The following is a 576716-nucleotide window of genomic DNA, read 5'->3' on the forward strand; positions in this document are numbered from 1 at the left end:
ATAGTGACTTTCATCCCAGTAAGGGACTCGACATCAACGGGCTTTTAGCATGTTTTACCAGACTAGCACAGGTTAGTGGCTATGATTGTTGTGACATCCACCACTTCTGAATGTTTCACATAAAATCCACAGTGATGTTCCTATAGCATACAGGAAATGCCACACTGAGGCCCTTTTCCCTTTTAATTACAGGCCCTTGTGCAGACATATTGTTTTTTTTTAAAAACAGATTTACAAAAAAGCATTTAAAAAGTGCTTTCATTGGTTTTTTTTCTTTATTTCCATACAACATATTAATAACACAAAAACAGATTGTTATCAAACTTTATTTTGCAGTCAGAGATACAATGAGCTGCGAAATGTAACTCTTACAGATGTGATTGCATATTCCCAGCTTCTAACTCGAACCGCTACATGATACCCGTATTTTTAAAATCAAATTCTAGCAGTTTAAGGCGATGACAAACAGCTATATATGAGGACTTTTAGTGATGCAAATGCTCAAAATGTTTCACAAAAGTTAATATTTATCACTGGCTGCTTTCATTCTTGTTTTTTCCATCTTGCTGTCCTCTTTAACCTCACCCGTCTTCTTCAGTTTCCTGTAAGCTTCTGTGTAGATCTGCACTGTGCAAACACATACATAAGAAACAGATATAAGAATTTTTAATTTTAGTGCATTTAGTCTTTATGGATAAAAGTTTCAATTAATTCAAAAGGGTAAAAGAAGGCGAATATCTTCTTCTTCTCTCCCTTTAGTGGTTGCCACTTTCTCACCACTGAAAATCTTAGGAATACAATTCTGCTGCCGCCTCCTGTTTTCTCAGTGACACGGTCTCCAAATCATACATCATAGCAAGTCTCACTAATATCTTGTAAACCTTCCCTTTCACTCTGGCTGCTGTCTTTCTGTCACGAATCACAGCAAACACTCGTCTCCACCCACCCCACCCTGCCTCCACTCTCTTATTCACCTCTCTTGTGCACTGCTTGTTCTCTGGAATGGTGAACCCCTAGTGTATAAACAACCTTACCTTCACTATCTCTTTCTCTCCTTGCATCTTCACCTTTCCACCTGTCTCCCTCTCACTGTGACACATGAAATGTTGCGCTTGTACTCCTGTTCTTCCTCTTCTCACTGATGAAAACCTCCACCTCTCCCAGCTCTCTTTCACCTGTTACCTAATCTCACTACACATCACAATTCTTACCGATGATCTGCATGTTAGCGACTCTTCAGACAAGAGGAGTTATGTTTGTGGCCCCCATGTGGCTGGGTTTTAACAAAGCAGAAATATGATGGGTAAAAACAACAGTTGCTATCTTTCGTTGAAATATTTTGGTTACCTTGAGTAACAGGTATTGCACATAGCACATACGTTTATAGTACATACTACTATGATGAGATATTTGTTTGAAACTGGTGGAATATCAAGTTAATTTTTAACCTCCTAAGACCCAAACTCTTCCACGGCATGCATTTTTAATTTCTCTTTGATAGTTGGGCATATTGGGGCCCGATTAACGTAAATACAAAGAATTACCAGATCTTTTTTTTTTTTTACCTTATTTTTGTTTTTAAGAAAAATAAGAGCCACATATGAGGATATTCGTTTAAAAATTTGATAGAACAGTAGCAGTATAATGTCCTCGTAAGTGGATATCAGGCCCTTGTAGAGCAAAATTGAGTATTTTGGTCTAAATAACCCAAAATGTGATGTCCACATATGTGGACGCCAGGTCCTAGGAGGTTAAAGGATCCAAACTACCTTTGTGATAACATTCAGTGCAGCTCAGATTTGGGCCCCAACAGTGCAACATGCTCTTTCTAAATTTCATAGGTTGCCTTGCTTTCTGCCCTTATCTTTTACCACTAGCTGTCCAAAAATAAAAAAAAATCCCAAACTGTCACTCTCCTTACCACGCTGTACTGTTACTGGTTGGAAAAAAGCACCAACCACAGGGCCAGCTTTTCTTATGAAGGATCTGCACCGTAGGGTATCTATGCCCAACTGGCGTTGTCGTCACTGAATCAATATTTGGCGCACAGGGGCTGTGACTATTATCTACAGACAAGAATTCAAAAAGAAAGACGCTGGCATTTGAAATTCTGGGAAAGTTATTGTAGGATCATTACTAAGCATACTGGAAAGTGTAAGCTATAGCCTGAAACAAGTCAGAGTTTCGATGTGAAATGAAAAGAGCCTCATGAATCACTACTCTTTAATACTATGTCATTAAAAAAAAGAACTGACATATAAATCACTAGATGTCTGTATTATTCCCAGGGGGCATGTATGCTGTGCACAGTCAGGCTGCTTTTCCCCCCAACATGCCAGTCTGGCAGACTTCACATCTGGATCACTGTTATTATCATAGTCATAACATTCAACAGGGCATGGTATTCCAGGCACAATTATACAACTTCCAAAACTGGAAATCAATTTTGGAAATTAAGTTTATGGGTTGTCTATAAGTACAACATATTTTTAGGCCTAAGAATATGCGATTAACAGACAACAGCACTCAGCATGTCTGTACCACATGTAAAAAGTTGAAATATACCATAAGTATACCTAAACGCAAAGGATGAGTAGCTTAGATATATAGTTACAGTACTGACTCCCATAAGATTCACTATGCAAGTGTAGTATAAGATAAGATTTTATACTGATAATAGGGGAATTAAGTGCTATCTTCTTAACTGTAGCCACATGGGAATATATTGTGAAACAAACTAAAGACAGCTATTATGGATTTATCCTACAACATTAATTAGACAAAATTAACTCCAGAATGGATCTCTCATACGCCAGACAGTCAGACAGTCCAACTACTATATATTACTGTGTGTCATCTAGCAGTGAACACTTTAGCTGTGATTCACCATGACATATCTAAACAGCCACTCTGTCTCTTCTACGCACATACACACACAGACACACAACTACAAAGAACAGTTGTGCTAGCATGTATTCCTGCACAGTTCTTAAAATGGAACAACTGTTCACACTTCATTGCAGTAGCCTCAGCTTATCAAACGCATAATCACCGTCTTTATCTGAGCTAATGATGTGTCACAACAACACAATGGAAGAAATGTTACCATCCAGCATATGAATGTCTGGTCATCTCTGTACAGTGTTTGTACTGTCATCATCATCATCATCATCATCTTCTTGGCCATGCAAGACCAACAGTAGCCTTAAACGCTCTGTTTCTTACTCACATCATTGGTCTAAACAATTAAAATCAGCCAACGCAACAGTCAATTCAAGTCATACAAAGGTGATGTTGAAAGGCGAGTAAATGAAGGGTTGTGAAGAAAAAAACCCACATTGTGATAAAAGGAAAAGAGTAAACGACAAAGAAAGAATCAAATCAAATAACATCCCAATCCTGATCCTGCCTTATTCCCTGGCTCACTTCCTCTCTTGTTCTGCTCTTTCATTTTCAACTCATTTTGCTGGCTCACTTCTTCCTCCAACACCCCCTCCATTCTTTCTGTCACTCTCTCCCTCCATGAGCAGACAGGCAGAGACAGGGAGACTGTTGTTGTGCTTGCAGTCTGACACTATCAGCTCATAAATCCCTGTCAGCAGCTTGTATGCCTCCTCTCCTCTCTCCCTCCCCGTCTCTTATCCTCCCTCCCTTCACTGGTGGAGAAACAGAAGAACCCAGTGACCTGCCAGTGAAGGTTTGACTGGCACAACCACACACACATTTAGAGAAATATATATAGAGCATATACAGTATATACAGATATATAGATAGTCAGACAGACAAGCAGACAGACAGACATCTCTGATTCTCATGCCTCCCCTCAACTGTCTCTCTTTTGCTAGGTTCCTTCCTCCCTGTCTTTCTTTCCCTCAGGCAATGTTTGCCGGCAGACAGTCGTCACTGACAAGAGCTTCCTGTGGTTAGGGGTAAACACCTGGGTAATGAGGCCATGCTGCACAACAACCCCAAAAAAAGCAAAACAGATTCACAGACCTCACTCACTCTGCCGAGTACTGTAGACTCACAATCGGGTCACGCAGCCACACAGGGTCACACGCGCAGTCACACATGCAAATAAATCTCACGGGAAAACAAGCACAGACATGAACACATTTAAGCACATACACAACCGCACATGCACATAACTGGTTCAGACTGAAAAACAAGAATCTAGACAGAGTGGACATGGATTCAAGAAGGTTCTACTTCTGTGCCATCACTAGTAATTTGTTCCTCAAATGCAGAAACAAATCCTTGTCTAAGTCATGTCAGCGAAACACTCAGTCAGGATTTTTGACATACTGCAAATGCTCAAACTGAGTGTGAAATGTGAGTGCTGCTGCAGGGAAGAACAGAGCTGCCTGTCTCAACTGCAAAGTCACAAAAGGACTTTTCCACTACAGGCAAGTTATTGGCCCACACCTGAACCTGTGCCAGCTGTCCAAAGTGCTGCCTTTGTCACTCCAGCATTCTTGCAGCCTACAGGAGATAAGATAAGATAAGATAAGATAAGATAAGATAAGATAAGATAAGATAAGATAAGATAGAACTTTATTAATCCCTCGGGTGGGTTCCTCTGGGAAATTCGATTTCCAAAAAAGCACAGCACCGACAGAAGTTACAGAGTTATACACACACACATATATATAAATACAGAGACAATATAAATAAAATATACGAAGGGGATAAATAGAATAAATAGGAATAAAAATAAAAATACAAGTGAATTGCACATTTCAAGTATTGAGTCTATTGCACCGTTGACTATTTACAAAAGTATTGCACAAAAGGTATTGCACAGTGAGGTGAAGAGGCACTACAGCTTAGTAGATGGTACAAGCTGAAGTTTGGTGGGTGGTCACAGGACTGCGCCGACTTTTTTGTGTGTCTGTGTGTGTCTGCTTTCGTGTGACGAACAGACACATCATCACCACTCAAATATAAGTGGCTATCTGTCTAACTGTGAGTTGACTGTAGGGGGAGCAGTAATACATCGTATTTCTGCAAGTTTGTGTCTTGCTTGCTCAGCAAGGGTCAGATAAATTGCTGGTATTTTTTATTACTGACAGATTCTGTTGTTCATGGAGTTCTAGTGGGAAAAAACAGCTCTTTGTCACTAGTTTTTGATGAACCTTGAAAAGAAGGATTCAGTGACCCACCTCTTACACTTTTTCACATATCATATAAGACTAGATAAATAAGTGTGGAGGAGCTGCAACAGAGGAAATTAAATTTTTAACTTTGACAAATGTCCCTGTTCAACATGGGCCATAAGCAAAGACACAAGGACACATCTCTCCAGATTACAACTATTCTCGGAGAATACTGAGCCACTTCATGTATATTTAAAAAAGCTTTGATTTACAGACGTACATTTAAATGCATCCTGGATGGGAAACACAAAAACCCATCACGTGACTGGGTTGGGCAGCAAGCACAGTATATTTGTTTTTCCCCATTCCTCAAATTTTCACTCTTCTTATGAAAATTTTTTTAGATGCACTCATATTCAAAGCTCTGAGGCAAAATAGACAATTTCCCTATCAGCTGTAACCAATACTTCATTTTCATGCCACTCTTGCTTTTTACATTGTGCTTTTATCCAAATTGATTTTGTCACAACAGAATTACATCTTACTGCTCCACTCCTTCAAAATATTGTGCAAGTATCAAAGCCTCAAGAATCTTCCATGTCAAAAGCACTAGAGTGCAAATGATTCACTCAGCAATCATGTTAATCTGTTATCTCTGGACAACAAGGCGCAGCCTGCATCGCATGTCTCATAGAAGTAACAGGGAAGCTTGTGGTGAATCATCAGCCCTACCAGACCCGCACGGTCTTAAGGGTTGTTTTAGTTTTGAGGAGGATTTTTTTTCTTCTTCTTTAATGGTCTTCATGCAAGCTATTTTAGATATGGTTCAACTGAGCAAAAACACCATGTGTATTGTATGGTAGTATCTGGGTTTGCATATGTCTGTACGCGCACGCTTGTGTGGCCCGCATGTCTTTGTGTGCAAAGGAAATGGCTGACAGTGAAAAATGTGACCAATTCTAATTTTAATTGCCGAGTGAAAAAACAGCCTCTGCATTTGTGGGTTCTGTCCAGACGAACAGAGGAGAAGGGGTTTAAGCATGAAAGCGTATTCCTTATCACAATTAAAAAGTGTTTTAACATACCGGCATCCCTTTGAAGTTAGATTAGCAGCAATATTGGAAAGATCAGCCCCAGTCTTAAACAATGGAAATTGAATAGGGGAAAAGAAATGACTTAACAGAGCCAAAGGTAAAGTTTTCCTTTTGTTGTTCATCTTTTTTCCCCCCTTGAATTTGGCCTCATACAATTTTCTGATAGATTCTCTTGTGCAGAGCGACTCTTTTTTTTTAGTATTATTATTATTTCTTTTTTAACATAAAATTGCTTCATGTCCAACCTAGGGAATGGATTGAGGGGACTACGGCAGAAAAGAAGAAAACGTAATTTGACAGCGCAATTTGAATTGGAGATCCTTCTTAGAGGATTTGAAGCCTGGAGTGACAGACGAAATTGTACATAGGCACAGCTAAGAACTGTAATCACAATAAGCCCATATAAGCGTCTTGATTGTAAGGGTCTGAAGCCACACGGTGGCTGTCTTGTGGAGCAGCAATCTACATGCAGAAGCGCACAGTGGAAGACACACACATCCACATGCAAATACACAACAACAGCTATGGACTTACAAGTCAAAATTCCCATCAATACAAGAAAAAGCCACTCCTTACATAAAGACATGGAAACCCATGGGAAGACACAAGGGCTGGAACTGAGAACAGTGTAATTAGAGAGAAAGAAAGATAGGTTAACCCCAGGCACAGAGGCAGAAAGGGAGAGAGAGGGGAGGAGAGGTGACAAGGTTGAGAAAAGTCCCATGTTAACCTGGAAGAAAGAAAACAGGAACAAACGGGGCAAAGAGGAGCAAACAGCTGCTAAGGATTTACATGCCGTAAATTATTTATGCAATCAGCTGTAGGAGCACAGAAACAGAGAGAGAGAGAGGGAGGCAACAGAAAAAATAATCAGGGTTGCAGAAAAGAGAACAGGGGGTGAAAACTGAGAGACGTAGACACGTCTTTGCCGTAAGTTACAACAAAGAGAAAATGTTACACTTACCCTCACACTCCTGTCTAGACACAGCAATCTTTCCCACTGAGCCTCACTCTGACACACCTGAAACAAACAGTAACACTGTTTACCTACACATGTTACTCTCCAGTTACACGCAAAGCTTCAGATGTCTGCTTCCAGGCTATGAATGACAATGCGGCGTGCTACACGAGATGATTTTACGTCATCTCTGAGACTGTTCTCTGTGAGTTTGAAGTCTAAACGCCAAACCTTTATTCATCTTTCTGAAGATTTCTTTACATGTCTCCTAATGCATGTGAGTGCCTATGATCTATATCACAAGCCAAACAACCCATGAAACAAACTCACTGTGCCTCTACTGAACTGTGCATTATTAATTTCAACCTACAGCAGGTTCAGTTCAATTCAATTTTATTTATGTATTTTTTAAATTTGCTGTATGTTCCTACTGCAGGTGCTAATGATTCACTGTTACTGTGCTGCCGTGTATGTTTAACATTATTTACACACTGACATCACTTCAATAAGAACATCTGCTCCGCATTTACATAAAACACTGTAGTTAGCTTCCAGTCTTGACATTTTTTACACAGTATATATATTTAGCTTAAATTACAGCAGCTAAACAGCAGCTAAACACTGTAGCTTATACAGTCCTTAAATATTCTGGTTAAAAACAGCCTTGTAGGCTGTATTCTGAGTGTTATTGTGTGAGAATGATAATACAGTGTGTAAAACCCAATAGCAAAAGTATGAAGAGAAACATACATCAAATTTAATTTCAAGAGCCTCTTAACTTTCTGCAGGACTCAGAATGAAATATTTACTAAAAGAAACTGAAAAGGACAAACTGTATATATTTACTTTTTTTTTTTTTGCAGTGATTTAGTAATTTAATGACACTGTCAGTCTTAAACTACAGCACTGCCTATTAAATTCTACCATAAACTATGGCACATAGAGTACATCTGAAATACCACATAAAACTAACAGCATCACTGCACCCATTGCACTCGCTCTGTGCTCACTCGTACACTGTGACGCCCAGGAGCTTTTTGAGAAGATGCTGATCCACAAATTCCCATGGGTTTGGTGGAGTGGACCGGAGCCAGTGGAAATTGCAAACAAACACTGGGGCTGCTGTGTCTGATGTGAGCAAAAACAACCTCAAAGACCTCATTCACACATCACATCTGTGCGTGTGCGATTGTGCATGTGTTGGGAAGTTCATAAAGAAAAGTGGGAAAAAATGGGAGCAACTGTGCGTGTATCTGTGTGTGTGTGCGTGCGCGTGTGTGTTTATGAATCTGAGGACTTGAAGGCTGTTCAAAGGCATTACAGCATTAAATTTATGAAGGCATTCACAGTAACACTGGCAATAAAATAGATCTCAGCTCCTAGCAAAAGTTCATATTAGGTCTTACTGTGGCAGGAGAGAGTGGGAAGGAGGAAGAGCGCGCGCGCGCGCGCGTGTGTGTGTGTGTGTGTGTGTGTGTGAGCAAGGGTGGAGGAAAAAGAATGAGGTGACACTAAAGGTCAAGAGAGAAACGGAGAGATGTTGAGAGGAAAACAAAAAAAAGCCAGAAGAGCAGAGGAACACAAACAGAAAACAATTTCAAAATGGGAAGAGAGAAACTTCTCATGACAGGCCAATGGCAACAAAGACCAGAACCAAAAATGCAAAGAGCAGCAGAGAGAAGCAGCAGCTCTCTCCTCATGTCTCTCCACCCCATGGTTTCAGTGGCCAAGTCCACACCACATTATGGGTCCCTAGGTTTTTTATAATGGCTGGGTGTGTTCTGATTCCCCGCTAAAGTCATTGCTAGTTAAATTCCATTCCTAATTAGTGGTGGGAATGAGAATGGAAAGGGGAATTGGTTGAGGAACAATTAAACATCACTGAGGGAAAACAATATTTTCAGACAACATTTGACACCACGAGCCGTGACAGTGTGGGACGAAGCATACGTGCCCACATGGCAGATTTTTCTTCCCCCCCAATCAATTTCAGACTTTTGAGCCAATTCATGTATAGCTGCAGTTAATACAACCTGCAGATATACATTTGTTGTTGACAGAATACATGGCGGGCAGTGCTGGGCAGCAACTAATTACATGTAATGCCAGAGTACTGCGGTCAGTTTTATACTGCATGTAGGCCCTGCAGAGCTTAACTAAGAACTATTAAGAACTGTTTTGTTATTTCAGGCTAAATCCTGAAACTGCAAATATGGCAGGAGGCCTGCCTATTCCACATCAACTGTGTTGTTGCACTGATGTGAACGGCAAACATTTGAGGTTCACAGCAGTTTCAAGGACTTTGCTGGCAGTGATATCTGCTTGACTGTTGAGTGCTCCTCTGGGGTTTACATTTACTAATCAAAATTTCTGTTTTGAGTTGAGTCTTTGTGATGATATTTATGCTTAATTTCTATGAATATACACATCAAAAGGGGCAAAAGGACGCAAATTTGAAAGATCAATAGCTAGTATAATAAGCGCTGACATTATGGGTTTACTACATTAACCATAGAAGACAGCACTATGGCATTTGTGTGGGATCACTCTGAACAAAATATCCAACAAGTTTTGACTCAATAAACACATTTATTGCAATAACATTTGGAGACTGAGAAATTTAAAATAAGTGAGCAGTAGCTTCAAGGCACAACTTCAAAAATCCAAAGTGTCCAAAACACGATTTATAATAAAAGTGCAGTTTTGTGGAGAATAAATGAAATAAACTGGCATCCCCGTTTGTTAAAATAGCAAGTTTTTTGTTAGCACTTTTACTCAAGCACTTGTAGTGAATGACACACACTCACAGACCCTGATGCACCTGATGTAAAGTGTTAATATGAGAGAATTAAGAATGACTATCTCAATGTTGTGATGTTTTAATAGCGTGCAGGTGACTAACATCTCGCTGATGGGAATTTGTTAAAGACAGACGTTTAATGAGCAGCTCTTGAGATTAAATGTGCCAGGATAAATAAGACTGGAATAAAACTTGGATATTATTGTCAATACGTGCTCAGTGAAAATATCTTGTTATGCCAAAAAAATACGATTCAGAGAAACCAATAGATTTTGTATGGACATTTTTGACTAGCATTACTTGTAGGGAAACCCAGCATTATGTTACGAACTCCAAATTTTTGGAGTGGTGAGCGGATTCTCCCACTTTAGGACAAAACACAGGCTCACATTCTTTGCTGTTTCCTTTTTTTTAATGAGTCACTCACTAACCCTACCTCCTCATAATGCTGACCACATAAATAAGCTCTCCCAAAAACCTCACAAAGCTCACATTAAAGTGTCATTTTTCAACTTTTTTAAACGTACTAAACAGTAATAGTTTGTTTTTCAGATTTCCATCACCACTGCTGCAAATTGCAAATGTGACCTTTTTTTTTCTGGAATGACACCGGAATAAATTATTTCAGTAAAGCACTCAGGCAGATTTTAGCTGCTCAGCTCTGTGCTTCACTCAAGCTTGTGGCTCTGGATACATGTGTGCAAGGGTGCAGAAAGCAAAGCTGCACATAGTGTAAATCTCACAAGATATATCATAACATTCGAGTCTGTGAAACTGTCAGTTCAAAGGCTCTTGGTCTCTAGCATATGGAGCAGTGATTTGGCAATTTAGACTATTAAATATAGACTAACAGTGAGCTAATGTTTGTCTATGTAACATGATCAAAGCTGCAAACATGCAATTATGAAATGAATGGCCTCCCTATCTCTACTGTTGCTTTACTCTTTTAATTTGCCCATAAAGCATTTTCAAGCAAACATTGTCACGATAGAAGTCAAATGTGCTGACTAGCAGCATAGCCATGAAGTCAACACACTGGAATGCACTTCCATCCCCACAGGAGCGAAAGGATGAATTAATATTTGATTGACATGTAGTGAGCCAAGCTACCGAGTGTAAAATGTGCGCTGAAAGCAAGGAAGAAAGTACAGAGAGAGGGGCATTATGATTGATTGACTGTACCTACTGAGCAATTAGAGTGAGATTAATTGGTTAGTTGTCACTTCATTTGACTGTTATTAGCCAAGGAACTCCTCTCTGGAAACCATTTAAATGCGAGATAATTGACATAATTGTTCTGCAGACGACAGAACTCCTGTGGTACTACAGAACACAGTCTGTGGGCTAACAAGAGAAAAAGATTAAAGGAAGAAAAGAAGGTTGAAAATCAGGTAAAATCAAGAGGAAGAAACAATATTTTGTACTCGTGAATATTTTAACAACATTTGAGGTCAAGGAAACTTACTGCTTGTGTGTTTTGAGCTGTGGATTTGCCAGGATATGTCTCCACACTAAGTGAAATTCTTCTTTATTACATATACATGCACACGCACTCACACACATACACACACGCCAACACAAGGTCGGACTTAAAAATTAGAGCAGGGTATGAGGCGACCTTGTGAAGCTCCCGTTAACCAAATAAAAAGTGTATAGGATTGATGATCCTATCAAAGCACTAACACATAACACATCGTATATTCCTAAACTCATTATCCATTAATGATCTTCCTAACTCATTCACTTTAAATGTTCATAATGTTTTTTAATATTTAAATATACTGCAATTATTGAATCGTTGTATAATTAATCCAATGCCTACTGCAACTGAGCCCATATTTTTAAACCTCTGTCTTTCCCGTTTTCACTTGTGCGATAAAACATTCAAACATTTACACTCTGCATATCAGTGTGGGAGATCAAGAGAAGTCAGCCTGCAAAATAAGCTGTCACGAAGATTAGATGTCATCAGTAGCATTGAGGGTCTAGCCCAATATTGCAATAGCATTCATTAAAAAAAGACATCAAATTACATTCCAAAGTGACAGTAAACTATGCGTTTTTCAGAGATATGATACAAACCAATTAAGGATAGTGTCTGTTTTCACAGTTTTAGGATTATCAGTGTGATAACTAAGCAGAAGACTAGAAGATGCATTGAGATATATCCGGCGCTGGAGGATCTTCCACGGGTTCAAACAAGGATGGTTCTGCACTGCATCTGCAGCCAAATCTGTTTCTTGTGTCCAATTCATAATGAACTGTTTGGATGACTGATTACATATAAAGTAAGTATCTCAGAGAGATGACACAAACAATAAATAATAATGAATAATGTTACAATAAAATGATATTTTTTTAAGCTTACATAAGCTTTTTCACTGAGTAAGAAACAGAACAGCTACACATTTGCAAGGCGTGGAGTTTACTTTGGGAGTTTAAAACAGTTACACGCCCAAAGGAAATAAAGGGCCCAGATGACTGTTAATTCAAGCTGACCCTTAAGGAACCCACATTAAGGATTACAAGACATCTTGTCCTATATGGAGTAATTTAAAATGACTGCAGGTAGTACACTGGGTTTAACTCCATGTTTTTATTTCAATATTTTAGCATGCACCCATTAAAGAAATGAAACCTATGAATGTGTTTAAAGTATTCTGCATTACTGAACATGTCTCCTGTTAGTACTGCACTTTTTCCAACAAGATCAAATCTACCCAGCGTCTGGAAAGAATTACAGTATGTTACAGTTGAGCATATCGTTCCCTCGGTGAACAGGAAATGGTTTATTTCTCCTGAGTGGAGCCTGTCCCAGCTAGGGAAGTGGCTAACCACATGAAGCTAGTGCGATCCAATCTGTTTACACACAGTAATTTGCACAGGTGAGAGAGGGTGGGCTGCTGGGATGAATGTAGGAGCCTTGTTTAGTTCTCACCACTGAGGAATTCAGGTTGTTTAAAAAAAAAAAAAAAAGTAAAAATCATGAATTGATTTCATTTATTAAGCCCTGCTAAGATTTGTTCAGGCTTCAAATCATGTGTGCAAAAAAGGTGTGATGGATTTGTTTCAAAGTGATAACAAATGTAGGGAATGAAAAGATGTCTGCATTTAATTAAAGTGCAGCTGACATGAATACAGTCACGTAATATGGTATAGACAAGAAGGTGTGACGAGACACTATCTGGGAGCTATAAATATACAACAGTTCGTTATCAGGTTTAGTTCTATGACAGAAATGCAAGCAGCACAAAGTGGTTTAGCAGTCTGCACATTAAAAAGCAGCACTACTGTTTGACTGAACCAAGGGTCAGCAGGGGCCTTTTGGAGCTTTTACTCCCATATATTTTTGGGGCTTTTAAACAGATGTTCCCATTTCCTCCAGTTCAAAGACATATCAGGTAAATTGGACTTGAAAAGAACTTCCCTGCTGCATATATGGCTGGCTTCACATCCAGCTCAATTCATCATAGCCAAATTTTACAAAGAAAAATCTGTGTTACAAAGGTAAGCCTGTCAGGAGGAAGAAAAAGAAACAAAAAAAAGTCTTACAGTTGAGCCGCCCTGCTTTATTTTCACATGCTCAAGTGTGCTCATTAGGTCCGTGGTATCAACTGCTTCTCCTGCGTTAATGTGGAGGTGTTGTTGGCAGGTCATGGACGCACAGAAGTGTGAGTCTGACCCGATCATCTGGGCCTTGTACAAAGAGGCAAACAGGCAGACATGCACAAGTGCACAAAGAGACACACTCTTGAGTCTTCCAAAGATTCTTGTATTTATTCAAAGAAAGCGAGTCTTGGCAAAAGATGACACAGCTCCTAATCAACCTGGTCTCTCCATACAGCAGCCTCATTGAAAACACGTTTGTGTCGTCTACAAAGCGCCGACATCTTATTCTATTTGTACTTTTGAAAAGCAAACAGAAGGTTAGGTATTTATTTTACATGTTTTTCATTATTCCGTGCTCATTCCCTCTCTCAACAATCTGCGTCCTTGATCTCCGTGCTCTGTGCTAGATTTTAACTTTGTCACTTTCCTACTTTCCCTTTCAATCCAAGGTCATGCAAAGGTTACTTCATTGTGACAACTTTCCTTTATTTTTTGTATAACATACAACAATCCATCCTAGCTCTGGTGGATATGCCATTCTTATGAGGTTATTCTGACTTGTTTACAACCTTTCCCTCCCCTTTCTTCTCCTCAAATCATTCATTTGCCCGTCCACATTGCTGATCGTTCATCACCGATACAGCCGTTCCTCCGTCTTTATCATCCATCTTTAGCTGCAGTTGTTTATGTCTGCTTGACTCTCTGCCGTGCTGTTTACTGACCGCCCTTCAACTCTTTACTCTGTTCAATTTGTTATAACTTCTTTCATCCCTTTCCATCTGTATCACTTGAATGCATGCATTTTAAATGGACTTTTTCCCTTTGTTTTCAGCTTTCCATTCAGTCTGCTCACCTCTGCTGAAAGTTAGGTCTTTACTTTGTGTTTTCCCTTATTCCCCATCTTTCGTCTGTGTGTAGTATACATTCAAAACTTGTTCCTTTCGGAGAACTTATGGAGCTCTTCCAACTCTCTGAGATCACATACTGATAAATGCCTATCCTTATTTGCCTCCAAGGATGAAAGGCAGTAAAGAAATCACAAATATTTGACCACAACAAACTTGATAACACCACCCCCTGTAACGGGTACGTGCGTGTGAGGGGTCTGAGGTGTAGCGTTTGAAGGCAGACCGAGGGGCAAGAGTATGCACACAAACACACACACATGCGCACGCATACATCGTCAGGCCCTGTCAGACATCCATCTCACACTTCAGTAGGCTATTTATTTTTTCTGTTTTATTTATGCAGCTATCTCCTTTCAAATTCAGCTCGCACCCATTCGTCTGACTGAGCGGCTGCCCTTTCTTTTCAAAGTGTAAAATTTCATAGACCTTGGGCAAAAATGGAAGAATGGGTGCGAGGGAGAGAGAAGAAACACTGCTAAGGTAATAACCTGATTTCGCCTCAGTTGGTTTTGATTTAAGAGAGGAAGAGTGTGTCAGAGAAACAGCAGGCGCTCTTCTGTCTCGCTTCCATGGCAGATTTTTGAAGAGCGAGGAAAGAGAGGGAAGGAGACGCAGAATGAAAGGAGAGACAACGCGAACAAAGAGAGATAGAGACAGTGAATCACACCCCATGCCAATAAAGTGAAGTGAACTGACACAAAGAAACAGAGATACCATTGAGAAAATGAGCGTTCTACAGAGGGAGACAGGGGAAGGGAGATGGAGAGGAACGCGTTGGGGGTGGGGAGTGGGGGTATTATCAGTGAATGAATTTTTAATAGCACAGAGATCAACCATGCCCAGGAGCTCAAACAGAAATAAATACCTTGCCTCCTTACTTTAAAACTCCTTTTAGAAAATATAACCACAGTACACAGTGTTTTTTTTTTCCTTCCAGGGTTTTTAATCACTCAGGAAAACGTGACAGCATACCTGACACCAGAAAACAAGGAGGAACCCTGACAGCAAGACGGGCAGGGACAGAGAGGCTTATGGGTAAATACAAGGTTGCACGTCACTCACACCACATACACACCAGCCAGCTGATTACCGCAGGTGTCTGCATTCACACATGAGGAGCATTTGAATTTTAAACTCTTCCAAATACATGTGTCAGCCCTCGCCCATCTGTCTGTCACCCTGCAAATGCCCTGACAATAGCACGAGCACAATTAACTTAAGCTGAGAGAATGTGCCAATTTACCCCCAATTTCCTGCTTACAGCGTCAGACGTTCCTTTCAAATGTGTATTTTTTTAGCATAATATATGAGGCAGGCCATTTCACTTGCCAAAAGCATCTCCATTTCAGCAAGGTTGTCCCAATTTGCTGATTTTGAAGCACATACCAAATTAGCGCGCAAAACATTGCAATTTTACCAGCTGCTGCGTGTTCTGTTCAAGTGTACGTCAGCGTGAAAGGCGATTTCAGTTTAAAATCTGGTCCGTGGTTCTTTCTATTTACATTATAGACTCTTCCAATTCTGTAGTTGTTCTTTTCCCAGAAGGTGTATTCAGAGAGGAAGAAATGCTGTGAGTTTAGCCTTTATATTTAAAGAAACAAAAACAAATAAAACAAGTTTATGAATTGTGCATTACTGCTAGCCAGCAAAAGCTAGGGAACTTTGAGTCTGCACTACAAATGAATAAGGATATGTATTAATAATTATTAACCATATTCTTATCATCAAAGGACATTAATAATAATTTCTACCTTAAATGATGCATATAGCTTCTTTAGACATGCCCAGATAGCTGTGAGTAACTGTCAGTGTTGGAATAATCTCTGTTCCCTGTGAGGTTGACACCCATCGCTAAGGCTACAGATATGATACAGTACCAAGTCAGTGGGAAACCAAGAAAATGGGAAAAAGATCACCAAAGTTCTTTAGAACAGCTTCAGAAGAAGCGAACAGCAGCTGCACTGAACTTCTCATTGCATTTCTTGCAGAGGGAGATTTATGCAATTACATTAAAAAATCATATATGTCTTAAAGTAAGTGTGTGCAACTCTTTTGTTCACTTGGTTAGCATTTGCAGAATTTATTGGCATCCAGATCCAAGCATTTGGACAGTTACTTATTTGTTTGTTTGGCAGACCAGTCAATTTCAAATAAAAATGAAGGCTCTTTCAAAGTTAATGGGGTGTTTAATACGTTGAACCTGGGAAATCACAGTTGGAAACTCTTTGAAAAAATGGAATGGACTTTCATAAAATACGAGCTAACAAGCTAATATAAGAAATATCTAATGAACTACATAGCAATCTACACTCAGTACATGCATTTCTACTCAACAGCTGCAACTCTGAATGACGCTTCCTTTTTGTGTAAATGGGGTTTTCTTGTGCACGTGATGGTACGTTCTAAGGGATCCATGCTCTACAGAATAATTCTGCATTAATTTCACAGTTGCAATTGATCTGCATATTGTGACAGTCCACACACATGTGTGCAGCTTCAACTGACCCCTTTGCTGTTTTCATACTTAATTTGTCACACCCTTACCGATTAGTCGACACTATAAATGTAAACGTTTCTTCATAAAACAAAGACAAATGGTTAAAGTGAGACTTTACGTATGTCCAGTTATCCAATTAAGGTGAATTATTCTTAAACGTTTCGTGAGTTATTCTTTGCCTTCATCCTGTTATCCAATTCAAACCTGTCAACAAATCTTAATACAGAGCGTCAGGTTAAATAAAGCTCAGTTTACCTTATTCAGATTTTCTTAAGTAACATTCAGTAGTGTTCCTAAACGACATTATTTATTTAAATTTATTTTCATCATTTATTGTCTACTTTGCCCCTGCAGGAGGAGGATCACGCTACTCTTTTCCTGGCTGAACTAAAGAAGCAGTGGAGTCCTTCTTCATGAAAAACCTGAAGTGCTTTTTCTTCTTTTGCAGGCACAGTTCCTGCAAATCTTTGTTCTGCGCTGTGAGGTTTGTCATCTCATTGAAAAGCTCTGTATGCTGCAGCTCAAGTTTCTTACACCTTTTCTCCAGTTCTTCTAATTTTTCCTGCTTTTCTTCGTGCTTTTCTTTGAGCTCTTTGTTTTTCTCTTGCAGTTTTCTTTTAATGTTTTTCTTGTTGAACTTTCCTTTCCTTGTGCATGACGTTGTTTGTTTGTTGTACTTTGTCAGATATGGCCAGTAACTCTTGATGTCTCCTCTGCAGGTCGTGAAGTGTACACTGGATGTCTTTATGTATTTATTTTCTGCCGTTGCTTCTCCTCTTGCATTTCAGTGTTTGTGTACTGCACTTTGTTGCAAATGGGTATTTTTGCTCACCATTGCTTAGATTTTACTCTGCTTTCTGTGCATATTTTTTCTAGTTCTTGTTTCTTGTCCTCAATTTCAATGTTTTTGTCATTTGCTTTGTTGTATAATACTCTTAACTGTACTTTTCTTCTCAAACTCTTGGAGATCATGTTGCATTTCTTTTTGCATCTCTTCCAGTTGTTCTTTGTTCTTCAGTAGTTGTGCATTTCTTTTGAGTGCTTGTTTAAACATCACTTGAAGCCCTTCATATTCTTCTCCATGCACTGGAGCTTGCATTGCATCTCCTGGTCTTTTTCTTGAAGCTTACACTGAAGGTTCTTGATCTTCTTTCTCTTGTTGCAGTTGTGTATTTCTTTTGAATGCTTCATTAAACATCACTTGAAGCCCTTCATATTCTTCTCCATGCACTGGAGCTTGCATTGCATCTCCTGGTCTTTTTCTTGAAGCTTACACTGAAGGTTCTTGATCTTCTTTCTCTTGTTGCAGTTGTGTATTTCTTTTGAATGCTTCATTAAACATCACTTGAAGCCCTTCATTTTTCTTCTCGAATTGCTGGAGCTTGCACTGCATCTCTTGGTCTTCTTCTTGTAGCTTGCACTGCATCTCTTTGTGTATTGTGTTTTGGAGTTTGCACTGTATGTCCCGGTGCTTCTCCTGTGTTGTTTTTCCTTTATACAAAGCTCAAATGCTCTTCTGAGGGGCTTCAAAAAATCATCGCGCTGAGGAGTGCTGGGGTAATCTCTTTGTCTTGGGTAGTGGGTTTTTTTTTTAGACATTTTGATACCTTGTAACAACCCCTCTGTAAAGGATCCGAATGTTTTCAAATTCTTCTTAGTAGATGAATGTTTGACAGCTGCGAACCAACTGACGTATTGACTGAAAACTGAAATTAGACTTCAAATTTATTTTGTTTCCTTAGGAGTTATGACAACAGGCTGTGTATATAAAATTTAAAATGTATCATATTAGAGTGTTTAATACACTGAACCTGGGAAATCAAAGTTGGAAACTGTTTGAAAAAAGGCTTTCATAAAACACAACTGTTACAAGTCAGATGAATCATGGGATATAGCACAGAAGCTGGGAAAAGGCACAGACTGCACAGTTCAGAAAGCTAGCATGCACTGAGTGCAGATTGATATGTAGTTTGTACATGATTAGATATTTCTTACCGTCTTATTAAGAAAAAATTGTGATTCCCAGAAAGTCACTTCAAAAACATACTTGGTCTAAAACTGCATAAACCTTTGTTATTGTTACCTTGTTATAGCTAAAACATGCTGTAGCAGCAACCTTATTAGCCAGTAATTTCTCATGGGACACTGACAGATCCAAACCTGCTGTGGTCTGGCTACAAGAACATGGCTTGAAGCCTGCATGGATGGATTTTGATGGATTCTCAAGATTGAGGACCTTAAATGCTTGCCAAACTAACAATGTTCCACCTCTTTACACTGAAAAATGTCTTTGGCTGTATATTCTTAGTATCATTATCCTGTTAAATTATGAGACGCTGTCCAGGTTAATCATTCTCTAATGAGTTCTGAGTGCTATGATCCTATATACAGTACTATGCAAAAGTCTTGAGTGACCCCTCATTTCTTCATATTTTGGTTGGAAAATGGGATATAGGTTGAGGGATTTATCTAAATGTGCAAGCACAATTTGTGCATTTCTAATGTGCTCGAAAGTCAATGTTTGTTATAACCACCTTAGAACTTTTAGGCAAGTGTCCCAATAATTTCTTTGAGTAGCCTTTAAGAAAAGTTCTCAAAGCTCTTCTTTGGGGGGGTTGTTTAAAACGCAAAATACATTACCAACATGGCGTGCAATGTTGTTAATATAATGTTCCCTGCCATTTCTTCTGTGAACACCGTTGTTTTTAGAATGTTTGATTTCAGCAAAGCAATTGGCCTTGATTTTATCAGATGTGCTTCTTGAGTGTTTCTATTATGCTTACTTCATTTGCTTTTCTTGTCTTTACTTGCAGATGGCACGTAATTACAGCATATTTTGTATGAAAACGTTTAAATAAAGCGAGAGCTGCCCACACAGTGTCACATGTCCAATTACTTTTAAACCTTTTCTTTTGTAAGTTTCATAAACTTAACATAAACTTCAAGTCAAAGTTGAGATATGGCACTTTAACTGTAGTTTCCTCTACTTTATGTAAAATGAAATCACCACTGACTGTCTGATCACAGCGAGAGAGGACGGTGGTGCAGAGCCAAAGGAGATGATGTGGTCTACGCAGTGATGGAATTCATTTCTTTCCCAGTCACTCCCAGTAAGAGTCATTTCTGTTGTTTAACAAATCTATTGACTTTTTATTTTTAATTTTAAGTCAACAGACTGATGAAAATTCCAGCAAGCAATTTCAGAGAACAGTTCAGCAGTGAGTTTTTCAAAAGCAATATGGATCAACAACCACAGAGAATTTGGGATTCGATTGTTGTAATCTCCTACAGGGGAGATGAAGCCATATTGCACTACACAGATACTGTGCAAAATCTAATTAATCCAACCTGAATCTGAATTAACTAAAATACAACCCGTCTTCTTCTTCTTCTTCTTTTTTTAACCCCAACTCCAAACAGCTCTCCTCCTTCTAGAAGTAGAAAATAAAAACCCAACAATATATAACATCGCATCCACTGAACTGAAAACCATGATTTTGTTGTTGCTCGTAGAGAAAGTATCTTCACTCTAGAGAAAAAGCTTTTTTCTGCCTCTATTCATGTAGAAAAAAATGAATGATCTATAAACACCACTTGTATCAATAGTATAATAAGAATATGACTTTGGAATGAACATCATATCATGTTTCTGGGCTCTCTCTGTTTTGGAGTTAATCTACCATATTTGATAGCAGCTGTTGTTTATTTTGCCTAGAATGGAGGACTGCAAGCACTGGGTTCTATACACAAGAACTGTTTCGTACTGGTAATGCACAAAGAATGATAAAATATAAAGAAAACATACAGTGTTTTCATCCCTGGGTGTCAAATAGTACTCTTCTGTCAGAAGTTGCTGCCGTCAGCGAGGGTAGCAGTGGGTTCACCTATTGCCTTTAGTTTAGATTTAGGTACCTAAACTATGTAGACTCAATCCCACCATGTTGCAATCAGAATCTGTCTGCATAAATGAGTATTTCTCATCTGTGATGCATCTCTTTGCAATCGGGAGCTGGAAGCCAAATTCAGAATCAATCCTTTAGAAAAGATAGGTTGTCAAGCGCCTGTCATTTTGCCCTCCTAGAGCAACTATGTCACTATTTGTGGAGCAGTTTCTGAATTTCTCTTTCAGATCTATAAGGTTCTTACTGGACTTAAATTTCTGTTTAATGTGAATTTCTTTTGTATGCAGACAGAAACAGATTTGCCATTTTCACCAAATTCACAAACAGATTGCAAGCGAATGGCAACTTAACTCCATTCACTGATAGCAGACCGATAGCAGCGAACTACCTTAGTCTTATTGCCCTTTTTATAACCATCTTGATGCACTGAAGTTGCTTTGAAGACAACAACTGACTACAAGTGGACCCCATCTTTAGAACAACCATTTCAAAGACAATGATATAACAAATTCATTGCACAAAGTCAAAATAATTTTGGTAATGCTGCCTTCTCCAACCACTGTTGGATAACACAACAGCAGCATTTGATTCATTTAGAGTCAGAAAAGGCTGAAAAGCAGTAACATGCTGATACAAACGGATGAGGACTGAGAGGGGAAAAGGCAGAGTAATGTTTGTTCACTGCAGGTCTGAAATCTCTAAAAGTGGAAAATCTATAAAATAAATAAATAAAATTCCAAACAATGCATTTTGCCTTCTTTTCATAATAACTTCAAAATTGTTTTGGGCACAATAAGCAGCTAATCAGTGACTCTAAATGAAAACTTTTTCCTTGAGCCACTCCAATATCTGTGCTAGCCATAGTGATAATAGCAGGTTTCACAGACTTATAAAGCTTCTGCGTGCTCATCTCCAGTGAGACAAACAAGGACAAACACGCACGCAAACAATGTGTGTCTCACTGAAGCCGACTCAGCTGTAATAAAATAATATAAAGTTGTACCACATTTCAGTTCATATCGGAGCAGTGGTATTATTCCCTGCACCTATTCCTATTATCACGGGCTCTCAAAATGACTCAAATTAAAACTCACATTAATCCGACAGTGTAATCCCTCTACTGCATGGAACAGTCTTTTCAGTCTGAGTGTGGATTAGAGAACACTGAGACCCTGTGTTGGTGGTCACTGGTGTATAACACCTCATAAAGATAATATGCTATGTGTGTGCGCGCTTGTGTTTTTCCTGCTGCGACGGTGGTCAGCACAATATAGCACAAAAAGCTTGCGTGTGTGGGAGGGGTTGGGTGTTGTACATGTGGATAATGTGCTTCTTTTACCCTTTGTGGTTACCTGGTGAAGAGGAAAATCCCTATGAGGTGGTCTTCTTGCTATGTGGACTACAATGAAAGCGGCCTGTAACAGAGGAAATGGTGAATTAATAAAATAAGCCCCCTGAGTAGAACACTGTTTGACTAGTCAGAGGGCACAGAAAAGGGATGGAGGGAAGGGTTTGGCAGAATAAAGAAAAACTGAGAAGCACAGATAAAATGGCACTGTTTGTACATGTTTTGTGGCTGTCTATAGGTTTGCAGTGGTGCGCTGAATATATAAAGGCCTAATGCACGCTGAGTGTATTTCATATTATCCTTTAGTGAATCAAGAAGGAAATAAATATATAAGTAAATGACAAGTTTTTGTCTCAGTGATCCCCGAACAAGACACACACACACATATTTTTTTGCCTGCCCTTCTTACTTACAATCAAGCAGCTTATCATGCTGCTCACACAGCATCCTGTACAGCATCTTTAAGTATCAATAAAACCCTAGCTGCAATCACCACATTAAACAGAGGACAAATGCACCTCTTGACCCAGACACATCTGGTTAATGGAAATCTGAAACATTAATAAAAACGCTATCGGTGAGCAATGCTCGGCTGCACACGACTCAGTGGAGCTGTGAATGAATATGCTCATTTTGCACGGTTGCTACATACCGAATGGGCACAATCTTAAAGGTGTTCCTTACTATAAAAACAGTTCATCTTCATTTGAAACAATGATATTATTAGGAGTCTGTGTTTGTGGATGTGTACGCATGATCCATAAAGAGATGTACACTATGTATATATTCATAGCTGACTTTTATGGCTGTGAAAACAGGTCCCACTAGTCTACAGTGGCAAACAAGCAGATATTATTTCATTCATCACCCCTAAGAGCTTATACTGTAGACTAGTAAAGCTGAATGCTGATGAGCTGACCATGAATCACTGCAACATCAAGTATGTTTATTAGAATGCTATTCAGATTTATTATTTAGTCTGGTCTGGTATTGTGACTTTGTTAATATCTAATATAAATGACAACATTATTGTTATTTGACGCTTTGGCAAATGGTTAAATAAAAAAATAATATGCCTAAGATGTATTGTTTCCATAGCGGCAACGACAACAGCAACTTCGTGTGTACCTACTACTGCACCCATTTTTGCAGAGCTGCTGGAATGGCACACCAAATGAATCATTTACAGAAAATTTTGATTTGTCAGTGCAGGATAGATGGATCCTGGTCACGCTGTATAACAAAAGCATGGGTGGGCATTTACAAAGTGTCAGGTACAGTGCAGAGCAAAAATCTCCTAATCTCCTTACTCTTTGCTGTTCATTATTATTTTACAGGGCAGCCGTCCCAAATACATAAGGCCCCTACCCTGCTCAGCCCAGTCTGCCAAGCACCAATGCTGGGTTTGATATTCTTCCAACATCCAACAGGCTATGATTATTTCATTCCTTTTTTAACATAACGCATCAATTATTCAACCTTTGCGAGACCAGATTTGATTGCGTTTTTATTTAACAAAAATGACTGTGTGTGCGCGCGCCTCCACCCATCTAAAGGAAGACTGAATATAAAACGTTCCGCAAAGATAATACCTCATGGCTTGAAAGAGTGATGGATGGTGAAGGGGGTGGAGTAGAAGGAGAAAGAGAGAGAGAGAAAAAAATACAAGTACTCTGGGATAAATGATGACTGCATTAGCATAGGATAGCACAGGGTCCCTTCACTCTACAATAAATTGCTCCCCGTCTTCAAGGCAAACTGCCCACACAACAAGTGCAGCCATGACATTGGAAAGCGGGTGTGCACGGGTGTTTGCTTGGACTTATTCTGCTGGAGTGTAGCACTGCTGCAGCACTGCAACAGCCATGGAAAAAAGATTCGGTTATTATGTAGCAACACAAATCTGTTACATCCAGGTTTTTCAGTGCAGTTAAGTAAAGTCAAACACCCAGCGGTTAGCGGGGTAAACTTTCATTGTTTAAATGTAATGAAGGCCTTAAACTTAGCGCTCAAAGCATTTCATTTTTGTATTAATTAGTCTGCGACGCCCAAGACTCATTAATTCACACCTTTTCAAAAAATTATCCCTTTATCCCTTCGCCTCATTTCCTCTTTCTCTCTCTCTCTCTCACACACACACAGGCTCACTTCACCTCTCTCTTCCCTGCCATTCTTCTCCTCTCCTCGCATCCTCATCTCTGCTAATGAGCCTACTTAAATCTATGCCAAAACACAAACAGCATGAGAAAAAGAAATAGGTACAGTGCTTAGTCTGTTTGTTAAAGGATTCATCATGTGAGCTGTTTTCAATAAATAATAAATGCAAGCGCTGACTTTTGTCTGCAGACGAGACTTTGGAACATGAATTATGCATTGTTATTCTTGGATAGGCCAACACAGGGACAGGGTGGCAGTGTGTGTTGTGTGTGCGCGCGTGGAAGTGTGTGTACATGAGGGTAGATCCTGATACACACTGCGAAGACAATGTTTCTGAGGCTTTACAATCAAGGCATGTGGACACAGCTCACTGTGATTACAACTCGAAAGACATTGTTTTGTTTGCAAATACACATGCTGCCTAAACCTTAAGCTCCTGGAAACTCAGGAAGACGTTTCTGTTTCCAGTTAGAAAGTTGAAAGGATCGCAAACTGCACTGCTCGACTATTATTAGTCGTTTATCTTATTCTAATCAAGTCTCTTTTATGGTTGGATGATGAAGGGCAGGATGTGTGTGTTTTCACTCAATTGCCCTGTGTGTGTGTGTGTGTGTGTGTGTGTGTGTGTGTGTGTGGGAGGTGTGTGAGGTGGTCCTCCTAGCAGATTTGTGTTCACAGTATTTTTCCATTTGATCCCTTCTCTCTCCCTTTTCTCCTCTTTTTGCAGCTTTTCCCTACCCTATAATCACTACGACAACAAAGGAAGCTTCGTTCCCGCTAGACAGTGGAAAGGTTTCACTGGCAATGTTAAAATATCTGTGTGTTTTCCCCCCCACTTTATTGTCTGTTGTCACCAGGAAATATGAGTAAAGAAAAAAAGCTTGATTGAAAATCAGCAAAGAAGAGAACAATTACAAAGAGGAGAAAAGAACTCACATCCGCCCGTGACAGCAATCATCACTGATCTCTGCTGTCATTTTTACTCCACAGTAAATAATTCATCAAAAGAAACAAAGGGGAAACAAATATGCAAATAAACCCCAAAAAGGCCAGTAACATCGGCCTAATGCCACAAGGGAAGAATAGCAGTGGATTATCATCATGGCAGGTTATGACTGTGATGAATCTGAATTTTTCTTGTTTCATCTATCTTGACAGTACTGAAGTCACACATACACACAGGGGGGAAAAAAAACCTGGAGGGATTTGAGGGTTTGATTGAGGAGAGGAGGGAGGGGAGGGATTAAGGACAAGGGGAATGGAAGGATTGGGTGGAGGGGCAGGGGGGTAGTAGACATCGGAGGGAAGAAGAAAGAGATTTGGGAGGGGATGGAAGGAAAGGAGGGAGGGAAGCTTTTGAGGGTGTATTCGACAGTACTGTGAAAGGTAGCCATCAACGGCTTTGATGAAAAGTGCAGGCCTTCTAAAGCTTAGGAGTGACAGCATATGATTTGGTCAAAGCATGAAGCTTTTCAAAGGTAGACATTCTCACTCCCATTCATCTCTCTCAGGTTGAATATAACTTTTGGGCTGAGCTCTGGCAAAATTCTGAATTGGTTTGACAGATTGACTGCATATTGTCCCTGTGACTTACTGACAGTCGGCTGCCTGGAAATGTAGACATCTCGAAATGAAAGGGGATTATATGTAATGTTTCAACAGCACTAAGATCACAGGGTATTCAGAAAGACACATTTTGTATCTAGAAAGTGACACAAAATATGTATGTCCTGTATACTTTAAAGAAACCTAATCATCATTGCCCTGTTTCTCCAACAGCAGCTATACAAAACACCAAGATGTAAGAGTAATAGCTTTGAATGGATTTCCAAAACTGAAATTTCAGTGTTAAAGACGTACAAAAAGACATCAAACACTTTTTTTTACATGTTATAAAAGTCAGTCACCCTTAAAACTAACTTCATCACTCCTGCAAATGCACCTCTTGTGTATGTTATGCAGCAGAGTGTGTGTTTCCTACATTTGGTCACATACTCTTCTTGGAGTGGTGCTTGAGGCTTATTAGCAGTTTGGCTTGGTAATGTGACAATATGGACAGGCTTTCTGTGCCAACAGTCGTTAAAATCAAGGGCCGAGGTTTACAGTCCCAGGTCAGTGATAATAGGCAACGAGTCTGTCAGATGATACCACTGTGTCATTTTCATTCACATACATAAATACATAATGTTTGAAATTACATGCAATTTAACACCTACGCACACAGATGGACAAACACACACTCGTGATGCTGCTCTTACATGTAAAAGCATGCACAAAATTGAAAACACATGTCTGTGAAGCTCTGGTCCGGCAAATGTGTATAGCTCTCTCTCTCATACACACACACACAGATAATAGTGTCTAATTTAGGCCCTCATATCTGTAGGGTTCTCCAGAGGACTACATTTCATCAGGAATACACCGATGACCTACATACTAGGAATACACAGACACACACACACACAGTAATATATCCACAACATGCTTCAACACTGCCATACATCCCTAGACTATAGGGGTCTGCATGCAGACACATATAGTTCACTCCCCATACACTCTGGGTGCCACTTTTCACACCTAATCAGTAGCACATAAATGCAGAAGTGTAAACATGCCTCAAGTCAATGTATATGTGCTTCCATTCACCCACTGCAAACACACACACATACACACTGACTGTATGCAAAAAAAGATATGAACTCACATCCACATTAAAAGTTTGAAACATATCCAAACAAAGACCTATAAAGTATAAAATGTAAATCACATATATACACACTGAAAGGCTGTAGCTATAATATCTGGTCACATTACAGCACGTTAGAGTAGATTAAGATTAAATATGGTTTATCCTATACAGAGATAAGAACAAAGATATGTGTATAACAAGATTAACAAAAAATCTATTCGGGTTATTGTTTTTATCCTGACATGATCATTTCAGCACTCACCAGAAAACTCTTTGTAATGCTGCTTCATTTAGGACTCCAACCGAAACAACATTCAACATTGCGGTTGATTTCCACTTTGAGTGGTCCTGCTGTCCTGCTTGGGGCAAATCTTCCAATAATGTGATACAGAAACTGCGCCATGTTTTTGCTGAGGAGGACTGCGATTGCTGTATCGATGCTGTATTATGCATTCTGCTGGCACCAGACAGACCTCCAGTCATCATTCATCATTCATGGGCATCGTCTGTCAGCATTTCAGTCTATGGCCAAGAGGACCTGACAAAGAATGACAGTGAGCAAGAGAAAAAAGGAGGAAAATGTAACTAAATGCACCAGAAGGCCTGATTCATACACAGTCACCAAACACTAAGAAAGAGATTAAGTCAGAAACACTGACAGAATGAAAAATAAGGAGATAGAGTAAAATGTCGACTTTTATGAAGGAGAGAGGAAAGAAGAGTTGCCTGCGAAAAAAGACATATATTATTTCTACGAAACACATCCTGAAATCTTGAAAAGTGAAAAAACATATTCATCAACAGGTTAAGAAGACATTTAGAGTCCCTGCAATAAGACTTTTGGCAATAGTTGGAGACACAGGCAAAGACATTTATGGGTGGCTGTCTGCTCAATGCCATGCTTATAAATGGCTAAAGGAACCTGACTCATACATCTTATTGGTTTAGAGAAGAAGGAACTGAGGTTGGGACCACAAATGATGCAGAAATAGACATTTGAACCAGCATGGAAACACATTAACTATTTTCACATTTATGGGTGGTTAGAGGACCTGACTCATACATGGTGGCATCTATACTTCCTTTTAGCTCCAAAGCTTAAAATTTATAGCAATAGCAGCTTTTGGAGCTGATGTTGGACCACAGGTGATGGCGTACTCATTGGATTGTAATATACTGTATTTCCAATTGAAGCAGACACACTGCCTTATCTGTGATGTTTATGCAACAAATGAAAGATTCTAGTTACGTTTCCATCACTCAGTAAAGAGCATATTAGGATAACTGATAGGAATCTAATTGAGACACAGAAGTTATTGGATGTTACTAAACAAGTATCAACTTTTCAGGCTTTAGGCGATATTTTATTATACTGCTTCCTCTTGAACTAAAGCAACCTCGGTTATGTGTAGAAATATCGATTCCAGCTTCACTCCCTAAATGAGTATACAACACATTCACAGCCTATGATTATATAATTATCTGTTGCCTCAGTAAATCACTCTAATTATAGGCGCACTGCATGCGACAACTGAATGAAATGCAGGCTGTGTTTTCATGTACATAAATTGAGCTCGTAGAATCAAAAGATTCTGGTGTCGTTTATTTCAACAATAGCACGGACTGTTTGAGGCAATGCATCTGAAGGTTTGCACATTAGTAAGATGATCAAGATGCTGATGCTGATTAAATGTGCAAATATTGGAAAAACTGACACAAGACAGCTTTTTGTCTGTCTGCAAGGGCGATGACATTAATTCCTACTTTAATAATCAAAAGCACAGACACTCGTCTGCTGAGACTTATACTGACCTTCTGAGAAGCAAAAAGGCGCAGCCTGAAAGTTCTGCTTGTGCCACAATATTACAAATTTTCTAACAACAATAAAATTTGTTTTTTTAGACTCTTATAATCTTTGTAGAGGTAAGTTTTAGTTTCCACTGACAGCTGACTTACAGCTATCTTTCTTCAAGCTACAACCACTATTTGGGATTGTCAGCATCCTTTACATCGAGTTCCAGATGCTTCTATTAGGGCTAAAGTTTAAGTTGTACGAAGATAATACTAATAGATACAGGTTGTCCTTTGTTCCATCTGTTCTTCTTTTTGTTTGTTTTTCTAACAGTGTAGGATATTTGGACCTTGTATTGTGTTTTGTACGATGTACTATAATTATGTATTGTGTTGTGTTGGTCTACTGTCTGCTAAGGAAATTGCCTTGTGGGGAAAGGTTTTCCTTTTGTACTCTGCCTTTCAAAGATGGTCTCCAGACAGATTTATTTCCACATATAAGTGCATTAATCAAGGAACAGTTACGGATTATCTCCTGCTATGCACCACAGACCAACTGCCCCGACGAGGAGAAGACAGAATTCTGGCGCGCCCTCGACGACCACCTGCAAACGATTAGCCCTGAGGAACATGTGGCGGTAGGCGGCGACCTAAATGGACATGTAGGCAAGGGGAGAGACGGATATCACCTATTCCATGGCGGCCAAGGATTTGGGACCAGAAACGACGACGGTTGCCGGGTACTGGACTACGCAGAGGCCCACGATCTTGCCGTGACCAACACCTTCTTCAAAAAGAAGCCGGTACACCTCATCACGTACTCCAGCGGCGGCAGAGACACCCAAATCGACTACTGGCTTCAATCCCGCAGCGATGGCAACTACCAGCAATACAGGGCCCTACGATCGGCCGCAAAGAAGGCGGTAGCAGCGGCAAAGGCATCACACTATGACCAACTGTATGAAGAGTTGGACACGCCCGGAGGAGCGAACAAAATCTACCGCCTTGCCAGCAGCCGCCATCGAGCAACACAGGATATTGGCCAGGTCAAACACATCAAGGATGCCAACCATCAAACCCTCCGCGACCCGCCCGCCATCCTCAATCGCTGGAGCGAGTATTTCTCCGATATCTGCAACGTGGAGTTCCCTCACCAGCCAATCCACAGTGCCCCGCCCGTCCCAGGACCTGTCCCGCCAATCACCATCAAGGAAGTGGAAACAGCCATTAAAAATATGAAGAATGGTAAAGCGACCGGACCAGACGACATACCAGCCGAAGTCTGGAAGCTGCTCGGGCGCCAAGGCGCCTTAGTCCTCGCCAGCCTGTTCAATAGCATCATCAGAGACGGGACCGTCCCAGCAGCCTGGTCAACCAGCATAACGGTGCCCATCTGGAAAGGGAAAGGCGATGTGGCTGAATGCTCCAACTACCGCCCGATCCGACTCCTAAGCCATACCATGAAGGTTTTCGAATGGATCATCGACGCCAGGATGCGAGAAATCGTCAACTTAACGCCCAACCAATGTGGCTTCATCAGGGGGCGTGGCACGACGGACGCCATCCATGCTGCCCGCCTGCTTTTGGAGAAGCACCGAGAGAAGTCCAAGACCATCCACATGGCCTTCCTCGACTTGGAAAAGGCGTTTGACCGTGTCCCACACGACCTCATCTGGCACTCCCTGCGATCACATGTAGTTCCTGAAGCCTACGTCAACTGGACAAAGCTCCTCTACCGACAAGTCACCAGCGTGGTCAGAAGCCCAGTGGGAACATCGCCGCCCTTTAACATCAATGTGGGCGTCCACCAAGGCTCGGCACTCTCCCCGCTGCTCTTCATCCTTTGCATGGACACTGCGACGGCGGATCTCCAGTCACCCCATCCCTGGACACTTCTCTACGCCGACGATGTCTTCCTGGCCGATGAATCGCGAATAGAACTGCAATACCAAACGCAGCAATGGAAGACTCGCCTAGCTGACTTCGGCCTGAGGCTCAACACCAACAAGACCGAATACTTAGAGGCTGGCCCCCAGACCGACGGCACGATCAGCGTCAATGGAGAAGATCTGGCGAAAGTACCTCATTTCAAATACCTCGGATCGATGATCAGCAATGACGGCGATATCCTACTAGATGTACGAGCCAGGATCAACGCAGCGTGGATGAAATGGCGCCAAGTCACCGGCGTCCTGTGTGACCGAAGAATGCCCAATCGCCTCAAGTCAAAAATCTACAAGAGTGTAGTGCGCCCCGTCGCCCTCTATGGATCCGAGTGCTGGCCAGCCACCGCAAAGCACGAACAAGACCTTCACACGATGGAAATGCGGATGCTGCGATGGTGCCTAGGCCTAACACGATGGGACCACGTCATGAACACCGACGTTAGAAAGAGGATGGGAATCGCGCCAATCACAGATAAGATGCAAGAAGCGAGGCTGCGGTGGTACGGACATGTGGTACGGAGCGATGAGAACTCAGTGGTGAGAACAGCACTGCGGCTCAGCCCCCAAAGACGTCGACCTAGAGGCAGACCAAAGCGGAGATGGATGGACCGAATCAAGGACGACGTGAAGAAGATCGAAGCCGATCTGACCGACGCCCTTGACCGACCCAAGTGGAGACGACTTTGCAGAAAAGCGGACCCTGCAACCGAGCGGGAAAAACGCTAGGAGGAAGAAGAATCAAGGAACAGTTAATAACACATTTTAGCTAGTGCACGACAACATGCCCAGTCTGGAGTGCTTCAACGGGATTGCTAAGAGAAATGTCCTGACATATATTGGATGGACTGCCATGTCATTTGGTACACAAATGTCATGTCCCCATCAGGATTTGAACAGATTTTTATTGATTTCTTTTAAACTGGCACATAAAATTAGGGATTTTTTCTCTATCCAATTGTTGTTAACATGCTAGCATTTAGAACGTCTGTGATGATGTATAGTCTCATAGACATACAAACATGACCATAGATTTTCTTTACATTGTTTCCCTTTGCTTTGTTCATTTCAAGCATAATTTCTAGTTTAAAATCATAATTTATTCAAAATTATTTCTACATTCCATCAATGTTAAAGCAGCTACATATAAAAAAAATATTTAAAATTAAAGGTATCCCAAAGTAACAAAACTGTACAAATGAGGACCTTTAGTTACAGTTACACTGTTGTTTTTCTTTATGTACTCCTGTCTGCAAAATTTAACAACACAAACTGAATGTTATGTAATGAGGTAAGTTGCAAATGAAAAGTATTTATCTGAAATAAGAAACAAAGAAGAGGGAAATTTAAAGCGCAGTCAGACAGAGAGTAAGAAGAGGTTGAGTAGAACAAACAGCACTTTGTAATCACACATTCACAATGTGCTACCAAAGAGCTCAGCTACTGTTATGTAAACCAGGATGAAACATTCATAGCCAAAAACCTCATCGGACTATCGACCCATTGAGATTGTGCGTGAAAGACGCATATGGAGGGCTGGCTACGATCTGAATCTCATCCATAAAAACAGGAATGCTTAGAAAGGCTCAGTGTGTTAGACAGATGTCAAACTTACTGAATTACCGGTACACTACTTAAGAAACACTTTTACTGGTATGAACTGAAAAATGCTTCCAGAGAAACTAAAGTTGTATTGATAGGGATTGTTGGGTAGAAGGGAGAAGATGAAGGGCAATAAGAGGGGTATATAAGAGGGGAGAATGGAAGAAAATACAGATAGGGATTAGGCAATAAAAAGACAGATGAGATCAAGAGACCGTTCTGACACGCTCAAGCAGCCAATGCTTTCTGTGAGCCTGGGAGCAGCTGAGCTGAGTGGTTGCACACACTCCCACATGCACAAACACACACACACACACACATATGCACCAAATTGTGATGTGGTTAGCCGTGACTTTGTGTCTGACTGGGTGTATATATGAGATGTTTAGAAAGGGGCTGTACTGTAGGAAGTTGTGCCAGATCCCCAACACCACACCCCGCCACCATAAGGAGTAGGAGACTTAGTGGGCTTTTGGCTTCTGTTGTGGTTCCTTTAATTCTCTCCCTGTCTTTTTTTTCTGTCTCTGACTCTCACTCAATCTCTGTCCTAGCTGTCTGTCTGTTTCTCAGTCTGTTTCTCAACGCTCTGCTTCCCTTTGGCTGTTTCTCCGGATTTTCTTCTCTCTATATCCATCGATCTTTCTCTCATCCTTAAACCATTCATCCTTCACTTTCTTCAAGGCAATACACATCCGTGAATAACATTTGAAGTTATCTAACGTCATGAGTCCTGCATGTAACAAATCAAATAGGAAGGCGCGACTCAAGAGCCAGCAATCGAAATTCAGTCGTGGAAAAAAGAACATGACAAGAACTTGGGCAGTAAAAAAGCAAACTTTTTACAAAAACCATCAGTAAAACCTGTCCTACAAATGACTAAAGAACCTGATCTTTTACACATGTGTGAGCCAAGATACTGTAATTTGACCACACGGGCAGTTTAGTTTATGACTGTAATAAATATGGGAACGTCCTGTCAGATAAACCACAACACTCATACGGTGGTGTGGTGTGGTGTGATCATACGGTGGTGGGCTTTGTTAAGGTTTTGGGCTTCTGTTGTGGTTGCTTTGTACCTCGATGCCATTTTTTTCCTCTAAGATTATCCTGGCATTTTTCATCAATCAACTTCTTCTCTGTTTCACCCTGCTTTCTTTGAATATGACTTAATTTTCCTTTAATAACTTATAACTGAATATGAGCAATAATCACATTTGTTCCTTTAGTTTTTCTAATGCTTATTGCTACACAACTTTTTTTCTTCCTTTCTTCCTCTTCTCCTCATCTTTATTTTTTCTTTTTTTAAACTTAAAAAGTTTTAACCTGCCTTTTGCAACACTGGTCGGCTCAAGACTCTGATTTTTCAGTAAACCTATTTGTATACACCCACACCTTCCACACAGAAGCACTGAAGCACACAAATACAGAGAGCACCACGGGTGCATTTGTACACACATGGAACCTGACAGTCTCATTTTCTGCTATACACACGCAATCTTCTAACCTTCTATCAAGCGACCCTGCATGCCTTGTTCACCCATTTCCTACACCTCAAACACTCGCACGGCAACTTAATTAAACCACACTTAAGTCTAGATTGTTCAGCTGGGTTGTTTGAGAAAAAGTGGACCAGGTATTAATCATGTCGTGGGGCCATAAAACTGTTTACACAGACACATTGTGGGGTCTTCTCTTTCGTGTGGGGGACAGATGGGCAGATATTTTTAACGCTAGGCTAAACCTAGCATTGGGTCAAGTGTCTAATTGGAAAAAGCTTCATACAAACGTGCATATGTGTGTGTGAATTACAAAAGGTCATGGCTTCTTTTGCATTGGCTCTTTTTCCTTGTTGTGAAAATGAAGTGACCTTTGACCTATTAATACATTCTAAAGCTACCCTTACTTGCCTCCTGCCCATCTTTCATTCATTTGGTCCCCTGATTTTTTTCTTCCTATTTCTCTGGCTCTCTGTCTGTCTGTCTGCATGTACCTCACTCTCTGTTCCCTAATGAAATCTGTTCCCGGTGGGGTAAAGGGTCAGAGCCCCAGATACACACATGCACACGTAAACACCAAGCCGTGGAGGGAACACATACATACACATGCGGATAGGACACATGCAGACATGCACACATCCATGTGGATAAAAGGATAGACCCCCACCAACATTGCTACAGCCACACACATACACAACACACACAGACACACACTGACCCAGAAATCCCCTCTCTATTATGCAGAATATCAGTTGGCTGATGGTAGAGCTGATTATGCAGCTACCCTCTGCTAGCCCACAACTCCCTGGTGGATATCTGCCTTTAAAACTCCAATCCCAAATGTCTTTTTAGCATATCAATAGAGAATTATATATTCCTAAACAGTGGGACTTACATACATACAGTTTTTCACAACTTTCTCATCTCATAATGTCACAGTGTGAGTCGGATTTTTCTTTGTTTTGTATTTTTAATGTGTGTGCAAACATTCCACACAAAACACACTCGAAAGTAACATTTAGCCGTCACACTGATGTAAAGACTACAGAGGTTTTCTGTCATGATTTCCTTCTCCCTCTGTCACCATAAATATTGCATAAGCAAATTTAGACATGTTATTTTCTGAATTATAATACGTTTTTGTTTTGTTTTTTTTTAAGTGTGTGGCAAAGTCTGGAATCTTAAACCTTGTTTATCATTGGCCATGTGATGCTGGGCTTGGGTAAATGAAATCCACCAGACCACATGACTTCAGCAGGCTGGTCAATGCTCTGTGCCAGCACTACAGCATGTAATATATATACACTGCATAGAAAATACAAACACTTACGTGCAAAACAGTCCCAGTTTAATCAGTAATATTAAATATTGGTTATTCACTCAAAACATTTAGATTATAAAAATGTAAATTGTACAAGACTGCTTGCATAAAACTTTTATTAGATAAGTAAAATATAAATATTAAAGACTACTGATTTAGCAAACTTCAAATCACTAACTGTATTACAGTTGTATATGTGGGTGGTTGTGGCTCAGGAGGTAGTGCGGGTCAGCTGCTAATTGCTAGTTTGGTGATTTAATACCCTGCTCCCTGTGGCCAGTGTGATTTTACAGTTAGAAAAGAATAATTATGGTCCTTCTATTCTCAATTTTCACCCTCCTTGTTCACATTTTAATTTTATTTAATGCAAGTTTCCTTAATTTAAATAGGCTATTATACTTGTGGACTCTAACAGAAGAATTATCATGGCAAACTAGAGAGAGAGAAATAAAAAAAAGTCCACCCTCAAATAAATGGCTTGATAACTTCAGAATTAAAAAAAACTGACCCTCAGTGTTTCTTGCTGCCTACTCCATTTATAATAAATGTAAAAGCTCAATGTGATGTGCAAATGAGTCAGCAGAAACACAGTAACTAGCTCCAGATCGCTCTGCATATGCACTGGCTTTCCTTGGCATCAGAGGGTTGGATTTATAGATTGGTGCAATGTAGATGAATGGAGTAGTGACCCTAAGAAAGATTGCATGCTAAGCAAATAAGAAAGGTAATCTTGGTTTGTGTGTGTGTATATGTGCATGGCCATATATGTGACTAGTACACTGCCACATGCTTGTATATCTGTCTGTTCATGTGTGCATGAGCATGTCTGCAAATTTGTGTGTGTGTGTGTGTGTGTGTCTCCGTGTTTTTGCGTATGTGTGGTTTTGCTTGCTTTATCGTGATGAGATATGAATACAGCCCCTCTTGCACTTCATTAATAATGCTATGCGTTGCCATTCTGCATGTTTTAGCTCGGTAATTGAAAGGCCATCTGTGGTCTACTGGGGAGGTTTAGTAAAGGGTAAACTGTGTGGCTCGTTATTTTAGGTGAAGGAAGCCCTCGGAGGCCAAAGCAAATTAGTTTGTGTCCAGTTTAACCTTCAGAAGAGTCAATTACAGGAGGTAAGGCGATTGCATGCATGTTCTTCAGGACTTTTTGAAGAATTGCTTATATGTTCTCAAAGAGCAATAATAAAACAATGTCAAATTGACCCCGTGGTTCAGGCTAAACTAAAGCACATACTACTTTGTCAAAAAGACAATATGCAAAAACAAAGATAACTGATTACGCCAGGTGTGCCCGTGTGGGTGTGCACGTGTCTGCTTTAATATGTCTGTAAAGACTATAAACATGGAAGCGGACATGACCCGCACGTCTCAGCAGTTTCCTGTGTAAGCTGTAAGCTGTGCTCTGTGTGTGTGTGCGTGTTCTCTCGTCACTCGGGTCTGCAGAAAAGCCCTTTTCACTCTATTATTGTGTCTCAAAGTCTGTGCACCAGCCCACGTGTGTCTGTCTTCGCATTCGTCTCCTGTCACCCGCAATCCTCTCTACATCATTAGGACCTGGCAGGGGTTTTTCTGGTCAAAGTTCACTCTTTCAAAGGTGGGCAGCGATCAGGTCAGGTTTGGTGTGAGGTGACAGTGAACAAGCACAAAGCTGTAGCACTGACACCTCTGAGGACTCGGGAAACATCCAAAATGGACAGCAACTTCAGTGTAATAAGAAAAGGGCAAGAAAAGGTAAAAGCTAATAAAAAATGAGTAAATGACTTATATTATTTTAAGAAAATCACATTAGTAATTGTGGCATTTCAGGCTCACTGTCACAAAAAGCAATGCACACCACAACCCTCATAGTAGCATGAAAGTAAATAAAGTACTCTCTCTGTCTTCCAGATACCTTTAGTTTGTTGTTTTATGTTAACTCCAATCTTAATAAACCCCTTTCTTTGGTTTATTTAGTGGTAATCATTGTGCGGACAGCGTCCTGTCACATTCCCTGCCCCTATGGAGGCATGTTGTTAAAACAATAAACATCTGTACAAAGAAGAATGAGAAAAAACTGTCTGAAAGATGACTCATTCATCTTGTGTCAGTCTGTGTTGGAGAAAGGAAGAAAAAAAAAGACTTGAAAGGGGAGGAAGTTCAGGTTCACCCTGGAATTAAGAATAGGGCATGTTTAGCTTACATACACAGAGACATCTGTTGACATCCACACACCAACACAGCAGTTCCCTCACACTAACACACTCACTCTAACACTGCCAAAACAAATATTTCACACAAGCACTAAGTCAACCTATTCACCCAGTCCCAGCAGTTAAAAGCAAAGTTTTGCCCTCCGGCTAAACTCAAGCCTGACCATAAGCGAGCCTGCGCTTTCAACTCATTTTATTGAATTCCACTTCACTGCTGTATTTTTGTTTTTATTTTGTTTTCTATACTGCTGCATTCTGTTTTGACGTTTGACAACTTGGGAAGACTTGGTGAAATAAAATTACGCCGTGTGCCAATACATTCTTTTTTTGTCTTATATTTCAAGACATTGTGTGGTTATGCTTTATTGCTATCACATTTCTGGATATTTGCAGCGATGATTACGGCAATGAATGTATGCCGCTTCAAGTACACATAATAGTGCTGTTATACACCATATGCAAAAATGGTGAAGTGCCATCCAGTATACCACAGCAGTTTATCGCTTCAGCTATAGCTGCACAGACGAGGGTTTTGGTCTTTGAAATGTCAAAAGGAGATAAGAAGGTGAGTATGCTATAAAAGGCACTGACGAGTCTCTCTCCCCTTTTCTGCTTACAGATGCAATATTTGACATGCACAGCATATGCAAACATAAATTTACAAATTGTGCATGCCATATATGAATGCAAGTGTTGTTTACACAATGACTCACAAAAACCATCCAATGACTAATGAAGCATAATGAAGCTCTGAGTAGATAAAATACCACGACTGAAGAGTAATGTAATGGCATCCAGCGGGACAAAGCTAAGACCTACATCTGATGCTTTCCTTTTTTTTGTCAGTGCAGTGGCAGCAGCCTCTGTCTAATCATCTTGTTTCTGTTTAGTTTTTTTTAGGAGGGAGTGCATATTCTTTTTTCACAGTCTCATTGTTCAGATTGAAATCTCTTTAAATCCTGTTACAAAACACATCCAGTTTGAAAACACGTGCAGACGGGTATGTTAGGAAAGAATATTTAGATATAGACTCTAATAAAGCTGTATGCCTTTACAGAGTGTGTGTATTTACGTCATTTCTGAGCCACCTTTGATCATCCTCGGCAGCCTCGCCTCTGTCAGTGCGCCCCAGGGTGGCTGTGGCTACAATGTAGCTTGCCATCATCAGTGTGTGCATGGGTGGATGGCTGGATGTATAAAGTGCTTTGAGGTCCTTAGGGACTAGTAAAGCACTATACAAATACAGGCCATTTACCATTTACAGGCCATCCTTTATTTTTTATTATTCCAGCACATTCTATCACGGATAAGTCGTGTATGCTGAACTACTCACGAGAGAAAATCGATAAACCTTTGATTTCACTTCATTTCACATAAACATGAACTCTTTGTGACTCCAGCGTGTCTGTTGGTGGCCAAGAGGGCTGGGGGTGGCGCTGTTAGGTTGGTGGTGGTGATGGGGGTGGGGTATTGAGTGGGTGCATGTGTATGAATGTATGCCCATCTCCCCAGATGAACAGGATGTGGGAGGTCAAAAAGGAGAGGGTCAGAAGTCAAGCCTGACTAAATAATAACCAGATACTCTTTTCAGTAATACACACATGCACACACACACATATATGCACTCACAGAAACACAGACACACACATTGTCCAAACGCAACTCTATATGTTGTTATTTTTGAAAAGTCTGGACAGTGTCTTCCTTTGTGACCTCCTTACACAAAAACACACTTGAATATGCTCTGTCTCTTTGCCTGTGTCTTTGGCACTTAGACACCCACCTTCACACACACATGCACACACCACACACGCACACACGCATATGCACATGAGGAGCAACATAGAGGATTGGAATAACCAGGGTGTCCTCATAAGAAAAACAAGTCTAATTTTACATCAACTAGCAAATACTCTGTTCCACCTGCATTCTCTGGGAATAGTGCATGCTGACCTCAAACCTGGAAACATAATGGTTGTGGAACGCCATCAGTATCCCATCAAAGTTAAAGTTATTGACTTTGGCCAAGCACGTCCCATATCTAAGTGATTCCTGGTTCCTGAGAGCAGACGGTTTGGTACAGAGAGCCTAAAATTATGCTTCGTATTCCATTTAACCCTTTAAGACCTACCATAGAACCAAGTCCACCAGAGCTTATATTATATTTTATATGCTGCAATGCCATTTTTGGGAGCATTTCAAGTTGCTATACATCAATACAACCATTATAGCCCAAATTTTAATAATATGTATGCATTAAGTGCATAGTATTTACATAAACTACAAAAAAATTGAAAATCGTTTTTGTTTTTTTAACATATATTTCTAGTTAGAGAAATTTAAGAGGCTTATCCCTCAAAACTGTAAATACAAAAAAGTTGCACAAAATAGTTTCCCACCACAGGAAATTTATTTTGAGTGTCTTCATAGTTTTATTTTTGAAATACACCAATTTTTATACACTGCAGGAAAAATGAAAATACATATCATAGTGCAAATTTGCAAAAAAGCAGCATATGCATCAAAATAAACTATTTCCAGCAGTGCAATAGGAGTCCTAAGCATCCCAGAAACGACACAGAAAGTCATAAAGTCAAAGATAACTTTTAAAAACACCAGTATAGGCTCATGAGGCCCTGATGGTAAAAAACTACATTTCCACGAAATGACGTCACTTCCGGTTTCGGGCAGGTAATGGCGGACATGTGAAAGTTCGCGATGACGTCTAGGAAATGTTATGAACAGCTGATCGGATCGGCAAAGCGTGTTTATGGAATATTATGTATTTGTTGTTGCAAGTGCTTTTTATGCAGTTTTTGCATAGCTATATGTGGAAGGAAACCGTGACCTAGGACAAGCTGATGGCATCACAACACTGGAGGTTCTCCAGCATCTATTCTATGACACTGACCTCTCTACGAGTTCCCTTTGCATTGACATTAGAAGGACAGAGGGAGAAAACCTTGTGATCTCTCAGCAGACTTAAAATTGGAAACAAGAAACACCACACAAAATCAATCTCCTGCAATCCCCAGCATTGTTTCTTTGACCCCAGACAAAAGTAAACATTCAATTTAAAACCACAAACAGGGATTGGAAAAAGCAATTAACAGCAAAATTACAGATGCATTCCAGTCCAAATGCTTATCCACATTGTAAAACCCAATACTCAATTAAATCTGATTACAACAGTTTAATATTTTAACAAAAAAAATAATTAAGTTGCTCCAACAATTATCACCTTGGCTTTTTTTTTCACTTCCCCCACCCCAACCAGTCACTGCTGTGACAACAATCTGGTTCTGCCAGAGGTTTCTTCCTCTTACAAGCAGGTTTTTCATTCCCACTGTGGGTAAATGCTTGCACATAGGGAATCGTCTGATTGTGGGGATCACCAATATTCTACAGGAACAAGCAATTCTTGTGAAAATTTAAAACAAAATAGACTAAATGACAAAAAAACAACCAACAAATCTGGTCTTGAACTTGGGCAAAATTTTGGTGAAAATCCATTCAGTAATCACTGGGTGAAGTTCTTACCAATATTCGAAGCAGAGCAGCAGGTCTTGTGAATTATTGAGGGACATAACATCATTTCTGCACATCAGTCCTTCAGCCAGACCTTGCACAACACATTAAGACAGATAACTTGGATACAATTTACTGTTTATGTCATGTTAAATAAACCAGCTTTAAGCATCAACTAATTGTTGTTTGTCATTGTTCCTTCCCCTCAGTCTCCTAGTAGGTGTATCTGTGGTATTGATTTGAAAATTCTAAGTCGCCTCATTTTTAAGTGATCCCATTCACAAACGGGTGTGCTCTGTTCCACCTGCCTGAGCAGATACCGCCACAGTGTCAAAATGAAACTATTGTGATTTTGACAAAACTATTTTAATGTTATATAACAAGTTATATAAGGTATATAAAATCACTGGACACTTTGTACCATTGTAGCACCAGCTTGGACACTCTTTTACATTAAGTACTGGCACAGATTCCACAAGATGCTGAAAACATTCCTCTGAGTCCTTACTCTGACATGATAACATCACACCATCGATGCAGATTTCCAGCTACAAATCTGTGATAGAAATCTCCTGTTCTGCCACATCCTGAAGGTGGTCCTGTTGGATTAAGGTCCGGTGATTCTGTAGTCCATGTGAGTACAGTGAACTCATCATGTTCAGTAAACCATTGGGAGATGATTTGAGCTTATTAACAAAGTGTTGTATCCTCCTGGAAGCAGCCATCAGAAGATGAGTACACTTTAGTCACAAATTAATTCCGTTATAGCTACTTTGTCACAGGGATGGCTACGACCAGCAACAACACTCAGGTAGGCCGTTATAAATAATGTTCGATTCGAAGAGGCTAAACGCGTGCCAAGAAAATATCTCCTACACCATTACACCATCAACACTAGTGTGAACTAGCTTGAGAACTGTTGATTGCTGGATATTTTCTCTTTTTCCAACAGTTCTCTATAAACACTGGAGATGTTTGTGTGGGTAAATCAGCAGTTTCTGAAGTATTCTGAACAGACAAAACCCATACCAGGTTCAAAGCCAGTTGATCAGGTGTACTTAATAAAGTATCCATGAATGTACATGAAAAATATTTGAAATATTTCTCTTAGGTAGTGAAAAAACCAGAAACAATTAAAAAGACAACAATAATTCTAGCTTGTCTAAAGTAGTGCTGAGCGTCTGCTGACTTTGAATCATAATCTGATCGGTGATCACGTACAGTTGGTAAGACAGGCTTCCACTGTTTCTGTCACTGGCAGAGTTTTCTCAGCCTCAACCTGCGACTTTAAGGCTTTAATATGACAACAGGCCTAGCTCCCACATTAACCATTAACGTAACTATCTTTTTATTAGCCACAGCCGCTAGCTAACTTAATGATTAGTCTAGTCTAACAAAATGAGGAGTAGGGGAGACCGGGGATAGTTGTAACATTTTTGACATTTGTCTGTAAATTGGAGCTCTTTTAAGGTAGTGGATTCAAAATGTAATGCAAAGTATTTACATGTCTCTGCTAATACATAGTGCAGCTATTTTCTCTACAGCACAATTACCCATTGCATGGTATGGTCTCAAACACAAAGAGTGAAATGTTACAATTAACCCCATAGTCTGGGTTAGTTGTAACATATCCTGGGGTGAAATGTAACATAATGAAATAAGGGTACTGACAAAACATTAACATGTAATCTTTTTTATTCAACACATGAATGCACTTAGAGCCATTTATGTAGCTATGTGTGTGTGTAACAGAATGCAGAAATCTAGCTTTTGAACATATTCCAACCCCCCAAAAAAGACAAATTATGGAATTTTCTGCAACTGAATATTTCATTAATTTTGGTTGGTCTTCCTTGAGTTTGGCCTCATTGGCTCAGTGGGCATTATAACCTACAACTCTTGCACCAATTTTGAACATAACAATGAAGCTGAAAAAATGTAGTTGTTCACCAGCATCGCAATTCCATTACTTTTTATCATGGCTTACCTTGGTGTGGTTTGCAAAGTGCTTCAGAAAGATGAGGAAATCTGTTTCTTGCACCCATCCTGATTTATTTCCACTACCAGTACTTCCTACTGGTCCATCTCTGACACAGTGATCTGCATAATGTATGTGTGGGAACACAAACAGTGGAGGAATTGTGTTGCCAATGGCATTAACTGCATATACAAAAGTGACCAGTGAACCTCTCTCTGCTGATGTCGTTGCCCCAACTTGTTTAATATAAGTTAAAGTAATAGTGTGGTAAGTTGTAACATGTGCATTATTGTTACAACTAACCCAGACTCCTATAGCCATGAACTAGCTAACATTACAGCCAACGGCTAAAACATTAGCACTAAAGACCTACACAGAATATATCCCCATAGACATACAAATAACATAATTCAAGTTTGATGAGTTTAACTGCAAAGCAGATAATGCTATTAGAAATTGAAATAAAGAAGAAAAACTTACTTTTTGGCATACAAATGATTTTTATTCGTGTTAAATTGTCTGTGTTTGACAAAATGTGCTGATTTTTTACATGTGATAGCAGAACTGAATTAGGCATGCACAGGATGAATCACATCATTTGAAACTTAGCCCTGATTGGAGAAATTGGAAGTGTTACAACTGACCCATGTTACAACTATCCCCGGTCTCCCCTACAAGAAGGATTGATATGGGGGTGGAGCAATCCTTTCAGCAAAGGCAAGTTTAGACCCTTCTTTTGTGGTGATCAAAGACCCCCAAATTTTGTGACATTGCCATCATTGAAAGTGTCGTAATTTGCCAACTCATCTACTAGAGACGGGACACAATGAAAACACGTCTAACTGTCCCGTGTTCTTGATATCACAATGCTTCTACAGCTGGGGACATCACTGAGACTTAGAAAGTGTCTGCTTATAAATATTTTCTGTCTAAATAGCATAAATAAAATAAATAGCATAAATATTAATCAATATAGGCTAGATATCTGGAGATTACTAGCTTCATTTAAACCTTCCAAATTAGTGGTCCTATAGCTTATTGCTAGCTGCTAGCAATAAGCTAGCTGCTTACTTCATGTCAAAAGGATGTTAATGTCAATGGCCAACGGCAGCCTGTATTCAGTTTGAATATGGCTGTAAATTAATATGGATAAGTTTATGCCTTTTATTGGATTGGAAATTTCATCTCACTGCTACATTTGACGTTTAGGTGACAGCACAAAGAGTGAGAGGGGACAACAGAGAGGCAGAGAGAAGGATAAAGACAACAAAGAGAGAGACAGCAAAAAGAAACAGGAGCGTGTGGATAGGTAGTTATAAAGCCAAAGTAGCTTCTGTTTTGCCCATACACACTGATGATGATTTCACATCACTAAGCAGGGTTATCAAATGTGTATAGAATCTTATGAGAATCTTATAAGTTTCCTAAGATTATATTTTTGTGTTATTTTCTCATTGAAAATAATGTGTTTGTGTGTAATTGTCTGAGCAAAGAAGGAGCGAGGAGGATGTCGAAAGAGAGAGAGAGAGGACAGAGAGATTGTAGAAGAGCAGAAAGAACCAGGTGAGCAAATTAGCAGATAATGAAGTTCGGTGGAAAAACACACATTATTTTTCACAAAATAATTTTAAATGTATTTATGAATGCTTTGTGTGCTTTCCAGTAGACACTTAAAAATGCCAGTGGACATTCTACACAAAATGTATTGATATGAAAATTTGCATTTGACGGGGTTCGTTTTATTCAAAAAAAATGTCTGCCAGGATTGTTCCCACTACACTGATGTGACTCACTACAAATCTACTCTTTGTATGGGAGTACATGATGGTCTGTGCTGGGTCTGTACAATACAGGGAGTGTTTTTCTGGATTCAAAAACATTGATGTAAAAGCTTCTCTTTCAGCAGTTTGTTCCTTGTTCTGGTGAATGGATTGGTACTGTGCTGTTTCCCCATCTTTATGGAGTAATTAGCCCTCCTTTTATTGTTGAAATTATATATATATATATATATATAAGAGCCTTCATCAGGAACTCAATGGGGATGTGGCGTACAACACTAGAGGCCAACTCCAAGCCCATAGCACAAGTCACCATCAAGTGCGGGATCTACCAAGGAGATGCTCTGTCCCCACTGCTGTTCTGCATAGGCCTGAACCCCCTCAGTGAGATCATTAACAAGACTGGCTACGGATACCGACTACGGAACGGAACAGTTGTCAGCCACCTCCTGTACATGGATGACATCAAGCTGTATGCCAAGAGTGAACGAGACATCGATTCACTGATCCACACTACCAGGCTATACAGCAATGACATTGGAATGTCGTTCGGACTGGAGAAGTGTAGTCGGATGGTATCAAAGAGAGGGAAGGTAGTCAGAACTGAGGGGATTGAACTACCAGAAGGCAACATTGCAGACATAGAGGACAGTTACAAGTACCTGGGGATCCCAAAGGCGAATGGGAACCATGAAGAGGCCGCTAGAAAAGCTGCAACCACCAAGTACCTGCAGAGGGTCAGGCAAGTCCTGAGGAGTCAGCTGAATGGTAAGAACAAGATCCGGGCCATCAACACGTACGCCCTGCCTGTGATCAGGTACCCTGCTGGGGTAATAGGCTGGCCAAAGGAGGAGATAGAAGCCACTGACATAAAGACAAGAAAGCTCCTTACCATGCATGGAGGGTTTCACCCCAAATCCAGCACCCTGAGGCTGTACGCTAAGCGGAAGGAAGGGGGCCGGGGACTGGTGAGTGTCAGCACCACAGTCCAGGATGAGACAACGAACATCCAAGAATACATTGGGAAGATGGCCCCAACTGACCGAGTGCTCAGTGAATACCTCAGGCAGCAGAAACCCAAGAAAGAGGAGGGAGACGAGGAACCATCATGGAAGGACAGGCCCCTGCACGGTATGTACCACCGGCAGATAGAGGAGGTGGCTGATATCCAGAAATCCTACCAGTGGCTGGACAAAGCTGGACTGAAAGACAGCACAGAGGCACTAATCATGGCAGCACAAGAACAAGCTCTGAGCACAAGCTCCATAGAGGCTGGGGTCTATCACACCAGGCAAGACCCCAGGTGCAGGCTGTGTAAAGATGCCCCAGAGACAATCCAGCACATAACAGCAGGGTGCAAGATGCTAGCAGGCAAGGCATACATGGAACGCCATAACCAAGTGGCCGGCATAGTGTACAGGAACATCTGTGCCGAGTATAACCTGGAAGTCCCGAGGTCAAAATGGGAGATGCCCCCAAGGGTGGTGGAGAATGACCGAGCTAAGATCCTGTGGGACTTCCAGATACAGACGGACAAAATGGTGGTGGCTAACCAACCGGACATAGTGGTGGTAGACAAACAGAAGAAGACGGCCGTAGTGATCGATGTAGCGGTTCCGAATGACAGCAATATCAGGAAGAAGGAACACGAGAAGCTGGAGAAATACCAAGGGCTCAGAGAAGAGCTCGAGAGGATGTGGAGGGTGAAGGTAACGGTGGTCCCCGTGGTAATCGGAGCACTAGGTGCGGTGACTCCCAAGCTAGGCGAGTGGCTCCAGCAGATCCCGGGAACAACATCGGAGATCTCTGTCCAGAAGAGCGCAGTCCTGGGAACAGCTAAGATACTGCGCAGGACCCTCAAGCTCCCAGGCCTCTGGTAGAGGACCCGAGCTTGAAGGATAAACCGCCCGCAGGGGCGTGCTGGGTGTTTATATATATATATATATAAAAAAAAAAACACCCAGCATATATATATATATATATATATATATATATATAGTTGAAAGCACTTTTAAGCACCCCACTGCCATGTTTATATTACGTATATACTGTTCGGGTCACTCTGACCCGACTGTCAAAGTGGAGGTTAAAGGGGTCATAAACTATTTGTTTCTTTGGATCTGTAAGACATATTTCACCCCAAACACACACATACACACATGCACACACATACAACCTGAGAGCTTGTCCCGTTGACAGGGTATCAGTCACGAAACAGGGGAAAGAAAAGGAGACGAGAGCCATACAGAGAACCAGGGAGGCTAGATTTAGCCTGTCAGTCTTAAAAGGTCAAGGGTCACAGTGGGAGCCAACTGACATATATTCACTCAAATATGCACACACACACACACACACACACACGCATACATATATATAAACACACAAACAATCAAGTTCATTAAAACAAGGTCAAAAGTGGAGGGCAGGCAGCTGGCTAGGTTTACAGAGAGAAAGAGAGAGTGCAGACAGCTGGGGAATTTTACTAGTGTCTGCAAGCAAGTTTAAAAGGGCACAAGTGAATGTTTATAGTAGGGCAAAGAGGTGCAAGAACTTATTTCAATTGTTCTGAGTGGACTTTATATCAATAACATGCTTTTAAGAATTCATGGGCACTTTGTTAGTGAATTCAATCAGCAAAAGAGAAGCAGTTAATGATGCAATAAAGTTATGGGACCAGAGAAAAGTTGTCTTTATGTTTTGCCACAAGCATTCTGAAGTTAAGCCCTCATTTCCTCTCAAAGCAGAAAAAGGAAGCAGGTAAAACATAAACACTCCCCAAGCCAAATCCTCTTCTTTTAAACTTCATGCCACTATGGCACACCTTCTAATAATCCAGATTAGTCTAGACTTGGACACACTAATTCAGCTCTTGTCTTGGGACTGAAGATCTGCTTTCCTTTTTAAGTCCACATTGGAACAGCTAGTGCCATAATGAAAAGACATAGACAAAACTCATGGGTAGAATATATCCTACCATTCAAGAGTTTTATGGAAGAGAAGATAGAGGCTGTGCATAACTAACACAAATGTAGTGTTGTGAAAAAGTTTTGACCCACACCCTCAATTCTTTTTATCTTGCTTCCAAGAAGCCAGACTTTCTTGTCTTATATTTTCCCCAAGTAGTCTTGAGCAATAGTTCTCCAGGCTTCCTGGAGGTCTTTTAGGGTTTGGCTGCTTTTGTTTTGTTTGTTAAACCACTTAACACTGGCCAACGAATCATTCAAGCATAAAAAAGGCACCTAACTCAAGAAATGACCATTGCTGTGTCTACACATAACAGACAATACAGAAAAAAAGATTTTAAACTGTAGTTTGTTTAGTTTGTTACTAGCAGCCTGACACAAAAACAAGTCATTTCTTCACATTTCTTTAGTTGAATCTATGAAAAATGCCAAAGAAAACATAGTTTGATAGAAATAAATAGCAATTCTACACAATCAAGATGATTCCCAAAGAGCTATCAGCCAAAAACTTGGCATATCTCAGTGTGGTATACAGTGTTTCCTAAACAATTTGAAGAACCTGGACAAGCTCAGGACAAAGGATGAAGCAGCAGACCTAAAAACTATCTACAGCATAGAAACAGTATCTGAAAGTCATGTCTTTAAGAAATGGGAAATTAAGTAAACATGTGACACAGGATCTGAGAGATGCATCTGACCCTTCAGTTAATCCACTGCTCACCGAAGGAAGAAAAAAGGAAAGAAAAGGCTGAGGTATGCCAACTTATACAAGAACTGGACTAAAAATCTGTGGAAACAGGTCTGATAAAGCGATGAATCCAAATTTCAAGTTTCTGGTTCACATCATCTTCAGTCTACAGGGTGGGCCATTTATATGGATACACCGTAATAAAATGGGAATGGTTGGTGATATTAAAATCCTGTTTGTGGCACATTAGTATATGTGAGGGGGCAAACTCCTCAAGATGGGTGGTGACCATGGTGGCCATTTAGAAGTCGGCCATCTTGGATACAACTTTTGTTTTTTCAATAGGAAGAGGGCCATGTGACACATCAAACTTATTGGTAATGTCACAAGAAAAACAATGGTGTGCTTGGTTTCAACGTAACTTTATTCTTTCATGAGTTATTTACAAGTTTCTGACCACTTATAAAATGTGTTCAATGTGCTGCCCATAGAGATTGAAAATGTGACGTCATTCAGGGTTAAAACCGTAAGGGATTCTGGGAACTCGTGGCAAGAGGTACTAGCGCACGCAGGCTTTCAATTGAAATTACAGAAAAGAAAAGAAACACAAAAAATGGCAAGAAGCTGTTGTATTATTAACTGCAATAGCCGGTCGCATGACAGCCACGGGAAACCGACAGGTAAAGAGATCAGTTGTTATCGTATTACGTCGTTAAAGAGAAATTGTTCGAGCCATGTTTCCGAAGTAACAAAGAGGCAACGGATGGCCTGGATTGCAGCCATTCAAAGACCAAATATAACGTCTCAGAACACTCCAGCTCACATGTTAGTCTGCTCCAAGCATTTCCACAAAGGTCAGTGTTTTGTAGTAGTTAATACGTCATTTTTCATAACATAATTGGTGATATAGGTTAAAAACAAGTCTGGCGCTGAACAGAAATTGTCGCGCTATGCTCCTTTATTAATTGTGTATAAATAGTGAATTGTCCTGACACAATATTGCGTTTCGCTTCTGTTATTACCATGGTACATTGACAAAAACATATACTTTTATTCACAGGATAAAACAGGTTTTTTTGTATCACTAATTGCCCAGTACGATTACAGCATACAGTATTATTGTCACTGCTACATTTCTGTGCTGGGTACCAGAAATTATTTCCACTACTAATTAATTACCGTTAAGCTTAAAGGTCCTATTAAGAAACGGTTAACCAATGTGTATTTATGAAGACGATTTGTGAGACTGGTAAACTTGTGATATGTACGATGTTCTTTCGTTCTACACGGTGCATTTCAAGGTCCTGTACCCATCCGTCGGTAAACTGTACCTGGGCTTGTTGCAGTGACCTGAAGTTGCTAAAAACTTCATGAGTGTATGCACTCATCAAAGAACCGTATAATTATAAATATGAGCGTGGTGAAAGTTGGGCAGCACGCTCACATCTTTTGTACACTCTGTGTGCTCGTAAGGGTCCAAACCTTTCACTCCTTTGATTTTTTCCTCGTATCTTTTCTTTGACTTTTCGTCGAGTCTGTCTTTGTACGGACCGGCCTTGTTCTCCTTTGTTTTGTACATAACTTTTTTGGGGGACAAAGAAAAAGCAAGAAGGTATTGGAACTGAAGAATGAACGTTTTGCGGTGCTGCAAATGTTTGCATTTGATGCATTGCTTTGATTGTTTTGCCACGAGTTCCCGGCATGCAATGCGCGAAAGTCACGTGGTCTGTCAATCTCTATTGTGTTGGATTGTCAATGCAACCCTCTTCTCCCACTCTTCATACACTGATAACAACACCGCAGGAGAAATGCCAGCACAGGCATCCAGTATCTGTAGTTTCAGGTGCTGCACATCTCGTATCTTCACACCATAGACAATTTCCTTCAGATGACCCCAAAGATAAAAGTCTAAGGGGGTCAGATTCGAAGACCTTGGGGGCCATTCAACTGGCCCACGACGACCAATCCACTTTCCAGGAAACTGTTCATCTAGGAATGCTCGGACCTGGCACCCATAATGTGGTGGTGCACCATCTTGCTGGAAAAACTCAGGGAACGTGCCAGCTTCAGTGCATAAAGAGGGAAAACATCATGTAGCGATTTCAAATATCCAGTGGCCTTGAGGTTTCCATTGATGAAGAACTATTGGACCCACTACCGTTGTACCCCATATACCACACCAAACCATCACTTTTGTTGTTCCAACAGTCTTGGAGGGATCCATCCAATGTGGGTTAGTGTCAGACCAATAGTGGTGGTTTTGTTTGTTAACTTCACCATTCACATAAAAGTTTGCCTCATCACTGAACAAAATCTTCTGCGTGAACTGAGGGTCCTGTTCCAATTTTTGTTTTGCCCATTCGGCAAATTCTGTGCGCCGATCTGGGTCATCCTCGTTGAGATGCTGCAGTAGCTGGAGTTTGTAAGGGTGCCATTTGTGAGTAGCTAATATCCGCCGAAGGGATGTTCGACTAATGCCACTCTCCAGTGACATGCGGTGAGCGCTACGCTGTGGGCTCTTGCTGAATGAAGCTAGGACAGCCACTGATGTTTCTTCATTAGTGACAGTTTTCTTGCGTCCACATTTTGGCAAATCCAACACTGAACCAGTTTCACGAAACTTAGCAAGCAGTTTGCTAACTGTAGCATGGGAGAGGGGTGGTCTCGTAGGGTGTCTTGCATTGAAATCTGCTGCAATGACCCGGTTACTGCGTTCACCAGATATCAACACAATTTCGATCCGCTCCTCACGTGTTAACCTCTTCGACATGTCAATGGCTGTGAACAAAGAGAAACTTGTAAATAACTCATGAAAGAATAAAGTTACGTTGAAACCAAGCACACCATTGTTTTTCTTGTGACATTACCAATAAGGGGCAGCACGGTGGCACGGTGGTTAGCACTGTTGCCACACAGCAAGAAGGTCCTGAGTTCAATTTCAACATCAGGCCGGGGTCTTTCTGTGTGGAGTTTGCATGTTCTCCCCATGTTTGCGTGGGTTCCCTCCGGGTACTCCGGCTTCCTCCCACCGTCCAAAGACATGCAGCTTGTGGGGATAGGTTAATTGGATAATCCAAATTGTCACTAGGTGTGAATGTGCGAATGAATGTGAGTGCGAATGGTTGTCTGTCCCTGTGTGTTGGCCCTGCGACAGACTGGCGACCTGTCCAGGGTGTACCCTGCCTCTCGCCCTATGACAGCTGGGATAGGCTCCAGCGCCCCCCGCGACCCTAAAAAGGATAAGCGGAAGCAAATGGATGGATGGATTACCAATAAGTTTGATGTGTCACATGGCCCTCTTCCTATTGAAAAAACAAAAGTTGTATCCAAGATGGCCGACTTCTAAATGGCCACCATGGTCACCACCCATCTTGAGGAGTTTGCCCCCTCACATATACTAATGTGCCACAAACAGGATTTTAATATCACCAACCATTCCCATTTTATTACGGTGTATCCATATAAATGGCCCACCCTGTAGAGGTCAGGATGGGGAAACGGTGAGTACATCCATCTGTAAAACCTGGTTGAGGCTCTGTCATGGTTTGGGCTGCAGTTCAGCCATGCAAAAAAGTACCATAGGATTTTGATCCACTATGCCATAGGTGTCAAACTTTGGCCCGCGGACCAAATTTGGCCTGCAGCCTAATTACATTTGGCCCGCAAAGCCATACCAAATTACTATAAGAGCTGGCCTACTGGTATTATACAGCTAATGTATATATTGTTTAGTATTAAGCTTTGCTTGTTCCATATTCAGTTTTTCAGCAAAACTTGTTTGAGTCTGTGAAATGCACTACACACAGGTACACACACACACAGGTCTTTATCACCAGATTCCACATTTATTTATAGTTTTCCCTGGGTTATGACTGAAGACAGTCTGACAGCTGTCGGTCCCAGCTGATTTCCCTCTCTCCCCGCTCCTCTCCATCTCACTATAAAAAGGGAAGGAAACCACCATCAGTCCAAATCGCCATCAGCTGTTCTCACCGGCATCTCCAGCACCGCCCCGTTGAGCTCACTGCACCACTCCTCCCCTGCAGCCGCGCCCGGGACCACACCTGCGCCACACACCCCCACCGCCCGACTGAGGCCTGGGAGCCGTCCGGCCGAACCTACTCCCCCCCCCACCCCCGCGAGCGAGAAAGGAAATCAGCCACCGCCATCTGCTTCTATGGCCTATGGACCACCTTGAACTTAAAGGGCTGTACAGCCAGATACCACCGGGTGATCTAGGCGTTGGCATCCTTCATGCGGTGGAGCCACTGCAGCGGGGCGTGGTCCGAGCAGAGGGTGAATGAGCGCCCCAGGAGGTAATAGCGAAGGGAGTCGACCGCCCACCGGATAGCCAAGCACTCCTTCTCCACAGTGCTGTACCGTCTTTCACGCTCTGCCAGCTTCTGGCTGATGTAAAGAACGCGACGGTCGACCCCCCTTACCTGCTGGGACAAAACGGCCCCCAGCCCTCTGTTCGCGGCGTCAGTCTGCAGAACAAAAGGGAGGGAAAGGTTAGGAGTGTGAAGCAGCGGCTCCCCACAGAGAGACTTTTTCACCTGCACAAACGCCGCCTGGCACGGCCCCGTCCACTGAACCAGATCTGGAGCACCCTTTTGGGTGAGATCGGTCAGGGGGCTGGTCAGCTGCGCAAACCCTGGCACGAAACGGCGATAGTAACCTGCCAGCCCCAGAAACCGTCTCACCTCCTTTTTAGTCTTGGGGATGCGATAGCCGCCGTCTTCTCCACCTGTGGACGCACCTGCCCGCCCCCCAAGTGGTACCCCAGATACTGTACCTCCCTCCGTCCAACCGCACACTTCTTCGGGTTGGCCGTGAGCCCCGCCCTCCTCAGGGACTCCAGGACCGCGGCCACCCGCTGTCCGAGGGACCGCTCCAGCCTTCGTCGTCTTCGCTGGAGGGTCCGAGGGACCGCTCCAGCCTTCGTTTGTCTTCGCTGGAGGGACCGAGGGACCGCTCCAGCCTTCGTCTGCCTTTGCTGGAGGGTCCGAGGGACCGCTCCAGCCTTCCGTTTCCACTGGAGGATCCAAGGGGCCCGTCCAGCCATCAGCGTCGCCGCAGAACAGCAGCCGGTGCCGTATGCGCTGGTCATGAATCAAACATTTTCTTTGGGGTTACATGTTTTAAATGTTTGATTTTTGGGTGGGGGGAACTGTTACGATTCAGTGTTGTCAGTGTTTTGTTTTAGGCGTGACTGTTATGTGTTTCCTGCTTTACTTTGAAAGTCTGTCTTATCTCAGTGTGTTCAGTTTACGCTTCCTTGTCTCGTCAGTTCTGATTTGCCCCAGCTGTGTTTCCCTCCTGTGGTCCATTCCCTGATTGCTCCCTCTATGTATTTAAGCCTTGTGTTTCAGTTTGTCATGGTCGCGATCTCCCCCCCGGTTGTAAATAGTTTGGTGTTTTGATGTAAATAAATGTCTTATTTTGCTTTGAGGTAAATAGTTGTCGATACTTTTGTTTTGGGATATTTTCGTGGAAAACCGTAGTAGTTGTTTTGTTGTTTTTTTCCCTTATTTTTATTTTTCCTGTGTTGCACGCCGGTTGCCTAGGCCGGGGTGTAACACTTTCAACCTCTTTAGAATTGTAAATACTCTGTTTGCACATATTTCAGTAAATCACAGCACATAATATAAAGAAACAAGCGAAACAAGTACACGATACTTGTATTAGACTGTAGCTTGCAGTTCCAGTAAAATGACACAGACTTAGTTGGACAAAATGCAACTTGATAGGTCAAGAGACCATCAGAGATAAATGAAAGATGCTGGATAAGTGATTGATGGCATCTCCCAGGCAGGGTTTGGGAGCGTTTTTGTAGTTTTGCAGAGACAGAATTTCACAGGATAAAACGAGTCTTCAGGAACAAATACTTTATCAATACCTTATCATTATGTGTGGACACCACTTAATTAGAACACATTTTCACATGCAGTGACCCAGAGCTTAACTGTAAGCTCTACAAGAACTATTTACAGAAGAAAAAAGAGTTAGGACTGTTTATAATGGAGTAGGCAACACAATCAGTTCTGCTGAGTTGTTGGGGTTGACCGTGTTGGGAATAGCTTTGACCCTATCTAAGAAGTTCCCAGTGTATTGACTATATTCCTCAATTATTTTGTAATTTATTTACTGAATCAAGCAACAGGTTTTCATTTAAAAAATTCCCTGAGTCCAGCCTTTTGACTGGTAGTTTATTTCTTCACACACTCAAAGACAAATGGGCATATCTACACACTTAATCTCTAATCACACAAGCTGCACATGTTTTACAAACAAATATGTCATGCTTTCAGACAGGTAAGGTCATACACAGAGACATGCATTTCTCCTTGAGTCTCAACACCATATGGTCTACTGGCCAGGCATTTGCACTCACAAGCTCTCACCCAGACAAATTAGACCATTATTGTCTCTGACTTCTGGAGAATGTGGCTATGAGGAGAGAAGGAAATAGAGCTGCGATCAAGTGGAGAGATAGAGAAGGAGGGATTTTGTTGCACTTTTTGGTGGTAATGATAATGAAGATGACAGTGGTGCTGAGTTTTAAGAGTACCTCTCAGCACTGGCATTAACAAAGAAAAATCAGAACTCTTAAACATGCAAATTTAGAGCACAAGGCTTCTTTGAGGATGTTGTTTTTGTTGTTTTTGTTTTTTATCATTCTTTGTCATTCAGTATGCAGCACTGTGACTCTATTCATTTCCATTCAGTATTGTTTGAGTCACTGTAGGTGGTGCTCATTGCATTATCTGTTGAGTGAAAAGGACTATAACTGCTCATGCTATGGTTCCTAGATCTTTATCTCCTGACACAGAGGTGTCATAAAACACCTCTTTGGCTCCAGGTGATTTCAAAAGCAAACCTGCACGTGACATTTACAATTTCAACTGCGAGTAGCAAAATGTATCCATCTGAATCCTGTGTGTTTGTCCCTGTAGGCTTTATTTTCACAGTGTACCAGTTTTACCTGAAAGGGATCCCCATGAGGTCCAAAACCTCAAGGATAGAATAAGGCCCAAAACCATGACCATTCACTACAAAATGAAAAGCCAGGCAAGACAGAACAACATGGGTAGTCAAGGTAGAGCAGCCAAGTGGGGTAAAAAGCAGCACTGAAGGAAAGGAGAATGGAGCTGAGCATGTGGTCAACACAGCAGGAAACCCAGTGGTCATTTCACCCATGGACACACACATACACACAAACTGGTAGACGTACCGATAAAATAGAAACTGCATAGTCAGCCAAACATAAAGACAAACTGCAAGATAGGCCGAGAGCCAGGTGAACAGATATGAATGCACACGCACACACGCACGCACACATACACACAGACGCATCCACAAAAAACACAGATAGATAAACTGGTCAAGCTGGTCAGACAGGCTGAGTATGCTTTGCCTGCGGGAATGATCAAGGCTAAGCTGAGATGCACAGTGATCAGTCTGTGTATCTCAGGTCATTATGTGCGTAAAAGAAAAACACTGTTTAAAAATTAAAGCATGTTGCTCGTCTTTTTATACACCAAAAAACAGTACCGTTACAAGACAGCTGAGACTTAGAGAACAGCTGAGCAGCTATAGCAGCTAAAGGACTGTTATCTGTGTATCTACGATCATCTGAGCCAGACTATAATAGTGCATTATTACGATGTGGTGTGACAATCCAATCTGATGGCAGCAAAATCTCCCAACCACACTGGGAGGGGAAAGATTGCATGCAAACATTCTCTCTTGCTAAATCAGGCAAAAGGAAATGACGCTTTGCACAATGGTTCTGCTGTATTATTAGCCCCTCAGAGGAAGCTGCAATTGTTGGATCAGACTCCGAGAAAGAGTAAAGTAAGTCTGGGAAAATATCAGCTTCCTGCAATGACTTCAGGCTTTAGCCTGAGCAAGTATTTGCCTCTGCCTTTCTGGCTTTCTCACTGCTTCAAGCACTTTCTTACCCCATTTCTATCCCTCAAACAAAGAGACTATTATTATTATTATTATTATTATTATTATTTATTAGTAGTAGTAGTATTATTCCCAAAAGTTCTTTTAAGCCTCTGGCACAAGCCTCTACAAGCAACAAGCCTTGGCATATAGCAGCAAAGTGAGAGAGAGAGGGATTGAAAGCATACTTGAACATCTCCTTCAAACTTATTCTGGTTCTCTGGTTGGTAGCCAATCTGTGTATCCCCAGGGCAGCGCACACTATCTATCTGACCTCAGCTGAACTGCCTCAGTAGTCTCAGATAGAAGGGATATGAAAAGCTAACGAGAGCAGTAGAGAGCATGCAGGACGGAACGCAATGACTTCCCTTACAGGGTCCTGGTGGAGATGATAAACCCAAGACCCTTCATTATACAGCTGCAAATAAAATAAACGCAACTCAAGGCTAAACTGAGTCAGTACTTTAAAACCAATAAAACATAAGGCCCGTCTCCTAAGAATTACCTTCCTACACCGCTAAACTGCATTCTCAATTACATTTCAAGGGCGACTTAATTCTTCAGATTTGTGACATTTCATCAATAGTTTCAACCTCATGATATATTGGTTTTGCTGCTTTAGCTGCTCTTCAGTTGAACAATCATACAATAGATGGGGTGGAACTCTTTCACCCTGGTAACCCAGAAAATGAAGGAGGAGCTCCTAAGGTGGTTAATGTGATAAAAGGTTACATTTTAATCATGATCCCTTTCCCTGAAATAAGTAATCAGTTTTAGTGCCCAAATCTAAGCAAATAACAATTCAGAACAAAATAACAATAACAACATAAAATCTAATAAGGGAAATAATAATACAGTTTGCTTGTAGAGACATGGTTGTTGTACAGTATGTTATCCATTTACTGGAACCAGGCAAAAGAAGATTCTGCAAATTGGTTGATTTCAAACACATTTCAGGTCAATACGCTGTTAAAACTATGACTGAAACCGCCATGGTGATATGAAAAATTAATGTTGAACAATTGACTTTTTGGCTGAGAGTCAGAGAAGAAGCTCAATATCACGCACACATGTGAATACTAAATATGAAACCAGACAGCCAGATCAGATCAGACAAGTAAAGCTTCACCTCCTAAGTTTTACTATATTGACACATTATCTCATTTGTTTTATCTCTACTACTTTCTTTTTTCTTTTTTTAAAGGTTCTGTGGGGGGGGGAATAAATATATGGGAAAAATCATAAATACAAATAGGATGACAGTTTCATGCTGATATAAAACTTAAACTGATGAGAACTAGTAAAGGTTTCAAACATGTCAGGGGAAAAGACTGTTGGGCTTCATTCCCATGTCTTCTTCTCACTGTCAGTGGTGATCATACTCATTCAGTAGCAACTTTAGCTCTTGTTTTCCAGATGCGAATGTTAATGATTACCCAGTCTTAAGGCTAAGCTAACCAATGCTAAGCCTGTAGTCTTATATTCAGTAGACAAGCATGAGGGTTCATGACATTTCCCATGTTTTGGTAAGAAAATTAATAGGTGCCTAAACTAACTAGTAATGATTATCAATGATTATTGTAAATGTATAGCTATCATTTGCTCTTGGTATTGCAGACAACTAAGTCATTCCATTTTATCACTGAATAATACATACTTACACCAAGCCATTGCTTTTCCACTATACTTATAACCTTTTTCATCCTTCGATCACCACATATAAAGAAGTTTAATATGTCAAACAACAGAAAGAATGTAATGATAGTAAAGGATCCAAAGGAAAAAGTGTGGAAAAGGAATGGAGTGGAGACGAACAGCTGCTGAAAGAGGTTGGGTGTTGGGCATGAAACGATGGAGGACAGAGGAGAATGGAAGGACAAGTAGAAAGAGGAATAAACTGAAGGAAAAACATGAAAGGAGGAGAAAAAAGAAGGAAAATGTGAGTGGGTGTTCATAAGCATAAGACATAGTGAAGAAAATGATGGAGTTGGCACTAGGGAGCAAAGGTAAAGAATAGGAGTGATGAATGTGGTGGAAGGGTTCAGTAAAGGCCTTGAATCCAATCAAAACACTGTTTTTGATTCTGTTTTTCATTTCACCTAAAATAATGTTTCAATAGTCACTTGCTGAAGTTGCTAAGAACCAACCCTGGTCTTTGAATGGGTACTTGTTTTGAGCAAAACACTTCTCTGTGGCCTCAGCTGAACTGTGCAAGCTCACTGCAGCTGGAGCTTGGGGAACAAGGCATTGTGGGGATTAGCTAATGGTTTTTCACACTGGCAACCCAAGAAGAATGGTTCCTGCTTGTGGCGATGTAGTTGTATTGCTAGAAATCTATGCTCGAGGTCAGAGCTAAGGATCATGCCTTACATTACAACCTCCAACATGTCTACCACCTAGTAGATACTCTGCTTATATAATCAGTCACACGTTCAGTAACTTGTATATAATGTGCTATTCTAAACGTATTCTTTCTCTAGTTAACTTCTATCCATGTGTCTGCAGTTTCAAAGTAAACTCAGTCAGGTTTCTGGCACCCTGCTTTAGCTCCAGCGCTTCCTACTACTAACTGAGCTTCTCCATGGCCACTTTTCTTTGCTCAGTTCATTTAGTCACCTTTTTGTGCAACGGCATCTTAACCAGTTCCTCTGATTCTTGTTGCCTGCATTTACAGCTAACTTAGCTGTAACATATGTTGCAGTCCAGATACCTGGAAACACAAATGTCAGATTTGTTTGGTTCCTCGCAAAGTAGAGCCATTCAGGGATCACAATCATTATGCTTTTTGCTGTTGCAGTACATTCATGGATAGAGATTGGACTTTCTGAGTAGGAAATCGAGGTTGAGAGGGCATCCCATAAAAACTTCTGACTAATTCAAGAATGCACCAATGGAACAAAACTAAAAAGTGCCAATACCAATGGACACATGAAATCTGCAGCCATTGTAACGGTTTGTCTTTGCTTCAACTGTTTCCTTAAAAAGACTCCAATTTTTTAAAAACTGTTACATTTCATGGTGAAAAGCCTGACTTTCACCAGTTGCTGGTGATTTATGAGTGGAACCCTCCAGAGCCCCACAATGATGCAGTGGGACACTGAAAATGAGGAGAAATATTGGCAGCAACCATCATAAATACATTATACATTAACAGAAAATATTATTACTGAAAGTTCAGCTTGCTACACATTCTCCCATAAAATAAAATATTGATTAGGATTGATATGTAGAGTATGAGTAGTGCAGACAGACTAGGTTTTACAGTTGTGTATGTTCTCAGTGGTAGCTCTGTTTACGAGAAACAAGATGCACTTTCAAAAACAAACTGTGTACACATGCAGTATTAAGTGGTGCACATGGCCACATCGATGCAAGGAGTGAATCGGAATCCCTATGAGATGCTTATTTTTCAGAGGCTGACCAAAAATACTCAGTTAGGTGTGCACACTTCCTGTGAACACAAGCACATGAATAACTTTATTTCAAAAGCGCTCACAAACTTTTTGTGAAGTTTCTCTGAAACAGACAGGCGAAATACACATAAATCCTTTAACAAATGAATAACAAATCTCGCATGTGTCAAGCCCTTCACAGACTCATACATATATGCATAAAGATTCTCACATGCACACACGTGCAGTGCGGCTGCTTGCCTCCCACATGCACTGCTTGTGACGCATTGGAAAAGTCATTAGACCTGCACTTCCTCTCCAAACAGAAGAGAAGGAAGAAAAAGACTGTCTTACATGAAACACACAGGAAATGTGTGGGTGACTGCTTGTATGTGTATGTGTATGTGTATGTGTCTGTTTCTGTGTGCGTGCGTGCATGGATGCGTGCATGTATACGCAATTGTATATTTCTATGTGCATGCACGTATCTGGAGATCTAAGGTCCCACCCTAAGGGCTGGTGACCGAGGTCTTGTAATAGCTTGCTTTGATTGTTTCACTGACTAGACTACAGCTACAATTACAGACAATTAAGACACTCAGCCAGTGATTGGCTTGCTCAGCAGGCTAAGCTGCACACCGTAATCTTGTGGATTCAGCATTTGTCCAAAGCTTATCCCCCTATTTTAAGATTTGGACTTGAATAAAACCAAGTACCCACTTAAGTTAGGATTACTCGCTCCGAGCATTATTTAGCACATCAAAAAGCCGTCTGCAAAGGCATCTCTGATTAAATACACAATAATGGCAGATATTTCTACGTTTTTTCATCATACTTAATGTGTAAGTCAATATAATCTCTCAACTGTGGATACTGTAGTTACACAAGTTTCATTTCTCTCTACAAAAAAGGTAAAAACAGTCAGAGCTTCTGCTTTTCAATGGAATTTTTGGCACTAATGTTGTAACTTATCACTTGACATATGGGGTGTGTGTGTTTCTCGTTTTGTCTTCCTATGTAGGAGCTGTGACTTTGCATAACGTCAAAACCAGCACTTCCATGCGGGGAGGGGGCATATTCATATTCACCGCAGTAAATACGAATGTGCATGTGTATGTTGAGTACGTGTTTAATGCTATATGTGTTAGCAAGGGTAACTGAAGCGAGTGATCTACAGAAGCATTGTGATAAAATAAATTGTACAACAGGGATGCTGTGTTGGTACTCAAAGAAATCCAAAACAACCAGGACAGGAAGAAAGACAAAAAATGAAGGAGGCAGACGGTGAATCCTGGGGTTTGGACATCTGGAGAAGTGTCAGGAAGCTCAGTCACTTCATCACTGAAGGTGTAATATTTATCTATGTGCACTAGAGCATGTCAGCCTACACACACACATGCATACAGTGTACCAAAAACAGCACAGACAGGTGAAGGACAGCTTTTCTGACTGACACAGGGACACATATTCCCCTTCACACAGACACACACACACAAACCAGTGATTAGTTTGGACACTCGCTGCTTATCGCTACAGTGAACATCTGTTACCTCAGCAGGATTTTAAAAAATGCATTTTTGTGTGCGTACACATACAGACATTAACTTTTCCCACAATATTTAATTTTCTACCACTCTCTTTCTCTATCCCCACAAAAATACACACACGTCTACATTAGATGTACTGCTTCCATGCCCTACTTGTTTGGTACTTACTGTTAGAGTTACTAATTTCTGACACTGACTAAAGGTATCCGTTCAAGGACCAAAAAGCTGTTTCCAAACAGTAAACATGTAGTTGCATAATTCTGGGGGGGTTTTGGTTTGTTTTTTTTCTCTTTTCTGCAAGTGAGCTCTGGGTGTCAGCCTTCTTGGGGCCTTTGTTCTTCCCGTGCCTGGTGCTTTTCTAACTGGGTGCTCTCCTTTCCTCTCACCATCTGGAGGCATGCATGTTAGCTGAGCATAGGTGCAGATGTGAGATAAGCTTTGACAAGTCGGTCAGTATAAGTAGAAAAATGCTATGCTATGTACTAATATGCAAAGGTACAACGTTAGCACTCAAACGTCCTAGCTGGCTGGAGAAAATCACAGTCTTATGCAATCATAAACATTTTAACAACATAGTTTTGTTATGTTTGTTTTAATGGGAACCAGGCTGAATGTCAGTTAAATCTGGATCAGAAGTCTTAGTCATTCAACGTCAAGCCTCACCTGGAGAGACCGCAGGAAAAACATTGCCCTGCAAGTACAATAGGTCCATTTATTTTTCTGAGTGTACTGATTCTTAATGCAATTATAAACAGCGTTATGGTGGATGAACTGAGGAACACCTGTTCTTTAAGATTCCCAGGGGTATAAATTTCTTTACTGCTAAAGGCAAACACACTGTCAGGTGCTGTTTGTTATCATGTGAAATAGAAGCTCTGTGTGTGGGAGATTCACTATTCCACACAGAGAGGGGAATCCCCCAACACAGCAGACATTAAAAACAGGTGCTATTAACCCTTATCTGCAACTTTTGAGCTTCAGGGTGAATATTTAGTATTTCACTTTTCAAAAGGGACTCTTTTTAGTTCCAAAACTGTAATGCCGAAAACTCGTTTTGAGCATAATGTTTGGGTGTCCAGCTGGTATCAGTTTATTACCTTTAGTCAGTACAAAAAACAACTATCACAAGCATCACTGTGAGCATCAAATCCTTGTAAAAAGATATTTTTAACTAGATGCCATCCTGAAACTGATACACTGTTCAAACAGGATACTGTTAACTCAGTATTGGTGCATAATGTCAAAGTGCAAACCAATGTGAGAAAATTTAAAAAGGTGATCAACATTTAGGAAGTTTTGATGGTTAGCCACTTCAGACTTCTCTCTATCTGTGGCAAATGTTCCGTTTTAGTTGCTTTCGCAGTCGAACTTGTCTTGATAACACGAATAGATTTCCTGCTTCTAACTGTAAACAACCCACACACAAGTGGTGGGATCTTAACATTTTGCACTTTGCGACAGCTGTTGCAACCAAAATGTCAGTGTTGACTGCACATAACGTGCTACCCGGTGAAGGGGAACCAAAAAAATTATCCACTTTTAGCATGCTGTCAGTTGGTTGAATATTTACATCTTGCTGTTCTGTAGCTTGCACCACTTTAAAAATTGCTTACCCCTCCATTTCTAAGATTGAGGTTTCAAAAAAAATGTATTTCATATTTAATTCACTCATGCTCATGATAATCATTTCTCCAAAACACTGCCAAATTAGATGTGAATTGATATTTTTTGCATGTTTTAATGCACACAATATTATCATCTAATTACATCACAAATACAGGAGACAGAGTTGTTCTAACTTAAGAGGTTATTAGTGTATATTGCCAGTAAAAAGCACATTAGCATAGTGACTTACCTTGGCAAGCCAATTCCCCTGTACATTCTCACTGTAGAGGTCTGGAGTCAGTGAGGATTCTTCCAGTGTTAATTAAACCGTCTGTCTTGGAGAGAATTAAGGTCGTGATCTCCCAGACCTCACCACTCCCACACTCCCTGAGAAGAAAAGAAAGAAGAAAAAGGGACTTAATGAAGGAATAAAAGGATGAAATGGCTTAATGAACCGCCTAACGAGGCCTGTGGCCGTTTAATAAGGGCTTATTAAAGCTTAATTAGAGAAATAATCAAGCTTGTTTGGAGTATTTCAGTGTTGACTTGTGGCTGATTGTGTTTTCATAGCAACTGGATAAACAAGGAAGAGTTAATACTCCATAGGAAAGAAGACATGTCCAACTGTGTGTCTGTCTGCGTACATGTGTTGTAGGGGATTTCAACAATAATTAGGTGACGACAGTCACACGGAGGACTCACGCTCATCATTCGGTCACATGCTGAAATCGTACTGACATCCAATTCAAACACTGTGGCATCCTGAACATGGGCATAAGCAGCCAGCGTGTTTACTCCATGCCTGTTAAAAGTAGCACTATCAGCAGCTTAGTCATGTGTACTTTGATATCCTGGTGTAAAAGCCTGAGCTTTTGCATGCAACCTGAATTCCTGTACTTTTTTCCTTATTATAAAGCAACTCACTGACTAATTATAGAGTTGTTCCTATTGTAAAATGATGCTACGGATTCTGATTAAATATTTGCGAATGAGCCACTGAGTTTGTCCAGTATAAACCCAATGACTCATCAGGCAGAGTCACTCACTTACTGACTTAAAAACAGCACACCATATTTTCTCTACAGATGTTAGCGTAACTCACTTGAGTCAGACACTAAGTTACATTGTGCCTGAGGAAAGATCTGAAGAGAATGCAAAGTATACAGGACACTTGAGACGTCAGCTTTTCATTATTCATTCAGTGATGCCATCACTTCTTTGAGGAGTTAGAAAGGCTCAGCATGTGATGTATCCTTCTTGTATGTGCCCGCGAAACTCTAACGGCACTGGTTCTCCACTCTGGTTCTCCAGTTACTGATTCATTAAGTGATTCAGCTTTGTTAGACCCTTTTATGGACTTTGCAATATTCAGTGACCTCAACAATTAAAGGTGTTACTCATCCTTCTTCCTGAGCAGGTGAGAACCCCAGACAAGCCAGCTAAACAACACTGCATCATGAGCAACACAGCTTGTTTGTTCATGCAAATGAATTCAAATATTCATGTAGAACCCCATGAATCCCTAAATAGGACAGAGGGACGTACTATAGCAAGTCAGAGGATGTAAATGCCACATTTTGTCTTGATTTGATTTTGTATGCTATGGGGTGCTAATAGAGCTGGGCGATAGAACGATAACGATATGTATCGCGATATAACTTTTACTCGATAGAGAAATTAAGCTATCGCGATAGACCTCGCCGCTCTTGTCCTCTTAAAAAAAAAAAAAAAAAAAAAAAAGGTCAGCCAATCCAAATTAAGTAGCGCAGAGCCGAACCAATCACAGCCGCAGCGTCACGTCGCATGACTTGTTACGTACAGCACAAGTGCCAAGCCGCACGTGTGTTTGTTTGGGAAGCAGCCAGCACGTAATGGAGGAAATCAGTGTGCCGACTAGAAAAATCAACCGAAGAGAAAACAGATGATGGTTCCAATGCCGGAGAGATTGTCGAACGGAAGAGCCATAGAAGTTCCGTAGTGTGAAGGTATTTCGGCTATTTCAAGTCTGACAAAAAACAGAGTAGCGTGCACTGTAAATTGTGCCGAAAGCAAGTCTGGAAATACAATAAACTGGTGCATGCGTCACACTGTGCGCCACGTTATTGTTTCGGTGAAATGAATTTCTATAATACTGTTAATTCTACTCTCTGCAGTGTTTAAATGCTTACACACACACACAGTTACTGTCCGTCCACACATACGACTCGGTTCTGCTTCTATGCCCCAGCTTTGTTTACTTTTTCCCACCGAGGCTTCTAGACTTCTGATTGGCCAACATTTCTGCGCGGTTAGGAATCTAGCGCCACCTGCTGCTTTGGCATGTTCATAGCAGCGTTTTCCTTCATTTCTGCCTTTATGTGTGGACGGGATTATTTTTTAAAACGAAAGCGGAAAATCTCCGTTTTCAAAAATACCCGTGTACGTGTGGACGTAGCCTCAGTCTCTGACTGGAAGCGCTAATTCGTCATTCGGCTTTTGTCAGACTAAAGTAACTGTTAAAACTGTTTGAAAAGCTAAGCTATACAACAAGGAGAGATTGAGAATTTCCTTTTAGTTCTCAGTTTATTTGATATTGACAAAAGTTAGTCAGTTTTGTCTGTTCTTCTGTAAAACAAACTAAGATTTATTTTTAGAATTAATATTTTGTTTCTAAGTGGAATTGACAATTTAGTAGTCTGTTTTGTTTGTTCTATTTTGAAACTTAAACGCTTTAGCGGCTGCCTTTTGTGTAGTTTGCAATATTTGCCTTTATTTATCTGAAAAAGTCTCATGTTCCTTAAGTACATCTACCCTGTTGAACTTATTATGGGAAATAAATATTTAAATAAAAACAAGCTGCTGATTATTTCACATTTTACTTGTGAGCAACGGCACATTTAAATCTTACAAATATAGTTATTTGGCTTATATCGTGATAGATATCGTTATCGCCTGAAATGAAAAAAACATATCGTGATATGAAAAAATCTCATATCGCCCAGCTCTAGGTGCTAACCTTTAACATCATAAATGCTCATATACAGAATAAATACCAAATAAATGAACTTTGACTTCATCAGCAGTTCCTTGTAATTACTATTGTTGCTTTTAAATTATTCCAAACACTAACAGTAAAGGTACCAGGTTAGACCGCCATTATATAAATATATATAAAATCTTGGTGTAGAGTGGGCATGCTTTCTCAGCCAGTTTAGTAAACTGAGTGCTTTTTCCCAAAGGCAGCATCCAGTGGACCCCCCACCCCCATGAAGAAAAGGGTAGAAAAGAGCAAATTAGATTAATTAGCTATTAGATTACAGTGTAAAAAAAATGGTTCTTTACTTTGTATTTATGCATTTTAACAGCTTTATATGAAAACTTTTTATCTAAAACACATTTTATCTACATTTCTATGTCATATTTGATCAGTAAACATAAACAAGATAAACAGTATTCACTTTGGCAGTTGTTGTGATTGGCATTATATAAATGAAATTGAATTTTACTCAACTGAATTGAAATGTTGCATATAACTATACCTTTCAGCAAGATTACTACATTGCCTTTCTGTCAGTTTTCTGTGAAAACACAAAACTTTGCAATAGAGAGCTTGTATGTCCCTCAAGCCCTTACTGCATCTTTGATGAACGCCTGCTGACAAGTTTTCAAGTTTCTAACCTTGGGCTGGCCGCTATGGTTGTAAATTTTCAGATGCTTTTGACCTCATATTTATTTCCTTTCATACCAGTTTGAAGTTTACAGCTGAGCTTTCACTGTCTAGGAATTATGTCATTTAGCCTGGGGTTAGACTGAAGACATATTCTTGAGGGTTATTAAGCGATCTTGGACATTACAGAGTAGATACCCTTGGAACACTGCACAGAGATGTGTGACAGCATTTCATGAAGAACCGCTGAACCCTCGCAGTTGCAGTTCACGGGCTGTGTCTCTGACAAGTCTGCTAAAATAAAAAACCCCGCGCTCATTTCCAGAACGCCAAACAGCTGATGATTCCGGCAGAAGGGCCAACGATTTCCACTGCTCACATATTTTTTCCCCCTCCAATTCTAGACATATGTCAATTTTATGTCAGAGGATTAGAGATGCCAGTTATTGTTCTGCAGCATGTGAATGATGTCAACTTTCCCACAGGGCCTTTTCTTTGAGATGTAGACAGCAAAGCAGCTGACAATTCCTGCAAAGATGCCAACACACCACATCATTTACACAGCTAGCTCTTCAGTTCTGTCAGTTCTTCGCTGAAGAATTATTGGGAGGTTAAAGATGATGTCATCTTTCCAGCAGGGCTTTAAATCTCAGAGTTTATTATGCTACTGCACTGAGCTTTGGGAGCTGATAATGATGACAGCGGTGAGGCAGATAATATTGCTGGTCAGTGCAGTGGTCATGGTGGTAATGACAATGGTGATGTAAGCTTCCCCAAAGCCCCCCCCCCCCCTTTTTTTTTAGTTTAATAGCATGAGCAGCTCACCACTTTTCTTTAAAGAAGCAGTGGCCAGATGACTTTAGCTGACTTCACCCCTTAATCAGTCGACTACGCCAGATAGTATCAGTATCAGTGGATCAGAAGAAAAAAAAAACACTTACAATGTTACATCATCATGTGGTGTCTAACCTAAAGAATGTTTAACAGAATTTTAGAACGTTAATGCAAGATTTTACACACTAAGCCAAAACATGCCTGTTAAAGTAAGAGAAGTATCAGATTTAAGTGTCTATGCTTTTAATGCTGCAAGAACACTTTCAGCTGACAGTTAATATGTTGGAAGAAACCTTCACAATTATTAGGATGAGTTTGTGTCTTTGCCAAAGTTCTGCTAAACAGAGCCCACAACCTTTGGAGAAGTCTGAAATGCAGGCTCAACTGCTGAGAAGGCAGTTCAGCGTCTTTTGCCCTATTCAGAATTGATGAGACATTGTGTGCTCACACTTTGTATTTATTGTCGAAACCAATTACTTTAACATGCTCATGTTTCTATGGTAATGCCAGTGAATTATAGCATATCACGACCCTGTTCCCAGAAAAAAAAAAACTGCAGGCATCATCATTGTTTCCATTGTTTTCAGTCTTTCTTAGCATTCACTCATTTCCAAAGATTCCCTGCGATTTTCCAGTTCCACCCTTCTCTCTTACTGCAAAACTATAAATTATGTCACTGGGTTTCATGCTAATTATGGCTAAACTGACAGCACATGCAGAGTTAAAACATTTTAAGATCAAACTCCCGACTATGTTGGAGCTTTAAAAGGTGAAAAAAATATTGCAAATGCTTCATTTTATAGCCCACATTGTGTTTTACTTATTATAAAGGATGCTTTGATAACCTTTTAAAGCTTTGAGATTCAAAGTTCTTTCTGGAAGTTCCATAAACTGTACGCTGTGCACTTTTGCACCTTTTCCAAATTGTGCAAAATCTAAAGCTCTCCTCCGACCCTTAATTGGCATCTGCCTCTTTATCTGTTTACATTAGTTTCAGTTGTTTTCAGCAGTCTCTGCCATGGCCTTCTTTCCTCCCAGTTACACCCTTGTGTGTTAAAAATATCGCTAGTTTTAGGGGATGATGTCATTCTCTCAGCGGGGCTTTCCCACATTCAGCTGATAACACATGTGGTGGAGAACTGTTAAAACACATGGGTGTGTTACAGTTCTAAACTCCTAACCCATATCACTCTTCCATGAGAAACAGACCAAGGAGGGTATTTGGCAAGGAAAATGGTGCTCTTTTTCCCCTGACAGCAACGAGCAGCTTTAAAGCTCATCTAGATTGTGATTACGTTTGCTGAATACAATAACCAAGGCCATGTTGTTGCAGGCAGGCCACAGCTGTGATGTACTCCATAAAAAAATCCCAAAAACACTTCATGCTGTGGTCGTTCGTTTCACCTTGCTGATTTAAAGAAACTACAACTTCTGCTTGAACAGCGCAGCGTTTCCACATATTGTGATGCCTGAGCATTGACATCAGTCCAGGTTGTGACTGGATTGTTAATCTGCATTGCTGTAAAAAGAAAAAAAAAGAACCACTGCTCCAACAAAAACCTATCAAAAGATTATATGCTTTCACTCAGATAATCTACACTTTAAGCCAGGGTACTTATAGAAAACTATATTACTTAAGTTTTGATGCATCCTCAATCATCCAGGTAAGGAAATTCTACAAAGTTGATTCTGTTCATCTGGATGCAGTGTTTTTAGAGGAAGTCACTTGATGAATGGAAAACACTGCATCCAGATGAAAAGAATCAACTGTTTGGTATATTACTTATGGACTAGTTATTGAAGCCCTTTGGTGACTGGGATGGCTCCAGTCCACCCGTGACCCTAAACTGGAGGAGCAAAAAAAATGGACGGATGGATGGATACTTATAGAAGAGTATAGAACATCTTAATATATGAATGATTTTATGACAGGGTCTGTCTCATCAAACACGTCTTATGTGGTTTTGCTGCACACAAGGCTCATCCACCTATAGAAATAAGCAAGCTGTAATGGAAAGTCCTGCAGTATACTGGGTGAAGTAGAAAGACTGAAGCAAACTGAAGTCCCTTTGGGGCACTCTGGATAAACTCAGCTCACATGGAACCTCAAGAGGAAATTGGACTTGTTTATGAAGGAAATTACATCATTGGGATTGGTTCAGACAATGACTTCATGCTGACAAGATAATGGCCAAGAGAGAGAGAGAGAGAAAGAGAGAGAACAGGGTTGGTTGCAGAAGTAATGTGTACATTAGGGCTGAACGATATATCGCATTTGCGATAATATCGCGACATGATCAAGTGCAATTTTCTAACCGCAAAGGCTGCGATTATACTCTGGACATGTCCAAATTCATGGGCTGCATCCTCCTGAGGCCGCATTTGTAGACCGATTACGTCACAGCGACGCGCCGAAGACTGTCCAAATTACTACCATATCCCAGAATTCATAGCGCGGCCCAGCCAAACTCCAGTTTCCAACAATGGCGGCCGCTACTAAGTTTTAAAATTACTCATACTAATCTTTCTGGGTCACAAAATAAACTTAACATATTTTCAGGCGAGAAAGTAGTTGTGTAAACATCAAATATCTGCTCGGTTTATCAAGATATCCCATATTTGCAAAAGTGCTTCGACGTTTTCAGAGGCGTCTGCTACCCACCAGCTCGACAGCTAGCCGGGAGCTCGAGGGTTACTGATGCGGCCGAGAACGGCACAACTCCCGGCACATCATTTTCAGATCACCGTGGAGTTTCGCTGCTCGGGTTAAACGTAATATATAAGTCACTTAGACAACCTAAAAATGTTATTGTTGGGCTTTTTTCAGTGTTTTGTTTGTTCGTGAGTAAATCGGTTTGGCTGAGATTAAAGTTATTAGATTAGATAAAATAAAACTTTATTAATCCCCCGGGTGGATTCCTCCTTGGTTTTCACACAGCTGACTAAACGTCAAACAGAAAACTTATTAAACAGAAGTATGAGACAGTCGAGAATTTACACCAGTGTCTGGTTATATTTTAGATAGCAAGAAGCAGACGGCCGAGTTTAATAAACTCCACCGAGACAGCGGTGACGCTAATCAGAACTAGACCGTCCAATTTCACGCCTTTAAATTTTAAAGGCGTGTTTGTGTGTGTGTTTATACAATTGCTATTATGTTTGCACTTTATGTGTAATGTTACTGACTGCAGAGATCAGTAAGATGTGTGTATTTTTTATTTATTAGTTTTATTTATTTAATATTATTTTTTAATTGAATGACTGTCTAGTAGTTCACAGATGTCGAAAAACTGAGTGTGGTAAAGCCACTGATTTTGTTTATGTATATTTCTGCAATCTGCACATTGTACTGACTTTCATTTTAATGTTTACACCAGGGTTCCTTGTCAGCACTTTATGCTCAGATGTTTGTAAGCTAAAAATAAACTATTGTGTATGTTCAAATATACTGTTGTGATTGAAGAAGTTAAATAAAAATGTCAGTCATCAATTCATGCATCACCTCATGTCATCATAACAGAGGTCTGTCTTCCAGGAAAGAACAGTTTAAAATTAATGTAATATAGTATTGGCCATACTATATGATGTATTGCTTGTCTTTGTTTAATAATACAGAAGACAAAGACCTTAAAAAATAATCGCATATCGCATTGCAATCGCAATATTGGGGCAAAAAATCGCAATTAGATTATTTTCCATAATCGTTCAGCCCTAGTGTACATGTGAAAGGTTAATGAGTTCGACGTAGTTATTTAAAGGCACAAAATGAACTGCTCCACTGCCACAACTGTTAAATAGTGGCTCATAAATACCGGGTGATTATAATTTGGTAATGTTGCATTGCTTGTTTTTTCCTTATGCTATCATTAGCTCTAATGTTGGACAAATATTTTAAGCAGCAATTTAGAGCAAGCTCTTGCACACAATAAGTGAACAGTAGTTTCCTTGTGTTTTCAGTGCACTAATACATTATTTCTGCTTCTACATTGTGGTTTTGTCATGTCAGTATAGTAAGTATTGGTTTATGGAAAGATCTATTTTCGCTTCAATATATACACTTGATTTTATGTTACTGAACGTAATATAAAATAATAAATGAAGTAATCACCTTTTTGAAAAAGGAAACAAAGCTGAAGAATCCAATGATCTACCACTACTTCTACTTGAGACATTGCTGTATATAACCTCTTTTTTTCTCATGTGCTTCCATCTATCACCACTGGAGAGCTTTGTCCTACATGTAAACATTGGCATGAACAATACTGCTATCATACAAGGTAGCTAGAGACTGCTGAATAAGGCCCAAGTCACCCCAGCCCAGAGACCACTCAGCAACCACCTGGCTATCACGGGAAAAAGGCAAATTCCCCAATGGCTGGTTACTAGCTAAGTACAATAAGAGCTCGGGATACTTGCTGGGGATACTTCTTTGTGATAGCTTTGGTTGCTAGCAGACTGCTGCAGTCGCCTGTAGTTTGCATGGAATACACCGACTTATCTGCTAGCACATGCCAACATCTAGTGTTGTACTACTGTAAAAAGTGCAATGTAAAAAGCAATGGAGATTGTTAGCCTTCAAAGTAAAAGTTGTGTGCATTGTGTGACAGAGTTCTAATAAAGGGTAACTATGGCTATCTTTTAGTGAAAGAAATGGAACATAACAAAAATGCCAAATTGTCTCTTTAAACATTGATTTTACAAACATAAATCTGGCAAGATGTAAAGGTCTATTAGCACTACATGATACTGTATAAGCTCCTTGTGTGAAATTATTAGATCTGATGATATAAGTAGACTGAATTGAGATAATGAGTTCAAGTACCTGGAAGATGAAAACATATAATTATCTCATGTTGGGATTTGAATAAGGTCTTGGAAGAAATGCTTACCGAATGTCTGTGTAAAACATTTAATTTTCTTGGACACCCTCAACTTTTCGGGGATTTAGATAAACAAGGTCTCTGGTAAGTATAAAATATTAAAAGATAAGCAACCTATTTCTGCTACTGTATTGTGAAGTTTTTTTTCTTTCTTTCTTTTTAATGTTGCTGTTCCAAGACTATTCAGTTACACAAGGGACCATAACAACTTTCCAAAACAACATTCAGTTGCTCTGCACTTTCTGTAAACTGCTCTGTGACGACCTCTAATTGTCCCGGGGATTGGGACAGTGTGATTGAAAATAAAAATCCTTCACATAACAAAAAAAAAAAAAAAATACCAGAGGGGTTTTAGAGGAGCTCTTGGACCTCCCAAGAGCAGAGCTGGACGAAAGCCCAATAACAAAGCTTACTGCTGGGTTAGGGATCTTAGAATATGCCCTGGATTATGGAGCCAGAGAGCCAGAACATGCCCGGGGACAGTGGTGGAAAACTAATACTGATTTTGGCTAAGGAGGGTTACTGAATTTTATCAGAGTCCATTTGTGTAGTTTGTTATGATAATGACAGTATTCTTGGCATAAAAACAACGCATTTTAATGGGGCAAGTTTCTCTACTAGAGGTAGATGTTTTCCTCACATTAGTACTTATCACACCTTCCCCCAAGCCACCACCTAGAGCAAATCACGATAGAAGAATAACTCTAAAATCCTAAAGTGCTAATGATTATATGCAGACTGCAGAAACAGACTGTACCAAAGATGTGTATGAGCAAATCAGTCTACCCAGCTAGACTGTTGGCAAGCGGCACAAGAGGAAAGAAAGGGCTTACCCATAACTCACATAAAACCAGACACAAACTCCTGAAAAGACCCCATCAGCTGAGTACTTCAGGCTTATAGGCTCAAGCGAGACACTGTTGCCAAGATACATATGTATTTCTAAAACATACCAGTTACATTTTCTTTTAGTTACCACCAAGTCTGGTATATTTTCACAGCTTATTTTAAACCTTGAAAATGAAAAAGTAATTTACAGCAGCTCCTGGAATGAGGCGCGCAGCACATTCGTAGTCTGAGGGTATCTGAGCTCGGACTATGTTTCCTGAAAGCTCATTTAAATGAATTTATTTCAGCCAATATATTTCAGTCAAGTAAGGCCTGTCAAGGATTATCTTCCCAGGTCTGACGACAAAGAAGTGGAGGAAGTTAATTTACACAAACAGAATGGTCCCATCTGGTGTGATTAGCATAGTACATTGCTAATGCTAACTTTTAATGGTGTGATCATCTCACATGCTCATTTTCACTGAATCCATAATGTGAAATTAGCATATTAGAACAACATATTGTCTCTCACTAGCCCAGGGGCTTGATACAAGGGTGTGTCAGATCTCGTTTTGTTTCCTAAGCTTCAGTTTGAATAATGAACAGCATTACTCACTTAGACACAAAATGTTAAAAATGAGGAGAGGAAAATGTAAACAGTCATTTAATTTATTACCTTTTCTTATGTCGAATTAATAACTCGCTCTTAAAAACAATCAGAATAAAGACTTAATCTATTTAATTTTCTTTTTGGTCTGTCCCATGTACAATGCCTCTTTATGCAAGAGAAAGGAAAAGTGTAATTTAAAAAAGGCTTTAAAAGTAGCTATATTGGAATAACTCCTTCCTTCATTGGGACACGGACAACTGTATAGATAAATCACACAGAAATGAATCACTAGAAGTTGTTAGTGAGCTGTGGTTACACAGAGTCGAAGCCTAGACAGGCTTTCCTTTCAGCCTGGAGAAAGAGTACAGGTGGGGAGAGGGGAGCAGGAGGAGGAGGAAGCCTACATATTTCACTTCCATTCACCTGCTAACATGGCCTCTCAAAGAAACCTTTCATTAGATTTTCAGAGCAGTCATCTTAGTCTGCCCGGTGCCATCAAATTTAGCTGTCATATTACACTGGCTCTTTTTGCGCTTTCATCTGGGGGATTTTTCGCCTCATGATTTTAATACAGGAGTTTTGGCAAAAGAGTTAAGCGTGTGGAATTCCTCAGAAACGAAACGGTCGTATCAATCAACTGAGTTAAGATTGGCACTGTTAACCTGCACATAATCTGAACAGGAGGCAAAGTGTTTCAGTGATGTGATACTATGAGAAGGAATCATTCTGCTTTATATCATTCAGGTGCATCTAATGTTATCGATAGATTAACTAACCTTTTTACAGTGATGCCTTTTTACGGACAAAAATCAACATTTCATTCAAAAATTAATGTAGCTTTTGAGGGTTTTTCAAGCTCAGAAATGGGTGGAGTCAGTGAGGTAAGGGTGGCAGGATTACACTGACATTTCCTGCAGATATATTTTTCAAAGAGTCCTTTCAGAAGGTGATAATTTAGTCTGCCAACACCTCTTTATAATCATTAACTTTAGGGAAACGTAGCCAACCCGGTTTATTTTTTTTTTCACATAGTTTGCAGTAAGAGGAATGCTCCAGGCATACACACAGAAAGAGGGAGACAGAGAGGGAGAAACTCAGAGCTTTCACCTTAAAATAGAACACATAAATAACATTCTGTTGATGTAAGACTAGAGAGGATAGGCTGGTTTCAGTTTCCACCGAATGAATTCAGGCCACCCACAGATCATATAGAGACTCTCCATATACTGTACAGCTAAAGAGTGGTGTCAGCAGCTACTCATAACTTCCTACACTCCTGCTTCTGTTTCACTCTGTTCTTCACCTCTACCACCTTGTCCATTTATGCTGACCCTCACAGTTTTACTGTATTTTTATTTACTTTCACATTATATAAGAAAATCTCTCCCTCTTTCACTCTCACGTACTCACTCTTTCTAACTCAGATGTGGTAAAGATGATCAGGGTGGTTGTCGGGGCCAGATGGACTTTTCTGAGTATTTCAGAAATAGCTGGTTTACTGAGAATACCACACACAGATCATTTCTAGAGTTTATAGACAACTGTCCAAAGGCGAGAAAATATTCAGTGTTGCCTGGTCCGATGAGTCTTGATTTCTGTTGCAACGTTTTGGATTTCAGCATTCAAATTTGGCACGAACAACATCCTGCGTCATATCAACAGTTTAAATGCTGCTGGTGGTGTTGTAATGATGTGGGGGATATAACATTTTCTTGGCACACTTTGGGTCTTTTTAACACCAACTCAGCATTTTTTAAAAAGCCACAGCCTGCCTGAGCATTGTTGCTGATCATGTCCATTCATTTATGATCATACTGTACCCATCTTCCATCTTCTAATGGCTAAAGCACCATGTCACAAAGCTCAGATCATCTCAAACTGGTTTCGTAAACATGTCACTGTATTCAAATGGCCTCTACAGTGAACCTCGAAGTCAGAGTTAGAGAAAATAAAGGCATTTGAGGGAAACCTGAACACCAACCATCTGTATGCACACCACTAAACACAGTTTCAATCCACCGTCTTTACTAAAAGTGAGCATACCTAAGAACCTAAAGATGCAACAACAGCTTCACAGCTTCAGGTTTTTTTCCGAGCTCTGTTTAAAGCAAACACCTTTCTCACTCACTATGTGTTAATAGGCCTTTCTGCACTGAATCATACTTGTTACTAATCTCTGGTTCTCCTTTTGTCCTGTCTTCCTTCTCTCACCCCAACCGGTCGCGGCAGGTGGCCGCCCCTGTGCCTGGTTCTATCAAAGGTTTCTTCCTGTTAAAAGGGAGTTTTTCCTTCCCACGGTCGCCAAAGTGCTTGCTCATAGGAGGTCCTGTGATTGTTGGGTGTTTCTCTGTATGCATCATTGTAGGGTCTACCTTACAATATGAAGTGCCTTGAGGCGACTGTTGTTGTGATTTAGTGCTGTATAAATAAAACTGAATTGAATTGACTTGAATTGAATTGAATATCTAAGCCTTTTACTTCAGCAGTTTGCATATAGTAGCCCATCTGAAAGCGGGCTCAGTACATTTTCTAGGAACAGTGGGAAGTTAAAATACCTCAGTTTGAGCATTTAGTCATCAACTTCAATAAATTAAACTATTAATTTGGTTACCGCATTAATAATTGTAAAACTTAATCCAAACTACTTATCAGCCATTCAGAATAATGCTGAAATCAAATGGAAGTGAGGGGTGGTGTTATTGCTACCTGCCAGCAACTCCAACCACAGTGGGGTTTTTTCTACAGCAAAGCTTGACCTCTGACCTCAATAAAACCTGAAAACTCTGTTAAGGGATCAATAGAGTATCAAACGTCAACTTTAGCTACCCAGGAACTACAAGTACCCAAGCAATATTAAACCTGAAGCCTCTGTGAGAAAGGCTTTATAATCTTCACTCAGCAGCGTGAAAGGAAGTCTGTAATTATATGAATTTTACAACAACTGCTTCTTAGGGCTTTTGTGACAATTGCAATAAACACAAAGATAACAGGAAAACATCCCAAGCAATGCATTTTCTTTTGCATCTCTTCCATTGTAAAGTTTTGTATTTAATTCCACGAGACTCGCTTATTATTCACTCTGCAATTTCACATAATTTCCCTCAGTTTTCTGTCAAAGCTGTTAAGACGTGCAATTATATGCCAAACAACCAAAGAAAACTAAACTGCTAAAGTTTGTGTTTAAATACACGTGTTCAAATGTTAGCCCTATTAGGCAAAAGAAGCATAATTTGGGTCATGAACACAGTTTGGCCACCCAAGATGAGAAAAAGAAAGAGATGGAAACTTAACAGTGTTTATAACTTAAATGTGGATTATAGGGTAGACAGAGAGAGAGAGAGAGGGCGAGAGAGATTCAGTTGCTCAGCTGTAAGTAATTAAAGTGCAGCCCTACCCCTTCCTCCCCCCTCGCAAACAGCCTCACATACACGTCTATTATCTTTATTATAACTTTGCTTCCTGATATAGTATATTAGTTGTTAGTTTTAGTGAGAACAAGCACAACAGGCCCATCTTGTTAAAATGTTAGGTGTGTGTGCGTGTGTGCGTGCGTGCGTGCGCCTCAGCTTACTCAGGTAGAAAGGAATGTCTCCCATGGCAAGTTCCACCACAGCAGCTAAACATGCGGGATTTCCCACATGGGCACCTTAATCTTTAAAAAGAAGTATTAGAGCTTCCTGTGACTGTCACAGTACGGCTGTGTGCAGGCAAAAGTAGGACCCAAACGCAAACTCACAGAGACAAAAGGTAAACTCAAAAAACACAGCTTTATTGCTGGCGTGGAGTGGGACACGAAAAACAATACAAAATAGACTAAACTGGGAAAACTAAAGCACAAGGCGCCACAGGGAAAAATCACACAGCTATGGTGGAGACTACGACACTGACAAAGAGAAACACAGGGCTTAAATACACAGAGGGATAACGAGGGAATGAGACACAGAAGGAGGGCACAGCTGGGAGAAATCAGGACTGGACGAGACAGAGACGCAAAACTAGAAACACTCACGAGGCATGGACCTTCAAAGTAAAACAGGAAGTATCACACAGAGACGTGAACTAGACACAGTGGAGACAGCAACTAAGAAACAGAGACAAACCATAAGGCAGAGGTCTAAGAACCAAAATACACAGAGGGAAATACTCAGCTTTGAACACAAGAGACTAGACTAGAGGGAGTAACAAAAGACCAACCATGAGAACATAATGCACAATGCAGGGTGACAGAAAACAAGAAACTCAAACATGCAAAGACACACCATAAACAGAACAGAGGGGGCACAGAAGGGCAGGGGAGACTTAACATGGGTTGAAACACAAGGGGGAACTAATAAGCAAATCAACATAGGAGGCCTAATGAGCTAAACATACTATAAACATCAAAATGAACTAAAACTCAAAACACTGGGTCCTAAGACCCAGGATCGTGACAGTGATGATTTACAGCTCCCTTTTTATAAATAAATATTTAAAAAGCACTAAAACACCCTTTTAAAAAAGTGGACTATAAATTAGCTTAGTAGAGATTTTTGAGTCTCAGACGTGGGACAGCATGACTGACAAGCTGGCAAAGATTGGTAACTCTACCTAAGAAAAGTTTTGGTCATGACAAAATCATTTTGAAAAGGAAAAAAGGGGAAAAAACACACACTATGAATAAGAGTCAGCTGCAAACCATTTACTGTGGAGGCTAGAGACCAGCTGCCAACTCTTAAACAGCATGTCTTATTGGCAAAGCTAACGCACAGCTGAAAGTCTTATAGATAAAAGCTTCATACTGTACAAAGCCTGAGGTTCATAAAAGCTATTATAAAAGCTTTATAGTGTGAACAAAGCTGGAAAGCTTACTTTTGGAATGTAATCTATTACACAGAACAGATCAGCAGCTTAAAACTTTTTAGCAAAATATTTTTATGGAACTACAGTTTTTATCAAGCTGTGGTACAGGAACTGATCATTAAAACACTCCTGGACTCTCCACATGGGGAAATACTGACATTTTATAGGCACTAAGAATCTGGCTAAGGGCACAAAAGTGAGAAAAGTACATGTTGTGTACCTCAAATGTAAATGTTTCATTTGTCAAAAGGCAGAGACGTATCAGTTTCAGCTCAAATCTTAATCAAAACAACTAACACACCTCAGCTTTACACTTAGAAATTACCTAGAAATTAAGAACGCACACACAAACAAAATTATTTCCATTTCCTAGATTGTTTGCCAAGCACTGCAGGTCCTGAGCCAAAGATTTGCAATGCAAGGGGTGAAGAGTTCAGTGCGTGTCAGATGTGCAGTTGAAAAACACTGAAATATGCACACACTAATAGTTATGCACATGAAATAAAACCAGTCCCACAGTGCAAGTCCTTCTGACACCAACAGAGGCCACACATGAACTCTCAAACCTTGAAACACCTGAGCACTTTATACTCTGACACAGAAAACCAGTATATTTTACATCTCAAACCATAGCTAAGTCCGCCCCCGTGTTCAGACATGGGAATCATTTTTATTATTTTAATTATTTAAAACCTCAAAAAACACACAGAGGGAGAACTTCATAGTTTGTACTCCCAAAATATAATAGATTAAGCTACAACTAAAACAGTACAACAGTGCTCTCCATCTACAGTATTGCTTGATCCCATTCCCATACTTTAACGATCCCATCCATCTACTGCATCTCTGGGTGCACGCTCTTACCACACACTTTACACCTTTTGTAAAATCAAACCGATACTAAACCTTTTTTCATTTCGTTTATCTAGTCTCTTTTAGGCTCAAAATTACCGATTACAACCTCACAAATGTCCTCGAGCAGGAAAATTAAAATTTCATTTATGATATTTATTTCAGTGTTTCCACTCGCCTGACAATAATCTCAATTTTTGCTGCTTTTCATCCACAGAAATAATCATTTTTAAAAATGCATGAAATGAAAAGCTTCATTAAGAGATGTTCATATAATATCATTTCTTTAAGACATATAATGTCTGCACAGACGTAGACCTGCACAGTTGTCATTTGTCCAATACGTAACCACAGGGACTGAATGGGCGGTCTGTGTTAGGGTGTGTCATCTTCTGAAGAGTCGGAGCTCCAAAGAAACATTATAATTGTCTGCAATACCTCTCACCATGTCTGGACGAAACAAAGCCCCTTTCTGCACGTCCCTTATATCCACTATAGCTCCTTATCTCACAAATGGGCCCTATACAGACACACAATCATCACATACATCAATGGCACCGAGGTGGACAAACACGCACAAAGCGCAGATATCACACACGTTAATGGCACTGGACTTGATCTTTTTACTGCTGTCTATTTGCGCTGAGAGACGCGACGCATTAAAAAAAAATAGCGGAGAGAGACCCTTTTTCACTGATGAAATGAAAGGCTTGTGTTGGAGCGATCTGTCAGAGCAACCAAAGGTTCAACGGTGGGTCAGACGAGCGGGGGGATTTTTTTTTTTCATTGCGTTACTTCTCAAATTACATGAGAAGAATATAAGGAGAGAAATGGAGTGACAATGGATGGCTGAGGCTTTTACACTGAAATACTAATCACATTCAGAAGGAGAAAGGAGACAATGGGATCAGGCTTTCTGTTTGTGAAACTCTGCTCGCACTTTAATTCTGCATAATTATGCAACAGTGGTAAATGGAGCATAACACTAAAAAGCTAATTGCTTAAGGTGATTTTACACAGAGTTCATGGGGACAGTGAGGTCTGCTGAAAAAGAGGCCGTCGGTACACGAGTATCAGGATCAATCCCTTTTTCTCTCTCCCCGCTTCCTCGGTCTTCAGAGCTCTCTAATTCTCTTCTCATTATTCTGTTACTTTTTACTGCCTTGTTCTCTTCATTGGCTCTCACTCTCTTTCCTGCTGCTCCTGTTTCAAAGAGTCAGTTCAACCACTAACTGAAAATGACCACAGGCACTGGGAGAGAAAAGGCAGGAACTGTGTGTGGAAGGGGCGGGGGGTCGAGAGAGATGATCAGATCAGTGACAGACATGGAGGGGAGCGAATGAAAAAAAGGCAGCAGACAGACCCAGGGACTCTTTCATCCAATGGAAGTTAGGGTTAAAAAGTCGCAGGCAGCATAAGTGTCAAAGGCAGACTATAGAGGCCATTCTTCTCTTCTGCCGTCTCTTGCCTCACAAAGCTGTGGCGTTAGGCTGAAATATGCTTCATTGCTATAAAGTAAGCCTAAAGAAGTTTCTTTTGTGTGCGGTGAACAATAGCGGTCTGTCAGCATTTCTACCACATCTAAATGAAATCAGAATTTGAAAAATCCTTTTAATAATCATCCGCACAATTGCAGGGCTTCAAATGCTCTAATACTTTCCCTTTATTCATTTTTTTAACTGTCGGTGAGGCAGACCCACAGTTTCTCAAAAACAGCAGACGGCGCTATTAAAAGAAACTTTTTTGAAACGGCTTGTTGAGTGCCGTTTTGACTGACTGATGCAGGTTTCAAAACATACAGACACACAGAAACAACTGCATTAGCAATGATTATAAAATGAACGTGCCAAAGCAAAATTTATCACTTGGATGTTGCATAGCAACTGCCACTTGTTTAGCTACTGTTCAAGGACTTTTCTGAGAGTAGAAATAGGACTGAAATCTTGTTTATTAAAAAGAATATGTCTTCCACAGTTCTCCCCTGTGTTATTACGCCCATATATTATCAGAATTATAGCTGAGCTATGAGCCATGTCAGGCTGCGCTTTACATGTTTAGAGCAGCCAGGGGAAATTGTTATGGCACAATGATTTTTAGGTAAAATAACCAATAAAATGATTATTATTCAATCTGCGATACAAAAAGCCATTTTGTTCCAATATGATCTCTAAGAACATTTCACCGCGGCAGTACAACTCAACAACAGAGAAGCCGTACAGGATCTGTAACTACGGCTTCAGAACAGGAAAAATACAGAGGAAATGCTTTCCCACTTTACCTATCACTTCTCACCGTAGGAAATAACTTCTGGATTGCCAAAAATGAAATCTAGCGGGAAATAAAAGATAAGCATGCAGAACACCATGAAAATGAAAACATTTGCCTCATAACTGTTACTCTGGGAAAATAAGTCAAGGCAGGGAAGCGGCATATTTAGAAGTTATAAACAGCTCGCATCGAGATCACAGAGATTACATCTACAAAACCAGAACACCAGAGGGAAGAAATCACAGGACACAGCGAGGAAAAGGAAAAGAAGAAGAGAAAACTAACAGTGAGGGGGGAAAGAAAAAACACAACAAGATCCAGCTTAAAAACAGGGTGGGGTAAGTATGGATGCAGAAAAACAAAATGAGCTAGGATAAGAAAATAACTCAGGCACTGATAGAATGAGACAAAAAGACGATGGACTGCTTGTTTGTTTATGTCCCTTCACTGCACTGACATTATAGTTGATCTCTGCAAACTTTCTGTTCAATGTTTCCTCAAATTTTGTTTCTTGCTGTCTTTTAACCTATTTATTAGAAATCTTTTTAGTCAAAAGGCTTTTTTCTGGTCCTCTTTCTTCACTTACCTTTTTTTTTTTAACTGCCAGCCCATCATTTCAATCACGATCTCTTATCACAGACTCACAAAGCCTTTGTGAAGAAGGCACAATATAAAACTACATAGTGAGCTAAAGAGATCTCCAGATCACTAAAAAATAATCTCCCTATACCCCCAATAATCCTGTGTGACATTTCAAAGACATTACTTTGTAAAGCTCCAGATTGCCTGCGCAGCAGACACCAGAATCAAATATCAAACGCGGACTTCTCGCACCATTATAAGTATGGATTTTGATGTCAGCGTGTTGAATGGTCACACTCTGTAGCCTCTGGTCAAATGTTGAGTGGGCAGTGAAAGTATAGTGTAAAAGGATATATGATGGAGAAAAGGGGTGCTTGAGTGAGTGTGCAATTCTCAAAAGGAACGGAAAAGAAAAGTAGTGTGCACAACTTCTCTTTTCATGTTTTTCTATATTTTTCTATTTTCTTTTCTGTACACAAGTTATATGACCTGCGAGCAGCTATTTGTTAGTAAGCAGACTGTATAAATTTTTTTTTCTTGAGTGTTTATAGGGGTGGGGAGAAAAAGTCGATACAGCGTGGTATCACAATATTTTCTGGACACTGGATACACTTAGCTTGACAAAGCTGCCTCTAAATTCAGAGCAAGCTAATGACTTAGCCACATATGTAAAAATAGGACATTGCATCTACAAAAAAACAATAACTGCCCCGTGATTATATTGATTTTATTTTTTCAAATTCTGCAACAAATTGTAACATGAGCTGACTAAACAGTAGCCCACAGATAGAGGGTGTCAACCACTTTTGACTGCAAAACGATTGCACAGGTTACCTAATAGGAGAGCAACCTTTGTGCAGATAGTTGCAGTCTAACCTGGAACGACTGTTTATAAAGGCAGACAGATTGCCAACATGTTGCATAAGTCTGAATGAGTCTTTGTCTGTGAGCACACCTAGCTGCTGGCTGGTTGTATTCTGGTTATATCCGTGAAGAACACGAAGGTTACTGAGTGCAAATATAATGGTTAAATATGAATTTCTGTTTATGTAGACAGCAATGGATATGTGATTTTTAATGATTTATTGCAGGTAATTGCTGTAAAATCACAAACAGACTGCATGTAATTGCCACCTTGACTCCAGTCAATTTCAGACTGACTTTTGATACCATTCATTGACATTGTTAGTGTACTTGGTAGTCTTATTTTCCAGCAACAAAGTAACTGAAGTGAAATATCTTTATCTTGTCCGTCAAAACTGACACTGATGACATATTACTTTGAGGAAATAATCTGCAGCTGAAAAAAGGTTAAGAATGGCAGCATATGTTATTGCAATGCTCAGCATATCACAGAATGTTTAAAATTGCACTAATATCAGAATATCCTATTATGAGCAAAGTATTGTAATAATTGTGTCATGCAGTGTGTGGTAATTCCCACCTCTAGTTAGTGTTAACCTCCAAACTTTTAGACCGCTTCCTTGTTCTGGGGGGTTTCTAGACAACACCCTCATGCTGTACTGTAACAGTTCCCAGCACACAAATGTTTACAGCCTTTCTGTTCATATAAAAAAAAAAGACACACATTCTTTTTTTTTAACTTACAACAAGGACCTCAGTTGGAAAAAAGTAAAATCAGAAATGACGAGAAGTTGAAGAGAACCTCCCTTGTGAGATTTGCAGACTGTTATTTTCACTGAGATTTGTTCTGTTGTATTTCTCCAATAGGCTGTTGAGTGCTGTAGCAGGGGGATAGTCACGCTAGAGCTGCTTTGTATGAATAACATTTCATGTGCAATAATCTGTGGCTTTCTTGTCACAAAATTACGTACATGCACACGCGCGTGCGCACTCACACAGATATACACACACATAGACTAGGAACGGTCTCAACCATGGCTACAATCACACATTACATCTCAGACTCACAAAATGCAAAAGAAAAAATGCAAATGACAAAAAAAATGTTTCCTTACCACTGGAACAAGCGGACCAAACAAAAATTAATAAGTAATCTGTGTGTAAATGCATCCCATGTACAGACACATCCCTGATGGTTGCAGAAAGTCCACCTCCTCTTAAAAATGTGTGTTGGTTATTGTTACGTGTCTCGCTTGTTTTGTCAGCATGAGAAACTTTCTCTGATGTCTCCAAAAATGCAGCCTTTGGGCCATGCACCTGCAGGAATCCTTGACCTCATGACTTGGAAGGGAAACATTCCTGCAAATAGGCATACAAGAATGATGCGAAAACTTGAAACCCGCACTGCAATACATTAAGAACAGGAATACTGTGACATGCGAGACATCATGTGCCAGGAGATAGCTGTCATTTTAAACATTTCTAACCAGAAAAAACAAAGCACTTAAAAAAAAAAAGCACAATCAACTGCAGTGTTCTGGACTGGATCTTGAAGTGACACTTTCAGATACTCTATTTGAAATCTTCTGTCTCTGCACACTTTTTACTTTTTGTCAGTCTGTCAACATTATGAAATTATAGATCACCTTTGATTCCAGAATGAATAAAGAATAAAGAAAACGTTATTGAAGTGAATAAGAAAGAAGGAGAAAGCCACAGACAGAAAGAGAAAGAAACTAAAGCTATAATAAGTTACAATGTGTTGGCAGTGTAACAATCAGAAAACCATTTTATTCAACTCACGCCTAACTGCCTTCCTGTTTCACTGATCCTCTGATTTATACTAACCTATAACTCAAACCACATGATCTGTTCTGAAAGCACCCGAACAGTCAGATGAGCCTAAACATAATGTCCCACGGGCAGTGGTATGTATGGATGTGGACTACTTGTGCAAGCTCACATTTAGCTTCATGGTACCAGTAGTGGTACCGACTAGGCCCTGTAACTGTAGGCTCCAAAACTGTGAGGTTTGAATGCTATGAATGAGTGAAAAAAACAGTCGGAAAAGATCTCAATTAGAGTTTAGACAGACTAACAAAAATCAACAAAACAAATAGCATGTTAAAATATACATATTTAACACTTAAAACATAATTTCCCCAACTTAGCAGCTTTCATCGAAGCATGTCAAATTGTAGTATTGTCAAATCAATATGTAAAAAGCTGCAAACTGATGTTAAGTTTGAGTTTCCTTGTCCTCGTGGCAAATGTTGATGAGCAGCTTTCGACATAGTAAGTAATGAAATATGTAAAAATGAAAATGCATAACCATTTTCAAAATTCAATTAAAAACTTCATCACAGTCATTTGGTGTCAGCTCCCCTGCATCCGAATGACAAATGAAATTTCTCACTCGCACTTGTCAACAGCAGACCGAACAGGCTGTCAAAGTGTCATTTCCCACTCACCGGGGTAACTATATACACAAAGGATTAGTTTCAGAAAATGATAAATGAAAAATCAGAACAGATAAATACAAAAACATGTCACTGTGGAGCTTTAACTTAATTAAGAGCACTTAAGAGTCCTGATCGCTCTCGGTGAGACAGCTCAACTGTGCATGTGTTAATCTGTGTGTCTGCATGTGCACAGCAGTGACTTTCCCCTACTCCAATTAACAGTCATAGCAGGAAAAAAGGTAATTACAAAGCTAAGTGGGAGACTTGAAGTCATGCTGGGACACATAACCTAGGCGCACACGTTTAGGCAAATAAGCACGCACACTGAATCAAAATACAGAGACATGAGGGTTTGTCAGTTCATCAGCCCGCACAAAAGGAGGGACAAAACACAGATACACTGTGACAATTCAATCACATTTAAACTGTGCTGCAAGGAAATACTCTAGGATAAGTAATAGATACTTTTTTTATTCAGCAAGATGATCCAGCGCAAACCACGTAATTAAATGTAATGCATGCGAGGATAAAATACAGGGGCAATAATATAGAAGTAAACACTAGGAGTAAAGGGACGAGAGACACTGAGAAATAAGGCTGGAGGAGGTGAAAAAAGGATGAGATTGCAGCAAAAAACTGTAATCTATTATGAGTGCGACATTATAGAGATTATAGAGGTGACGTTGTATTTTTCTAACCAGAACAAGATACTAACTACCTGGTTAACTTGTCCATGCAGCTTGTCAGGCCTCAGCAAAATCCCGCCACAGATACAGAAACAAACAGTGTGTTACATAACGATAAACTCATGATCAGGTTTTGCAACTTTACCGCCATGTAGGGTGATACAGATGTGCTCTGTTGCATTTTTTAAATTGAGTTTTTTTCACTTTTTCTTTTCTTTTGACGCCAATGAATGCTAAACATCCCAGTAAACTGGCGCCGCATGTGTTTCTGTGAGTGTAGGTGTGAGCAGAATCCTGGAAGGCAAGACAAACTGCCTAAACTCAGAGGGTGTATGCATGTCGAGACTTGCCCGGAATCATGCTGAAACTGGTGGTTGATTAGCAATCTGCTGAGGAAGAATCTACACACTTTAGAAACTACTAAGGAGCAGAACTAATAGTTGAAAGTAAAGCATTCTTGATATCGCTCATTGTGATCAAATGTTTCCCTTTGTAACCGGGTTACATGACTGATGAGCCGATAAGGGCGTCCATAATGTTTCCCATGAGCCCTATAAAGTCTTCCATCCACACATATGGAGCTATTTACATGGAACAGTGAAGACTGCAGAGTCTGATGTACACGCACACAAGCCCACACGTGCATCCATACACATGCACTCTGCGTCGTTATCACTGCTATCAGTTAATTTATGGCCTTAGATCAAACATCAGGAAAGGATGCACCTGACACTCAACCACATATCATCGAGAGACAAACAGCTGTCTTGTTATTTAGCGTTCTGTCATCGCTGCAGATTGTGCAACAAACAAAAAGAGACGACGACCCGTCTCACAAGCACATACCACAGAATATCACCGCACGGTGCAGGTGCAATTGTGAAATTAGATAGAAGAGTCGCAGAAGACTCACAGCTGTTGGTTTATGACTTACTGTCATAACCATAACTGTCATTCAGCACAACTCATTTCTGTTTATGGGCTCTTCACCCTGTCAAAGACTCTGTGCTGTATACTGTTTTTTGATGCATTTCTTTATTTCCTGGCTCTCTCTCAGTGAGTCAAGATCCCTTTTTTATCCCATCTGAACTGGAAATAAATGAACAGGCAAACAGAAATGCACAGTTCATGGATGGTTGGATGGATACATCAGTAAACATATGCATGGATGAACATCTTGATCTTGTCATTCTTAACAAACTTGAACTTTCTTTCTTTTTTCCTTTCTTCACCTCTATCTCCATATTACTTTAACACTTTTAAAATCAATCAAACCAAAAAGTTCAAAAAAAAAAAAAAAAGGACATGACATGAATGCAAATTTCAGTGTTATTTTTTGCTCTTATTTACGCCACTCTGGAGCTGCTGCTGCCACAGGAATGACAACCCTTGTTGGGATTCTGTCGCATCAAGCCGGCACATTTGAATGCTAAACCCATTAGCCAAGCATCACTCACAGTCAGAGCTGGCGATGATAAATAACCCAACCAGAGAAATCTGATTAGGAGAGACGAAGGCATGGGGATCTGAGGGAATGAGTAACAGCAATGTCGCTGTTATCGGGCCTCAGTCAGATTGGAAATCACACACCGAGAAAACATGAAATGCTCGTCTGCAGTGGGTCGTGTCGGCTGTTTTTCTAAACCACGGATTGGGACCCAAAATTGGGTATTTGGTGGGCTGCAATTAAATGAAAGCTGAACTTTGTGTGCATGCTTTTAAGCTCTTACACAGCAAAGTCAGCACAACAAACAGGCTTGTAAATATATAAATATATACAGTGTACATAAACCAAGAATCGAGCTGTGGTTGACTGCATTCACATTCACCTAGCAGTCAACCACACAGAGATAAACACTCAGGTATGCTTCTCTGTTTGTGAAGCAATGCCTCCGTTTATTATTTTTATCTTGTTGTGGGCTATAATTAATAATACTAGACAGTGGTGGTCTGTTATCTAAAACAAAATGAAAAACGGTTTGTTGAGGTCTGAAACAAAAAAAATTAAGAGCACAAGGACGTATTAAACAGAGAGTTCAAGACAAATTTCATACGCAATTCTGGGATGGCAGATAACGATCTAATATTTCAAAAACACAGAAAGCATTCACTGCACATTTAAAGATTTCCATGAGCTGAACCTGACCTTGGAAGATTATTTGGTGCCAATGGGGATGTGTTAATATATGAAGCACCAAGCTGCTGTTTTAGCTAACATTTACATGCTGATACATTGTTGTCATCAACTTTGCTATTTGTGTACTAGAGTTGTGCATTACTGAGTTTACAAAAACCTGCATGGGGTATTATGCTTTCAGAGGTGTTGATCAAAATATCTCTTTACCTCAGTGGCCCTGTTGAAATAATCCTCACTGACCCATGTGAATGCCACTTTGTCAAGTCTCAATAATCTATCGTTAATTCCCCGTGCCAAGCTGTCAATGTCAACAAACATTTAGCTGTCATTACTGGTAGTATTTAGGTTTAAATGTTTGAAAGTTTTGCTCTGAACTAGACAACGTGTCCATGTTTGTAATGTTGGTGCATGTCTAACACAGGTATTGGATGAATAATACAACAAGTTATTTTGTTAATGCACTGACAGACTGCCCAATAAGTGTACTGCAGCTTTTTTTTTACGTCTTGTTTGCTTGTATGCACTAATTAGCACATCTATGCATCTTTGCAATTTAACCATACAGTACATTTACACACCTTGCTAACCAGGCTTGTTAGCGTTACTGAGTGATTGTACTCTGTTGCAGACATGAACAGCTGGAGACACCTCTGCTAAGTATTCATTCCTGTTTGACTTCTCTTGAGGTCTGCCTGAAGGGCAGATAGTTGATGCATAATTATGTGCCGTCTCAGAGGACGAGTCTGCACAGTCAAAACATCAACACGGACATTCAGTCAGAGCCTTGCGCTCACCATCCGATGACAAAATGTACATCACTCTAAGTCAAAGAAAAAGACTTGTGTCAACACGCCATCCTCTCACTCAAACATGGTCACTTCTGGCTCAAAAAACTATAAATATAGACTATTTGCCAAGAGTACACGATAATGTAGACATAAGTGCACGATCACTATAAACACTAACACTAAATGAAAATTATCCACGGTTCATGGTTCAGGACAGTAAGCTTTGGTTTTATTAACAATGTCCATCACTCAGACATCCATGTTTCAGGAAGCAGGTGGTAATGCACCAAGCAGGACTACTCAGTAGGCAGGTTAGCAGGGACTTCTCCGAACATTTGAGCATTCTTAGCTATAATCAATACTTTTAGTGGATTCACGCATGACACCCTGATCTGTTTGACTGCCAAGCATACCCACTCTCTGATTCTGCAGATGCACACATGCCTGGACTTCCTTTCCCAATGATTTGGATCCAGAGTGAAAAAAAACATGGAGCTCATTAAAGAGGGTTCACTTACAGTGCAGAAGCTAAAAATAAATCATCAAAACTGCTTGATCCAGTAGTTTAACACAGAAAAACGGCAAAAATCGAAAGCTAAGTTAAATAACTGAATCACTGTGCTGATACATATTTAGCTGCATTGCTACTACTACTATAACAATTAGAAGCCTACTAGGACATTTTTATGTAATTTGTTTAGTGGTGCACATCGAAAATCTTCATTTTTTTTCTTTTTGGAAGATAAGCATCTCCAAGCACTGCTGCACTAAAAAGGTCAGCGTAGAATTGCACGCAACATTTTAATGAGACAATTGGTTGAAATTCACGAGTCAGATATATACATTTATATTGTAATAATATTCTTTAAGGTCAAGCTGAATTTAATGAAGTAATTGAGTACAAGGCAATTCTGTATAGATAAAAAGGGGTTTTGCGTTCCTATGTTTTAACTGAATTACAAAAATCAAACCATTTGTCCTGGTTAATTATTAAGAGCAAATTCAATTTACCCTCACCACTTCACTGAAAAGCCCATATACCTCCTATGCAGAGCCACTTACAGATTGCATAAGCATTCCTGCTGACAAACAATTAAACAAGCACTAATGCACGCACACACATTGATTGACCTTTCCTACTGAGTGTTATTAATACACGCAGGTCATATTAGGAAAGGTTAACGAGCAATAAGGCCAGCAGCACTCACGTGGAATATAAACAAGAAGAAGGCATAGGAGCTCATGTGGATTTCAGTACCTGGGCAAGATATTTTCAATAAAGTAATCACAATAAGCAAATAACAAATACACAAAAAGCCATAAACTTGGTGAGAAAAAAAATAAGTGACAACGGCAAGGATTAGAGATGAGTTTCGTGCAACTCCTGAAGTGTACGGGCGTTTGCGACTGATTCACAATCAGTCTAATTTACTTGATATAAAATGGGGCAATTGTAAACGTTTAAATAACATAACGACTTTCATCAGTTGTGTTACAGCCCTTCCAAAATGCTGACTTTGTTTGTTACCCAGACAAATTAGTGGGCCGGGCTACAATCAGAGACTTCCTGTCCCATAGTGCCTTTCACTTTTACCTCACAAAGTTGCCGCCTAGAAGATATTTAAAGCCAAGTAGTCAACAACTGAAAATGCATTTTGAAGAAATCATACAGCTTTTAATATGCTTTCTATTAACCAGACAAGTTGTAAAAATGTTGACGATGAATGCGTAACAATGTATTTGATTTACAGCTTTTGCTGCTACAGCATTGTTAGTTTTAATGGTTACGTTTAGGCACTCACAGATCTTGGTTGATGCGAGTAGCGTTCAGGCTTAGTACTGAATCCTGCAGTGACTTGATTGCCAATATTACCAGTAATCACTGATCTTTCACCTGTCATCCACTCCATCCACCTCCAGTTAAATCTGCTGCATTTCAATGGCATTCATTCTTTGCAAAAACCTGGACCAAATCAAGCCAGGTTGTGACAGTTAAATGGTAAAGTTACTTAAGTTAAATGAGTTCCTCTTTAATGCTTACCAGACTGAACAAGCCAAGGCTATAGAGGGGATAGTTAACTATATCCTTAGTCTAAGATTGCTAAATGTTCAAACTTACAAAAATAAAACTGGATGATACTATCATGATCTTGTAAAACGAGCATTCACTCTTTCCTTAACAAGACGACCAGATCAAAAGATCCATGCAAAAGTTGATGGCTACCATATGTATCAATTAGGAAAGTCCCACACAGAGGAAAGGCATGTGGTTGCACAGAAAATATACAACGCAATATGCATCACAAATGATCTGAAGCTGATCTCTTTCTTTCATGCATGTCCAAAGAATGTCCCAGACATTCATCTGAAATGAGCTGAAATATATCTCGTCCTCCTTCCCACATCACAGAGCTTGCGTGCACGAGTTGGTGCTTTAATAGCTTTGAAACGACTTAAAACACGTGAAGTCACAATAATAAATGTAAGTCACAAATGACTTGGAACATCCTCTCTCACTCTGTCTCTATTTCGCTCTCTCGCTCTTTAAGTGGGTCAGTGTGATGATGGTGTCAGTGTCTGGACTCAGCAGCAGCATATTTGCATCAGTCATCCTAACTAGACCGTGAAGAGAAGGATTTCCCTGCTCAGCTGTGCCAGTGAGTCAGTGAAATATACCCCTTATAAAACCCTGCTGGATGGAAAAGAAGCCTGAGGATAACTTGGATCCATTTAATGGGCTGAACTTCAGGCTCTTTGCTTTTGGCTATGCAGATACATTGTAAGTGGGAAGTAACATTGCATGAGACTGATACCTCACATAATGCTTCAAAGACCCTGTAGAGATCATTATATGACTTCTGAAGCACAAATACATATACTGTGCAGAAACACACCATGTAATGCATTACTATCTTTTTGCCAAATGTTTGAAAGAACTCACTGGGTTTCGTTACCATATTTGCAACTTTGGCTTTCATTTTATCTTTGTCTCAGTATTTAAAGGAATGTGGGTTTCTTAAAAAAATGTAAATGTCATAGCATGAAATGAAGAGCGGCAGGGAAAACATTCCGGGTTGTGAGCTGCATCAACACTTGTGATATTATACGCTTAATTCTGCTGAGACACCAAGACAGGCCTCTTGTGTGCTTTAAGGCTGGATAAAAACTTGGTGGTGCAGTCAGTGCTTTGCAACCAAATTCAACCTCTAATTAGGCCCGCTCATGCAAATTTAGGAGAATGTGGTGGTGGAAAAAAAATAAAAAATTCAACAGCCTTGGGACAACCCTAAACTTGAAATTTTGGCTGTGATGGCAACTTTGGAGCTTAATTATCTGAATAGGCAGGCTTGCTGGGTATTGTCAAAAATAGCTTTGGATACTATTAAAAATTTGTGATGAGGCTGAACGATGGTTAATTAAAGTCACAGTGAGAAGTGAGCATAATGCATGCTGCATGTTAAGATACAAGCACCCAACTTGGTTCTTTGTCTCACCTTTCTGACAACAAAGTCCATCATGAATAAAACAAGTCTGAACGTTGTTCCAAATTGGCTTGAAATTTTGTGCAACTAGTAAAATTTATGTGAGTGTGTATTTTGTGTGTGGTTTATTTTTTTGTTTTGTTTTTTTCCCCTATTTCTTATCTATGCAAGATATCCGCTATGGATGTCACTATAACCAATTCCAGAACCAATACAGTACCTTTCAATACCAAAATCTTAAAGAAGCTAGCATATACCATGGCATAATTGAATACTAACTGATACTAAAAATTACTTTTAGTATGACTAATCATTTCAAACAGCATTGTTTCCAGCAGCTGGCTCGCAATGTGACAGAACACTCCTGAAGACAGGCAGGCATAAAGCCCTTCTCTTCACCAGCACCTGACACATGAACAGCAGCGCAGCAAACTTAGCATAGCATCTTAGGCTACGTTCACACTGAAGGTCTTAATGCTCAATTCAGATTTTTTGATCAAATCCGATTTTTTTTGTGTGGTTGTTCACACTACAAATAAAATGTGACAGCAAACGCACCCTAGTGTGAACCGTTCACGGCCCTCAAAGCGGCCTGCATGTGCAAAAGAAGATGTCACACACAACGCGCTCTGTTTAGACCCAGACCAAACAGTATTGTTTGACTGATGGCCCTTAATATAAAGACTTGTTTCGAACTTTACGTTTCCCAATTTTGCTTTAAGTTATAAAGTTATTTTGTTATTTAAATATGGTCTAATAATTATCCTTGTCCGATTATTAAGTGATGACGTGACGAATCCTACTTCCGGGCCTAAAGTAGTCTGCATTTAATATGGCTTTTGTGTTGTTAACATGTTTAATGCTTTGTATTTTCTTCTATTTAATCTCAAAAAGCTCCTAAAAAAAGTCAGTGATCACCGTTGACCTCCCTCAGCTTTTATTACCGCTAATCATTTATTTAAGCTCAGTTTTTAAAACCTTACGATGTAACTACAGCCCAGCCCATGCAGCAGTATATGAATGACTAACCTCGTATTGTGGATGGATTATCTCAGTTGTTCTCCTGGCTGAAGTTTGGTCCTTTTACAGCATCCTGCCATGCGATTACATTTGATCCTGACCACCGAGAACACTCACGTTAACTTTTATCGAGTGGAAAAAAAGTTAGCTTGTTTATATTATGCTAACATAGCTGTGTTGCTAGCGGTCACGTAGCACATCATTATATACCAGCTAGCCAAACTTCAGTAACCCTACAGACGTCACTGCTGTTTAGTTTTCTGTCTTCATTTATGTTGGAAGTGATAAGAAAGCTGTACGTTTTAATTTGTGTCCAAAACCCCGCAGTCAGGACATGCTATATTGTATTTATATAGAAGCTAGCGAGCTAACTTCTAATTCCGTTAAATGTCATAAATTCCGTTTTCATGGATGCCTGGATGTTAAACTCAGTTGTTACACCTGGTAGAGCAGAACGCTGATAATTTTATTAAAGATGAAAGACTAAAGACAGTGTTTCAACTCTCAGTAATGCCACAGTGATCATTTGATATATGGACCTGCAGCAGAGTTTAGGCCCAGACATGGCTAGTGACGTCAGACTGAACGATCGGATTGCTGTTAGAGGAGCGGTGCTTCAAAGGATAGTTGCAGATTTTTGTCAGAATCTGCAGATTATACAGATTATTATACAAATAAAATGTTCACATTTCTCCAACGTTGTCTTCCCAACAGTTTCGCTAACATCTACAATGGAAGGCCAGGAAGCGTTCACGATGTCTTCTTGGGCGCTTCTCCGGCACTGATAATTGGCGTCTGTCTTGTGTCAGTGACGCAAAAGACAGATTTAATTTAATAGATTTAAAAAGACAGATTCAAGGGGCGATCGTGGCTCAAGAGTCGGCAGTTCGTCCTGTAATCGGAAGGTTGCCGGTTCGAGCCCCAGCTTGGATAGCCTCGGTCGTTGTGTCCTTGGGCAAGACACTTCACCTACCGCCTACTGGTGATGGCCAAAGGGGCCGTTGGCGCGATATGGCAGCCTTGCTTCTGTCAGTCTGCCCCAGGCCAGCTGTGGCTACAACTGTAGCTTGCCTCCACCAGTGTGTGAATGTGAGAGTGAATGAATAGTGGAATTGTAAAGCGTTTTGAGGTTCTCGAAATGCAATCCATTATTATTATTAATGTGACATAACCATTCAAACAGCAGTCGCTTTCTAAAATATCAGATATGTATCGGATTCAGTACCACATACGAAAGTGACTTAGGTCGGATTTGTGCTGTTAACACTGTCATACCATGATCGGATATGGGTTGTATAGGGTCAAAAAAGTGCGCTTTCGCCTGCAGTGTGAATGTAACCTTAATGACTCATACCCCAGTCTTTATGAGGTGTTTTGTTAGGTCAATAAAGCTTCCGGTTCAACAACACTTAAGAAAACACTTAATTAAACACTTAATATAAATACATACCTGGTCAGAACATTTTAGCATTAGGTGTTCAGCTTTTACCCTTATTAGCTATATGTTAAGTCACAATTAAGGTAGCAGCTATTAGCAAACATTATCAGTCCTGCTTGTCTGTAATGTTAACAAGCTTCCAGTTTTATTTGCACACCCCTAAAAATATGGTGCCAAGTCACCAGAAGCACAGAAATTAAACAGGGTTATAGTTGAATTCTTTTGCACCAACCAGTATTGTTGTAGTCTTTTTTGTTTTTTTAATAAACCTCACAATTGTGTCATTTTTTCTCTCATGGCATCTAAATTACCGTAATTGTCGGGCTATAAGCCGCTACTTTTTGCACAAGCTTTGAACCCTGCGGCTTTTAGTCAGGTGCGGCTTTTCTATGGATTGTCCATGATTTTTTTCATATCGTAAGATGATTTGTTTTGTTTGTTCCGCTGTTGTACGGCACCACGTTGTCTGGCGGAAGGGCATGTGATCAGACACACAGTATCGGGGTTCAAGAGTGGTATGTTGGTCACAACATACCACTCTACTTTGAACAAACTTCAAAGTAGCGCTACGCGTTCAGCGGGAGGCGTGGATGACGAGCGGCGATAAACTTGCGAAAAGCAAGTTATGCTCAACTCCACCGGTGGAATCTGACAGCGTGGAAAAGTGTGAAAACATCCATGATCACCAACGGATTTCGAAGGGCTGGACTGCTGCATGATGGAGAGGAGGACACCGCTACAGCCCTTCTGAGGGTGTTCGACTCTGACACTGACAACTAGGGATGGGTATCGTTTAGGTTTTATCCGATACCGGTGCCAAATCGGTACTTTTGAAACGGTGTCGGTGCTCAAACGGTGCTCAAACCGGTGCTTAAAGAATGGAGAACACAAAATTGGTCCAAAAACCTCTCATGTTCAGCTGTTTTTTGTAAAAAGATAACAATGTTAGCCTTTTCTGCAGCTATGGGGCATATATGGTATCACTCTTGGCTGGAAGCAGTGCTTAAACAATGGAAAAAACACAAACTTTGTCCAAAAACCTCTCATGTTTAACTGTTTTCCACTTTTTCTTTGGTCATTTTAGCCTTTTTAGCCAGGGTGAAGGGAGTATCTGCCATCAAACAAGAAGACAGCCGCATGTAGCTATGATGATGTTTGCTAGCTCACCTTACATGCATTAATGTAATAACGTGGTTAGCCTACTCAACGTAAATTAGCTACTCACGCAGAGAAGAACGGCTGCTGCCACCATCATCCGTCATCATTTCTGCTACACTGGCAGGGCTAGGGGCCAGGACTCTCCTCTTCGTGTTTTTGGGGGATGTTGCATAACAGGTAACCCACCGGCAGTAGATGTGCTCGGTGTGAGGTCTCGTGGCAAGCTATCAAATACGGCGCATTTCTGGGCTTTTAAAAAAAAACGCTATGCGTCGCCAGGTGTTTCATCGGATTTGAGGTGTTACCTCCTTTGACAGTATCACAGTATCAGCTTAAAGCACTTGTTGCAGGCTGCTGAGTTTGCATCTTTTGCTATGAAGTACAGCCAGACTTTTAACCGCTTCGCCTTGGACATTTTTAATCTGTAGCTCTGCGCTAACAGAATGTACGTACCTGGCCCCGCCTACTATCCTCGGAAACGTAAAATGATTGGCTAGAATCTAAAGTGTATCACAGCTCAGGAAAAAAAAGCACCGAAATAAAGCACCGAAATGTGCGCTGCTTTTCGGTCTGGTTACTACCGTTTATGTCAGAACCGGTGCCATCATGGCACCGGACACCGGTACCCATCCCTACTGACAACAAGGATTTGTTTGGTTTTGAAAGTGACAACAAAGGAAAGAAGTTGAGAGTGGATGACGAAGCCATCCTGAGCCTGTTTGTATCCGACACTGGAGAAGAGGACTTTGGTACTCATTTATGAAGCACAGTACATGTTTCGTACTTGTAATTACCGCTACTTGTACATATACCTAAAAAGTTATGCAAATATGTACCCATAACTTGTTTTTCAAAATATTAATAAAAGGGGTGTATCTCCAAACAGCCATCTCTTTCCTGACAATTCCCTTTGTGCATATTCTCTAACATATGATAAGTCAACATTGAATCACCTGCGGCTTTTAGTCAGGTGCAGCTAATGTATGTACAAAACAGGATTTTCCCCTGATTTTAGCTTGTGCGGCTAACATTCAGGTGCGCTTTGTAGTCCGGGAAATACGGTAGTATCTATGACATTTTCCTGGATATTGGTATCGAGTTTTAAATTCCAGTATCACAACAACCACAGGATCCAGCACACCTGTCTCACTTTGAAGCCTTTCGTAACTTCCCCAAGTTTTCAGATGATGTTTTTTTTGGTTTTGGTTTGTGTTTTTTTACCCGGACTTTGGTCAGCTGCTAGTCAGTCGCCTGGGCCTTGATCTCAAAAGTTTCTCTCGGGTAAACTTTTAAGTAGAAAAGACCCCTGTTGCTACTTTAAACTCTTCATCTCCTCTTTCGCCTCCTCCTCACTGCTCCGAAGTGCTTTGTTGATAAACCCACTTTAGGGCTCACCAGGCTTGTCAGAAGATCTTGCCCTTTGTTGTGTTATGGACAAACCGGCATTTTTGTGTGCATGCGTCCACATAGAAAAACGACTGTGAAAAACTGTACCTAACAGATTAGTTAAAAGAGCACACCCCAGCCCTACAAACATAAATACAAGCTCTAGGGATTTTCTAATCTGGATTTAAGCTGATGTTATCAGTAGATACACTACACTCACGCTAAAAATGCATGCTGTTCTGTCATTATCAGAGCAGGAAGCCACTCTTCTCTTCAGATGCTACTTGGTGCTCCAAACAAACTGAGAAATACTGAGCGGTCTGACTCACCAACACACAGACGTATACATGTAACACTAGCTAGATCATTGGTACCACTAGCTGCTCAGAAAGGACAGTTCTTCTGCCAAGGCAACATGCATTTGGCAAACTCTGTGAGAGGCTGCCATGCAGTCTTCTGCTCACTTAGCACTTTACACACAGTCTGTCGTACTTTGTGTTACTCACTCAGCAAAAGCTTAAAGCATACATGAGCGTTTTGTGTGACAGCAGAAAAAAAGAATTCAGCCCTGGATAACCAGAAAACAAAGAAATGAAACAGAAAAATGTATTCTAAGTTTGGTGCCTTTGGTGGTAGAAGCCCAGCTCTTCCGTGAGCTCAGAGTGAAATCATAAGAAAAGAGACTTCATTGAGTTTGTTAACTGCCAAACAAACCCACTAGCTGTGGATATTTTACTCTGTCTTGCAGAGAAGTTAAAGTGGGTTCTGTAGTTCATGTTTAGAATAGTTTTTAATTTGAAGGAAAAATTTTCACATGACAAACAAAGACCAAAGTCACAGGTGCTCCTACATATGCTCAAACATCCTTTACTTCTTTTCTTTCCTGCTTCCATGATGACTGCGTGGACGCTAACATACCCCTCACCCAGTTTCATCCACACATATGCAGAGACACATCAGGCATCAGTTTACCTGGCACGCATGCAAAGAAAGACAAATACTGCCTGACTACCTACTTTGGTGCCTGCAGCAAAAACACTGTATACTATGTGTGTGTGTGTGTGTGTGTGTGTGTGTGTGTGTGTGTCAGAGTCTGACAATATGAGAAAAACCTTGAGGATGAATTTGAGGAAAAAACAAAAAGAGTGTACCAACTTAGGATAATCTTTAACTTTTGTCCCAAAATCTGGCCTCTATCTTTTATAGACACACACAAACACACACTATCAGAGCTCCTACACGGGACTGCCAGCAGTTAAGGCCAAAACACACATGTATGCACGCCTTCACACACAAGCAAAATACACAAAGTGTATGTGGCATCAATTTCACTGCAGCACCTCACAGCCTGCCAGAGCCTCTCCCAGGCTTGATGTCTGCATCTGCTTGTGTTTTTCAGTTCATCTATAGGTGGACGTATGTATGCACATGGAGATCTGCGTCAGTGCATTACAACTGCATCTAGTTTGGTTTAGGGGAAATTACACATTCTGGTTATTTTCCCTCTCTACATCAACACAGTGGATTACTTTACAGTCAGTGATGGGCCTAAAGTCTACAACTCATGGACATCAACAAATGCTAAGATGCTATTTGAGGCCATCACTGAAGCTTCTTCTTTGTGGATCTTTCTGCATTCAGTTTGCGCTTCAGTAACTGCAAAGCACGCACTTATGGGTTGAGATCAGGTGACTGGCTTGGCCATGTAAGAATACTGCATTTCTTTGCTTTGAGAAACCCTTGGGTTGATTTTGTAGTGTGCTTTAGGTGCTGTTCCACTGCCACTGTGAAGTGTCGGCTCAGTTTTGCAGCATTTGGTTGAATCTGAGCAGAGAATATAGCCCTCTACACTTCACAATTCAACCTGCTGTTTCTATCAGCAGTCACATCAACACTAAACATCAGAGATCTGGTTCAGCCGGGAGTCATACACCCCCGTGCCATAATACTGCATCTCCAATGTTTGACTGTTAATGTGATATGCTCACATGAGCGGTTCCTTTCCTTCTCTTTACTTTTCCCATCATTCTGGCACATGCTAATCTTGGTTTCATCTGTCCAAAAAAAATTTCAGAAGTGTGCAGACTCTTTTAAATGTTCTCTGTCAAAGTTTAATCTGGCCTTTCTGTTCTTCAGTGTTTCCATTGAGTTGCACCCCTCTGTATTTACATTCATGAGGGCGTCTCTTGGTGGTTGACCTCGACAGTGAAACGCTCACTTCTTCAAGGATGTTCTTGAACTGGCATGATTTTATTAGACAGATTTTTCTTAACCAAGGAAATATATGCATTTCCACACACATACATGAAGAAGTAACGATAGCTATTACTATTATTAACAATTAACTACTCTTGTGCTTTTCACAGATTTGCAGCAACTCCACATTCCATGCTGTTGAGTGCTTAAAGATTAGTTTCATGCTTGTTTTCATCTTCTTATCCATCTCTACTCCATGTCTATAAAATGATTGAAAGTGCATTCAGTGCATTCACATTTTATTCTGGGTTGCAAAGCAAATAAAGTGAAGTGTTCTTTAGCAAAGTCTTTGATTTGAACATGATAAACGAACACCAAACTCATAGGTGCTCTTACATATGCTCAAACATCCTTTACTTCCTTTCTTTCCTGCTTCCTGATGACTGGGTTGGTTCATTGAAGGAGGTCTGCTGAAATACTCGAGGTGTAGTAAAAATAAATATTTGCATTATTGTTACAAAGAATGGATTGACTCTCAATGGAAATGCATGTGCAGTAGTGTACTGAATGTCACTTAAAATGTAATAAGAAAAGTGTGCCGTACATGTACACTATTCTCTCATTATATTCACACTGAGATCAAACTGAATAATCCAAAGCCAGCCAAAACGCCCTATGTTACCTTTCAAGTCAAAGTGGAATCAATACTTAATATATATGGAAACACATACATAAAAGCTATTAGTGTCCCCTGATGTGATCAGTGAAGTGAAGTCTCAGGGAACCCTTCTGACCTGCACCAATGCCAAACAGGACTCGTGCTATACAGCCCTGAGGCAGTGTTTAGGTGTGCAAATGGGTGGCTGAAAAAAATAGTTGCTTATGTGTTTATGTGTGCATGTAGTTTGTCTTTTCATTTGTGTGAATATGCATGCGTTTCTATGTACATGTATGCGTGTGTGTGCACTAGAAGCAGCATAACCTGAGGCTGTGACAGACGGACTCTAAACCATGTTACCAACACACCCCAGTGCCTCACTTAATAGTGCATGAGATAAGAACATTTGGACGTCAAAACAACCCCGCTACCCCTTTTCTCTATGGGAAATTAAGCTTTATGGAGCCCTAGTTTAAGACAATGGCTCCAGTGGTTTGGAAATTCCTTGTCACTAATTGAGAGATATCCTAATGTGTTGAATAGGAAAGGTAATCTAAATATAGACACACACAGAATTTCAACAGCACAGAATATGGATGGGATCTTACACAAATGTACATGTCGTATGTATACACACATGACGAGCCCTGCAAAACACAAATGGGAACTGGCATAGATTTCAGTTCAATTCATTTCAGTTTAATTTTACTTATAAAAACACAAAAACAAACTCCATCAAATCAAAATTGACTGAGTGCAAAATATTAGCTGTACCTGCTAGAGGCCAGTTAGCGCCATAAATGTTGTGAAGATGGTGAGCAAATATTTTATTCTCGGCAGATAAAATAATTTGTACAGATCCAGGTCAAAGCCAACTGTACTTGGTATTATGCAGGTAGCCTAAAATACATGAAAAGTAATGTGAACTCGCTAAAAAAGGAATAAGTCACCATCTTTCCCATGCAGGTCAGAGGTAATCTAAGGAGGGAAACTCCTCAAGAAGTGAGCTCTCACAGTGATTGAATGAACACATGTGACGGAGGAGGACAGTGACTCAGTCATCAAAAGAGAGAAGGAGCAAACCAGTGCAAAATGAAGGGGTGCTCAACGGGCTATGTTAACATGGAGAACTACAATGGTTGAGAAAAAAATATGGAAATAGAGTTAAGTAGAGAGCAAAAAAAAGCCATTAGAGCTAAGAAGGCATTTGAGCATAAGACAAAGAGAGTTAGAGAGTGGGAGGTAGAGGCCAACAGACAGACACAGCTAGAAACAGAGGCAGAGCTATAGAAACAGACAGTCATGCAGCCAGCCAGAGAGGCAGCCAGAGATTAAGAAAAGCGAGAGTAAGACAGACATGCATCTCAACTGTGACAGGCAGACGGCACAAGGAAACTTAAAAAAGCAAATTCTGAAAGACAGCAATGCAGACAAGAGACTGAGGGAGGGAAAAAAAGAAAGCAGAGAGACAAAAAAGAAGAAAAAGTCAAAGCGTAACTAAAGGAGGAAGAGGGAAAGTGACAGAGGAGGTAGTGCAAGTGCAGTGTGTGAGAAAGAGGCCAAGATGATGAGGCAGACATGCACACAGACTGATGGAGAGTGCATAACTCAGTGGGGACTCTAATATTTTTGTCCAAGGGCACAGTCCAGCATAAAAAAAATACTCGACATGACAAGGACAGCTTGTCTTTGCTCTACACAACCAAAATTACCAGCCATTCATACTGTGAAAAGAAACTGTGCCAAATAAAAAACTTTGTAAGACTGATGATCTTTGCAAGGTCGTCACAAAGGGGTGACAACCTCGCATTTTGGGGTCCCAGAATGCACTTAATGTAATGATGCCACTTTGTGTTGTATTCTCATCAAATGAGAAATGAGATGCTTTTGACTTTCACAAAGCCTGAAGTGATATTTTTAGACTCCGTGCGAGCTACAGGGACAGGTGAATCAGCACAGAGTGACAGTACATTACCAGTCTAGCCGCACTGAGACGAGAATAATACAAAACCATGTCTAAAAGTCTAGAGCTGCACTTTCAAGTGAATGCAAAACGGTACCTAAAGTTTTGAGGAGGGATGTTAACATTTGTGGCTGGCATAGCCGTCATGATCAGATTTGCATTTCTCTCTAGCATCATTCCTGTCAGTGTGCAGCTGAGTGAACTGGCAGTGAACTGAAGAGGAGGCTGGCGCAGTCCTCCCACTGTCTATTGTGGCAAGACAGCACTTCAGTGTGAGTCTGTGTGTGATGGAGAAAATCTGAAAAATGAAGTCAGAGGTAAAAATTATATATATATATATATTTAAAAATACAGACTCAGACATGCAGTGTAGGCAACAGGGAAAAGAAAGATGGAATAAATTACAAGGGAGGGCAAACAGATACGAGAAAGTGAGAAATCACATGAAGGAAATGAAGTGAAATAGATAAGAATGGACGAAAGAAAGAAAAAACACCTTCTGTCTGCGTGCTTTCATCCTGAACATCTTTGTGTCTGAGTGTCCCTGGATCACTGTGTCAGCAGTTCTCATTACTATACATGCTGAGGACATCAGAGATCTTACCAAGTAGCCGGTAAAGCATCCTCTGTCTGCGTGCGTTCAAGTAACAACAGACGGCAAACATAAACAGCGGGAGAAAGAGATTCTCACAAATGAGCATGGAATCACTGAGGCGCTTGAAACACCTTGACACTCACACATATGTCTGTTTTCTAAGCGTCCTAAATTAGGCACATGGATTAAATTTGTACGTGCAGGAAGATTTAGTTGATTCTGGATTGAATTTTAGGCAGAACAAGTCCAGTCAGTTTCATCTAGTCTGCCCGAAGTGCTGAAATAAAGCTAGGCAATTTGTAATAAAAGTAAATGAGTCATATTAATGGGCAATTAAGCTGCATGTGAGCATTCTTAATGCCCACTAAACCAATTAAAGTGTACAAGGAGGTACCTCAGTTTGGAAAAAGAGTGAATTAATATTTAACAAGTTATCAGCCTGAACACCAGAAAAGAAACGTAGTGTAGTAGCTGTACTAGGTAGCCAGGTTCTGAGGAGTAAATTAGTTCCACTCCTTATAATTAAGACAATAGTAAATGATTCCTATTTCCACAACAGGCTCGCTGGCAAAAAGTAAGTACATTTATTTATTTAGCGCCTTTTGAAATCACAAAGTGCTTCCAACCAAACAAAACCAACAATGGCAAAAAAAAAATTGAATGAAATAAAACAATAAAATGAAATGAAATTCTACCCAAATGCCAATTTTAAAAGATGAGTCTTCAGCTGCTTGTAGAATGAGTCCACTGAGCCCACTGATCATAGGCTTCTAAAAAGTGGGGCACAGATTACGGAGCCACTGATGAGTCTCGCCCGTGACAGATATCTGATAGCTTGTTTGTCAAAGTGTGCCGAGTAACTGCCTAATGTATAAATAAAGGTATGACTCATTCTTAATCAGCTCATTTCTCAGGTGACCTTGTCTGAAAAGAAATTTGCCTCCAAATGTGATTTCAAGTGGATTGTTAGTCTTAATAAGAGCAGGTTATGTTAAGGTTTTATGAACTTTGCCCCCAGCCGTACAACCCAAACACTACAGGCGGATGATGGTGCAAATATGTGTAAGACTTTCAGTGATTGTCAATGAGTCAGACACACTATGGTGGGTTTGAGTCATAATCAGTCTTATTCAGCAAGGATATACAAGCACCATGAACTTGACCTTGTGCAGCAGAGCTGGTAACCAAGTATAGCACAGAATAGCTGACAGCTGATGCAAAGCAATTGAATGCATAATAATAATAAGAGTGGGACACAACTTGGCCTCATTCAGCCGCATTCCCACCAGAGATTTCATATTGACCTCGTATGACCTGGAAAAGCAATATGTCAACCTTTATACTCCACTGAATTTTTAATATTGCCCAGAAAAGCCTTAGCTTGAGGTGCATTGCTTTAAACAGCTTTTAAATTAAATGTGAGCCCTTACTGTTGCGTGTGGTGCCATGTTTTACAAAAACCTGCGCTTTTATCCACCTGTGTCCATCGTCAAGGCTGTATCCAGCCTGGAATTACTGCTTTATTCAGAGCAGGAAATTAACTTGAGTTTATTCAGCCCATTTCCAGGCACTCAGATTATGTCCCGCACTGGACTGGAAAATCGTGTCCTTGCAGATACTCTCAGGGTAAGACTTACAGTCACAGGCATTATCTGCCTCAAGGAATCCCAGCATTTAATATTCACCATCATAGCTATAAATGGCACTGCCATGCACATAGATAAACTCTGAGTTATCTCTCAGTATGACATTCACCATACTGTAACAAGTACCAATCACACTGTACTTTATCAGCAAAAGGTCCATTTTAAAACAGAATAAGATTTTAATTGATGAAAGGGTAGACATGAATATTTAAAATAAATGCTTTTATGGACTTTCTAAAACTTTGTAGTCTTTTTGCAACAAAAAGAAAGAAAAGAACAGCATGCAAAAGCACATCCAAAGAAATCCAGGCCCTGTTGACAGATATGGTTTAAATGAGGCTCCTGTCCTAGCTGTCTACATGTCACCTTATATCTCCCAAAAGGTTAGGAACGGCATTGAGTAAGATGATGTAGATATCTTTATTCTACTCGGTAATCTTGATAGCAACAAAATTCCCATTCCTGAAAGCAGAGTTGTTTGCATAGAGCAGGACAGTTTCGAGTCTGATATCTCAGCTAGTGTTATGGGACATAATCTGATTTATCACACTATATCCAGCTAAGCTCAAAGATATCTCCATCAAAACATCAAAATAGATTTGGTATTAGTCAGCCAAAGTACACAGTCCTGACATGGTGCAGAGGCAAGATGACAGAAGATAATATTCTGGATTAACCTGCTTGAATAATACTTCTCCAAAAACAGAAAGCGCATATCACAAAATATCAAACAGACACAAAAAGAGACAACACACCACCTAACTCTAATATTGCCACCTATAACTGGAAAAACCCCACTTCCACTCGCTATCTATTTCTCAAAAAAGCTCAAAGATATACTTTGGATTTGCATGTCATTAAGACACAGCATTTTTTATTTAGACATTGTCTTTATGTTTCTATATATATTTCTATATATGAAGTTCCCAGGACTAAATAATAGAGTGACACAAGAGACAAGAAAACTGTACTTCATATTTTGAAATAAGTGAAAAGAAAAATCATCACTATAAATATAATATAATAAAATATAATAAATAAATAATTAAGGGAAACTAAGAAAAAATCTCAAGTGACATTTCCAGGGCAGCAGGATTGTAGCTAAAGCTCATTTATTGCATTCTCGAGATTCTCACTCATTCTCCTGCGCTTTTATCCCTGTATGAAATATTTGCTCTCTTGCTGTGATTGTTTTGTGTTGTTTTTTAAAGTTAATATTTTAAATAATTACTGTCAAAACATTATAAATCCTTTAGGAAATCAAAGGATGTAGTTTCAAACAGAATAACTGTCTTTAATTTTCCTTTCAGTTTACAGAATATGGCTGGCAGCTGAGGCAGGTTGCTCCCTAATATAAGGAAGCATCATTCTCTGGCTGACAGAATACATCTTTTGGAGGGAATGTGGAAAGGTGACACAAAATCACTGTAAATTTGTTTACAAGCACACAATGGAGGTAAGCAACACCTCTTCTGTCATCTTATATCTCCTACTTCTGTCAAATTACACACAACCTGAAAAAATGAACGCTACTTTGAGTTCATTTCATCTAAAGCACCAAAATACACAACCTTTATGTAACTCCTAACTTCTGCCTGCTGATCAAGGGCAAGTATTGACACCAAACTGACTCCGAGACACCAAAATGAAGCGGCCAACGTGTCTAAACTAGAAAATGTGAACTACATGGACATGAGTGTAATCGAATGCATGCGGGAAGGTAGCAGACACTGAAACTAAGAGCTCTGTTTAGCAAGAGTTTTCGAGTCGCAGGGACATTTCTTCCAGGAGTCACCAAAAGTAGCTGATTGTGGGGCTTAAACCAAAAGAAATCCAGCAGTGTGCACTTCTTCTGCACCTAAGGTCCTTTAGTCCTCATAGACATGCTCCAATGGGGAACTCTGCAATGTATGTTACATTTTATGAACTGCTACTGCTGTCACGACTTGCCTGTGAGTGACTTGACGGTATGCTATTTTTAATTTTCAGTGCTGCTCTGCTCTGTCAAAAAATGACAGAAAGCCTACATCCTTCCAACGCTGTTAAAAGAATGATGGAAAATAAAGTAAACAGATACAGTCGGGTCATGTACTTGCATCTAAGAGTGAGTACCCAGCACTGAGGACAGTCCAAGCATTCACTACTGGAGGGCATTCTCCTCTGACTTGCTGGTCTGGGAAAACAGTGCCAACTCAGTCTAGGTCCAACCTCGAAAAAGCAGCGTGCTGGCTGCAAGCTGGGTCTTCATCACTGGCAGCTTTTCTTTCTCTAACCTTGCACTGAAGGCCAGCGTCTCTTCACTCCCTGTGTTCTGGCTCTGCTGCAGATCAATTAGCTTGAGACAGCTGTCATTTCAATTAGGCTGTACAATGCAGTGCCCGACTGCTTATCTCAGAACCGTTTTCTCCTTAACTGGATTGACACACATCTTACTATTTTTTTTTCTTCTATTTTTCAAAAGGGGAAACATGATGTTCAAAATGTTATCTCTGTAAAACTATAGCAAAAATCGAAATGGGCTTTGCAGTGTTGATGGTGACGTTAGACACATTACCTCTGCAATCGTAGGAAACTGAAAAAAGCCGGGCATGGCTGGGAATGGGACTTTATATTAAAGCGGGGGTAAAAAGAAAACAGAAGTAAGTGAATATAATAAAAGCTGTCAGTGAAATGATTTACTGAGCCCTTATCAGATTAATAATCCAAAGCGAATCACAGTATTGAAGAATAGCATTAATGATATCACTTAACTACACTGTGCCTGTAGCAAGGAAGCCAGTGTTCATGCGCTAATGACACGTGTGTGTGTTTGTGTCTATAAAATCACTGCTTTATAATCTTTTAACTACCAGACAATCACAGATTTGTCTGTGATAAAATCCTAGTCCTCACACATATGTCTATGCTTATACCAGGCAAGTCATGTGTGTGTGTATGTGTGTGTCTATGTGTACTCATGTGGGGCATGCCTGTCCGTGTCTGTGCGTGTGTGTGTAGCAGATTTAGCTTTGATAAAACCCCAGTCTTTAGAGGGATTATCAGCCCATTCCCAGACAGCAACACGCTCTGCATTTATGGAGGTAATAAGTTGATCCATAATAGACAGACCACCAGACAGCTAAAGGCTGTTATTGGAAATTGTGTCCCCCATATCTATACCTGGGCATAGATGAAAGAGGGTTGGAAAGCAATATCTTCAGAGACAGTCAGACCTGCTGTGCAACACCTCATGCGAGCTATCATCCGGTGAATTTTGATTTGGCGCTTACCTTTATGTATTGACTGACTCGTCATGCTACTGTTTGTGGTGTGGTTTTGCCTCTACTAAAATCCCAGAGTGCAAACGTACAGCGGCTGCCAAGTGTAAGCACACAACGTGGCACGACACAAGACATCAGCACGCAGACTCAAAAATAATTTAGCTAAATGTTAGTACTCTTTTATTTAATGTTTCAGAGAGCTTAAATTGCCATTTGAATCAAAGCTATTTTCACTGAAACCAATCCGGGTGTATTTTAGTGAGATTTCACTCACTTTAATGTTATCTGACACCCATTTGTCGTTGCGTGACTTGAGCGTTTAAAAGTAGGGCAAAACCGGTGAAAAGGTCGCACGTTTGTGGATGCAGGCTGTTGTTTCCTGGTCAGAGCAATAAAACTTTCTCTGCCATTATTATTTCCCAAAACAAACCCTTTGTTGATAATGAGCTCATAGCTTAACTTATGGCTGCTTCTCTCACCACAGGCATGGTGACAGAATTACTATAAACTGAAGAAAGGCTGGTATAAAGAGCACAATGATGCTTGCTATCTGCATTATCCTTGTCTTTTTTATCTCTCTTTCTAACTCTTTTTTCCCCTCTCAGTCTGGATCTCTATTTCCTTTTTTCCCCTCCTGTCTTCTCTGCCCATCATTTACCCCCATGTCTGTTCTTTCTGCTTCATCTCCCTATGTTTCCTCTCTATCTCTCCCTACGCTCCCTTCAAATGCTCTGCCTTGTGCGCAGTCATAAAGAAATAATTTATTCCTGTCCCCCAGTGCTGGTATGTATTAGCATGCCAGCAGAGCACGTTAACTTATCTCTCGGCTACAGGCGCTGAGTGGTAAAACTAAGCTCTGATAGTTTGCAACAGGATGACCACAGAATGCCTGTAGCTCGGAGAATTAGGGCTGTCGTCATGATTAGTAATGGTGGGCCTGTTTTACTGCACTGTAATTCACTGAACTGTACCAACTGTATGACTCAATGATATGCAAAAAAGGACTATCAGCCCAAAATCGGCTGGTGGAGAAAATGAAAAGATTATTAACTGCTGCTGTTTTTGACAACCAGCCCATCTCAACCAATTCTGTTCTTTTGTTAAGGCGCGCAGAACATAACACATACAAAATCTGTTTGAGCGGCTGTTGCGCTCTGAAGGTCCAACTCAAAATTTGTTTGGCCATCTGTCAGCGCTAGTATCAGAGCATCAGACAGTACATATGAGACTGTAAAAATAGCATGAATTAGATAAAGCGCAGTGTTAACATACACAGTTAAGGGTCGACGGTGTGTAGGCATCACATGCTGCATAAACAGATTGGGCCTTAAGTGGCATTTGTTGTCATTTTGTTGCTTAATAAACCAGAAAACACCAGCAGCGTACACATAAATTTATTATAGGGATTTTATGTGAGCCACTATCAGCTGCATTTCCCATAACCTCCATACAGCGAGCGGTAAAAAATAAACCTGATAGCTTTCAAGAGGCCCAACCACACAATGTCTAGGAGAATTAGGCTCATTGTAGTGATTAGTTACTCTGGGCCTAATGTTGTATTCTAATCTAATGCACTTTGCATAGCATGAGTCGGGTTTACAGACATGCTGTGCATTATAAATGGATAGAAACAATGTAGATGTAAGAATGCTGGCATCTCCGGGATGAGAATCTAAGGTAATACATTGCTCCAACTCTGCAGTACAAAGCGTGGCTCTTATTAGACTTCACTTCCAGGCAGAGAATGAGCTGCATTTTAGTGTAACAACAAACAAGGATGGATAAGCGATTATAGTGACACAGATTTAGTTGTGCATATGGCGCATAGAAAAAGAGGGTGTTAAACCATTCCCCACTTTAATGAGCAGCTTAGATGGATATTGAGACTTCAGAACTGAGAGATGGCACAGATTGCTGCGTTAATGTCATCCTGTGTAACTCAGTGGATTAGGTTTAGATTTGCAGCTCCCACTAGGGCGACCGCATACAAGAATGTATCCTCTCATAAAGAGTCCACTGAATGGCAAATGCTAAGAAAACTGCCCCGCACTTGATAACAGCATTACTGATAAGCAATGTAATTAAGATGCACAGAGTGGAGCATGCTGTATTGTGGGAAAAAGCACCCCAGTGCAATCTCTATTAAGAGCCAAGTGCCGGGCATGTCATAATGATTATTTATTATAACCCTGATGTGTCTGTTTTACTCACTATTTCATTATCTGAGTACTGGATGCAACTGCACAACTCAAATTCACTATGTCACATGTAAGAGCTACAGAGTTATGAGTGCAGCTTAATATGCACTTCCTGTTCATTTATATGTTACATTGCAAAGTTGATATGATTTGTGTTAAATAAAGCTTCCATATCTCAGAGTCCAATTTGCCATGCTCCCTCTTCCTCCCTCCCTCTATGTCTGTCTGTGTGTGTTTGTGACTCATCACCACCCATATTGTGCCACTGACCTATATCTGCCCTACCTGTGTGTCACACTATCGACTGACCTTGATTCCAACTGATCTACTCACTTCCAGACAGTGACGTGAGTCTTTAGCACAACACCAGCAGGAAGCAAGTAAAATATTTCTCTTCCAGTCAATTCCACTGGTTACAAGAAGAAAAAAGTGAGTAATGTGATTAAAGCCGACAAAAGCATTGTCAGGGACCCGCATGTCTTTTAGTAACTAATTTGAAATTTCGAACTGATTTAAGGGATATTATCGAGGTAATCTTCTCCAATGATTCTTTGCATTTTAGCCTTACTTTCAATAATTTCGTATACATTAACGATGTTATTTGGCTGGATTTTATTCTTCTTTATAATCTTATTTAATAGTATCTCAGAGGCTTTTGGCAAATCATTTTTAAAATGTTATCTGATTGCTCTTTGCATGTTTAAAATGATAAACAACTCATTTCTGAGCAGACACGGTAGATTAACATCAGAACACATAGCCAAGAGCCACATCCCTGTATCTCTGCCTCTCTCTCTCCCGTTCTCTGCTGCAGAGTAATGCATGGTGAAAATGTGATGCTGCAGGACCATGTGGGCTACCATGCACAAAGCGACTGGAAGGTGGAGCTTGGATGCTTACAAGTTCCACTGTACACTCTCATTGGCTCTCAATGACATCATTGATAAGGGGCTGCAAAGAGAGAGAAAGGAGTGACTCTCCTCTCTCCCTCACACTCCTGTATAGTAGAATGCAAATGCAGGTTAAGAAGGCCAGTTGAATAGCTTGTGACTCTTTTCTGACTCTAAGAGATTCGTCTGAATTAGTTGCTGCTAAAGCATTAGGCGAAATACAAAACTGCCTTCTCCATCGTAGGATGGTCTCGCTCTCGCCTGACCCTCGAATGAACTGAGCATTTGAAGAAAGATTTCTCTTTCTACAGAACATTTCGCAACTGATGAATGCTGTGGATCACAGTGCGTGCAAATTATGCGACTGTCACGCAATCGTAAGTGAAACTAACTATCAGTGTTAAAACTGATCAGACCGTGGACACTCAAATTTGGCCCAAAAGCGTTCTTGGGCTTTATAAAAGATAACTGAAGTCAAATCAGATGAAACATGCACTCCGACTATGACACAATGATGCTGCTGTGCTATGCCGAGACCATGCACAGATAAAACTAAACTAAAATATAAACATGTCATGAGGTAGGGACTCTACTACTACTGAACTGTACAAACTGCACATCATCAGATGAACTTTTATCTCATTATTTTACAATACAGACTAGTGGTCATGTGCAACAAACTTGGACTAAACGTCCAGCTTCATTAAGGTGCTTTGGGCATTTCATGGTTATTCACTGTGTTATTAAAAAAATGTCCCCGTGCATAACAAGTGTGGAATACAAAAAGACATTGCGAGAATTGCAAGTTTACAGTATTGGTAGTCATCATTGTTTAACCATGCCAAAATTATCTTAGTTTCTCAGGGGCAATGACTAATGACTGGCATGATAAGACAAGCTGGTTGCCTCAAAATAATCTTTTATCAACTGTATATTGATTTTAGCTTTAAGCCTAAATAATATATGGCATTACAAATAAACTCAGATTACAGTACAAGGGCAACACAACGCCTTACAAAATACAGCTGATGACAAATGTAGCTGGAAAATAGTGTGTGTGTGTTTGTGTGTCCCTGCGTGTGCTAGGGATTTCACACATGTACCAGCCCTGCAAACAAGTGGTTGAACAAGTGCCACATACCATCTCCCACTAAAGAGTAATATTACCTACCCATTCTGGGGGCTGAGAAGGATCAGGAAAGCAATATCCTGCTATCCCAAGGACTTTGGCCCAGGACGCGTCTTGTATTGTGGCATTCTACATGCACATCTTTTATAATCCTCAAAGTATCTCCATGAGGTTTAGATTTCCAAGTGTGCCTAAAACACAATCCGACTGGCGCTGCTGCTGCTGAAGTCTAAATCCTCATGAGATAAGTCTTCATGTTCATCCAGAAGAAAAGTGAACAGTCTCTTAATCCTTCATTTCATCTTAAAAATGGCTTGATAGGTGAATCTGTACATCTTCCGTGTGTTTTTTTTTCTACACATCTTTTTTATTTTCTTAATCCATCAGAAGCAAGCACTGTACTGGTTAAATTGCTTAAATTCCCACCTAAGGACAGTGCCCAGACAAATAAAAAGAAAAAAGAAAAAAGGTTAAAGGCATTGCAGTCAGTCAAAGCTACAGCACATTTTTCTCATTCAAATGGAATCCCAGTCTAAATCATATTAAACTCGTACTTTAGGAGTGAATAAGCAGCGTAAAAGTGTGTGAATGAACTGTATGAGTCAAATTTGTTTTTAGAAACTTTTAAATATATATATTTCTTTATATAGAATAACAAACTGATTTGGTTTCAAACCACATGTAAATCCTGTAGGTGTGAATTCTCCCCTTTGCTGAATAATGCAAAGTTTAAGGGTAGAGCTACTCCACTGTGGAATGCTTCAAATCCACACAAGTTGTTTGGCCACACCTTCACAACATAAAGAAAGTTTGTTTGTTTTTAAATCGTGTCCACTTTATTTTTTTAAATAACGAGGAAAAATAATAAAAAATGAAGGTGGAACTTAACAATAAAACTCAATAAACAATAAAAAGTATTTACATTGACATTTCCCGGGTATTTGCTTCTTTAAAAGAAAACAAGGCAAATAAAAGCTATTCAAACACTTTGAAATACTAGAATTAAACAACATAATTAAAAAATATATATCACATAAATTTAACTTTGCAAGTTTGAAAAAGAAAAGAAAAAGTTGTTTCCTGGTGGATCTGCGCTCCTTTCTGCTAGCTTTCTTTGTATGGACTGAGAACAAAGGAGCCTTTACAGTAGCCTAACAAAGAAGCTTCAGCGACTTATACCTGTTGATCTATTTCCAAATAAACTCTAACAAGTTTCTTAAAGATTTTCAAGACGAGCTCGCTTTAGATTCACGTCATTGCATCTTTTTTGTTGCCTATAAACATCATTTCTCATTAGTGCGAAAAAAAAGTTTAATTCTGTGTTACCGTTTCTTGTTTCTTGGAGACTTTACACCTGATTGCACTGCGCGGAATTCCCATGGTGCAGAAAGACAACTTCGCAAGAACGTAAACACAACAGTCATAAAACTACTGCACTAAGAAGGAAAAAAGAAGTATTTACAAACTATCCATCAGCCAACTGTGATTTTTCTCGCGTGCGTAAAAAGGTCCTTTCCTCCGCAAACTTCTGACAGGCTTTGTCTTGTGTCGCAACATCCTCGAGAGACAAAAAAATACAGCAACCCCACAAACTCTGCCTCAACTCCATGAAAGCTCCCTGACAATTGCTTCTAAGTAGCACAAGTTGAGTGTTAATGAGCGTTATGGAGATGCGTGTGTGAGCATCCCCCTCAAGTTCTCTCCTCAAAGCGACCCGCATCAGACAAAGGAACAGGGGACCGCTCCTCTCGCTCCCTCTCTCTCTCTCCTTCCTTGCTGCCTCGATTTCTCTAGCTCTCTCTCCCTCTCCCTCCTGCTTTGTGCTCAAGTTTGAGCGCTGACGCACCAACTACAGCCGCAACTTTTAACTGGGAATAAATTCCAAAAAATCGCTCGAGGATTGAAAGCAAAGACAGTGTGCCGCTTGGAGACAACTCACCTGGGCAGTCGGCTTCCTGTGCGCGCGCTGCTGTCGGTTGTAGGAAAAAAAAAAAGTTTGAGAGGGCACATCTAGCTTTGTGTTGTGGAGTCCCCCTTTGTCTACACGTGTGATAGATGGATGGGGCTCTTTTTTGGCCGCGCCTAGTTCATTTCGCTCTCCAAAGAGTCCCGCCCTCTCAAAGTCAAACAACTATGCACAAAACAATGTACACTGTGGATCCGTGCGAGTGATAAAGATCACGGTGTTGGGTTCTATCATTATACTTATTATTACTATTTTACTTTATTTAAACACACTAACTCCCCAAAAGTTTTTTTTTTTACAAAGCAGCTAATTATGTCTGTCTGTGTCGTGGGATATCTATTTATTCTTTTTACCCAAATTTTTTTCTTCTTGCGTTTGTTTATTCATTAAAGCCTCTTTGTGGCACTGGCTTGCAAGGTGCTCTTCACTGAGCATTCTCTCTCTCTCTCTCTCTCTCTCTCTCTCTCTCTCTCTCTCTCTTTCGTTCAAGTCGCAACCAAAAGAAACCCTCAAAAACTGTCACACTAGAAAATCTTTGCTTCCGAAATACTTTTTTCCTCCATTCTTCTTGTCTTTTGGCTGGCTGACAAAAACTTTCCTGTATCCTCCGCGTGGAGACAACCATTGTGTCTGGATAGCAGTAGCAGGGGAACAAAGAAAGAGACCAAAAAAAGGGGGGAAATGATTTTTATTTTTATTTTTTTTAATAAAGAATGAAGTGGTGTGTGTATATCCGTAGCTCTAGACTTGTAATGACGGGGATCCGCTGTGCTACTGCTACGTCAAATCTTATGCAAAAGCTTTATTTTGAGTTTGGAGAACAGTAACAGTGATACACCAAAACATGCGTAAATAGAATATTTAGACATCTTTGCACCCTGTAAATACATAAATATTTATTCATTTATTTAATTAATTAATTTGATTAAGTTCATTTACATGAGCAAACTTTCTAGTTTTTATAACTTAACTTGAAATTTTACTTAACCACTACCTTAACATCAGTTACTCTTTGTTGTATAACTCCTTCCAATAGGAAATGTAAATCTGTATGGATGTCGTGAGAAATAAAAAAATAAATTAAAGGAGTTTCAGAGTTTCAGGCTTTTTTTTCATTAGGAAGGCTGCTTTTGGTACTGCAGTCGGTGAGGGTGGTGCTGGTAATATTACATGTGGGTGTGCTGGAAGGAGGGGGAAGAGGGAGATGAGCAGGGGCAGGGAAGAAGTCATAATCACGTCTCCCTTCTCCCAGTTATGTGCAGCTCTTTGTCCCGGCTGTAACGTTTGTAACGGCTGTAAAGGAGCACGCAGGACAACAGGAAACATTCAAATGCAAATACATGCAGTGACAGTGATTAACCACACTGCTGTTCACAGGCAGAAGAAAAAGCCTCTGTGGCTCTGCCTATTGGACCTGACCTGGGTCCTGAAAAAGCAGCGTACTAGTCAATACTGCTTTTGTGTGCGGCATTCTTTGTGTACACCGGTTTCCACAAGTGTGTGAGTGAATGCATTTTGGGAACATCTAGACACAGCCAGTTAGGTAAAAACTTAAAAACTAAAGATAGCCGACAACACCACTACTGTGTCCTTCATTTATATGCCATACAAATACAAATAAATAATAAAAGGAAGGAGCTACTCCTCACGGAAATCTGTGTATTAACAGCGACTATAACAAATGGTATTTGCACATCAATAATTGGGGGGGGGGGGGGGGTGTAAATCACAGAAAGCAGATAAATAGTCATATAGTCACATCACCACAGCAACACCATCTACCCCCTTGGGTTTAGCTCAGGATGGATATATTATATACAGACAGACAGACAGACAGAGATACAGTCATACCTCTCTCTGCCCCTCCGGCAGAGCTCTTATCCCCCCCCCTGCTGTGGTTTTACTGGGCCACTGACTCCAGCAATCAGCCTGTTCTGCTCCACTCTGCTCTGCCCTGACTGCTGCCTGCACATCTCCCACTGAGGAGTCAGCTGAGCCAGGCATGAGACTGCACACTGAACAGGCTACATACAGCTTAGAGGAGCTTAACACACACACAGACACACAGAAGTGCTGGAAATCTTAAGAAATTTGCAAGATTATACCAAACAGTACAGATATTATTGCTTCACAATCATGAGGACATTAAGATATGAAGTATGCAGTGGGTGCTAAAACTGGCAGCTGAAATAACTGTTTATTTGCAGTGCAAGGTTAGTTTTAAAACACGACTAATTAAGCTGCTATAAAATGCATATATCTGCATTTCATTAAGGAGATAGTTAGCAGTCGTATCATGATATCCACTATGGATTTATGCACTTGTACACGCTCACTTTGTTTCCACAATCAATGCAGATTTGTTTTTTATACATCTACTCCTCGTTTATTTAAAAGTAGACGTCAGACAGTGAAAAAGGGCATCAAGATGCATCTAATTACGACAATAAAAATAACTGATAACTCCTAAACATGCTGGTGTTTTTACCATACATAACAGTTTCACAAAACCAGTTACACTAATAACCATGGAACACTTACAGTAATTTAATAAAATAAACTGTTATGCAATAAAACCAGTCGCTGTGGGCTTCGAGCTGCATCGTCTGTTGTGTTAAAGTATCTGACAGAAGAGAAATAGCAACAATTAATAATAATAATAACAATGATAATAATAAATTAAACCATTAATATTTGAGTTAAGTATACAGTCTCTTGCCTTGTTATCAAAAAATACCCATGTCATGTGGTATGATGCACATGCCCGCACACACACATGCACACACACAGACACATCCGCATACTGTAGACAGACATGCTTGTCAGCTACGCTGGAGGGCCCTTGGCTGACTGCTGCTAAAACAGCCCTTCCCCCACAATAAGGGTCTGTCTGGGAGAGGGGGAAGGGAAATCATGACTGAATCAAGTCTGAATGCCAGCGTAACAGCACAACAGGCTGGAATAGAATAGAATAGACATATCTTGGATGAAGATAATTATGTATTCAGTAATGAGCCGCCTTCATTCAGTCACTTAAGGTGGTCTCAGTATGTGTGTGTCTTTGATTAATGATGTAAATAAGCAGTGTGCTATTATATAGAAGAAATAAGGTGCTTAGGCAAACCTGCCCTAACTGCTTGAGGCATATTTTGGTCAGTTGCAATGGTGTGGGATCGCTTTTCATGATCAGTTCTTGGCTTGGGTGTGTTCTCTTTAATGTATTATCCAGGGGAGGTTTGAAGGGGAAATAAAGGAGGGGTGCAGCAGGCAATTCATATTTTCCTTTTCAGGTTGTATTCTTGCATCATCTTTCTAACAGTTTTCCGGTTACCAGGTTGTTTTATTAAATATTCAGGGATAAAGAGCGTTCTGTCCATTCAATGCTATCTCTTCTGTTTTTTATTACTAAAGAAATTCACGTGAACTCCAGAAGTAACATTGTAGCAACACCAAAAGATACTCTGAGGTCGTTGTTAATCGTCATGATTTAGCGCTGCTGGGAATACGACTTGTGTATTCTGTTCGATACGCGTGACGCTAAACTATTTTCTGCTTTGACCCAGTAGCAGCGTGGTTTTAAGTTATGCATAATGCATTAGAATTTTAAACTCTAGAGGCATAAATCAATTTTACATGTGTGCTTGAACAGATGGGTGCAGCCTTCATGCGGTTTCTTGGTGATGTGTAAATATAATAAAAACAGTAAATACAGAAAAAGGTCATGTCATTTATACAAAAAATTAAAATAAACAAATCTACACGTTTGAATATCTGATGTAGACTTGAATCCTAACATAAAGCTTCCATACCACTTAACTCCAGCATCAAACTTATGTCACAAAGGGGTTAAGAGCATCGCCTTTTAAGCTTTATTTACAGAATAAAGTGGATAGTGACTCTAGGGATGCTGACACCTGCTACAAAACTCTTTCCAAACCAAACCATCCCATTTTGTGGTGACTAGAATTTAAAGTGTGTGTGCTTTTTTTGAGCTGCGACAGTTTTCAGAAAGTTTCCTATATGAATGAGGCATTTACACCGCATTAAGAGGAAACTTAAATAAAAGTCCCTGCGATGTGCAGACATGGATAATATAAACTGACTTAATGTGCAATTGTCACAGTGGCTGAGAAAGTTTACAACACAATATTTGAATAATTCTTCGCTAAACCACTTTTCTTTCACACTGCAGACCTCACAACCATTTTTGCTTGCCTCTTAAAATTATGTAAATAGTAGTTTTTTTGGTGGGGGAGCGTGTTGCCACACCGCTGGAGTGCATTTCCCCAAAAGCAGTTAATGCTCATTACTCAAGACAGTTTTTATAAGTTATTTTGAGCACTTAAGTTATTTTCAGCCCGCATCGCAAACGTTTGCTTTCAGTTGTCCATTTCTCCCCAAGTAAACCATGGCTTGATTAACTTGGGGAGAGAAGAATAGAAGAGCCAATTAAAAGCAGCTGAAGTGGTGAGTAAAAAATCTTCATCCTCTTATAGAAAACACTTAACAACATATAATGTAATAATTAAACACAGTTTGGACAACTACTGTTAGGAGATGAACTTGGAACATAATAACACAAATGTATCATGTCTTGGGTATTTGTGGCATTGAAAGAGAGATTAAAAAACAAACAAAAAAACAACACTCATGAATAAAGAAAAAAGCTGTTGAGTTTCAGTTCCAGCTGATATTTATTTCCTTCCTTGAAAAAGTTCTGTACACAAGTTTGTATCAACAATCTGACAGGCAGTGAATGGACACAATTTAGCTGGCATGAGTCCCCGCCCCTTTTCTCTGAGACTCAAAATGAGGGTGGGTACTTTTGTTTATGGCATGATTAGAGACAATAAATGATAATTCTACACATCATATTGCACAGGATGGATGAAAAATAAAGTTAATATATTTAAAAATGCTTTCATATTTATATATAAAAAAACAGTCTGAACTGACCACCTCGAATGTAGGTAATGATGTGTAAAAGATGGCAGCTCTAGACAGTGCCTGTCCTCGATAGCAACAACGTACATAAACACACAATCTTTTTGCTTTATGATACAGTCAAATATACAAAGACCGAGTTCACGTTTCATCGCTTTTCCTCATTTTTTTTCCATTTTTTTCTGAAAAACACAACAGCTAATAACCTGAATCTGAAATACAAATGCTATTCACCATGCCATAAAGATACTAAAACAATTATTAGCTAATAGTTAGCCCACAAGTAGAAAAGATTATATATTCAAATACAATGAGAAACGCAGTACAAGTAGGTGTTTGCAGAACTCAAGTCTGAAATTTGAATACGCTTGATGTTATCATCCTTGTTGTTTACTTGCTGCAACGCTAGTGCTATTTCAATCCAGTGGTTGATTGGCAAATGTGACATCAGTTAATGAAAACATCAAGAAATAAGTCAAATTTAAAGCTACAATCTCCTTGTTGTTGTCACAGGCAAGATATTTGACAGGAAATGCAAAAGCAAAGTGGCTGCTCAAGATAGTGATGCTCTTAAACCCACATGGCCCACAGGAATAGCTTGCAGAAACAATGCGTTCCTGTGTCTTTAAGGAGCCTGCAGTCTGGCACTGTAAACGTTGAAGGTAGGCTGATACAAAGGCTGATGCTGCTTTCAAGTGCTGTCGGGCAAATCGCAATTAAATCCTTAGAAGTTAAGCATGTCATGCCTGCAGGCTACGGTCAATACAGGATATTGAAATATTTAGGGACTGGATATCAGAGAAGTCTTAAGAGCATATGCTGGTAAAAGACACGCAAAGTTTGCCTGTTTACTGAAGTAAAACATGAATTACACACCTGAGCCACGGGGGCTCCTTCATTTCGTCAGTAGGTAAATGTAGTTTGGTGCCTTTGATTTCTAAAATCAAAAACAATTGGCACCGCGGTTAAAAGGTCTGTTTTGTTGCCTGTTTTTGCGAAAGAAAAAAAAGAAAAAAGAAAGAAAAAATGTGGGGGAAACGTTTGGACAGGCAACAAAACCTTAGAGCACACGAGCTTACTGTAAGCACTTGAAGGCAGCATGAAAAGCAGCCTGCCGGTGGTATTAAAAATTAGAAAATCCAATACAGCTGTATTAGTAGGCTACACACACCGATTGTTGACTCCCCCAGTTTCTATATAGATTTGTACAAAAATACACTGAGAAAATAATCAAACTGTTTCCTCTCTTTTTAAGTGTCCAAAAGTGTGTACATTTAAATATAAAAAAAGAAATCAAAAGTTGTGTGTTTTTTTTAAACTCTAGCCCTTCGCCTGAGAAGGAAATGTGACAGACACAGACATACTGACAAACAATCGTGTAAGAAAATAATAATAATACAGGACTAGATCATGTATACAAGAAATTAAAAAATGATCAAGTCAAAAATGCTTGGCCCAGTATATAAATACAACATCCCATATAAAATGGCATCTGAATACATGTACAAAACAAAGCTCAAAGGATGGAGGAGAAAAGGGGAAAAGAAGAGAGCGAAACCGGTGAGGATTTCTCTATAGTTAAAATCTCGAAAACATTAAAAGAATTTTGGTCCTGAATCATAGAGAACATGTGTATAAAGTTCAGCACAGATTTGAAGTTGCGTTTGAATCCTGAAGTCTGAAAAATTACAACAGCTGGTGATTATTTCAATGTCCGTTTTTTCCTTCCTTTCTTTTAAAGAGAAGAACCGAAGCGAGCGCCACCTATCCATTTAAATAACCCTAATACTAGTTTTTAAACTGCTCGACAGTCTCACAGAAAATCTCAGCACAAGATAGGAACAAAGTAGGCTATCATGCTTAACGTGTTTTTTTCCTTTTGCTTTTTGAGAAAATAGTCGACTTAGAAAAAAAATTAAAAAAAAACTCCAACCCACCTTGGTTTCACTTTTTTTTTCTTTCTTTTTTTTTAAATCCCTCTTTAGTGACACACCACAACAACAAAAAATGTCGCACGGCAGTCCCATTTCTGTACCTTTTTAGTGGTGAAGTTCACCTGGCGATTGGTAAAAAGTTGCAAAATGTCTCTTTTTTTTTCCTTTCTTTCTTTTGCTAAATCGTCAACAACATTGATTAAGTGAACGACGTGCAAATCAATCACAGTAAAGTTGTTCAGTTCAAAACAGTCCACGACTGAGCGTTTTCAGTCTCCAGTACTACTTCCTCTTCTTCTTCTTCACCCCCTTCACTGTCGTGTTGGTATTAAGTCCCACAGTCGACGCATCCAAAGAAAAGTAGCCTAGAAAAGGCATTTATTTGCTTTAAAGTGTAGCTCTCCAAGGATATGCAGCCTCTTGCCTATTTTGGGGGACGAGAAAGGACTGGGGGGTAGTTTCAGCGGGGCTTTAATAGTCTGATGCAGTTAAACCTATAACACAAACTATTGCGCCCACTTATGTCCCCGTTTCTGTTTGTGGTCTCATTCTTCTTCTCGTTATTATTATTAATTTGCTTTCAGGATGTTACCTGTCGTCTCTTGCCTTTCTCAGTACGTGAACACCAGGTTGGAGATGGTGGACTCTAGCCAATCCCCGGAGATCATCTCGCTGACTTCGGGTGTGCAGTAGTCGGGGAATTCGAAGTGGGACCCTCCGGAGCCGGACTCAAAGTTCAAATCCCAGTCCCTGTCCAGCACCGAGGAGCCAAAGCTCCCCAGCGACATGCTATCAAAGCTGGGGCTCGGGTTGATGTCGAGCAAGTCGTCCTCGAACTCTTCGTCCTCCGAGGAGGACGAGGAGGAGTGCGACGAGGCGGAGGAGTGAGAGCCGGAGGGGGTAGGCGAGGAAGCCCGCCGACTGCTGTACGTGTGCCCACCGTGGCGCTCCGAAGAGCCGCCCAAGCTGCCGCTGCTGCCGGGGGAGTCCGCACCCTCCTCTCTGCCGCTGGCCGCGTCCTCGTACAGGCTGAGCGGGTCGCTGGAGTCCGCCGAGCTGCTGAGCGTCGGGCTGGCCGGGACCACGACGGAAGACGCCGGGCTCACGCTCAAGCTAGTCCCGCTGCTCCCCAACACGTACACTCGTCGGGGCTTCTTGCCATCAGGTATCTGCTTGGCTACTGAGGAGGAGACGGACTTGGACTTGTAGAGAGAGTTGTGGTGGTGCTCTGCTGGGTGCTCAGAGGCAAACATTGATGCTTTGGTGCTATTGCTGCTGCTCCCGAAAAGTGATTTGTGGGGTTTGCTGCTGCTGCTGGGTGATTTGGATCCGGTCTTCCTCGAAGAGGAGGACGTCTTAGTGCTGGTGTTGTTGGAGCTACAGTTGAGCTTTTCCCCCTTCTCTCCTGCGGGCTTGGATGCGCTCGATTTTACCTTCTTTCTTGGCCGGTACTTGTAGTCGGGATAGTCCGCCATGTGCTTCAGCCTGAGCCGCTCCGCCTCTCTGATGAAGGGGATCTTGTCGCTGTCTCTGAGCAGTTTCCACCGCTTCCCCAGCCTCTTTGAGATCTCGGCGTTGTGCATGTCCGGGGACTGCTCCATGATTTTTCTCCTCTCTATCTGGGACCACACCATGAACGCGTTCATGGGTCTCTTGATGTGACCGCTGGGAGTTTTACACCACGCCGGGTTGTCTCCCAACTTGTCGCCGGCGGTCGAAGAAGCGGTGGAGCCCGGGGAGAGAGGCGAAGCGGCCGTTTCAAGGTCCATGCACGCCCCGGAGTCGGAGCTCGAGTCCCCGGCGAAGAAGGACAGCGCCTCGGTGGTGCTCTCTGTGTGGCTCATTTTCTGCACCATGCTGCCCAGCTGTGCAGACAGAGGGGGAGAGCGGTGTGCTTGCTCTTTCTCTCCCTCTCTCCTTGCTCCTCTGATTCACTATTAAAGCAAACTCAGCTCTTTTCTCTCCTCCTCTTCACAGTTTGAGCCGAGTAAAAGCCAGTGCAAGAAATAATTCACTCCTGAGATGCGCAGTAAACTCGGCAACACTTCAGTCCAGAGTAGCCTCAGTCGGCTAGATGCGTAAAAAGAAAAAAAAAGTTTAATTTCCAGCTTCTGTTGGCGTTTAAAACAGCACGGATGGTAGCCCAGTCTCCACTGTGTACCCTGTAATCAGTCTCTCAGTCTCCCCTTCTGTTATAAAAAACCAGTTTAGCCGTGGGGGCCACTGAGCACAGTCTATGCAGCTGCAGAGCGCAGACCGGGTGCCACACTGTGCGCTCGGGCACTTACAAAGGGCTCCCAAGTACAGTGTGTAGGGTAAGTGCTTTTCTCTGCATCAGAAACAAAAGCCATGCATGCTGTGTAAGGGAGAAAAAATCAGCTAGAGCGAGTTACACTGTCCGCCTCCCATCAACTACAGTCGCGATTCAAGCAGCCCTCACGGCCCGGCCCCCTTACTTGCATTTATTCCTTCCCGTAATACAACGGCGATAAAAATCCACCAATGAAATCCTGTCGCTAGCCTGCCTCCGCGCCAGACTCACGCCCACCTCGGCGCCGATTGGCCAAAAATGGAATCTAATAATAATCAGCGCGTGCAATGAGGAGCCTCGTGTCTGACCTCATTCCAGAATACAACAAGAAACTTCATTTTTTTTAAAGAGACATTGGCTTATGTTATGAACACCCCCCTCACCACCAGCCCATGTGTATATCATTAACATGTAGCCTTGCTATAGGAAAGCTAAGTATACTTCACCATATGGCCGTTTAAACACAGTGCAGTTTGTACCAGCGCGCCCGAGACGGCACAAAAGCCACGCACTCTGTTTTAACCAGCCTCCTTTTCTTCCATTATCCTCACACAGAGAGTGAGGATATTGTGCATGGTGCGCACCTATAATAAAGCCAGCTGATACAGTGGTCCATTGCCGTGTGCTTGCAATGCTAAAGATAACACACTCTAAGGTTATCTGGCGTATACTGCAGGCTATATTATAATGGGATCACTCATTTAAACTGATTATCATTCTAACGACTGACTGAAACATGCGATAATTAGTTTAATTGGTGATAGTTTGCCTACAGGTGGTCACCGTGCGAGCAGACTGACATGATAGTTTGGCTGGTGTGAGTAAAGACTCCAAGACAGCCAAGCTGTATATATGCTTTGCTTTGCTTTCACTCCTCTCTCTCTCCGAGGCGGGGTTGGGCGGTCTTTTGTCACATAACACATATCGAACGAACCCTCTCCAGCGCACTAGAAAGAGAGAAGCGAGGAGGGAGAAAAAAAGGAGAAAAAAAAAGAAGAAGTAGGCTGTGTGTGCGATGTGTGTGCGCATTAACCGCCTGCGAGAGCGCTTGTTCTCTGTCTCTCTCGTTCGCGCGCACACGCACACACAACTCAAAACTGACACTCAGTGCAGTTTTTCGTAACACAAAAAGCACCGGTGAGAGAGAAACGCACGGCACAGCGCAAGGTAAGACCACAATCAGATGAAACGTGTGTACAAAAACAGAAAGCCAACAGACAGCATCACTTTATCTTGTTTTCCTGAATCTTAACACATGCACCTAATAAAGGTGCGCAAAAAGTATCTGGGTAAAAAGAAAAAAAAACATATTTTGCTTGTAGACATATTATCATCCTAAAGCAATCACAGCACGTAGTAGGCTCTGTTTTCTCGGGGCATCCAGTTCACCCAGTATGACAATTTGTGATTTAATCTACTTTAAATGTAATGAGTCACATAAATGAAAAGAGACGAATGAGAGTAGGACGTAGGAAGGCTTTAAACTACAATGCGGAGTTAGGAGTGACGCTAGATGGCGTCGCATAGCCGGAGAGGACCCTGTCTCGGTCTGTGCTACAGAAAATTTAGGGAGAGTAAAAAGAGATCAACCCCAGCATTGAATACAGTTACCAGGGGTGAATTACATAATGTCTCTGTGCGACAGGGAGGCATCCAAGCGATACGGTTGTGCAGAGTGAACGTGTATCTGCGGGTATGTTGGAATAAGGTATAACAGACTGCACTGAGGTAGAACAGGCTGTGGAATTAACTGGAAATGGAAGCAATATGGTGGTGTTAAAAAAAAGATTGAAAACAGTCACCACTTTAATGATTCTGGCTTCCAGGGGAGCATGCCTGTTTCTTCACATTAAAAAAATCAATCTAAATAATAATTTAAAAAAAAATAGTGCCAAGTGTCTGTGTAACAGAGAGAGACCAGGAGAGTTGATCAGATGTTCAGTGTCTTAATGAAAGTGGAGTCAGAGGTGACTTAGACCGCCACAGGGAAATTAGTATGAAAGTACAGTCGCCAGAGTTACTGGATGCATTTCACTGGATACAATTATATTCAATATGGCCTCGTATCTGCAGTGCATCCAAGTAAAGCAGTGGGTAATTGGGCTCCAATTTGTGTGTTCATGGAGCAGAACTGCAATGGATATAAGAATGTTAACTCGTAAACTCACACTTTGCCATAATGCGTCTTTTATTATGGAAATGTGGGACAACACGATGCAGTTTCACTCTTTGCTATAGAAGTCGCTGTGCTTTAGCCCAGGAATGACCATTTACTGTACAAGTTTAAAGCTAAAAACACACACATTTCAGCTTGAGTCTGTTGAGGCTGGTACAAATTCAGTAGTAATAATAATTACAGACAACAATTTCAAGGGTAGTATATCTTCTTCATACATTTTCCTCTCTTCCAACAAACTCTTGGGAGCTCTGTGCACCTGGAGGGACAGCTGGTAAGCTTTTAAACCTAACACCTCATTCAGTACCTTGAGCAGGTGTTGTATATTCTATTCTATTCTATTCTATTCTATTCTATTCTATTCTATTCTAAAACATAAATGCAACCTTCCACCTAGTTTTGGTTTCACAGTTAACTTGAATACACGGCAATTTCTTGGCACACTTATCTGTCTTTCTTTCACTCTGCCCCCCCCCCCCCCCTTACCTTCTCTGTAAACATTAGCATGCCACACACACACACACACACACACACACACACACACACACACACACACACAGAGGTTCGCACGACCTAAAAGGATAAGTAGTGCATTCAAACTTTCCTCTCGCTTTCTCCGTCTCTCTCTTTTACTGCCATTGTTACACTAAGGTGCAGCTGCCACGCGAGTCGGAGTGGGTCGCGTGCCAACCCCAATCTCAACAGGTGTTCTTTTTGTACACACCCCAAGCCCCCAACTTCCTTTGTCTGTCCTCACTCTTTCCTTCTCACACACTTTCTCTCTCTCTCACTCAACTCCTCCCTCCATTTTTCACTTCACTAACTTTTCTCGCCCTCTCTCTCTTTTCTCTCTCTCTTTTCTCTCTCTCCCTGCCCCTCCCAGATCCAAATTTACTTGAACCAAATAGAATGACCACAATTAAATGAAGTTAAGCATAAAAACGTGTAAGAAAATACATTAGCACACATTACATCCTATGTTACATTACACTTAAAATATAATACGACTTGAAATGGGTAAGATGGTAAAAATAAACATAAACATGAGGAAAAAAAGGTGGAATTCAAAGCTTCTGAATATCCTGCCACTTAAATAAGACTTATAGAAATGTCAGGTTTTCTACTGAAGTACAAACTGAATTTTGCTTGGGTCTTAGATTGCGTCAGGAACTTGGTATTTATGTCTTTATACAGGCTACAGAGCAGCAAAAACTCTTTAACTCTCCTTCTTCTGTCTTCTTTCTGTGTGCACTCTCTCTTCTTACCCATCTGTCATTCAGTGCTCCTTCTCTGCTTTCTGCCTCCCTCTCTCTACTCTCAAGCCCACTTTGTTTTATTGGCATGAATGTTAGGTGAACACTGTTGCCAAAGAACCCCGTCTCTCTTTCCTTTCTCGCCCCATCTCCCTCCCGAAGATAAATCTGATCTGAGGTCATCTGTTATTCAGAACACTGACACCATATGGTCAGCCACCCACTCGGGGTGCATTCAGTCGGTATCATGAAAACTTAAATCTTCCCATACTTAAATATTGATGAAGGTGTTATACTTCCCGGCTGTCACAAACCCTGCTTATCTCATATGGAAAAGAAATAGTAAAAACTTATATGATTTACTCATGAAAGTGGCCACTTTCTCATTACTTTCATATATTGTTTTAGTAAGTGTCCAAAACATACAAGTTTCATTTATATAATTTTTCAAGGGATCTTACATCTGTTTTCACTCTTGTATGCTTTTCATACAAGTTTCACACAAGACAGATACAAACTTTATAAGATTTATATATATCTTTTCCATATGGGATACTTTATTCTGCTTGAATCATAACAGTAGTTGATCTATTAAAAAATACTGGCCTTTTAATAATTAAATACGTGAATGTTCATGATAAATAATTTAAAAAAAAACCCAAAGAGTATAGATATAAGTGGAATATAAGTAATGGAAATCCCAGAATGGCAAATAGGAAAATACAAAGTTTAATGATGAAATCACTTATGAAAATATGATGGGATGTAGAGTGAAGCTGGGAAACACAATCACCAGCATTAACAAACACAATTAAATTAACAGTTATGCTTTTTCCACTACCACATTTTTTTTTGTTCATCCCAGCCATGGTTGACCTTTATTGCAATCTTCCAAAAGAAATAGCCACAACTGCAGTATTAAGCATGTAGTGAGGCGAGTGGTGGTAATGGATGTCTGGAGGGTGTCAGCGATGTAAAAAACTGTGAAAGGTTTTAATTGTTCCACAATTTTTCATGGAAATGAATGAACTCTGTGTTCCTATGCATCTCAGGCATGTCACTATCTCTAACACTCCTAATTATTTTCACTCCACAAACTAGCAGAGAGCGTGGAATACTAAACAGAAGCTCAACACTTTAATGTGCACATCCACACAGCAATCTGCATGGTTACTTTGCCTGATGTTGGTTGCGCAAGAGTTAATCAAGATAACCAGTGGATCGGATGTTTATAATTACACTCTGACAATGCATGCCACTTGAATTAGAGTCTGCAGATGGACCACATACCTGCCTCCTTAAGTAGCTGTAAAAGGATGTAATCAGTGAAATGAGAAGACCATTATATAGGAAGGGCCTGGGCCGGCGGCAAAGGCTGAAATACTTTTTTCAAGGATTTTGTGTTATTCTTTTGAGCACAACAAGAATAACACTGTTTTATGTTATACTCTGTAGAGAGCTGAACACAACAAAAACTAATGGATAGTGATATAACCCCAATATTGGAAAGGCCTTGGATTTTTCCCCTCTGCTTCACCTTGTGGACTGTGGCATCTGGGTTTATCCAATGGGCATTCTGGGCACATGTCACGGGGACAATGTACAACCTGCCCCTTTCTTCCATATATTGCTGAGACTAGTTGTCTCTCCCAAAGTCAGCTAGCTTTGGAAGAGTATTTCAGCACTTCCAAAAGGACTGAAAAGGGCATGATAGAAGAAAAAAGAAAAAAAGTGATACCTAAGTGGTGGGTGTAAAATGTTCCAAAGTAACATGTTAGTAGTCACTCTACATTTTTTTAGTAATGTGATGTGTTAAGTTGCTAAATATAATGATTTTGTATTAATTGCAAGAGTAAATACCACTGTCAACCGCAACTTCATTTACAATTATGTCATTACTTGTGTTTTCAGTTATCTGCATGCCATATCTTCATGAAATGAAAACGATTGCGATGGTTTAATGCAAACTGCATCCAGGACAGAAACAACAGCATTATACTACTAACACAACTTTGGCTGTCTGCAAGCATCTAGACTGACTGCATGCAAACACAAAGCTAACAAAGAACCCAGAATGATGTTAAAGCTGATTGTATACTGACCAGCTCAGCAGCCAGAGCCAGATCTTAAACAGGTAACAAAGACAGTGATGAGAAGTAGGGATGGGTTGCCAGTAGTTCAGTTTCTTGGAAATGTTAATCTGCTTGCCTATCAATCAAGTATATCAGTTCCACTTGCACTGCGCTAAATCAACTGATTTTGGTTTGTGTGCTGGAAGAAGAAAGCAGCTGTGCAGTCCGCAGTGTAGATATGGACATTACTTTTAATTTTATTGCACAAAAGGACAAGAACATGATGGTAAAGTGCAAACTGCATCCAGGGACGAAACAACTACTTTACACTGCTCACACAAATTTAGCTCTCTGCAAGCATCTGCACAGATAGCATTAGGGTTGCCAACTCCCTGAAAAATAAATAAGGGACACCTCGTGGCCAGGGCCGGGCGACCCAGTTGTTTTCACCCTTCCCAGTGTGGTGAATTTTCTAGCTCTTTTTTTGTGTGTGAAATTATTTTTTTTAACCCTTTGACTTGAATTTGATTTAAGTAGATGTGTATTCTATTCTTTGTGATATGAACACATGTGAAACAAATGATCATTTAGCCATTTATTTTTTAGCTCAAAATGACAACATTAACACATAAAACAGGTCTCTTTCTTAAACAGAAGCCTGTCATGCTTAACTTTTGAGAATATAAGTAAATCTTTCTTTAAAAGAACTCTGTCCTGCTTAACTTAAAATAATAGAAAACAATAGAACGAAAAATATTCTTGTAACAGTGCACATTTAGTGCATTTAGTACAATTGGCTTCAGTTGAGGTATTATTTCAGCTTTTCTAATGCTAATCAGCTGCTCCCGTTTGAAAACCCGCTTGTTCCCATGATTACGCATCATAACTCATCATCATTATTCATCTATGTATTACTTTTATGTATTAGTCATCTATTTGTTGTAATCATCTATCCTTGCAGTTGTTTATTACACAAAATAAATTATATTATCACACTTCTGGCCACATAGCGCTGATATTCACTGCACATGCCCATATTAACTTTTTCCAGCCAGGTGTTTTCCTTTTCCCATTCTTCCCTTTCTCTGAGGGGAACAAACATTGCTGCTCTAATGCTGGGCTTACACTGTGCGATTTTTGGCCCATTTTGAGCCGATTTTTGAGTGATCGGACCGATTTTGGCCTTCATCGTGCGTCGTGTAGTATACGTGGGGTAACGAGAAGTGATTAACACCTCACGACCAGCTCCCGATCATCAATCGCTCGTGAGGGTGTCACCACAGGCGCTCACACTGCTCGCGCGCAAACACGTAAACGCCGTGAAAAAGACGGAGCAGCACGGCAGTGCAGCGTGTGATCTGGACACAAGCGATGGAGGCACAACTTGTAGAACTTTGAAAAGCTCATCCGAGCCTTTTCGATGTGGCCTCACAAAATTATCACGACCACAACAACCGTGAAAATAGTTGGATTTACATTGCTGCTCAATCACAGCTGCCTGATCAATGTTTTTCATTAGCAATTTAGCAAAGTTGATGCTGGTGGTGTGTCTGTGTGAGTGAGAGACAGAGAGAGCGAGCGACAGATTTTCTGTTATAACCTTCATGTTATGGAGGCACAGTGTGAGCACTCAGGTCGCATCAGAGCATCGGGCGGTATAGTGTGAGACCTGCATCGTGACCTACCAACTTCTAACCCCTGCGAGTCAATCGTGCAGTTTGAGCAGGAGCTGAATATCGCGACTGAAAAAATCGCACAGTGTCTGCCCAGCTTTAGGTGTACTGTCGTCCGAGACTTGCACCGCAGTGACGGCGTTTGTTTCCCTGTTGGCCATGCTTCTTGTTGTGGTCATCTGTTGTCTTCCGGTATTTTCTCCGTAAGCGACCTTTCCTCGACCAATGAGATGAGCGGTAATCTGAATTGTCATACTCGAATTGTCATAAGTGTGCTGTCAGCTCATTGGTCACAAAGCAGGAGAGGGGCTGGGAATTATGTTTTCAAACAAAGCGTTAATTCCATAAACATTTATAGACTACTTTTGATTCTCACTGTATTACGGGACAAAGTGCGTCCCTTATTAGCTCAATACGGGACGTGTACTTTTGTTTCGAAATACGGGACGATTCCGTATTTTAAGGGACGGTTGGCAACCCTAGATAGCATGCTAACGCTAAGCTAGCCAAGAACCAAGAGTGATGTTAAAACTAAGTGAATGCTGACCCCAGCCCAGCAGGCTGGGTCCTGAACTTCAACAGGTAACAAAAGCAGTGATGAGCAGTGACACCTCTGTTCCTACCTGTTCATTTTTCTAAAGGAGAATCCCAGTGCATGGCCTGGAAGTTTTTAGAGATTGTTGTGAAGTTGTATTGTGATGGTTACTTTTCATTTTTTCAGTAAGGCACAGTGCCCTTCATTTCAAACTACTCTGTGTACATGGATGTCAACATTCCTGTATGATATGTCTGATTACTGAAGAAAGAAAAACAGTGTGACCACTAAAAGAAGTTGGCTAGGGTCCACCAAACATTTGTGCCCAGGGGTCTGTAACTTGATGATCTGGGCATGGGTGGCATCCAAAGAATTACAGAAATTCAGGAAAACTTTCAACCTCTTGAAAGCACATGGATCTACATGGCAGTAGGACCCACAGCATGTATTACTAAACTACAATAGAGACAATAAAGTTCTTTGATTTATTATATTCAAGTCATTGAAGTCAATGACCCCAACAGGGTCCTTTACAACCTTATAACAGACAGATGGCTGGTTACTGTATATATAAAATGTATTTATTCAGTAATATTTCTAAAGCTTTGTTTGAACAGGTGTTTTCAAGCGCAGATAGAGACAAAGATGCAGACATAAATCCACACAAAAGAACACACAACAGTGTCTCTTTCACAGCAGCAAAGTCTTATCTTATCCAGAAAGAGCAGCTGCAAAGTATGACCCCTAGTTTAGCTGTTAATGATTGGCGGTGTGTGTTTGGGAGCGTGTATGTTTGTGCATATATACGTTTTTGGTTTTTTTGGTTTTAACCCCCACAATCTCCCCTTTTCTAAACTGACAGGAGCTTATTATTAGTGGTCTTGCTTTGATTTGTGAAGTTCAGAAAGGTGAATTTGAACATCTGTCGCATTTCAAGGTTGTTTCTCTAGGAAGCGCAAACACAGGCAGGGCTTAACTACCAAGGCAATGGTTAAGTGAAATGCAAACACACACACAGACACACAGAGTAGGTATATGTGCCTTGAACTTATCATGGTGTGTGAGAAAATATATATATACGTATAAATATTTTGTTTTTGTGCATCGTTATAAGGCATTTGATTATTTTCTGTGAGACACAGGGTGCTGCTATATATTCAATGAGCTTGTGTCAGCCCCAGTGGTCCAGTTAAAGAGAAAGCCTTTACTCTAGCCACAAAATGTGCTTGTGGGGTAGCCACACTGTCAGCTTTAGACCCAAATTAGATATAATATCAGTTTCCATCTAAATAAACAGTTGTACCTAGAGAGCATAGTGATGAATACAGTATAGATGGTAAAAAAGAACACAGATAGTGTCGCTTTCCATTTGGATTCTGTCATCCAACACAGAGTGTAGCAGGGTATAAAGAGCTCTGGGTGCAGGCAAAGAAAGATTACTATTAATGCATGTGTATTAAACTAAATATGATGATTGACATCTGACATTCATGTGCAAAATGCTGCACTTTCAAAATATCATTGTTTGGTGTGATAGAGTAGCTTATATCATGCGCATCTCTGTGTGCATATGCCCAAGTTCATTTACACATCAACGTGTGTGCGAGCAGTCGTGTCAAGTCAGAGGTGACCAGTTGTCACTGAGCTTTGACAGAGACCAGGTATCACAGAGACATAGCGTCACCTTGTCACCTCCAACGTTTTTGTGTGCGCACGTGTGCGTTTGTGTCAGTGTGGGGCATACCTCTCCAGAGACACCTCCTAACCTGCCCCAGGCAAAGTGCCTGGATGACACACATGGAAGGCTCCCTGGAGTGAACCTCAGGTGATGAGACAGCAGCGTATGTGTGTGGTTCACATCTCCTGAGATTAACGATCTTCTTTGGAGAATTGATGGCAAACACACACGCACAGTTACACAGTTTTGACATAAGGAAAGTTAAGCTCTGCTCTTTCAGTGATGGTGCAGTCAGTCAATATCAGGGTCAAAGGAAAAGAGAATTGAGGAAAGAAAAGAAGGAAGAAACAAACGAGCATCTCAATAAGGTTTTAAGTTTTGGAGAAATTAGAAGCCGTCTTTTACACCAGCGCTCCACTTTACATAAAATGGCACCAGGTCTATGTATATATAACACAAGTAGCACATTTGCGAAGCATACAAGAAATGGTTCTCTGCTTCACGTCTTTAAGAATATGCTTTGTCAGTGGGAAGTCAGTGACTTGTGGTATGTTTTCAGGGTAGAGGATGGAACACAAACAGATGTAAAATGAAAGATCTGTGTTGATTTATTCCCAAGTTTAAACCTTCATACAGTGCATTTGGAGAAACATATCATGGGCAGACCTATTGAGAGCCCTGTAAAAATGCTGTTTGATTGTGCAGACATGAGTACATGATGTAAATGTGTCTCAGCTTACAGCTTTAAAGACTTCAATTAGCAAGAAGGTACAATTTGCTCTCAGCAAGATGTAGTACAATGTGTGTAAGTGGGTTTGTTTGTTTTTTGGTTTTCTTTATTGGCTTTAATTACATTCCACTTTTTTGTATGTTGTGGTCCTTTTAGAAAAACAGAACAACTTTAGTTCTTTCCAGCATCCATCATGAGCAGTTTTGTGAAATCAGAGTGCATTTTATTACAAATATCAGGGCAATGTAGTACTGCATTTTGTTTTTCACTTTAGGAGTTTGCTTTGGGGTTTCTGTGACAAGAGGGGATATGATTTCTATTCTCTATGTTCAATCATATTAGAAACACATTGGATGTAATCTATTCTCCAGCAAAGTGATAAAGTGCTTTCTCACCAATTACCGACTGCCATCTCCCTCTTCACACCTAGCAGGCATGGGATGGATGGATGTGGCTGACAATGTGTATGTGCATGTCACAGAGGGATGGGGGAGAGGTTGGGAGGGGTGAGAGGGGAAAGGGGTAAAAAAAAAAAAGGGCAGCCAGAGAGAGGTTTTAAAAGGGTTGTCACTTGTGTTTACATTTTCTCAGTTATCATCAGGAGAATGACATATCTTTGTTTCTGCAATATCACACTGCTGTATTTAGGCCCTCTATAGCAGTGTTTTTCTCTTTTCTTCCTCATCGACCATTTTGCTCTGTGCAGGAATCAGAACATTTTGACACTGGATATTCCTCTTATGCATGTCTACTTTGCTTTTCAATATATTCGTGGATTATCATTGATTGGGAATTTAAATTAGATTAAACACACACTGGTTTAAACAAACCAGACAGAGGTTAAATGTAATCTCTGGTAAGTGGCTATTTTACACTCGCTGTGTGTTGCAGTGATGACACAAAACAAGCATTGTGTGAATTGGAAACAAAGGGAAAAAGCAGTTGGCTCTGCCTTCAAATTGTTTTGTTTTTTTCAAGAATGCAAACTCTCATTTAAAACAAACATGAACTGTACAAGACTTGTTTCAAAGGTTGAAGGCTTTAAAAAAAATCACATCCTCCATGTTTCTTATCTCAGTCTGGATGCTGAAAGCCATGTGCTAGTGAACTGAGTCTTAGTCAGCTGACAACAGAAATTCAATAACCACCAGCTGTTCAGCTCTTAGAAAAACATTTAGATTACTATATTTAATTGCACTGCACAAACAGTATATTTACAACTCACATTCTCTTAGATATCACTGCATTATCAAGCAAAAATGCACCAGACATACATGTAGATGGCTCTCCACTGACTGTAGGTACATTCATTCCATAGCAATGTGTTTTTAAATAACTGAATAACTGTAGATGTCCATATGTATTCTTTGGAGACATATGTGCTATAATATAATTAACCAGACCTTGAAAACAGAACTGTTTGATAGAGGAATGCATTAAAGTCAGAAAGAAAATAGAAGAAATTGTATCCTTTTGTATTTCCTTAATATCCCAAGGAAGAGAACAGCAGGCTAAATTTTGCTTTGAAAGATTAGGTCACAAAACAGAAAGCAGATATGAAGGTAAGTATGAGGAGAAAAGAAGATTACCTCCCCTCAGGACAAACTCTTTTAAAATTAAACAGGCAGTGCTGCCTGGAGGAAGGACAAGGGCAAGATGAAAGTAGCATTTGAAAAAAATCTTAAAGCACTCGAGACATGGAGCGGGCCACCCTGCTGAAGGACCTGGAAAACCAGTGGCAAAAGCAGGTGAGCTAGCTTTTAGCAGTGGAGGAAAGGGAGACTGGGATCAGCCGGGTCAGTGAAAAAAAAGGGAGCCTTACACAAAGGTGCATCTGAAGACCTTGGCCCTGCTCATGTGAAGACGAGAAGGAGGGAAAAAACAAGCAAGAAGGAGTGGGGAAAAATGTGAATGACTGAAGGAAAGCCTCTGAAAAAAGCTTTGAAGACACCCGAGGAGAGGTGAAAGAGGTGGTAAGTCAGGTCCTCCTCTGACCTGTGTGCATTTCAAATACTCTTACAGAGCACTGGCATTTTAAGATTTAAAGATACGTGTACCAAAGCCTGATTATTTGGGGGTTGCTGAATTTCAATTCAATGTCAAAGACTAAAACTGAAGACCTTTCATCTGTACTTTTATTTTAGAATTTAGGTCGTTTCATAAGTACCCTTTTCTCATTTTTTCTTTTTCTTCCAGGTAATCGGTTGTTTCAAACCTAGTTTTAGTCTAATTTTAGTTAATTATGATAAGCTTTGTATGAATGCCTGATCTTCTCAACCCAATAAGACAGAGAAAGATACGTATCTGTATCTTTGGGCAGTTGAAAACTACATTAAGGTATCTAAACTACAGGAGACTAAACTAAATATAGAGGCAGAGCAAAAACCTTGCTAGTCAGGATAAGTGCTGTCTGTATTTATGTGCAGTCATATGTGTCTGCGTGTCTGTGCGTGAGGTGTCTTTGTCTATATGAATTTTAGGGTGTCTGTCTGCATGGTCTCTGAGGTGATGACTGTTGTACTCACACCCACTTACACACCCACTCACGCTCCCACTAATGCACGAGGCTGTTTGTTTTGACTGTGCTTGACAGTGAGTGATGGCTGATTGACAGCCTCAGCTGATTTTTGTGCTACTAAAACTGCAGCCATCCAGCTCCACACAATTCAACCACTCTTTTTGCCAGTCTGCCACCACAGAGTTAGCAACAGTCTGCGTTTTGCCTCCCTCACTTCTCCAAGCCAGTCGCACTGCACTGCGGCAAGCAGGGGAAGCAGACACACACACTCACCACTCCACTCCCAGATTTTTTGGAAGGGGAGAGAAGAGGAGCAAGCAAAGCCTTGACATAACTACGATATTTTTACGCTTCTTGATGGAGAGCTGCTGTAAAATCCAGAAATACCTTTCAAAAATCTCTGTTTTCTTGCCTTGTGCTGAAAGTTGTTTCAAAGAGGCTCGGAGCATCATCCTGACAAAAGGAATATGCACAACTCAACCTGCCTGCCAATAACGAGACACAAAAAGTGAGAGGAAAGAAAACGAAATTTGGACCTATGTGGTGGATTTTGGAAGCGAACGAACACGCAACGTTCCAAGGGTCTTTTTCTTTTTTGGACGAGATTAAGAAGGCAGGGGCAATGCCAAAGGTTTTTTCCTGCCCTCTTTTAAAAAACAGTCTTGCAGCAGCTTGGGCTCTGGCTATGCTCAATCTCCACCTGCACGTTGCTAGGGAAAAAGCACTGGAAATGTCTCCGCTAATTCCAGGATATAGATGCGGCCGGGCCTTATAATTGTGCAGCTCCTGCACTCTCCATACGCAATATAAATCATATCCAGTACAGCGGTATCCAGCCAGGCGAGCAAGCTATCCGGCAACCGGCTCCCAGCCCAGACAAATTGCATCCCCAGTGGAGGAGAAGAAGAGGCAGGAAACGATGGGCTGAATGAGTGGCAAGGGAGAGAGAGGGAGAAAGGAGAGGGGAGCTTCCAGACAGAGTGACCTACATTTAACAGTCTGGAGTTAAAGACAGAGGGAGAGGGAGAGAGAAAGAGAGAGACAGAGAGAAATGTATGAAGAAAAACAAGGTAGGGGGATGAAACCGCATGAATAAAAGATGAAAAGCAGAAGATGAGATACAGAAACAAACACAATCAGAAATTAGCCGTGGCAGAGGAGAGAGAAAGCCAATCCTCAGCGCTGTCTCTCCTACATTTTGTCTTTTTTTCCTCCATCCACTCATTTTACACCTTTCACACCCTTCCTCTCCCCATATCCAATGTTATTTTCTTCCTGCTATGTTGCTGCTTTACTTTCATCTTTTACCATTAATCATCCATTGTGTGGGGTGTCTGGGGGGAATGGAGCTGACTGTGGTGTAACTCAAGTCTCTGGCACACAAACAGCTGAGAAACAGAAAAGTCACCCCGGGACGTCGTCTTGGTTTTGCTTATGTTCTCCATATTTTTCCACAGATTTTGACTCTTTATTTTCTATTGCACCCTTCTTACTCCATATTGACCACCCACTCCAATTTTTCTCAGCACTCTTTAAACTTCATTCCCCTACGTTCAACCACCCCATAACCCCTCCCCTATATATTTACCTCTTTCTTCTTTTCTCTCCTCCCCAGCATTTATCATGTATGGCTAACTCTAACCGCAACACTTTTTCATACTGGATTATGTTATCTAGCTTCTTTTATCTAGTGTCAGTAGAGAGGAAGCATAAAAGTAGCAGCAGCAGTTATATCTATCTGTGTGTGAGCCTAACTCATGAGCTCGGCTTTATATCTATTTGATTGCCTCATGAATAGAAAGCTGCCTGTCTGAAAGCTGATGGCCTCCAAGCTGGTTCTCACAGCTTTTGTGTAGCTGACTGTACAGTTGGTAAGGTGCGATATTCAAGTGTGACTGCCTGGCTGGTTGAGCATTTGTCCATCTGGCAGCATTGGATTTATATTGTGTCATTCTGCAAGTTTTTTTTCTTTTTCATAATGATTATTACTTTTAACAAAGAGATGTCTTAATTATCTTATGTGCTCTTTTGTCTTTAAGTCTGTTTTTTTAATGCACCCACTGCAACCTTTTTATAGTTTTTACCAATTTTCCTCGTGACCCCCCCCCCATCACTTCCCTCCCTTTACATGTCAGTCCTCAGGGATCAGTGTTAAGGACAAGAGCAGGAATTGCACTTGAAGGAGAGGAAATGACATGGGTAATGGAAGAGGACACACAGGCATCTGTCAAGGAAAATCGAGGCTGGAAAGGGGGAGAAAATGATTTATTCATGAAAGAGAATTACACTGCTTTCACCTTCTTGAATAGGCTTGATCAGAATCCTGTATTTCCTTTAACTCTTTAAAGAAAAAGGTGGTGGGAGCACTTCTTCCATCAGACTGTAAGACTGTACGAACTGCTCAGACTTTTTTGGTTTATATTTATTTTATGGTTTCCAACACACTTTAAACAAATGCCACGTACATTGCATTCGTGATGCGAGAACGCATAAGTACAGCCAGCTCTTTCTGATCTCTTTTGGTTTTGCTCACACAACAAATTCCAACATCACTGAATTATTTACTTATACCTACAGTCATAAAACAAATGTTGCTAATTTTATTAGTAGGATTTCTAGTTCACATCTACTGTAAGTAACAAAAAAACAATGGAAATATCCTAGAGAAGCATTTACGATTGTGTTTGTTAGCATTCATTCTTGCTCTCTCTCTGTACACGAGTCCAGGACAGAACACACTTTGCCCTGAGACATGTGAATTTATAAATAGAGTGTTATTTCCCCTCATTGGAGCACTCTGGCAGCTTAAATAATCACTAACAAGGCTTCTGCTTGCCTTGTAACCCTGACAGATACTTGCCTTGTTTGACAAGCTTGTTTTTGCTACTGTGCTCTCTCTGTATATCAGTATAATAAGGTTGACCTTTGCATAAACATTCACACAAAGAATCAGTAGCATCCCCCATTTTCTATACCCTCGTCTTCCCACATCATATATGACAGGTCCATTATTTGTAAATGGCAACTACACAGCACATCTCTTGCTTTAAGCCACTTAGAGTAAATCACATCTGTTGGCAATGGTGTTTTCTGTCTCTGTCAAAATTGCCTACTACTAAATGTACTTATATTTTTTCCTCTGTTCGTCTCACTTTTATCTTGTTTCCTATTGAAACCTGGTTTGTAAATGTCTCTAAAATCCCAAGGGAGATGAAAAAAGCCTTCATGGCTGGCACTACTTCAACATTGCATAGTCTATTATTAGCCAAGTACATGGTGGACAATGCTAGTTGTCAGTAACAGTCATAAAAGTGCTGCAGAATTGGAGATTTTATGCAGGACTTCAACGCCAGGAAACAAATGCACTCTGCTCCATGGTCCTTAATGTAACCGCCATCTATTTGATGTTAGTGAGGAGTCTTGGTTCTCGGCAGGTTTTGCTTTAAATGTGCTTCAAATAGTATAGTGATTTTTTTATGTAACTCAAATACAGTTTATTTTTTAAACATAGTAATTTTAGCTAAATATAAATACAGATATATGAATATATTCCTAATAATAGAGGCATTTAACAAGGAAATGTGTTGTAGTGTTGCTGAATCTGGTTTCTAAATTAATGTGTGCTATGTTTCTCTTTAGTGTTGCTTTGTGTTTGACCCATAAAGTAAATTCCAAATGTGTACCTAAGAGGTAGATGTGCTGGAAAATAATCCACATCCATGGTGATGTAAGACTTTTTAGCAACAACTACGTTCAACAAATGCCACATTTCTGTTTCAATAGACCATTAGACACTAAATACTAAAAAAACCGCATTCATTCTAAATATCATTTAACATTTCTATTTCTTTAATACAAATGGTAATGAGAATTTTGAAAAACCCAGGCTTGTAGTCTTAACTCTCTCATCAGTGCCATGACACTCGTCCTCCTTGTGGTTTATTTCTAATGTCACATTGAGTCTGAATTAATGGAAATAACCGGCACACCAGGAGGTAACGTTGGCACAGTAATGCTCATGGATCAACCGGTGAACTGACCGCATAGCATTACATTAATCAAGGAAAAAATGTTTTTGCCTCTTATAAGTCACGTCCTTCACATTAAGCTTCCTCACTGTGTCTAATACAGTTCTGTCCTCAGTAGGCGGAAAAAGTGCTATATTATTCCTCATTATATTCTTTTTTGTTGTCTCAGTCATCTGCTTCCAAGACAGCACTGTTCCCTTTTCATTAACTCTTCCTGCTCAGATGCATTAGAGCAGACTGTTCTAATTATTATATGAAATGTTAGGCCTCAATAAGACAACAAGGCAATAAAGACTAAATAACAGGAAGTATCCTTAAACTATTTGAATGAAGAACAAATTGTTCACCTTTCTCCTGCTGACTTGTAGTTATATCTGATGTGTGAAAGGAGGAAAGTTAACATATACTGTTGTGATGGATTGTGATGTAGTCAGTTTGACTATCGGCTCTGAAGTCTGTCTGATGCATTAAGCTAAGCAAAAGGCATTTCTTTCAAATGATTCATCTAATTTCCTCCTTTCTTACTGACTTCCACAATGGCAAGCGAATCACTTTGATGCTGTTATGTCATTTATATTTTAATACAGCTGGTCATCTTTGGTTAACAGCCAGTAAATCCAGCAAGGCAAACACTAAATGATCAGGTAACAGGTAAGTGGTTGTCCACTAAGTTTTCTGTAAGTATATTTCAAAAGAACTGTACAAGGCAGCTATTTGTGAAAAATGTGATTAAAATTATTTTTCAAAACGCTGATTTTGTGACGTCTTTCTGCTTCTGCACATGATGACAGAAATACAGAAAATAAAATCACTTCCAAAGTAAGCACAAGATTTGTGATGTGTGTAGAGCTCCTCTGTTATAATGCCCATTATAAAATAACTGAAAGCGTCGCACTTCTTTCACTGAATCCGATCTTCTTCACACATTTTCATTCATTCATTTATTCCTACTTTTCTTGTGTTTGCTGCTAATCCAAACAAAACTTGTAACACATAACACAAAGCAGTATGCTGCTAACACTGAATTGGATTGTATGTTAATTGTATTTTGACATTTTAGAAAAACATCAAAGTGTTTACTGGAGATTCTCTCCACCATGCATAATGAAATGTGTCACTTTGGTAGTCTGCTGACACAAAGTGCTCTTTGTTATTGTTTTTGCAGCCGTCTCGCCCCTCCAGATGATGTGAGGCAGGTTTCATGTAGCAGGTCAAACCTGCTTTAAACCACTGACTCAACACTGTGACTCAGCCTGTGTTGAATAAACAGATAAAGAGATAACTCTTTTGAACTCGAATGGAAAAATCTAGCACACACACACCTCATAGTTTAAGTTTAGTGTACACAAAGCCGACTGTGTGAAACACATCTGTCCACTGTGTTCAGTTAAACTGATATAACTGTTCCCTTTCTTTTGCATTTGTAAGCAAAAATCCTGCAGATAGATCTGTTGCATAAAAATGGATTCTGCTATGCTTAAACATTTTATCATTAAAGACAAAGATTACAAGGAAACACAATATTAAGGTCAGACTAACCATTTGAAGGCACACTGTTTCTTACATTATAGTCACATATTTGTATTATTAGTTAATCTTTTAAGTAACTTGGGCAGCTTTTTAACAACACCACATAACAACAAAAGTTCAGTTCAGCTGAATTCAGGCTTATTTATTTAGCTAACTTGAGGGCTTTTATACTGCGAGATAAAGACCTAAAGGATTCCTGAGAAAACCCCAAATAATCAAGCAACTTCCCATGAGCAAGTACTTTGCAATGGTGATAAGGGATAACTCTCTTTAAACAGGATGAAACATCAGTCAAATGCAGGCTCAGGAAGGGGTACCCATCTACCGTGACCAGCTGGGGTGAGGGAAGGGAGAAGAGAAAAAGAGAGCCTAGGGAGATAGGATTACACAGACTAAGAGAGGGAGGAAACAAAAATTTAATGACATGCTGGAGCGGTATATAAACAGCTGTGACGTGAAAAACTGTGAGTGGAGATGAAATACTTAGAGCACCACATAAATCACGTAGCCGTATGAGCCTATATAATAATTATAACCCTGCACCATCACAGGGTCACCTGATCCAGCTTTAACAATAAGCTTCATCAAAAAGGAAAGCTTAGTCTGATTTTAAAAAATGGGAGCTGATTTCATGGGAGTGTGACCTGACAGTTGAAGGTTCTGCCTCCCATTCTACTTTTAGAAACCACAAGTAAGGTGGCAGTCTGAGAGCAAAGTGCTCTTTTGTGATAATGTGCTACTGAGGTCTTCAAGATAAAATGGGATCACATCAAGACTTAGTAAGTGAGGAGGACAAAGATTTTAAATTCAACTTTGGATTTGATAGGGAGTGGTGAAGAAAAGCTGATATGGGGGAAATATGATCTTTCTCGTCCCTCTGAGTACTCTCACTACAACATTTTGGATTAAAAGGAAGCTTTTAGAACGTGAAAATAATTAATTACAATACTCCAGCCTGGAATTAATGAATGTATGAATTAGTTTTTCAGCATCTGACTGAGACCGGGTGTTTTTAATTTTAGACACATTGAGGAGTTGAAAAAGTCCTGCATACTTAATGTGTGTATTGAAGGACATATCCTGGTCAAAATTTATTCCAAGATTACTGACGGTGTTGCTGGAGGCCGAAGTAATACCATCTGGAGTAAGGATCTGATTTGACGCCATGTTTCTGAGGATTTTAGGGCAGAATATAATAACCTTAGCTTTGTTTGAATTTAGGAGGAGAAATTTATGGGAAATCAAAGCTTTTTTCTTTAAGACACACCTGCACCAACTATGTTCTATAACTAATTGAATTATGCATGTGGCTTTAAAGATAAATAAATAGAGGAATAATATAGATAAAAATAGTTGGGTTTCATCTGCATAGAAATGAAAATGTATCCTAGTGTTGTGTTAATAATATTACCTGAGGGAAGCATCTATAACATAAAATGTCCAGCAAAAAACCATGTGGAACTACATGGCTAACTTCCCACATAGCAAGCAGGTCTGGCCCGGATCTGGTATCAAGCCGGCACTGCTGGCTGACTTCTGGCATGATAAGACGTATGTCATCCAGATATGGGCCAGGCCTGGTATAGATGGCACTGTCTACGTGATGGCATGCCATATCTGGCTTGATTGTGGTTTGGGTTATGTGGCCCAGGCTCATAGAAAACAGGTCTGGCCCAGATCTGGCATCAAGCTGGCACTTCTGACTGACCGGTGTCTTGGCAGAGTGTATGTCAACCACATATGGGCCAGGTCTGGCAATGATGGCACTATTTATGTTCCTATTTTAGTTAGAAGATCCAAATGCCATGTTGCAATACTATACTGCTATGGTAGCTAATGTTTCAAATGCAGGTCTGACAAGTTTGTGAGTGTACACTTTATCCAAAACCTAGTAACGGTTTACTCGTGTTTACCACTGGGTGGCTGTAGCTCGGGCGGTAGAGCAGGTCACCTGCTGATCGGAAGTTTAGTGGTTCGATTCCTGGCTCCTCCAGTCTGCATGTCAAGAGTGTGAATATGTATGTAGTTAGAAAGCTCTCAGTTAAGAGAAAGTGTGTGATTGGGGGAATGTGGCATGTTGTATAGAGCACATTAAGTATTCTGGGAGAGTAGTAAAGTGTTAGACAATAATCAGTCCATTTGCTGTCTGAACAGAGTTTCGGCATGTTACTTTTGCCCTGTTTTGCATGTTCTGGCACATGTTGTTATTACATGGCTTGATTAAGGTACACATTAGAGGCTGATATCTGGGGCCAGAGCTGAAACTATTCTGGGCCAGCACAGGGCCAGCAGTCTGTCTACAACTGGCCCGTGGCTGCACACCACCTACAGATGGCTCACATACTGCAAAGATTGACGGCCCTTTGGTGGCCCAGATCAGGTTTGCCGGAGGTAATCCACACATGGGCCAGCATAGGACCAACAGTGTGTATGCAACTGGCCTTGTGCTGGCCTATGTGTGGCCTTGTGCTTAATAAGGATGGAAATTGTTCTAGAATTAGCTAAGATAGTTCGATGAAGTAAGGACTTTTTACCTTTTTTTAATATGCATATTAAATTGTGGTGCTGAGTAATGATCATACTTTTTTGATCGGTCTTCTAGGAATGATGTCCAATAAAGATGTAGATGATTTAGAGGAAGATATTATTGAAGTTAATTCAGAAAGATCAATAGGCATGAAATAGTGTAATCAAATATCAGCAGTTATTAAAGTTGCTGTAATTAATCATATGTCTGAGGGATGACTCTGAATATTTTTTTTCTCTTATGGTTGGAATTTTATTTTTAAAGAAATCTTTTTTTAGAGAGCAAAAAACTATAACAAAGACTTATTTAAATTAGTACAATGCCATTTTTACTTTAAGGCATTTGAGAATCATCAATTTGACTCTTTGATTTGACACTTTCTTTTTTTGGAGTGACTGTATTCAGGGCCATAAACCATAAAGATATAATACTATTACCAAGATAATTGACTTCTGTGGGAGTGAGGTTCTTGTAACTGCTCTTAATTGTGTTGGTACAAAGAATTCTATTGAACATAGAAGGAAGAACTTTAAATTGTGTTACAGCATTTTCAGTGAAATATCTAGTGTACCGAAAATGTTTTCCAGTTCGGTGTAGTCCATTATTATAAAATTAAATGTTATTAAGAAATTGTCAGACAAAAGAGGGTTTTCAGGAAAAACTGTTCAGTGCCATATGTACGTTACTTTACATTTTGAGAAAAGCCAGCTGAGTCTAATAATTCAATACAGTATTGAGGCTGTTATTGGCAAAATATATATGAATGTTAAAATAATTTCCTTGGCCTTTGCCTTGAGGATTCTGACAGTTAATATAACTTCAGTTGTTGATTCATTTAAACTATCATATTCATTCTGCTGCAGCCAGGTTTCTGTGAGGCAAAATAAATCAATCTTTTAATCAATTAAGTCATAAACTGTCAGGGACTTGAAAGAGAGTAATCTCGTGTTTTTAATACTCCACATTTATTTATTTATTTTTTGTTCTTTAGTACAGTTAAAAAAGTATTTTTTTCTTGTGATTTTTCATAATTCAAATATTTTTTTCTGGTATTTTGTTTGTTCTTAGGTGGTCTAGGACAGCGGTCCCCAACCTTTTTTGCGCCACGGACCGGTTTATGCCCGACAATATTTTCACGGACCGGCCTTTAAGGTGTTGCAGATAAATACAACAAAATAAAACTAGTACCGGTACCGAAAAAAGACGATTTATTCATAACACACGTGAAACGACCCAGAAAAACAAGTAAACGACAAAAACGATAACAAAATTATGCTAAAAACCCTGAAAACCATACATTTCACACCCGAACCTCAACTCTCGCGGCCCGGTACCAAACACAGACCGGTACTGGTGACCGCTGGTCTAGGAGCAGACAGTCTCCACAGGATTTGGTTTATTGGTGGCTATGACAGTCATGCAGATGCATTAAATAATTAAAGTCCCCATTTAAATGAATTACTCTATTAAATTCAGGACTACTGTATTACTGTAATCCTGAATTTACTAGACTGTGCTTACTGTAGGCGGTAATTAGATTGAAATGAACAAACCTGAAAAATGTGAACTGGTCACTCAAGGGATTGAAGCTTGACGTGTAGTTCTGGTTCAGCCTTTAAGTCTGACGTCATTAGCCGTTTCCGGGTCCAAACTCCGCTACAGGTCCTAAAGTCAAAAGAATACTGCAGCACCACTGAGAGTTACAAACTGTCAAAATTCTTTCATCTTTAATAAAATGATCAGTGTGGCTGCTTTACCAGGTGTAACAATTAAGTTTAACATCCAGTCATCCACAGAAACAGAATTTCTGAAATTTAACGGAGTTAGAAGTTAGCAGGAAGGTAGCTCGCTAGTTTCCACCTAAACATGATATACCATGTTCTAAATAAGGGAACATAAATGAAGACATTAAACTAAACTGGGGCGACCGTGGCTCAGGGGGTTGGGAAGCGTATCTGTAACCGGAAGGTTGCCGGTTCGATCCCCGGGCTCTCTGTCCTGGTCGTTGTGTCTTTGGGCAAGACACTTTACCCTACCGCCTACTGGTGTTGGCCAGAGGGGCCGATGGCGCGATATGGCAGCCTCACTTCTGTCAGTCTGCCCTAGGGCAGCTGTGGCTACAACCGTAGCTTGCCTCCACCAGTGTGTGAATGCGAGAGTGAATGAATAGTGGCATTGTAAAGCGCTTTGGGTGCCTTGAAAAGCGCTATATAAATCCAATCCATTATTATTATTATCATTAAATAGCAGTGATGTTTGTGGGGTTACTGAAGTTGGGCTACCTGGTATATAATGATGTGCTATGTCAGGGGTGGGCAACTCCAGGCCTCGAGGGCTGTCCTGCAGGTTTTAAATGTGTCCTTAATCCAACACAGCTGATTCAAATGGCTAAATGACCTCCCCAACATCTCCTGAAGTTTTGCAGAGGCCTGGTAACGAACTAATCATTTGATTCAGGTGTGTTGACCCAGGGTAAAACCTGCAGGACACCGGCACTCGAGGCCGGAGTTGGCTAGCTACAAAGCCATGATTAGCATAATATAAACACATTAGCGCAGTGAAGTTGGAGGATAAACGCTAACTTTTTTCCACTCGATGAAAGCTAACGTGATGGTTCCTGATGGTTAGGGACAAATGCAATTGCATGGCAGGATGCCGTAAACGGACCAAACTTCAGTCAGGAGAACAACTGAGATAATCGATCCACAATATGAGGTTAGTAATTAATTTACCGCTTCATGGGCTGAGCTGTAGTTACATAGTAATGTTTTTAAAACTGACTTTTAAAATGAATAGTGGTAATAAAACCCAAGAGAGGCCGACAGTGATTACTGCCTTTTTTAGGGGCTTGTTCAGATTAAATAGAACAAGATACAAAGCATTAAAACACGTTAAAAATACAACTGCCTTAATAAACACAGAGTCGTTTAGACCCAGGAGAAGGATTCATACGTCATCACTTAAACACCAGATTGTGGCAGTTGGGTTGCAGTTGTCAGAGAAAGGTGCAGCATGCAAGTGGTGTAAACATTAAGCTATTTATGCCAATAACCTCCATGAACCCAGTCTATTAGAGTGTAGAGACAGTCTATTTGGTAAAGCTGTCTGTGCTCCCAAAACAAGTCAAAGTTATCTATAAAAATCACCCCATAGTCGTTACACATTGATGACAGCCAGGTCTGCAAACTCAGCAGGTGACTGTAACCACAAGTTCATACTGTTGATACTGGATGTCATTTGTTCCCACATGGACTACAACCCACTTCAACTTCAGATAGTCTTCTTTAATCTCTGGGATTTTGTCAATAACTTACAGAACTCAAGCACAAGGAAAGCTGTAAGTTTTGTCCATCTTCATGCTGAATTTCAACATGATGGCGATACCTATAATAAGAATTGTGGAGCAGGATGGAGTGTGAACCAAGGTGGAATTGACTGCAGTATCACGGACCAGCCTGACTGCGGATGGATTGCAAGGCCATGCAGGAGGCTATGGAGAATCTGAGGCTGTGGGGTTTCTTGGTGGAACCAAGGTGACAGCCAGTGGTGATGCAGGTTTCCTTTGGAAGCCTTGTCCAGTTGAATTCCTGGAATTACTGGAGGAAAATCCTGTTTATCCAGAATGTCCTGGGAGCGCATGACGGAATTAGAATATAGAAGAGCTGAGCTGCAGAGCAATGATCAAGGCCAGGTGTTCCTTGCTCAACTTCTTCAATCCTTTATCCCAATTTGGTGATTTATCGGTTGACATTGGGACAGCTTGCACTCCCTGGTAAGGAGGTAATTGGTGGAAATCTGAAAAACCAAGCAAAGATAAATGATTAGCCAGACTAAAAACACATACAAGAAAAACAAACTGGGTTTCTCTAACTGAGAAAGTCTATTACAGAAATGCTTGATTCTATCCAGATCAGGACACTCAGTAGTTAATATCTAATTGCCTGGTTTTGACAGTTTTATAAGAAATATAATACATTAAAATGCAAAATGAATCCTTGAGAATTGACACAAGTATAAACAGAAACTGCTGTAAGATCAACAGAACACCAATAGATGTGCAGTAGAAGCCATAACAATGCTGGCCACAGAACCCATAATTTGATTGTTACACAATGCAGTGCAGAGAATTTGCATAACCAGTGTGCATGTTTGTATGTGGTTGTAAAAGCATAGCAGTTGTTTGCAGGATGCTTAAGTTCACCCACTGTGGCAAGTTTCATCTTTACTGTTCTCAGTGGGTGGGTTGTTCTTTCTCACATACAGCAGGGCTTTACCTTTTGTGCACAAGGGGGACATTGATATCTAAAGTGCACAGTGACTTTACCGGCCAGTGGTACACACACACACACACACACACACACACACACACACACACACACACACACACACACACACACACAGAGAGAGAGAGAGAGATAACCAGCACACACAGCACACACCTCTCCCAGACAGTCCCATATGGACTCATTAGGGGCCAGTCTATCACCACCTGTGCATTGAAAGACCCAGTGGACTAGCTTTGACAGTGACTGTGGACAGAAGCTGTGCAGGGAATAGACACACACACGCACACTTTCTCAGATACATCATGCATGCATATGGACTCGTGTACACAGCTTCAAGACATCTACAAACTCGCTTTTGGTGGCAAGCAGGGAAAGCTTGGGGACATCATGTGTACTAGGTGTACACTAACAACAGAGTATGTAACTAGACTTAAACTGCTGACTTGAAAAATACCTCTTTATGAATGATATAAACTACATTATGGACTCTTTTTACCTCTTTGTTTACCTTCACAAAGATTGACTTAAAAGAAACAACTGTCATATAACCATCAGTTGATGATCTCTACAATATCTGTTTCTGTAGAAGAAGTCACAATATGCAAACTAATCAAAAGAACTCCAAATAAACTTCTAACTTTACATCCTATTAATATTTTGTCAAAGCTCAGATGTGAATCATAATAGTTAAGTGTCATCAATCAGATGTGTTGCATTCTCTGACTTTATTGTGGTAAAGTATTTAACATAAAGCTGCATTTTGTGCACATTTCATTCTCCAATAGATGTGATATTGTAAGAGTGAAGTGTGAACTCAGGAGGCTGGAGCTGGAGGCTAACAAAAACAAGCTTTTAAACCATTAAAAACTAAAGAAATAATCAAAGTCCAAGAAGGAAACAGAAAAAGGAGCACATGCATGCTCTTCAAGCTTACACAGGAAGCATAAGAGACACCGTGACAAAGACTAAGGGGAAGGCGGGATTATTTATACACGGAGGGCTGATTAATGGATGACAAATGGGAAGGCCATTAAACACAGGTGAAATAACACAAGACGAGACAATCAGAGGGAGAAAGACAGGAAGTAAAACTAAGACAAGACATGAAAGAAAACAAACCTTCAAAGACTAAAAGGTAATAGCCTGAAGATACTGATGCAGACGTGAATACTAATGTTTAATACGATGTACGAGACCAAGGCCTTAAACACAGAAATGAGACAGAAACACAGCAAAGGTGATCTCCACAACTGCTACCAGAATAAATAATAGACCTGTTCCATAAGAAAGTCATGAACTAAAATTTAAGATATCACAAAACAAAAGTAAAAAAGAAAAGACATTCAGCATTACCAGAATAATAACGGAAACATGAACCAAAACAGGATCACAGAATAGTAACAAAAAAGGATTCATGCAGTAAAAAGAGAAATCAAAAACTCAACAATATCACAAGGAAGCCAAACTCCCCATTTAGAGATTGAAGAAATCAAATCAGGAATTTTCTTGAATTTTCTTTCTTGTTAACTGACTGCTATTGGGTATCATAGTGAATACTCTTCACATGCTAATTTCAAGAGATCTATTCAAAAGGAACAAAACTGATTACTAATGATGTATGAAATGGTTACATATCACATTACACTATAGTAAACAGAATAAACAACATGTTGTAACAAAAGTTACAAAATAGTGGTTGCTACACATTCTAATCAGCCCCAATTTTTCTCCTTCATGTGACAATGGGAGAAAGAACCACTCTTCTCTCTTCTGTATCAGTCTATACTCTTTTGTCTTCCCCTTGCTACACTACCACACTCTTCTCCATCTTCCATGGCCAGGCTGTTGCCCTCGTCGTGCTGGATCCATGTTCAAAAACTGTTGGAAATCTGTTGTGCTCAGGCTCTAAAATACTCATATTCATAAGTTAACACATGTGAGTTCAGCAGATTTTGACAATTCAACAATCTGTAAATACTCACATAGAAAGAGAGTTTCTTTCTGGTGTTCACAAGTAACACAATGCTGTGAAGGATTTCACCTACTGTTTTGACAATTTCAACTGCCAAGAAGTGAGCCAGAGCAACTGAGGAAAACTAGAATGGAAGGGAGCGTGTTTGAAGGGAGTTATAGCGACACTCCAGCTTTGTTCCTGCAGTGGGCCATGGCATTAACCACTGTGGGGAATCCTCACATTCCTGGCAATTCTTGCCAAAAAGCTTCAGAATCACTTGAATGAGTTGTCTGTGAGCACATGACAAAAAATAATAATAAGAATACAAAGGCAAAGATTATACTCAGTTCCAGACACAGACATGGGAAGATGCAGACACCAGAGAACGTAGGCCTTCCTGTTACACATCTATAAAGTCCACCCAAGTGTGCTGAAGGGCATATCCACAGTTGGTCAGTCGTAGTTTAGTTAGTCTGCACTGTCACTAAAACTGGCAGGCATGTGGATGTCCACAGGCTCACCATCTGATAGCATTGTTTACCACAGCAGACTCGCAGATATGGAAACTATGGCATGGCTGTAACTGAGAGGAGGTCTCTGTGTCCGACTGGGTATTTACATGACGTTTTATCCCAGTTACTGATTGTTTTTGTTCCTCAGATTCACAACAGGTTCTCATTATATTATAAGTCATGTTATATGGTGCTGTGGTCCCCAACCTTTTTACACCATGGACCAGTGTATTCCGGACAATATTTTCACAGATCGGCCTTTAAGGCAGATAAATACAACAAAATAAAACCAGTACCCGTACCAAAAAAAGAAGATTTATTCATAACACACGGGAAAAGACCCAGGGAAACTGAGTTAACGATAAAAACGATTAAAAAAATAACGATAAAAACCGCTAAATATCCTGAAAACCATAAATTTCACACCCAAGCCTCAACTCTCGTGGCCTGGTACCAAACAACTCATGGACCGCTACCAGTCCGTGGCCTGGGAGTTGAGGACCGCTGATATAGTGCACAAGCTTGATCACACACAGCCTAATAGTAGCATAACCTTAATGCAGCATCAGCTACTGGTGTCTTTGGATGTTTCATGTGGAAGCAAGGTGAGAGATCTCTCATTCTGAACGTTTCTTTCTTGCTCCACCTCCCCCTCATCCATCATTCTCTCCAAACTGCCCTTTATCTGTGAACTTTACTTGACCCTCTTCGAATGAACTGATCTGTCACGCTCTAGGGAAACCAGCGTCAAAATGCAGAGCTTTAATAGACTCTGGGAACTTAGCGCTAAAGTAGCACAGGGTAAAAGGAATAAGAAATAGCTGCTCATAACACAGACTGATAAGAGGCTCCTCAAAACTCTCTGAAATCTTTTCATCGTGGTCTCGAGGTAAAAGATTAATGCCAAAAGTCTTCAGTTAAATCAATATAACATGCATTTCATTATGTCATTCGTTATGTGTTTTGTTTTGCGGGTTTTTTGCTTTGCTTTGTTACTTTCCTCTACTGTGTGTCTAAGCTGAAACATGTACCGTGGTTGGCAACTTGTCCGTACTCTGCTGAGAAATGTTGATCGGCTTGTTGGTTTTTTTGGGTTGCACCCTTGCCAGTAAAGTCCATTCTAAACTGGGCCAGCGAACTGGAAGCGACGCAGTTCACACCATGTTTGTGTTTTCACGGATCAAAAATCAATTTAAACCCACTACTTTCACACTTGGGTAGCTGGCGCATTTTCCAGTTTTTGCTATGGCTGCTTTAAATAATCAGCAGGGTTCCACTCAAAATTCCACAACTTTGCTGCAGATGTCATTCTGTCGAAGAGTGCAAAAACATGCAGGGGCATTTTAGCAAAAAAAGAAAAAGAAAAATATCTGTAATCTCTAATCATTTTAGCACTCTACAACTTAATTCTTTCCATCTCCCAGTTACACAAAGAGAGGAAGAGTGGCTGAGGTGAGTGAGCGAGCCAAAGATGAGATGGAAATGATGTATGCATAAAAACATAAAGAGAGTAAGAGGACTTAACGATAAGGAACTTTTTGTTACTTTTTCTAATATTTATCTTCATAGTTAACATTATAAAGAAAAGGTAAACTATAGCAGAAGCATCTCCCCATTATCATACTATCTTGGAAGCCTTATTTATTCTGTTTGTTATAGAAATAACACAGAAATGCTGTGCCTTTAAGTTTTATAGGTTAGGGTTAGGGTTAGTAGCCAGCAGCTGGAAAAATGACCCTATTCAATTAAATTTTATTTAGAGGAAAATGTCAACTTTAACCTCAAGGTGCTTTATATTGTAATATATGTCAATATATTTTCAAATACTATAATAAAGCAAAAGGTGTGAAATTGATGAGATGTCTTACAGCTTTTACTGCACTTTACACTTTTAAAACAACAATTTTTTTACTTCTTTCCGTACTGGAAAAATGTTGGCTTTCACTCTGGTGTATGCTGCAATTGATCTCTTCATTCTGGAAAAAGGAAAAAGAGACTCCTCATTGCCTGAACGTGCAGGAACAGCACAGATCACTAGCCAACACCCCAACACATATTGCAACAGAAATCCCATTTGCCCCGTCCACTAAACACACACGTTTTTACTCGCATTTACACACATCCTGCAAATAACACTCGCACACAGCATCCCATTCGATTTCGCACATGTCAGGGGAGGCTCTCAACTAGGCATTCATATTAAGCTAGTTCATTATTTATGCAAGGGAAGAGATTGCCAGTCCTCGATTTGTCTCATGAAATGTTAATATATTCATCGGAAGATTGTAGTCTTTTAATCTGCCCCACCAGAATAATACTTATCTGCCACTACAGCAGCATGTTGTACAGTAGCTCTATCTCTCCTAAGACTCATTCCCTTTCTGTACCTCTCTGCTTTCCCCCCGCTCTGTCACATTCTTTTATTCCTTATCTTTTCTCCCTTTTATCCAAGGAGTAGCTGGGAGTGACCTAGTGTGGCATTTGGGATGCAAATTCTCATTGTGTTCATCTTTGTTTTAATTGCCAAATGTTAAATGCACTATTTAGTATATTTATTATGTCTTGGCTTCACACTAGTTTTTTCAAATGACAATATTTATCTTTTAAATCAAATTTGTGACATAGCAGTACATCATAAATACTTTTCTTTCTTCTTCTACTATTTTAAAGGGGAGAGTGAATTGAAGGCTACATTATTCTCAAAATGATTTACTAATTTAGAAAACCTACACAGCGCTTCTGTTATTCATGGATGTTACTAACACCATCAACTTAACTTCACAAACAGTGATCAAAGCTGTCAACCCTGGCTCCTAGAAGTTGCATATTAATAAATTAGTTGTCTAATTAAATATGTGTTACAATGTAATTGTTGACACTGCATGCCTTGGTGGGACCTTTGATTGAGAGAAATTTGATTAGACTAAAGAGAGAAGAATGTGAGTTTATGAGGTTGAATATAGTCCTCGTGGAGCACCAGGAGTTCATGTATTGCTATTGTTTTCACTGCATAGAAACTACTTAAGTTTGGTTACTGAAGTTCAGGTCAGTCTCTTCACTTTCCTGGTGTTGGTGAAAAACTGTCGTGTCGAATGTAAGGTTTTCTTGTATCAGTTTAAAGTAAAATTGTGGGAGGTAGCTGGGGTGGAAGAGGCTCAAACTCACCTGCCTAACTAAAAAAGTGGAATCTTTTCTTTTTTATTGTCACTCACTAATTACGTGCATATTTATTTGCTCATTTGTGAGGCTGGAAAAAGCAGTTTTAGTTCAAATACATAATTTTCATGAGAGTAGAAGTAAATTGTCATAAACATTTTGCCAAGATACTATGCAGTCCTTTTCTGAAAGAGGACTTGAAAAGGTATATAGTGCTCATATAAAACACTGTACTGTACTACAAAAATACATTGCATGAAGTCCAACATGTATGAAGGACATCAGACTTTGGATTGTAGAATTGTACCATCATCACGCAAAAGAGTAGACCTCAAATCGCGGTTGAAGGCCCAGCTGTGGATTATTTTTCCTTTTTTGGGGTGGAATGATTATGACTTTATGACTTTTCCCCAGTCTTAACCGAGTGCTTCCAGTGCTTTACTATAACCGTATAACCGTACAAAAAGCTTAACAATGCTGTAAGTCCCTACAGAGCAGTGCTTGATTGTTTCATTTTCCTCGTTAAAATATCTAAAGACTGAACTGATTTGTTCATTATCAGCACATTTGCAAAATGCAAATATGTCAATTAACAATGTTAATCTTCATTATGTTAATAGAAAATAGAATCTGATAGCAGTTACGTCCCCTTAAAAACACATAGTGATATATAAATGCAATTTAAAAGACTGCTTTTTTTGTCTTTTATTCTATCCCCCATTTCTTTCTCCCTGTGGCTGGCAGCCAAAAATATCTACACTCCTCCTGTTTTATTAACAAAAAAATAAAATTCTATCACCTAAAATGAAGCAGTGTTAGCTATCTGAAAATTACCTAGGTTGCTATGCAACGGCAGAATCATGCAAAGCCCTGTCATTTCCCAAGCCAAACTAATGTCCCATAATAACCTCAAATAAGCCCTTTACTCATATGTGTGTGTACATGTGTGTGTGTGTGTGTGTGTGTGTGTGTGCGTGTGTGTGTGTGTGTGTGTGTGTGTGTGTGTGTGAGAGAGAGAGAGAGAGAGAGAGAACAACACAGAGAGATATTGTATGTGTGCATGTGTTTGCATTTTCAGTTGTCTGTTTTGCATCTCTTTGGATAGAGCTGTTTCTCTGTATGTTTGTCCACTTCTGAAAATACAGAAATTGAACAAAAAGAGCAAGAACATGAAATTATTATTATTAAAGAAAACCTTTTTTAAAACATGTTTTAACAAATACAGTAGGAAAGTCAAATGTTTAACTAGTAACTGGTGGGATTTGGAATTTGTCTGCAAAAACACTACCATTTGACTTAGCATCAAATAAAATAACAAAGGTCTGTATCATGGTATATGTATACCATGTTATATTGCAGCTCAGTGCCTTGATACAAAGAAAAGAGCAAAGCAGGTCAGACAGAAACAGCCTGACCAGTCAAAAGTAACGCTTTGGCGTGTGTGCCAACTAATCTCAAAGATCCAACTAACTTGCCGAGTATGAAGTCATCGTGACAACAGTGTGGGCAGACCATCAGTATGTGTAGCCCTGTATCCTTGCTGAGATTTATCACCAAGTGTTGAGTACAGTGACAAGTTGCTGCATGTGTGCTATTTGTAGGACGATAGTGGGTGCTAGTGCCATCCACTCTACACACTGGTGAGGTGGAATAAGGAATGAAGGTCATTTCGAATTCTCTTGACATATTAAAAACTTCACCTTACAACCATTCCTTCAGTGCTGAAATCTTAGAGTTTTCTCTGTACAAAAAAAAGAAATACTGCTATGGAGAGGCTAAAAGTACAGCTTGTGAGAGCAGATGATACCCTCCAAATTTGCAGTCTTACCACAGATTAATAAATTGATAGATTTGGAGTACACACGGCATAAACATAGGTAAGATATGAAGCCAGTACAGCAGTTTTGTAAATAGTGAGAAAAAGATTTCTCAGAAAAGAGTCTGTGTAGTCTTATTTGGTTATTGTGGTTGTCCCTGTATTGTTATCTCCTATATTTATCACTTTGATAATGTTTGATAATGTATGTGGTATGTGGAAGCCTGTCAAAAAATGTATCCTTTTTAAAAAGCATCAGCCAGAGCTAAATTTTACCTTGCGTGAAAATAATTTACACCTTCAGGTACAGTTGTCACGCTCCACCTAAAGCTCAGGTCTTCCTAAGGCCATGTGTATAGATTTCTGTGTGCTTTATGTCTAAGGCATTCAATCTTTCTCATCTTCCCTGGAAAAATAAGCTAATAACAAGAGCGGGCAAAAGACACAGCAGAGTTTACATTAACGGTGAAGGGTAACAATGTTTTGTCATCAGCAGATTTAAAAGCCGTTTAGTTTTCATAGAAAATTGACTCTGTTCACTCTATACTTGTGATATGTCAACAGCAATAGAACATTATTTATTTATTTATGAAACACAGGAGGGAACAAGGATTTCAAAATACCTTTATTAAAAATTCTATGATGGCCAACAGCCAGTGAAGGGATTTAGAAAGTCACCTGTTTGAGTGTACTTCATACTAGCATGAAATTAGTAATGGAGTATAGCATTAGTTCCAGCAGCTAACAAGGTTAGCCTTGGTGGACAGTCCTGACACAATGACACCCTTAAGTTAATGGCTAATTATCAAAGCCTCATTCAGGGTGTGCTATGTAACTGCCTTAGACATAGTATCTATCTGAGTTCAAGCTACTTTGACTGGAGTGGTGGTTTTCAGTCTCAAGCTGTGACTTACTTAATCTGCGTCATTTCAATTGTCATTGATGGCCAGACTGTTCGGTTCCCTAGGGGGTCTTTGTTGCCGCTCTCTGTGCCCAAGGCATTCCAGGTAGGTAAATGCAATTGCAAGGAGCTGTGCTTTGCCTATTTTAGCATTTTCACATTGTCACATGGAATGATCTGGAGGTACCAGAGAAAATCCATGCTACCATACACTCACCAGTTATATTATTAGTTACACTTCGATAATACCGATGTGGATCCTCTTTTGCTTACTGTAATTCTTCCTGGCACATGTTCAACAAGATGCTGGAATCATTAGTCAGAGATTTTGGTCCATACTGAGATGGTAGCGCCCCACAGCTGCTGCAGATTTTTAAGCTGCGCATCCATCCACATCCCAAAGGTGATATGGGGACTGTAGAGGCCGTTTGAGTACAATGAACTGTTTAAGAAACCATTTTGAAATGATTTGACCAGACAAGACGTGTTATAATACTGAAGCAACCATCAGAAGACTGGTATACTGTATTCATGAAGGGATAAACACGATCAGCAACAATACTCAGGTAGGTTTCAGTTTTTTAGTATTTCTTAGTTGGTACTAAGGGGCACAAAGTTTGCCAAGAAAATAGCCAGCACATCATTACACCACCCTTTTTCTGACCCTACCATCGGCACATCACAGCAGAAATCAAGACTCATCAGACTTGACATTTCTTATCTGTTTTTATAGCTGCTTCAAGGTTCACTGTGTAGTGCCTTCAAAGATCCTTTTCTCCAAATGACTGTTTGAGTCACTGTCGCCTTCCTATTACAGTTTTTTCTGATTGCTTAAGCACATTTTTTGTAACTATTGGCTAATTTTGCAAAACTCTTCACACAAATAAGAAAACCTGTCACCCAATAATCAAAACATTGTAGTTCTCTTGCAAAAGCAAACACAGCTAGATTAACTCTTCACACCTTCGTAAAAATGGTGTTTCCGTATCAAACAGTACACACAAGCCATCATCTACTAAGCACACAATGCGCCAACTGCACACTGATGGTATGAATACAAAACACATCTGGCTTTTGCTTTCTCTGTGCACAAGGTAGGCTATGTCAGTTTGAGCTCATACTTCTGTCATAGATCCATAAGCATAGAGGGATCCAAACTTCAAGTACTGGTGTTTATTCAAACACATCAAAACAAACACAAGTGTTTATTTCCAAGTATAGGATTATTTGCAATCGCCATAATGACTATATGGGTTACTTGGTCTGCAGTGAACATGCTTCCTCTGCCCCAGCATCTGGTCATCTAGCAATTCTGTAAAGTAACAATTTCAGTATTTTTACATCAATGGTATTGTTGTGTTTCTCATTGGCATATGGCAGTGCTACAAATCTTTGTGCGAAGTGACTGTACTAACCAATTCTCATTTCAAGATGTCCTTATGGTGCTTGCTACAGTGTAGCGGCTCGAGTTAGGCTGGACCCGTTGGCCAGCTACCCTCAGGGTCATTCGACGGTTGATGACATGGTCCACTATTGTAGCTCTGATGTCATCAGCAATTCTATTTCTTACTCTTCCTACCCTTCCTCTCCCCCCTCCTCATCTTCCTCTTGCTCCTCCTTGTCCTTGTCGTCCTCTCCATCCTACTTCTTCACCTCCACGTCCTCTTCCTCGGCCTCCTCTACTTCTCACTCTTTCTGCTCCCTCCATTGTACTCCGCACACACAGCTTACCTGTATTATAGTGCTTAGGCAGATTGCAAAGTGAACTAATTATCTAAAAAAGTTTTCACATGTGAAAGTGTGCCAGACAGTTGGCAAATTAGTGTTAATGATAGCCATACATGTGTATACTTTTGCTAGGAGTGTGTTGGAAATTTGGTAATTGAGTGTTGTGCAGTGAATTGTGCCTAAAGTTTTGCAAAGTGTGTGTTACAAAATTGCAACCTGAGTGCAAAGCAGTTTTTGTGCTTTTAGTTTTGCAAACTCAGTGAGTGGTTTTGCTATAAGTCTGAATAGTTTTAGAGATTGTGCTACAGGAATCACAGTTAGGGTTTAAGCATTCAGAAAAAACTGTAACTTAAAGTATTCTGGCTATTTTTTACTTTTGCATCAAGAAGGCATTTTTGCTCATGTGAACTCATGTTCCCTGGATAGTTTCTCTTCTTGGACCATTCCCTGTACACCCTAGAGATGTTTGTCCCAGTAGATCAGCAGTTTCTGAAATACTCAGCTTGAATGTCACCAACAACCATGCTGCAAACACACTTGAATCACAAAATCACTTACATTTGTTTTGATGTTTGACCTTCAGCAAGTTGCCTTGACCAACTTGCTGCCATGTGACTGGCTGATTAAATATTTGTGTTAAATGGCAGTTAAACACCTTGTGTAAGTGCACCTTACAAATGAGCTGGCATATATGCAAATGATTGTAGTTGGAAATAATAACTTCCTTTCAGTAAAGTAAAACTCTGGAGTAATTGTTGATGATATCAAAGACTTTTAAACACCTTAATGTTTGAACAATTTTTAACTTTTCTACAGTTTCACCGTTCTTTATATGTTGAATGCAGAGAAAGAGTCTTTCTATTGAAAGACTCCAAATACACAATAAATGGGATGTAATAGCCATTCTTGGACAATACTTTTGATTCAAATGTTTTTAAGAATGGCTGTGTTACACAGGTAGGGGTCTTTTTTGTATAAGTCACATAAAAATGATCTTTAAAAAAATGCCTTTCAGATATTTCAAGTCCAAGTTGCACTGTGAATACAAACTTTAGTCTAAACTTTCTTCAAAGAAACAACGTTGGCCTTGACAGCATGTAACAGACTGACCCTCTGTACTTTCCAAATATCAAAAGACTCATTTCAACACCCATTCATTCACTTTCACACATTAATATAACACATTCCCTGGTACAATAGGCCAACATACAAACACACGCAGATGGCAGACGCTGGGACCAATCCAGTCTGAGTGTGTGTGTGTGTGTGTGTGTGTGTGTGTGTGTGTGTGTGTGTGTGTGTGTGTGCGCTTATGTGGCTGTAGGAGGTTGATAGGCAGTGTGTCTGTTTTTATGTCCAGTCCAAGTACTCCTGCGCCTGCCCATAGAAGGAGGCTTAGTGGGCAAGCAAGTACATTAAAAGTAAGTATGGGTGTGTGGAACGTGAGGGGGGGTTTTGCTGCGTGTGGTTAAACGGGGTAACAGAGACAAACATGTGTATTTATGTGTTTAAGAGCAAGAACGTCTGTATGAAAAGGCACTGCCAGATACAGAAACAGGCTTTACTCAGTTACTTAGCATTTCTGGCACACTGATAAAGCTCTTGAAGCCATCAGAGTGAATAATATCCAACAGTCTGGGGAGGCCTGCTTAGATTCTCTAGCCAGCCCTCTCTGGTTTGATAAGATTGTGTTAGCCACCACCCCGCACTAACTTAGACTTCAAACAGTTACATATTGCCCTGGAAATTGTCACAGGAAGCGCGTCGAGCAGATAAATTTATTTCTGATCATACATCTAGCTCAATTCATTTATAGCGCCGCCAGGCACTCAAGCAGGAAGCTAGGATGAAGGCGAGTAGGAGGGACGTGGGGTGGAGTGAAATAAGAGACATGCAGAGATGGAGAATGAGCTGTAGGGAAAATTTAGTTTACTTTCTGTGGTTTATACAGCATCCAATATGTAAAAAATGAGTAATGCCTCCGCAGCCTGCTTCACTACTATAAAATGTAAACAGTCACACTTTTTATTTTTTGATTAGACACCTTTTCCAACATGTAAAAACCAAAAAAAAAAAAACATCTTACCATGTTTTAACAAGGTGATAATATCAGAAAGAGAGGCAGCAGACTGCTGCTGTCAGAAAAACAGTCATTGACATCAAGTCACACAGCTGCATATGTGTGTGTAGGAGTGAGACACCTCATCAGGTGGTTTCACCTCGTTGTGCAAGCTGAGACAGTTCTGCACTGACAGCGCTGCCAACTTCCTGCCTCTAAGTATTTTCAGTCTCACTGTCTCCTTTTCACTCTTGTGTGCACATATCACAATGTCTTTTTCAAAATGTTTTCTACCTCTTCAAGCTTCTCAGGCCAACAAGGTTGTGTCTTTTCTTCAAATTCTTTGCACAACTATTCAGAAGGTCCTCCACCAGTTTGTCTTTCTGCATGTCAGCGGCAAACTTGTGATGACATTTTTACAATCGTTATTCTTAGGCTGACTTCAGAGTTGATCGGCAAGGGAGCAGTATTTGAGCAGCAGTTTCTGTGTACTTATGAGTGCATGTTCTGCAAGTAAAAAGGTGGATAAATCTGGAATAAAAATTTGACTTATTGAGTTGTGTCCTGCTTTCAACTTTTTAGGGCTCCTTTCTGTGCATAACAAGGTTTATTAAACTGGGGCTGCGGGACAGAATATGTGAAACACAGATGTTATCCTGGACTTTTCTCAAATCTCAGACTGCTCTTCCATCCTGGAGATTTCAGACGTTCGAGTTGTGCAGTTACCAGTGGTTTGTGCACTGGCAGTGGAATTAAGATTATATACTTGACACTGACATTACAAACTTACTTCAGGTACCCTTGGGAGAACGGCAGCATCTAGGAGAAAACACTTTCCTATAAGTGTCCGGGATCAGAGGCCAGAGCAAATTAGAGGATTAGCAGGGCAGTTTCATGAGCAGTAACTCTTTTCATAAGCTAATTAAAACCATGTCAACAAGACCCAATCTTGCACTGGCATCACACCAGCCACCAAGCCAATTAGTTTTTCAAAAACTGTGTGTGCATATACGAGGTAAAGACACCTCATACATTGAGTTAGAAATAGAAAAATTGCAAAAGAAAGTCAAACAGGTGAACTAAAGCATGGGGCCAAACGATGCCTATCTTCAAACTCAACCTTCATTTCTTTTGTAGCTGTGACTGTATGCTGTGGGCAAAATCTGTCCACAGATTTGTTGTAGTTTCTGCTAAAGTAAATGTTTCAAAGACCAACTCACAGACTCACAAAGTGAAAGCAAAGCCAGCCAGAGTACTTTGATGAAGGGCAAACTAAAAGCACAACACTCTCTTAAGTTTTCAGAATGAAATTTGAAAATAGGTTTCCATCAGTCAACAGGAAGATTTTATCAGCTTGTACAAAACAAAGACAACACAACAGGCAAACAGTCACTAGCACAGTTGTATTCAGTTCTGAAAAGGTGTGTGAAACATACACAGATCAGTTAACTAGTGCCTAACAAGGTGAATGACCTAATGGACCAGCTTGATAAATCAATGTCTACCAGATCTGTGGTGAAGACAGCACTTACCTTTTAGAATAGAGTGTGCATCACATTACCAGCTACAGTAACAGACACCGACAGTCATGTCTGTGTATTGCAGCTCAAAACTCTCATTTCCTCACTTGCAATGACACCTTGACCTTTTCATCGCTGGATGTTTTACACAGCAGTGCAGGTGACAGCATGAGTCAGATGACAAGTTAGATGAGCAGCACACTTCATAGATCTAATGAGGGAATTAATAAACACTTTAAGATGAAGGACTGAGTGAGTCTGCACAGAAAAAATGATGCTATTTCCAATTAAACTGTTGAAGAAATCATTTGCATTTAAGCATAAACTGTAGAAACCCTTTCATTGTCTGAGTTGTTGCTAGCTCCTACCTTAGCCTGTGTAAATATTAATTTGTGTAACAATTAGGTGCTCTTTTGAGAGTCACTGCCAATTGAATACATAGTGTTTTATATTGAGTTACTTCAGTCTACTAGCAATTATACCAAACCGGTTGTTCAGTCTGACGTCACTAGCCGGGTCTGGGCCTAAACTCCGCTGCAGGTCCATATATCAAACGATCACTATGGCATTACTGAGAGTTGAAAAACTATCTAAAGTCTTTCATCTTCTGCTCTACCAGGTGTAACAATTGAGTTTAACATCCAGGCATCCATGAAAATGCAATTTATGACATTTAACGGAGTTAGAAGTTAGCAGGAAGTTAGCTCGCTAGCTTCTATATAAATACAATATAGCATGTCCTGACTGCGGGGTTTTGGAAACAAATTAAAACGTACAGCTTCCTTATCACTTCCAACATAAATGAAGACAGAAAACTAAACAGCAGTGACGTTTGTAGGGTTACTGAAGTTTGGCTAGCAGGTATATAATGATGTGCTACGTGACCGCTAGCGACACAGCTATGTTAGCATAATATAAACAAGCTAACTTTTTTTCCACTCGATAAAAGTTAATGCGAGTGTTCTCGGTGGTCAGGAACAAATGTAATCGCATGGCAGGATGCTGTAAAAGGACCAAACTTCAGCCAGGAGAACAACTGAGATAATCCATCCACAATACGAGGTTAGTCATTCATATACTGCTGCATGGGCTGGGCTGTAGTTACATCCTAAGGTTTTAAAAACTGATCTTAAATAAATGATTAGCGGTAATAAAAGCCGAGGGAGGTCAACAGTGATCACTGACTGTTTTATGAGCTTTTTGAGATTAAATAGAAGAAAATACATAACATTAAACATGTTAACAACACAAAAGCCATATTAAACGCAGACTACTTTAGGCCCGGAAGTAGGGTTCGTCACGTCATCACTTAACAATCGGATGACTTTGAAGTGCTCTGTGCATCAGAGCTATTAGCTATATGAAAGCTATTAGCTTTTTAGCCATTAGGTATTTGTCTTCCTTTCAGTTATAATGGTGTTGTTAATAAGTGTGGCCTTTTTGTAGCACTCAAAGCCAGGCTTAGTGAACCTGAAATAGACAATGTTAGCCTTCGAAGTAAAACACAAACACATTTAACACTTTTACTTTGAAGATAAACATTCTCCATTTACAAGTGCCATCGTGCTTTTCTGTAAAAGTTGAAAACCCAAAATGCAGACATGGGAGGCAGGTAGCTGTGTAATCTAAGAGTATGAAAATAACTAATAACAAACAGAAAAGCTCACAAAATCCAACAACTAATAATAAATACACAAAACCCCTGCTACCATACTTACACAATACTTTTCATAGTTTCACTGTAGCAGGTTTGCAAGTGATTTCAGACATGTTGGCGTCTTCCATGTAAAGTGTGGGTGAATATTACAACCTGCTAGCCACCAGAGTAATCGCATGGACGTTTTTAGTTTAGCACCATATCCATCTTTGAGACGAGTTTCACACTAACAGCTACCAGCACCCACTGGCCTCTTGTCCAAAACACACTCGTCCCCAGAAACCTGTGGTTACTAGGCCAGTCGCTTGGCCGGTGTGAATGGATCTTTAATGATTAAATCCTCAACAACTGCCAACAACCACTCGCAACCAGTATACATTTTTGCCTGATGACAGGTGATGGTCACTGATTATTCTCTAGGCCTGTGTAACTAAGGCCTTGGCCTCTGGGAATAAATATTTAAGGGACACTTTTCTACCATGAACATATGGGTGATTAGATGCAATGAAGCAAAGGAAATGGAGATGAGAGAACCCTCTATTTAAACACAGGTGGCAGAGAATTTGAGTTAGCAGATAGATGACACGAACAACTGGAGATGGGGAGATTATGGTCTGATTGGCAGAACAAGAAAATAGCAATATATGAGTAATCCAGTGATTCACTGGACTGGAACAAGAAGACCTTTAGTGCAGGGTAACTTAAAACAGAGAAAGAGGAGCGTAAACAGTCAACTCTCTTGCATATTAGCCATGCAATAATAAATGCCATCTGTCACCATCAACTACGTCATGTCTGTTTAAGTAGAAGAACTGAAACACAAGCCACAAAACTAATGCGTACAGATTAAAAGAGAAGCGAGACGCACAGGAGGTTAGGTGGGATTGAAAGTGGTAAGAGTGGGTGTGCAAGACCGTCTGAGGTTATTAATCAGTCAGTGTCAGAGGGAGGGATGGGGGGTTGGGAAGCAGGTAATGCACTGATATGTTAGTGATGTGATTCTGAATGAGTGGCAAGGGTGCTGCAGAAAGAGCTGCTGCGTATGGAGTATATATGTAGTGTGTCACAAGGCTGCGAAGCTCGTCTTCGTTCAATTCTGACAGGCTAAAACTGACTTCCAGATCTCCTTTTCAAATTATCAAATGTTTAAAAGGGTATTACTTAAAATAATGATTTGGTTAGCATATTGGCTTTAATTCTAAATTATTTTAACCTGAGTGCTCAGTGTGAGTCCCTTGTTTCTGTTCTCATTTTTCTTTTGTTTACTTGTTTACTTACTCTATGCTTTTTCTTCTCCGGCACCAACAAATGTGCATTCCTTTCATTATCACATTGTCTGCCATCTATTTCTTTCTTTCTACACCGTACCGTTTGACCCTGTTTTACTTCGTTCTTCTTATTCCTCTTCACTCATATTATTCTGTATCCTCCTTGTCAAGTAAGTCAAACAGAAGATAAAAATCTGGTAGTTATTAATAAACCAGAATTCATCCATCCATTCATTTCCTCTTAGTCTTCTATGACCTTTTCCACCTACTTTTCATCCCACACTAATCCCATTCACGAGAGATTCAATAAAAGAGCTACTGGATCGCAGATCCCATGGATAGGGGATGCAGCCTTTAATCACACTGATGTTAAAGAGATTATCTACAGAAAAAGGAGTATAAGCAGTGTCTGTTTATCGCTGTGTTATCTACCGCTATCCCATTTTGCATGCTGAGACTGTGCAAAGGGATTTGATTAATACAGGAACCGACGTCCATACAGTAAGAAATCTGATATGAAAAACAGGATATTTGCATACATACTATAGGTCAACATGGGGCATCGGGGCACTGAGTGAGACAGATGGAGAAAAACAACAACAAAGAGGTTAATTAGAAAATATTGCCATGAGTGATACGAGGCTTTACTTTCTCCTTTGCTTGGAATAACGTCCTAATATTTAACTCTTCATCTTATTATTGCTGAGCCCGTGGGCACTGCTAGCTTAATAAAGGTTTCATATAGAAAACTTTTGCAACTTATGGAGCTCAATTCACTTGGTGCTGTTTTTCTTCATAATTACATGAAAAAAAAGTTTAATATTGAGTGAAGTGAAGAGAAGAGTGAATTTGTCCATAATAAACCTTGCATTATTAATGAGAGCATCATTATGACTGCTTAGCTATGCAGTGTCTATAAAGGGCCCACTAGACCTCCTGTCTGAGCACTCCTATGAACAGCACATACTGCATAGTTAATCACCCTGCTGTACAGCTGAGACTATTACAGAAATATTCTTTCAGGCTGAAACTATACAGTATATCCAGGCAAAATAATTCTGATTGTAATCATTGTATACATGAACTGTTAAATCTTATTTTAACCAAAATGTATCTCTTGCTAACATTAGCATTTATATGACAATAACAGCTCGGTGAAACAGAGGGAGGTCTGACATTTCACACATTTGCATAAGGCCATCACATATAGGGTCTGAAGTCGTAACTGGGAATACATGTCAAAGCCTAACAGTGCTTCTGTTGCTGCTCTTTATGAGGCACATGGAAGAGAAAAAAATGAAAAGTAAAAAAGAAAAAAGACCCAGAAAGCGGTGCCTTAATCACTCGCTCATTCCTCTCTTTCATTCCCCCTCTCTCTTTTTCTTTCTGTATGCCTTTGGAGATGCTTTAGTCACTATAATCCACCGAGCGCTGCTTTAATCACATCTTCGTGGGTCTCCACTTTTTAATTAAGGCCCATGTTTCAGCTCATTTCACTGTGCATATTTAGTGAGCCAGTGGGACGCAGAGGCATTCATCAGACAGAAGTCTGACAAAACAGCATCAAGCCACTCCTGAGTATTTATTTTAAAGTCACTGATTTGGTTTTAAACCAAGGGCAGATGAAGGGCTGTATTATAAACACAAACAGATAATTGCATATATTTAATTTCCTCATGGTTCAGTTTGCTTTTAATTACAGATGCAGTGTAAGAATAAACCTCTCACTCTTGGATCTCTTAAACAAGCCAATTAAAGATTTTGTCCAAACATCATATGGATGAAACAACACGCTGTGCCGTAGATGTTACATTAATAGCCATTTGCTTCTGATTTTAAGCTGTTCGTTAAGTGTTCTATAAAAATGGTCACTTCCTCTCCATGAATCTGGCATGTGTATGTCTTAACTCATACCCAGGATTCCATATTGCTCTTGGTTTCTCTCATTCAGACTTTACCTTTTATTCACTCTATCTGTCTGTGTCTCTGTCACACACACATACATCTCCACCCACTGCTCCATCAGTGATCATCACAGAGTCTTCCATTAACTTCACAGCAAGTGGTTTTCCATCTCGCTCAGATTGCTCTTGTTTGTCATTCTAAGCTCTGCCTTCAATCATGTTTGCCCACGCCTTTACAGCACATTGCCCATTTAATTGGATTGAGAACCCCATTTTGAATATGTAAGAGAAGGAGCTGCATAATAATCAGGGATATTCAAATGAAGGACAGTGCTTTAACTGACATTTGTGGATGTGCTGGAAAGGACGGAGTCACTTTGGAGGATTAGCAAATGATCTCAGCTTTGTAAAAGGATTTTTTTAAAGAGCAGAATCCATGAAAAATGTGCAGAATTGCCTCATAATCTTTAATGAAATCTACTTCAGATATTTTATCACAATGGCATCAAATGATAAACATTATTATGCAGCTAAATGAAAATCTCTATATGGATGATTTTAAAGGGGCATTTTTTTAAAACAACTGGTGATTGCAAGGAAGTTCCCCACGCGTTCTTCACCTTTCCGCACAACACATGTATTTGGAGATACACCTTTTGTTAAGCAAACATGTTAACAATTATATTACTTATATTAATGATTTTAAAGAATATAGATTTAAAGAAAACGAGTCAGACTGAACACAAAAAGGGGAGAAATACATTCAAAAAGTAAAATTCACCCTAATTAGACAACAAATTATAAAAAGACAAAAAGTAATGAAACAATTTGAAATTGACTGAACCCAGAATACTGGACCTAAGCTCATCCCCATCCAGGTTTAATTTGTTTCTTTCTTTAAAAGCTATTATTATTGACTGCTTGAGTGTAGGCTGAATATTGACATCCCCAGGCACACGTAGGAGCTAGTGGGGTTAAGGTCAGGTCCACTGAGTCAGAGTTCACATGTTAGTGATAAGAGACTTTGCTGAGTAATGAAAGAGCACTGTCACTGTAATCACAGAGGAGAATTAAAAAGTTCCCAATAAACAGACAAATAGTAGATGGTGTAGAACAGAAAATAGCCTCTTTTTGTGGATCAATGGATGGTCGGATATTAGATTGAAGCTCTGGTAACAATCAGGCCTGCGTGTGTCTAGTCAAGCTGCAGCTTTTTTGGATATAGTAAAATGGTAAATGGACTGGTTGTTATATAGTGCTTTTCTACTTTAGCTCTCAAAGCGCTTTATACAGCCTTCACACATTTGCCTCTTCACATACACACTAATGTAAGGACTCTTTTCTATGCCTAAATGCTTTCTATCTAACGTGTCTGTGAAAGTTCTCAGCCATCCAGGTTGTGAAACCTGGGCGATTTGAATCCTGGGTGATGTGACCTCAGGAAATCACATGATAGGGTGGGGCTAGGTTTCACAATGAGTTCACCAAAACCTTAGCTAATTGTGACCCACACCCGTTTTCACACTTTGGCTCATGTGATTAGGTAGAGGACCATTAGGGAGTCCATTGTCCTTCTTGGGAGGTGTTACGAACAGAGACTCCACCCAGCTACTCAGCAGGCACGCCCAGGTCTCCACCTCCTAAGAGAGAAAAGGGGAAGAAACCCACAGTAATCCTCTGGTGGGAGGAGTCACACATAAAACAAACACAACATTGGATCATAACAGAATATACTCCCACAAGGCTTAAATCTGGGGCTCTCCACCATTTGACCCTAGAACTGAAGAAGCTTCTCGGATGAGAGGTGAAACGTCTTCAAGCAACTTAAAGAAGTCCAGACGTTTTTCTTTGCAAGCTCCTTAGACCCTTTCTATCGAACATTCACACTGCAATAAACACACTGAGAGCAACTCGGTTTCAGTATCTTGCCCAAGGATACTTGGGCATGCCAACTGGAACCAGGGATTGACCAACCACAACCTTCTGATTAGTAGATGCCTCCTAAGCCACAGCCGCTCATAACTAAAAGAGGAGATTCTTTTTTTTTTTTCACACAAGCACCGTTATAGTTTAAAATGTGTTGTGTGTTTGTGTAGTCTGGCTTCATGTGTTCATAGAGAAAAGTAAGAAGGATTTCATGGCACTGCACAGTTAATTGATAAAAATAGAGGCTGTGAATTTGTTCCAAACCAATCCAGAATCAGGATCACATGAAGCTGATGTCCGAGAAGCTGCAATGCTTCCTATGTGTTGTGAGATCAAACCCACTTTAATGGTTATTAGAGCTACATGTTGTACCAAGACCACACGGACAGACCTTGGATGAACACCTGCTGTCTAACCAAGTAATTAAAGATTCTTAAATGCACTTTTTGGTGCATTCTTTTTCCCACCAAAATGTTTCTGTGCTGTATTTTGTGAGTCGTGGAATGTATTGATTGAGGAAGAAGTTTTGCAGTGAGCAAACCAAAGAAGCAGATAAAAAGGGAAAACTGCCAAGAGGAGAAGAGATAGTGAGAGCTCAAATGGAGAGAGCATACAGAAAGCATAAAGTAGTGACTTATAACAAAGTGACAGAGTTCAAGGCAAGGCTGAGTCCTCTTGTCTCCTCATTGCTTTTGTCATGCTCGCGCTCACACACAGACACACACATAAAACACACAACGGTTGACAGAGAAAAGGGCTGATTCCATTTCTTTGAGCTGACATAAAGATCAGTGTTGCATGGCCCAGGCAGCCTACTGAGCGTACTCTGTGTCGACTCCAATACTTCCTGACACCGGAGCCTCGGGGACAAGAAGACTCTGTCGCTCATGCTCAACCATATAAAAACAGAGAAACCACAAAGACCGTGACAAAACGCCACTTCTGTGTATAAATGTGCACCACAATATATATCTATATATCTATGCTTGAGCACCTACCTTAGAACGCACAGTTCCAAACTCAAGTTTAGGTGCATGCCTGTGTGTCTGTGTGTGAGTCCATCTATGTGTGGGTGCAGAAGTGTGTAAGATACTGCCCTTTTGCCTCATCAGCAAATGCCAGCAAGGACCAATGTGTCAGTGCTATGTGCAAATGCCAGTCATGATAAGAGAGAAGGGCAATTACCACCATAGGGCTTTGGAGTTGGACAGCTGATGGCTTTAGAGAAAAAAATGAAAAGGACTAGATATTAAAAGGAACTTTATTGAAGTTCTTTTTTTTACCCAGAAAAAAGTTATCACCAAGGTGTGACCATGTTGAATGGGAAATCGGTTCTAGGTATCAGAGCTATTCATCTGTAAGTTAACATAAATCCCTGGAAAACAGAACTTTTGAACACTGCACCTACAAACAGCTGATCTGACTTCACCAGCACAACAGTGTGCAGCAGTGAGACAGTGGGGAAATGGAGATTGTTGGACTTGTAATTGTAAACATAAGTAAAGCATTTCTATCTTGATTTACAGCTAAAATCTCAAAAGCCTTTCAACTTCAATCTGTTTCTAATTTTAAATCCCCTTATAAACAGGAATCTCTTTCATTTGCACGTAGAAAATCAAATTTTCCCCAGCGGGAAATCAGACTTGACCTTTGAGTTTATCTTTCCACTGGTAGTGGTGGTGGTGGTGGTGGGGGGGTGGGGGGGGGGGCATCAGTGCAAATCTGTTTTCAATAGGCTTCTTCTGTTAGGTTTGATTTTAATGTAAAAATCCAAACACCCTAAACACTACTAAGTCGCTAAATTTTACTCACGAAGGATGTTTAGACTTGAAAGATGTGAGGAATGCAGCATGCTTGTGGGGCATGTTACAAAACAGATTAAACTGCACATCATTTGCTGTGCTGGTGCTTCATGAAAGTAAACTAGAACAATCTTGCAAAGGAAACATAGAAAGGGTCTTTGTGGTTAGAAATATAGCTCATTTGCAATGTTGAAACTTGATGTTTACCTTTGAGAAGCAGCGTTTCCACTGCTCACTGGTGAACATAATCTCTTCTAGGGTTGTAGCAGGAATATATATCATACTGTTTGAACTATTTTAGATGAAACATATGAAATGCTTTTAGGCTTGTTAGGGTTTGTGATATTTTGTTTACTGATGTTTTGTTCTCAACGACAACAAATGAACATGTGTGTAGCTTTTGGACCAGTTTAAATCAGGTCTACAGTGATTGAATGCACAGTTTATGAAGTAAGTTTATCTTATAGGCTTGCTAGAGAATTTCACTGTAGTTTTACAGTTTTTTCTGAATGCTTAAACCCTAACTGTGATTCTTATAGCACAATTTCTAAAACTATTAATACTTATAGCAAAACCAAACCCAAACACTGCTTTGCACTCAGTTTGCCATTTTGTAACACACACTTTGCAAAACTGTAGGCACAATCCACTGCACAGCACTCTTTTTACGGAACTGTGAACACAACTCACTGCTTTACACTCAATTTCCACACGCTCCTAACAAAACTATACACATTTATGGCTGTTATTTACACTATTTTGCCAACTGTCCGGCACACTGTCACATGTGAAAACTGTTTTAGATAATTAGTTCGCTTTGCAATCAGCATAAGCACTATAAATAAGCTACAGGTAAGCTGTCCGTGTGGAGTACAATGGAGGGAGCAGGAAGAGTGAGAAGAGTGAGAATTAGAGGAGGCCGAGGAAGAGGACGTGGAGGTGAAGAAGTAGGACGAAGAGGACAACAAGGAGGTGAAGTTAGAGGAAGAGGACAAGGAGGAGCAAGAGGAGGACGAGGAGGGGTAAAAGGAAGGGTAAGAAGAATAAGATATAGAATTACTGATGACATCAGAGCTACAATAGTGGACCATGTAATCAACCATGGAATGATCCTGAGGGAAGCTTGCTGTAGCAAGCATCATAAGGACATTTCGAAATGAGAATCGGTTAGTACAGTCAGTTTGCACTAAGACTTGTAGCACTGCCATATGCTAATGAGAAACACAACAATACCTATGACACCACCTTCCAAAACATACAAAATGTGAGCATTTCTGTATTAGGTGGTGTACTTGCTCGCAACGGAATCCGAATGAAACAAATCTACAGAGCACCTTTGGAAAGAAACAGTGAATGTGTAAAACAGCTGCGATATGACTATGTGCAGGTAAGCTATAGTATCATTGGTACTGAATCTGGAAGTGCACACTGTAGTGCCGTGCATGTGCCTGCTGTGCTGAATTTGTTTTGTCTTGTCTAGAGAGTGATGGAGCTAGAGGCAGATGCCATGGGTCATGAGCAGTTTTTTGTGGATGAGGCTGGTTTGAGGTGGCAGGAACATTATTGTACACCGTGCCATAATCAATGTCCCAGTACAACGTGGTGGTAACATAACTATGTGTGCAGCTATAAGTCAAAATGGTGTTTTTCACCATCATGCAACGCTGGACCCATATAACACTGCACACATTATTACATTCCTGGACACCTTACATGACATGCTTACTAATGTTCAGAGACCAGAGCAGACCAAATACGTCATCATATGGGACAATGTTAGTTTCCATAGGGCTGCTTTGGTCTGCAAGTGGTTTACAGATCACCCACTCTTCACTGTACTCAACCTCCCCCCCATACTCTCCATTCTTGAATCCAATTGAAGAGTTCTTCGCTGCCTGGCACTGGAAGGTCTGACCGTCATCCCCATCAAAGCATAGCCCTTTTACAGGCAATGGAGGAGGCATGTGGGGATATTGACCAGGCATCATGTCAGGCCTGGATACACCATTCCAGAAGATATTTTCCCCGGTGCCTTGGACTAGAGGACATTGCATGTGATGTAGACGGAATTTTATGGCCAGACCCAGAGAGACGACACGATGTAGACTGATTTCTTTTTTTTCCTCAGTGAAATTACTATTTTGTTTTGACTTGGAAATAAACACTTTTGATGTGTGTGAATAAACACCAGTACTTGAAGTTTGGATCCCTCTATGTTTATGGACCTGTGACAAAAGTATGACCTCAAACTGACATAGCCTACCTTGTGCACAAAGAAAGCAAAAGCCTGATGTGTTTTTTATTCATACCATCAGTGTGTAGTTGGTGCATTGTGTGCTTATTAATGTGATGGCTTGGTGTTAACTGTTTGATACGAAAATACCATTTTTACGAAGGTTTGGAGAGTTAAACAAGGTTTATTAGCTTTTGCAAGAAAACTACAATGTTTTGCTGATTTGGTGAAGGGTTTTCTTATTTGTGTGTAGAGTTTTGCAAAAATAGCCAATAGTTACAAAAAAAAATGCGCTTAAGCCATCAGAAAAAACTGTAATAATAATGCACACTAGCCAAAAATGCTGTATCTGTATCCATGCATATACTTTCATCTACCTAAAATGATGTCCCTGCCGAGGTATTTTGTCTGTGGATGTGCATGTATGCCCATGAAATGTGGATACACATATCAGATAGGATTGGGGTCACCAGTGTAATGAGCTTTGTTGTCCCCACATGGTCACTGAGTATTGGTAAAGGGCTGAACAGACGGGAACACACACACATACATGCAGGTCCCCCCGGAGCAGTGTACATATAGGCGACATGTTGGCACTGATGAGGGCAGACAGCTCACCCCCTACACATAGACAGACCCAGACAGGATGGCATGGTGCCAGGAGGATGGTGCATGCATGTGTGTGTATTTGTATGTGTGTGCGATTGTTCTTGTGTGTCAACTCTGCCCACCTCAAGTGTCCTGCTGGGAGTTAGGCTCCATGTTAAAAACAAGCAGACAAGAACAAACAAGAGAGAGATGGATACTGGGAGGAATGCAGACTTTCTATCTGTCTATTCAGCGATTTCATCTTTCTACAATACCTTTTCTTTACACCTGGTTTTTGTTTGCAGCAACGATGGAATAGAGAAAAGTTCTTGTAATCATCCCCCTCCGTGTGTTTATTTATCTTGGTAGCAGACCCTAAACTAAAACTAATTAACCCTCCGTGACCTGGTTACAGATTGGCATTTGTAATATACACTTTTGTCTTTTTTGAAAGTGAGCAAGACAGCATATATATATTTATGTATAAAACCACACCATGTTTTCTACATCGGTTGCAAAAATTACAAAGCATAGATTATAGATAATGAAGGTTGAAGTTCTCTAACTCTGTGTCGGGAAAATGACAAACACCTTCCATCCGCCATGTGTGTATGTATGGTTGTGGGGATGTGCGTCAGTCTCCCAAATCCCACACCTCTAGGTGTAAATGAGATTGAGAGGCAGCAGACAGAGGCCTACCTCTAACTAAGACAGAATGAAAGAGCAAACAGATTGGCATTTTGTCTCTTTAGAGCATTTCTCTCAAACAGATTGAGACACACACACCTACATGTTGTACGTGAACAACAAGGACCCCCTGTGGTTCGTGGCGCTAGCTAGTTATGCTAATGTCTCTCCTCACTAAGACTGTCAAGGAGTGGAACCGGATTAGCATAAAGTTGATTTCAAAGCATGTACACACGTATACCCGGGCATCTGGCCTATTTCAAATAATCACTCCTCATACTATAAGCTAACAGCACATGGGTGTCAGGCATTAATAGAACATATATGTGTGTGCAAAAGCAATCACTGCAATCGTGACATCCTGAACTTAACCCTGTCTGCAGATCTGTAGCATCAAAGTAATTTGCAGTTTTGCTGAGAAAAAGATTTGGAGTTAGAATTGGATTTATTGGATTAAAACAAATCTATATATAAAAGATCCCTTGAGAATATACAGAATATACCCGAAGCAAAGAGATAACAAAAAACCCAAACAGGTAACCAGTTTCCAGATGACCTTCTTGGAACAGGGATGCACCGTATCCAGTAACATAAAATGTTCAAATATAGACCAGCCTATTAAGAAGTGCAGGTATAGACACAATAAATAGTCAACAGACTATAAAAGGGAATTCCATGTGGAGAGAGATTATACATTTTATCAATCTCGTTTCTGGAAAATAAAATCCCATTTTAAAATATTCAAAATTTACCAAATCCTGTCTGATTACCCTGAGAGCATCTTTGGTCCCTTTTCTAATAAACCTTTCTTTAATCAAAAGAACCATGTCAAAATTTTTCATTATAGAAATTTATTTGAGATGCGTAGTACCGTAGTCTTCTTAATCACTGAATGATATGGCAGGAATTATGTCATAAGATGTAAGGTTACAGATTTTCTTATGCCTAAAACAGAAATCTGTAACAAATTATTCTGTCTCATACATACATCGATGGGCATTACGGGGCTATCAGCTCCAGAACAACACAGTGAGTTTCATCAGATGTTTCGCTTATTTCTCTCTCTCTCTTTTCACTTTCCCTGTATCTACAAGAAACAACAGATGGATGGAGAGGAGGGAAGTGGGGGAAGTGGAGTGGCAGGAGAGCGAGGGAGGGTGGGAAAAAGAAGGGGGGGGGGGGGGGTTCTTCTCTTTTTTTTCTCTTTCCTTTTTAAATCTAAACTGAATCTAAATTCTGTGCTGACATATGCTGACCTGCAGAGGAATGTGCCATATGCTCAGAAATTCATCAAGCGATACCAGAGGCAAACACTGAATGTGCTCAATATTATGTGGATTCAAGGACTGTTGGAAACCTTAATGCTCTTCCATAAGTGCTGCTGGTGAACATCGCTGCAGAAGCTGTGAAATAGTTTTTGTTGCTGCAACAGGCAGAGGTTTAATGGGGGCGATTAGCTTTGAATATAGAGCCTGGCACGTAAATGCCTAGTTGAATGTATGAAATATAAAAAAAAGGAGCAAGGCCTTTTAATGTACCAATAAATTCGCTTTACAATTGAACTCAGTGGTGCTTTTCAATGCATACATAAAGCTTGAGATAAATGTTGTTTGGGACCGGTGCTCACCTGATTTTTGCCCTATATACCCTTGTCTTCATGAGAGTATTTTCCTAATACTGGATGCAATACAAAGTGCAGTTCAAATCTTAAAACACTACATTGAGTGGTACCAGGAACCAGTGTTGTGACTACACATAACAGGTAACCAGTTTTAAATTTTATCTTTGTCCACTTTATCACTAGCAGCCTGTCACAAAAACACATTATTAGCTCCCTTTTCTTTTTTTATTAGCTAAATCAGCAAAAACTGCCAAAGATAATTTGGCAAAAAATGTTAGTTTTGGCCCAACAAAGTGATTGTTAAGAGCTATGAGCTGAAAACTTGGTAAGTGTTGGCATGGTGTGCAGTGTGTCCTTAAAAAAATTGAGGAAATTAGACAAGTAGAGGATGAAGGATGTAGCATTTGGAAAGTGTCTGATGAGCAACAGCTTAATTTTTCAGCATTACAACGATCTCAAAAACGCTGACAATACAGTAAAAGAATACCTGCATAGAAAAACGTGCAATGGAACAGTGTCAGTCATTAGCCAGATCTACCCAGAGCTCAGACCTCAACATTGTTGAAGCAGGGTAGGATCATCTTGACAGAGAAAATAACAAAAGCAGATAACATCCAAAGAAGAGCTTTGAATGTCCTACAAGAAGCATGGAGAACTATTCCTGATGACTGCTTAAATACTTACCAGAAAGCTAAGAAAATTCAGACTGTGTTGAAGATTAAAGGTGGTCATACTAAACACTGACTTTCAAGCTCATCAGAATTGTCTGATTGTCCAATGGGGATTATGCCCTGGTGTTGCATTTCCTATTCAGAAGCATTCACATTAACGGTATTTGAGTTATTTCTCTCACAGCTAGAAGAAGAGGCAGAATGTGGCACTGCAGCTTTAAATGGAAACATGCAAAATATCAGTCATGTATCAAAATATGATACTCCAGTGTAAGTTTGAAGCAAAACACAATTTCCATAGACAGGTAAAGTATTTTGTCCTTTATAGTCATTAACTTTATCTAACATGTTTGTTTTTCCAACACCATGAGATACCATCTCAATGCTAAACTGTTTTGCATGTAAATACCACCTCAGTTTGGAATTTAGCTACTGTTATAAATGCTTTTTAAGCCTTTGACTTCTTTCTTTTTTGCCCAGATGTAAAGAAAACACCCCTGAGAAAAACCATTTAAAGGTTGCTGTTATATTCAATGACATATGCCTCAGCTGGACAAAGATAAATGAAAATGGTTTTCAAAGCTTTTTCAGTATTTCAGGAAATGCAGAAATAGTATGAAATACATACACTCTGAAAAATGTGAATTTCATAAGGAAATCTTTTCAAATCAACTGAGCAAGTAGAGGGATGCCCCAAAGGCCTCGCCTTGATCACGAGTGGAGGTATATCCTCTCTCTCTCTTTCGCACACACACATAAACAGAAAGTGCGATATGAGGGTTCTTCCCACAGATATGATGGGATATCGTTTGTGTCTACCCGTTGAGGTCCCACCACGTGCATACACACATATGTGTACACACACTGCCTAGGCCCTGTTTGTCTGCCACGGGTGTCAGTACATCTAAAAGGTCTCAACATAAATGGGATTAATTCAGTCTCTCTCCCATCGGCAATCATTAAGCATTCTGTTTAAAGCGCAAACACACTCAAAATAAACGCACTACCAGTCTCCCCTGCTGAAGTAAATTATTCAAAGAAAAAAAATTTAAAGAAAGAAGGAAAGGGGGGAAAAGAGAGAAAGTGAGATAGGGGAAATATAAGTGACTCCTCTGAGGGAGGAGGTGCATTGGATAGGAGGCAGAGAAAAATAAGAGGTGGTGGGGGGGCACATAAAAGAATTGTTTTAGAGTTAAGAATCCTAAATGCAGCTTTGTCACCGAGGACAGATTTCTCCCTTTTCCTCTAGTTTTTCTCTTCTTCTTTTTCCCTCCTCATCTCCTTCGCTCTGTCCTGACATGTTCCACCCGCTCTCTCCAACTTTCTCCTCCCACCTCCCTCCCAGTTTGAAATCCCTGCATGCTGCTTGCCATACGTTAATAACTGTTTACTTCCCACTGAGAGCAATTCGGCTAAGAAGGGTTTATTGTTTTCTCCTTTCATATTCTTGAACTTTTGAAACTGGGCTTAGGTTTTCAAGTCTATCTTTGGTGGTCCTAAGTAGTTAGAGCGTGGTAGTCTGGGTCTCTTTAGTCTCTTTAGCAAATGAAAAATGTTGGGACAAATCAGAGCAGAGCAGAAAGAGTCTGCGCTGGTCTCTGCTTAGTTTGGATTAGGCTTCTTCTGAATTTACAAACAAGGCTTTTATTTGATGTTAAGATCGCTACAGAAGGAGATTCTTTTTCATTAATAATCCGCATTGCCTATTAAACAGCAAACAAAACATAAGATCCAGTTGACTGAAAAACTAAGTGGAAGCCACTTTTCTTTGATATCTCGCACTCGGGTGGGGATGGGGGCTTATGTTGAAATTGCCAGCCTCTTGCTGAAAGAACTGCTGCATTGACCAAAGGATCCCCTATAAGCATCCACATGCACCACATATACATGCCTGGCATCACTGGGTCACTGTCATTTTCCAGTGGGCATGATTAATGTTCCATTTTTATCGCAAACCACCAAGCTTTTGCTAAACCTAAGTAATTTTTTTATTGTTCTAATCAAGCCAAGTAGGCATGCGGTTTGAATTTCTAGTGCGATGACAACCCTAATCTGAAGTGAATTATGAAGACAAAGATCTTCACTGTATTTCACAGAATTTACTGATCACATATTTCCTTCATATGACTTCTCCTGGTCTCTTCTGTAGTAACTATATCAATATAAGCCTCAAACGGTGCTGGGAAGGTTACTTTTAAAACGTATTCCACTACAAATTACAGAATTCATGGCGCAAAATGTAGTTTGTAACGTATTCCATCAAGTTACTCAATGCGAGTAACGTATTCTGAGTAGTTTGGATTACTTAATATATTGCCATGCCTTTTAGAACTACATGAATGTAGCAATCACATCTTTCTGCTTCTTAACGGGCTGTTAGGCCTAAATTTCTCTGACTAGACAATATATGTAATGTAGAGGAGCAAAGACTTAGTTTAACATAAGTTAGCACAAGATAAGACGTTAGCTCGGTGGCGAGTAGCCTTCAGTGAAAGTAATAAATCACACAGCAATAGTACATTGAAGATACTGAAGTGGCACATAACCCAGGTATCTACCACAACTAAAACAAGGTAGTTGCAGTAGGCTAACGTTAGTGTCTTGACGCTGAGAGCAGCTTGGTTGCTGGCAAACAGCACTTGCATTGCACGGTCAGATTTCGCCAATCCCTTTCTTCTTTAAATGTGAAGCGGTATCGGAAGAAATGCATTCCTGCCCTGGCTCTGTTGTGCTGGCTCCGAGTCCATTGTGTATCTGACACCACCAACATCAACAGGACGCTTACATTAGAGCCTCTCATTGCGTGTTTTGTTTGGGTTTCATTCAAATTCCGTCGTTTTCTTTTTAATTCCATTGTTTTCATTCAAATTCTGTTGTTTTCATTCAAAACAACAGAATTCTGTTCTTTTCATTCAAATTCTGTTCTTTTCATTCTATTTCCACTGTTTTGATTCAAATTCTGTTCATTTCATTCTAATTCCGTTCTTTTCATTCAATTTCTGTTGTTTTCATTCAAATTCCATTGTTTTGATTCAAATTCTGTTCTGTTCATTCAAATTCCATTGTTTTGATTCAAACTATGTTCTGTACATTCTAATTCTGTTGTTTTAATTCAAATTCTGTTGTTTTCATTCAAATTCTGTTGTTTTCATTCAAATTCCATTGTTTTCATTCAATTCTGTTCTGTTCATTCTAATTCTGTTGTTTTAATTCAAATAGTATTCATTTCATTCTAATTCCGTTCTTTTCATTGAAATTCCGTTCTTTTCATTCAAATGCTTTTGTTTTCATTCTAATTCTACTCTTTTTATTCACATTCCATTGTTTGTTCTCAAATTCTGTTGTTTTCATTCAAATTCCATCATTTTCACTTTAATTCTTTTGTTTTCATTCAAATTCCATCATTTTCATTTTTATTCCGTTGTTTTCATTCTAATTCTGTTGTTTGTTTTAAACCTCCATTGTTTTCATTCAAATTCCATTGTTTTCATTCAAATTCTGTTCTGTACATTCTAATTCTGTTGTTTTCATTCAAATTTCGTTGTTTTCATTCTAATTCTGTTGTTTGTTTTAAACTTCCATTGTTTTCATTCAAATTCTGTTGTTTTCATTCAAATTCCATTGTTTTGATTCAAATTCTTTTCTGTTCATTCAAATTCCGTTGTTTTGATTCAAATTCTGTTCTGTTCATTCTAATTCCGCTGTTTTCATTCAAACTCTGTTCTGTACATTCCATTTCTGTTGTTTTCATTCAAATTCCGTTATTTTCATTCTAATTCTGTTGTTTGTTTTAAATTTCCATTGTTTTCATTCAAATTCTGTTGTTTTCATTCAATTTCCGTTGTTTTGATTCAAATTCTTTTTATTTCATTCTAATTCTGTTCTTTTCATTCAAATTCTTTTGTTTTCATTCAAATTCCATTGTTTTCATTCTAATTCCGTTGTTTGTTTTAAACTTCCATTGTTTTCATTCAAATTCCGTTGTTTTCATTCAAATTCCGTTGTTTTCATTCAAATTCCGTTTTCATTCAAATTCTTTTGTTTTAATTCTAATTCTACTCTTTTTATACAAATTCCATTGTTTGTTCTCAAATTCTGTTGTTTTCATTAAAATTCCGTCGTTTTCATGTTAATTCCGTTGTTTTCATTCTAATTCTGTTGTTTGTTTTAAACCTCCATTGTTTTCATTCAAATTCCATTGTTTTCATTCAAATTCTGTTCTGTTCATTCTAATTCCGTTGTTTTCATTCAAACTCTGTTCTGTACATTCTAATTCTGTTGTTTTCATTCAAATTCCGTTGTTTTCATTCTAATTCTGTTGTTTGTTTTAAACTGCCATTGTTTTCATTCAAATTCTGTTGTTTTCATTCAAATTCCATTGTTTTGATTCAAATTCTATTCATTTCATTCTAATTCCATTGTTTTCATTCAAATTCTGTTGGTTTCATTCAAATTCCATTGTTTTGATTCAAATTCTTTTCTGTTCATTCTAATTCCGTTGTTTTCATTCAAACTCTGTTCTGTACATTCTAATTCCGTTGTTTTCATTCAGATTCCATTGTTTTCATTCTAATTCTGTTGTTTGTTTTAAACTTCCATTGTTTTCATTCTAATTCTGTTGTTTTCATTCAAATTCCATTGTTTTGATTCAAATTCTGTTGTTTTCATTCTAATTCAGTTGTTTTCATTCAAATTCTATTCATTTAATTCTAATTCTACTCTTTTTATTCACATTCCATTGTTTGTTCTCAAATTCTGTTGTTTTCATTAAAATTCCGTCGTTTTCATGTTAATTCCATTGTTTTCATTCTAATTCTGTTGTTTGTTTTAAACTTCCATTGTTTTCATTCAAATTCTGTTGTTTTCATTCAATTTCCATTGTTTTCATTCAAATTCTGTTCTGTTCATTCAAATTCTGTTCTGTTCATTCTAATTCCGTTGTTTTCTTTCAAATTCCGTTGTTTTCATTCTAATTTTGTTGTTTTCATGCAAATTCTTTGGTTTTTGATCAAATTCTGTTTTTTTAATTCAAATTCTGTTGTTTTGATTCAAATTGGGGAAAAAATGGAAAAAGGCCGCCGTGTAATCCATTTATTTCAACAATTAACTGTATTCTAATTATCGCTGCTTAAACAGTAACTGTAGCAGAATACAGTTACTCATACTTTGTATTTTAAATACCTAAGGCGGGTACAGGTATTCCATTACTCCCCAACACTGGCCGCAAATAACATTAACTAGTAATTGCCAATTGCCAACAGCAACTTTTCACCAGATACTTGGTGCTTTTTGAGGTAATGTAAGGTAAACTGTTAACAAAAACTGTTTCTGAGTTTGTCTAACTCTAACAGATATTTTCATTGTTTAAAGTTGACATAGATGTACTTAATTAAAGAGGGCAGCGTTTCTCTGTATGTACACAAGCTTCAATAATTTTCTCACTTTAATGAAACTTGTGAAAAAAAGAAATGTCGTCATGCCTCTCTAATTTTATTCTATTGTCTTTCGCTCTACATATTCATGTGTAAATTTGTTCTTCTCACCTGTTTCACATGTCTTTAGTATTCAGCACTGTTTTCTGTTATGCACATAACATAATATCATAGCCAGAAGTAGAGATTAGAGGTCACCATCTTTATATTCTTTTAATCAGAAGCAAACACTTTAACAAATTATTTTTATGTATTATGCATTTGATGCCATATTTTTACATCTTGTTTAACGAATAAGTCTTTATAATAAAAATTATTATTTGCTGTATTTTACAAAGGCATAATTTTCATTAAATGTAACAAGGAAACAGCGGTGATCAGCAGTGACTTATTGAAGAAGCATAGGACCTTTAGTTCAAGGAACATTTTTCACTTATCTAGAATGTTCTTTAAAGCCACCAAAAACTTGGCAAATCAGTCCTCTTGTTTTTGAAAAACAATGGCCGTTTTTACATATAACACTAGACTGGCCGATGGCGCGATATGGCAGCCTCGCTTTTGTCAGTCTGCCCCAGGGCAGCTGTGGCTACAACTGTAGCTTGCCTCCACCAGTGAGTGAATTGTACAGCACTTTGAGGGCCCCGAAAAGCACTATATAAATGCAATCCATTATTATTATTTTTATTATTATTATTATTATTATTATTATTATTATTATTATTATTATTATTATTATTAAAAATTCAATTCAATTCAATTTTATTTATATAGTGCCAAATCACAACAAAAGTCGCCTCAAGGCGCTCCGTAGGTACAGCGAAAAACCCAACAATCATATGACCCCCTATGAGCAAGCACTTTGGCGACAGTGGGAAGGAAAAACTCCCTTTTAACAGGAAGAAACCTCCGGCAGAACCAGGCTCAGGGAGGGGCGGCCATCTGCTGTGACCGGTTGGGGTGAGAGAAGGAAAACAGGATGAAAGACATGCTGTGGAAGAGAGACAGAGGTTAATAACAGATATGATTCAATACCGAGAGGTCTATTATATTGTGACTGGAAAGGAAAGGAAAAACTCAATGCATCATGGAAATCCCCGGCAGCCTACGTCTATTGCAGGGAGGATTCAGGGTCACCTGGTCCAGCCCTAACTATATGCTTTAGCAAAAAGGAAAGTTTTAAGCCTAATCTTGAAAGTAGAGATAGTGTCTGTCTCCCGAATCCAAACTGGAAGCTGGTTCCACAGAAGAGGGGCCTGAAAACTGAAGGCTCTCCCTCCCATTCTACTTTAAAATACTCTAGGAACAACAAGTAGTTCTGCAGAGTGAGAGCAAAGTGCTCTAATAGGGTGATATGGCACTACAAGGTCATTAAGTATATAAACCACCTGCAACAACATTGTAGCTCCACACTCATCTTTAAACCCTCAAGCTTTTATTTTGATGTTATCCGCATACCTGTGCATGATTGCATCTTGTGAGGTTATGACAGTATCATGTTTTACATAAATTTATAAACACCTACCAAAGTCCTCAAAACCACCTTTTGGTAGGTCCCGCTGGATTAAGTGTTTTCCAACCAAGAATTTGGGATGGAAACACACATGCAAAGGGAAATAAATAGACGTTGGCCTTTAGTTTATTATTATACTAAATAAAGATACTTGTCACATTGTTTGTTATCATATCTCTGTGCTTTTTTCTCTTTAAGCTTCACCCTCATCTCAAGTCAGTTGAGGCAGATGGCCCTGAGCCGGGTTCGGTTGGAGGTTTCCTTCTCTTAAAAGGGATTTTTTTTTCAACACACAGTTGTCAAGTGTTTGCTTATAAGGAGTAGGAGTACTGGTGTGTGTGTGTGTGTGTGTGTGTGGGGGGGGGGGGGGGGGGGGGTTCTGAAACGCAACGATTTTACATAACGTTCGAGGCTGTATTTGTTATATTCAGGACTGTATTCAGGACTCCTCTTTCTCTATGGAAAGTTGCAGGGATTCCTTTCTGAATTATTTGTTTATAAGAGCTCAGGACCAATCGGAATGAGTTGGTATCTAGCAGAACTGTTACTTGATACAGTTTGATTGGCTAATTTGTTACAGTGCTCACCTCGGTTTTGCTCATCCTCTTGTCTTCTCCTTCTTCCTTTTTTGCTCAAGTTTTCTTGCGTTTTCTTTTCATGCTTTGTGGCTGTTGTGCCCATATATACTGTGCTGTTTTTCTTCTTCGCTACCCCCTCATCCTCCGTTCGACGAAATGACTTAACAAGCCAGTGTTCTGATTAACTTCAAATGTATGATGCAGCCAAACTGTCATTGAATACATAAAAAATTCCTTTTTTCATAATTAACTATGACTCTGCTGTAGTTAATTACCTTTCCCTTGGTTCATAAGTAAGATAGAGAAAGCTTGCTGAGTCTATATACTCTCCTTATCTCTCCAACAGTCATTTACAAGGAGCCATTTTTTCATCTGTAAATTGCTTTATTTGAAATTTAAATGTCTAATCTTATTGTTAGTGATAGCAGCACCATTTGGGAATCCTGGCATTTTATCAGGGCAGAAGTATGAATGTTTCACATTTTTGAGTTACATTACACACGAACATTGCAACAACAGCATACATTGCATTTAGAAGCTATATACCCAGTATATATCCAGTTCAAAAGTCTGATTGCGCTCATCTTCGGACTATCTGATTTGTCACTTTTCTGTAGTATGAAATCCACACTCATGTACTCTGAGTACTGAGCTCAACTTATACTGCAAAAGAAAATCTTGTGAGCTGTGTCTTTGACAACAAGGGTCTCCAGCCATGAGCTTTGATTAAATATGGTTCAAGGGATAAGGTTATAACATCTATACATTCTTCTCATCTCTATCTGCTCCCTTTCGCCGTCTTTTGATTCATAAGTAATGTTACACAGTGGGATTCATCAATAACCGACTACAACGCTCCTCTGTGAAAAAAGCATCACGCTCATAAATGTTATCACTACCCCCAATGTATAGCACTAGATGCTGTGGTATATATGTGATATTTCTCTGTGCAGGCTTGTGTTGTTTGTGAAGAGAGAGGCAGAGTCAATAAGCCATGAATGAAGTTACACTCATGTATATTCTGCTTTAAATGTATATTCCCAGGGGTCAATTATGTGAATGTGCAGATTTCTTTGTTACTGCAAGCGGAAAATGATATTCAGAGTGGCCCAGGGCTCTCTCACCTTCCTGGTGTTCATAATAAAACTGTGTCAGTGTGACACTTTACTCGTGAGTCATTAAGCCATATTAGAAGAGAGTCTAAAGCTGAGAAAGCTACATTCAGATGAACAGAATCAAGTTTTTGCAATTCAAATGTAACTGCAATTCAAAGTCCCCTTTGTTTGTTTTTTATTTTAAGGTTAGTAGTACAGGTGGTTACCAAAGGGAGTCAATACCATTGACTGACTTTTGTTAAATACATTTGAGGCTCGCCAGAATGTCTGCTTTATATCTGGAATAGGCTTCAGAGTTTAACCACTGTTAGCCAAGTAGCATTAGCCAGTGCTGAAAAATAAAGCTAATGCAGAACTGTGAAGAAAACCTGCAGTTCCAATACCTACTTAACACTCCTTAAAGATCCATCCATTTTCTTAACCACTTTTCTAATGTATGGTCATGAGGGGCTGCTGGAGCCTATCCCAGTTGTTATAGGGTAAAAAGTGGGGTACACCTTGGAAAGGTCACCAGTTTATCATAGAGCCAACACATACATACTCACACTCACATTCATAACTACAGCCAAAGTAGTACCCAGAGAGAGACCACGCAGGCACAAGGATTACATGCAAACACCACACAGCAGGGTGCCTCCATTTTTTTTTCAACAATTCATTGTACATACTTAGTTTCAGCCACTGTTTTTGGTGTGCCAACATGCTGAGGGCTGTCTGTTTAGCCTCACATCTAGTAATTCCAGTCTTGACTGAACTGGACCGTGTTAATGGTGTTGGAATGGAATCATGATATTATAATAACATGGCCTGCTGCGAGGTACAGCCAGCTATACATCCAGAAAATCCACTGAAAAAAAATCACTCCACCCTCTGGTCTAGAAAGTCACTTCTGGTTGCAAATAAAGACACCAAGTGTGTAAACAAATGGTTGATGCTACTTTGATATACTGAACATTCCTGCACTGCCATATTGCTTTTGCACTGTTGTGTAGAAGGTGTCGCTTGCTCTTTGGTCTCTTTATAAATGCAGTGTCAAAGGATGTACTCACGTGCATGAAGACGTAAGGGCAGTTGGATTGGATAACAAAACACGGAGCAAGAGTTATGACATTGACAAAGTGTACTACAAATGTCACTTTTATAATGCAGCTTTATATGACACATACATAGTAAAATATTTCTGGAACACAAAATCAAATCAGTTTTGTCATTTTGGTTTGAAGACATCCTTTACAATAAAGGCAAATGATGAATGAATTGCTGATGTGCTTTGTTGCAGTTAATGGTGCTATTTCTATTATTATAGGTAACATATGTCAAGGATGCTTCATGTAGCTCTAGTAGCTGGGTTAGAAGAGTCATTCTGGCTATCTGCATGTTTCGTGAGCTGTTTTGCAGTGAAAATGACTAAATCTTAAACCCTGATCGTTGTTGATGTCTCCTTGAACAAGACATTGAATGCCCTACCTCTGGAATGGCACCATTAACTTAATTAATTTTTCACTGCTGAGTTAAAACATGTATGCACCTCCCAGAAATATACTTCTAATTACATGGCTATTTAATATGGCCAGTGAGCACCCTAGATTCTTAAATTTAGAGTGCCCTAAACTTGAATATAATATTTCCCTTTCATCACCCACATCCCTTTGTGAATATTACAGAATAGAAGTTCGCAGGGTTCACATTAGCTGTGGTGATGGTGGTCGGGGGTTAGAATCAGAGAGAGTACTTTCAACATATTAATTAATAATCCATGGCTGAGTTATTATTGTAGGAGCGATTTCAGGCCCCTATTACTGTAGATCAGTAAAACTAGAGGGCATCAAGGGAAGGGATGAAGGAAGACGACACAGACTGCCTCTTAATTCTAAATACATTAAAATAAAATGAGTACATTTGTTTCCTATTCAGTGGCTCCCTGCAGTGTTTTCCCCCTACAAGCTACTAACAGTAGAACTATTTGTTGAGGATGCTAGTTAACTAGCCAAGTTAACTACTCGACTTTTTCCTTTAAGTCAAGGACAAAGTTACTGGTAGAAACAAGCTATATCCCGACCTCAATTCTTGGATACTTGCTCCTATCAATCAGTTTCCTATAACATGTCCTCATATTTCAATTAATAATGACTATAATTGAATCGAGAATCTATGAGCTTTGCGGGCCCTTTTGGATCTAAACACAGTCTGACTTCACACTACACAAGAGGAACACATCTCCTAAGGAATCATCAAATGTAGCCCATTACCTACACATCACACGAAAAAAACACCTTGAAGCCACCGCGCCACTATAGCCAATTTAATTTCCATACGCTTATGCTAATAAGCCTGAAATAATCAAGCTAATTTAGAAAGATGCAAATGTGTTGGAGGCTGAGTTCATTAGTAAAGGAAGCCTGTGTGTGTGTGTGCCTGAGTGCGTGTCTGTGTGTGAAGAAAAGAGAGAGCGAGAGGGAGAGAGAATGGGTGTCATTAGCGCGGGGCCCTAATGTGTGCTGAGAGGGAAGCTGTGCAGTGAAGGGGAGAAGAATAGGGACTATGGCAGGTACAGTTTCTCCAGAGAGTCAGATCATTATGTATGCAGTGTATTTTAGTCACTTCCACCCATCTATCCATTTTCTTCACCACTTATCCAATTTAGGGTCACAGGGGCGCTGGAGTCTATTCCAAACTGACTTTGAGCGAGAGGCAGGGATGCACCCTGGACACGGCCATCATGGAGAAATAGGAACTCTCACATGCACAAGCTAATTTAGAATCACCAATTAACCTAACATGCATTCCCTGGACTGTGGGAGGAAGCTAAAGTACCTGGAGAAAACGCACGAGAGCTCCACACAGAAAGATCCCATCCAGGAGGTCCTCTTTGGAAGGGATACATTAAAGCCTTTATTTAATGGTGCAGTCGTGTACATACTCATGCCATGAGAATAAAAGGATTTTCATTATCTATAAGAGACTGCATTGAAATTCTTTGATGTTTACGCTTGCTTTTGGAAACCACAGATTTTAAACTTACATGCATGGCTACATGTGGTTAAATCTTTTCGCTTTTGCATTGTGAGCTGTGTGCTGTCCTACACAGATTTGCACAAGGAGACCTTTGTGTATCTGTAGCTACTAATTAAACATTGTAATATCCCCTTGCCCTGCTCCGCTAAGAAGCTGGAGACCTAGATTACGCACAAACACCTCTTCCGCAATTATACTGATTACATTAGAGCTGCAAGTTCAAACACGTTCTCAGATACACATTTTTGATACACTTACAGTACATATTCTCACATCAACACATACATATAATGGCATGCATACTCCGCCAGGTCCCTCAAGGCCAGGCGTGGGTGCCACTGGAGGTTGTAGCAATTAAAAACATCATCCTTCGCTTGTCACAAACATGATGAATTTGTAGCAGCAGAGCAGTAAGCCATAACTCCTGCAGCCCATGATGTGTCACTTTCTTCTTCTCTTCTGATTGTTTTAGGTTGCTGTATCATTATGCTTGTGTTGACAGCAAAATAAAAAGTATGACGCTGAGATAGCACCAGTAGTCAATGCTATATTTATATAGTCACGTAACTTCTTCTGTTTTTTTTTTTTGTTTTTTTTTCATTTGCTGCTGAAATGGCTTGGAGTCTGGATTTGTGGTGGTGTACCTGTGCAGCACAGCAAATGCATTTAATTGTCATTTAAGTGACAGCTGCAATTGAGCAGATTTAAAAGGACAGGGCATTCTGTTGACACGGGGAACACTTGACTTGCCTTATTATTCAAGAGGCTCAATAATCATTCAAGTGCTTGTCAACGCAAGTGCCATTAAATGAGCTGAAAATGGTCTGTTTCTTTAGAATCGCCGTTTTACCATTAAAGACCCACAGCTCGGGTTGTCTCCGCATTTTTTCAATCATAAAAACGGGGTTTATCTCAGCTATTTCAATATGGCTGACACTCATGAAGGAGACGAGTGGTTGAAATGCCTTAAGGCGTCCATTTCTTTGTGTCCATCGCATAAGTCAGTGGTCTGTTTGATGGCAAACAGCTGAACAAAAGAAGAAAAGAATATGGGGGAGCTTCAGAAGCTAGCCTTCAGTGCAAGCCTCTACTGGAGTCTTCATGCTCAGTTTATGTCAGCTGTAGCAGTTTGCTTTAGGTGGAGATCCCACTTCATATTCATCAGGCAGTACATATGTGTGTGTGCTATTCTCTTTGCTGCTTTAACTGCATTGCCCCACCTCATAACATATGCCATCTACAACACATCTAAAGCTCCAGCATGGTTCAACGTGCTAACCCACACGCTGTGTGTGAATAAGTGTACGGGGGGAATAAATTAAACCACCTGCAACAGTGTGATCAGCAAAATGTTGCTGGGTGAAAATACTGCGATTAATTGTCCTCACTTTTCACCCAAGGCTTCAACTTATTAAAGTTAAATTTAGAGTATTTTAGATTTGCATATGTGCAAATGTTCTCCAAAATCATTTGTAACCCTTTAAAGCCACGTGTATTGTGTTTGATACATGTGTTTTTGTGAGTTCTTGAGACTTCTACATCATCAGCGTGACTTTTTTTTTACCCTCAAAAAATGATATAAATTGCATGACACAATTTTAATGATAGCCCTGCGACAGACTGGCGACCTGTCCAGGGTGTACCCCGCCTCTTGCCCTATGACAGCTGGGATAGGCTCCAGCACCCCCCGCGACCCTGAAAAGGGTAAGTGGAAGCGAATGGATGGATGGATGGATGGATGGATGGATGGACATTTTCAATGACTAAATTGCAAAAATATGGCTAATGTAGCAAATTTGATACAAATTAACACCCGTATATGCCGTTTAAAATTTTCATATATTTTTATATATTTTGTCTAAAGGTTCAACAAACACTCCATTATCAAAAAATTAAAGATTTCTGGCAGTTTTTTTATGGTTCAGGTTTTAAAGGGATAAAAAATCTGACAAGTCTTTTGAAACACTCCTGCTTGAGTTTGCCGCTGCTGCGTTAGTCTTTGAGTAAAATGATTTTTGTCTTGACGTGGGTTTATAAAACTTTAAAACAGTGAGTGAAACCTTTCATTACTGCAAATGTCACGGCGGCCCGTAGAAGGCATCCAAATCATCGCCATCAGTTTGGAATAAAATCATCCACGTTAAAATCATTCCCCTAATGCAACTCATCGTTAAACAATCAGAGCTTGTTAAGCTCCTTGTTTGTTAATCAAGCACTTGCTTGTTAAATATGAGATGAGATAATAGACCTCTAGTGTGTGTGTCTAATTTTGGGGGCTGTCTATCTGCCTGATTGTTTATTACTTTTAAATATCAGGCACTGCTGAGGAGGCTTCTCTAATTGGTTTGTTTGACTTAGCCTTGAGTTGGTTGCGTCTTTGCAACTGTTTTCCTAAAAATCCTCTACCAAGTATCTCTTTATTTTTTGTAATCCCACAGTTTGGTGGTGTTTGGGACAAAAATGAACATTTGCATGTGTTGCGAGGCGCTTACAAAAACACGTTTGCTTTACCGAGTTTCATGATCGCTCCTTTTTTTCTTAATCTCTTGTTTTAGTCCAAGAATTTTCCCATTGACAGTTACATCCTAATCCTACACCCTGTATTTTATTGTCCAAATCAAAGTCCAAATTGTGTTGATGAGTCTATCATGTGGTGGAATACACTGGCTAGTCAGCTCTTGCATTTTGTAAGGGGATTGGTGTGGTTCATGCACATACTATTACCCAAGTAAACTGCTGCAACCCACATAGATTATCAACCTCCACAACACTGACATCAAAGGTTGAGAAAACCTCCATTTTAGGTTTCAGCCTACATATCTGTAAGTCATAAATCCTAAAACAAGGAAGGGTTTAGGGGGAGAGGTGTTTCTGTGCTATTATGAATGCTAAGTCCTTTTTTTGAGAGCGCTGACAAATCCTTGTCAATGAATGCATCAAACCTGATCACTCTGGATTTGATTAGCATTGCCTAATGTGCCATTAAATGCAGAGAGAGGGACAGAGGGAGTGAGTGAGACAAACGAAGGGAGGAAGAGGGAATAGTTTAAAGATTTTGCCGCGTTGGTTTCTGAAATCATTTCACTGTAAGCCAATGGACAAACGCGCTTCTTCTGTTAAGACGCTTTGAGGCCTAGAATAGCTGAATGGTTACATGAGAATGTTTTGATGTTGCAGCAGGTAATTCGCTGCGTATTGGCCTAAAGCCGGCCACAGAGCTATGCCAGATGATAAAATAACATGGATTCAGTCAATGGTGTCTGTTCTTGTCAGCAAAGCCTTTATCTCTCTCTCAGGATTTTATTTTTCTGAGAGGTTCTTAGGGGAAAATTGTCATGTTTTCATGTCAAAGGCGTGCTTTTATCTGTTTGTTTTCCAGGGCGCTTAAAGTTGTTTACTGTGCCAGGGGGGGCTTTCAGTCTGTAGATACTGTGTGTTAGTGTGTGTTCCTGTGAGTGTGTGCAAGACAGAGAAAACCACCTAAGCAGGGATGATGCAAGGAGGAGGTAGAAATCTGACATCTAAGCCTTAATGTATCGCTGTATCAAATAGAAAAGTAGAAGCACGGGACAAAATTTAGCAATGGCCTACTTATCTTTGATCACGCAGAGATGTCATTGATTCCCAGCCAAATGTTGACATAAAATAAGTCAAACGTGTTGATGACCTTTTCAAGTCTCCCAAAGCAGAGCAGGGCCAAGGCACAAAAGCTGACATAGTATGTGATGGAAATTATTCCTCCTTGACATTTCAGGGACCTCGGCCTGTAGGTTTTTAGCATTCCATTCATGGCACCAAAGAGAAAATGTCACCTTTTTATTTACTTGTGGGAATACACCAATTAAATGTGACTTTAAGGCTAGGCCACAAAAGCTCATCTCTACCACTGCCACGGTTGTTCAGGAGCCAAGCCACACAAACACGCACTCTTGGAATATGTCCTGAACGTATCAGTGACATTTTAAATAGAGCTGGTGTTTGACCCTGTTAAGGTAACCTGTTTCACGCCTTATTCTGCTTTCTGAGTTAACTGCACCGAGCTGTGGAACCACTGTTGGAAATTTGTATTAGAGGGAGTGGTTGCTTTCTGCCCGGAAACAGGACCCACAACAGGAATTCTAATGCAATGTTAGGGTCTTCCTTGGTATTGTTGTTAGTATTTCCTTCATATAACTGTAACACACTAGCATTTGTTTGGTAAAATGAAGAATGGTATACTTTGAAAAAATATTCAAACACAAAATAACGTTGTGTTCTTAAAATATGATACCATACAGGTGAATTCATTTGTTAAAGATTTGTTCGTGAGCATTTTTATTAGCAGGAGTAGTGGAAAGAAACTGAAAATATACACGAGAGAACTGACATGCGGTGAATGAACTGGCCAGCCAGGAATCCAACCAGGGACTTGCTGCCCGGGGCATCAATACTCATGTGGTAAGCACACCAGCTGCTTTGCTACTGGGTAGAACACTAAATTATTATTGTTCTGCATTTGGGGATTTCATATGTATTTTTTTCATAATACAAATTATTTGATAATTATTTCATGATTAGATTCAAGATTAAACATTGGTGTTATATATATATATTATTTATATATTGTTTATTGAACTTGTTTGTCAATGAACTGAGCTATAGATCTCTCTGCAGAGGTCAGCAGGTAAAATGGGAAGAGAGGAGAAAAACAGAATATCATCATTTTTCTTAAGACAGGACACAAACTTAGCTGGTACAACACGCTTTATGAAAAACTATAAATCAAATCCAGTAAGCAGAGGAGAACAAACAGACATTTTTTAAAAATCCATATACAGTGCAATGCCCAAGGCCAGGGTACAAATACAAGAAAAAACGATTTTATTTTGTTGTTGTTCATAAGTATAGCAGGACACTGTGACTTAAAGTATATAATAAAATGTATAGTAATATACTACAACAGCCTTTATTTGTAATATACACAATCATACAACATGTAGTGCAATGCTTTGTGTCCGAGATGCGGACAGGCTGCGGCATTCCAGGGCTTGGTTTTAGCATGGGGGGGTCTAGCCAGGACCCTTACTGGATACCGGGTGGGAATTGAACTTACAACTCCCGCTCCAAAGGTTTGTAGGCGTACCACTACACTGTCCAGCGGTAGGCTGGAAATACACTATGGTAAAAACAGTACGTCAGCATTTGTAATATGTGTTTTATGGATTAAGCAGAAATATATGAATGCACCAAATGTACATATGCATTATAGGACTGTGCAGTGCATTCATGTCAATGTAACACATAGTAATAGTTGTAAAGATGATGTATAAACATCATCAACATTCATTCATTCACTTTGCTTTTTTTCCTTTAAACAGATTTACCATCAGGCATCTTACCGTCAAAGCCAAAAAGGAGTTTTAATGTTGAAATGACTACTGTGTTTATCACAGTGGCCAACGCAGTCTCTCATTTTTCAAACAAGCAAGAAAAGACAAATTTAAGCCAAAAAAAACGATTAATTGGTATTTTCTCAGCAGCGAGAAATCCACTAATTAATCGTAATAAGATATTAGCTTACAGAAACATGGTAGCCATGGTCATTATACCAGTGACTACGAGGCATTTGAGAACATCCTACACAGTCATATTCCTGCCAAGTTTCCTATTCCACTGTAGTGTGCGTGACTTGGACTGGGGTCAGGCAGAGAACCCTGTGTGAATGTAAAATTGTATGCAAGAAACGGCAGTTCAAAAATAACTGATGCAACATATTAAATTGGACAGGAAATGCCTCTGAAGCACAGAGGATCTTCATCTCTTTCCCCTCTTTAGTCCCCACCCCAACCACCCCCCTCTTTAATTAGTGCTTTTTCAGTTTCTCCAGCAATTTTTTCATCAGTGTATAGCTTTGCTAGCCTCGGTTCAGTGAGAGTAAGACAGAAATGGGGAGAGAGAAGGTCCTCTGTGGCTGTTAATAGTTCTCATCTCTCCCCTGGACTCTCCTTTAATTGCTCTGCTCTGCCTGCAGGGTCATTATTACTCTGATCAAGTGCAACTCTGGCTTTCCACTGCTTTTCATGAATATCATTTTGCAAAACAACTGCTTTGAGGTTTCTCAGGCAAGACATCAAATTTGATCACCTACTCTGACGCAAATGTGTGAGCATTCTTGGCATTAGCAGGACACAATATCTTTCACACGCACAACTTTTAAGTCTTTAACAAATATGACATCCACAACACTTTGAAGTATTTTCCCCCTTCACTTACCTGCTTTAATCAAGCAAAATGCTTTTTGAGGTTTTGACAGTCAGTGGTCAGACCGCATGCATTAGTTCACTCGCTGCAGCTGCAGGAATTATTGTCCTCAAATTCGCATAAATGTAACCTTCTGGTAATATTAATGTCTCGCTCCCCTTTGCAGTTTTCTTAGTCTTTCTGTGGGTTATTGTTGCTCTGATCAAGGGCAACTATGTTTTTAGAGGTTTTCTGAATGACATTTGGCACATAAAAAATTAGTCCTGGTTTTCTCAGCTAACAGACATGAATAAAGTCCAAAAATGTAGCACAATGGGGGGAAAAAAGGAACGATCTCATTCATTCAGCAAATTTAACAGGGCTGAATGTCAATGTTTGAAAGGGATATCACTGTCAAAAAAGTGGAATCAGATGTATCACATCAAAAAGTACAAATTGTGTCATTTTTTTAATTCTATTTTCACCTCAAATGAAAGTGGTAATTAAAAGACCAACAGCACTTTCTAAAGGAGTACGTAAGAGGGGACAGGATGAAAAAGAAAACAGCTGTTTGCACTTGTCTATCAAACTTTAGACAAACATGACCTATTCAGAGCTTCCTACTGAATAATATCAAACCAGTTCAAATAATGGCAAAAAACATATTGTACTATGTAGTTATGTCACATATTTTTGAAATATGTTCCAAATGTTCAAGTGACTATGAAAGGCAAAAAAGAGACAATGTGTTGGTATCTGTTCTATAACACAGGTATAATGTTAATAACAGCTATCTATCTTAGGTACAATTATATGCAACCCTACATGATAGCCCCCAAATTCCTCTTACTATGAAGGCTCCTAAGACAAAGACTGCCATGTTGTTTGCCAATTGGTAGTCAGTCACGCAAACTCTGTTTAGCATGCAATCTTCCATGCAGGCGTCGTCAAATAAACAAGTGAATCTTCAAATATGGAGAGGCTTATCGCGTACTTCCACTCCCTTGATGCTTTCGAAATTCAAACGGTCTCCTCGGTGTGGCTCTGAATGCTGATTTCGCTGGGTAAACACACTTTTAAACTTACCATACATGTTTTTACCAAACAGATCATCTGCAAAACCAAACATCTGCCCGGCCAGCATTTGCCACTGGATTAACAGTCACCTGATTGGCATTACAGAAGTATGAACAAAGACAAAGACATTTTGCAGATTTCTACTCATAAATTACTTGCTTTAAAAAGGAAAAAAAGAGCAGGTGCAGGAAGTTTTGCTCGAGAGCTTCGTCTTTAAAGTTAACCAAAGCAGAAAAACACAAGTTATTAATGAAAGGACCTAAAAGAAAATCCACGGTTTTGCACTTTCCTGCTAAACAAATCAGGCAGTGAAGCACGGATCAAAGCGGTTGCTGTAATGAATATTATGTGTTCACTGTTTGTTCTCTGTCATATTTACAAATATTGTATCCCATGCTGGTTTGCAGGCAATATTTTTTTTTCCTCAATTGCATCTCTTTTGACGGCTAATGTAATGTGTGTATCATGGAATCAAAAGAAATATTCATGTCCAAGGTGTGACTGACTGCCAGCGGTGCAGTAATGAGCGCCTTCCTCTGCCAAAGACCAAACTGCTTCAGTTTTCAAATAACAGTGTACCCAAAAGCAGCTCCATTATTCGCTTGGCTGAATAACAAGCTCTGTAACAATATTGTCAAATATACTTCTGTGAATATCAGAGGCACTCTCTATGCTTATGATTCAACTCAGTAATGTGGTTAGAGGGTCCAAAAGCACATTTTATATCCAATTTTCTTGGGCTGCACAGTCTGGGAGCCGGCGGGCAGGCCACTCAAAGCAGGGGATTCTGTAATGGTTGCATAGCTGTTGAAACAATTTGTTATGCAACCTCTGAAATACAGAAAAGAAAGAAAAGGCAAGCAGTCATTTTCACTGCCAACACAACACAGACAGAAATACCAGTTTCAGCTGCATGCCAAAATTATGCCCACATGCATTCGTACAAATAATTCAGAACCGTGCCTTTATGCACCTCTGTTTATCTCACGTTTTACCATATATGCTTTATATATCGTTTATTAAACACACGTACAAAGAGGATGTTTACAATTTGCTTTGTAGTAACAGGCCCAATTAAAATCATTACCAAATGACTTCTAATCTTTATATTTACTGTATAGCCTATATAATATTTAGCATGAAACGTGCATGTTAAGTAGCACTCATTAAAACAAACAACTAGCTCTCACACAGGGCACAATATATTTACTCACAAGACTTTCACTTAATGAGAAGCAAGTACTTAAACACTGATACACTGAATATTAAAAAATATTTGTAACTCTCAAATAAGCAGTAGGTTTTAGTCATTTCAACATATATGTATACACTTATGCTATTTTGGTAACATTGTACAAACAAATAATTTCTCAAAGTCAGAATGTCAATAAATCAAATCAAATCTCTTCCCCCGAGGTCAATCTGAGAGTCATATTGGTTTTCAGGAGGTCAGGGCTCTTTCAGCAGAATCCTATCTTGTCAATATATCACAATGTAGTTTCCAGTCAGCATCTTCTGTGTGCCTGTGTGTGTGTGTGTGTGTGTAAATGCGTGCATTCCCGGCAGACCTGCCACTGGCCTGCTTTGACAACAGATGTGTGTAGAGTCCAGAAAGTCAGCCCATTGATCCACAGCACAGCAGACATCAAAAGATCCATAGGAGAAAGAGCAGAAAGGAGCAGGGAGGAGGGTGGGAGTATTTACACCGCTGTGTGTGTGTGTGTGTGTGTGTGTGTGTGTGTGTGTGTGTGTGTGTGTGTGTGTGTGTGTGTGTGACTGAGATTAGAGCTTATACAGAAAACAAAATGATTAACTTAATATCTGTAATACCTGCCATAAAAAAAAAGAAAAGAATGAATCATAACTGTCCTCCATCTTCAGAGATTACCGAAAAACTTTACATCTGGTTTACTAAAACATTACTTGTTTGCGACCCACTACGCCTGTGTTTTATGAAAAACTACTGGGGGGAAAAAGAGTGATATTCATTACTGTGATTGGGTTGGCTGAGGGAATTAGAGATGTTGTAATGCCCTGGCAACACACTCATGGATCCTAAGTTGAGTGACTTGCCAAATCTCTGGGTAGCAACACGGCAGAGAGAGAGGAGGAGAGGGGGAGAGAGGAAGAGAGCGAGCGACTGAGAGAGACTGTGGGCAAAATGCAGCACATTTGTTAAAAAAAAAAGAAAAAGGTCTCCACGTACCAAAACAAGATTTCAATTACCACGCTGCTCTCTCCATCACCCAATAGACTCTTAGGCAAACACACACATTTGAAAAACCAGTGCCATTTATTCTATTCATTCTCTGTTTCTGACACAACACAGAAATTAAAATGTTCTTAGCAGGAGATAAATGGCACATTGAAAGACCGTATGAATAGAAGGAAGCAAGTAGAGGCAGCCTTGACTCAGTAAGTTTGCAGGGAGCTGCACCATGAACTTTCCTAATAAAGCTGTTTTGCCTGTCAAAGAGCTTCTGTTAAGAATATTTGTAAGGTAATGTATTACTGTTTTCATCAGGCCAGAAACGGTGAAAACGTGTAGTATTTCTTAACAAAAAAACCCAAAAGCACTGGAATATATCTTTTTTTACAAGTCAGAGAGTGTCGAAAGACAAAAAAGAAGCAGACCTTAATTACTGCGATAAGGAAAAAGAAACACTGAGGTTACACAGCGTAACCCTAGGTCAATGCAAAAGTCTCATTCATGGCTATAGTTTTTAAATGTAAATTTGCTCGAAAAATGAATTTGCAGTTTCACATAGAATAGTTTGCAGCTATGAAAGGTTTATATTGATCATATGTAACTGTTGAACTCTGACTTCTCCCATAGTGTGTCTTTTGTCTGAGCTCCCTCTGTTCTCGTCTCTTTCCTTCCAGGTTTCTTCCTGTTAAAAGGGGAGTTTTTCCTTCCCACTGTTGCCTTGTGTGTGCTCATAGCGGCTAATCTGATTGTTGTGGTTTCTTTTTAATACTGTGGAGCCTTCACCTTATAATCTAAAGCACTTTGAGGCAACCTTTATATTATATTATGACTTACAACCCATAATCACATGTGGTCAGGACAATTATGCACTTTGTGTGACTCTCTTTATATTCCACTATCAAAGCCAGGATATTAATCTTGGATATTTTTTTATCGTTAATGGTTAATAACAGATGTGGGTTATGGTGGTCAAAGCCTTATACAACATTTGGTAAAATATGTGCTTATGTCAAAAACTAATTGGTGGCGGATATAAAGAGACAGTGGTAATACAGTGGTAATAGAAGACATATAATACAGATTGATAGCTATTAATCCTCTTGAGACTTTCTTTTTAGCTTTCAATAAACAAACATCTGTTTTGTGTGTCTGTGTCCAACACATTGTTCAATAAAGTTATTAGTGGGTTCGGTAGCTGATTCCATCTGTTGACTGTCAGCTGATGCAATAGGAGGCAACTGCTGAGAATTAGCTCTCCTACTGACTGTGAAATCTGGGCTCTGCGCGTGCGCGCGCACACACACACACACACACACGCACACACACACACACATGCAAATGCACACCGATGCTATCTTTGTGAGGACATTGCCTAATACATTTCCAACTCTTGCTTAATTCTAACTCTAACCTTAAAACCAAGTCTGTAAAACCTCCAATCAGCCAGTCAAAGGGGTGTGACAAAGTAAGAAAGGGTGTGTTTCCTTTCTTTTCATACCTTGTTAAAAAGTGGTTAAACTTTGCACTTAATGAAGAGCTATTAACCTATTTGAATAGCTGGTTGTGTGTAGATCTTCCCTTTGTCCCTCCTGCCTACTAATTTATCTTCTACGTGGATGGCACCAACAGTCTTGGGTAGACCATGGCTCAAAAGTGGCACATGGTGAGGGCAAGCTGGGTCAAAATAAGACAAGCGGGCATGCGCGCACACATGCACGTACAAAAGAGGACAGCAGACGGGACAAGGGTGGTGCATCTGCTCTTTAATTAAAATAAAGGGGGGGGCCTGCAGACAAGGCCTTAATCAAAATGTGCACTTGCTCACATACACCTACACACACATATGCAAAGAGTGACCTCTGTTGTTGATCCATGACATAAAAGTGTGAGCCACTGCAAAATAGAGAATAGGATAGGTGGGAGAGAAGGAAAGGCAGAAACACTTAAAGAAGGGCAACATAAATAAGTAGGTGAAGTATCATTAAAGCTAGAGTGTTAACATTAAAATTAGGATTTAAGATATAAGGATTGCTTCAGCTCTTAAATGTACTGGCATGTTGTATATAGTCAGGTTCATAAGTATTTGGACAAAGACATATTTTGTTTTGTTTTCTTTTGTTTAGCAAGATTAGCTCTCTACACTTGATTGATTTATTTTACATCAAATAATCAAGATGTAATTAAAGAGTAGAGACTTTCACCTCGGGTCAGTGAATTTGGCCATCACAGAATATCCCATTTCACTGCCTTGAAAAACTTTTTGGCAGTGAGCTTTTGGGTCATTTTCCGATAGCACTGTGAACCCTCATCGGGTCATTTTTGCAGCATTTCTCTAAATCTGAGCAGAGAGAACAGCCATGCACATTTCAAAATCCCTTCTATCAGCAGCCACATCATCAGTAAACACGAGTGACCCGTCTCCACTGGCAGCCATACATGTCCGTGCCACATTTCTCTTGCCATCACTCTAGTACAAGTTAAAATTGGAAATTAACACACAATGCAGGCAAAAAGCAACAGAGAAAAGAAAGAGAGCTATTTTCACTCAGAGATGGAGAAAGATAAGAAAGACAGGACAGGACAGGAAGAAGAGAGGTTAGATTTAAAGGTCAGGACTGCTCAGTGGGATTTGATAAACTGCAAATTTGAAGCTTACATGCAACTTTAAATCAGGTATTGGGTCTGAACACGTGACATTACGTTTTTTATATTGTGAAACATGGTGCAAAACAAACCGAGGTAGACCAACTGTGTTATTTAAAGGTTGCATGAAAATCCTCTGCAGGTTAAAGCAGGATAAACAGGTTAGTTTGCTCTACTGTGATGGATGTAAAGTAAATAACAGAGTGTGACTGATGCACAGTGGCCATATGAAGTTAATATAAACAGTCAAATTAGGTCAAACCTAAACGGTGTGCTGTTAGTGTAGAGCAGCGGTCCCCAACCCCCGGGCCTCGGACAGGTACTGGTCCGTGAGTCGTTTGGTACCGGGTCACGAGAGTTGAGGCTCAGGTATGAAATGTGTGGTTTTCAGGGTTTTTATCGTTTTTCAGCGTTATTTTGTTATCGTTTTTATCGTTAACTCAGTTTTCCTGGGTCTTTTCACGTGTGTTATGAATAACTCTTCTATTTTTCAGTAGCGGTACTAGTTTTATTTTGTATTTTTCCGCGACACCTTAAAGGCTGGTCCATGAAAATATTGTCGGGCATAAACCGGTCCGTGGCGCAAAAAAAATTTGGAGACTGCTGGTGTAGAGGATGAAATCAGCCAGGACAACTCATTAAACATCTGCTGACATCTGGTTGATTTCAGTTGTGTACATCCACAGCAGCAGGTCGGCTGATAACAGCCTGTACACTAAGAAAATCTACTGGAGCTCCTTATAAAAATCTACTGATATTATTTTATCATTATGTTAATAAAGCACAAGGTTCAGTTAGATTTGCACAAACATAGAAAGATCCCCCAAAGAGCTACTTTTTACTTTCTTACTTTGAGTACACTTCATAGCCTGTACTTTTTTGCTTTTACTTGAGTAAAGAAATTGAATTAGTACTTCAACTTTTACTGGAGTATTTTCAACAGTAGTATTTTTACTTCTACTTAAGTGCAGAATGTCTGTACTTTTGACAACTCTGTTTATTATTATGGGGCTTGTTGAACGGTCTGGCAAACAGCTAAGTGGGCAGCTTCAGTGGTGTCTGTTTGTTGATTATGTCAAATGCCAAAAAGCAATGAAATGACTTTAAAAAGAGGCCAGCAGGAAAAGACAGTCTGTACAATATTATTGTTGCTCATCAGGGAAGGCTAAAGGGTTTAGATGGCATCTAGAAACTAGACCCCTAGAGAGACTCCTGGAACACACTGAGCTCAGTAGGATCTTCTAGGAATGGTGATACAGATTTCAGCAGAACTGGTTGGTCAGTAAGCAGCTGTTTCATGAACGCTAGACTGTTATCTCAATTAGCCTTCTTCAGAGCAGATTGGGTTTCGGGTGTAGGTTACCATGGTGATGTATCCTGGTAAATGTAGAACCAGAGTGAAATGATAAAAGTTACCTCACAAAGTCCAGAAACCTGTTTTGTAGTACAGATCTCAGTTCATGACAAAATCTCAACCAAGTGCTAAAAAAATGCAAAGTGCTGGTGATAAACGACAACACTTAAAAATGATCTCCAGAGGAATGGGACATCGTCAACTGGCTTTTTTTCTCATTGTCAGTAAAACATTTTGTTTTCCTCAGCTGTAGGCTGATAGTTTAATGAATGATCAGCTCTGTAAGTAACAATTTGTTTATTTTTAGAAAACCGATCAGCCTTTCCTTTTTCCCCCACCACAGGCCTGTGCCATGATGTAATACTTGGAGCTTAGTGGGGTAGCTTCAAGTTCAACCTTGGGTTTTCAGGTCCATGCAGGTGGTTCGCTTTTTAAATCAATATGGTAAATAGTGCTGATGCACACATAGTGAGAGGGTATTAGTAGACTGAAAGTTTTGCCCCTCCATAATAAGAAACAGAGATTTTTAAGACCAGCTTAATTCCTTGCTCTTTTTTCCCCAGCTTGCTGCAAGCAATTTTAAACCAATTTTGTTGCTCGCTGTGTTAATATAGTGAAGAAATCCTAAGGGCTCCAAAGCCTCGTACTTGTTGACCCTTATAAAAATTTGCAAGTATGCCTGCTTACCAGTTTGAATTCTATTTTTCTATTTGCTCTTTACTTGCTCTCAGACTGCCTGGTTTTGCAGCTGAGAGAATATGACTAAAGTTGTCTTAAACATCACAGAAATACCTTCATTTTAACCTTAAAGGAATAAAAAGTTATAGCCATTAGAGATGGATATAGGAAAGTTACTTACACGTTTGGTATTTTGTATAACTCCCTTCATGGCTATACAGAGATTTATTTATATAGTGTTTTTATACTCTTGCTGATCACTTGAAGCACACGAAAATTCATTCTGTAGAGCTTTTTTACTTTCAGTCACACGCACTCACATGCTGCTTTGGCTGAAGGACTTGTGTTACATTTATCTAGAATTATCTTTCTACTCTCTATTTTCTTTTCTAATATTATAGCCTGCTCTGTAAAATAAGACACTCTTCTGCTAATACACCTGCTCTTTTGTGCACTTTTTCATATGTAGTAAATACAACCTCAAGTGTTGAGTTAATAACTGCCTGCATATAACCAGTTGCATATAACAACTTATCAGTGTATGGGTAAGTGTGGCAATATAAGACAAGGATTTTCTAGGTAAACTGAATTTATTTCATAGAATATATTCCCAAAGGCTATTGTACCCCAAAGAGTCTCTCATCACCTGCTGCAGAGAGCTGACAGAAGTACGGGCCAACACTGTCTCTTATTGTAAAAAGCTTTCCACTGCTGTTTAAAATGTTATTTTTAAATCATGTCCACAGTCCTATCACTGTGTGCACCCTGAAATGTTAGTGGGTTATGAAACAAACAAAATCTAGTGTTATGGGTTTGGTATGCTGTAGTAATCTAAGAGAAAAAAGACACATCTTTGCATTTCAGCGGAAAAATATGAAAATGTCTCCAGTCCACATCTGTGTTTTGCTCCAGCTACCAATACTTAAGAAAAAACAGGGGGAAGTCACCGAATTGTTCTTTACAAGGTCATGTGAAATCATGTAAACTGGCAAGAAGGAAACTGTAATCTTGTGATTATTTCATTTGCAAGCATTTAAAAGAAATTGCTGGGGAGTACTGGAATTGAAGATACAGGCTATTATTTTTAAGTTTATTTACTTGGAAAAACAAATATTATTCTTATAAATATACACTGATTAGTGTTTAATTATGTTTTATAACAAAATAATGCATTCTAATAACCTTAGATTTAATCCATTAAAAATACGCAGGAGCTGGCTCTGATATTGTGGTTACTCTACCATGTTGAATACAGTGGTCAAGATGGATATTGCCATTCTGCCTAATCATATTATATTTTTGTGGCTAGAGACCAGCCACATACGTAGTACACAATAGGCAAAGGAGAAAAGAACCTGTAGGCATCTGTGTACCAATGAGGCAAATTTCAATTCTTGTCTGAACCTTTAGACTCAACATATGGAGTTTGTTCATTTGTCATGAACTGAATTCAGGCCTTTAATGCAAGAAAACATGTTTATAAGATAAGATAACTCTTTATTGTCATTGCACAGTCATACATAGTACACTAGTACAATGAAATTGGAAAACTGTCCTACGTCGGCACTACATATAACACAACATGACACATTATGACACATCACAACGCAACAAACAACACAACACAGTATATTAACTTAGTATAAAAAAGAATAAGTGTATGTGTATTAACACTGTTATTATTGCATATTAATTATTATTGCACCTTGTTATAAATAGAAATATTATTATTGTTATTGTTTTAAACATTGTTACCTCCCCCCTAAAAAAAGTCCAGGGAGGTAGCCAGTCAGGTCAGCTATTTACATTGATCAGGGCTATTGCCCTGTTGTAAAAGCTGTCCTTGAGTCTATTTGTTCGGGACCTCAGCAGCCTGAACCTCCTGCCAGACGGCAGCAGCTTAAACACCCCGTGTCCTGGGTGTGTGCAGTCCCGTAGGATGCTGCGTGCCCTCTTGAGACAGCGAGTGCTGTACAGGTCCTTCAGGGAGGGAAGAGGATGTCCAATGATTTTTTGGGCCATATTGATGACCCTCTGGAGTGCCTTTCTGTGTGCTGTGGTGCAGCTGGAGAACCACACACCGATGCAATGGAGCAGCGGTAGAAGACGGTCGGCAGCTCCTTCTTCAGGTCCATTTTTCTGAGGATTCTCAGAAAGTGGAGATGCTGTTGGGCCTTCTTTAAGACCGCAGAGGTGTTAGAGCTCCATTGGAGGTCTGTGTCTATGTGCAGACCCAGAAACTTGAAACTGGAGACCCTTTCCACGCACTCCCCGTTGATGCTGACAGGCTGCAGCTCGGACTTCCTCCTTCTGAAGTCAACTACCAGTTCTTTTGTCTTGGTGGTATTGAGGTCCAGGTTGTTATCTACACACCAATCTGACAGCCTCTGAACTTCAGCTCTGTATGCCGTCTCATCTCCCCCTGAGATGAGCCCCACCACAGTGGTATCATCTGCAAACTTGATGACTGTGTTGTCTGGGTGGGAAATAACACAGTCATGTGTGTACAGAGTGTACAGTAGGGGACTCAGTACACAGCCTTGTGGAGAGCCGGTGTTGAGGCTGAGGGCTGAGGAAAGATGAGGCCCACTCTAACTCTCTGTACACGGTCTGAGAGGAAGTCTCTGATCCAGCGGCAGGTGGTAGAAGGAAGTCCAATTTCCAACAGTTTAACTATTAGTCTGTCCGGGAGTATCGTATTGAAAGCAGAGCTAAAGTCAACAAAGAGCAGCCTGGCGTAACTGCCCTGCACTTCCAGGTGAGTGGTTGTTTATTTATTCCTGATATTATTGTCAGCAGATTAGAAGTGTGACCCCCCCAATCTCCAGACAGCTGTTGGCTAAACAACAACAGCTGTTAAGCAAAAATTGTGGCAGCTAATGATAGCTTTGTGTGTCCTTAAAAAAAAAAAGAAATCACACTTTTCTCCCAATACACCATCATATGAGAGCAAATTCACTGTCCAAGTCCAACAATGTTAGATTCATTTTAAAGAACGTTTTACTTACACCGGCCAACAGCAGCTAACAGAGGCTAACAGCAGCTAACAGCAGCTAACAGAGGCTAACAGCAGCTAACAGAGGCTAACAAAACCTAACAGAGGCTAACAAAAGCTACTGATAGAAAAGTCCAGGACATTCTCAACAACTAACCTCAGTGTCACTATCACTTATCATCTCATACTGGGCTTCTTTCACAAAGTTTTACAGCCTCATCCAGAGTTAACCCTTTAAAGCCGGTCAGAGCAGGCACGCTCCATTTCGTGTAACTATTTTTAAATCCCTGTAGAACCGGAACTGCGTAAGCTAGCACAGTATTTTTTTTTGCATATGAAACCGGAGCAATTGTACTTACATCTTATGCCATCAGCTTGTCCTAGGGCACGGTTTCCTTCCACATATAGCTTTGCAAATATTGCATAAAAAGCGCTTGCAGGAACAAAAACATAATATTCCAGAAACACGCTTAGCCTATCCGATCAGCTGTTCGTAACACTTCCCACATTGAAACAGACGACAGCGCTAATGATCGCATGTCCGCCATTACCTGCCCGAAACCGAAAGTGACGTCATTTTCGCAGAAAATGTAGTTTTTTTTTACTTGTAGGCCTTAAAAGCCTATACTGGTGTTTTTATAAGTCATGTCATGTTTGACTTAATGCTTTTCTAAATAGTTGCTGGGATGCTTAGAACTCTAATTGCACTGCTGGAAATAGTTTATTTTGATGCACATGCTGTTGTCTTTGCAAATTTGCATCATAGGATTGTTTTTTTGTTTTTTCTGCAGTATATAAAAATTGGTGTATCTCAAAAATAAAACTATGAAGACACTCAAAATAAATTTTCTGTTGTTGTAAACTATTTTTTGCAACTTTTTTGTATTTAAAGTTTTGAGGGATAAACCTCTTAAATTTCTCCAAGTAGAAAGCGATTTTCAATTTTTTTGTAGTTTATTGCACTTTTTTGCAATTTATGTAGTCACTATGGACTTAATGCATACATATTAAAATTTGGGCTATAACAGTTGTATTGATGTATAGCAACTTGAAATGCTCCCAAAAATGGCACTACAGCATGTAAAAATATAAAGTAAGCTCTAGCGGCCTTGGTTCTATGGTAGGTCTTAAAGGGTTAACAGACAGCAGTTCTCACCTGGCATATTGACAGCTGAGGTAAAGAGCGCACAGACAGCCTACGCTGACTACAGATGAATAGCGGCCAGCGTTTTGAGGGCGCTGCCAAATATTTAACAAATCAATGAAAAAATTCGGAGTGTTTATATTAGTCAAATATCTTAAAACATACAATCTTTTGTTTTGGTTTTTGTTTTGTTTTTTTGCGGGGTGGGGATAGGGGGTTCTTTTTTACAGTAGTAGAAACAAGCTGGCTGGCCACAGCCATTATGGGTTAAAGTGTAAATTTTATGCTTTTGAGCTCTAATTCTGTTCGTGCTACAGTGGCCACCATAGCTATGATTTCAAACTTACGAAAAATATTCAGTTGACTAGAATCCGCAGTCTACTGACATCTACTGGTGAGATTTTACATACTGCAACTTTAAAGTAATTTCAGGATAATGCGAGACTGTGCAAATTTTCATGGTTTTCAGGCATTCCATGCATAAAAGTAAACACCAAGAGTTGCCACATACACTCCAAAATCTGTACTATATAATGTGTATATATATTTTTTAAATTGCTACATTATCACTTCAGTAATTCCTTATTTAAAACACTTTCTGGTAAAAGCAGGCGAATCCATCTGCATGAACACTTTTCCCTACAGAAGTAGTTCTAAACTGAGTGTGCAACTGAATCTCTACGGTTGCTCTTTGGGGAATGTCTCACTGGAATAGTCAGAGTGAGCAGGACCCCATATATCCACCATAACTAACAGGATTAAACCTGACTGGGTAGGGAGACTGATAAAGAGGGGGGGGGAGTTAGTGGAAGAAATCAGGTTCTCGTCTTTCACAGCAATGGGAGAAAGAAAGGAGGAGGGGAAAGAAGAAGCAAGTTATAAGCATCAAAAAGAAGAGGGTAAGGAGGAGGATCAGAAGAGACTGATCAGTGTGGCTGGAATGGTGGGGAAAGCAGAGTATGTCTGTGTATATCTATACATAAAAAATCATTTTATGTTTACCTACGCAAGTGTTTCCACCATGGATGAGTAGTCCTCCTTCCATCAGCTCTGTAAGGCATATATTCACCAAACCTGTCCCGTGGGCAATTTAAGAGCAATTTCGAAATGCGTTCACACTTTAATGCCTTCAACACCACTGAACGAACACACACACACACACACACACACACACACACACACACACACACGTGCATATACACAAAGCCATGTAGTGCAGGGAGCATAAAATCAAAAAGCACAGGTCAGCAAGATTTGGCATTATTAATCGAGCAGCATCTAATATTATATTAATATTTAGCAATATTAATCAACTATGGTGAGGGACAGGGAGGGGGGGGGAGGGAGAGGACCTGTTTTGCATCATCCCATGCTGAGTAAAATATGTTTTCCATAAGGTTGTCTTTTGCAAAGTGTGAGCCCTGCTCTGCTGGGTTTTTACATTAACACCCTGCAAGAAGTCATTCACCACAAGCACTGAAATTTCCTAAGTAATAAGTCAGCATGTTATATTATTCAATAGTCTTTCAGTTTCCTCTGGAAGCTACACCAGGGTTTAAAATCATGTTCCTGCTAATGTTTTAGCTATTAAAAAAATGTTGCACCGAGACCTGAAAAAGAAAAAATCTGATTTGCTTACTAATGCATCTGAAAGCAATAACTACATTGCAGTCCCATGAGCGAGGCTGGTGTAGCAGATGGAAAAATGTAAATAAATGATCAGTTGACAATCATACTGCGAGCTTTTTCATGAGAGAGAGTTATTAGAACCGCACAAGAAAACACAATCAACAAAATCAAGAGGAGGTGTGAGTTTATTTAAATGGTAAACTAAGAAGGGGAAACCGAGTCACCATCATTAATTTTCCAAAGTCAAAAAGTTTGTGCTACAGATTTTGTGTCTGGTGCTGAACTCTAAAAAAAGAAAAGGAAAGAGAAAAAAGTTTGTCTTTTCATCTCAGTGCAGCTGGTTTTTGAGAATGTCCTTCAAAAGGCCCTTCCTAAATCCACCAGTGTAACATCCACTCTGCTAAAAAAGCCCTACAGGCTAGAGAAGAGGACTTAAACTGTTTTAGATCTTGAGTACAGCTAAATAAATGTAGTTGAAAATGAATGAGCAGAGCTCTGCCAAAAGGTGTGACCTAGTCAACCTTGCTCAAGTCCCAAGTCTACATAAAACGAAAAGAGTATGTGAGTGGAGAGGAGCCACAGTAATTTCTGCTTGCTGCTCAAAGCAGCCTGTAATCACTCTGCTCCCAGCTGCTCTGGGATTTCTATCTGCCCCTGCAGAGAGAAAACCTGTTCGCTTTGTAACAGGTTTGGCTCGTCTTATCTCCACAACAGTGACAAAGTGTGAATCCTGCCCTACAGTTGCACCCTGGGCTGCTAGAATGTGTTCTTTGCATTCAGCTACAATGTGAAGTGAAAGAGGTGGTATGGATGTGTATAAAGTGAAAATGGAAATTCACGTCAGTGCACAATAACACATCTGTTCAAGCTGAAACTTAATTTCAGAGTAAACTTTGCAGTTAGAGTCAGATAGTTCAGTGCATGTGCAGAGGCAGCAGCAAACAGCCGGAGGCCAGGAGAAGAGGAAGTGAATTAGTTTGAGTTTGTGGTTTGTCTGGACCTCTGCACATACACAGAAAAGCTATCACACACATCCATGTGGATGACAAAATTTATCTAAGTCACTTAAAAAGATGCTTCAAACTCTATGATCTTGCGTGAAACAAGACGATTCGACCTGCCTCATTTCTGCCTGCTGTTTATTTACTTTCCGGCTCTTTGAAACGTCGCGGCAAATGTCGAGGAAAAGCACAGAGTTTTTTAAATGGACTAACAATGAGGTGGAGTTGTTGCTGCGAGTAACACAAAGGTACAAAGTTGCAAAGGCGAGTGAGAATTAAAGAATTTGAAGAAAAGCTATCTGAAGCATGTACAAACTATTAATCTTTGACAGGGATGTCAAAATTGAGAGCAAACAAAACAACTGCTGTATAATGCCCTCTGCTATCTTAGTTTAATTGGTCACTTGACTGCATCACATGACTAAAATGTGTCATTGCTTTGAAAAAGTCTCCGTTTTCGCTGTCCACACTGCGACGCGAAAGCACCGTTTTCAAACGTTTTCAAGAGCGTTTTCAAAACACTGCGTTTTTGTTGAGTGAAAACACCGTCTCAGTTTGGATATGAGGACAAACCGGGGAGAAAACGATGCGTAAAAGTAAAAAAGGCATCGTTTGCAATGAAGTTGTGATTCTGTTGCCTTTGAAATTGTTGGTTTGAAGACGGAGACCTGGTCCTCAACCGCTCAATTAGTTGCTGTCTTCAAAGCGACTTTGGTGCATCAAGACGGCAATAACATTTAATCAGTTTGCTATCAGTTTGTAACTCATTGGTGTCCAGTTTGCAATTACACACAATCTGTTTGTGATGATACAGTGATTAACTGTGATTAGTCTGCAAAATCACAAATATCCTGCTGTCAACATACGCAGATATTCACTAAAAACTTACAGAGTCTGGCCAAAACCTACAAGATCTGAAGCAGAAACTTAAAGATTCCTCCAGAAATAGTGACTTAGTTAAAGCTGATCAGTTGATTCAAGATGCCCAGTATTCATGCTTTTATATAGGCACTATAACCAGGATGCAACCACTCAGCAACCTCTTAAGTGACCTAATGGAAAGAGTCTCATTGCAGAGGAGTTGTGCTGAGTTACTCTGACTGATTCAGAGTGACTGCAACATGTTGCCAGTCTGTCTCCATCTATACATTAGACAGAAATTATTTGCTTCACCATTCTGTCTGAGAAGGATTGCAATCAATCAGTGATTGTGATTATTTGGAGACAGGTTGCCTCCCACCAGGCGACCTGTGCAGTTGCCCTGCATTCAAAGGGTTGGTCGCCCGGAGGTTTGGTTACAGCAACTGCTTCCGATCAGTCGCTGAATGCAAAAAAAAAAAAAATCAATGCAATTCTTTCATCATATTTTTACTTGAGTGTGACAAAACCATTTATGTCTGATTGCTGTTTTTTTCATGAAATCATGATCAACTCAAGTATTGCTTTACCGAGTGCTGACCTCATACCTTTTAAATTCCTGGAGTGGTTCCTATTCAATCAAAGAGCTCACACATAAATCAAGCTAAATATTCCTGTAGGGGTTTCTTCCTTCCTTCTTTCCCAGCCACAGTGCCCTTGAGCAAGGAATCTAGACTTCAGGCCCAGCAGAGCAGCTGAGAGAACACCGGGTGTATGCAGCTGCAGTTAGTTGTTCCCAGGTATTAACATTTGCCAGGGTGCTGCTGTAATGAAAACAAGTGTGCTCCATTGACTTTCTTGGATGAATAAAGGGTGATAACCCATAAACACTGATGACTGATACAGACACTCAGAGAGATTATATAGCTCATGTAGCCTGCACAGAATGCTGTAAGGAATCAGAGAGAGGGACTGGAAAGTGGAGATACTATTATAATGGGAATAAATCACGCCACACTCTGGGGCTTGAAAATGAAACCTGACATGGGCCATAAATCTTCAGGGATGTAAATAAAGCAGGACCAGAAATTAGATATTAGAACTTCAATATCCGATGACACCAACTCTAAAATGCTTATAGTTTTATCTAAGGAGCAAAATATTATACAAATAACTAACATGTTCCAAGAAAGAGGAAGATGGAGAAAGGGTAAAAAAAAAAAATATGAGGAAAAAGAAAAAGATTTGGAGAGCGCAAAGATTAATGCAAGCAGTAGACAGCATGAGAAGCGAGAGAGAGAGAGAAAGAGACAGGGATTATGAGTACTTTTCTTTTGCAGCCTCATCACAAACAAATAAGCCGATCGTCAAGACCCAGCCAAGCAATTAATATTCAAGGAATTAGTTTTCTTTTTAAAAAGGAGGGGAGAGGAGATTTAGATTCTTTTCCTCCCTTTGCTGCACGAGGATCCTTTTTGCGAGCTTAGGCTTTAAACAGCTTGAAATCACTTTGACAGCCTGCTCTATCTCATGGAATACACACACACACGCAAACACACACTACAGGGAATTTTAATTTTCAACCTGTGAAATTGTAATTGCCTCCCGTGCAAGAGGCAAAGGATTGTGGGAAGGCAAACTCCCATGTATCAGCTCTGACAGTACGACTTCTTTATTTGATCGTCATTATCTATTTATTGGTAAGTTTAAGTTTTGAAGTAGTTTTTATCTCTTATTTTCCTGCTCCCCTTTCGCCTCTGTTTTTTCTTCCACTCTCGCACTTTCCTGCGCTCAGATCTGTTTCACAGCGCTGAGGCGAGCCTGGCAGAGCTGACATTAAATTAACTGGAGCTGTCAACGACAGGAGGAGGGTGGCTAGGAAAAAGAAGAGAAAATGAAAAGAGCAGGGAGGAGAGGACGAAACATGAGGAGGAAATGAACAAAAGAGAAAGAAGAGTGATAAAGAGAGAAAAAGAGCAAAAGGTGAACCCCCACCCCCACACCCACATGACAGGAAAATGTGACGAAAATGTCTTCAGGGAACTTGAATGCCATTATTGTTTTTCCTTTTCTGTTCATTTTGTAGTTCTGACTCCTCTTGCTGCGAGGCTGCCCTGCGAATGACTTCTCAACTCCGTATGTGTGATTGTTGTTTTGCAGACCGCCTGCCTTGCAAACTGTCAGCAAAAGCTATGTTCAGCTCAGAAAGAAAAAAATAACTTCAAAATATGGCATGAAAGCCTTGCACATGCATGTAATTAGCTGTGATATTAAGTCATTTTCAACCTGTCAGTGCTCTTCTCCCTCAACCCAGACGCTCGCACTATGAGGTGAAGAGGTGCCTATTAAATAACAACTCCCTTTTATCAGTGAAAGTCCTTTAGATGTATGAATATGTTTGGATATGATTTGAGTTTGTCTTCTGCTATATGTGCACCGAATGGGGAATGGAGGACAGGTGAGTTTACCTACTTTTTTCACCAGTGAATGTCCATAACATCAGTTCAGTTCTATTGTATCAGTACAGTGCCAATTCACAATAACAGTTGCATCAATGTGCCTTATATTTATATTCTAAGGCAAAGACCCTACAACAATCCCAAAAAGCACAATAATAATGGACTGCATTTATATAGCGCTTTTCGAGACCCTCAAAGGGCTTCACAATTCCACTATTCATTCACTCTCACATTCACACACTGGCAAGCTAAAGTTGTAGCCACAGCTGCCCTGGGGCAGACTGACAGAAGCGAGGCTGCCATATTGCACCATTGGCCCCTCTGGCCATCACCAGTAGGCGGTAGGTGAAGTGTCTTGCCCAAAGACACAACGATCGAGACTGTGTAACCCGGGGCTCGAACCGGCAACCTTCCAATTACAAGACAAACTGCCAACTCTTGAGCCACGATCGCCCTGAACTACGATCGCCCTGAACTACGAACGCCCTACACAACCTAGTAGCAACCATTTGGCAACAGTGGGAAGCAGAGATGAGTGAGAGATATGACAGAGGGAGAAAAGCAAAAAAAAACCTAATGAGGTGAAAAGGGGGATGATATATAATTTTAAAAAGTAAGGCAGAAGAGAGAGGCTGCCCTATTGTAGTTATTTTTAATATACCAGAGTAGTTTTCAGTATCCTTATTCACCTTTTGCTGGATGATGGTTATTGCTCTCAGTTCATCTGTGTGGGGAAACATTTTTTAGCTCCTGTCCCTTCTTTATTTAGGCAGTTTTTCTACTTCTCATTGGCTGCCTCATGCAAACAAACGTTTTCACCAGCGGGTGGGTGGAGCTTCTGAGCCTGAACTGATCTCCGCTCAGATTGTTTCACGGCTTGGCAGGGCAAACTGTGGGGGTGTAGGGAAGGAGGACCCAGGCGTGGAGCTCTGTGTGCTTAGCAGTGCGTTTATTTACAGTGATGGAAAAACATGACAATAAATCCCCGTGCTCTACCGACTCCTGTGACGTGTCCTCTTCCCAGTGCTAATACTCCTGTCTCCGCTTCTCCGTGATGAGCACCCCGTGCTCGCTGTCCTCTCGTCTCCCCGCTACTCCTGGGGACATAAGAGAGAAGCAGCAGTCAGACACACAATAATGCAGCAGACTTAAACTAGGAACTGGTCGAGAGACTAACGTGAAGCCACGCAATGATCCAGCGTCGGAGAGAGCTCCACCACACTCTCAAGTACCTCCTCCGACGAGGCCTGATCAGCTGCAGGTGTGTCACGGTCTTCAGGTGTGGCCAATCACCTCCCAGGGCCACACCCACCAGGCCTGAAGATGCCTGTAAACGAGTGCTTACAGCACACCTGCATCCACACATATCTACAAGCAGGGAGAACGAGGGACAGCAATACCAAAAATACATATATTATAATACAAGTTCATTACTGGTCAGGGTCCCTGGGTCACTCAGACCCAGATACCCTGACAGATTGACTTGATACAGAGCCGAGAGTGATAAAAGACTTTGCGTTTAGAGCGGCCTGAAGGGATGTTTCACACAGAAATGCGGAGAAAGTTTCTGGTCTGTCAGTGAGGGTGAAAGCATGCAGCCTGTTCTACAGTGACCACTTGAGTCATAGCCTGGAGGATGTGTGGAGAAACCCACCATGGCTGGATCTCTGGACCTTTATATCGATCTACAGTGTATAAGTTTTTTTTCTGGTATTGGTTTATTCAAGTAAATTTTCTTTTTCCAATCGGTTTGAGAAGAGTTTAATTTCTTCATGTAAATGTAATTCAATTTCATGTAAATTTAATTGGTCAGACTGGGCTGAGTTCTTGACCTCACCAATATTTGTTCTGACACTTTGTCCACTATGCAAGTTGAAACAGCAGTAAATAGACTAATATGTACACTTATTCAGGTAAAGCCATCTTCATGATCGCTTAGCACAGACCTGCCCAAAGTGTGGGGCCCGCCCCCTGGGGGGGCGCGGTATGAAAAGGGGGGGAAAAAAACCAAAACGCTTGGACACTGCTAGCACGGGGCGCCCACAGAAACGCAAGAGATGAAGCATCGCTGAATATGTTTCCAAACCAACTTCATTTTAAGCCAAAGACTAGAAAATATGGTGAAGCATATCTTCCTTTTGACTTCACCTGCACAAGTGCCAAGGTAGGTCTCTGCAACAGAATTAGTTTTCCCTGCGTCGGGAGCAGCGCTGGGCTCTTCAAATCACTGACAAACAGTATCCCACATTCTTGATTTTTAGTTCACAAACACTTGTTGTAATGACTAACTACTCCTGACATTTTGGAGATCTTAGCTCTTTATACAGTAAAGTTACAGTGGGATACAAATAATATCAGTCTGATCCTGCCACGATTTGTTCCCCCAGTTCAAATCATGGACAAACAGTATCCTACAGCTGTTTATGTTTTTAAACCCATTTTGCACAGAGAGGCATGTATTGATAGCAATGTTGAATACTATTACACAGAAAAAAAACAACTACATGTAAAATAATTACACCGTGACGCCTCTGCCTTTCTAAATGGAGGGACAGGAACTGCATATGTATATGTAAGCATGTAAAACCTGAAGATAGAGACAAAATACTGTTAATCTGACTATCTGCCATTCTGCAATTCATCTCATGTAAACAATAACATGGCGCACAGCGTGACGTAAATAAAGGTGCATACCTTTGATGTTGCGTGACGAACTGTATTCCTCGTTCACACGTAAACGCAAAAACTGAGTTTTAAAACAATCTCCGTTTTCGGTGATTCGAAACGCTGTTTACGTGTGAACGAAAGGTCCAAACTCATAGAAACAGCTGCGTTTTCAAAAATACCCGTGTAGGTGTGGACGTAGCGTAAAAGAGTTAGTAGTTTATTTTATTACCACCTGTAATTTATTGCAGATTACTTGTATTTGCTTAATTGTTTACATTCTGCAAAAAAAGAGCAATAAGGATGATAAATAAAGCTACTTCAAGAGAACCATCAAATCCACTTTTTATCAAATTAAATATTCTCAAATTTAAAGATTTGGTTGACCTCAGAACTGCGCAAACAATGTACAAAGCAGCGAATAAATCTTTGCCCCACTACATTCAGAACTTGTTCCAAATAAGACCAAATACTCATGACCTGAGAGGGATCCTTATGTTCAGCAAGCCAGTAGTAAGGACAAATGTACAATGTCAGAGGAGTTAGTGTGTGGAACACCTCTACAGATGAAATCAAGACAAGTACATCAATACAAAAGTTCACACGATTGTTCAAAAATAATAAATTGTATGAATATATGAAATCTTCCTCTCAGTGACTGAGTTGTCTCATTGTGTCCTCATTTTTTATAGATCAAGGTCTGAGTAACCCAACCTTAAGTGTTCATTAAGGTGTTTGTCACATAGATAGAAAATAAGCTCAGAGGTTAAGCAGCTGTTATAGACAGAGTGATTCGTTTATGTAAAAATGTAGTTTGTTGTTGTTCTGGTTTACGTGCTGAAAATGGTTTTATTTGTGTATGTTCAATGTGTTAGACTTGTACATAGTTAACCATATATGATCAAATAATGTTGAATCCTGGATATGGATTTGTAAGCAATGAAATTTGAAATAAGAGGGTAGGAGCAAGAAAAGTGTAAACTTCATCCTACTCCTTTTCGAGCACACGCGTTCTGTAGACATAGATATATACATGAAAACTTGATGATTTTTAATTTTTTTTTCTGTTGTTATTTCAATTATATTTGCATGTTCGAAATAAAATTATATCTATCTATCTACTAAATGTGGGTGTGCATGGATGGAGGATGTGTGAGTGCAAGGGGGGGCGTGACATTTTTCTTGTAAAACAAAGGGGGGCCCAGCAAAAAAAGTTTGGGAACCACTGGCTTAGCAGATATGATATATATACATATCTCTACTCTTAAAAAACACCCTTAATTCAGCATTCTTCTTTCACACATGTGAGAATATTGCCAATAAACATTAACAATGTAGTTATGTAAATGAGCATTGTTTCATGCGCGGACAACGCCGCAGGAACATTTCACCATGGCAACAAACCAGCCCTCAGGAGTCTCAGGCAATGTACAGTTATTTCCATGACAACATCATTAAAAGTTTCTTGGAAGCCAAGTGAAGTACTCTAATCAAACATTAGCAAGAGGAAAACAGCCACGAGACCTCAAGGTGATCTCTCTGTTTTTCTCTTCTGTTTTTTTCTTTTTTCAAATTCCTGTTTAAAAAGATATTATGCACGTTCCTGCTGTTTGATGAAAAGTATTCAACTCAGACGGTTCATTAAACTAAAACCTGCTAAATGTGGCACATTACCGCAATTAGCAAAGTTTCTCGGAGTTACTTTTTTGACCCTTCCCACGGTAAAAGTGAGTTGTAAGCTTGCCAAGATCTACAGCGTAGCTCTTATCTGAGCAAACTTACCTGAGTGAAGTGCTCTCTCTCTCTCAGAAGAAGAAAAAAAAAGCAGCTATGAGCAGTCCAGCAGTTCAATGAGAAGCTTTTCATTAAGTATCCAGAAGCCGGAACAAGTTGAACATAAATGACATCATGAACTCCTAAATAGACTTCATTTTGACAGGGCTTTTGTGTGGAGAGATTTTATTTCATCGACAAGATTTCACGACTATGCAGACAAGTTCACGATGACTTAACAAAAATCTTCTCTTTTTTTTTAGTTTCAGACAGATAAACTAAATGATTTTATCCACTTCCTGTTGTGCAAACAGCACACACTTGGCATGTTTAGGGACATTAAAACTGTCTCCAAACTAATAACAGCTTTTAACACCAAGTAATACTGCGGCGCTGCCGTGTCTCTGTGTGCTTATTAAAGTGCTTTCAAGAACAATGAAAGTGTGGAGCTAAAATATTGACTTTGGTCTCCCGTCCCACTGGTGATTACAAACACCCTTAACCGTTCAAAGTCAAAGATGTATGTAGGTCCATCAAACACGAAGACACAAAACCAGAGACACACAAAGAAACACACTGAATCAGAACTGGCAAACCACCAAGACGCTCAATAGAGCCAATCTCTCGCTCACACGCCAGGCTGTGAATTCCCAGTTTGCTTTGCAGCGACAATGGGGTGTGTGTGCAAGTCTGCGTCTGTGCGTGAGTGCAGATAAAAACGCCACAATCACTGAATGCAGGCACAAGGGCCACCAAACTAAATGCTTGGACGGAGCTGGCATGAGGACCCATGTACACACACATATATATGATTAGGAATGGATATGCTTGCCAAGACAGTTTCCCCTCTGTTCCAGAAGGCACTAAGGTGCTTAAGCACTCAGCCTATATGGAAAGGCAGAGTGTGACAGAAAGAAGGGGTAGGGTGGGAGGTGAAGAAGACAAAGCAACAAAGCAAGTTGGTCACCAAAATTGCAAAAATTAATTGGTTACACCCATGTGGGCTTTCATTCACACTCAACAATTGCACTTGGGTCTAGTTGGAGCAAATTAAGCCAGTTTTAGGTGAAATATCCATCAGTGCAAATATTTCCATTCATTATCACAATCCGTCCTTGTCCTTACTCAATTAATAGCCGGAGTACTGGTTTAATTCCCTGTAGCTCAAGTCTGATATGGCTTCAGTGTGCTTCTTTACAACATGCGTTTACGATGTCGGTGCATGCAGTGCGTGCAGAAATGTGCGCAAAATTTGGAAGGTGGTGAGGAAAAGAAGGATTTTTCCAACCTTGTTTCCAAAGAAGGTCACGGCGGCAGCTGGAAATTAGTGCAGCGCTGCACGCACATTAGCGGATATTGTTTCAGCCAGGCCTCAGTTGTAAGGTAATGTCAATCACTGCTCTTACTGTGTATCTGCCCCGGGGCCAAGTAGACCACCCTCCCTCCAGACACACACGCAAGCGCTCACAAATCGCAGTATTTTCATATTTCTTTTTGTGGGCTCGTCATCCTGCGTCAATTAGAATCAGCGCTGTAATAAATGGTGCGTGAAAGGCTTTGATGGTGTAAATATTTTATTTGCACCTTCAGCGCTGTTGTCCGTGTAATCTCGCTGCTGCAGCTTTGACTGGCATGGAGGAAAGATGCTGGTTAAAATTCTGAGCTAAAACACACGGGGAGAGAAAATGATACTTTTAATGAAACCGTTGTGAAGCATGCTGAATGACAGCATGGTAAATTGACTGTGCTAAATTGGGCTTAACCTGACATATATCAACATGGGATTTATGTCAGGTTTTTTCATTCTCTGTACTTTAATGACTGCTTTCCTGCAGGAAAGCGGAACAAACATTAACAAGAGTGGTATCAGGTAAAGTCTAAAAAAAGCAAAAACCTTGCTTTCTAAATTGTATTTGTTTGCTTTCATGTATTGAAAATTGAAACAGTCGAAATATCCATTAATCAAAAGAATCATTTACATTCAGATAAGCTCGAGCAGAGGCTACTGCATACATAATCCTAGAGATGGATGCAGAAAAATGGTGAGAAATTTACTTCATTAGATGAGAATGAAAAGGTCATTGCCTGAGATTGTGGCTAATAAGAATCTCCGTCAGCCGGTGGCTGATGTCAAGACCCTCTGTATTAACCAACAATTCACACTAGTTATTGCTATCAAAGTGTATATAGTCTAATTTTGACATGCATTTATTTAAACAGAACTCATCTTCTGTGAAATTGAAGTTTAATCTGAAATTAATTGTATTCTTACGAACTTTTGATCAGCTCAGTGGAAAGGGTACCTGGAAAGCCAGAAGAGAAGACTAGTTAGTGCATGTCATTCTACAGCACTATTAGAGTTACCGGATCATGGGCGCTCAGGACACACAGATCCAGTCAAAGAAAAGAGCTTGGATGGAATAGCAGAACTCAGAGGGTAAAAAATTCACATTTGCAACAAGGCTTTTGGAGTATTGATTTTACTTAGAATTTTAGCCCTGGGAGAGAGGAAGCAGGTGGGGGCAGGTGAGCGGAGACTGGAGAACAGAGGTGTGGCTGGTACAGTTAGCCGAGAGCAAAGTGGACAGCGGAGAGGGCAGGTTTTATCCGGTGAGAGTAGAAGGTGGATGGTGGGGTGAGGCAGAACTGGTGGCTGGAGGAGAAGAAGAAATTGAGATGGAAAAATGGATAGCTTAGAGGTCAAAAAGAGCACAAGGAGAAGAAGACGATAACTTTATAGTTACAGGTGAGGTGTGGTGTGGTGTGGTGTGGTGTAGTGCAGACCTGAACAATCCAGTAGGGAACGATAAAGAGAGCCAGGGGTTAAATACTGCTAAGTCTTGATGAGCTGATGAATCTCAAGTGTGGCTGTTTAATTGGCCAGAGATGCAGGAATGTGGAAACACACCTAGATAGAGGGAGCGAGAGAAAGGGAAAGAGGGGGCAACACGAACATTAGGAAACGAGAGAAAGGTCAAACGGAGGCAACAACAACAGCAATGAGAGAGAGAAGCATAGTAACCAGGGGGCTGTGCAGTGATTAAGCATTCAAAATGATTTTAAAAATGATTTACATTCTACATTCTTGGTGCATGTGTTTCATTTTTATTAACTTCTAATTAGAATTCATCCGATTCTTGTGTCACATGGTATGTACAGTAATTTGAACGAGTTCTGGGCAGCATTGTTGTGTGGCTGTTAGAACCGTTACCTGAAAGCAAGAAGGTCTTGAGTTTAACGCCAACATCTTTCCATGTGAAGTTTGGATGTTCACTCTGGCTTCCTCCCACAGTCCAAATATATGAAGTTAGTGGAGTTAGGTTAATTGGTGCTTCTAAACGGACCATAGGTATGAGTGTGAGTGGTTGTGTGTCTCTCTGTGCAAGCCCTGCCACAGTGTGTACTCTGTTGGGATAGGCTCAAGCCCCCTGCTGGAAGAGAATGGATGGATGGACTTTTAGGAATTGAAAGGGCAAGTAGCTGCCAGGTACACTCAAATCAAATGCACTTGATTTAACTGATCATCAGTAAGTGTGAGCACATCTATAAAATCAGATGTTTTTGCAGTTTGCTGGTCTGGAGCTTTCAGGTACGCCTAAATAAAATTCTACAATCTTACCAGGAGTGAATTTCTGAGCATATTCACCCCAACAACAGTCCATGCAAGGCTTGGAAACAACAAAAATACCATAAATACATCTCACACCCTATGGGCCACAGTTAGCATGTTAAATGTTAAAGTTTGTGGCGGCATAACTAGAAGATGATTCAAGCACTGTTTATTTGGAAGGGTTGCCATGCTTCTTCTCTCTAAAAAAAAAAAAAAAACATGGCTGCACAGCTTAAATGTGCAAAGTTGACTCTGAACAAACCACAAGGCTTTATTTTGGACAGAACAAACTACAGATGTTTGGCAACAATGCACTGCAACACCTTAGGCAAAAACCAAACACAGCACATCAGCACAAGCAGCTCACACCAACTGTGAAGCATGGTGGTGGAGTGGTGATGATACGACCTGGGCACTTTGCATTCTTCAATGAACTTCAATGTATGCCAAAGTATTCTAGTCAAATGTGAAGCCATTTATTCACATGCAAAACCTTATCCCAAGCATAGCAGCAACAGAATAGCTTAAACAGAACAGAATCAAGATTTTTACTGCCCTACTTTCAGTTAATGTATTTTGTTTTGCACTATGCATATTTTATATGCCATTAGGTCATTTATTGTGAAAATTCTCATGTAGGAACTATTGTACTGCATGTTGGTTCCACTGGTGCACCTGAGGGAGATGCACGCCCATGTTGATGTGTGAGCATGGCAAGTTGAAGCAAGAGAAGCCAATTTAATTCAGAGAAAGTTGTTTCTTAAAAGTATCTGTAAAGTGCTCATTTCTGCCTCAAAGCATGGGTCAGCCAGCGAGGTATGTTTGTATGTTATATAGATCATTTTATGTCTTTATTTCACTCGTCTTACTATTTCCTTGGATCGTAGTTTGTGATCAAGGTGAAGCTGTAACAACCTCGAGACCTTACAACTAACATTAAAGCCAACTTCATGCCATCAGTAAAAGAACTCTTTATTGACTTTAAGAAGAGGTAGAAGTGATAAAGATACTGAGTGGTCCAGTTAAACTCCAGCCTGAAATGCTGTGCAGAGCAAAGAAGTAAAGAAGAATGGGCCAAAATGTCCCCAGAACCATGTGACAGATGACATATTCATACAGAAAACAATCCGGTCGTTAAGTCTGATGTCACTAGCCGTGTCTGGGCCTAAACTCCGCTGCAGGTCCATATATCAAACGATCACTATGGCATCACAGAGTTGAAAAACTGTCTAAAGTCTTTCATAATATGATCAGCGTTCTGCTCTACCAGGTGTAACAATTGAGTTTAACATCCAGGCATCCATGAAAACGGAATTTATAACATTTAACGGTGTTAGAAGTTAGCAGGAAGTTAGCTCGCTAGCTTCTATCTAAATATAATATAGCATCACCTGACTGTGGGGTCAGGACATGCTATATGTGACTGCACTGTCGAGCGCAGATCCACTCAGCGCAAGCTAGCAAGACAAAAGCTAAGCTTGTTGCAACATGGCAAAATGAACCTCCCCCACCCTCATTCGGATCTGGCCTTTGGAACTATTTTGGTCTTCATGTGAAGTATGACCCTGAAGATAAGCGCGTCATGGACACATGTAAAACAGTATGTCGGATATGCCACACAATGCTCAATTACATGGGTGGGAACTACTGCGTTAGCGCAGTTTGCCCGTTTTATATATATACATATATATACACACACACATATATACTAGGGGTGCAACGATATTCGTATCAATATTGAACCGTTCGATACAGTGCTTTCGGTTCGGTACGCATATGTATCGAACAATACAACATTTGTAATTTATTTTATCAACTTTCCTTCTGACGATGCTGTCTGTGTTGAGCGCTCAGTGAATCTGCGTTCGACTACTCCGCCTAGGCTGCACTGTCAAGCGCAGATCCACTGAGCGCTCAACACAGACAGCATAGTCAGAAGGAAGAGCGCAGGGCAAGCTAGCAAGACAGAAGTTAAGCTCTCCTTGCAACATGGACCTCCCCCACCCTCATTCAGATCTGGTGTTTGGAATTATTTTGGTTTTCATGTGACGTATGACCCTGAAGGTAAGCGAGTCATGGACTAAAGTAAAACAGTATGTTGGATGTGCCATGCAATGCTCAATTACATGGGTGGGAACTAGTGTGTTAGCGCAGTTAGCTCGTTAACGTGTTGGCCGTCTAGCCCCATGCACGGGGCGATCGGCGGTAGCTCGTTAACGGAGATTTGCCGTGTTGTGGCGTTAAGGTCATTTCAACGAGATTAACCTGAAAGCACTAGTGGGAACACAACGAATATGACTGCACATTTACGCCGACATCATCCTAGTGCAAAGACAAAAACAACAAGCATGCTACTAACTTTAGCCGAGTCATTTAGACAGCTGTTAGCACATGATTCTCCTTATGCTGCTGAGAATATAGCCCAGAAGAAGCGGATAATATAGCTTTTATTTTTGAAAGAGACATTTCTCTGTAATAAACTCTCTTTTCCAAAGATGAGTGATTCCTCAATCAGATACAGGGCTTGCAATATCGCTAGCCCGACGTCCTGGGGCTAGCGATTTTTTCAGTCGGGCTACCAAAATCTATCTCTTCCCTGCCCGTCGGGCTATTGTAGGAAGGAAAAATATATGTCAGTGCTTTTGCATTCTTTCAGAAATGTAGCTGGGTAATTATGTCATTGGCATCGGTGAGCCACTCGCGTTTGAATTTGCGCTTGTTTTTTTGCTTTCACTTTGCAATCGTGCGAACTGTGTATAGAGAGCGACAGCACTGATCTGTGAGTGATGATAATTTGTGCACCAATTCCTCTGACATCATCTTATTAATCGTTAGCTTACTATGCAAACATGACAAGTGAAATCTCCCGCAGCAAGCTTAAACATGTGAGAGGTTGATCGCGCAGAGAATCGCTGAGCTTATGTGAGTGCGTGTGTAAAAGCAGCAGGATATATATTTTAGTTCTGCTGAGCCAAATAAGACAGGTCAGGGTGAAGAAGTGACAGCCAAAGAAAAGCTTACCACAAAACGGAGAAGTTATGACAAATCAGACTATAAGGCAAAAAGAAAGTGCAGCTTTATGGTTTCATGGACAAAAGAATTTCTGTGGCTGCAATATGACGAGCTAAATAACCAGGGCTGCACATAAGTGGTCCGCAGGTGCGCATTCGCTGTCAAAATAAAAAACACGCACAAGGGTTAGGGTTAAATTTAAAAACTGTACTTTTGAGTTAAAATATATATTTATAATTTTAATAAATGACAAATTTAAAAGGCATGAACATTTTTTTTGTATCGAAAAAATATCGAACCGTGACACCAAAGTATCGAACCGAACCGAACCGTGAATTTTGTGTATCGTTGCACCCCTAATATATACATACACATATATCAGGGGTCTAGAGTGCGACCAAATTTTTCAGTGGTGCGACTAAAAAAAAACATTTGGTTGCACCTGTGCGACCAAATGTTCGGGTAGCAAAAAAAAAAAAAAAATCTGCAACCTTCCCTGTGGTCAACAACAGACACATTTTGCCCCTATCGTGGACTAAACCAATCAGAGATAGTAAGGGGCGGGACCTCTCTGATTGGCCGTGGTCCACTTGAAAGTGCAGGTGGAAGTGGGAGGTGAGTAGCTTGAATAAAGCGATATCAATTCATTAAATCCTGAATCGACTTTTAAATATAACTGTGTTTTGCCAGAAACGCCAGATTCTCAGATTAAAGCTCACAAAACTATTTCAACAACAACCAAACAGCAGATGAGAGCAGGTACACGGATTCCACACAAAGACGTAAACACAGAGCGGACCTGACGCATCAGAATCAGCTTTGTCTTTCTCGGCTTTCTCACCCGACAGCCCGTAGACGGACACGCTGTCGGAGCTTAGCGATCCTGATGCGTCCGGTCCGCGCTGTGATTGCGTCTTTTTGCGCTGATTCTGAGCTGCAGGTTTTGTCTCTCTCCAACCAAAATTCACCGAGCCAGCAGCAAAAGAAGCAGCAAACTGCGCTTCACATTTGATCAATGTCGTCATTAATTTTGCTGTTTTGCTTCCACGACTATTAAAATCACACTTCATGCACAGCTAGCTCTCTCTCTCTCTCTCTCTGTACTTCAAGAACAGTTTCCCGTCTCCAATCTCTGTTTTCTGTATTATTCATTCGCTTATTACCCACCAGTCTACCGTTGTTTACAGCGCTGTCGGCTGCTGTCTTTTTCTTTTCTTTTTTCACTTAAATGACCTCGGACAAGAAAGCCTATTTTTTTCTGTTGTTCAATACTGAAGAAATTTAAACTTTATATGCAGAACATTGTAGAATATTTTTAAGGTTATCTGCTATAAAAAGCCAGACCAGGAAAATCTCCTTCATGTTTTTCTGTTTTATTCTTAGTTACTTTCACACAAAGGCATCTGCTGTGATGTTCACAATTCTGATGAAGTCAGTACTGATAAATGATCAGAATTATAATATTTCTGACTCTTCTGGCTAAGTTGAATCGAATCGGGACTTTGAAAACCGGAATCGAATGGATTATAGAAATCAGTGATGATACCCAGCCCTAGTGAGCCACCTAGCCACGACAGAAGTGGATGTAGCTGTAATAGGAAAAGAACTATTGCTAACTTTTCTGTTAAGTTAAGGCCTGATCCTTCTGAAATTCATAGCCAGTGCTCTGACATGGTGTCATCAATCTTTGAATGCTGAAAAAGCACAGTGTATCCAGAAAAACACATTATATTATATAAATTATTATAAAATTTGTGTGCGCCTAACGCCTAACCGGTACGCCCATGGCAAAAAGTTAGTCTAGAGCTCTGTATATACACACATATACACATACACACACACACACACACACACACACACAGTAGAGTATCAATTATTACACAGATAGTGAGTATAGGACCTTTTTTCCTATCAGACTCAACAATTTGGGCTGCAAAGGGATGACATACTGTGTAGCAGCATGAAAACAGTGAGCGTATGCTGGCCTCCCACATGCTACCACTTGTACAGTTGAAAATGCAGAGACGTCTTTCTTCTTTCTTCCCCCTGCGGTCTACATATTAATTGTAACTTTTCCTGTAGTAAATCACTGTCAAGCTCTAGAACAAAGACTTAAAGTGTGATCATATAGAATCTTAGATCTCTTAAATTGTTTTATTTTGGATTAGAAGACCTTAGTTTGATGTACCCCTGAAAACATTTTCTTATGCTGGCCAAACAGCATTTAGATCAATGAACTGAGATGATAAACAAATGAGAGACGACACCGAAAAGTGTGTTAATGTTCAGCCTCCCTTGCATTTGTCTTGCGTCCAAAGTTTCTCCGTTTCAAACCAAGAGGACATCACAGATGACAAATTGACAACAGCTGCAACTGTAAGACAAGAATTCAGAAACCGCCGCTTTTATTAGAAACGACTGAAGTGAATGATGCGAAGTGAATAATGATCTTCTGTGGATGGCTCCCGCCTCAATATTTCACAGTAAGTGATGATCTCCTAAACATAAAGGGTGTCGTTGAATCCATATTTCATTGGAGAACAATGCAGTGTTACTGACATACACAAGCAGGAAATGTGCTTACAAAGCATCAAAAGAACTGTCGCACAGTATGGATGGCTGCAGAATAATATAGGGCACTGCTGGATGGATGTAACAAGCTTCACAGCTACACGCATCATTTGATCACATAATACAAAAGGTAGTGTGTGCGTCCGTGTGTACGACATGCATCATTTGATCAGGTAATACAAAGCTTTGGTGCTTGTGTTTGTGCACAAGTTTGCCTGGCATGCATCATTTGCCTATATACTACAAAGCTGCAATATGCTGTGAGTGTATGTGTGTGCGTGCATGCAATATGCATCAACTAGGGAAGAAAAAGTCTGAGTGCATGCTTGTATCTGTTTGTCTACAAAATGTGTGACATGCATCATTTACTTAGATAATACAAAGCCTGCGTGTATGTAGGCTACAAGCAGTTGTATATCTAACAAGAGGGCTTTTTGAATAAGAGAGCGATGAGTCCTGTCAGTTCTAAAGCATGCGCACGCACACACACACGCACGCACAAACAGAGACGCACACATGCTGACTTTCTGCTAAATTAAGCACAGGACACAAGACATCAGACAGCAGAGGCATTTTCTGACACACACTTTTGACACAAGCCCATAAACAAGCTAAGTGAGTGACTAGAAATAAATATGCACAGGGTGCACACACACACACAAATACAGACATCCTGGTGGAGACACGTCCCAGTGAAGCGCCACATAAATTGGGGCATGCATTATTAACTGTCTGGGGTTTTTAGAGCTTGCACTGGGACAGCTGTAGGTCCAAACAGCCTGACATTAGAGAGCAACACAGGGAAACTCTATGCATGACAACAACCGAGCAATCAATAATTCAATGACTCAGTCAATCAATCAACACTTTGGCAGTTTTACTCATGGCAAATGGATTTTATCCTTTAATTAACAATTCTGGATGGTTGGGACAACAACCCCCCCCCCCCAAAAAATCTAACTATAGAGAGTTGTATTGGAGGGTAATTACACTGTTATAGAAAGGAAGGAAAACTAAACAAACAAAAAAACACAAGCAAGTTTTGGTAAAATCCAGCAGTAGTATGATATCGGTGCCCTTGAGATTTCTGCTGCTATCCAACTATTTGAATTTTGTCCACATGTGAATTATGAACCCTATGAATCAATGATGGAGGTGGAATCATTCTCGTTATTTAGACTGGCATGGCAGGAAATCAGCTAGATACCACTGCAAGTCAGCCACACATGCCTAGAGACCAATTGGTAACCCTCTGGAAACTACAGATCGCTTGGGAAAATGTGTATCAAAGAGGGTGCTGCACCAAAAACCTCTTTGCTTTGGTTGCTAGCAGATTGCTAGTCACCTATAGCTTATCTGGGCATTAGATTGATATCTGGAACACTCCCCATCTAGTCGCTGAGCAGCAGTGAAAGTGGGAAAAAGGGTGAGGCAAAGTAAAAGCTGTGCTTTATTCCTTTAACCAACAGGTTTAAAAGGAGCAACTTTTACAGTTTCACTACCGCTAGGCAAGCAGTTAGGAGTGTGTTTGGAGACAAGCTGGTATCTTCCATGGAAACTACAGGTGACAATGGCTGCTTGCCGGTTACCAAAGAAATTACAAGGATGTGCAGGACTGTATACCTCTTTGCAACCAATGTCACTCAGCAACAGCCAGCAACTACTTGGCAACTGGTGGGGGATTTTTCTATTGCAGCCTGTGGTTGCCAGAGGGTTTCTGACCATTCTCTAGACCTGTGTGACGGTGGCCTATTGGAGAATATAGGGAACCTTGTATGCTAGAAGCAAACAACTACATCTTACTTGTAAAATGTGTGCGTGGTGACACAATGCGTGTCAATAATAAATGAATCCCAGCAGTAAGAATTCGCCTGGCATCTCTGCCAAATATTCTATGAATTATTGTGGAAAAACTCTAAACACAAAGCACTTCTTGAACAATGAAACATAAGGTTAACATTTTAAAACACCACAAATGACATTCATTTTCTGAAAATATGTTCATGTCTCACTTTCAAAAATAAATACTGTGAAAAGAAGTTGTACACACTTTAATCAAAGTATAACACAGATCATCACTCAGTTTCACGAAATGAAATAAACCAAGCTAAATCACGTTCCAATTTAAAAGGATGCAGAGTGACAGATCAGACTCTCATACTGATGGTAAAGCCCTGAATGTATGATCAACTGAATATCTGTGTAACAGCTGCACCATCAGTAAGAACTAAACAAAACACACTTTTACCTTTTTCCTAAGCAAGAAATGGCTCTACTGTCACTGTCACAAGTAATCAGCACTTAAAAAATATTCTAAATGAAATCCTAAATCTGGTGAATTATTTGTACCAAAAAGACTGGTATAAAAGGTGTTCGGTGAAGCCGTTTGACCATGCCGATAGACTGCCAAGAGAAGGTATTGACATTACAATAAAAAAGACCGCGCACACAACAGTCATTGTTCAGTACACTCTCTGTACAATATAAGCCAAGATGACTGCTGCCAGCGCGAGCCCGATCCCAATCTTCTTCAGCATTTCTCTGTCCAGACTATTAGATCCAATGGAGAAGGTGCACGAAGAAGGCGTGGGAGCAGAAACATGGACGCCATTGACCTTTTGTTCCTGTGGGAGGAAAACAAGCAGATTAAAAAGAATCCCAACACAAATCAGAGAGTTTTTTCTGCACTATTTGTAACGATTGGTAGTTTAAATGATTTAATTTTAGCATCATCTGTGATATGTGAAAACCCATCTCCTATGCAGACACACAGAGCTTGATACTGAGTTCATATCGTGTAATTCTGGTGGAATCATCTTTAAAATAAATCAGCTGGCCACAGTCACAAATCAAAGAAGGCTTGACAGCACAGTGAAAAAGATAAAGAAAAGCATTTAAGGACCAAACCCCAGCTGTCTTTGAGTCTATTCCACAGCACACACAAGCTATTTCTTTAAATATGACACTTCAGCCAACTAAATAATTTTTTAACTGCAGTTCCTGGACAGATGTGAGGCAAGCCCCAAAAGAAATATCAAAAAATAAAAAGAAATAAATCCATTCATAGATCATACGTGTTGATTACTGTGTACATTTTGAAATATATCTATGGATGCTGGCATGATGATAATGACAGGGATTTATCACTTCCTCTGCTTGCTCACTGCTGTCTCTTCCTTACACCTTCTGTGTCTCTCCATCTGTTTCCTCTCTAGAACTCAGTTTCATGTGGAAAGGAAAACAATAATAAAGTGAATTTAAAATGCAGTGCTTGTTTTAATACTTTGCGGATGAAAGCATTCATAAAAACTGGCCATTTGCTTATGCAAATGAGTGCATTTCAATTATGATGCTATTATCTCTGTGTAAGCAGTTAATGCAGTTTTGTAGTGATCCAATTACTGCAGAGTGCTGTCTATTGAATGGAGCTGATGTTGAGAAGGTGCAATGTTATGTAGTTAGAGAAGCCTGGATTGACATGAGGAAAGACGACTGATGTGATGGTGTTATAGCAGCACGGCTGAAGCAAGACTGTGATAAAAAGACAGTGACTGCATTTGTATTACAGTGAAATGATACTGCTCTGCTACAGCTATCAATTCAGCCTACAATATTAATATCCTAAAATAAAGAACAAAGCAACCTCCTAAAATCAATAAGAGGATGCAAATGGCTACAGATAGTGTTCTTCATCAGTGGCACATACAGTGCTGTATAATCAGACAATTGGCAATATGTTAGTAAATTTGATGTTGATAAAAATGGTGATATACAATATGGCTCAGACCTCAACACCCTAAACCTCTGGTCAACACAACTACTGCTACACTCAACCTCTGCGAAAACACTTGCATTGCAAGATGACAGCAGAGGAAACTTGTCTCCAAACAATCTCAGTCCAATTTGTACCAACTGCAATGAATCTGAGACAGATTGCCAACACGTTGCCATTAGTCTGAGTCAGCCTGCACGGATGAGCCCAACTCGTCACCACATCTCTGCAGCAGTGGACTCGACTTAGCTGGTTGCCAACTGGTTGTATTCCAATTACATTGCTATACAAAAGTAAGGTTGCCAAACAGTTATGTCATTTTGCAGTTAAACTGCTGTCCTGGGGTAACTAAGTCACTATTTGTGGGGAAATTAAGACTGAATACAAGTACTTAATGTCTCTATATAGACGGCAATAGATTTGCAAGTTTCACCAGTTTAATTAACTATATTATCACAGACAGAATGCAAAGAAATGTCAGCCTGACCACCTTTGAGTGGTCAGACCTGGTCCCTGTTGTTGAAGAAACCATTTCAAAGGTAGCAACAGTGCAAGTTCATTGCACACAACTGCAAAAGTTTTGGTCGTGCCGCAGTCTCCAACTACTGTCTGATTGTAGCATTTCATATTTTGGGAATGTTCATAAAAGGCGTTAATCCGTTAGACTGATTTCTAATATTTAAATATGTAATATATGTTCAGTGTGCAGTCCTTCATTTACATTTGTTATCTCATTATTTTAGTCAGGTTACCCACTCCTGATTCAAAGCATTTTTTAAAAGTTAGATTTAGCAATTTCCATGTTTGGCATGAAACATTTCAACAATGTGCATGATCATGTGACGTTCAAAAATGCAGTTTGTGGTGAGAAAAACATCAAAAACTCGTTTCAGGCCTTGATAGCTGTAATAATTCAGTTAGTAACACTGACTATTAATGACTAGGCCAATTTCTCCCTGGCCTCCACCCACCGTCATTGATCACCATTCTGTTTGATTACACATTTATACGATTTTATCGTAATGTATGAGAACGGAGACCTTAGGTGTGATTTGAAGCTAGGCTAATTAAATGATTGATTTATAAATAAATAATCCTTCACGGTGTGGTACTTTTAATTTCAGCCTTAAACAAATTGCAAGAAGAGGAAGACGGGGAGACAATCGATCCAAATGTCCTTGTTCATGTACGTTGCTTTAAAATACGCCATCATCTTCATATTCCACGTCTCTTTAACACGTAATATGTGGTGTTTCCAATTTTCTGTACCTTTCAAGCTTTTGTTATTAGGCCAACAAAGAAAAATTCCAAAATAGACTTTACATACAAACATACTAAGATATTTTTACCCAAGGACTGAAAGCAAAACAATGGCAAACTTTGTTGACTACAAACACCTACCTGCATGTACACTATACATTCATATGAAACTGAGCATCGTTGCACGCCTACACGTCTTGCACGCACATGGCTGCGTGAGTGAGCAGCTGCACAGTGTCTTGTCCTCTGCCTCTCTATCCTCCGCATTACTCTCGCTCCCCTCTACTTGCTGGAGGTTGTGAATGCTACCTTGCCACCCACTCTTTTCCTGAACACACTGCCATGAATGGGTTCCTCTGTTACGGGCACACAATGGTGAATGGATACTATAACCGACAACGCCTAGGTGACACATCTCTAAGTCACTTACAGTAACTTCAAACAATGAGTCGAGAGAGAATCTGTAACAGTTGTCTAGCTGACGCATCAACATTTGCTTAATGTTAGGATCACAGCTTGACTCGCTAATGGCAAAGTGATACGCTGTTTTGTTTTTAAAGATGCTTGAAAACAATAAAGGTGCAAGACACACTTGCCACTGAGCCACTTGCCTCATGACTGTGAGAATTGCATCATGATGGATGAACCTCATTCAGATTTGGATCGCCCATCCTCTCTCATCCAGAACATCATATTTATAAAGTTCTTTTCTATGAAGATAAATGCTAAGTATTGTTAGTATGGTAATATAGTATTATTAGGGATAGTAGTGATAGTTTTGCGGTGCATACCACACCGGGCAGAGAGGCAGCTGATAAGCGTGTGTGCCCAAAAAACCCTTATCAATAAAGACCCATCACCTTGCAACGGCGGGTGCGTGGGTCATCCTTCTGTCACGGATAGGTTTTAAAAGAAAAGACATGGCAGATGAGGAAAAAGTTACAAGACAAAGTAAATATTTAATTACCACTGTGACAAAAGAAGAAGTTTATAAAGCGTAAAGGACTAATGCAAGAGAAATAAATATGCTGTGGGCAAAGTCCACCACCTTCTCCTCTATGCTTCTATTTATCTGTCTCTCTGCAGGTGTCTTTTAACAATGGGGTGCCAGAAGAGACACTGAACACTACAGTCGAAAATCTATTACTAGTAAGAGGGATAAGTGAAAATCCAAGTGCCAGTAGGTGCGTGTCAGCACAGTAGGAAGCAGCGGAGCAGAAGAGCAGAAAGGAGAGAAGGAAAAACTGAGAAGAAATGAGAAGCACAAGAACGGGAGCCCCCACCCCCAAAAAAGAGATGTGGCTTTCAGTGATAGTTTACCACCTGCTAGCTGGCATGCTGAGTTTGTGCATTTCTGTGAGAAAGACAGCTGGCATTTGTGAGTGAGTGTGTGTGCACATGTGGAGACCTGTGGTAGATAATGTCTGTCTCTCTGCTCACAGCAGTAAAACACAGCAAAATAATCCCCCTGAAAATCATCTAACACTACACCAGGAGTACAGACTGCCTAGCACAGCTAGATACTTTTCCCTCAAGGTCTAAGGCTTCTCAAATGTCTGTTTCTTGGAGAAAAAGAAAGAGAGCGAGCGGGGGAAAAAAAAGAAAACGAAAACTCTTGCTCCAGTTCCACATATGCACCTTTTTTAAAACAAAATCTGCCTGCGCGTCTGCTGCAGCCTTTGCCAATACACTGACATATTCGCACAAAAACACACACACTGTGAAATGCACAACACATCACGAGAGCCAGGAAGCACAGTGCACAATGGTCACATTTCTCACATGATCCTCACCAGCTGTCAGTGTCACTCTAGACACACACAGACCATGGAAGTTGGTGCGTGCGCGTATAAACAGATACTGTAACAGGCTCCTTAGTCACGGCTGATTCAACAAAGCCATAATGACAATCACAGTGTGCTGTAGCTGTATTTACAACAGAAAATAGGGACAGTTGGGGAAAAAGGAGGAATTGCAAATTTTTCTTTTTCTCACCAAAAGGTCATTAATCTAAAACCAAAGATGGAAAGAGTGATTTACCCTAATGTATGAAAGTCTCAGGGCAGCAAAGCTAGAGCACTAGCACTATGCTCCTGAGGGCTGGCAGTGTAGTGTGACCCTCCTGCCTTTGCCAAGCTCCCAACCCCAGGGGAAACCGTAGTTCTTACTAAAAAATGTCTGCAAATCACCACTACTGATAAGGATGCTATTTCTTGACAAGCTTTCTGTAACTAAACTATCACTAGTCAACTTTTCGCATTTACTTCTATTCAAACTTGGTTAAAGTTAGCCATTCACTTTTGACATTTTTCCATCAATTTTGGAGGTTATTATTACTGATATCCATACTCTCTAGTCAAAATGTCATCATTTATATCAATAAATCAACTTTCCACAGTGGCTAACTGCACTTCAGGCCTTTAAGTGAGTACCACACTTAAAGTAGCCTTTGCCTCCAAAGGACTCTTGATGGACGATACATCAATCAGTCCATCAATTTATAAACTGCTTAGTCAACTCAGTGTTTTGTTAATTTATGCTAATCTGCCCAATTACTTTTGAGTGAACCTCTTAAGAAAGGCCTGAACACCACAATCCCTCAGTGTAAAAACTGCGTCACTGTCAAAAAATTTTTTGGGCCAAACTGTATTCAGCTTTTGTGCAGAATCACTTTTATCCCACTATGGCTCAGAAAACCACAGCCAATCAATGGAAACTAATCAGTTCTATTCTAAAAACAGTCTATAAAACAGTGTTTTCAAGAGTTTGCTGTGATTTTTATGTGTGTGTGTTTTTTTTAATTGTGTTGTTGTTTCCACTGTTGTAGAGTAAGATGTCAGAAGGACTTGTGTCCAAGCAAACAATTTGTATTGGAATGCAATTTGTAACATAATTACCACACTGATAGACATTAACTTTAATCAAAATGATCTCAAGAGATTTGGTACGGACACTCAAGTCCTAACCAGCTTCTATCACTGCAGTGCTAATGATAACTTGTCATTAAAACACCATGACACACACATCTTGGTCTTCATACAGTCATTGCTTGTATAGAGTGTATACAACACTTGTCTATAAAGCTGTTCACAAAGAGACAAACGCATATGGTTTGCACAGTTTACAGTTACTGTAACTAAATACAGAAGAGCACTACATGTGCTACACTATAGTGTTGGGTGTGCAAACACATGACTGATCAAACACATGGCAGGCAGTCACACACAGACAAACGGGGGGAAAAGGCACATGTTTACAGGTACTGGGAAAAGTACACAGACATAACAGCAAAATAGCATTTGCAGATACACACATAAATTTTAAATGAGCAAATGGTGGGATAAAAGGTCCGTGTTAAAGTGAAAAGACTAGCACTAAAAAGAGAACGCACAAGAGAAATATGCCAGTTTCCATGAAAAGGGTGAAAACAACATGCCAAAAGAAAAGACAAGAGCACGAGTGGTGTTTTGGGAATGTTTTCTTGTTGGGGGGAGAAAAAGACAGAATAAAAGATGGGCTGGGATAATGCTTTAGCCACCTTGCTGTTCAATGCTTTATAGCTTTTGAAGATGCTGGACTTGTTAGTGGTGTTGGAAAACGAGCTGACATGTCAGAAAGCGTAGCTGTATTGCTCAATTTTTGTGTCTCCCTGGAAACGCCTGTGTTATCATTGGTGCTACATTAAGTTGTCAGTTTGATAAAGATGTTTCTTTAATTTCCCTGTTTTATCTATTTGACTGTGCTGTCTTAGCACTGACGTCTCTCAGTCTTTGTACTAATTTGCATTCCTTGTGTCCACTACGTATATCCACTTGCATTATTTTATGCTTTTAGTATATTCGGTTTTAAATTTCCAAAAAAAGAAAACGGTTAAAGTAGTTAATAGCTCTCACGTAAATGAACTTGTTGGGTCGCTGTGTAAAATACAAATAAAAAAATGGACAAATCTCATAAATCAACAACTTTTTGACACATATTACTGCCATCAAATCATTGCCTTCTGCCCCCCATCCCCACTTCTGCCTTGCTCTGTCATCCTGGAAGAAACGCTTTCTATCTGAACAGAAATATTGCATCATAGGATAAAAGGTGATCAGTAATCCTTTTCTATGCAGCGTCTGTAACACCGAAATGACACGCCACGCTCAAGAGGAGGACACACTTCTAAATAAAACACAAGACATGGATGAGACACTTAAAAATGTAGTGGTGTTTGTTTACAATGCCCACGCTTGGTTATGGCTATGAAAGCATGCAAAAACATAAAGACTGCTCTAAACTGAACAGGTTTTTTTGCATTTACTTTTTCTACCCATGGTTCAAACATTAAAAGCTGTTTGAACTCTTTGACATTATGAGGCAGAATGAGGATTTGCAATGCAATCTGACATGTTAGGCTGGAACACAGAAAACACACCTGACTGATATTTTGATGGCGTAACATTTGGCTCTGAAGTGGAGCTTAAAAAATAACGATCCCTGCTGTTTTCAAGGCAAAACAAATGATCTGCTATTAGAGCAAACAAAGTGGAGCAAAGGCCAAGCAAAACCCTTTGACATTTTAAATACAAGGTTTAAAAATAGACCAATTTCAGAGGATTAACCGCTCCCTGACCAAAAATTACATCCCGATCTTTGATTTTGGCTTCTTTCTTGACAAAGCAGATGACAACACGTGAGGATAACGCAACATCAAAGCAAGAACTCACAACAATTGCACGTCAGTCCGGAGGAACAAATAAAGGAAAATGAACTCCTACAGAGAAATACTGACTTTTGTGCGAGCTCCGTGTCTGTGTGCATCACCACTGCTTCTTTTACACACACGCAATCATCACATAAACAAAACAGAAGCACCTCATACAGCCCGCGGCCAGTCAGAGTCTGCCAGGCACACTGGGGAAGACAGCATAAGCAAGTATGTGCTTAGAAATGTGTACGTATAATAATCAATATGTGTGTATTAGCTTTCTTTTACCATTGACTACTGCTATATGCAAGTGTGTCTGAGTTTACGTGCTATAAACACTATGATGCAAAGCAAAGGCAATCCCACCCACACGCTCTGTACTAAAACCCCTTTTTTTCTAGTTGCATTTAGAAGATGTATTTCAAAAACTACAAACTGACCAGATGCCTTCTCTTACTGGGAATTTACATCGAACGTAAAGAAGGAGAGAGAGAAAAAGCTGGCAAATTTCAACTCCATTTCTGTTATCCTGCCAATTTGTGGTTATGGAGGAACATTGTTCACTACCTAGATTCTTCCCTCTTTCCCTCCTCCAGATCTCTCCCTTTTACATTCTGCCTTCCATACAAGCTGTCAATTTACTCTCTTGAGGGAGCAGAGCAGTTTTCTTCTCCCTCTCTATTCTCTTGGTCTTCTTGAGGAAATATGCTGTGAAAAGAGCTGATTATTATATGGCACTCCAAGCTCCTTCTCTGAGTCTTGATCTCTCCATCTCACTCACTCTCTCACCATCATTCCTGCTTTATTTTCCAGTCTCTCTCTCTCTCTCTCTCTCTCTCTCATTCAACCCCTTAATTTCGTCTGCAGATGAGGACTGGTGAAGAAACTTTTTCCTTCACCATGATGTGCTTTCTTTGCTATTGTGTCTCACCAAAAGACTCATTACTGTCCTTCCCCTCATGTTGAAAGTGCTATTTGTGTGAATGAAGGACTAACAGGTGTAGAGAGAGTAACAGAGAGAGAGAGCGAGAGACCGGGAAAGAGAAGGAAGATGTGATCCATCTCAATAAAAGAAAAAGTATGGTGTCATTAATGCTTTTTATTACATGGTGGGAAAAAAGCACACTTAGCAGTTTATAGATCTTAAGGTGGCCGACATGAGGTTCAACAATACACACAAAGATCTATACATAAGGTGATGATCTTCCTCTCTCTGTAGAAAATCAAAAGTGTTTCTTGTCCAGTGTTTAAAGCAAAAAAACACAATTTACTACACTTTGGGATTAGTTACACAATAAAACCAAAACGTCCAACAGAGGTTTTGTGTTTTCTGTGGATTTTGCCTCATCTGGTCCATAAAAGCATCGTCACAGACACATATTCTTTGCAAAAAAATTTGGGGATGCTTTTGGATCACTATTAATTTATCCACATTACACATCCATCCGTAACTGTAATACATTGTTGATATATTCACACATCTCTGCACCTATTAAACCAACTCATTCACCAGTTTTGGGCAACTAAGCCACATTCATCCAAATATATCTGTCGCTTTTTCCCAGCTATCCACGCAGGCTTTCATATCCTATTCTTCAATAAATGCATCCATCTATCCATCTGGCCATGATGCTTTGTCCTCACACACATCACTACATGCTGGCTTTTGTGCATTCATTACTCTCCATTTCTGACATGAAAGACATCTCACGTTGGACATTACAGACCTCAGTCCTTTCCCCTGCCAATCCCAACCACCCACTTATCTGCCACTTTCTTTTTCTTGGTTTTTTTGCCTTACATTGCTCCTCTGCATCCTAGATGAAACGACAAAGCTCAGATTCTTTCCTTCTATCAGCCATCCAGCTATCATGCACGTCATCACACACAGTCTCTTATCCTGCTCTTTTTTTCCTTTTGCCATAAGCCTGCAATTATAGACCCTGCCACAAGACACAGGAGTGAATATGCGCCTTACTGCAATCACTCGTTCGTCTCTTACTCCACCTTTTTCTGCAGTGGACTCAGCTGCAGACACTCACTGTTGCACCTCTCTCTCGACCTCATTTGTACACATTGAAAACAATATAAACCAAAAAAAATCCAAATTTTAATTAATCACTCCATAACGAACTCCACCTGCTGCCACTGTGCTTCTACCTCAGCCCTTTTCCCCATTACTGTTTCTTACAGAATGGCTTCTTGAAACCACTTCTGATGAGGCTTCAGTGAACAGTAGGTCAACTGTATCAAGTGAAGGGTCAGATGCATCTCTCGGGTCATGTGTCAGGTATTTAGTGGATTTATAAAGAATATAGCTTTCAGATACTGTTCACCTGCTATATTTATATATGTTTTTTCTTAACTTTGGAATTTTTAATAGACTCAACAAAATGGGAAAACATTTTGTATACTCGTACAATAAGCCTGTCTTTTCCAGACACTATTGTTTTTCCCAGAGAGTAGGTCGATTACTACGCTCCGCTTAAGTGCAACTCAGTACCATTAAGAGCTGACAATGCAGGTCATCAGGATTGCAGATCGTCAGTATCACTGGAGATTTTACTTAATATAACTCAGTGCTTAATTGCAAATACACCATGGAAAGCAGAGAAGCATAAACGGAACTTTTCAAGTTCAGACACAATATTTAATTAAGACAAACACTAATGTTTGCCTCTGTTTGTCTTTTAGCTTGATTTCTTAGTTGCCTTCCTTCAGTTCATTTGATACTTCTCCAAATAAATTCTCTACATTTTGTTGTCATTTGCTAAGTCCTTGACTTGCTCAAGTACCAGCAAGTCAAGACAGTCAAACTCAAAAACCTTCACAGCAGCAGTTTTGTTTGCAAAGGGACATAAAAAAAAAAAAAAAAAAAAAAATCAATGTTTCCTATTCAGCTACTGCAATTCCAAAAGATTCTCTCTCTTCTTCCTTCTGTCAAACTCAACCTCTTAACATAAATTCTCTTCTACTTCTCAGTGACCTTATCTCCCTTCTCACCTTAAAAAATTCCAGAATTTCACCTTGGGTAAGGGAATAGCTGGAAATATATGTATTTGCCCATTAAGCATGAAAAACAGTGTGCAGGTAGAGTGCTGGGTTGTTGCTGGATCTGAATGGGCATTCAATATGTGAATATTTCCAAAAGTTAGCACAATCGACCCACAATTAGTCTGTGTTGCACTATTTACACCATTTATATATGTGCAGCCCTGTTTGTTTTTAACCATTACTTAGTGATAACGATCAAGTATGGACATCTAACAGTGCCCGTCTCGTTAAAATGAGTCAAAGTTCCATGAATCCGAGTTTAATCAAGCTTAGGGATGCTGGAGTGTAACTGCCTCCTCTACAGAGGTTTTCGAGAAAACAAGTTACCAGTAGACGTTTGGGTAAACTGGCTCTATACAGGCCCATCGTTTCATTTTTGAAGGGATTACTGGTGTGTTGTTTTTTTGTTTTTTCATTTTCTTTTAGTGCTGCCTGAGGTGATTTTGGTTCATCTATCTTGAAGTGTGATCTGATGTGTGTGTGTATGAATTTATGGGCAATCCACATGTTTCTTTAGTGTCCAACAAAATAAGGCCTGGATTATTGTGTAAGATTTTCTTTTGGAAGACTGCAAGCGTTTGAGAATGAAGCTGGGTGAGGGGCGAATGCTTGTGTGCTGGATGACCTGCGGGATTCATAAAGCTAGTAGTTTTACAAGGCCTAGTCTCCTCTTCTGAACTTTTTACTGCTGAGTGACGTGCCACTTGGCTTCCTGTGAAATCCTTCTTTTCCCTTTCTTTTTTATCTCAGTTTCTGCTCTCCATTTCTCTTTCTGCTTGCTTTCCTCTTCATCCATGCCCCCTCCCACCATGTCTCTGTCTGTTCCTTTCTTCCCCTCCCTCTACGTCTGGCAGTAAAGGCTGATGGAGTGTGAAATTAGAAAGTGTATCATATTCTGCTCTGTGGCTCCATGTCCTGAGCTATAAGCTATAGCTAGTCAGAGTGAAAAATAACATGCAGTGAAACAGATATATTAACATGGTTTTGTGTGTACATGTGGTGTGTGTGTACATGTGCGTGTGTGTGTGTGTTGAAAAGGACAGTTTAGCCGGCCTGCAGCTTATCTGAAATTACTTATCTCACGGATGATACACTGGGGCTTCTTCCTAAACTACAGGACTGAGCATGGATTCAAATTATAGACAAACATAAATACACACCTGACTCAGTTGCTGAGTGCACACAATTTGAATAGCGTGTTGTAAACAAAATTTTAATAGTTTTGATAAAGAAAGTGCACAGAGTGAGATATAGATCCTCTCACTAATTGAAAAAGACAAGACCCCAGTATTTGATCAAATACATCCATAGTCCCAAGAAAGAGTTTGCAGACCAAGATTTCTGTACTTACTGCTGATACAATATATAACCTTCATCTGATTTGCAAAATACATAAAGAACTGAGTGTAAGATGAAGTCCACACCACACTTTATGAGCAATGAACGCATCCTAATCCTGATTTTAAACATTTTTTTGCGACTGTAATTATCTGTTAGGTGTACCTGCTGCACATTACATTTGCTTCCAACACAACTCACCGTCTCAGGTTCACTATTTGTTCCACCTTGGACAACTATCAGTTTGCTTACAGTGTAGCTTACAAAGAGCAACCTACAAACCTTGTTCCCAAGATGCTGTAGCTGATTTGTTCAGAGCACTATCCACCAAGTGGCTATTAGAACAGGAACCAGTAGTACCACATCATGTGAGGTGGTCTTAATAAAAGGGAACACTGGGTCGTGAAAGTATATCGTGGAGTCAGTTAAACTTCAGGGATATATATGTGTCCACTTTGGAAGCATAAGTCACTTTCACCTGCTTTGGTGCAAATTAAAGTGACAGCAGTTGCACAGGAGGCTCAACAACAAAACCTCCAAAAAATAAAATAAAAAAGGAGAATGTCTTTGGAGCCATAGACCATTGTTACTTTTCTTGCCATTCTTGGTATTATGGGAAAGTACCTGCAACCCATTCACATTGCACAAGTGTTCCACTTCTTGCAGTAGGACATTTTCATTGGCGCCAGAAGCTTTTTGTGTCTCCCAGCACCGTCTCAAGAATAGGGAGTAAATACTGTACACAAGAACAGCTGGACAGGTCTGTAAAAGTGCATCAACCAAGCACCAAGACCCAAATCTGCTCTTTTGTACAAGGAGGAGCAGGAGGAGCTCTACCAGAACCCTACAAAATTCTTCAGTAACATGCACACATGTAACCTACTGTGTTAGCATACGGTGCCGTGTACATATTCGCACCGTGCAGTGAGCACTCCTGTGCACAGATCATAATAAAGGACCAAGAACCCTCATGCCGCCCTCACGGAGGCCGATTCTGATAGGCTGAGTAGAAACATGCACAAGTAGCCTGCTGCATGCATTTTATGTCTCCTCCTGTTTCTCATCACATAAAGCAGCAGATACCATGCCTTGTTGCTGGCTCAGTGCCCTTCTATGGTCATGTCCAGCTCTCCTTCACACTCCTGAGACTGTGCTGAGACACAAAACGTCTTGTGAAGGCATGTGCAGAAGTGCAATCCTGGAGGAGCAGGTCTGCTTGTGCAGCCTGAATGGGCTGTAGGTATGGTCACATTGACACACTAGCCTAAAGCGAAAGTAGAGAGAAATTAGTCAGGAGGGAGAAGGAGAGAGCACTGATCTGTAGCCAACATGCACAAAACTTCCCTTTTTGGGAGTTGTGTTGTTTTTGCCTCTCCAGTGGACCAGAGCAGGGATAATGGACTCACAGTGATTTATACTTTGTAACTTGACACATTGATATCCCTGAAGTTTACCTTATATTGTGTTATACTGTGATCACCTGGTGTTCTTCATTTTTTGAACAAGTGTGTTTTTGGTATACTGTATATGAATATTTGAAAGACGATATCTGTTTGTGCATCCATTTAAAAATGTCATAGCACCATAATGAGTGACTGACAAGACAATGACACATCTAGGCATTAATTTAATTACTGTAACTGTAAGCATGCATGCATGTGCTTACCTGCAGCAGACCAGACACCTCTCCTTTCTGAAGTGGCATGGCAATGGAAGGAGTGAACGGCTTACTTTCCTCTACTGGTTTGCCTTTCATGAAGTGTTTTCCTGCCTCATAGACGTCCACCACAATCATCTTTCCTTTAAACTCCACCCTTTTAGGTACCAGCACCTGCAAATCGGAGGACATCATAACTGACTTCACTGCAAAAAAATACACAAATAAAAAACACTTTAAGGCAAAAATTCTAACAACTCCATATTGCTAAAATTTCAAGGTAGAATTTAATGGATTCAAATTGTGTTGTTTGCCGCTTAGTCGCCTTCTGTGGAGTACATGGAAGATAACTAAAAGACTTTACTGTGGCTGACATAAAAAAGCAGACCTATATAACCGTCCACTCCACCAGATAATGTTCCCTGGTTCTTTACATCTGTCAACCTCCATATTGATTTAGCCAGTCCACGGCGTCACAATAAAAACCAACGACGACGACAGCGGAAAAAAACAAACAAACCCCCCCAACTGAGTGCTTTCAGTTCCATTTATGGAAGACCTCAAGGTCGACAAGTACAGGAACAGCTGGGCGCTAAACCAGAGGGAAGGATTTGCTGGTTTGTCTTATTATTTCACCATGGCAACTGCACATCTTAGCTGATCACAGCAGGAAGGAAAGGGAAAACAAAGAGTTATAATTACGGATTCATGTGGAAGGGAATTTGTTCTTAATGACTTATTCCTGTAAATAAAGACTGTATGAAAATACTTTTTCCTTCAAAGACAATTTCAAACTAGCTACAAAGTCAACAAGCTGATAATGATGTATGGTGTATGATTATCGTGCCGATTTACTCCCTTTCTTTGGCTCTTCTTTTCAGATTCAGTCGTTTTATGTAGTAAACACTAATTAAATGATTTGGTGTGCGTGCATTTTTGAAGGATGTCAGGCAGTTATAAAAACTTCTTAAATTCTAATCGCTGCAAAAGTGTGACTTTCTTTGTGAAGAAGGCATCATTTTTTATCAAGCTTTGTGAACACCATAGGAGAATAATAGCAGATGTAAATCCATCCACCTAGATGGTTTACATCTGACACTACACAATAACCTTTGAAAAAGTTGTTTGAGAACTTGTTAGCATATTATACATCATCAAAGATAAAGATGATGTACAAAATGAATAATGATGATAATAAGATGGCATGTCACTGATCCTTGTCCCTGCTATAAGTCCTGTAACGTTTTTGTTTAATCCTTTCCAAGGACAGATCAGAGTTTGGGTCATCAGCCTCAGACATGCTGGGAATTCAATGTCTTGTACACATTGGCTTCAGCAAAGCGCTGACGTGCCGACTCGGATCATCTGGTGGTCCGTCTAACCATTACACTACTCTGCAGGGCTTAGGCACTGACTGAGCAGAGAATAGCGTATGAACTGGAGGAGAGATTGTTACTGGTCTGATGGCAGAGGCACGCCTGCCTCAGTGTTAATCTGTCAGCCTTCATCCAGCTGGTAAAATATGATAGGAGACTGAGTGCTGGCCAAACAGACACAAAGCCAGCACGACGTCTGCCCAATCAACACACCTGCTGCTCAACACTCTGACCACAGAGAGAGGCTGTGTGTGTGCGTGTAAGTTACCAGCAGCCAGACTGTGAGTGGAGAGGTGAAACCGCAGGGCTGTGGAAGAGATAGCTGTCTTTGTGTGTGTGTGTAGGTGAGGGTCATTCGTTGCCCATTACATAGTGATTAAATGATGAAAGAGCTTGTCTGATTTCATTGGAAACCCCCTCTCCTGCTGCCTCACTCAGACACTAACACACACACACACACACACACAGGTGGGTTGGGTACCTATTACAGCCGTCAGGATAGATATCCATCTGATGGTGTCAAAGTGAAACTAGGCCATTTGTTCACTCTCACACCTCTCTCTTCCTTATTCCTCATTTCATTCAGCCCGCACATCCTCCTCCTTTCCTTTCCTCTCAAACTCACTATTTCTTTTACAGTTCAACTACCTTAACTTCCCTTTCTCGTCATCCATTATTCCATCCATTTACACTTTTATTGCTACACAATCTTTTTAGAATAATTAGATCTGTATGGATCAATATGGTAAGAATTAAAGTGAGGCTGAACTCACAACATCTGTAATGTATAATGTGTATGAACTGGAGATCAGTGAGCTGCCTTAATGGTCCCATATAACGCTCCTTTTGGACAAGTTAATGTCTCCTGAATGTATCTGTTATGTTTCAGGTCACCACCTTTTGTTTTCTCTGCCATGTGTCTATTAACCTCTCTGTTTTAGACGGATTCCAAATGAAGCTGGTTGTAACTTTCAGTCTGTTGCCCATGACCCCTTTCATGCCCTTTTCCTGTGACTTACCTACTATTGCTATGAACACCTGGGTTAAAACAGAACCAATGTGTTTGCAGTGAGACTCATAAAAGTGAGCGTGTAAGAGGAAGAGCCGGTGCTTTATGAGCACTCGTTTCATAAACATCACCTAAGGCTACGTCTGTCGTTTTCTCTCCATTTTGGCCTCCCGTCCACACCGACACGGAAATGGTGGAAAATCACAGCTTTTGATGGAAAACGCAGCTTTTTGAAAACGCTCTCGAAAACGCGTACATTTGAAAACGGTGCTTTCGCGTCGCAGTGTGGACAGCGAAAACGGAGAGTTTCTAAAACAATGACGCATGTTAGTCATGTGATGCAGTCATGTGACCAATTAAACTAAGATAGCGGAGGGCATTATACAGCAGTTGTTTTGCTTGCTCTCAGTTTTAACAGCCCTATTAAATATTAATATCAGTCTGTGCATGCTCCAGATAGCTTTTCTTCAAATTCTTTAATTCTCACTCGCTTTTGCAACTTTGTAGTTTTGTGTTACTCGCAGCAACAACTCCACCTCATTGTTAATCCATTTAAAAAACTCTGTGCTTTTCCTCATCATTTTTCGGGAAAGCAAATAAGCGGCAGACAGAAATGTGGCACGTCGAATCTTCTTTCGTTTCACGCATGCGCAGGACTGGAACGTAAGCGTTTTCGGCCGTTTCAATGTGGACGCACAACTCTGTGAAAACGACTGAAAACGCTAGTGTGGATGCGGACAAAAACACCATTTTCAAATCTATCCGGGCTAGTGTGGCTGTAGCCTAAGTCAGCGGTCCCCAACCTTTTTTGCGCCACGGACCGGTTTATGCCCGACATTATTTTCACGGACCGGCCTTTAAGGTGTCGCGGATAAATACAACAAAATAAAACTAGTACCGGTACCGAAAAAAAGAAGATTTATTCATAACACACGTGAAAAGACCCAGGAAAACCGAGTTAACGATAAAAACGATAACAAAATAACGCTGAAAACCGATAAAAACCCTGAAAACCATACATTTCACACCTGAGCCTCAACTCTCGCGGCCCGGTACCAAACGACTCACGGACCGGTACCGGTCCGAGGCCCGGGGGTTGGGGGCCGCTGGCCTAAGTGACAAAAAAGCTTGATTTTATCAAAGAATGTTGTAGTTACAAACTTATTAAATGGCTATTTTGCAGCAAAATTAGGGATCACTTTGTAAATGATGGGAAGCACGACATCCCACTACAAGTTACTGGCAGCTAATTAAACTGTAGTCTTACACGTGGGCTCTTACAGCTATAAAAATGCAAAAATTCTTCAGGAATGATTTGAAGAAGATGACTGATTTCCAGGTGTTCCCTTTCCCAGCATTCCCAGTCTAATTCATACCAAGCATCTGTTTGATGTGCTGAAAAGACAAGTGTGATTCATGGAGTGTGCACCTCACCACTTACGGGACTTATGGGACTATTGCCTGTGGAGTCTGTTTTAACAGCACTAGAGCGTCCCAAACTATTTTAGGCAAATGTTTAAAGTGTTTGCATGTTCAGCAGGAGTATGGATATTTCAACACAAGAGGGTCAGAGATTGTGCTTAAGTACGGTCAGCTGACACACATGCCAAGACATACACAAATCCAGGCACGCATTAAGGAGTGCGCACTCATGCAACGCACACATGAACCGAGTAACACTTGTAACTGAAGTTTATAGCCTACAGAAGAAAGTGCAAAGGAGGAGGAGAAGAGGGGAGGAGAGGGAAGTGGAAGGGAGGAAAAATTATTACCATCCTTTGCCCTCCCTGCTAATAAAAAGCATAACTTCAAACATGTTTCTGATGATGGTTAAAGCAGGAGGAAATTGATTTATTTGAAGATGTTTTAAAGTGGATTTTTCACAGGTTGAGAGGGTCTTTGAAGCCATGCAAAGGTATATGTGTGTGTGAGGTTGCAGGATGGAATGTTCATGTCTTTAGGGCTGACCTTAATGTTAGTACAGTTAAAAAAAAAATAGTACTGCTGCTATCAGCCTCCAAATGCTGCCATGACCACCGCAGGGTGTATGTGTGTATTTGTGAGTGTGTTTGACATTACAACTAACCTAGTTTACTCAATACAAGCTCAAATATTTGACACCTAATGTGACTAGTCCTGAGACATGAAGAAGAGTTGGAAAAGTTTCACACTGAAAAAACATATTCGTTAAATTATTGATTAATTTGCCTTTCCGCTAGAGTTTTCTATGGAGGAAAGTGTATGTGGAGAGCATCTTAAGCATTATTGATGCATACAGTGCAAGAGCTTGGCTAAATGGTTCTTTAGCAGACAAGCTATTCATAAGTCTGTGCACTTAGATTAAATTTTCACTATCAAAATATTTTTTTAAATATTACCACACTAAAATTCACACTTTTTATTTGGTAGAGAACAATTAAATTCAGCAAAGGCACAGCTCACAGTTATCCTCACTGGCTCCTTGAGATTGCATTTAAGAAATATATTTGATATATAAACGGTGAGAAACAAACACGATTTATGGATTCTGTGCTTGAGTCGTTGGTTAATGTATCTGGACAATAACCTTACCTGTTCGTAGTACTTGTTGTGAGCCACATAGTATTGGGAATCAAATGACTCCTCTGTCACCAACACATGCTGTCTCTCCCCTACCTGCACAGACAGAGGGAGGAAGAGTGAAAAGGAGAGAGAAAGAAGTTATCCAATGGATTTACTCAGACAAAAAGGAAAAATTGTACTATAATAAAGGTGGACATCAATTAACCACTCACAATAAACAAGCTGTAAAGCCATTTGATTTAAGCTCATCCAATAAAACTGTGCTAGTTTTGCTGAAAAAGAACACATTTACTGCTGCAGCGTACACATGCACAGCAGACGTTTATGAATGTCTGCCGTGCATAGATGCGTTGGCTATGGGGTTTCAGTTTTTGTTACATAGGCCGCGTTTCTTCTTCAGTTTTAATTAAAGCAAGCTTCCTCAGTCAAGCTTCTATTCACGGAGATCCAATATTCAATAAAAGCTTTGCTCTTTCACGTTTTTTTCAAGTTTTATGTTAGTGCCCGCTGTTCACCTTTTAATTAAAATCTCAAGGTTTCAGAGCCACTTCAGTTTTAGTGCTTTGCAAAGAGATGGCGAGCACTATTCAGTTCAGAAAACTGCATTTAAAAAAAAAAAAGAAGAAAAAAAAGTCTACACACGATGCAATTCAGATGCATACAGAAAACAGTCTATTCAGGACATCAGAAAATCAAATACTACAAGGTCTCCCCATCTGGCAATTTAGTGTCGGATGAAATGAGAGAAAGCACATTTTTGTGGAGGAATGTTGTTGACTCTCTGAAGGATTCATAGAAGAGTAGAATAACTTTTTTGAAAGTTCTACAGGAAAGAATAAAATCTATTTAGGACTAGTTTTCTTACCAAAAAGGGGGAAGCGTTTCCACATTTGAACAAGAATCAATTCATCACAGTTTCTGTGCTTCATGACTATATATACGCCCGTACATTTCCTAAACGGCTAATTCATTTTAAACATAATTTAACAGGTATAAATTATGCATTAATACTTCCCTTCATCTCTGACGTAACTTTGGCCAGTATCACCTTTAGGGTCATCTTCTTGGACAGCCGTGACTAAAAGTGACCAATGGATCAGTAGCTCCACTTGTGTTAAATCCTTGTATTTTCACTCTTCTCTTTATGGTAGACTTGATTAATGCGCACATGCATCACCTGGCATGCAGCCTGTTTCAGTTGCTCCTTTTTCTCCATATTTGAACTTTTAATTATTTTCTTTGTCTTTTACTTAGTATTAGATTGTTTGTTTTCATAGTTTTCTCATACATAATTTCCTGCCTCCTGGAGATTTTTCATGACCTTGTTGTGAAGAGGTTTTTCTATATCATGACTGATCACCACACACGCGTCTTGAGGATTTCCAGGCCGGTTTATGTTGCCAAACACAGCACAATGTACCAAACTGTGGATGTCCTAATGTTCACACCGTCTCTCAGATGGATTTGTTTTCTTTTTGCAGGCTAAGACAACTTGCACTGATATCTGCTTCGACTTGGGGTTCACAGAAGTACTTTTTAAAAGCCAACATGAGAGTTTAAACCGAAGCCAGGCTTTGATCTTCTAATTAATGAAAAAACAATAATGAAAAAAGTAGCCATACTTTTTAATTTAACAGTTTTGAGTAAACTGTCCATTTCATTTGAGCCCATGAAAACAGGCTGACAGCATTCAGGGCTTAAAGCAACACTGTGCAACTTCAACTGTGAGAAAAGTGTCACCGTTTAAACATTTTTGGACCTAACTGCATTTGAAAATGTTTCAAATTCAGGTGTCCTGTGGGTAGCATTTGCATTTTAACTCTGTCAGTGATGAGACCTTTACTCAGAGTATGCTGACTGATCATTTCCTTAGCAAAATGTCAGAGCCTTAGAAGTCATGGCTCTGACATATCGCCCAAGGTATTTCCATTTTTGCAGACGTCCATATTCTGCGCTCTCTTCTTCCTTTTTTTTTTTCCCCCCATGTTTACCCTTTTTCTTACATCCCTCTCTACTGTCTCTGGGCTGTCTCTTTGTTTTCAGCCACTTCCTCTCATCATTGACTGACTCTCACAGAGAACACCTGCAGAGGATGAGACAGACTCAAAAAGCAATCAAATAAATTGTTTTTATTTGAAGGGTTTTATTTTCAGGGGGAGAAGTGGGTAAAAAAAAAAACATAAGACCATTATTACTGGACAGCAAGCACTCAATTGTTGCCTTTCTTAGTGCACTTAAACTGAAAACAAAATATTTTTCCAGGAAGATAAAAAATACCTTTTATTTAGTCATAGTCAAATTCTCCTTTCCCCTTCAAGTACATTACAAAATTATAAATATAAAATGTATGTGGAAATGTATGCACACATACTAATGTTGCCTGAGTGCATCTAAAAAAGAAAGTATTGTTGAAAAAGTTATTTTTTGTAATTTAATTGATAAAAATGTAATTTTCATGGAGTCTAAGTGCATATGTCAAACTTCTCTTTAATTTTAATTTTGATTGAACCCTGGTATCTTTAATTCAGCTTTTCAACACATTACTGCTCAAACAGTAAAATACTGTGTAGCTTAATTTAGCTCTGTACATGCAAACACAATCTTGGGGAAGACTGCAAACTTGACAGTGGCCCAGATGACCATCATCAACACCGTCTAGAAGGAAGGCGAGCCACAGAAGGTCATTTCAAAAAAGGCTGACTGTTCACAGTGCTGCATGGAAAACTAAGTGGTAGAGGAAAGTGTGGCAGGAAAAAGTGCACACACAAGCAACAGGGATGACCGTAGCCTTAAGAGGACTGTCAAGAAAAGTCGATTCAAGAACACGGGGAATGAAGCCACAGATGGGTAGGAATGTGGCTAAACTGTCACATTACCAATGTCAAGCCACCCCTGAACCAGAGACAACGTCAAAAGTGTCTAAGTACTGAACTGCTGCTCAGTGGTCCTTTTTAGATGAAAGTAAGATTTTAAGTCAAGGAAATCAAGGTCCTATAAACAGTCTTAAGGTCCTACGGCAGGATAATTCAAGCTAGTGTGAAGTTTATTCATTCTGTACTGATTTAGGGTCCCATGTGGTCATCTTCTAATGGTGGTGAAGGTTTACCCACTATGTATGATCAAGTCAAAAAGTCAATGTTGCAACCTACTGGAGGTTTCAGAGCATTTCATGCATTCTTTCGCTGACAAGCTTCATAGAGATGCTGATATCTTTTCCAGCAGGACTCAACACTTTCTCACAGTACCAAAACTGCTGACCAACTTTTACTGTACTTGATTGACCTTTATATTTACCATTTTGAATTAAATAAAAAATAAATAATGTAAATATTGTAAGGAGTAGTTCCAAAGTAGTTCTCCAGTAATAACAGTTTATGCATGCATTTGTTTTGGCTTGTTTTTTCCTCTCATATCTGCGTATGTATGTGTATTTAGATTTGTATTTACTCCATCTGTTGAAGAACGTCACAGCTTTACAAAGAAGGACTGAATGTCTTTACACAGCATGATGGTTTTTTATTTCACCATCCAGAGAGCAACATCCCAGGATACACCGAAGATCCAGTAAAGATTTGCGGGATCATGTGTTTAATTGATAATTAATCCACATCATAACAAGAACAAGGAGATGACTGTGGCTTTGAATTTTAATCACCATTTTTATCTGTGCCACTAAACATCATCCAAATGATTTTGCTGCTGTCGTTTTCATTTTGAGCAGGAAGACTAATCCGGGCGAGAAGCAGTCGGTGCATGTTGTAGTGGGATACGTAACGTCATTCAGACATAGGTTAGTATTACATTCATGCCCGTCACAGCTTCATTCAGACATTCCCACAATGATGCAACAAACCACTATTACAGAATTATTTAATACGTGCAAGATTTCACAGCACAGCAGCTGATATTTAATGCATTGGGTTAGAGTTTTCTTCACATGGGGACTACATTTTAATACTTAAAGCAGTCAACTAATAAAAAAAGCAGCTCAAGTATATAAATCACTGATCCCTGTCGTCGTGTTCAAATGTCTGCAATTATTTTTTCAGTTATTTACGACATTACGAGTGTACTGTAACTACTGTTACACCATGTGTGTAAATGCATGCACCTCTTTCAATTTGGAGAAGGTTGCTGACGGACTGTGATGTTGTGTGGTGCTGCAGGTATGCAATAAAGAAAGTGACAAAAAAAAAAAAAAAAACTTTGTCAGAAACAGTATTGTAGTTTCTTCTTTTGAGTCGTAAACCTGAACATCCGCCTTTGGTTTGTTCTGAAATGTTGAAAAGCTCAGTTTGTGTGGAGAAGAATCCTGAACACCACTGTTGAGCAGTGGCTTGTAGACTTACAAACACAACGCTAAATGCCGTTCTAGCAACCATTGTACATTTTATCACAACAGTCTTGCACAGACGCACTCATTTTTACCTCAACTATCCTCTGCACTCATTATCCATCCATATGATTCTTATATACACACAGTTTATCACACAAACACATACATAAACATACACAATACATAAACGTTGCTCAACTATGACATACGCACAAAGTGGCACACACACGGCTTTTTTGTAGCTACTTGTAGAAAGATAGTTTGTTTTGTTGGCTGCTGAACAATCGCTGTGGGGTGTGATTTAACAGGGCTAAAGAAAGAAGCTCTGATCTTTAGGAGGTTCTCTTTGATTCTTGAAAGATGAAGGGAAAAATCGCCCCTGTTGGTCTGGGTATTTTGTTTTAGCCTCAAAGTAAAAAACAATATAAAAGAGACTCAAATTTTTAAGTGTTGGCCATGAAACAGAGGGGATTATGGGTGGTTTTGGTTTAATGATTGCAGGGACAAATGTAAAATCAAATCAAGTTATACAAATAAACTGTTCTACACAAGGCATAATTACTTTAGACAGAGTAATAGCTTACAAATGATGAAGACACAAGGAATAGACGCAAGAAAGGTTGGAAAACAAATGAAAAAAGGATCAACATTGAAGAAATTTAGTCAAACTAAGCTAAAACAGAATAGCCTGGGAGCAGATATCAGATCTTTGTCCCAGTCAAAGCCTCTACAAGCTGGTCCAGGTCAATAACTTCACACACATACACACCAGCAGTTTCTTCACCAAGTCAATAAACCTTCCTAACACTCTGTTCGGGCAATGCACTTGACTGTTTTTACAGCAGATTCAAATTGCATTGTGCTTGTTTCTCTGAGCCCTTCAGAACTGCAACAATATAAAGTATATAAGAAGAAATGTGTGGTTTGCTAGCCTGTGGAAACTATCACTGTTTTACCTACCTCCAGCAAGTAAAGGAAAGTGAGATCAACCATAATCTGACAGCTGAATTTACAGTTTGATAATGCATGACTCCAAATAAGCAGTGATTATGTATAATTAAGTAATGACTACTGAATATTTTAGGGGGGGGAAATAGAGAAGTTAGCTTAGAAAACAATGCAACAGTTCTGGTTAATCTTAAATATGTCAAACTCTGATTACACACAAATTAAAGCATACACAGAAAAGGAAACGAAGCAATCAATGTCTTTAAGCTTTCAGGGAGGAACTACACTTTGAGAAAAAATGTTGGAAATTTCAGTGGTAAAATTAAGTGAAAAGTTCTTTTATAGCTTTTAAAGGAAGTTTGAAAGTCCTTCAGATCTGCCCAGATCTACACACAAACACTCCTGCTAGTAAGAAAAGCGGACCATGAATGCATGAATAACTCTTTTAAAGGTGGTTGTGTGTGAAGATTTTTCTGTTTGACGGAAACAGAAAAAATAAATAAATTAAAACCTGGTGCTTGTTAATCCAAAGTAGTCTCCATCCACCTGCCTGAAACTTCAGTGCCTACATGTACATTGGTGGGAACATAGTTTGCAACTGTAAATGTGAAAATCCATTACGGTGGAATTCATTCTTTTAACACAAAATACACAATAACGCCATAATGCAGATTAAATCATACAAAGGGAAACTTCTCATGCTTTTGAGATTATGCATATGATACACAAAAATTATCCTGTAACATTGTCTCTTACAAAACAAGTTCACGGTGACATTTAAAGTGCTTATTGGCTTTTTTTCTTTTAAGTATTTTTCAAGGATTTCAATATTTTGGTGACTATAGATTAGAAATATCCCTGCTGTTGTGAGGTTTTAACTTATACGGATGTTTATACAGACCTGATGAGAGTATTTAATTACACAATTTGGGGCGGGGGACTAAAATGCTGTCTGGAAATTTAAAACCTCCCTATTTCCCTGGATATTTCAGTAAATCATTTGCTGATTTAATAAAACATATACAATAGAGTCAAAGCTGAAGGAAAAATCAGTGTTTGTGCTTATTTTCTACTTGGAACCTTGAGTATCAGTGAACCATTGACCGAGCCATATAATAGTCAAGACTGAAAAACAGCTTGGAACAAGTTGAAGAGCTGGAATACAGCAGAATAGTAACTCTTCAATGACATGCCCATTGTAGAGTCTTTACTTTACAATGCAAAGCTCCTTGAAAGCGACTGTTATTATATGCAGGTACTATATAAATAAATAAAAATTGCATTTGAAGGTTGTCTATGGAAGAATAATGACGGATTAATAGGAGACAGAAGTATAATGGAAAATCTGTAACAGTTCAGGTTTGGAGTTAGCCACACTAGTTGTAATGGTAAAGGTTAGGGTAAAGAGCTTTGCGGAAAAAATACGTCAATGAGGATCATCACAAATACAGAAAGGGGAGTGTGGATGTGTATGAAGGCCTAGATATCTCCTGGATCATAACAAACTCTCACAATACACACAGGACAAAAGTAGTCACAACAACAACTTGTCCAGCAAAGCACTTTATAAACAGAGTCTAACCCAAGCTCCACTGTTATCATCTTCAATGCCCTGTACCAACACAGAGCAGAGCAGCTATCTGAACGTTACCCCAACAGAGGTCGATTATCTTGTTAATAATTTCACCTCCTCACTACGTACGACTCTGGATACTGTAGCTCCTGTGAAAACTAAGGTCTCTAATCAGAAGTACCTGACTCCGTGGTATAATTCTCAAACACGTAGCCTAAAGCAGATGACTCGTAATCTGGAGAGGAAATGGCGTGTCACAAATTTAGAGGATCATCATTTAGCCTGGAGAAATAGTTTGCTGCTTTATAAGAAAGCCCTCTGCAAAGCCAGAACATCTTACTATTCATCACTGATTGAAGAAAATAAGAACAACCCCAGGTTTCTCTTCAGCACTGTAGCCAGGCTAACAAACAGTCAGAGCTCTTTTGAGCCAACCATCCCTTTAATGTTAACTAGTAATGACTTCATGAACTTCTTCACAAATAAAATTCTTATCATTAGAGAAAAAATTACCAATAATCATCCCACAGATCTAATATTATCTACAGCTACTCTTAGTACCACTGATGTTCATTTACACTCTTTTTCTCCAACTGATCTTTCTGAGTTAATTTCAATAATTACTTCCTCCAAACCATCAACGTGTCTTTTAGACCCCATTCCTACAAAACTGCTCAAAGAAGTCCTGCCATTAATTAATGCTTCAATCTTAGATATGATCAACCTATCTCTAATAATCGGCTATGTACCACAGGCCTTCAAGCTGGCTGTAGTTAAACCTGGCCTCTGACAGTGGACTCATCTCTGTGCTTGTCCTGCTAGACCTTAGTGCAGCATTTGATGCTGTCGACCATAATATCCCATTAGAGCGATTAGAACATGCTGTAGGTATTACAGGTACTGCACTGCAGTGGTTTGTATCATATCTATCTCATAGACTCCAATTTGTGCATGTAAATGGAGAGTCCTCTTCACGCACTGAGGTTAATTATGGAGTTCCACAGGGTTCAGTGCTAGGACCAATTCTGTTTACATTATACATGCTTCCCTTAGGCAGCATCATTAGAAGACATAGCATACATTTTCACTGCTATGCAGATGACACTCAGCTCTATCTGTCCATGAAGCCAGATAACACACACCAATTAGTTAAACTGCAGGAATGTCTTAAAGACATAAAGACCTGGATGGCCGCTAATTTTCTGCTTCTTAATTCAGATAAAACTGAGGTTATTGTACTCGGCCCTGAAAATCTTAGACATATGGTATCTAACCAGATTCTTACTCTGGATGGCATTACCTTGGCCTCCAGTAACGCTGTGAGGAACCTTGGAGTCATTTTTGACCAGGACATGTCCTTCAACGCACATATTAAACAAATATGTAAGACTGCTTTCTTCCATTTTCGCAACATCTTTAAAGTTAGAAATATCCTGTCTCAGAGTGACGCTGAAAAACTAGTTCACGCATTTATTACTTCCAGGCTGGACGACTGTAATTCATTATTATCAGGATATCCAAAAAACTCACTGAAAAGTCTTCAGCTAATCCAAAATGCTGCAGCAAGAGTACTGACAGGGACTAGAAAGAGAGAGCATATTTCTCCTGTTTTGGCTTCCCTTCATTGGCTTCCTGTTAAATCCAGAATTGAATTCAAAATCCTGCTCCTCACATACAAGGTCTTAAATAATCAGGCCCCATCTTATCTTAATGACCTTGTAGTGCCATATCACCCTATTAGAGCACTTCGCTCTCGCACTGCAGGCTTACTTGTTGTTCCTAGAGTATTTAAAAGTAGAATGGGAGGCAGAGCCTTCAGTTTTCAGGCCCCTCTTCTGTGGAACCAGCTTCCAGTTTGGATTCAGGAGACAGACACTATCTCTACTTTCAAGATTAGGCTTAAAACTTTCCTTTTTGCTAAAGCATATAGTTAGGGCTGGACCAGGTGACCCTGAATCCTCCCTTAGTTATGCTGCAATAGACGTAGGCTGCCGGGGGATTCCCATGATGCATTGAGTTTTTCCTTTCCAGTCACCTTTCTCACTCACTATGTATTAATAGACCTCTCCGCATTGAATCATATCTGTTATTAACCTCTGTCTCTCTTCCACAGCATGTCTTTTATCCTGTCTTCCTTCTCTCACCCCAACCGGTCGCAGCAGATGGCCGCCCCTCCCTGAGCCTGGTTCTGCCAGAGGTTTCTTCCTGTTAAAAGGGAGTTTTTCCTTCCCACTGTCGCCAAAGTGCTTGCTCATAGGGGGTCATATGATTGTTGCGTTTTTCTCTGTATCTATGAAGCGCCTTGAGGCGACTTTTGTTGTGATTTGGCGCTATATAAATAAAATTGAATTGAATTTACAGAGAAAGGCTCTTTAGACAGCTTAATATTCTTGTTGATTAACTTTGTTTGTTTGCCTTAAGGCTCTGAATCAGACCCGTAAAGTGTTCTTGGCCTTGTAATGTCCACTGTCCTCTCTCAGAGCTAAGGGAAGTGTTGGCAGTTTTTACCCAAGCAGAATGCTTCATGTCTGCATCAAATCTACAAGCCCCCTCCAGGTCCTCTCCAGCACTCACAGAACTCATCAGACCAAAGCTCTCTCATGCATGTGAATACAATTAAAAAAAGAGACTTTAATAACATTGAGCTGGTGATTCAAAGGAAACAACTGTTAAACAGAAGGGAATAAAAAAAATAATTTTTTAGCAAGAAGACTAAAACCCACAATAAAGGAAATGTGCAAAATTAGTAGAACTAGTACAACCCCAATTCCAAAAATGTTATTAAAAAAATAGAATTCAATGATTTACAGATCTGGTAAACCCATATCTAGTTCACAGTAGAACATAAAAATCAAGTATTTAAACAGACAATTTAGTATTTCATTAAAAAGTATTTGCTAATTTTAAATTTGATGCCAGCAACACGTCTCAGGAAAGCTGCGATGGGAACGATAAAGGCTGGAAAAATAAGTGGTACTAAAAAGAAACAGGTTGAGGAACATTTTATAACTAATTTGGTTAATTGGCAACGGGTCAGAAACATGAGGAGATCTAAATCAGAGATTAGATTAGAAATCTCCGTATGCTGACAAGGCTAAACGTCAGCGCAGGATGCCTGTAATCTTCAGGCGACACTGCTTGAAAAACAGGCATGGCTCTGTCATGGAAGTGCATGGGGGTCAGGAACGCTTCCGGAAATCATTGTCTGATCACAGTTCAATGTCCCATCCACAAATGCAGGATACATTTCAAAAGCACTGCAAAGGCAAATTGGAAAAGTGTTCTGTGGACAGACAAATTGAGATGTTAAATTCTCTTTTAGAAAACATGAATGTTGCATCCTTGAGACTAAAGAGGCAAAAGGACCATCCGGCCTGCTGTCAGCGCAGAGTTCTCCAATGGTTTTAGAATAACACATGCTCCCTTCAGAGAATATCTTTTTCAGGGAAGGCCTCATCCTAAATCGCATACTCCTGCCATTACAACATCATGGCTTCGTAGTAGAAGAGTCCAGGTGAAGTACTGGCATGCCTGGAGAATATACCCTCTACTGGTTCAACACATGGACCACCTAGGGGAGATTTTTTACTAGGTAAAAATCCAGAAACTGATGTTATATGATCGATAACATACACAAGTCTGCAACTGCTAGCATTCCCTAACTGAATGATTGAATTCTGCCACGTGTATGGGTCTGAACACATATGCATAACTGTGTGTGACTGTGTGAACATCGTTTTTGCGCCACAAAATCCAGCCAAGACTGTTGAGCAGCTTGAATCCTATATCAGATGAGAATGTGACAACATTTCTCTCCCAAAAGTTCAGCAACTGGTCTGCACAGTTCAGAGACTTTTATGCACTGTTGTTAAAAGAAGAGGGGTTACTACACAATTGTTAATATGTGTGCAAATTTAAAAAGTGTTAGTGTTTGAACTTTGAATGCTACAAAATGCTGGTTACGCTTGCACCAAGAACACAGACTTTCCAAGCCTGAAGGACGGCATCCTTGCTGTTCTCCCATATAACAAAGCAAAGTTCTTTATAGTTTTCTTGAATGCTGAGGTCATAATATGTCTTGTGTCAAACAAGGACTTTCAAGAAGTTTCACAGAGTCTTTACTAAAGAATTGAAAGCATGCGAAGGTTAGCGCAAAATCATCACAATAACAATGAACAGGTTTGGTATTCAGTGTCAGTTTTGGTAACATGTTCCAAAACATTCTCACAGTACTTCTAAATTGACAAAAAAAAAAAAAACAACCTCAAAGGGAAACCTTGTACAAAGCACCTACCTTTTAAACCCTATTTAATGAGCTATTTTATTCTGTGTTTACGTAAAATGGAATGTCTGCCTGCATTTGATTTAAATGCCCAAAAGTGAGCATACAAGAAAACTCCATACACCAAACATCAACAACCAAAGTCCTATAATAAAGCTTTTCTATCAACGCAAAAACACAACAATCACAAAGTGCTGGGCTCCATTGCAAATAATAATGTCCTTCATTCTGAGCAGCAGACTTGAAATCTGCTCTTAACAATAACTTCTGCAACTAACACATCGTCGGGTTACATGATTAAACTATTTGATTCCAAAACCTTTCATTTTACTTCTTGTGAAAACAATTAATGCTCGTGTTACTGCTGATCGCACCAGTTTATTAAACATTCTTTACCCTTACAAAAGGTTTAAGTCACATTCCTAGCCGGCCCCAAAATACTGATTCTGCTTAATACTTAATATTGCCTGTAGGCACTGTGGTACCTCTCCTTGATCTTAATTTGAACCAAAGATGTCAATGTTGGATTCGTCACTCTTTAAGACCTGTTCCAGAGTCACACCTCAGCCTTTTCTGGCCGCTTCCCCTCTTTAAGAATGGCTTCTCGACAGCTGTCCTCCTATTGAGAGCACTTCTGTTGAAGCTTCAGCAAATGGTGGGTCAACTGGATCACTTGAAGGGCCTGATGCATCTCTTGGGTCTTTTTTATTACAATGTGTTTTTATTAGTTCTTGAAAATAGGAGAAGCGACCCAAGACTTTTGCATAGCGCTGCATATTTACACCTTTTATTTTCACTAATGCTGACGTTACCCTTGAACTAAGGACGGTATCTACCACTGACATAAAATTCTTTATAGCAGAAAGTTCCTACAGTCATAACTGTGGGTTAAGTGAAAAGACTGGATGTTTTAGCATCTAGAAGGCATTTGCTCAAAGCTTTACAAGCTTTAATTATTTTGTTGGAATAAGTTGGAATAACATTTCTTGTTTATTACAATTGTTTTTTGAAAAAGAGACGTTGACCTCGATGAGACTTTCTAAATACATATCGTTTGCTAAACAGTTTCTAAAAACAAAGGGAAAAAAAGCCAAATAAGAATGATTACACAGTGCAGTCTTTTACCGTTACAGTTAATTTATTCGAATTATTGCTCTTATGGAACATGTCCCATAAAGCTGCTGTATTCCTTTTAACCTCATGAATGTGTACCCCGGTCCTACTTGCACTCTATAATCTAGAACGTACAGACGACATATAGTTTTCTGGCAAAGTTTCACAAAAAACTTACAAACATGAGCAACTGATTGCCTCATCAGTTTCAGCCATTTGAAAAGAAAAGACAGCCAAGTCCGCCACCAGCATGACAGATCTAGTTTGTCAGACGAGAGACAGATAGATGTATCTCTCACTACACATAAACACGCAGGCCTGTGACAGTAGCCCGTAGGCTGTTTAGTGTCTCAGATGCTGGAATGAATCACATCAAAACAGAGACGTGGCAGAAGACACAGGAGGAAAGCCTCTGAAACATCAGTTGCTAAAATCCATGGCATCACAGACACAGAACTCACAAACTGCTGAAAACACATATACTTGGTCATGCTAGAGGAAAGATTAACGTGTCGTGTCTTAGAAAATGATGTGAACGAAATACACAGAAAGAAATCACACAGCACAAGAGCTGTAGGTGGATGTGGTCTCGAGTTTATCACGTCCTTCAATATTTTATTTTCTCTTAGTTTAATTAAGTTTAAATAACAGAAATATTAACTGCTTTGCTCCATGCACCTGCATGCATTTATTTATTCATTTTTTTACATGAGATACTGCAGACATCCACTCCTCACAAACTGTCACCAGCACCCTTTGACCTACACCGATTTGATCTAAAAGGTTTCAGACAGAAGACTGGCCATGTATTTCTTTCCTGTCCCAGAAAAGTAACAACTAACCTCAACTCGCTCCTGACCACAGCGATTGTAAATGTTCCATCCTTCATTTATTCAGCCCCTTATTGTCAGGCTTATTAGACAGAGTATGTGTGTCTGTGTACATGTATGTTTATGTAGGGATGTAGGCTGCAAAGTCCTCTTGGCATTACAGCATCTGTGCGTCTGAAACTGTGTGTGTGTCTGTGTGTATGCAACTGTAGCATCAATCAGAGCTCAGCTGCGATTGTCAGGCTGATTGTCTGTTATGTCCCTGTGGGCCTGGAGGCCTTGGTGTGTGTAATTCATGTATTTATGTGAATATGTAACAGACACGGGAGGAGACGGAGAAATAGAGAGAGTAAGACAGAGTTCACATGTAAGGCATACATCTATACATCAACATTAATCTATAATAGCAGCCGAGGCTAATGCCTTGGCAATAGCGGTACCATTATGATTATCACTGGAGGCCACACCAAGAGACACAACAAATAATCACACATGCACTGGCCTATCTAGTGCAAATGTCGGATTGCTGTTCAAGGCTAGCCCTCCAGTCATCATATTAGGATGAGGGAAAGTATGTGATAAGGGAGAAAGAAAATCATGAGCTACAAGGCCATCCTGGTGGCTCTGTGGGATAAGGTGAGGATAGTCCTAATGCCTCACTGGGTTAAAAGCTGGATCATGACCTTGATGCATATTCCTTTCTTTTCTTGTTGCTTTTTTTTTTTAAACGTGATTTTTTTACCAACTGCACAAATCCAAAAATACTGATAAAAGACTTTAAATTTGGTGAGAAGTGATAAGACAATCCACTGGGAATAAATGTGTAGAAGTAGGTCATTTAAGGCATTTATTGTATCCATCTATCCAGGTTCTAATCCCAAGGCCCTTTCCCAAACCACTGTAATGGTTGGCGAGTGACTTGACATTGAAAACAGGGATCGATAATACCTTCAGTAAATCTTGTTTTTGAAAAGTATATGATGGTCTATTTTTATTCATGTTTATGCATTAAATAACATGTTGGTGTGACATTAATTCTACTTTATGTTTGCTTGGTAGGCAGTAGTTTGAGGATTTTCAGATTTATCTTTCATTTGTTTAAAAGATCGTTTTGTACTTCCCACTGGAGATCAAAGACAAACAATGGAATTTTTGCCACTAGATGAAGCCAACAAATTTGCAGCTGTAGTGTAGCATTTTAACAAGTTTGTTGGAAGGAATACTCTGAATACTATATAAATATACAATTTCTTTAAAAAAGAAAACTGTGCTTAATCTTATTACCAAGTTTTCTTTTCTGTTTCGCTGAATTTAAATCTTTCCCAACAATACTCCTCCTTCACAAACAGAAGCGTTCCCGTCAACCAATATCAAGGAAGCTGCAGTTGTTGCTCAGCACGGAGTAGGTTTTGTGTATAATTGTGCGCATCTTTAATTTCCCTCACTTATGCACATAGAACGCAGACACGGGGTTTAAATGTGTGCTGTATAGGGTTGCTTGCTCTTGGAATCTCAACATTTTGATTTCCTTCATGAGCTAAAAATTTTGCATGCATGTGTGTGTGAGTCTTCCTGATTCAGCACGCTTGCGTCCTCTTCATCTGTCCCACTGATGGTATATTCTGAAGTGCACCAATGATGGACTGTGAAGTACTTTGTTTTTTTTCCTTTCAACGAGTCACTCAGGTACCAAGGACAAAAATACAACAGATGTCCTGAACAAGGAAATGTGGAGAGGAGGACGCAAGACTGAAGGTTTTTATTTTCTTTATGCAATCCATTTGTTTTCGCAGGCTTATTGTCAAATGTACTTTTATACTTTTTGATAAACCCCCCCCCCCCCCCCCCCCCAAAAAAAAACAGATGAGTGATAGAAGTCTTTGGGAATCTGTTGTTGTTAAGAGCGTCTTTAAGAACACACGTGTGCTGCTAATTTGTAACAATGTTAGCATTTATCTATTTCTTAGTGAATAGTAGTAAATCACAGAAAAGTGGGAGTCATTTCTGCTTATAATAGGTTCAGTCTGTAGATATGTCAGGCAATTAAAAGAAGTTCATACACTAATTAAAATGAGGAATCAGAACATAGAAAAACTGAAAATGCAGTAGGAAAAGTAAAATCAAAGCACTCTAGTCCACCTGTGCAAATGTGGTGCACATTAAAAACTGCAGACACTCAATACAAGCACAGCCCTATTTTTGCTGGTAAGTCTAAACCATCAAAGTGTATAGATGTATATGTAGGTAGCCTGAGTGGAAAGCGCAAATCAATAAATGAATAAATAAATAAAGACAGGCTGCTTAGTGGCCACAGGGTCAAAAGTTGACAAACTGGATATGTATGTGCTTGCTAGCCGTTAGCACATGGACTATGTGAGAGTCGTGATTTGAAGGTTGGAATATGTCACTGTTTTTGACTCAAAAAGATTAACGAGAGCAACCTGAGATGATATACCTGCAAACTGACTAAAAATTCCTTCCACACTATGCAAGAATTGAGGGCCAGAAACTAGAAGGATATCTGACCCAGAAAGAAGGGGTGACTTTTCTTGAAAACATCAGGAAGATGTCTCCCAAACCGAATGACTCTGAACAGACACTCCAAATGAAAAGTCTTCAGATGGTGACAAAGGGATTTCGATTAAATCACAGAGAGGGGAACCCGTCATTTTAGAGTATTCTGCTTTTTGCAAGCTGATCTATGAATTCATTTACTTTGTTATTTGGCAGCCAGAGTCCCAATAAGAAGTGACACAAACAGTCAATGAAGCATTTATACTTGCTGACCAATTATGCAGTTGCCAACTATAGCATGCTTTGTATTTCAAGTGAATAAAAAGACATTTTAAAGAGCCAGATGAGTGTCGATGGAAAGTGAGAATAAATTAAATTATTTATCGTTTGAAACACTGAGGGCCAAAATTAGCAAACACACACACACACACACACACACACACACACACACACACACACACACACACACGACAGATTGTAACATAATTAAGGTTCAAAATGCTCTGAATGGACATTTATGTTCTTTAATGACTTTGCTTTAATATCATCTATCAGATGGTCTTACTGTTCATTAACATTTAGAACTAAATAACACAATTGTTTTTCCCCTCTCTGATGGATGTAAAATTGAATAATGTAGTAATTATAAAATATATATACTCTGATGTTCACAACTAGAAGAAAGTGAATACATAATTAGCAGATGTGTTCAACAACAACAACAACAACATGTTAGTAACTATGAATTCATTAATTCTGTCAAAATATCTGAAAAAAAGTCTTTATCTATTGTCAAACATGGAATTATTTATTTAATTCTTCCAATTCAAAGAAAGAAAGAAAGTTTACATTTTACAGGATGGTCTCTTGTTATTTGCCTAGTAGTCCAAAAAAAAACCCAACTTCAAAATATTCAGTTTGCTATCATGCTTGATCAAAAAAAATTTGTTGGGTTTAAAGGGGGGGAAATCAATTATAAATAAAATGGTTGCAAATTAATGTTGTGTGGCTTGTCTAAACTTGTCATAGAAATCATTAAAAATAAAGTCAAAATCCTCATCAGTAAACGTCAGATTGCCTTCAGCAAGATGAGACTTGAATAAGAAAATGGCTCACAAAGGGGGCAATATTAGCACTTCAATGGTGTTGATTGATTTATGGCAGGGGGGTCAGGTTGAACTGGCTCTGTGAGCACATGCACACATGGGCGCGCACACACACATATACACCCAGACATAATGAGCATTAATCAAAGGCAGCAAGTAGCAATCAGAGTGAGATTTAAGAGGCTAGTGTGCTCGCACACAGCTGTGCCATTCAAACCAAAAGTCATGAAAAGACAGACAAAAAGTCCAATCCCTCAGCATTCAACCAAAACCAGTAAGATAAACACATAGCTAATACCCAGGATACACTCATAAGAGTGCTCTTGTTCATACGAAACCACTTCAAACAAGCACGCTAAGCATGATGCAAAGTGTCTGTGATTAAAGCAAAAACACTTTATGAGCTCAGCCTTTACATGGTCACTGAGATGTGTGAACTGAGAGGAGGTAAAATGGCATGTGTAAGCACTGATGTTTAAAAAAAATCAATATCCTTCAGTATTTATGACCAAGGAAACAATATGTGATAGCAAATAAAATAGTGAGTTTATGATTGAGATAGATAACATTAGGTAATGTAAGTGCAAGTCTTGTGTGCAGGCAAGCCATCTTTGAGTGAAAGTACAAATAAAGGAATAACCTTAGTGGCTATAGATGAATTCAAATATGCCTTAACTCGGGGGTGTTCCATTCTGGGTATGAATGTGCATTTTTAAAGGGCTGGTTTTGCCGACACTGATCTGTTGTCCAAAAAGGGGTTACACCAACAAATATGTCTGGATTATACATGTGTTGCTTTAAATCTATTTTCATACAGGGAACGAGCTGTTAAAATGACAGGACTGCTTTGTGTGAGCGGAATACACAAAAAAAAACCCTGATTACTTCAGCATGTCTCTTGTTACTGTGCATTTGTATTCCAGCAGATGCCAGACCCTTCTGTGGCATATGGCTGAGTGACAGGGCTCAAAAACGGCCTGTGTGTGTGTGTGTGTCCATGTATAGACAAATTCAGGCTCTGAATAGACTAAGATATGATTGCTTGAATGTAGAGCGTGTATATTAAGCACTTCGAAACAAATTGGCTCACACACTCACAAGCACCTGTATGCTTGGCGTGGTGGGCTTCACTAATTTGACACTCAGCAGATGCTTGAAGCTACTGTACTCATTAACACAAACCCATATTCACAAAACGGATGTAAATGTATGAGGAAGTGTTAAAAAAAAACAACTCTTGCATAATGCAAATGCACAGACATTACACAAAGATCTGCATAGAAATGTGCATGTGCATATGAAATGAAGCAGAGTGCTGGAAATTATTTTTATGCATATAAAGGTGGTAACACTTTAACTGCCTTGCACTTTGCAACAAATAATTAATAGAACAATAAGAGAATTAGTGAGTCCTATTGTGGCACTCCAACTCTCTAATCTTAGACTTGAGGTAGTCGGTAGGTCCTGATCTGCTCTGAAGCCTTCAGTTTGATCTCCGGAAACAAGCCTGTTCAACTGCAGCGTAAGAGACTGACTGGAAAACCAGCTGAATCACACAAAGGACCACCAAAGCAGCAAATGAGCCAGTGAACCATCCAGCAGGGAAATACAAGATGGGAAGGGTTGTGCAAGCTGGTTACCAACTACTGAAAATGAAGAAATGTGTGTGTGTGTTCCTGTCTAGCTATCTTTGTGAGGACCAAAATTTGCATTCTACTATACTTGTGAGAACCAACAGTCACTTATGAGGACACACTCACTGGTTCTCAAAAGTTTGAAGGCCTTTTTGAGGCTCAAAGTGTGGTTTTAGTGTCAGGGTTACAATTAGGTTATGGTTAGGTTCAGGGTCAGGGTTAGGCATTCATTTTTGATGGTTAGGGTCAGGGTAAGGGGCATTATGTCAATGAAGGTCCTCACTAAGATAGCTGAACGGGCTTGTGTGTGTGTTTTCATGTCTCAGCAGCTACTGTAAGAGTTAAATCAATATTTCTATGTTTCTATATTTAAGGGAACACAAGTATATTGGACGCACTATAAAATAAAAGTTTTTGTCTTGCCAACTATCATTTTTATCACCTTTTACAGAACTGGCAAATTTCATCCAACTACTAACAGCTTTTCAGTATGTGTTAGATTTAGCGTAGTCGTCAACATGTTATAGATTTTAATGATTGAAATATCTCAGTTCTCCATCTCAATGTGAAACTTACAGTAACTTTAAGCCATGAATTAAAAAGTTTTCACATTTGAAACAGACAAAAAAGACAGAAGTCAGTTACTTTTCAAGTGTGCAAACGCAAAACATACACAGTAACAACACTACTATAGTGTTATATAAAACGGGGTCAAGGTGAACAAGCACTATGATAGAAGCACATATGGGATACGCCTGCTGGGGTTCGGGCTAACAATTAACATAATGTCTTTTAAAACAAACCAACTTTTTAAATGATCCTTTAGGACCTTGTTCTTAGATTTGTTTTCAGTCCCGTGTGTTAAGGAGATCTAAGCAAAATAAACTGGCATATTGGCCGATGGCAGACTTCAATAAGACTTAATAATTTACCAAGTCTACGCATCAAGTACAAGTCTGTGGTACTTGTTCTTTCTTTCTTTATCCAACACCCTGGACACACACACAGTTATACTCAATAGACATTTACTCAAAGCAAGAAAAAAACCCTCCATACTATACTAGATTAATAAACTAGTTGGTGCCTTCCATAAGGCCTCCACACAGTTCTTAGTTCAATCCATACTTGCCACTAAAGGTCATCCACTCATATATGGTGCATTAGATATGTAAACAACTTTGTCCTTTGTAAAGACCTGAGGCATTTCATGCAAATTGCTGCACAGTTACTGCAAAGAATGACTTCTTGACTTTTTCTAAGGCCTTAAAAAAGGCTTAAACTCATAATGCATAATTTTCTATATATTTACTGTAAAGCCCCACTCAGTGACACACATCATGCATGAAGGCTTGTACTATGATGAAACAGTGTAATGTTATGAACATGAACTGCACATCAAGCAAAAAAAATGTTAAATGGTAATGCAAAGAAACTTAATGAGTCACAAAAGGACACAAATATACAGTTCTACGCATGTTTAGTCAGAAAATGTCTATAAAACTGGCAATTCATTTGTGCATTTACATTTCATGAATGTAAATGCATGGTACGTGATATTACATGACGTTGCCCAGGGCGACAGCATAAAAACATCCCACAAATAATCAAACCTCAATCAGCAACGGCGTTTTGTTTTTTTTGCTTTTTCTTAAGTACAGACACATACAGTGTATGTTATATGAAAGAACTAAGACACACATCAGCATATGGATTGTGTATTGCTTGTCAGTGCATTCAGATTTTTCTACGTGCTAAACATCATACACAAGATGAGGCCAATGAAACCCCCAGAGTGCAGTTTTACAACCTTTAAATTAAAAGGTTAACATTGTCTCTCTCTCGATATATCTATATCAGGGGCGATTCTAGGATTAGAGCTTTGGGGGTGCTGAGCACCCAGAGAGCTGCCCAGCCAGGCAAGATAAACTTTACACGTCACGATGAGACGTCTTCCCTGTCTGTGTCAGTCCCTGCATCCTTAAATGTCTCCAGTTGTCCCGAGTTCTCTATAACTGTCTCCTTGGTGCATTTAAACCCCTGTTCCTCCCTGTCCTCGTTGTCTTTTGTCTTCTTCTCCGTTATCAGTCATCATAATTTTACCATCTCTGTGCAAGTCTGCAAATTTCTTTATTAAATCATAAGACTTTTTTTTATACATTTTAACACAATTTAATCCCACATTTGTGAAAGAAAAACAAAACACTGAAAAGTCTGTAATAAAATCATCAAATCTGATAAAGGTTATTTAAATGCTGCAAAAGAAGAATGGATTGGAATAAAAAAATACATATCCTAACCTTCATTACTGGGGGAGAATAATGAATGATGCTCATAGTGAGTAAAAAGTAAACTGAGTGCATTTTTTGGACAGAGATTTACTTTTAATGTGTATGTATAATATAATACAGATACATAAAAAAACACTCCCAAAACAGAATAAATTATTACAAATAAATTATTACAAAATATTAATAAAGAAATATATAAAAAATGGAGGCAACTTTGCCTGTGGTAGAATGTATAAAATGTATGAAAAAATCTTTACTGCAGATACTAATTTTACTAATTTAATAATACTAATTTTGTGTTGTAAGATTTATGAGTTTCATGCTTTCATAGTGGTGCTTGGGAGAGCTTGACATTTTATCAGGTGGTACACACTGTAAAAAGTTTGAGAAACACTGATAAGTGTATGTGTGCTTTTGGAAAACATTTAAAGCTGCTGTACAGAATCTTTGAAACAAGCTTAAAACATTTTTAGAATATAAACAGAGCATCTGCTTCTCTTTACAGCTCCTCACTCCACCAGGGCTGTTTGGCACTTTCTGATAGTGCGCAAATGTGATGTAGGTACTGCGGCAGTCATACAGACAACTGGACGGTCCAAAAGTTGGCCTACCTATTACTGGCTGAGGTTTTAGTAGAGTTGTGGCTGAACTACATAAAAATATATCATTAATTTTCATCTCCCCAATAATGTTATGTTGGAATGTTGTTAAAGAGGGTCAAAAATGTTTCAACCCAGTTTGTTTTGCAGATTCTGTACAGCAGCTTTAATATAGGGAGGACACAACTTCCAGATTGTGTGAGTAAAATTAGGTTTTTTGTCTGTGTCAGTTTAACAGTTTGTGTTGTGCCTGTCACTGTTCCCTGTCTGTTTTCTTACCTGGTTCTTCCTGACCTTGTACTTTCTCCTCACATTCCCCTCTTTCCTCTCTCCCTCTTCGGACTGACAATCATACACAAATAGATTGTATTCAATTAGATGAAAAATTACATTAATATGAAAAAATACTATTAAGATCACTAATGAAAAAGTCCTCTCTCAGTGTACTTTCAACCAAGAGGCAAATAACCAAACCGCATGTATATCTAATAAAAGATATAAATATTGAAACACTGATCCAACATTATTCCTGATTCACAGATCATTTGATTTTACACTTTTACCTGAATGTGGCTCCTTTTTTTGAAAAAACTTCCTTATATCCCTTATAAACCTGGCTGTCTCTCTGTACACACACACACACACACACACACAATAGGAGTTATAAGGTTAATGGTTCAGTTAGCTAGTTAGTATCCATTTCTAACAGGACAGTGGTAACAACAATAGGCTACGGACAATTTAAAGTTTTAGATTTTAAATAGGCTATATACATTTCAATGGGAGCAACAGGACAATGAAATGTTGCTGATTTTAATACAGAGCAGGACAGATTGTAAGGTAGCAAACATTGTCGGAAAACAAGTTTTCAACGCTGCAGGTTACCTGGGTGCAATGTTCCCTCTAATTTTTCATGTGTCTGAGCGAACACACAAACTCCATGAGCGATCCCTTGGACCACTGTGAGCGACATCAGACGTGTGCACTGTGGTCACGCCAGCATCGAATCCATCCAAGTTACATGGTTTATTAAAATAATCAAATTACAGCATTTACATTTATGTTAGACTACTTTTAATTAACAGCTTTAGCCCACTTACAATGAAAATGTAAAAAAATCTAGTCATTGACCTGTGCAGTATGTTAATACTATTGGAAGTAAAAATAACTTGAATTTTTTAGCTTTTATATATATATTAGGGGTGCAACGATATTCGTATCGATTTTGAACCGTTCGATACAGTGCTTTCGGTTCGGTACGCATATGTATCGAACAATACAACATTTGTAATTTATTTTATCAATTTTCCTTCTGACGATGCTGTCTGTGTTGAGCGCTCAGTGAATCTGTGTTCGACTACTCCGCCTAGGCTGCACTGTCCAGCGCAGATCCACTGAGCGCTCAACACAGACAGCATAGTCAGAAGGAAGAGCGCAGGGCAAGCTAGCGAGACAGAAGTTAAGCTCTCCTTGCAACAAGCAAATTGAACCTCATTCAGATCTGGCGTTTGGAATTATTTTGGTTTTCATGTGACGTATGACCCTGAAGGTAAGCGAGTCATGGACTAAAGTAAAACAGTATGTTGGATGTGCCATGCAATGCTCAATTACATGGGTGGGAACTAGTGTGTTAGCACAGTTAGCTCGTTAACGTGTTGGCCGTCTAGCCCCATGCACGGGGCGATCGGCGGTAGCTCGTTAACGGAGATTTGCCGTGTTGTGGCGTTAAGGTCATTTCAACGAGATTAACCTGAAAGCACTAGTGGGAACACAACGAATATGACTGCACATTTACGCCGACATCATCCTAGTGCAAAGACAAGTGGAAGCAGACAAAAAAAAGCAAGCATGCTACTAACTTTAGCCGAGTCATTTAGACAGCTGTTAGCACATGATTCTCCTTATGCTGCTGAGAATATAGCCCAGAATAAGCGGATAGTATAGCTTTTATTTTGGAAAGAGCCATTTCTCTGTAATAAACTCTCTTTTCCAAAGATGAGTGATTCCTCAATCAGATACAGGGCTCGCAATATCGCTAGCCCGACGTCCCGAAGCTAGCGATTTTTTTCAGTCGGGCTACCAAAATCTATCTCTGCCCTGCCCGTCGGGCTATTGTAGGAAAAATATATGTCAATGCTTTTGCATTCTTTCAGAAATGTAGCTGGGTAATTATGTCATTGGCATCGGTGAGCCACTGTCAATATGTGACATATTGAAATCGCGTTTGAATTTGCGCTTGTTTTTTTGCTTTCACTTTGCAATCGTGCGAACTGTGTATAGAGAGCGACAGCACTGATCTGTGAGTGATGATAATTTGTGCACCAATTCCTCTGACATCGTCTTATTAATCGTTAGCTTACTATGCAAACATGACAAGTGAAATCTCCCGCAGCTTACACATGTGAGAGGTTGATCGCGCAGAGAATCGCTGAGCTTATGTGAGTGCGTGTGTAAAAGTAGCAGTATATATATTTTAGTTCTGCTGAGCCAAATAAGACAGGTCGGGGTGAAGAAGTGACAGCCAAAGAAAAGCTTACCACAAAACGGAGAAGTTATGACAAATGAGACTATAAGGCAAAAAGAAAGTGCAGCTTTATGGTTTCATGGACAAAAGAATTTCTGTGGCTGCAATATGATGAGCTAAATAACCAGGGCTGCACATAAGTGGTCCGCAGGTGCGCATTCGCTGTCAAAATAAAAAACGCGCACAAGGGTTAGGGTTAAATTTAAAAACTGTACTTTTGAGTTAAAATATATATTTATAATTTTAATAAATGACAAATTAAAAAGGCATGAACATTTTTTTGTATCGAAAAAATATCGAACCGTGACACCAAAGTATCGAACCGAACCGTGAATTTTGTGTATCGTTGCACCCCTAATATATATATATATATATACATATATATATATTAGGGGTGCAACCCCCAAAAATGGGCTAAAATCGCCCCTGATCTATATCCATCTATTCATAGAAATAAAGATATATATAAAACAACAGAGCTAAGAGTTTACACCACAGTTAGTAAAAAATAGCCTGTGTCCCTATGAGATTTCCTGAAATCTCAAACACCAAAATACATCAGTTACCCTGAGGACATAGCATTAAGCTATAGTCTATATCTCCTGTTTTTGCCTGTTGGGAATTAAATACACTGATTTTGCCAATGCTCAGCCATAGCTTGAGGCCTTATTGCTACTACCTGTGCTGTACTGATGAAAAATACACAATTTTATTACAATCTGGCATTTGCATACACACACACACACCCAGTGAGAGAGCGAGAAAGACCGCTGAGGCTGTTATAGCCATATCAGAAAAACAAACATCACTTACACATGCTAAGTCACACACAAAACTGAAGCCCACATGGCCTAAAACAGCACATATTCAAGACTATGCACATACAGTATATCTCCCTACTTGCACAGAAAAACAAAAGCTAGAGGGGTGCTTAATTTGTTTATGCTGCAGTTCCTGGAAAAGACTCCGCTCAAGGCTGGCTTTACTTCTGCATCAGAAGAGATGACTCGAACAGGTCTGCCCTGCTTTTAATGTCTCATCCCCTTTTTTGTTTTTATTTGTCGCCATTCTCGGCATATGTGCTTTTAACAGGTCTGTGTCAACTACTGACTTTATCCTTGGTTTCTAGTTTGTATTTAATATATATTTGTGTGTGTGTGTTTCACCCTATATCATATTCCAAAGCAATTTTGGGGCTAAACCCATACAGGGATTGGGTCAAATGGTGTATATATGGTGAATACTATAGCACTGTAGCGTTTAGCTGTAGCTATTCCGTTCTTCTGTTTTATTATATAACTTTTTAAGTTAAATTCCTCATTTTGATTCCACCAGCAAAGCACAGTGAAGTTCCATTATGTGCTAAAGATTCAATCCATCACTTGAAAAGACTTCAAATACGAGTCTGTGTTTAATAACAGAAACAGGCACAGACACATATTCACAGGTGGCCATTAAGCATTTGATCTTCCCTGCTTTCTTTCAACAGAAGCTTCATGTCATCAAGTCGGCTGACAAGCCCTCAGGGTACTGCTCCTTCCTTTCAAAAAAAAAAAAAAAAAAAAAAGACTTATTTTAATGGTGCGACAGAAATCTGTCTGACTCAGAGATAAATGGTAGAGAAGGAGACCAAAATAAGAAAGAGACACAGCTTGAAACCTTAGTTCAAGCTGTTTCTTTGAGTGAAATATGTATAAAAGTTAAAACCATATCACAGATCCAAAAATTAAATCTATGCTAAATCACTAAAGATGTAAATTAAGTGCAGCTTATAGAATGAAAATGTCCCCTTTAGACATCAGATAATACTTCCAGTAACCATTATCAATAAATGTAAGTTGATCGTTAATTTAAATTTAGTTGATGATTTACTGTAATTTACCTCAAAATTCATTTTTTTAATGTAGTTCCTTCCTGTTAAGCAATGAATGATCATTAATGTTTAATAACTGGTTGCAAATTGGTTTATAGAGCATCTACATGGTTATTCTAAAGCTGAATCTAATTGTTTATAAAAATCTGCAAATTAATGTGATGATATGTAGTTTGTCTATAGCATAAACATGTTAAAATGTCATATTTACAAGTTGCGTTCTAACTCTTGATTTAAAGAGGTTGGCATAAGCTAATTTTGGTTTACTTAATCTTTCATTTCACTTGCTGTTTCCTTATGTTTACTAGCTTTTTGTTTTCATTTTAGGGATCAAAACCCATATGTATAAATACCCAAACACAACAATGCTCGAGGGTTCCAGTGTGTTAAAGTGTGTCCCATGGGTCTATGTGAAGAGCACATAACACATAAAGTGTCAGCCACATCATCAGACTGCAACTTATTGGCAATAATACAATATCTAAGTGAATATATAATTCTTAAAATATTATTTTTATTACATGTGCTATGATGAATTTATTGAGAAAAATTCATTTGATCAATTTTGTGAGTTTGGTATCAAATTTAGCATGATCGCAGAGTGATAACAGAGTGATGCTAATGGAAAAGACATGGTATTGTGGTATTGTGACATTTCTAGACTGAAGTGTTTATATATTTCACCATTAATACTTACAAGGTTGACTAATACCCTACAAGTGATACAATGCCTCAAAGCCATATAATACATGTGTTGATAAAGCTCAACCCTGAACTACCACAGGTCAAGCCACTGTATGCTTTCTGAAACACCACTTCTTGCATCCTTTGGCTTTCTAAAGCGTCAATTAAAAGTAATCAGATCAGGACACAGGCCTGTTATTAACTTCATGAAAATCACAATAACCTCAGGTCTATTACTCGTGTCCCTGAAAGCCCACAACCCCCCCCCCCCCAAAAAAAAAACAGACAAATAAAGTGCATTTGAATCTCACCTGCTCCCATTCAGCTTTCTATTTGCTTCTTCGCAGGCATGAAATAAAACCATGGGTGAAAATAAATAGCTGATGCAGTCGAGAGAAAGAGAAAATCCCTGATGCTTTTCTGCTCTTTAATGGGCTTAAAGTTCATTTTCTTGAACTGGCAGGACTTCAAACAACTATACCTCACTTCAACAAGCCTGGGCTCATATATCAACATACACAAAAAGACAAGCAGCCGTCCAGGTCAAAGAACATAAGACCAGATCAGGAGCAGAATGAAGATGACAGAATGATGACTAAAGATGACAAAGGTGGGGTTTGCAATCAGTTTTCAGCCGAACTACAAACGCACAGTATCCTTTGGCTTTTCAACACACTGTCATTGCAACACAGAGACTACACGTCTTTAACAACATACATTAAATGTGTGATCCACCTTACACTTTTCACACACACACTACAGCATATAGCGCAATATATATTTAAGATTCACATGAAACTGTTAAGGCGTTGGGGTGACAATACCAGGTAATACTTCCGAATTATCGCTGTTAGTATCACAACAAATGTCTCACTGGTGACAGAGAAACCTACCTTCTTGGTTCCAAAGCCACTTCTGTCAATGCTCCTTTAATCTAAACGAGTGATACTTTCAGGTGAATTTCACCATACTGTAGTTCATTGTTCTCCTGCATCTGGTTGCCAAAGCTTTAACACCCCTGCCTCGCCCATGCCTGTTAATTACGGCTATTTATTAGCCCCAAACACCCAATTAACAGGCCTTCAGCACAACAAGCAAACACACTAATCTATGCGCAACACATTGAGAGACAACTCCACCAAATATTATGAAGAACAATTAAACCGAGGGCCACCTCAAGAATAAGTGTCAAAGCTGTTGAACATTGTCTTTGTGTTTCTTTTCTTCCGTTCAGTCCCATAAATATTCAGCCCATTGTTCTTTCTGAGGTGTTTTTGTTCTTTTTGTCTCGTTTTCTCCTCTTCAATATGTGGAAGCTCCGGCTCTTTTCTCCCCTTTATCTTTAATTGATTCATTCCTTCATTGTCCCAAGCTGTCCAGCGTGTTTCAAAAGAGCCGAGACTAATGATGGCGGGTTGACCACATCGTTATGACCTATACGAAGAGTGTGTACTATAAACGCAATGATCAACAAAATATGGACAGAATTATGTGCTGCTATTGAAACATTCCAACCAAAATAAACAAAATTCTGCAATAATGAATCAACTTCAGTTGCAAGCTTTTGTAGTGGCAAAATGTCTCGAGCCTTAACATGAAATGAAAAATCAAGCAATTGATTATTATATGGTTGGTATGCATATAACATTTATCATACCCCTTGTCTGTCATTAAATGAAAGGGATTTCTCACAGAGACATGGATCAGCTGCAGGGTATGTGACAACAGTTTTATATTTGGACCTACATGGTACAGTATACACATAAATCTGGATTATTAGCATTCGATCACTGAAATATTCTGAAGTGAGAGAGGAGAGGAAATACCTTAATTCTCTGTTGCTTATTGATTACATCCTTATAGCAAATGTTTCTGAATATGAAAGTCATTTGTTAATATGTAGTCAGGAAAAGAAACGGCAACAAGATTAGGGTGTAGAAGGAAGCATCTAGTTTAAAAAAAAACAAACATAAAACAGACTCCCACAGCATGATGACATGGGTTAACCACAAATGAGCTCTAATGAATGATCCCATCAAACATACAGGAAATTTCTGAGAACAACAATCTCACATGGTTATAATCTACTGACTGACTTTTACATGAAAAAATAAATATTTTATACGTCACACAAACATGTCAGATATGACAACTTGGGAATAATCCTTGCCACCCGAACCCGTACAAAGAACATAAGGCAGACTTGCATCACTATTTTTAACTGCCTTCATTTAAATTCTAAAAATCTGGCTTGCTTGCTTACACAGACACACACAGTCACACACCCACACAATGCCTGCAGACAGTTAATGTATCACTTATCCCCCCTACTGTGCCCCAGTTTCTGGAAGTCAGTTATGAGAATAAGGACTTTACAGCAGTGATCCTACATTTGGTGCTATACACACAGCTCATTTGCAGGCCCATGTGAGCAGCATGTCTATATTCCAACTGGAAAAACTGTTGTCTTGAGCGTAAAGTCAGTATTCTTCAGGTACTCTAAGATCCTCCTACTCTAAGATATGTTGCTAACATCTCTCCCTATCAGTAAATTTACAAGAACATAGATTAAATAAATAGATAAAAAAAAAAAACAATACGCAAAGGACTTAATGACCAGGCAAATAAAGAGATTTGACACAAATTCAGGCATGTCTGTCAACAAACTGTTCAGAGTTCAGATGGTTCTGAATACAAATTATGTATTTGGTCAGTGGAGGCAGCATGCCCACTGAGGAGCTGCATAAAAGGCAATATGAGATAAACACAGATGGGTTTTTTTCTTTACAGAGAGAACTTTGTGCTGACCAAGAGTCTGTGTGTAAATATATAATCACATCTAATTGGAGTTATACTAAAAATGCTAATTTAGCGTTAACTGTAAACTTTTAATGAAATACCAGAGGAATTTTTAAAAGGCTGAAATAAAAGTTTAAAGATGTATCCTGACTAACAACAGGGATCTCTTGCAGATGAAATGGTGGGTGGTGCGCTCTCCCAGAACAAAGCCAAATAAAGCGATCCTAACTCAACTGAATAAAGATCATTTTAGTTTCAACAACATTGTCTTGGACAAAATGTGGTAACAAAACTGACTTTTTCCTTTTGTTCTGTAAAGACAGGCACGCTTTGAACGTGTTGAAGCCACAGGAGGAAAACTCATTTTGCATACTGCTAATTCAAAACCTTTAAGATTTAAACATTTATGTCTGCACTGCTTATAGTGACTGCCGAAGTAAGTTATGTTGGACAAATAGATACTCTGTAAACATACAGTGGACAAGATAAAAGCCAAGTAGAATCAATAAGCAAATGCAAGATTTCAAACTGTGTTAACATGCAATTTACAATGGAAGATAAGCTTTCCAAAGGCCTGTGAAACTACAAGATAAAGTGGCTGACAAAAGCGCTTGTGCAGTATGCAATGTATACAGGCAAAGAGAATTAATTATAGAGAAGGGCCGAGTTTTTCCGATGTTCTGATGAAGTGTATCTGACTCTGACTGTGCAGTACTGTGATAAGCTGGGATTTAAGTGGGAGAAGTGCATTAAATAACCTTAAAACACACATAAAATTCGTACAGCATAAGATCCAGGTATCTTGGTCTCTGTGCTAACAATTATCCATCTTTGCTTTAGTTAGTGGCTTAGATGGAACATGACAGCATTTCAATGTGAGGTTTGGATTCATTGGATTCTTCCTGTGAGGAACAGAGTGTTGGCAACTTTGTACCTCAGCACTCAGCGACCCCGCTCTGTAACCTTTCATACTCTGCTACTTCTGATACAACTCCACTTTGCAATAATACAACTCACAGTTGATTGTGAAATGTCTACCATGGAAGAAACTTCACAAACTGAGCTGTTGCAATGATGACATCCTATTACAGCACCATGCTCAAATTCAGTGAAAAAAAGAAAAAACAATTCTTTCACAATTGTTTTTAAAGCCACACTTCATGCAAAGTAGGTGATTTTATACACTTGTAGCAAAGGGACTGAATTCAATGTCTCTGTAATGAAGATATTTATTCAGTATATATAATGGAGGCTGCAGGAAGTATTGGGAGCAAAATGTCAATTATCCAAAATAAAGCTAGATAAATATCAAGAAACAGGTGGGAAATTGTCATTTTGGTCAACTGAGGGAATTTTATTTTGAAAGGCCAAAACATTTACAGGTACCCTGTTTAAACAAGGGTAGTCAGAAATTGAGCCAGTGAGGCAGGATTACTGCCATTGCACAGCCAAACAAGCAAAAACTTCCAGATTGCTGATTTGATATTAAGCCATCTCCCCTCAGAGACTTTCATCACATCATACGGACCTAATATGTTATGTACCTTAGCCCAGCGGCCCCCAACCTTTTTTCCGGACCAGTTTATGTCCAACAATATTTTCACGGACCAGCCTTTAAGGTGCCGCGTTTAAGTACAACAAAATAAAACCAGTACCAAAAACAAGATTTATTCATAACACACGGGAAAAAACAGAGTTAACAATAAAAATGATTTTAAAAAATAACAATAAAAACCCTGAAAACCATACATTTCACACTCGAGTCTTAACTCTTGTGGCCCGGTACCAAACGACTCACGGACCGGGGGTTGGGGACCGCTGCCTTAGCCTACCTAAAGCCCCCTCAGGTTTGTCACAAAGATTTTATTTTTATGTTCAGTGGGTAACTGAGCATCCATTACATTACCCATATGGAAAAGATATATATAAATCTTATAAAGTTTGTATCTGTCTTGTGTGAAACTTGTATGAAAAGCATACAAGAGTGAAAACAGATATAAGATCCCTTGAAAAATTATATAATGAAACATGTATATTTTGGATACTTACTAAAACAATATATGAAAGTAATGAGAAAGTGGCCACTTTCATGAGTAAATCATATAAGTTTTTACTATTTCTTTTCCATATGGGTAATTACTACAGAAAAGCATCAAGAAGTGTAACAAAGTTGCACAGTTAGTCTGATCCACTGCCCAAAAGAACAATCTACAACATGCAACAGTAAAACTTTGCATTGAAAGTGTGAGCCCTGATGTGCAACCCAGTGAGTAAGTATGCTCCAGGCCACACTCATGATGTGATGTGACAGCTTCAGGCTTGGACACTGCAAGCCATGCCAATGGAAATTAATAATTATCATCATAAATAGAAAATCAGTTGGAAAAGAGTTTAATTTATCAACATAAAACTAAATGAAACAGAATCAACTGCTTTTGTATGCTAGTAACAAAAAAGTCTAAGTACTTAAAAAAAAAAAGCCGCACAGAGCAAAACGGGTCTTTCACAGAAAAGCAAAAACCGATGGATGAATAGACAAGTTAAGCGAACATGGCAAGAAAATAAATTACCATAACCAGTACTAGTGTTTCATTTCTCCACTTCCTCCTTGTCTTGTCCTGAATAGTCAGTTAATTAACAGCAAAAGAAAAAAAACGGAAGCACGGCAAGCCAAAGTCAAGTTTAACAAAGATAGAGGTTAACATTTCACAACAATGCAAAACAACAGCAGCTTAAAAACTCATTTTAAAGAAAATAACAGCAATTAAAAATGGCAAAAGGGGGAAAAAAGAAAATGCTAATTGTTTGGTTTAGTAACAGGCGGGAAAAAAAGAACAGTTTTGTAGAGAGCTGCTAGACTAATTAGAATTTTTCCTTTTATTTCCCAATGATAGATAACTCTGTAAACTCCTAAACAAAGCAGTAGTTCAGAATATCCAAAGGGGGAGTTTATTAATGTGTAATTAAGTGTTTTATTTTCTACACATGCCTTTATTCCCTGTTTGGGCCTTCATTATGAGCCTATTATTCAGCCGTGTCTAACTCCCTTTTTATTACTATATTCCCTATTTCTGTTTCGCTCCCTTTGTGTGTGTTTCTTATGAGGCTGGGCAGGTGCACCGGACCATATTGACAGCTTGTCCCTCCTCTCTTGCCGCGGGGAAAACTGTCACCCCTGTCATTCAGGCCTATGAACACAGCATGGAGAGTGTATGTGTGTCTGTCTGTGTGTGTTCTCAGGAGACTGTGACAGTGCGTGGGGGAGAAGAGAGAGGTGCTTTGTTAACTCGAGTCAGCTGAATGTGTGGACGCACACATTGCTGACAATGACCTAATCATGATGGGGACTCCACAACCTCAACCTGGAAGGGCAAATCCTTCAGGGAGCAAAACTTTGCAAGTGATGACACGGTGATGCAGCAAAGTCTGAATGAGAAAAGTGCAATTACACACTTTAACTACACATTTATACAGAGAAATATAACTTGGTGGTTCTTGGCAAACAATAGCAAGGATGCTAGTATTACTGTGCATCTCCACTGACTATGCGATACGCATAAGAAAAACTCCAAGTATCTTAATAACTTGAGCTATGAACAGGTTGTTTTAATTGTTTTCACTGTAAAAGATACTTATTGGTTAATAGTGGAGGTCATATTGGTGTTTGTTCCTCAAACAATTACACAAAGAGATATGTTATTAATTTTCTTTTTAATGTCTGTCTATAATTAGTCTGTCATTTCTCTGTATCATCCTCTCATTTCATTCACAGGATTCTCTGTGTGTCACCACAGAATGACAATTTTAATATGAGTGCAACGTCCAATCAGAATGTCAACATCCACAAAGAATTTCAAATATCAACCACCAGACCAAAGCACAGTTTTCATTTTCACCTTGGTGTCACCATTCACAGAATATCTTCCTGTCCTTACTTTTGAAAAGCTCAGCATTTATATCTTTTAGCAAAAATTCTCTGCATTCGAAAACCCTACAGTAGTATACTGCCCCTCTACTGCATGCTAGAGAAAAGAAGTTTGGCATTGATAGAAAAAACAGAAACAAGCCTCCACCCTAGAAGTTTGTTTGTTTTGATTTTTTTTTTTAAGTTGAAGGCAGTAAAAAACAACAAAAAACAAAAACAAACAAGAACCTGCAATCCTGCAAAAAAAGAAGAAAAAAGCCCCAAAACAATAACACAAGGATCCAACACGGCTTAATAGGTTACACTGTCAAAGCCTAAGAGAGTCTGTAAGTGAGTGTGTCCGATGGGGGCACTGGCCCCAGACAAAGTGCTCTGCCAGCTTTCTGCCCACTGCTCTTTTCATTGCTGATGGATGGGCCTTGTTCAGCACCATCTGGCTAAGGGATACCTCACATTAATCATTGTAAACACACACACACACACACACACACACACATACACACACACACACACACACACACACACACACACACACACACACACACAAGAAGGTATTTTAAACATAAATACAACAGAACAGTGCAATTGTCTATAAGTAATGTATACTAACTGTTTGAAAGTGGAGCGCTCCAATCACTCACTATGACTTATATATATTCATACATTTATATTTTTTAAACTAGGTGATTATTTATATTTATATTAACATAATTTTCTCTAGAGGCAGATATCGGGGTGGGGGGGGGGGGGGGGGGTGTTTAACACCATTTACCGTGCACAGACTGCAATAGTTTAACTTGTAATGTCAAAGTGAAAACAAAAAGAAAAAGACAGAAAACACGTATGTTTTCTAAAAACCTTTTATGGTTTTTATTTTAGCGAGCCACTTACTCAGTTTGTCATTCAGAATTATTGAAGATAGATTAAGAAACAAGCTCTGTACAAAAACAACAATTAGTTCATTTAAAAACATTGTTTCATCGGGTTGGTACCCTGAAGCTACAATAAAGCCTCGACTAACTCACAACCCTCTCCCCAACTCAGTCTTTATTAATGACCTTTTTATCACAACAGGCAGATGCAAAAAAACAATAATGGCTTCAGAAACGACTATTTCTCCCCTCTCTCTAAATCTAAACGCTGACTCGCTCGTTATCGCTCCCGCAGCCTCGCGCACAAACACGCACAGAGACGCACAGACATAGGATGTGTTAGTAAACACATGATATCCTTAAATAAACCATAAGCTGAGCTAGCAGACGCCCAAGGGAATCATGGAAAATGAGGGACATTATCAGCCTTCATTTATTTTTGTCTAAGGGCTATATGGGCTTAATACACGCTGATTTGCTTCAACATTTACACAGTATACGAACACGGGCAAGGACAGGAAAACCTCTGCCTGCTGTGGGAGAATGCATGCTTGACATTACATTTGCTATCATTAAATCACATCTCACGGCCATCCAGACATTTAATCTAAAGGGATCTATTCACACATCTCCACAATCTTAGAAAAGGAACAAGACCAACGGTAACATTTATATACCATGAGCTGATTTGTAGAGTGTTAAAAACACTCTACAAGCTGGAATATTTTTTGTCAATCTAAAGGAAAACCTTCACCTTTACTGTTAAGGGAATAAGACGTTTGCGGTGCAGTGAAAACAAGCTTAAAGTGCAGCCTTTTACATATTTTTAACGTACCTGAGAAAATTTTGAGTACAATTATTTTTTATTTATATTTGGCTAAAGTACGTGTGAGCATTCATTTAATCTTAATTTCTCTTTTCCAAAAATGATTATACTTATTCAGGTACACTGTACATGTATTCAAACTGTAATGAATTTAAATGATGATTACTGTAATAATATCTCCATATATCCTTCCCTGTATGGTTATATATTGTCAATACAAGCAATGCTCTAAATATCATTACTATCACTTTAACGTTAATAATAAATAATCAGGCCCAATCATATCTTAATGACCTTGTAGTGCCATATCACCCCATTAGAGCACTTCGCTCTCACACTGCAGGCTTACTTGTTGTTCCTTGTTAGAGTATTTAAAGGTAGAATTGGAGACGAGCCTTCAGTTTTCAGGCCCCTCTTCTGTGGAACCAGCTTCCAATTTGGATTCAGGAGACAGACACTAGCTCTACTTTTAAGATTAGGCTTCAAACTTTCCTTTTTGCTAAAGCATATAGTTAGATCTGGATCAGGTGACCCTGAATCCTCCCTTAGTTATGCTGCAATAGGCATAGGCTGCTTGGGGATTCCCATGATGCATTGAGTATTTCTTCTTCAGTCACCTTTCTCACTCACTATGAGTTAATAGACCTCTCTGCATTGAATCAACCGGTCGCAGCAGATGGCCCCGCCCCTCCCTGAGCCTGGTTCTGCCAGAGGTTTCTTCCTGTTAAAAGGGAGTTTTTCCTTCCCACTGTCACAAAGTGCTTGCTCATAGGGGGTCATATGATTGTTGGGGTTCTCTGTATGTATCATTGTAGGGTCTACCTTACAATAAAAAGCGCCTTGAGGCGACTGTTGTTGTGATTTGGCGCTATATAAATAAAATTGAATTGAACCTTCAGGTCAGGCTATTCATCTTTGAAGGAGACGTCATAGGTCAAATGTGGCATGACATTTTAAATACTTATACAGTACCTTCTGTACGTTGACAATATGCAGCACACTTGTAAAAATCATAGTTTTAAGTTTTAAGGCTTTTTGCCAATTTTTGACCAATAAATCGTTAAGTTGAACTTTAAGATTTCCGTGGATGTATAAATGTGTACAAATAGACTACACATGATCCCACTCTAGATCACTACAAAGTGCTACAAATGTGCTCTACAGTATAAACAAACACAATGTAATGTGCAAAATAAAAATAAAAAATATGTAAAATTTACTGTATTATCTCAACAGCTTAATTAATCCTTAATTCATTCTTTCATAAATAAGCATCCATCTATACTTTGAATTTTCATAAAAGATGACAGCATGTGGAGCTGAAAAGAAAATAGCCATAAGCTTTACGATATGAGTTTTATTTCAAAGGCAATTTCAGAAACAGATATTCTTTATGTGTAGCGTCCTGTTATTAAATTTCCTGTTATTAAATTCAAAGATTTATCCCAAAGTAGACCAGGGTTTAATGAGGCTTTCTGCAGTAGTAAGAATTTAACTTCTTCAATAAAGCTAAACTTTATCAGCATGTTCAACAAACAGAAGGAAAACATGAAAATGAAAAAAGTAAAAAGATATTTACAAGATGCCGCAGCTTAACACGCCAAGTTCTGAGTGGCATACTGTCACACATCTGGTTTCTCAATCACCGTGAGAATCATACTTAAAGATAGAGCATGCTTATGAACCATGTCTGATTGAGATAAAAACACATTTATAAATTTTAATGGCATTCTCTTCTTCTCCTTATTCACCCTCTCTGCTTTTGCTAAAAATTCTCTTTTCTACTAATTTTTCTGAATGTCTGTCTGAGGTTGTGTGCATCTGCAAAGGTGTGTGTCTACACCAGTAAAAACTCTCCCAAATCTTTAAAATTACTGCTTAACACATAAAAAAAAATTCTTTGTTACAAATAAAAAGCTAAGCTAAAGTGTTGCTACATAGCTGGATATAACTGATCTCGTTCATGGGAGATGGTTATTAGAGTTGGGTTTGACCCTTTCAGAACATGGCTTTATTTATATAAAAAAAACACCCAGCACGGACAGAGATCTCCGATGTTGTTCCCGGGATCTGCTGGAGCCACTCGCCTATCTTGGGAGTCACCGCACCTAGTGCTCCGAATTCATGTAGCCCCTTCCGCCGGGGTTACTTGCGTAGTAGCATTCCAACAACGCCCTGTTTTCGTCCCTTGCCCACCGATGCCTTCTTGTTCCAGTAGCCCACTTTTCGTCAGGGTGCCCTGGTTCCTCAACACCTGACGCGGACCTTGTTGATCCGGGCGACGTCCGAGCCGGCATGCCTTCATATTTATCTGTCTCGCTCATGTCTGCGGTAGGCTTGCTTAGCATAGGGGGTCTAGCCTTAGGACCCTTACTGGATACAGACGCCCCAGGCAGGAATCGAACTTGCGATCCTCTGTTCCAAAGGCGTGTAGTCTAACCACTACGCTATCCAGCTGCTATATATATATATATATATATATAAATATGAATGCAACGCATAAAAGTTATCATCCCAAAGGTTTCATCATCATAAACGTGCCTGAATAGTGTCATTTTTGGTCTGCTGTGAAATGTCAATCTGATAACATTTGATTTTCTTTTCCGTGCTAACAGCACAAAGCCAAGGTCACATGACACAGAGCAGTAAGTGTAGTAAGAGTTTCTGTGATGTTGTGTGAACAGAGTGACAACTATTGGCTGTACGGCTGTGGCTCAGACAACAAACAACAGTTTTAAGAGTGAAAGAAAGCCTCAACTCTTGTCGACACTCATCTAGTAGCACATTGTGAATTTGTCCCCCAGCAATAGCCCGTCAACAATGACTTCTAGTCGAATGTCCTCAAGTATCCAAGAGAATTTTATAACACGTAAGGCTTTTTCTTCTTATAAGTGCAGTTCATGACTGTTTGATGGCACTTCGTATGAACCCAGACAGAGATAAATACAGGAGGATCCACACATGGACAGAGATGATTAGCTTTATATCAGACTTCACTCTCTCAAACACGAGCCGTCCTCATTCACTAGATTTCTAACAAGAGCCATAGATCTTGGAGAGACAAAAAATTCATCACAGCCTTGAATACAAGGCAGCGATGGTGACCTACAACAACTAACCTTGTGGTCTAGAGACGAATGACACTGAAAGCTCAAAGCTCGGCTCATTCAGATACATTAAATGAGCAAATAAAGCAATATAGAGTGTTGAAAAAGAAATGCTGCAATTCACGCTGGCGAGGAAAGTTATTGAGGGACAAACAGTGAAAGATCTTACCTTATGGTCATAAGGGTTGTAAGAGTGGAAGACCTGCGACAGCTCTTTAGTTCTTTGCTTCTTCTGCAGACAGAAAAAAAAAAGAGAAATGTTTAAGAATCACTTACATAATTAACACAATAACCTCGCTAATAAATGACGTTATGTTTTTTAATGACAATCTGGATGGAGACTTAAAGAGGTGCAGTATCGAGTTTGAAGCTGGATGAGGGGGTGATCATATTTTTGGAAGTGCAAACCCACGGGAAGATTTGTGACCTTGGATGGTTTCAGTTTTTGATCTTAAACATTGTTACATACGTCTGTCACCTAATTCAGGTACAATTATTAATAAACATCTAAAAGTGACTCTTTTCAAGATCAACCGATCAACAACAGCAGAGGCTAACCACTCATCGTGACTGTGGCTAGCTTTCCTGAAACAGTGGCAGTAACACATTCAAACCTTTAGTGCTAATTAACCACTTTGATTTAAATGTAGCTCCATCGTAGTTAAAAAGACATGATTACTCTCTTACTACAAGACTAACAATAGAACTTTAAAATGACAACTCCGTTCAGGTTTATTTATATAGTGCCAAAACACAAGAACTGTTGCCTCAAGGTGCTTTATATTGTAAGGTAAAAAACGTACAAAAATACAGAACTAGTCCGACTCAACAATGGAAACAAAAGATTTCTGATTCACAGCCTGAATTTTCTCGTCCTTCTTTATTTGCTTTGTTTGTAAAACATTTCTTTGGATGTGTGATACATCTTATTTGCATTTCCTTGTCCTCTGTATTTCTGATAATGATCATAGAGATATTATACAGATATGGACATACATTACAGCTCCACTGCTATTAACTGGATTACTTCAAATGGATGGAAAAAAGCCAAGGCTTATAAGTATGCCCACAATGAATTCATAATAATAATGAACGGACAGTTGGAATGTATTTATCTGTACACCATCTGTGGCAGAAAATGCTTCATTTCATTTCTAGTTAAAGTCTGGCCTTCGTGTACTTACTGTATAATGAGATGCACAAGCGTGAGAGGCGACGGTTTGATCTGTGGCAGTTGTTAATGCAATGAGTTACATGAGGCTGATGCAGCTACAGAAAGTGCTAATTAGCTCACTGATTAGGCCATGTATGGCTAAAGGGAAAGGGCATATAAATATGGTACTGTACCTAAAGGGAGTATGCATTCATAGCTATTCTCCCTCCTGCTCTCCCCCCCTCGTGTCTCTGTCTTTTTGAGTGTTAGAATGTGCAGGGTTAAGTTGAATGTCCTTAAGCATGAGCCGTACATGCTGAACAGAAAACCTGTTGTTCTGCTATTGCACAGCTGGACAAACTGGCTAATTCCAGACTAGCAAAGACAGCTTGATCTTTCAACGTAGAGGAAAAATGTCTGCTGACTAACCAAGCATAACATTCAACTAACCATATTTACAACATGGTGTAGTCAAGTTTCAGAAGCATGCCAGCCTCTGCTAAAGTCCACAGATAATTTGGCCTAATTTTTCTCTTAAGAAAATAATAATAATAATAATACAATAAAAGATGTGGTGTATGAAGAGAAATGTTGTGTTTTGGCCAGTTTGGACCTTTTCTGTTGTTCTCTGCTCCTCTCATAGCTTGTAGCTCTATTCTCCATTCCTCCCATCTATTCGCTTTCTTCTGTTTCCATATGTTACCCATCTTTTACTCATTGTCTGTTCACTCAAGCCTCTTCTGATCCATACAATCCTGTAATCATTGGCCCCGTCCCACTGCCATCCTCACATTCTTGTTTTCATCTGATTCCCTCTCTATTCCTCTGCCAAAGGGTTCTTTGGAATCCACAAATCCTCTTTTCTCTCATTTTCTTTGCCTTTCCACAGACCCCTCAATGCCCCTCCTCCTCCTGTTCTGTTTTTCCAGAGGGGGAAAACTCATTCTAATCATTCATTCTTCGCTCTCTTGCCCACTCTCCCCCACGTAAGTATGTCTCTTGATAATTTCTTGCACTCTCTCCTTTTGCCTTGAGCACCTCGGCTCTGAGCAGCGATCTCATCATTGTTCCTCAACACCTTTCTCCCCCTTCTTATCATCCCTTCATAACTTTTACCATCACTCTGTATTCATTGATGCTCCATGGTGTGCTTGTGTGAGAGAGTGCGACTAAGACAGGTTTAACTCCAGGTAAGGATTTATCAAGCCCCAATGAATACTCAGCAGAATTTGGTTCTTTTCAGGAGCAGCACACATACACACAACGCACCAACACAACAAACAACAACAACGTGCCAACTCGAAGGCACATACTGACTAACACAAAAAACAAAAGCTGTACACTCATATGGACAACGGTATGAATACAAGGGATTCAAAGATCAACATAAAAACAGACAAACAGAAGACAAAAAGAGATAATGTGAGCCTAAAAAAAGCTGTTAAAAGTTAAAAACTCATGAAAAAAAGAGATACATTCCCAGTGTCGCACCAGATCGGAAAGAGGTGGAAACCTCAGCTCATTATTTGAAATCCTACAGCTTTGTAATATTCTCAAGTCAACTTACCTGTTCCTAACCTTTAAGATAGGAGCTACAAAATTCCTTTAAACCTCCCGACTATTGTGGAAAGCTGCTAAAGAAAGCTGAATGCTCTCATTATCCCACAACTGCTCTGTCTGTGGGTCCTAGAATAAGAACTACACTCTTAGCTATAGCAGTAAAAGTCTAATCATTTGTATTAGTTTATAGTCTAGAGGTAAAGATGTGTAGACTAAAACTCAAATAGACCGCAGATGATCTGTAAACACATAATATCATTTACATCAGCGGTCCCCAACCCCGGACTGGTCAGCGAGTCGTTTGGTACTGGGCCGCGAGAGTTGAGGCTCGGGTGTGAAATTTATGGTTTTCTAAGTTTTTATCGTTAACTCTGTTTCCCTGTGTTGTAGTTGTGTGTCTTATTTTGAAAGAAATATTTACGCTTTACCATAGTGACCAGAGAGAATAAGGGACAGAGAGGAGGATGTTACTCTCAGTGTTGTTGGTGCATATCAGAAGGACGCTGCTAATAAACTCACACAATTACACACTGAATTCGCGTTTATTATTATATTTAAAAAAAAAAAAAAAAAAAATCATAATTTTTGTCTTGGTCGTTTCATTTCATTTTGTTGTATTTATCCGCAACACGAAAATATAGTCTGACATTAAACCGGTCTGTGACAAACTGCTCTGGAGTTTGTTTGTGAACCGGACCTAGACCACTTCCTCCGGTGCAGATATATCGGTCTGCACCCAAGTGCAATTATCATGTTCATATTTTTACAAGCAAACCACACCAAAGGGAAACGAACCAGAGTCTGATTTAAACAAACCAAACATCACACTTTAGTTTGTTTAAATGTGACATCTGTCCAAATAGTCATTCTGGCCTCACCTAAAAATGATCCCATGACATCTTTAATGTTATCAAGTTTTCCAAACGCTCTGCATTACATGTATGACTTTTCCCTCTGTACACAGATATGTGTGTGTGCATCTGCGTGTGTTTGGGTGCATGTTCGAAGTTAATTTTGCATGCTGTCGAGGTTGTGTTAGTGACAACCTGGCAATGCAAAGCCAATCCGTGAGCGTGTGGACCTGTCAGCAGGGTGATGATGAACAATGGTTGTTATCATGACATCCATCTGTTGTTGTCCCCAGAGACGGATGCTTCATAAAACCAGAAGTGACATTACATGAATGTAGCCAAATTCCAACGCAGGAGCAGTGGCGACACAAGTAAACAATATAAAAGCCATCATATAAAAAATACAATTATCTTATCTAATAAACAAGTAGTAGCACAAAGCTCATAAAGAGTTGATCTGATCAAGCTCTGATTTTGTGATCATTAACGACACCATCTGAAAAGATTCAATATTAAGACCAGGAAACAACTGCTAGTTTCACCGACTTAAAACATAAAACTAATAACGGGATTCTAAATGGTTTATTGATGATTGAGTGACTGATTTTATATGTATGTTTTTGTGTGTAAGTTACCAGCTCTGTACATGACAAGCAGAAGCTGTTTTTAATGAGTATTTTTGTGTATATACTGCAATTCAGTGAGGCCCTGCGCATAGTTTGTCAATTCACAAAAAAATATCGATTGCATGACTCTGTGACGCAAGGCAGTAGAATTCTGTGTAATTGCACGTGTGTGTCTATGAAACCCATACTGGTATTATTCCAGCATGCCAAAATGATTGTGTGTTGTGGGGCAAGGTAACAATGATCTTGCCAATACTTAAATTGCTTCTGGTCACCAATATGCGCCCACTTGTCTTTCCCTAATGGCAAACAGATGTTAATGATATAGAGCTCGAGCGTCATTATATCTATAGTCAAAGAACCTGAGGCATCAACTGCAGAGTTGTGCCTGTGAAGGATTTACACCTCCTAAAGCATCACAGAGTGGTCACAGTGGGGTTTATGACCTTCCTCTCTCACAGAGGTCACTAAACTAACATTTTCTTACCCACTATCTCAGTTAAGCAACGCGTATAAAAAATATTACTCTCTTTTTTTCATCATTCATCCATCCTCTTCCGCTCAGTCAAATCAGTGTTGTGCGAGGGCTGGAGTCTATCCCAGCTGTCATAAGGCAAAAGGCGGGGTCACCAGACTATCACAGGGCTAACACATAGACATTTACACCTACATCCAGTTTACAATTGCCAGTTAAACATTTCAAAGCCAATGTATGGCTTTGAAAAAGCCACTCAGAAATGCACCGGCCAGTGGACCTGAGCCCAGGACTTTTGCTGGAGGCTTTCCACACCACTGTCCCACAGATATATAATGCAAACTGCTAAAATGTAGCAAAGTTTATTTAGCAGCATGAGTCTTCATGAGTATCTGCTTATAAGAGAAATTGTGGATCATTATCTCCTACAAAGCACTTTCAGTTCATCAACATTTCTGGCATGAAAAGGCCCCCTGAGTCATTTGACCAGGGTTAAAGCCACGCCCCTGACTTAGCCAGATCCAAAGACTTTGGATCACCCAACGTCTCCTCCGAGTACTAGATCGAAGACTGGTCGCTGAAAATTTCCTAAAATAACCAAATCCTTCTTCCATCAGTGACTGCAAGCCATCCAAGCCTGAGGCATTATGAAGCAGGACAGCCCCAAACTATGCAGCTCCCGTGTTGTACAGGGAAGGGATGGCTCAGTAGGTAGAGTGTTCGCCCCGAATCCACCAACAGCTACCCCGTCTCTTCATGAATGTGTAAAACTAGAGTGAATGGGTTAAATGCAGAGGACTACAAAAATCTCACGTGTGGGGACTATAAAGGGATAAAAATTAGAAAATACATATAGTGTTTGTTGCCTTTCCCCTCTAAATTTGGGGTTGTGCAGAGCTAAGATAAAAGGGTAAAAAGGGTCAATTTGTCTCATCTGCGCACAGAACATTATCCAATGAGATATGAGAACATTGCCCGAGATGTTCTTAATTCTTTTGATTTCCTTCATGGTGTCCTTAGATTATATCAGCTCTTTCCGAATTGCACATTTTGTTCTTGGTGGTATCTTTGTGGCACAACTACTATTAGGGAGAGCAGCAACAGAGCTCTTGCCACCCATTTTTTTAATAGATTGATGGATACAAAGTAGGAAATGCTGCAAAAGTGTAAAATGCTTCTTCTAAAGTAACCAGATTTTGTACACCTTTGTTTTTAAGGTGGAGCACATCTACAACCTGCACTTCTAATTGCATTCGTTTTAATGGAACACCTGGTTCCAAGTAGCTTTTGGGGAGTCATTACCACCGAGGCTCGTATATTTCTCGAGCCCGGGCTGTAAAGTGATTACTCAGTGTGTTCAATAAGGCATGATAAGTATGGCTGTTGCTGTGTTATTTGTCTAGTCAGATTATTGTTGTCTATAACTGTGATTTAGAAAAAGATCAAATCACATTTTGTGAGTAATCAATTATGATATCTACATAATTCCAAAGGGTTTTGAAAAGCTTTCTTGAGAGTATATGCTTCAAGTGCACCAACAGTCAAAGTGTTCTAATTAAGAATTTCTCCAAATTAAAAAAATGACACTTTATTCACCACAATCGTCCTTCTTCAACATCAAACAAAATTCCCTTCAGTCAAAAAGCCTACTTTATTTTTCACACACTATTATTGCTTTTCCCTCCAGCTATAACAGCGCACTGATGACCTATACACAGAAAAAAATCATTTGAATTAAAAAAGAAAAAAAAAAGTATCATTAAAATGCAATGTCTTCTATTATTAGTGGGTTAGGAGCTCATTAATCAAATGTAGGCCTCCCTAGCATAGACAGCAATTTAACCATTAACTCAACTTAATACCTGCTAGACTCCCTTTAACCAACTGTTATTAGCTCCCCTGTTATGCATGTAGGAGTGTTTTGTCTCAAATACAGACAGAGACGGAGGGGAAGCGTGGATTTTTCTGAGTGTGCGTCCAGGCATAGATAGATGATACAGAGGCTTGAAGATGGAGCTACTGGTGGCTGGCCAGCTGTTTTACTTTGACAGCTACTGCACTGGTGCCTCGTGGGTAATGGAGTTTTTAACCAATTACAACCAGGGGAAATTAAAAACACTGTCCCATTTGAGCAGCCAATCTCTTTCGCTATCACTTTTTTCTTTTCTTTGTCTCGTGCAGCTGCTCACTGGAAAACCCGGCCTCACCAGCAGACATCCAAACAGCTTCTACTTAGCAAGTTCATTCATCAAGGCTAGGTTCGAGTCACCTGGGGATGATTAGAGGGATCCAAGCTAATAATATTCACTTCCCTTTATTCTCAACACGATAGCTTTCTCTCTCCATCCATGTGGTCTCCTGTTCTTTGTGTTTTCCTACACTCGAATCTAAAGTGAGTATTCTCTCATAAGTCATCTAATACAGCAGGTCATAACAGAACAGGACAGCTGGACGTGAAGATGGACAGGCTTCACTCATGACTGTATTTTTCTAATCAAATATTTGTTTGCTTGTTAGAGAATAGAATGTCAAATTAAAACAATTTAACCTTAAAAATCAGGATTTAGAAATGACCAAATATTTGCACCAAATTCTCTTTTCTGTCCTCAGCTCATCGAGTGCCAAAGCAGCAAAGCGTGAAAAAAAACCTCGTTTTTGAAAAGGAGTCGTTTCTACACAGTGACATCGAGTCTCATCAGTACAATACAGATGTATTTTCAGGAGACAGTGGCACTAACAAAAAGACAGGAGCCCAGACCAGAGATTCTGCGATTTTCATTGAGGGTGTCCAAGATGGACAACATTAGAAATGAGTGTATCAGACACAAATTCAGGCTGAGTGGCTTGGAGACAAAGCTGGTTTGGACACGTGTAGAGAAGGGACAGTGGATATGTTGGAGATAGGATGTTGAATACAGAGCTGCTGGGCAAGAACACAGAAGATTCAGGGAGTAGAGAAGCAGTTTGTGCAGACAGCTGGTGTGACGGATGCAAGGGATAGGGCAAGACGGACATAGAAGATGCCCTGTGGTGACCCATTAGCAGTCATTGGTACAATATAGTAAATATGGTTTACTTTATTTCCCTCAAAACCAAACTGTAACTATGAAAAACCTCACTACATACATTTACATCAACATCAGCGGCCACATTTAGGAGGCTGTGCAGAACCCCCAACATGCATCACGGTGGACATGTACCTTTATGCGTTTCTTCCTGTCTCATTATTTCCTCCATCCATCTCCCTTTCAGCAGTGCTTTCTATCTGCTCTCCTTTCCTACACACTCTTTATCTAAGACCTCCATTCCTAATCCATCTAGTTCTCCATCCATCCCTCCTGTGGCTACTGAACACAGTTGTATTCCAGACAAACCATCTGGTGCACTTTATTAATGACCGACCCTACATGGCTTAGATGTCGTCTGTTTGCTGTGTGTGTTTGTGTTTGAAAACAGGTGCATGCTGACTGATGCAGTGATGTTAACCACTGAAGCAGGTGTACGGTATAGAGAGCCACACGAGTATATATTTCTTGTCTCTCTGACAAGAAATGTATACCATTCTCTGTCACTTTTAAATTGTTCCTCAAAATGTACATTTTCTATAAAGTTTAATAACAAAAAACAAATGATTGCCATCTTATTCTAGGCACCTAAATATGGACTTTTGTCCATGTGAGGCAAGTCTGTTCTTTATTACAATGATTTTTTTCCAGTATACCCAGTGACTCAGTGCAACAGTATCAATTTGAGAACTATTTAAACCACAGATGTTGCCTCACCAAGATAAGAAATATCCAGCATGTTTTTGGTGTACAGTTAAAACTTCTGGATCCATGATGGTATCTGGGTGCAATACTGAGCAATGAACACGGCACGGGTGACTGCCAGGTCACAGGTTTTGGACCAACATATCACGGCATCTATTTAGGGCTACACAGTTTAATTTTTATATCAATCGTGCTCGATGATCAAACTATTTTCAAAATGAGCGCTCTGCCAACAGGGCGCTAAAGAAAAAAGCAAATACAGCGCTCTCTTCATCACTGCCTGACTCCACATGCCTGCATGTGATGTTTCAGCCTAATAACACTAGGATGAAAAACAGAAATGCAACAGGTAACAGATCATCGAGACAAAATGCAAACATCTGGCGTGGCAGGAGATGAAGTCCTGGATCCTTTACATGCAACACAGCTAATCGCAGTATGAAGAATACATAAAGGCCAGGAACACGTTACCTTCGTGAATTGCCCAGCATCAGCTCAGATGTCTATAAAAGCGAGCCTCATCAGTGTGTCTGTGTAACCATCAGTGTTGGGCAAGTTACTTTGAAAACGTAATTAATTATAGTTACTAGTTACTTCTTCGAAAAAAGTAACTGAGTTACAATATTCTGAAAGTAATTAATTACTTGAAAAGTAACTATTGGGTTACTTAAAAAAAAAAAAAATTATACCCTGGGGTCCCAGGTATAATTGGCCATTTTTAACTACTTTTGATTTTCCCTCCACATTTCACCTTTAAAAACTATTTACTTTGCCTTGTTTGGTGTCATCCTTTTCAGCACAACCTCACGTGTCTGAATGTAAACTTGTGTTTTCATTTTGACATACTGTATTAACACAATTGATCTAAAATCAGACAAAAAACATAAAATCAGAGTAGAAAAAGTTATATTTTTTAGTGTAACAACCACAAACATGTTTAATGAATCACATTTCATAACTTTAAATGCAAATATAAATTGTCAATTTTAAAATCCTATGCACAAGTTTTGCAAACAACAAAGTTATTTACCTTTTACCTTGATTTTTTAAATAACCATTTCAAACTATTTACAGAACAATCAGCTGTTCTGCACTCAATAAGATGCCACACAAATTATTTGTGCCACTCCCAAAAAACAATTTCTGTCCACTATAAAGGAGAACATCACAGCCTGATACCTGCAGGTCTGACAGCAGCAGGTGTATCACTCCTGTTTCTACCTGGAGACAGCAGTCGCCTCATTGTTCTGACACACAACACAAAACTGTCCACAACACTACAAACTAACTACACAAGACAACTACACACTCCAAACATGCTAAATGTCACAAATCTCTCACATATCAAAACTCGCTCTCTCTCTTTTTCTGCTCGCTCTCTCTCTCTCTCTCTCTCGCCGTCACTCCTAAAACGTCCTGTTTTTTGTTTTTGTTTGTTTGTTTGTTTTTGCTCATAAGTAGAGAGTGCTTGCTAGCGCTGTCCTTAGACAGTAAATGTGACAAAACTATTGAGGAAAAAACGCCGCGTATATATTGTTTATCATGACTGTGGTTTTACGTGGCCTATCAACACAATTTATAAACTGGTATATATCACCTTGTTGCTTTGTCTTTAAGTGGTCATGTGATCGGCTTACCACGACTACTTTATTCTTCCGCAGTCAAACAGCAGCACTCATGCTAGGACTGGGCGATAAGACCCAAAATTCATATCTCGATATTTTTTAGCTGGATGGCGATATACGATATATATCTCGATATTTTTTTAAAGCCATAAAGAACAAAAAGAGTTCTTAGTCACGCTGTGTCCCAGATGTCACACAGGCACTTTTATTAACATACAGCGTAGATGTACATGAAAAAAATTACTCAAAAATAAATTATGAGCATTTATTAAATAATAATGCTCCATAAATAAAAGAAAACTATGTTGTTTTTGTGCATAACAAAGAGCTCACAATTGTGCAGTCAAAATGTAAACTAAAAGACGCTGAGCATAATAACAAAGACAGATTTCACAGCTGCTCTGTTCCCAACTTCTACTGCGTGACTGACAGCCTTGAGTTTGAAATCCTCTTCGTAACCATGTCTCTTAACAGGTGCCATTTATGGTCCTTATACACACACAATACGGTAATATTACATTGAAGCACAGTACGTATTACTCCGCGAGGCTCCTCGGTAGCTGTAATGCTCTGACAATCCATCAAGCGGTGCGGCTCCGTAGCTTACCAAAGTCGTACTCAAACATTTTTGACAGATTGCTGAGCGCCGTGTACCACATAAAATCGGTTCGCGGTCATCAAGCAGAACCAGAATTCATACATAAGGCGCGCTGTCAACTTTTGAGAAAATGAAAGGATTTTAGGCTGTGCAGCCCCTCTGGGCTGCGTGGCGTTAGCGCGGTTAGCTCATTAACACGTTGACGCCGTCCAGTCCCACACACAGGGCGATGGGTGGTAAGTCGTTAACGGAGATTTGCCGTGTATATCTTGTCGTTGCCTGCAGGTGAAGCGATGGGGGAGGGGAAGTTGTGTTCAGTGAAAGAGAGGCGAGGCAGAGTATCGTTGCGTAGAGTCAAAAGTTGACGAAAGAGAGGCAAACTTGCGGCTCCACAAGTATAATTACGTAACAAAGACTATATCGATATAAAGGATATTGTCACATCTTATATCTCGTATAAAAATATCGATATTTTTAAAAAACTCGATATATCGACAGTCCTAACTTATTGTTTTGCCCCCTTAGCTCCAGGTGTTGTGCTAGACAGTGATCGTGATTACCGTCCGCGGGAGCGCACGCAGCTGCTTAAAGCTGTAGCGTCCAGATTACTTGCGTAGTCAGCTACTTCCGTACAACTGATATAAGATGCGGTAAGCTGAACACAGCTTCAACCGTCTGTTTGTTGAAAAATAGTAATGGACCGCATTTTCTTGTTAGTAACTGTAACGGCGTTGTAACGATAGGAATAGTAATTAGTTAGATTACTTGTAACTGAAAAAAAGTAACGCTGTTAGTAACGCCGTTACTTGCAATGCTGTTATTCCCAGCACTGGTAACCATCCAGGTCACCAAGAACACTGAAATCCACAATGTAGTCCCGTAGTTGTATTCCATTTGTCCAATAAACACAGTGAGTAACAACTTACGACTACTAGTAAGACTTCAGGAAAAATAGTTACCTACTGGACAAATATGGTACTTTACCAAAGTGGCAGTGCATCACAGGGGAAATGGAGAGAGATCTCATAGATGTTGAGTTATAAATTTTATTCACATCCATTAATCAGCCACGATGAAAGAATTGAAAGACTTGATATTTTGCTTCTTTATATCAAATATGTTTACATTGTAATTTACTTCACTTTATTTTAAGTGACTCTATGAATTTAAATAAGTAGGAACTATTTTATTTTGATGCAAAGATTTGCAGCACGAATAAAGATAACGATAATGTTAACATATCAGTGTTATATTTAACTGACACTACAATAAAAATATTTCTGATGCTTAAAATCAATAAAAAAAAACACATGATAAATAATTGCAATAGTACTTTTAGGCCATAATGGCACAGCCCTACATTCAATCAGCTTCTTGATTAGGTTAGCTTGTTTATTTCAGCAAAATGCCAAACCATATTCTGTATGTATTAAAAGCAGAGCACTGCAGTTCAGTGAAGTCCAGTTTTTAGGATTTTACAGTGTTTTGAGTTATTTTGAAGCAGTTTTGTAAGCTCTTGTCTTACAAAAAGATGCTAATTTGACAATTAAAGGTCTTCTTACATGTCACATTTCAAACTCAAAAAGCTGAATGAAGTCTTGGACTGATTGTGCTATAATCCAAACACAGACAATAAAGGTCAGAGGAGAAGGGACGAAGAGGGAAATAAAGAAGAATAGAAGCTGCAGTGTGGTTGTGTCTGGGGATTGATCCCTCTAGGAAGCACCCGGCTTCTCCTCAGAGAGCAAAGTGAGGAAGGCGAGAAAAGGGGAAAAAGAGAATGACTTATGAAGACAACACGGTATAGAGTACAGCATATGTAAAAGGTCAAACTAAAGAAAAAGGAGGTCAAAGAAAATATTTCAGGTAGAAGTACAAACACAAGCAGCACATGTGTAACGGCAGCACTTCAGTAATGTGAGCTGTTGCATTTTGTTGCACGTTTTGTCCAATAACTTTAGAAACAGGATCATATTTTAGTAATAGTAAATAATTTTCCACGAGTAAAGATTTTTACAAACAACTGCAAATAATCGCGTGTTAAGTTTAGTTCCTTAAGTGGAAAAAAAAAATCACAAGGTGTACTATTGCTAAAGTGTATTATGAAGAAAAAAATGTGTATAATCAACGGCGTGATCATAAAGTTCAACTACATTATTACTTAGCATTGATATAATACATATGAACGCTTTAGCTCATTATATAAGAATTTAGTTCCGCCAAACAGCAATCTAGCTGAGAAATCCATGAGCGAAAAGGTCAAGAAAACGTTGGTGTGACTAAGTGTGATATGCTCAGTCTGCGTTGCTTCTCACTCCCTCCCTCACTCACACACCTTTGCAAACAATTAAGATTTTATTAGCTGTTAATTGTTTTATTTGGCAGCAGATGGGGAGATGTAGGAAGCTAGAGAAGCGATGTGTCGCAAGTTGGGTGGTTATACAAAGAACAATAATGTGTTCAGATGAGACTGTTACCACCGTTAGACAACGTTTACTAATAACATGTAGATCTCCTGGGAAGTCGAGAGAAAAATGCTTCAGACAATTTATTATTTAAGAAGATTTTCAGCTAAATAATGTCTATAAATGTCTATGGAGCGCATTAGCTTGATTTATGTTCTCTCGCAGTCACTCCTCCATACATCTCAGGATTAGTGATACTAAAATAATGCAAAATCTTCACAAGTATAGAAAAGGCTTTTACATTTTTAAGTAACAATAAGCTAAAGTTTGCTTCTTTAATTGGCATGTTTCAGAGCATCTGATCGAAACTCTGTCCGTGTCTGCACTCACCGCATGTGCTGGTACTTGCTCCAACCTGGCGGCAGGCGTACCGGGTCGGGGGTAAAACTGGTTGATGAAAAGACTGGGGAATCGATAGGCTTTCACTAAGTCTATGGTTGCTTCAAAGTCTTCCTCAGTCTCTCCGGGAAAACCACAGATTATATCTGTAGCAATAGTTACACCAGGGACTCTATAAGAGAAAGAAAGACAGAGACACTTAGTTGGAATTTCAAAGTTTTTGCTATATTCTAGAAAATCATTTTAAAAACAAATAGTGTATAAAAAAGGCATTCATCTCTATTTTTATTGCTCTGAAATGGAAACTAATCCCTCTCAAATAATGGATGTCTGTCCTGCTTCTTTTTTGTTACACTAAACAATTTCAGCTGATTGGGTAAAGATACTGGTAGCTACTTTGTAGCACAAAAAGTGTTGCACTAGCTTTATTGACAAATTGTATCGTGCAACCAAGAGTTACAGGACACTACTTTAGATGAAAACCATGTCATAGAACATCATGTTATCAACATTTACCTTTTAAAAATCCACAGCAAAAGATCCACTTTTGCTATGAAACCAATCTACAGCACTTTAGGACCACTGGTTCATATTATCCATCTTGTGGAACTACTTTTACTTTGGTTTCACACACAAAAACAAATCACAATACAATCACTGACAGCCAACTACTACCTAATTTATTACATAAGATTCTGCCCGAGTTTGGAAATCACAGACATTTGTCCACTGCTGCTGTGCACCTTTGAACTATCTAAGGCACCACAACATGAAAGGAGGGTAGTGCCTTTCCCCGTGGACTCAGGAGGATTCAGCCAATCAAAACCTAATTAGCAACCTCTGCTGCCGATCATTAGTATTTGATTATTGACCGGCTGGCTCATTGGATTAATCGGGGCCAGTAGAATGTTGTGGGAATAAATGCAATGATTTCTTCCATGTATTTTTGTTTGTATTGACAGCTGTTGGGTGGCTTGGAAAAGAACTCCATAGGGGAAAAAGGTGCATACCTATAGGACATGACATTCCCATTGAGACTGACAGCATGTGTTACCACAAATTTCAGCGATAACACCTAATCCCAAAGGCATTTAGGCATTTATTACTATTATTTATCACTATTTCTTCCAATTAACAGCCAATTAGCCCAAAAGCCCAAAGTAGCACAAGAGAATTCTTCTAAAGACAAAGCATTTTACAAGTACAGGAATCTAAATGATTTTTTGGGAAACTGGCCTTCCAATAGAATCTTCTGTAAAAATTGAAACTGGAAAAGGTTTTAAACAGAACAGAAAATAAAATGTATATTTAAATAAGCCAAACCACTGACTACAAGCTTTCTATCAAAGTACAACAGGCACAGAGTGGAATCAGAAGGAGCATCCTCATGTAACAGCACCCTGTCAAAGACAACTCACGAGACCATTACATGTAGCCTTCTATTTATGCCTTCAATCTGTTTTCTTTCTCCAGTCACTTTCCTTCTTACAAAGGCTTTCAGATGTGCTACACACACAGAAAAAGACAACTATAAGGAGTGTTTGGATGAAAATCCATGCAAAGCACAAGATATTTGGACAAAAATCAAAACGCACAAAGGCATATTAAAGGGCCTTACAAAGAGAAGACAGCTCAACAAAGAAATTAAGAGTGGAAGAGACACTTTCTCTGCAATCGACAATGTGATGCATCTTTAATTACATTAACTTCCTGCATCTGCAACCCCAAGATAACCTCTGACCTATTGATGACTTCCAATTGGCTGCTGGTCATTAATATTAAATCACAGCTTGCGGGCACAGGCATCCTTGACCTCTCAGATCTGCCTGACAACTATCATATGGAGAAGTGGAGCTACGTTTAAAACACAGTGCAAGGAATGGTCAAACGGCTGAATAAATGTATAATTCCCGATCGTTCATTAAAACCGATTCCTTGGATCTTCTGAAACTGCAGTTCTACTGAGTATTTCAAATAACTAACTAGTGAAGGCCTGTACCCTCCTACAACAATCAGTCAGCTAAAGTATCCTGAAAATGAGAATATATATTTCATTTTCTGATGATGAGCCTCCCAATTGTGTCAGTGTGGCCTACAAGCCACAATTAAGAAAGCCTGTGCATCACATGAGATTTAATCACACACACAAAATGAAAAGCTCATCTATTCTAAGGATAAAAGAAATACTGAATAAACTAATTTACTGCTATTTAAAGCTCTTGCTCATAATCCCCTGAGCTGTTTTATTAACGCAGTGGTAGGGAAGGTAAATAAAATTAGCACTATGAACAAACAAGCACTTTTTTCTAAATACAAAGACGTTTGCATCTCCAGAGGGCACGTATATCTAATTTCCTATTGCCCTTGGGTAGTGGTGGCAGTGAGGAGTTAAAGGCAGGCACTAGGTGCTTTTCATTTTTGTAATACTACTAGAAACTCACACATTGCTGCTATGAAGAAAAATGCACAATTCAGGCCAGGGGTGCAAAATAACAGAAGAAAAATGGAATACTGAGGGAAAGAGCAGGAACTAGTGCGAATCGACTTCTGTGGCTTTTTCTTTCGGTGAAGGAGAGGGTAAAAAAATATGCGTGCGCACATGTGTCATTTTGACACCTCTGCCTCCTCCAGATCTAAGGGTGACAGAGGTGTGATATGTGATACTAATGAACAAGAACCACACTGATACTGTCCTTGTTAAAATGAGAGAGGAGAAATGGATCTTGTTATTGTTCACCTTTCAAAAACAGAGAGTGTGAGAAACAAAGAACCAAAGATAGACCCAAAGAAAGAAAGATGGGAAGTAAAAAAAAATCAAGGAAAAGATGTAAAATTACATTTCAGCTCAACTCGCTTTCAATTAAAGCGGTGCAGAACAGAGCTATTTTTACAAACTTCAAATCCTGAAACACTGGTTTGTCTTTTTAACCTTGTATTAACATTTGCCACAAAACACCGGGCATAATTTAAACAGCGGATGAGGCATGCATACGTCTTTGAATCCTTAATAAAGCCTGCAAGTTTTGTATCCTTCCACTGAATTTTTTAAGCTCTATTTTACACCTATACGCCTAGAAAACGCTTTCTGATATTCAGTAGCGCTCTAATGCTGCTCTTACAACTGTTGCTTGTGAGAATTTTGAGGATGCGCGCTTTAAAAATGCGTAGTCTAAGGAGCTTGGAAAGAAAAGCGTCTGGACTTCTTTGAGTTGCTTGAAGACGTTTCACCTCTCATTCGAGAAGCTTCTGCAGTTCTAAGAGTCAGTGATGGGGAGTCCCAGATTTAAACCCAGTGGGAGTGTCCCCCCCAAAGAGGGACAAAGGACCCCCTGATGATCCTCTACCTAATCACATGAGCCAAGGTGTGAAAGCGGGTGTAGGTCCCAATCAGCCAGGGTTTGGGGTGAGCTCATTGTGAAAACTGGCCCCACCCTATCATGTGATTTCCGATGACCTGGATGACTGAGAACCTTCAGACATATTTAAAAATGCGTGTTTTTCAAACCAGTAGACAAACCAGTAAAGATTTACCAAAAAAAAAACCCAAAACTGTGTGTGGAAAGGAGATAAACAGAAAGCAGAAAAGGACATTTCAATAACTGAGGCATTAAAAGTGAGTGAGTGACAAAAGTGTTAAATAAAGATTTTATATTTATTAAAGAAAAGCCCACAGAGGGTCTTATTTGCCACAAAACACAGACAAAAATAAATGTATGTTAAAAATATATTGTGAAAGAAGCATCATCATCAAAGTCTAAATATGAAGTTTCATATGTTAAACTCAGCAGGATTTAAATAAAGCATAAACATCCTCCGCTTTCACCCCTACTGACAACTTACAATCTCCCCATATATGAACCATAAACATATATTTAGGATGCATGAAAACCTGCATTTAATTTGGTCACTATTTGATGAAGTCCGAGACCATGGATGTGTTATAATGGAAAGCAAATGAATACCTTGAGAATATATTACACATGTGAAGAGAAAAGAAAGAGCATACAGTCAATCGCTACTCTAATGACTAATGGTGAGACTTCAGCAGGTGCTTAAAAGGCGCTGCTGAAGAAAATCATGTGTCTTTGTCTGTGTATTTTCCTCTCTGTCACTTCTGCTCCTGCTTCACTGAGGCAAATGGACAACACCCCCATAGACAGCAGCCTCCATTAGCTATTAGTTAGGTTTTAGTTAAGTTTTGCACAGGGGGACAGGGAACCATCACGAAGGCTAAACTCTACTATTAAAATCTCCAGCTAATCCCTAATCAGCCTGGATGGGCTGAATTAAGCTTCAGAAATCTCACCATCAACTCTTTGTTTGCTAAAGACTTCACACGTTCAATACATACGTGCACGAGTCCCCATAGACACAGAACGAGCCTCGTCATCGGATATTTAAAATATGTGTATGTTTGAACAACAGATGCCTGTGAACGTGGCCTGTGACAAAATGAAGGCACGGCCACTGGGACGGGAAACAAACCAAAACGCAGCAAGCGACAAAATAAGTATACGGTATAAAAAGGTGGAGGAAAGAAGGATGAGATTGGAAGAAAGACAATCTGGGATGGTAAATATTTACCTATTCATGTGTGGGAAAGAGACCATGTCTGCCATCTGTGCTGCATTCTGTGTGTGTGTGTGTGTGTGTGTGTGTGTGTTCTCTGAAATGATAATGTTTGGCTCAGTCGGGCTCCTGTAGCGTAGGAGTCAGGAGGTGAAGAGAAAGAGATACGGCAATAAGAAGAGATGTAAATTAAGAGCTTTGACAGATTTTTTGTTAAACGCAAAAAAGTTGGCAAAAATCTCTTGAAGAAACTTCAAGTCCTACATACAATCACATTAACATGTAACCTGACAGCTTAAGTAGAAAGTGTAATTATGTGTGAGGAAGGGAGAGAGCAGCAGCTGTAATGAGACTGAAAACAAATTCTGTTTGAGAACTATAGCGGGAGAATTTCAGGTCTGACATAAGCAGTGCTGATGTGAGGAAGAGCAGTGGGAACTGCGCTACGGATTTCAAGCTTTAAGATCCATCTGTCCAGTCCAATACTCTAAAATAAATAATCATTCATGGGTTTTTTTTCCTCTTTTTGTCCAAGACAGCAGGGCACTTGAAAATTCTAGCTCTAAAAAATAGACCGGTAAATGCTTTAGACTCATCTATTACATAATGTCCCCCTCTACACATGATGAACTTCTAGAGTCCCCAAGACAAGTCACATCAAACTAAAGAACGCTAAAGGAAGCCTGAAGAATATTGGGAGCCCATTCTTTGATCAGATGACAACAACACCTTCAGCTAAGGTGGGCATGTTGGATAAAAACCTGAGCTGTGAATGTGACGATGTGGGGCTGCATGGGGACAAAAGGTGTCTTAAAGAAAGCAGCTTGAAATACTGTAGCTCACAGTATTAATATGGCTTAACATCTCTCTCCATCCTGAGGTGGTTTCTACTACTTTTTGCTTTACTAAATGTAAACTCTTGATATACTAAGTTGAAGAAACAAGCGATACGTTTGCAGGGATACACCCTCTTCTGTTGTGTCCTGCGATTCTTCTGCAAAAGAGACGGAAGGAATCTAAGAAAGAGGAAGGAATAAGGACACTTGTGAGGAGTGTAGGTAATCACTCACACACTTAAGTGTTTGATTTAGCTGTGGCAGCTGGAGGTAATAGCACTGTCATGTAGCAGCTCAATTTACAGGGAAAGACAAGGAGAAAGAGGCCTGCTTGGTTATCACTTACTTTCCTCACCCACTGCCACTATCAAGGATGAGCGAGAGGGGGCTGTGAATACCAGCAGAAGACATGCCAGGTGACTGAACAGATAACACAGGAGTTAGAGGCAGATCAAAGCTGCGAAAGTAGGGTTCACGGCTTCACCGTGGCACTAATATAAACTCGGGTTACTGTTAGCAGACCTTAATGAGTGCACCGGCATGGAAGCAATGCTGTGAATTCTGCAGGTAAGACAAAAAGAAAATAACAATAACATAATATTCTCACAATTTCTTATTAACTTAAAGATTAGAAGATGTGAAAGGTTTTAGAAAAAGAGGTTAGAGAAAACTGTGGCAAGATTAAGAGTAGGGAAGTGAAATAAGAGTGACTGGTTAGCAGACGGAATGAGATGAGACAGGTGATAGTTTCAGACGGCACCAGAGGAAACTGTCAGAAAGACTTTCTAAGCCTGTATCGTTTACTTTTATTTTCCTCAAGTCCCTGATGCCTCCCAGTCTAACTTGTGGGTTAAAAAGTAGAAGATGGAGCAACTTTTTCAAGTGTTTTAATTTATATTTGCAACAATTTATGCGACCATTTCTTTTGAAATAATGAAAAAAACAACTATGTAATAAATGTATCTTATGTTTATTTATGCAGCATCTCACTATCTGAAATTTAAAAAAAGAAAAGAAAATCTGATCTTGGATATCAGCGCAAATTGGTTGTGCAAACACGCTGGCTCTGGTGGTCTCCTGAAAGAATAATAAAGTTATTTGTCTTTAACCCTGCGGTGCAAAAATAACCTCCGTCTTTCTTTGCAGCGGGTCATTTATAAAGATCGAGGTGGCTGCCGTGGAATGAATGGCGAGCCTACTAAATAATGATCCCGCTGGAGTCATCTGTAAACTTTATCATTTAATGAAACAGTCTGAACACAGCAGAGCAGAACTGCAGTTCAATTTAACACACTCGCTTACACATGCTGGCACACACATACTTCATTAGTCTCGGAGAAGGGTAATGAGAACGCACGCGTACGCATCCCATTAGTCTCAGGGAGGAGTAATAAGAGCACACAGACACCACAAATCCATCCATTCACACACACAAACAGTTATTTTAAACACGTCTCAGCACAGACACCCACGCGCACATCTGAAGACTTGGAGGAGGGTAGCGGTGCAAAGGCATCCCACTCACGACTGGTTAGCCAGGTGTTAAATGGACTGACCCTTTGCACTTTATTTCATATTCATCCAGCCTTCATTGGCATAGCAGTAGCATGTAATTTACCATTCCACTCCACTCTCCTGACCTGACCGTGCAGATATAGATAAGATCTTGGCATCAGATAAATGAACATAAAAGCCTCACCTGAAGCAAATGAAAGGTAGACACGTGAAAGCTTTGGTGCTTTCTTTACTCAGCAGTTCACCCAAAGCAAATTAGAAATATTCAACCTGAATGAATAAGACAAAGAGTGCCATTTATAAAGTGATAAAAAAGGAATTCACTTAAACCGGCTTACTGAAATTTCAATCAAGTAGTTGCTGTATTAAGTATTGATAATAATCAGCCTTTTTATAGTAAAGAGTGATTGTATGTTACTCGCACTGAAGATTTCTCTTGAGCTGGCAATGACACTTGATTTACTTATAACAACACTGTGTGAAAGTACTGAGCCACCTCTATTTATTTATATATTGCTTCCAAGCAGCCAGACTTTCTTGTACTTTTTTCTAAAGTGGTCTTGAGCAATGGCTCATAAGCCACAAACTGCAGACCTATAAATCATTCAAGCATTAAAAAAGAAACTAAGTCACGGAACGAGCCAGTGTTGTGTCTACACAGTGAACTAAATCTTCCTCATGCACTGTTTTACTTGCAGCCTATCACAAAAACACAAAATTTTAAGATTACCAGGCATAAAATGCTGTTTTTGCACCAACAAGGTGCATATTTCTGCGTGTTGTGTAATGTGTTCCTAAAAAAATTGACAGAAACTGAACAGGTAGAGGACAAAAGAAGAAGTGGCTGGCCTAAAAGTGCAGATGCATCACCCTTAAAGTGATGCATCTGCTGTTCACTTAAGACTGTTTGCTGAAGAAATGGCTCTAATGTAAGGTTAGCCATAAAACAATTATTAGAGGGGGGGGGGAGCCTTCATTTCTCAGCATAACCATGATGCAAAACACACTGCAGATGTGGTAAAAGCATATCTAGAAGACAAAAAAAAACACAAGTCATGGATTGGCCTCCTCAGAGAACAGTACAAAGGGAAACCAAAATCCAAAGAAGAGCTTTGAATGTCCTTTAAGAAGTCTGGAGAACTATTCCTGAAGACTACTTAAACTTACCAGAAAGCTAAGAGAGTTCAGGCTTTGTTGAGAATATGCCATGCCACAGACTTTGTTTCTGCATATATATTTGCTCATCTTTCAATAAATCATTGCAATTATTCCTATATTTCCAGCAAAATATAAAGACTCGATGTAGACATCGAGTCTTTCAGTCAGTTTTCATCGAGGGTATCAGTCAGTTTTTAAGCTTCAGTATTTCTTTGTGTTAAAAAACAAACAAACATGAGATATGGGTGCGCAAAACAAGCAATGATTCAGTTTGTAATAATCTTTAATCAGAATAGAATAGAATTCAACGTTATTGTCATTGCACATGTCACAAGTACAAGGCAATGAAATGCAGTTTATGGGCAAATTCAGTTCAATTCAATACAATTCAATTTCATTTATATAGCACCAAATCACAGCAACAGCTGGCTAAAGGTGCTTAGAAGCACTGCAGCTCATCACATCAGTAGGTGTTTTCCTGAGTGAGAAAAAACCTGTCCTGCAAAATAAAGTTGTGCCTCTTTATCAGGTGAACTGCCCAGTAAAACCAGAGTTACAGAGATCGGAGGCCAGGCTAACTGATTCACTTTCTGTCACTCAATTATTTTAACAATGACACGACGGGGGTGGGGGCAAATTAATGTCATCAATCATTTTGGCATGTCACATTAGAATGAATCTAGGGTACCATTGCACAATTCACTAGCAACATTGCAAAGAAGGGTGACTACAGCCTTGGAGGCTTGTGTCTTCTTAACATAACATAAAGCATGACATTGCAGAATCCTCCCATCATGTGATCCTGGAGCACATCTGTGAACCCCAGAGATCACTCAGAGGTTCAGGTGCACCCTGGTACAGAAAGAGCATATGGCGCAGGACTGCCTCCTGATAAAGTGAAAGCTTGCAGGAAATCTAAGTCTGATTGTCTTTCAGTGTTGCAGACATCTGAGCATTTCCCTGGAGTAAATATTGCCTGACATTAAATCTGATTTAGGTGCTAGTAATTTCAGTTTCCACCATGCAAGATCAGCATTTAAGCACAGGATTAAGTGGAATCATTATTAGGGTCAAGGATTCTCATATTAAATTTGATTTCACTTAATTTCTTGTAAGTTATTTATGTTTTTACCTAACATCACAATGTCATTTTTGAACTCCTTATAACAACTTAAAATAAAATGGGTATGGTGTGAGAGAACATAGTTTAAAGTTTAACTTATTAACTCTGGTAAACATTGCTGGATCATGAACAGAACTGCAGTGGGGGGAAATTTCCCGCCATGTTTGTGGTAACAATTATATATAAAAGCAAATCCTGATAGCTGCTTCACTTTTTACACCCATTTCTGAAAGGTATTGACTTCACTTAAATCAAGCTTAGTGTGATATACTCAAACTGTAAATTGAACAGATTTGCTTTATGCAACAAAGTCTGCTGCAACTTCATGGTTTGTTCCAGTATTAGCTTAGGAATCAATGTGCTGTCCTCACAACTCAGAATCAGACTCATGCAATCTGCTGTACACGAGTAAAACAATTGAAGTCAATATTTTACTTCATTTTTATGTTTCCTGTGGCCATTGCCATTTTCAATTAAAGCATCCACATTTTAATGATTTCCAAATGCAGTGGTTTTAACCTTGAGAATGGGAGTTGCAGCTTAGCCTGGAGTTACTAAAAAAACCCCACCATTTATTCGATTACATTCAAGTTATTCGTTTTAACATCAGTGTTGTCAGAAGATGTGACTTTCTATTTTTCAGCTACATTAATGATGATGAGTCGATTGTCTTATATTTTCAAACTGCCAGGAGTCATGCAGAGGGTGGACTCTCGATGAGGAGAGACGGCGCCTTTCACGGCGAGTTCTAGGCTGGAGGCATTTTAATATGTTCGACACAATTACCGGACACTTTAAAAGCTATTTTAAGTTTAAACAGTTGTTTTCGGTGCTGTTTGCTTGTCGTTTCTGCAATAAAATGATTATGAATCTGAACGCTTCTCTATTTTAAGTGTTTCGTTTACCTACCTACCTGTATTTGATGAAGCTTTCCAGATACCTTGGCGTTAGCACGTTCCAGAAAAAGGCTAGTTCTTGGCCAGATAGAGCCATGCCGGTATCATTAACAATACAGCATACTACTTATTTTTTTGCATTTCAAAAAATAAAAATACCTGCCGAGTCATCTAATCAGGTTCTTGGATTTACTGACTTCCAACTCTTTCAGGAACGCACCATCAATGAAAAATCTAGTAACCAATCACAACACATTACTCTAGTTTGTTTCTGCAGTGCTGTAGTGAGCTACTCCTAGCATATTCGAATGAGAGCCATTCACACCTTCGCTAGACAACCTGGTTTGCTATCCCTGCTCGTCATTCTTTCCCGTTTCTGACTATTTCTGGCATTTATGAAGGTTTCCTTCACAGTCGGTGTCTACAGAGCTGAAAATCGTAGTTTTCTTCTCGAGTTTAGAAACACAAGTAGTGGACAAACGGCAGAAGTTGTACTGTCGTCACTGGTAAGCAATCAACAGTACCTGTTGCCCAGCGATAACGTTTAACAAGAATAATACTCAAACATGTTCAACTGTCACACAAACAGATTCTAATACAACCCCGAGTGAAACTGTGTGGTTCTCAAAGGCAGGATGACTCAAACACTAAACAAGAGAAATCTGATATCTTAAAGAAACTGAGAGGTGAGTCAGACGCTGAAATATGACTATGTCCCTGTATGTGCTTAGCAGTATCAGCTGAGCAGCAGTGAGTGCATGTGTGGAAGCACATGGAAAGTTAACAAGTTACTGCTTGGTTTACTTGGCGTTCCATTAGAGTGTTTTGTTTGGAGGTTGCTTGTATGTCCACATTTCACTGCCGTGCTACTTTGTTCCACTCACTCAGTGCTACTGTGTTAGCATTCCAAAGGTAGGTTTACGGGTCTGTCAGAACAAGACAAAGTCAAAGTGTTTAAACCTGCTCTGCATGACCAGAATGTAGGGGCAACTGAAAAGCTGGCATGTGAAGAAGATGTAACATGATTTCATGTGGATAAAGTCTATCTGGGAGGGCATTATTAGGAGCTCAAACTGTTGTTTGTTAGGGGCTCAAATGTGTTTGCGGTTTAAAAGTCATTTCTAATGTTCTTCCCTGCCCAAAAGGTTCCAGTTTTTTGACTCCTTTTCCTCATATCAGCTATAAATTTTTAGCATCTGACTTCTGGTACGGTGAGACATGTCTTAGGGATTTTGATAGCCCATACCTGGCTCAAAGGTAATAATTTGTGTGTGCTTTTGCATATTTTAAAAAGCCAAACTGAATTTGTGACTGTAAAATGATATATTGAAGCAAATCAAAGGGATGTTTTACAATCAGAGGACGAACAATTATGAGGAACACAAGAGAACAAACCAGTATCTTCAGATAAATTCAATCCTATACATTCCCAGATTATAGTTGGCATATTGTGTAGGAATTGAATTCAATTTTATTTATATAGCGCCAAATCGGAACGATAGTCATCTCAAGGCACTTTATATTGTAAGGTAGACCCTACAATGATACATACAGAGAAAAACCCAACAATCACACGACCCCCTATGAGCAAGTACTTTGGTGACAGTGGGAAGGAAAAACGTCCTTTTAACAGGAAGAAACCCTTGACAGAACCAGGCTCAGAGAGGGGCGGGGCCATCTGCCGCGACTGGTTGGGGTGAGAGAAGGAAGACAGGATAAACGACATGCCGTGGAAGAGAGACAGAGATTAACCCGAACACTTTCATGGCATGCATTTTTAATTTCTCTTTGCTATTTGGGCTGATTGGGACCTTATGAATGTAAAAACAAAGAATTATTTTATTTTATTTTGTTTTGTTTTACCCAATTTTTGTTTCTGAGAAATATAAGATCCACACATGAGAACATTTGCTTTACATTTCGATAGAACAGTGGCAGCATAATGTTCCCGTGAGTGGATACAAGGCCCTTGTAGAGCAAAGTTTAGTATTTTGGGCTAGACAACCCAAAATGAGATCTCCATATATGTGGACGCCAGGTCCTATGAGGTTAATGACTCAATGCAGAGAAGTCTATTAACTCATAGTAAGTGAAAAGGTGACTGAAGAAGAAATACTCATTGCATCATGGGGATCCCCCAGCAGCCTGTGCCCATTGCAGCATAACTAAGGGAGGATTCAGGGTCACCTGATCCAGCCTTAACTATATGCTTTAGCAAGAAGAAAAGTTTTAAGCTTAATCTTAAAAGTAGAGCTAGTGTCCGTCTTCTGAATCCAAACTGGGAGCTGGTTCCATAGAAGAGGGGCCTGAAAACTGAACTCAGGAAGCATATGTACTTTCCCATACTAGTGTTAAATACAATGTGTTTGAGGAAAAAGAAAAACAAATAACCCTGTTTGATTTAAGTAAATCCATAAATTGTTTACCAAATCAAGTAACTGTGGTAACTCAGACACGACCTCAGTCCTTCTGAGAAAGATAACCTTGAAACTTATGAGCTCAGCCCACATCAAAGCATTTCATTGATAAACTACAGTTACTGGGTAAAGCAGCAAAGAAGTGGCCAGTCAATATTATCCTTAAATAGCTTCTAACTTTTCAAGACGATAAGCTGATAATGAACAAGATGACTAACATCTCCTTTACAAAAACATTTTGACACCAGTTTTTAGTAATTAAATGAGTGAAAAGTAAAAGCATCCAAAAAAATTATAAAAAGAAAATCTCATTCACCCAAATCATTTTTTTCTTCAGATTACTCTTTACATAGATTTATAGATGTGGGTTTAAAAAATAGTAACAACATTAACTGTGACTGTTGCATTTGGAGATAATTTCATATTAAATATTGAAGTTCAGTGTGGCAGTGGACAGGAGTGGAGATGGACCGATCCGATATTATGTATCGACATCGGTCCGATACTCACCTAAATTACTGGATCGGATATCGGAGAGAAATACAAAATTTAATCTGATCTATTAAATATCACAAAAGCACCTCACAAAACTTGCAACATAGCGTAACCCAGCTCATAAGCTTAGCACATTGGAGCAGCATGCGTCACGTGATAGAGCGGCTGCGGCTTGCTAGACCTGTCAGCGGTCTGGTTGAGCATTTGGAGCGTCGCTACGAAACCGGCATTTCGTCTCAGAGAAAGTTATCCCAGAGAAGTAAAGCAAGCGTGTAAGTTCATCTCTGAATGTTTTTAAAGCATTCCCACGTTAAGCTTAACAACCAATATATGGAGCAACTGCCTCTTCTTCTCCCCCTCCCTCTCCTGCTACTACATCAATCATGAAACTGATCAATGATCAGCCGATCGGCTTTTCTGTCGTGAGTCTGTCTCCCTTGTTTGTTTATCGCCCCCTTTGCGCCAGAAAGAGGAAACAAGTGGATAAACAACAGCAGCACGTTTAAGCTTGATCGGCTGTTGTTAGAATGTATTTAATATTACTTTCTAGACCAGGATCCTTTTCTATGCAGCTGACGGCTGGTAACTGTACAGGTGCGGGTCTAGCAAAGTTTTGCCAGGGGGGCCGATAGGGCATCAACAGGGAAAAGGGGGCACAAAGACATACTTTTCTTTCTTATTTTCATTTAAAATGTCGAGCTTTTAATAAATAATTATCTGAATCTTACAACCAAAGTTTTCATCTGACGTAAAATGACGTAAGTAGAAATCCATTATTGTATATAGTAAGTATTAACTCTAATATATACCCTGGCAAGCTATAGTACCTTTTCCTTTGGGAAGGTACCATCTGTGGAGTCTGCAGTTCTGTTGAAGAAAAATGTTGAATCTATTTAAATATTGTAGAAAAATAATTGATTTCTGTGCATTTGTTTTACATGTGCATTAAATTAAAGTAGATTACGTCGATTAAGTATTATAAGGCGGAGGGTGGGGGGTGGTTTCCTATTATTTTTGCTGGGAGTTGGCAACCCTATTAGTTAGGTTGTTTAATATTTCTGCTAAGCACAGTTTAACATACCAGAATAGGAAGGATGGAGTAGGTTTAAGTGTATTAGATTGATCAGTATTGCTGAACTATGAAATATTTTGGGTGCAGTGTATTTTTTGCATACAGGTATAACAGAATAGCTTTAGTTTACTTTTTTTTTTTTAAACTTGAGTATGAACTTATACAAAATGCAGCAAGATATTTAAAAAAAACAAAACAGTTTTGTTGATTATAAAATGAACTTTATCGATTCACGTCGGTATCGGCAGATATTCAAATTTAGATATTGGTATTGGACATAAAAAAGTGGTATTGTGCCATCTCTATACAGGAGATTTAACTCTGGCATGTTAAACAAGTTGCATCATTACTTTTGACTACGAGTCTCTGAAGAGGGAAGCATGAAACAGGGAACACTGCAAATATATTCTTATAAAATTATTAACTTACCCTAATACGCTCTAACATTCAGATATGTATGTCACACACTAACACAGACCCATTGATTGCTGTAAACATGACAAACATATGTAAAGTAATCTCTGGTTGGTATTTTTAGCTGAGAAGAAACAAACATAAACATTGCTCTGTGTGCACTGCTGAGAAAAGACGTGCCGAGATGTTTCCATTTTGTACTGATCATTGCGCAGAAATGTGATTAAAAGCCCGAAACACTGGAAGCTACTCTATTCACTGTAAAAAAGAAAAAAAAAAGAAAACGACACGTATCCTTTTCTGCATCTTACACTGATGCATAAACACACTCCCTTCAGTTCTTTCAGTAAAATCCGGCATTATTAAGGAGCAGGAATATGTAGGACTTTGCTGTCAACACTTATAGTGAGGAATGAGTATAAAGCTTCCTCAGATAATATCCACCCTCTCATTAAATACATAAATCCTCCTACCGGCATCGATCATGCAAATATTGGGGGTGAATAACTCTTGCTTTCTGATGTTAAATCTATTCGGATTTATAGTAAATTGACTGCCACAAAACTTAGTAATACAAGTTTCATTATTTAATGGAGCTGACGAGTTACACTCATCAATGCAGACTAACACCAGCTGATTACAACATGTTGGCAGTCTGCCTGCATTTATAAATGAGATGAACTGAAAACCTTCGCCAGTCTCTTTGAGAGTGGCAGCAGTCAGTCCGAGTTAGACCGAGACAGGAGTAGTTACGCACGATGACGTCTTGTGCATTTACTAAGCTCAACAGCAGAGTTTGAGACTTAATAAAGATGTGAAAATAATTCAGCTCAGTAACGTGTTTTACAGCATCATGGACTGTAAAGCATAATACTGAGCATGCAAGCCACATGCCGTGAATGACGAGCGGGTTAAGGTTGATCTTTTCACTCAGAAGTGCAACTGCTCCTCTCTATCGGCCCGTCACAGCAGTTGCGCGATCACTTCCAAAGCATGCAAACATTTCTGCAGACAAATCCTCATAGCAAGACTTTCTAACTGCGGGACATGAGACAGCAGCCCTATTGCACAACTCCAATCCTGTTGCATACATTTACGCCTTTATTAACACACTGGCAGCTTGGGTAAATAGCACTTTGCTTTCTTCTACACATCATACACCTGTTACACACACATTTCAGGGGAATAGTTTCAAGTAAAGCAACTTTCTGGATAAATCCTAAGGTCCACCTGAGTCTTCGCTGTCACAACTGCACAGTCCCCAGCAATTTCTAACAGAAAATGTCAGTTTTATCAAACACACCGAGTCCTCTTCAACCTCCTCTCATTTATACGGACTGCCACTCTCAGAGAGCAAGTATAAAGCCTGCATCTACACTGTGTTGTTCTTTAGGTACATTACTGGCACCTTCACTTTTGAGCTGCAAATTTGCAATACTTTTAGTAGAAGGCTGGTCCTTAATAAAATGAACTAGCTGCATCTCGGTGTTTCTAAATGTCTAAATTCGCCCTGTTTAGATCCGGTCCAGTGTGACCGAGAGAGCCGTGTCTAATGTGTGGATTTTAAACGGGCCGCTAGTGGCGAGCCTGCCGCTGGCTCCACTACAGCACCACGCATCTGATGTAGACAGCAACGGATTTGCAACAGATTTGAGATTTACCACAGTTAATCGTGGGATTATCACAAACAGACTGCACATAAATGCCAACTTGACCTCATTCAATTACAAACTGATACAAGCCTGGCTCAGTTTTACTGCCCTTATATCCTTGTTTTATCACCGTCTTGATGTACGAAAATTGGTTTGAAGATGCAAACTAACTGCATGTGGTCCACATCTTACAATCAACCCTTTCAAAAGGCAGAGAGATCAAAAGCTGATGACACACATTCACAATAATTTATTGTTATGCCACAGTTTCCAACCCCTGTTCTCCTTATTGTAACTGTAGCCTAAAGGAATAAGTGTACCCAAACCACAAAAATAAAACAACTCCCAAAATATAACTACTAGATCTTCTCGCTGTGGGGATCAAAGGTGTCGGTTTTTCCTTTTATTTGTCACCTGTATCTTTTGTGCATGAAGTTTGTGGTTTAAGTGGAGGAAATGAGGTTTAATCCAGAGGAAGTATCAATAAGACTCTAATGTTTTAGGAATTTGCGAGAGTCATTATCCACAAGGTGCGTCTTTCTCTAGACACAGACACACACACACACACACACACACACACACACGAAGAGGATATCGTGGTGTGAAGCTAATGAGTCGTCTCTGCTTGTTTCCTGTTGTTTAAACTAAGGCAATTCACAACACTAGACTTATTGACACACACAGCCAGGCATGTTGGCAGGACTACCTGCTACCTCTTTCACTCCTTCCTGGATTAAATTCCTTCTACACACAAGCTAACAGGCAACATAAACAGTATTAACAGGTGGATAAACAGACACAGTCGCAATAACAGTTGTTGTTACTCAACCCTCCCTATCCTGTAAGTTTAAATGTATTATTTATAATGAATGAACTTTATGACATGTCTACGAGTTAAATCTATGTGATAATAATCATTAAATCTCTATTACTTCCGTTACTAGTGACGTACTTGATGACTAAGTTTAAAATTTACTAAAGACTTGTAGAAATACACAGATGTAAAATCTTGCACAACAGAGTGGAAGCGCTGCTCGATGAGTTTAAAAGCACTCGAGCGTGTGTGTGTGTGAGAGAGTCCGTGTGATGACTAAACCAGGTTGTTTGTTCTGCATATTCTTTCTGCGGTTAAATAGGGGTTTTCAATCATGCACTGAGAGTCAAAGTACACAGATACCTGGCCCTCTCCTTTCCCTCCAGCTGAAGCGAAAGGAGGCGTAACATGTTGACAACTCGCGCCAGTGTGGCAGGTTGGAGCTGCAAACCTGTCTAGCCCACTGCTCCCTTCCCGCTTCCCTCCCTTCTTACTTTCCCTAAACAAGTCTCATCTGTTTTTTTCTGCTTTTTGCTTTTTGTTTCTCTCCAATTCCTTCAGGGATCTCCTGCACCTCCCGCCTTCCAGTGAAACATTAGCCCAGGCTGATACCTTAAACCCTTGTGGGAGTGCTTGTGCGTTAACTACTGAAGGTATCTTCAACAACAAACAGAGCAAGAGGCTGTCTCCAGAATACACACACAAACACACTGTGTAGTCACGCTACTGATGCATGTGTCCTGCTGTAACCCAAGGAGGTTTGACATAACTATCTCGCCTCGTGACTAATAGAGATGACTAACAAACACACACAGACAGCCACGCATACGGGACACACAAGCGTCTTGGAGCCGTTTGTTTGCGAGTCGCTGCACTCAAGATACAGACACACAAAGTTTATCAGGCGTCACAGCGCCACTCTGGCGTCACATTCCAGCACATTACTAACAGAAAAAAAAACTGCTGAGCAATAAAATTGATTGTTTTAGTAAAGCATTGACTGAAAACAGGGTCTACTAGAACTTTCCCAGGATCAAGTCTCTGACTAACTCACATTACTGTTACATTCTCAACTCATTTATTGAGCTGTGAAGTCACTGAAGAGTTTCAGTGTTTTATTAAAAAGGAAAAGATCATATTGGAAGAGATAGAAAAGATTGATGTATTTTATAAGAATGAATACCGAAAGAAATTGTTGGTTGGCTGTTGGTTCTTGTCATAAGCCAGCACAAAAAGCCTTACAGAAGTTTTCTCGTATGTATGCAGGTGTCTTTTGTGTTATAAGATTAGTCAAGTTGTGTTTGTCTACAACTGTCAGATGAAGATCAGACCTGGAAATTCCAAAGAGCTCCCAAATCTTTCCTTGCAGCTGTCTGCTATATTAGTTTCACTTACATTACTGGTGTCGAATACTGTTTAGACTGAAGGGCCGTCTGTTGTCTCTGAATCAACTGTTACACATAAGAGAAAATTACTTCTTATTTACTGAAGTGCCACATACAAGAGGCAGATTTAAACAAATAATTTTATGAATACGTGATATGCATTTCACTCCCGTGATTCGCCAGCCGGGCTTTTAAAAAAATCCTCTTTGATTTCTAGATAGTACTAGGGTCATGAAAGCTCGTATCGTAATCGTATGCTAAAAGGTTCAGTGACTGTCAGCTTGCTCTTTTTGTACATCTGTAAATTCAGCCTCATGCAGCCATGAGTATGTGTTGCATTTAAAGAAAAACAAAGTAAATGGGTTTTGGAGTTGGCTCTGTTATGGTAATGGTTCAGGTCAGTAAAGATTATAGTCACAGCAGCATGTGAGGTGAATGCAGCTCATGTAAAAAATGAATCACATCTCAGGGAGTTAAATTAGTGAAGCAACGGAGTGAAGCGGGTCAGGCCAAACGCTTAAAAGGTGCTTAAATGGGACTGATAGGTTTCCATAGGTCACGTTGTAGGTCAAGGGTCGTTGAATCAGTCAGCTGCTGACCTATCCAAATCCTTATTCTTTTGGGAAATTCAAACGTAAAATTACACAAAATATCACCTTATTTTGAATATGTTGTGCTGTCGTTTTGCTCTTCTTTTGGCCACACAGCTTTGAAACAAATAAATAATATAGTTTACTTTAATGTGAACAATTCTGGCCATAAAGACATGCAAATTGGAACAAGGACCTCTATGCCCTTATACTAAAAGGGTTTTAAGGGGTCAGGAACACACAACCTCCAGGGAAACCAGCCTATCAACCTAGAAGGAAACCCCAGAAGGTGCCACTCGATGCACAGTTGTACGCAATCATTCATCACTGTTTGGTAGAGTGATATTTACGCCGTCCGCCTCTCTTTTCTCCTCAAACCAACTAGCCCTAAATTTCAGCATGATGTTTTTTATTTGCACAGATAAATCTAATAACTAATCCTCTACTCACAGGGGCATAACCATTCTATTCCTGGCCCTTTCTTTGGTCCCAGTGGTTAAAGCACACTTAATCCTTAAGACTAGTTCAGGGAAAAAAATCAACCAAATACTTTAACAAACTATAAAACAACTGTAGAAAATCCTCTGACCACATCCACTCATTCTGTAAAGGCTTAATTCCACCATAACAGGATTTACTCCATACAGCATTACATAAAGACTATACTGAGTTATGTGATTTTAATTGATGGAAGCAAAGAAAAAAGAGCGGGGAAAAATAAGGTCCATACCAGAAAAGGAGAGCAAATTAACTATTTTAATGAAACAATCATTCCACTGATTGTTAGAATTATTCATGGAAGAACACAATTAAGTTAAAACCACCAAAAATTACCTCCAGTGTTATTCAAAGGAGAATACACGGAATGATTCTTTTCTCTGCAGATTTGGATAAATTTAGTGGAAGGTTGAACCATTTGTAGTGTAAGCTGGGCTGAATATTAAAGTTGGAATAGAGAATGTGCAGTGAAAGAACGGACAGGCTGCAAAAATACTGCAAAAGATTAATATTCAAAAACTGTGCTTTCACCCTGGAGGTCAACACTGTTCAGCTGTAGCTCCCACAGGAACTTAATGCATTGTGCAAACAGTAAGCACAGTGTGAACCAAATGGTCCATTATGATAGAATATTCTTAAAAGGTAATTGATTTTATTTAGCAAAGGAATATTGCCTTTGCCATTTTCTTTGTCCAGTCATAACCTCTCATATAATGCTAACGCAGGATCAACAGAGGTTGCAGTTCCTCCTGCTTTTTAAAGACATTTCTAAATTTCATAGCCAGTTTTGAACTGTAATGATGAGCCTGGGTGCTGAATAATTAATTTCTGATCTTGACTTGACCGTTTCCATTTTCAGCCAAACTTATTGGGCTTTTGGAATCAATTTTGCTCACTTTAATGGCATCGACACAAAATCATTGCAAAACATTTTGCAGAAAACAAAACAAAATCAAAAGAATTTCCTTGAGAAAAACAATTCGACCCCAGGTATGCACCCTTCATTTCCTAATGGGGTTCGGGATCCTGAGCAGTAAACAGCGTCAAGGAGAAAGGTCTAACGTGTCATGTACGGATATGCGCGCGCGTGCGGGTTTTCAATGATAACAGAGGGCCGCAGGAGCGTGACCCCTCGTGACCTCTGCAGAGCTGCTGGCATTAAGCTGTTTGTAAGGAGAAATAACATTTGTCTCCTGCTGTGTGTGTCAGTCAGATAAGCCGTGACCTCAAACACACCTGGGCAAGACGCCTGTCTCCTTCTGTGAGGTGAACTTCACATGCTTCAACAAAGGACTGTTTGTGAGAATCTACATTAACAGCCTGACTCATGCATACACAAACACTCCCACAGAGCATGCGTGGAGCCTTCTTTTATGTGCTTTAGCACTTGAAAGAGAAATTCAGAGGAGAAAACTGTTACAAACAGACTTATTTATTTTATTTAAAACAAGAATTAATATAGTTTTGACCTTTTTTATGTGGGCTGACTTTATCATCAAAAATTAGCAACAACTTTATTAATGGAGACAACCATTCAACCATTTTGGATGTATTTTGAAATGAAAAATTATCATCAATCATGATGTTTCCAATATATTTATTTATATAAGCTGCGTAAGCTGTCCTTTTTCACAAAGTTCCCTGAAAAGACCATTTTCCTGACCAAAAAAAAAACAAGACAGAGGACGCTGATACCAGCTCTGCCTCATCATCAACTTGTTGCGTCCATGAACTGAAACATCACTACAGGAACTAACGCATGCCAAACACACACGCATACAAAAAACTTTCATATATTACACATGCCTACTCTTGCGCCTTCTTACTCTCTCTCTCCTTTTGCAGGAACACGAACACAGTGGGTGCGTTTTTGGCTTGTCTGAAGTCCTGGCCTCTCTCCCAGACCATGAACCGTATCTATGTTACTGCTGCAGCCAAACAGTTTAGACCACTGGATGTGTGCTGGTATCGATTTCACACAACAAACATCGCCCATTTGTGTCTGAATGTTTATGTACTGGTAGCCAGAAAACACCCGCGCACACAAACACACACACAGAGCTTTGTCAGGGCCTCACACAAAAGACAGTTAATGGCCAGTATGTGGAGAGTAAATATGTGTGTGTTTGTGGGAAAGGTCTCTTTAGGTGTTCCTTGACAGTTTACCACAGTGGGGGGGTTTTTGTAGGGGGGACAGATTAGTGGCACTGTATTAGGATTTCTACTAAATGACACAAAACAACAACAGAAAAGAGAAAAAAAGAAGAAAAAGCCAGAGACAAGGCAAAAACTGTGGTATATCCACAAAACGAGCCAAGGAGAAAGCAAAAACCTTGACGCAAAAGATATTTATGCCTTAAATTAGAAAATGCAAAACATTTACTGTATCTATTTTTTTTTTAAATGACCTGAAAGAAAGATAAATGATCAATACACAACCAATTCCTAAAAAGAAACAGAATACAACTTGTAAATGTGACTTCTAAATCTCAAACCCAAATTTTATGCGAGGTTAAATTTACAAAAAAGTTTTTTGCAAAGTGTTAAAACTGATGGCAACAATGTCCCCCAAAGACATTGGGACAGGACCATGATTACCACGGTGCAGGACCCCCTCCTCTTTTAAAACCATCTGCAAATGGGTGCTGTGGAGACCAGTTGCTGGACTTTTGTAAGAGTTCTCTTGTCCCATTCTTGTCTGAAATGCAATTAAAGCTGCTCAACAGTTCTGGGTCTTTGTCGTATTTTTTGTCTCATGGTGTGCCGAATGTTTTCAGCTGATGAAAGCTCTTAAATGCAGGCAGGTAAGTTCAGCACCTGGACTCTCCTACCATGAAGCCATTCTGTTATAATAGGTGCCGCAAGCAGTTTTGCATTGTTTTGATTAAATATGCAAGACCTTCCCTTAAAAAGACACCATTTGGATGGGAGTATATCTTGCTCTAAAGCCTGTATAACCTGTGACTCTTCAGCATTGACGGTGCCATTCCTGATGTGCAAGCTGCAGATCCACAGGCATTAATGCAACCTCTAAGGCTGATAACAAGCTGGCTGGTCGCGCTTCTTTTGGCTGGTACAGTGAACTGGGTTCACAGACAGTGATTTGTGTTTGTGAACCCTTGCAGTGATTTCCATGATGGGATCATGCCTGTTTTTAATTCATTGCTGGCTGAGTGTTTGAAGATCAAAAGCATCCTCGTACTGTACCTCGCACAGAGAGATTTCTCCTGATTCTCAAAATGTTTGATGATATTATTGACTGTAGCTGAAGAGATATTCAAAGTATTAACAGTTTTAAATGGAGTAACATTATTCTGAAATTGCTTGGAGAAGTATTTTGTTTTCCAGATTAGTGAACCTCTGCCTCTCTAAGACGCTCTTTTTATACCCAATCATGTTACTGACCTGCTGCCAACAAATCTGATTAGTTGTAAAACATTTTTAGTACCACTTACTTGTCCCAGTCTTTTAATGTCCCAGTCCCAATCTTTGAAATCTTTTGCCTCCATAAAATACAATAAGCTAACATTTTCAGTAAAAAAGGAGAAGTTTAAAAATGTCTCAGTTTAAACTTTTGATGACATGTTTTGCATGTTCTATGAACGGGTAGGTTTATGACATTTGGCGATCACTGCATTCTGTTTACATTTACATTTTACACAGCATATCAACTATTTTTTGGAAATGGGGTCACATATTGGATATAAATAAAGTATCTAAAAGAACAGAGAAAAGGTGAATTTCAGACTAATGGGGCTCGTGTTTTATGTCAGCAGGGTATCCACAGAGGGCCAGAGGGAAAACAACGGGACTGTGGGAAAGACTGGATGAGAAAAGAGTGTAAATGGGAGATGTGGTCAGAGATAAAAACAAGACCTGCAAGTGCGTTGTGAGTCACTGTATCCAAAGAGATACAGTGACTCAGAAAGTATCACATGTACACAAAGACACAATAACATATGGACATGTGAGGAAGGGAAAAAAACATGGGAGTGGTTCTGTGAAGCCCGTAAATGCACACAGTGTTTAAAGGTACAGTTTAATTTCACAAGATTTGTTCTTGAAAAGTCACATTTTTGGGGAATTTGACTTCTTTACACCAGGACAGTGGATTTTAAATCAAACCATCAAGATATGAGAGACATTTCCAGTTCTGGCACTGTTTAGCAATTACAGCCCAAGTTTTCAAAAGTAATCCAGCAAACTAGTATAATGTTAAAGATAATGATTGCTTTTAACACTTGGATGACAATAAATATGCAATCAGTGACCTTTAAAGTCTAGAACCCACTGTGACGTTGTCTTTTGCAGCATTTGGCTGAATCTGAGCAGGAGTTCATCCTGCTACTTCCATCAGCAGTCACATCATCATATAAACACTAGTGACCCGGTTCCCCTTGCAGCCATACGTGACCATGCCACAACATCGCCTCCACCATGACAGATAACGTGCTATGCTTCAGATGATCAAGTGTCTTCTTTGCTTCTCCATATTCTTCTCCTCCCATCATTCTGGTAAAAGTGAACCTTGTGCGGTTTTCAGAACGGTGCCGGCTCTTTTAGACGTTTTCTGGCAAAGTCTACTCTGGCCTTCCTGGTTTTCAGTGTGATCACAGATTAGAAGCTGATTCTGTGTTTATATTTAAGAAGGCGTCTCTTGATTGAAGACTTTGATGAATACCTCCTCGGTACTGTTTTTGACTTGTTTAGTTGTTGTGAAGGACTTTTCTGAACCAAGGACATAATTATACTGTAGTTGACGTTGGTCATCTTCTGTGGTTTCTCAGGTCTTTCAGTGTTACTAAGCTGGTCAATCCATTCATTATTTTAAAAATTGGTCCAGATTACTGATTTTGCAACTACTAAAGTTTCTCATTTTTTGAGGTTATCCAGTCAAACAATCTCCAGTCTTTCCGCCTTCTTCATCACCACATCTTGGTAATTCAGAGAACCAGTGAACTAGTTCAATACTTGGAATCAGCTTCAGATCTTTTATCTGCCATTGTCATAGGACAATGAAGGAACAGGTTTTACTCAGGCATGTAACTGCTTGTCAGTACACTGTCCACATTTAAGCCTCTGGAAACAGGTGACTTTGTATCACATGAATATGCAGAAAGACTTCAAGCAATACCTTTCTTTGAACCTCTTGAATTAAAACTGAAAGTCTACTTCTACTTATTTACGCGGTTATTATGCGAGTCTTTATGTAATGCAGCATTGTACAAATATCTACAGGCCTAACTGTAGATGGTTGTGTGTGAGTGAATGCGTAAAATGAATCATCCAGATTTATTTTCTCAGCTGACTTTGGCTTATACATGACGCAGTTATCAAATCAAATCAAATCAAATCACTTTTTATTGTCACATCACATGTGCAGGCACACTGGCACAGCACATGCGAGTGAAATTCTTGTGTGCGAGCCCCACAAGCAACAGAGATGTGCAAACACAACAACACAAACGAGCAAAATACAAGAATGGCCAACCTGAAACTAATAAATATATGTACAATATATAATAGTGTATGCATTTCTGGATGTGTATACTAAATATTTTCCTACGTGTGTGTGTGTGTGTGTGTGTGTGTGTACACATTTTTACAAATTAAATAGTAAAAAAATAAAATAAAATAATAATAATAATAATAATAATAATAATAATAATAATAATAAAATATATAAAATATACAGAGTTGAATATGTGCAAAACAAGTGGCATTTATATACAGTGTGGAGTGCATAATGTTAAAGTTCCAGTAGTGAAGCTGAGGTGTCTATGACGTGTTCAGCAGTCTGATGGCCTGATGGAAAAAGCTGTCTCTCAGTCTGCTGGTACGGGACCGGATGCTGCAGAACCTCCTTCCTGATGGAAGCAGTCTGAACAGTTTATGGCTGGGGTGACTGGAGTCCTTGATGATCCTCCCCGCTTTCCTCAGGCACCGCTTCCTGTAGATGTCTTGGAGGGAGGGAAGCTCACCTCCAATTATCAGTTCAGAGCACCGCACTACTCGCTGGAGAGCTTTGCAGTTGTAGGCGGTGCTGTTGCCATACCAGGTGGTGATGCATCCAGTGAGGATGCTCTCAATGGCACAATGATAGAAGGTCCTGAGGATGCGGGGGCTCATGCCGAATCTTTTCAGTCTCCTGAGAAAGAAGAGGCGCTGCTGCGCCTTCTTCACTGTTTTGTTTGTGTGTACTGACCACGTAAGATCCTCAGCCAGGTGTACGCCAAGGAACCGGAAGCTGCTCACTCTCTCCACAGCAGCGCCGTTGATGGTGATGGGGGTGTGTACTTCTCTGCACCTCCAGAAGTCCACTATCAACTCCTTTGTCTTTGCGACGTTGAGGGTGAGATGGTTGTCTTGACACCAGTGGGTCAGGGCGCTGACCTCCTGCCTGTAAGCCGTCTCATCACCGTTGGTGATAAGACCCACCACTGTAGTGTCGTCCGCAAACTTCACAATGATGTTGGAGCTGTTAGTGGCTGTGCAGTCGTAGGTGTAGAGTGAGTACAGGAGAGGGCTCAGTACACACCCCTGTGGAGCACCAGTGTTCAGTGTGATGGGGGATGAGGTGATGCTGCCCAGTCTGACCACCTGGCGTCTGTCAGACAGGAAGCTAAGGATCCAGCTGCAGAGGGAGCTGCTCAGTCCTAGATCCTGCAGTTTCCTGTCCAGCTTCGAGGGAACGATGGTATTGAATGCTGAGCTGTAATCTACAAACAGCATCCTCACATACGTGTCTCTCTTCTCCAGGTGTGACAGGGCAGTGTGTAGTGTCAGGGCTATGGCATCATCAGTGGACCTGTTGTGGCAGTATGCAAACTGTAGAGGGTCCAGTGAGTCGGGTAGTGCAGAGCAGATGAAGTCCCTGACCAGCTTCTCGAAGCATTTGCTTACGATGGGGGTCAGGGCTACAGGTCGCCAGTCGTTCAATGAGGAGATGGTGGAGGATTTGGGTACAGGGACGATGGTGGCCATTTTGAAGCAGGCTGGGACTACAGACAGAGAGAGGGAAAGGTTGAAGATGTGCGTGAACACTCCAGCCAGCTGAGCCGCGCATGCCCTGAGGACGCGGCCGGGAATCCCGTCCGGACCAGTAGCTTTGCGTGCGTTCACCTTCCTGAAGCACCTCCGCACATCCTCCTCAGACACAGTGTGCGCACTGACGTCATCCGCGGTGCGCACACTGTCCGGTCTCATGGTGTTCGCTGTGTCGAATCTAGCGTAGAATACGTTTAGATCCTCACACAGAGAGGCCGTGGTCTGCGGTGTGCTGGTTTTCCCTCTAAAGTCTGTGATCGTGTTTAGTCCCTGCCACATACTCCGAGGGTTGTCAAACTGTTGTTCCACCCTGTCCCTGTACTCACGTTTGGCTGCTTTGATCGTCTTCCGGAGTTGGTAATGTGCGTGTTTGTAGTCCGATGTGTTCGCGGAGGCAAAGGCGGTGTTCCGTGCCGCGCGAACATCTCCGTTAATCCAGGGTTTTTGATTTGGGAAGGATTTGACTGTTCTGGATGGGACGACATCTTCCACGCATTTCCTGATAAATCCGCAGACTGAGTCTGTGTATTCATCAATGTCTCTGGCGGCCACGTGAAACATTTCCCAGTCCGCGTGATCAAAACAGTCCCGCAGCGCAGACTCCGATTGGTCCGTCCAACAGTGCACCGCCCTCCGGGTTGGAGCTTCCTGTTTCAGCTTCTGCCTGTAGGCGGGCAGGAGCAGGATGGAGCGGTGATCTGATTGGCCGAATGGGGCGCGGGGGAGGGCTTTGTACGCATCCCGGAAAGAGGTGTAACAGTGGTCGAGTTGCCGGTTTCCACGTGTGTTGAAAAGGATGTGTTGATGGAGTTTTGGTGAGACTTTCTTCAGGTTTCCCTTATTAAAGTCTCCGGCTGTGATAAACGCTGCCTCTGGGTGTGCGGTTTCCTCGCTGCTGATCGCGCTGTACAGTTCCTTGAGTGCACGGTCAGTGTCGGCTTGTGGGGGAATGTAAACAGCCGTAATAATCACTGCTGTAAATTCCCTCGGTAGCCAGAATGGCCGGCACTTAATCATCAGGTACTCCAGGTCCGGTGAGCAGAAGGATTTGACCGGGTGCACGTTCGCATAATCACACCAGCTGTTGTTGATCATGAAACACACACCACCGCCTCTGCTTTTCCCAGTAAGATCCTGTGACCTGTCCGCGCGGTGCACAGAGAACCCCGGTAGTTGTATTGCGGAGTCCGGTACTTTGTCCGATAGCCAGGTTTCTGTGAGGCAGATCACGCAGCAGTCCCGCATCTCTCGCTGGAATGAGATCCGTGCCCGAAGCTCGCACAGCTTGTTCTCCAGAGACTGCATATTAGCCAGTAATAAACTGGGTAACGGTGGTCTGTAAGTGCGCCGTCTCAGTCGAACCAGAACGCCAGATCTTCTCCCTCTGCGTCGGCGTTTGCGGCCTCCAGGGCCAGAGAACAAAGGCGTCTCAGGTGAGATGAATGGGGGGTCTGCAAACGGAGCGTCCGTGTTGCAAAACTTGAACTCCGGAAAGTTATAAGAAAGACAGTCTTTTATGTCCAGTAAGGTTTGTCGGTCGTACACAAGGAGACAAGTGCTGCTCGTGAAAAAATAAAGGAAAAGTAAAATTAAACACAGAAGAAAGCCGTTGCTTGGGGGAGCTCGCGACGAGGCTGCCATACTCGGCGCCATCTTGAAGCAGTAAATGAAAATGATCAAATTATATCAAATTATAATGAAACAAGGTCTTCAACTTTACAAAAAAAGAATACAAGTAAAGAAATATATAGATATATCTATATATATCTGAATATTATTGGAGTGAACACATGTCGATCCTGAGATTAGGCCTTACTTGTGCTTGCTTTTTCCTCCCTTCTCATCTTTGAAACTCTCACAATAAAAAACTGGAATCATGTGTTGTATATTCATGTGTTTACATATTTCCTACATGCCAAACAACTCAGGCTAAAGAAAATGTAGGTTATGATGTGGTAAGAGCAATAACATGCCAGCGTATTAAAAATATGTTCTAATAGCAAGCATTCTAGGGCATATCTAGAATACATACTGATTTTCCCATGAATCTCTTCATTATATATTATCATAGCGCCAGTTTTATGTTTATTCACCCCTCTGACATGCGCTGCCATCAGTGCTCATGCTCAAACTCTATGACAGATTATCTTCCATATATTGAAAGATTAATTTTGCATCTTTCTGGCAATGTCAGAGGTCACATCTGTGCATTATGTGGTTATATTTAATCCATGTCAGAGATGTACACATTTCTCTTGAAATCTGTGTGAGGAGGTCACACTGTGTATTTGCTAAAGGAACATTTGCTTTAGTGCAAAGTATGCCAGGAATCTGGTCTCAACCATTCAAATGGTGCTGCAGCCAGTAAATTCTGAGTTGGAAATGCTTAACCTTGTAAAGCGATGTCGTTTCAAATGAGAGCTTACAGAAAGAGAGTCGTACAGTAAAGAAAAAGGACACGAAGAAAAGAACAGATCAGTGCTGCTATTCAAATATGTACATTTTTCAGCTAAAAGAAAAGTATGGTTTGTAAAAGCCTCACATTTATGAGCCATAGCAACAATAATCACATCTATTAATGGCATCAGTACACTGTTGGAGGCTGACATGCACACTGGGGTGTGTCCGTGTATACAGGTTCACGCCTGGATTTCTGCCCGCATTTTCAGAAACGCTTTATACTACGTTTTCTCTCTTTTTTTAAAAAACCCCACTGCTGTGCTAAACTGCTGTGTGTGAACAGCAAGTGAAGAGTGCCAAACAGACGGGAGAGATATTTTACATACTAGAACAATACATTAAAAACATACATAAATGGACCATATAGTGGAAAACCAGGTCTAAGGTAAATGAGTAAAGATCCAAGTGTTAATGGTGTTTTAGCTGTTCAGCAGATATCCATCCACTTGTGTTAAACACCTAGGGCCTGATCAATAAATTTGTAGTGTAAGTCAATGTGTGCATGTTACTTTATACTGGTTGTTGTTCTCCATCCTCCACAATACTACTGAATTATAGAGGAAGGATAACATTCTCTGTTGCCTGGCAGAGATGTCATTGGCCAGTGGTGATGTCAAAGAGAGATAATAGCACATCTAGGCCTATGAAGCAAATCATCCAAACCTAAGAGACACTAAAGTGATGCGGTACTGCTTGGAAAATGTGCCTTAAATATTTCAGTAGGATAATTAAGGCAATATAAGGAATCTGAGCACAAAGATGGGCAGACAACAGTTTGCATAACCAAAAACAGTTCATCAACTCTCAGCTAAAAAGCAATGATCCATTTTAAATTGTATCTATACCTTAAAGGAAGTATAAGGAAGGAAGTGTAGAAAGAGAGCAGCATTGCTAGCCAAAAAGAAAGATGTTCTCCCAACACCTATGAGCTGTTCTGATAACTTACGACAGCGGTCCCCAACCTTTTTTGCGCCACAGATCGGTTTATGTCCAACAATACTTTCACGGACCAGCCTTTACGGTGACACGGATGAATACAACTTAATAAAACCAGTACCGGTACCCAAAACAAAATGGAGATTTATTCATAACACACAGAAAAAGACCCAGGGAAACAGAGTCAATGATAAAAAGGATGAAAAAATAACGCTAAAACTCCTGAAAACCATGAATTTCACACCCGAGCCTCAAGTCTCCCACCCCAGTACCGGTCCATGGCCCAGGGACCGCTGACTTACGACACACTGTTCCTGTTCAAGTATATAATGAGTAACAAGTGAGGAGGAGAGTGTGTGTATCCCTATGAAGGTGAAAGTTTTAATATGTCCCGAGTTTGTAGTTGTAGTCACATACTTATATATGCATTTGCACTCATAGACATAATCAGTCAACTGGGAGTCCATATACTGCCTTACCTTTCTTTAAGGAAGTCTACCACTCGTTTGAAGTCGTCAATGCAATATTCTCTCTTCATATCCATCAGTACGCTATCAGAGGCTGACTGCACGGGAACGTGGAGGAAGGCATAGACGCGTGGATGATTCAAAATCTTGGCCATCTCCTAATGACACAAATGGGAAAACATTAAGGAGGTAACATTATTATAACATGCTGATTTTTGAATGTTTCATTTGTAAGTGTGACTCTATTAGTGATTGTGGATATGCTATAACACAGCAGTGGATTTCTAACAAGTTGGGATACACACAGAACAGGTCACCATTCTCTCACAGCGCTAACAAAGAAAGCGAGCTCACGTCCACACCTCCGCATCGCCAATTAACCCATCATGCAGCTACACGAACATACAAACTTCACAGAACATAATGTCCATTAATTATTGATTTCATGACACAGATCAACACCTTAAAAACTAAAACGTGCAAAAGGAGAAAAACAGGAAATGTGAAGGCTCACTGAAGCTTCTGGTGAATGATAGCCGCTGGCTTTGAATAAAATAAAAGTGCCATTAACATTCCTGTCTCTTCCTGCACTCTTTTCACTCCTGCACTCCTTTCAGAGCTTCTACAATACACAGCTTACATCCTATATTTATTTATTTTTTTTGTATTTTTCCTTTTCATATCGGAAATTTAAAGTCCTAAGAGTCAAGGTTGCTCCAGTAGGGCTTCTTTATGTCTGGAAAGTCAAGAGCTTTTACTGAAGAATGCAGGTCCTATTTTCAGATCAAAGCAGATTCAGAAGATTCTTCATTTGATTTTATTTCAATAAAAACCCTCTATCCGACAAATCAAAAGAATATTTCAGCCAATACACAAGGCTAAGTCCACAATCTTATATGAGAAATGGTGGGGAAAAAATTTAATTGGGGGGAAAACACCCAAAAGAGTACTTTGGGTGTCAAATAATTTTGCTAAGCTAAATTAAAACCATTGTTTCTGTGCACAAACATGTATTTACATGAATTTGAAAAACTGAATTCACCAGGAGCAACACTCAAGTATAACATGCACCCCAACTCTAATACTTTTAAGAACACTGCAGTTAAATGCACTACAGTAATTAGGGGACTTTGCAAGGTTTTTTTTCTTCTTTTCTTCTCACTTTTAATTTCCTCAGTAATAGAACTGGAGAGAACACAGATGTCAGATTTTTCTGATGGACATAATCAGGATGCTATCATCACCATGCTAATCACCATAAGAAGGCGAAAAAGAAAAGGAGAGGGGAGGAAGAAATGATTTAATGATTTCCTACAAGAACGTACTGATTGCAGTCCGTCTTCTCAATTAAGATCTATTGTAGAATGTGCTCGCCTTCTTACGCAGACATTAAAGCATATGTGTGCATGAACACACACGGGCACAGCTCAGTATCAGCGCCACGGGGGGTTGACCGCTGCAAGCTCCAAATTAGAAAGAATTAATTTGGTTGGAAAATGGAGCTTGATTGGTGACAGAAATCAGGCTACTGCATGTATCTGTAAGTGGGTGAGTTAGTGTGTAAAAGAAAAACCATGAAAAAGAACATGCATTTATGTGTTTTTAAATGTATTATGAACCAGAGTAAATAGCAGAGTGATGGATTCATAGTGCCTCTATTTCTAAGTGTAGATGCTTTATTGTGTATACTTCAAATTTCTGCTGTGAAGCTATTTTAGAGTCCACAACCATCAATGGCACCAGAAGAAAGAAGCAAAAACTACATGCAAAGCCTAAAAAAAGGGATATTCCACATAAAATGTGATGAATTAATTTTGTACTACAATAATAAAATATACTTCAAATGGTAAGGTTCTGTTGTTGTAATAGATTTTAAATACTAATGTAGACGTACTACTATTGCAACAATGTATCTACATGGAAAACGTGGGCCTTTCTAAAGTGTAACCTTTTACCTCTGACTGTCTCTTCTATTATTAAGTTACAATCCTCTAATGTGGTTTTCCTGGCAAGTAGAAGTGACCTATAAGATCTAATGATGGCTAGCAGGGAGAGGGTATTTATTAATGCACACTTGTGTGCTTTGAAGAAATATATGTGTAGTAATGAGTTTCTTTTGAATCAGAATAAAAAAAACTTTAATAACCACTAAGGAAATTAGCAATTATTAAAGGGTTATAGCTGCTCCAAGACAATAACGGTAACAGACTGAACTAATTAAATAATACAATATATTACAAAGTTTGCAAAATATATACAAATAACTCTAACCTGTAAAACCTTGTCATTTGTTATTTTACTGTAGAGCATGTGTAAAAGGGTGTAGCTACTGCAGTGTGTACTGTGCATTAGATGGAGGAGCTGTAAAGGGAGATGATGAGATGAAAAGTCGCACTACATTCAGTCTTCATGCCTACTATCTATCCCGGAGCTTCCCCTAAATTAACAGTATTGCCAATTACCAAAATCACTCTTTATGTCTCTGTAATGATTAGTTCACCAGTATGTAAAACACTTTAATCAAAATTATATGTTTTAATGTTGAAATATAATTATTGTTTCTATGCACGAATTTTCAAATTTGCTGTTCTACAAAAAGTAGTTGGAAAAAAATGTTAAGAACATTATTATTTTTGGATTAAGATGCCAAATTATTCTTATTTAATTGCATTCCTGAACAGGAAAACAGTTGTTTTAATGGCTGAGCGTTATGCTTGATTAATTTCTGACTTTTCAGAGGAATCTAGGATGTCGGCTGAAATGCGGGTATGAAAATGTGAATTTGGCTCGTGTTTTTATGACAGTTAGTTAAGTACGTTTGTTAAGAGTATGCGTATATGTATGTAGCTGGGTGTCAACACAGTTTCAGGAGACTTCCCTCACATGGATCATTTGTCATGCACTTGACTGTATAATAGAGATCTGCAAATGATGTTGCAAATCCCAGAAGACTTGAGGATCTTTAATATTTCACAGCTACCAATACTAAATGTCAAAGTGTAAATGATGCTGTGTAAAAAATGGTTTTTAAAAGACAATATGATATTCAATAACTACGTGCTGCCTTGATATTGATCATCTTTAGAGTTGTGATAGTTTTCAGATCAAAGCAAAGCTTTGTTTTCTTTATGCAGGAATATTGCAGTTCAAGTCTGTACTGAAGTTTTTATACCTCACTCCCTGTAGAAGTGACACACTCCTAATTTGCATGTTGGCTTCATTTGTTGACACACCATTTCAACGTGGCTTTAATTGCTTCTACCATGGCGATGATGTTGTCTTCCAAAAGGTTTGCTTTTCTCTTAATATTCCCGACTACACCCTCATTTATCCTGGTGTCATGTGAGGGTAAAAAGGATGTGCCATTAACTTTAGTTTGAGATTTATCAATCACATATGCTCAAGTTACAATCTGGGATCCTTCAAATGTGCCCAAGCAAGGTTTTATGATCAGTCAACTGTAAGCTTTTTTGTGTATTTATATATTTATAAATCAGCCTTGACCAATACCGTTTTTGTTCTTTAACCCAACAGGTCTTCATCTGCAAAAAAACAGTCTTTTCTTCTCTGGTTGATCAGCGCAAATAGACACACGAACACAGAAAATATCGAGTTAAGCGAATTAGCTCAAAGGATCTGATATCGCCCCCCCTCAAATCAGATCTCACTTAAAAGAAAAGAAAAGAAAACATGTGGGGGGAGAGGTGATGAAAGTCGATTTAGCTCCAAGCAGCCTCAGCACGTGACTACAGACGTTTCACAACAATTTCCCAGAAAATATGCTTACTCTAAACTTTGTGCTTTTCCGTTTCGTTTGTTTGTGTATCTTTTTCCTCATCCTTTTCATCATTCACTCGCCCTTCTTTTTTGTGTTTGGCGCTTAAAACACGTGATAGTCATGTTTTGAATACTGCGGGTTTCAAAAATGAATGTTTCTTACTTTCTCTCTAAGCAGGCTGCTGAAAGTCAGGGTCAACTTTGAATCAAGTCATCTCTGTATAGCTTGTGACTGCAAATATGTTATTAATCAAGCACATCGCACAAAAATGAAATAAATTCTAAACTCTGCAACCCAAAAGAAATCGACCTTAACTTTCCAAGTGAAATTCGGTTGAATTTAAACATTTGAGAAAAACATACATGGTCAAACGGGCCAAAGGGGATCAGTTCAATGTAATTTGGTCTCCTCGGGGCAGCGGGATGTTGTATGCGTTATTCATTGCACAGCTTAGAGGAGACACAAAGAGTCAGATGTGTTTAACCGTGAGTGTTTTTTAGGGAGCACTAACTGAACGCGTCCTACACATATTCAAAAATGAGAGCTTACTTATTCACTAATAGCAACATTATGTTTGACACTTCGGAAAATAACAGTAACACTTTAAGACTCACTCAAACACAGTTCAAACTACACAAAAAATTCTCAATGTTGTTGTTCAGAAATAAAGAAGCACCGACTCACAAGCATAAAGCCAGAAGAAAAATGAAAAATGGCCAATGAAGAGACAAAATCTTCTACAGTTATCTTTGCAGCAAAAAGGTTCAAGTAATAAATGTGAAAAAATACATGCTTTACTTGTTATTTGTGCCGTCTTATCATTTGAAATTGGACAGAATCCTTTAAAACTCAAAGCTTTGAAAGATGAAATCAATTCATACATTCAGATTACCTGGACCTCTAAAAACACATATCTTTTAATATCATGTGTCACCCAGTGAAGTCTGTAGAGAAATCTTTTCCCAGGACAAGTCAGTATTTGTGTGTACATGACCAAGCACAACCACACTTCAGAAAGTGAAATAGACATTTTAAACACTTCAAGCTGTGCTTGATTTTCCTTGGCATCTATACCAAGCTTGCTGCACACCTCTTAGAATGAAATGCATTGCACGGTTAAAGGTGAATTGGGTGTATGTGTAGAATTTGTCATGTGCAAGTGTTTTCTGTGACTGTGACAAACTTTGTTTTTAAGGGGACATGCACAACAAGTCACTCAAAAATACAACTAAACTACAGTCTAAAGGCGCAACAGAGGCACATCCGAATAGCTTTGCTGTGAGCTTTCATTTGGTTTAGTTCCTCACACAAAATGCTACATTAGGCCTCTAATGTGAAGAGGCTCCCAAAGGCTTCATTAAAATGAAAATGGATTGAGAGGGTGTTTCTATACAGCTGCCCTTGAGCCCGGGCAAGAGACGGTTGTGGCTGTGTTTCTGTGAACGGGTGTCTAGTGTATAATCATTAGTGTATGTATGGGACAGACCTTTTGCTGTGCTACAGCTATTTGGTAGTTTATCAGGGCACACAGGGGAATGCTTCTGATAAGTGATAAAAGTGGGAGGGAAAAAAATAAAAATAAAAAGCAACCAAATAAAATGAAATATGAACTAAAATTACCATATTTTTCGGACCATAAGGCGCACCCGGATTATAAGGGGCGATCGTGGCTCACGGTTTGGGAGTTCGTCTTGTAATCGGAAGGTTGCCGGTTCGAGCCCCGGCTCAGACAGTCTCGGTCGTTGTGTCCTTGGGCAAGACACTTCACCTACCCCCTACTGGTGATGGTCAGAGGGGCCGATGGCGCGATATGGCAGCCTCGCTTCTGTCAGTCTACCCCAGGGCAGCTGTGGCTACAACTGTAGCTGCCTCCACCAGTGTGTGAATGTGAGAGTGAATGAATAGTGGAATTGTAAAGCGCTTTGAGGGGCTCGAAAAGTGCTATACAAATGCAATCCATTATTATTATTTAAGCGAAACAAAACAGCCAGATAAGTCAAACTTTACTCAACTCATTCTTCTTGCTTCCTCCACTTTCGTACCATCGATCCATTAATGTTGAATTCTCTCGCAGCTGCTCTGTTCACATGTTGTTGCAGTATATTATTGACTAACCTCTGGATTGTGGATGGATTATCTCAGTTGTTCTCCTGACTGAAGTTTGGTCTGTTTACAGCAGCCTGTCACGTTAACTTCTATCGGAAAAAACTTAGCATTCATCCTCCAGCTTTACTGTGTTTTTGTTATGCTAACATAGCTGTGTCGCTAGCGATCACATAACACATCATTACGGTAGCCGTAATGCTCCGACAATCCATCAAGCGGTGCGGCTTCGTAGCTTGCCGAAGTCGCACTAAAACTTTTTTTTTGACCGATTTTTTAGCGCCGTGTTCCACATAAAATCAGTTTGAGGTCAGTAAGCACAACCAGAATTAATACATAAGGCGCACTGTCGATTTTGGAGAAAATTAAAGGATTTTAAGTGCACCTTATAGTACGGACAACACGGTAAGTGCAATGAGGAGTGAAAGAAGCCATTTACGTCCACTGTGAGCGACCATCTTTGAACAGAGGCGGTGGTTTACGACACCAACTGTCTGCCATCTATAATCCAGTTTTGAGTTCCCTTCCCAGACGTCTTAATGCCCACTCACATCCTGGGCCATCTGACCTCAGGAAATCACATGATAGGGTGGGGCCAGGTTTCATAATGAGCTCACCCAAAACCCTGGCTGATTGTGACCCACACCCATTTTCACACCTCGGCTCATGTGATTAGATAGAGGATCATCAGGGGGTCCTTTGTCCATCTTTGGGGGGGAAACTCCCACTGTGTTTAAATCTGGGACTCCCCACCAGTTGACCCCTTTAGAACTGAAGAAGCTTCTCGGATGAGAGGTGAAACGTCTTCAACCAACTCCTTGAAGCTCCTTAGACTACGATGACCTGGATGACTGAGAACCTTCACAGACACGGTAAGTGCAACGTGACACAGCATAAGAAAACCACACAAAAGTCCAAAATTTCGAGATGAACATATAAACACACGTGCAATCAATCTGTAGTTTGATTGGGTTTTTTTTTTCAACTTGATGTCAGACTGTGTCCTCTCTTTGAATTACTGTTGTTAGTAACAATGTATATAGATAAACAGAGACTTGTAGCATGTTCGTGAATAACATCTCATGTGAAAAAACTCCACTGGGTTATCAAGAAACTGTTGATCGATCACAATCCACACGGCATTATCACCAAAGGCCAAAGTTGGAAAATTCACTGGCATCACTAAGGGAGCAGATTTCACTGGTTGACTACCTACACGGAGACTATTTTCACACCTCATTTGCCATTTCTAGTATAGATTATTATAAATCGCCCACACATAAAGGCTCACAGAAACACATCCACACTTATCTGCACACACACACACACACACACACAGAGTGGTCAGATGTGGCTGTACTGTGGACAGACGGACAGATTCAGAGATGGGTAGATGGGGAAAAAGATGCTACACTCCAAAATATAAAAACTGAAGAGGGGGGGGAAATGAGGAGAGAGAAAAACAAAAAGTGGCACTGTAGAGATATTTTTACGTGAAGCTACTCAAAAACGAAGCACTGATAGCACAATGCAATCAACTAAAATGTCAGGGAGAAGTGGCCCGTGAGAGCAGATTGGGCCTTTAACTGCTCCAATCAGCAAATGGTTCTACTGGCCTGTCTACATCTGTCAAGAAAAACAGGCTGCACATAGGAAGAAATTGTGTGCTCTTGTGTGACAAAAGGAGACAGTGCAGATGCGTTGATCTGTGAGTATTTGTGAGAGAGGGTGATCTTTAAAGGGGTAGTGGAGAAGTTACTTGGCCTTTTCAGCTTCAATCACAGCCATTCGGTATGATGCCATTATATAAGTACTAGCGTTCTTCAAAAGAAGAGACAGCAGGACATCATTCAGCCTTTAAGATGAACGATAAAAATACTCTGGAGACTCGGCCTTCTTCATCGCCATGCCACTGACGTGATTACCATCATCATGACTTCAATTGGAGAAAATAGACAAAAGAGGTTATGGACGAGTAATTAGGAGAAGAAAAAACTAAAAGCAAAAGGTGAAGGGAAAAAGATTAAAAGCGTCAAAAGGAGAAAATGAAGAGCTATACTGAAAAAGAAGGAGCTGCAAGAGGAAGCAAAGAAAGAAGGAAAAACTGAGGAAGGAAGCTCGCAAAGACTTTCAAAAGACTTTTTTCTTAATGACTGTCAGTACGCCCTTATTTATGAGTAGGACTGCAAAAAAGGGGAAAAAAGGACAGTGTGGAAAGGGTAGCAGACAAGAGGGGGGAAAAGGATGGATACGAAAGGGTACATAGGGAACAAGAGCAACACAAGACAATGATAAGTTAAAGAAGACCATCTTTCCTTATGTAGGTTAATTGGGTGAGGAATTAAAGCAAAAAATATATAATTCAATCCAACACATGGACATTAACAATAAAAAGGGCTGCTAGCATATGAAATTATTCTTAATACACACACACACACACCAAGTGACTGTGTCTTCCAAGTGTGTTTCTAATTATCAGTTAATTGTTATTCCCTATCATTAGGAGGGTGGGTTTTTAATTGTAATGTAGCCAAGCAGAAAGCCTACCTATACATGTGGGGGACAATTAGCCACCTCCATTAACCCCTGGTTAATTACAACCTCTATAGCTGCTTCCCACAGCACTTTTCCCACTGCTTTTTACCCCTCGTCTCTATCCCCAGGCCTTCATCCCCTTACTTTTTTACATTTATGCCCTCATTTCATTAATCAGTGATCCCAATCATCTTTGATTGTTTGATTCAAAGTATCTGTTATGAATTTATTTTTTAAAGAAAAAAGGAAGAAAAAAAAAGTTCTGTCATTTGCTTTTTCAAGGTTACCATTACCCAGTTCATCCTCTATTTCATCCACTGACATGTTTCTCCTCTCCTTTTTCAAACCAACTGTTTTTAATCAGGGCTGAAATTATGAATGCAAACAGGCAACCAGAGCAAGAATAATAGGACTGAAAAATAAGCCAGAAATTAAATCTATCAAGGTCAGCAATCACGTTTAATATAACATTAAAAAGTTCACGTGTGATTTTATTCCCAGCAGAACATTGCTTAATAAGAATTGTGACATTGTGTAGGAAGTGTTCAAACACCTCAGTTTTAAGGAAAGAGAGGTTTTCCGATCATTAACTCATTGTCCCAGTAAAGGATTTTAAGAGTGCAGTACATTACCTTCTATCATGTTTTGCAGATAATTTGTACAAAAATCACACTGTGACCAAAACAGAACAAACCAAGAAAAACAAGGAAGTTGCTTTTCAATCTAAGTGGCTGAAAAGTAACTTCCTTTGAGATAAAGTAATCAATAAATAAAGATTAAAAGACTCAAGTCGCAAAAGAGCTGTCAAAAGCAGGCCACAGAGGATGAGCGGTGTATCTATAGCACTTCTCAGGAGCCTTAACACGGGCAAACACTTACGGTGGGTTAAGATAGACCTGCAACGTACAGTAGAGGAGCAGATGAACAGGAAGGAAGATGCAAAATATCAATTTATCAAACACATACTGACAATGATGTCTCAAGTCACACCTACTATGCTGGATCAACACCATGGTAGGCGATGAAGTGAACTAGCACAGCACAAGCATGACACTCATCGTCGCAACACGATGCTCACCATTATGCTATCTGCTTATTATATCGATATTTTGATGGCTGTAAGGTAGGTTTAGATGTTTCAAAAGAATGAAGCATCCATGCATGTTTAGATCATATGACTAAAAGCAAACGATGTCACACCCTTTCTTGCACTACTTTATAGCAGGTTTGCACAGACCATCAGTTTTCTTGGTGTTTCATCACATACTCAGTCCAAATGTATCCAGTTTTTATATTCTTCTCATTACCAACAATGCAAGATTTAGGTTTAACAAAATATTCTATTTCCCAGAAAATCTTGACACCACCAACTGCCATATAGCAGTGAAAAAGTCCGACTGAATAACAGCTCGCTCCCCTAGCTGAGACTTTCTTAATGACCTGACTGCAGGACCTCGGGGTAAAAATGCAACACGCTTTACCTTCTCTCACAAAATTGAAACAGGGAGCTGATAACGGTTGTTAAACGCACTCATCTGGCAAATTATAACTTCAACCCTTTTCCATTATTGGTTTATTTTCAGAGTGATGGCACAGTGATGATCTGTCAATGGTGATCTGTCAATGTCAAAAGGCAACTTGCTCTTTTTCACATTTCTCTGGCAATGACATAAAAAAGAGCAGACTACAAATCCCCACAGCAGCAAATTTTACAGGAATACCAAATGAAGTAGAGAAAGTCTTAATTGATGGCAAAACCCTGATGTAAATTTACAAGTCTAACTTTAATTAACCAATTAATAATCTAATTAACTATTTCACAGACTCCTGAAGTTTGCTAGAGAGTGAATAATAATGAAATAATTGAAAAGAAAATGAACTGGTTGCAACAAACAATGGACCAGGAAACAACATGTTGGCATGTGTCATCTATCCAGATAATCTGAACAATGGAAGGACTTTTTTTTTTTAAAAACACACATTGCAATCCTTTGCACTCAATACATGAATATGTTATTTAAAAAGAGGCACGACTGTCAGTTCATGAAAACCGATAGAATAAAATAATGTGTTGTGTCTCCAACACAAGTAAATTTTTTTTAAAAAGGGGGTAAGGCAGAAAAAGATTTAAATGGCAGAAAATTCATGTCTCACAGACATGCAAATACACAAAGAAGTCAGGGCTAGAGATCGAGAGAGAAAATAGAGAGGGGTAACAATGCCCATTGTTCCATTAGAAAAGACAATAATGATTGATAAAATGAGGTTACTAAAGAGGACACAATGGTCCTTAATTGACTCATTAGGGAAAGAAGAGAATGAACTAATCAGCAGAGAATGAGTGCTGCAGCTAAACTGCTTGGTAAGCAAAACAGAAAGGCTTTTACTTTATTAAATCTAGGCAAAGCAATATTGTTTGTTCACAGAAAGAGCCCGTCAGGAGAAAAACAAAGCAGGTAAAAAGGAAGTGTGTGGAGTGTCTCGGTGTTTTACTTTTATTAATACCGATGCATTATTATATTTGATAGGACTCGTGGGTGAAATTGGGGAGGTGCTTGTGTGTACTGCGCATACCTCTAGGTGTTCCAGGATATATGGTGGATTCGTCATCCCCAGCCTTAGCATGGCACCTTCGGGAATCTCCTCCACCAGTCTCCACAGCAGCGTGGGCAGGTCTGTCCCTATGTCTCTACCGTAAGCACCGGTGTCCTCACTGGTCAACCAGATCTCGCACACTCCCTCTACAAAGGCACGCACATATAAACATGCTCATTAACCATAGTAAATTCATTAATTCATATGAAGTAACAGCCACCAATAACCACCATCAATAATCAAAGCAGGCTGCGTATTAGTTCCCAAGTGGGAACAGTTTACAGTGACTGTGGGTAATGTTGTACTTAAGGGAATCTCATGTTAACATTTCACTAATTTGATTAAAAATAACCTTACCTACTGAAGGTAATGAATGAAAAACATGTAGGCTGAAACCTGAGGGAGATATTTGACTGTTAAATTAACTGAATCAAGCATTCCACTTTAGAGTTAATGTTTAGCTTGTGTGTGCGTGTGTTAAAATATCTTTTTCCTGTTTAACGACTTAGTTAAAATTATCCATGCTGCTTGTGCTAGGAGGATTTCGCTCTCCTCCACCACGTATTATCCAAAGTTGATTTTAGCGCTACATATTTGAAACTTTCAAAACTTTGGCTAATTTGAGGTCAGAGGTTTGCTGATAGCATTCTGCAAACTGCTTCACGGTCCTATTTTTGACATCCATACAGCCCGTTATGGCTGTCTGCTTAAAATAAGTCCAATTAACAATTACCGTCTGTGCTCCTGACTAATGAGTAACACCTGAAAAAGCTTTAAAATGCCCTTCGTAAAACTCTCTCCTGCTCTCGTAGCTATAATTCTCTGCGGGAGTCTCCTCACATCACATTATTTTCTTCTTCTTTAAGCAACTGTCAGAATAAACGTAAAAGTTGGTTTTTACTCTGTTTTACTTCCTTCTTCATCTGTTATTAGAAATACTAATGTAAATAGTTATGACAGCCAAGCTCAAGCTCCAAAGGTTCCATGTCATTATCTCACCTTCTCTCAGGTATCATTATTTCACTGCCACTCTGAAGCTTTTGTTGTCATTGCTTATATATGCCAGGTCTTTGATAGAAACCCCATTTATGACAGTCACTGACAAGTATTAAAAATACCAGTGTTGTAAACATGGATTGCAGGAATGTGAAGGTCAAATTCAGCAAGAGGGGGTGATCAACTGGCTTCATGCTAAATTAGAGCAACGCTCAGCGCTAGAGCTTAATGAGTGTCATTTGACTGCAGGTCCGGAAATGGCTGAGTGTCTGTTTAAGCTATGTGTTAAGACATATTATATCACACAGGCACACATAAACACATTTGCACTTGCAGGGGGACAAGTATTAGGAACACACACGCAAATGCACACAACCATCATTATCATTAGCTGTGCAGAGACAGACAGAAAGATGCATGTGGTCATACCGTTTGGCTAATTGGACAGTGTGTGTGTGTATAGAGGTGAGCATGGGCCAGATAGATTAAAAATGATGACGGTGTAATTGTCTGGAGTCGAATTAAAGCATTTCCAGAGCTCATCGTCGACATTAAGAAGCACTAATGATTTCTGTCGCCAGCCGCGTCTAAAATCGCAATCAAATGCATCCATCAATCACACATGCTTAAATCACATCAGGCCAGCATGCACACTGTATAAGAATATATCAAGATAGCTTCAGTGTGCAATTAATCCGATGCATATTTCACCTTCGGACAATATTTAATAATAACCTAGTTCATTAAACTCCCTATCATTATTTAATTCATTCAATTTATTATGCTTAGAAAGTACGTTTTTAAGCAACGTGTCTCCTCACAGGCATAAGACCTTCCCGTCTGCTGCTGGCCACCAGACATCTTCAAACCACCCCAGAGGTTGAGCATATCTCATATAGACGTGTTATCTTCTAATATTAATTTGTAATGGTGTTTATTTACTGCAGTATTTACTGTATTTATTTAATTTGTCACATTCCCATCTTTTAAAGGTAAAGAAAAGCATTGATAGCAATTCCATGGACAGCTCAAATCAGCTTGTTTAGGCTCAGTAATACCAATGTCACTACCAAGTCAAGGACCTTGACTGCATCATCTACATACCAGTAATGACCAAAACCAGCACAATAACACTGTCCTTTTCAGCTTAACTGTTGCAGAAAGACACTGACCAAATGATGGCCTCATTCACAGCCAAACGTACTTTGAAATGACCTCTGAGCTAAATTGCTTCCTTCCAAAACAACATTCTTGTGATTCCAGTCCAATAATGCTGTACAAATAGTAAGCATATATATTGTGTGCTGTGAAATATTTCTGAATCCCCTGTTAATTATGTTTTGAGCAGGGTGATGCTTTGCAAAAGTCTCTTATGTTTACTCAAGGCCACAGCCATGCACAGATCTCCAGCTCAACTCAATAACCTACCCAGTAATTTGCCCTTTTGGCTTGCTTCTCGGTTCTTTTGTGTCAGGTGTGCCAACGGTGTTATTGTTGGCCAAATACAGAGAGGAGGCAGCTATTAGGAAATGCCTGCCCTTCTGTATCTGGTCTTATACAAGCTGCACATCTGCTTCCTCTGCTTTTGTTTACGTGTAGTGACGAGAGGTCACAGTGGTAAAGGGCTGACAATTGTCTCCTGTCAAGATGGTGCAAAAAAGTCACGATGTCTGTCAGGAGACATTTGTGAACCTAATAGCACATTAGCCATTGCTTTTCATAATGTACTTGAAAATAATTTATATACAGTACGCCTAATTGCCATGATTATATTATCTGGCTGCGAGTGGTTTTACTTCAATAAATACTTTCTGGTAAGTAGAAAGTATGTACACTGCTGAATGGTTTAGGAAATACTGTTCTGAGCACATTTTGGCCTCTGATACCATTGAGAAATATGAATATTGATCATGTACTATCATTGTTTTATTTTTATTTTTTTTAAATATGGGAAGATGAATCCCATGCAACAAAGTCAGGAGGGACACATTTCCACTGTGCTTTGGCCTGTGTGTGTTGACATTACACATTAACATTTGACCCAAGTCCTTTTTCCAACCACTTTATGATGTAGTTTGATGTCAGAGCAGTTCCAAACACGGGTGGGTTTTCCTAAACGCTATTAACATTCACTTCATCCTGACAAAGCATAGCACAGACAGGGGAGTGAAAAAGCATGTCAGGATTTTAAAAAGTCCTGATATGCAAAACAAAATCAAACAAAGGTAAAACAAAACACTCAGTGAGATAGATCTGCACTTATGACCGCATTCCCAAACCTACAAGCTGAGAGAGAAAGCTTGACCACAGAGGAAACAGTTGCACGCATGTCCAAGTTCCATTCGTCTTTGTCCAAGAACAACACCATCAGTGCGCCTGAATAAACCATACAAAACCATCATCACACCCGGTCTCGGTCAAATACTTGTTTGCTGTGTCTGGGTTTGCTTTTATGGACAAGTTTTCATTTTAGACTAAATGTAATGAGGACATTTCTATACTTGCAATTATATTTTGGCTCTTATCCTCACAATATGAAAGGTGCTTTCTAGACACAGATTCTTCCCCATTAATCTGACAGCACCTCATAGTGTCAGCTGTATGCCTGAATGCAGCACTTGTTCAACTTTTTCATTAAAGTCAAAATGGACATCTTGCAATGGTACGGTGCTACGGTCTAGGACCGTACCATGTTGCATCTTTCAACATGGTACGGTCTGCAGGCACTCTGTAACAAGTATTTGCCCCCTTCCTAATTTCCTAGTGTTTTGCTTATTTCTCACGCTTACGTGTTTCAGATCATCAAAAAAATGTTAATATCAGACAAAAATAACCAAAGTAAATAGAAAATGCAGTTTTTAAATGATGATTTCATTGATTAAGGGGGAACAGTTATCCAAACCGCACTGGTCCTGTGTGAAAAAGTAATTGCCCCTCTTGTTAAATCATGAATTAACTAATTTTTTGGGAAAGTTGAGCTCAGTTTCACTAAACACACTAATTACTGGCAGACCTGATGAATCAAGAAATCACTTAAATAGAACCTGTCTGACAAAGTAAAGCAGGCTAAATGATCCCAAAAAGTAACAAAGTCACTGAAATATCAGTCTGGAAAGGTTAACAAAGCAATTTCTATTTATTTTCTTTGGGACTCCAGTGAACCACAGTGAGATTCATTATACAAAAATGGAGAAAACTTGGAACAGTAGTGAAGATTCCCACGAGTGACCGGCTGACAAAAATTACTCAAAGAGCATATTGATGAGTCGTCCAAGAGGTCAAAAAAGAACCAAGAACAACTTTAAAGAACCACAGGGTTCACATGTCTCAGTTAAGGTCAGAGTTCATGATTCAACAATGAGAAAGAGACTGGGCAAAAATGGCATCCATGTTTCAAGGAGAAAACCACTGCTGTCCAAAAGGAACACAAAGGCTCATCTCATATTTGCCAGAAAAACATCTTGATGATCCCCCCTAAGATATCTGGAAATATAGTCTGTGGACTGACGAGACAAAACTTTTTGGTTTGAGTGGCGTTACATTCGGCATGAAAGTAACACAGAAATGGAACATCATACCAACAGTAAAATGGTGGTGGTAGTGTGGTGGTCTAGGGCTGTTTTGCTATCTCATGACCTGGAAGACTAAACAGAACAATGAATTCTGATCTCTACCAAAACATCCTGAAGGAGAATATCTGGCCATCTGTTCGTGACCTCAAGTTAACATGCACTTTGGTTCTGCAGCAGCACAATGATCCAAAACACACCAGAAAGTCCACCCCTGAATGGTTTAAGAAAAAAACGAATGAAGACTTTGGAGTGGCCTAGTCAAAGCCCTGACTTGAGTCTGATTGACATGCTGTTGCATGACCTTAAACAAGCTGGAGGGTTTCACAGCATTAACAATGTGGCTAAATTACAAAAATTCTTCAAAGATGAGTGGGCCAAAAATCCTCCACAGGGTTGTAAAAGACTCATGGCCAGTTATCACAGTTGTTGCTACTAAGGGTGGCCCAACCAGTTATTAGGATTAGGGAGCAATCACTTTTCCACACAGGGTCATGTAGGTTTGGATTTTTTTCCACTTAATCATAAACACCTTCATTTAATTATTTCCATGACAGGCCTGTTTCTGTTCAGCTTCCATACTTTTTAGAAGTACATGTAATAGTCATGTTGTCATGTAAGACGTATATGTAATAATCAAAGAGGCTGGATGCTTTCCAGTGTGTCCACACTGTAATGTAAAATTACTAGTATTTCCAAACAGAATAAACTATAACACAATTACATATCTGCTATATTTACAATCAAAATAACACAGAAATGATGAAGAAATTTCATTTATTCCTATTGTAAGGTTAAAACTGTTGTATTTTTTGCAAAAATATGTTATAGTTAATAGGTATTATCTGAATACTAATTTTGAAAATATGTACATAAGCACACTTCCTTTCCAAAACAAAAACATAATGATACAAACAATGATGCAAATCTGAACATGTTTAGATTTTCTTGCATTGTTACGGTTGAAGCAGTGGTCAAATGACACTGATTAAACACTTTTGACTAATTAACACTGTGAAAACTGGAAAATAGCATCAAACTGTCCAAGCGTAAAAAAGAGCATATTGTTTGAATGTTGGTAGTGTATTGTCCAGTGATACATGGTTGAAGTCACCCGAGATCACAATAAAGGCACTCGGGTGCTGAGTCTGTAGCCGAGCTATGGCAGAGTGGATAGTGTCACATGCAGCTGTGGGGTTAGCAGAGGGGGGAACATAGACAGCCACCAAGATGACGTGAGAGAATTCCCTGGGTAAATAATACGGCCTGAGTCCAACAGCACACAGTTCAGTGTCCGGGCAACAAATCCTTTCTTTGATTGTTATGTTGGCAGGGTTACACCACCGGTTGTTAACTAAAACAGCAAGCCCACCTCCTTTCCGCTTACCGCTAGCGATGCTGTACCTGTCCGCCCGAACAGTGTGGAAGCCTTCCACGGAAGCATTCTCATCGGGAATGTCCTGGTGCAGCCATGATTCGGTGAAACACATCAGGCTACACTCTCGGTATTCCCTCTGACTCCGTACCAGTGCTGAGAGCTCGTCGATTTTAATTGCCAACGATCGCACATTACCCATCACGATAGACGGCAGACACGGTTTAAACCTCCTCCTCGCTTCGAGCCTCCGCTGTCTCACTGTCACCTTTTTTCTTCTCTTCTGTCCTTGACCTCTGCATCCCCGATGTGTTTTCCTCCAAATTTCAGCTGGTACTTCTGCGGGCCTGGCCAGCGAACCGGCCGGCATCAGGGCGATCAGCTGATCTCTGGAGTAAACAGTCCGTGCGTGTAGGAGATGTGCCGCGGTCCCGTTCCTTGATAAAAGTAACAGTTCCACGGCCACCAATTGTATGATTCTACAGAAAATCAATTTTTAGAATTTTTTTTCCTATCCAATCGTTGACTCAAATATATTTCTCCTCCACTAAACTACCAGCAACTATGGCGGATAGGTAAACTGGACACACAGGAATGGTGGTTTTAAACATTTCCTACTATATTTCTTTTTCTCTAAATACATTATTTGAATTGCTGTAAACATGTTACAGTATACACATGGTAGAAAAGCATGTGAAACAGAGGGCAACCACGTTTGGTTGCTTTAAACAAAACATTCTGCTAGTTGAATATTTGGTTGATAATTTATTCAAAATTTAACACAAATAATGTGACAGCCTAAAGCATAAGCATGTGCACACCCTTGTTTTCATCACGGTAGCTCAATGTTCACACCATGTTTAGCTATGTGTTGCTTTGAGTCACGGAAAATGTGCTTAATGTAGTGTCTGCAATCTAATAAATATTAGCACTTAGGGGGTTTCTCTGACCCTGCACATTTGCAAAAAAAAAAAATATATAACAAATGTCTACAAAGAAGAAAACACCACAAATCAGGCCTGGTCTACGACTAAGCTATAAGTTTGTGAACTTGGTACCTTTGGTCAGACCGATCACAATTCCCATCTCTTCTTGTTTCTCATGGAGACCAATAAAAAGACTGATTATAAATATGCACAAACACACTTCGGGTCCCTCCAAAGAGAGATTAGTGTCAACACAGACCCAACGTGGATCGATAGATTTCCTCTTAAGTACATTCAATCTGTGCGTGCCCAGAAATTCATATGGAGGGCAGCGAAAAGAGTCAAGAGAGGCTACATATAAATGATGTGTAATCAATATTATTACAACATAACTGTAAATTGAGTGATTTCCAAATTAGATTCATACGAGCAAACTAGATTTATGCAATGAATATAATGCCAAACTAAAAGACAGCAACATATTAAGATATTATTTTTAAAATACCAATTTGTATTTATTTCAATAAAACACTTTAAAATGACTCAGTATATAAAATCCTCACATGTGGAATAACACGTTTAAAAGGTCCAAGAGGAATTCGCGCTTGTAAACACAAACCATGTCTTTTCCAATAAATCATTAAGTTCTTCATCATATGAAAATATACACACACGAAAAACACACAACCATGCAACACTTCTGTACTGTGGGTCTGACTGGAAGGCCCGTCTGACCTTCAGTCACATCAGTCCCTCCCCTATCCTACTCCATCATCCACTACCCCCTGGCTGTCTGCCTCCACAGTAAACCTCCCCACCCACCACTACACAGTAAAAGATTCTGGGGCAGATGTCAGGAAAAGCAACTTGAGAAATTAAATGATGAATGTGGAAGGAGAGGGAGAAAAGCGAGCGCTCGTGTTGTGAGACTGAATTAAGCAAAAAAATTTGCTGGAAAAAGAAGAAGGGGGGAAACATTTTAGTTTAGGGATAACGGATAGATTTGTTAATAGAAATCCATTTACTCCATAAAAAAATTCCGTTCTTCTGAATTTTCATATGAAAGACATTTAAGGATTCAAACGGTACACAGAGTACGTAATTATTAGTTTAATCGGCTAACAAGTAAATATGTGTGATGTCACTTCACAATTTCATTTAATTCATCTGATATTTACGTATTCAGCAGCTTTCACAAACATTTCTAAACTTTACTAAGAAACATTTTTATACATCAAGAAGCTTCACACACGTATTCAGTCTCCACTGCACACATTATCACACTGCAGCCTATGCACAAACACCACACACAGAGTTTAATTGCAGTAATTAAGCAGCTTAGTTTAGAGCAACAACTGTTGATGTGATGCGTGGGTGTCTTGGCAGGTAGCATCATCATCACGGATTAACCCAACACACACACACACACACACACACACACACACACACACACACACACACACACACACACACACACACACACACACACACACACACACACACACACACACACACACGCGGGTATATGCAAATATCTCTCAAGCATGTTTACACCAATTACATGTATGTGTGCATGCTGCACATGCATGTTTGGTGTACGTGTGTGTGTCGCGTGCATAAGTGAATATACATGCATAGCTTTAATTAAGAGCCTACACAATCCTTTAAAAAACAACAACACATCAGCTTTAACCTACTTTTGAATAGTTTACGAACTGCAGGCATGACCTTCTGTGCACGTCTATGCATAACGCAGAGCGTCTCAATACATCAAAGCTTGTTTGTATGTGCACACATATGTGCACACGTGATGTCACGGAAGATATGGGTCAGACACACTATATGGATATATCAAAAGTAATTGGCAAGGGAGCTCCAAGTATAATGTTTATGTGCCTATTGTTTCTATGTGTGTGACTGTAACAGTGTGTTTATATGAATACAAACAGAGTAATGGGGGAAAGATGACACATATGCACGCTTGTCTTTTCTGTGTGTGTCTGTGTGTACTTGTAGAAGCTGCCTGTTTTCCAAGATGATGAATGACTACACATGAGAGGATTGGGACCAAAAGCAGCCCTTTAACTGCCTTAAGTGCTTCACGACAGTGTTGCTTCCACTAAAATACGAGGAGTTCAGTGAATTAATGGGCAGGGAAAGATGGAGGTGGGAACTATCTGAGGATTTTTTTATTTTTTTGCTGAAGTTTCATAATCATGTAGCATTAAAACATAAATATACCAAGGGGACAAGATTTAAAGACCACAAAAAAGAAATATGTTAATGAGTTAGCAATCAATCACAAGTAACTCGTAAAAGTTTCATGCAGCCTGACAGCCAGTACGAATGTTTAAGTGTTCAAAAAGTAATGACACAAAAATAATTTAAACGTTTGATGTTTGAATGAATTTAAAAATATCCTGACACCTGTGCAATTTAGATATTCTTTTGCATTTTTCTCCTATTTTCCTGTTATTGACACCCAATTACAATTTGGCATGAGGAAAAATGTGTAAAGGGCATCTGTGAGCAATGCATAATATGAGAAATTACATCTAATACCAAAATAACAAACATGTACAATGAGTGTCTTATATTTCTTTTTCATATGGTTGCAATGGAGTGCATGAGCCTTAACAAGACAGTGATGCAAGAAGCCCAACAACTGATATACTTTAGGTAAGACTCAAAACGTCTGTTTGCATGATTGTGACAAACCATAGTGCCATTCCTTCAACAGTGAACTCTACACACAGTAGTTTGTGAGAGTCAGGAAGCAATTTTCTCGGTATGTTCTCAAGGCAGGGTTATACGTTCAATTAAGTCATTATCAGCCCTCTTATAATACCAAAATATATATTTAAGCATGTTACTACTAACTATGTCATTGTATAAAACCCACAGGTGCTGCAGGGGTAGATGTAATTTCTGTCAGAGACTCCAAGAACTGCAAAACAATAAGACCATTAGACACACACACACACACACACACACACACACACACACTTTTTAACCATGAGAATAACATATGGAAATTTGTCCATATTAAAAAGTCATTGAGGTTTGTACTGGTTAATATCAGCTGTCAAGAAGTTAGCATAATGGACAAACATACACACACATAAATATGTATAATCACATATACTGTATATACATATGGTCATACAGGACCCAGTGACATACAAACACACCAGACTTTTTACAGCTGTGTTATTAATCAGACATAATAAGGCTTAATTCCATTCATTTCAATGGTGCTGACCTAATTTCTTGGTTTGTGTGCGCGTGTGTGCACGTGTGTGCATGTGCGGGCATTAATGTGATAAATAATTATAGGTCCGGTCAGTATTTATGCTAATATATTCATGACACCTGCAGGCATGATGTTTGTGTTTGTTAATTCATTGAGCCAGTTTATGCGGTGTGTGTGCGTGTGCCTTTGGAATTAGTTACTGTAGCAAGCCCAAAAGAACTTTGCACTCTGTGTGACCCTGTGTGAGTGTTAATTAATAAAGCAACTCTAATAAGTATTCAGTGCATTTGCAGCTGTGTTTTAAATATTTGCAAATGTATTACTGCGTTATTCTGTGTCATATGTGTTAACTGAGCGCTACATTGCACAATATTATGTTATGTAAATACTTGCATTTTCATGAGGCACCAGTTCTGTATTAAATCCGTTAAAAAGCTGAGGTCCATACAACAGAAAGAAATGTATAGTTCAATAACTCTATTCTCAAAGAACCAAGGCCATAATGTGCTTTTTGGGCAGAGTAGTCAAAGGCAGGAACTGACTGGTCCCAGTAAGAATAGACAGTGAAAACCAAAGGCCAAAGCTTTTCAGGGAACGATCTTCAATCGCAACCACATGTTTGAACATGTATAGACATTAGTGTTTGCATCCTTTTTGTCCACAACTTATGCTGCATAAGTATCCATAGCCATAGTTTGCAGAGAGATTACATTGGCAGACAAGGATATACATAAAAAGTAAAGTGCAAGTCCACAAGAAGGGGTCTGATTTTCAGTTCTTAGAAACCTGCAACCCAATTGAAAAAATAGAAAATGTAAAAAATAAAATAAAACATTTTAAAGTTTTGTTTTTTGACCTGTTAACCCTGAGGGGTGTTTCTGAGGTTCCTGCTTGGAAATGAAATGCCCAGACAAACTATCTCAGTATCAAAATACAGCTGCAACTTCATCAGTTTATCAGAGTTGTAAGCATCACAGCAGATGCCTTTGTGTCAAAGTAACTGAGGATAAAACACAGAAAAATATAAAGGAGCTTTTCCTTATATATCTGTGAAGGTTCTCAGTCATCCAGGTGGTCGTAGTCTAAGGAGCTTGGAAAGAAAAGTGTCTGGACTTGTTTAAGTGTCTTGAAGACATTTCACCTCTCATCCGAGAAGCTTCTTCAGTTCTAAGGTCAAATGGTGGAGAGTCCCAGATTTAAACCCAGTGGGAGTTTCCCCCCAAAGAGGGACAAAGACCCCCTGATGATCCTCTAATCGCATGAGCCGAGGTGTGAAACTGGGTGTGGGTCCCAATCAGCCAGGGCTTCGGGTGAGCTCATTGGGAAACCTGGCCCCACCCTATCATGTGATTTCCTGAGATCAGATGGCCCAGGATGTGAGTGGGCGTTAAGGCGTCTGGGAAGGGAACTCAAAACTGGATTATAGATGGCAGACAGTTGGTGTCGTAAACCACCGCCTCTGTTCAAAGATGGTCGCTCACAGTGGACATAGATGGATTCTTTCACTCCTCTTTCAAACCATCTGTCCTCTCTGTCCAAAATGTGAACATTGGCATCCTCGAAAGAGTGACCTTTGTCCTTTAGATGCAGATGAACTGCTGAGTCTTGTCCCGTGGAGGTGGCTCTTCTATATTGTGCCATGCGCTTGTGAAGTGGCTGTTTGGTTTCTCCAATGTAGAGGTCTGGGCATTCCTCGCTGCACTGCACAGCATGCACCACATTGTTGAGTTTGTGTTTTGAAGTTTTGTGTTTGGGATGAACCAGTTTCTGTCTGAGCGTGTTGCTGGGTCTGAAGTACACTGGGATGTCGTGCTTGGAGAAAACTCTCCTGAGTTTCTCTGATACACCGGCTACATAGGGGATGACAATGTTGTTGCGTCTGTCCTTCTTATCCTCCCTCGGTGTCTTTTTTTAAGCATTTTGTAATTTTTTTGGTATTGAATGGCAGAAATTAGGTTTTCTTGTCTGAGGTCATTTTGGTGGGGAAAAAAGACAACATTCGGCCAACAACATTAATTGGTGCATAATTAATTGTTGGATCCAGAAATTGTTTACTGTGAGTTGCATCTCAGATAGAGCTCATTGCAACAAAGGCTACTACTGCAGAAAACTAAACGTCTAGAAGCAAAGTAAAACAAACATCTTGCTACATACAGTTTTAGCTACTAGGCAAGTAGCTTTACAGTTAAATTGCCCCCCCCCCACCCAAATACACACAGACACAAAAACATGCAACGGGGGGTCGAAGGGAATCAGGCACAGGGTTTTCTGCAAAGTGACAGATGTGGCGACAGGCTGTCCAGTCAAGCAGAAACGCTCAACAACTTGTTTAGCCGAAGACCTGGAGTGACAGTGACTGTGGCTAGAGAGAGAAACGTGTCAGGACAGACAGAAACACACACAGGAGAGGAAAGCATACAAAATACCGTTACTCCACTATTGGAGTCAAGAAACACAAACTTCGTCTTAAACATACCGGTACTTTTTGCTATTAGCAAAAAGTGATCCAGTCTCTCTTTGGGGTTCAAACCAAAGAGGAAGAATCAGGAATACCACTTCCCTACATTGAATACACACTCCTCTTCATGCACACAGTTCCCAGTCTCTACTCACTGCACACCAGAAGGTCAACCTTCCCCCTTCTTCCTGTGACTTCAGCTGTGGCCAGTATTTCAGCACTTTTTAGTAGAAGCGCATAATTTTTCTGAGATGTTAACTCTGAGGTTTACAGTAGGTCTAATCAGCACTAAAAGGGTATGAGCCGCTTTGTGAAGGCTTCGATAACGTCTTTTATACTCAGAGAGGGAAAAAATTTATGATAAGGAGAAAATCAGCTGTCACTGATGATTAGCATTTTTCACCATTTTTAGCAAAAAGACAAAACTTTACTGCTTTTTTTTCCCAAAATGACACCGATCTGCTGACTGCTTTTAATTATCCTACTGGATATTTTAATTGATTAATTTTATATGTAAATAAAACCTCTGTTTTTCTTGTTACTATGCAACATTTGATCGTTTTAAACTATTAGAGCTTCTTCTGAACTTTTTTTTTTTTTTTAATGCTTTGGAGTCATGCATTTGGGTCTGAGTCATGAAAGCACAATAGCAATAACTCCATATGAAGCCATTTCACCTAAGTGAAGCAATATCCTCTTGATTAACACAAAGTTATGTGCTAAAATGTGCTTCTGTTTGGCAAGAGTAATGAGACCACAAGAACTACTGAGGCTAAATACTGCACTGCCACCAGAGGCAGGCAAAAATAAACACACAGATGCATGCTGAAGACATGTCCTGACATGTACAGAGCTTGTGTTTGTGTGTGTGCAACCCATGCAATTAAAAAAGCATTCTCTTTTCTTCCTTGCCAATGGAAACTGCTCTCACTGCAGGAAGTGATAGTGTATTCCATAAGATCAAACAATTTTAAGCGCTGCTGTCTTGTATTCCATCGTCTCCCCTTATCATTTTTCTTTTTAATGATTCATATCTCTTCTTGCCGTTATACATCACTGAAAGCTCTTCTCTTCTGTTCTTTTCACTTTTATCTTTCTATCACTTTCTCCAGCAATTTGCTTACTCTTTTCAGCCACTTTAAGTATTCAACAGCATCGCCTAATGTGCAGTCATTCCTGCCCACCCTGTCAAAATAGAGTCCCACACAAAAATCTTCTTTTAATATTATAATGCTCTAAAACGTTCAAATCCATATCATATGCCACAGTATTCATTCAGTATACCTATACTGAATATATTATACCTCTACCTCACCAATCAAAAACTGACATTAACTGGAATAAAACAAGCATCAAGAAAGCTAATGTATAGTTAGTGCCCTGAGTCAAAGATCTAAGTAAATAAATAAGTATGTTTTGTAAAATGGAACTTCTTATCACTCAAAGAAATAATACAGCTTAACTAAAAGATGACTTTCGAAATGCCCCCTTTGTCTGTACTAACTAACATCACATGGTTTATGTTTGTTTGGTGGTGAACTACTCAAGTTCCATCATATTAAAGTTGAAAAATTTGTAACTCTTCTTCTTTTTTTAAACTCCCAGTGTCGGAAAGATAAATTATCACTGCTATTCTGTGCATCAGCAAACAGAAAAAAATGTTTGCACTACAACTGCTGTGGTTTAATGCTCAGGTTAAAGTAAATTATTGGTAATAGATAGTCATGTAATCCATGATTTTATTTAAAAAAATAAACATTTTATAACGAATAGTGCAGAAGAATTCTTCAACCTTAGTCTTAAAAAAGAAGTCTGTTTTGCATCAAAAGAAAGCCTGCTTGGTTTAGTCATCAATGGCACCTCCCCACCCACTTCTATGATTTGCATACTGTGCACGAACATGCCATCTGATAACACCAAACATTAAATATTCACAACGAGCAGGCAAGAGCTCATTATTTGAGCAGCATATTGGTTGCAGGTTGGGTTGCCTTGAACCATCACAGGATTTAAGAAATAACCTAAAAAAAATTAACTAGAATACACTTCATTTTTAACTGTTTACAATTTAAAGCTCTTTGAATGACTTTGTGTTACCTTTCATTTTCGAACCTTAGTACAATAAGTGTGGTGAACAGACCTGTGCTTTTTGCCCCGAGTCAAATCTTACTGGTTCAACTGGCGTCTTGTTGCAGTTTGTTTGAACAAAGTAATTCCGATGGTGAGCAAAAGAACTGAATCAATGTCCTTTTTTAAACCTTTCTTTAAATACAAATGAAAACACTTGGGATTACGAGTCTCTTGCTAGCACATAGTCTAACATAAGCAAGTGAAATGCAGTGGTTGTTTTGACAGTGAAGTCTGATGACTCATCAACTAATTTAGTTCAGTTCAAATAAACTACAGGTATAAAAATGCCCTAAGAATTAGCTGGCTGTGTTATGTCCTGGTTCTACCACCATTTAAAGCATAAATTTGATGGTTTGTATCTAACTGTGTTGCCATAAAGCAGGGCTTTACGAACGTGTAAAGCCACTGCCAGTACTGCTGGTAGGAATGTTGGTGACTCTTCATTGAACAGGAACGCTACAATTTAAATTTGATCAAGTGTTTTTGATGCTAAAATGACAGCTCAGACATAAACCTGAGGGATGAAGATTGAGTAAAGATGATGATCAAGTTTTCTGCCTTTTTCTATCTGCCAAACAATGACACATCCAACAGAAGATGCTTTGGAACAGTAAATGCGATGGAGTAAATATTTTTGAACTGCAGTGGGACAAGACAAAGGTTGTTTATCGAGGGGCAATGCCATGTACAACCTGAAGCACAAAGAGTTTGAGCTAAAACCGTCTGAGGGAACATTTCCTAGAGGACACATTCAGTAGTTTCCAGCATTTGCAAAATATTTCTGTGAGCAAGCTTCGGTTATGTTTGCGTAAGTATGTGCATCAGCTGTCTACCCTGTAGCCCCTTCATGTCACCCGACACCAGGAGCTCGTGGCTATAACAACGGGCAGACCACTATGTGAGAACTGCTTCCTGCAGGGGGTGTGAAGAGACCCCCTGATGGTATCAAAATATATTTTAGAGAAGGACAAACACAAACGTATGCACAAATACACAAAAACTACACTAAGTTATAAAAAATAAAATAAAATAAATTCCACTTAGAAGATGTGGGTGTACTTTTGTAGAATGACCGTACATGAGGACATGTTTGCCAAATAAAGGCACTTTTTAAACTTCTTTTGATTCCTAAAGAAAAAAAATGAATATGACACAAGTCTACACCAGTTTACTTATAAAACTATTCTTATTTTGCCTGATTTGAGCAGCTTGACAGTAGTAGTTAGATAAAATTAATAAGTGATTGAATGTATAAATATGTTTGTTATATGTGAGTCTGAAGCCATTAAATTTAACATAACAGCACTAAAACAGCTAAAATTGTAATTAATAAATTATATCACGAATCCACAACACAGCTTCATCCCAATATGGATCATTTAAAATTAATTTAAAACTGAAGACTAAATAAACAAACTTCAGGGCTAATGTTTCTCTCTTGGTTTTTCCTCATTCCTTAAGCTAAATGGGAAAGAAATAAGTTGCTGATGATGTGTCTCTTTAGGAATAAAATGGGTTTTAGGCTTTTCATAAGCAATGTTAATACACACAAGTTAACACAGGTTGGAAATTAGGCAGTAAACTGATACCAATGAACAACAAGACTAAAAAACTAAAAAGGTTATAGTTGTCAAGTGAGAACACATTCTTAAAAATGTAAAAAGTTTTTTAAAAAAAAGAAAAAAAAGACTCTGAGACAAAGAAATGTACACAACAAATCGACAACGGGACACGAGGAAGACTGTGCCAGTGACTGATGAAGAGGGAAGATCAAAGAAGTTGTAATGACAGGGTGAGAGAGCAGAGTCGGTAAAGAAAAAGACGAGTAAACAGAGCCATTAGTGAGTGCGAAGTGATGGAACGATCCAGGCAGAAAAACAGCTGCACACATCATTTCTCTGTCTTTCACACGTAATGAGTTGCACTGATCACAAAACATGATGTGGGTTTCATGTTAATTACAGGTAAACTACCAATTAATTGTGATGTGTTAAGTGGATGGATGTGTGAAGTGTGTATGGAAAAAGATAGGAGGCCAATAACCTGCTTTGGTAACCAAAAACTTCTGTTTGCATGGAACACTTCTGCAGACAGACTGTTTATATTTTTTGTGGGCCATGGGGAGGAAAAAAAGCAGTGAAGTTAAAGCCTGAAGTTGGAGTCTGTCAGTCGCCTAATAGCTATAATGGGAAATAAGAGTAAAATGCATACATTTAACGTAAAGAATCTTTCCACATTTAAAAAAGTGTTGAATATGCTGAACTAAGCAGTTTAGCATATTTCAGCTTTTTGGTTTTACATCACTGAGAATCTCATCTGTGCTTTTTGCAGATGATGTGGTACTGTTGCGTTCATTGGGTGGCGGCCTCCAGCTCGTACTGCAGAGGTTCGCAAAGAGTGTGAAGCGGCAGAAATAAGGATCGGCACCTCCGAGCCTGAGGTCATATTCCTCAACTGGAAAAGTGAGTTTAAATATGTCAGGGTCTTGTCGATGAGTGAGGGGAGTGGGATACTGACAGACTGATTGGGTCTGTCGCTTTGAAGACGGAGCTTATCGTAAAAGTGAAGCTGTCGATTTACCGGTTGATGGACGTCCCTATCATCACCTATGGTTCTGAGCTTTGTGTTGTTACTGAAAAATGAGATCCTGGAATTTAGCATTTTTAGTTCTGTTCAGTCATTAAAGAGGGCCTACTCGTCCACATTAAAAGGACCCGGTAGAGCTTGTTTAGGCATTTGAGAAGGATGCCACCTGGGTGCTTACTGGGAGAGGTGTTCTGGGTATGTCCTATTTAGAGGAGGCCAAGAGGCAAACATAGGACATCCTAGAGCAGTGGTGTCCAAACCCAGGCCTAAAGGGCCAGTGTCCTGCAGGTTTTAGATGTGTCCTTGATCCATCACAGCTGATTCAAATGGCTAAATTACCTCCTCAACATGTCTTGAAGTTCTCCAGAGGCCTGGTAATGAACTAATCATTTGATTCAGGTGTGTAGACCCAGGGTAAGATCTAAAACCTGCAGGATACGGCCCTCGAGGCCTGGAGTTGGCCAAGCCTGTCCTAGAGAGATTACATCTCTTGGTTGGCCTGGAAACACCTCAGTGCTCTGCCGAACAAGCTGTGGATGTGGCTGGGGAGGTATGTCTGGGCTTTTCTGCTTAGGCTGCTGTCCCCATAAACCAGAAGCAGAGGTGGGTGGGTGGAAAAACCAAAGCACTTACAAGCTACAGAACCAGAAGACTTCCCTGTTGACCTGGTGGAAACCGAAGTTCAAGTTTAAGGACCAGTAAATTTTCAATTTGATATCCTTTAAGGCAAAACACATTGCCTATTTAAAAAATAAATTAATTAATTAATTAAACTCAAAAACACAGGCCACAATCTGATAATGATGTATTTATTCACATATTTATTTTTGTGTACAGAACAGGAAGTCGTGGGTCCAATATCAGGTGGCTATGCTGGAAGCCCTAAATAACAGAGACCAAGTCAGGGGACTAGCTAATGATTTCCCAGACCTATGCTTGCTTTACTGTTGTGTTTTATAAAGACAGATGTTATATGACAAGCTGTTCTTCAGTTTAATTATCATAAAGTAAGAAAAAGGGCTTCTCTCCACTTGAAAATTATAAACAATAAAGATGGAAGGGAAAGTGCTTATTGCGAATAAAAACACCCTAAATGAATCTGTTGCTGTGCTGCTATAAACAACTTCGTACTCAACTTTCACTCATCTTAAGCGCTCTTCCCACACAGAAATCCATCTGACACAAATATGCCACACGGTAAAAACTTTAAGCCCTCAGGATATCTAAAAGGCTTTTTGTTTTTTTGTGACACTCACAAAAAGCTTACAAAGGAACTGTGTAGATTAAACAGCCCAATTAATCTCAGATTCTTCTGCCTTTAAACCTCCGAGACAAGACTTCAAAGCAGACAAACTTGAGGACTTGAGCCACTTGCGGCTTTTCCTTTGTTTCGTTTTGCACTGGGACTATGGAAACAACCTTGTGGTTTTCACAGGCTTTCCAGTAACACTCGACTGAAAAATGATTTTGTTTTTTCCCTTTAATTAAATCTCAGGTATGACACTAGGTAACAGGGCATGATCTGGACTCAACTGATCATGTAAATCAGTATCCACCATCATACATGACTGTTTTTCATAACTCCTTGTACCAGAACAGAGTGATGAAAGTATGAAAACAGCAGCAGAATAAGTAATAAATTAACTAAAGTCATGCTGTGATATGATGTAATTAAAAGCTAAGGCCAAAAAAACCCCAAAAAATTCAAACCAGTACTTTTTTGTTTTTTTGCCACCATTACAGAGCTTGACTAAACATGAAAGATCACAAGGGAAATGAAAAGATGATTGCCCCCCACCCCACCCCAAACACACTGCCACCACGAGGAAACAAAATAAGAAAACATGAAAATAACTTCTTTAAGCGGGAAATCATTCCGAATATTTATAAGGCTACAATAACAAAGAAAGAGGGTGTCACGTAATTTGTTGTCTTTTGTGATTCACATGGACTAACAAGGAGGAAGTCGGCAAGTAAACAACATCAACAGTAGTGCGCTTAGCTGCTTGGGAAAGGGAACCCACACACATACAGAGAGAGAGGCACGGGCACATTTTTTTGGCAAGAAGGAACTAAAAGCCAAATGTGAGTCAGAGGACTTACAGCAGTTAAGACACAAGCTGACTCTCAGAGTGTGCGAGAGACAGTGTGGGCATGTGTGCAAAGCTCTACAGACAATAACAAGACCAGTGAAGCAAGCGCATGGTCTGCGTGCTTATCCAAGTGTCCTACTGCCACCTATTGATTGAGAAGGGAACTGCTCCCCCCCTCCCCCCACACAGTCCTCCACAGCAGTTAAATACAGTAGCACACGCTGACTTCAAAGTGACAGAGAGTAAAAAATTAATTAATAAAAGACAGATTGAGCTGAGGAGGCATGGAGGGAAGATAAAGTGACCTATGAGGAAAGAGACGTGAGAAAAAGGAAAAGGAAAAAATAACATGGACTCAAACAACTCTAGAATATAAATAATCTTGTATGAAAGTCTCATACAAGTGTAGCAACAATTGTTGCCAGATTAAATTATAATGTACATTTAGTAGTACAGAGAAGGATCATCAAGTGTAGTTTTTGCTTACTTTGTTGTGTTTTTTGTCAAAGTACGTTATGGTGAAGTGGAACAGGAAGAAGAGAGGTGTGGACACGAGTTCACAGAGTACAGAGCAGATGGTGTCTGCTGGACTTACACAATCGCACATACACACTTGTGCACACAGATACACAACACGCTGGTGACATAATAGCAGCGTGCCAGGTGTGTGGTTGGTGGCCTGCAGTGTGGCATTGACTGCGAGTTTTGTGTGTATGTGCCCTCTTTGTGTGAAATGGGCCCCCTATTCACTACTCTCTGCTGCCAGCTTGGCACTAAATCACAGGACAAGATGCTACACACACGCACGCACACACACACACACACACCACCCTCTGCTGTCTTTTTTGTCCAGACTAGGGAAAGAATTAAAAGAGGTCAAATAAGAATGCAGAGGCAACAACGCAAGTGAAGGACAACAGCAGTTTAGCTGCACCGGAAGAACAAAATGTCACAAAGATGTTTAATATGGTATCACAAGAGAGATTTAAAAAAAGAAAAAAGGAGAAAAGAACCAATCCCTCGCCTTCTTCTTTAGTTTCAGCAGCTTTCAACTCTTCTGGTGTGAGCGCACAGCAACACACTCCAATACACGCACAACACACTAACATGTCCGCGATAATGAGCAGTTTCATTTCGCACATACAAATCATGATGTAATTGGCTCTTCACTATCTTATTCTAATAATCAAAAAATAGATAAATAATCTTCTTTCATGGAATTTCTTTTACTGTTGGCCGTTACCGACACTGATATGAAAATCAGTTATTCATTTTTAAATCGATGGTTATTTTAGACACGTGAAACATGAACAGATTTGTTATAAGCTGTTACTTATGAGTCGTTATGAAGATGATGTGTCGACGGAGTTTGAAGAGAAACTTGTTTGTCTCTTTCGACAAGTTTGGGATTACTTGTTCGTGCTCTGCTCAGATCAGCCGGTTGGTTTATCTGCATCACTCCAAAGATGTGTTACCAACAGAGATGTCGCCTCTTGTGCAGTGGTTCCCAATCCCCGGGCCACGGACCGGTACTGGTCTGTGAGTTGTTTGCTACCAGACCGCGAGAGTTGAGGCTCAGGTGTGAAATTTATGGTTTTCAGGTTTTTATTTTTTCTCGTTTTTCTCGTTAACTCAGTTTCCTTCGGTCTTTCCCCAAATCTTCCTTTTTTGGGTACCAGTACTGATTTTATTTCTTGTATTTATCTGCTTAAAGGCCGCTCCGTGAAAATATTGTCGGACATAAACCAGCCCGTGGCACAAAATAGTTTGGGGACCGCTGCTCTTGTGGACAAACTATGCAACATCAACACTCATAACACGCTTTAAGAGTGTTTCTCACGGCTCCTCCTTGAGCTGCGTTCACGCTGGAAGTGATTTGCAACAACGTGACAACCAGGCAAGAAAATGAAGCAACTACCAATGAGAGGGAAGGATACTGGTGATTGACATAAAGGAGTAAATACATCAGAGGGTCACCTAGACAGCCAGAGCCTGGAATATCTGCAAGTGGCAAGCCGTCAGCTTCAAAGTGACATGTGGTGAACAAATTGCGCCCATCGAGTAAAGAGATTTACTTTCTTCATTTTCATTTATCGACTGTTATAAATTCAGATACCAATACATTAGGGGTGCAACGATACTCGTGTCGATACTGAACCGTTCGATACAATGCTTTCGGTTCGGTACGCATATGTATCAAACAATACAAAATTTTTAATTTATTTCATCAACTTCTGACGATGCTGTCTGTGTTGAGCGCTCAGTGAATCTGCGTTCGACTACTTCGCCTAGGCTGCACTGTCGAGTGCAGATCCACTGAGCGCAGCGCAAGCTAGCAAGACAGAAGCTAAGCTCGTTGAGAAATGGCAACTGCCTCGACGCTACCCGAAACTGAACCTCCCCCACCCTCATTCAGATCTGGCCTTTGGAACTATCTTGGTCTTCATGTGACGTATGACCCTGAAGGTAAGCGCGTCATGAACAAAAGTAAAACAGTATGTTGGATGTGCCACGCAATGCTCAATTGGTGGGAACTAGTGCGTTAGCGCAGTTAGCTTGTTAACGTGTTGACGCCGTCCAGCCCCACGCACGGGGCGATCCGCGGTAGCTCATTAACGGAGATTTGCGGCATTATGGCGTTAATGTCATTTTAACTAGATTAACGCTGACAGCACTAGTGGGAACACAACGAATATGACTGCACATTTACTCCCACAGCATCCTAGTGCAAAGACAAGTGGAAGCAGACAAAAACAACAAGCACGCATGCTACAAACTTTACCCGAGTCATTTAGACAGCCGTTAGCACATGATTATGGGGACCTGATATGTTTAATATGCTGCTGAGAATATAGCCCAGAAGAAGCGTATAGTATAGCTTTTATTTTGGAAAGAGACATTTCTCTGTAATAAACTCTCTTTTCCAAAGACGAGTGATTCCTTGATCAGATAGATTTATTTTATTTTATTATTTTGTTTTTTCAGCAACATTAAATTTAAAAACTGTACTTTTGAGTTAAAATAAATATTTATAATTTTAATAAATGACAAATTAAAAAGGCATGAACATTTTTTTGTATCGAAAAAATATCGAACCGTGACACCAAAGTATCGAACCGAACCATGAATTTTGTGTATCGTTGCACCCCTACAATACATGTGAAAGTAACTAATATAGGGGGATATAGATACACGGTCAGGCTCTATTAATTACACCAAAATGTTACACAGATTAATTGAATTGACATACTGAGGCTAACTATATTTTTAACAAGGATTAGACCACTTTTCTATCAAATACTTTTTGTCATCAACACAAAACAGCAGACAAATGTTAAGCATATTAAAACTGTTTGTTCTAAAGGAGTTGTTAGTTTGTCTTTTATTCGTGAAATCTGGTAAACAAACTCCTGATCTCCATGCAGAGGTAAAGATCTCCAATCAAAACCACAAATCTCACGAGGAGTCTCACACACTGCTTCATATGTACACTGAGAAGTATATAACAATGTCACAGAAGTGCAAAGGAGCTTTTCCTGATTTAGCCGGATTGATGAGTTTCCAATAGTTAAGCTCTCAGCATTTCCCCGTCTGCTGCACAGACCATTACACCGGATCTTTAAAAACTGTATTCCATACAGCTGAGATTTCCACGTCTGTGCTTTAATTTGCGTTTTGCTTCAGTTAAACATGCAAACAAACACCAAAACAGACCTGACAACGAATCAAATCGAGTAACTATTGTTATTAATTCTTCGTGTGTCGTTATCTGAGCTCTAGTGCATGTGTTCATGTGTGATTGCAGTCTTTAATCAGTTTGCTTGCTCCACAACACCCAGAGTATGAGAAACTGTTGCCAGAGCCTGAACGATTACTCAGTAAGAGCACACACAGAGGAACCTCCACATCTCAGTGAAAAATATCAGCAAGCTATCGGCCTGGTAGCGATTTAGAAAATCCATTTTTAGCTTCTGTGAGAGGGCTTTCTCTGTGAATAATGAATGCGAGTGCCTCCACACAGGAAATTTGTGTTACCGCTTGCATGCTCAGCAGTTTTCCACATGCTCTTTCTAATAGACGACTCTTTGGTGACTCAACTATGATCAATGCTCTCCCATCAATATTTCAGTCTTGCGGTTTGTTCACTTCCAGTGTGAGTTTTTATTTAATCTCCCTACCTCCCTCCCTACCATCTACATGTTTACAATTTACATTACATACCCATCTGTATCTATGCACATATTTTCATCCATTTTTGACCTTGTGAGTCTGTTAATTTATAGCTTTCTTTTGGTTTTCTCTGTAAAACGTTGCACTCACAACTCCACAGCCTTTGCAAGAAATGTATTGAACCAAGCAGCGGCGCAAAGGTGCAATTCAAACGCACAAAACTTTAGCTTGAACACCTGACTTAGATGGACCGCTCACCCATAGAGGATCGTTCCTGGCAAACTTTGGCAGCCCTGTCTGTCCATGTGTCACATAGCTGCAGCGGCAGAGGTAAACATGAGCTGACACCTGTCACAGATGTTGGAGCTAGCCAACAACCTAGCCCACATATCTGCCCGTCTATCTGTGGCTATCTGTCATATGTCATCCAGCTGGAACCAAGGAACTAAGCAGTGCCATTTCTGCTAATATCTCTTTCAACGCTGATGCCAGGAGTCATGTGGGGGGAAAGCAGATGATATATTTTTGTGGGTGTTATATAGTTCAATACTTTGCTTAGAATTTTACGGCCGTTGTTCAAGCCCTTCTAAAATGTGTAAAGCTTTTTCACCACCATACAACTCCAATATTACATATATACTTTCTGAACCTGAAAGAAAAAGAGCTTTTTTTTTTAAGTATGTATGCTATTGTGAAACCTCCTGATATTACAAGGAAAAAGTAAAATCCAAATGAATATTTTATTCCGTATTCTATTCAAATACAAAATAGCCCGAGGCATCCAGGCAGCAAACAGAAGCATCAGCCGACTGCCTTTCTAGTCGTTATTGACTCGAGACAGTCCAGAGCCTCTGCTACACTCACACCACAAGCCTTTGTGCTCAGATGTTTTGCTCAGACTAGATTGTTTTATTTCTTTTTTCTAAATTTGGTCGTTTGCGTCATTCCTGAAATTTGTCCACTATCAGAGTTTAGCGGGAACTGGTTACGTCCCTGAACTGATACACATGGATGAAAAGAACAATAACAAAGATGTCACATGCACAGCGCTGTCATACAGAAGTATGCACGAAGGCCACTAAAGTCAGCAGATAGTCTTTCATGTATAAGCTGATGTGCAAGGGCCATGCATATTTATGGGGATTAACATATTAATGCATAATCAGGAGTTGCAGAATTGTTATATGAGTGGCATTACTAAATAAGATATTTTAATTCAGGATGCCACTGGCTACTTAAAACTACACTTCCCAGCTTGTCTCTCAATCACTCAAGTATGGAAAGAAGACTTATCTTTTTTGCTTAGACGGGGAAATGAGATAAAAGTCATGAGAATTCTGGCTTGCCTGTTCAGACTGAGAGACCTTAACATAACAGTCTCAGAATCAGGACTGGAAAGATCAGATCCCATTCTGTTTGGGCTTGGGAACTGTCTTTGTTTTTCTCTGAAAGACCAATCCCAAAGGATCATTAGTCAGAAATGAAAGAAGTTATTTCCGCTTGAAAACTTATGACCTCATAATAAAGGAATTAAAGTTGAGAATTTCACTCTGCTGCTCAGCATCACTATAAATGTCTGAAAGAAGGCTGAAAGTCTATATATAAATTTGATATAGCAGATAAATCTCTCTAAATTCTTCCTAAACAACCAAAAGTCATTCGTCATCCAACTTAAATAAACTTCCCTACTTATTTTCACATGAGCACAATGGCTCACATCAGAAATGGCACTAAGATCACACTCAAGCCACAAACTATATATTACAGCTCAATAAAATAAATTAAATCTTTTAAAGCAATGCTAACACAAAACCGTCAATCTGATAGTATTATATTAGATAGGCAATACAGAAACAATTTCATTTCACACACTTTTTGCAAGATTCAAGGATATTCAAGAAGTTTTTAAGGATTTTCCAGCACAGGAACAAGCCCTTTAAGAATTTAGCGCATCAATCATTTGTACGTGGGAGAAAAGCACCAGCTGGTAGTTTTAGAAAAAAAAAGAAGAAATATTGGTGATAGGAGGTTTCATGTCGTGTGTTTTCATTATGCCAACACCAGCTAGAGCCAAAAATTCAAGCTGTGTTGTGATTGCTGAGACGCATGTCACACGCTAATGTAGTGTGTCATGTGGGAATGATAGCAGTGTGTCTGTATCTATGAAGCGTCACATCCTGTTTCAGACAAGGCCATTTCAAAAACACCCTACTGACAGACAAAAATGACAAGGCGTCTGCCGCAGTGGGGGTTGAGGAACGCAACAAAAATAGAGTTCTCTCTCTGCACGGCCCCGGCACCTCCCTGTCACACCGACTACTCGTCTCCCATCACACTTCTCAGGGGCAGAATATCTGCAGGTCTCAGAGCTTTAAGCTATGAAACGTCTTTCTTTCTGTACAATCACTGTTAAATGAGACTGTAAATGGGTTGTACACAAACTGTGACACGTGATATGATACTTCATGTAACACAGGGTGTCAAACTCAATTGCACAGGGGGCCAAAACTCAAGGCCCACTTTAGGTCGCGGGCCAAACAAGATAAACATTTATTGAACACACTAAAACAATGTTTTTTAAACATAAATATGAATAAAAACAGACAGGAATATTATTCCAGATTAAATAAACTTGAAAAAATAAACTTTGACAGGTGCAGTTCAGCAAAGTCTGCTGACTTGGTTCAACATTACTTGGCAACAGGGAAAGTGAGGCAAGTTGCACTGGTGCATTTGTGACAGCTTCACTTTTTTCACCGCACAGCACCGGCGCTCCATCTGTTGTAAGTCCAACAAGTTTGTCCCAGGGCAGTTTCATGTCGGTTACACTTTGACATACGTTTTAAAAAATGTCTTTTCCTGTCGTTGTCCCGTGTCTCTGTAAACATATATTCAGTCACCCACTGGTGCTGAAAGGCTCTGCTGTAAGAATCAACTTTTCTCTCCACCATTGTGAGCGGCTAGCTTAGCAATAACAGAAGTTTGACTTGATTGACGCGGGAATGTTCTCAGTTAGCCTAGCGTTCAGCAAGGAGGCTACAGCGCTGCATTATGGGATCTGTAGTTTGTATATTATTAGCGCCTCATATCGCCAGGCCATGCATAACAATAATAGTATAACAATAATTTTATATATATATATATATATATATATATATATATATATATATTATTTGGCTCAGCAGAACTGAAATATATATCCTGCTGCTTTTACACACGCACTCACATAAGCTCAGCGATTCTCTGCGCGATCAACCTCTCACATGTTTAAGCTGCGGGAGATTTCACTTGTCATGTTTGCGTAGTAAGCTAACGATTAATAAGACGATGTCAGAGGAATTGGTGCACAAATTATCATCACTCACAGATCAGTGCTGTCGCTCTCTATACACAGTTCGCGCGATTGCAAAGTGAAAGCAAAAAAAACAAGCGCAAATTCAAACGCGATTTCAATATGTCACATATTGACAGTGGCTCACCGATGCCAATGACATAATTACCCAGCTACATTTCTGAAAGAATGCAAAAGCATTGACATATATTTTTCCTTCCTACAATAGCCCGACGGGCAGGGCAGAGATAGATTTTGGTAGCCCACTGAAAAAAAATCGCTAGCCCCAGGACGTCGGGCTAGCGATATTGCGAGCCCTGTATCTGATTGAGGAATCACTCATCTTTGGAAAAGAGTTTATTACAGAGAAATGGCTCTTTCCAAAATAAAAGCTATACTATCCGCTTCTTCTGGGCTATATTCTCAGCAGCATAAGGAGAATCACGTGCTAACAGCTGTCTAAATGACTCGGCTAAAGTTAGTAGCATGCTTGTTGTTTTTGTCTTTGCACTAGGATGATGTCGGCGTAAATGTGCAGTCATATTCGTCGTGTTCCCACTAGTGATTTCAGGTTAATCTCGTTGAAATGACCATAACGCCACAACATGGCAAATCTCCGTTAACGAGCTACCGCCGATCGCCCCGTGCATGGGGCTAGACGGCCAACACGTTAACGAGCTAACTGCGCTAACACACTAGCTCCCACCCATGTAATTGAGCATTGCATGGCACATCCAACATACTGTTTTACTTTAGTCCATGACTCGCTTACCTTCAGGGTCATACGTCACATGAAAACCAAAATAATTCCAAACGCCAGATCTGAATGAGGGTGGGGGAGGTCCATGTTGCAAGGAGAGCATAACTTCTGTCTCGCTAGCTTGCCCTGCGCTCTTCCTTCTGACTATGCTGTCTGTGTTGAGTGCTCAGTGGCTCTGCGCTCGACAGTGCAGCCTAGGCGGAGTAGTCGAACACAGATTCACTGAGCGCTCAACACAGAGCGCTCAGTGAATCTGTGCCGAGTATAATCTGGAAGTCCCGAGGTCAAAATGGGAGATGCCCCCAAGGGTGGTGGAAAATGACCGAGCTAAGATCCTGTGGGACTTCCAGATACAGACGGACAAAATGGTGGTGGCTAACCAACCGGACATAGTGGTGGTAGACAAACAGAAGAAGACGGCCGTAGTGATCGATGTAGCGGTTCCGAATGACAGCAATATCAGGAAGAAGGAACACGAGAAGCTGGAGAAATACCAAGGGCTCAGAGAAGAGCTCGAGAGGATGTGGAGGGTGAAGGTAACGGTGGTCCCCGTGGTAATCGGAGCACTAGGTGCGGTGACTCCCAAGCTAGGTAAGTGGCTCCAGCAGATCCCGGGAACAACATTGGAGATCTCTGTCCAGAAGAGCGCAGTCCTGGGAACAGCTAAGATACTGCGCAGGACCCTCAAGCTCCCAGGCCTCTGGTAGAGGACCCGAGCTTGAAGGATAAACCGCCCGCAGGGGCGTGCTGGGTGTTTTTATTTTTTTATATATATATATATATATATATATATATATGTGTGTATGTGTGTGTGTGTGTGTGTGTGTGTGTGTGTGTGTGTGTGTGTGTGTGTGTGTGTGTGGGCGAAATGCAATTGTAGAAAACAGATCTAAAGATGTGTTTGTTAGGCACTGTTCTGTACACAATGCTCAAGTCAGTCTAAAAATGTCCTTATGTCAGTATTCCCTACATCATAAATGGCTTGAATCCTAAGTTTATTAATGACTATATATAGGTAGTCTTGGAAAGAACATTCTAGAGCACTCCATCCGTCTCCATTAAGACGTGTATTGCCCCTCTGTTGGTCTTCCTTGGTCTCTTGTGTTCTGGGGGCCTCTGGATGTCTGGAGTTTTGATCTCCTCCATACCTGCTTCATGCCCTGGAGGACGGGGCTGTGGCCCCCCCACACCCTCTAGCAGATCATTACATGAAGGAACCTTTTGGAAAAAAAAAACAAGCGCGTCCATGCTCACAGGTGTACACACGGGTGATCACACCCACAAACTACACCCTTTTTGGCTCCTACCTCAAAGCACACTGTGTTCTGTTGATCTTATGTGCTGCACAATAATGTTTAACATTTAGTATTTACTGTCATATTCCCATATATCATTGTGATGTTGTTTATTCTATTACTCTTGTTCTCTTCTGCTTGTTTTCTTTTTTCTTTCTCAGCAGGTGATCCAGGTGATTGATATATGCATTTTTTTCCTTTTTTTTTTCCTGCCCGTTCTGTTGGTTTTTGTTTTTTGCCCTTCTCCCCCGTCCCTCTTCTCAGCTGTTTCTCTTTCCCTCTTTCTTTCTCCCCCTCTTTCCCCCAGTCAAGTCTGTCCCGTATTCAGTAAGTGAAAATAAAATAAACAATAAAAGGTGAATCAAATGGACCATTACGGCAAGGCTGGGATGGTCAGTTTGGTAAAGTAAATCCGTTGGGCATCTTTCTTTGCCTTTAGACAACAATTCTGATGGCAAAAGAGCCAAACGGGACAGGCAAAAGAGAGGAAAAAAAAAGACGTGTATTGTTTTTTTGGGTGGGGGGGGATCCACACACTGGATCAGTTCAAACTACATGCTGACTGTCAGTTTTTAAATCTGCCCTTTATTGTCTAAGGCTATTGCCTGCGACCTCTCATTCAAACTTTAGTACTATCCATTGGTCACATGTAACTACTAAACCCCAGACGCTTTTAACCAGTAACAGTACCTTAAATTTTACAAACCACATCCCTGCATCCTCTGTGCTGACAAAATAAACAGAGCGGCAGAGACATTTTATCCAAGTTTAAAGCTGAAACTGAAAGCTGAGGTTAAACAGCTGAGTGTTCACAGTAAGTAGGGTTTGATTGACATCTCCAGAAGAATATACACCCATGCTTTCCCACTGACACGCAAACCAACCCACTCAGCTCCCCAGCACGTGTTTGTCACACACATGAACCCCTCCACTCCCCGACCCATACACTCTCTCAAACACACACACACACACACACACACACACACAGCTGTCATTTCCCGTGACATCCCCAGCCTCTATTACCTGCATGCATTAACAAACCTCTCTGATGTTAAAAATTATAATTCATAAATTTGAATAATTCAGATTACTTTAAAAGCTGTGCGCTCACACTCGCTCACTCTTTTCCCAGCTTGAATGAAAAGTGTTTACCACAAATCGCATTCGAATAAATCCTATAAGTCCTTTTAAAATTCCTTAGATAAACCAATCAAATACCCCCAGCGCTGGGCTGACTGGCCAATCAAAATTAGCATTCGTAGAAGCGGCCTAGTTTTACTTAAAAGCCATCAAATAGCAAATCAAATTGCAGCGTCTATTTGTGAGGTTCAGTTTGTTAGAGTTAGAAAAAAGGTGATAAATAAAGTGAGAGTGAGAGAAAAAGGGGCCCTGCTGCACCAGATGTGTGTGCACGTGTGTGCGTGCGTGTGCGTGGTGAGAGAGAGACATTTGAAAACAGTCAACAAGAAACAGGTTAGCAAACTGCACGTTCCCTTTAGATTAGATCTAAGGCTTGGATGGTGAGACCTCACATCTTTTCTCATCTCACTGTCCATGTCGGTTTCTGTTAATTCCAGCTATCTGTAAATCATAACCTTCTGCTTCCTTTTTCTGTGTTTTCAAAACAACAACTGTCTCTGACACTCATATTTCCTGTGCTGTAACGGATTACTCCCCACCCTACACTCAACACACGCGCAGACAGTTCCCATAACTTCAGAGGACATCACTCTGACTTGCACTAATGTCACAGACTTGTGCCAATCCCGTGGTTCTCAAATTGTGGGCTGGCCCCCTTTGGTTCCTAGTTGGCACAGAGCCAGCACAGGGGATGTGTGAACAATGGGCATTTTGACTCTGTACGTTTAGACCTGCAGCGTTGCAGTGGTGCAGTGTGGAGTGCTTTCATTTGGGGGACAGTGACAAAAATATCTGAAGTATCCGGTAGTGTGGGTAACTCTGGTTGGTGTTTGTGCTATTGCGGGTCCTTATGTGCAGCCCATGCAACTTGTGTTAGTGTTTAAAAAAAAAAAAAAGCACAAACACTCAACGTTTGAGCTTCTCACACATGCTTTTTTAATCTTCTGTGCGGGGCTTTTTTAATTTTGCACTTCTTCCTCTTAAACTAAAAAAGAACACACTTTTTAACCAATCAGCAGCCTGTTTATACACGGGATTATTACTTGTACATGTTGATGGCTTCTTGGCAGAGTGTACAGGAGTGTGCCTCCATATAAGTTGAATTCCTACAATCCCTTTCATGGACACACAGAGAAATGCAAACTTACACCAAAGGTAGGACGATAAAAATTGAGTGACTACAGTTTATATTTAAATTTAAGATTCAACTTGGAATGAGCATTGCTCGTGACACACACAAGCCTATTAAGGTTATCCATTGTAGTGCATGAGGCCCTGTAATTAGGAGTGAAAGATGTATATACTGATTTATGTATTTACTGTTGGTAGTTAGCAATGAAAGCTAAACCTGTTTTTGAATCTATGCATGTGTCTTCCCAAAGCCTGAGTATACCCTGTCTTTCTAACGGGCAGGTGCGTTTCTTCCTCCTGATTTCACCCAAATCATACGACCATGATCGTAAAAACATACAAATACACACCAAGGTTCAAGCAGCTGGTGAGTTTGTCCTTGACTGCCCACCCTGTGGCAGTGGCATGGATGCAGCTGTTTTAGAGGGTTCAGGATGGGATTTTAAAAGCCGTGTCCTTGTCAAGGGTGGACTCTTGGTTTATGTTTGGGGGGGTTTTGGAGGAGAGGGAGGGTTAATTACCCTAATATCGAAGGTTGTGTAAAGACCAGCACTCACATTGCATTGAAAGTTCCAGGCTCGTTGTTTATGTCAATTAAAGTATTCTATTAGCTGTGCAGGAGCAATTAGCACACAAGGATATTTTCTTTTGGGAAGTAATACAACAGACACCAGCGTTATCCAATCAGTTCTGAGCAAATTATATAACACACCTGGCACAATGCAGTACAGAATTTATTCATCTCTTTCTCATGCAAGCATCGCAACAGGCATCCCTGCTGCGATGCTTGCACTCGGATGGAAAACTGTGGCGCAAACGTAACGCAAAACAACTTTTTAATGATTTAATAATGATTTTCATGACACTTAGCATTATCAGTAGTACATTTGGGAGCCAGGATCAACCTGAACGAGTAAATCCTAAGAGTCCAGAACACAACAGCCTGGCAAGTCCTGTTAGTGGGAAGTTCTTACGGCAGTGGGGTGAAGAACAGCATAATAAGAAGTTTCAATACTTTGCGAGAGGTTTTATATATTTAATTTTATCTGTAGGTATGAGGCTAGAACGCTGTTATAAAAGAGAAAGGAAGAAATGTACCTTTGTCCCTTTTGAACTTAGCATGTTTTTGTGATTACTGTGAAATAAGTAAAGTTAATGGCAGAACGAATGGATTTTTGTCATCATTTTTCATGTCTTTGGCAGGAAGATTTTGTGCATTAATACTTAGTTTTACAGCAAAGTTTGAAACACAATGAGCTCATGGATAAATGCTGGTGTTAAAGGGATAACAGAGTGACCCTAGCTAGTTTAAACAAATGAAAAACAGGCTTTTTTAATAGACAGTTGGCTTTTTAAAATGCATATCATAAAATGGATGATAGCGCCTCGATAATTAAGTTAGCCACTTGTGTCATGAGTGCGTAGACTTGCCCTTGACTGACCTGCCTGGGGCTCTAACAGAGGCATGGCCTGCTGTGCAGTTAGGGATTCTGGGAGTGTGCTCTTAAGGAACAGATGCCAGCGCACAACAGCTGTTCCTTTGGCATCAAACTAGAGCCAAATGGCTGGAGCCTCCACCCAAGAACAAAAACATCAACATGTGTTACTAAAACCTCTCCCTCTTAATAAGACACACACACACACACACACACACACACACACACACACACACACACACACAGGAGTACGCTGAATCAGAACTTAAGTGTCTCCACAACCACAGAGACACCGACACAACCTTTTATACTCAATTCGAGCACAGTCAGGGTCAAAATCCACCAACATAAAGGAGAAAAGGAAGTGGGAGCGCTGGATTTATAACCCAAGGCAAAACAAGAATGTGTCACATAATTTTTTTTATCTCAGTTATCTTATTCTAAACCAAAACTGTAACTGAAATTGAAATTCCAATAATTGCACAACCCTGTGTAGTGATAGTGTGTGTCTGTCTACAGAGAAAAGGTACTCACCCTGAAAAGACTGCCTTGCTCTCTCCACTAGCTCCTCTATGGGATAACTGGCCAAGTCTCCTCTTGCATGCTTCGTCTTGCAGTAGGTACACGCATTCAGACACCTACACCGACAGAAAGACACAAAAGAAAATGTAAAAAGAGAAAGATCGAGCAAACCTTCACTTTTGACTTTATTGAAGAAAACATGTTTTTTTGCTTTGGGGGCTTGTGTTTCAATCTTTTTGTGCTCCATTTATATCATACGGCACAAATCTAATAATATATTAAACATCAAATGAAAGCAGCTGGTTGTATTCACCAATGCCATTGGAAATGGATGTCAACTTAAATGAACTATACTCAGCTCAAAATGTGAAGGTGGAATATATAAATGAACAGAGACTTTTAACCTCCTAGGACCTGCCGTCCACATATGTGGACATCACATTTTGGGTTATTTAGACCAAAATACTCAATTTTGCTCTACAAGGGCCTGATATCCACTTACAAGGACATTATACTGCTACGGTTCTATCAAAATTTTAAATGAATATCCTCATTTGTGGCTCTCATTTTTCTTAAAAACAAAAATAAGGTTAAAAAAAAAAAAAAATCTGGTAATTCTTTGTTTTTACATTCATCAGGCCCCAATATGCCCAAATATCAAAGAGAAATTAAAAATGCATGTCGTGGAAGAGTTCGGGTCTTAGGAGGTTAAAAGGAAAGTAATGAAGCTTGCCCTGTCAATTAAGGAAAAGCACTAAAAGACAGGGGAGAGTAAAAACTGTTCTCTCTTTCATAAACTATTTCAAAGGATTAGAAGTGACCATGGACAGCTGTCTCAAAGACAAACAGTGGAAACGCTAGAGTCGCCGCATTGTTTTGTTCAAGAAAAAGGAGAGGCTTGATTCAAATTGACTGTGAAAGGAAGGGAAAGGAGAATGAAGCAGAACAGAAAAATGAGAACAAAAATAAAACTGCCTCACACTAAACCCCTGAGTATGGCAGGGTGTAAACTCCGGGAGAGTGCTTGGTTGGGAAGATCAACCAAACCACACTCTATTAAAACCATCTGATGAATTTGGATTCATTTTCAGACCTCGAATTTGTCATTGTAGTTTGAAAAGTACAACCTGGCATTAAAAAAAAGTTTGTGCGATGTGTTAGCATCCTGAACTGCAAATCAATTACATCCTATATTAAACTGAAAATGGTAAAACACACACACACACACACACACACACACACACACACACACATGCACACCGACAGTATTACAAAAATAACTGTCTCGTTCAGGTGCATTTTATGGATTTAACATCTTTTCCAGCCAACTGTTGTTGGCATGGAATTTCTGAGGTTACGTGAGCATATGACATCTTTGTATTTTCTATTTTCCATCTAATTTTATTTCTATGCATTTTTCTTTTTCTGGCTTTTTTTCCCCTCGTTGGTTCCATTAGTTGCAAGTACATGTTATTGGGTCAGTCTGAATAAAACGCTGTGGCATCTCATTAGCAAAATACTGCAAAGTAATTGGGGGTAAAGACCCAAACAAACTCAATTATAGCTAATAATGGGCCAGTACTTCTGAAAACCTGACTGTCCATTAGCACAGTACTACTAATGGAGGCTTCTAACCTTGGGAATACATTGGGTACAACTTTGTTGCTAAAGCTGATCATGGTAACATAAAACAATGCTTGGGATTTGTTATATATGCATCCTAAAAGCAGCTCAGTTCTGGTTCGCTCAAAGAAGGAAGCAAGAAGAATGAGTTGAGTAAAGTTTGAATTATCTGACTGTTTTGCTTCGCTTAATGCGCCTTATAATCCGGTGTGCCTTATGGTCCAAAAACAAAAACAGTAAGCATAAACTGCATCCTTGACATTCACGGAAAAATAACATTGATCCCCAGAAACCTGAAGCACAAAGGACAAAATTTGTGGGCCAAAAAGTACTGCCTCACAAAAGACACCACTAATCACACTATGATATTACTCCATATATAAAACAATATTGTGCTCAAGAATGACCATGTTTTTCAATTAGTAGGATGGTGGATTCGTTAATCCTGATAGTTTCCACTATCCAGTGAGTAATGTTGTGAAGCATCTCGCAGGTGGAAGCTGGGATCATCTGTAATATGGTAACATTTTTTTATATAATCGATATACAAGAAGTGATATATAAATATGTTCCGTAGAGGAAAGTTCAGCTGTTCTTCCTCTGATGGTTCATAGTTAAATACTGGATCACATTTAAACCAGTGATAAAAAAAAAAAAAAAGGTTAATCACAGTCTATCTACAGAGCAGATACACTACAACTTTACACAAATTCTTTGTCAAAAATAAGTAACACGCAATAACCTAAAGATGACAAAAAAAGAGGTCATTCTGTTACGGCACAAACAGCTACATTATACATGTCGATCCACTTATTCCACTGCATTTGTTGGACCATCTAACACCTCGCACACTAAAATGCTGCAATCCCTCTCTTATAATCGTTCTGACATTCATTTAAAATAGCAGAAGAATTTTCAATGACACAAATCACCACAACGGTAAAAGAAAACAGAGCTATCCATCCATCCATCTCTCCTTCTCAGAGTATTGCTTCGCTGAGGGCACTAAAGATGGCAGCTAGGTCACAGGACCTTGCTGTGGAGAAAACACAGACAGATGGGACCCCGTGTGCGTGCACACACACCGACACACACACACACACACACCACCAGGGGGTCAATCCATCTTAATGTGATCAGGCCCAGCTGAATGGATCACACCAACATTAATCTCAAGAGACAGTCAGTGGCCTGCTTGTGTGTCTGTGTGTATTTGCATCAGTAACGTGCAATGTGTGTGCGTTCGTATGGCTGTGTTCAAGTGTGCTGCTGTTGCTGAACATTTGTCCAGTATCACAACAATGCATTAGCGGTTTCGACTTCTCCATTAGCCAGGACGGTCTGTGACAACTAGACCAACGCTGAGCGCAAGAGGAGCCTGTGTCCCTCCCTCGCTGTGGCAGGCACATGCACGCCTTTACTTTGTATTAAAGTTGCGATGGATGATAAATTATTTGAAATAATACAACAATTTTAAAGCTGCTTTTACCATTCAGGAAAACTAAGCAGCTGCAGTGACGTAAAGACGCACTTTGATAGTTAAATCCAAATATTTCTTGGCCTACTTTATATCAGTCCTTGCTCCCTCTTCTGTTTTGTCCCAGTTAATTAAACCACAGAGGTAGCTGTTGTACCTGACAACAGTGTAGTTCATCAATGTGTTACAATGAGAAAGGTTACCTCCCCAATGTGCGTGTGTGCGCGCGTGAGACGGAGAGATTGTGTGGTTGCAGCCTTGAAAAGGTAACAAAGGGAGGAAAACCCTGAGGTTCCTCTATACATTTCTAAGCCTGCCTCAATACACACACACACACACACACACACACACACACACACACGCACACAAACAAAGTACAGTTCCCTTCGGGAAGGATCCCTTGTGCTGCATATTAAGAACAAGAAAATAATTTCTCAGTGATAAGTATTTAGAATCTAGACATTAATTAGAAAGCTACACATTAATTAGAAAACAGCCATCGGTGTGTATTAGTGTTCGTCGGGGCTCGTATTGTGCCAGCTTCAAAACGCAATTATGAAAACAAAGCTTAAACTGCGAGGGGAAGTCTGAGCGCCATGCAAATTGTAAAGCAAGATTAGTCATTGCGCTTATTGTCGAGACGGGGAGACGCTGAAGTGGGTATATTAGCAAACAAAATTTCCAAACTGCTGTTATATGGCTGAACAATGCCTCGAGCCTGTGAGTTTGCTGTTAGTGTCATCTCAAAGTCAAAGTGGAGGTGGCGAAATAATATGGAGTCAAGGAACAAAGACTGCTGACACAATGACGTTAAGACCTATTAGGAGCAATGAATAGAGGGGTTATTAGTAATTCAGAAAAAGATTGGCAGTTAAAACCCATTTCAAGTTGCATGGGAACTGCACACACACCGATGATCTTGTGTAAGTCATAAAAAAGGCAATATTCATCACATCAAATATTATTAGGAGCTCTAATCATAAGGGTTTGGGATTAAGCGGCGCTTGTGGCGCTTAGTCAATGGGGGTTAAGTGGAGTTGCGAGGGTGGGTTTGAAACGACACAGAGATTTTACTTCATTTTTCAAAAGTGTAAATTTGTGCGAACACTTTTCTACGGTGGCTCGCTGACTTGTGACGATTGGTTAACACTCTGAAGCTGTGTGTTAGGTTAAAAAAAAAAAAGTTTTTGCACCAATATTTCACATGAGGATTGGTTGTTTTTGCGTATTTGTGTGTGCATGGATTTCAGTGAGCTTCCTTTCATCTACGAGTGTGTGCTCTAATGCAGCTGGGCCCTGTTTCTCTCTGTGTTCAATCCAGCCTTTGTTCATGACCTCTCGAGTTCTCTTATCGAGTCTCATGTTCCCCGTGTTAAATACTGAAAGAGCTCTGTGTGCATTTTCGAAAATGTGTCACATGTTGACCCCGCGTTTCTGAAACTACTACAGCAGCTTTGCTTGTTGTTTTGACTGAAAAAAGTCAGCGTGAGTATGTGTGTGAGAGCGTGTGCGCTTGTGTGTGAAACCACATCTCCACGTCCACGTAGTAGCTGTGTTTTCCCAACTTCTTGTTTTGTCTGTAGTCTGACCTCGAGACGGTGTTTGTGCTAAAGTCAATCAGCCTATTGTTGCTGGAAAAGAATGGTGGGATATTTGTTTATTTTGGAACTCACTGATAAAGTGTCACGTGAAGATATGCTATGAGGTTAGGCCTACAATCAGGCTGACTGAGTCAGGTAATCGGCTCACTTCTCTGGCTTACTAACCACTTTGCACTCTAACTTACTTGATTTTTAAGTCCCCTTTTTGCTGATGATCTGAATGCTGAGCTGACTCACACAGTAGGTAGATTCAGAGGTCAAAAGGATCTGCACACAGTAATAACCGTCAACTGACAGCTTGTTTTGCTGACTTACTACTTCATGCAAGTCACTAGACAAAACAGTGGTTGGAGACCGCAGGTCGCCTGAACTGATTGTGACCGTTTGCAATGAACTTGTGATCTTGTTGCTTGAAGTTGATGAGCAGGTCTGCAACCACTTGCAAACAGCTGCCATCTTCAAAGCAAGTTTGATGTGTCAAGGTGATAAAACGGCAAGACTGAGCCAGTCTGCTGTCAGTCTGCAAAAGAACTGCATCAAGTTGGCAATTACATGTAATGTGTGTGTGTTAATATGGTATAAGTTGTCCACATATACATAAATTTAAAGTAAACAACAATTCACATTAACTACTTACATTTAGAGTTCAGCTAGAACCTCAGATTTGAAACAGAAATTCCTCCACAAACCTATTATTATATTGGAATAAAACCAGAATAGAACCAGATGACAACCAGTTTGGTTGAGTTCCCTGTTGCAGAGAGATGCACTGCAGATTGACTAAAACAAGTTGGCAACGTCTCTAACTACACATTAGAGAGAAATTATTTTCAAATGCAGTCAGTGTGCAACAGAATTTTTACTCCATTCTTACTGAATTATCAAGGAGTGACTAGTCAAATGCCTTAAAGTGGACCTATTATGCTCTACCATGTATATAGTGTGATACAGTGGTGGTTACTCACATAAAACATGGCTAAAGCTTTTTTCTTCCTCTTGGCTCTGTATGACGTCACTAAAAGTCGATATCTGCTTTAAGCAGATGAACCGAGGGGCTTCAACAAAGCCCAGTCTAAGATAAATAAGGGTCATTTTAAACCGTAAATCATGCAAAGCTACTCTAATCAAATCCACAAATAAAAATATGCAGCTGGAAATGTGCATAACAGGTCCACTTTAAAGCTGTTGTCATTTTACATCTAGCAGAATCTTTGCATATATTAGAGGATGTAAAGGAATTATTGAGACCTTTTAAAATGTTTTGGGTTTTTTCTCAATTAAGAGTTTTCAAAAGGTTCCTAAACATTTTATTACAAACGTAACCACTCTCTTCTTAAACTCCATTCCTCTAAAGCAACAAAACAAAATGACTGGACTGGACTGCATGTGTCTGCACCACTACAGATAATGTAGTGGAAATCACCTCATTACTCGGCTGGTGTTTCTTATTGACAAAAAGTTGCTGCTTGAGTCACAAATCTTCTCTAAAATAGTCACTCGTGTGTGTGGTCTGGGTGTTGCTCAGATTGTAGGGATGTAAATTTGTTTACACCGTCACAGTATGTCAATGTGTTTTCCTTAGGAGGATAAAAAAAAAGCTCCTGTAATGTCTGTCATCAAATTTTTAGGTGAAGACATGTTGTTAAGGTTGAAGTAAGCTTAAGTTTTGACATGTAGTAGTTATGGTTAAAGCTCCAGAACATTTCGAACTGAACGTAATGCCCCCTGAAATCATGGACACACTAATAAACTACTGTGTGTATGTGTGTGCACGAGTGTGTGTGTGTGTGTAAATTGTGTTTGCCTGTGACACACTGGGACTAATTCAGTTACTCAGGGGTTCTGTAGCATAATACCTTGTAATGACACACAATCTCATTTTGTCCAAGGAGACACATCAATCTTTTGGATTTACTGTGGGGAGCACAGTCTGTCCTGGTGAGCGAGTGTGGAGAATAGTGTACGGAGTGTGTGCGTGTTTGTCCTGAGCATATATTTGTGTGTTTGTGTGTTAAGCAGTGGGAAAGAGGGAAATGGAATAAAGTGTTCAGACCACTGGAGCTGAAAACTACCCATACATTGGTTTGATAAACAGCAGGAGAGGCCACTGTGGTACACAGCTAGAAGAGGTGTGCACATATGTCTGTGTGTGAGTGTGTGTGCCTGTCTGCATATAGTCGTGTGTGTGTGTGTGTGTGTGTGTGTGTGTGTGTGTGTGTGTGTGTGTGTGTGTGTGTGTGTGTGTGTGTCAAGAATGAAATAGAAAAAGAAAATGAGAATTCTGTTGTGGAGGTGTATGTGCGTGTGTGTCTTGTGCTGAAGTGCAAAATCAAAATGAGATTGTGTGTATATTGGGCATCCATGCGTCTCTGCGACTGTTCACACATATGTACGTGAGAAGAAAACCTTTTGTAAACACCCTTCATTCTGCTGTAATTCCACTTTTCTGAAGCACATCAGCACATTTTCTCCATCTTTTGTTGCTGCTTGACATGATGCATTTTCACTTCTGCTCTTTCAAGAGAAAAACAACACAGAAAAGAAAAGATGAGATCATTGACCAACGGCAAACAAAATGAAAATGCAGTCAAGCGGCACGGTCCAACGGGATTTGTACGACGTGGAAGAGATATGGACCGATATCATGCAGAATGACTGTGGATATTAGAATCTGAAGTTAGAGAAAATATACCTGCTTTGATTATTAGGTAAAAAAAATGATGTATAGGAGAAGGAAAAAGGAAAAAGAGACGTTGATCTCGAGTCCCATTGACTTCCATGCTGTTGCTATGAAACTGAAATTACAAAACATAAGTCTTTTTAAGTTATCGAATAACTTTGCTAATGAGTTTGCATCTCTCCATCTTTTCTTCTTGTGTGACACTCCCCTTTAAAGCAGATACTTTTCTATAACACCAACACCTGTATTCCTTTTGTAACATTAGCATTCTTAAGTGCCTATAGGGAACAAATAAATACAAAAAAACATTTAATAAAAATAATAATGTTTGCCTTATGCCGGATGCCCCACCTGATCCAACCCCACAGGGATTCGTGTCTTCTCCCAGGATCGCACCAGGAATCTTTCGATTATGCTATTCCCAAGTGACACCCTCTATAAAGTGCGCACTCAATGAGTTTTGCTCTGACTTTTTACCTTGCTTAGTCAAGGAATGTGCCATATAAATACATAAATCAATCATAATGACATTGATTGATCTGCAAAGAGAAACGGTTAAGAGGACTAAGAAAAGAATCCAAGCACGGAGGAAGCTCTGAAAGTGAAACACGCCAATCACATACCGATGACTGTCATTTCTTTTCTTGGAATAGGACCAGCATGATTATTCAAAGTCAAAATTAGAAAAGCGAACTGAGAACTAAGAGTTAAAAATACACATAAGCACAAAAGCTGTTTTTTTGCGTTGTTTTTCAGAAGACCGATCACAGCGACACACTACTGATGGCGAAATTTAATGACAGAAATGATCATTTTGAGCAGACTGGAATTAAAATGATTACTGAAGACGAATTTAAAAGTAATCCTATCAGACATAGAGGCTAATATAACTTCTAAATATGAAAAAAAGGGCTTTCTCCAAATTTTGTGATGTTATTTGCTTGACACTTTAATATTTACTGGGGAGGCAATATTCTTAATACTGAAATATTAAGACGGGCAGCACATGCTCAAAAACTTTTGCACAAATTTCACTGAAGCTAGGGCTGTGCGATATGACCAAAATCTCATATCCCGATATAAGAATTCTATCATCCGATAACGATATAAATCACAAAAATGTAACATTTTCTGTAAATTCTGTGAATCTCGGGCAGCTTGACTTGCAGGAAGTGGTTCCAGCTGGGCGTCATGTAGCTGGAGTCGAGTGTTTTAACAGATGCATGAAACGATACATTTTTAGACATAAGTTGTAACAGCCGCCGTTTCTTTTTGAGTATTTATTACACGGCGTGCTGCGGGGAAAAGCCTGTTCTAACGTTTGAGTCTAAGGTTTATTTTTTAGCACCTGACGGCTCTTTTTTGCTTCTCATCCGTAGATACTCTGCATCCTCTTTCACGTGATTCAGTTTATTTTGAAAAGTCTCAACAGGATCTTGAGCTTTATTGTGAAAGGTTTGTGGAAAATAAACAAGCGGACACGCAATGGTTTTACCGTCGTTGTTGCTAACGACAACGCATAAAAACAGGCGCTTGTCCGTCTGTAGTGTGGTTATATTACATATAAGAGAAAGAGAGCACTTTAAGAAATTAATATAGCCACTACAGGGACCATCAAAACCATGAAAAAATATTGCCGTAAACAGTTCATTTTGCGACACAACAAAACAAACAATAGCGTAAAATGAAACGATAGACGTTTTTATATCGTCATCCGATATATATCGTTATATCGAACAGCCCTAACTGAAACAACATTGAGACACAAGCAAACAAATTAAACCACAGAATAAAATTCACATCGCTTTCTGTTTAAATAAGAAACACCTGCCATCCAGCACCTGTATGCAGCTTTTTTGTTTCAAGTAGCGTGCATTGTTTGTTGTTGCTAGCTGACATGCATGAGTTCAGAACTGGCCAGTGGACCATCTCAATCCAGCCTCCAATATCCTCCAACCTTAACAAACCTTCCAAAGATAAAATAAAAAACTACACTTAAATCAAGTCTCCACCTGCAGCAGCTTCTGTTAGGGTGGCCTTCCAACTCGCACACAGCAGATCAAGGACTACGATACCCAGGTGCTCTTAAAAACGGCAGTGTGTCAAACTGTGGGATGAAAGCATCTGAGGACTGCCTGTAGTTTCTTCCCTTGTTTAGTTTTGACTAAAGCATTTAGACCTTCATTCTGATCCGTCCTTGTTACTCAGGGATACGTAATGTCAAAAAAACAGGAGTCATAAAGTGATGTTGTATCTGCAGCTTAACATCTGAGTCCTAACCCTGCTCTAAGGCTAATTGATTTTCTGTGCACCAAGACATTAGTGACCCCAAATTTACCCCACTCTCAGCTGGCTAAAGTGTTGTGCAATACACCTTAGACACAATGGTTAACACAAATCTACGTGAAGGTCAGCACTAAAGTTGATAAGGCCTATTATTCCACTGTGTCGGCTCGGAGAGGGGACACAAATCACAGGAAACAAGGAGGCTAACACATAGGGGGCCTCCCGGATAACACAAATATGTTCACAATGCACTCATACATACATTTTTTTACATGCTCATCTGGCTTTGTTTACATTGTGTCTGTGTGCATAGCGTAGGTGTATTTTGCTACACTGATTGTGGTTGACTATATAAATACATAAATGAAAACAGCAGATAACAAAATAGAAAAAATAAACTGTTTTTTTCTTGAGATTATTAAAGCCAAATACAAATAAAGCATCTAAAACCGTCACGTGAAACGTTTTAATCATCCATTCAAATCCCTAACAATGGATTCATGCGATATTCAACACAGTAATGGGAAGATAAATTAGCTTTCTGTTAAGTAGATAAGAACATTACTATTAATGTCACGAGGTGAAAAGAAGAAAAAAAGAGAGAGAAATCAGGGACAGGATAGAAAACCGTGAACAAAGGAGAGAGAATAAATTGGTGTACAAGTTCCAAGGTTATCCATTATAGTCCCTGGACTGAGAAGAGCAGCAGCTACAAGAGGAAGAAATGTTTACTCTCCTGTAACAAAAACGAAGAGCACTGAAATTTATCATGCACTCAATTTTCTGATCCTCCGATCTATTTGAAACCTATTGTAAACCTAATATGCGGGCATCCAACGGTATATTTTTGCATTAATATTTATTTTAATTGAGATCTATAAATTAAAAAAAAATGCACCATCATTCCATTGGAATATTTTGTTTCAAAGGTTTTTGATACCTCTTGATATTAGCAGTTCAACTTCAAACTATTTGTTGCAAAGGACGAAAAGCCAGCACAGCGCTCAGTCGTCACAGTGCAGTCGGCCTTCGGGCAATTCTTCAAATGTGTTTCAGAGAGCTTTGAAACACATTTGAAACACAGCCTAGTCTTGCTGCCTATTCTGATACCATCCTGTCCACCTACTGGTCTGCTGGGAGCAACAATACAGTTAGTTATTGGTTAGAGGTTAGAAGACGGGATCATGTGCACCTGACTTTAACACGCTGCAATCTCAATGACAGAGAGAACTGCCTGAAATGCAACTAAACAGAGAACGGGGAAGAGACAGCTAATGAAACGTAATGAGCTGTAACAGCGGAACAAAGGACTTTTTTTACGCCTGGAATCTAATGGCAAAGGTTGATACAGACACAGCAAGACACACACACACACACACTTAATGACCCATTCTGTGCAAGTGGTTGTAAATTCCTGTTTATGACACTGAAGCACCACATCTGAACTTGCTCACAAAAGGGTTTTGAACACACACACACACACACGCACGCACGCACGCACGCACACGCACACACACACACACACACACACACACACACACGTCCCCAATGTTTAATCAGAATTTGACACCCAATCCCAATGTCTTGTTTATTTGCCTGTTCTTTTTTGTTCGTTTCCCTTTTTTCAGGGAGATTTTTCATTATATACAAAGTTTATTCCAAACACTTTGCATTTTTCAGCCCTTCGATGTATCGTTGAACGATCACATATTAAAATCATAAAAATATTTGAAAATACACCCCACATAAAACACTCACAATTAAGTTGGCCACTATATTTCAAATAGTGTTTAAAAATCCAAAAACAATCGCCGTCGGATTTTCAATCCATGTAAAACAATCCAAAAACAAATAATGAGGAGGAAAAATTATACCAAATAAAGAGCACAAGCAACAACATGAAGTCAACATCAAAAATATAAGGAGCGTGGTTTTCAAAGCAACAAGATCTTATTCAAAAACTCTTCATCCCATTCCCACATCTATTGCCTCCATTGCTTCACCACTCTCACTGACTATTCAATGTATCCACAAGGTGTGAAAAAGCCTAGGTTGATAAACATCCAAGTTCTCAAGGTTTGAATTACATGGAATAAGAGGCAGATGACACTATGATTTTCTCATTTTCTGGGATTATCCATTTCTGTACCACCTCTAAAGCTTACAGAGAATGGTCCAACAAAGAGAAAATATCCAGTTAGTATCAGTTCTCTGAGTGAAAATACCTCATTGATGTCAGAAATCAGAGGAGAATAGACTGAATGTTTGAGCCGATAGGGAAATAAGCGCTCATTAGAACAACGGTATACTTTTAGAACTAAGGTATGCAGAACAGCATCTCTGAAAGCACAGAAGATTCAAGCAGATGTTTGGATATATTGTGCATGATGATGGCTCCAGCAGTATAAGACCAAGAGCCACTCAGCTCAGAACAGGAAGGTGAGGCTATAATTCACACATGCTCACCAAAAACTGGACAACAGAAGACTAGAAAAATGTTATCGAGTCCAATGAGTCTCTTCTGCTGCAACATTAAGATGGTACAGTCAGAATTGAACATCAACATCATGAAAGCACGGTCCGTCTTACCTTATGAGGTAATAAAGTGGTGTAACGGTTTGGGGGATATTTTCCCTTCATACATTGGGCCCATTAGTATAAATTAAGCATTATTTAAATGCTACAACTTGAGTGAGTATTGTTGCTGACCATGTCCATCATCCCCCTATGACCACAATGTACCCATCTTCTGATGGCTGCTTCCATCAGCACTTTCGGGATGTGGTGGAACGGAAGACTCACATCATGAATGTGCAGCAACTGTGAGACGCCATCACGTCGATATGGACCAAAATCTCTGAGGAATCTTTTCAGCACTTGCTTGAATCTATGTTATGAATAATTAAGGCAACCCTGAAAGCAGAAAGGGGCCCAACCCACTACTAACAAGTGACAGCAAAAGTGGCCAGTGAGTGTATATTTGCAATACAACACGCATAATATATATGACTCCCAATGTTTGGAAGTGTGAAAGTGAATCCAACTCAAATCCAAAATCGGAAGCAAAATGAAACCAAATTAAAATTCCCAGCTATTTTAAACAAGCTATTGTTGAACCAATATTAAAGTAACCAAATTTGGACACATCTCTTCCAAGCAGTTAAAGACCAATATCAAAATCACCATTGGTGTCAAAGATCTTGGAAAAAACAGTTGGAGAACAACTTAACAACTTTTTGGAGAAGAACAATGTTCTGGACATTTTCCAGTCTCGTTTCCGCAAATTGCACTCCACTGAAAAAGCTTTGCTTAAAGTGTCTAGTGACATTCTGATGGCAGCAGACTCTGGAGAGTACACCATTCTGGTTATGCTGGATCTCACCTCTGATAAATAGGCTGAAGGACTTGTTTGGGATAACTGGTGTTGTTTTAAAATGGTTTATGTCATATCTATCTGCGAGTTCTTTTACTGTGTGTATGAATCATGTGTTGTCTGAATCATCAGTTCTGCCTTCTGGGGTACCTCAAGGATCTGTTTTAGGTCCGATTCTCTTTTTGCTGTATATACTCCCTATTTGTCTCAACAAATCAGCTCTGGATCGCCTTCGAACTCTACAGAATGCCGCGGCAAGACTTTTAACTGGCACAAACAAGAGGTCACACATTACTCCAGTTTTGGCTTCTCTTCATTGGTAAATTTTAATTATAACTTCTAGAGCTCTGCACAGTGAAGCTCCCCAGTATATCTCTGAACTGTTAAAACCTCATGCTTCATCCCGAACACGTGGGGATCGGGCTTTTCGGGCACTGGCACCAAGGCTGTGGAACTCCCTGCCGTTATCTTTACGCCGTCTAGACTCCACTGACTCCTTTAAAAAGCAGCTGAAGACATTTTTATAGAAACGAGCTTTTGATTTTAATTTTGTTGCCATGATGCCAGGTCTCGCTTGGAAATGAGATTTTTAATCTCAATGAGATATTTTTACCTGGATAAATAAAGGACTAAAATAATTAATTTCTTCACTGTTTTTTTATATTATTTTTTTTTGTATTTCTTTTTTTATTGTGAAGCACTTTGTGATTTTTATCTGTGAAATGTGCTATATAAATACATTTTGCTCACTTACTTACTAAAATAAACCTACAAATGATATAAGGATCAATATCACAGGAACATGGTGGCCCTTTCAAAGTACAATCCAGGACTGTTGTTCATTTATGTAGCTAGTAAAGACAACTAAAAGTAACTGTGCTACTGGCCAAGAAGAAATCTAACAATGTTTCTTTAATACAAAGCCGAGGCTACGTATGGCCTAGCTAGACTACGGTGAATGTATTCTGATGAGATGAAATTAACTTGGTGGGGGCGGAAAGCCAATCTAATGTGGATTTAACAGGAGCAAATGAAATTAATATGCAACTTAATGAAACTAATATTGTGAATCAATCTGGACACAAAATTACATTTTCATAGGTACTCCCAGGTGAGTCACTGTGCCAGGCTTTTGGTAGGATTAGCAATAATAAAGCAAAGAGGATGGTTCCCTAGGTTCATCTACGAGACCCAGAATAAGACCCTGGTGCAGCCACAACAACCTGGTGCTGAATGCCCAGAAGACAGTGGAGATTATTGTGGACTTCAGGAAGCACACAGCCCCACTCCCCCCAATCATCCTGACTGACACCCCCATCACCTCTGTGGACTCATTCCGCTTCCTGGGTACCACCATCACCCAGGACCTGAAGTGGGAGCCCACCATCACCTCCGTCATCAAGAAAGCCCAGCAGAGGATGTACTTCCTGAGGCAGCTGAAGAAATTCAACCTGCCAACACGGACGATGATGGAGTTCTACACCGCAATCATCGAGTCCATCCTCACCTCCTCCATCACCGTGTGGTACGCTGGAGCCACTATCAGGGACAAACAGAGACTGCAGCGTGTTGTGCGCTCTGCTGAGAAGGTGATTGGCTGCAGACTCCCATCTTTGCAGGACCTGTACACCTCCAGGACACTGCGGCGTGCAGCTCGGATCTCAGCTGACCCTTCTCACCCTGGACACAGTCTGTTTGACCTGCTCCCCTCAGGCAGGAGGCTCCGGTCCATTCGCACCAGAACCTCTCGCCATAAGAACAGTTTCTTCCCCTCTGCTGTTGGACACATGAACAATAACCATATGACTGTTCCCGCCACTAACACCCTACGCTGTGTCACTGCATCATTCTATGTTTGGCACTGATGACCACCTGCACTCATGTATATATCTTTCAACGTAGCACTCTTAATTCTTATTCTCATGTATATATCTCATGTATATCTCATGCACATATCTTTCCACGTAGCACTTTTAATTCTTATCCCTACTTTTATTTTTTTCCATGTCTATTTAAGTGCTATTTATGACACTATGTTTGCACTGAAGCACCGCAGCAATTTCCTAATGTTGTAAACCTGCTCAACATTTGGCAATAAACCCCATTCTGATTCTGATTCTGATTCTGATAAAATTATCATGTGCAAAATAATTTATTTATTTCTTCTTCTTTTGGGAGGGGGTGTGTTTGTTTGCTTGTTAAATTGAAAATATGAACTACTTGACCTTTCACTCTGTGATCATCTAAAGTTCTAAAGCTCAGAGTCGTCTAATTGTTGGGGTTTTCGCTGTATTGTTGTAGTGTCTTTGCCCTAAGCACTTTGAGATAACTGTAATCTGGCGCTTTGATTTACTACATGTTGGATACCATTCTAAAATTCAAAATAGCACTAGTAAAATTCTAAGAAAAAATATCTTAGACATGGCAAAAAAAAAAAAAAAAAGCATGGAGATATCAACCGGGTTTAAGACACGTTCAGTTTTTAAACCCTAAATTTATACGAGATTTGCAACTTTTCAAAGATCTGTGGAAGCCCTCCACCCTGAAGCATGACACCTACTTGACATTTGGCAAGAATAGAAGAGAGCGCCCTCAAATCAATGCATCCCACGAGTTCATATAAAAAGGCAAATTGGCAACAAACTCGAGACATTAAAAGCTACACGAATGAAGACACACACACATAAATGGTTTTGAGTGTTCTCTTCGGTTATTTTTAAAAAAAAGTGAATGTGAGCGCCTGTGTCCCACACAAGGATTTCTCTGTTTTAACAGCTGACAAATGTCACCAGTGATGTCACCAAGACCTCAGAGGAATAATTACGACTGATCATCCAAAACTAGAAAACATAAAAGGACACATTTTGTCTTCTTTCCATTACATCCCCAAACACACACACACACACACACACACACACACACACACACACACACACACTTTAACCTTAAGAGGACCATGTCAAATTACTGACAGCAGTGGCTGACCAGCTCATACAAAAGCGCATATTAAGCATGGATTTTCAGTAACATAAGTGTTATCTGGAAGAGATTTGGTCGATTCACCCAATCAAATATTTGAATAATCCACTATTCTACTGAAGCCGTTTTGGTTAAAAACAAGAGGATTTATTTGTTGCCAGCCCAACCCTTTGAAAAACAACAGCGAGATCATCTGGATCAGACACAGACCTCCTGCTGGCAGGAGGCTTCAAGAGACTGACATCTGCACACCCATACTGCAACACAAAGCCACAAACACAATTCATATACAGTGGTGTGAAAAGTCTTTGCCCCCCTTTCTATTTTTTCATGTGTTTGTCACGCTTACAGTAAATGTTTCAGATCATCAAAAAAATTTAAATATTAGACGAAGATAACAGAAGTAAATACAAGATGCAGTTTCTAAATGAAGGTGTTTATTATTAAGGGGGGGAAAAGTTTGTGAAAAAGCAACTGCCCCCTAAACCTAATAAAAGGCTGGGCCAACCTTAGCAGCAGCAACGGCAATCAAGCTTTTGCAATAACTGCCAGTGAGTCTTTTATGGTGCTGTGGAGGAATATTTGCACACTTATCTTTGCAGAATTGTTGTAAATCAGCCACATTACAGGGTTGTAAAGCATGAACTGCCTTTTTAAAGTCATACCTCATACCATATGTCAATCAGATTCAGGTCAGGACTTTGACTAGGCCACTGCAAAGTCTTGATTTTGATTTTCTTAAGCCGTTCAGAGGCGGACTTGCTGGTGGGTTTTGGATCACTGTCTTGCTGATCAGAACTGTTGTGCTTCAGCAGTTCTGATCAGCTGGTCACACCTGGGAAACTTCACCACTGTTCCATGTTGTTGCCATTTGTGGATAATGACTCTCACTGTGGTTCGCTCGAGTCCCAAAGCTTTAGAAATTGCTTTATAACCTTTTCCACACTGAAAGATCTCAATTACTTTGTTTCTCATTTGTTCCTGAATTTCTTTGGATCACGGCATGATGTCTGACTTTTGAGGATCTTTAGGTCTACTCAACTTTGTCAGGCAGATCCTATTTAAATGGTAAATGGACCAGTTCTTGCATTACGCTTTTCTACTCTGGGCACTCAAAGCACTTTATATAACTTGTCTCATTCACCAATTCATACATGGCTTTTTTCTATGCTTTTCCTATGCAAGTGCTTTCTATCTAACCTTCACACACATTTGTTCATATTCCAACGATCACTTCTTCACACAGGGCCATGTAGGTTTGAATTTATTCTCCCTTATTATTAAATACCTTCCTTTACAAACTGAATTTTGTGTTTACTTCTGTTATCTTTGTCTAAAATTTAATTTTCTTTGATGATCTGAAACATTTAAGTGTGACAAAAAAAAAACAAACAGGAAATCGGGAAGGGGGCAAACACTTTTTTACACCACTGTATCTCCAGGTTTAAAGACCCGCTTAAGCAAACACAGCAGAAACAGTCAAAAGCGTTAGTGCAAAGGTACACAAAGCAAGAGTTACAGATATTTAAAAAAGAGGCTGAAGTTTTGAAGTGACTAAAGAAGTGACAGAGCCTAAGGTTTATTTACTGAAAATTATATACATATGTTAAAATATAAGAGCAAGGAAAGTGCTGAAAAAAGAAGAAAAATAAACCGTGCAGCTTCAAATATTGTGTCTTTCAGACCAACCAGGAATAAACCAGCTGCACTATGGTGACCAATTTTAAGCAACACTTAGAACATTACAGAAAAGTGCTGTCTCTGATGTGCACACTTGATGGCAGATGTTGCAAAAGACGATTTATTTAATTGAAATCCTGCCATTTGGACATGCTAAATTTGACACCGATCAGAAGTGTCAATTTAGATGAAAAACAGTGGCCGAACCAGTTAAATGTACAGATTTTCTACTTGGATCAGCTCAAATGTGGTCTAAGAAGCTTTACTCTGGAACTGAGCTCTGCAGATTATGAACATCTGAAACACAACCCGCTCTTCAGGAAAGACTCCCACAACTTCTCAGTTAACCTTGGAGTATGCATCCATTATCATCATGTATGTTGTGTAATAATAACATCACTTTGAACACATCTTTGAGGTAAAGGATGATACTCTCTTCGCTCTAGAAGTACAAGCACGCAAGTGAGGGAATACAACAGGCTATATATTTTACTACCACCAACAGCAATGCTAGTGGTTATACACCAAAACTGATGTTACATATAATGACTTCAATGACTGCAGACACTATATAGGGAGACCTTTGCTGACAAAACAAATACAGTTTTAAGCAGCAGCATGATAAGCATGATCTTATCACGTTAAGTGCGAAAATAAGCATAAGAATGCTGCTGCAAGTAGTCCAACAGATTCAAGGAGAAAACTAGTAATTCAAGTAAAATCTTCAACCCCCTCACTGACTGTAATAAATGTAAACACAAGAGGTTCAAAGAAAGAGACGATGCACTGCTGATTATGTGAAGTCTACAACTTCTTAATGGTGCTTAGGAACAGCTTAAGCTTGTTTACTCGACAGCTAGCTAAAAAGCAGGAGGGCCTGAACACATCTGTACAAGAACAAATACTGTGCATTTAAGCCTAGAATGCTATACTCATAAAGAGGATTATTGCTTTGGTACAAGAGTACTTGGTCTGGGAGTCAAGCCATTAATATATAGACCCGGAAGACATGCATTCGGATGATTGATGGATTATCCTCAGTGGAGGTCCAGCACTAGGAATTAGTCTGTCATAACCCTTTTTAACTAGTCTACTGAGAACATAGTGCATGAGTTAGAGGACACATATCTGTAAACAACATAAAATTCACCCATAAAGTCCAGCTGTGCAAGAGGATGTAGGTCTCAGAGTCTGTGTATTTAAGACTTAATTATCAAATGTATATAAATTGACAAAATTTAGATATAATGTAGAAAAACTATTTTTAAATTAACTAGGAGTGACTTAAAAGGCAAGATCCTGCAGATCATCACAGCGATGATGGAGAAAATGCGTTTTTTAAAATTATGCTTTTGTAATAGTACACTGAGAAAAAACTGAGAGGCATGTTAGGCACGCCACTCCCCTGCTGATTCAGCTGCATTGGCGCTCTGTCAAGTTCAGGGTCCAATTTAAGATCATAATCATGACTTATAGGGCCCTGCACAGTGTAGCTCCAACTTAAGTGATCTTCTTCTTTCTTATCACCCCAGCAGGTCCCTGAGATCTTGTGACCAGGGGTTGCTGGTTGTCCCGCATACAAGGTTAAAAACAAAAGGTGACAGAGCGTTTGTATCAGTGGCTCCCAGACTCTGGAACTCACTCCCTTTGAGTTTGAGATCTGTAGACTCAGTCATGTCTTTTAAAAAGCAGTTAAAAACCTGTCTGTTTAAACGCGCTTTTGGTTGATTTTGTTTTGTTTTAGATTTTAATGTCCGTTTTCTGCCTCTGTAAAGCACTTTGTGATTTTATCTTGAAAGGTGCTATATAAATAAAATTTTACTTTACTTTACTCCTATTACATTTCCACTTGATAAATACCAATATATGTTCATGAACATACTCAGATTTCATACACGCATGCACACCTTGTGAAGTGATTTAAAATACCCTTATTAATTAGGCATAGAGATGCGCTGCTCAAGTAGCTGAGCAACCACAAAGAGAGAGCACACCGACATGCACATGCAGCAAACTGGGAAGGCAATAAAACTGTATTCAGTTGTAACATAAACACTTTAGGCTGTGTTTTCTGTTAGTGTCTCCGTGTCCTACCCGGTGTTAATGGAGATGATTTCAATGAGAGGGTTCTTCCTGATCTTGGGGAGGTCCAGTCGAGCTCCTCCAAGTCTTCGGCCTCCATCTTTCTTCTGACCCAACAGACGAACCGAGTGGCCTGAAAAACAACAAAAACAAATCGTCTCACATAATCAAATGATCCTACTAAAACGCTGACTGACTATCACACTACTGTCCATGTGCAGATGGATGCAAACATGTTTAAAAAGGCACACTGAAGTATTTTTGTTGCTGTATTTTAAATGCCAAATCTGAATTGCACTGCTAAAGAGAAAAATAAATACAATATAAGAAACATTTTGCCCGTATTGGTTGTCAGAGCACTTGCTCTCTCGTGAGTATGTCTCTCATCAAACTTACAATGCAAACAATGAGATTATATTTGCATTTCACCCACAAGCAAAATGCCAAACAGAAATCAAACTTCCCATTGTGCAAAATCGACCTCAAATAAATCGCTCTCATCTACTGTGGATAAATTTAGTACGAACAGGACAATGAGCAAAGACATAATAGCAGATCGAAGCACATGCAAACAGGGTTTTTCCTTCTCAGAAATGGACTTTGGGGCCTCTGGCTCTCATTAACACTGTTTTGGGGTTGGGAGGGGTCCTCAGCGTGTGCCCATGCACACTATAAAAGTTGGTATCCAACAAAAAGTACAACCAAAAAGAACAGACCCATCCTATGCCTAACAACCTCACACAGACTAGGGGTTAACAAACACAATGGAAACACAGTAGGAAGAGGGTAATAAGGCCCAGCTGAATACAATTAATTACAAAGGCAGGAAAAGTAAAAAAGGAGGGAACAAAGACGCAGAAAGCCACACTGTTTGTCAACATTCAAAAGAAAAAAAGAGGTAAACTAATAGACTGACCAAGAATAAAGTCACATAAAAAAATTGAAAAAACCAAAAACTGATAATATTAGAAATGAAAAAGGGGATTCCTCTACTTTACTCACAGTGAGAACTAACAGAAATTATTTATATTTGGCTATCATAGTGTCAACCAAGGCAAATGAAAATCCACAGCTGAGCCTAACAGCTAGTGACATCTAGCCTTTGGTGTGTGGAAATGGGACGCAGTACTCTCTCTTCTCTAACTGTTTAATAGGCTGCTAGCTAGCTGTGTGTGAGATGGAGGCGCTGAGGGATGGAATTGTCTTCCTGTTTTCATCCGCAATACAAGGGTCTCTTGGGAGGGTGGGTTCAGAGCAGGAAGCATGGTTATCAATTGGTAGATAAAAATGACAATCTGCCCCAGAGGAGGACAAAGAGCCAATCGCTGATGCATGACTGGTCTTAATATCCCAGTACAAGCAAGGAAATACAAAAATGTCCCTTGTGGAAAACAGCTGGGATTTGGACCACATTTGGCCCCACATTTTTTTTTCCTCCCCTGGATCTGTGCATCCACCCTCAGTCATGAAACAAGGATTGAAAACTCATGCATGTGCTAATAATGCCCTGAAACATTTGGAATATGTGAACTGTTAATGGCTACAAAAAGTCACAAGAGTAATTTCGGTGCAGGTTTGTGGTAAAATCTGTTTTTAGAATTCCCTCTTTTTCTACTTTCATATTGAACATTTATTTCTGCGCGGTGGGAAAATATACTTACTAAACATAATTGCAAACACAGACTTGTCAGGAAAAAGCAATTACCAGTATGGTGCTGGATTTCCAGATGTTTTTTTCCCCCAAATAATGAGCTTGTCCATTCTAATAAAACTGGAAATTGTCATTCCCCACATACTCCTTTGCTCTCTAATACTGCACAGGACCCCTGTCACTGTGACTACCGCAGAAGACTCTAGAAATAATCTCACTGCCAGCATGGAGTCACTCCAGGAACGTACCCAAAGCCAAATTCAATTTCAGGGCCTAGGGGACCATGAATGGGAAGCAAGAGATAAAATAGCTAATATGACTTGCTGAAGAAAACCAAAGAACGCTTCACTATTTGTCATCTCAATTACAGAGTTTACAGAGGCCAACTGCTGTGATGGGCAACCCTGCATAGTCATAGACACACACACTCCCGTCTACTAATACCACATTTTCTTGTGACTGACTGCCCTCCTCTTTTTCCTTCTCAACTTTCCTCAATCTGTTCTTTTCTTTCCTTTAAATCTAAACTGCTAGAAATGTCCTATCCACTCATAACGTCCCACTAAAACACACCAGAAAAGAGAAGGAAGGAAAGGGAATGATAGATGGATGTGAAGCTAAGATTTGTAGATGCTTGGATGATGATGAAAGATGTGTAGGATAGCCAGATGGATGGTTTGGAGGGAGAGGTAGAACGCTAAAAGGATGACCTGTTGACCTGTGTCTGATGTCTTATAAGCAGAGGTTCTAGGTTGATTGTAAAGTAGCAGGCAGGAATGGGGGAGAGCTGATGGGAATGTATTGAAAAGAGGGGACAGAGGTGGCAGATGAGAAGGACGGGAGGGTTTCCTGTTTTTCCATTTATCCTTTCAACCTAACTCTTTATTAAATATGTAAGACCGTCTTTGAAAAAGCTGTTTATGTCCTGACCAAATCTCACACCAACCAGTTTTGATGGGAAATTTTCTCACACACGCATCAAATGCATGAGCGCTACAACGCCAACAATTCCGAAGAGTGCTTCCCTTAAACGTCATCCAGGTTTTGATGCTTTACAAGGAAGATTTTTTGGTCACATTTAGAGGGGCTCTCTCAGAGCGGATACGATACTCAGAACATCTTCAGATGACTTAAAACATAAGTAAAAGTCCTAGTTTTTCTTTCTTCTTACTTCACTTACTATCATCTGTCTGCATCTGTTCAACCACACTTCTGCTCAGTTTTTTCCCTCTGCATTGATAAACAGGTTATTAATACTGGTGAAATAAGGCTCACAAGGTTATATTCTCTGATTTGTAGCTGCACACATAAATTATCCTAACTATGCTTTTCCTACTCCCTGTCTTTGTGTGGCATTCACACACCAACTATAAACTGTTTCCTTAACGATAAATGAATATCAGGTGAAAAAGTACTATCCAAGGGCATTTCTCAGTGAAAGAATATGAATATTAGGAGTCTTAATAATAAAAAAGTCCCAAGATCAGATTATTAGTATCTTTTTGTGGGTTTTTCCATACATTCTTCTCGATTAAAAATATTTTACTCTTTTACTCATTTGTTCTTGTGGTGTGTATTTGTCTGTTGAGCATTGCCGAGAATCATAAAAGCTGCCCTTGTAAAAATGTGTATCCACGGGTGTCATTAATGTGTCTTTTTTTGTTTTTCCGTAAATGGAACTGCCAGTGGGCTCGGAATACAAGACGGAGTCAAAGCACGGGTTGTTGTTAACAAGAAATTAACTTGTGGCACAACTAAAACAAATTGATCTGGATAATCAAGCTCGTAACCACAGTAACACCACCACCAACAAATAAATAACACTGTATAAGTGAGCATGCACCGACTAAGCCAGGGAGTCAAGCTGAGATAACACGACGGGATAAAAACACGTGCTATCATATACTACAGGTAGTAACTTGAAGTCTTTATTGCACAGATGCACTATGATAAAAAAGCAGCTTTACAACTATGATGTATCCTCATGACATCAAGGATGTTTAATTCATTTAAAGCCTGGAACTAAATGAAAAAGTCACACACGCTAAGAAGCGAGTCCCCAAAAGCATATGAGTACTCTTGTCATGTGGAAAACAGGACCTGCAAGCAATTTTGGCACAGCAAAGACCTGTATCTATTAGCAGTTCATTGAAGTAAGTATTTTAGTAGCCATTACGATAGGCAAATCCCCCAGCTTTAAGGTTTATGCCAAGGCCTCTGAGACGAAATAACAGCTCTCAGTTTATACGAGGTCATAAAGAACAGTAATGATACTGGGGAAATTAGTTTCTATGGAGGGGCTGATGGTGGGAGGAAAAGGGGAGGGAAAGAAACGGGGGGTGAGAGGCGAAAGAGAGGAAGGGAAGAGATCAAAAGATGTAGGAAGGGTGGGAGAAAGAAATGGGGAGAAAAAAAGACAGAATGAGCAAATCACAGAGAAGAAAGGGGGAATAAAAGTCACAGAGTAGATGTGTGACTGTGAGCTTGTGTGTAGGCTCACAGTTTAGGCTTGATGACACATTGTAAAATTAAGCCTTAGTTCAGCTGTCCTTCATTAGAGTGAACCCTGCAGTGCAAAGTAGTCACTCAGACACACACACACACACACACACACACACAGTGTAAACTCAATCTGTTCTTTATTAGAGAACAGCTGGGGGTGTATGACAGCTTGACTAGACTCACTCACACTGTAAACTCTCTCTGACCGTCATTAAACAGCTAAGTGTGGTGGTTCGCTAACAGTTTAAACGGATGACCTATAACTGCCATGTGTGTCTGTCAGTGAGCTGCTCAGACAGAGAGGATCATTTAAGAAGCAGCTCAGACAGTTAGATCGGTTTCAACAAAAGCTGAAGACTTTTGCTTTAAAATACACATTTAAAACAATTATTTAGTCAAATGTTGTTGTTTTTTGTTGTTTTTAGTTTACCATGACAACATAAAAAGCATGCTCTTTCCATTCACTTTGGAAAATACTACATTTTTTAACAACCTTAACACTATTATAGCTAATAATTTTTGATTTTTTTAACAGTGTTAGTATAATATTAAGTCATCAGCATTTGATTATGTGCTCTTCTGATGCAGTGTGATACACTCTGATTCTTACTGGTCAAGTAGACTGTAGTAAGGTAGTAAAAGTGGAGAGACTAAAATAATACACGCGGTGGTTAGCATGAGCAAGAAGGTCCTGAGTTCAATTCCACCATTAGGCCTTTCTGTGTGGAGTTTGCATGTTCTCCCCGTGTTTGCGTGGGTTCTCCCCGGGTCCTCCAGCTTCCTCCCACAGTCCCAAGACATGCACTTAGTGGGGATAGGTTAGTTGGAAAGTCTAAATTGCCCATAGGTATGAATGCGGGAGTGAATGTGAGTGCGAACGGTTATGTGTGTATATGTGTTAGCCCTATGACAGACTGGCGACCTGTCCAGGGTGTACCCCGCCTCTCGCCCTAAGACAGCTGGGATAGGCTCCAGTGCCCCCCGTGACCCTGCCAAAGGATGAGTGGAAGCGAATGGATGGATGGATGGTTGGATAAAATAATACATCCTTGGATCTTATTCCTTCCATGCATAAGTGCAAATTTGTTTTGTGTTGTAGTCGGGATATGGATTTGTGTTAGAGGACCTTCGTTTTGAGTTTAATTGCGGTGGTTAGCATTACGTTAAAGACCACGCAAAGACCGTAAAACAAGAATGCGTGTGTGTGTGCCTTTCTGTGGTAAAATACCTTTAACAGCCTCGTCCACTACTTCCACCACTCGATCAATCTGCTGGACCTGTAACACAAAGAAACAAGAGAAAACTTTATTGATCCTGAAAACCCAAGTCTTCACAGTCAAACAGAACCCTGATATTGACGACCCACAGACACACTGATACTCTGATCCACATTTAAACAAGGTGGATATGCAAATATACACAAAGGCCATATGCAATAAGAGCAGAGACAAACAAGCGCAAAAAGCTACAATCACCAGGCAGGATTAAGGAATATGGATTTCCTAAATGCCACTGAGTGTTTATTGTGCATGTACTGACAAACACGTTCTGTGATAGATCCGACCACATAGGTAACAATAAAGCATTACCCAAGTCCATAGCTGTGTTTTTCTCCTCATTGTCTCACATAGAAAACAAATCCTGCAGTTCTGCTAATGGCTACTATAATGAACCACCGCACTAATAAAGAGAATAAACAAGGCCCCCACAGGCCACAGTTTAATAACAGGCAGACTTTAAGTAGGGTAATCTGGATACTAAAAGAGCCAGAATATTAAACGAGGAGTTCAAACTTTACTTATCTACCAACCGATATTACATGAAGAGGAAAGGAAGCAGAACGAGTGAAAGAAAGAAAGAAACAGAATACTAAAGTAGTGACAGGGGGGGAAAAAACTGGTCATTTTTCTGCTGTTATTTTCCTTTCGCTCTTCCCAGCATCCCTCACACCTCGAATTCTCTTCACTTTCACTCTACACTGGCCCTTGGCACTGGCTCTCAATGCCTTCAGGCCCATCACTTAAAATAAGCCTCCTTTCAAACACACACACTCAGATTCACACTGTGCTTTGCAGGAAGCAGTTACTTGCATGCCACATGCCTGAGTAAAACCTTTTTCAGTGTAATGGTCAAGCAATCTGGGCCCATTCAGAGCAGCAGCAGGCGTCCCTACATAGAGTAAAACTCAGGTGTGCATTTCAGCTATTAATTTAGATCGCACTTTTCAACTTTGGCTGTTTTTAAATCCTCCATTGTACCCATAGAAAGAAAAGGATAAATACTGATATATTCAGCACATTTGTTGCATGTAAAAGGCAGTCACAGGTCTACTGGACGACATACATTTCTGCCTGTGCTTAAGCTTTATTTTAAGGTTTGTCGTTCTATTACCATAACTTAATGACAAGCACTAATGCGACATCCATAGTATTTGGATTAACCTTCGATAAAGTAATTAAAATTGTATATTTTTAAAAAACAGGACCATAAATACTGAGGTGTGACATTTCCTGCTCACAGCTTTGCATGCCCATTCCGATCCTCTGATTAGTTAACCAGCGCTGCGTAGGTGTGCGTAGGTGTGCGATGCATGGCAGTTACAGGATGCGACAAGTCTAGTTAAGAAAAGCGAAACACTGCAGTCTTGCGTGACTGTCTATGAAGCTCACACAATACATTTGCAGTCATTAAACAGCAACCTCAAACAAAACAGCACAACAGCAATAAAACACCACTCAGAAAAGCTGGCAATACGCACACAGGTCACATAAAATGAATCCAACAGGAAGGCCCGCCTATTTATTTTTAACTACACTCCTTATCTGGCCGTTGGTGCAATCACTATACACAAATTCTGAACTTGTATTTGCATCCAATTTGCATAACCCACCAACTGCCACTATCATTACATGTTCCACTGTGGGAATACAGAGGGACTCTGCATTCTCATATATTTATGTCTGGGTTTGTTACACAGTGTGCACTGATCCATGTTTACATGTTCTTTACTCCAACTTCTGACACTAACATATGAAGTTTGGTGAGCGTGTGCAAATCGTAGCATCACTTTTCTTTTCTTAGCTGACAGGAGCTCTCATGGCACTGCCCATCTGCTTCAAGGTTAGACATGTTATGCATTCAGAGACGTTCTTCTGCATACCTTGGGTTTTTTGATTCACCGTTGCCTTCCTACCAGCTGCCACTCATTCTTTTTCTCCTGCTTTTGGATTATTCTCTGTAAACCCCTAGAGACGGTTGTGTGGGAAAATCCCAGTAAATAAGACGTTTCTGAAATATTCAGACTATCTCGACTGGCACTCTCAACCAGGTCACATTCAAGGTCACGTGAAGCACCTTTCAGGTTAAACTTCAGCACTGTGTCTTGACGTCTACATGCCTCAATGCGCTCAATAGTTGCCATGTTACCGGGTAATTAGTTGTCTGCATTAACAAGAAGCTGAACAGGTGTAACTAATGAAGTGGCCACTGTGTATATGTGTTAGGCATAGAAGTGTTAGGATGATTTTGTCCAGGCTGCACTGTGGCAGTGTGCTGAAAAGCAAACAAACAACGAACTGAATCAATTATTCAATGAGGAACACTCATTTAGCTATTAACCAACAACAGGCTTGACATATCCATTAGTTCCTTTCTGTGACAGCAAAGGTGAAACAGAATAATTCATCTGCTCTGTATCTCTTTGTTATGCACTCCAATCACTCACCAGTGGCTGGTAACCAAAGCAGAATAGCTCAGTTTAAACAAGTAACAAGTTAAAATGTATTTATTGTCATATTTGTCTGTTTGCCGCTTGTACTCTCTAAAATATATTAATACTAGTAGCAAAAGTAACTAGAGGCTAGACTGCCCCCATGCCACCTTTAAAGGAAGCAGTCTATGCTGAGGAATCACTGACGTGTCCTTTCCTAGCTCCGTCTCTGTTCACCCATAACACCTCCCCATAGTACAGGAGTTAATGTACCCGATCTTCCTTCTCATGCAGAACATTTGTGACTGGGAAATGTTCTGCCTGAAGAGAATGAGCCCAAGACAGAGCAAGGTTAGCTGCCCCGTGAATGACATCCCGATCAGTCTCGAAAAGCGTGTCCGTCTGTACTCGTCATCGGACACAAAGGAAGATAAAGAGACGCACCTTTAATACAGCCAAGTCAAAATACACAGATGTTCACAGAAAGTGCACGTACCCCAATGATGCTGAGACCTTTGAGGTAGTCCATCCTCGGCTGGGCCTGGGGAACGCATCCTGCTACTACCACCTTTTTCTGCTGTTCCTGGGCTTTTCTGTGCAAAAGCAAAAAGAGAAATAAGCATAGAATAGCAGGTTAACTGTAATATATGACAAACACTACTGTTTTTCTGTTTCACTTTCTGATTTAACCCAGGAAAAAAAACTATGATCAAAAATATACAGTTAATATATCCTCTGGATCCTTTTGAAGATGAACATCTTATTTTAGAACCTCAACGGTTAAAATTAAAATGACTCCTTCATATCATATGTGCTAAAGTCTTCCCCTCCGACCATCTGTGTGCATGTAATTTTTGATCTCCACTAGAAAATTTCTTAGCCTGACATATTCTAATGCAATTTTCAGTGGGAGTAAATACTTTCCGATAGCTTGGGAAATGGATGAATCCAAGCTTATGCTTCATTTGGCAGAATGCATCTGGCCCCCGACCCATTAAAACAGATTTCCACAAGCCTTTGCCAAGCCAATCACCACTGTTTATTTAAAATGAGGCGTGTTTGATATAATGACCACACTGTAGGCTTTTTACATTGTCACCTCAGCCCTACATGGCACATTTCTTTGCTCTGACTGATTGAAGGTCCAGAGGCATTTTGATCTGTAGCTGATGAAAACAGCTTTTGAAATCATTGCTGGAGTAAGATGTTCCCAGCTAATTGCATTCATCTTTGCACGTAAGGCTACTGTGCTCCTAAGTCATTAATGGATAACGGCTTGACAACAGTGCAAACAAGCAAAATCAACTGCATGCAGTGATAAAAACCTGTCTGTATGTTCTAGCATATGAAACAAACCTCCAAATTCTTCTGATACCCAAATCTTAAAGTCAAACTTTATAAATAAATTACAGGAAAAAAATCTATTTAAAGTGTGGATTTAAATAAAAGTAAATTGTGCACATCTATGAAATAAATCTACGTGAAACTTAAAAATTAATTTAAAAAAAACTAATGTTGTGAGTTTATTGTACTTGCAATTTGCCCTGTCATGCAAATTGACTCTGCTACAAGTTATTAGGTGAGAAAATGCTCAGTATATGAAGCTGAGAACATCATTATTTCAGTCGCTAAATGGCTGAGCCCAAAAACATACAGGTCTAGTCTTTGATTGGCCACTGCAGCACCTTTATTCTTTCCATGTTCACACGTTTTGCTATAGATTTGCTGCTGTGCTTGCGATCATTGTCCTGACGTAAGACTGAATTTCAGCCAAGCTTTAGCCTCCAATTTGAATAATTGGAGGCTAAACAGAAGAGTTCACAGTCGACGCCATGACTGCAAAGTGTCCTGGCCCTGTGGCTGCAAAACAAGCCCAAATCCTTATCCCTCCATGACCGTGCTGAACAGTTAGCATGAGGTTGGCTGATACGCTGTGCTTGTTTTTTTACAAACATGGACAAATATCTAAAGTACATCATTCCAGAAATCTTGTGGTTTCTTCAAATGAAACTGCATAAACCTTAGCAATGCTGCCGTGTTCTTTTTAGAAAGAACTGGCTTTATCCTCGTAACTGTACTGAACTTTCACATTTATCATGCTAACTGCAGCCTGTAGCTTCTGAGATGTAGCTCTTGGGTTTTTCATCATTACATGATCTGAACTTGAAGGGAATATGTAAAAATTTTCCAATCATCAGCCCAACAATCGCCAATGGGCGACTGTTAACGCACCTTAAACGCGGTCATCACGATTAAAATTTTTAACACTCTCAACTAGGGCTGCCACGATTAGTCGACTAGTCACGATTACGTCGACTATCAAAATCGTCGACGCCTAATTTAATAGTCGACACATCGTTTAAATGCCGTAAAATCCTGAAAGGTGCAGGAATAACAGTAAGATTTAAGAGTGTAATAACGGACTGAAACAGAAGATGGCGGAAATGCACCTACAAGGATACCGTTAAACGGCAAAGATGAAGAAGAAGAAGAAGAAGAAGCAGTCTCCGTTATCATGGCTACTCGGCAACGGAACTCGAAAGTCTGGGAGCATTTTGACCAAACAAAAGAAAAGAAGGTCCAATGCAAAATCTGCAAAATGGAACTTGCCTTCCATGGCAGTACAACGGCGATGCACGAGCATCTAAAAAGGAAGCACGTCGTGGCATCCGACGACGAAGTGGTACAGTCGTCTCGGTAAGCTAATTGGCTAGTTAGCTGCTAACATTATTGTAAACAGCAAGCTGCTAATTATTTGTGCTGTCAGTGTTAATCTCGTTAGTATGATGTTAACGCCATAACCGCATTAACGCGGCAAATCCCCGTTAGTCAGTGCCATGCAGCCCTCGCACCGCGTTTTCGCGCTAACGGGGATTTGCCGCGTTAACATCGTATTGACGAGATTAACGCTGAGAGCACTATTTATTATTGCTTATATTAATAGCTGTTAACATTACAGGACTGCTAAAAAAATACGTTCGTCTTCAATGGACGACTTTGTCACCAAGCCAACAACATGTACACCTCGGCAAGCAGATGTCCTGACTGAATCAATCTTGAACATGTTGGTGACGGACATGAGACCCCTGTCTATGGTTGATGATCAAGGTTTCAAAGAGATGATCAAGCAGTTCAACCCACATTACCATGATAACTACCTACCAGGCCGATCCCACTTCACCAAATTGATGGAAAAGAAATATGCTACCTTTGAGAAGGTTGGTTTCTCTTTCTCTCCACTCTCTCACACCACAAAACAAAATAGCAATTTGTATTAGAATGTAATACATTTCATGATGAAATAATATAGAGCTTGCTGACTGAGGAACCAATAAATTAATCTTGGTTAAAGCATGTAATGGAAAGTTGTTGTTGTTTTTTTTTTTTTACTGATATGTTGAATGTTTATTGTTTAACATACGTAAGTGTATTTGATGTAACTGAATTATTCAATTGGTAAATTCAAATCTTAATGCATAAACTGACAAGCATTATTAATAATGAAAAAATATACTGTAATATATTTCCCTAATGCTTACTATTGTTCCAAATCATCTCATATCTTTAGGTAAAGCAGACCCTTGGTGGTGTCAAAGGTTTCTTCACCCTGACTGCTGATGTCTGGACCAGTCGTGCAACAGAGGCCTACCTTGGTGTGTCTTGCCATTTCCTGAGTGAAGATTGGAAGATGAAGAGCTTCATCCTTGATACCATGCCTCTTGAGGAGAGGCATACTGGTGCCAATATAATGACATGGATGGAAGAGGTGCTAACAAAGTTTGACATCTTGCCTGCCAAAATAAAAGCAGTAGTACATGACAGTGGTTCCAATATGGTGGCAGCAATGCGACTTCTTGAAGAAAAACATGGATGGGCCTCTATCCGCTGTGCTGGACACACACTCCAGCTCATAGTCAATACTGCTCTCAAAGAAACCACCATCAGCAGAGCACTAGGTGCTGCTAGGCAGCTAGTGGAGCACTTTAAGAGAAGCGAGCTGGCTAGTACAAGACTAAAAATGAAACAGGAGCAAATGAATGTGAAGAAAAATACACTGATCCAAGATGTCAGTACAAGATGGAATAGTACATTCCACATGATAGAAAGACTCCTCGAACAGCGCTGGCCTCTCACTGCCACTCTTTCAGATCCCGAGGTAACGCCAAGGGGGAAACACTACTTCGACTTGAAGCCAGAGCAGTGGGTGCTGCTTGAAGAACTGAAGCAAGGTTTGGCACCTTTTGAGACTGCTACTGTTTACCTTAGTGGACAGAAGTACACAACGGTTTCAGGTCTTCCACAGGTGGTCAAAGGGCTGACACGGGCTGTACACCAAAGCCAACTGGAGACGGGCTCAGGAAAATCTTTCATTGCCAGTGCAGAAAAAGGCATAACACAGAGATGGGGGAGTATATGTACTTTCTCAGCAGACAAAGAAAACTCTGTTATTCTCGCAGCTGCCTTGGACCCCAGATACAGAAAGTTGACGTTTTTGGCTCCTGAAGATGTCATCAGAGTGCAAGGGACTGTTGAAGTGCTTGCTGTCAAAGAAGCAAATGCTGGGACACATGAGCATGCAAAAGTGCAGACAGCCAATGGTTCAGGTAGAACTGAAAAGACTGCTCTGGACAACCTCCTTGAGTCTGACACAGACAGTCAGGGTGACAATGAGGAAGAAGCATCTAAGGAGGACCAAGATGTCCAAGTTGTGAGAAGTGAAGTTCAGCTGTACTTTAAAGAAGCCACAGTTTCTAAAAAGGATGATCCTCTTAAATGGTGGAGCGAAAATGAGGGACGTTTCCCCACACTATCAAAGCTAGCTAAATCTTTTCTGTGCATTCCTGCAACCTCCACCCCATCGGAGCGGATCTTCTCCACAGCAGGGAACATCTGCTCTCAAAAGAGAGCAAGCCTTTCTGCAGAACATGTAGAAAAGCTAACTTTCCTGGCTATGAACAATAATCTCGTGTAGATTGCTATACTGACTATATAGTCCCAAAGTTCAATATAGTTGTGAGGACTGAGCACAAAATGCTATTTTGTTATATTTGTTTTCGGGTGGCTTCAAACTTGAAATTTCATTAAAAGTTTAATAAACTATCATCTTGTCTTTATTTTTAGTTTCACATACCTTAAACACTTAAAGCTGTAAGCTAATGATAGTTGTATAAGAGCAGATGCATGCTGCTGCAATAATCTGTACGTTTTACGTCCAATGGATGCATAATCTGATTAGTCGACTAATCGCAAGAATAATCGGTGACTAGTCGACTATCAAAATAATCATTTGTGGCAGCCCTACTCTCAACCCATCTGGAGCGCAGAATGAACAAAATTTTGACAAACTGCCATTTCAGGGATTTTGACTCAATCTGCGCTCCACACGGGTTAATTGTTAATCGCGTTAGTCGTGATGACGGCGTGTAAATACTGACAGCACTAAAAAAATATAAAGTCGCCAATTTGGGATTTCTTTGGCTTTAAACCGGATGAAACAGGTAAACCTATGGATGTAACCAAAGTGGTGTGCCGCCTGTGCAGACGTAGAATGCGAGCAAAGTACAGAAAAACACGACTAACTTGCATGAGCATGCATGTGTCCACCATCCGGCTGAGTATGCTAGACTATCACCAGCTTCTGCAGCTCCATCAACAAGTATTTGAGCGCACTCTGAGGACGCAGATGTAAGAGAGTGCTGTTAAAACAGTGCTATTAATTTTTTTTCTGTTGACTGCTGCAATTAGCTCCATCATTATTAGCAAACTTACTCATGGGCAAATAAATAAATAAATCGCCCTTGTAAAAACTATCGATGATAGTCGATATATTCGTCCAATCGCCCAACCCTAGTATGAAGCACATATAGCAAAGCATGCATTACACCTGAGGTGGAAACAAACTAGTAAACAAAGGCACCATTTTTCCTTTTCACATTAACTAAGGTACATTATGTGAACATATGTGTTTTTTATACTACTTAAATTGGTAATGCAGAAAATCCAATATTGACAAAACAAAGCAATGTCAAACATTTCATGTTGCATGTCAAATATTTACAATATTGATTAATAACTGGTAAAACACTTAACAAGGCTTTAGAAATCCACACTGATAAGACAATCTGAATTAAAAAGCAGCGAGGTAGTGAATTCGTGAAACAAACCAGAAGGAAATTGTGTGTGTGTATTTGTGAGTGTGCATGTGGATTTATGCAAGTCTTTATGTCACATCCAGTTAGTGACAGTGAGATTTAAGGCATTCAGTCTGTCTGACAAAAGCTTTTGGAAGAGCTGCCCAGACTCTGCAATGAATCTTTAATAATGAAGCCTCCTGACAGCTGGAGTGAAAGAGGGAGGTAGAGAGGGAGGGACGGAAGGGGGGGCAGGGGGGATGCTTGTAAGTGAGGTAGGAATCATAGGAGTAGGCAGCAAGGAGCAGCAATGAAACTGGATGCAGAACTGTCAGCTGTGTTTTAATTTAGACTGTTTGATTCTTCAGGAAAACAAAGAAAGTGATGAAGGTGGGGAGGGTGGGGGTGGGAGAGCATGGTGTGATGGGAGAAAGATCTGTGAAGGTAGACATTGCAATTCAAAGCCAGTTTAATCTGTCTCGTGTATGAGAAATGAGGGGACTGATAAAAGCTAAAGTTTGTATGAGAGAAGAGATGGAGGAGAAAAAAAGAGATGAAAGCAAAGATTAAGGACTTTTGTCATTATTTGATTATAAGAAGCTGCTGGCATTAGGCGGTGTAGTTTCAGAACCAGAATCTGTTTAACTGGAAAAACAGGTACACAGTGCACATACAAGGGAATTTGAGTCCAGTATATTTAGTGTTATATAATGCTTGTATATAAATTCTAGGAAAAGGTAAAGAAAGAGAGTTTTCTGACACCAGAAAAAAAAAAATGGTGGGCAGACAAACTTTCATGACTAGGTTAAGTGAGTCAGAAAAGCCCGGACAAAAGAGTCGGTATCTGTTTAGAGTAGCTTGTTCTTCCCACACTGGCAACGCCGCACATACAGACACACTCACAGTAGGGGTGCGTCTGCATAATTCACACCGTCTCCTGCCAAAATGCGCCAAACGTTCCTTTAATGCTCTGCTCGCTCTCTGCACACAGACTCGGAGCCATAGCTGACACAGCGAGTAAGCAGACAGCGCCTGAGTCGCCGCCTCAGTGCCCCAGGGGGAACGGGCCAATCACGCCGCACGCAGTTCCTGGGTGGGATGGGACGGAATGGGATTATGCGATGCGGTTGCCGTGGTGATACTTTTGAGCCCAACCAAGCGCTCGTTGCCAGTGACCCGGACTAGAGCAGATGTCCCCCAAGATCAGACGACGAGGTGTGTGTGTGTGTGTGTGTCTACACACACGTTTCTCTTTGACTTCTTTGGCACCTCGCCCTAAATCTCTACGGCCCTCTGTCAACTCTTTGTCACCACTCTCCATTGCCTGAGGACCACACGCACAGACACACACACACACACACACTGAACACCCACATGCTTCAGCGATACAATGCATACACATGGTCCTGGCTGGCAATGCCATCAGTGCACAATATTCTATGCATACATGTATGACCTCTGTGATATGTGTTGCACAGAGTGCTGTGCTGTACATACAGGTTTTTAACAGCTCAGTAGACACAGTGAATCAGTCAAATTAAACCAGACTAAATGTCCAAGTGACTTGATCAGGTTGACTTGGGAGATGTCTCTGCTATGAATATGACATTAAAATAACTTAAGGCACTGGATGGACCGCAGTGCATGACCTATATAAAGGCCTCTTCAACTTTGTCACAACAAAACCTGAAGTGAAAGAGAGGCCCTTCCTTAGTGGATTACAGCAGCCGCTGAGATGTAGTGACATCATATAAACGGAGGTAATATGCTGAAGTCTCCTTAATTCTTACTCATTTGAAAATGGTTATGTTAACAAGAAAAATGGCAAAGATAAGATGAGATGACCTTTATTAGTCCCACAGGTGGAAAATTGGTTTCCCACCTGTGGGACTAAGATCGAAACAAAAGGTATCGATCTTTATCCTTTTTACGAAATGCTTTTTAACATAGCATATGTAGCGTCACTTTAGTAGTATTTATTTATTGTCATTGTCAAGAACAATGAAATTGCATTTGGGGCTTCCATACAACCCAAAAAAAGAAGATTTTTTTTTTAGTAGTATTTATTTATTGTCATTGTCAAGAACAATGAACACTTTGGGCTTATATGAAGTTTTGTGTTGACCTGAACAGAAGACCACTATCCTACACACTGCTATGGTCAACAAGATAGCCACCACCTCCCACAGAAACATTTAATGTGTATTTCCATTGTCTAGATCAAACCAGAACAATTATCAGAGGCACTAAAACCTAGACGCCAATCTAGTGAGGTTTCTTAGTCAGAGCAAGAATGAAAGCCAGGAGTCTGTGCATTAGGCAGAAATTATCACAAAGTTCTGTGACTCAGACTTAAAAATCAAACTTTCTTCTCCTTGTGTGGTTCTGCAACAGTTCCAGTGTGTCTGCCATTGTTGGTTTGCTCCTTCCTATGAGCACATTGTGCATCTGCAAGGCCCACTCGATCTCATTCAGTCTTGCCAAATGGCAGCACTTTAATTTTAATTTTATTTTAACCTTAGGATGTTTCAAGAAAACGTAGCATGGGCAATATGACCCCAAGGAAAGAACATAATACCATATATTTGAATATATCTGGTCACATCAGACCAGATATATTAAGATGAGTTTGCCACATCTTCTCTACACAACTTTGATTTCCATGGTATCATCACAGTCACACATGTGCAAGTGCAAAGAACTGTAGCATCCCACTAGAAGTGGTCTAGAGGTGCACAAGGAGCTGATGCTGACGGAAAAACCTTCCATCCATCCATCTTCTTCTGCTTTATCCGGGGCCGGGTCACGGGGGCAGCAGCCTAAGCAAAGAAGCCAAGACCTCCCTCTCCCCAGCCACCTCCTCCAGCTTATCCTCTAGCCGAGAGATATAATCTCTGCAGCGTGTCCTGGGTCTGCCCCGGGGCCTCCTCCCGGTGGGACATGCCCGGAACACCTCACCCAGGAGGCGCCCAGGAGGCATCCTTGTCAGATGTCCGAACCACCTCAGCTGGCTCCTTTCGATGTGGAGGAAAAACCATCTATACATAAACACATCCACTATAGTTTGTGGTTTTGTATTATACTTCTTTCTTTCTAGCCTGCCTACAGTTGTTGGTGCTGCCGTAGTGTAGAGGTTGCACGGATAAGTACATGGAGTCGCAACAAACTGGACACCAGCACAGAGTGCTGGTAGGGCTCTTCGATATAACGATATATATCGGATGACGATATAAAAACAGATTTCGTTTCATTTTATGCTATTGTTTGTTTCGTGGTGTCGCAAAATAAACTGTTTACAGCAATATTTTTTCACTGTTTGATGGTAACTGTAGGATTTCTTATACTTCTATCCTTCTCTTATATTTAATATAACCACACTACGGACGGACAAGCGACTGTTTTTACATGTTGTCATTAGCAACAACGGCGGTAAAAGCATTGCGTGTCTCCACCGTCCGCTTGTTTATTTTCCACATAAACCTTTCACAATTAAGCTGAAGACCCTATTGAGATTTTTCAAAATCTGAATCACATGAAATAGCATGTAGAGTGTTTACAGACGAGAAGCTAAAAAGAGCCGTCAGGTGCTAAAACATAAACCTTAGAACAGGCTTTTCCCCGCAGCACACCGTGTAATAAATACTCACCAAGAAAGTTGCGGCTGTTTCAACTTATTTAACACTCGACTCCAGTTACACGACGTCCAGCTGAAAACACTTCACGCAAGTCAAGTTGCCCGAGATTCACAGAATTTACAGGAGATGTAAAAATTTTGAGATATATATCATTGCCGGGACGATAAATGTGTTATATCGGGATATGAGATTTTAGTCATATCGCACAGCCCTAAGTGCTGGTGTCCAGTTTGCGCACACCCTCCGATTTTGAAGGACAGATACAAACAGACCCCTGGCATACTTGCAAACATGGTGAGTATAACGCTGGTGTAACTGTGTCCTCTCAATGACTCTCCCTGCTGCTCAACATCCTCAGCCCTACATAGTGGGGGAGAGGATGAGCTCATCACACACACACACACACACACACACACACACACACACACACACACAGAGCCAGCCATATGCTCCTTTACAAGCATGTTGCTTAAAGGATGAGGTCATACTGGTAAGAGTGGTGAGGAGTTTTGTGTATGTGAGATGTACACATTGGCGGTTTAGCGTGATTTGAATTCGATGCATTTCGGGGGAAGCAAAGTCCAAAACATAAACTTACCAACATGTCAGGTGTGTCCCTTCTTCCCTTTCCTATATCTGGCTTGTCTTTGCCCCTGTCTCCCTCATCCTCTCATCTCCACTCCGACAGTTGTTTCTGGCTGATTTGACAGCGAGCCAGCCACTCGGCACACTCCTGACCTCTCTGCATTAGCATAAGCAGCAAGGGGCAAGGTTAAGTACCCATCAAGCCTCAGTAATTAAGATGTGAACCGGTGTGTGTGCGAATGTGAGGCCAAATGTATCTAATCTTCCACTTCATTTATGTGTCACTTCCACAAACTTCTACACACAGAATAATTCAGTCTCACGGATGGTCACTGTCCTAATTTCAATTCCAGGATGGATATCGAAGCCTAAAACTTTACCTTACATACGTTTGAGCTGCTTCAATATATGTTTTATTCATCGTTCCATATTTATGTCCCCACGTGTTTCATCCAAGCAGCAGCAGGATATGGATCTGTGCTGACTGACAGCACAGGCTGTTACTCTGATGAAGAATGTAGCCTTCCCTGAGTGAATAAGTACATCTGCAAAGTTTACCCAAAACAACTGTCAAAACACAAACAATATAAATAAAACAGCAGCTAACTCTGGGCCTAAGGGATCTGACTGCAGACAAACTAAAATAAAGGAAAGCCATTAATGTAGTGGAACAGGATCCTGTAGGAGATGTTGCTGAGAGAGAGAGCGAAGAGGGAGGAAAAGCAAAGAAGGATTCAGCGAAACTGTGAAAAGAACATCTTTATAAGAAGGAGAGAGAAAAGACAGCACAGGGGTGAAGCTAGAGGAGATCAAACGCGGGGAAACCTGAGAGCAAAGTCCCACAGAGCCCACCCGAAGTTAACTGCCAAATGTAAGGTTGACCTTTTAAAGACCGACGAGTGTCCATGAGCGATCTATTCCAGCTCAGACACTCCATACAGTGCCGCAATACTCTGTTACTGCGCCTGAATGATAAGCCTGATGTCTTTAACTGCATTTACACCAACTTTAGATTACACAGGCTCTCTTTATCAATCTCTGGTATTATTATTGTAATATAGGATAATGACGACTGCTTTCCAAATGAATCAGTGTTTTGGATATAATCAGAGCAAATCCAACCCAGCGGAATGGCAAACTGCATGATTTGTCTTTAATCTGGTCAATACGCAAACATGGACATTACTCTGTGCTGTTATTTAGAAATTTCTCATCAGTGTTAATGTACCAGAATTAACTTCACTGTTAAGTTCACTGTTACTTGCCGTCCAACAAAACCATCCATCTATCAGCTACACTCACTTATCTTCAAAGCAGCCACGGCCTGTACAAGCTGACACTCGGTTAGAGGCGAGGTACACTGAAGTGTGTTTGTGCTAAATGGCGAGGGGTTGTGGGATCAGTCACGAGCGTATCTGAAACTGGCTTTGAGTAAAAGGAAGGAAAAAGGGCACATCTATTAGCACAACTTCATCAAAAACTAAAAAGACAGGCAGGAAGAAACTCAAAAGGAAATGAAAGAGAGAAATGTAAAGGTCAGGGGCTGCTATAGTTCCTTGGGACCTCTCCCTTTCTTTCAAACACTCAGAGATAGAAATTCTTCAGCAGTGCTATGTTGTTTTTAAATTGGCTAGACAGAGGCAAGCAAAAGCAAAACTAAATGAGAAATTAAAAAAACAAATAGACAACAAGACCAGCAGCAGAGAAGGGACGTGTGGATTAATCAATAAAACATAACTACAAGAAAGCAGATCTCATAAACACGCGTTGTGGAATATGATGGTAAATGCAATATAAAATTGGGCAACCTAAACATTGAAGACAAGCTATGAAAGCCTAGAGTCACCGCAATGGTGGCCAGGCCCAGTCCACCTGCAAACATAACCACGTATACAAGGAGAAAAAACTCATAATAATAATAATAATAAAGTCAACAGCATGGCTCATTTTCAGTTTTGTACATTTATTACTAATGCGCTTAATAAAAGCATTCACATTTGAGCTGTGTTTTACAGGATACAGGCCAATCAAGATCTGTTGACCAATCGATGCACATCTATAACACAGCAAGTTTATGGCCAGCTCACATGGCCTTTGAGTATATCAGAGATCGGGCTGCAGACCAATTGTCAACATGGGGCTAGTAAAAGCAAGGCAGACAAAATGCAAGGCTTACAGATTACAGCCTTTAAAAAAAAGAAAATACCTGCTACGCCGGCCCAACGCTGTGAAAGACGACATCTGTCGTGTAAAAACTGCTGAATGTGTGATAAATATTCCATTACTATAAATGAGTTGTATTCACCACTTGAGTGGTTCGTAATAGAGAAAATGCTAGTTAAAAAAAACAACAACACAACAGCGCACAAACATTTAGACACGCAGACTCCAGGGAATAACTTTAGCTAAGCTGAACCTGAATCCTGGGAAGAGTCCCAGGAGTCCCATTTCTAATGCAAAGTCCTGCAATCTATATGTGAGACGCTTATGGAACAACGACACGCTGCCAGCCCAGCAGCCTCAAGCTGCGCTGAAGAGGCCGAAAGGGGAAAGAGCTCATGAAAGCAGAGGGTTTGTATTCTTTAAAAACCAGGAAGGATCTCACGAAACAATCACACGCTTAGAACAAACATCAACTGGAAAATGCATCGCACTGAGCTCCTGTTTGGGAACGGCAGCAGTTATACGATAGTGTGGCAGCTTTAGTGTCCGACTGAACAGGTCATTTCAGTGGGGAATAAAGATATTTACCATGGTGAGCCGCAGCCACTGAAAATATGGGAATGTTAGAAGCAGGGAAACAAGCGTTTGACTTCCTCCATTTGTGCAGGCATGAGCGACTATGCAGCGTCTCTGTGTGTTTGTGTTTCTGTGCAATTATTTTGATCCGAAAGAGGAGACGAGCGAAGAATATTTGCTGGGATGACACAGGTGAAAGGACTTTCTGGTTGAATGGATCCCTACAAAATTAGTCCAAGCATAAACAATCATGATTGGTTTCAAGGTCATAAATTATTACAAGCAAGGGTTTGGAAAAGTGGAATGGCACATGCTCAGTGACCTGGAATGCATCAGTCTTTGCAAACCAACACATTTTTTTTAGTTTTACAAAAGACAAAGACAGAATAATTACACCCTTCTAATAAGTAAGGATTGCATAGCAGTATTGAAATTGTCTATTGTATTTACACATAAAATAGTAAGGGTTGTTTTGAAATGCATGACAGACTGATGCAAACAGTCAAACTATTCAAACCTTCTGTTCTTGCAGGTTAGGTTTCTTGTGGTTAGGGATTGCTCTGTGGTTCTAGACCAGTTGACTCTGACGCAGCATGCATACAAATAATCATTTCCTAGATTATAACACTACAGAAACGCACTGGGACTGTAGTCTGTCTTACTTTCCACCTTGCTGTTCTACAACTTCTGGCACAGAGAGAGGGTTGCTGCCACCTGCAGTAAAGTCTGGCTACATAACATGTAAGACTCCACAGTTAACTTTTGTTTTACATTATTTATATTATGAATATTTACCATATCATCCAACAAGTACTTCTGGCAAAAGCAGCAACACTAAATATTCAGTGCATCTAGTTCTGTCTATAATTACAGAATAACAGGAAAACAGTAAATGATGAGATTAAGATGAAGACAAATAATGGGCACTAGGGAATACTCACTTCTGTACTATAAGCAAACACTACCTCAGAGCTGTTTAGTATATCGTGCTGCAAATGTCTCAACTTCAAGTAAAATCTTACTGTAATTCTTCCTTTCATGGATATTTCAATATTAGCATAAACACTGGAAATAAAGGGTTTTTCTGAACATGCAGCTTCGATATCATTTTATGGAGGTATTGCAGGGAAGGTCCTGAACACAACATGAAGCTATAGTGTGCTATACTTGGCAACTCCAGAGAAAAAGTGAGTTTCTGTAGAGTAGACGAGGCTTATTTTCTACTCTGTGTTCACAGCGATCTATACTATGAATATAGCTGTGCACTTAATATAGGAGACGTGATTGTTGAGTATGTTCCTCGTGTGTAATGTATGTATCCAGGGAAGAGATGAACAGATGAAAGAAATTATGCATGTTAACCTCGTACTTTGCATCAGTGGAAATCAAGGCAACATGGAGTTTAGCTTTGCGTCCCCTGACTGACAGTTTGGGAAGAAGTAAACAGACTGCTTTTCATTTCCTGATACACTTGCCTGGCATGAAAGTTGGACTAAAAATCTCTTACTGGACAGTCAGACTTCTGCGGTAAATCTTTGTAAAGCTAACAACATAACCTGTGTGGTTTACACCGTCACCAGCATTCATGCTTTTTATTGGTCGTTTACCTGTTAATTACCTGGTGGGCCTGTCCCAGTGACACGACAGAAACAAAGTGCTAGGACTTATACAATGTGACCAAATATATTTGTGCCTCAAGCTTTTCCACTTCGTTGTAGACTTCCTACAATCTCATAGATTTGGTGGGCTCTCTCCAGGAATTAAGGACGCGATTGCTATTCTCTCACTGATGGATTTAAAATGTGAACTCTTGAAGCAACATGCAGTTAAGAGCTGCAGCGAGGTACACTTCAGGGAGGAAAGGTTTGGGTTTTTTTAACGACGCACCTTCCTATTTAACAAAGAGGTATAAATCTCTTGTGCTGCAATAATGATAAAAACACAAGCAAGAAATAAAAGATAGAATTAAATTATTTAGGTTGGTGTGCCGTTATTATTTTTTATGTGAACAGTCATTAAAAAAAAAGCAGATATGTGAGTAAATGTACAGTCAGAGCAAAAATACAACAAGTGTGGGAGTCTCATTATAGAGCTACAGAAGTCTAAGCATCTATTCAGCCTGTTAATTTCCCTGGCTGAAGAGGCTCTACAGTGGCTCATCAGTCCCTCTAAATAAGACCCCTCGTTTTACCACAGCGCCTTATTTACTCTAAACAACATTCTGCTGAAATTCAAGGAAGCCGTGCACACAAAGCCAACTGCGCGACTGAATCGCTTTGCAGGACCCCCTTTCTTTGTAAACATTAATTTATGTAATGCTACTTTTCTTTTCTTTACTCTTCTCATCAGAGTCAACGGCAATTAAAAGGAAGGTCCAAGACTCGCTTCATTATATTAGAAAGGAGGAGGACAAAAAGTGTATGAGGAAGGAAAAGGCTTTACTGAAAGAGGTGGTGATTATGGAATACATTTAGCTTGTTAGAAGGACGCTGAATATTTTTACAGATGCGCATGAATAGAGTCGTCTCCACCTCTTTTGTTGAACCGTGTTTATTACAGCTTTCTCCTTCATACACTTTCAATTTGTTAGGACCACATTTGTACGCTGCATCAAAATGGACATCAGTCTTCATTTGAAGCTTAACATCCATTTCCTGTATAAGCTACAACGAAGGACTGCTGTTAACAGCCGGGTAAAATTCTTGTTACACCATGCACGCTGCATGATTTTTAAGTATTTGCACCTGCATAGCTAAAACACATCTCTTCAAAATCGGTCACTATTCTTAGATTTAATTTTCACGTAGGGTGTTGTGTTTATCTGCAAAAGTCTAGATGTTATTTGAGGTTTTGTTTTGTTTGTTTTTTAAATCAATTTCAGTGAGAACAGCTCAAAGATGTAGGAGTCAGAAAAAGCTACAATTACAAACTCAAAGTCACTGAACACCCATACACAAAACTGTATGACACAACAAAGTTTACAGCAGTATACTGTACAAAGAAGCAACTTAAATATTTTCTTTCTACTGTCTGACTTCACTTACCCTAAAATCAGTAATCAGGTTAAGCAGTTTAACATGCTAAGTAATGTAGCTTGAAGCACATAAAACAGACGATGACAGTGATAAAACTATTAAATGGATAAAATAGTTATTGTAGTTGAAGTAACAATAATAGCTTATGCTTAATTAACAAGTGAACTGCCTTTGTAATAGCAAAAACCCAGGGCTAACCCTTAAGTGACATGGCTATGCCCAATGTACAGCCCTCAAGTGAGTGTAGCTGATACAGGAGATGCATGATGGCATCTTGGCTGACAGAATCATATCCAAATATACACATAATCCCTTGTCATCGCAAAAATCCAGAGCCTTAAACACGCGCGCCGATTCCCCGCAGCAGCATCGCTTCCTTGTATATCTGTCTGTTTGTTTACAGTACCTCACATGTTAAGAACTGCCCCAGGTATACTGAGGCTCTGGCTTACCAATCCCTTACAGAGGTTGGCAGCTAACTGTGTACATTTCCACACATGTGTGCTCTGCATATACCTGTGGCAAAGTTGTAAGCCCTGGGCTTCTGTCACTCCAGATAGTGTTTGAGAAATTTCTTGGCTAGCTTGCTCCTGCCCATCAGCTGGTTAAGCAAAATTAGAAACGAGCCGTTCTAAGAGTACCGAGATACTTAGATGGCAACATCTTCTAGACGAATATAAAGCGACTGGAAATAATATACACTATAAAATTCACATTAATACTGACACACAATCAAGCGCATGTTTTGTTTACATTAGGTTTGCAAGAAGACATCCACAAACTAGCAACCCTCTGCAACATCTGTATTAGCTCCTCCAGTTCCCTCTTCTTTAAAGCTGACCAGTAACGTCATGCTGTCATTGGTTTTTCACTCCAAATCTTTTGCACTGTGTGCATCACCCTAAACACACCTCAGGGTTTAAGCATAAATCACACAAAGGTCGGAGATGTTACTGTCATCTTGCATGACTTAATGTATATCAAGCACCATATTTAAACCCTCAAACCTGGATGTGACATCCACTGACTGAAATTTTAAGAGTTTGTGTCTTCATCAGGCCGATCAGGGTACCGCAAAGCTGGCCAAATAATTCTGCCGGCGCTCGTCACCCTGAAGCTGCATGAAGAGTGAACACACCATTTTCCTGTGAAAGAATGTCATCTTTTGTAACTTGCAGCGAGTATAAAGAATCTCTGTGGCTCAGTGGTAATTTCCAGGTCAGTGCTTGTTTAGCTAGCACTAGCAAAAAGGCCTCTGGAATTGTTAGGTGGAAAAAAACAAATGAATAAATAAATAGAGGCAAAGACCAAGACGGGGAATGCAAGAGCAGCTTACAGGTGCTCCTCGAGAAAACGCACTAAACTCTCTCTTACCATTGCTCTTTCCTTTTCTCACATATGAAGAGTATTAATAAATGAGTAGGCAATCTAAAAGCAGTTTGCTGAAACAGAGTAGGCCTGTGTGACACGATTAAGTTTGATGTAGTTTTGAAATCCACGCGTCTGCACCCAGTTTTTGCCTTTCCTTGTTTGTCTCTACGGGTGAAAAGATCCAGGCCGATCATGTTTCAGTGTCACAGGTTTTGGTTTAGTGTCAGAGCCTTCTGTGTGTAACTAAAGATACTTGATAGGAACACAGCAGCTGCTATCCTGTCTGTTACACAAACACCCACACCTGCCACCTGAAGCAGTCGGTCCCACAGGCCTTTTCTTCTTCTTCCTTCTTTCACGCCCACCCACTGAATCAGCAGACATTATGGCATCTCTGTGGACCAGTGTGTCACACGGGTCCAAACACACAAATATGTCTAGAGAGATAATCTCGCATTAACGCATTGTCTTTCATGCCAGGGAGGCGGTTTGAAATCAGGTGAGAGGGGGGCGGGGCAGCAGGTGTTGTGTGTATACGTGACTTTTTCTCAGTGCAGGTGAACAGAAGGTCAGAGCGCTACTCTCCATATGCCATCTGTCAGATGAGCTACATCTCTCACTGACATTTCACTACTTGAAATAACGATGTCAAACTACTTAGACTCCAGTCCAGTGCATTCACGGGTAGAGACACACAAACATCAAGTTTCTCATCAAATATTTGCTTTAGTTTGTAGATTTAGTTGCCACATTACACACAAGCGATTCCTTTAAGGGTGCGACATTTGCTTTTTAATCTCTTGATTATGTTTTGAGGAATTTTAAAGTGTGAGAGAGAAGCATTTTGAAATGTGACATATGTAGATTTCCACATTATTTCAGCTTGATTAATTCTTTCTGCTTTAGAATTCATGCGTTTTTCATAAATACCTTGATCTGCATGCATTAATCCAGATTTACAAGTAATACCCAAACTTCTCACAGCTGCAGAAATGGACTTTGCTGAGTGTGAACATTTGCACCGGAGACATTATGCTTCCCTCAGTGAGAGATTGCGCTATACAGTGGTCCCTCGTTTATCGCGGGAGTTACGTTGTAAAAATAACCAGCGATATGTGAAATCTGCCAAGTAGACAACTTTATTTTTTACAATTATTATAGATGTTTTAAGGTTTTAAGACACTTTATACACTTTTCACAGACAGGCATGAACATTTTCACACTTTTCTCTCTTGTTTATACCCTCAAAGTTCAAACCTTTGTAGAAAAATAAGACCAAAGGCATGCGCGGTTGCCTTTGACGGTGCAAAACGTTTCGTCGACATTGCTGTGTTTGTTGGGGAGAAAACTGGGGTGGCTGCAGCTCAGGAGGTAGAGCAGGTCACCTACTGATCAGAACGTTGGTGGTTGGATCCCTGGTTCCTCCAGTCTGCATGACAGTCTGCATGTCAAGTGGGCAAGTATCTTGGGCAAGATACTAAACCCAAGTTGCTCTCCGATGCATCCATCGAAGTGTGAATGTAGTTAGACAGCACTAAGTAGAGAAAGTGCTTGTGAGAATGGGTGTGACTGGGTGAATGTGGCATGTTGTATAGAGTGCTTTGAGTACTCCGGGAGAGTAGAAAAGCGCTATATAAGAATCAGTCCATTTACCATAACTTACAAACATACAGTACATATATAATACAAATATACAGCACTTCAGTCACACTGCTAACAATCGAAGATTTCTGTAAATTTGACAAGCTGAACCTATCCTGACTGCACAGGAGACACGGCACGAGATTGATTGACAATGGTCTACAGCCAATCAGGACGCAGAACACAATGCACTGTAAAAAAAAAAAAATAAAAATAAAAAATAAAAAATAAAAAAAGCATGCAAAATTGCACAAAAAAAAAAAAAAAAAAAAAAAAAAAATCAGTGACGCAGCGAGGCCACGAAAGGTGAACCGCGTTATAGCGAGGGATCACTGTATTCCATTGTTTTGAAAGCTCTAGTCCTTTCACTGATTGGATAAACTAGATAGGCTGACCAAGAATAGCATAAACAGTATGTGAAATGTGATGAAGCCTGTAAACAGACATGCAGGGCATCGTCTGATTTTCAGTATGCTCTGATTGGACTGCGGATCAGCAGGTCAGCTTCACGTATGTCCGGTTGCGAGCTAGTCTGCTTCACACATGGAACACATATATGGGCTTCCTACAGCCGTTTAGCTGCTTGCAGACTCAAAGCTACACACTACGAGCAGCCTGTTCTCTTATGGTGTGAGTGAGAAAGATATAAAGTTTGCCAAAGTGAACCACAGGAAACAACCAAAGAAACTTCTTAAAAACAAACCTAACCAGATACTTTCATCACCTTTGCCTAGTTGAACATGGCTATCCAGAGGTCAAAGCCATGTATGAGCCTCAGTATGAGCAAAGGCTCAAAGCACTATAAGGAACATGATGAGTGAAAGACAGAAAACTGCCCATGCCTTGTTTTTTGGTGAAGTAATTAAAAATTAAGTGGGTTATTAAATTAAGGAAGTAATTGATTGGTTCTGTTACATAAACCTGTAGCATCTGCCTTTTTCCAGTAGCAGAGAACTTTATTTCCTTTGTTTTAAGCAAAAGAAGACGCTGGAAAGGTGATTGTGTTTTGTACATGCTGACAACTATTGTTCTTAGAAAGAGAATCAGGATCTTCAGAAATAAATGTATTAATTAAAAACAAAAAGTATCGGCAGGTTACACCCTTGAGGGGAAAAAAGAAAAATTAACCTGTAACCCAACAAGAGGAAAGACGACTAATTTGAATTCCACATCTTTTGACGACAAAAGACGTAGTCTGGCCACACAAAAGATGAAATTAAACTTTTGAAAAATGCTAAATTGTCTAAGCATCACGAAAAGACCCATACTAACCAATTTAGATTTTGCTGAAACTAATGTTCACACAATGTGCTCAAAATGCTCAAACAAAAGGTGTCAAAATTAACCCTGCCAGGCTCCATTCCCCTATATTTCTTCAGCTTTATAATTACATTTTATTCCCAAGGGTCTAAAGAGTACAAATGAAGGATATTGACTTTAGGTTTTCACAAATTCAAAATATTAGTAGTATGTTAAAACAAAAAATGCAAGTACAAGCAAAGAAGCTGCCATCGTAAAGATGTAACCTTATTAATCAATATTTCCATTCAAAAAGTTTCTAGTTTTTCCTAATAAGACCTCATTTAGGATGAGTAAAAAACACAAAAACCCTCAAATCTCAGTTAATTTAATTCAGCCCTGAACTGGGCTCGACTCTTTTCCATGTCTCTCCCAGTCGTTTTTCTCCTTTCCCATCAGTCTCTCTCACTCTCTCTCGCCATGAAAGTCCTAATGAGGTGCTAATGAGATTCGCAGTCTTCTTCTGAATGAGATTACAGTGAATTATGTATAAAGCCTTTAAATCATTGCTTTAAAATTACATGAGTTGGCCATGTAGCAACATGACAGCCTTGTGTTTTTAGAAACTGACAGCACAGCAGCAATGCTAATTTTATTAAACAGAAATCACTGTGCAGTCATTTTAAAGGCTGGTATTTCTCTAAATAACATAAAATACACACAGGCTACATACTCATATAGCAAGAACCCATTGCCCCAGAATTTGAACTGTAAAACTAATGACCAAATTTAGAGAGAAAAAAAAAAAGAACCATGAAGACAGTTGGTGAGGGTCCAAAAGTGGAGAGAACATAAGTGGGGAGAGAATGATAGACAGAAGGAGGTAATGGTGTGACCTTGTGAAAGCCTGCCATCACCTGCTGAGAAAAAATTACCTGCAGGAGAGAGCTCCAAGTACACCTCAAGATCTGAAAGAATCTCGTCTCTCTGCCTTCCTTCTTCACCACCTCCTTAACGACTCCCAAATGAAATGACAAATATGACGAATATGTTACCTGCTTGAAATAACTAAACTCAATTAAAAAGGAATAGAAATGACTCTTGTGGGTTCTCTGCTCTCATTAATTGGGAGCAAAATAACCTCGCTCCCATTTACTCCTGCGTTCCATCCATCTTTTTTATCTGTCTCTCTCACTTCTTCCTTTCCCTCCTCTACTGTAATTTGTCTTCATCTCTTGCAAGTTAACACTGGAGCTGCAAATTCAATTAAATGCGCATTACTGCTACAAAATTTTGAGCGCAGTGTTGTCAAAGTATCAAGGTCATCAGCACTGTATTGAAATTGTTCCGGGGTACCGACACACCAAAACTGATAGGTTTGTAGCTTGAACCCATCCGCTGGAACGTTGAAGACAATATAATTACACTGCTAAGCAAGACACAAATAGGCAAAGTTCTTCATGTTACTCGTGCACGGGAGAGACCGGACAGAGCGCCGTCCCTTCGCTTGACCCCAGTCGCTCTCGTCCGTCCTCCCGTAACACTGTCCTTTTATTGAGATTACATGAATATGCATAGGTTCATTAACATACGACGTCTACATACAAACAAAGAGTACCTTGCCTGTGTGTGTGTGTGTGTGTGTGTGTGTGTGTGTGTGTGTGTGTGTGTTGCTGATCAAAGGGTCAAACATCCTTGGTCAGGAAGAGGGTAGACTAGACCCCCCCCCCGGTGAGGAAGTCCAGCAGTTCATCTAAACAGAAAAGCACTTAGACTAGAACAGACGTAGCTACGTTAATCCTACCATAAAACAATTAAGACAAGGTACGAACTTTCCCATGCTCCCAGGATATAGGTGTGCATTCTAGTGTGGAATACACACCAAGCCTCTGTAGCCTGTTAAAGATCACACAACTTATCACTACACAATTGATTATACACCTCTAAGCATCTATGGTTAAATATTTCTAAGCATAAATGACAATCAACAATACAAACTCTAACAAAAACACACGGTTTTAATTTAACTAGATCTCTACAAGAGACAAAAAGAAAAAACGTTTTGATATTTGTGAGAGTATGCGTGCAATTCTAGTTTTTAGGTTTTGAAAAGCACTTTGTCATTTAAACACAAGTTATGAATGAATTCTTTAAATACATGGCAATATGACTTTGCTGTCAGCAAAACCTTTGCATCACTAATTCTCAACATTAATTACATCAACTCCAATTGCTTTCAAATTCTTGATGTGGGATTTCAGCTGCTCGGCAGCTCCTTTTGCATGTTTTCATTCATAATGCTACAATGTTGTTTTACTACGGTCTGGATTGCTGGCAAGCCAATGTGCCACTGCGACTCTTAATATTAGCAATGCTGCCATAAAACAGCACAGCCTTGCTAAAATAAGCAAGGACATTAATGAAACATTAATGGTTATACTTTACGAGAACGGATGACAACAGGGCAACTTGCAATACTTGCAAAGTAGATATTTCATTTAAGGTAGGAAACACTACGAATATGCAAAAGCATTTACTCACAAAACACGCGATAACCTTAAATGAATGTCGTGTTTTTAATTCCGCTCCAGACTCGTGAATCTCGAACCAGCAGCAGCGGTAACGTTTGCACGTCCTCTGCCGTTAATGTGGCAGGTAAATAGTCAACTAACAGTGCATATTATGTTAGCGCGATCTGCCTTATTACAAAACCTGCCATTACTGTGTGCTGCATTTAGGTGACCACGATGAGAGAGACAGACATAGTGTGGCTGGCGCTCGCTGGCAGTTCTCGCTGCAGTCTACCGGTAGCGTCCCTTTTCAGGCCAGGATAGTCACTGCTCGGTGACATTCGTCTAAGTTTGTGGTCAAAGGCTTGAACCCATTTGCCACAGCAGATGTCCCCGATTTCTGTAAGTGAATGTGTTTAATTGTAGGCAGGGACATTACTGGATATTCTTGTGTAATTGCTACAGAATAATTTATGTTATAATTTGTTATTGCTACAGAACAATATTTATTTTATTGTTTTACATTTACTATTTTTTTCCTGGGGACCCTGTGACACCCCATTGAAGAGCCGTAGGCTGGATCTCTTAAGATCTCACTGTTGGGTTTGTAAGGCCATGTTACTCCTAAATTTCTATCTTGTTCAAAGAGAAGATATAAAACAAAGTTCTAAGCTAATCGACCTTAGTGTTCTCCTTTTTAAAAAAGAATCGAATCATTAAACAGAATCGAAAATGGAATCGGAATCGTGAAAATCTTATCAATACCCATCCCTAAAATGGACCAAACTTCAGTCAGGAGAACAACTGAAATAATCCATCCACAATACGAGGTAAGTCATTAATATATTGCAACAACAAGGAAATAGAGCAGCTGTGAGAGAATTCAGCATTATTGAATCAATGGTACCGAAGTGGAGGAAGAAGAAGAATGACTTCAGTAAAGTTTGACTTGTCTGACTGTTTTGTTTCACTTAATGCGCCTTAGAATCCGGTGCACCTTATTTATGAAAACATACCCGCTCATCAACGGTGTGCCTTATGGTCTGAAAAATACGATAAGAGAATTTCTTTCCTATTATATAGACTACAGGAATGTTTTCCTCTTGTCTCATTTCATCTTAAATGCTAAACAGTACACTTATTAGACACTTTATTAGTTATACCTTGCTAGTACGTTCTGGGCCACCTTTCGCCTTCAGAATTGCCTTAACATTTGATTGCATAGATTCAATATGATGCCGGAGATTTTCCTCAAGAGGTTTCTGCCCACACTGACATGATAGAATCAAACAGTTGCTGCAGACTTGTTGGCTGCACCACTGACACATTTTCTTCCACCACACCCACGAAGTGCTCTTTTGGATTGGGATCTGGTGACTGTGGAGGCCATTAGAGTACAGTACACTCAGTGCCATAGGTCTAGGAGCCAGTTTGAGAGGATTTGGGCTTTCTGTGCTATATTATTTCTTTTAAAAATCGGGTTCAATGTCAAAATCCTGAAACTGAACGCCAAGTACCCACCAGAAGAACAAATATCCAAGTAAAGTTTTAATGAACTGCTGCCTGAGGCCCTTAGGTGACGCTAGCCATTCAACATTGTTTTAATGACTTGTACTTGTTACAGTAATTAACCTGGATTCTTTAAATCCCAGTGTCCTTTGCATGGAGAAGTGCTTTTCTTAAATTGCTGAATGATTTGCCTTTACAGTCCTCCATAGAGTTCCTTCCCTCTATTTAATTCTGTAACCTCAGATGGTTTCTGTTACCACCTACAGGTTTTAGCAACCTCTGCTTGTTTGCATTCTTCACACACCAGTACCAAGTTCTGTTCATGGACTTTTGACTTTTGTAGATTACCTGAACAGCTGCCTTCTGTTTCAGTTACTGGAACAGGGTTACAAGTTTCACATTCTATATTATCATTTTACAAGCTGGATTCAGTTCTCAGGCAACCCTAACACCATCATATCCTTTAATTTCACACAACAGACGCCACATCTTTAGTTCTTTGGGGTATTTTCATTTCCCTAACTTGGCAGTTAGTCTTAGAGCCCAAAAAAGCCAGTGGTTTAGCCCTGTAATTAATTGTTCGGGGCTCGTAATACTCGACACCAACTACTTTTTACTTCCCATCTTGCTTCATCAGTCTTCTACCTATGAAGACTTAGACTTAGGTCCACATAACTCTTGGTTACCTGGGACAAAAACAAACAAAAACAAAACAGAAACCAGCTTATGGCACCTTAAATCTTTAGAAACCAGAGAACACTGTTTCCATCAACTTAGATATTAGTTTTGAGTCATCTCTGATTATTCAGAAAGGAGCATTGACCTTGTTATTGAATAAATAGACTGAAAACAGGAACATGGGGAAGTTCTGTTACTAGATGACCTTGCAACTGTCACAAGAGTAACCAGTGGACGATTCTCAGATGGCAAGGCCTTAAAAGGAGGAAAACAGCTTTGAGTTCCTGAAAGTACAGGCATCTTAGTTTTGTGTGACTCACTGCTGCCATTAGCCTCTACAGTCTACTTCCTGAACAAACAGTGAGGTAAGAGAAAGAGTGAAGCAGGTGTTAAAGCAGGGAGGTGGGAACAAACACACTAACACAGCTAACATTATCTTATAGTTGGGGCTGGATCAGGTGATCAAGTACCCTCCCTTACCTACACTGCAACAGGCCTAGGCTCCTGGGGCCTTCCAATAATGCACCGTATGTTGTTCTTCACTCACCTCTTTGTGTGTTTATAAGTCACTCTGCACTTAATCGTTAGTTATTATTAATCTCTAGCTGTCTTTTGTCCTGTATTCTTCCACTCACCCCTAACCAGTCATAGCAGACGGCCACCTCTGCCTGAGCCTGGTTCTGCTGGAGGTTTCTTCTTGTTAGAAGGGAGTTTTTTCTTCCCACTATCGCCAAGTGCTTGCTCATAGGGGGTGATCTGATTGTTGGGGGGGTTTCTTTGTATTATTCTCGGTTTTTTACCTTACAACATAAAGCACCTTGATGCAACTGTTGTTGTGATTTATATAAATAAAACTGAACTCAAACCTCAGAGTCAGAGTAATAAAACACTCTACAGATTACATCAACAAAGCAACGACATCGCCAATAAATCATTCTAACAAACACGACCTAAACAAACAAGAACAAAGCCCAGTAAGAGTCATCCAATATGACTCCTAACATGACAGAGACTATGCAGGGAGCCTAACTGATCAGTGATTCCCCGGACAACACAGATCCATGTGTATATATATCCACTATGTGCAAAGCCACACACACACACACACACACACACACACACACCATCACTAGTTGTAGAGAGAGCATAACCTCCAAAACCTTTCAGGGACCTCTGGCCTCTTCAACGTGACCTTTTCCAAGGGTCGCTGCAGATTTATCAAACAGCATATAATGAGCATTACAGCCATCATCACTCACCAGTGCTAGCTTTCTTGCTGGAAAACACACAGAGAACAATATACAGGCCAAATAAAAACAACACCACAGTGTCAGCGCTCCTGCTGAGACCTCCCATTTCAAAATATTTCACCATTTTCTTATTACACCTGACAGCCCACACCGTCTCTCAATCGTGCACTTCTGCCCCACTGCTTCACTTTTTATATTTTCTATTTACCTTTGTTATCACACCACACAAACTCTAAGTCACTCACTGATGGCAGTGGCGTGTAGCTGCCAATGGGTATATTATGTTGCTGTTACCAGAGTCAGTTTGAAACACAAGCCCCCATGACAGAGCAACACAGCTGCGACAGTATTATTGACATCTATTCTTATTAACAGCCTGAGTGCTGTGGATGACAAACTGACATCATTGTATCAATTACCCATTTGTTTTGTTAATTCAGTGATTAAAAGTCAATCTATATAATATTACACAAACTGTCATTTATGGAAATCAAACCCACGCAACCCAAGATAAGACTACAAAGATTCTCATCTCAATCGTCTGCAGACACTTCAGAGAAATGCAGTTTCCTCCTCTGTCGAGGTAAGGCTGACTCGGTTTTAACATATGCATAAAGAATTGTGATATATGCAATTCATGAAAACAAAATGCAACACATAAATGTCAAAATCTGGAATGCTTGTTTACATATCCTACAATTACTGGCTTTTTCAAATGCCATGTGTCTTTCCAGATATGGGACTATCAGTGGCATACACATCTGTTAATAAGACAGTATTTCCTGAGAAGTCTAAGAATTGCATGTCCATCAAAATAACTACAGAGGGATTTAGCTCATTCAGCTTTCTCTCACACAACGTGGAGAGTGATTTGCCAGAACAACATAAAAAAAAGCAGTTTGCATAAAGCAGTGGCAATCCTGTCACAGTGAGTAAATGCACACAGTATGGTGAATCGGAACGATATACTATATATACAGAGTATTTATTTTAAAAAAGAACCATACGATTTCAAAGTGCTTTAATTTCGCAGCCGTTCACCGGTAACAACCAAAACAGAAAAAAGGGATTCGTGAGTTTTTATGTGGTTGTCGGTGTGTTAAATAAAAACAGCAGTGGCTGCAATGACTCCAGATATGCTCACAAACGCATGGGATGAGTTTGACTATTATGGAAATGTGCCATGCATCCAGAGGGGACACACTTGACCACTTGTAAACAGTGTTTTGCATGTAAAACTTTATATTCAGCCATGCTGCTTAAAAATTTTTTAAATAAGCTTCTATGTCCGTTACTTGAAAAAAAAAAAATTTATATATAAAAAAAGAAAAGAACAAGAAACCATCGGCAGCTCTGGTGCTCTCTGGTAGATGCCAGTCGAGCAGCTCTGTAAGCGCAAGTTCCTCTGCAGGAAGTGAGGCCCTTGTGCCACCCTCATGAAGTCTTTTAGGTCAGAAACATGCACACGAGGAGCCCTCTGTAGGTCATTTTGTAAGGTTGATTAACATCGCCTTCATGCTCAAACCAGTCAGTGACCCCTTTCGAGCCCTACAGATGGAGGGACTGTCATCTGAGAGGGTACGACTCCAATAATGAGTGAAGTTAAAGAAACCATTTGGACAAAAGTTACAATCAGAACAACTGCAAGCGACTCTTTTCTCTAAAGGGACAACTGGACCGAAATTATGCAAGCAAAATGTCACCCAGAGAATCACTCTTTTAGTAACTTGTTTCAAACGTAGTGCAAAAGCAGCGAAGTAGTAGATATTCACGAGAAATAAACAGAATATTAAAGGAAGAGGTTACTTCGTGTTTTAATTCCATTTTTACAAACTGCTAAGATTTTCTCCAGGCACTGTTAAGTTTTGCTTATCAAAAAAATAAAATAAAACCTACAATCCAGTTTCAAGCCTATTAACGCACATAAACTGTATGTTTTGGAGCCAAATTCCTGTCATTTAAAAGAATACTCCGCTTTTCAGGAAAACTCGCGGATATGGATGGAGCCCTGCCTAGCCATTCGCTATTTCTTTATCCAAGTCAATCCAGACTATCCCATTCCCAGAATCATCCTCTCACAGATGTTTAAAGCCCTTATCTAAAACTGCAGTGGGAAATGCAACCCTCCCACCAATGACAGAAAACATATGGGCCTACAGTTCTGCTTTAATTTTAATCTTACCAAATTGTGGCCTGAGCCCCCCCCCCCTCACTTTTTAATAACTTGAGTAGGCACAATGCTTAATATACATTTAAAAGGTCATTATCCAATTTTCCCTCTTCCTCTCTGTATATTATTTCCTACTCTTTGGTTTCGTCTTCGTCACATCCGTCCTATACAAAATTAAATAATCAACATGATTGCAGAGACCCTGAATATGGGTAAGAGATTCTTTTAAGCTTTTTAAACCAACTAACTCACAAAAAGTTGAATTCAACTTGAGATTTAACTATGGAAACCATTTACTCGTAAAACACCACAGTGAAAGGTCCTCCATTTATCTTCAAATCTATATTAACTTGGTCTCTTATGGCTTAAATCCACAATCGGGGATCAGCAAAAATGCAGGAGCCCAGTAGGGTGCCTTAAGAGCTCAGCCGTCTGAACAGATGAAAGGCGGGAGTTGTTTGTGATTGCTATTCAAGAAGGCCTTATAAGGCCAGCAACAATGTGACAGGCTGTGATTATGCAGCCATTCGTTTAAGGGATCACTCATGCGCACACATCACTTGAAATACGCAACAAAACACACAAAAATAAATATCTGTTTTCCAGCAGACTTGAGCTTTTGCTCAGTTTGAGATAAAAGCTTAAGAAGATTTGAAGTGCATCCATTAGTTTGTAATTTTATTAATTATTCTCCACGACTGCTTAAACAAGCACCATATTTCCTATTAAATGTAATTACCAACACTTAAATCATTTAGATGCTATAACATGAAAACATGAGTGCATACAAAGAACACACAGATGCAAAATCAAGCTGGAGTAAAGTCATGTTTATCAAGATCTGGTTGCATGATGAGAGGTTATTGATTCAGGAGAGGCGCTGCAGTGAGGGAGACCCACAGTGTGGACGCATGCACCACACCTCGAAACCATAGGCTCACGGCGAGTTAAACCTGGTCAAAAGCTTTTTGCAAATCAGGAAAAGCTTGATGGCAGGTTGCTTAAGAAGCTTAATATTGATCAGTTTGGCTCCATTTCTGAAATGATCACTTTAAGTCCAGTATTGGTTCAGACATCAGTCTCTTCCTCTGGCAACTTCTGCATCTGAAGGCTTCTCTCACTTCCTCACACCGTATTTAAAAATAGTTTGGAGTCAAGTTAACTGCGAGTTTGACGTCAGTCAGTTAGCTGGTTCACTGCCCACCCTCCTCAGTGGATCCTGTGTGGCGCAAAGAACATCAAGTGTGGTTCTTCCTATGTCTTTTTAAAGCCTATTGCTGAGAAGAAAAGGAGAGGTATGGGAGTATAATTCCCACTTCAAACATAAAAAGAATAACACAGGCTACACCTGTGGGAGAGCACAGATTAAGGGGTTACCTCATTTCCATGCAGCGATAAATGTTTCTTAAGTCTCTGCAGCAAACGACACTGGGACCAGTCTCATGAATGGGGAACACCTCCAGAATTTATTTTAATGGTAATTATTAGAATTGTATAATTTAGGGCAAGCGTTCAAAGGAAGCCAATAACTAATAAGAAGTTGGTGATCCAGAAATATCCCTGTGATCATGGAAAACATGTTTTTGGCCTTTCATATCCAAAAGGTCAAAGGTAACCTCAAAAATACTTTTTGGCCATGCTTTAATGCACCAACTCAGGAACAGGAGGGAAGACTAAATGTGCCGTCTACCACATATTTTCACATATGGATCTCGGGGAAGTGTTGTTTAGTTTATAGCTGGCAGGTAATCGGATTTGCAGTACACAGGCAGAAACCCTACATGTTAGGACTTCATGTTTTGGCACTTTGCCCTTTAACTAGTCACAATCCCCCAAACTAAGCCAAGACTGTTAAATTGATGTCAGAGCACTTCATGTCCAACTTGAATATGTTTATTGTTCTCCACTGATTTAAAATTATTCTAATGATCATTTCTAAACTGGTTGAACTACATTTCTCTCTCTACAGAAATTGTGTATCCTGAGAAACAACAAACAACCTCTGAGATGACATTGCAAGACTAAACTGGTATGGACTTTAACTGGCTGTGGAAATGAAAGCGCCTTCTACTTAATGTTTTTAAGCAAGCCAAGAAAAGTCACCTCTAAAAGGAAGAGGGATCTAATATTTTAAGCTTTTTATCAAATTACACTCATCCCTTCTGATGCTTGAGAAGCCCATGACCTTTTCTGATAAACAAGCTTAAAAATGCTAAGGTTGTTACTTTACTTAAAGCGTTGCTTGCACCACAAACATTGGAGCTGACTGTTTGTTGTTAAGGCTGAATGTCTTAGGATAAGTACCAAACCTAGCCTGACAGCAGGTAAGTCATTTGAAAAGGATAAGGCTAGGATGACAGATAATGACCCGATTACGTGTCCAGTTAAGTCACACTTAAGTCAATCAGGTCAAAGCTAGAGCTATTCCCAAGACGCTGGGGTCATGGAGTGGAAGGTGTATTGTTAAGGTAAAGTTGTAAGAAGAGGAACCTATCAGTATTATGAACAGCTTTAATAAGATTTAATATGTATTACATTTAATGAGAATATTATGACATAGCTATTGTGTTGGCAGGGCCTATAAAATATCAGATATCCACTTTGAGCTTGTTTTGACCACTAGTTTCATATAACCTCAAAATGAATATGAAGCAACAGAGAAGAAAGAAGCAGAACAAGGCAGATAACATAGTGCAAAACAGCCAAAGCCACTTGAACTGCTCATGAATTACTAGGTGCAGTCTGTTTTTCATTTGTGCGTGCCCTTTTAATTTCAAGGACTCTCTTAGCAAACTTAAAAAAGGAAATTATGACTACATTCTGAAAAATAATGTGTATGGTTCACAATGATATAAATCCACAAAAAGCAGGACAGAAATAGGGGGCAGTAATATCACTCAAAATCTCAACAATAGCAGATAATCTTCTCTCTACTCGACAAACCAACATATTATAAAAATAGAAGAAAACTGAAAACTCAAGTATACTCCAACTATGCAGATGTTAAAACAAGGTCAGGTTGGGGTCAGTCCCAGCTTCGGTGTGGTTCTCACACAGCCCTGGGCTCAGTGAGGCCAAAACAGGATGCCTGAACTCGGCTACACTCTCCCATCGTTTCTCCCCCGTCTGTCCATCCGTCCATCTCTCCCTCTCTATTTTTGTGTCTGTGTGTACCCAAAAATGTAGGCTAATGCCCTGCAGAACTGACAGATTAAATGCCAATCCCTGGGTTTCTACCAAAACCAGCCCAAGGCATCAAGCTCTGTGTATATGTGTGTGTATGTGTGTGTCTCTCCAGCCAGACACAAATTCTTGCCCGCATCTCTGCTGTACTGCCTGAACACAGACAAAACAACTGCCCTTAGTAAACAGCTCTAAAGGTCACTGCAGATATTTCAGATTGTTTATACCTCGTTGTCATGTCCTCATGAAAAGGAAACATTTCTGGCCTTAATGTCAGTCACTTCTGTGTTCAGTTCATTCGAAATAACATGCTGGCAAGGCCTGTTCAGCACCTCTGTAAGTTATAAGTACTTTTAGAGGAAAACAAGTCAGGATTTTGGGAAATATTTATGAATGCTTGAGTCATTGAGGTCACTGTCTAACCCTTTATTAAATCAGTGGGTCAGATTTTGCCATTTAAAAGATTTATCAGATTGACTACGGTCTCGGCGCAAGTAATTCAAGGTTTTCGAGAGACCCGCTCATTCTCAGAGCAGAATAACGTTTTGATGCTGTACGTTCTCCTTGGTAGATGTTTCATCAGAAATCAGTGAAATAAAAGTCACTTTTTCTAAATTGCATGGACTGAAGAGCATAATCACCACCTATAACTTCACTGTATACAGTGGTGTAAAAAAGTGTTTGTCAAAATTCCTTCAAAGCGCTATTAAAGGCTCTTCGCCAGTTATTGCAAATGCTTGATTGCAGTTGTTGCTGCTAAGGGTGGCCTAACCAGTTTATCGGGGGGGAATCACTTTTCCACACAGGGCCATGTAGGTTTGGAGTTCTTTTCCCCTTAATAACCGACACCTTCATTTAGAAAGTGCATTTTGTTTACAGTATTATAAGGCGCACTTAAAATTTTCTCAAAAATCGACAGTGCGCCTTATAATCCGGTGTACCTTATGTATTAATTCTGGTTGTGCTTACTGACCTTGAACCGATTTTATGTGCTACACGGCGCTCAAAAATCTGTCAAAAAATGTTTTAGTACGACTTTGGTAAACTACGAAGCCGCACCGCTTGATGGATTGACGGAGCACTACGAGACGCGTAACATACCGACGATTTGTCACATCCCGAGGCGTCCCACAGGAACGGGAATCGAACAGAATGACACTCTCGAGGGTAACACACGTTCCAGCCGTGTATTCCAGCCCCAACCCTAACCTTAATAATAACCATAACCACAACCTTAATCGTGTTAATGTTTTCCAAAGCGATTAATGATGAGAAAGTAAAATAAATAGATTCATTCCAAACGGTTCTCATGTTTCCAAGTTTGACTTATCTGACTGTTTTGATTTGCTTAATGTGCCTTATAATCCGGTGCGCCTTAAGGTCCGAAAAATACAGTACTTGTATTATCTTTGTCTAACATTTCAATTTGTTTGATGACCTGAAACACTGGAGTGTGATAAACAAGTATTAAATTAGAAAAATACTGGGGAACAAACCATGTTCCATCCTTGTATCACATCAAAACACCAATGCATAACCATAACTAGGATGATATTTGATATGTAGCATAGTTATGAAGTAGCTTTGGTTCCGTTTTCCAATCTACTTTTGGCAGCATATGGTCTAAAATTAAAGGCCCTAAATTTGCACAGAAACTTCTGCCAAGGCAACACTGATGTAAACTGTCCTGTAGCCAAGGGTTATAACACAAAGTCACACCCAGCCTACACATCTGTTAGAAATACTCCGTATAAGCACATTACATATACACTTTGGACGTCTTCCACGAGTTCATTCTGTGTGATGTGGGCCCCTTTTCAATTAACAACTGTTTTTTTTCCCTTCTTGCGGTTGTTTCATGAATATTAAAATTATATTGAAATGAATGTAAATATAATATGGGAATTGGTGTATTTGGAAGTATAGAGCTCTGAGCTGGTTTCTAATTCGTTAAACATCCATTCCCTTGATCATACTAATTAGTAGAAACAGCCAAGTGGAGAAATCCAACACATGCTGAAATACACACAAACGGAGAGCGGTTTAATTGCAGCGTGCTGAGCAACTACTCCTTTAATGTATTCTGCATTCATTGATTTGAGAGGTCTCTGACAATGAATTACACTATAGATTCTGGCATTTAAATGCACACGCATGCTTTCCCAAACATCCATACTAACTGACTTTTTAGCATTCAGAAGCTGCTCTATTGGCAGTTTATGCTACTTAGTTCCTGATGCCAAAGCCCTGCCGGAGGAGTAAACAGCAGGGTGGAGTAGACCTTCACTCTTTTAAAGGATCCTGGAAGGTATCCAATCTCTCCCTGCACGCTGACCGGAGAGAGCCAGACGAGCACAAACTGAAAACGCTGAGGGGCAACCGTACGGCTGGCATTGCAACACCAGTGAAAGTAATTATTAAGCAAACAAATTCTGTCTTGGGCTTTCATATAATCTCAATTATAATCAGCACAGAATAAATCTGAACCTCTCCTAGGCATCCTTGACGAACACGCATTTTATCGGCGCTCACTATAGATCTACCATAAATGGATTTTGTGCGTGCATTCACACAAACTCGCTCACACTGCAGACTCAAAAGAAACCTCATGCATATCTGATCGCGTTCTCTCACTGGGAAACCCTTCACACCAGACACAGAGCGCTCTGCCTGGGCATTCATCCACCTGACAACCCTCATACACATATGCGCAAATTCAGCTCCTTATCGCACACACACTTGGCATGGATGCCAACTAAGCCCCAGTTCTCCTGAAGTAATAAACCATCTTTTCACTGTGTCTTTCCAAACCACCATAGAAGACTGTTCAAAGCCCCTGTGTTTGAGTTTAAAACCCCTCAGCTCGTTTATTATTACACTTGTTACTTGTGTGACCACGATAATGTGTGTGTTTATGTTTGGCCGGTGTTCATTTGGCTTTTTCCTCTTACACATGATAGTACACAACTATATATCACAATTAACTGTCACATTTACCCCTATAAAAATCAATTTATCTATGTTTTAGGAAATATTTAATAGGTGTACATACATTTGGACCAAGTTTAATTAAGGGACCTTTAATGTTTTCCTTTGTTTTTATATAAAAATCAATACGCTAGTGATCTTCGATTGTAACAAATGTAACAACGCAACAAATAATGCATTTCTCATTCATCTTTGTCAATGCGAAAGGTCACTGAGGACCTTAATAACCCGTGTGATACTGTTCTCAAATGCCTCTCGAATGACACTTTAGTAAATATTAAAATGTTCATATTTTAATAAAACTGTGCTGAAGCCTACAATACTGCATAATTAAGGCACTGGCTGCTTTGAGTGTCAAGTAGATGCCATTCTGTCTTGTATATTAGAAGACACTTGAAGTAGACAGCTGCTCAGATTTCCCAGTGCACATTTTAATTTCAGCCTGTTTTTCACTGGTGAATATTAATTTTATATAAGTGATATTTCACATTATACTTCTTATGACTCAAGTTCTCTGATTTGTTTTACTCTTCCTGCCAAAGTCTTTTAACATATTACATTTTTACCATGTGGAGTAGAGCGAGCAGGCACCTGTGCAGTGCAGAGCTGTGGCTAACAAGTCCTCGGGTTTCTTTCACTTTTTCCTGTGACAGGCACTTGGCATATTTTGTGACAAGGTTAGGATGTCGGCTATGTTTCCTTGTAAAGCAGCAATATTTGCCTATAACTTTACTTTGTCCTGTATCGTGTTTACTAAACTTAAAATGTGGCCACGCATTTCTTTTTATGGAGTAACTCCTCTCTACCAGTCATTCCAACAGTGGACTGGTTTTCACTTTTCTTGCTGTCCTTTGGACTAACACTTTTTAGATCGGATAGTGAGTTAGCTATCTACTTTTTACAGAAATCTATGCTCAAACCAGCTTAACACCAATGATTAGCTGGTAAAGAGTTGAAATTCAGACATGCACACATACACTACCAGTCACAAGTTTGGACACACCTACTCATTTAATGGTTTTCCATTATTTTCATGACTATTTACATTGTAGATTCTCACTGAAGGCATCAAAACTATGAATGAACACATACAGAATTATGTAGTAAACAAGAAAGTGTAAAATAACTCAAAATGTGTTTTATATTTCAGATTCTCCAAAATATCCACTATTTGCTTTGATTACTGCTTTGCACACTCTTGGGTGCTCTCTTAATGAGCTTCATGAGGAAGTCACCAAAGAACTCAAATTTGGACTCATCAGACCAAAGCACAGATTTTCACTGGTCCAATGTCCATTCCTTGTGTTTCTTGTTGTTTTTCCTTATTAGTTGTTTCTTAGCAGCTATTTGACCATAAAGGCCTGATTCAGTTTGCTCTGAACAGTAGATGTAGAGATGTGTCTGCTACTGGAACTCTGTGTGGCATTTATCTGGGCTCTCATCTGAGGCACTGTTAACTTGCGATTTCTGAGGCTGATGACTCAGATGAATTTATCCTCAGCAGCAGAGGTGACTCTTGGTCTTCCTTCCTGGGGCGCCAGTTTTCTTGCAGGGTTTGATGAGTTTGTGAGTTTTAGCAACTGACTGACCTTCAGTTTTTAAAGTAATGATGGACTGAGTTTCACTTTTCTTAGCTGATTGGTTCTTGCCATAGCATGAATTCTAACAGTTGCCAAATAGGGCTGTCAGCTGTGTACCAAGCTGACTTCTGCACAACACAACTGATGGTCCCAACCCCGTTACGAAGGCAAAAAGTTCCACAAATGAACCCTGACAAGGCACACACGTGAAAACCATTTCAGGTGACTACATCATGAAGCTCATTGAGAGAAGGCCAGGGGTTTTCAGCACTGTCAACAAGGCAAAGGGTGGTTACTTTGAGGAATCTAAAATATAAGACATATTTAGATTTATTTATCCATTTCTTCTCCTGCATTATATACTTGATGTCTTCAGTTTGTATCTACAATGTAGAAAGTCGTAGAAATAAAGAAAAACCATTGAATGAGAAGGTGTGTCCAAACTTTCCACTGGTAGTGTACATACTTTATCAAGGTTACAAGTCAACTTATCACAAAGCAGAATTTAAGAATTCATATGAAATGAAATAACCTACATTTTGGTACAACAAGTTAGGCCCTAAGAAAAGCAGTTTAATGGCCGAATGAGGCCTGCTCCCTTGTTATTTAATGGCAAACGAAATGATCAAATGATGATCCAAAGTGTTGAATTTGTATTTTATAGCTTTTCACTATAATTTTAAATATGAGGCCCAAATAGATGCACGTGCAGGAGGCCATCATTAGAACCAAGATTAACTTGAAGCAGGTTGATGGGGAGAGAAAAGTATGGAGAAGGAGAGAGCAAGCTCATGATGTGTAGCATAGCACAGGCCAGAGGAACTATTGATTGATTCTCTGAGTGCTGATAGAAGTATCAGAATGAATTAAGAAGTGTGTAGGACTGTACTCTGCTCACATTCAGACAAATGCTGGAAAACTGAACAGTGCAAATGGATAACGACCCACAGCAAAAACAATCCAAGAGTTTCTCAAAGCAACAAAATGGGCCACCAGGTTGACATTACACCAAGTCACATGATCTGAACCCAACAGAACAGCTTTTCAGTTTTTAAATACAAAACGGAAGGCAGAGACTCACAAACAAGCAACAGCTGAAAGTGGCTACAGTGTTCGCTGATATCCACCGAGGTCTAAATCAAGTGCAGTGTTGCAGAGAGGCAAAACTACAAAAACCGTCTTTGTCCAAACAAACTATGGACCTTACTATCTGAACAGAAATATTGCCCCAGCCCATGCAAGTGTGTGCGAAGTCTGAGTGTGAGTGTGTGGTACCAGGAGGCGCAGGCGTAAGGGCTACCGTGTGACTGAGCACGAGGCAGCTCGTGTGCCTGTCTCCTCCTCTCATTTCCCCCCCCCTCTCTCTGTCCATCATACAAAGAGAAGGCAAAGAAAAAAAATAATTCTTGGGGAAAAGAACAAAATGGAACGACATGTCGGCATTTGGATTCACTCACATCCCGTACCCCCTCATTTTGTGTCTCCATCTTGCACGTTGCAAATGATGAAAGGGAGAAAAACTTTTCCATTTCTTCTGTGTACGTGTGTGCATCTGTGTGTGAGTGTTTTTGTCCTTCTCAGTGAATAGAGCATTAATTGCATTAGCATTACAGCTGGGTGATTTTCCAGTCTAAGAAAAACTCTAGCATGAACGAGGAAGACATTTCAAAGTCCTGAAGTGTGTTGTTATTTCGTGCATTTCAATTGGCAAATTCGAAGCATTATTTAAAAAAAAAAAAATGCCATAACAAAAGGAATGAAAGAACCGAGCACCAGGAGACAGCTGGAGCATGAAGATTGCACTGATCAGGTTGGCCAAGTAAAACTGTTCGGCTCTTGAAATATTCCCTTGATAGAAGTTATTCAATTGCAATAATTCAGCCACCAAAATGAAAATGTGGCAGATAATAAATTAAAGCTTTAGCCTGATTTAGCCCAAAATGCAAATAATCTAAAAGAGTAAAATCTAAAAACAAAGTGAAGCTAACTGGGGCTCAGCTCTTTTGTTTGGCTGGTGCAGAAATTCAGCTGGTGCTCCATGCTGTGTGTTGTCGGTTTGTAATGAGAGGGGCAATAAAGAAAATAAAGGAATATCATAATAACAAACAATAACTAAAATCTTTCTCAATTTTCTGAGTATTTAAGCCAGAATAAAATCCCTGATATCTAATTAGGTTGTATTTTTGATTATTGTTAGTTCTCTCTGTGGGCCACTGATGCACTGGAGCAGCTGAGGTCAGAGCAAAAGCGTGTTAACCTGCACTCTCTCGAGAGGCCCCAGGAGAGAAGCTCAAGTGTATATTAATTTCACACGACGAACTTGATGTTAGACAAGGATCATTAATTCCACTTTCCCTCTTCACACTGGCATGGTAAGGTTAAAACCGCATGCAATAATATGCAGTATATGGACATAAAAACATATGTGTGCTTAAATCATTTGGGATTTGGATTTCTTACTCAAAGTAAACCTTAAAACCTTTAGTAGCAAAATCCAAGTTCTGAGTCGCAAACAAAAGCACATACCCGCCAGGTGTGTGCGCCCCTGATGGAGGCAAATTAATCAAAATGCAAAACAGTTAGCTTAATTTCTCTGTGTTTATGCAAATAGGTGTGTGTGTGTGTGTGTGTGTGTGTGTGTGTGTGTGTGTGTGTGTGTGTGTGTGTGTGTGTGTGTGTGTGTGTATTGCTGAGAGAGACCAGTAGAACAGTGAGTAGGTGGAAATTGACACCGGGCAAAAGGGTAAAAAAGAACACACACACAAAATTATGCATAAGAAAAATGGTTTTCGCAAAAAAGCATCACAGTTATGTCCACGTTGGAGTAAAAAGGTACATTTTGAAATAATTAAAGATGTTTAAAGATCTACAGTCATGGTAAAGTAAACCCTCTGTCAAGTCTGGGGTTTTATTAGTCAGAATATGGTAAAAATCCATCTAGTCCTCACAAAATTTACAATTATTTTAATACAAACTCTAAGTACACCCCGGGATTCACTAGCTTGTAGAACCTCCTACTAGCAACAACTAAAAGTAACGGTTTCCATATGACCTTTTCAGTGTCTCATATTGCTGTGGATAAATGTTAGGCTTGGTTCATTGAGATTTGTAGGCATTTGTTTATGCATAGCTCTCTTAAGGTCCTGTTATAGCATTTCAATCAAGTTAAGTTTTGGACTTTGGGCCGTTACACCTTTTTCAACCATTCTGTTGTAGGTTTGCTGCTGTGCTTAGGATCATTATCCTATTGCTTGACCCACTGTGGACCAAGCTTTAGCTGTCAGAAAGATTCTCTAGAATACTTTGGTATACAGAGGAGTTAATGGTTGATTCAATGACCGCAGGTTGCCTAGGACCTGAATCTGCAAAACACCCCTAAATCATCAGCCCTCCACCACCGTGCTCATTGCCTGTGTTTGGTCTTGACAAACATGGCACTGTGCATCATGACCAGCATCTCCACTTTGTTCTCGTTTGTCCAAAACACATTGTTCTAGGGATGGGCGATATATCGAATGTACTTGATGCCTCACGAGTTTTTCCATGTACGATGGTTAAAACGGCTTTATCGTAACCATTGAGTATACATCGAGTAACTGCCATGGCATTAAGCTGTCTGCATGTAATTCACTGCGAGTTTTCTTTCTCCCACACACTGCAAATGCATCATTACCCCTCCCAACCAGAAAATCTTCTACATGGCACACATGCATGTTTATACACGACCAGACTGGGAAAAATAACCATAAAATGTTTTTAAAAAACCAAACATTTTAATTCATTCAGATTTTTTGAATTCAAAGTGAAAAAAAAAAAAAAAAAAAAACACTGAATGGTGAATTTGAATGAGTATACCAGTGCAATAGTGCATTTTAGGCACTTTATGGTTGCAAATAAAATTTGTTTTGGGAGGTGATTTAAAAGGCTGCCGGTTCGATCCCCAGCTCTGTGTGTCTTGGTCGTTGTGTCCTTGGGCAAGACACGTCACCTACCGCCTACTGGTGTTGGCCAGAGGGGCCGATGGCGCAATATGGCAGCGTCGCTTCTGTCAGTCTGCCCCAGGACAGCTGTGGCTACAACTGTAGCTGCCTCCACCAGTGTGTGAATGTGAGAGTGAATGAATAATGGAATTGTAAAGCGCTTTGAGGGTCTCGAAAAGCGCTGTATAAAAAAAAAAAATGCAATCCAATATCGTGATATATATATCGTGTTATAGCCAAAAATATATTGTGATATTAGATTTTCCTCATATCGCCCAGACCTACATTGTTCCAGAAGTCTTGTAGTCTGTTCAGATGGAACTTTGTAAACCTAAGCTGTGCTGCCATATTCTTTTCAGAGAGGAGAGGCTTTCTCTGGGCAACCCTTGCAAACAAACAGTACTTTTCAGCCTTCTTCTAACTGTACATTAACATGCTAATTGAGGCTGTGAAGTCTCAGATGTACCTCTTAGGTTTTTTGGAGTTTCGATGAGAATTTCATGCTCTGAACTCAGGATGTCCGCTCCTGGAAAAAATGTTCGCATTTCCTTTACGATCATCTGAATGATCCACACCAGCAAAAGGGACAAAATTCTGCTTTTATAGATGTGCTCACCCTTGTTAATGATCACTTAATCAAGTGCATTTGATTAGCAGCACCTGGGGGCTACTTACCTTCTTATTTCCTATGGGAGAAGTAAGGCTGCACTTAGTGCTTCTGCATTTTGCCTTAAAATGTGTTAAACATGCCATGTTTTGTAGTTCATTTGTGTTAAATTGATCCTGGATTACGTTTTCTAACAAAACAATTAGATGTTCATTTATTTATGAGTGAATTGTGCTCCCTTGTCACACATAGTTGTGATCGTGATTCAGATTTAGTAATATAAGACATAATTATTATAACAAAACAAACACGCTACAGCGGGGAAATCTTTTTGGCACACATTCATTTGTAGAAAACCATTTCTGATTGTCTGTTGAGCAGCAATTCTACCTATGCCAGTTTTTTTAATTTGTGTTAATATTATTTTTTAATTCTTTTTTTCTTATAATTAAAATTTTTTTACTTTTTTTCCTGTATTTTAAACTCTTCTGATAGAGAAATGAGCCATCACAACCCCATATAAAAGACCTACTAAGCAAAGCTAACACTTCTTTATCCAGTTCCTATTAAAATGTAACGATCCTTCGAACAAGACAAGGATACATATCGTTTGTGTGCTTTTTCATTACTTGATTGAGTTTCTGAAGTGATCCTCTGCAGGGTTTTTCACAGTGCAGCTGTTGAGCAACCACACGTCTGCTTCTGTCGGGTCATCTACAAAGAGAGACAACGCATTTTATTTTTGCAGACTGGAAAAGCAAACGTAGCATTACAATGTTATGAGTACCCAAGATGAAGCCAACACACAGAAAAAAACAAACCGAAAGTCATATACATGAGTCAAGCACAAAGCACATGGCATCCTAAAAGATGAAGAAGTGCTTAATTAGTCTCTGGTGGAACTCCTTTGCGTCTGAATTCCACAGTGAGTCAGTTTGTACTCACAAAATAATCCAATGTGTGTCGGTAATTTTAACCCCATGTAAATTCCCACTTCTCTATGTTGTGAAAACTAGAATTAGAGCGCACTGGAAAAAGTGTCTCTGACAAAACATGGTTGATTCCTGTGTCCACTTAGCATTTTCTGCACTTTCATATATCTATATCTATCTAGATATCTCTCTCTATATCTATCTATCTATCTATCTATATATATATATATATATACACACACACACACACACACACACACACACACACACATATAAATAAATAATATACAAAGTATACAACTAAATTTTTAAAGCTGAAAACCAGCTTCGTGTCAAGTGCCAAACAAGATAAACTCCTAGTTGCTTAAAATTAAGATCATTTCAACATGTTTAACCAGGACGCACGCACACACGTGCTCTTCGAGACGATGGTATGAATCTTAGCACTGCCAGGAGAGCTGTCACACACAGATTTGGAGGGGATGTAATGGCACGTTGGTGGTGGGGCGCTGCTCCTTTATGCCACATTAAACCAGATATTTCAGGAAATCTACTTCCCTGCGTCAGCCAAGTATACTCACACACACACAGCATTATAGTTAATGTGCTATACGGTGGTTTTATGTAATAAAATTACCAAAGAAAATCAGCGTACCTTAGGTAACCTCTACCGGTCAATAGAGTTCACAAAACAAACAATTTAAAACAAAAAAGCCTCAAACAAACAGCCTACATACCATTTTTTTTTCTGCACCAAGGGTAAACCAGAATGAAACAACTATTAAATTATTCATAGTGCCACACAAATATATGCAAATGCATTTCCACTCTCATTCATGCTGTGACCAAGTATTCAACATTTTTCAGTATATTCAAATTCCAGGTCGTTAAAATTTAAACCTTCATGATGTCACTTTGCCACTAGTTTTGAATACATAAGACAGAATAAATTTCAATATGATGACCAATCTGTAACAGAGATATTAATTCAGTAACACATAAGCACAGACGCAAACCGCCACATCTTTAAAATGTACAAATGCAGCAGGTTTGAGGTTTGTTAGTCGACTGGATGCGACAGTAAGTTTGACTAAATGATGCCTCATCAAAACAGACAGACAGTCCTTCTAAAAGCACTACGTATGACTCGCAACAGTAGGGCATGAATCACGAGCATGTTTTGGGTTTGTTTGGGCTTTTCTGTTTGGAGTGATCAATTCTTTAAATGACAAAACTAATAATAGAAAGACCAGACATAATGAGTAATCCTAAAGCTACAAATGTGTGTATATTTGTGCTGATGATTGGGAAATGAATAACGGGAAGGGACGAGGGGAGGTGAGAGAGAGAGAGAGTGTTCAGCTGGCAAAAGCTCTTATTATGCCTACATTTATTTGAGAGGCAACCCACACACACACACACACACACACACACACACACACACACACACACACACACACACAGGACTTTAGTGAGAGTGGTCTCAGCTGTGTGGTTGCTTTCTCCTCTCAGTCCCAAGGGATGCTTTCCAGACCAACAATAACAAGCTCTCCATCAATTTAACAGAAACACGCACACACACGCAAACACACACACAACAATCCTAGCTACAGAATAAGCTTGCTAGTGCAGAGACAAAAACTATGCTGGAAAAAGAGAGAAAACAACTACAGTAAATATTATGGTACACATCCTGGATTTATTTCTTTTTTATTTATTTGGTTTAAAGTGACTTTTTTCCTCATTATAAATTATAATATATCATATTAGCAACGGGCCTTTATTTTGAAATTAATCTATTGATTAAAAATACAAATGATCTTAAAGAATGATCAAGTGAACAGCAAATGAAAAAGCATACAACATCACATGAGCCTGAATGGAGAAGCATTACCTTGTAGCTCAAAGCTAACATACAAAGGCACATTTATGACATCACACGATGTTTGGGGTCAAAGGACGCTTTATTGTGTTGTATTTTTGGAAAACGGAGGCTGTATTTAACTAAACATTTACAGAGAGGGCGCGGAGGGAGCGGTGCATTAACAGAGCCCTGACAGTCGCTGTCACATTCTCAGTGACAGTTGCTTTTGCTTCTTCTTTCACATTTTCATCTAACTGAAAACTAATCCAGGCGTAACTGCCATCAACCATGTGACGATAGAAGACAGGCGCTGGCTGTTACAAGGAGCCAACCAGACATAGATGTGCAGAGGACGCAGAATCTCAAAGATGCAAGACTGTACATTTGCAAAATAAGGTTTTATGTAGTTATGGATTAAATGGCAGGCAGCAGCTGAACTTTAGATCATGTTTTGTGGAATTTTTCTTTTTTAAATCAGTGAATCAAAGTGCAAATTTAGACTATAGATGACTTAGTAGGACACTAAACATTTCCTAGGGTCAGACTAAAAATTAAGTCTGCATTAGATCCTCTGTTAAGTTGAATATTACGGGTCCGTGCGTATGTTCTCTGCCTCTTCATCCTCAGGTATGGACTTGCTTTTATAGAGCGCTTTTCTAGTCTCGCTGGCCAAATCTAAGCAAAAGCTTTCTCACGGTAACCTTGACTTAGTCACCATTTAAGCTCCGATAAATTCCAACCACAAAGTCATCGTGTTACTGGAAAATCTCTGGAATTTCACATTTGCATACATTTGCATTAAGACAGAGGTGCAGCCAATGGCGCAGAAGTCATTTGGTTATTTTTGCCTGCCATGGCATGACAATGCCTTAAAACAGAAAGTGCACAAAAACTGTTGACTTATCTTATCTAATGCAGAACATAAAGATCTGTAACCCAGCCCTGTGCTTTCACACCATGAATGATAACTTTACCAGTTAGACTAAGGTGACACCAGTGGGTAAATGGGTAACAAGTAAAAAGTTTAATGCTGCTGTTCCTGCCTTTGTGCCATTCTTAGACTTTAGAGAACACATGGAAGAGCAAAAAACCCAAAAAAAACAACAACATTTCTACACAGCATATCCAAACAAAAACTCATCAGGGCCTGCATGGTGAAACCATAGTTATATGCAAGTGCATAAATGTATGTATCTGTATCTTATGAGAAACAAAGACAGAGAGCATGTAATAATGGCTATTCACTCAGTGTGCAGCACGCACATAAAAAGCCTGTTTTATATGTCGTTCAGTGTAAGAAATGTTTTCCATTTGACCACAACAGATTGATATTTTTAGGCTGTATGTTTGTGAGTTTCTCCAATACTATTAAAAAAATTCCAGCAATCCCAAACCGTTGACCCCAATATATATAAAAAAAGAAATTGACCTGTGTGCATGCACGTGTACAAAGCTTGGCTTTGATTTCTATGTATGTGAATGGAGGTGCGGTACGTCTACAGAGGGCCCAAATGATTAAATCTTAACCTTGAGGTTATTTCTGTTTACGCCATGTGTGTGTGTGTGTGTGTGTGTGTGTGTGTGTCTCTGCCTCTCACCCTAACTTCACCCTAAGACCAAATCATACAAGAGAGACAGGGATATTAGAAAAGCAGCACCTGTGGTCAGTGTGTGTGTGTGTGTGTGTCTGTGTGGGTGCAGGCGTATACACGGGGTCATACATAACATATTTCAATCACACTACTCCCTATGGAGATGATGTATGGGAGGTTTGGGAGCAGGTGCACTCATCAAGTAAGTACGGATTGAAAAATGACCAAATCAAAGGAGAAAAAAAAAGGGACTGCAAGTTATTGTTTCTTACATAAAAATGAATAAAAATGAATAAAAGAATGCGTAGGACTGACTTAGAAACGAGTCATCCTGAGAGAAATTGAAAGCGTGTGTGGAATGAGGCAGGTGATAATTTACCCGAACACATTTTCATTTAAAAATAAATAAATAAATAAATGAAAACACAAAACCCACCACAATCAACATAACTGATTAGAAACAGAGCCGGAGTCTTATTTGTCTGCTCACCTTTACACTTAAATGTTTTTGGTTTACAAACACTACAAAATGATGAATTCTGCTGTATTTGCACATGACTGTATTTCTTGCTGATTTACCCACAGGTGTGCGCAGCACCCCGCAGAGCAGCAGACAGTAGGCTCAGCTGCAGGGTCAGAAAGCAGAGCAACACAAACAATAACAGGCAGAATGGGAATACGGTAATTTCCGATGCTCGCATGTACTTTATGCAGATGTGCCAATTTACAACTGAAAACTGTAAATTTCACTCACTTGTTTACTGTAAACAGACAGTTGTCTTGCACTTAGAAATGAGAAATGTCTGTGGTTTTGTCTGTGTGTCTAAATTTAACTGATTAGAAATTTTATATTTTCCTATTAGGGCCTAATTACATTTGCACTAAACAATAAGGATATAAAAGCACATAAAATATGTATAAGAAGTCATTTTCCACTACCAATATTATTTTTACAGGCAAACTAACCATAATGAAAAGCAGAGGCTCTCCAAATTTTCATGATTGAGTGCCAATTTAGGGAGCGAGCGCAACTGAGGGCAGCAACGTGCTTAGAGGATGGTTCATTTGTCAACGTTAGCGAGGTTTACTCTGCAACAATGGCTACAAAAGACAAGCTGAAATTGAACAGATACTTTAGTCCTGTCACTTTATAGTGTGGCATGAAAAGTATATTATAAAAAGGCCACCAGTGGCCAGCATGGCCCGCTTCGTGAACTCTAGATATAAAGGATACATTTTAAATTACCAGTACTAGCCTGGAACTTACAGTTTTTACCACTGAAAACTGTAAATTTTAACTGTAAATTGTCTGTTTACTGTAAAAAGAGCCGTTTTCTACTTTTAAATGACCCACTTTATTTAAGCCCACATTTTCTCCAGTTAAACAAGAGGTTTGATGGTTTTCTTTTATATTATTATTCTCTTTGTAATACCAGAAATGTTGGTTTGAAAATCTTCTAGCGTACAGGAAACTGCTTTATTATGTGGACAAATGATTTGCTCCTCGCCAATGCTGAGCCATAACAGCCACAGGTCTTTCAATTTTACATTTCTTGTAAACAATAAAGAGTTGGATCATCTCTGAAAAGAAAAGAAAAACAAGTATTTTAACAAACTGCAGGTTTGGAGCACAAGCTTCATTTTTAGCTGTTACCTGATATTTCAGTCAAGTAAAACAAGTCCCTGTTAAGAGCTTTGGCTTATATCTATGCTGTGGATGTTGTGTATGTTCCTTCTCATTACAATATTACCAGGATGAGGCATAGCAGTCTTCAAAAGCAGTGTTGCATACCAAGATTAAACAGTTACATTTATTTTGTATCTGACCGGTTCAAAATTCATTAGGATGTGAAGCTAAAAAACTCTTTTTGAGGCACTATATAATTTTATTGTCAGAATTTGGACCCCAACCCAACAGTACCTTTTAAATATTGTGGTAATGTTAAGAGAACACAGAAATAGAAATCCTCTCTACATATTCTAAATGTTTTAAAGTATACACACAAATGAAAGGAAAACACTGAAATTCTGGCCACTCAGCAGGTCTTAGACGACTAATCTGCCGGTCTAAATGATTAAATGACTGAAAACCCTTTACATTCATTTTCAGCTAATTCACCAGCTATAGTAGGCTAAAACTATCCTCATCCAGAGTTTTCCTATTGGTATAGCCTAAGGAACTTGCGATCGGTCTCAGTGTTTTGCTTGTTGCGGTAAACAATCTATTTCCACAGTGGGTCTGTGAAGGTTCTCAGTCGTTGAGGTCGTCGTAGTCTAAGGAGCTTGGAAAGAAAAGCATCTGGATCTCATCCGAGAAGCCTCTTCAGTTCTAAGAGCAATTGGTGGGGAGTCCCAGATTTTAAACCCTATGGGAGTGTCCCCCAAGAGGATCATGGACCCCCTGTTGATCCTCTACCTAATCACACGCGCCACGGTGTGAAAACGGGTGTGTGTCACAGTCAGCCAAGGTTTCAGATGAACCCATTGTGAAGCCTTGCCCCACCCTATCATGTGAGTTACTGAGGTCAAAAGACCCAGGATGTGAGTGGGCGTTAAGGTGTCTGGGGAGGGATCTCAAAACTGGATTAGAGATGGCAGACAGTTGGTGTTGTAAGCCCCGCCCTCTCTTCAAAGATGGTCGCTCACAGTAGACATAGATGGCTTCTTTCACTCCTCTTTCAAACCATCTGTCCTCTCTGTCCAAAATGTGAATGTTGGCATCATCGAAAGAGTGTCTGTTGTCCTTTAGATGCAGATGAACTGCCGAGTCCTGTCCTGTCGACGTGGCTCTTCTATGCCGTGCGTTTATGTAAACAAAAGTAGAGCCTGACCAACACTGGGTTTTCAACACTGACACCTTTAATGATATCGTTATTTGACCATTTAAAAAGCTGATCTCATTATTTGTTCCTCTTCAAATACACAAAGATTAACATTTGGCATGTGGAGCTATTTCTGAGTTAAGATCTCAGTTGTTGCTGTTTTTTGTGACAACAGGTTGTGGGTTACTCTTCTACGCTCTGCCCTCCTCAGCTCGGATCAGCTGGGTGTTCTGTTTGTGGCGTTTGTGGCTGCAGACTGAGAAGCTGCAGAGTACCTTCTAAGAGAAACTATGAAACATCCATACTTTAATCTGATTTATCAGCCAACACCACCGTATCAACAAATGACTAATATTTTCCTCTCTAAAAAAGAAACTGGATCAACTATGCTAAAAATCCTAAACCACAGTAAGTGTAGGTTTCAAAATGTCATATGTCGACTTATGCACTGCAGTAAAGCTGTAAAGTATACGTCGTGGTGTAAACTGCAGCTCGAATTACCAAGACTTACAGTAACAGTCCCTCCAAATATTGCTAACATGGTAATTAAATACCTCTGCAGGGATCAGCTATCAAAGCTAGCGCTGCCTTCAAATAATGAAAAGAAGAATTGTCCTTGTGTGAGCCAACACAGAGGATATGAATACAGTTACACAGACATTTAAGAAAAAGAAAATAGTTGGAAACCGTGTTCTAGACCACAAAAATCTAAACCACCCACCCCGGGTCTTCAACACTGGTAGATGATACATGAGAGCTACTGGGACGTGCGTGTGTGCACGTGCGTGTGAGTGACAGAGAGAAGGGGCAGACAGCAGCCCTACGGGTCATTTTGATGCTCCTGGTGCTTCACATACAGACTGAACCATGACCCACTTTCCGCCCCATCCCACAGACACCCCCACATTCACACGCACTTCTCCCCCTTGTTATTTCTGTCCTATACCCTCCATCCATTGCACCCTTCATCTCTAACATATCGTCTTTCTCCTCCTCTGCCGCCCCCACTGCTCGTCAGACACACACACAAAAACGCACAGGACATGCTGACCTTGGGATACGGCGCTGTAGTGCTCTATCGGGGTAAGAGTGCTGGGGCAAGGGGTGGCTTTGGGGTGAATGGACACACTTGACTGAGCTAACAAGGCCTGTATGGGCTTATTGGCTGATAGGCTGGCCGGACAGCTGGATGCCAAGCGTACTGGCTGGGAGGACAGGTGGACTGGAGGGCAGGGCGGGGCAGTGACCCCGCTCCACCGTGTTATGCATCTCCCAGAAGTCAGATAGAGCTCACTGCCATGAATAATGTCCTAGCACAGATATGGCTACAGCCCACTTTTTCCCCCCTTTTGATTCATTTATTTATTTATTTATGTTCCCTCCAAACAAACAAAAAACTAAATACTAAAGCATATTTCATAAAATATATTGTCAGGACAATAAATATTTCAAACATACATTCTTTTAATGTATTTAGACTTGTGTTATCCTGGCACTACTGCAGTCTTAATATGTCACACAGAAAGAAAACCACATGCCACTATCACAAACACATACAAATTCAACAGAAGGGAAACTGAATCAAGCTTGTTTGGGGTTTGTTTGTGTTTTCATTTTTGTCAATTCATCGTTTCTTTCGACACTTTGTGTCAAAACTGCAACTTTACAACATCCCACAGTCACAGATAAACAAGCACAAACATAACAGCTACAATCGCAAATGCACAAAGTCATGCTGTGTGTGTGTGTGTGTGTGTGTGTGTGTGTGTGTGTGTGTGTGTGTGTGTGTGTCAAGGCTGATTCTCAGGTGATAACATTTCTGCCTAAAAGGTTCCTTTTCCTTAGGGGAACAAGTGCGAGTGTGTGTGCGCCTTACTGATGTGGCAAATTCTGAATGGCTCTTAGAGGACTTATGAGCTTCACCTCCAATCACATTTTACAAGGAAGCACTTGCACTGGCACACAGCTACAGCCACACAAACACCAAGACATACGCACACTCATATACACAGACAGAAGGCCCTGGGGTTTGGCAGTTGGTCCATACATCTACAAGGGTGAGCAGCCACTCAGCCGTGGATGATAATGCAATCAACTATCATTAGAGGGATGCTGGCTGACTGCATACGCACACACACACGCACACACACACACACACACACACGCGCACACACACACACACACACACACACACACACACACACACTACAGCTACCCACAACGCACTCAGACCTGTCACACTGAGGAAACTGCTCATATTGCTGTGGTAAGACGCGATCCTACGTTTACATTCACTTTTTCATAAAGTCCTCATTACAAGGTAGAAAGCAAATGAATTTTTTAATAGATTAAACAATCAAATAATCATCAGCAGAATAACAAGAACGGAAACAATCTTCGGCTATAGCCCTAAACTAAAAGGGATTTTTTTTAAAATAGCTATAAAAATAGCAGAAAGATGCACAACCAAAGAAAAAACTGGCACAGGCACATCTAACTTTATCACTGCTTCATCTTCTGATGCAACTACAGGGCAACACTAGTGCACAACAGAATCGCAGTGTCTCAGTATTACTAAAGCGTCTCAGGGCATCAGTTCTTTGTCCTCTTTTGGCCAACTCTCTATTTATTCATGTGTTATTTAAAGCTTGCTGGTGGCATATAGTTTACAGAGTCATCAGCATCTCCGTAAACTGAAATCAGATCAGACAGCCTGCTTCTCTGCTGGCCAGTCAACCCTTATTTTATGTCTTAAAACTATAGATTGCCAAGCCCTCTATAAACTGATTTTCTATGTTATGTGTGTCTATTAGGGCTGCCACGATTTGTCAACTAGTCACGATTACGTCGACTATTACATTTTAATAGTCGACGCGTCGTTTGAAGCTAGATCCCAAAAGACGCAGGAATGAGTAGTAGGATTTAAGAGTGTAATAACGGACTGAAACAGAAGATGGCAGCACTGCATGTACAAGGATGCCAGCTGCCGTTAAACCCCGAAGAAGAAGAAGCTGTGTCCCAGAATTCATAGCGCAGCCCAGCTCAGTTTCCAACAATGGCGGCAGCTAGTTAGTTTTAATATTACTCTTATTATTCTTTCTGGGTCACAAAATAAACGTTTAACATATTTTCAGGCGAGAATGTAACTATGTAAACCTCAAATATCTGCTCAGTTTATCAAGACACCGCATATTTTCAAAAGCGCTCCGACGTTTTCGGAAACGTCTGTTACCCACTAGCTCGATAGCTAGCTGGGGGCAAGGCTCACTAGAGGGGCTGAGAACACCGGACTCCGGGCCAACCATTTTCAAACCCACGGCCGTCTTTCGCTACTCAGGTTAAACATGATATATAAGTCACTTAGATAACTTACAAATGTTATTGTTTGCCTTTTTTCAATATTTTATTTGTTCCTGAGTAAATCGGTTTGGCTGAGACTAAAGTTGTAGTTTTTACACAGCTGAATAAATGTCAAGCAGACAGCTGATTATCAGAATTGTGAGATGCTCCAGAATTTACTCCGGTGTCCTGTTATATTTTAGATAGCAAGGAGTTTATTAAACTCCATCGAAACAATCTGCAAATGTCATTAAAATTGAATAAACTATCATCTTGTCTTTATTTTCAGTTAGCACATATCTTAAACACTTAAAGCTGTAAGCTAATGATAGTTATATAAGAGCAGATGCTGCTGGTGCAATAAGCTGTACGTTTTACGTCCAATTGATGCATGATCTGATTAGTCGACTAATCGCAAAAATAATCGGTGACTAGTCGACTATCAAAATAATCGTTTGTGGCAGCCCTAGTGTCTATAAAGTTAAAAGACACTCACTTTAGAGTACAAACATGAATAAAATAACTTTACTGAAAGCAGTACAGACTGCTAAAGAAAACAAATTTTTTTACTGGGCTATGGAGAAAATAAACAAGAACAATCACAAAGAAAAAAAGATCTTCACACAGATTTCCATTCAGATTGATTTTGAGTAATTTATCCATTTTGAGTCGTCTTTTTTCAAATATTTGATCTTCAGGGTTGGAAAATCCCAAACTAGATTTGAAAAGGAAAAAAAAGCTTACAAATTAGTACGAATTACATCAGCTGAGATGTCAGATTTTAGTTTTTCTATTTTTGACACACCTCAGATACACCAGACTGCAGTCCTCTCAGACTCACTGTCTACATCAACTCTGTTAAATAGCAGAAATCCACAGCAGTGGTTCTCGTAATGTGTGCATAATCTCCCGACTCTTCTCAAGGGACAGATATGGCCGTGTGTGCGAGTGTCTCTGTGTGGAGGTAGGGAAGTAGAGAGGGTATGCCAAGTTAGGCACAGCGGGGGCCCGTGATAGCACTCACGTCAACAGTTTGACAACATCTTAGAAAGATCTGTTCACTTGGGATTACTCTCCTGTCCTCAACAACTCTGAGTAGATTACTGTTGGAGGAGGAGAGTGAGCCTGACAGATAGGGGCTGAAAGAGACAGAAACGATGAGGATGCAGGGCTGAGAGGCAGGGAAAGAATCACGACTAACAAGTTAAGAAGGATGGAGGTGAAGTGAGAGTAGAGATTCAAAAGGGGGGGAAAGAGAAAAAGAAAAGCAAGCCAGAAGAGATTGAAAAAAGGAGAGTGGTGAAATGAAATCCAAGAAACAGACAGAAAGAGTACAAAATAATGAAGATAGGTAAAGGAGAGGGAGCTAGCATTAGAAGATGAAGTGGGAGTACCTCGGTGAAAAATAGCAGCAAGCTCAGCTGAAAGTGGAGCAGCCATGATGAATGCTGCAAGACAGGCCAACCACTAATTTGGATGGCAGAAGTTTGCTTCCACAGGGCAAGAGGCCGGAGTCAATCTGTCTCTCTTACGTCTGATCACAGAGCCACAGTGGGCACACCTGGGTCCAGACAAGGGCCCCTGTTTCAGACCAGAACTAGTGAACTGCCAAAGTAAAGAGTCAAGCATATACGCACCTACATGGGGAAACATTAAGGCGTGTTTTTCCACTACAGTCATGGAGTTACAAATGTTTTCAGGTATTGTGTTTCAAACCAATCACATTCTCCAGCAGAATTAAGGTCTTGTAGGGCATATATGGGTTACATATATGGGGAAAATGTACAATGGAGAGTAATGATAAACATCTGGCAGTCAACTTCATGCGATTTTAACTGTGCATCAAGTGTGATTTATTGAGCTGCAGTCAGGCACGAGATGGAAGCGAGGCCTAAATAGATTTTTGCCATTACATGTCTCACCTTGCATAGATAGGATGATTTGAAGTCTGAGGTTCATGCTGTAATTGGGGCCAATCACTAGTCAGCAGCTCAGACAGAAAACCATTATGATCATCAGCGCAGACATAAAAAGGTATTTCACACAGCCAGAAAGGGATTATTAGAGTCAAGGGCACAAAAGTCAGGGTGTCTGGGAGAAAGAAGGGCCTGAAAGGTTACTGACTGACAGATTAATATACCAGTGATTTCACTTTTACCACAAAAATGACACACACTTTCGCTTTCCAGTGTAATTTCAAAGGCTGGATAAAGAATCTATTTTCCAATTAATTGCCTTTTTAAAATCCAATATAGACTCTTAAAAATCCTCTGACTGACATTAGCATTTGAGCGCATGTGTCCTATACATATATCATCTCTGCTAAACATTATTCAAACGTGCACAAAGCTAGCATTATCATTTTTAATCTAGCAAAAAATTACAGATGGCTATAAAAGCTGCTGAGAGTCTCAACAGTCAAAACTAATGAAACCGTGAGTGTTTATACAGACCCGTCGCAGTTTAAGACCCCAGCAGTCGGCCGTACCAATTGTATTTGATCCAGACAACACAATTACACAAGAAATAGAATAAAGAAGGAAAAGTCTGCACACTGGTTTGAAATCTGTGAGTGTTGACAAGATATTTTCTCTGGCTACATCATATGAAGCCCACAAGTCGAATAAACAGGGTGTGGATTTTACTTTATCCAGTCTGTCCCTGCCGGGAGCTAATACTAGCCAGCCAGCTGCCTGCAGACATCAGGCTGATCTTGTCAACACAACACCATTCTGCAGACGAATTAGCGAGCAAACTTTCAGTTTCTGCTCTGTCTGTTTAAAAGGAATGTCTTAAAAACAAAACTCAGAGTCCATCCGTGAGTCTAAGACACTGGATGTAAGTATAAACAGCCTGTTCAACGTATTGGATGGTGCAGGTCCTAAAAATGTGTGTGTGTGTTGTGTGTAATGGGGTTCTGTATTTATTAATTAAAATGATCATTTAAAAACTGAATGTAAAAATAAATAGTTTGTTTTAGGGCTGTGCGATATGACCAAAATCTCATGTCCCGATATTAAGACATCTATCGTCCTGATAACGATATAAATCACAAAAATGTAACATTTTCTGTAAATTCTGTGAATCTCGGGCAGCTCGACTTGCGGGAAGCGTTTCCAGCTGTGCGTCATGTAGCTGGAGTCGAGTGTTTTAACAGATGCATGAAACAATACATTTTTAGACTTGAGTATTTATTACACGGCGTGCTGCGGGGAAAAGCCTGTTCTAACGTTTGAGTCTAAGGTTTATTTTTTAGCACCTGGCGGCTCTTTTTTAATTCTCATCTGTAAACAATCTGCTCTTTCACGTGATTCAGTTTATTTTGAAAAGTCTCAACAGGATCTTGAGCTTTATTGTGAAAGGTTTATGTGGAACATAAACAAACGGACACGCGATGGTGTTACCGTCGTTGTTGCTAACCACAACCCATAAAAACAGGCGCTTGTCCGTCTGTAGTGTGGTTATATTAAATATAAGAGAAAGAGAGAACTTTAAGAAATGAATATAGCCACTACAGTGACCATCAAAACCATGAAAAAATATTGCCGTAAACAGTTTATTTTGCGACACCACGAAACAAACGATAGCGTAAAATGAAACGAAAGATGTTTTTATATCGTCATCCGATATATATCGTTATAGCAAACAACCCTAGTTTGTCTCCTGAGGTTCTATTGTCCTTCGTTTACTATAAAATTACACTTTATGCACATGTGTCAAAACTAATCATCCAGTTTCAAAAAGCTAGAGTCCTTCTGCTGAAGGGATCGGCCCCGTTTGCTTGTTAGCAGGCAAGCATCCACAGTTTCCAAGATATCACGATAGCTCAAGTTGATTTCAGTGTCATCAGCTCAATCAAGGTCGCGCTCTTCTGGAGGAGTTGCCCTCTTTGAATGCTTTTGTTTTTAAAGCAATGGGCACAGAAGTTTGCAGTCAGTGAATGTATCGTCGCTGTAGCCGCTGCTGCTGTTATGCTACCAACCACGTAAAGCCTGTGAAGACCCTCACGAATCCACAGTAAACGTTATGTCAAAAACCAGGCCATTCTTTTCTGACACACACTGTAAAACACAACCTAAGACAAAATCAAAACTCGCCATTGTTGACTCAGCACCTTGCGTGACATCACATTAGCAAAACTAAGCTGGTGTTTGTGTTCGGATCTACTGGTATTTGCGGTGTGTTGTGTTTGCACGTCATTTAGAACGCTTCGTATGAAAATGTAAGATACACAGAAACACTCAGCGATTTAGTGATTACACGCGATGAAGTTTAGATTATAATATATGCAGAAAAACTTTCCTCTGTCACAGCGAGATGGCGAATAAGAGAAATACAGATTTGCATTCTAACCCCTCTGGAGCAACTAGTTGCTTCCATTGTCATATCTAAGATGTGCTGGTTTTCAACAGATCACAAAGAATTTAACTAGAAAGCATATACAATTATGATCGGAGCTCATGAAAAAAAAAAGCGAGAGAAAGAGTGACTTTCTGTACCTCAAAGCCAACTGTCATGCACACCATGGTAACCACAGTCTTTTCCCCATTTCACAACAATAACAGACTAGACAAATATTGACACGCCATTTCCCTGCCATTACAAATGTGATTATATTTGCTGTTTGCCCTAGGAGATGGCAGTTAATATTCAATGGTGTGCGTGTACCTTTGTGTGAAACTGGGTGTGTTTGTGTATATGCACAATTGTGCGATGAAAAAAAAAGAAAAAGAAAAGAAATAGCGCATGGAAAGAACACACGTCTGTTTGCTCTGCACACAAAAGAATGTGTTAGAGGGCGACCAAGGATCCAGAAATTTCCTCTGTGTGTGTCTGTTTTCTTTTATGCCATATGTCACCTGGTACAGAGACAAAGACTTGGGATAGAAAGCTTAAAAAGTAGGAACCACCTGTATGTAAAAGCTCACCTGTCCTCTGGGGGGAAAAGCCTGCAATGAATGTGTACTGTAGCAGATGGAGTGTGAGGCGAAACAAAGGTAGAGGCAGTAGCTAAAAGGGGCTGTGGTCAACAAAAGGAGAATACCAAAGCAGTTCTTTTAGTTTGTTTGTTTTTTAGTAGCCTAGAGAATAGATAACCATCTTTCACAATTACACACAATGACCTGTCTTATTCTGTCCACAGTTTAGATACACACTGTAAAGGAATGGCAGCTGAAAGGACTCTAATTCCACCATTTAGATCCTGATCTACCAACATCCAGGTTCATGCGCTGCTTAGGCACGAACAAGCATGGCTACTCCAGCTGTAGGCGAAGAATGGTGAGTTAGAAGTTCGTCAGTGGGAACGGAGACCTACTGGAAAAGCAGCTGAATAATATAAGTGCACAAGAGCAAAGTGGCTCTCTCCACAGTGGGAAAACATAAGGCGGGATGGCAGCATTAAAAATAAATGTCTGTGTATTTGTGTTGTTTGTTTTTTCGGCCACATTACTGGCAGAAATGGGTTATAAACATTATTTTTAAAAATAAAAAGAAGGTTTGATTTGAAGGCTTTTTGTACGACTGTTAGCAAAATGAAAGGATACTGTATCAAATACTTACATCTCTTAAAATATGTTAGATCATGTGTTGTTTTAGTCTTTTTGAGCCTATATATTTAAAAATTGATTGAATCAGCCCAAAAATATACGGCTGATTCGCTATTTTGAAACTCAAAATAACTCCTGAGAAGGACTCCCAACAGAGGAACATTGCATGATCTTTAACTCTCCATATGAAGAGCAACCATCACTGACGATGAGTGAAAAAGAAAACTTGGAGTAGACGTGGAATTAACACCCTCCATTCCTCTGCTGGCTAGTGGCTGTACAGCTAGCCAACAGCAGCCAGCAGCAGCCAGCAGCAGCAGCCAGCCACAAGGATCAGAGACTTTAGCAAGAAGCCAACTGCTACTACAACATCAAACATCTATAGGAAGACGAGAAAAACATTAGGCACTGCATAGAAAAAAAAATATGTGTGTGACTTAAAAGCTGGCATAATGCTTAGACTCAAATTTTATTCAGGTTAGCCTTAATACTGTTTATACTCAGATTGCTTGTTAGCGTTTGGAGCTAATAACTACTTCACATATTTATGTTTCACATGTAAAGTGACCTAATTTGATTAATAGCAATAATTAGAGCTTCCTCTGTGTTTTCTTTTTTTTTTACTTCTGGGTGAAATTGAAACAATTTAGGTCATCTGGCTCCTTATTCCCAAATCTAAGCTAAGGGACATGCAAATCAGATGCAAATGACACCCAGAAAAGTGAAAACTAGTTATGGGCCGTGGTAATAAATACTGAATTTAGCCTCTTGGCATTCTAAAAGCAGCCAGTTGGGGTTAATATGCAAATTGTATGCAAATAGCCCAGATGCAGAGAGCGCCTTTTTCTCCCCTGATATAGAAAGCACGGGGGGTGTCCTGATGGCTTAGAAAGCAGAAGCATATAACATGCCCTTATGATGATACCGTCCCCTGATACTTGCACTCTTATATTCACTCTCCAACTATCATAAAAAAGAAAAAAAAAAGCACAGATATGATTAAAAAAAAAGTGTAAAGGAAGACAAGAGGAAAAATTACAAGCCCGTTTGAGAGGAAAATGAGGGGGTAAGACAAGGAGACAAGAAAAATTGAGAAGTATGGTATGTAATTTCAATACTAAATCTCAGACAGCGTTGTTAGCTGATTAGAGGAGCAGCGTGGAGGCAAAGGCAGAAAGAAATAAGAGTAAAATATACAAAGTAGGAAAGAGCCAAGTAAACGTAAAGGGAGAAGGGTCCAAAAGGATGATGAGCTGAACAGAAGAGACTACTTTGACACAAAGGGGTTCAGGGAGTAGTAGTAAGCAGCTTGTATGTAAAAGTCACAGGAGACAGACCTAAAGATATAGCGCACACACACGCACGCACACACACACACTTTGCTGATCCTGCTTGTGCATAAAGAGGAGGAAAACTGGGCAAGTACAACACATGATAAGCTTAGTGGACCACCTTGTTCAATTGGCGGTGTCTCCACAAATTACATGCACCACCGGCACACACACACATACACACCATTGCTATATACTCGCAGTTCCACCATAATCACTATAATGCTGTTAATTGAAACCCAGACTTGCCCTGAACACATCACCTGATCTCCCTACCTGCAATGGTACCACATTCAAAATGAATACCACAAAGCTCTTAATCACAGATTCCACCCTCCAGTACACAGAGGCAGGCTGGTTGCTGATGTGCTTCGTGCTGAGCATTAAAGGGAATGTGGAGGCTGGCAGGTAGACTGGTGATTAGACAGGCTGTTCTGCTAACGGCATGTAGACGTTAAAAAAAAAAAAAAAAAAAAGAGAGAGAGAAAGAAACACACGCCAATACAAATTGCTACTCTGGTTCACAGCACATTTCCATACACAGACACTAAGCAGGGTGGTCCATTTTTGAGCTCCGCGTTTTCATCATCTTCTTTTTATCTCAACACCAAAAATCTACAGTGACTCAAAAACCCTGACTGCAATAATTGCTAGGATTTAAAGACAGAGGAAGAGATATATGGATGTAATAAAAAAGGGGGTTCTCATGACTGGATTAATGGAGAAAATCATGCCAAAAATATATCAACAGAAAGAAAGGAAAATAAATACAAGGATTATTCTGACTGAAGAGCATGAATTGAACTGCAGCTATTGATTAACTCTCTAAATTGACCATAATTTAAGATGCAACACAAAAAAGATCAGTGACTTGGCACATACAAAGCAATTTAAATTGACCACCTTTATTCTCCAAGTAGTCACTGTGCGCACGGGGAAACGGCAAAAAGGCACTCTCTCTCACTTTTTCCATTAACCTCACATTGTCCATTTTTCTTCTGCTTTTCATTGCTTCCAGTTTCCTATCAGCATCATATACCACACCCCTTCTAAACTGCTGAGCCTCATTTAAAAATCTCCCTTTTCTCACTCTCATCCTTTCAGAATTAGCTTTTTATTTGAAGTTATTAAAAACCTGTTTTATTAACACTTATGCACATCTAAATGGATAATCCTATAGAACAATTGAAAGTATTTTGATAGTAAAAAGCTGCCTATGAGACCTGTATGTGTGTGCGTGCACACATAAATGTGCGCCTCCATTCATTTGTGCCTGAATATATTATAGGTGGAGTAAAGATGAAGCCTCCCCTAATTAATAAATCATGACAAAAATGGAACAATTAAAGTGTTTCTCATTATAAATAATTGATGTGTCTGTCCACAGAAAACAGTTTCTCTCCTCTTGCAAATACAAAAAGTAAAAAAATTAACCAAAAGGTAGAAAAAGCTGCTGGATAAAAACAAACACCGAGCCTAAAACAGCAGCGTGGACGATGAGAGAGAGAAGGGAAGCAGGGGCGGCGCATGCACAGAAAAACACACATTCCATCTCCTAACAGATTCCACTGAAAACAGATGGCATCAGAATTATCTGATGTCCTGTCACCGTCTTTTTATATGCTAATCCAGCTCCTACACACATCCGAGTGGCTTTAATCAGATATCAGGTCAGAGAAGATAAATCAAGCTGAGACAATCGTGCTGCTAGAATTTTACACTGCGCCGAGGCGAGCAGTCACACACCAACGTATCGTTGCACTTAATGCCGTGAGACTCAAAGTGTGGAGCAACAAAGCTGGGCGATGTTGTTTCCTGCACTTAAAGTGACTGATAACTTGGCCGGAGCATACCTGCTGCACTAACTCACTCGCTGCTGAAGAAGCTCCACACCTGAACGTTCAGCAACGTGACAAACTTCTCGTGCATAATTATCTCTTATTTATCCCCGTTTGCCAGCAGTCATTCTGTCACTCAGGTAGCAACGGCACAGCAGGAGTCTTGTTGTTTTCTGTTACTGCTCAGTTCCTGTGCCGCATGCAGCCGTTATTGATGTTTAGAGCTACTGTTGATGATAATTCAACACTTTCTCCTTCAAAGTCAATCAGTTTCTAAATAAAGCTACAAGATAAGAGTGATTTTTTTTACTGTATGGTCACCTCTGGAAAGGTGACAGAAAAATAATGTTACCAAAAGACGCTGACTTGTTAAAGTTCGTGCAAATGTAGATTTTTTTATGCTTTTTATATGAACTCTGCCCTCTCTCTCTTTTAAACAAAGTATATTATTCAATGTTTGCACTCACTGACTACTTTTCAACTGCTCTTTAATTCAAATATCTAATCAGCCAATCAAATGGCAGCAACTAAACTGAGCATCAGAATGGGGAAAAGGGTGATTTAAGTGACTGTGAATGTGGCGTGGAGTATTTCAGAAACTGCTGATTTGCTGGGATTTTCACACAAAAGCTTCACAAGGTTAAAATTTTCAGTGACCTGCAGCTCTCTGTGTGAAAATGCATGCAAGTTTATTTCCAGGGCGTTTATTTCTACACTTCTTTATGCAAGCATGCTTCATTATATGTTGTATCTATGCTGCTATGACAATTCAATTTCCCTCTGGGATTAATAAAGTTTCTCTGAACCGACCTCCAATCTGAGCTGAATAAAACACCTTTGAGATGTCGCACAACAGGAGATTTGCATCATGGGTGTGCAACTGACAAACCTGCAGCAACTCTGTGATGCTTTCATGTCAACGTGGACCAAAATCTCGGAGGAATGTTTTCCATCTATGAAACACAAATGGAGTTCTCAAGGTAAAAGGTGTAATTAATCATGTGGCCAGTGGGTGCACATCTACAAGGTTCCTTTCTTCTTGTGTAGATGGACAGAGGAAGACACATGCACACAGAAAAGGCTGTGATCTTCATGTCAAAGTTTTTCCAGTGTTTAGATTTGAACTTGAAATGTGCAATTCACTTGTATTTTTATTTTTATTCCTATTTATTCTATTTATCCCCTTTGTATATTTTATTTATATTTGTCTCTGTATTTATATATATATGTGTGTGTGTGTGTGTGTGTGTGTGTGTGTGTGTGTGTGTGTGTGTGTGTGTATATACATATATATATATATATAACAATTCTGTAACTGTAACTTCGGTCGTTGCTGTGCTTTTTGGAAGTCGAATTTCCCAGAGGAACCCACCCGAGGGATTAATAAAGTTCTATCTTATCTTATCTTATTTTTTTGGCATCATGTAAAATAGGGCTGTGCGATATGACCAAAATCTCATGTCCCGATATTAAGACATCTATCGTCCAATAACGATATAAATCACAAAAATGTAACATTTTCTATAAATTCTGTCAATCTCGGGCAGCTCGACTTGTGTGAAGTGTTTCCAGCTGGGCGTCATGGACCTAGAGTCGAGTGTTTTAACTGATGCATGAAACTATGCAGTTTTAGACATAAGTTGTAAAGGCCACCGTTTTCTTTGTGAGTATTTATTACACGGCGTGCTGCGGGGAAAAGCCTGTTCTAACGTTTGAGTCTAAGGTTTATTTTTTAGCACCTGGCGGCTCTTTTTTAATTCTCATCTGTAAACAATCTGCTCGTTCACGTGATTCAGTTTATTTTGAAAAGTCTCAACAGGATCTTGAGCTTTATTGTGAAAGGTTTATGTGTTAAACAAGCGGACACGCGACGCTGTTACCGTCGTTGTTGCTAACCACAACGCATAAAAACAAGCACTTGTCTGTCTGTAGTGTGGTTATATAAAATATAAGAGAAAGAGAGAACTTTAAGAAATGAATATAGCCACTACAGGGACCATCAGAACGATGAAAAAATATTGCCGTAAACAGTTTATTTTGCGACACCACGAAACAAACGATAGCGTAAAATGAAACGATAGACGTTTTTATATCGTCACCCGATATATATCGTTATATCGAACAGCCCTAATGTAAAAAACAGCTATTTTTTTTCTTTCCCACTGAAAACAGTGAAATACAGCCACATCATAATATTCCTGTTCAACCACTTAACTACCAATGATAGATAAGTTATACATATTTTAAAAAAAATGCTGAAAGAACACACAAGCAGCTGAAAAACCCACATACACACACATAACAGCTGGGACCTTCAGAGGATAGACTTATTGAGTTCAACCGCAGAAATACACACAGATAAACACACACACACACACACACACACACACAGAGCAATCATAAGATCAGATCAGATCTCAGAAGGCAGTGTCTGTCTGAAAGATTAGAAGAACCATCTGTCCGCCATGTGGAAAGCATTGGATTATCAATAAACTTCACACACTTTTCGATGTGAAGTTTTCCATGTGCCTGTTTGATCCAGAAAACGAGTGTGGAAAGTAAATGAGGGCAAAAGCAAAGAAAAACACATCTATACACCAGAATATAGAAAAAAAACAAAATTAAAATAACCACTCCTAGTAAAAATTTCAAAATAAATCTCCAGATTTTAGCAGACTAGATAGATATAAAATATATGTATTGTCTATTTTTGAAAAAAATGAATAGAGGCAGTGCTTTTTTTAAAGTCGTGAGTTTAATAATATATATAAGAAGAACCCTAAAAGTTACACTAATGCATTGTGTCATTATTCAGTCCAAGCTAGAACTTATAAAAAGTTCTATAAACACACAAAAACAAAAAAAACAATCACTCGCCTTCACACACACGACCAGGAAATTGCTTGTGGCCACACTTGATGCTTAATCAATACACAGCTATCGATCTCTTGCCTGGCTAAACATTACTTGTATTTACTCTGCTAACTTTCCCAGTACAGATCCATATTGCTAAAATAACCACAGAAGGAGAGGATAGCAAGCTTTCAAAGAGAGCACAATGAAGTTGAGCTGAAAATTCAAGCTCTGTTATCACCCTGCTCTGCACAATCGATAGCAGATGAGCCATTTGACTCAAACCCTGTGGATAACCACACACAGTTGCTTATATTCATTCACTGTTTTTTATTTTATCTGGTCAAGCACGGTCCCGCCAAGCCTCCCTGTCAAGTTGCTTTTTCTGCTCGGCGATCAGGGTAACTTTGTCGGATGATGATTCAAATTAAACCCGCTGCTCAAATCATCTGCTGCTTTTTAATCCACTTTATCCATTATCTGTTCTCTCACATGGAAATCAGGAAATCTAGCACAGAGCTGACTCATTTATATGGATTAAGACGAGATCAGAGACGCATGCAGGATTCATTACAGAAAGGACATAAGCGTGTAGCACTGAAATACTTGCAGGGACCACAGACTTCTGTAACATGCTTATTATCTAGTGCGTTTATTCAAAGGGGCGACTAGCCCTCACACAGCTAATAAATTCATACAACACACAAACTCTCATGGTCACATTTTTTCCCCCTTTTCACTCACAGGTAGCCAGTCCTTTCATTTCAGCAGGTGGCCTCATACAAACATCCACACACAACAGCGCAGGTCACCCCTGCTTTCCATTTCAGCAGGTGGTCAGTGAGTAATGGCAGCTGATGGCTGAACATTGGACACTCAGACAGAAAGTGGGGGGCTATCTTCCAAAACAACACAAAAGGGCCAAAGTGAAGAGAAGGAGAAAGAATAACCTCAAAGGGGGCCTTTGAAAAGTCATTTACTACATGTCCTTGAATGCCTAAAATGATTTCTTTGCTTTGTATCCATATGTCACCCACACTCTTTATCCACCCACACCAACGGCTTGGCACGCCACATTAATTACAAATGTCTTTTAAGCATTTCCTCCTTATGAAGGAAATTGCATTTGTTTTCTTTGTTGAGTCAAGATGACAAGGAAACCAAAGAGACTTTTTAGTCTTTCTCACTTCTAATTTGTCCCCCTCCTCTTTAAGCTTGTAACGTATTAGACAAGCTAATTATTCCGAAACAAAGAAAGCTACAATAAGTTGTCAAATGTCAAAGAACACAGATCATCTGTCTTTAGTCCTTTTAGCTCTACTGCCAGAAAGCGCGACACAAAGTTGCACTGTTTGTCCTCCAAGAGCAGGAAGCTGTGTGACTACGCTGCACCAAACGCTGACATTTTGAAACAATGACATTTTGAAATTGGGACAATTTGTGCTGCCAAATTATGTGAATAAAGCTCAGTTTGGACTTTGGTGAACCCAATTAACACATTGTTAGCTCCGTGTTATTGCAGTCACTGGTAATCAAATTTTTTTACGCTATCGTTTGTTTCGTGGTGTCGCAAAATAAACTGTTTACGCCAATATTTTTTCATCGTTTTGATGGTCACTGTAGTGGCTATATTCATTTCTTGAAGTTCTCTCTTTCTCTTATATTTAATATAACCACACTACAGACGGACAAGCGCCTGTTTTTATGCGTTGTGGTTAGCAACAACGACGGTAACACCATCACGTGTCCGTTTGTTTATGTTCCACATAAACCTTTCACAATAAAGCTCAAGATCCTGTTGAGACTTTTCAAAATAAACTGAATCGCATGAACGAGCAGATTATTTACAGATGAGAATTAAAAAAGAGCCGCCAGGTGCTAAAAAATAAACCTTAGACTCAAACGTTAGAACAGGCTTTTCCCCAAAAATGCATCGTTTCATGCATCAGTTAAAACACTCGACTCCAGCTACATGACGCGCAGCTGGAAACACTTCACGCAAGTCGAGCTGCCCGAGATTCACAGAATTTACAGAAAATGTTACATTTTTGTTATTTATATCATTATCGGATGATAGAACTCTTATATCGGGATATGAGATTTTGGTCATATCGCTCAGCCCTATAGTGGTAATAAAAACCGGGAGAGACCGACAGTGATCACTGACTGTTTTGTTTTGTTTGGGGTTTTTTTTGTGGGTTTTTTGTGGAGGGCTGGGGGGTAGTAAATTGGACCCGGAAGCAGGGTTCATACGTCATCACTTAAAGAGCGGATTACCGATACTGCAACATTACAATCATCACGGCCAATTCTAACACAGCGGTGAGCTCTATGTCTCTATAAACAGTTCTAGCTTGTTCCTAGCAAGTTACCCCAACAAGAGTACTTGTTATGCAACGTGTTTCAACAGTGAATAAAAGCAGCTGAACGAATAACATTTCTCTGTATACAAACTGGCTTTTTATCTGCAAAGATTTTCTCAAAAGTCTAGAAAAACATCATTTTTAAATTTACTCTGTGTATGTTTGCGTTTCAACAATAGCATAGATGCCGAACCGCCATCATATGTAATCATCTGATGTCCCTTTCATCATGAACATTTCTGTTGGTGAATTTTCTATTACAGATGCACGTAGCAAATCTGTGTGAATTTCACAGTTCGAGTAAAATTCACACACTTTTCAAAAGCTGGCGACAACCTGCGAGACTTTGCTTTTTTATTTACCCTTACCCAACAATTGAAATGAGCTTGATTGTGCTAGCTCCCTGCTATTCACTGACGAAGCTGCAGCTGCTCGTCTAAGCGCTAATTAGGAACATGTGCGAAAACCAGCGTTCACACCGACCCGGGTCAATAACTACAGACTTCTTTTGATAATGATACCGTCTGTTATCATGACACGAGGTTAAGCCAGTCACAGTCTTAAGTTTAGTTTGGCAAATTTCACCAGCACTGGAGCCAGAGCGCTACACTGAAGAGGCTAGAATAACAGCCTCCTTGATTAAGTAAGACACACTGCACTGCTTCAATTTAAAGAAAGGTTGTTGTTTTTTTTCTATTTTCTTATTTTCTTGAGGGCTCCTGGTTTGTCCCTTTTACAAGCAAGCAGCTTTTTAAATACAGCATACTGTATGTAACTGAAGTTACATTAAATGTAGGAAATTCAGTACTTTTGAACACTTGAACACGTCAGCAACTTCATTATTACAGTGTTTTAGGAACATGAAAGCATCAACTAATGTTAGATTAACTTAACGTCACATGAATGCTACTTAGCCAGATGTTTATCAATGCTACAGTGCTGACCTCTCTGCCACCAGACCTAATACAACACGACAGCTCTGTACCATTTGCTCAGTATAGGTGGGTGGGGGACATGTCACCAAAGGTCAACCTGTTACTGTTACTTAAAGAAAATCATGAATAAAAGCAGCAAAAGGTACAATGATCATTAAATTAAAACTTCAGTTTAGTGTGACGATTTAGCTGAACTATGTAGCAAATGTAGGTTCAGAAAGTCAGAACGGAAATAGCAGCCATGAGAGAGAGTAATGTGAAACAAAATAGTGACAGTCATTGGAAGTCATGTCCTTAAATAAAAACAAAAAACAAACCAGACACAAGACCTGAGGCCAGGACAGGTACAACAGTGAGAGTCTGCAGCCATCAGTAAAACACGCTGGAGGCTCTGTCATGGTTTGGGGCTGCATTTGGAGATCTCGTCAAACTTGATAGAAATAAATAAATCACAGCGCCCACTCACCGGTTTCCCAGCAGAACACAGAAATTCGATTTGGTACTCGACACGGTACTTTTAAAGATGAAACATGAAATTTAAACATCAAGCAGCTCTAGTTTGACTCAAAATCATAACTTCATGAGTCCTTGTAGAGGAGCTTAGCACAGAATGAGGGCAATGAGGAATAAGGCAGCGGTCCCCAACCACGGACCGGTTTATGTCCGACAATATTTTCACAGACCGGCCTTTAAGGTGTCGCGGATAAATACAACAAAATAAAGCCAGTACCGGTACCAAAAAAAGGAGATTTACTCATAATACACAGGAAAAGACCCAGGGAAACTGAGCTAACGATAAAAAAACATAACGATAAAAACCCTGAAAACCAAAAATATCAAACCGAGCCTCAACTCCTGCAGCCCGGTACAAATGACCGGTCCGTGGCCTGCGGGTTGGAGACCGCTGGAATAAGGGAAGAACAACAACATCCTACACTAATGTTATAATATTTGTCAATAAAATTCATCACTAAAACATAGTAACAGCAATAATACATATGTACAGCTCACTAAAAACCACAATACAGTAAAAAAAAAAAAAAAAAGGTTAAACCTGGACAAGCAATGGGCAGCAGCACACACATACACCGATACCCAGTATACTATAGAAAGAAAACTGCTCAGATACTCATCTGGATGGAGACTGTTGTCCTTTTAAAACCCTGCTTAAAATGACTCTTAGGCTACGTTCACACTGCAGGCGAAAGCGCATCAAATCCGATTTTTTTGACCCTATGCGACCCATATCCGCTCATGCTATGACAGTGTGAACGGCACAAACCCGATATTTTCAAATCCGATCTGGGTCACTTTCGTATGTGGTACTGAATCTGATACATATCCGATGTTTTAGAAAGCGACTGCTGTTAGAACGGTCATGTCGCATTAAATCCGTCTTTTACGTCACTGTCACAAGACAGACGCTAATTATCAGCGCCGGAGAAGACATCACGAACACTTCCTGGCCTTCCAGTGTAGATGTCAGTGAAACTGTTGGGAAGACAACGTGAACATTTTATTTGTACTGTATAATCTGCAGATTCTGACAGGAATCTGCAACCATCCTTTGAAGCACCGCTCCTCTCTAAAACAGCAATAAGGATAATAATTAGGTTATTTTAACACAATAACTTAAAGCAAAAATTGGGAAACGTAAAGTCCGAAGTCTTTATATTAAGGGCCATCAGTCAAACAATACTGGGTCTAAACAGAGCGCGTTGTGTGTGACGTCTTCTTTTGCGCATGCGGGCCGCTTTGAGCGTTCACACTAGAGCGCGTTTGCTGTCGCATTTTATTTGTAGTGTGAACAAGCAGACAAAAAAAAAAAATCGGATTTGATCAAAAAAAATCGGAATTGAGCATTAAGACCTGCAGTGTGAACGTAGCCTTAGTATCACATGGATCTGAACCATCAAACAAAGCTGAAATAGCCCATTACTGGTTTAATGCCCAGCTTCTCTGTAACTGTGGAGGATACATATGCATAATGGTCTCCCGTACTGTACATTTACAGCATAATGTGCGACACGGCAACCCTATTCTTTTTACAGAACACCATCAACCACCAAATCTGCAGGTTGCAGTATAGCCATCCTCACATTAGTTACAAATCCCATACTCGTTTAGTTTTACTTGTCCTTACGCCATGAATATGACACAGTATTAATTCTGGGGCAAAAAATAAAAATGTAGTTTGATCTCTTTTCCTGTCGTATGCTTTGTACACATAGGTCATTCCACTGTAATGTAACTGTTAAACTTAAAATACTCCACAAGAAATACAAACACTTTCATCTATTTTATTTATATTGAATGTAGCCTAAAGAAGATTTTTTAGTCTTCTAGAAAAAGGAAAAATTTTTGCTTAGTGTTAAAAAATTTATAAAGATGAAGAACGAACTATTATACTGAGCCAAGAACTATAGACTCACTATAATCTTACTATAATATATTAACAGGAAGCAGTTTTCTAAACAAAATTTCACACACACTGCCCAAGAACACACACACGCTGTATTTGTGTGTCATATTATTACACATGAATTGGCAAGACTTGGGCAATAGAGGGTGGGTGCATACACCTAACTGGGAGCTGCCCAACATATCCACAGGCGTGCCACGTTTCCCATCGAGCAGCTCCAGTCGAGACATTAGGGGTTAAATGCCTTGTTAAATGGCACCCGATGGATTGCGTTCAAGGGGAGTGAAGGCTGTACTCCTGCAATTTCCCACACAGTGTGGGTGTGTTGGCCACAGAGCGGAACTGTCAGTCGTAGGCCAATAGATTTTTTTTTTTCTTTTAAGCCTAGGCCACCTTCAATGCCAGAAACCAACATCTCCCAGCTTTGATTTAAGGCTCAATACTATGGATGTTGAGCAAAATCTAGCCTCACCTCTCATCCCTTTTCCAGACAACCTCCTTTACTTGTCATTTTGCTAGTCTCCTTTCCTTTCTGCCCCTCCACCCCTACGCCTTTCCTCCAGCTCCTGCCTTATCCCATTACATCCCCTCCATGATATTCACATTATACCCCTTCAGGGTATTCACAATCCCTGTGGAAGGCAGGCGGTATTCCTGGTATAACATGGGGTTTACTTGGCTGGTTGGATTCTAAAGGGAATAGGTAATACACTTCCTTCCTCCACGGGGAAGTAGCAAAAGAAACTTCCTTCCAGCTTCTCTCGTTCCCTTCATCAAGAAATGAAAGTGCAGGGACACAAATGACTGTGCAGATGGGGAACTGGAGCAGCTTTTCTTTTTGCTTCAATTCTTCTTCCTCTCCTACCTTTGAGGTTTAAGGCAACAAGGATGAAATATCACTGCCCTTTCGGAAATAAATTTGTTCTGTTTTTCCCCCCCTCGGAGAAGCGAGGAGAGGTCTCTTTTTAGTCAAATCTGATTGCTCTCCATGCTCCTTAAAATCATACACATGAGAAAGGTTTTCCAGCAGTGAAGGAGATCTGATTCTCGGGAATGAGTTCCTGGAAGGAACATATTTGTTGCCCTCCTGCAGTTTCTTTACTATGTAGGCATTTATTTTGCCCATTTCCACAGCACATGCAGATTACTTTTAATATTTAACTTTTTTGAGAATAAAAATCTCCAAGACGGACACTGTGTTTTCCAAACCCCGTGACAATTTCTTGCCGCAATGATTGTTCTGCTCAGACGAGTTTACAATGCTATCAATATTCCATTCCTTAGAGTAATCACCGATCTCCCCCTTTTCCCTCTGCCTATGCCGCTTTCCTTCTTTCTCCTCTATCCATAATTCCCTCATGGGAATTTTAAGGTCTTTAATCCTATGGCTTCTAAATGGTTACTTACTGGGTGCCGTCTACACATGGGTCACCTTGTAGGATCAACAAAACACACATGTGCATGCACGCACGGGCACAATGCTGGGATCACTCTAATCTTCTGATCTCTAAACGGTTACACCCGACTGCCTGGACTGATGGGTCTTTCTATCGCAACTTCAGACAAAAATCACAGCTCTGCAGACTGTGTGCGCCTTAGTAAATACCTAAGAAACGAGAGATAGGTGTTGCTTTACCGTTTTAATAGTTTTTCCTTGTTTACATCAAATTGCATTACACAAAAATGAAATGAGGACAATTTCTAAATTTAGCAGATTAGTGCAAAGTGCTTTTTCAATTCAAGCACACACGGTGTAGTTATTTTATATTTTTACATGATTCAGACAATGAATAATTCTGCTAACTTTTAAGAGCATTTCATTTATTATCCAGCAGGAATCTTTTCCTTCGCACTGCATCTACAGCTGCCAGACACAATTTCCTATTTTCTTTCTGCAGCTTCTCTTTTTTCCTCTCCCCTTACATCTCACCTGTCATTCCTGGTCATACAAACCACTACACTCTACATCTCTCTAATCCCCATTTCTGCAGATCTGCCAGATTCTAGCTCATTTCCCTGGCATCGTACTTGCCCTCCCTGCTCGCCTTCGCACTTCCAAACCGTCGCTTAGACTAATTCTGTCTTGAAGTGCCATCTACGTCTGCTGTGCCCCGCATCCCACCACCATCTTTCCTTCCCCGCGGACTCCTCCTCTCATCTTTCCTTACATTGCCTTCTCCTTCATTCTTTCCCAGTCTCCTTCTCCCCTCTCTAAATCAGTGAAGCGAGCCGTGCAGCTACGCCACAGTGGAAAGACGGTGAGCATACAGTGAGTTTTTCTCAGGCGTACAGACACCAGGCGATAAGTCTAATCTTACAGAATGATGACTGTCGAAAACGCAACTGTCTCTCAGATACTTTCTCTGCACAACACCAATTCCCACCACGGCTGCAACTGTGTGTGAGAAGAGTAAATGTGCGTACGAGCGGGCGGGCTGCGAGCGCCAATGTGTGTGTTTATGTGAGAGGTGGAGTCAGGCAACATTGTAAGTTTTCATTGGCTATAATTTTACGGCGTGTAATGTTGCGTAGCGCGTAGGCAGCCAGTCAGAAGGTCCTCACACGCTCCGTTTTATGAATGAGACGGCACGTATGCGAGGAACACAGACTCAGAGTGAGAATACTCTACGGTGATGTAATACAATCACAGAGCAACAGAAGAGCTAGAAACACAAATGCAGTGTGAGCGCCATCAGAACATTGTTTCAGGGGTTTCAGCCAAAACATCCAAATACTACAACAATTTTTCTAAGGCTAAGCAAATATTAAAGAGCAGTAAAAATACTAGATCTACATTTAAACTATTATTTTTTTCAGCTACTATTGACTAAACACTTTTAAGTGCTTTAGCTCAGTTGGAAAAAATACTTTTATTACTAAAAGCAGTATGCATAATGCTTCAATCTTAATTAACCGATATATATATTTCATATTTTTTGACGATTACCTGCTCTGAAACAAGGCTTAATAAAGGGAAAAAAACCACACTCTGTGACACTCACAGCATTTTCTATTCACGGCAGCACCCGTAATACCTGCTGATCAATTAAGTCCTCGTATCATTTTATCAAAGCAGCCCACACCCTCTCTCTCTCTGAAACCCATATCCTCTAACGTCTGCGTCCAAACCAGGAACTGAAAACGCCTCATTTGGCTGACATTGTGTACCCGGGAGTAATTTTGCCTAACCGGTATGTAAAATCCTAACTGAAGTGCTGTGTGCCCGGCTGGATGGCAGAAAAGATATTGGGAGGGGAGGAGACCAGCCAAAAACAATCAAAATATCCTGGTGTGACTTTCCATGAAGGGTGTGTTTGTGTGTGTCTGCACACTCATGTGTGACCATAGATGCCTTCCTATGAAGTCACTATTTGGCACATTGCTCTTCTGCTCAAATGCAGTTCGTTGGTGTCGGTGTGCTAGCGTGGGTGAAGAGTGCCCCCTTTGGTTGTGCGCAGGAACAGCAAATGAGAACGAGCCACAATAAACCAGTACCAGCACTAAAACAAGTGGAAGACAATGAAAGCACAGGTAAACAACAGTGTCTTTCATTGATGCACACAACTTTTTAAAAGGAGCAAAGCGAGCCATTGTTATTTAATCAGCACTATTTATTTTATGTGTGTGTGTGCATTTATACTACTAGAATATGAGCGTGACCAAACAAATAAACGCCATGGCATATGATTTATCGCCACAGGTGGCAACCAAGTAATATGCTAATCTCAAATATGAATGTAGTAACTGGTTAAATAAAAGACGTTCCTGAGAGTTACACCTTTAAAGCACTGCATGTACAAGCTAAGAGCATCTCCAGCTACAGATGAGGAGCGATTTTTCTCAACTAAGCACAACTACAACAATCTGCATTAAGCCGTAACAGAGCAGCCTCCATGTTTATATGTTTATAATACAACTGATAGAGAGCTGGCTTCATGTACAGCTTGCATATAATCAGGGGTTGCTTTGAAGCTTTGAAAGTTACACATTTTAAAACCATGAATGGGAAGAGAGGATGTTGGAAGGATGACCTCACCCTGATATTGTAGTGGTTCATTCTTACAACAAAGGGCTGCTACACGGGGAAAGGCTGCCACCTATAGGCCAACACAAGAACTGCTACTATCTACTATAAAAGTGATGTCATAGTTTAAGAAAGAAAGTTAGAGAAGGGTAGGAAGGAGCGACAAGGGGGGGCACGGGGATGTGATGGAGAGAAAACAGGAAGGAAGGATAAGAGAGAGAGGGAGAGAAGGTGATGTCATATTTTCAGAGGCGCCGAGGCTCCTTTGTCCATACGCTTTCATTAAACTGCAGAGCGACGTGGTGGATTTGAACACACATAGGCGTACAAATTACAGAGGTAGGCGGGAATTTGTGATTTTATATGGAACGTTCGAACTCACAAATGATAATGTTCAACCTGTCCTCATCTTCCATCTGGCCAACAGCGCCATGCTATTCACGAGCCTTTTTCTATGTTAGTCATACTACACAATTCCACCTTTGATACACTCCTGACAATTTCATGCCTTTGTAGAAGACTGCGCATCATTCCATACAATACCATTCAGCACAATCGTCACCTCTACCAAGTGTAATCTCACCTGATTCTGTCCATGACCGTCCATTTCTTTCTAACAATCTCACACTGAAACGCAACGACTGACTGCAGATTTTAACTCCGACAGGGACGGAGGGACGAGGACGGCAGGGAAAGAGAAAAGATACAGGAACGCAAACAAGACACGGATAAAAAGCAGAGCTGTGGAGGACAGAAACCAAACTAAGCCTTTAGCATTAGCAGTAAGACTCTGACCTTTAACATACTTTGTTGAGAGAGAACAGAGTGGAAAAAAAGGCGTATGAAGAAAAGCAGCGGTCGTACTCTGAGGCTTTATGAATGTAAGATAAAGGTATATTTTGGGCTACAGCACAGGGTAAAACAACACCTTTTTCTCGCTGTGAATGGAAGAATTTCTCACCTTTCCTAACCTGTTATATGTGAGACATGCAACTAACAAAGCTTGCATACGTGTAATGATGGCCATCAGCATTTTTCCTATTATAGGGAACCTATTACTGTTCCCTATTCCGAGCTCTGTTTGATGTGACTTGCATAAAGAAATAGTTTTTTTACAATCTCACACACGTTCACATCGTTTCTATCTCCCTCTGACTACTGGAGTGCATCTAGTCTATGGCTGTGGCCACGTTTCTGTTAAGGTCAGCTTGAATGACAGCAGAGAGATGGCCTTTACATTGTGGAAATATCTGCATTATTCTGTCGCAGAGTTATAAGATGTATTTTTTTCAGCTGCCAGGAATCTCTAAACGCACGCGCCCTCAGCAGGTAAATTTATGTGTGGCAAATAAAATCGCATGTTTAGGGCTGCAGGAAGTTATAAGGGAAGATTTACTAACATGCTGCACCAGCACAAACTTGGTTTTGCCATTAAAAAAAAAAAAAATACTGTCTGTATTTACAGTGAGGAGACTGTAAGAGGTGGGAACTGAGACTTTTTGCGGCTGATCATGTTGCATATGCATTTCTGGGAGTTCCTTTCTCAAGGTGCTAAATATAGGAGAAGGAACAAAGAAATCAAGCGCACAGACTGATTCACTAATGTTTGAGACGCGTCATTTCCTGCCAACTGCTCCGCTATTTATTTTAAAGAAATAATGTGTTTAGTGTATGGAAGCCCGTTTCCACAACTAAAAAAAATAAATAAACAATTAAAAACAAAAGTATTCATAACTCGAAATTTCAAGTTATTTTCTTGAAATTTCGACTTATTAACTCGGAATTTTGAGAAAAGTAACTCGAGTTAGCGCTGCCAATCAGTAATCTACGTGAATGACGTCATTTCCTTGTTACCCGGAAGCTGAAGCCCTGAGCTACAAATGCTACAGCTAAGCTACCAGTGTCACAGCCAGTCATGAATGCACAAATTGCTGAGTATTTTCACCGTGGCTTCACAAATGATTAAATCCTTGTGTTATTAGCTGAATCACATGGCGTTACTATCAGCAAACATGCTCTCAAAAGCGCCAATTTGTTGCGATCCGGTTTTAAGAGCGCATTCCTCTGCGCCATATCCTTCCAGGTAATAAGAAAATGATGTCAGTCACATAGATTACTGATTGGCAGAGCTAATTCGAAATTTTGAGTTAGCTTTTAGTTTGAAATTTCGAGAAAACAATTAAAATTTCGAGTTATTTTCTCGAAATATTGTGCCTGCACACTCATGTGTGTCCACACATTTCGACAGAAACAGCGGATACTTTTTTTAGTGGCGGAAACAGGCTTCCATAGATAACAGCACAACTTTTGTAAATCACGTGAAAAACTAAGCACACCTATTGAGCACCATTTGGGGATCATGCTCACATGCACATCTCCATAAAGACCCTGGAGTCAGAAAACTGTTCTGGCAAAGAAAAAGTAAAAAAAAAATAAAATTGTGAAATAGCAGCTTCACATCAAAGTACGGCGTCAGACAGAAAGAAAATGAACCTTCGTTTCAGCAGAGTAAACATACCACCGGGGCACACACCAGGGAGACAAATGTATACGACAACATCAAACAGGAGTGCATCCTTTCTAAACGTATTCAACCATGCAAAATATATGCAAACAATAGAAGACAGACATTCAATTAACTTTCTTCTGACCCTCATGTGTATTTATATCCAATTTTCTCTTTTAGTGTTTAAAGTCTGCCTCACAGGCACATGCTCTGAATGATTTGAGCTTTCTGCTGCGTAAGATTATTAAGGGTTTCCTTTCCTTTCCTACTTTTCCTGCCCGGTCGCTGTGCAGCCGTGCTTTTAACATGAGGAGGAGACAGAGAGAGTCTTCACCCAGAGATTACAATAATCTAATACCCATAACAGCAATATTTAACCTTATTACCAAAGAGTGTATTACATTACACCCTCTTGCATGTATATCTGCTGAGGACTTTAAGACAACCAGAGAAGCAACATGTGCTGTAATCAGATTCAGAGGCAGGAGGATGCTACCCTTACAAAGGTCAAAGTGGGAAAACAACTGTCTGAATACAAACAAGTTTTCTCTACACTCTCTTCCGACTGCAGCCATTCCACTAAATTTAAAAAAAAAATCCCAAATTAAATTAGCACAGAAAGTCTAAAGCTTCAGTAGATGTGTGACAGGATCTGTTACGAAGTGGAGGGGCAGGTGACAGACGACAAACTGAACAGAGACGCGTTACGTCAGCAAGGAGCAACGCACTGAGAAGAGAGAAATCAAGGGTCTGGCCTAGCAGATGAGGAGAAAAACTATTGGCCTGTGGTCATGGGCTTACTGTGTCTTGTGTGTCACTTTGAATGAGTGGGTAGATCTGCATTTTTGAAGTGTGTGATTAATTTTGCTCTATGGCTGTGGAGACCCCACGGAGAGAAAGAAAAATGCCTAAGGGGTTTACTCCGTCTTCTTCATCCGTCTTGGCGCGTGTCTATTGAAACACACACACACACACACAACAACACAAATACTCACACTGAACACATAACTAATCACACAAAGCCAGGCACAATCAATTTTCCTTGTGACAAACATGAGGTCACAAACATTCACCAGAGTATCATATTTAACCGACTACAATGCAAAACTCAGTGTCATATCACTCTCTGCGTTATCGTTTTCACCTGTGTCGGTCTATCACACCTGCGCACACTCGCAACGAAACCCTCCTGAAAGACGTCCCGTAATCTAGTACCGAACATGGCCAGCGTCTTCACGCAAAACCGAAGAATGAAAGGCAGCATTCACTATATCAGTTTTCTCTAACGAGCTGTAATCTGAACCATGTACGCTCTCATCTATTTTAAGTCAGCTTAAAGCATGTAAATGACTGCTGTAATCATGGCGATGAGAAATAACAAAATCCATCTGGTTCCTAAAGACTGGCAGACTGCAGACGTGAATTAAAATGCTTACACTGCACAGTTCATCCATAGGTGTTTTTAACAAGTTCAATTCAATGAAAAATAAAACTCACCAACCAGAATAACATTTAAGGTTCAGTGTACTTATAGAGCAAGACCGCCCTCTTGTGTTTAATAATAATATTGACATTAATCCTATAGACATTTAACAATAATAATGATATTTAAATGTTTTAAAGATTTGTGGTGGCCTTTTTTGCTTTTACTAGCTGCACAGTGGAGAATAAACAGGAAAGCAGAGAGTGTGGGGGAAGACAATCGTCAAAGGCCCATGGGTTGGAGCCGACCCGGAGCGCTGCCCCTGCTCAAGCAGCGAGCTAAACTGGCACCCAGAATAATTCCATATTTACCACTGTAGCTGTTCATCCATTTATCTTTTGTCTAAATATAAAATACATCCAATATTTCTATTGTCACATTATGGTATAGGCAGCTTCCTGTTGGTACTGTTGACTTCAAATCAACAGAATTAATACAACATAGTACAATTACATCATTTCTTACCAGTCATCTTGTATCCGCTGGCAGCCAGCTGCCCAGCCATGTACTCCCCATCTGAGTTGTTATGACTGCAGCCCCATGTTTTCATCCAGATCTTTTGGGTACCAGGGATCAAACTAAAAAAATACACAAGTAATACGTCCATTGTAAATCATCCTGATGTGCAAAAATCGATGTCTAAACCAAACCAGCTGACAAAAGGCTGTCTATTGTAAATTTGCTTTATTACCCATGTGTGTTGGAGGAAGTACAAAGGTGCTTTTACACCAGCTGCTGTCAAACTAAATGTCAAGAGTAAATATCAAACCACCCTGATAAGGTGGCTTTCCGATTCAGTGGGATCTTGTGTAGGGCATTTGTGGCTTGGAAGCTTCTAAGGTTTTTGGTATAGCTGATGTGTGCTATTGGTGTCATTTCCTCTGTTAGATAAGAAATGCAAAAATTAAGACAACATGAACGTGGAACAGCAGCATGTACAGCGACTGTAATTTAGTTTTCCCCAGCAAAGCCATGTAGAATGTAAACATGCTCAACATGACTATGGGATTTTTCTAATCTATCCGATTACTGAAATATAAATATATAAAATATTAACATACAACTAATCAGAAGAAAACAGTTTGCAGTTAGATTAAATTATGGGGTTTATTTTATTTTTTTAAGTAGTGGAAGAAACAATTCAGTTATAACAACAACAACTAGAAATGTAGTTGAAGAAACAAACACTCTTTCAAACACTTCAGGAAATTCAATTAAAAACATCACTCACTTGGAAAACTAAGTAAACACCTTCAGAAATCCCCAAAATTGTGAGCTTCCAGATTATACACTGGTGACCAGAAACCTCTCACACAGGGTACAATCGATAGAACAATCAAGAGAACACTGGTAAAAATGCTGGAAATGGAAAACTTTTGGTTTTGTTGAACGAGATGCTTGGAGGAATTTAGAAATAGCGTCCAAATCGTTTGCTTAGCACTGTAACTTTTACAGAACTCTAAAAAGTGTCAGCAACGCATGCAGCTGAGTTGTGATTAATAGAGCAGTGTCTTGATTTAAGTTGCAAAACACTTTGTGAAATACAGTCATTTTCCTTGTTACTAAAGTGTTTGGATCATTATTCCAAGTTTCATAGCTCTAACATGAGAGGAATTTGCCTCGGATTCGACAAGCTTAAACCAAGATGTCTAAAACTAAACGTGCTCACAAAACCTTAAATGTGTGTGCACAAATAACCTGATACACTCATCTCAAGTGGAGTTTTGAGACTAATTTCACAGATCAACAAACATGAGATGCGTTCAAGTCCCAGTGTGAAACTGGGACATCTGTACTTCCACTGCATACCTACATTTCTTTCTTTTTTCTTTCTTTCTCTAAATAAAGAGAACAGATTGTCACCACTATACTACAAAACATAATCTATGTTTCAGCCTACATTTGTGGATCTGTGCAAAGCTGGCAACATGACATTTTTCTAAAAAACCCCAAATGAGCAGGTACGAAAAAGCATTAGGGCCACATGAAGAAAAAACATTATTGGTCATTTTGAGAAAATGTCCAAATGTGGCGATTAAAGTTGTTGTTTCAAGAAAAACTGCCATGGCTGCTACACCCTCTACAAAATGCCGGTGGTTAAATCATAAAGAGGATGTATGTTGAATGTGTTTTAGGCTTGAATTCCACAACTATAATCTCCACATGGAAGTGGGCTCAAACATTTCAGTGCACTGATGTTAAGAGATGGGTGGACAATTATTAAAAACCATCTAAAAGACGTTATTCCTTCTAACATGAAGCCAAAATACACTTTTTTCGCTGACAAAAATATCTACTAATACATTTTTTTAATACATGGTTAAATTTTTTATTTTTAAGCCAACAATTTCCCTTTTTCCCCCCATGGCAGTAACATAATATCAAACACTGGACACACCTGTCAGCTTGAAGCTCCTCATCGCTCATGAGCTCTTTCTTCTTCCTTGCCCTTGGTATGATACTTTTTCTAGCAGACTGTCTTTCATGAGGAGTGGGGTCACTAGAAGACACCATGTCCTCGATGTCTTCCATCAGAGAGTCACAAGAAGACGGCATGATGATCTGGAAATTAAGCAAAGCTTTAGTCAGCCTTTTGGAGTAACCTAAAAATATATAGTGGCAGAATCCCTTTAAGAAAGCTCCATGCTTCACTGCTGCCTGCAGACTCTCCTTCATTTAGCAGATTTCAAGGTTTTTACTCATAAAGGCAGAGTACCTGCAAAATTCTTGGTATGGTTTTGTGGACACTTTGTTTTGTTCCTAAACTGTTTTTCGCAATGGTTCAAGATTTGGATATGAAACCTCTTCAGCAATGTTATGGCTGACTCTTCCTCAGTCTCACTCCTTGTACCTTGTACTGTTTTTTTCATTAGTACCCGTTTTAGGGTTTTAGGAATGCAAAGGCTACGTGTGCAGGAACAGCATTAGCATTTGCAAAATAAGCATGATTATTAGAAGGATTTATAGATAAAGAAAAATGCAGTGTGCAAATTATGGATTAAAGTGTTACTTTAAAAAAAACTATCAATACAAGATCTTCATGACCAGTGAGTGCGACATCCTGAAGTACAGTACCTCTATCTACTGATGCACATGTATTAATTACCGTTACATTCTCTTTAAATGTGTTGTTCACGATAAGTAGATGAAAAGCTGCATGGCTGGAGATACAAGCTATGCTGAATATGCGCACACATCACTTAAACGCTTACTGGGTTCAAGTTGTACAACTTTTATACAACAGATCACGTTTCACACTTATGAGCTGGTTTTAGTTTACCCTAAACGAGGGTTTACACAGGGAGGCTAACATTAACGTAAATTTAAACATTTAAAATGCTTCATTTGACACTTATTTATCCCTCTTCATTGGTTTTACTGGTTAACAAGCGCAGGGTAGCGTTTATCTTGGCTAGCCTCATTGGCTAGCTAGTACCCACGTGTCTCTTATTCTGTGCAGTGCAGACAGTCCCAATAAAAACATTAAAGTTTCTTACCTTAGTCGCACTGTAGTTGTAGCCTTCAGCTGAACTCGAATGCCGAGGGCAATATGCTTTAAAAAGGCACACGATGATTATTTACGCCACCAAAGCAGTCACCACAACCCTTAGACCGCCATACTTGTCTGTAAGTACGGAAGGTAAACAGGGACAAACTGTATAAGCGCGTGTTTTTCTCAAGTAGTGGGTGAATAAGTTCAGACCAAATGAATACGGGTATGATTCAGTGTCATGTGTGGATAACACTACATATACGGTCACCAGCCACTTCATTAGGTATACCGGTTCAGCTGCTCATTTAAATGGTAAATGGGCAGGTTCGCATACAGCGCTTTTCTATTCTGAAAACTCAAAGCACTTTATACAACTTGCTTCCTTCACCCATTCCCACCCACACAAGCACTTTTCTCTTTGTAAGTGCTTTCTATCTATTGCCAGTGCATTGACACTCCGATCAGAGAGCAACCTGGGGTTAGTATTTTGCCCAAGGATATTCAGCATGCAGACTGGGTCTGCAACCTTCTGATTAGTAGATGACTTGCTCTGCGTCCTGAACTATAGCCTCCCCATCAGACTGGATGCATGTATGTTGAGCCCCCTTCTCTTCACTCTGCTGACCCACGACTGCACACCATCACACAGCTCCAACCTCTTCATCAAATGTGGTGGGTCACATCAGCAACAACAATGAGACCTACTACAGGAGTGAAGTTAACCATCTGGCCGAGTGGTGCAGCAACAACAACCTGTCCCTTCAGGAGAACTCGCACCCTGCACATCCCACTAACCATCAACGGTGCTGCTGTAGAGAGGGTAAGCAGCACTAAGTTCCTGGCTGTGCACATCTCAGAAGATCTTCCTCTGCAAAGTGAGGTGAGCAAGAGCCTCAACCACCATTACGAGCACCTTCTACAGAGGCACCGTTGAGAGTATCCTCACCAGCTGCATCACTGTGCGGTATGGCTCCTGACGGAAAAAGTTACAACGGGTAGTGACAGCAGCGGAGAAGATCGTGGATACTTCTCTTCCCTCCCTCCAGGACATCTACTGCACCCGCCTCATCCGGAAAGCCCTCTGCATTTCAGGTGACTCAACTCATCTGTCCAACTTCTTCAATTTGCTGCCATCAGGAAGGAGACTGAAGAGCCTCCGGGCTAGAACCAGCAGACTGAGACACACGAACTCCAGACCTGCATTGACCTCTTCCCTCTGAACCCCCCCCAAACATACAAACTCTGAACCACCACCATTTGCACGCCAACTTGCCCACAATCACTACGATTGTGTTGGACACTGCTGTTTAAATAATTGTATAGTATTGTACAGAAGACTTATCTTTATATTGTTTTAGTGCACACTGAGGGCCATGAGAGTATCGCAATTTCAAATTCCTGTGTATGACTGTACATAGGGTCTTTGACAATGAAGCTGACTTTGATTTAGACATGTAGACACGGTCAAGATGACCTGCTGAGTTTCAACTGAGCAGAATGAGGAAGAAACATGATTTATGTAACTTTGAATGTGAAATCCCAGACAGGCTGGTCTGGGATTTCCCCCACACAACCATCTCCTGGGTTTACAGAGAATGGTTGGCAAGTTGGTTGGTTTGTTAGTGTAAACAAATTACTGATGTCAGATAACAACAGCCAGACTGATTCAAGTTCTCATGAAAGCAGTTACCTGGATGGACAGCCAATAAATCTGCAGCAACTGTGTGAAGCCATCATGTCAATATGGATCAGAATCTGATGTTTCCAGTTCCCTGTTGAATCGGTCTTACAATTACAACATCCCCGAAGACACAAGGAGACCTAACCTGTACAATTAGTAAGGTGTAATTAGTGGCAAGTTACTATACATGTTTGAACCTACAGACTTCTAATAGTGCAGCCAAACTTTCCACCATAGTGCAAACTACTCCCTGAAGACGCATCAAGACAAAATATACATTTCCTCATTTATATTTGCTTTATTCAAATTTTCAATTACAAATGCCCAGAGTACAAAAAAACAAAATTTATCCCCCCCCAACCCCTCCAATACACACAGACACGCACACACAGCTCAAATTCCTCATTTTAACAGATGTACATAAACAAGCATGTAACTGAAATACACACATCAAAAAACATCAATTTTATCTTCAACATTCATGAGCTCTTTCACCCATGCCTTCACATCGCAAACTGCTCTGTTCTGTAGTTAGCAAAAACAGGCAGAAATATAATTTTACAGACAATTCTTTCTAATCAGATTTTTGTTTTTTGTTTGTTTTTGTGTCTTTTTTTTTTTCATAAGCTTTACAGAATATTCACTGATCATTACACCGTATTTGGTAACAGCTCAAGAATAACCATAAGAAAATAAAAACAAAGCTGTTTCAATGTGGACCATAGTTAGCATCATACTTAGCCTAACGATACACTTCAGTAAGATCTAATCACACATTTCGAAATGAAAAAAAAGTTGCAATTTTAAGTCACTCATTATTACCAGACACTAGCTTTAGCAGTGCACGAAATCTCCAACATTCCATTAGAAACCAATGGAAAGGTACAATCTTTCCACCACACACACACACACACACACACACACACACACACACACACACACACACACACACACACACACACACACACACACACACAAAAAATCCCTCATGTAAAAGGACATAAAATATAGCAACCAGATTCTGGTTGCTTGAAATCCTTGGGGGAAAATATTTTACCTACTGTAAACTGGAGAGTGGGTGTTTAAACTTTGCATGAATACATGTAAAATACACCAATATAAATACGGCTGTAAATCAGGACATTTTTGTGCATTTTGTAAAGATTGAAATAATGAAGAGACTGGATGTTCTTCTCAGAGTTGAGGCTATTCTTTAACAAGTCAACATGCTTTTCCTGAATTGCCCCCATCGTGCTCTTGCGTCAGAATTTTGCAGATGTGAAATGCTTCAAAAGAAAACCCAACAAACAAACAAACAAAAAGCAGCACAAAAAATAAAGTTCATCCAAACAACAAAATAAAATAAAATTTGCATTCGAGGATTTTCTTCTGTAACCTCTCGGTCACTGTGTAAAACACTTGCACCTAGTGGCTAATTTGGCAGACCCTAAAAGAATGCACAACCGTGTATTTTTAATACAGTCCAAAGTGATGTTCTCATTTACATATTTTGCATTTCTGTTGTCAGATAATGTCACCTTGCCTTTTTCATGCCAACTAGCCATTTAGTGCAGACTGTGGGGATTATTGGGAGCAGAGTATTCAAGGCACACAAGTGCAAGTTTCAGACAAAGTGAACAGAAATGCTGCAGCAACGTACGGTATGTGTTCTTTGAACATTAAAGCACGCAAACATATTCTAGCTCCTTTAGCAATAATGAAACAGAGGTTGTACATGAACATATAATAGGGGCACTTGGAGAGGCATCACTACTCTCCAAAAAACTGAGAATTGCAAAAATGGTAAGGAATATCAGGGGGGAAGTTTCCAAAAGTTCCTACACACTTCCAACAGAGAACAGCCAAACCAGGGATGTGAAAAACACAGAAATGTCTCTGCATGACCAGATAGACCAACTGCGAATCACTGCCTGTGTCTAAGTGGTGCCTCTCCATTTAAAAAACATAATTAAAACAAAAACACTGACACAGGAGCTAAATAACTTATTGGAGAAAAAACAAAAACGACACACTAAAAAAATATTGCAATACATTCATCCACTTTTCTATGCTTCAAATGTGCACCCCAGTGGTGAAAATTAATATGCGACAGTATGAGTCTGGCTTTTGGCCAACGGTATTCCCACTATAATGTCGGGGTTTCCGACATGACTGCTAAATAAAACGCGGGCAATTCCTAAAACAAAAGAATTCAAAAATCATACAAACTATGGCATTTATCTCTTAACGCCCTATTTTCTATTTTGCAACATTAAGTGAGAGGTAGCCTACAGTACCTTGTGCACTGAAAAAAATTAGAAAACTATACATCAATTTACACACGGGCAGGCTTACTCTTTAACGCAAGCTCGACTCTGACATTAACTCACACACGTGATTCCTCAAGCACACGTCAATCAGGTCGGGCGGGGATAAGTCAACAATAACAGCAGCAATATCACCTGTGATCTCTAAAAGCCAAGGTCTCTTTGCACTTCACTATTACAAGGGATGTAATCAGACAAGCTACTGGTAGTGAACTGTGATGGTGTTTCTAATACCTAAAGTGGGAAAAAAATTACATCCTCTCAGCTTGTTTTTCAGCAAGTAATCAAGCCTTTTTTGCTGGCTAATCACGGTAAATTCAGTAGCTCTAAACAAACACAAGTCACTACGGTTTAGTTGCGCTGAATTCACTTAAATTACAAAATAGCTGTTTTGTTTTTTTTTAACATTTTCTTACAGAGGAAAAAAAAGCCCTTCATTACATGCTGAAGTTTAAATAAGTGGCTATCTCATCCTGTTTTTTTTCCCTTAGATGACCCAAGACGTTAAGTAATTTCTACAGTTTTAAAATCCATTAAAATTCAACAGTTATTGAAGCTAAAAAGAGCCAACAACAGTCTCAGTACACACCGAGCAGGAAGTGCGCACAGAGTGGTAAGTGATTCGAACACAAGTTTCTCTGAATAGCTCAATCCACAGTATAATTGCACTGCACACAGTCTAAGTGAGGAGGCATTAAGGGATTCAGTTATGCCGGCTACTGCTGATGAAGATGGGAAAGGTAAAAAGCAGCGAGAGTCGAGGCGTCAACTGCCAAATCAAGAGTATAGGGTGGAGATGATTTTTAAGTTTGCACATCACGTGTTCAGATTTACCCACTGGCAAGAAATGATGGCTTTTCCAGCTTCCTTTAGCAACTTAGCAAGTTGTGTATTTGTCAGGAGATGAGACACTGGAATATGTGGCATAAATGTCTTGCTTCCATGACTCAAGAGTGCATATTCTGGTTATTTTCCACAATAATTTTTCAATGGACACCCAAATGTACCCAATACTCATACTCTGAACTTTATAATCAGCCTAACCTAACTATTCTAACTATGTTGCGAGTGCTGTGCATCAAAATCAGCCCTGTTTCCATTCTTATATATATATATATTTTATAATTTCCAAAAATGTTTCATATGTGCACACACAACATGGCTATTTAACAGTCAGCAGTAAAAGCCTTCGGTCACAGATCATTGTTGTGGATGAAATCAGCTTGAACTCTACCCACAGCACTTGGCAGTAACACACCTAAAGCGTTACCTGGGTAGCTCTGCACACCCGAAGATAAAACAAAGAAGATCGACCTTTTACTTGCCAAAACAAATTCCCAGACAGGATCCTTCAAGAGTTGACAATGTGATTTTTCTTCTTTCCCAATCTCGAGGGTGTTTTTTGGTAACTGCACGGTTATGCTCAACACAATGCAATAACCCCAGATGTGAGGTAATGCCAAGCACTGTGGGGGATGTTTCCTTATAGCTGTTCTCTCTTTGCTGTCTCTCTATAGTAACACCCATACAAAGATGTGGATACCCTTCCCATCCCCATTTACATTTAACCAACCAGCTGTGTAAATTAGCATCCACTAAAAAGGAGATCAAAGGCTTTACACTGCTGATGACGTTTGTTAGTTATACCATGAAAGAACACGGTACTCCCTGTGGGACAGAAAAAGCCCTCTGTGTTTCCGTCCATTTTGTTCACCTAATGCTAGCTGCCCAGGAGCTCATCCAGGCCAAGAGAGGGCATTTTATCAAAGTCACAGGATTCAAACAAGTCGCTAATTCCCTGGTCGTCTCCCAAACCTAACAGGTAGTCATCTTCTTGGTCCAGAAGAGTAGGCCCAAGGTTTAAGAAAGGACCCAGGGATGAGGGGATCTGGTCTTCTGTCTGCTGCAGGAGACTGGTGTAAGTGGATGAGATGGGTGAAAGAGTTGTGACGGAGACAGCTGAGGAAGAGGAGGGAGGTGGAGCCAGAAAGGGGTTAGGAGAAGTGGTTGTGCAGCTGGGATCTGTGGAAGGAGAAAGAGACAATTTGTTATGACACCAAAACAACCAAGAGTACCACTGGTCTTCAAAGAAGCTGTACGGCTGTTTTGTTGCACTGGAAGCAAATCTAGTGAGCTCTGGACGTCTCTTCTGGAACCACTTCTAGATCAGCACTGAACACTGAACTCCTTTCTTACCAATCCATTCATACTATTTAAGAACAATGAAACAAAGCATGTGGTTTTCATTCACTTCAGTACAGAAAACTGTTTAAATGTTGCCAATTTCTGTGACTGTAATAGAAATGGGGATTTTTTTTCTCCATGTGTTTAAATGATCATGCTATTTTTTCTTTTACTCAGTCTATGGATATATGATACGCAAAATAAATGGATCAGCTTTTCATTATGAATGACAAAACAAAGTGCTGCGGTACACTACTATCCATCTGAAACCAACCTTGAAGGACTTTGAGGAAAGGAGAGTTCCCATTGATGTCTGTGTTCCCATTTTTTACGGGACTCCTGGGGTCGTTTTCCTCATCCGGGCACAGCAGAACTTCTATGGGACCCTTTGTGCTGGTCAGGTGTATGGATAAACTCTACAGAGAGAGAACAGGTACTCGAATCAGAACAACAATGCACATAAATGTACTACTGATTACCAACATGTGCACACACCAAATGGAGTTTATGCATGTAGCAATGTATCTAAAATATGATCAATTCAGTGCAATGATTTCTCAGACTGACCGAGCCACTCAGAAATCATTGTTGAAGGACAAATTAAAACTAACGGTACCAAATTAAGTTTAAATCTTTTTTTTTTTTTTATTCAAAGTTTACACACAGATTTTAAGGGGAAAAAAGTGTCTGTTACATAGGCCAGCCCAATTTCCGTTTCTATTAAATGGTTCGAACATACAGTAGAGTACTGAGGTTCACGTGACTGCCAACCTTGTTGCATTAACCTTTGAGTCATTTTGGAGATATGACCATCATAGTGACAATGTAGGATCAAGTTAATAAGGCACCAGTCACATGGGCTTAGAAACCAGCTAGGGACCATTTGGCAACCACCCACTCTGTGTGTGTGTGTGTGTGTGTGTGTGTGTGTGTGTGTGTGTATTTGGGCGGGGGTTATTCCCCGACCAGTTACGTGGATGCTGGAGGCTGATGGCAGTCGCTGGAAAATGACACCCATTTTCCCCCCACATGACAATACGGGAAAAAAGATGCATTTTGCCCAACCAGAAAACGGTTGCTAGCATATCCCTTCAGTTGCTTATAGTTTCCATGAAAGTGACAGACTTGTCTGTAAACACTGTCCAGCTGCTCTGAGCTGTAATGAAACAGTGACAGTGTGAAAAAGCGTAAATGATGACCACTCGCCTTCAAACTAAAAGTTTACTACTTTTCCAAGATGCTCTACCGCTCAAGATAGTTAGCAAGAGTCTGCAGAGAACCATGGAAAAATACTGGCAGTGGTCAGTAGTACCCTTCAGCCTTCTAATAGGTGCACCTATGGGACGAATTTCAAAATCCTAGGTGACCATCTTCTAAAGTTATCGCATTGACAAAATATTCAGAAAACTTGACCTCCGACCCCTGATCTTGAGGTTGAGGTCACTGAGATTCAAACTCGTCTGAGTTCTCCTGTTATCCATTTACAAACTTGGGGGTCCACATCACCCGCCTGCCCACCTGCGCTGCAGGGTGCTGACAATGCGCCATCAACCTTTTACGGTTGAGGCGTAAAAAAACAGAACTACTGGCAACCGGGAAATCTGCTACCAACTGGTGCAATATAGGAGGTTTTCATGCAGCACCTACTTTCCAACAGATTTCACCCAGCGAAAACCAGAAACCTCCATGAACCACTCCGAACCAATCAGGCAATACACACATTATTGCCTAGCAACCAGTGGTTGTATAAGATCCAATATGGTGGACAAATCTTGAGCAAGATGTGCATGACATCACGTTGAAAAACTTCAATATAGTTACATTTAAAACTGACTGACTTACCCGACTAAGGTCAGAAGTGAACCTAACCAATATGAAGTCTTGTCTATAAAAGAACTCAAGTCATATGCCAAGTGGTCGAAAAAAAAAAAAAAAAAAAAAAAAAAAATCAGGCGCGTGTGTTTGTGAGCATGTATACAAACCTCTTCAGGGTCCGGCACTTCTAGTTTGGTGTCTGTGGGCGCTTTGACGACAATAACCGTCTGGTCTCTGAGGCTCCCTTGTTTGATATCTTGGTATGTTACATAAGCATATGTGGAAACAGCCGGGTTAAAGAAATAAAACTGCGTCTGTGTTGATACAGAACAGACTATATGAAATGACCTGCATTCTGTGACATGTTAGAAAAGAGATATTTGTTCGAGGAGAAGTAAAACACAGCTAGTTGTTCCTGAAGGCAGAGCTCTTAAAGTACTGAAAGCATATTACAGCTTTTTGAGAAGAGACTTTTAGACTAAGAAACAGCCATGTCACCATTATGTGCCTGTCTAAACCCCCTTTTGGCATCATAAAACAATTAGTGAGACTTAAAGAATTCATAATGACAATTTACAAATGAAAGGCACGAGCACAATTATTTTTGCAACTAGCTGTACTGCATGGTATTTGAAGGAGTTTGAGTGTGCAAAATCTGAGGACACGGGTCCATGAGGAAAAGATCTCAAGCCTCTGCGTCTTTACTGAGCAGTGCACACATGCAAACCATGACTATTAAGTTCGATCACAAGGTAATCCATTTTTTTCCCTGATGATTCTAATAATTGGCTGCAAGCTAATGTTATGCAGAAAATCTTTTTTTATATATGATCTACAGGAACATTAACTTCTGATGATTGTGTGATCTTCTACGCATCCTATGTGTGAACTTGCATTTGTGCCTCTGCAGTCAGTTCTGGATCTCCTCCAGTTTGTCAGAAGTGTTATCATTAAACTTGATTTTTAATTTTAGGGAAGTGGATAACGTTGTAGGGAAGCAACTTTGGTGAGTGGGTTATTGGTGAGTTAACACTGTGCTGGTGTGAGGGACAAAAAAAGAAGTCTGTTTTCAATACACAGAGATGAATCGCCACGATTGATGAAGTCACAGTGAACAGCGCTGAAAAAAACTGAAGAGCGTTTACCATTAGTACCTACTCAGATCAGCAAGATGTGACTCGAGTCTTGTGGCGATACGACTCGTTTTCCATTACAACCAAGTACCAACTGGACGTGTTTGGGGTCGTTATTGCAATGCGGCTAAGCACTACAAAGGTGGACGTCAAGGCAACGTTACACCTGCTGCTCAGTGTGTAGCGTTTCAGACTCAGCAAAGTTGTTTCTGTCCAGCTGTTTTCCTCATTGCTGGGTTTAATAAATGGCGGTTTTGATTTTCGTGAAGGAGACACTCATGACTCACTGAGTGACCCACCAACTAGCCGATCGGTAGTATGCATTCTGTTTACATTACATTTTTAGGTCACTTGGAACACCGGCCTGGTACCAGGTCTCATCACCTAAAGGAAAATCCTGAAAACTGTGGCGAGCCGCCCTGAGTAGGTACTAATGGAAATGGTCCAGTGCCACTCCTCACCTGACACGCTGCCCTCAGGCTTCCAAACTGAACTCCTACACCTGCTGAAAACTAATCAGCTGCAGCTCAGACTTATGAACAACAATCCTCCACATAAAATTTGAGTTAATTTGAAACAGACCTTGACTTTGTGCGCTCTGTGCAAGTTTAAATGAAATCGCAAATTACACAGTTAAAGGGTTATAGCACTATAGGACCTGCTGCCTGGACGTGACCAAGAAAATCACCTTTACTGGGGAATCTCCCAAACTCAAATCAGCAAAGGCTTCTGATGTTTGGCGTTTTTGATCAGATCGCCTGTGACAAACTTATTTGTAATAAAACAGCCACTCCCTACATGAGCTGCAGCATTTAAGAAGCGAATGGCTTCCCTAGTCAAGAGCGATTTCTAACCGACTTCAATCTCATGTCAGAACGTATCAATACTCCGTCAGCTTCCTCCCACTGATCTGAAGAAGCACACTGCTTACAGAGACATTTAAAAATCTATCATCAGGTTGTTTCTGATTCTCCAGTTGTCACTGCTCTTAGTAAAACTGCAGTGGACACTCCTGAAATGAACTTGCTTGGTGTTTGCTCAGAAATCTGCAGTTTTAGTAGATTACAAACAAGACCTTGCAATCCTGTAGTGACTTACTCTGCATCTTTACGAGATTTATGTTGAACTAAAACTTTAGCCACAATCTCAACTAACAAAAGGATATTTCTGGTTGCCTGGCAACTCGCTCATGTGTCTCATATCCAGAGAGCATCTCTGGATGAGTTGTTCGAGCCTCTGCTCTTCATCAGCCAGCGCAGAAACTTCAGCTGTCAGTCTCTGTCTCTGGCTCAGCGCCCCTTCGACCTCCAACAGACTACAGCCCCTGTAAATGAAAGAAAAGCCAGTGCAGAGTGAAATACAGCGGTTTAGAGTCACCTAAGGGTGCTCAATTGCAGCCATTTGGTTTTTAGTTTCAAATATTTGGCACATCAACTTCAACAGTGCAAAAAAGTTCTGATTTCTTTTCAAGTAAACACAGGATTTATGTTTCGGTACGTATGAGCTACCTCTCACTTAAGCACCTTTCCTTCATTACAAAGGTGTGATTACCAGGCTCCACTGACCGCATATCCTGTAAAGAACAAGTGACTTCAAAACATAAAACTGGGGAAACTACCTTCAAAGTATTCTGACCCAATAAATTTCTGTAGTCATTTCCAACTTTAGTGCCTGACAGGGACACGACCTACATCTTAGGCCATGAGAGGAAAATCAACAGAGCTTTAAAATAAAACCATAACAGTACATACAGCTCACAAACATGACTCAAAATCTGTTTAAATGAAAAGCCACCCTAAACTGCAAAGCACAGGTGTCTCGTGCCCAGTTATGAACTTATGAGTTCTGAGTGAGCGAACTACTAAAATGATTCGAGTGTCGGCACTTTTGGGTATCCTCATACAACACATCAGCTGAGGTAAAGAAAGAAGCAAAGATGGAGGAGAAAGAAAAATGCAGAGTCCAAACCAAGCACCTGCATGGCAGAGTGAGGGAGAATAACCACTTACATCCACTGAATGTTGTTCTTGGATTTCTTCTTGATGAGGTGAATGCCTTCTAGTACATTGGTGATATCATACAACCGCCTTTTCTGTACCTGCAAGCGAGGAACACACGTACAGATTTAACGGCGTAACTCATCAGTCGCTAAAACGCTGACCGAAAACAAAGCATCTTCCTCAATTTACCTGTAAGGTTTCAGCAGCAAGGTTGAGGTCCAAAACACCATCGGAAGACTGAGCAAGAAGGTCCACGAACTTCTTTGTTAAGAGGCCCAAAGATGTGTCGTACCGCGTCTTCTCTGGTGGAGACTTGGGTGCTATGGTGGACAAAAAGCAGAAAGAAGGGGAAATTAAGTAATTTAAGCAATTTGAAGGACAGTTTCTAGCCAAGACATGAAAACTCAGTCATTGCTAGATGCAGTTTCACATGAGAGGATATGGCTGAGCGAAACGCAGCTTCATCAATATGTCCGAGAGTCAACAGGAGTCCAAGAGCAGCAGGGGTGTCAGAAGAAGCAGACTACCTGCTGGACGGATGGGTGATCATACTCTGTTTTGTGTTGTGACTCATTCACAAAGACAAAGAGCCAACTTTGAAGTCATTGTTGGAAACAAGCGAGGCATTTTCATACTGGACACATTTACAGTACAAATTGCTCACTAACACTCAATATTGGGAAAACCGAAGACAGTTTTTCCAGGGAAATGCTGAAAGGGAAATGACTCAGCGACAATCGCCGGCGTATTTTTGTGAAGACGAGCTACAAGCCAGTTTGGCAAAAAAGGATCACTTTTTAATTCCTCTGTCGGGTTGCAATTTAAAGCTAAAAGTTTTTTAATTTTAAAGGCTCTGTTCGCACAGTGTCCCATTCCCGTTCTCAGTGGGCAGAGCGGTTGTGACCTCCCACAAGACCACGTATTACACTGCCACGATCACTAGATTCATGTAAAAGAACCAGATCTCTCTCCCCACTTTCTTTTTTAAATTTTCTAAGAATGCAGGCCAAATAAAACACCAAGCTAACAGGAAGTTACTTACTGTGCTTGAATATAGTCTGGAAGCAACACGCTTCATAGGAAACACTTCCCTGCTTTTCTTTAATATGTTGAGAGAGTTCCCAATTTCAGCTCCATAGTTTAGATACACAATACTACTGTTTATATATTGATGAAACAGATTAATCAACACCACTAATATAGTGATATAACACTGGAGAGATTTTTCTTCATGGAAAGCTGAGTGAACCACTCGGAGAGAACCAAGGACCTTACCTTCATGATGATGTTTAGCTCAGGGGAAAAAATAAAACTCATTTTATTGGAATAACCATAAAAAAAAAACAACAAAAAAAAAAAAACAGCTGTATCTACACTGTTCCCATCTGTGCTGCTCGGCAGGAGCGTGGACACGATGAAGTTGAAACAATCTGCAGTGAAATGAACAAACAAGATGACAGAGGGCTCTTAAGAGCCACCTTCTTACTTCTGGGTGTCTTCAGCCGTGCCCCATTTGATGCCGCGGCTCCTCCTCTACCTCTTGGAGTTTTGGCTGGTTCTGTCTGGTACTGGTGGTCCGAATCATCGAGCGCCAATCGCCTTTTTGCCTAGGAGAGAGCAGAAGGGATAGTTAAGGGTGGATGTGGTTATTTGGCAGTCACTTCCAAAGCCTTTCCATAAGCCTAGTCTCTCTAAAACACAGTATAGGACCAAAGAAGAGTTTCATAGAGTGACTGCTAGTTTCAGGCTGCTTTTAGTCACCAAATGTGATTGTTCTCCGTCGACTACTTCAGTATTCCTGAGGCAACATCAAATCTGAATTGAAAGAAGTTTTGTCAGCCACAGAGATTCCATTTTTTCAAATTTATTGGAAAGGGCAAGCCCAAATAGCTCAAGAGTGAGTCACGTCGACGATTTGAACGTCCCACCACACACCAACGCCAATCCCAATAAATAATCGACCGTATAACTCCACCCAGCCAAATAATTAATGGAAGCATCAAGTAGTTCTGCTCAGTCCAAAACTTAATTCTCAAATCCAGACAAAAATGTCTGATGTCCAATTACCCACCACGAGTCAGTTTAAGCGTATGATTCAGCAATTTATGGCTCCAACACAAGCTTTTATTTAGCTTCATATGCATCTACATTGTCCCCAGATTCATCTGTACCATTCACCATGTTTAAGCCCATTTATGGCATGTGTTGAACATTGGATTTGGTAATGCAGATGTTAAACTTCTTACCATAAACATACCCCATGTCTTGTTTCTTAAAGCACAAAAATACAATAATTTTTTAAATCAAATAACCCATCTCAATTATAGCCCAATGAACATGAATCTGTGCTTTTGCAAGAATCCATCCTGTTTTAGTGTCTTTGAGCAGGACAGCGTGCCACCAGCTTGCTGGTCTGCATTTCCCTCTAAAACTCATGCACAGCAGAAGCCACTTTCCCCTGAAATGGAAAACATATTATAATTTTTAAACCCATACTTACTACTTCATCTTTTGCATAACCCCAGACTGAGAAAGAAAGAAATATGTCCTCTGTTGACAGTCAAAGTGTCAGCCATTTTATATCAGCAAGCAGCTCCCCTCACCCCAAAGCCTTCTCATGGCTCACAGCCTGATATGTGCAGACTGGTTGAGTTCATAAAAGATGAATAACCAGGAGGAGAAAGAAAAGAAAACAACACCCTGAATGCAGCTTTAACTGTTTTGTGTGGTTTGTGCATGTTGAGAATACAGGAAACGTAGAATCAGCACTAAAGCAACAAACTCGGGTTTCACTTTACTTGACATGAAAGGCACCACAGCGTTACTTCAGTTACAAAAGAGTGGCATGACACAGTTGTGCCGAATTAAAAGAATAAGGTCAAGCTCGACAACGACTAACGTTGCTCTCTAATAACCAATAGTGCTACTAGCTCTGATAGCTAACGCATATTTTCAAAGCTTTACCCAAGTTGGCTTGCATCTTCACAGACGACTGGGAGAAAATCTATCGAGCAGATCCCAGACTGAATTGTAGCGATATCTGCGTATAACATCATGCCTTTATAAGTTCCACTAATCATGTAGCGTTAAAACGCTAAAAACAAACATATAGCTTACCAAGAACCGGCCAGGGAAACCATCCCCCAACCCCCCAAATTAAGACACCAACAGCAGCCACTAGGCCAGCGCTAACGTTAGTCATCTCTTACCAATATTTCCATCTGGCTGCAAAGGTGAAGCGGACTCAAAAGCACCATGAAGTCTGCTAACACTCTCTTAGATGACAGGTCTGCATTCCAGTTAACGCTAAACTCACTTAAACTTGTCACTGGCGTCCCCACAGCAAACGAAAACACTTAACCAGCTCACTTGGGTAACTTAGCTAGCGGTAGTTAGTTAGCCACCTCGCTAGGTTGAGTCGAGGGAATGCCCTGGCTAAATAGCTAACATTAGCTGCCCTGAACAACAAGCTCGGCTAGGTTAGCAAGCTAACATTGTGTCGCTGAGCGTAGCAAAGCTAAATGTATAAGCAAGCTGTGTGGATTATTACCGGCGGTCTTCCCAGAGCGGGTCGTTGTCCTGCTGCGTTTGCTGCAGCTTGTTGTGGAGTTGTGTAAATGTTGTTAATCTGAGGCTCGGATAAACACACATTTGATGTCTGTGTAATGTTGCAAGGCGGTGGTGTGGTTATTATTTGGATATACGTAGCGTTTGATTGACCGGGGTTCAAACGATCCGAGAGAGCTGTTAAAATTATATTATTATCCAGAGAAGAGCCTCCAACCCCTGCTAAAATCACTTTTTCCTGAGCCGAGGAGGTCCCTCTTCTCATCTTGCGTATTCAGGGTAACCCCTTTCTTATCTCGGAACTTTCGAGCTCGTATAGCTGCTAATCCGCCGCAATGGTTACAAAAATAATCAGACCAAAGTAAAGACGAGTGTCTGAACTATCGATTTCTGAAAAGTATTTTTCCTTCAGAAAGTGCATTTAGGCAGATGCAACGGATTAAAAAGTAGCGCAACTCTCGTTTCCCCCGTCTAGAAATGGCTTCAGGAAACGGCCTGATGAATGAAGGGATACGGTTTACGCGCTCAAGAACCCTCCCGCGAAACTCAGATTTCCCGGGAAAATTTCAAACAGAATTTACATGCCAGACCCTATTGGCTCCTAACGGCAGAGTACCCACCCATATCGATGTCATTTCGACCAATGACGGCTTCAGATTCAGTGCGCCACGTGTTCATTGGCAGTTGTAAACACGTGACGTCACTTGTCACGCCTTGCGAGCTCTCTGATAGGACGTAAGGTGGCGCCAGAGACCAATTTGCTGAAGAGAAAGCATGAAGAACCAAAACATATCTACGGACTTAAATATTATATTAAATTATATTAAAAATGTAATTATTATCATTAGACCGATTTTTTTAACATTTGCAAAGCCATGTGTTTGTGCTTCTTATCATTTCTGAATACGTTTAAATTAATCAAGTTTGGATCTTACCTATAACTTTAAAAAAGGCACATTGCAAAATGCAGGTCCCAATATACAGTCTCAGTGATGCAAGTGAGCTCAACTCTATGTTGCAACAAATGTGATTTGCTTATTTTTTTTCCATTAGTTTCCAAAGCACCCAGTGACATTACAGATTTTGTTTTCTTTGTTTGTTATTTCAGTGATTGCTTAAATAGTGCACTGTGTGATGTTCATCTCTTTGGACCATGTTCAAGGAGAAAATTACTGCTCTCAAAACCAAACAAAATTGAAATACTGTATTTGTGAAACCACTGTGACAAGAAGGATGATGAATGTAGCCAGCACATTGTTCGGTCAGATGAAAGCATAATAAATTTGTCTGGATTATGGGATCTCATATGTTTGCTATGGAAATGGCTGTTACGATCTGTGAGACATAGAGGAGCGAGTGTGCTGATGTCATCTGCATAAGTGAAAGAATTATAGGGGAAGATATAGATGGCATGAAGTTGCAGCCAAGTGGAAAAAGAATGTTTTCAGAAGTTAAAATGGAAGTTTGTGTTCCACTGTAATTGGAATTAGCACTCAGGTACTGCAAATGAAATTCACTTTATTAACTGATCACCAGCAACTGTGAGCACCTTGATAAAAGCTTAAGTTTGAGCAGTTTGCTAATCTGGAGCATTTACTGTAGGTGTGTGTTGTCAGGACAATGCTGCAATCTTCCTGGGAGTGGACATTCCAGAAAATTCATTCCATCTGACCGTACAATGCCCAGAGAAATGGTAAAATCTCACTGTCAGGCCTCAGTTTGTATGTTAAATTTTAACGTTTTTTGGCAGTACAATTAGAAAAAAAAAAAGAACATCTATGGCTTGTTTGGAAAGGTTGCAAGGTGTAAGCCTGAAGAACATGGCAACACAGTTTGGGTTTGCATCTGAACAAACCACAAGAATTCTGGAACAATGTCCTTTGGACAGACCTAAGTAGAGATATTTGTCCATAATGTGCAGCACCGTGTCTGGAGAATATCAAACACAACAAATCTGTACAATCACCTAATGCCAACTGTCAAGCACGGTGGTGGAGGGGTGATCATTTGTTTTTGTTTTTTCCAGCCACAGAACCCAGGTGCCTTGTAGTTACTGAGATGACTGTGAACTCCAAACCCATATGTACATATGAAAGTCTAGAGTGAAATAAGAGGTCATCTGTTTGCCATCTAAAGCTTGGGTGAAACTGGGTCAGCAGCAAATCAACCACAACAGAATGTCTGAGAAAGAAAAGACCCATGATGTTGTAATGGCTCAAGTCAAAGTCCAGATCTCCACCCGATTGAAAATAACCTGAAGAGAGTTGTGCCTAAACAAAGTCCCACAAACCTCAATGAAATGAAACATCACAGCAAAGAAGTGCAAGGCAAAGTTTCTCCACAATGACACGAGATACCGATAAAGTTATACAGAAAACAATTACTTCAATTTGTTGCTGCTAAAGGTGGCTCTACAAGCAACTGAATCATGGGGTGTACTTAGTTTTCACAAGATTATGTAGAGTAGTGATGGGAATTCCGGCTCTTTTTAGAGAACCGGCTTTCGATTCCCAACCGGCTCTTCAGGTTGTTTTGTTGCTTTAATTGATTTATTGTTAACAACAATATAAAATTATGCACAAAATTAATTACTAATGTAAAAAACGTGGTTTTATTTATATATGCTTATATATAAATATATACGGTGGCCCCTAGAGACAAAGCACGTACAAACTTCAAAAAGCACATACAAATTCCAAAACACATTTCTAGCGTTAACTGAACTTCCAAAACAGAGCTACCTAGATCACATAAATTACACAATTGAAAGCAAATGTGTTTTGGTTGTGTATTTATACACAAGCACTCATATATATTCAAATAATTAAAAAAAAAAAAAAAGTTTATTTACCTGTTACTACCACACACCAAATCCAGTCGTTGGTACTTCCTGGCTTGTGTAGCCACTTTGGAGTTTTTATGTGTTTTGTTGTTTTCACGTGCTTTGGAGTTTGTATGTGTTTTAGAGTTTGTACGTGCTTTGTCTCTAGGGGCCACCGTAAATAATTTTTTATTTATTCACTCCACATAAAATATAAGAAATAAATCATATAATACAAAAAACAACTATTTGCATTTCAACTTTTAACTGTTTAAATTTTCAGCTTTTTCCTTTTAAACAAATTTAAAGTGAAACAAAAACACTCCAAAACTCCAAAACACGTACAAACTCCGAAGCACGTAAAAACTCCAAAATGGCTACACAAGCCAGGAAGTACCAACGACCGGATTTGGTGTGTGGAAGCCTCATTCAATAACTTGCACAGATTATTTTGAAAAGTGATGGTCAATGGGCATCCTTGAAAGGAGTGATTACTTCATATGCGTTTTTTTTAATGGTAATCAATGTATTTATTTAGGCACAGGAGGCAATGATCAATTTTAAAATGTAACCTTTATTTAAATTTAATCTTTTATGCTAACAATAACGCCAGAGTGGAAGTGGTGTAGCTCAATAAAGTGATCGATGTGTTCACTAGTTGACTTCAATAAACCCGTAACTTATGAAATCCATATTTTATAGTAAGTACATTACTGATAAAAGAGGTAATAAACTGTTAAATAATAATAGTTAAATAACAATAAGTCTGTTAAATTGATTTTGCTACAGCCACATGGGGCCTATCCAGCATAGAATTGAGGCACTTCAAATAATTCCATCCCAACAACGCCCACCTTGAAGTATCCCAAATACAGGAGTTTAAAATAAGATCTGGTTTCAAGCCATGGCGGAAGTCGTCCAGGATGCTCTTTATGCGCGTCACAAAGTAAAAGCGGACCAGGTGGTGGGTGGACTGAGGAGTCAACACACATATGTGTGGCCCAAATCGGACCTCTTTGTAATCTGTGCCATTGTGCATTGGACACAGATGGCCCCCTTTCATCAGGCAGTCCTGTTCGAAGCTTTTCTCACCCTAAAGAAGTAGGTTACAAGTGTGAGAACAACACAAACAAGTAGGTGAACTCGTTTCTATTTGTGCAAAAATATTACACTGATTTTTCTTTTACATTACAATTTAAATGACACCAGTGGAATGATTATAACATTTATATTAAATAAGTTAGCTGAGGTTTAATCTGGTAGTTTACACATGATTATACACCCTGCCCTCTTCTTTGTGTCAGTGTATAAAACTAGTAAATTTTAGCCCTTGCCTTGCTCCTTAGTTGATATTTCTCTGCCTGGATCAGCAGAACCAGATCCTTATATACAGAGCGCTGAACTGAGGAAAAAAATAAAACGATAGATTAGAAGCAGTCCCCATAGAGTCATACATTACATTATGCAGATTCAACAGTAGTCACTTCATTAGGCACACTTTTCCACTTTCCACTTCCATCAATTGGCAGAAGATTGGAGGAAACTGGGCTGGTTTTAGCATTTTAGAAATTGCTGATAAACTGAACTTAATTGCTACCATCTAATTGAGCCAGAGAAAGGTTCAGAAAACAAATAAAATATATACAAGACGTCTGGATAACAATGTCTTGATGACAGCAGCTGACACCAGGGCACATGACACATTGAATAGGGTAAGAATTTAGGTGTAAGCTGTGTAATTTACTTTTCTTAAATTACTGCCCTCAGGATGAATAAAGTATTATAAATCAACCAATCATTCGTGAATCTGCAGGGCATCTCTCCCCAGTGGTGGGCTGGGTGTTAGTGATGGGATCTCCAGCTCTTTTTAGAGAACCAGCTCTTTCGGCTCCCAACCGGCTCTTCAGGTTGTTTTGTTGCTTTAATTAATTTATTATTAACAACAATATAAAATTATGCACAAAAGGAATTACTAATGTTAAAAAAAAGTGGTTTTATTTATATATGTTTATATATAAATATATACAGTGGCCCCTAGAGACAAAGCACGTACAAATTCCAAAACACATTTCTAGCGTTAACTTCCAAAACAGAGCTACCTAGGTCACTTAAATGACACTATTGAAAGCATACAGGGGTGTGTCATTAGACCACACCCCTTTATTAGGCAAATGAGTATTTTGTCCACATCATCCTCTTCATGCATGTTGTCTTACTCCAAGCTGTATAGGCTTGAAAGCCTACTACCAATTAAGCATATTAGGTGATGTGCATCTCTGTAATGAGAAGGGGTGTGGTCTAATGACATCAACACCCTATATCAGGTGTGCATAATTATTAGGCAACGTCCTTTCCTTTGGCAAAATGGGTCAAAAGAAGGACTTGACAGGCTCAGAAAAGTCAAAAATAGTGAGATATCTTGCAGAGGGATGCAGCAGTCTCAAAATTGCAAAGCTTCTGAAGCGTGATCATCGAACAATCAAGCGTTTCATTCAAAATAGTCAACAGGGTCGCAAGAAGCATGTGGAAAAACCAAGGCGCCAAATAACTGCCCATGAACTGAGAAAAGTCAAGCGTGCAGCTGCCAAGATGCCACTTGCCACCAGTTTGGCCATATTTCAGAGCTGCAACATCACTGGAGTGCCCAAAAGCACAAGGTGTGCAATACTCAGAGACATGGCCAAGGTAAGAAAGGCTGAAAGACGACCACCACTGAACAAGACACACAAGCTGAAACGTCAAGACTGGGCCAAGAAATATCTCAAGACTGGTTTTTCTAAGGTTTTATGGACTGATGAAATGAGAGTGAGTCTTGATGGGCCAGATGGATGGGCCCGTGGCTGGATTGGTAAAGGGCAGAGAGCTCCAGTCCGACTCAGACGCCAGCAAGGTGGAGGTGGAGTACTGGTCTGGGCTGGTATCATCAAAGATGAGCTTGTGGGGCCTTTTCGGGTTGAGGATGGAGTCAAGCTCAACTCCCAGTCCTACTGCCAGTTTCTGGAAGACACATTCTTCAAGCAGTGGTACAGGAAGAATTCTGCATCCTTCAAGAAAAACATGATTTTCATGCAGGACAATGCTCCATCACACGCGTCCAAGTACTCCACAGCGTGGCTGGCAAGAAAGGGTATAAAAGAAGAAAAACTAATGACATGGCCACCTTGTTCACCTGATCTGAACCCCATTGAGAACCTGTGGTCCATCATCAAATGTGAGATTTACAAGGAGGGAAAACAGTACACCTCTCTGAACAGTGTCTGGGAGGCTGTGGTTGCTGCTGCACGCAATGTTGATGGTGAACAGATCAAAACACTGACAGAATCCATGGATGGCAGGCTTTTGAGTGTCCTTGCAAAGAAAGGTGGCTATATTGGTCGCTGGTTTGTTTTTGTTTTGTTTTTGAATGTCAGAAATGTATATTTGTGAATGTGGAGATGTTATATTGGTTTCACTGGTAAAAATAAATAATTGAAATGGGTATATATTTGTTTTTTTGTTAAGTTGCCTAATAATTATGCACAGTAATAGTCACCTGCACACACAGATATCCCCCTAAAATAGCTAAAACTAAAATCAAACTAAAAACTACTTCCAAAAACATTCAGCTTTGATATTAATGAGTTTTTTGGGTTCAAAGGAGCTTGCAAAGAAAAGCGTCTGGACTTCTTTAAGTTACTTGAAGACGTTTCACCTCTCATCCGAGAAGCTTCTTCAGTTCTAAGGTCAAATGGTGGAGAGTCCCAGATATAAACCTAGTGGGAGTGACCCCCCACAGAGGGACAAAAGGACCCCCTGATGATCCTCTAATCGCATGAGCCAAGGTGTGAAACTGGGTGTGGGTCCCAATCAGCCAGAGTTTCGGGTGTGTTCATTGTGAAACCTGGCCCCACCTTATCATGCGAATTCCTGAGATCAGATGGCCCAGGATGTGAGTGGGCGTTAAGGCGTCTGGGAAGGGATCTCAAAACTGGATTATAGATGGCAGACAGTTGGTGTCGTAAACCACCGCCTCTGTTCAAAGATGGTCGCTCACAGTGGACATAGATGGCTTCTTTCACTCCTCTTTCAAACCATCTGTCCTCTCTGTCCAAAATGTGAACATTGGCATCCTCGAAAGAGTGTCCTTTATCCTTAAGATGCAGATGGACTGCTGAGTCTTGTCCTGTGGAGGTGGCTCTTCTATGTTGTGCCATGCGCTTGTGAAGTGGCTGTTTGGTTTCTCCAATGTAGAGGTCTGGGCATTCCTCGCTGCACTGTGCAGCATACACCACATTGTTAAGTCTGTGTTTTGGCGTTTTGTCTGGTTGTTGTTCAATAATAAAATTATTCCTCAAAAATACAACTTGCCTAATAATTCTGCACTCCCTGTATATCTTTCTAATATGACATTGTTGTCCCTGGCTCTTTCTCTGTCTCTCCCTCCTGCTCTGTTCCTGTGCTACTGCGAGTGTAACTACTGCCCCTCCCCCCCCCTTCCCAGCGCAAAGCACAATAGTGGTGGGCAGATCGATCCAAATATCGATAGTATCGATCCCAAGTCGGGATCGGTATCGGATCGATACTAGCCCGGTTAGATCGATTCTTTACTTTGAGTTCTGCTTGTTTGCTATGCTGTGCTTTCGGCAAAAACAAAACAGCCAGGTCGCTGGACTCACCGCTCCTGTGTCAGCGGAGAGCAGGCACACTCCCCCCCCCCCTTACTTTTCGGTGTTGCGCTGACACGTCACGTGACTTAGACACTTTGGGGGTTATTAAGTTGTTTGGACATTAATTATATTTTTACCAATTGTTTTTGTTGTTTAGAATTTTAATTGTAATTTTTGTATTATAGTTTATCAACACTATCTGTTTTAATTTGTTTACTGGTTTGCGTGCACTTAAGATTAACAACAAAAAAAAGATCGCCACCACGGCAGACCCGATGGCATTTTCATGCTTCGCAGCATCATTTTTTCTTACAATAATCACACGGTTGCTGTAACAGTACATTCAACGGCTGCAGCTCTCCCGCTGGCAGCCGTACACATCACCACCACCAAACCTGCAGCGGCATCGCAGAACACGGCCCGCCACAATAATAAAGCATTTTTTATTTAATTATAAATAAATTATTTCTCCTAATTATGTCTTGGGTTTTAAGTAATTAATAATACAAAAGGAAAAATCACAAAAAACACTTAAGGCCATGAAAATTAATTGCGATTTAGCAATTCAACAAGGCATCCACCTTATTTATTCAAAAGTATTGGTATCGGTATTGGTATCGGCGATACTGGCCCGTATTTACTTGGTATCGGATCGATACCAAAATATGCAGTATCGCACACCATTAAAGCACAAGGCTCGTGTGCGGAGTGAAGCAGGAAAAAAAGTGTGTGAGAGAGGGTGAGATAAAGAAGAAAAAAAAAACCACGGCTCCCAATAATGAGCCGGCTCGCATTGTTCACTTCAAAGATCCGGCTCTAAGAGCCGTTTCGTTCGCGACCGACACATCACTAATGTAGAGGGTTGTGAAAATTCTCTTTTTTACATGACTCTATACAACTACACTACTGTCTTGAAGTCTCAACATCTACCGTATGGTGCCCTGAGGTGCAAAACATAACAATACAACTAAAAACACAACAAAATTACCCTTTATTAGTATTATTATTAGAATGATCTACAGCAACAGCCTGATGTTTCTATACTGCTTTGAGCAGTGCCCTTTAGAGTTTTCAGAGAGTTAAAAAAAATATGGAAAGGGATTTTGGAATAATGAGAGAATCTTTTAACAAAGACATTCCTTCCATGTTAGGACACTGGAAAGAATTCAGACTGAGATCACTGGATAACGTTATGCAGAGTTATGCTTGCTTTTCTTGTCCTGAGTTTTGTCTGTCATGTCACCACATGTAGCTAAGCAGAAACTTTTTGTTTTGCACATCAGGGCCACTATACAGGTGTTTGGATGGAGGGGAATTTTCTGACATGACAGTGAGGCCATGACAAAAAGTTATAAGTATAACTGACTTCAGTGATAACTGTCCCCTGACTACAATCCAATTTAGTTGGCCTGATTGCTGAGTGTGGTTCCTTAGACAAGATCCACACGACATTCTGTTTCCCCACATTTCGTTTTTATTTTTACTTTGACATATAATACAATAATAACTATAAAGCAGAAGGTAGAGCAGCTAAGACAGCTGAAAATAACCGTGTGTTGTGTCAGTCTGGAATATAAAAGGGAAAACCATCCATCATGACTTCAGTGATGTTTTACTGTATGACAAGTTAGTAGTTTGACTTAAAGGTCACATTACTCTGCTGTCTTTCTAGCCAACAGTATGTCAGTATGGTTTGTATACCCTGTAAATAGACGGTGAATTGTGGTGACAGGATGACATAAAGGCCAAAGAAACCGTCCTTCATATTAAGAAAGATTCAGAAAGAAACCACCTCAGACTAAAGCATGATGATATGTCCTAACTAACCTTATTCTGGTTTGATTTTGCAGTTGATCTTAACCTCTGTCTTCATCACTGAGGGGAACCAAAAGAAAAAATGATTCTGTTTTAGTGATCAATATGACATTCAGTGTCATATTGATTGTTTATCATTTAGAAAATATGATATTTTTAAGTCCTCCTGTTGCCATGGGGACCACTGTTGCCTTCACCTTCTGCATCCTCTAGCTCCTCTCTCAGCCCTTCGTATTTCTCCAGTTCTCTACTTTGTGATGCTAAATCTACTACTACAGCCATCTTCTGTGCTCGTCCACCACTATGATGTCCACTATGTCCACTATGATGTCCAAAAGTTAGGCGCACACAAATTTTATAATAATTTATATAATATAATGTGTTTTTCTGGATACACTGTGCTTTTTCAGCATTCAAAGATTGATGACACCGTGTCAGAGCACTGGCTATGAATTTCAGAAGGATCAGGCCTTAACTTAACAGAAAAGTTAGCAATAGTTCTTTTCCTATTACAGCTACATCCACTTCTGTCGTGCCTAGGCTGCTCACTAGGGCTGGGTATCATCACTGATTTCTATAATCCATTCGATTTTGGTTTTCAAAGTCCCGATTCGATTCAACTTAGCCAGAAGAGTCAGAAATATTAGAATTCTGATCATTTATCAGTACTGACTTCATCAGAATTGTGAACATCACAGCAGATGCCTTTGTGTGAAAGTAACTGAGAATAAAACACAGAAAAACATGAAGGAGATTTTCCTGGTCTGGCTTTTTATAGCAGATAACCTTAAAAATATTCTACAATGTTCTGCATATAAAGTTTAAATTTCTTCAGTATTGAACAACAGAAAAAATAGGCTTTCTTGTCCGAGGTCATTTAAGTGAAAAAAAGAAAAGAAAAAGACAGCAGCCGACAGCGCTGTAAACAACGGTAGACTGGTGGGTAATAAGCGAATGAATAATACAGAAAACAGAGATTGGAGACGGGAAACTGTTCTTGAAGTACAGAGAGAGAGAGAGAGCTAGCTGTGCATGAAGTGTGATTTTAATAGTCGTGGAAGCAAAACAGCAAAATTCATGACGACATTGATCAAATGTGAAGCGCAGTTTGCTGCTTCTTTTGCTGCTGGCTCGGTGGATTTTGGCTGGAGAGAGACAAAACCTGCAGCTCAGAATCAGCGCAAAAAGACGCAATCACAGCGCGGACCGGACGCATCAGAATCCCTAAGCTCCGACAGCGTGTCCGTCTACGGGCCGTCGGGTGAGAAAGCCAAGAAAGACAAAGTTGATTCTGATGCGTCGGGTCCGCTCTGTGTTTACGTCTTTGTGTGGAATCCGTGTACCTGCTCTCATTTGCTGTTTGGTTGTTGTTGAAATAGTTTTGTGAGCTGTAATCTGAGAATCTGGCGTTTCTGGCAAAACACAGTTCTATTTAAAAGTCGATTCAGGATTTAATGAATTGATATCGCTTTATTCAAGCTACTCACCTCCCACTTCCACCTGCACTTTCAAGTGGACCACGGCCAATCAGAGAGGTCCCGCCCCTTACTATCTCTGATTGGTTTAGTCCATGATAGGGGCATAATGTGTGTCTGTTGTTGACCACAGGGAAGGTTACAGATTTTTTTTTTTTTTTTTTGCTACCGGAACATTTGGTCGCACAGGTGCAACCAATTTTTTTTTTTTTAGTTGCACCACTGAAAAATTTGGTCGCATTTGCGACCAAATTGGTCACACTCTAGAGCCCTGCTGTATCTCCACAGGATCTTAGTTTGGTCATTTGCAACAACCCTTGGGGGTGTATCCCATTTTGACCTTAGAACTCCTAGGCTATACTCAGCACAGATGTTCCCATAAAATCAATAACCTCTTCCAGCTACCATAGGGCTAGAGAAAGGGTACACCCTGGCAGTGTTGGGAAGGTTACTTTTAAAATGTATTCCATTACAGAATACATGCCCCAAAATTTATTCTGTAACGTATTCCGTTACGTTACTCGATGAGAGTAACGTATTCTGAACACTTTGGATTACTTAATATATTATCATGCTTTTTACAACTACGTGAATGTACTATTGCTGTGATTTATTAATGTTACTGAAGGTCCGCGGCTCCGAACTGTAGTAAAGGGACCTCTGACTAATATACCGGGTTCGGTGTCGGGCTGGTAGCCGAAAAATAGCTTTACTTTGTTGTCTGGGTCAACTTTGCTTCCCAGAGACAAAGAGAGGCGTTGAAAGGCTGCTGCTCCGAACACAGCGTACAGTCGAGTCTTAATAGCGTACTTACAACTGGGCTCATCGGGCACTCTTCTTGGCTGCAGTGGTTATTATTATATTTACATGCTTCCAGCTCCCGTTTTTGCTCGATGACAGCTCATACTTTTCCACTCGCCTTTTTCTCCCTCCTTGCGCTCACAGACACATAACGTGTATGGCAGTCCATTCTCCCAGCAGCACGGACTACACTGCCCATGAGGCTACATTCTTTAGAGTTATACCTGTAGCATTCTGCCTATTAGCTTAGCACAACAACAACAACAACAAAAAGGCCTCTCTCACCCAGGAAACACGCAGAGCGCAAGCGTCGCCCTGTAACCATGGCAACTGCAACGCTGCCGCCTGGAACAACAGAACGTAGCTGTCAAACAAAACCAAAACAGTCCTGACCCGCCACAATATGAAACAGGAAAGTACCGCCGTGTAATCCATTTATTTCAACAAAGTAACTGTATTCTAAATACCACCTTTTTAAACGGTACCTGTAACGGAATACAGTTACTCATATTTTGTATTTTAAATACGTAACAGCGGTACATGTATTCCGTTACTCCCCAACACTGCACCCTGGACACGTTGCCAGTCTGTTGCAGGGCTAGCACAGAGAGACTGTCAGGTTTCAGGGAAAACAAGATCCAGATGCAGGACTTCCTGATAAGTGACAGTGAATTTATTTATAGTGAAAAAACAAGCAACGATGTGCAAAAACAATTCCAAAAACGTGGTTTTCTTTGTGACAGTCTCCCAACTACCTCAGCAATATTTACAAGATTCAAGTCAAGAGTGGCAGGACTATGGCACAACAAACATATGACAGAAACATAATTTTACAAAACAGGGTAATAATCAAAATGCATTGTGGGAGATGTAGTTTATGCTCAACATGCACTTTTAAGCAACATACAGTAAACTTATTTTAATGCAGAAGTTCTCCAGCCACATTTGGCCCACAGGCCTTGATTTTTACACATGTGGTGTAGACAATCTGAGAGTCTAGTTCCAGGTTCTGGTTCTTCCTGCTGAGCCTCCTTTATCAGTGGCTTGATCTCCCATGTGAGAGATTCGATGATGCAAGTAGCGGGTAATATGGGCTCTTCCTTCTCTGAGGTCTCATTCAGAGTAGAGAATTGGTGTGATTGAGGGTCTGGTTTTACATTAAGGGATATAGGCCTGTAAGTGATAGTGAGATTGAAATGGGCGAAGGCTAAAGCCCACCTGGCCTGACGAGCATTCAGACACTTGGCTGCCTGCACATACGTTAGATACTTGTGGTCCATTCAGATGATCTGTGGATGTTCCATCCCCTCCAGCGATTTCCTCCATTTTTCTAATGCAAGCTTGATGGTTAGAAGCTCCCAGTCGCCCACAAATTAGCAGAATCAAGGAATCTTTGAAGCTGTTTCCTTGTTTGGGGTTGATACCACTCCACCACGGTTTTAATCTTAGCCGGGTCAGCTTGTAGCTTACCTTATTCCACGATGAACCTGAGGAAGGAAACTGACTGGATGTGAAACTCACATTTTTCTCCTTTTACAAAGAGGTGGTTCTCCAGCAACTGCTGCAGGACTTAGCGGACATGTTTCATGTGTTCCGACCTGGATTTGGAGAAGATGAGAATGTCATTAACGTAAACAAATACAAAATAACTGATGAAATCTCTTAGGGCATCATTCACTAAGGCCTGAAACACTGCAGGGGCGTTAGTGAGTCGAAATGGCATGACCAGATATTCGAAATGTCCAAGGTGAGTATTGAAGGCTAGTATTGTTTTCTATTCCTCTTCCTCCCTTATTCTGATTAGGTGGTGTGCATTTTATAAATTGAGCTCCTTGCAGTAACAAATTAGGGATGGGTATCATTTAGGCTTTATCCGATACTGGTGCCAAACCGGTTCCTTTGAAACGGTGCTGGTGCTTAAACGGTGCTCGAACCGGTGCTTAAAGAATGGAGAACACAAACTTTGTCCAAAAACCTCTCATGTTCAGCTGTTTTTTGTAAAAAGATAACAATGTTAGCCTTTTCTGCAGCTATGGGGCATATATGGTATCACTCTTGGCTGGAAGCAGTGCTTAAACAATGGAAAAAACACAAACTTTGTCCAAAAACCTCTCATGTTTAACTGTTTTCCACCTTTTCTTTGGCCATTTTAGCCTTTTTGGCCAGGGTGAAGGGGGCATCTGCCATCAAACAAGAAGACAGCCGCATGTAACAACGACGGTGTTTGCTAGTTCACCTTACATGCATTAATTTAATAACGTGGTTAGCCCACTCAACGTAAATTACATACGAACAACATTAAGCTACTCACGCAGAGAAGAACGGCTGCTGCTGCCATCATCATCCGTCACCATTTCTGCTACACTGGCAGGGCTAGGGGCCAGGACTCTCCTCTTCGGGTTTTGAGGGGGATGTTGCTAACTCCGGGTCCGATAACAGGTACGCAGTAGATGTGCTCGGTGTGAGGTCTTGCAGCAAGCAACAGTTTTCACAGCAACAAAAGGCTCCACCTGGAAATACAGCCTTTAGACCAGTTGATCTGTGGGTTATGAATACTCAGCAATGGATAACCAAGGACTAAGGGAGTTCCATTTGCATGAAAAAGGAACAGATTTCTACATGGTTGATGGGCTGAGTTCGATAGGCGATGTCTGGTGCCATTTAAGGCAGAGACTTGCAACGGTTAAGTCAGAGGAATTAACAGGAGGTTGAGTTTCTTGGCTAAAGACTATTCAATAAAATTTTACTCTGCTCCTGAGTCGATGGAGGCATTATAAAGGTGAATATAAGGATTAAGAATAATTTTGCCAAGTACCTGAGTGGAGGTAGGGAAACACTGTACCCCTACGGTTACTGATGGGCGTGGGCGCGAAGGACAGGCATTGACATAATGCCCTTTCTGACCACAAGAGAAGTACTCACCAGCCAGCAGCCACTTCCTAATGTCTGATGGCGATAGCTGGGCTCGGCTGAGCTGCATGGACCGCTCCTCCCCATGGTTCACTTCCTCCTGGGCTCTGTTCTCCTAAGGAGGCTCCAATGGCCGGCGTGAATCCACCACTAGAGCCAATGGACTGTTTGCCATACTCATGCGTGCAGTCATCCATTCTAATGCACATGGAAATTAAAGCGTCTAAAGACTTGGGTAATTCCTTTGTAGTTAACTCACGTTTCTGGGCTGGTCCAGACTGGCTTCAGCTGGGAAAGATGAAAGGGGTTATGGATCTTCATATTGTGAGGTAAGTTTAAATGGAAGGTCACAGATTCAGAGATTAGATTCAGTTCATTAAGGTACATTTTTAGTGGATAACCATACTTTCTGACCTGCTTGATATGGTGAGGCAGAGACCCTGTGAAGGTCAGCCAGATGTTTGTTGTGTTCCTCTGACCTGAGGAGGGCTTCCCGGGTGGATGTCAAGAGACAGAGACTGTGGGAGACTGAGGGAACCTGGGATTTTGGGAAGAAACCGGAGTACTGGAGAGAACCCACACATGCATTGAATAAACTCTACACAAAGGCCCCAGCCAGATGGCTTCTTGCTGTGAGGCAGGAGTGCTGACCATTGTGCCAGCACGCTGTCCCAATATGTATATATGATGTACATAAGTATTCACAGCCTTTGCTCAATATTTTCTTTTTGTTTTGTTAAATTTGGCAAATGTAATTAAATTCTTTATATATTATTTTTATAGTGGCAAATCACAACAAGACTTGCTTCAAGGCGCTTTATATTGTAAGGTAAAGATGCTAGAATGATACAAAATGTCAACAATTACAGCCTCAGCTCTTTTGAGTATGATGCTGCAAACTTGGCATCCCTATTTAAGGAGAGTTTCTCCCATTCCTCTTTGCAAAACCTCTCAGGCTCCATCAGGTTGGATAGGGAGCGTCAGTGCACAGACATTTTCAGATCTCTGTAAAGATGTTTGTAGAGATTAGGTTCATGTTTAGGACAATCAAGGACTTTCACACAATTTTCTGAAGACACTCCTTTGTTGTTTTGACTGGGTGCTTAGGAACGTTATCCTTTTGGAAGATGAACTTTCACCCCAGTCCACAGCACTCTGGAGCAGGTTATCATCAAGGATGCCTCTGTACCTTGCTGTATGCATCTTTCCCTTGACTAGGGATGGGTATCGAAAACCGGTTCTTGTTGAGAACCGGTTCCCACTGTTTCAATTCCTTGGAGTTGTTTGCCATTTTTGCAAACGATTCCCTTATCGATTCCAGTCGCCCCGAATGACGTCACCACGTTGCGGAGCGTCATTTACCTGGCAGGAAACACGGCGCCTAAGCAGCTCAAACGCTAAAAAGTTTGGTTATACTTTACGAGAACGGATGACAACAGGGCAACTTGCAAAGTAGATATTTCATTTAAGGGAGGAAACACTACGAATATGCAAAAGCATTTACTCACAAAACAACGCGATGACCTTAAATGAATGTCGTGTTTTTAATTCCGCTCCGGACTCGTGAATCTCAACCCAGCAGCAGCGGTAACGTTTGCACGTCCTCTCCCGTTAATGCAGCAGGTAAATAATCAACAACAGTGCATATTATGTTAGCACGATCTGCCTTATTACAAAACCTGCCATTACTGTGCATTTAAGTGACCATGATGAGAGAGACGGACAGAGTCTGGCTCAGATGCTGGCAGTTCTCGCTGCAGTCTATCGGTAGCGTCTCCTTTCAGGCCAGGATAGACGAATGTCACTGAGCAGTGACTAAGTTTGTGGTAAAAGGCTTGAACCCATTTGCCACAGCAGATGATTTTCAGTAAGTGAATGTGTTTAATTGTAGGCAGGGACATTACTGGATATTCTTGTGTAATTGCTACAGAATAATTTATGCTATACTTTGTTATTGCTACAGGAGAATATTTATTTTATTATTTTACATTTACAATTTTTTTCCCTGGGGACCCTGTGACACCCCATTGAAGAGCCGTAAGTTGGATCTCTTAAGATCTCACTGCTGGGTTTGTAAGGCCATGTTACTCCTAAATTTCTATCTTGTTCAAAGAGAAGATAAAACAAAGTTCTAAGCTAATCGACCTTAGTGTTCTCCTTTTTTAAAAAGAATCGATAAGAGAATCGATAAAGAATCGAATCGTTAAACAGAATCGAAAATGGAATCTGAATCGTGAAAATCTTGTCAATACCCATCCCTACCCTTGACCCTAACTAGTTTCCTAGTTCCTGCTGCTGAAAAACATGATTTAGTTAACGGATGGTGACAGGTGCCTAGTTTCTTCCAGACAGGAAGCTTCACCAGATCATTTTGTTTCTCATGGTCTGAGAGTTCTTCGGGTGTCTTTTGGCAACTCCAGATGTCCTGTCATATGCCTTTTACTGGTGGAATGCTACATGCATTGTCAACAATGTGAACTCATGTAGAAAGGTTTCTGCATTTCCAAAAAATTTTGGGCTTTGTCATTATGTATTTAAATGTATTGAATCCATTTTAAAATGAGGTAAAATAAGCTTTGTTACTAGCAGCCTGTTGCAAAAACAACACATTTCTTTTACATTTCTTTAGTTGGAACTCATGAAAGATGCCAAAGATAACAGCTCAGCAGAAATAAAGTTATATAGGTTTTGCACTAATAAAGTAATTACCAAAGAGCTGCTGACCAAAAAATGAGACATATTTCAGCATGCTGTGCAATGTGTTCTTACAAAACTTTGGGGAAACTGGACAAGTGGAGGAAAAGTGGCAGTCTTAAAAAAACTGTTTACAGGAGATGAACAGTTCCTGAAAAACATTTTTTTTTTTACTAATAGGAAAGAAATCCACCAAAGACCGGACACATTTAAGGCTCTTGTACAGTGAATACAGAAATTTACTGAGATTTTTTGATCCACCAATACCATCTGGAAAGCACAGCAATGATCACAAACACACTCTCAATGCAGTAAAGGCATAACTGGATAGAAAAACACACAATTAAGCACTATTCATGGACTATTCTCTCCAGAGCCCGGACCTCAATATTATTGAAGCAATGTGAGCAGTTTCATTTTAGGAGAGAACAAAACAAAAGACAGCCAACATCCAAAGACGAGCTTTCATTGTAAAAAAGTCTGGAGAACTCTTCCTGAAGACTACCTGAATGATGAGAAGAAAGCTTGCCTTAGAGAATTCAGGCAAATTATTGACATTGAGATCAGTTTTCCCAAAAACTCTGTTTTTCCCTTATATACTGTATTTCCATGTATGTTTCAATAAAACACTACACCTATTACTCATTTTCCGTGCAAAATATAAATACATAAAGAGTTGCTTAAAGCTTTTGTACAGTACTGTGTTTATACTGGCTCATAAGTAACTTTTGTCCGTAAGTCTGAAAGAAAACGCACGTTCTGAGATGTTAAGTTCGAAAAAACACCGGAAGTTATGTGTAATAACATTTTTTATGTTTTTAAAACTGCTGCAACATTCTTGTTAAAACTTTTAACATCATAAGTAAAGGTTAAAGTTTAACTAGGATGTTGGCGCTAATGCACACGGGATTATGGGTTAATTTCGTCTTTCGTGATAAAGCTGATGTTTTCAAAACAAAAGCACACAAGTCAACTTTGCGTTTGCCTGGACACAATAGCAATCTGTGCTCTCCATTCATCAATAGTGGACTCTAGGACATTGTATGGTTAAAAGAAGACTTTAGGCTGGAAGAGATTTGTGCGGTTAGTTGAAGTCTGCGGTCTATTCGCTTTGAATTGGCTTTTATTTTGTAAGCCGCAACCGGAAGGGCTATTTATTTTTCGCCTGCCTTTGTCTAACTCGACTGGTACTGACGGGGAGGGAAAGAAGGAGGAGGGAGTGTTCCTGGTCTGTCGACTGGTTTGACTTGTCACAGGCGCTCAAGGGAAAACGATGAATTTCAGTCACAGAAAATAGTTCGTAGTTAGCTACAAACACACGTAAAGATAACCTGGCAAACCGAGGTGCCGTGACAGAACAGCTGCGTAGGATGGGCGAGCCGGCACAGACTCCGTTTAAAACCACTGGATCCGAGTGGCTGCTGCCTGTCAGTGAATACTTGGGCTTACCTCTTGATCAGGTAGGACAAGCGTGAGTCACAAGTCAGTGGGGCTATTTCGGAAGAATTAAATCTTTTGATATATTACTGGGTTTTTTTCTTAAAAAATAAATAAATTTCATGTCATAAATGATGTTCCGTCAATTAACCTTGTGTCACTTGTGGGACACACGTGCCGTGGCTCCTTAAGTCGTCCACGTCCACATTATTGTCCTTTTATTGGAGGCTTTGTCCAAAAACTAAATTCTGTCGTTTTAAAGAAAATTATTAATAATAAAAATAACGATACAGTCCTGCAACGTGTCATACGCTGCTGTTTTACGTGCCTATAAAATTTTTACACTATCATAGTACACTATGATAATATACCGTAAAGCCCTTAATTGCCTATAAAAGTATAAAACGTGAAATGTTTGTTGATTATCTCTCTTTGCTGTTCACCCCAATCCTCATTTTTATCTCTTCCCACACAGGTGAATTTTCTGGCATGCCAGCTGTTTGCCTTAACTGCTGCCTTCTGCTTTCGTCTCTACCTCAGCCCGGCCCATGTCAGTCCCCTGGTCAGGCACTTTGTTGCCGCTCTGCTCGGTATTGGTTTTCTCGTCTTCTGCTTTGGATGGTAATGTATGGCACTGTCTCACACACTGCTCCATTCATTTTTTTCTCCAGTATGTGAGTCAAAGATATTTTATGTGTCCATGTTTCAAAAAGTGTTTTCTGTCAATGAACAAAAACTTTATATTTTATAATTACAGAACAGTCTAGGCAATAAGCTACCAGAACTTTTTCTGTAATTTCACACACTTATGTTGAACAACTAAGATGTACTGAAACGGCACTTCTTTTTCTTCTACTAAGAAGTCTCAGGGGTTAAATATTCAAATGTCTTTACAATGACAGAAAGGGGAGTTTCACTAGCCTCACTTAATATCAAAGTGGGCTGTATGTGGGCCCACCTGTATAAGATTTAAATAAAATCAGAATGCAGTGATTAATGAATCATTTACATCACACGTTTAATTGGAAAAATACTACAAAGCAATGTGTTAAATGCTGAAAGAAAAAATGGTGTTGTCCTTGGAAAAATATGTGCTTAAAACATGGTAGCAGGTCAACGTAAGAAGAAAAAGACCAGACCACTGGATCAACAGTTCTTTGAGAATATGGTCTCAGGCCCTCAGGCTGCAGCACTAAAAACAGACCTTCTGTAGGAAAAATTATTGCATGCGCTCAGGAACACTTCATGTGAACCAGATCAAGAAAACACTTCTGCCTCCTGCCACTACAGCATCATCTGTGGTGTCTAGGTCCTTTAATGCACAAGGCATTGGTATCATCCACCTTTTGTGAAGGCCACATTAATAATAATGCAAGTTTTAGAGCAAAATAATATAGCCACTCTGACAACATGCATATTGTTTGTTTCAGCAAGACAATGCTAAACTACAACATTGAAATAGCCATGGTACTAACTGGCCTGGGTGCACAGTTAGAACATGTTTTTAATGCCTCGGGCTTATAATTGTAGTAGAACACTGAGGGTATGCGGTCATGAGACAAATTGGAAACGCATGTATTTGTATGGGTGTGTATCGTAGTGCTTTAGCAGCAGGTATCTGTGGGAAATGTGTTTAAGTTGTATTGGCACATGCTGCCTGTGTCATTGAAAAGACCTACAGAATGTTTTGTGTCACTTCTGCAGGTATTCATCTCACATCCTGGCTGTGGTTGTTGCAAACTACCTGATCATCATCAAAGCTGACCTCAACAATGTGCACAGGTAAATTCAAGCCTCAAAGGCCAATAAACATAAAAGTCTAGGGAATGGCTATATAATGGATTCTGAAAGACAGAAACAAAAGTCTGAAACACCAGTGGATTCTTACATGGATTGTGCAACTGTTGCTCTTTTGCCCGTAATTCCTGTAACCATGAATTAAGCCTAGTCGGTCTGGTTGTAGTCGTTCTCATCGCACACACACCTTTCCGGTTGCATTGACTGACGTGCCTGCTTCATCAAGCCGGTATGTGATTGACAGGACTGCGTTTACCATGATAGGGCTGCAGAACTAGCTGTTGCTGTTTTCAGGTCAAACTTGCCAGACGAGATCAACCCAGCCCACAAGCCATTCACTTCATAGGTGGGCTAAGTTGCTCAGTTTAAGCCCTTGAAGTTTACCACTCATTCACTCCCTGCCGCGCATTCCAAGAAAGACTTCATTCTACTTCACCTCGCCCCCTTTGTCTTCCTGTTCCAATGTGGCCTGAACGAAAGTACTTTTTTAAAGGCATGAAACCTTTGGAGAACACGTCAGGCGACAGGCAGCCAGGCATGCCAGCCTGACCAGTCTACTCATGAAGATAGCTAGCAGGTGTTTATGCGGATGTTGAAACTTTCATGTTTACAGGGTTTCAGTGGAACTCTTAAGAGCACATGCACATTTTCCATTATGTCTGGGTGGATATGGGTGTTGACTTCAGACAGCATGGCTCAGGTGTGTCTGGCAGTTGTTGCTTTTTTGTTTTTTTATGACTAGAGCAAAATTGTACGGTTATCTTGGTGAGGTATTCAAGGATTACCTGTAGGTAGAGCAAAGTAGAACTGGTATTGTTCTATGGCTTTGGAGGCAAAACACTGTGTAAACTCAACATGGGCTTCTGGACACACACCTCTGTGTCACTGACACGGGGAAACAAAGTAATTGAACATTTTAGGTTAAAGCCAGGACAATCTAGGGAACGATCAGAACAACGGGTGATCATTACTTTAAGATATGCCGATGTTTGTAACTGTTTAAAATTTTTTGACAATGTGAAATGTAAAGCAGAATATCAGGTTTTCAGTCCTGCAGAAATGACACAAGTTCTTACCTGTGCCTGTTCATTCTTTTGTTTTTCATTTGAGAGTGTGATGAAATAGTTGCGTCTTGTCAAAGTTAAACCATGCTGGAAGTTTTAGAGGTAGTGTAAATGGCACAAATATTTTAAAAAAAAAGAAACATTATGCTCACTTTTTTTTTTTTTTTTAAATTTTTGTGAAGTAACCCAGAGAGGCAACAATCACTTGCAGTAATTTCTAATGACTCATAAGTTAAGGAAACTTCTTAATCTCCTCAAATGCATTTACTGGTGACTCAACTGTTACCACACCAGCTTGTCCTTTTTCTTTTTTTCTAGGTATTGTATTAAACGATTGATTGAACTGCCCTTTACTTTATTTACTTTGTGTCATTCTTTTCCACTCAGGTATTCCATGGTGATATCTATGGGCTATCTGACTGCGTGCCAAGTGAGCCGAGTCTTCATCTTTAACTATGGAATACCTTCCACTGACTTCTCTGGGTGAGGAAAATCTGAAGCATTTCTTTCTCTCTCCTCTTTGCCACACCTTCTTTGTGACAGCACATTATGGAGACATTTGAGGTTTAGATACGTTATCAGTTTCCACCCTTGGTGGTACCAGCTTACACACCGACTCCCCCAGCCTTGTGTACATATAAAACAACTGAAGAAAAAAAAAAATAGCAGCAGCATTGTTCACAGTTGACGCTGCCCAGCTTAGGCTGCTTTCTGCCTCCCATTTTAATTGGAAATGTCTGTTTTTCTATGTGTGGTTATACTTTATAAAGCGACAGCTGACTTTGCTGGCCTCTGTATTCAGCAGCAGCTACTTTGCCTTGTTCCAGTGCGGATTAATTTGTTGGCAGCCTCATTTAGACTCCATGTGACTTTAGAGATGAGCAGCCAGGACTGTGAGTCAGCCTCTGGTGATCCCATATTGAATTAGGGATCCAGATTTTATTTTATTTTTTGATACACTTTCATGTTTCGGTATCAATTCAGTACAAAAAAACCCAAAAAACAAACTACATTCACTACTTAACTTTGTTTCTGAGCAAAGGTTGTGTGAGTCAGACTGAACAGCAGTCATTCATGCTGATAGATTTCTGGTTTCCCTCTATATTTCTTGCTCTGTCTTTAGTAGGGTGTTATGCATCTAGCCATTGTCTCTAAAGTCTGTTTGCATTTGTTCAAGAGCATTTCCATGAACTGAAATTGACACTTGACATGAAAATCATAGGTACTATGCCCGCTCTATAATGTACAAAATGGAAAATGGAGCCTGTATGCTATAGTACTGGAGTTTTGCACATACTGGCTGAAAACATTACTTCAGAGCCCCCTGCCAGCTCTCACTGAGCTGGCACTGCCAGCCACATGGCCAGCCTCTCTCTGCCTCAGTTTTCCATGCTGTGCACACAATGCAGCCCTCACACCAACACAAACTAGTGTGTGTGTGCAAGAGAGACGTAGTTTATATGTGGACACACATTCACATGAGTTTCCTAAATGTGTGCTTGATAAGCTGAAAATCTAGCTGTGCTGGTTTAAAAGGGGCCCGATGATCCAATGAAGCTCTGGGGATAGGAAAGTATTGCATTGGATTAATAAGTGACCTGATTTGCCACAACTAGAGAAGAATGAAGTGATTCACAATGGTAAATAAATCCAAGAGTCTCTCACAGAGGCTCGGTGAGCTTGGGAAGTGCTGTGCTTAAATTGGTAATGCTTTAAATGACTTAAGTTTTTACTTTCACTTAAAAAACAAAACAAAAACATATATTAGAATTGCTATGCTATCATACTTGCAACATTTATACAATTTAAAATGATTATTAAAGTGAAATCTTTTCAAATTTGCCCACCTACAATCAGGCACAGGTTGTGAGCATCAATTTCTAAACTTCTTAAGATAAATTAAAAACAATAATTTACCATCTTTCTCTGCCCAGACCTTTGATGATAGTAACACAGAAGCTCACCACGTTGGCTTTCCAGCTCCATGACGGTAAGTCAGACAAGTGGATGCACACATACATATGGAAGCTCAGCACATTGGCAAGCCTTTCACAGCATGCTGTCTGAGTAACTTAACAGGGATGACAGGCTTTTACACACATTTTCACACCTGTTGTAAAACATGTAGCCTAGGCTTTTATTAAAACGCGTCCTTCTGATTCTCTTCTAATGTAATGTCGAAGTCATAATTGTGAGCCACAAAATGTGCAGTCATTGATGTTGTTAGTAACATTTGTGTTTTTTTTTTTTCCATTGTGAGTTGTTAGTGTTTCAGTGAAAAAGTCTCTTAGAGTCAGAATTAAACATCTGTTAAAGAAGGACAAGAGAAGGGGGGAGGGGGGAATTAAAGATATCAACAACTCCATATTTTTTTCAGGTATGTGTAAGAAGACTGAACAGTTGACACAGGAGCAGAAGCTCATGGCTATAAAGTAAGTTTACACAGCAAAGCAAGTTAGTAACTTACTGTGGTAACTGTGTGTGTGGTTTTTTTTAAACAGAGTCTAATTTTAACAGACTAGAGATCTTTGGGATTTTCCTATGTCCGATTTTAGCCTTCAAGTCTGCATAGATAAACGTACATATACCAGCCACTTTATTAGGTACACTTGCTAGTATTGGGTTGGCCCCCCTTTTGCATTTCAAATTCTTTATTTTTCATGACACTGATTCACCAAGGTGCAGGAAACATTCTTCAAATTTTAGTCTATATCAGGGGTGGGCAACTCCAGGCCTCGAGTGTCGGTGTCCTGCAGGTTTTAGATCTCACCCTGGGTCAACATACCTGAATCAAATGATTAGTTTGTTACCAGGCGTCTGGAGAACTTCAAGACATGCTAAGGAGGTAATTTGGCCATATAGATCAGCTGTGATTGGATCAGGGACACACCTGAAACATGCAGGACACTGGCACTCGAGGCCTGGAGTTGCCTACCCCTGGTCTTTGTCAACATGACTGCATCACAGAGCTGCTGCAGATTTGTCAGCTACACCTTCATTATGCAGAATGATTTCAAATTCCTGTACCATCACAACTCAAAGGTGCTCTATTCAACTGTGACTGTGGAGGTCTTTTGAATCCACTACAGTTTGCGATGATGTGAGCTGTGAGATATGATGCTGGAAGCAATCATTAGACAATGAGTACATTGTGGTCATAAAGAGATGGACATTGTCAGTAACAATACTCAAGTAGGCTGTGCCATTGGACAATGCGCATATGGTGCTAAGTGGCCCAAAGTGTGGCACAAAAATAGCCCCCAGACCACTACACCACCACCACCAGTCTAAATTGTTCATACAAACCAGGATGGATCCATACTTTCATGGTGTTTACACAAAATTCTGACCCCGACCCAAATGTTGCACCAGAAATTAAGACTTATCAGACCAGGTAACCTTTTCTAGTCTTGTGCTGTCCAGTTTTGGTGAGCTCGTGTGAGTTGTAGCCTCAGTGTGGTACCTGGTGCTTCAAGGGTTGATAAATGTTCTATTTACAGATGCTCGTCTGTAGCTCTTAGTTGTAACAAGTGGTTATTTGAGCTACTATTGCCTTCTTATCAGCTTGACCAATCTGGCGATTTTCCTCTGAGCTCTGGCATCAGCGATTCTTTTTTGCCTAGAGAACCACTGCTTATTGGAGATTTTCTCTTTTTCTGACCATCTCCAGAGATAATTGTGTGAGAAAATCCCAGTAAAATCAGCTTTTTCTGAACCACCAGTCTGGCAATAAGAACTATACCACATTCAAATCCACTTAATTCAACTTTATTCTATACTGTACTGCTCGGTTTGAACTTCAGCATTGACCGTGTCTACATGCCTAAATGCATTAAGTGGCTGCCATGTCATTGACTGACTACACATTTGGATTAAGGAGCAGTTTAGCAGGTGTACCTAATAACGTAACTGGTGAGTGTAATCCTATAATGTAAAGTTTACATGTGCAGCAAAGATGTGCAGATACTTTAACAGTGCATCTGAACTTGGACCTTATTTAAAGAATAAATAACTGTTTCTTTTCCTTTAGCCACGAAGGACAATGACAAGGACATGAAATCATGGTGAATAGTTTATTTATGGAAAAAAGCATGCTGGGAACTTAGAAAAGAGACATCGTTTTGCATGGAAAAACATTTTTGTGCATGTGAATTCATGAAATCACATTATCAATGGACTGTACTATGCATGCCGTTTTAAAATGAATTAAAATGTATTTTAAAAGCAGCCATAAAATATAGCCGCCTACCTGTGCAATAACCCAGTAGCTGTAAATCTGGTAATTGATGTGTTTGTCATAATACTTAAATATTCGATTAACTGGACTAATTTTGTTCTTATTTATCAGGGACCAGACATTGTCCTTATTCCAGTTTTGCATACAAGTTCTCCTGTACTGTAAATATTACACATAGTTTGTAACATGGATGGAAGCACATTTGGTCATGAATTAGGTCAGGTTTTAATACCCATCCTGGTTCGTTTTATTGCTCGGCAGCTGGTATATGTACAGGGTCAGAGAAACAGAGTTAAAGGCGAGCAATGATGCTGACTGACCATGACCTGTTGGATGTTTAATTTAAAACTAGATGGCATGTATTTCTCAGATCACCTTGGAAGAAAATCTAAAGTAGCACCGTCACGTTTCACTCAAAGCGATCTCAGTTAGTGTTTCGAAAAGGTTTGTTTCTTTTCAGTGATTTCTGCCTCGTCTCTTTGTAGTGTGAGGCCTTCTCTCATCGAGTACCTGAGTTACAATCTGAACTTTCTGAGTGTCTTGGTGGGGCCATGCAGTAACTACAAAGAGTACATAGACTTCATAGAGGGCAGACACATCAGCACGAGGCTCAAGCAGCAGCATGCCTCAAGTAATCGGCAGAATGGCTACAATAAGACCCAGGACCCATCACCTCTGGTAAGTTCATGAATACTGGTTACTACTCTTGTAGTCTTTAACTTTTTTCATTTTTATATTGATAGGTTATTGTTTTATCAGGAGGGGGATTAAATGCTTATCCAGCAATATGTTTCGTCTTCCATTGGTTGGAATCTCTGTAACTTTACTACAGTGGCTTTACTTCTTGTTCTTGTTTTATTGAAAGAGCGTTTGAACTGTCCTTTACTTTACATCATTCACAGTTCAAAAATAATTCTTTTACTGGGATGTGGTGCATGCTTACACTTGATTCATTTTGACTCTCTTCCCCATCTTCTTAGCTAGTTTTCTTCTGATTGGCTGTTCCTTGGAAATAAGTTTACACAAGTTCACAGCAAGAGTTGCGTGTCTGAATTGACATGAGGATCTGGCCTTCTTGATATCCTACAGAAACAAGAGTAGATAAAACTTAGAACGGGTGTTTAGAGAAGTCTAAATTGAATAAAGATGTGCAAAATTTCGCCTACGCACAATGAATATTTTTGGAATTACAGGCCCTTAAAATTCACGTTAGCAGGCCAGGACTTTTAAGGACTAAAGAGCAAAACGACCTTGCTATGATGTAACTTCTTTTGACCTGTTATCTATCCAACATTGTGAAAACACCCTTGAAGTTCTCTATTGAATTCTCAGAAAACAAATAAAACGTCTAAGCTATAAATGTTTATTTCGGTTACTCTGTCATAGTAATTGAAATCTGTGCAAAGTTGCTATCAAAATTATGATGCATCCCGTGATGCTAGCGCTGAAAGTTGATTATAGAAAATTAGATTTTTCTTTACATTGTAAAACTTGCAGAGGGTGTAAAATTACATTGGTTGCAGTTTTTAATAGCTGAAATTTGTTTCATGTGATAGCTGTTGTACTTAAAGAGTTATGCTGGAAAAAACAATAAGGTTACCTAAAAAGCACCAAATTTCAACCTAACCTCTTTAGCATAAATTACATGGGGGCCTATAACTCAGAAAATACCTTCAGTAGGGAGGTTAAAGTTTTGCATGGCTTCATTTTCATAAAAAAACTATAGAAAGGTCTTGGCTGATGTGGACTAGATAAAAATCTGCTACAAACATATAGTCGCAGAAGGTCAGATATTACTGAGGTACCCAGGAGGACTTTTTTTCAGCTTCAAAGAAAATGTGTAACTTCTGTGGTGAACATTTTAAATGTATCCACTAGAGCAGAGCTACAAACTGATAGTTTGTTTCTGGTTTCTCTTGGGTTAAGTTAAGCCATAGATGCTGATTGCTTAAGATTTAATGGTAATCCTAATATTCTCCATTTGTAATGGTGCTTCTATCAGTGCTCAGAAGTAATTTGCTTTCTCTGCAGAACGCCGTTTGTCATAAGCTGCTAGTCTGCGCCGGCTGTATGCTGTTCTTCCTTACTGTCACTCGGTCCTTGCCCATAAAGTACAACGTTGACCCCGACTTTGTGAGCCAAGCCTCCTTCCTCACCAGGCTCACTTATGCTTTCTTCTCCATACAAGCTGCAAGGCCCAAATTCTACTTCGCCTGGACATTAGGTGGGTATTTAGTGCGTCTGTGTGTTTTACTTGGCCAGTTTGTTTTGTTTTTTATTGCTTCTGGGGACAAATGCCACGGATGTCATGTGATGATCTTCTTCTTCCTCTGTCAGCTGATGCAGTCAACAATGCTGCAGGATATGGTTTCCTTGGGATGGATGAACATGGAAAGCCATCCTGGGACCTCATCAGCAACCTCAACATCATCGGGATTGAGGTGCCGCGTTTCAGATGCTTAAAATCGAGACCATGATCTTTCAGCACTGTGTCCAATTGTGAGTTAATTAGACACTGGAGCACACTCTTATTGTAGCTATTGATCTTTTTTCTTTTAGACAGCAACCAGCTTCAAGACCTTCATAGACAACTGGAATATTCGAACAGGAATTTGGCTTAAAACGTAAGTGTTGCGAGTGTGAAATCAAATTGTGTGCACAGTCGGAAAGTGGGGAAAAAAAAAGTGAAATTCCCAACCCGTTCCTTTTTCAGGGTGTGCTATGACCGAGCACCAAAGCACCGTTTGGCGTTGACCTTTATCCTGTCTGCTTTGTGGCATGGTGTTTATCCAGGGTACTATTTTACCTTCCTCACCGCCATCCCCATCACCATAGCAGCAAGAGCTGTAAGTTGTCTACATTATCTGCAAAGTAATGCTCTAAAATACAAATGGAAGGTAATCGGACTGTATGGACACAAACTGACCATGAATAGATGGGACAGCTCTTGTTACATTTACAACGGTAGCTTTGTGAAGATTAAGGATATTTCAGTTTCCTCAGTACAACTACAAACAAAAACATATCTTATCAGTATGAAAGTGGCTCTAAAAATGTTTTTGGTGCCTGTTCAAACAAAACCTCTCTGGGAACAGCTTTAACTGACTTTTTATTGCACTTGGCACTTTCTGCTTCTCGCATGTTAATTAAATAGTTCAACAAAAGTTTTCCTTGAATACACTAATCCTGTCATCTGTTAAACGATAATTGTTGTCCGTCTGCCTCTCCCCACCAGATACGGAGGTCAATTCGTCATTACTTCCTGGGCTCCAGAGTGATGAAGCTGGGTTATGACATCTTGACTTGGGCAGCCACACAGCTGGCCATCTGCTACACTGTCATGCCTTTTCTCCTTCTTGCAGTTAACTACACTATAGTTTATTACAGGTACGTCATACCCCGCTTTAATCAAATTATCCTTTTGCTTCAACTCTGTGTGGTTCTGCGTTCTATTAATCTTTCTATGTACTCATACATGTGAAGGTGAGCAGGAACCCCTCTACATACATCCATAAACTTCCAAAGAGGCATAATCACGCTGACTGTAACCACAGGCATGCCGAGTGGATTGTCAACAGTTCTTATATCATGCGTCAATAAACCGTTCTTGGCCACGTTTCCTCTCTTTGACAGTTGAGCGAGAGACAGGAAGTAAGGGCAAGTCCCCGAGACTGCTCTTTGCAATGCTCTAGATTCTCCTTTAGCTCTAGCATAATAAATCCCCTTTATTTCCTTATTTTCTGCAGTAAATGTCTGTCTGCACACCTGTAGACCATATAGGAGCACGCAACTGTGTGTTTATGTAGTATTTAAAAATCCTTTACTATTTAAAAACATAAAACAATTCGGTGACGTTTCATGTTCGTGTGTATTTTGATGGTCTTAGAACTAATTTTTAATCCACACTCACTGGCCATTTTATTAGGTATACCATGTTAATACTGGTATTAGCATGCTAATACTGGTATTGTTAGCATGGTATAGCTTTGAAGGCCCTTTTGCCTTCAAAACTGCTTCAGTTTTTTCACAGCATTGGCTCACCTAGGTTCATTAGTCCATACTGACATGCAAAAGCATGACAGTTGCTACAGATTTTCTTTGCTGCTCATCCATGATGTGAATTTCCTAAACTACCACATCCCAAAGGTGCTTTTAGATTGAGAGCTGTTGATTGTGGAGGATATTTGAGTACATGTTCAAGAAACCAGTTTTGGGGTTAATTTTTTCTGCATTTTGGCATGGTGTGTTATTGTGCTGGTAGCACCATTAAAAACTAGTTACATTGTGGTTACAAAGGGATGAACATGGTCAGCAACAATAGTCAGGTAGGTCAGTTTGAGCTTAATGGGCTCAAAGTGTACCAAGGTGTGGTCCCCCACACCATTGCACCACCAACAGCAGCCTGAACCATTAATACCATGCAGGGCGTGCCTTGTAGAGTCATGCTTTCATGGTGTTTACACCAAACTCTGACCCTAACGTCTGAATCTGGCAGCAGAAATTGTAACTCATCAGCATCTTATCCAAGCAACGTTCTTCCAGTGTCTAGTTTTGGAGAGCCACTGTGAGATTCCTGTTCTTAGCTGACAGCATGGTGTGGTTTTCTGCTACTATTGTGCATTAAGAGATGGTCTTCTGCATATCTTGGTTGTAATTATTTGGGTGTAATAATGTGAATCACCGTTACTTTCCTATCAGCTCTAAAGTAGTCTGGCCATTTTGACCTCTGGCATCAACAAGGCATTTTTACCCAGAGAACTGCTTCTTACCAGATATATTTTTATTTTATTTATTTATTTTTAACCATTTGGACCACCAGACTGTTGTGTGGGAAATTGTCAGTTGCTCAGCAGTTTCTGAAATGCTCAGGATACTCCAGCCATCTGGCACCAACAACCATGTCACATCCAAAGTCACTCACTTCACCTTTCTTTCTTTCTCATTCTGTTGCTTAGTTTGAACTTCAGCAGGTCATCTTAACCATACTCACGTGCCTAAATGCATTATGTTGTTGCCATGTGACTAGTTTTGAAACATATGATGACTGCTTGCCCCATTGTAAACACAATGCGCATGGTTTCTTGTCATAAGTTAGTAGTTAAGTGTGATATTGTTGCTCATTTCTAATCTGAATTATTAATGAATCTAGTATAAATCTAGCTGGATCGTTTTTTCCCTACATAATAAAAGTTCCACTCTGTTTTTCCCACCTAGGTCCATGTACTTCCACGTGCACATAATCAGCATTCTGGCTGCAGTCGCCCTGCATCGCAAACATAAACCCAGGGAACCCACCACCAAAACCTCCTCTGTCTCCTCCTCCGCTCCGTGCTCAGCCCAGTGCCAGCATGTTCACTCCAACAACAATGACAAAGACTGAAAATCTCACTTCGCGTTCTTTTACCAGGCTTTTAGGACTCTGTCTCCTCTCAAAGACAAATGAGTATCCCTAGGGCATTCAGCCAGCTTGAAATGGGAAAACATTGTGCTATTTATTTTTTGACTATACAGAGTAAAGGAAATTTGTACTTATGGTACTGGATGTGTACGGGGAGAGCCCTCTCCCATGATTGAAGCTCATCAGGCAGACACTGAAGAAAAACCTCAGCTGAGGAAATGGTTCTGGTACAACCACCACCACCGCCACCAGAATGCTGGCCCCCAACCCCCTTTCCCCTTTTACCTACTCCCTGCAGCTTTTCCTCCCTCCTTGGCCATCTCACCAGCACCAGCCTGCCTCCTCCAACAACAATACAACAGTGTGAAGAGAGTATTGAGACTCACTTTCGTTCCTGTCCTCAATCTGTGCTGTCCCACTGACTGGTGGGATCTCAGCCAGCACAATGGGTCTGCAGCTCATAAACGGGCCACAAATACCAGGACACATGCACACGCAAACTCATGCATAAATAGACACTAGGAAACAAAAACGCACATATAGTCACTCTTAGACATGTTTGTACTCGGTCGCATTCGGGCGGCACACAAAGGCTGCCCTTGTGAGGCTGCAGAGGAGCATGCCAAGAGGAGGCTGCACCCGCTGCACTCGCTCTGCCCAGAGGATTTTGTAGATCTGTGTGGGTGATGGTTCGCCCCACTGTTATATCCCAACAGCCACTGTCAGTGACCCCCGAGTGTGTGGACCTAATCATGAACTGTCACAATACTTCCACTGTTTACTGGCTTGGATTAAAACCACATGAAAAACTAATCAGACCATGGAGCTCTTAAGCTTTTTAGTGGAAGCCTTAATATTACTGTTAACCATTACTAATGTTTTTAATGAGTATGGCAGCTCCTTCAGGTGAGGAGACTAGTATTTTATAGTTTCTATATTTCTTGGCTTCAGTCCCTGTGAAAAAAAAGGAAAAGGTAAGAAATAAAATGAAATCTTTTGCCCCTGTTGGTTGAAAGCCAAAGTACACTTCCCATAGTTAAATTAGTAAAGTTGATCTATTCCTCTACTGAAAGTCCCCTTTTCTCTAACAGTGACAAAAGTGAAGGTAGTTAATGTGCACAGTGCTCAGTCCCTGTTGGCAAAATGTCAAGGAAGCTGAGAAAAGGCTCAAAATGGAAATTATGATCTGAAAAAGTGATGTTTCCGTGATTCTTTGTAGCAGCGGAGGTTTGATTTAACAGAGACATCTGGTGGTTGTGTGAACTGAGCTGAGCCAAGTCATGAAGAAAAGTCATCTGACTGACATAAACAGCCATTTTTCCATGTGACACGATGGCGTTGCATCAGAATTCATTTTCTTCCCTGCACAAGCGTTTCCTTTTGCACAGATGATGCTGAAAAACTAGAAGTTAATGTGCAGATTACAGACTGTAAACACGAGACACCTTTGCCTTTTTAATTTATTTTGCAGTACTTTTTTTTTTTTTTTTTTAAATTTTAGGACTGATTACAGATTTTGGAGCATTAGTAGTTTTAAAGGTGGCACAGTCGGATTGTTCTTTAATGGTGCTGTCTGCAAGCTATGTGATAGCTTTTCAATACGTTTGTTATAACACGAGTTGCAGTGCAAGATGTTGTTTTGTAAAGAAAATGCGCATCACATTTGAAAATGTCTTACAATGCATTATACAAGTTGCCTAGTGCATCACGTTTAATCACGTTAGAAGAACAATCTTAATGTTTTTTTATTATCCGTGTTGGAATTTAATCTAAACTTGATAACGACAGAAAATGTTCGCCTGTTTGGCTCACTTTTTACATACTGACTAAACCCTTAAATTTATTAAGGCTCTGCTTTGAGGCTTGACTTTTTGACATATCAGGTGATGTTACAGCTGCTTCACAAAACTTGGGATGAGGAGAAAGCATGAATTTAACACTTAAAAAATAGACATACCAGGGTATTTTAAAGGAAGTTAAAAATGCTATTAAATTTTTTTTTGAATATGGTAATCTTTGAACGTACATGAGTACATTTGGGTCTAAAAAGTGTGAGTGCATTACACTTGGTACCCACAGGCCTCATTAACCCGGCAACATATTTGTGGCTCCACGGGTTTCTGTGTCGGCGCTGTGATTTTAGAGCAGGAAGACGAGCAGAGGGGCAGATTTACAGTATGAATATGTTGACGAGCAGCTATTTAAATGATTTAATACCGATACTGAAGATATTTTTGTATTTGCTTTGATGATGTTTGCTGTCTAATTGTACTGACTGTGAGAATGTGAGATTTTCTGATTACACCAGTGCTCCATTTTAGTGTTTTGTGTGGAGGAAAGTCTGAGTAACAAATAAAGCTCGAATGAAACTCTGTTGCAGGTTTATTATAAACTATAACGAAGACGCTTTTTGTTTTTGTGCTCTGAAGATGTGACTGTAAAACCTCTTTTAGGAACAAACAATTTCTGATGTCAGAAGAAAACATTTGCTGTGTTCGTTCTTACAGTTTGCTCTCCTTCTCCATGCGACGCCTCTCCCCACAGCAATTTAACCTCGGATGATATTCTCAAAGGGGCTCAGTCTTTGTCCCTTGTGTCACGTCTTTTCCCATGTGACACAGACGTGTGTGGGTGTGTGTGTGCGCGTGTGCAGTGATTCTGCCTGAATTCAGTCACGTAATGACAACTGTGAGGCAAGACGAGAGGAAAACAAACATGTATAAAATGAAGTGAACAATCACTACACTGCCTGACTGTTTTCATTTTAGAGAGACTCAAATACCTCAGCTGTTATTAAAACAACAACAGCTGATCAGAAAAGTATGGATGCTTGCATAGCTAGTTTTTGCAAATATAACCAATCATCTAGAGGGATTAGAAAAGTTGAGAGTATGCACCTTTTTTTAGTCAGCTGTAGTGTTTGCATATTTCTTAGAAATCCTCAACCTGTCACCTAAAAATGTGTAAACAAGTTGGATAAGTTTTCCACACAAGCTACAAAAATGTACAGGATGAAAGGAAAAAATGACTAATCTATGAAGTTTGATCAAATTACAGAATGAAAAAAGAAAAGATTATCATACATTTCATCATCGAAACAAATAACAAAACAAAATTTAACTGTCCTTAATGAACAATATAAAACAAGAAAAAGCCTCCACTTATTGTTCAGGCTCAGTCCTTGTCTTTCATTTGTTCATGCATTCTGTGCTAGTCCTCCTAAATCTTTGCTACTATTTGATCCAAACGCTTGCACAGGAGTAGGAAGAGATATTAAAAAAAGGAGGAGAGGCTGGAAGTTCCTGGATCATAAAGAAAAGCACAGCTTCACTTTCCCAAGCTGACAGAATGTTAATGATCCAAAGGCAAAGTTTTGAAATGACTTTCAAAATGCTCGTAATTCCTAAACAGTGAATGAAATACTTTTGCTAAACCCTGAGAATTAAACCTGGAAGTCTGCACTTCAATTCCATCTTGATACTTTGATTTAACATCCACTGTGTTGGTGTGAAGAGGCAAAATTAATCATCATTTGCAGATAGCCTGATGGCTGAAGAGCTGCAGGCCACGCATTTACATTACATACATTTAAAAACAGCGTCCTCATGCAGAACATTCTGGCAAAGTCCACACTAGGGAAGATGTTTGCAGCCAGGTCGCAACTTTAATCAAAGCAGATCAATTCTGAAACAAAACACAGCAACACACTCCTATAATCTACACCAGTTTTATCCGTCTACATTATATTTAAGGATTATTTTAATGGTTCTATTCTTTATACAGTTGCACAGAGCACATCTTTACCTTCACAGACAGCAAAACATGAATTTTTCAGCCCCTTGGACTCCATCACGACACAGAAGCAACTGGGCAAACTGATTATTCTCGGCTAAAATGAAGTTTCCTAGAGAGATGAAGCTGATCTCAGCTCCTGCTTGTACCAATGCAATGAATTTAAACAACTTACCAACTCACAGCATTCGAGGAACACCAGAACGTCAAACAAAAAAGATCCTCAATGCATGCATTTGACTGCAGCATGCTGGATTCAAACATTTCTTTTTTTCTACCTTATTTTCAAACAACAACAACAAAAAGAGATTGCAGCTCCAAATTTCTGTGAACTGGAGATCTTGTTGGCTCTCAATAGCACAATAACTTCAGTCGTGTATTTTAAATGGTATCCAGGAAAAGGCAGTATTACCATACTTTAACTGAGATTATATGTTTTTACTGCGGCTGGCACACTGAAGAGAGCCTTAAAGCCTGGGACAGGCCATTTAACGGCGCGGTTCAAAGAGGCAAATTGCTGTTATTACTGCAAACCTTTCCCATCCTTCATAAAATCCTTTTTGCTTTGAACAGACAATCCAATTTTAAGCAACTGAAGTTTATCGCTAGCCATCTTAAATTGAAGCACATGATTCTTTGTGGCCACAAAATAGTTTTTATTTATTTTAAATAACTTGTGCATCTTATTCCAGCATGAGTACTTTACCTCTCCTTTATCCTCCACCAGTGAGTCATCCTGCTGTGATGCACAACCTTACAACATACTGTTTTTTTAAATTAAGGTTTCTTTTTATTAACAGTGCATGCAAGGTGGATATCAAGCAATCAAGATAAAAAACTCAAAAATCCTAGCTACATATATGTACGCGTTCATTTTCTTCATTATTATCATTCTTCAGGATCACTCTTACCCACGCGGTAAATATTGAAAACAGTCATATACAGGGTATACAGGGTCTCCTTAGTCTTTTTAGAACAAGCGTAGTGAGTTCAGACTGTAACATAAAGCGGTCAGCCACTGGGTCCTTCATGGCATAGAAAGCTGCTAAAATATACTCACGCAGGTATATTTTGTGCTGATAAATATTTTCACGGCCCTTTGAGATATAGAAGAAACACAATACAAACGTACATGAATACCAGTCTGAATATTATAACAAAATAAATACATTTGCTGTGACGCAGAGCTGCCTCTCGTATATTTCTAAACACTTCTTCAGTGCAGCTCCTGAAGGAGAATCATTCAGAAAATAATTACAGGGTGATGAGCGATGTGAGGAAAGTTGGAAATTATGACCGGGGGAGACTAGCAGCTAAGGTTTGTGGGAGCTGTGGCGAATTAAAGCCTGTGTGTGTGTGTGTGTGTGTGTGTGTGTGTGTGTGTGTGTGTGGGGGGGGGGGGGGGGGGGGGGGGGGGGGGTGTCGTCATAGCAGGTCCACCAAGTTGAAAGAAAACAACTAGATCTCCATCTATCGGCCAGCGGAGGGCAGTAACACACAATAGAAGTGAGGGACAGGAAGAAATGCAGCCCGTCTGCACACACCGTAACAGTTAATCTCACAAAATGAAAACACTACAGCAGTCACGTTATGCAAAATAACATTCATCTCCCCCCAAACCTCCACCTCTACGTGTGGCTGTTTTCAGAAGAGGTTGAATATCATCTCACCTCTGAGGGGGATATATTGTATTTCGTCCAGTGGGTGCAAATGTGGACATATGAACCGGAGGATCAGTGCAAATGAGGAAAGAGGATCCAGGTGATCCACAGTTTATACTTCATATCGTTGTTCACTGCCTCTTCCTCCCTCTGCCTCTTCTTTAAAATATTTTGTAGGACTTTTAAATACATTTCACTTCTTCAGTGATTTGTGTGAACCCTTTGGCAGAGGTGTGCATATGCAGTGCACCACTGAAGAGAAGAAGAAGCTTTCAGGTGTTACAGATTTAACCACCTGCAGCGGACTAGTTGTCAAGGTCTGTGGATGAGGCAGGACTTGCTCAAATCCAGAAGCTTACATGTTTTAGGAACTGAAGACACCATGTTCTTGGTTTATAACCACCAAAAACTGACAGGGAAACACGGAAAAGGTGTTTAAACATTGGCTGATCTGGAACACTAAACTGACTTTGTTCCGTCTTCCCTGTAAGGTTTTCAAGATTTCTGACAGAAAACAAGAACTTTATAACACGACTGAGCTCTAACTGGGTTTTCTCCTATAATATTTCAGGGGGTGCATGAAGCTGTCAGTTAACCTATATGCGATCTAGCCATCTATAGCCAGAGGTAAGAGGAGGTGTCTTAGACAAATGACCGTGTCGGTCAGTCGAGACGAAGTGAGGTTACGGGATCAGGTAGCAGCAGTCGTTTCTTCGAGAGATGACGAGCCTCCTGTGCTTAAGTTCAGAGTTTGTGATCGAATATTATCTAAAATCCTCTTCAGAATACCTCAGATAGTTCGACTGAGCCGTGCGATTGGACCGTATGGAGTTCACTGATATTACCATACGCTCCAGCGCACAAGGCGAGAGCAGTCGGCGTCAGATTAAGTCAAGCATTCAAACGGATTCTGAATAGTATTTGTCTCTAGCCTCGCCTCAGTTTTTGCTGCTCTCTGTTGGAGCAGGTGGCGACTGCGTTTGCTCCTTCACCTCCGTCTGGCCTTCTTTCTTCTCATCCTCGTCCTTGAAGAAGAGGAGGGGAAACATACCGAGGATGCAGCCGATGCCCACGCCGATGGCTTTACCCTGCGGGTGGGAAGAAGACAACAAAGATTTTAGCAAAGATGGAGGGATTTCTGCACATTGTTACCGTGGGATTATTCTTCATTTATTTCAGGATTGCATATTGTTCTCTAGGTGTGATCTTTGCAGGTTGGCAAATCCTTGAGAGACCCTCAAATTTCTTTTTCTTTTATTTGCAGAAAGCCCGCCTTATTGCTGTCTGATGAACACCCTCAGCTTTCTTAGCCTCTGTGCATCCCTATACTCCTTTATTTACTGAAAAAAGCTGATTTCTGTCTGAAAAACAGACACAGTGGCCTTAATTTATACGAACTGACATATCCACAACTCACATCTCCAATCTGGTCTCCTTAACTGCAGCCGCTGAATCCACGAACCCTGTGGAGAAGTCATTTACACAGAGGTGGACAGGTTTCTCCAGCCTGCAGCGCGAGTTAAAATTCACTAGGTTCAATAAAGGCACAAATGTAAAACCAATTGTCTTTTTATAACTGTGACTTGGAGCATTAAAAGTTGTTTATGTAACTGTAAATTGGTCTTTATTGTCATTTTTTATTGAGCTCGGTGCTTTTCATGCCACACCTTCCCTCTTTACTGTAACACTAACAAAGGGTTGGAAGCAAACACTTAAAAATCTCCAAAGACCAATATGTTATTTTTGGCTTGTATTTATTAAAAACTATTTCTTCACAAGCCACAGCAGCCTTTAGCAACCAGCCAGGTGCCAGACTAATCACTGTAGCTTATTATATTTCATGCTTCAGCACTTATAGCATATTAAAGATCGCCAGGTCCCAGTTCCTTTTATGACATTTGAAAGCTGGGCCCCGTCACACAGACTTGTGTTACTCACGTTTGAGTTGTCAGCGTGCAAAGGCCTGTCCTGGTTTGATGTGCATTTTGCACAGAAATGCAACAGAAACACTTTTTTGCAGTGGTTTCACTCGCACATCAGGAGCTGCTCAGTGGGGGAGCGAACCAGAGCAAATTCTGTAACTGTTTCTATACCCACCGTGTGAGAGCTGACTCTTGTCTGCCACATATCAGCCTGTTTTGGGCTCAGGTCAGGAATCTGCATCCCCAACCGAGACGCCAACGCTTCTACATAACCTGCCAGCCTGAGGAGAGGGAGAGACCGATGGATGGAAAAAGTATTAAACAGGAGGGGACTTAACACAGTTCAGCAAACTGCAGCGACAGCATTATTCTATTGATAGAACGCTCTATATACAGCAGGGGTGGGCAATTCCAGGCCCCGAGGGCCGGTGTCCTGCAGGTTTTAGATCTCACCTTGGGTCAACACAGCTGAATCACATGATTAGTTCGTTACCAGGCCTCTGGAGAACTTCAGGACATGGTGAGGAGCTAATTTAGCTATTTAAATCAGCTGTGATTGGATCAGGGACACACCTGACATGCAGGACACTGGCACTCGAGGCCTGGAGTTGCCCACCCCTGATATACAGTGTACTGTGCAAAAGTCCTGAGCAACCCCTCTTTTATTTAATATTTTGCTATGGAAATGGGAAATAGGTGCAGTGACTTCTTGAAAAGCACAGACATAAATGGAAAAACGAAATATGGGCAAAAACGTTTTGTGATTTTTCTCATTGAAAGCAAAAATACAAAGAAATGAGGAGTGGCTCAAGATATTTGCACAGTGCTGTATATCACACATGCACACACACAAACATCATCCATCAAAACCTTCTAATCAAATGAAGTCTGAATACCAAAGTCTTGTGATTTTGTTGAAATGTTATTGTGACAAAAAGAAAATCAAAGAAACATTATGTGAAATAAAAAGTCTCACTCTGTAAAATGTGGCATGCACAAACCAATACTGCATCAAAGCTGGTTTTGTTAAAAGATTCCGGCTATTTCTGTAACAGATTGAATTCGCCGCTGCCTATTTGTGTTTGCATCGTTTCTGTTTATATAATAATCCCCCCGTTGATAATTTTCTCCATTACGTATCATAATTCAATAAACCCATGCTAACATGACACTTCCCTACCAAGGCAAACAACAACCAGAGTCGGTGCTAATAACGACAAAATAAATCAACAGATTAATGCTCCGGTCTGCTTCCTGTCGCTGATGTTCATAAACCCAGCAGGATGCCAAACCTCAGCTCTAACAACAGATGGAGTAAAAGAGGAAGCTTCCAACAGTGTATAAATTAACTCAGTCCCAGGGCTTTGCGTGGATTTACACAGATCACGGACCGATGACGGATTGCAGCAGATAAAGAGTGCTCCACGGAAATCACCACGATGTAGAAAAATGAGTAAGATTGGATTAAGAATTCTGTGCAACTAGAAACAAGAACTTTCTGCTGGATCTCTATTCTGATATGGACTGGGTAATGCCATATCATCCTTTCATTCCTTTCATTTCATTTCTATCATTTGACAGAAATGAAAATGATTCACCTACAGGGGGCCTCAGCTGTGTGTTATACTTGTATAACTATGCATGTGACAAATAAAGAACCTTGAACTTGAAAGCTGTGGCACTGCTTCAGTTATGTGTCCACAACCTGACAGGTTTCCGCTCGTGTGTTTGGGAAAAAAGTGTTTCCAAAGAGACACTTGGCTTAATAGTCCTGAAATAAAAGACTCTTGGAAACAGTGGGAATATTTCTACAGTTGGCCATCCTGGAAACAGAGCAAGAAGGTCATTGCTACGCTCCAGTGAGCAGTTAGAGCCACTTTGGTGTAAAATGGACATGAAGCGACAGCCAGCCTGCCAAATGTCATTAAAAAGGAAAATTATCTGGCTGAAGCTAGAGAGGAGGAAGTGGACTCTAATATGCAAACGAAGGGAACCGACAGAAACACTGTCATGTGACCCTACATGTGCCAAGGCACGTAAAATATGGTGCAGGTGAGGCGGTTTTGAATGTGAGGGAAGAAATATGGGTTGCCATTTGGACCCAGGTCGGCTTCACTCACTGGCACTAATGGATCCTCAGTCGGCTGCACATACAAATAAGCTGCAGCTGGAGCTGTTAGGGGAGCGATAAGCTGTACACAGCATATCTGAGAAAAAGGCAAGTCTGCCTGTGCATTTGTGTCCAGGGGGGTGTGCTTTCGAGCCCACTGCCTTTCAGGATGGGGCAGCAGAAGTAGTGGAAATAGGACTGATTCTTATCATAACAGATGATGAGCTATTAAGTCCTTATGAGGAGAATAAGTAGATTCATTAGACAATATTCTTTCTTACAGCATCTCAAGTGGATACACTGTAGCCATTAAGTCTCTAGTTTATGTTTTCTTCTTCTATTTCGCATTTAAAATGATGGTTAAATTGAAGTAATTGAGACCACAGCTTTGAAGCTCAGTAAGCTGCAGTGAGGGTGGCATTTGGTTTTTCTCTCCGCTTCTTTGAAATTCAGTCTCACCGCCGAGCCCCAATCCTAATTTCTTTCACATTCATCCACGGCTTTAGATCAAATTGACTCCAAATTACCCGTGCTCTTGTAACAGCGGAGGGCAAAATAAATAAGCTCTGCATTTAAAAAAAAAAGAAAGCCAAAACAAAATACTGCAGCAATCACAATGCAGGAATGATGAAATTTACTGAAAGGCCCGAGCTCATCCCAAAAAACATAAAACAAGACAGACAGGCTGTTCACTGTGTGAGAAGCAGGCTGAAACATGAGCCGGGTGCATTGCAAGCCCCAGAAAACACAGTTATACATTTTATCATTTGGAAAATTACATCTGGAGGAACTAAAAGCCATCACGTTGAGTTACTCAGCTTGTGTTTGGAAAAAAAACAGAATTTTGTGCATTGACGAAATGTCACTATTGTTAATCTGTAAAGTTCAAAAGGCATCAGTCACACAGGCATTCACCCACTTTTTTTAAAGAAAGGTAATGGAATATAATCCAGATTATTCCAGGATTCAGAAGGAGTAAGGTAGAAAATGCAGGCATGATACGGAGGGGGATGCGTCTCCACTTCTGTATTCCCTAAAGATCCCTAATGTGCATTTCCTTGTCTGCCCCAGAAAGCCACCGATGCATTGCATTTGTAAGAAATTCCTAAAACAGCTGAGGCAGGCTAAACTCGACAGAAGCATTAGTAATAACCAGCTGAATGGTCAGAATGACTCATGAGCTCAATTATGGAGTTCAGCAAGATTCAGATGGTTTCCTAGGTTTTTTCGAAATACTTAAAAGACTCAGACGGAGTGAAACATTACAAACGTGGCCTAACATGAACTCCTACATGATAAAAATATGTATGCACTGGCACATATGTGGAAACGGTTGTGCATGTTGTTCAGCACAGTCACACACACGGAAGATTCTCTACAAGTGAGTCAGTATCTCTTAAATGAGCAGATTTCCTCTTAATTATGAGGACTAAAAAGCATCATTGGCCAAGGGACATGCTGCAGTGACAGCTACGTCTGTGCACTTTGATTATATAATAGTCAAAATTTAGTAACTGGGAGTTACTAAACTCAGAGGACCAGCAGGTTTGAGGCTCTTTTGATGCAATGTCCAGAGTGTTTATGACTCGTGTTACAGCACACTCATTAGCCTGCATAGAGTATGTCCTTAACTTTTCAGTGAAGACCAACTCCTGCACATCAAATATCAGTGTACGTGGATATCAACCAAACAACTTTATACTGGTAAAAGGTACAGTATATAATTTTCTGTGTGTATATGATCTAAAAGCATATAATATATATATTACACAGAGACAAGCATTCATTGGCTGCAGTGGGTTCCTGCATACCAACGCGATGACCAAATCAGGATCTTCTGTACATACAAGCACATTAACCAGCAGAATTCAGCTAAGAAGGAAAACTTTCTTAGCTTTCTTAGAACTCAGTTCTTGATTAAATAAAACTTAAAGGCACTTCAACAAACGAAAGCTAAAGGAAGCTGCAGTTCACAGTAAGTTCGTTAGAGGCATTTTAATCAGTCTCCAGAGTCTTCCATTTGGCTCATCTATGCAGGTGGAAAGTGAGTTCAGTTGCGGCTGAACATCATCACATCTATGCTGCTTGGGAATGGGAAGCCTGATCTTGTTCCAGGTGAACTAAATGTCTGAAAGTGTGGCTGTAATCCAACTCACCAACAGAAAGCCATATGCATATTTTCGAGTACATGCACAGGATTTTTTTATTTACGAATTTTGCCAACTTCTGTTAACCAAACAGTTTGAAATCCAGCCGTAATATTTGCAGTAATTAGTCATCTGGGATCTCAGAGTCGGAGTCCAACTACAACCTCAGCAAGAAGTCTCTCTGCAGCCACTAAAGTGCCGCCGACTCCCAGTGTAATTTATAAGACGAGCGTTATGTGGACACTAAAGCGTTTCCTGTTAGAACAAAATCTGTATCGCAAACGTTGCTGTGAAAATCTCTTGCTGCAGCTCCACTGAGACTCTGAGGCAGACAAATGGCCTTCACACGCCTTGTCTCACCTTGATAAAGCGTCCATGGGGGCTCCACTTTCCTCTTTTGATTGAGCGGCAATCACACACTCGCTCATGGATGCGTGTGTGTGCCTGCTGAGAGTGTTTACATGGACCACAAGAACTAGACTAATCAATCACAGGGAAAACAGAAGGAAACAGCATATTCCACTTCTGTCATCCATGCATGGGTATGATTTACACTGAAAAGGAGGAGAATAAATGCACGCCATCATTGCATTCACCCTCGTGTTCCACTATATTAAGTAATGGGACTGGTTGAGCTCATGAAGCAGCTCAGGAAGCTGTTATGATCTCTGTGGCCACAAGGAGGCGCTTAAACAGTCATGCATGAGCTGATGGAAGGATCGGAGAAACATGACCATCAAGCTTTCCTATATCATTACGCTGTTATTGAGGAAATCACATTAAATTACTCTGTACAAATTCATCAGTCCTTACAGTCAGTGTTTTAATCTACTTTTACTTAATTTCATTCTTTTAATTTTGATTATGCAGGAAAGGGAAAAAACATCTGATGGGGTTTTTGTTGCTGGGTTTCTGGGACAGGAAACAGAATAAAAATGAAGAAATTGGAGGAAAATGAATGAAAGGATTTTTCAGGGATTTAAATACACAATAATTTCTACTTAATCTATATGACCTAGTTCAGTCCCATTTTAATCAAACCACACCCCTGGGCCTACATCCAGTAACTGGTTAAAAGTGAGCAATTTATTGAATTAGCCCCACGAACAACATGATGGTAAACCTTTACCTTCTCAACGTGATGTGAAAAGGACCTTTGTTTATAAATATTATTATTATTATTATCTGTGTATATTTGTGTGGAAAACGTGTTGCTGTACAATCAGATTAATGGCTCTTCCTTTCCTTGACTGATTCTAAATTTCAACTGAACTGTTTGAATTTACCAAACGTGTGTGTGTGTGTGTGTGTGTGTGTGTCAAGTCTTACCCCAGTCCTGCCAGATCTGATACCAAGTTGCCCAGCGCAGCAGCTGTAGATAATGGGAGAAGCAGAGGCATGGGTTACAGAGGCATTTTTCCGTAGGGCATGATGGATGTCCCAAGTGCATTATGGGCTCATCAAAGAAGCAGAGGCACAACACACTGAAGAAGAAGACCACACTGCTGCCGTTTTGCTTCTTACATGCTGTAGTGCAAGTAAAAGAGGACGAGGGAACGCTGAAATAACTTCACTGTCACCGGTTTATGCTTTGAATGTGCCGTATGGTACTGTAACAGCTGTGCCTAAGGACAGAAAATAAAGCCTGTGCTTTACTCCTGTTCTCTCAGCTGTCCCTGACCCTGAGTGCAGAGCATTGCTGCTGCAGCATTACAGAAACACTCCAGAGGAAACACACAACGCAACCGTGTCATCACTGCTGAGGCACAGTCATCATCTCCGGCTGGGCTCGAGCACTTTCATCTGATCTTTGAGCTACTGTAGCAATAAATATTGTACACATTACTCAGAGACAAACACTCTACTAACAAAGCGAGCAGAGACACATGCATCCTGTGGCAAAGCATCTTTAAGCTTCTGGTTTATAAAAGTTTAAAAGCAAGCAGCTTCTTTTTCTGTGACAAGAACAACGAGCGACTTAACTAGAGCCTCTGAATGAGAGGCGAGAGCTGTTGCAACAGCTAGGAAAGTAAAGGAAAGTGTGCAACTCTTGGCCCAAGAGTCGGTGCCAAAGCACACAGAGCATATTTGGACTAAATAAGGTACTTTTAGCAGAAATCTTTGCACTGTGCACCATTAAATCTGACTGTAAATCAGCAAATACCACAAAGGAAAAGGGGCTTGTTGCTTCAGCTGATTTAGGTCAGATGAAGATTTCGTGTGGTTATTTAAACATTTTTAGTTAATTTCTAAATATAACGTTACTCTCTGGCAGTGTAATAATTTTTCAGTGTGTTTCACCTCATGTTGGCACTTAAACAGAGAGAGTTGCCATTAGCCCCATGCTTTGTCTTGAATTGTGTACCAGTACTTTATACGGTCACAAAGCTGAATTCTTGGCTATGCAGCAGTTCAATGTTCAGTCAGCTGAAGGAGGACACACGTGCAGCTGTGCATGGTTGCTTTGAGGCAATATGGCCACGTTAGGCAAATTAATCTACACTCTGAAGATGATTAAAACAGATGTAACACAATATCTTGCTGACGTTAAACACTGCACCTCTGTACAGCCACTGAAGAGACAGCAGTGATGGAGAGGCCAGCTTGAGACTTTATTATGTGGTCAACCTGCTCAGATGTAATTACGAGACAAGGTTGGCTGTGCCTTTAATTCGCTGCTTTCTCTCCCTCTTCGGGGCCTTGGCATTAGATCTGATGCACATCAACAGACTGATGAGGGGGCGGGCAAATGCATCACAATTCAAGTCATTCTTAAGCAGCTGCAAACACAGAAATCACAGTGTAACTGATATTCTGACAAACTTTATCAAGTAGAAAAAGGGAAGTCAATTAAAAAGACAAAGAGTAACAAAAAAAAAAAAAAGATTTCCTGTTTGTAATCTCTGATTTCTGGATGGACTCTAAATATTAGTATTACATGTGAACTCCTACTTAATGTAAATTTCTGTATGTGGAAAGCAACAGGCTGTTTGGGGATTTTCCCTCATTTATCAGAGTTAATCGCTGTATCATCACAAACAGACTGCATGTAATTACCAGCTTAATCCCATTCAATCACAACCTTGCAGTGTTTGCAGCGACAAGCCTGTAAATTCATTGCAAATGCCAAGCAGCACACTCTTTTCTTTAGTTTACTTTCATTTCTTAACCTTTCTGTTACTGTTATCACATGCTTCCTTCACACTGTATTTCTTGGGAACTTTCTAAAACTTTTTTGCCTAATAGTTGACAGTACTGCCAACCTGATGGAGCGAACAGATGCAAGTGCCTGGAAGCAGCAAAAAAAAAGGAGCTTTTTACACCTGAAGCAAAACTAGAGAGCCTGTCTGCATGTGAACTATTCACTGACGGCTGCTGTGGGATAAATGTGGCATGAAACAATGTGAAGTTACAAATGGGAGACAGCGGGAACTTTTTACACTAGCTGTATTGCTCCTGTACAAGCGGTCATAATTTATAGGCGTGCATGAACAGCACTCTCTACAGTGACAAAAACAGGAGTATACCTGCACTCAGCAGTACGTGGCCTTACATGCTTTTGTTCTCACTCAAAGCTGAAAATTTGTTTGCGTGAGGCAGCTGGAGCTGTACAAAGGCTTCAAGTATGCAAACTGAAGCCTGGAAGCACCAATTCTGTCAAGAAAGAAAATTACACTTCTATTTCTTCCAGCTTGCTCCCCTTAAGGGTTGCCAGCTCACCCTGTCCCTAACATCCTGTTCTGTTGCACCAACCCTCTACATGTCCTCCTGTACTGCATCTGTGAATATTCTCTGAGGTCTTCCTCTTTTTCCTCCCCCTGGGAGCGCCGTATTCACCATCCTTTGTCTAGGGGGCGATAGTGGCTCAAGAGTTGGGAGTTCGCCTTGTAATCGGGAGGTTGCCGGTTCGAGCCCCAGCTTGGACAGCCTCGGTCGTTGTGTCCTTGGGCAAGACACTTCACCCGATGCCTACTGGTGGTGGTCAGAGGGCCCGGTGGCGCCAGTGTCTGGCAGCCTCGCTTCTGTCAGTGCGCCCCAGGGTGGCTGTGGTTACAACGTAGCTTGCCATCACCAGTGTGTGAATGTGTGCGTGAATGGGTGGATGACTGATTGTGTAAAGCGCTTTGGGGTCCTTAGGGACTAGTAAAAGCGCTATACAAATACAGGCCATTTAGTATTTCTCAACATTGCTGACAAAGTTAGAGAGACAAACCTTCTTTTTTTTTAAATTTTTTCCTAATTCTGCCCCCCAAAAAAGCCCAAAGCAAAGAAAAACCTTAAAAACCTCCTAGTTTCACCTCATATTTATCACCATTGTTGCACGCTCAACCACTTGGTTTGTTTGCGCGCCACCAGTTTGACCAGTCTCATCAATCAAATGTTCTAAACTGTGCACTGGGAGGAAAATTAACTTTCACTAAACATGAGTAACAATTTTGAATAAAATTAAACTGAAATAGATCAAATCAAATGTTTATTTATTGAAAAACCTAAAGGAAAAATGTGCTTGGTACAAATTGAATGCATGTGAACCAAAATGACCTCTTTAGTGCAATACATTACATTATACTTATTTAACAGAATTACACTGAAAATTTACCTGTAATTAAATTAGTTAGAGTTAGAATTTTGGCCAAATAAATCTTTTTTGAGTGCAATTCTTTGACCTCATATTCATTTTGAGCTGCAGGCTTTTCACATCATTAAGGCTGTTTAACTGAAGTAATTAGGAAAGTCAGGAGTAGACGATTCATGCAGCTTCCACGCTCATCAAGCGAGCAGAGACATTTTTGCCTCCTAGAAGGTGATTTGTCGTCTTCACTAGAGACTTGACATTAGTGCTAAATCACTCTGGACCGGGTTAGATAACTGCGCATTTTAATTTGCAGACCCCCGAATGCCCTCAATCTAGTGCGAATGACTAAATGGGGTCTGAGTGATAGAAAGTGTGTTAAGGCTGTGCTTAAGGAAAGAACAGAAGTCCTGTGTGCTTCTTGTCTCCGAGTGGCTCTGCAGTAGATTTAGATTTTTTTTAAACTACTAGATTAATGAGGGTGTCTGTTACAGCTCACTGTCAAATCCGGGTTAGAAAACCTCTCCACACAAAGGTAACAAGCACTCCCGTCAAACTTCAGAGTGGCCTCTCTAAAACTGAATTTTGCACATTCTGCCTGATAACCTTCTCTCTACGAGTCCTACCATGCCTGAAATTGCTTCAATCAAAATTCCAATCATCCATTCAATCAATTCACTGGGAATGAACTGAACAAATGGAGATTTTTCTTTTTTTTAACTGAAACTTGGCTGACTAGAAATATATGGAGAAGGGTTTGAAGTGAAAATTCAAATGAGTCTTGTCTACAGTGTATCCCTTATAGATCCATTTACTGTAACTGGAAAAGGTAAAGTCTTCCTTTTCCAGTCCCTCCAGGTGAAGTGGAATTTAAAAAGCCTCTGGCTTCTACCTCCTAGGCTCTTGGACAAAAGATCAGTTTACCCAATCTGCTGCATGTTTAAAAGCTTGAGCTAAAGACAAAGAACTGCCGTCACCACCAACAGCAACAGAATCAGAAGCACTGAAAGGGAGGGAAATGCCCCCTGCTCTTTAGCTCTGCTTCGATTAATGACAATATAAAGGACGCTCGCTTTGTTTGAGTTGGACAAAAAGAAAAACACTAAATTTGAAGCACTGAGTGATACAGTCATCCCAAAGCTAATGTGTGTTCATTCTCACTTAGGGTAAAGTAGGGGGGGCTCTTTTAGACACGGCGAACAGTGGCGGGCGATAACAAAAATTCTGATGTGCGTCGTCAAGGGGATATTACAATACCCATTCAATGTGCTTGTGAACAGCATTAACATATTCATGAAGTTTTCCTTATCGTAGCCAGCCGCTCTTCCTCCTCTCTTTCTTTAATTTGACCTCGCTTTATAATTATTTTTAAATAGTGTCACAGTTCCATGATTAAGGTTTAAGTTGCAACACAGCGCACTCTGTCAACACGTCATCTAAAAGTGCCTTTTCTTCTATTTGGAGACTTGGCAGTCAGCTATGATTTAGCATGCTACAGCATGAATGTGAATTACTCTCAAATATATTTTCCTAAATCGAATCAAATGCAATAAATAAATGACTGATTTACAAGCAGATATTCTTGAATCTGAATGTGACACATATACAATACATAATGTAATAGAGCTGGGCGATATATCGAGTTTTTAAAAAATATCGATATATTTTCATACGAGATATAAGATGTGCCAACATCGTTTATATCGATATAGTCTATGTTACGTTATAATTATACTTGTGGAGCCGCAAGTTTGCCTCTCTTTCGTCCATTTTTGTCTCTACGCTGCGTTACTGGGCCTCGCCTCTCCTTCACTGAGCACAACTCCCCCTCCCCCATAGCTTCACCTGCAGGCAACGACAAGATGATCACGGCAAATCTCCGTTAACAAGTTACCGCGGATCGCCCCGTGCGTGGGGCTGGACGGCGTCAACGTGTTAGCGAGCTAACCGCGCTAACGAGCTAAAATCCTTTCATTTTCTCAAAACTCGACAGTGCACCTTATGTGCAATCTGTCAAAAAAGTGTTTTAGTACGACTTTGGTGAGCTACGGAGCCGCACCGCTTGATGGATTGTCAGAGCATTACAGCTACCGTAATGGAGCCTCGCGGAGTAATACGTACTGTGCTTCAACGTAATATTACCGTATTGTGTGTGTATAAGGACCATAAATGGCACCTGTTAAGAGACACGGTTACAAAGAGGATTTCAAACTCCAGGCTGTCAGTCACGCAGTAGAAGTTGGGAACAGAGCAGCTGTGAAATCTGTCTGTCTTTGTTATTATGCTCAGCGTCTATTAGTTTACATTTTGACTGCACAATTGTGAGCTTTTTGTTATGCACAAAAACAACATTGTGTTCTTTTATTTATGGAGCATTATTATTTAATAAATGCTGATAATTTATTTTTGAGTAATTTCTTCATGTACATCTATGCTGTATGTTAATAAAAGTGCCTGATTGACATCTGGGACACAGCTTTGACTAAACTCTCTTTTTGTTCTTACCATATGGCTTTAAAAAAAAAATCGAGATATGAATTTTGGGTCATATCGCCCAGCTCTAATATGTAACACACGTTTATAGAATTGACTAAGTGCAGCACTGTGGGTGATCCTCCTTTTGCTGTTCAAAGTCTTCTACATAACTCATATAATCAATACTTTAAAAGGACAATACAGGAAATGAAAATGTGTTTTCAAAAATAAAACAGATTCAAATACATTACGAGATTCTCTGACCTGCCATAGTTGAAATGCCGAGAACCACGCCGATTGATAACTCAATCTGTGTGCCCTGGAAAAAACAAGAGAACAGAAGCTCATTTGTACAAAGAGGAAAGCTCAGTGCAAGCTGTTGTCTGCATCTCTTTGCAATAGGGGACTCAAGCCAGGGTGCCAAGCACCTGTGTAATTTTGGAGTTAAATCACCTTCTTTTAGCATCTATGTCACTATTTCTGCTTCAAACGTGTGAGGTTCTGGCTGGACCGGAATTTCAATTTTCATCAATTTATCACAGTTAATAACCGTGTCGTCACAAAAAGGGTCACACATAATTGCCAACTTGACTCCATTCAATCATAAACTGATAGCAGAATGACTACGATTACATTTTTAATGCACAAAAGCTGCTTTGCATGTAGCAACTGACAGCGAGTGGTTGCAGACCTGGTTCCTCGTCTTCGAAGCAGCCATGTCAAAGGCAACGAGACGACCTTTAATCACTCACAAAGCTCCTAATCTCAACAAAGTACTATTTTGTAAAATTTAATCTATACTTAGTACAACCTTTAAATGCATTTTTTGCAGTCTTTCAGGTTGCATTAGCTACCTCCAGAGACTGAGAGAATAAAGTGCTAGGAGTGCATGCCTCATGAAGCAGACACTTACAGCAACAATCATGATGCAGTTGTCCAGGAATCCAAATCCAACGAATGGGAGTGCATTGTGCAGCAGAACTGTAAAGCAAGCAAACACAACAAATCACTGTCAGACACATTATAATGTGATTCAGCATGGATAGACAACAACGCATCACACATTTAGAAGAGAAATGAGAACATTAGACACAAAACGCCTCTGAAGCCATAAGCAGCTGTAAATCAGTATCAGGCAGTGATACATTAGTGCGTGCTCATTAATGTGGTATGGGGGTAAGTCGTTCCGTCTTATTTCTTTAGCACTGCCGCTGGTAAAATGCAGACAGCTACGAAGCCAGCGGGTGAACACTAGACTCTTGGTAAGGTGGAATGGATTTTTTAAACAGGAAAGAGTAAATAGCATCATAAATATCAAGAAAATCCACTTGCAGCAGGAGTGCGTGGATACTATAGACAGTCTGATGTACCGATGGTGCTATCAAAGTGAATTTTAAAATGTCATCCACCGCCCCGGCAAAGGATATTCAAGCTTAAGTTCAAGTGAAGTTCAGTTTAGTTTAAGTGACAAATCTGCAGGAAAGTTTGAAGCGTAATCGCCACGATGCGACTGTGTTCTCTACGGATCTCGTAGCGCTGCAGCTCTCCTTCAGGACGCTGTGAGAACTTTCAATCCTGCTGTGAGCGCCTGAGCTCAACACGATAAACACCGACACACTCAACACTTAAACGCAGACTGACACCAGAGGCAATCCTGCCTTCAAACGTATGCTGAAACGGAACAAAGTGAGCACTCAGAGAATTCTCGGTGTTGGGTTTGACTGATTCCCTACGGAAACAAACTGGAACTCGAGTGTGAAATTTAACAGCAGTTAGTGAGGTCAGTGGGGAAATCTCAACATTTGGTAAATGATTTGCCTCTTTATTTCTCAAATGTGCTTTCAGATCCTTGATACGTCACATTTTTATTCTTAACTCAAGAAAATGATTTAAGAGTGAAGCTGTCTTTAGAGATTTAAAAGCAGTGAACGCCACGATGCTCTGAATTTGAATTTCACAGCAAGGGCCTGTTATCTTAACTGGACTCGGCTGTCTCAGGATCCCATTCTGCACACTTTGAGTTTAACCCAATATTAAAAAATGACTCCTCTGGCCATGTTAGCTCTAATTATAACAGCCATCTGGGGACATTTTTCCCTGTTGGTGGGGAAATTTCAATTAGGAAATTTGAGGAAATCACGACTGCTCGTCCTTAGTTTTCCTTTTGGTGACTTGATATGAACTTAAGACTTTCCTCTTGTATCAGCTCAAAGTTTGTGTAGGGTAATTTCCAATAAACCAAGTTCATAAAAAGGAGAGTCTATGGCTGACGCGCGTTCCTGGTTTCCAAAAGAAATGCTTCCAGTTGCATTATGATTTGAAGACTGTTTATTTATTACAAACTGAAGATGTAACAATGAACTCCTTCCTAAAAGACATGAAAGTTCCAAAAAATAGCAGTTATCCAGAACTAGCTGTGCACACGGTCAGAAAACCGTTAGACTCCTAACCTCTCTGTCCATGCTCCTCCCCTTCCCTCTCACACAGGGTTTCATGCTACTATTACACTTACATACTTAAAGTGAGAGGGACCCCCTTTTAGGTTCCAATCCCAAAACAGTGACTTAAAATTACTTTATGTAAACACATATATTTTCACATTTATTAATCCTGAGAAGATGACTTATGTAATGATTCTATGAATTATAAAACAAACATGAACTCAATCGTAAATAAAAAATATAAAGCAGACGTTTGGCGCTTACAGTTTGCTTCCTACAGGCAAAGGTCTGGACTGTTTTATCTGGCTCCTCTAATGTTTTCCTGGGCACATCACAGCTAGCCTACAAGAAAGAAAAACTCTGAGCTCGCCAAAGTGAATATTTGAGATGTCGCAGGCATTTTTTTTGAAACTTCATTCCTCAGGTGGACTCCCATCCATCGCAGCTTTCACAAGTTTTCATCCCTGAGATGGATGCAGTGGTTTTTTTTCATAATCTCGTAACTCCCAGTAGGAAAAAAATAGGCAACAACAAGAAGATTGACATTATCATCACAAATGTGTGCGACACCACAGTGACAACAGGCTGAGTCAGTGTTTCACTTGAAGTTTGTCTCTTCTGTGTCAGCTCAAAAAGACAAATGCTCGACTCCAGAGGAGACTAAATATTTCCCACACAAAGCGGCTGTTGTGACAAATATCTGTTTTTGTTAAATATAAGACAGGCGAGGAGGAGAAGCTTCCAAACCTTTAAAGTGAAGAGAGAAAGCTGAGCTCATGAGATCACCAACAGAGTGAAAAATGCCCACACAGCCTTTGCAGTTGGATTACATTCTTTCTTTGTGAGCACAATGAGAAAAACCCCACTCAGCTTTATGCTGAAGCTTTTCTGGCTGGTCCCCAGTTTTATATAACAATTCAGGTTTATTTCATTTCATTTTTCTTCAATTTCTCTGTGTTTTACATTATTTTGACTTCAAAAGAAATGCATGCTTCAAATGTTTTCTAATACGAACCCTCATGTTGGGAAGTGCTGACTGGTTTACACAAGATCATCCAGGATGTAATAACGGACAAACAACTGTACAAACAGAAAACATGTCTCCTTATACAAATTCACCATCCACCCACACATCCATCCGCTTAACCCCCGGTATCTTTTCCAGCTGTTAATGGAGGCCAGGTAGATATGAAACCAGGACTTCCTTGTTGTGAAGTAAAATGGCAAATGGCCTGTATTTGTATAGCGCTTTACTTAGTCAATTATTCAATCATCCACCCATTCACACACTGGTGATGGCAAGATACATTGTAGCCACAGCTGCCCTGGGGCGCACTGACAGAGGCGAGGGTGCCAGACACTGGCGCTACCAGGCCCTCTGACCACCACCAGTAGGCATCGGATGAAGTGTCTTGCCCAAGGACACAACGGGGCTCGAACCAGCAACCTTCCGATCACAAGACAAACTCTTGAGCCACGATCGCCCCGTGAAGTAACAGTGCTAACCACCGCACATGTGCATAATAAAATAACACCTTTAAAATCTACTTTTAGCTGCATACATAATATTAGTAGCCTGTGACAACCCATTAAATTAAGTGTGCTTTCTTAAGCACATTAGTAGAAAGAAGCACTGATAAAGGGGAGATGTGAGATAATGGATGAAATAGCTCATCCATTTTTACCCCTACCCTTCATTTTTCCAAAAACATGTTCAATACAAGTCAGAAATCCCGTTATATTTTCTATTATCATATATTAGGGAAAGTTTGAATTAAAAAACGCTTCAAAGAAATTGAACAAGGCACAAATGGACTTAGGACTACGTGCAACAAGTATTGTTCTCCATGCTTAAGCAGATTGTCGTTCCGGATATTTTTTTCAGAGTATAATATTATGATGTACAACTTCACACATTTGCTGTGGCAATGTTTATTATAGTGAGCCATTACATTAGTAAGAACTAAAGTAGATTTAAATATCAGTAATATTGTATATGATGGAACAGCTACATATTAAAGTTACAGTGTGCAAAATCTCACCACTAGAGGTCAGTAGATTCCAAATTGCATTCAAATTTTATTTTATTTTTTTGTTTTTTTTTACCACTCCCAATTCAAGCCATAATCCTAGCTATGGTAGCAAATGTAGGACAAACAACTCTGGCCTTGTTCATCTCTTGTGAGTGTAGGCCAGGGGTGTCCAACTCCGGGCCTCGAGGGCCAGTGTCCTGCAGGTTATAAATGTGTCCTTGATCCAACACAGCTGATTTAAATGGGTAGGTTACCTCCTTAACATGTCTTGAAGTTCTCCAGAGACCTGGTAATGAACTAATCATTTGATTTAGTTGTGTTGACCCAGAGTGATATCTAAAACCTGCAGGACACGGCCCTTGAGGCCTGGAGTTGGGCACCCCTGGTGCAGGCTGTCAGTCCACTGTTTACCTCAGCTGGTCTCCATGACTGTTTACTTCGGAGGCTGCAAAACTTGTGAAAGGAGTCAGATACAAAATGAAGAGAAGCTCACTTCTAAACGTTGACAGTGATCCTGAGGTGAATTCTTTAGGAAATCCTGAACCTTTCTGTCAGTAAAGGCTGCTGTTTTTGCTGCTGTTAGCTTGCATTAATGAAGCTTTCTTTAAAGTGGATCGAACATTGTTGGACTCTGAGACTTATTGAATAAACTCTCATATGATATGAGAATACAATCAAACTGTTTATCACAGCCTAATATTAGCTGGCTTAATGTTAGCTCATAACCAGCTGTTGTTGGTGCATGTTAATGCACGTCCTTGTGTGTTAGAGCTCAGACATCAGTTCAGCAGGTGACACTTGAGGTGAGAAGGAAGAAGATGTAGTTTTATCGAGTCGCGTTGTCTCTTTCCTTCTTGTTTTCACTTCTTTGGTGAAGAGGACCCGTTCTCAGATAATAAGCATAGATACTCATATCCTGAGTCTGACACTCTGCACGGGAATGCCTACGAGTTTTCTTCTTCTCCACCTCTGGTGCACTATGTACGTGGCCGCTCTGCAGCCACATTCATAAAACACTATTACGATGAATAACGATGTCCATCTCATCTGTACTCAAGATGATGGGACAACATGGTGGCTTCCATGAATTGCAAACCTGCTCCTATCTAATTTTATTTATTAATTCTAAGTTTACACATAAATTCAATCCATCAATTTGTTGTTTTTTCTCTTAAATAACCTCAAAAAACCACTGATTTTACATTTAAGTCATTATGACCTCAGACTCAGAGACTTTTTTACTGCTTATTAGATTCAATTTGGATCCATTAGGTCCATAAACAGGGGTTTTTCCTTTCCTTTGGACAATTCACGGAAACAACACATTCACAATGAGCCATTAATTAAACTGGTCCTCATTAACTTTCCTAAACTGACTGACTGTTAAATGAGGCATGTCCTAAAAGATTAGTGAGCAATTTTCTATGAGTACTCATCTTGTAAGATGAAAAGGATAAAATATATAGAGACACATTGAGGAGTTAATATATCTGCCAAGAACAAAAGGACCTCTTACCATATCTTAACTGTGCTGCAGTGGGTGGTGCAATTTCCAGCTGTCCTGGAAAAAGAAGAAAACAAATATTAAAGAAAAACATTTCTATTGAGGAGAACGATCAGCATTATTGAGAGACACTTCATAGATGGCAAAACATAAAAGCAGAGAAAAAGAAGAAGGAAGGCATGCAAGAAATATGACATGAGAGGAATGAAGAGAAAAGAAACCACACCTCCCCCGACTGAACAAATATATATGGATATGTGGATATAGACTCACAGTAAAACACAGTCTTACAGTCCTAAATGCCTGTGTACACATATTAAATGGACAAAAATGATGGGAGACAGATTAAAGAAAAAGCTAACCTATTAAAAATAGTTTTTAGCAGTTATAACAAACCACAGATAGGCCGATGAAGGTCACTTCAAAGTTTAGAAGCTACAACCTCAAAACTGTGATCACCTCTAGTTTCAAAATAAGAGCACAAAAGGGTTAAAAGACTCAGATAACATGATCGGAGACGCCAACGATTAGAATAAGGTCTCTATATAACTCTGCTATATGTAGGCCATGCAGGACTTCATATGTTATTTATAACGTTTAAAGTGGATTATGAATTTCTCTGGAAGCTTGTGAAGGGAAGTGAGAAAAGAGGTGATGTGTGAGCACCAGCTGGTTTTCTTAGTAGCCTGGCTGCTTCCAAAATAAGGGTTAAAGTGATGTCGACATATAATAACTGTTGCCAAACAAGCTTATCGGGAGACTCGCCATCATACTGATTAGCGTGAATGCATGTGGCGCCAAACAATTAGAGCCGAGACCCAAAGATTCAAATATCTGCCACACACAACATACAAATACAAAGTTTACTGAGATTTCATTAAACTTTGATACTGCGACAGCACAGCTGAACTGAAACTGAAGTTAATGGGATGCAACCTCTATCTGGATTGCAGAGTAAAATTACTGTCTGACTATATGCCACATTTACTCAACAGCCACTGAACTGTGATGCAGCACAATGACCTGCTGTAGAGAAATAGATAATTAAATTGGTTTTAAGGCTAAAGACACAAGACAAGAGGACTTCTTCTGCCGGTCCAGTGAAATTAGATTTATTGCCATGAGGTGAGTGGAAATGTTAGTCCACATAATGAAGTCTGGTCTGTCATTTCCAGGTGTTATTGCACCACTGCAGGGTAAACCAGGCTGGAAAGGTTTGGATTATTAGTAGTGAAGGTGATTCAACTCCAAACAAACATACTCCTTCATTCCCTCCTTGGACCTTTTCCATTGATTTACAAGCTATTAAGAACAAATACAAAACAAATATTATAGTCAAGTACTGATTTTTAGGGAGAAAACTATTAACTTTTGTTTTTACTTAATTAGAACAAAAAAAAAAAAAGCTTGAGCACAATTTAATAATTTTCAGTCACTTAATGGATTTATTTATGTTACAGTTAAGTTTAGAAGTTTAAAAACTGAACCTGGTCGATCACAGAATGAACGGGAAACTAAAGATAGCTTTCTGCCTTCTTTCCTCCACCCTGTGTGCCTCCCCCCACCCATTGCCACCCATGTTCAGTGTGACATTATGAGCTCTACAGTCTTCAGTTCAACTCCCGGCTCATGCAGCTCACAACAGATGTTCATCAGCAAAGTGCATACACAGACACACACTGACCTGTCAATGCTTCCAGTTTGTGTATAAAGAAATATTATTATCCCATTTTGCAAGTTTCTGGACAATTATGTTGCTTCCACAGGCATCAACCATCCAACTACAAGAGATGGAGATCTTATCCACGGAGGATGGTTTACTTCCCTCCAGAAACCATTTGTTTCCATTTATTGCTCATCCAGGGGCTGCTTCAGGATTTAATTGAAGACCTTTCAATGATCATCAACATCAGTGAGGCAGTAACCATTAAACCTTCTTGGTACGCAGTTATCCTCACCTGCCTTACAACACTAGCATTTGTTAGAAAATGGAACTTTTCTGTAAAGAAAGATGCATCAGCGTTTTAACGATATTCCCCCACTTTTTCATATTTCAAAGCAGTGTTTAACACCACCCTAAAACTATCTGCTCCCTGGTGAATACCCACCAGCGTCAGATGGATGAATTGCACATAAATCAAAGTGGTGAAGGTCAGCTGAATCAGTCCTCAGCTGACGCCGGTGCAGCAGTGTCAGGTCATGTGCTGTGAAGGGCTCAGACTGCGTTCAGCATGGCTCTGTCTCAGCCTTCCTTCCGTTGGCTGCTTTATTTGTAACATCTCAAAACTTAAAAAAAATCTAAAAAAAATCTAATGAATCGGTTTACTTCCACACAGAGACTGATCTTCAGGATATTTGGATAAAGACTTGAAACATTTATTATCTCTCTTTTTTTTTAAGTTTGTGCATGTAGAATTATTTAATAGCTTTACATATTATACCCAAGCAAAAAGAGGGACTGATTCAAGGATTTTTCTTATATTCAGGAATGGGGGCAACGGATCAGAAACTGATACAGCATTAAATCTGCATTAGAAAACACTGGGCATGACTTTTAGGCTCATCACCTCTCTATTAAATAAGATACAGTGGTTCCAACATAAAAAATTTTTTTGTATTGGGGAACTTTTTGTAGTTTGTTAAGTATTTTGTTAAATGAAGCAAAATATTGTAAAATAATGTTGCAAATCATGCACTGCAAGTTAATTTGTGTCACGTATTAGCATCAAAATATATATTAAAATATACTTAAAATATAAAGGAATAATAAAAACATAATGGAAAAAATAATAATAATAATACTTAATTTATTAATTAGAAAAGTATTATTATATGGCATAGTCTACAAATAGAATTTATATTTTATGTTCATTATCTAAATCAGCAGAAATAATTAATATAAAACATTTCTTTTATTGCAATGTCCTATTTAGAGTATCCCAGATTAATATCATTGGGGGTACTGGGGTGGTAATTAAATTTCGAAAGCTGGGGCATGTCTGGCCCCCGGTGCCCCCCTTTTAGATGCACCCCTGGAAAAAATGCTGACTCTCTTGATGTGTTCAATTTCAAGTTGGAAATCAGAATTTCTGAGTTGCCAGGCGAGATTTTAAAGCGAAACACCCCCTCAAGTCAGAACTACAACTTGAATCAGCAACACCAACCCCACTTAACAATCCAAGATGGTGGTGGTACAAAAAACTTAGTAAGAATTAAAAAAGAACAAAATGTAGTGATTTTGTGTGTAGACTGCATTTCCTTAGAGAATAACACATAGTTAAATTATTTATTTAATGTAAAGCCCATTAACTTCAGTTATCAGGTATCAATAATCCCTGAGTCCACAAAATTAAAACATTATCAGATTTTGAGGTGTCTGGCCCCCGGTGCCCCCTTTTAGATGCGCCCCTGGACAAAGTGCTGACTCTCCCGGTGGGTTCAATTTGAAGCTGGAAATCAGAATTACTGAGTTACCAATGCAGATTTTAAACCACAACGCCTGCCTCAAGTCAGACTGAAAGCTTGAATCAGCACCACCAACCCCAACTTAACAATGGGTCGTAATAAGTCGCTAACTATAACTATGAAGCAGAATCAGCTCCATCTGATAAAGACTGTGTTTACACATAAACAGACTACACATTTCAGCATTCTGGTCACAGATGATGCTGTTTGCAAGATCAGGTATAACACCTGTGTGAATTTGGTAAACTATAAAACTCTGTCACTTGTTCACATGAATTTCCTGTAAATCCTAAATCTAAAAAAAGCTACTACTTTGAATTTGCTCTATATTTCAAAAGTCATTGCATAAGTGGTAGCTGGTTTGGCTCAACCCACAGATTATTTGCTTTGTTTTGCTGCTTTATTCCTCCCTCTATGAGAGTGTTGCTGTGATCTCAGAAGAAGGCGAGAGGAACTCGCAGTGTGTTGTCTTTGTTTTGCTTTGACAAATGGCCACACTCTCTCAGTGCTGGTACAGAATGAAACCAACGTGTGAAGAGCTTAGTTTTGTAAATGGGAGATAAGTATGAAGAAAAGAAAAAGCCAAACAGCCTCAGCCACAGGAAAAAATAAGTTGAATAAATGTCTGTCAGTCCATTCTGCATTTCGTTTTTGTGCGTAGAAATGACAAATACAGGCACTGTGAATTTCAGCTTTACTCTGAGAGGGTAAAGCAACAACTACTGCAAGGACATTTCTGCATACGGCAGTTCAATGCAGTGTTGTGTGTGTGTGTACCTGTTTCTGTTAGTGTGCATGTCTCGCATGTTATGTACTAAAACATTATTGGAGAGAGTCTCGATTCTAGAGGGACGTGTTTCTGTATGAATCTATGTCATTGTATTGTGTGTGTGTGTGTGTGTGTGTGTGTGTGTCTGGGAGAGAAAGAACAAAGGTTCAGCAGAAGAGGAACAATTGAAGGCTGGAGCCATTCATCAGCTGCACAGCACCTTGCTATTCCCCTATGATATATGAGACAGGAGAGAGGAAATTACACAGCACAAAGAATGTGGACCTGGTGGACAGGACCATCATTAGCAAACACAAAATGGGAACAATTTTTTCTTCCTTGGGGGAGGGGGGCACTTTTTACAGAAGGATGAAGATTAGGTATCATAAAAAGTAAAAGACAATCAATTAAATACTCAAAGAAATCTCAATAATAATAATATTTTTCTTTAACTTTTAGTGCCCTGCAATATGCTTCTGAATGTTAGAATTCATCCATTGAATGTCAGAGAAGGTATCATGAAATGGACTGATTCTTTTCTACTCTCGCGGAGTACTCAAAGCGCTGTATACAGCACGCCTCATTCATCCCTGCACTTCTAAAGTCAAGTGCAACTAATAAACATTCTCACACAATCACACTCCGATGAACGCATCGCAGGGCAATTTGGGGTTAGTATCTTACCCAAGGATATTTGGCATGCAGACTGGGGGAGCCAGGAATCGAACCACCAACCTTCCAATCAGTAGCTGATTTGCTCTACAACCTGAGCCACAGCCAAAGCTGTTTACTTGCCATTGGGAGCCAGTCTGCCAGCTACTTAGGCCCAAAAAATTCTGAGTGACCCAATGCAGTCCAGAAAAAAAAAAAAAGAGTCCTCAGCTTTTGTTTTCAACATGATCTGTGAGAGGCTATTTCAGTTTTGCCCAATTTGAGGACGACAGTATTGGCCTTTAGCAACTCGGGGGAGGAACTTCTAAATGTCATATCACAACACGAATGTCTGCTGAGAGAAAATAATGAGTGGTTTCTCATTAAACGCAGAATTACCCTGTCAGTTTACTTCTGCGAGAAGAAAACACAAAGCACTGGAGCATGAACCTACACAAGCAGATGCATAATCCAGGACTTTTTTCCCTCTGAGCTCATTGAATTCTAAATGGCAGGTAGAAAAAGAAATACAGCTTTCTGTTTCCTCAGTGACGATTTAGGGAGCTGGGAAAGCCCTGAAAGAAAACTGAGAAACAGACAAAACCACCACCAATCCCTGCAAAGATCCCCCTGACAAATGGAAAACCACTGGAGAAGAGAAGGAAAGCAGGAAGTGCAGTTTCAATTTTGCCTTTGATCGCCCAAAAGTTCACATTGGAAGCAGTGTACAACGGCTTTACCTGTACTTAACATTAAATGGCAACTTCGTCAGGTACACCTGTTCAACCGCCCTTATCTCCAGTATCTTATCAGCCAATCGCAAGGCAGCAACTCAGTGCATTTAGGCATGCAGACTTGGACATAACGACCTGCTGAAGTTCAAACCAAGCATCACAATGGGGAAGAAAGGTGACTTTGAACATGGCGTGATTGTTGGTTCCAGACAAAGTAATTTAGAAACTGCTGAACTGCTGGGATTTTCCAGTGGAACTCTCTCTAGTGTTTACAGAGAACAGTCTGAACAAGAGGAAATATCCAGTGAGTGGCAACAACTGCCTCAAAGTGATAGGAAGACAAAATTAACTCAAATAACCTCTTGTTACAACCCGGGTATACCTTAAAGAGATGGGCTACAGCAGCAAAAAACACTCCTGGTGCCACTCCTGTTGGGGGAGAACAGTTCACATGGGCTCAAGCAAAATGCAATAACAGAAGATTGGAAAAATACTGAGTCTCAATTTCTGCAGACATCCAGATACTAAGGTCACACTTTGGAGTGAACGACATGTAAACGCCACAGCCAAACCAAGTAGTGTTGATGAACATGTCCATCCCTTTATGACCACATTGTACCATGTGGCAAAGCTCAGATCAGCTCAAACTGAGTTTTGAACATGGCACTGAGTGATTGTACTCAAATGGCCTCCATAGTCACCAGATCTCAATCCAGTGGAGCACCTTACAGATGTGGTGGATCAGAAGATTAACATCATGGCCGTGCAGCTGTCAAAATCTCTGAGGAATGTTTCCAGCAAATTGTTGAATCTGTGCAGGTGCACAGCAGTTCAACTGCAGTGTTAGTTTTAGCTTTTTTAGCCAGTAAGGTCATATTTTTGCTTGGTGTCAGTCATATGAAATATATGTCCACTATGCAACAAACTGGTCTTAGATATTTAAAGCATGTGACATAAACCATCAAACACATTTGTAATAAATCAAAGGAGCTTGCAAAGAAAAGCGTCTGGACTGGCATCTGGGACTCTCCACCATTTGACCTTAGAACTGAAGAAGCTTCTCGGATGAGAGGTGAAACGTCTTCAAGCAACTTAAAGAAGTCCAGACGCTTTTCTTTGCAAGCTCCTTTGACTACGATGACCTGGATGACTGAGAACCTTCACAGACATTTTGCAATAAATCAAAATTTTAATCTGAAAAATGTCAAAAAGTGCAACCTGGCGTAATCAGTACTTTTCTCAAATAACTGTAAAAAGTTTTAAAGTCTTAGCTACATATTCTCCTGCTCCCCTCCAGCTCTGCAGAGCATTTTACCATCTTTCAGCTCATTGTTTGGTTTTTGTTTGGCCTGCTTTCACTGCTTGTCTTTTAACCACTGATTCCAGACACAGCAGGCAACCAAAAAGACGCCTGCACACTACAAAAACCAACAAAAAGCACAGATGCACCAAGTTTATAGTTATCTTGTAAAAACGGTGAAATATTTAGCATCTAAATGGTCATTTAAATTCTATTTCACAGAGGAAAACCAAGGTTAGCGAGTTGCTTAAAGCAGTGAAGCCAAACCAGCAAACCAGCAAATACAGGGCTGGAGAGAAATTAACCTTGATAAGCAAGTGCTGACTTGAGCATTATGGGGGAATCGGCAGCCATAGTCAGCCAGATATATCTCTAAGGGACCAGGTAGAAACCAAAGAGACATTCTCATCCGAGTACAAAAGTAAAGCATGGAATGACAAAAGCAAAGAGAAAAGCTGCTTGGAGAAGACAAAAGGTAAATATGCGGTGTCTTTAGAGGTTGTGATACCTTGTGAAAAAGACATTTTTTCCATCCTTGTCTTTTAAGCTTTTGACCTCGTGATGAAATGGACAGGCTGGCCACAACAAACTCCACCTTGAATGTCAAACACATCCCGCTGTGCATAATATTACCTGAGCTTCTGTATAATTTGATTCATGGCTCGATCCATCTGCCTAGACTTCACAAAAAAAGAGCAACCATATGCAGTGATTTTCTGCCCCGCTTTTGTCCTCCCCGTATAAATTATAAAAGTTCCCGATTGGCACCAGGCTGAAAGACAACATCACAGTCTTTTATTTTTAACTTTATTCCCCTTTTTTTAGACTAACCCTCGACTTTCTCCTTTACAAGGACTTGCAAGAGGAAGCAACTTCATGTAGTACAAGGGTCACAGCTGTGGAAAAAAAATTACTACGTTGTTTTTGCCATTTGCCCCCAGCAAACAGCAAATGTATTTGAGCCTTTAGGCAGGTAAAGTAACTGACAGGAAGGGAAGCAGGAAAAAGGGTGCCATCAACAATCTGTGACGTACTGAGCATGAATGATAAGAAAATCTGGCACTAAACAAGTCCAACTGCCAGGTTTAGAATCTATGAGTAGACAGGTGAGAACAGGTGTGTGTGAGTGGGCGGGAAGGACAGGTGCCTGGGATTGGTACAGTCTGAGGACATCTAGTGGCTGCATGGAGATTTTACACAGCAAACAGCCACTAGATGGCTCAGCAACATCATCTTAAATCCAAACAGGATGATTAGCCTTAATTCAAAGACCAAGCACATGTCATTAACCAACCACAGTTCGTCGGTAAAAAGCTGCAGGAGTGTTTGCCCAGTTCCAATCCTGGATGCTATTACTGTTCAGCAGCTTTTGTCTCCTTTGCACAATTAAGCTTCAACAACCTGAGCCAGGTTTACTGTCTGTGTGCTGCTGTTGTTTGGATAAAGAGCTTGAAGTGCTCAAGACAGCATGCATTTAGCCATCAAACACATGTATAAAACCCTCTAGACTAAGCTTTCAACCCACTTGTGGAGGCTAAAGTGGTTTAATTAGCTAACTGCAGCTAATTAGATCCATCAGTAAGAGTGAGCAAAATCAATAGTCTCATTATGGAAATGGAAAGCCTGTTGTGGTAAACAACAGTAAACTGGTTTAGTATAATTAACCAATAAAAAGACCTGATTCAAAGGTAATACTGACTCTAGTATCGCTTAATGTTTGGGATGCATGCTATAAATCGTGGCAGCTGATTGGAAACGTTTCCAAAAACCACTTACTTTGTCTTACTGGCATGTTGAGACTGATTAGTTATTAATGGCTGCACCTCTGTTGTTGGCAGCAAAATCCAATTACTCCATAAACACAGTACTGGAGTATCTGTGTGATGTATGGTGTGTTTTCAGTACATAAATTATCTGTCACAGAGACAACTTCCACAGGACGGTTACAGGCCTCCCTCTGTGATGTGTCAGTAACCAAAATAATTAATCAGTGCTGCTTTCGACTGACGAGTATCAGCAGGATGGCAGCGTCGCACCACTGATGTGGTAATCTGCGATCATGCTTCGTCGCAGTAGGTTAAACGCCACCTGGGAGCGCCACATCCCAGCAGCACGTTTGAATTTGCATCACTATAATACTGTGTGAGAAATTCAAAGGTGCTCTCCTCTGTGTGTTATCCCAGGTAAGATGGACACAATGTAAAAAAAGGAAGTGAGAGGGCACGGCTTCTCCTTTCCACATGAAAGGTGAAGTGAAATATCACCGTGCTGTCTGACGGCAAAAGATATTGAGCATAAAAAAATAGTAGGTATATAGATGCCCCATTGAAATGTAGTAACCTGTGGAAAGAGGATAAAAGCTTCGATCACCTATTTGTTATTCAATCTGCTTCAGTCGTGCCTTGGAAAGAGCTGCTAAAGAAAAAGAACCAGTTTTTGAAAGGAAGCTTAATTCGATGGCACTCAGACTTGAGGGGACAAACAAAGCAAAGTCATAAAGATCATCGAGCCGTCTCCCATCCTCTTGCTGCTCGCTTGCCTCTTTTGCATCTCCAATTAAGACTCCCTCCTTTGCGCCATAGAGGCAATTTCCCCTCTATCTCATCTCCTCTCGTGTTATAATGGGCGACCGTGGCTCAGGGGGTTGGGAATCGCATCTGTAACCGGAAGGTCGCCGGTTCGATCCCTGGGCTCTCTGTCCTGGTCGTTGTGTCCTTGGGCAAGACACTTTACCCTACTTGCCTACTGGTGTTGGCCAGAGGGGCCGATGGCGCGATATGGCAGCCTCGCTTCTGTCAGTCTGCCCCAGGGCAGCTGTGGCTACAACTGTAGCTGCCTCCACCAGTGTATGAATGTGAGAGTGAATGAATAGTGGCATTGTAAAGCGCTTTGGGTGCCTTGAAAAGCGCTATATAAATCCAATCCATTATTATTATTATTATTATTATCTCTTCACCAGCAGCCCTGTGGGCAAGCTAGGCATATAGTAGACATCACAAAGTGGCTGAACAGTGAGGATGACAGAAGTCCAGAGGAGCTCCAGAATGATTCTGTTTTTCTCCATCTTTGCATGCATCTGCTGTACTCCTGACATTTTTGGTGAACAAAAAACTTTATATGCGAATCTATGCTCCCAGTGGGAGAGGCGATAGAAACAAGGTTTTCTTTAAACCCCCCAAAATGTGTAGAGATGAGCATGAAGATACGGATTCAACTATTAATTAATGTAAAGAAGGTTTCAGCTGTAACTAAATCTGCCTTTTTAGCAATGTTGTTGGAAAATCCACAAGGCAATTTCAGTCACAGGCTTACTATAATAGACACAGAGTGAGTGAGTGAGTGTGTATTAGTCTTCAAACTCAAACTTCAAATATTTATGTAGATCCTATGTTTGTAACTTGATCTATATTGTAGAATAAGGAGGGGATGTTTTTCTCATTATCATTTAATATTTTAATATGCCATTATTAGTTCATTAGAAGTATATAACCAGCTTTGCATTAAGCTTAAATTGAAGTTTTTGATCTTACATTATTCTTTGCATTACAGTGATGGTGATAACTTTAGTTTGATCTTTTTTACAGGTACCAGAATAATAACATGATTTTCCATTGCAGATGTAACCATGATCATTCCATACACATTGCAGTTTGTTGCTCATTCTAGAGTTGTGCTCAAGGTAATTAAAGGTTAAAAGCTACAGCCAGCGCGAGTCTGGCTGATCTATGGAGGGCAAAGGCTTTGAGCTTGGAAGGCCGCACGCGCTTACACAGCACTTATAAGATGTTATTCTTGATGATTCTGTGCTTAGTCATGTTTTAATATGTTTTAAGTAGAAGTAGCTGATCCAGCAATATTCATTTAATATTATATACTTGATTTAGAGCAATACACACTGATGGTCTTAATAAATGAAAGAGTCCTTGTAGCTGCCATGTTGTGTCTTAGCAGGGTACAGACGGTTCCAGGAGACGGGGGGCAGTTAGCGTCTGCCCTCGGGAAGGAGACAATGTTATTCTTTGTGTTAAATAAAATTGTCAACATTGATTGTATTACACCTGTCACTACGCATGAGGGGGCGTTCTAATACCCTGATTTCATAAAACTATGGTGATGTGTTTTTTGAGATGAGATCTGAGACTGTCTGCATACAGTGTCCATCTCCCACGTGTGTGATCATTAAATCATCGTTTGACTCAACCCGACCGGACCAGTGTTGTTATTGTGGGTTTTTCCTCTGGTGTCCATCTCCAATATTTTTGAACCATAACAATATCCACAGCATATAGATCATATATGACATCATCGTGTTGCCTAGGAACTACCAATGGGCTAGAATGACAATTTTTTTTTTTTAGGAGATGAACAGCATCTCCTGTATCGATTTAGTTTTTTTTTTAAATAATAATCTATCACTCCTAACCAGTCATGATGGATGGCTGCCCCTTCCTGAATGTTATTCCTCCACTTAAAAGGGAGTTTTTCCTTCCCACTGTTGCCAAGTGGTTGCTCATAGGGGCCTGTCTGATTACTGGGATCATTGTAGGGTCTTTACTGGACAATATAAATTGACTGTGACTTGGTGCTATATAAATGAAATTGAACTGAGTTGAAATTACTTTCCTGGAACAGCTTGATATTTAATTTCTCCATCAAGTATCAGTTTACAAACATTATGATCAGGCCAAACAACACTGCTGCATGGGGATGTACTATTGATATAATGATCTTATTATAACAATAACAGTGAACTCAAAACTATGCTTACTGAACGAGACAGTGGAAAAAAATGATTACAGTACATCAGACTTTCATTTTTCATAACTAAATATCCCCGTGTAGTTGTTCTTTTAATATTTCTAATATTTAAATTTGCAAACACCATTTAAAAACAACTCTAAAATCTATATGCAATCTGATCAATACGATGCTCCTGCTACAACACAATGCTACAATGCTTTATTTGTACATTCAAAATCTTTATTTGAGGTGAATGGTTGTCAGAAAGGTTATAACTCAAAGGCTAATTCACTATTTTAATTTCTTTTGATGTCATGAACTCATTTTTTGGTTCTCTCTTTCTCTTTTATTTCAAAGTTTTCTTAAAATGATGAAATTATTATTGATGTTCCTGTTTGATAAACTGGAGTCACAATGCACCAGATTATTACTAGTAGAGTATAGCACTTCTCTCCATCCTTTTAACCATCATCTAAACAACTCAGCCTTTAACACAGTGTCTGCATTCCTCCGCTTTCTCCGTTTGTTCTTGTTCCAAACTGAACCTCTGGAATAGACCTTAAATGCCCCTCATGAGTAAGACCTTAACTACAAATTGCTCCTACTTAAATGTTTCTCTTGAGAGTTGTGGAGATGTTAATTCACTATTTTCCATTAAAACACCTGGTAAACTTTTCTCAGAAGAATTTTATAACAGTAAAAAGAAAACAGTGATAATTTTGGACAGAAAAAAAGGGAATAACACCAAAACAATTAACTTTTAACCGTGATCAAACTTGAGTTTGCTGATTTTCCAGATAAGCCCATTAGTATATCAAAAGTATAAAAGGAGAGCGGATATAATCTATTATAACAACCGCATTTGAAATAAATGCTAATGTTGCATTTATTATCAGAATCAGAGAAACTTAGTAATCCCAGAGCCAATTGAGTTGTCATAGCAGCAAATATACAACAAACACTCAGTGAGTGTAGAAACAGAATTATGATAGATAAATATGTAGTAGGAAACTATTTCATTATTATTAGTCTTATTTATCCAGATAAACGTCTCACTGAGTTTAAAATCTCTTTTTTCAAGCGAGAGCTGGCCAACCTGAAGTTACAACAAATGCAACAAAACCAATAAAACAAATAGAGAAACGGACACAAACATGTGAATCATATGCAATAACAGATCATTGAAAGCAGTCACGCTGACCAAAAGACCTATTCTGCTGTTCATTTAAAATCGACTTGCACTCCCTCACTATAGTTGCGGCCAGTGTTGGGAAGGTTACTTTTAAAATGTATTCCATTACAGATTACAGAATACATGCCCCAAAATGTATTCTGTAACGTATTCCGTTACGTTACTCAATGAGAGTAATGTATTCTGAATACTTTGGATTACTTAATATATTATCATGCTTTTTACAACTACGTGAATGTACTATTGCTGTGATTTATTACTGTTACTGAAGGTCCGCGGCACCGAACTGGACCTCTGACTAATACGGTTCCGTGTCGGGCTCGTAGCCGAAAAATAGCTTTAGTTTGTTGTGTCAGTCAACTTTGCTAGCGAGAGACAGAGAGAGGCGTTGAAAGGCTGCTCCAACGGAACTTATTGTTTCGGAGGAAAACACGAACACGGTGTACAGTCGAGTCTTAATAGCTTACTTACAACTGGGCTCATCGGGCACTCTTCTTGGCTGCAGTGGTTATTATTATATTTACATGCCTCCAGCTCCCGTTTTTGCTCGATGACAGCTCATACTTTTCCACTCGCCTTTTTCTCCCTCCTCGCGCTCACAGACACATAACGTGTATGGCAGTCCATTCTCCCTGCAGCACGGACTACACTGCCCATGATGCTACATTCTTTAGAGCTATACCTGTAGCATTCTGCCTATTAGCTTAGCACAACAACAAAAAGGCGCTCTCTCACCCAGGAAACACGCAGAGAGAGAGCGTCACCCTGTAACCATGGCAACCGTAACGCTGCCACCTGTAACAACAGAAGGTAGCTGTCAAACAAAACCCAAACAGTCCTGACCCGCGACAATATGAAACCGGAAAGTACCCCAGTGTAATCCATTTATTTCAACAAAGCAACTGTATTCTAAATACCACCTTTTTAAACAGTAACTGTAACGGAATACAGTTACTCATATTTTGTATTTTAAATACGTAACGGCGGTACATGTATTCCGTTACTCCCCAACACTGGTTGCGGCAATTTCCGGAAATAGGGGCAGTGTATTTTAAATTCTTTGCATTATATTGTGAGAGCGTGGGCTTTTCTGGTTGTGGTTTCAACCCTGGACACACAAACAAGAAGGAACCAGCCCAAGCAGAGATTTAGAGATAAAAACCAACCACTGGACGAGTGTGCAGATATACAGATGTAACCAGACAGTCATGTGTTTAAATGTTCACTATACGAATTAAAAAATAATGTTGCTTGATATGCTCTAAAAATCAATGAATGCATGTTTAAATCAAAAACTACAGTTCCCTTCAATTTCCTACTTGTCTTTCCCCACATCATTATTATTATTATTATTATTATTATTCTTATTATTATTTTAATTAAGACACGTTATACACGCAAGTGGAAAAAAAACGTGTGCAAGAGTAGTTGCAGACAGACAAATATAATATTTTAAATTGTTCCAGTAAAAACAGTGAATGCAGTTTTTTTAAGCTTGTTTCATGTCTAGGCAGCAAAGTATTTTACATCAATTTTTTCCAAGTTCAGTGTGAAACCAACAAAAAGGTGATGTTAAAATGTCCCGCGACCTGACAAGGTAAGTGCTGTGTTTAAATTCAATCAAGGAACGGAGGTCAGCAGGCAATCTCTGCAGCAGAGCCTTGTAAATAAAAATAGAAAGCTGCTGCTTTAGATTTGCTCAGTCCAAATTTTTCATATATGATACAGTGGGGTGTAAGAAAGCCGTCTGTGATGAGTCGTCATCCACTGTGATACTGAGAAACAAGAGGCCTTTAAGGTGGCAACAGAAGCATGCATGTAAACAATGTCATCAGAATCAAGCGCAAACAAAATTGTGGATTGAACATTGAGAAACAAGATTTGTTTGCATATAAAAATCCAATTTTCATTTTTAATTTTCTTGACTTGCTCCCAACTCCAAGATCCAGGTGGATGAGTTATAGAAAAATTCACTCCACTTGGAATTTATATAGCAGGGGAAAATATCAAAAGAGGCCAAAACTGCATTGTATGATAATATACTTTTTGATTAGGTAAAGTTGGACATTTTAGCACGGGACTATGTGGGAACTAAATCTCTTTCACTCTGAATACCTACTTTACATTGTATCTCCCTTTGTATACAAATGTGAAGACTCATTCAATCTACTTTGCAATGCAGCAGAGCACTTACATTTACACGTAACATGAGAGGAAAAAACTTACAAAAACCATAGTTACAGTAGCAAAAATGGAAGATTTTCACAGAACAAAACAGAAGAGAATGTAAACACTTACAGTACCACAGAGAGACGCTGTGTAATGGTACATTACAGCAACAAAACAGTGCTGGGATTCAGCGGGCATACAGTCGCTCCTCACTGCTTAGGCCCAGATTCTGATCGACCTCACACCTAATGCTCTCCCTGGCACTCTTTTATATCTTAGAGCATACTGTTGTCTTCACCCTGCTTTACTTCACATGCACAAACACACATCCTTATTCCACTTCTTTAATGAGCACACTGTAAAATGTTTATTTGAGCATCATGCATGTATTAGAGCTGGGCGATAGAACGATAACGATATGTATCGCGATATAACTTTTACTCGATAGAGAAATTAAGCTATCGCGATAGACCTCGCTGCTCTTGTCCTCTTAAAAAAAAAAAAAAAAAAAAAGTCAGCCAATCCAAATTAGGTAGCGCAGAGCCGAACCAATCACAGCCGCAGCGTCACGTCGCGTGACTTGTTACGTACAGCACAAGTGCCAAGCCGCACGTGTGTTTGTTTGGGAAGCAGCCAGCGGGTAATGGAGGAAATGAGTGTGCCGACTAGAAAAATCAACCGAGCGTGACCGAAGAGAAAACCGATGATGGTTTCAATGCCGGAGAGATTGTCGAACGGAAGAGCCATAGAAGTTCCGTAGTGTGAAGGTATTTCGGCTATTTCAAGTCTGACAAAAAACAGAGTAGCGTGCACTGTAAATTGTGCCGAAAGCAAGTCTGGAAATACAATAAACTGGTGCATGCGTCACTGTGCGCCACGTTATTGTTTCGGTGAAATGAATTTCTACAATACTGTTAATTCTACTCTCTGCAGTGTTTAAATGCTTACATATACACACAGTTACTGTCCCTCCACACATACGACTCGGTTCTGCTTCTATGCCCCAGCTTTGTTTACTTTTTCCCACCGAGGCTTCTAGACTTCTGATTGGCCAACATTTCTGCACGGTTAGGAATCTAGCGCCACCTGCTGCTTTGGCATGTTCATAGCAGCGTTTTCCTTCATTTCTGCCTTTATGTGTGGACGGGATTATTTTTTAAAACGAAAACGGAAAATCTCAGTTTTCAAAAATACCCGTGTACGTGTGGACGTAGCCTCAGTCTCTGACTGGAAGCGCTAATTCGTCATTCGGCTTTTGTGAGACTATAGTAACTGTTAAAACTGTTTGAAAAGCTCAGCTATACAACAAGGAGAGATTGAGAATTTCCTTTTAGTTCTCAGTTTATTTGATATTGACAAAAGTTAGTCAGTTTTGTCTGTTCTTCTGTAAAACAAACTAAGATTTATTTTTAGAATTAATATTTTGTTTCTAAGTGGAATTGACAATTTAGTCTGTTTCGTTTGTTCTATTTTGAAACTTAAACGCTTTAGCGGCTGCCTTTTGTGTAGTTTGCAATATTTGCCTTTATTTATCTGAAAAAGTCTCATGTTCCTTAAGTACATCTACCCTGTTGAACTTATTATGGGAAATAAATATTTAAATAAAAACAAGCTGCTGATTATTTCACATTTTACTTGTGAGCAACGGCACATTTAAATCTTACAAATATAGTTATTTGGCTTATATCGTGATAGATATCGTTATCACCTGAAATGAAAAAAACATATCGTGATATGAAAAAATCTCATGTATTGAACATATTTTTGGAGAGCAAAATTACTCATCATAAACTTTGCCTCTTTAGGTCACAATGACATAAGTGACAGGATGTTTAAGACTCATACTGATATCGATATTGGATTTAAAACTCTGATATATCACTTGATAAATGAAAATAGTTTCCTGGTGCCCATATACTGGCTGAAAGCTAACAAAATCCGTCTCAGCTACTCTCTTACTCACGTGGGTTGCCACAGCAGCCAGCACTTTTCCTAAACAACAACCCTAATGGACTTGTGTCTCCTCTCAGCATCAAACCAAGGATCTTTAGTTTGTTAGTTGCATGTGTAAACCACTACACTACGGAGCCATTACAGGCAAACACCTAATATCAGCTTGCTGATATATTGGTTTGGGCTCTACCTGTTTTAGCAAAATGTTTTAGCAAAAACCTGAAGAAAAAAAAAAAAAAAGACTCCTTGCTCTGTTTCATAAAAACAAAACTGAAAGATTTGACATATTTTTTTTGATAACTTTTACTGTCATTCAAGAAGGAAAGTGCCAAATCAAACATGCAGATCCACTGGAGAAAATAAGGAAGTGGCCAAAAAGTATCTACTCAAGCTAGCTGGGTTGGTTAGCAGCTACCCAGCTTTACCCTAATGATAATGGCCGAAAGGCTTAAAGCATTCTAAACAGCATCCTTATCTCATCTTTTTAATACAATCTGTTTAAAACTGAGATGAGGAGAAATTTTACAGCTTTATTGTCTATAGGACATTAGAGCATCTCTGTAGAGGTTTTGACCTAAGTGTTGATAAATACCACTGATATAAAGCTTGGGATGACATTTCTTGCTTTCAAGCCTCAATATGTAAGCAAACTGTGCATGCAGTATGAATCTGTTGTTCTTGAGGCAAGCATTTTCAAATATAAAATATAAACTGAATTTAATATAACGATCCATCTCAGCGGAAAACGCATCCAGTCGATATGGCCGCAACCACCATGAATCTACCGCAGCACACTCCATTAACCCAGAGGACTGGCCGGTCCTAAGATAAGTCAGCAAGTGCGAATCACAGGCAGACAGAAAATGGAAAATAAGGGTTTGGCGTCAAATGTCCCACAGACTGGAAGTGGCATAATGATGGATGCTCATAAGCCTGTCAAAAAACTCAACCTACCTGCCAGCAAAGCAGTCAGGGAGACCGTCGACCAGTCCAAGCAATTACAGATTCAGCTAGACTGCAGCCTGCATCCACAGTATGTAAGAGAATCCCTCAGGGTTTTTATAGAGCGAAGGTGAGGATGTCAGCAGGCTCCAGTCAGGCAGGCCCCACAAACACTGGCTTCTGTGTCTTCTCACCTCATTCTAGTTTATTTTGAGAAGATTTGGAATTCTAGGATGTGCCATTTAAATGAAAGATAACCTGCAAGTATCATAATCGTTCAAGAGAAACATGAATCGGTATTATCTTTAAGATTTGATGAGTGTTGAAATAGGTGATTTTCTTCATCTGCAGGCGTATAGATAATGATGTACTTTTGGAAAACAGTAATATCTATCTCTGCAACATTCTCCCTCTTTGAATTTTTATGTATATTTACAGCATATTTTTTGTAATGATTTATTTTTTCTTTTATTTCCTCTTTTAAAAAGACAACAACAGTCCAACGGCTGGTTATTTGCTCCTCCGAAGATGCCAGAGCGAGAAGATGTGGTACAGATGTGACACTAGCATACATTTTTGGTTTATTCTGACTTTTTCTCTAAAGGTTAAACAACTCTGGAGCTTCCCGCAGTTTGTGCATCATCATGGAAATCATTTCTTCATCACCAGCCAGGAGAGTAAACGTAGCTTCCCTGAAAATACGTACATGGCACATACTTTCTTCCACAGTCCTGAGCCTAGTGCAGCATTTCAGATTTTTAAAACCGATATTAATAACAGAGACAACAAGCAAGGAGCCTCAAAAGAGTTTCTGATATCTAGCTGTAGTTTTGTGACACTATAATTGTAACTGGCAAAGATTAAAACACGAAGCTATTAAATAAAACAAAGAATATTTATTTTAAGAACTGACTCTGCACTTTATTCCCGAGAGGAATATGATGGGTGACAGCAGGGTGCTCCCAGAGAGCTTCGTATACTGTAAAACCTCATCGCCATCGCTCATGTTTTTCCTCATTCCCAACCTCTCTTCTCCTGTATTGATCGACCCATTTCTTTCTGTCTCCACTCGTTGCAGATCATCAGCACACCGCCTCCTTCTCATATAAACTTATAATGTCATTGCTACGTTTCACGAAACCCAAGTCATGCCTCAGCGCTACACTTCTGGAGTACAATGGACTAAAAAACAGCCATGCTAACCTTCTAACATGGGGAGACATGTTGAGAGATAGTTTCTGCAAAAATGTTGCAGGAAATCTTTAGAAATTACAGCTATTTTTATACAGAGTCCCTCATTTTCACAGTATAATGAAACTAACATAATTTTAAATATAAAGACTGCTGCTAATACTTGGAAGAAAAATCAAATCAAATCAAATCACTTTTATTGTCACATCACATGTGCAGGTACATTGGTACAGCACATGTGAGTGAAATTCTTGTGTGCGAGCTTCACAAGCAACAGAGTTGTGCAAAATACAATAATGTAAACAAGCAAAATACAAGAATGGCTACATCTGAAACTAATAAATATATGTACAATATATAATAGTATATGCATTTCAAAAAAACCTTGCAGTCAATAGCGCCTTAAGTCTAGAACCCGTGGACATCACTAAATGTCGTTTCCTTCCTTGAGATGCTCTGGCACACCTTTACTGCACCCAGCTTCATTTGCTGCTTGTTTGTGGGTCTTTCTGCATAAAGCTTAGATCTTCAGTAACTAGAAAGCATCCTCTGTTGGATTGAGATCAGGTGACTGACTTAGCCACTGAAGAATACCTCATTTCATTGCCTTGACAAACTCAATGGTTGCTTTTGCAGTATGCTCTGGCTCATTACCCATTTATAATGTGAAATGCAGTCTGATCGGTTTCACAGCATTTGGATGAATCTGAGCAGAGACTACAGCCCTGTACACGTCACAGTTTATCCTGCTGCTCCTACTAAAAGTGAAATCAAAAATAAAAACTACTGACCTGGTTACACTGTAAGCAATATGCCCATGTCATACGACTGCTTCCACAAGGTTTGACAGATGACCCAAAGACATTTTTCAGAACTGTGCAGGCTTGTTTAGATATTTTTTGACAAAGTCTAGTCTGGTCTTCTTTTTCTTGAGTGTAACCAGTGGTTTGCACTTTGTTCACCTCTGTACTCACATTAATGAACGACTCACTTCCTTGTAAACCTTGACAAGATGAACCTAACTCTTTGAGAGTATTCTTGACATGGTTAGATGCCGTTGTTTTCATTTACCATGGAAATAATTCTGTGATCATGCACTTTAGTTGTCTTCTGTAGTCTTTCAGGCATTTTAGTATTGCTAAGCTAGTTATTGGCTCAGTGGGGCGATCGTGGCTCAAGAGTTGGCAGTTCGTCTTGTAACCGGAAGGTGTGTCGTTGTGTCCTTGGGCAAGACACTTCACCTACTGGTGATGGCCAGAGGGGCCGATGGCGCGATATGGCAGCCTCGCTTCTGTCAGTCTGCCCCAGGGCAGCTGTGGCTACAACTGTAGCTTGCCTCCACCAGTGTGTGAATGTGAGAGTGACTGAATTGTGAAGTGCTTTGGGTGCCTAGAAAAGTGCTATATAGATGCAATCCATTATCATTATTAATGCATTCATTCTTTTCAAGTATGAACAACATTGTGATTTAGAAACTTCAGAAGTTATTGCGATCTCTGATAGATGTATTTTGGGTTTTCAGTCCAATGATGGCTTCCCTCACATGCATCAACACTGTATTTGGGCTTCATGTATAAAATTTCTGCAAGAAGCTATAAAATACAAATTCAACACTTTGAATCAACTTCATATATTAGACTACAATGGCACATATTATTCTGCCTAATTTTTCATAACACCGACAGGGAACCAGCCTGACCTGGCTGTGAAACTACTTGTTATTCAGTTGTCCAATTACTTTTGACCCTCAAAAAATAGGCGACAGTTTATAAAAAGTTGATGCAAAATTACTGTTAAACCCCTTAAATTAAAGCTAATAGTCTGCAGTTTAATTTCTATTGTTTGACTTCAAATTCACAAAAACTACAAATATGTGTCTTTGTCCAACAAATTGTTGACCTCACTGTATAAGCCTGAGAAAAAAAAAAAAAACACGTTCTCCGACTCAGTCCTCTTTGCTTGGCTGAACATATCAAGCCACTTTTTTCCTCTAACACTTTTTTTTGGCAGAAGCGCCGTCTCACCCATGAGAGAAGACAAATCACCAGTCCACCAGAGGACCCAAGAGGAAAGTCACTCACACTCATATTCACACTCAAAAGCGCTTTGGACCTTCCAGTACAACAAACTTACGTGTCTTTGAACTGAGAAGACACGTGTAACAGTTGTGTGACTCAAACACATTGTGCCTAACTACTAATCGTGGACCATAGAGACTGCAGACAAATGAAATGGGGGGGGTGTCTGTAAAAATGCATTGTGTTTTATTAAAGTGTTGGAAAAACAAAGTCAAGGAACACTGAAGTGGCTCTGGCGTATTGTTGTGGCCCAAATGCCAAACCTCTGGTCTAAAAGATACACCTACTGCTGTATTTTGATAGTGGTAGTGCAGACCGATGCACACTCTGCTATGGCTATTTGATTAGTTCGAGATCTGGAGACTGATGAAAACTGCTGCATCTGACTGAGACTGTTTTTATATTCTCTGGATCCTGGAAGAGATCACTACCATTATCACATAAGAAAGATAATCAATCAGGAAAAAGTCTCAATGGCAACAAGGTTCTTTTTTGGGAGAGAGCTTCTTTTTTGGGGGGGGTCAAGAGTTTGGCATTTTCACCTTTATAAAGGAAAAGCTAAAGTGGGAATTTAGAGATCAGAGGTCAGGGAAGAGTCAGGCCATTTCCTCGAGATTAACAGCTCTTCGTAAGGAAGTTATGAAGGATTTATTAGAAGCTGCCAATCCGCCACCATGCCTCAGAAGCGTTAAAATGGGAGTACTGCTTTAAGAACAGCACACTCCTAACTCTACAGGTGACTTCATCCTTTAAGCCAGATGTCAATGGTAATAAAGCTGAAGCCTGAATATTTGTAACCCCAGAGGTAACCCTTGTCATCACACACTGTATCCAGGGACACAGCGATGAATAATAGATGCAACCAAGGCACACCTCCTTTGATCATTACGACCAAAAACAACTGATATCAAGCAAAACTTCAAAAGAAAGAAGGACTTTTTTTAAAAAAAAATCTGTTAAATATGACTAGCATGAACTGTTTCACATAAAGATTCAAGCTAAAGCACAGCTTAGGGGGTGGGCGGGTGTCACACTGGACACATATATAAAAGCACATGTAATGAATCACATACCTTGAGCAATAGCTATGGACTCGAACCTGTGCAGCTCTCTGAGCAGACAGGTGCGTTCAGACGGATGAAGGCTATAAATAAACTCCTTGGCTCCTCGGGGTGAGTTGAGGGGCTCCATCGGCTCCTTCAGGGGGTGTGTGCCCAGATGACACCGCTGCACCACCACGGAGAGCGGGGTCTCCGAGGCGAGCTGCACCGGGGATGCTAGGGCGGGCGTTTGGTGGGTTTTGAGCGCGGCTCCGGTCAGACCAGTCCCGGCTCTGAGAGAGAAGGCAGGCCGCAGGACTCTCCGCAAGCAGGGCAGCATCTCTGAGATGGGGAAGTAGAGCGAAGAGCCGGAAACCTGATGGAGCAGAGCAGGCGACACCAGGCCTGGTTATCACCACTTTAAACGCGCACTCACCTAAAACCACATGGCGTAAAGATTTATATAATTATTTATCTCCAGTGTGCAACAATCGCGTCAACAGCCATCGCACGATAACATCCTGTACCCTCCACAGACAGCCAGGCTTACTTAACAGGAGCAAGAACCGGCCTGGCAATGATCACCACACTGACCATGTCGACGAAAAAATATTGATTGGAGCGGATTGAACGCATTTTCTTGGAAACCCAAAGGTGAAAAAACAGATTTGCCAGTTTTCTAACTTGACTTATCGGACTCACCTCAGTCGATGCTCCGCTGTCCCGTCCAACAACCTCCACAGGAAACCTTGAAAACAGTGAGGTCGCTCCGGCTCATACGCGTTCCTCCTTTAAATCCGGTGAGATTTTGCGAAGCCCAAAACCTTTATAACTAGCTGGGTGTTTATACTTAATCGCATTTTTGCGAGCCTGGAGCCCTGTCGGTGTAACCTCTGGCTGACAGGATAATGTGTGAAGCGGATGGGAGGGCACTTAAGCGGCCAGCAGCCCTGGAAATATTTTCCAATGGCAGCGCCGCTTTCCTCCGTGCGTAGCCGTGACGGCACCGCCACACGCACGTACAGTCAGGACTACACTGACGGTATGAGATGATTTTATGCCACATCATCTCATAAATTATCTTTATTTGCTTTATTATTATTATTATTATCATCATTGTTAATATTTTTTAAAAATGTTGGTAACCTTTCAGAAGTCAGTGTTGTGCGTATTCTCGCGAGGATACATTCTTACTGTGATTTCGCGCATCATCTGTGGTGTTTATAGTGATAAAGGTCTGTGTTTGTCTCCTGGGTGTGTGCCCATCACTCCCTCTGCTGTTATGCACGTGGAGCATTTGAATTATTCAGCCAGATAAGAAAAAACTACCACGACGAAACATGACATCATGTGGAAGTTATTTGTTTTAGAAGGAGAAGCCCGCACCTCAAGGAAAAGTAGTGTCTGTTTCTCATGCGGTTTCTTTTGCTTCCTTTTTTTTGACTGTTTAAATGAGTAGTCCACTGACTATTTCATTGATAAGTATTTCCAGGCCTCTAAGGATGGGTGAAGTAATAAAAAAAAATCCAAGTCGAAGCCTTGAATCAGGTTTGGATGTTTAAACTTGGATAAGGGCGGCCCCTGGTGGCCAAAATCAGGGATAACATTTCTATATTATTAATTAGAAATAACTTCTCGTGTTTAGGCACATTTTAATTAGTGCTTTGTGATCCTGCAAAGGTTGGTATTGATCCGACAGCAAGTAAATACAGGATCAGTATTGCCGACACCAATACTTTCAGCCTATAAGTGTACCTTATATAGGGGAGAGCAGATTTATAAAATCATCATCAGTAAAACACTTTTACTTTCCATAAAAACTAGTGAACAAAACAAATAAATCTTTTAACATTTCATGTTTTGTTTTTTTAAATTGGGCTTTTTGGACACCTGGGACGTACTTGTGCTGATCCTACCCACTAGTATCGATTCAATAGTAATACCTGCTTTGGTATCGATGCCATTTATTTTCGGATTGATCCACCCACCTAATTTTAATCAGTATGTGTTCATAAGGGCAGCACTGTGATTAGCACCGTTGCCTCACAGCAAGAAAGTTTGAATCCACCTTCTGGGTAGGGCCTTTCTGTGTGGAGTTTGCATGTTCTCAGTGGGTTCTCACTGCCATGCCTTCCTCCCACAGTTCACAGACATGCAGTTTGTCGGGGTAGGTTAACTGTTGACTCTGAATAGTCTCTCCCTCCCTCCCTCCCTCCCTCACTCACTCACTCACTCACGACATATTCGAGAAGACACAAAGCCAAAACAAAATTAATATTCTTTATTATATTGCTAAAGCTGTCATAACAACATTTTTACCTCCTAAACAAAATGCATTAAAGCCTGAACTCTACAGGGACAGACTGAGAGGTCAACTCTCTGTGGGGAAGGAAAACAGCTAAAAACTAAACTGGAAAACAGACTTAACTATACTTTAAAACTTTCACAAACTATAAACTTCTTATAGGATATACTGACATTTGGCAAATATAATATTTATATATATTTATGCTAGTAATTTAAATATGGGACTTACAGGTTAATGATACAAGTTTTAAATGAGTGGACGGAGGTTTGCAAGGCGCAATCTGTTTAGCTAACTCCACTTTCAGTTCAGTCTCCAGGGGGAAAAAATCATCACTTTAAACAATAATTTACAAAAAAAAAAAAAAAAAAAAAGAGAGTTGGGTTTTATCGTTCCCACTCAGATGAAAATGCGCCGTTTGGACTGAACTGAAGTGGGTGCAGCTCTGCACGAGACCTGGGCTCATAATACTGATGAGACTCAAAACCACACCTGCTTTTTCTTACAAAAAACAAAACTGTGCTTTCAAACCATCTTATCTGAATTCATGATGCAAAATATACAGATGTGTGAAATAAGGGACTGACAGCGGGACAGTCGTGAACATTTGACTGAAAACTTTAGACGGCACTGATCGAGGGAACAGCTCTGCCACTCTGATATTTTATAGTAAGTATAAAAATAGAGACGAGTTGAGGAGGAAGACATTTAAAGAATGAGAAATGAAATAAATTAAAATCGTGTGAGATCCTGGACTAACTAAATAATATTTACAATTTCAAACATCCTGTAGTAGCCATGGTCTCACAGTGCTTGAACTGAAATGCAAATCAAATACAGACCAAGTGACACTAACTAGCCTGTTTAGCCTCTGGTCTAAGGACGGGCCTAGTATCTCATCTTATATGATAGTTTTTATGCGATTTCCTTGTCGATAACATAATCATCTTTGTAAAAACAACCAAAAACAACAAAACAAACCTAATTTAAAGTGGCAGTTGTAAAAACGTGGTCTGAAGTCTGAAGGACAGAAACATCATGGCGTTAACAAAAATACCATTTAACTCTGAAATAATGCTTCAGGTTCAATAAAATGTTTAGTTCTCTCTCTCTTTTTAAACAGAGACAGTATATACTTTGAGATTTATTGCTGCCGCTGTGAGCAATCAACGCCAAGCAGCTCAAACTGTGGTCAATAAATGACAAACAAAGGAAAGAGGTCGTATATTAACACGAGAACCTCTGACAAGGTTTAATCTGCCACCCATGAACGTGTAGAGATTGCAGATTAAATGAGTCATAAACTGAGGAGAAGTACACCCAATCCACTTGGAGGCAGTGCAGTATGATGATCCTTATGTCCCTGTTAAAAGATGTGGAACTGATTGATTTTGAACGATTGAACGAGCGATGCCGACACTCCCCGGTAACACAGACGTGCAAAATTATTTACAAACCGTGTCAATATGAACCCTTATAAAGAAGAACAGGACACAACTTTAGTCTCTCTTAATGTCACAGC

The 576716-nt window shown here is 40.0% G+C and overlaps 7 protein-coding genes and 2 long non-coding RNA genes across 25 annotated transcripts in view; 2 read left to right on the forward strand and 7 right to left on the reverse strand.

The window, feature by feature from the left end:
• Positions 1–261: 261 nt before the first annotated feature.
• On the reverse strand, positions 262–114513 carry LOC146563814 (uncharacterized). 6 transcript variants are annotated; one of them, XR_014894363.1, is made up of 8 exons: positions 113463–113825; positions 112179–112562; positions 63092–63228; positions 27321–27596; positions 22217–22279; positions 7155–7211; positions 4426–4482; positions 262–627 (listed from the first exon to the last, which is right to left on the reverse strand). It is a non-coding gene; the product is annotated as an uncharacterized LOC146563814 (long non-coding RNA). The 6 variants fall into 6 exon arrangements; XR_014894362.1 differs by lacking the exon at positions 113463–113825 and adding an exon at positions 114076–114513 and having other exon boundaries at positions 262–4482; XR_014894365.1 differs by lacking the exon at positions 22217–22279 and having other exon boundaries at positions 262–622.
• Positions 114514–118777: 4264 nt separating this feature from the next.
• On the reverse strand, positions 118778–123661 carry sox4b (SRY-box transcription factor 4b). The gene has a single exon (XM_085291129.1). It carries the CDS (start codon positions 122834–122836, stop codon positions 121592–121594), a length of 1245 nt encoding a protein of 414 aa, XP_085147255.1. The 5' UTR covers positions 122837–123661; the 3' UTR covers positions 118778–121591.
• A 12335-nt stretch (positions 123662–135996) lies between these two features.
• On the forward strand, positions 135997–140708 carry LOC146563816 (uncharacterized). The gene is made up of 2 exons (XR_014894366.1): positions 135997–136996; positions 138062–140708. It is a non-coding gene; the product is annotated as an uncharacterized LOC146563816 (long non-coding RNA).
• An 86013-nt stretch (positions 140709–226721) lies between these two features.
• On the reverse strand, positions 226722–480367 carry cdkal1 (CDK5 regulatory subunit associated protein 1-like 1). Of its 4 annotated transcripts, none has more exons than XM_085291130.1 (16): positions 480210–480367; positions 479111–479274; positions 477178–477290; positions 441489–441573; positions 400525–400621; positions 397548–397596; positions 392179–392299; positions 372398–372501; positions 339194–339360; positions 328216–328361; positions 297851–298031; positions 284567–284629; positions 268067–268129; positions 246574–246657; positions 241627–241791; positions 226722–228470 (listed from the first exon to the last, which is right to left on the reverse strand). In XM_085291130.1, exons 2-16 carry the CDS (start codon positions 479266–479268, stop codon positions 228309–228311), a joined length of 1758 nt encoding a protein of 585 aa, XP_085147256.1. In that variant the 5' UTR covers positions 479269–479274; positions 480210–480367; the 3' UTR covers positions 226722–228308. The 4 variants fall into 4 exon arrangements, 3 of the variants coding, with proteins under 3 accessions (XP_085147256.1, XP_085147257.1, XP_085147258.1); XR_014894368.1 differs by lacking the exon at positions 226722–228470 and adding an exon at positions 268351–268412 and having other exon boundaries at positions 241745–241791; XM_085291131.1 differs by lacking the exon at positions 268067–268129.
• On the reverse strand, positions 350585–356524 carry LOC146563818 (uncharacterized). The gene is made up of 3 exons (XM_085290597.1): positions 356502–356524; positions 356221–356299; positions 350585–351238 (listed from the first exon to the last, which is right to left on the reverse strand). Exons 1-3 carry the CDS (start codon positions 356522–356524, stop codon positions 350585–350587), a joined length of 756 nt encoding a protein of 251 aa, XP_085146723.1.
• Positions 480368–485583: 5216 nt separating the features above from the next.
• LOC146563819 (transcription factor E2F3-like) lies at positions 485584–495423 on the reverse strand. 2 transcript variants are annotated; one of them, XM_085291133.1, is made up of 8 exons: positions 494896–495423; positions 492832–492952; positions 491535–491665; positions 491355–491443; positions 490507–490669; positions 488380–488487; positions 486672–486813; positions 485584–486235 (listed from the first exon to the last, which is right to left on the reverse strand). In XM_085291133.1, the coding sequence occupies exons 1-8, from the start codon at positions 495175–495177 to the stop codon at positions 485934–485936; spliced, it is 1338 nt and encodes a 445-aa protein (XP_085147259.1). In that variant the 5' UTR covers positions 495178–495423; the 3' UTR covers positions 485584–485933. The 2 variants fall into 2 exon arrangements, with proteins under 2 accessions (XP_085147259.1, XP_085147260.1); XM_085291134.1 differs by lacking the exon at positions 494896–495423 and adding an exon at positions 494555–494739.
• A 17857-nt stretch (positions 495424–513280) lies between these two features.
• mboat1 (membrane bound O-acyltransferase domain containing 1) lies at positions 513281–528376 on the forward strand. The gene is made up of 13 exons (XM_085291136.1): positions 513281–513534; positions 513987–514132; positions 515216–515293; positions 516760–516855; positions 518307–518362; positions 518750–518804; positions 521095–521287; positions 522641–522833; positions 522947–523050; positions 523169–523233; positions 523323–523455; positions 523845–523996; positions 525824–528376. The coding sequence occupies exons 1-13, from the start codon at positions 513445–513447 to the stop codon at positions 525987–525989; spliced, it is 1527 nt and encodes a 508-aa protein (XP_085147262.1). The 5' UTR covers positions 513281–513444; the 3' UTR covers positions 525990–528376.
• Positions 528377–531212: 2836 nt separating this feature from the next.
• Positions 531213–573867, reverse strand: LOC146563821 (transmembrane protein 65-like). 2 transcript variants are annotated; one of them, XM_085291137.1, is made up of 8 exons: positions 573592–573866; positions 572923–573265; positions 550678–550722; positions 545601–545668; positions 544952–545006; positions 538969–539011; positions 533558–533663; positions 531213–532548 (listed from the first exon to the last, which is right to left on the reverse strand). In XM_085291137.1, the coding sequence occupies exons 2-8, from the start codon at positions 573227–573229 to the stop codon at positions 532399–532401; spliced, it is 774 nt and encodes a 257-aa protein (XP_085147263.1). In that variant the 5' UTR covers positions 573230–573265; positions 573592–573866; the 3' UTR covers positions 531213–532398. The 2 variants fall into 2 exon arrangements, 1 of the variants encoding a protein (XP_085147263.1); XR_014894369.1 differs by having other exon boundaries at positions 532412–532548; positions 532878–533663; positions 573592–573867.
• A 1288-nt stretch (positions 573868–575155) lies between these two features.
• LOC146563822 (protein MTSS 1-like) overlaps positions 575156–576716 on the reverse strand; it is a 52441-nt gene continuing 50880 nt past the window's right edge. For all 7 annotated transcript variants that reach the window (XM_085291143.1, XM_085291139.1, XM_085291142.1 and 4 more), the window contains one exon: positions 575156–576716. This exon is cut by the window's right edge and continues 1341 nt beyond it. The gene's annotated coding sequence lies outside the window, so the exon portion shown is untranslated.

This window comes from Mchenga conophoros, linkage group LG11, assembly GCF_057382185.1.
Source record: "Mchenga conophoros isolate Kocher_MC1m ecotype Shallow Benthic linkage group LG11, M_conophoros_male_GT1.1, whole genome shotgun sequence".
In the NCBI taxonomy this organism is placed as follows: Eukaryota; Metazoa; Chordata; class Actinopteri; order Cichliformes; family Cichlidae; genus Mchenga; species Mchenga conophoros.

Excerpts from the sequence above, each read along its gene's own strand:
- sox4b (XM_085291129.1), bottom strand. The coding sequence starts at position 122,836 with ATGGTGCAGAAAATGAGCCACACAGAGAGCACCACCGAGGCGCTGTCC.
- LOC146563818 (XM_085290597.1), bottom strand. The coding sequence starts at position 356,524 with ATGATAGGGACGTCCATCAACCG. Across the intron at positions 356,300-356,501 it reads ATAGGGACGTCCATCAACCG|TACGAGCTGGAGGCCGCCAC; the intron begins GTAAATCGACAG and ends GAACCTCTGCAG. Across the intron at positions 351,239-356,220 it reads CAGATGAGATTCTCAGTGAT|ACACCGAGGGAGGATAAGAA; the intron begins GTAAAACCAAAA and ends GCTTAAAAAAAG.
- cdkal1 (XM_085291130.1), bottom strand. The coding sequence starts at position 479,268 with ATGCCGTCTTCTTGTGACTCTCTGATGGAAGACATCGAGGACATGGTG. Across the intron at positions 441,574-477,177 it reads CAGCGGATACAAGATGACTG|ATGACCCGACAGAAGCAGAC; the intron begins GTAAGAAATGAT and ends CTCTCTTTGTAG. Across the intron at positions 284,630-297,850 it reads AGCAAGTACCAGCACATGCG|AAGAAGCAAAGAACTAAAGA; the intron begins GTGAGTGCAGAC and ends TTCTGTCTGCAG.
- LOC146563819 (XM_085291133.1), bottom strand. The coding sequence starts at position 495,177 with ATGAGAAGAGGGACCTCCTCGGCTCAGGAAAAAGTGATTTTAGCAGGG. Across the intron at positions 490,670-491,354 it reads AAGAACAACATTCAGTGGAT|GGGCTGTAGTCTGTTGGAGG; the intron begins GTAAGTGGTTAT and ends TTTCATTTACAG. Across the intron at positions 488,488-490,506 it reads TGCCAGGCAACCAGAAATAT|GCTTATGTAACATACCAAGA; the intron begins CCTTTTGTTAGT and ends GTTTCCACATAT.
- mboat1 (XM_085291136.1), top strand. The coding sequence starts at position 513,445 with ATGGGCGAGCCGGCACAGACTCCGTTTAAAACCACTGGATCCGAGTGG. Across the intron at positions 518,805-521,094 it reads CAGAAGCTCATGGCTATAAA|TGTGAGGCCTTCTCTCATCG; the intron begins GTAAGTTTACAC and ends GTCTCTTTGTAG. Across the intron at positions 523,234-523,322 it reads ACAGGAATTTGGCTTAAAAC|GGTGTGCTATGACCGAGCAC; the intron begins GTAAGTGTTGCG and ends TTCCTTTTTCAG.
- LOC146563821 (XM_085291137.1), bottom strand. The coding sequence starts at position 573,229 with ATGCTGCCCTGCTTGCGGAGAGTCCTGCGGCCTGCCTTCTCTCTCAGA. Across the intron at positions 550,723-572,922 it reads GTCCATAGCTATTGCTCAAG|GACAGCTGGAAATTGCACCA; the intron begins GTATGTGATTCA and ends TTCTTTTTCCAG. Across the intron at positions 539,012-544,951 it reads CGGCATTTCAACTATGGCAG|CTGCTGCGCTGGGCAACTTG; the intron begins GTCAGAGAATCT and ends CATTATCTACAG.